This window comes from Schistocerca piceifrons, chromosome 2 (genome assembly GCF_021461385.2).
Source record: "Schistocerca piceifrons isolate TAMUIC-IGC-003096 chromosome 2, iqSchPice1.1, whole genome shotgun sequence".
Classification (NCBI taxonomy): Eukaryota; Metazoa; Arthropoda; class Insecta; order Orthoptera; family Acrididae; genus Schistocerca; species Schistocerca piceifrons.
In genome coordinates, this window is record NC_060139.1 from 440,000,861 (window position 1) to 440,577,576 (window position 576,716).

At 40.3% G+C, this 576,716-nt stretch overlaps 4 protein-coding genes and 1 long non-coding RNA gene across 7 annotated transcripts; 3 read left to right on the forward strand and 2 right to left on the reverse strand.

Annotated features, from left to right (window-relative positions):
• Positions 1-21,479: 21,479 nt before the first annotated feature.
• Positions 21,480-21,899, forward strand: LOC124775453 (ankyrin repeat domain-containing protein 39-like). The gene has a single exon (XM_047250285.1). The coding sequence runs from the start codon at positions 21,480-21,482 to the stop codon at positions 21,897-21,899; it is 420 nt and encodes a 139-aa protein (XP_047106241.1).
• An 11,800-nt stretch (positions 21,900-33,699) lies between these two features.
• LOC124777704 lies at positions 33,700-78,959 on the reverse strand. The gene is made up of 4 exons (XR_007015771.1): positions 78,425-78,959; positions 40,490-40,652; positions 40,025-40,377; positions 33,700-33,756 (listed from the first exon to the last, which is right to left on the reverse strand). It is a non-coding gene; the product is annotated as an uncharacterized LOC124777704 (long non-coding RNA).
• Positions 78,960-79,646: 687 nt separating this feature from the next.
• On the forward strand, positions 79,647-101,291 carry LOC124776254 (translationally-controlled tumor protein homolog). Its single transcript, XM_047251127.1, has 6 exons — positions 79,647-79,805; positions 79,993-80,063; positions 80,436-80,623; positions 83,304-83,419; positions 90,382-90,511; positions 101,048-101,291. Exons 1-5 carry the CDS (start codon positions 79,778-79,780, stop codon positions 90,495-90,497), a joined length of 519 nt encoding a protein of 172 aa, XP_047107083.1. The 5' UTR covers positions 79,647-79,777; the 3' UTR covers positions 90,498-90,511; positions 101,048-101,291.
• Positions 101,292-152,534: 51,243 nt separating this feature from the next.
• On the forward strand, positions 152,535-155,134 carry LOC124775454. The gene is made up of 3 exons (XM_047250287.1): positions 152,535-152,981; positions 153,078-153,395; positions 153,513-155,134. The coding sequence occupies exons 1-3, from the start codon at positions 152,621-152,623 to the stop codon at positions 155,132-155,134; spliced, it is 2,301 nt and encodes a 766-aa protein (XP_047106243.1). The 5' UTR covers positions 152,535-152,620.
• Positions 155,135-208,981: 53,847 nt separating this feature from the next.
• Positions 208,982-459,418, reverse strand: LOC124777010 (ribonuclease P protein subunit p40-like). 3 transcript variants are annotated; one of them, XM_047252259.1, is made up of 7 exons: positions 459,214-459,418; positions 436,264-436,408; positions 404,964-405,125; positions 287,283-287,408; positions 262,943-263,141; positions 225,477-225,614; positions 208,985-209,459 (listed from the first exon to the last, which is right to left on the reverse strand). In XM_047252259.1, the coding sequence occupies exons 1-7, from the start codon at positions 459,337-459,339 to the stop codon at positions 209,261-209,263; spliced, it is 1,095 nt and encodes a 364-aa protein (XP_047108215.1). In that variant the 5' UTR covers positions 459,340-459,418; the 3' UTR covers positions 208,985-209,260. The 3 variants fall into 3 exon arrangements, with proteins under 3 accessions (XP_047108216.1, XP_047108215.1, XP_047108214.1); XM_047252260.1 differs by lacking the exon at positions 287,283-287,408 and having other exon boundaries at positions 208,982-209,459; XM_047252258.1 differs by lacking the exons at positions 208,985-209,459; positions 225,477-225,614; positions 262,943-263,141; ... (1 more) ...; positions 436,264-436,408; positions 459,214-459,418 and adding an exon at positions 376,922-378,935 and having other exon boundaries at positions 404,964-405,080.
• Between the last annotated feature and the right edge of the window lie 117,298 nt (positions 459,419-576,716).

The following is a 576,716-nucleotide window of genomic DNA, read 5'->3' on the forward strand; positions in this document are numbered from 1 at the left end:
ATCTTCAATAGTAAGATCACAACTTCAACGCATCATGTAATTTTAGATGAATCTTGTGTTTCCATGTGTTGGTCATTGGCAAAACATTTTTCTTTTTCACAATATCAATATAAGAAGCTGATGCTACTGTTTCTGCTGGTGATGACAATGGTCCCACACATGGAATTATGCTGTTCATTTTCTCTCTACTTGCAATGATTTTATTTGCCATTTTACATACAAAGTTCTTTCCTTCTTCATTGAAATGCATTCTGTATCTGTTATGCCGCATCTATCCAGTTCAGCTGTATGAATGGCCCTGCATTTTCTGAGAAAAGAAAACATCTGGTTTATTTTAATGTTAGTTTTTCATATTTCTTTGTTCACACACGAGTAGTACATTAAGTCATATTGGTGTGGTAATGTTACAACAATTGTATTATGTTGTTTATTATGTTCTAAGAACTTCTCTGGTATTGCTAGATAGTTATTTGCATTGTTTTTTGCAGTAATACCAGTGCTAGCATGTTTTTGTCTTGAAGTCCGGTCAAATGATAGTGCCACATGTGCAGCTGCAATGGCATCATGCGCAGCACTCTTAATGATTGTGATGTCCAGGACAGCAGAGTGGCCATGCTTGGGATAGTGTGTGGGGTTGAAAAGCCCCAGCACCATGGTGTCATGCTGTTGATCCACGTGCAGTAGCCTCCTCCCGCTCCTTGTTGTCACCTGGGAGTTCCACTCTGTGTGCTTGGCTTTAAATTTGCCGCCGATGAATAAGTTGCCTCGCATCAACATCAACATGTGGAAGTTGCGCAGTTGCAGCAGCCTGGTTGTCGATAGGCAGCCACAGACTTCACCTGGCCCGCTGAGGTAACACCAGTAGCCCCTACTGTGTTCAACTCTGGCAGCTGGAAGTGATGTTGGCATAGTGATACATTCACATACACCACTGTTACACCACTTGCCATCTCTCGGTAGCTGTGGTAGCACCAGAAGTTTGGTGCTCACTCATGTTCTCCCAGTTTCAGTCAAGTTTTGCTGATTAGGGGGATGTCTATGTCCTCATCATACAGAAACTGCTCAAACTCGCCAGCTTGATCCCTAATACTGTTCGCATTCCATAAGCAAACAGTTAGCCCCAGTATAGGGGTGTTAGCCGTGATGAACGGCTGGGGATGCTCCTGTGTTGGTGGCCTGATTGGCTGCAATCAGTGCAGATACAATCATCTGTGGAAACTACAGGACAAGCTGCTTAAACTCTTGCAGCATCTCGTGGAGCTCTGCAGCTTCGCTAGGCACACTTGTCATGTTGGTCATCTGCATCGGTGGAGGCAGGGCTTGCTCGGCGTGTTTCAAAGCACTGGTGTCGCTGGTACGGGCCCTCTCTGCCTTCTGTGCCAATTTCCTGCCCTTGCTAGCGTGGGCTCTCCTGCTGGTACTGTGCCGACATCATGTGAGGCTGCTCTGTCTGCCATCCATGCCGCTGGATGTCCAGAGGGAGGGGGCCTGGAGGAGCAGATCACCCTCTGGCTGCTGCTCTTTTAAAGGCCTTGTAGCCTCTGTAGATGGCTACATGCATCTCTCTGCACTTGTAGCGGGTTATGGGGTCCATTTTGCCATTTTGGGGAACAGACACTCCCTGGTGAGGTGGTCGCCTGTGCATTTGATGCAGTGTGGAGTCATCTAGCAGTATTTTGCAATGAGGTCAATTCCATGACATTTGAAGCACTGTGGAGGTCCTCTTCTGCACCGTAGTAGTTTCTGCATAGTGACTTTTGCACTGACCACCCTCTTCTCCTGGAATATTTTCCTGTGCACAGGATTGTCATGCAGGACAACCAGGAAGAGAGGCATGTCATTGTCTTTGAGCAATTTCGTCCACGATGTGGTGTGGATGACGTAGCACCCCCTGGAGGTAGGCAGGATCCATGCTGCAGGGCAGTTTTAAACCACCTTCAGCGTCTTCACTGACTGGGACGAATATGTGGAGAAGTGGAGTCCTTCATGCTTTTTCAGGTCCATCACATATCTGTAATCATCCGCAGTGTGAGTAATTATATGGTACAGGTTTTGGCCTACCATCCGCTTCATGAAGATGCACTTCATCGCCTGCTTGATGTTTGTCTCCAACTCCATGAAGGTGTCTCCTCACTGGATGACAACCGGTCGGGGGAGGGGGCACCCTCTTCTGCTATTGTGCATTGGATGCCTCCCCTGTTGTGTCAGGAAGGCTGTGGAAGCAGTTGGCAGTGTTTACCCCACCTGCTGCTAGTACAACTGCACTGGCAGTGTGCCTTATAAACCCATCAGGCAGAGTCATGGCTCACCTCTGTGATGTCTTCTTCTGTGTGTGCACAGTTGGCAAGCTGTTAGAGGTGCTGGTGGCGGGGTGCTTTCTGGTCGCATCCAGGATAGCATTGGCAGGACGCTTCTGGCAGGTGCACTCTGAAGGCGCATTTTCAGCCTGTTTCTTCGAGTTTTGGGCTCCACAGATGAACCCCATCACGAATTTTTGGGATCGGTCGGCGCGCTGTTGTTGCTTTCGGCCACAGGTCGTCCGTCAGCGGCTTCCCTGGTCTTGGTGGAAGTGGGCGAGGGGTCTGTGGCCCTCCTACGTCCAAAGTCCCCGCGACAGTCATCGACGGGAGGCCGTTGTTCGTCGTCAAAACGCGCTATCGGGTCGTTGTAGTTGGGGGGCCGGATGGGGCCGCAAACAGAGCGAGCTCTGCCGGACAGCGATCCGCCACTCCCTTCGCTTCGTCGCTACGGTAGCACGCCCTTGCATCTCGGCTCAGAATACAATGTCGATGTGTGCTAGCATCGGAAGTTAACCTACTTTTGTTGCGTTCACTAATTTTATAGTAGTGGTTTTTGTGCTTTTTCTGTCTTCTTGAGTTTTATTTTAGTGTTATGTTTTGTTTTTCTGGCAAATTACAATTGTTCCATGACGATTTGGATATTTTTCCCATCGCGTGTTCTTAAATATGTGAGGTTAAATATTCGAAAGCGAAAAATTAATTACGTTTTATATCAGAGCAGGACTGACGCCCACACTGGATATAAATAAGAAATAAGTTGATGAAACTGTTTTCATTAAACAACACTTTAGTGCAAAAGTAACTCTAATGATGGAGAAAAATACAGTTTTCTATGTAAGGGAAAAAAAACATAATGGACAAGGGAAATAGGTTCTGTTTGTTCCTTTATAAATATTGTATGATGTGTTTGTATATATTTTCGCAATTAATGTAGATATTTTGAAATGCTGTTTCATTTCTCAGCACTTTACCACCAGAATTTACGTTATGAAGTTTGCGTTGGACAGTAATAAACTTTATCGTTGTTACTTCCCAAATTCGGATGTTATACTCAGATTTTTCGTATTGCAAATGGTGATTCATAACTTTATTTTCTGCGTTCGGTACTGGCTAAGCGAATTTACGTGACGTGACATGACAGCAGTGGATTGGCCTTTTTTAATTTGTGGGTAGATTCCCATTACAATCGATTCGCGGTATCGTTTGTTATGAATGTAGTGTAACATCTTTGCTTGAAGTGCTGAAAGGCTGTCAGAGAGTGGATAGAGTTGTTTTTGTTAAGTTGTAATCAAAATTGGTATTTGGTGGAACAGAGGTATGTATTCACTTCTAAGTATTGATTGACGTAACTGGTAATGAATGGATTGTAATAACTTACAATTGTAATTTTAATATGTTTTCGGAACATTCAGTGCTTACTGGTATAAGATCAGGCAGTGTCATAATAAGACTAGATAATTCTGGAATACAACTCAACAGTTTGCTTTCATGAAATGGAAACTGCTTTATCACGGTGAGCGTTTTGCATCACATTCAAATGAAAATCTTATATTATCTGAAGAGGAGTACTCGTAAATTTTTATTAGCGTTTTGTTATAATGACGAGGATCAGCATTAATTTGCTTACAGTGTTCTGTTCTGTAGAGGAGTGCGACTAGGATGCACTTTACGTAACATTATTGTGTGATAATATTGCGTAGTATGAATGTAGCAGACATCAGTTTTAGATTTACGTTGATAGCCTTGATGTAGTGTGAATGTGAAAATTACAAACTTACATTACTTACTTTAAAATATTACCTTTATTTCATAGGTCCACCTATTCACGTAATAAATTCGTTGAGCGAATTGGGCTACCGTGTTGTATGCAGTACTGGAGAAGCAGAGATTGTGTGGACATTGCAGCGTGAAGTGTAAAATATGCCGCATGTTGTTGTGAAGGGTAACGCAGATGGCTCAGAAACGAAAGTTTTTGGTCTAACACAAAAGGAGCTAGCCAAAGCACAAGTTAAACTCCATATATACGGTGGACGTGTGGGTCAAGATGGTCATACTTTTACTCACACACCAATCGAAGTGCTGAATGTTCTTGAAAGAAACTTTGGTTACAGAATTGTCAGTTCTTGTGGGCAAGGTGCTCAAAGCAACCCAATTTGGACATTGCATCGACCATTCTTCTAACATTAGACCATTTTTTTTTTTTACTTTATGGTGAGTATGTAAAATTTCGCATGCTTAAAATTTTTATCGATTTGTGTGATTCTGTTGTTCAGTATACATATTGTCAGCTTACTAATACGAACGTTACGTGTGTCAACAATTGTTAACTCTTCCTTGTTGTATAACACTCTGTTCCAGATTTTGGCTAGTGTTCTCTCCTCCCTCAGCTTTGTTATGACATTGTAAGGGAGAGGTGGAACTGTACTATGTGACTATAAACACTACCATCTGTGTTGACTCATGTTCTTAATTCTTGAATATAAATGTCTTATTGAACATGTGCTAGAACCATCTCTCTCTCTCTCTCTCTCTCTCTCTCTCTCTCTCTCTCTCTCTCTCTCTCTCTCTCTCTAAGGCTATTTTAATAGTTAAATTACTAGATGCTTACTGGAGTTTTTCATTCTTAATATACAACAAAATATTATGACGTAAACCAAGTAGCATACAGACATTATCAAGTCAGAGATTTGGTTATAGTATTATAGTGGACCCTTCCTGGAAGCTTGAATGTGTGATATACTGAGCTGTACCAGTCAGTCAGTTGGAGAACATTTTTCAACACAAGCTTCCCTAAGCCCCTTTTTCTCTCATTTTCTGTTACCTGTGCCAGTTGTGATGGCATTGTATACAACCATGTTCTTGGTTGTCTCAATCTGGTGCCCCAAGTGGCTGCCACTAATTGTGATACAGCCTGTACAGAAATCTTACAGTTGTGGTGGTTTGTGTTGCCAGGTCTTTAATTGGTCCCTGTAGTGTAACGCAAGGTGTAGGCTAGGTTGAAAATTGATAATCTGTTTGAGAGCTGACTTCGGCAATTTTGTTTTGCTGAGAATCACAAATTTCTCTTTTTGTTAAACCAAAAGTGATACAGTACCAAAGATGATAAAGAAAACCAAAGATATATTTTTAGAATGTCACAGAATATGGCCATGCACAGAGTGTATGTACATAAGGCCTCTCTGGCTTGGCCACGTAAGAATATTGAAAACGAGGCCATCAACAGTAATGATTATAAGCAGTTCATTTTTGTCAGTACTTTCACTCTTGTTTCATTGAGTTTGTTTTTGAGGTTAGAGAGAGAGAGAGAGAGAGAGATATTCTATTTGGTATGAATTTGTTTCTAATTAAGGGTTTTGCAAACGAATCTGGCAACATTTAGTGAGAAGTCATTAATAATATGAAACATTGCTGTGATGTAACGATAGTGTGTGATAAAAAATAAGGAGGTTCTTCACAGAATTGGCAAGGAGAGAGACGTATGGAAAACGTAGATAAGATGAAGGGGCAAGATGATGGGCCTGAGTTAAAGCCATAGAGGTTAAATACTGTAGGGGAGGGAATAGATTGGAATATACCCAGCAAATAATTTGAGGATATAGGGGTCAAGAGGTGCTCTGAAAGGAAGAGTTTGGCACAAGACAAAATCTGTGATGGGTTGCGTCATTCCAGTCAGAAGACTTGTGTCTGGAAAAAAAGTTATATTGTCCATTATAAATTGCCACAAGATGCGCTGAAAAGAAGTACAACAGTTCAGAAAAAGGAAACTCTTTGACTCATATAATGAATAAACTGATGTAAATTAGAAAGGTCGCAAATCATAGACACTGTTCACAGCTAAAAAGATATAATGCATTGGATCTGTCAGTTAATTAGAATTTCTTTTCTTCTTGTTCTTCCTTTTTTCTGTGCACAGGTTCACTCTTGGTATCTGAAAAGATGTCGCAGTCTCACTGTCATTCTCACAACATTGTGACGCCCTCAGTGTATCAGACGCTGGATGAACTGGATTTTGAAAGAGGACTATGGTCTCCAGGTTTGGAAATAACATTTTGTTGTCTGCCTTTGTTCTTTGAATGTCATGTTTACTAAATGTTCCTATTTTATTTTATGCTGTTGACTTTGTTGCATGTTATGTATGGGAGATACAACAAAAGAGATAATTAAACTGTGAGACATCCAGGATAGACTCACATTAATATGAACTAGGATAGCTTGGTACTTAACATTATAGAGCTGGTGTTGGGTGGCCGACTTGCAATTTTAAAGGTGGATTAAGCTGCTGGGCACAGTCCTCCTTCAGATTTAGAAAAATCCATACACACAACTGAAACACACGACCAATGTTATCTTTGGCACTGAGGCACGACTCGGTTCTTACAGGAAAGGGCTCATACTACTTTGGGACTGGAGCGTTTGGAGGCCAGGTCTATGACCGTGTTGTGGGTCTATAGAGGCTCTGGATTTGGTAGGGTGGCAGGAGGGAGTTTCTGGGACTAAGGTGGATGTAGTATGTGTACAAGACATTGTTTGAGAACAGTAACAAAGGGAATGAACTAGAAGTGGTTAGCAGCTAGTCTCTAGAACTTGACTTGCTGAAATGTTAATTCCAAATTTATTTTAATTGGATATAATCAAAGGTGGGAGTATGAGGGGAATAGAGTGGACAGTTTTATTCTCCATAGGACCAAAGGTGGCAAGAGTAAAATACAGGGATTGAATGGCTATTTACAATTTGTACAGAAACCAGATGGCAGTTATAAAGGTTGAGGGGCATGAAAGGGAAGCAGTGGTTGGGAAGGGAGTGAGACAGGGTTGTAGCCTCTCCCCGATGTTATTCAATCTGTATATTGAGCAAGCAGTAAAGGAAACAATAGAAAATTTTGGGGTAGGTATTAAAATACCTGATGACATTGTAATTCTGTCAGAGACAGCAAAGGACTTGGAAGAGCAGTTGAACGGAATGGACAGTGTCTTGAAAGGAGGATATAAGATGTACATCAACAAAAGTAAAACGAGGATAATGGAATGTAGTAGAGTTAACTTGGGTGATGCTGAGGGAATTAGATTAGGAAATGAGACACTTAAAGTAGTAAAGGAGTTTTGCTATTTGGGGAGCAAAATAACTGATGATGGTCCAAGTAGAGAGGATATAAAATGTAGGCTGCCAATGGCAATGAAAGCGTTTCTGAAGAATAGAAATTTGTTAACATCGAGTATAGATTTAAGTGTCAGGAAGTCATTTCTGAAAGTATTTGTATGGAGTGTAGCCATGTGTGGAAGTGAAACATGGACAATAAATAGTTTGGACAAGAAGAGAATAGAAGCTTTCGAAATGTGGTGCTACAGAAAAATGTTGAAGATTAGGTGGGCAGATCACGTAAATAATGAGGAGGTATTGAATAGGGTTGGGGAGAAGAGGAGTTTGTGGCACAACTTGACTAGAAGAAGGGATCGGTTGGTAGGACATGTCCTGAGGCATCAAGGGATCACAAATTTAGCATTGGAGGGCAGCGTGGAGGGTAAAAATCGTAGAGGGAGACGAAGAGATGAATACACTAAACAGATTCAGAAAAATGTAGGTTGCAGTAGGTACTGGGAGATGAAGGAGCTTGCACAGGGTAGATTAGCATGGAGAGCTGCATCAAACCAGTCTCAGGCATGAAGACGACAACAACAACAACAACAACAACAGGACCAAATTGAGGAGCAAATCTCCAAGGTCATGGAACATGTCAGCACATAATTACAACATAAAAGTAATAGATAAAAATGAATGCTCATGAACCCACAAAAAGCCAGTCCATAAGTTTAAGTAAATGCAATCAACAATACAACAAGAATCAGCTTAATTTTTCAAGGAACTCCTCGACAGAATAGGAGGAGTGGCCCCACAAGGAAACTTTTCAGTTTCACCTTGAAAGCGCATGGATCACTGCTAAGATTCTTGAATTCGAGTCGTAGCTTATTGAAAATGGATGCAGCGGTATACTGCACACCTTTCTGCACAAGACTTAAGGAAGACAGATCCAAATGCAGGTTTGATTTCTGCCGAGTATTAACTGAGTGAAAGCTGCTTATTCTAGGGAATAAGCTAATATTGTTAACAAGAAATGATAGTGAGGAATATACAGGGTGGTCCATTGATCTTGACTGGGCCAAATGTCTCATGAAATAAGCTTCAAACGAAAAAAACTACAAAGAATGAAACTTGTCTAGCTTGAAGGGGGAAACCAGATGGCGCTGTGGTTGGCCCACTAAATGGTGCTGCTATAGGTCAAACAGATATCAACTGCATTTTTTAAAGTAGGAATCCCCATTTTTTATTACATATTCGTGGAGTACGTAAAGAAATATGAATGTTTTAGTTGGACCATTTTTTTTCGCTTTGTGATAGATGGTGCTGTATTAATCACAAACATATGGCTCACAATTTTAGACGAACTGTTGGTAACATGTAGGGTTTTTAAATTAAAATACAGAACCTAGGTACGTTTGAACATTTTATTTCGGTTGTTCCAGTGTGATACATGTACCTTTGTGAATTTATTGTTTCTGAGAACGCATGCTGTTACAGCGTGATTACCTGTAAATACCACATTAATGCAATAAATGCTCAAACTGATGTCCGTCAATCTCAATGCAGTTGGCAATACGTGTAATAACATTCCTCTCAACAGCGAGTAGCTTGCCTTCCGTAATGTTCGCACATGCATTGACAATACGCTGACGCATGTTGTCAGCCATTGTCGGTGGATCACGATAGCAAATATCCTTCAGCTTTCCCCACAGAAAGAAATCCAGGTACGTCAGATCTGTTAAACGTGCTTCGACGACCAATCCACCTGTCATGAAATATGCTATTCAATACTGCTTCAACCACATGCAAGCTATGTGCCGGACTTCATGTTGGAAGTACATCGCCATTCTGTCATGCAGTGAAACATCTTGTAGTAACATCGGTAGAACATTATGTAGGAAATCAGCATACATTGCACCATTTAGATTGCCATTGATAAAATGGGAGCCAATTATCCTTTCTCCCATAATGCCGCACCATACATTAACCTGCCAAGGTCGCCGATGTTCCCCTTGTTGCAGTCATCGTGGATTTTCCGTTGCGCAGTAGTGCATATTATGCCTGTTTATGTTACCGCTTTTGGTGAATAACGCTTCGTCACTAAATAGAATGCGTGCCAAAAATCTGTCATCATCCCGTAATTTTTCTTGTGTCCAGTGGCAGAACAGTACACGACGTTCAGTCATCGCCATGCAATTCCTGGTGCATAGAAATATGTACGTGTGCAATCGACGTTGATGTAGCATTCTGAACACCGACATTTTTAGATTCACGATTCTCTTGCAATTTGTCTGCTACTGATGGGTGGATCAGCCGCGACAGCAGCTAAAACACCTACTTGGGCATCATCATTTGTTGCAGGTCGTAGTTGATGTTTCACATGTGGCTGAACACTACCTGTTTCCTTAAATAACGTAACTATTCGGCGATCGGTCCGGACGCTTGGATGATGTCATCCAGGATACTGAGCAGCATACATAGCACACACCCATTGGGCATTTTCATCACAATAGCCATACATCAACACGATATCGACCTTTTCTGCAATTGCTAAATGGTCCATTTTAACACAGGTAATGTATTACGTGATACTACGTACTTATACATTTGTGACTATCACAAAGCGAAAAAAAGTGTTCCAACTAAAACCTTCATATTTCCTTACGTACTACATGAATATGTAATAAAAAATGGGGCTTCCTATTTAAAAAAACGCAGTTGATATCGATTTGACCTATGGCAGCGCCATCTAGTGGGCCAACCATAGCGCCATCTGGTTTCCCCCTTCAAGCTAGATGAGTTTCGTTCTTTGTAAGTTTTTTCGTTTGTTGCTTATTTTGTGAGATATTTGGCCAGGTCACTATCAATGGACCACCCTGTATATATTGAGTGGCCAATGTCAAAATACCCAGACTTGTGAACTGAGGTCGACAAAAGGTTTGTGAACTTATACCACTTATTGCCTGAACTGCCCATTTCTGAGCCAAAAATATCCTTTTAGAATGGGAAGAGTTACACCAAAATATAACACCATATGACATAAGTGAATGAAAATAACCGAAGTAGACTAATTTTCACGTTGAACGATCACTCACTTCAGATACTGTTTGAATAGTAAAAGTAGCAGCATTAAGTCTTTGAACACGATCCTGAATGTTGACTTTCCACAACAGTTTACTATCTGAAGACCTAGAAATTTGAACTGTTCAGTTTCACTAATCATATGCCCATTCTGTGAAATTAAAAGTCAGGTTTTGTTGAATTGTGTGTTAGAAACTGTAAAAACTGATTCTTACTGTGATTAGCGTTAATTTATTTTCTACAAGCCATGAACTTATATCATGGGCTGCACTATTTGAAACGTAGCCAATGTTGCACACAACATCCTTTACTACCAAGGTAGTGTCATCAGCAAACAGAAATATTTTAGAGTTACCTGTAATACTAGAGGGCATATCATTTAGATAAATAAGAAACAGGAGTGGCCCCAACACTGACCCTTGGGGCACCATTCACTTGACTGTACCTCACTCAGACCCCACATCACAGCCATTCTCAACACTGTGAACAATGACTGTTTGCTGTCTGTTGCTAAAGTAAGAGGTGAAACAAATGAGAGTTACTCCCTGTGTCCTGTAATGGTCCAACTTCTGGAGCAATATTTTGTGATCAGTACAATCAAACGCCTTACTTAAATCAAAAAATATGCGTAGCATTCAAAACCTTTTGCTTAACCCATCCAGTACCTCACAGAAAAAAGATAATATTGCTTTTTCAGTTGTTAAACGACTTCTGAAGCCAAACTGTACATTTGATGGCAAATTGTGTGATATAAAATGATCAATTATCCTTACATGCACAGCCTTTTGAAAAACTTTAGCAAATACTGATGGCATAGAAATGGGTCTAAAATTATCTGCATTATCCCTTTCTCCATTTTTATAAATCGGCTTTACTACTGAGTACTTTAATCGTTCTGCAAACTGACCATTCCTGAAGAAAAATTAGAAATATGGCTAAATACAGGGCTAACATGTGCAGCACAGTACTTTAATATTCTGCTAGACATTCCATCATAACCATGAGAGTCCTCAGTCTTCAGTGATTTGTTTACTGACTCAATCTCCCTCTTGTCTGTATCGCTGAGGAGTATTTCAGACATCAATCTCGTAAAGGCATTTGCCAAGAAAGTTATATGATTCTTTGTAGAAAGTAAATTTTTATTTAATTCACCAGCAATGCTCAGAAAATGATTGTTCAATGCTGTACATATATCTGATTTATCAGTAACAGAAATATATTTACTGCGAATTGACTTTATATCATCAACCTTGAGCTGCTGACCAGACACGTCCTTCACAACTGGCCATATGGTTTTCATTTTATCCTGTGAATTAGCCTATTCTATTTGCATACCACATAAACTTAGCCTTCCTAATAACAATTTTAAGTACCTTACAATACTGTTTGTAATGGGCTACTGTAGCTTGATTGTGACTACGTCTAACATTTTGATATAATTCCTACTTAATTTTACATCATATCCTTATCCCACTAGTCAGCCACCCAGACTGCCTATTACTGCTATTACCCTGCTTAGAATGTTGTAATGGAAAGCACTATAAACATCCTGCCCTCCTGCCACTCTTGTTCCTTGACAAGGTTTAAAAAACTCTCTATTGCTGTTGGATTAACTTTCCTACATAGTTTGAAATTAAATGTGGCATTTGTTAGGGCACTAAAGCCTTTTAGTGTTAAGATTTGTGCATCATGGTCTGAAAGGCCAGTCACCCTTTTACTTACAGAATGCCCATCTAGTAATGAAGAATGAAAAAATATTGTCTATGTCTGTGCTACTGTTCCCCTGCACCCTAGCTGGAAAACACACAATCTGCATCAGATCATATGAATTTGAGTTCTACCAACAACCTTTTTCTTGAACCATCATATACAAGATTTATATTGAAATCGCCACATATAACTAATTTCTGGTACTTCGTACAAAGTGAATCAAGAATCCTCTCTAGGTTGAGCATAAATGCTCTGAAATCAGAGTTAGGGGACCTATAAACAACAACAACAATTAGAAGTTTAGTTTCACTAAATTCAACTGCCCCCGCACAACATTCAAATATTTGTTCAGTGCAGTGTCATGATACATTTATGGACTCAAATGGTATTCTGTTTTTTACGTACATAGCCACTCCTCCACCCTGCAAGGAACCCCTTGAAAAACAGCCAGCTAATATGTATCCTGGTAAAGGAAGCCTCTGAATTGTCAAATTATTTAAGTGGTGCTCCGATATACCAGTAATTTCAGAGTCAACATCTATAAGCATTTAACTAACTTCATCTCTAATACATCTTATATTTTGATGAAATATGCTAATTCCTTCTCTACTTGGAAACATGACATCCTCTGAAGATGAGCCCTTAGTTAGTGGGACTTCTTTAACCCTCCCGTTACCAACCTTTTTCACACCTCTATTTTACCAAGTGGGGTATTTGGACTACCCCAAAAGAGTTTTGTGTTTTATTGTAATATTTGTTCTCAGATTTCGTTATTTCCATTGAATGGGTTTATTTAGTATTGAAAAACACCTTTTCAGGTTATTACAAGTATTTAATCAGATCACAGATACAAAGTACAAAAAAAATTTATTATCTTCCACTAAATTCAGTACTCAACAAACAGAAAATTAATAATCAATGTATCTCAACAGTCACTGCAGTAAAATAACACAAGACTTTTTTCAACTTTTCAGTCAAGTACATTTTTGCACTGCATGCACTTCACATTAACAGTTTCTTCTCTGTGTATATTGCAAACAGGTTTCTTGCACGTTACACAACAGAATCTTGTTTTCTGATCTTCGTTTCTCTTGCAATCTTTACATCGTTGTGGTGTTGGTAGCTTGGAACACTGGGTCTGGATCACTGCTGTAGGAATTGCAATACCACAAGCTTTCAGTGCATCTTGTACATCTTTATGAAGACCGTTGATATTTTTGGCTCTTTCTTCCATGTTGCCTTTGCTGAGTCCAAATGCAAGTTCAGTCGTGAAGAGTTTACGTCAGCTTCAGTTATTCTTCTGCCATTCAGGAATTCTTTGAGTGTACAGAATATATGCATTCAGTGTTGCAATATCTATCATTTCCATGAAGATTCTTCGTGTCCATCACCTTGTTCCTCTAACACAACTGTATTCTCTTGTCATTTTGTCCCCATTATCTACAGCACCTTTGGTTTTGTTGTAGTACAGTATGATTTTGAGTTTTTTGTTCACGTTCTTCACCACTCACTTGTCTCTCATTATGCTGAGTAGAGAGTAGTATTACTGCTTTCCCTTCTTTGGAACATAGGAAACTAGGGTCAAGTCATTTGTGAAACCAAACATTGAAGAGTGAACTTCTCTCTTTCTGTTTTGCAAGAATTCCTTCAGAATCTCTTTCTTATTGGAACACAAGGTACCGACCAATGTCATGTTTCGTTTTAGTAGTTCAGCAGCCAGTGGAAAACTGGTGAAAAAATTATCAGTTGTTACACCATGACCGTTATTCAGAAATGGTTCCATCAGATCCAAAACAACACTCTGCCCTTGATTCACTTCCTGAATATTGTCCACCATTCCTGTGTAAGTTTGGATTCATAATAAGTAAGATGTCTTCACATTAGCACAAGCCCAAATTTTAATGCCATACTTGCCAGGCTTGCTCTTCATATAAACCCTAAAAGGGCAGTTTCCTCGGTACATTGCTAATCGTTCATAAGTAGTCACATATTCATAAGGATAGAAGTTCTTGCACAAGTTAGATTGAAATTTGTCGAACACTACCCTGATGACTTGTAGCTTGTCCTTGGGTTCTTCAGTTCTCTGTGCTCTTGTGTCTCTGTTGTCAAATCGCAAGAATTTCAGTATAGACAAAAATCAGTTTCTTGATATGGCAGCAGAAAAGAATGGTTGCCAAAAGGCAACATTACCTCCCCACAGATCTGAAGCATTTGTGTGATTGTACACTTCAGTTGCATTTGTATCTCTCCATGTCGTTTTGTTTGAAGAATGAGCTGCGTTCCACAAAGAAATTACTCGTTTGGCTTCCCTGTTCGTTCCTTCTACAATGCTGCTCATGATTTCCGGTGAGATAAATAATAAAAATGACTCTGTTATTGTTTTGATTGTTTTTCTATGATTCACTGGGCCAGGTGTTACGTTCAAAATCTTGCGACGTCAATGCCACCCATCTTTTGGTGGTTCACTAGAAAATTGTAGTCCACTTATAGAAACAAACAAATCTCCAGTGTCTTCTTCTTCTTCTTCTTCTACTTGTTCACGTGAATGTGTAGTGTCTTCTGATATTTCATCATCAGCTTTATCTGAAGCTATGATATGGTCTTTGTCAAGAGGTTCCATATATTCATTCAGTTCATTATCAGTGTCCCTTTCATTTTCATCACTGACATCAGAATTGTATAGAATTTCCATGATCTCTTTACTAGAAAGTCCTTTGGACATCCTTACTTGCAGATGAAATACTGACTCGTGTAATGGCAGCTCAACAGTGAATGTCAAATTCAACTCAACAGTAGTAACCAGCAACAATAACAAACATTGAATCTATGGAAAAAACTCAACAAAGAAGATGAATGTCAGATATATTTTCCAAAATCTTCTTTTTCTACAAATAAGAAAATAAGACATTTCATACCAAGTGGGGTAGTCTCACAATCCCACCAATAAACGACTTGAATAACAATGATAAAGCCAAATAAATTACACAGTCGTGAATGAATTCAACGTCAATCATTTTAGTACAAAGTCATGAAACCACAGGCATGTGGCCCTTCAGATAACATTACTATAGGGAAAAAATCAACCTGGGGTAGTCATAACACCCCGCTTGGTAATGTGAGGATGCGAGGGTTAAGCAGGTGTACCTATCAGCCGTCTTCAATCCAAAAAAATGTGCAGCTCTAACACCAACTACTACAGGAATTTTTCCATGAGTGATACTGTCAACCCCCCTCCCCGTGCGGGTCCAGGGGTTAGAATAGGCCCGAGGTATTCCTGCCTGTCGTAAGAGGTGACTAAAATGAGTCTCATATGTTTTGGCCTTTATGTGATGGTCTCCTGTAGGGTTTGACCTCCATTCTTCAGAATTTTCCCGAAGAGCGAGCCAACTGGGGAAGGGCGCCTTATATGGTGGATCGTGTCCATTGTGCATAGAGATCTTTATCCCACTCTCTCATTGTTGCATTTCAATCTTGCCCATACTCCATCTCTTGGGTGAGGACACCTTCCTGGGTGTGTTTCTCATCATGCACTATGCAATGTCGCTTTCTGCGTTGATGATGACCATGGGCTTCTTTGCACCTGATATCGAGCTCGGTAGCCAGTCCATTGTGGTGGGGCCGCCACGTACCTGTTGGTTGTAGCCTCCTGACCACACAGGGATCGCTCTGCAGATGCCTGCGTTGTTAACTCCCCACATATGCCAAGGAGTAGATGCCCGTCACCCTGGGGCATCGGGACTCCCGGCAATGGCCATCCTGCTAGGTGGCCTTTGCTGTGGCTAGGTGGCACCCATGGGGAAGGACCCTGGTCGGAGTGGGTGGCATCAGGTCGGATGACATGCGATGAAGCATAGTCCATCTCTTGCTGGTGTTGAAACACCAGCAGTCTCTGAGCGTTCATGAGCTCAATTCAATGCACAGAAGTACGACCCCAAATCGTTCCCCTCCCTGGCCACACCATGGGAATAACGTCAGGCTAAGGATGGCAGCAGATTTTATTTGCCCAGTTACTTTGTATGTTGAGAGCTGATGGATAATCTTTCATGACGATGAAGCCTCAGTTTTTTGTTGAGCATTTCGAATACAACTTTGGGGAGGTGGAGGGCTTGTCCAAAATGAGAGCTGAGTCAGTCTTGATCAAAACAGCATCCTCTGCTCAGTTGCGGATGTTACTCGCTTGTGACAAGCTGGTGGATGTTTCTGTAACCATCATGCCCCATAAGAGCTTAAATATGGTCCAGGGCATCATACTTCACAGGGACCTTCTTTTGCAGTCTGACGATGAGCTGCGTGCCAATTTAGTGCGGCGAGGTGTAAGTTTCATCTGGCGTGTCCACCGGGGTTCGAGGAATAATCAGGTTGCCGCCGGTTCCTTCATCTTGGCCTTCGAGGGTGATACATTGCCCGAGAAGGGCAAGGTGGTGGTCTACCGCTGTGATGTAAAACCCTATATCCCTCCCCCAATGTGGTGCTGGAAGCTGGGCCATATGTCTTCGCACTGTACTTCCAGCGTCAGATGTCGAGGTTGCGGATGCCCATTACATCCCAATACTCCATGTGCCCTGCCTCCCATCTGTGTCAACTGCAGAGAGTACCATTCGCCTTGAATGCCAGACTGCAGGATTCTCCAGAAAGAAAGGAAAGTCATGGAGTACAAGACTCTGGACCGACTGACCTACACTGAGGCTAAGAGAAAATTTGAATGCCTACATCCTGTACATATGACATTGTCTTACACCGCCACTACAACAGTTCTGGCACCATCAGCTCTGCCAATCCTAGTCACCTCTCAAAGCTAGAAGACTACACCTGCCCCCTTTATGGTGGAGGAAATTCCCTCCCTGTTGCTCCTGCACCGCATACTTTGGGAGCAACATTCCCCACCCCACCCCAACACTCGATTTTAGTCTCTACGGTTTCTGTAATATCCCTTATAGCTGCGGAGGGCAGGGGTCTGCATTGCCTGGAACCAGGTTTGCTGGAGGACAATGCAGATAGTAGGTGTAAAGCTTAACAGTTGCCATAGCACAGCCAGACAGTGGAAAAAACTGCCGCAATTCCACTGGAGGATGACGTCATTGTGAGACTAGGAAGGCATGGAACATTCAGTGAGGCAGTTTATGCCTCAGACTCACCTGCTGCCACCGCCTTATTGCCTGAGCAGTCTACATCCATTGTGTCTGAGGGTCTGGCGAGACGTGGTCCTCAGAGGATGCCAGAATCTCCACCCCATCGTCAGTACCCCTGCACTGATTAATGAACTCCCTAAACCTTTCCTACTTTAGGGAGATTGTAATGCCCATAACCCCCATGTGGGTTGGCCCCTTGTTTACTGGCCAAGACAGACATGAGCCACACATTTCAGTGTGGTTCATGGTAGTTAATCGGCCATTGATTTATCAATTTGCAGCCCAGGATGTCTCCCATCTATCCGCTGGAGATTACATGACGACCTGTGTGGTAGCGACGACCATTTCCCCATCTTCCTATCAGTGCCCCGGCATCAGGCACATGGAGGCCTGCCCAGATGGGCTTTAAACAAGGCGGACTGGGGAACTTTCACCTCTGCTGTCATTGTTGAATCTCCCGCACATGGTAACATCGATGTGATGGTTGAGCAGGTGACTACAACAATTGTTTCTGCAGCAGAAAACGTGATTCCTTGCTGTTTAGGGTGCCCCCAGCGTAAGGCAATCCCTTGGTGGTTGCCGGAAGTCGCTGAAGCAATTTGGGAGCATCGGCGAGGTCTACAGTGGTATAAATGGCATCCTTCAATGGAGCACCTCATAGCCTTTAAACGGTTCTGTGCCCACGTTCGCCACCTTCCAAACGACGGAAGCAGGAGTGTTGGGAGAGATACGTCTTGACCATTGGGTGCCATATGTCACCTTCCCAAGTCTGGGCGAAGATCAAACGTATTTTCGGATGTCGGACCCCAACAGGTGTTCCCAGTGTTACCATAAACGGTGTGTTATCTACTGATGCATACACAATTGCCGAGCACTTTGCTCAAGCTTCTGCGAGGGGGCAGCCTTTCGCACTCTCATACGGCATGCGGAAGGGAAAGTCCTCTCATTCACTACACATCACAGTGAATCCTATAATGCCCCATTTACAGAGTGGGAACTGCTCATTGCCCTTGCATATTGCCTCAACTAAGCTCCTGGATCGGATCGGATCCACAGCCAGATGATTAAACATCTCTCATCTGACTACAAGCAACAAATCCTCATCATCTTCAACCAAATCTGGTGCGATGATGTCTTTCCATCGCAATGGCGGGAGAGCACCATCATTCTGATGTTCAAACCCGGTAAAAAGCTGCTTGATGTGGATAGCTATCGGCCCATCAACCTCACCAACGTTCTTTGTAAGCTGCTGGAATGTATGGTGTGTCGGCGGTCGGGTTGGGTCCTGGAGTCACGTGGCCTACTGGCTCCATGTCAGAGCGGCTTCCACCAGGGTCACTCTACCACTGATAAATTTGTGTCCCTCAAGTCTGCCATCCGAACAGCTTTTTCCAGGTGCCAGCACCTGCTTGCCGTCTTTTTTGAGTTACGTAAAGCATATGACATGGCCCGGCGACATCATATCCTTGTCACATTGTATGAGTGGGGTCTCCAGGGCCTGCTCCCGATTTTTACCCAAAACTTCCTGTCGCACTGTACTGTCCGTGTCCAAGTTTGGTGCCTCTCATAGTTCCATCCATATCCAGGAGAATGGAGTCCCCGTGGGGCTCTGTATTGAGTGTCTCTCTGGTTTTAGTGGTCATTAACAGTCTAGCAGCAGCTGTTGGGCCCTCTGTCTCATCTTCTCTTGATGCAGACAACTTCTGCATTTCTTATTGCTGCTCCAGTACTGGTGTTGCTGAGCGTCGCCTACAGGGAGCGATCCACAATGCGCAGTCATGGGCTATAGCCCATGGCTTCCAATTTTCTGCCATGAAGACATCAGTCATGCATTTCTGCCGGCGCGTCATACCATGCATCCGGAACCAGTACTTTACCTTAATGACAATAGTGGAGACATCGATTCTTAGGTTTGATTTTCGAAGCTTGTTTGACTTGGATTCCTCATCTTCGTCAGCTTAAACGGAAATGCTGGCAGCATCTCAATGCCCTTCACTGCCTGAGCAACAACTGGACTGCAGATTGCTCTACACTGCTGCAGCTCTACAGAACCCTCGTTCAGTCCTGCCTTGACTATGGGAGTGTGATTTATGGTTCGGCGGCACCCTCAGCATTGCGTTTGCTCAACCTATTGCACCATTGTGGAGTTCGACTAGGGACAGGAGCTTTTAGGATGAGTCCAGTGAAAAGTGTACTAGTGGAGGCTGGAGTCCCTCCAGTGAAGATCAGACTTGCACAACTGCTCGCCAGTTATATTGCACACATTCGTAGCTTTCCTGAACATCTTAATTACCACCTTCTTTTCCCAACCATGATGGTTCACCACCCGCATATGCGGCCCAGGTCAGGGCTAACGATTGCAGTTGATGTGCAATTGCTTCTATCTGAACTGGAGTCCATCCCATCACCACCTCTCCTCGAGGTCCATTCACATACACCTCCAAGAGGTTTTGGGCCCGATTTATATTGTTCTACAGGACTGGGTTGGTGAGGGCCGTAGACTGAAAGAACTTGATTAGATAGAGATCATTCTGGAAGAGTGGGTCGCCACCAGAGATGAGTACTTTTATGGTGTGGCCATTTGGAGGGATTCCTTGAGCTGGGCAACAATGTAGGAGATGTATATGAGGCTAGTTTCAGTCTAACGATAGGAAAATTTTTCTGTATTGGCATTGATAGAAGCAGCAAGAATCCATATTGGAAGGTAAAAACACACACAAATACGTAGAATGTCTAGGAAGACGAAACCAGATGAAGTATAGTAATAAGTGGCTAAAACAACATGAAGTAAAATAAACTGAAATGAAAACAAAATAGACATGAAAGTGGGACACATTCAGAGTCAGAATATAAATGAAAATAAGATAATGGTAATTGTGCGAGGTGTAGGTCTCTGGCTGGATATGGGTGGAGAGAGTGGGGCATAATGTGTGAATGGATTGGGTCAGGTCAGTCTTGTGTGTGCATGAATATAGGGGAAGTATGTTAGGTATGTGGTGCAGGCAGGACCAGGAATACCTGTGAAAATACACATTGGTGAAGGAAGGTCGTTGGATCGGTGTGGAGGTCCAGGAATAATTATATTGATGGGGAGAATGACTTGGACAGGACCTCACACCTGTGGTCCGTGCAGTGTGAGCCTGTTGCTGTGTGTTGTGCACTGGCAAGACCTTTGCTATAGGACAGATCTGGTGCATCACAGGTTGCTTGGTATGCCAGTGAAAACTCTGTGTGGTTCATGAGGTGACAGGGAAAGAAGGAAAGAAAGAGGATGGGCACTAAGTGGTGTGATAGGTAATGGTAACAAAGGGAAACAGCACCGGGTTGTGGTATGAAAGAGAAGTTGCTAGGAAAAATCAAGCAGTGGAAAATCCGAGTTGGCATAATAACGGTATGAATAATGATAGTGTATCACCACATAGAATGAGCATTAATTAGATTTAAAAACACACAAACATACACAAATGGCATATATGGCCACTGTCATCTTGGGGCACTGAGGCCTACTGTGTGATATTTATTTCAGTCCAAATGTTTGTGTATGCCTCTTTTTTAATTGTATGGTAAAGAGTATTTTCTTTTGGAAATGTGATATTAAGAAATGTTTGTCTATCTGGGTTTTCGGTTTGTGCTTCTGTAAGTGAATATGAGAACATCTCAGCTCATGAGGAGTCACATTGCCATTGTTCAGTCATCTATATATAAACTGATAATTGTAATGTACCAGAATGTAGCATTGTGTGCAATTGGTACTCATTAAAGCAATTTCAATTTTAATGATATAGAACATTTTAATCTTCATTACTTCTGGGTATTGTTCCTCCTTTTAGTAATGTTGCACGAAGGAATCCAAACTTGCTGCTTTCATATTGCCACCCTAGGCACCTCACTTCTATCCCTATCCCACCCCTTTTCAGAGTTGAAAAAGAAAAGTGCATAAAATACTTTTCATATTATTAATCATTTGCATAGTTAAAAAAATCATATCAGTTTGTGGGTTGTTGGGGGTGGGGCTGGAAAGTACCAGTCTGGTCAGTGCTAATTAATGCATTGAGTGAAATGAGATACTAACAAATGTGTTGACTTTATGCAAGTTATTGAGTTATTTTGTAGTACAGAATGATACTTACTTGTTGGCAGTAAGATTGTGTATTTCCCTTTCTGACAGCCCAGAATGGTGATATGTCTCGTGTAAAGAACCTCTTAGAGCGCGGTGTCCCTGTTGATAGCAGAGACTCTGCTGGCTACACTGCACTACATTATGCTGCACGGGCTGGACACGCTGCCATATGCCAACAACTTATTGCAGCTGGAGCGTTGTTGGACACAAAGACACGTGCTGGAGGAGCTACACCTCTACACAGAGCAGCAGCATCTGGTAAACTACATATTGTCCAACTGTTATTGGAAGCTGGGGCAAATAGTGCAGTTACTGATGCAGATGGGAGAACAGCTTTACACCGTGCTGCAGAGGAAGGACATTCTGATGTTGCAGAATTGCTGTTAAAGAATAATATACAGTTAAACAACACGAAAGATATTAAAGGGCGCCTAGCAGTTGAATGTGTTAAGGATCAGACCATGCTTTCTGTTTTTTTATAAAAGAAACAATAAAAAGAGAAGCAATATTCTCTTTATCAGAATACATTAAAACACTATTTACTGTGTGTCTTTTCAAGCACTGAAATGAAATAATTTGTGGCTTGTGACAACTCCTGGAAAATTGAACTGTTGAAAGAACTGATCGTAATTTGAAATTTCAAGTTAGTACCTTTACAACACTTCCTCGCTAATCAATTAATAGAAGCAGTTGCAGCTAGAGATGCAAAGTATGGATTCGTGATAGAAAAGCCTCATTTTCGTATTGTATCACCATTGTTTTATATATCCAGCTTCACTGTCTCGTTTGTTCCTCTTTTCAGCCTTGATATGAATGTTAGTTTTGTAGCTTTGTTTGCCACTATTTCTCTAGTTTGGTTATCTTCCTCCGCCATGTAAGTTTTAACATTTTTGATAGTCTTAATCATACTTTTCTCACATATTTACATGTAATATTCAGTGGTTAAATAGCTGCTTTGACACTGTTTTAATTTTCATAGTATAAAAAATGTGTAAAGTGAAAGTTTTTGGATGAAACTATTACAATTACGTTGACAGAAATTACGAATCTTCAGTAAGTGTCATATAAACTGATATCTTTAAAGCAACTTCATTTCTTTGCCAGCTTTTGCTTTAATTATGTGCTAATTCTGGTCTGCCTTTTTGCTTACTATTTTGATTACATTAAAAACTGAGTTGGTTTGTGGGGCTTGGAAAATGAACCCCGATTCCATCTGGATTACCATCTGTTTATTGTTTCCACAATAAAAATTGCTCCATCCTAGTCTCATAACACTAGTGCACTTCTAACATAAAAATCCACCACATCCTTTAATTTTTTTTTTTTTTTTTTTTTTTTTTTTTTTTTTTTTTTTTTTAATGTTTGAGCATAATGGTTGACTTTCTGTTTTGAACTATTTATGGTAACAAGATATTACGCAGTGATTACATATGTAGGCACTTTCTATTCCTGACGATCACATTTACCAAAGAGATTTGTGCAAAAGTAACTGAATCTTGGCTATACAAGTAGTTAAACAAATGTAAGCCATAAATTGAAATTGAAAATTATTCTGTTCAGTTCTAGGGCACTGGCACAGATTTAAGCCATACACTGAAATTAAAAGTAATTCTGTTCAGCTATAGGGCACTGGCAAATTCACATACAGTATTACAAATTAATAATGTTGAAGGCTGAATAGCACAGCGACATTACTTTTAGAAGTGGACAGTGCCAAAACGAGTGCTTGATGTTAAAACCAGAGAATTTAGTGTTCACTTTATTAAATGCTAAAATGTTACCAGATCAAAATTTGGTTGTTGTTCAGTACATTGGGCATTTGGTCAGTTTTGTTGTATGTGGCTTAATAGCAGAGAACACAGCTGTTAAGGAGCTCTGCTGAGTAGTTTTTAGTGGTAATTGCCAGTGTTATTCCTTGTAGAAAAATCAGTTTCCTGTCTTCTCCTTGTTCTTGCAAGATGATATAGCTTTAGCATCAGTTCCACAAAGGCTGTGTACATTGGAAGGATTCAGTTAACACGCCAGAATGATTTTTTTCCTGACAGGTGTTCACAGCTTTTTTGTGTTGGTAAAATGATTTGTGAAATGAGTTCATAGTGCAACTTGCTGAGTGTTGTGTTGCATTTATCACTCCTACTAACAGTCCCATTGCATATATTATTATTATTATTATTATTATTATTATTATTTCCTATTTGAAAAATGTGCATACCATTTAAGCCATTTAATTGCTAAAGGAAAATCAGATCTTGAAATAATAAAGTACCATCTATGCAAATGCAATTAAATAGTATGAGGGTTTTGCTTGTGGACCAAAATGCAATGCTGTGACTATTCTTAGATGTTTTTTTTTATTTAAGTTGATACTATATTAGCATTGCTAAAATTAATTTCATTAGTAATAAATTTAGTATATTAGCGTCAGTTAGCTTCAGTGGATTGTGATTTTTTTGTTCCTAATCACACATTATTTCCCAAGTTAAAAATTATAAATTATTATTTGTTAGTTGTATATGGTAGAGTTTCTTGTGGTACTACTGAAGCACATTGTAAATCACAAACAGAGCTGTTCAGTTTTCAACAGGTTGACAATACTTAACTGTGCTGATGAGTTATTAACACTGATTATTTATGTTTAAAAGTATAATGCACCGTAATGTCGTTACTGAAATAAATATTTCTTTTGTTTCATGTGTTAATATGTTGGAAGATCTGGGTAGAAACATTAATAAAGTAAATGAATAGCTAATGTCTCTGCTTGTTGCAAAAAATTAAATGTGCTGTTTTTACTACAGATACCTTACTTTCCTGTGGAGAAACTTTTAATCTGCGAGGTTTTTGTTCTTGTGACTTGTTATCCCCTATCATATGCTTATGAGAAGAGCTCTGAGTAGTAGTAGTAGTAGTAGTAGTAGTAGTAAATAGCATTAAGCAAGAATCTTAATTTATTTGTCACAATGACCACAAATAAGATTATTTTTAAAGCTAAACTAAATATTAGAAGGCAGACTTCTGATGTGGTAATTTGTGTACATTTGTCCTACTCTGAGAGAAATTAAGAGTTTGAAGACCTAGTTAATCTTTCTTCTGTTATTGTTAATATTCCATTCTAATTCAAATGATGATGTAAGTTACAGTACAGGAATTCTCCAAAAGCAATACAATTACTTTTCTGCACTATTCCTATTGATAATTTTACAGTGTGTCAACATATGTGCTGTTTATCATTTTCATTAGTATTTATTTGTGAAATAAAATATCTGAGGCTCTAAATTTTGTGGTTTTATTTGTTTATAATGTTAACTTAAGGTGTAGGTAGTCTTTCTTACAATTCTGTCTGAACTTGCAAATCAACATTATTTATAAGAAAGTGCTGAAAAGTAATGCCTCCATATTTTTCATTTGCAAACAACTCTTAAAGCTTTTTAAATAAAACACATGTTATTAACATTTTACATCTTTATTCTTCTTGTCTACATATTTGCAGCCCTCTGCCGCTAGAGGGCTCCGAATTGTTGCATGTAATGTGATGGTGTGCAATATAACCATGTACGTCAGTGTGTGAGAAACAGTGTGCTGTAATAGAGTTTTGAAGAGTTCATCCACACATGGTGCTCTCTCCCCTTCAGCATTGGCACACAAGAGTGCTGCAGGATCTGCAACAATCCGACCCCTTGGGCTAACTGTCATTGATCATTCTCCATACAGTTCTGATTTTGCTTGGTTTCTGGCTTAAAGAACACTTTTGTGGACTTCACGTTGATAGTGAGGAAGTAGTGCAAGCAAAAGTGAGGTTATATGGCTCTGTCAATGGAGTCAAGCATTCTATAGTGATGGTGTCAACAGACTGGTCTCTTGTTGGGAGAAATGTTAGTTGCCAGGGTGACTTTGTTGAGAAATAAATATGTAGGCATGAAAAATAAAGATTTAGTGTGTTAGTAACCTACGTTGCATTAAAAAAGCATTGAGTTTTCACATAAATTCGGAGGCCTTACTTTACAGCACTCTCTCAAAATTAGCTGCCACTTATGGAAAGGGAATTTTTTTGAGGTGGTGGGGCATGTTCAGGGAGTGCTGCTTTTTGTTAATCAAAGAAACGTAATGGTACCAGACAACACTTTTTGAAAATTCTAATTATATTGGTGTAGTTGGGATATTGAAGTACTTTGAGATAAGTGTCCTCAGTTGGTACTTAACTCCAGTCATATTTTTAATACACATTATCTGGAAGTGTATCAGGTTTTATGTATGTATATTGCTCCCATTGCCTTGCTTATTGGACCACATGAGTCATTTCATATTCAATTTTTCTTTGAAGGTTGTATTCTTCAATTTTTGCTCTCCACTCAATACTGTGTTATTCTTTTTGTTCTTAATTTTCTCTGTTTGTCTTAAGTATCTATAGGCTTTCTTTGCATCATTCTTGCTGAAAATTTTTGGTTCTTGACTCTCTCTCTCTCTCTCTCTCTCTCTCTCTCTCTCTCTCTCTCTCTCTCTCTCTCTACAGTTTCATTTGTTTGGATTCTTAAAGAGTCCATCCATTTTGTATTTATACAAGTTCTCGTGTCTTTTGAGGAGCTGATCAATTCTTTTTTTATTTTTAATTAAATCAGGTTTTTGCAAGCATAGGTAGCTTCTGGGAGAGTTAAGATTTTATAGTGTTGGATCTTAGTGCCCATTGACAAGCATTTCATATTTATACATTGACTATGCTAGAACATGAGCTTTTTCATTTCATTGGCTCTGTTTTACCGTGTTTCTTTCTCACTTAAGTTATGCTTAATGATTTCGTCAGTATATTTAAACTGTAGAACTGTGGTGATTTTTTGACAGCTTACGAGGGCTTCACTTATATACAGGGGTTTCATGGACATGATTTCAGTTTTCTAAAAAGACATTTGTGATCATATTTTTAAGACAATTTCATGGAGACTGGTGATCTGGACACAAACTTCTTCCACGTCAAGAGTTAAACCCCAGGTAGTTTATTCTGAGGGCTTTGCTCCAATTTTGGTTTTAGGTGGGGTTTCCATTTTGCCAAATCTTTGACATAAACGAGAGCTACATCAAAAAGCAGTGCCAATAACCCGTCACCTTATCTAAGACCAGCTGTTATCGTCAAAGCTTTTGAAATTTATCTCCTGTATTTATCCTTGGAAAAATGATTACTTGAAACCACATCAACATCCTTCCAGTGATTTGTGAGATTATCCTTTGCATACAAAAATTTGGTGGGGGACTTGTAGTAATGTGTGTAAATTATTAAGAGTAAAGGATGGCAAAGAGTGAAAGTGGGAGATAGCAAATTATAAGGGGCAGTCAAATGAACAGAGACAGATGGAAAACATGTAAGTAAACAGATTAATATTCCAAAAGTAATCAGCCGAACAGTTAATAGATTTATCCCATTCTTAGCCAAGATGGTCAATACCTTCATGGAAAAATATTTGCAGTTGCCTATGTGACAATGATTGTACCCATGCATGCACCTCTTCACCAGAAGCAAAACAACAACTGCAAACAATGTCTTTCCTTGTTTGTTGTTGTTGTTGTTGTTGTTGTTGTTGTTGTGGTCTTCAATCCTGAGACTGGTTTGATGCAGCTCTCCATGCTAATCTATCCTGTGCAAGCTCCTTCATCTCCCAGTACCTGCTGCAACCTATATCCTTCTGAATCTGCGTAGTGTATTCATCTCTTGGTCTCCCTCTACGATTTTTACCCTCCACGCTGCCCTCCAGTTCTAAATTTGTGATCCCTTGATGCCTCAGGACATGTCCTACCAACCGATCCCTTCTTCTAGTCAAGTTGTGCCACAAACTCCTCTTCTCCCCAATCCTATTCAATACCTCCTTATTAGTTACGTGATCTACCCACCTAATCTTCAACATTTTTCTGTAGCACCACATTTCGAAAGCTTCTATTCTCTTCTTGTCCAAACTATTTATTGTCCATGTTTCACTTCCATACATGGCTACACTCCATACAAATACTTTCAGAAACGACTTCCTGACACTTAAATTTATACTCGATGTTAACAAATTTCTCTTCTTCAGAAACGCTTTCCTTGCCATTAGCAGTCTACATTTTATATCCTCTCTAGTTCGACCATCAGTTATTTTGCTCCCCAAATAGGAAAACTCCTTTACTACTTTAAATGTCTCATTTCCTAATGTAATTCCCTCACCATCACCCGATTTAATTCAACTACATTCCATTATCCTTGTTTTACTTTTGTTGATGTTCATCTTATATCCTCCTTTCAAGACACTGTCTATTCCGTTCAACTGCTCTTCCAAGTCCTTTGTTGTCTCTGACAGAATTACAATGTCATCGGCGAACCTCAAAGTTTTCATTTCTTCTCCCTGGATTTTAATACCTACTCCAAATTTTTGTTTTGTTTCCTTTCCTGCTTGCTCAATATACAGATTGAATAACATCGGGGAGAGGCTACAACCCTGGCTCATTCCCTTCCCAACCACTGATTCCCTTTCATGCCCCTCGACTCTAATAACTGCCATCTGGTTTCTGTACAAATTGTAAATAGCCTTTTGCTCCCTGTATTTTACGCCGGCCACCTTTAGAATTTGAAAGAGAGTATTCCAATCAACATTGTCAAAAGCTTTATCTAAGTCTACAAATGTTAGAAACGTAGGTTTGCCTTTCCTTTATCTTTCTTCTAAGATAAGTCGTAAGGTCAGTATTGCCTCACGTGTTCCAACATTTCTACGGAATCCAAACTGATCTTCCCCAAGGTCGGCTTCTACCAGTTTTTCCATTCGTCTGTAAATAATTCGCGTTAGTATTTTGCAGCTGTGACTTATTAAACTGGTAGTTCGGTAATTTTCACATCTGTCAACACCTACTTTCTTTGGGATTGGAATTATTATATTCTTCTTGAAGTCTGAGGGTATTTCGCCTGTCTCGTACATCTTGCTCACCAGATGGTAGAGTTTTGTCAGGACTGGCTCTCCCAAGGCCATCAGTAGTTCCAATGGAATGTTGTCTACTCCCGGGGCCTTGTTTTGACTTAGGTCTTTCAGTGCTCTGTCAAACTCTTCACGCAGTATCGTATCTCCCTTTTCATCTTCATCTACATCCTCTTCCATTTCCATAATATTGTCCTCAACTACATCGCCCTTGTATAGACCCTCTATATACTCCTTCCATTTTTCTGCTTTCCCGTCTTTGCTTAGAACTGGGTTTCCATCTGAGTTCTTGATATTCATACAAGTGGCTCTTTTTTCTCCAAAGGTCTCTTTAATTTTCCTGTAGGCTGTATCTATCTTACCCCTAGTGATATATGCCTCTACAGCCTTACATTTGTCCTCTAGCCATCCATTCTTAGTCATTTTGCACTTCCTGTCGATCTCATTTTTGAGATGTTTGTATTCCTTTTTGCCTGCTTCATTTACTGCATTTTTATATTTTCTCCTTTCATCAATTAAATTCAATATTTCTTCTGTTACCCAAGGATTTCTACTAGCCCTTGTCTTTTTACCTACTTGATCCTCTGCTGCCTTCACTACTTCATCCCTCAAAGCTACCCATTCTTCTTCTACTGTATTTCTTTCCCCCTTCCCTGTCAATTGTTCCCTTATGCTGTCCCTGAAACTCTGTACAACCTCTGGTTCTTTCAGTTTATCTTGGTCCCATCTCCTTAAATTTCCACCTTTTTGCAATTTCTTCAGTTGTAATCTACAGTTCATAACCAATAGATTGTGGTCAGAGTCGACATCTGCCCCTGGAAATGTCTTACAATTTAAAACCTGGTTTCTAAATCTGTCTTACCATTATATAATCTATCTGATACCTTTTAGTATCTTTCCTAAGGGCTCCATAAATATCAAAATCGCATGGGGAGAGATCAGGACTGCGTGGAGGATTTGTAAGGGCTTCCCAGCGAAACATGGGTGGCCAAGGTTGTTTCAAGTACACTTCGGAAATTTCATTGGGAACCCATGACACATCCTCCATATAGTCCTGATTGCTCCCTTTGCAGTTTCTATGTTTTCGGAGCCTTGAAGAAAGACATTCATGGACATCAATTCGGACGAAGAGATGCAGCCTGGACACATTTGTGGTTCCATAGGCGACCACAAACATTATTCCATGAAAGCACTGACTGTCTTGTCTCACAGTTGGACAAATGTATTAACAGTGATGACAATTACTTTTGAAATAATAAACAGTTTACCTTTTTTGCATCTGTGTCATTTTCATTGGATTGCCCCATATATTTTTACACTCACATTGGAAGTAGTGCAGACACAAAATTATTTCAAAGGTGGGACATACCTTGCCATCCTCAGTAACTGGCTGTTCCTGATTCTAATTGCTGAGAAGTACAGAAGATGGTAAGAGTGCACAAGAAATTGCTTTTCCTAGTGCATGACTTGCAATTTGGCACTAAGTGTGGACCACAGATATGTTAGTTCTGTAGACGACTGCCAAAAAATGAGGATAAGTGTTTGACAGCCGACCATTTTTCATAAATTATGATGAAACGTCTAAGTTGTGTTATTTTATCACGAAAATAAGTTACTGCAATCACACTACAGAAAAAAGCGATAATGAAGTCACATTTCAAGTGTGTACTTTGTTTTACAAGTCAAGGAAAGTGGTGGACTGAGTGGGTACTACATGCTGTTGTAAAATGTTTGATGCTATAGGTAGAATTTTGTTTGATCCGTAAAACTGTTCATCTTTATTCATGCGTAAATGTCAATCTGACACAAAAAAATGAGGTTTTGAGCAAGTTACCACAGACATCTTAGCCCAAAACTTAATACAACAAAGATGTAACAATTTCAATACTGTCAGAAGCTGCTTGTGCCATAAGGTGCAAATACAAGCTGCAGCACTGCACAAAAAAAAGCAGAGAGCCAAATGAGCTCTCAAGAGATACTTGCACTTGTGTGTGTGTGTGTGTGTGTGTGTGTGTGTTTAGACATTGTGGTGAAACCACGAAGAGTGGTGTTATTTGTCATAAATGTGGAAGAAAGTTTCACTCTAGAGTATTGGTGGATTCACCATTGGAAAGGGATGAAAAATCTGTTGGAACTGGAAATGTGATCGTGTAGAAATGTATCAAGTGGTAAGTCTAATATTCTTATAACAAACCTGTATGAAGTGCTCAGCAATTCGTAACGGAATTGTGCTGTGAAATCCCCAAGTTTTTTCGAGCCTGGGGCTTCTCAGAAGTAAGCAAGAATGTTTACTCTGAAGCTATTCATCTTCAAACAGTTTCATAGCTGTGTTGCTTGACTCTTAACAGTATATGTAAAAAGATATGTTAATTGTGTGCCAGGAATAAAAGAAGTGCCTGGGCACTGGGCACAGAGTTCAGATTTCACACTGCACACGGACTCCATTTGAACAGTCTTGGTTCACAATGTGTAATACTAAAATTTCTCAAGTATTCAGGAGGTACCAACAAACATCTGCACTATTGTCACTACCAATGTTGTGTATATCACCATCAATAACAGTACCCCACCACCAACAACAACAGTAGCAAAATTCATATAAATAGCAGCAACAGAACCAACACCAACATGATCAACAGTACCAGGAAAAGTGTGAAGGCGACTACAATAAAAAAAAAAAAGTTAGTGTTCAGTATTGTAAGCTGATAGAAAACAGAGCCTCTCTCACATCTGAATGGTTTTTTTTTTTTTTTTTTTTTTTTTTTTTTTTTTTTTTTTTTGTCAAAAGCAGGATGAAGAGGAAGCTCGGAAGATAAACAGAAATACAGAACCTTATCTAAGGTAAGGTGATTTTGAGAAATGACTAAAAATATGGCAGTATTTAGCAAAACAAAACCAGTGTTCTTACCTTTAAGCTAGTGTTTGGTCATGTTCTGTGTCCAACCACTAAATTAGGAGAATTAGAAGTAATACTGGTTTTGACCTAAATGTCGTTGTTACCTGCATAATGTAGGACTAGCTAGGAAAACAACAAATATCCGTGGAGAGGCAACTATCTTTGGAAATAAAAAGCACAATCTAAATTCATCTTGATTTGATAAGATTGAATGGCTCATATTGAACTTATGAATATGTGTTCTTAGTTTTTTGACTTTGTACAGGTAAACTGAGGGACACTTCAGACCTCCTATTTAAACTTCAGAGATTGTGAAGTACCCTCAAACCAACACGAAAAGAAAATAGTATGTGGGGGACTTTAACATAATTCCTGACACTCGTAAATCATGGAGATGACCTACTTTTATATGATAAATCTTTTGTTACAGTCAATGTCTAGGAAATCTAAGAATAGATTTTTGTTTGAAAGACGTACTCTCCATAAAATACTAAGGTACTAAAAATGGTTTATACACCTGGATAGCCACACACATTAGCGCACACCTTCCAGGATTCAAGATGATGCCCAGGCCCCGGATCAAGTCTGCTCAGTGCATTAATGTCAAGTGCTGGATGTGGTTTTTAGGTGGTTTCCCATATCCTACTAGATGAATGCCACGCTGGTACCAATGTCCTGTCTCAGTTACATGTTCACTTGATGCAGATAGAAGGGGTACATAAATTCCATCCCGGGGTGTAGAGTGTGTGACAGCAGGAAGGGCATCCAGAGAAACATGTCAAGCCCCTGAATATATGGCATAAAGAAAAGAAAAAGAAGGCTACATATGTCTTGATCATTAAGATGAAGATGATCAGAAAAAGGTCCCCATCAAAATGCAATATAAACAGCTGCTAACTGAGCCGAGAGATGTAAATAGTACATTCTGTAATTTTTACGAAACATTAAAGTTTCCATCCCAATTAAGCAACAACTGGAAAGAAAAGTTGAATTACAACTGGTGTAATATCTCCAGTGCAGAGAAAAGATTTATGCCTTTATATAGAAAAAACTAAATCCTTAATCATTAGAAATGCAAAACGATGGGAAATGGTGAAATGTAACATATACAACAAAGTTATCAAAGGTGTAAAGAGGGATGATTATGAATACATACTCAAATAAAAAAAAATTACACAAGCCACATGGAACATAATCAGGTCTGATTTACACAAAAGCAATAGCAAAAGTATTAGTTTGGACCTAGAAAACTGGCAAGTATCTGATCCGCAGTAGCTAATATTTTTAATGAAAATTTAAGCAACATTGCAAATCATTTTACCCTCTGTACACACACCACTCTGAAAATATCTCCGCCCCAAGGATCAGTGTTTCGCACATAAGATGGTCTCGTAATCTTGGTGAAATTACCAAAAAAATGTCCCAGATTGTATTATTAAATGAATAGGAAATTTTATTGTAGAACCCCTGAAGTATGTTATTAACTGCTCCTCTCCTACGGTTACATTTCTGAATCTTGTAAGGACTGCTAATATCACCACTTGCACCAGACTGAAGCCATGGACACTGTTAACAGCTACAGGTCTGTATCACAGCTTAGTGGTTTCTCAAAAATCTTTGAAAAGCTGTTTTGTAATAGTCTAAAAGAGTTTTTAACCAAAACCCATTGTTTTCAAATCATCTGCAAGGTTTCAGGCAGTCTATATCTACAATCACTGCTGCCTACAAGTATCTTGTTCTTAAACAAGTCACAAACACAGGAAATTGTAAGAACAGCATAGTCATAAAAATTTAATCAAATATGTCTATTATGTTTTTTGTTATAGACACTGTTTTTGTAATTCTTGAGACACCACCTTGTTGTGGTTAATAAAAAAGAGAAGAAAAATAAGAGAGAAGAAAAGAGGTTGAAAATGTGGAAGAAATCTTGAATAAAAAAAGGGATTTTAAAATTGTAAATGACCGGGAAAAAACAAAGGAAAGAATGAAAAGCAAATCGGACTTCGTATTACAGAAAAGCTATTGTTGGGGTGGTCCTTGTGGCGTTTTTGAGCAAAAGTTAAACCAATTTCCACTACAAAAAGTATTGAAAAAGAACAGAGAATAACAAAATGTAACTGACAGGGGGAAATGACATAGATAAGAGTTCATCCTTTACCAGGTAAACTTGTCTTCTTTCATGCGGCGTCCAGGTCTTCAAAAATCTCCTACTTCATTTATGCGCAAAAAGTCTGCTCCAAAATCTTGCAATAAGTTTCATTGTCCAGGAATTTCTAATGTATACAAAACCGTCTTGATCTTAAATACAATTTATTTTAGTTGCTTCTCTCCATCCTCCGAATTTCATAACAACTTCCACAATGTCTACACATTATTAAGAAACGAATAGAAAACAATAAAAGAGTTACAATTTTAGTAGTTTCTCTGCCGTCGAGCGCTCATACCGCTGCGACGGGATATTTTTTATCTGAGGGAACGAGTGTAGCGCGGCGAAATTCAAAGTCTCGCTACAACCTGCTGTAATAGAATTACACAAATTAACTCAGAAAACAAAGCAGTGAATAAGCATAATGTTATTGTATCATAAATAGACATGGAAATGTACACAAAACTGACATAAAACATTTCTTAGCAGGAATTTTAATAAAATGCAGAAATGTTTATTTAGCTTTTCAGATACATTTCTGCCCCAGTTAATGTTAGGATGAAATTTTTGATGAAACCCAGTTGATCTTGTAAGTTTGGTAAGTATCTTTTCAATATGTATATTTTCAGATTCAACCCCTGAAGTATTATCCTGGAGTCCTGAATTACGTGCCATTCATCTTCAGTTCTGTGTTGTTCACTATTGATGTCTTTTGATAATTCCATAAAGCAGTTTCACGATGGTCAGCATATTTCCCATCTTTTTGTGTACACTTCCAATGATCCATAGTGATATCTTGAAAAAATTCTTTAAAGAGATTTTTGTTGTACACTTGATCACCAATTTGGAACTTTGAACTCTTAATTGGCTTATCCGCCTGTTTTTGGTTGAAGGATCAGTGACAGCGTGAGTCTTAGCTGACGTACCTGAAGTAGTTCAGAACAGTTATTGGATTTGGAGTTGTGCAGTAAGTTACCAGCATTTTCTGCAGAACAACTTGGATGTTCTCTCCTCATCAGTTAGCTTTAATCATGACTTTTTTTGAAAGTTCTGACGAATCTTTTTGCTTCACCATTTGCAACAGGGCAAACTGTAGTTGGTGTCCTACGCTGTTACTGCCACACAAATCTGCAAAATACTTGGAGACAAATTGTGTCTCAATGTCAGAAGCTATGGTCTTTGGGAGTCATAAGCCGGCTGTTTTTCAAAGAGTTCCTTGCTTTACTATTTGAACGGTATCTGGAGCGAGTGATCATTTGACACAAAATTTAGTTTACTTTGCTTATTTTCATTTGCTTATGTCATATGGTATTATATTTTGGTGTAAGTCTTTCCATTCAGAAAGGATATTCTTGTCTCAGAAATGGGTGGTTCGGACCATAAGTGGTGTACATTGACGAACCTCTTGTTGACCCCAGTTCACAAGTCTGGGTATTTCGACATTGGCCCCTCTATATATATATTCCTTACAGGCATTTCTTGTTAACAGTATTAGCTTGTTCCCAAGAATAAGGAGCTTTCACACAGTTAATACTCGGCAGAAATCAAACCTGCATTTGGATCGGACTTCCCTTAACTCTTGTGCAGAAAGGTGTGCAGTATACTGCTGCATCCATTTTCAATAAGCTACCACTAGAATTCCAAAATCTTAGCAGTAATCCATGCACTTTCAAATCAAAACAGAAGAGTTTCCTCATGGGTCACTACTCCTATTCTGTCGAGGAGTTCCTTGAAAAAGTTAAGCTGATTCTTGTTGTGCTGTTGATGTATTTACTTAAACTTATGGCTTGACTTATTTTGTGTTCATAAACATTTCATTTTTATCTGTTATTACTTTTATGTTGTAATTTCAGGTACTGACACATTCCATGACCTTGGAGATTCACTCTTGAATTTGATCCTACAGAACTTGACACATAAATAAATAATTTTTTTTAACTGCTTGTATTGTGACTTTAGTAGTTATCATTGGGAAATGTGAGTATGCATCTACCACATGAACCAGAATGCTGTCCAAATGAAACAGCATGATCAATGTCAATACTGTCCCATACTTCTGTTGATTGGGACCTGTTTTGGAAATCCTTTTAGAGATTTAGTTTTACTATTTGGCAAGGTTCACATTATGAAACCATCTATTTGCCATTTTTTGTCACCAGTAATATTTTCTTGCCAATTTTTTCACTTTTGATGGTGCCCTAGAGTCCATTATGAAGTGTTTTCAGAATTTTCTTTTTGCTCATTTTGTGTGCAGTTACCCTTGTGAAATCTCTCTTGAGAATTTGACTAATGCTGGTTTTGTTAAACTGTAGCTGCAAGGTTTTTTTTATCCTTTATCGAATAGATTGGCTACCCATTTTTCACATAATGCAGAATCACTCTTAGTGCTGAATAAAATGTTCTCAGGCTTCAAGCTGCATCAAGTAGTTGAAACACCACAAGCTTCCAACCAAACACTCCTTGGCCAGTCAAATGGAATGACTGCTGGATGGCTGCTGGTTATGACATCACTGGTGCTCACAGCATTCTCATATGTGGGCATACATTGATTTGTTCGATGCACCTGAATGAACCATCGTGACCACTCGATCCCACACTGTACTGACCTGCATACTGCCATTTCTAGTAATGATGTTGTGAGTGATTTTTATTTTGATGGCTTCTTTAATTCTGCAGTCCCAGAAGTCATTAATGGGGCCACTGCAGATGCTTCATCAAATTTTATCTGTGGACCTTTTTCAAGCTGACCTCGAGAGGATAGGTGATAAAACCTCTGCTGCTCCTTCTTGAATTGATTTTATAGTGCGCACAGTTTGTATGATGGGAGGCCACACTCGCAAGGTATCTTGTGTTTTTAACTTTGAGTCCAACTTTTACATATATTGCAACTCCTCATTTTTCCTAGTTCACTCTGGACGAAAATGATGCTAGGACATTGTGTTCAGAGAGGCACAGAACATCTGTCACCTCAGGATTTTCCATATTTACTAGATATAAAGGAAGCTCTTATAATTACATTTTCCCTGGGACATTTAAGTCTCATCTACAATAAGGATGAGACTTGTGGATATATGAAGCTCATCTACTGCTTTTTCAACCCTCTAATGTTCTCAGGAACCAAGTTAATTTCCTTTTTCTGGAAATTTTTACGTATTTTAAGTCCCATTCTTCCCTAATTTCTTTCAGTACTGCCTGTGTGTAATCTGACATTAACATATATATGCGCACCTCTGACTTGAGCAATTACAAATATTTTGTCTTTTGTGCCTATGGCTCGCAAGCTGCTCAGCTAATCTGCCCTTTCCCCTCCTATTCAGATGCAGGTACGCAGGTCATGATTTGTGTATTCCCATCTCCTTTTATGTAAATGATGTAGCTAATGGGATAGTCTGTAACTTCAGCTCACGGCTTTCAGCACTAAAACAAAATGCATTCAATTTCTGACAAATTTTGGAAAAGTGAAATTTAATCATCCAAAAGTGATCAGTGAAGTCGATGTGATTTGATATATTTATTCATCCATCCAGGGATCATCTAAGAACCTTCAACTAGGGGGACTGCTTGAAGGAGATAGCCGGAGTGATTCTAATCAGCTCAATACCCAAGCTGAGACACTGCTGGAGATTATGATAATGAAGAATGTATCTCTGCTTACCCCCCAGCATTGTCATCAGTTTTGGCATGGAGGCTCCTCGTGGTACTCTGGACATAGCTTGTCTCAGTTTGTCTTAAGTATCTATAGGCTTTCTTTGTATCATTCTTGCTGAAAATTGTTGGTTCTTGACTCTCTCTCTCTCTCTCTCTCTCCCTCCAGTTTCATTTGTTTGGATTCTTAAAGAGTCCATCCATTTTGTATTTATACAAGTTCTCGTGTCTTTTTTTTTTGAGGAGATGATCAATTCTTCTTTGATTTTTAATTAAATCAGGTTTTTGCAAGCATAGGTAGCTTCTGGGAGAGTTAAGATTTTATAGTGTTGGATCTTAGTGCGTATTGACAAGCATTTCATATTTATACATTGACTATGCTAAATAATAGAGTATATGAGTTGTGCCTCCACCACATACCCTACATCAGGATCAGCTGCCATACCCCCCCCCCCCCCCCAATTTCTCCACCTAATCCCTTGTATTTGTCTTCGGACACCCATTGAAACTCACCAATCGGCAGTGATTGCTGTATGGCGTGTGCATATAAGTTGTTTATGTCCATGTATATTATGTAACTCGAATCAAGTGATGCACTGAAGCTGTCACCCATCCACGGGTTATTTGCCTTCATATGCCTGTGGACACATTGGTAAAGTCTTCCCCCGATCCCTCGCTCAAAGAAAAGAAGCATGTCAGCATCAGTCAATAATTCAATGCTGCACTTCATTTTCTTGAGCATTACGTCCCAAGACAACCCAGGTACCGTGTAATAAACGGTGGGATCTAGAGAACATGTGGCCATGCATAGACTCCAGAATTTCTCGAAAACATCCGCAAGCAAGTGCGCATCTGTGTTCATGTAAAGCCATGTGTACTCTACTAAAGTGGTGATGTTGAATTCCCGCCAGACATTCCCGGCATGCTCATACTCGGCATCCATAATGGCATCGCCTATGAGGTTGCTGGAGAATGCAGTTATGCCGGGTAACCTGGTTTTGTTGAATTTCGCCATACTATCCACATACTCATATGGGAAATCTCTTTCCTATTCAAAAGTTGAAAATTTTCCTCGTCAGGAAATGCAGCTCAAGTAATATGCATATCCTCCCGAGGTAGAGTATCAACGAGTTTCTGGAGCGGTACCTGCATAAAACGTAGTGTATCAAGGAAGCAGAGTGTAATTCTTGGCATCATTCATTTGGAGAAAGAAATGTATTTCTCGATGCTCTCAGGTAGGACACTAATCTGATCTTTCTCCAAACCGAAATCACCCAAGTGCACAACTAGAAAGTGAGCGTTATAACCACTTAAATTGTGGAAGAAAACAGGTATGTGTCTTGGTAGCTGGTACTTCAAATTGCACATGTTGTGAGCTGCACCATGGAACTTCCCCATAAGACGACAGTGGTCCTTACGAGGAGTTTCCGCTTCTCTGTCTAATGACGGTCTATAAATATGACAATCAACCACGTTATTATGGAAATCTTCATTCTCCTTCAATTTGGTGATTGGTACGTTATCACTGTAAAGCTTAACAACCTCCCATGAAAGGTTTTCGAGCTGAGTGAGCAGCCAAACCGCAGGATTATTCCCAACATAAGATTTGTAGTGGTTAAGACTGGAGCCGTATGACGATAAAATTTGGTATGCTGCCACATATGGTACATGTTTTTCTGTAACGGTGGTATGTGAGGCCGTTGGGTCACCTTCACAGTGGGTCACAGGAGCGAGGAGGCATTCGAAGTTGGGGTACACTACCAACAGGCATCGCTCCAGGTGGTGAGCATTCTTGAACTTTATGAATTTGTTTTCCTTGGTAGGCATAATGACATGTACCGGATCCTTGCAAGCACAGCCTATTAGATGTGCCACTGATAAGTTGTCTGAGGAGAAATAATTGAGGCACCTTAAGCAAATAGGCTTTTTACACTTATAGTTATTCAATTGAGAGAATAGGAGTTGGGAAATGTCTTTGATCCAAACATAGTGATTATTATCCCCATCAGAGAAGAGCAACCAGTTTACATGCAACTCACGCACACCAGAGAATTTTGAGAAATGGAGGGGGCCAATAACAGTATGCTTTTCTTGCTCATCTGACTTACTTTTCTTCTCCAGACTATAAACATGAACCAATATAATGGTATTCTGCGTCTCAAATTTAGGTATGTTCTGGATCTTGATGGGGAAATTGATACCACCAAAGTTGTAACACCCAAAAATATTATCACCTACATGGTACATACTGGGACGCTCAGGATGATCTCTGTAATTGTAATTTCTTTTGCAAGCCAGGATTGACCATGCAAAACAAGCCTGATATTTTCTATTTTCGACATTAATGCATGCCCTCTAATTAGCTATATCTTTAGGGAACTTGATATAGCTTGACCCTGCATTTACCAGTTAGTAGACATGCGTATGGATGTCCAGGTGTAGTATTTGGCTGAGTGCTTTAGCTGACCCTCTGACCTCCATCTTGGAAAACCGAGCCAGTATAGCACTCAAGGTGGATTAACGAAACCACTCAGCGATTGACGTGCTATGCGTTATCACGATATTTTACCCCCAAAGATAATGAACAGTTGTCTCTTCAACACCAGAATCAACTTGGGGGGGTTGGGGTTGCGATAATTCGATGCAGAGCACTGCACTGCATTTAATGGTGGGATACCGCAGATCATTGACTACCTTGAGGAGCTCCGTTTCCACGACAGGAAGGCACGCCCTTAGAAAACCAACAGGATCGCAGTACCATCCTGCTGGGTTCTCGATCCTGGTGAACGGCACTTGCTCCTCAAAAGCGTCTGCAATCACCGAGTATTCTAACTGCGGTATGGTATCACTGACCTGTCCATCACTAAAATGATGGGAGAGAGAACTGCCACTAGCAACAGGATCTTCTATATTACTATTAATACTATTCTGAGTCCATCCCATTGAAGATGGTGTTGGGAAAGGGCAAGTCGATATGCACCAAGTCACACATACCTTGTGTTAACACCGATTCTGACGAGGCTGATACGATGATGATGATGGAGGAGGATGTTGCGGTGCTACCAGGTCTGAACGGTGGGAACGGCCAGACTGCGGTGATGGTACCTGATGCTGTTGTAGACCCGACCTGGTAACTTGAGGGGTGGTGGTTCGTTGCTCGGCCCACAGAAGCCAGAGCGGCGGTGCCGGGGTGGCGGCAGTGGCGGCAATGTCGGTTTCCGCTGCAGCAAGTAGCAGCGCCTTTATAGGTCATGCGTGTCTTACCAGGCGCCGTTTTGGTGAGGAAGAAGCTTTAGCCACCACCGGTATTCACGCCACACTGTGCTGATGCTGTGGAGACGCGACCGCTGTAGAAGAAGAGATAAAATAAATAGTAGTTAAGTACATTGCTTCCGCTGCTGGTGCAGTGAAAGAAAGAATTAAGACGATCAAAAGGTTATAATCAGAGTGAGTAATTACCTTTTTTGCTCTGACTCCAAGGCATTAACACTTCATCGGGCGACTCCACCACACCCTCAAAAAAGTCCATCATCATCATCTAATAGGGCCAGATCAGAGCTCCTTTGTCTGACCCATTCAGGCATATCATAATCATCAGACTCTGGCAATAGTTCTGCCTCACCTACAACAACAACAAACCAGATATATAAGTCGATTTGTTAGAGAAAGTCCGCCCCCAGTAGCTGAGTGGTCAGCGCGACGACTGTCCATCCTAAGGGCCCGGGTTCGATTCCCGGCTGGGTCGGAGATTTTCTCCGCTCAGGGACTGGGTGTTGTGTCGTCCTAATCATCATCATCTCATCCCCATCAACGCGCAAGTCACTGAAGTGGGGTCAAATTGAAAGACTTGCATCAGGTGAGCGGTCTACCCGACGGGAGGCCCTCATCACATGCTACAGACACACACACAGTTACAGAAAAAACTTCCTATACTACTACTGCTACTACTAACACTACTACTAAAGTGCGCGTCATTTATGTTGGCGGCCGAGTTTAGGTTCGTTCTGCGCATCTGACGTCAAAAAATACAGTCAGCCAATGAACAAAGAACGACGTTGCCAGATCTCGACTGCAGAGCAGAGCACGGACGAGTGTCTTCAGTTTTAGAAACGTTCAGTCATAAATAAAGTAGTAGAACAAAAGCAATGTCTTGATAACAGACTTCGTTTTATAGAACGTTTGGAAAAACCATTCTTTATACCAATTGCTTCATTTTCTATTAATTAATTCAACCAAACAAGCAATAAGACTCCTAATTCAGGCGATAGCAAGGAAAGGTGTTTGTATCAATTTCACGAACCGCTTTATCGCAATAACGAACAGCGGTAATTGTTTATTTCCTATTGTACTTCGACGAAGTGCGAGTAATTCATAGGCATACCAACAGTGTTTGTCAGAATTTTGCGTGACCTGTTAGAGTCCTTATGCAGGTACGTTGTAGGACGAACTGCGCTAGCGTAACGGTTAAGGCGTTGGGTTAGTAAGCGAAGGGTAAAGAGTTCAAACCTTGTGCGATGATAAATATTTTCTTTATTTAAAAACAATATCGAAGTGTCTTACTTCACCAGTTTTATTCGTTTGAATGCAATTTTTTGAAATTTCTAGTGCTTTGTCTCTTCATTAACCCTTTCGCTGCTGCAGTCACGTGCTCCCCGCATTCCGCGATGTGCGCGATTTTGTCATCACTGCACTGCTCGCCTGTGCACACATGGTGTTCCCACTGCTTTGACACACTTATCATTCAATTTCACAAAAACTATTTGGCCCAAAAATTAGATTTTTACACATCTTCTTGACTGATACCTTCCCCCCATAAATGACTTAATTTTGTTTCGATGTTCAACCCAGTTATTGTGCAGCATTAAATGTAGAAAACCATTGCACGAAATTTTGAAGAGTTTGCAGAGGTAAAAGTCCATAGCGTATACTTTCCATGTGGTCGATTTTAGTTGCCACAATGTTGAGAATGAAATGTGGACAAGGTACCTAAATTTCATATAAAATTTGCTGCATAACAATATCTCATTTAATTTAAGTACCACATAGATGTCGTATGTAATATTGAGAAATATTCCGTCTTTCGTGGCTGTAGTAAAAGTTTTATTTACACCGGGCGCATTTGGCTTCATTTTAAAGCACTTCAATCAGTCAAAGGAAGTGGGGGAAGGTATCAGTCAAGAAGATGTGTAAAAATCTAATTTTTGGGCCAAATAGGTTTTGAGGAATTGAATCATAAGTGTGTCAAAACAGTCGGAAACACCATGTGTCAGCACAGGCGAGCAGTGCAGTGATAAAATCGTGCACAGCGCGGAATGCGGGGAGCACATCTCTGTAGCAGCGAAAGGGTTAATGCGGCTGTGGTGGCTTTACTTCATAAACTGCGCGCTCCCCCCTAAACGTAAGCTTGCGAACTATACTATACTATAGCGCTGCTTCTCTTGGTGCGTACAACTGACAACGCAGCAATCTCCCGCATCTGGGCGGGCATGCGCGAGCCGCCAAGATAAAAGAATTCAGCTATAGAGGGCTGAGTTGGCATCCCTTCGCTCCCTGCTTCAGGCAGTGTTGACTTCGGTCACACAGCTTGAGGCTGTTGCCAATGGGTATCACTGTGGGGGTCTGGACGGGGATTTGTTGGGGACGGCCAGCTTGTCCCACGCATCCCCTGATCGGACTATGGCTGTGGCTGCCCGCGATACTGCCCACATTGAGGCTGACCCCTCACCTGTGGTAGAGTGGGAGGTCGTCTCGAGGTGTGGCAGGGGGCGAAAGACATTCCAGAGGGCTGAACGGAAGGCCTCTCCAGTTTGTCTGACGAACCGGTTTCAGTCTCTGTCTCCGGCTGATACTGTTCTTCGGCCGGACATGGCTGCTTGTCCTTTTTCTGAGGTTGCCCCTCAGTCTGCAAGATCCTGGCAGTCGCAGAGGGTGGGCTTACTGGTAGTTGGGAGCTCCAACGTCAGGCATGTAATGGAGGCACTTAGGGATATGGCTGCAATTGAGGGGAAGAAAACCAATGTGCACTCTGTGTGCATACCGGGGGGAGTCATTCCAGATGTGGAAAGTGTCCTTCCAGATGCCATAAAGTGTACAGGGTGCACCCATCTTCATGAGATCGCTCATGTCAGCACCAATGATGTGTGTCGCTATGGATCGGAGGAAATCCTCTCTGGCTTCCAGCAGCTATCTGATTCGGTGAAGACTGCCAGTCTCACTAGTGGGATGAAAGCAGAGCTCATCATCTGCAGCATCGTCAACAGGGCTGACTGCAGACCTTTGGTACATAGCCGAGTGGAGGGTCTGAATCAGAGGCTGAGACGGTTCTGTGATTGTGTGGGCTGCAGATTCCTTGACTTGCGCCATAGGGTGATTACCTCGAGCAATTAAACAGAGAACTGACTCGTGGAGATGACATCTTGGACCTACTGATAACAAACAGACCCGAACTTTTCGACTCTAAGCGCAGAACACATAATCAGTGATCATAAGGCTGTTGCAGCATCCCTGAATATAGAAGTAAATAGGAACATAAAAAAGGGAGGAAGGTTTATATGTTTAGCAAGAGTAACAGGAGGCAGATTTCAGACTACCTAACACATCAAAACGAAAATTTCTGTTCAGACACTGACAATGATGAGTGTTACGGAAAAAGTTCAAGGCAATCGCAAAATGCGTTTTAGACAGGTACGTGCCAAGTAAAACTGTGAGGGACGGGAAAAACCCACCGTGAATCAACAACAAAGTTAGGAAGCTACTGCGAAAGCAAAGAGAGCTTCACTGCAAATTTAAACGCAGCCAAAACCTCTCAGACAAACAGAAGCTAAATGATGTCAAAGTTAGTGTAAGGAGGGCTATGTGTGAAGCATTCAGTGAATTCGAAAGTAAAATTCTATGTACCGACTTTACAGAAAATCCTAGGAAGTTCTGGTCTTACGTTAAATCTGTACGTGAATCGAAACAACATATCCAGACACCCTGGGATGATAATGGCATTGAAACATAGGACGACACATGTAAAGCTAAAATACTAAACACCTTTTTCCAAAGCTGTTTCATAGAGGAAGACTGCACTGCAGTTCCTTCTCTAAATCCTCGCACAAACGAAAAAAATGGCTGACATCGGGATAAGTGTCCAAGTTATAGAAAAGCAACTGAAATCACTCAACAGAGGAAAGTCCACTGGACCTGACGGGGTACCAATTCGATTCTACACAGAGTAAGCGAAAGAACTTGCCCCCCCCCCTCTTCTAACAGTCGTGTACCGCAAGTCTCTAGATTTATGGAAGGTTCCAAATGATAGGAAAAGAGCACAGGTAGTTCCAGTTTGCAAGAAGGGTCATCAAGCAGATGCGCAAAACTATAGGCCTATATCTCTGACATAGATCTGTTGTAGAATTTTAGAACATGTTTTTTGCTCGTGTATCATGTCATTTCTGGAAACCCAGAATCTACTCTGTAGGAATGAACATGGATTCCGGAAGCAGCGATCGTGTGAGACCCAACTCACTTTATTTGTTCATGAGACCCAGAAAATATTACGTACAGGCTCCCAGGTAGATGCCATTTTCCTTGACTTATCGGAAGGCGTTCGATACAGTTCCACACTGTCGCCTGATAAACAAAGTAAGAGCGTACGGAATCTCAGACCAGCTGTGTGGCTGGATTGAAGAGTTTTTAGCAAACAGAACACAGCATGTTGTTCTCAATGGAGAGACGTCTTCAGACGTTAAAGTAACCTCTTGTGTGCCGCAGGGGAGTGTTATGGGACCATTGCTTTTCACAATATATATAAATGACTTAGTAGATAGCGTCGGAAGTTCCATTCGGCCTTTCGCGGATGATACTGTAGTATACAGAGAAGTTGCAGCATTAGAAAATTGCAGCGAAATGCAAGATGATCTGCAGCGGATAGGCACTTGGTGCAGGGAGTGGCAACTGACCCTTAACATAGACAAATGTAATGTACTGCGAATACGTAGAAAGAAGGATCCTTTATTGTATGATTATATGATGGCAGATCAAACACTGGTAGCAGTTCCTTCTGTAAAATATCTGGGAGTATGGTACAGAACGATTTGAAGTGGAATGATCATATAAAATTAATTGTTGGTTAGGTGGGTGCTAGATTGAGATTCATTATGAGAGTCCTTAGAAAATGTAGTCCATCTAAAAAAGGAGGTGGCTTACAAAACACTCGTTTGACCTATACTTGAGTATTGCTCATCAGTGTGGAATCCATACCAGGTCGTGTTGACAGAGGAGATCCAAAGAAGAGTGGCACGTTTCGTCACAGTGTTATTTGGTAAGCGTGATAGTGTTACAGAGACGTTTAGCAAACTCAAGTGGCAGACTCTGCAAGAGAGGTGCTCTCCATCGTGGTGTAACTTGCTGTCCAGGTTTCGAGAGGGTGCGTTTCTGGATGAGGTATCGAATATATTGCTTCCATACCACCCAAGGAGATCACGAATGTAAAATTAGAGAGATTCGAGCACGCACAGAGGCTTTCCGGCAGTCGTTCTTCCCGTGAACCATACGTGACTGGAAGAGGAAAGGGAGGTAATGACAGTGGCACGTAAAGTGTGCTCCGCCACACACAGTTGGGTGGCTTGCGGAGTATAAATGTAGTTGTAGATGTAGATGAACTGCTCCCAGGCACCTGGACCAAGTAGGTCAAATTTGACACACAAACTCCTTGCCTTGAGAGGACCACCATCAGGGGTTTTATAACACTCTAAATCTAATATTTATGGAAATACAAATATGGGTGTAAAGTCCCTGCATGTAGGAGGCCCAACATGATAGGTGGGTGTGGAAATAGTAGCGACCTACCTTAACAACCTGCTTTACATGGCAACCTAAAAGTCAGGGGCAAGAAATGGTTTTGTAGCCCTTGATGTACAGGCTGGCTAGTACAGCAAGCTCGTTGTATTGGAGTAGTACCATTTTGCTTTGCATGGCAGCCTACATGTCACGGAAATAAGAGAGATTCCAAGCCCTTGGCATACAGGCTGTCCTGCATGAGGGAATGACGGAGAAGGAGTTTGACAGACAGAGGGGGGATAGGAGGTGATGCACAGACAGAAGATGGTGGAAGAAATTTCCAGAGAGAGGAGTGAGGAGGGTATAGACAGAATGAAGAGAGGGTTAGATGTACTGAAAGAGGGGGAGGTGTTAATGATGATGAGAGAGGAAAAGGAAGAGATAGGCAGAGATTGTGAAAGAGGGGCAGATGCAGCAAGTAGGTGGAAGGTGTAAAGGAGTAGTGGACAAATGGGAAAAGAAGAGGAATACAAGATAGACAGAGAAAGGAGGAGAGGAATATGAAGAGAGGAAGGGAAGATGAAGGTATGGTCAGAGAGAGGGAGAGGTACAGTTGGACAGAGGAAGGGGGAAGTGGATAGAGACAGAAGGAAGGTGAGTAGGACATGTTTGAAGAGAGAGGGTGAAGGAGATGGACAAAGAAATGGAGGAGGGGGAGGGGGAGAGACAGAGAGAGTGGGTTGACGAGATGGACAGATAGAGGTGGGAGCATGAGGTGAACAGAGAGACAGAATGAGGAAGTGGTGCACACACACACACAGAGAAGGTAGAGGAAATGAGAACAATGTATGTTTTGAAAGCATATGCAAGTGAAGCCACGGGGAAAAGGCTAGTCTGTATATATATGGTGACCAGAAACCGTATGAAAGGCTTGTAAAGGTGTTGCAGTGTAGACTGTGGGGAGAAATAATTGTTAAGAAAAAATTCAATACGTTGCACCACTTACAAGTTAATAAGCATTGAAGTTAGCCAATCAGACTGTTGCACAAGGAGATTCAGACACCCAGACAGATACAATTAGTTTGAGTTGTCCTCATAGTGTAGATGACTGGCATTGCCTTGGATTCGACCCTTGCTATTGTTCCATGTTCAATGTTTGTACGGCAGTCTTGTTCTGCTTTAGGAACCCAAACAAAGAACACATTTGGGAGTCACCATCTCTGAAGGGCCACTTGAATTTGCACACACAGTAGCCTGATTGATTAACTTCAGTGTTAATTAACTCAAAAACAGTGCAATGTAACCAATTTTTTTCTTAACAATTATTTTTCAGCACAACCTGCCCTGCAACACCATTACACGTTCTTCAAATTCACACACACACAGATACATATGTACATCTATATATTTGACTGGATATATCTATTTAAGACTGGCATCTCCTCCTAAATTCCTGGATCAGTTTCAAATAAATTAAGCAAATGTCATGAGTATCAACACAGTGGGATTTATAAACTGCTAGCTCCAGTAGGAGTGGAAATTGTACAAAAATGTATTTCTGCAGCCTCCACTGTACGACTGGCGTGTTTTGGGGGAGTCATATCGACCTGCCTCATTGATATGATTTGCAGGGCAGCCTAAAAGTCAGTAGCAAGAAACAGTTTTAAAGTCTCCCTCCCCCCCTCCCCCATGATAGGCATATTCTGTTGGAATAATATGGGCCTGCCTTATCTACCTGCTTTGCAGCGCAGCCTACACAACAGGGCCAAAAAACGGTTTTGAAGCCTCTGAGTGGAGGGTGCCCTGCATGACAGGCATTTTGTGTTGCTTTATCAACTGATTTCCAGGCTCAACACATGTGGATGATAAAGCTGGTGAAAGATTGAAAGGAACAGAGGAGGGGATGGATAGAAAGTGGGTGCAGGGGGCGATGGAAAGGGACAGAGGGACATAGGATGGGATGGACAAAGAGAGGAGGGAAGGAGGGGATGGACAGAGAGAGGTGGACAGCAAGATGGACAGCAAGAGGCAAATCAGGTGAGGTATTGGAAGAAGATGTAAGGGGCAGGTGGTAGGATGAAGTGGACTGGGAGAGAAGAGAGAGGAGATAAAGAGAGGAGGGAAGGACGGGATGGACAAAGAGAGGTGGACAACAAGAGGCAAATCAGTTGAGGGATGTAAGAAGATGTAAGGGGCAGGTGGTGGGATGAGGTGGACTGGGAGAGAAGGCAGGAGGAGGTGCAAAAGGGAGATGGGGACAGGAAAAGATGGAAAGGTAGTTGGAGCAGGAGGACATGGACAGAGAAAGAAGAGGCAGGAGGAGGTGAACAAAGTGTTGAGGGGGGCAGAAGATGGACATGGTGAGAGGGGAAGGTAGGAGATATGCAGAGAGAGAGGAAGAGGAGATGGGCAGAGAGAAAGGGGGCAGAAATAGAAAGAGAGAGGGGGGAAGTTGACATACAGAGAGAGTGGGAGGAAGTGGTGTCACAGAGGGGAGATGGGGAGAGTGTTCATTGCATGTATTGAAGAAATACACAAGCCACAAGGAAAATGCTAGTCTGTTATATATGTCTGGGATCTCCTCCCAAACCCCTGGATCGATTGGCACAGAAACAGCAGGCCTCACAACTATCAGCACTGTAGCACTGTGGGATTTATAACCTCCTAGCTCCCTAGCTCCAATAGCCCCCCATGAACCATGGACCTTGCCGTTGGTGGGGAGGCTTGCGTGCCTCAGCAATACAGATGGCCATAATATGTGAGGGGTATCTGTTGAGAGCCCAGACAAACGTGTGGATCCTGAAGAGGGGCAGCAGCCTTTTCAGTAGTTGCAGGGGCAACAGTCTGGATGATTGACTGATTTGGCCTTGTAACACTAACCAAAACGGTCTTGCTGTGCTGGTACTGCGAACAGCTGAAAGCAAGGGGAAACTACAGCCGTAATTTTTCCCAAGGGTATGCAGCTTTACTGTATGGTTAAATGATGATGGCGTCCTCTTGGGTAAAATATTCCGGAGGTAAAATAGTCCCCCATTCGGATCTCCGGGCGGGGACTACTCAGGAGGACGTCGTTATCAGGAGAAAGAAAACAGGCATTCCACGGATCGGAGCGTGGAATGTCAGATCCCTTAATCGGGCAGGTAGGTTAGAAAATTTAAAAAGGGAAATGGATAGGTTAAAGTTAGATATAGTGGGAATTAGTGAAGTTTGGTGGCAGGAGGAACAAGACTTTTGGTCAGGTGAATACAGGGTTATAAATACAAAATCAAATAGGAGTAATGCAGGAGTAGGTTTAATAATGAATAAAAAAATAGGAGTGCAGGTAAGCTACTACAAACAGCATACTGAACGCATTATTGTGGACAAGATAGACATGAAGCCCACACCTACTACAGTAGTACAAGTTTATATGCCAACTAGCTCTGCAGATGATGAAGAAATTGATGAAATGTATGATGAGATAAAAGAAATTATTCAGGTAGTGAAGGGAGACTAAAATTTAATAGTCATGGGTGACTGAAATTCGAGAGTAGGAAAAGGGAGAGAAGGAAACATAGTAGGTGAATATGGATTGGGGGTAAGAAATGAAAGAGGAAGCCGTCTGGTAAAATTTTGCACAGATCGTAAATTATTCATAGCTAACACTTGGTTCAAGAATCATGAAAGAAGGTTGTATACATGGAATAACCCTGGAGATACTAAAAGGTATCAGATAGATTATATAATGGTAAGACAGAGATTTAGGAACCAGGTTTGAAATTGTAAGACATTTCCAGGGGCAGATGTAGACTCTGACCACAATCTATTGGTTATGAACTGTAGATTAAAAGTGAAGAAACTGCAAAAAGGTGGGAATTTAAGGAGATGGGACCTTGATAAACTGACTAAACCAGAGGTTGTAGAGAGTTTCAGGGAGAGAATAAGGGAGCAATTGACAGGAATGGGGGAAAGAAATACAGTAGAAGAAGAATGGGTAGCTTTGAGGGATGAAGAAGTGAAGGCAGCAGAGGATCAAGTAGGTAAAAACACGAGGGCTAGTAGAAATCCTTGGGTGACAGAAGAAATATTGAATTTGATTGATGAAAGTAGAAAATATAAAAATGCAATAAATGAAGCAGGCAAAAAGGAATACAAACGTCTCAAAAATGAGATCGACAGGAAGTGCAAAACTGCTAAAGAGAACCACTTGTATGAAAATCAAGAGCTCAGATGGAAACCCAGTTCTAAGCAAAGAAGGGAAAGCAGAAAGGTGGAAGGAGTATATAGAGGGTCTATACAAGGGCGATGTACTTGAGGGCAATATTATGGAAGTGGAAGAGGATGTAGATGAAGATGAAATGGGAGCTACAATACTGCGTGAAGAGTTTGACAGACCACTGAAAGACCTAAGTCGAAACAAGGCCCCGGGAGTAGACAACAGTCCATTAGAACTACTGACTGCCTTGGGAGAGCCTGTCACGACAAAACTCTACCATCTGGTGAGCAAGATGTATGAGATAATGTATGAGAAATACTCTCAGACTTCAAGAAGAATATAATAATTCTAATCCCAAAGAAAGCAGGTGTTGACAGATGTGAAAATTACCGAACTATCAGTTTAATAAGTCACAGCTTCAAAATATTAACGCGAATTCTTTAAAGACGAATGGAAAAACTGGTATAAGCTGACCTCGGGTAAGATCAGTTTGGATGCCGTAGAAATGTTGGAACACATGAGGCAGTACTAACCTTATGCCTTATCTTAGAAGAAAGATTAAGGAAAGGCAAACCTACATTTCTAGCATTTGTAGACTTAGAGAAAGCTTTTGACAATGTTGACTGGAATACTCTCTTTCAAATTCTAAAGGTGGCAGGGGTAAAATACAGGGAGCGAAAGGCTATTTACAATTTGTACAGAAACCAGATGGCAGTTATAAGAGTCGAGGGGCATGAAAGGGAATCAGTGGTTGGGAAGGGAGTGAGCCAGGGTTGTAGCCTCTCCCCGATGTTACTCAATCTGTATATTGTGCAAGCAGTAAAGGAAACAAAATAAAAATTCGGAGTAGGTATTAAAATCCATGGAGAAGAAATAAAAACTTTGAGGTTTGCCGATGACATTGCAATTGTGTCAGAGACAGCAAAGGACTTGGAAGAGCAGTTGAATGGAATGGACAGTGACTTGAAAGGAGGATATAAGATGAACATGAACAAAAGCAAAAAGCAACAAAAGCAAAACGAGTATGTCGTTTGGTGCAAGTTTCAGTTTCTTCAGCTTCTCAATGAAATGTCCAAACGACATCCTGGTCAGCTTTGAAGTTGTTTCGTTATTTTCGAAAGTGCCACTCAGTGATGCTCTGGAGCACATCGGTTCCATTTTCCTGCAAGACATCAAGAAGCTCTTCCATGCATGTCTCACCACGAGCTATTTCACGTGGAATGGCGATTTCTACGAACAGTTGGAAGGCGTCGCCATGGGTAGTCCTCTCAGTCCAGTGGTGGCCAACTTCTTCATGGAACACTTCGAAGCACAGGCACTGGACTCAGCGACTTGCAAACCTAAGGTGTGGTACAGGTACGTCGATGATACTTTCGTGGTGTGGAGCCATGGTGAAGGACAGCTCGATGACTTTCTAAGACACTTGAACAGCCTTCATGCCAACATAACATTTACCATGGAAGTAGAAAAGGACAAGAAACTGCCATTTCTAGATGTGCTGGTCACAAGGGACGGCGAAAACCTGGGACACAGCGTGTATCAAAAACCGACACACACGGACTGATACCTGCACAAACTGTCAAACCACCACCCGAGCCAGAAAAGAGGCATGATTAGTACGCTCGTAACGAGAGCAGGACGAATATGTGAGTTGCAACACCTCAGACGAGAAATGCAACACCTGGAAACTGTTCTGAAGAGCAATGGGTACTCCACAAATTATATTAGAAGTGTAACAGAGCCAAACACTCGGCGAAGTAAGGAACCAGAAAAGGAAATGTCGAGTACGGCCTTTCTGCCATACATTCCCAGAGTGACGCACAGAATCGGCTGTATATTGCGCAAACGTGGCGTAAAGACGATTTTCAAACCGACAGGGAAGATCAAAGAGTGTCTTAGATCGGCGAAGGAGAAAAGAGACCCACTTTCAATGTCAGGAATATACAGTATACCATTCACATGCAGAAAAGTTTATGTCGGAATGACTGGACGATCAATTAACACCAGGATCAAAGAGCATAAGCGACATTGCAGGTTGGGGCAGGTGGAGAAATCGGCCGTGGCAGAGCACGCACTGAATGAGACCAACCACGTAATAAAATTCGCCGACACGGAAGTTCTGGCTGTAGAGAAACACTATCACACGCGCTTGTTCAGAGAAGCTGTAGAAATACAAAAACACGCGAACAGTTTCAACAAGAAAGAGGAAAGCCTTAAGGTAAACAGATCCTTGCTTCCCGTACTGCAGCGAACGACTGTCGCAGGTAGCAAGAGGAGAACCGCTCCGGAAATGACCGCGGAGAAGCCCTCGGATGTTGGCGCACCAGGTACATATAGTCTGCGGCCGCGAGCTCGGCTCCAGTTCACCACCGGCAATGGAGGGTGAAGCTTTGACAATGCCAGCCACTCGTGCTGGCGAAACGTCAAAAAAATCATTAGATGAAGAACCCGAGACAGAAGCCAATAGGCAGTTTGTCAACAAGTGGCCACGAAAGCCTTAACAATTTTTCATTAAGCAAGTGTCCAATATTAACAATCAGCTAATAAGGAAATATTCTTTAACCAGTGGTGAACTAACCAGTAATGAATGAATTAGATTAAATATTCGACAGCAAATAGCACATAACCAAAAGCATTTATTTCCAGCTGTCTGATAGCTAATTCCAAAGAACAGTGCAATTAGAGCTCTGGTATTAGGAGAAACATTTTTAGTTACATGGCTTGTGTTAAGTTTCTTGACTTCAATAAGTTCTAGACAATTAGTCATATTCAATAAATACTTGAATTCTTTGAATAAGAGTTATTGTCTGGAACTTATTCTAATTTCAAAGAGCCACCTCAGTTCTAATTCCACATAACTCAATAAATTATTTTGTTAGAATTATTTATCCCAAATAGTTGTGACTGATCAGTGAAATAGTTCATTAAACACTGATAGGTAAGGTCATAGCATTAAGCAGACGTGACTGATCAATTAAGCAATCAGATTTAACAGCATTAAGCAAGAGGTGTTTATTAACTATCAGCTAAAAAGCAAATATTCTTTAACTAATGGCCGTCATAACTGACCAGTGAAAGAAACAATCAGATTAAATATTTAAAAGCAATATAACACAGCACTAAACAAGTGATTACCGCAGCTCAACAGCTAACTTACTTATGGGTACAAAGCGTGATTTACTGAGAGCCAATTGGCAGTATTAGTATATGAATGAGCCAGGATACGAATAACTGACCATAAAAAAACAATTACATTGAATACTTAAACTTAAATAACATAGCATTAAATAAGTAACCTTTACTTTCCAGTGCCAGCTTACTAACAATACCAGGCACAACGTTACTGAAAAAACGCCCAAGAACAGTTGTCGATATGAGTCTATGAATAAACAAATATTTCTTAAAAATATTTCTTAACTGACAAGTACAAGAAACAGTTAAATCCAATCTTTACAAGGAAAAGAACATAGTATTAACCAAGCAGTACTCATTCACGGCACGCCAAACTTTCAGTCAGTTAACACACAGTGAAAGGATCCGTTATACGCCCCCTTTTCCAATTGCCATTGCCTCCCCACAATGTACTAGGTAATTTCGGGAGCTGGACGGATACAGATGGCACAGACAGAAAAATGCAGTTAGATTCAACGTAATTTATGTCGCCCATCTGCCACAAGGTCACCTTAATGAAATACACTCTATACGCAATTGCATTTAACATAGAAACCATGAGTCACATTACTGTCTTTCAAAATTTCAATACTAATTTAAGCATTGGAAAACAGAGCACACACTGGGCTTCCCAATTCCCTTTTCTACATAGCCCAAAGCAGACTTATGTCTTAAACACAGAACAGTGTTATACAAGCAGGAGAAAGTCAAAGAACTCCTTTATAAGGTTCTGGAATTCTCATTATAGTTCCACAGACAAGGCATAGTCTAAGCCAGATCCCAGCCTCTATCACAACTCAGCAGTGAACCCGGTACCAAAACCATGATTCCTGTGCCAATAGACTTCCTTGGTCTGCTGTACACACATCCATGGACAGTGGCCACCCTCCTCTCACTGTCCTCCACTACCGGCATGTACACGACACTGATTCCCAAAGCTGGCTATTCACAGTTTGCACTTGGTTCACTACAGCCACCTCTCTCCATCCATCAGATTCTCGCTTCAGACTTTATAATCAATGCCATGGCTTGTGACTTCTGACCTGCAGCCAGACATCAATATCTTTGCCTGTCTCAATATACACCGGGCAAAAACCGAAGGGCACAGGGATGGAAAGAGTGAGGGGGAACAGGAAAGTGGGAGGACAATATGGTCAGAGTGAGTGGGGGAGGAAGATATGGTCAGAGAGAAGGTGTAGAGGGAATGGATAAAAGGATTGTGAGGAGGAGGTGAAGAGATGGAGGGAGTGGAGTAGAAGATGAATAATAAGAGGTAGGAGGATGAGGTGGACAGAAAGAGGGAGGAACAGATGGACATAGAGTGGAGAGGAGGAGGTGTGCTCAACAAATGTGTCAAACACTATCACGGGCAAAGCCACAAGTAAAAGGCTAGTGTGTGTGTGTGGGGGGGGGGGGCTGTATACAGGGTGCATCAAAAAATGTATACACATTTTGAACAGTTTATTTCCCGTTATACAAGGTTAAATGTCTGTGAGAAAGTAATGTTATGTTTCTTCAACAGGTGGCAGCAGTGGTAAGGAAGTAACTGCAACATGGCGGACGTGCGTTTGAGCTTTGAAGTGTGGAAGCAGATAATTAAGTGGTACTGGAAGTTTGAGAATGTAGCTGCGGTTTGAAGACAGTGGAGAAGTGAGTATGGTACAGAACCACCATCATGGTTAACAATTATATGTCTATGAGACAAATTCGTAATGCATGAATCAGGGCGACCTCGTACAGCTACAAGTGATGATTCCACAACTGCTGTCTTGGAACTGTTTCATAGGTCGCCTCAAAAATCTTCAAGGCAAGCGGCACGTGAGAGTAATGTAAGTGCTAGTAGTGTGCTACGCATTCTGAAGAAACGCAAGTTTCGTGTGTACATTCCAAGGCTGGTGCAACAGCTAAGTGACGATGATCCAGATCGGAGGTTAGAATTTTGTGAATGAGTTCAGGAGATGGTGAGACGTGAACTGGGATTCATGGATAACATAATTTGGTCGGATGAAGCCCAATTCAAACTCAATGAAACTGTCAATTGGCACAATTGTGTGTACTGGGCTGAAGATAATCCTCACATTACAGTTGAAAAGGCTGTGAATGTGCCTGGTGTAAATGTGTGGTGTGGTTTGTCTGCAAGGGGACTCATTGGGCCTTTCCGCTTTGAAGGTACTGTTACTGGAGAAATGTACCTAACAATGCTTGCTGACTCAAAATTCCCTGCCATTCGTGCATTATAAAGTAATGATGATGAGTTCTATTTCCAACAACATGGCGCCCCACCGCACTATCAAAGGGATGTACGAGCATACCTGGATCACAATGTGCCAGTCCAGTGGATAGTACGCAGGGGACCAATCGAGTTTCCTGCACGCTCTCCAGACTGCATGACACTGGATTTCTTCTTATGGGGCACAGTAAAAGATGAGGTGTACAAACGTAAACCACATAACCTGGACACACTTTGGAATGAGATTCAGGCGGTGTGCGTAGAAATCTCATTGGACACTTTGGTATGATGTACGGAATCAGTGGTGACTCGTACTCAGAAATGTATTGATGCTGAAGGCCACCAGTTTGAACATTAATCACATTTACAAAGTACATTTATTTTTCCAATTGGACTTTAAGTTTTCCATTTCCAGAAATTTAACATTGCAGAACGGGAAATAAATTTTCTATGACGCTTCAAAGTGTATATACATTTTTTGATGCACCCTGTATATATACAAAACACTACCTATAATTTTACAGAGATACAGACTTCTGGTTTTAAGCCCCTATTGTACAGGCTGCTCTGGACAACAGGTGGATTGTGAGGGAAGAGTACCGACTTACCTTATCGACCTGCTTTGCATGGCAGCCTATACATCATGAGTAAGAAATGGTTTTCCAAGACCCGAAATGTAATCTGTCCAGCACAACAGGCATTGTCCAGCAATGTTAATCATTATCACAAGTAAAAATAACGGTGCAATGCGGCGAAATCGTAGTGAATGCTGTGGGAAATTGGGCCCTATACTCGCTGGAGAATAGAATGATAAACAATTTGATTGTAAGACTGAATTTTATTTCATGACACACTAATTCATGAGACTTAAACAACATTACACGAGAACAAGATTGAGACAATTAACGTCAGGCTACAGCTGCAGAGACTGTTGGTGATGTAACCACCGATAGTCGCCACAGTACTATTAAGTCAGTCACCAACAAGTGCACTACATCTTGAGAATTAGATCGGTAGTACTCCAATGTGTGCCTTGTAATTTTATAGAACAAATTTTTAAGTATTTCGATAAAGAATACCTAAAACCATAATGGGATATGTATGTTATGAAATGAAAGGTCTATGAGTTAGATATTCTTTAACTGTTGTTTGCAGTTTCTTCCAACAAATGATCGTTACTGGGTATCTTCCTACCACAATGCTGCAGTAGTAGGAAGAGTCTGTGAAACGATCGCCTGTCAAAACGGCAGATTTCCGACGAGGCAGCGAAAAGACCTCTGAAGTCCTAAGAAAAATAAGTATATGCTATAGGGGAAGTATTGTAATAAACAACATGTGGAAGAAGCTATTAAATGTAAGTTTAAAAGCGGAATGTTTGGTTTGACAGCGGGTAAGATAAAGTTACAATTCTTCTAGTCTACATGTGATCATGTACATCGAAGAAGAACCGAGAGCTACGGTGTTATTCCAGACAGCTGTTCCATTAGAACGTCAATTTTAACATCAGCCAACTCCAATTCATACGGTTTGACTGCATGTCTTTTAGATGCTTTCTGATTTTACGCAGTATCCGTCCTACTACCACATTGTAATCCTCATGTAGGAGAATTGGTTTGCAGCCTTACCATTGTCGCTCACAGAGATGAATTTGACATTTCAGAAGCGCTCGTCAGTTGACTCGTCATCCTACCAAGAATTTGAAGCCTGTTAGACACTATAGAGCAGAACAAGCACACATGACGAATCACAGTCATGCATAACTTGAATTACATGTATTGAACAGATTGGAATTAAAGTATGTACAGATGAACCACACATGGTGTGTGTGGCAAGGAGGGAGACTAAGATGAACACGAAATATCTACATATAGGCAGGAAGATGTAGAAGGACGATGGCTAAAGTGTAAGTGAATAGTTGTCAATGCAAAGTGTGTGTGGAATGCAGTTGCTCAAAAAATTAAAGTATTCACAGGTGAAGCATGCAAGATGCCTGTGAGAGGGAGGCCATCAAGTAACTATACTTTAACTAAGACAAAACGTCTGTATGCATGTATGAGTCATTATTACTCCTGTCTTAGAGATTCTTATGTGAGATGTTATTCGTTCTGATGTCTGTCTAAAGTTTGCGACCATAGTGTGTGGAACTTAACTGCTGCAAGAATGTCAGGCGTTGGAAATTGATTTCCTAGATTGGAATGTTAATGATGCTGCATTCCAGACTACTAGTGTAGGACGTCTACGCGTCTTAGAGGGCGCCTAGGGAAGAAGCAGGTTTTGGAATAAGAGCGTCGTAGGGAATAGTAAGAGACAGAGAAAAATTTTACAACTGACTGACTAGGGAACAAACACTGAGACATACCGATTCATAGAGTGGTACTTCCTAGCAAAGTTGTACGATGCAGCTGTCTGCTGTACTGGGCCGGGGTGGTGGCTATTAATAGTCCAACATCTGTGCGGCAGACGTATTAGCGCCGTAGGCCTATTGTGATGAGACTATGCTCTGCTTGCAAGGAGTGCCCTGCTGTGGAGAGCTGTATCAGACTCCTATATAGGGGGGATGATTAGAGTTCTGTGTGCCTTAAGGCCAGTGCAGCTAACGATTGTTGATGGCGTTCCATCATTATCAGCAGCACGCTCGCACCCAGAAAACTGTTCCATAAGAAATCTGCAGCAGATGTTGGTTGTCCTAGGTACATTGCGAAACACTTATAGTTTTGTTGAGGTTCTGCTAGCTCTATGTACACGTTTCTCTAGCCATTTGCTTGACAGTTATTGCGTGTAGGAGAGAGACATTGTGGTAACTTAGTATTCTGTTCTATGAGTGTTCTCAACGTTACTGCAACAGACTGTAAGTTCAGAAGCGAAACTCTGCAGTCCTGTACGTGTGTATTTCTGTCAAGGAGTTCGCCTACAACTTTTGCAGAATGATAGTCATGGCACTGGAATGTGTTTACAGTGCTCATTTTGTTCGTTTTATGTTACAGAAATATCTGACGTTTGAAGTTTTAGTGTCATGTAGAAGAAGGGAACAGTCCACCATCAGGAGGATGAACGTGTATCTCTAGATTTTCTCGACTTGCTCGTTGCGAGAGAGAAAAGGGAGAGTAGAGTGGTTTGTCAAGTAGGTGTTGGAATATGAAGTTTGCATGCCTGACTTCTGGCAGGTGTTGAATATATGGTGTGCTGTGGCGTGGCAACTGTTTTTCGTGCTGAAATGAACTGTGGTCTAGCCGGCTAGAGTGGCCTTGCAGTTCTAGGCGCTACAGTCTGGAGCCGAGCGACCACTACGGTCGCAGGATCGAAACCTGCCTTGGACATGGATGTGTGTGATGTCCTTAGGTTAGTTAGGTTTAATTAGTTCTAAGTTCTAGGCGACTGATGACCTCAGAAATTAAGTCTCATAGTGCTCACAGCCATTTGAACTGTGGTCTGTTGCCTGGCATTGGTGAATTTTTCTGTGTTGAAATGTAATCTATAAGAATGGAACAGACTATTACTACCGTAAGAAGTCGCTGTATAGCCACATATGTTTACTATCACTGACGATCATTTCATAGGGGGTGATGCGAACATTCTATAACTTCCGAATTGTAATCGGACATGAATTTCGTAAACAGTTGCTGTTATACAGCTTAAGGAACCTAATAATGGTCTGTGTCAGACAGTAAGTTGTGTTAGTGCCCAATGTAGTAATTTCACCCTCTTAAAATTTCTGCTCCAGTGTCAGTGTATCATAGAGATTGTCTTGAACCGGTTTTGCGTCCTGCTCCAATATATCTGACGCTGCACCTAGTGCATTGATTTAAGATTTGCAGTTATTCTTCCTATGTTACGAGCTTCAGAACTATGTATGGTGCCATAACACTAGATGTTATGTAGTTTTTTGACGTTTGGCTTCTATTTTTCACTCGTTTAATTTGACGAGAAAATTCAGTGACTCTCTGTATGCATGTAACCTTCCACCATTTAGAAATACTAACGAGACGTCTGATGTTAAGCATTTGATGCTAAAATTCTCTAATCTATGGGGGAAATTGATCATTTTTGTAGTACATATTAGCTTATATCGATACAAGGTTTAGTGTTGTCGGTACAATATTCGTTTCAAAAGTACTTGGAGAGGGAGGTTTACACAAATTTTGTTGCTGTCTTATATAATTTGCTGGGTGTGTAATTACATTTGATTCTTTGATGTGTATGTCCAACTATATTGGGATGGGGGACAGGTTTGTCGTGGAAAATTTATTATTTTGTCGTATAAAAGCTGTTAAATATAGTTTCGAGACGTTACAGTATAAGCAAAATATGGGATGTTTACACAGAAATTGTGATTGAATTGATGAGTTCCTAGCAATGCATACTCCCTATTTCCAAATCAAAATTCAGCCTTCATACTGTATGATGGCGTATTTGTTGCTTATGTTGAACAATGTGGCGTCATGTGAAGCAAGGTCCAAACAAGAAGTCTGTAGGACCCTGTAGGGGAGAGATCCTATCTGTATGATGTAGCGCCTGGTGCTCTATATTTGGAGTTGAAAGCCAGTGAGACTGTAGCGTTAGGTGGTACACCATGTGACATGTCATTCCAGGGTTTGTCAACAGTTTGAAGACAGCCTTGAGTGTTACACAGTGCTGTGCGGTCTCTTATGGTGTTGGTAGCAGTAGTCCAGTGCTGCCTGGCACGTCAGCCAACTGATGGCAGTACAGCAATGCTAAATTTCACGATGTGTACAGAAGAAACCCTCATTCACGTGGTGTTTGTTTTAATAAAGACGCATTTGACTACTTCTACTGTTCCTAGTAAACATGATAGTGACAACCATACAGTCTGCATCAGTGGGGTAGTCAGTTTTAAAGGTAGGATTAGTGCTCTATGGTTTAACACTCGGCTGACTTCCCATCATTTTAAGCTTAAGCCAGGAGTAAGTGGTCTTTCTCAATATTTTGAGGTTATGGGAGCTACTGTAAAGGGGTGGATTGTTTAAACTGTAATGTCAGATGGGGCAGATCAGCACAAATATCTTTTGTCTCTGACAGCATAGTGCCAGTATTTTTGAACCTGAATTCTGACAAAGACGCAACTAGAGAACTCCAAACTTAGAGTTCAAACAAGATGTGACTTGGAGAAGTATGTCAAGTAGGTCAACAAGATAGTCTGTGCTGTATGACATTCAAAACGTAAACTTAAGGTTACAATCACTTATGTTATAGTAGGACTGAGACAGTACCCCAAGTCTGAGCTAGTATGTTGGAATTATGCACTGTTTGATATAGCCTGACAGAACTTAAGGTTACAATCACTTATGTTATAGTAGGACTGAGACAGTACCCCAAGTCTGAGCTAGTATGTTGGAATTATGCACTGTTTGATATAGCCTGACAGAACTAGCTGTACTGTGACATCACAGAGCCGGTGGCAGTATGCCCCTGTCGCCATCTAGTATTCCAGGTCATCCATCTTGGATTTCACGTCACAGAGCCCAACCCAGTATTCCAAGTCAGCCAGCATGACAATGCACTATTTTGAACTTAGTGCCAATTTATACTTAGGACAATAACCATCACTCCACAGGAAACACACTAGCACAATTTGGTTATTTTCTCTTTTTTTAATTCCCCACCAAAACTTCGAATTTCCGCCAAAATATGAGTTTGAACCATTTTATAATAGAGCAATTGGCCTTTGTCAGACAGGAGTGGGGATGGGGAAAACCCATGACTTATTGATGATGTCTTAGGGGAGACAGCATCCTTTGTTGTGCTTCAATGCCGCTTACATACCTACTAACAAGTGCACTGCACTTGGATGGAGGTCATATGCAAACTAATTTAGGACACTGACTACCTCCTATTCAGATTCACATAGACCCTTTCTGAATGATAACCAACAAGTAGCATACAACGAGATAATGGGCTGCACACCGCCAAACATGGTGACCTATTTTTTCTAGACATAACCGATGACACAGGAGAAACCTTTTTAGTAAGTCTACTACTGGCCGTAGTATGACCGCAAGGACATATTGCACTTGCTCTTACCAGTTGTGGTATTGTCACTACCCTGCTGAATGCATGAGCAACAGCACATTCTGCACTATGCATACCATTAGATATATCACACCTTGATACCCCACTGTGCAAAATAAGCAAGTACAGCAGCAAAATAAGCAAGTACAGCAGCTGAGCTCTTGTGCTACATGTGTATTCATCTGGGTTGAGTGCACCTTGGCGCATAAAGATACACTCAAGGCACTCAATACAATAATGCAAGACATCCATAGTAACAATACTATTGTGGCTAGTGTAGTGGTACTAACGTGTGGACACCTTCACCAGACATTGACAGTGACGACAGGGTGTCAAATGTAGATGTGATCACCGCCTGCTTAAAATGTTTCCCATTGTGGACACATGTGCACACACTGTCATTACAGATAAACACGATAGCAGGCCAATGAGACAATTCTGCTCACACCTTCGCACATCTGTTAGCATTGGGGATGATGTTTATCCTGTGGTTCTGAGGGAAGGGTGGCACTATCATCCCAAATATGTAATGCTGTACCAACAGTTATGGAGCCATATCATGCATGTATCCCGACATATTGGCCAAACCCCAATCTCGATTGATTGTATGCAAGAGCCATTATTTCCCCCAGAAACGAAATGATATCCATGACAGATAGAGAAATCGTGGACATGGTACCTGATGATATAACTAACCCCTATTACACGTCTGTTGGCATGATGCTCGATGGCAACAATACGGTTCAATTTCCAGTGGGGCCAGTTGTACATGGATACAGCAGAGTGAGCTAACCAAGGAATTTATTCCACATGGCACCTTGAAACAGTATGCCTAATACTGTATATTAGAGTGAACTAACACAAAATAACTGTATCCTTACACACCACCTGTTGTGTCTGCATTTCTGCTGGCTGGTGGTGTTTGTTACATGAGGGTGGTTGGGGTGGAGTACCATCACACAAGGCTCAAGGTCAGATAAAAGCGGTATGGACAGAGACAGGGAGCAGGTGGGATAGCTAGAGAGAGAGGACAAGAGGGATGGAGAGAGTGAGAGGCTGCGATGAACAGAAAGATGGAGGTCAAGGAGATGGGAGGGAGCAGTTGGACAGAGAGAGGATACATGTTGTGCAGGAATCGTATTGGTATGCCTTATCATCCTGCTTTGTGGGGCAGCCCAAATACCAGGGGCAACAAATGATTTTTCAGTTCCCAATATGTGGGCTGCCCTGAACAACAGCCATGTTGAATCAGAATAGTATTGGCCAGCTTTAGCAACATGCTTTGGCATGGCATCCTATATATCACATGCAAAAACCGGTTTTCCAGCAGCTCCAACATGTAGGCTGCCCTCCACGACAGACTAGCTGTGTGGGAGCTGTATCATAATGCTTTATCAACCTCTTTTGCAGGAGCTACATGTGCAAAACGGCATGGCTGAGCAGAGAGGTGTTGGAAGGTTATGGATAGTGAGAGAGGGTGGAGCATTAGGTGGACAGAGGAAAGGGGGAGGAGATGGTCAGAGGTGTTAAGAGGAGGTGATGGACATTGATAGGGGGTGGATGGCATAGACAGAGAGAGAGGGGGGGGGGAGAGGGAGGGAGGATGAGATAGACAGAAAGTGTGGGGAGCGAGAGGAGGGAGAAGGCACATTCTGCAGATAATATCAGCATATCTTGCATCTTGCAGGGGCTACACCTGTGGATTTGCAAGGGTGAGCAGAGACGGAGGGGGGGCGGGGGGGGGGGGGAGGAAGGGATGAGATGGATATTGAATAAGGGAGTAGGATGAGCTGGACAGAGAACTGGGAGAGGAGGAGTTGAACAAACAGAGAGGGGGAGGAGATGGCGCTCAGAGATAGTGGAGGAGGAGATCTACTGTGATAGAATGGAGGAAGAGAAGGGTTGAAAGAGGGGGAAGAGGAGACAGACAGAGAAAGATGTAGGAGAGGGAATTGTAGGAGGCTGATGGAAGTTGTAGATTGGTAGTGGGGAGATGGAAAAGGTAGAGGGGGAGGAGGGATGAACAGACATAGGGGGAGGTGGATATGGAGTGCACCATATGTGTTGAAAGCATATGGGATTGAAGGATCAAATATATATAGGGTGGTCCATATAAAATTTTGGATGAGATTATCTCTAAAACTATACATCAGGTAAAAATAGAGAGTAAGACAAGTTCGTAAGCTCAAAGGGGGACATACTACACATGACTTCCAGCCCCTGTCCCCTTGGGTCGGACGGGGGGCAACTTTTAAATCTTAAATGGAAACCCCCCATATTTATTGCAGATTAGGATTCTCCATAAAAAAATAATCAAGTTTTGCCTGAAACATTTTTTTAACCATTTGCAAATGGCGCTGAAATAGAGAGAAAAGTAAAATTGGGGAAGAACTCTGACTTAGTTAGAATTATCCGAGAAAGACGCATCAAATCGATAACAAATGTTCACCAATTCTTTCGTTACGCCAAATTAAGCTATTTTTGTACAAAATCTACTGTATCCTACTTTTAGCGTTACCCAGGAACAACGACATGGACGTAGTAGAATGATGTTCCCATGGGGTGCTTCATTAATGTGAGTCCCCTTGCCTCTCACATGTTGGGGTGCTTCATTACTGTAAGTCCCCTTGCCTCTCACAATTTGGGGTGCTTAATTAATGAAATTAGCCACGAATAAATTGTTCAAAATTATCCCCATTTGCTTCAATGCATAAAGTCAATCGTCTGCGAAAGTTGTCCACAGTATTGAGCAGCACATCTCGTGCTATGGCTGCACACACTCTTTCAATGCATTGCTCTGTACCGTTTCTGGTTACAGGCTGTCTTTCATAAACAATATTTTTTAAATAACTCCGCAAGAAAAAATCAGATTTTAGGTCTGGTGAACGTGGAGGCCACTGAATTGGTCCACCGCGTCCTACACACCGACCAGCGCTCCGTACATTTTTAGCATAATGGGGAGCTGGTCCGTCCTGTTGGAACCACATTCGTTGCTTGGTTTCTAAATCAACACATTCCATTAGCTCCAACAAATCATCATGGAGAAATTGTAAATAAGATTCCCCAGTAACATTTCGGTTAAAAAAAAAAAAAATCATATCAAGTAACCATTTAAAATTCCACACCAGACCATTAACGACCATTTGTGTTGATTTTCAATGGGTCTGTGGCAGTGTGGATTGACAGTGGACCAATAATGACAATCACAACGATTTAATTTGCCATTGTTTTTGAATGTGGCTTCATCAGTGAACATAAAATATCTAAAAAAATCATTGTCACCTCTTATCATTTCCAAGGCCCATTGGCAGGGATGCACCCATATTTGCATATCTTTCAGCGTTAATGCCCAAGTGATATGATACGCATAATATTTATGTGCCTTCAAAATTCTCAAAACAGTTGATTTTGGTATTCCAGTTTGTCTCTAAATCGCACAACTACTAATTTCGGGATCCAGTTGAACACAGGCGAGAACGGTAAGGATACGATCGTCATTTTCATTGAATTTGCGATGATGAGGTGGACGGGGCATGTCTCCATTTCGAGCTTGCTGAGTGCAATTTCGAATAATATTTTCGCTTGGATGTCATCTGTTTGGGAAACGATCCACATACAGTTGCGCAGCTGCAGCTGTTATGGCATTCACCTAAAATTAACATCATATTAACAGTCTCTGTAGGAGGATAGTGAGCCATGTTTCGCTAAAGAATAATTTACTTTCGTCAGTTTATGTTTACGATTCACAATCTGAAAGTGAAATGACGTCTGATGGCATTGCAACGACATTTATACTGAGCCATAGTTTGCAGTTTGGCCACGGTAGCACCACAGTCGGGTGAGTAATGCAATTGTGAAGAGTTCAATAAAGAGATTTTAATACCATTCCGCCTCCCTCCATCAAAAACTGTGGCAGGTAGGATACATTTTGTAAAAAAAAAAAAAAAAAAAAAAGAAGCTTAATTTGGCGTAGTGAAAGAATTGGTGCACATTTTGTATAGATTTGTTGCGTCCTTCTCGGATCATTCTAAACAAATCGGAGCTCTTCCCCAATTTTAATTTTTCTCGATTTCAGCACCATCTGTCAATGGTTTAAAAAAATGTTTCAGACAAAACTTGATTAGTTTTTTATGGAGAATCCGAAACTGCAATAAAAAATGGGGGTTTACATTTAAGACTTAAAAGTTGCCCCCGCTCCACCCAATGGGGCGGGGGCAGGGAGTCCTGTGTGGCATGACGCTCGATGGTGACAATACAGTACAATTTCCAATGGGGCCAGCTGTATATAGCATATAGCAGAGTGAGCACACCCAAGAATTTATGCCACATGGCACAGAGAAACAGTATGCCTGATATTGTATATTAGAGTGAACTGTCACAAGAATAGTATGCTTACACACCACATGTGTCTGTATTTCATACCTATATCGATTTCTGACATTGCTGGTGGCTGGTGGTGTATGTTACACAAGGGTTACTGGGGTGGAGTACCATCACACAAGGCTCATGGTCAGACAAAGGGGTATGGACAGAGAGAGGGAGCAGGTGGGATAGCATCTCCTCCCCCTTTCCTCTGTCCACCTAATGTTCCACCTTCTCTCACTATCCCTAACATTCCACCACCTCTCTGCTCAGCCATGCCGTTTTGCACATGTAGCCCCTGCAAAAGGGGTTCATAAAGCATTCTGATACTACTCCCACACATTAAGCCTGTCATGGAGGGCAGCCTACATGTTGGATCTGCTGGAAAACCGGTTTTTGCACGTGATATATAGGATACCATGCCAAAGCATGTCGCTAAAGCTGGCCGATACTATTCCGATTCAACATGGCTGTTGTTCAGGGCAGCCTACATGTTGGAAACTGAAAAATCATAATTTTGCACACGAACTCTATACTTCTTGAGTCAGTAACATGTTAGTCAGTTTATAGCCTTCTAGAGTCAATCAGAGAGGAGATATGGCAAAAACGTGTATTTTTTCAGCCCCTGCCAGATAGACTGCCCTTCATGACAGATGTGTTATGTGGGAATTGTATTCGTCTGCCTCATTGATCTACTATGTAGGGCAGCCTGAATGTCAGGCACAACAAAAAGATTTTCAGCCTACATCATGTAAACTGTCCTGCATGGCAGGTGTGTTGTGTTGGAGCAGTATCAACCTGCTTCATCGACATACTCTGCATGGCAGCCTACATGTCATGGGTGAAAAGAGTTTACAAACCCTTGACATATAGACTGTCCTATCTGAGAGGCATGTTGTGGAAGTAGTACAGCCTGCTTTATTGGGCACTTTTGCAGGAGCTACACATTTGAATGAGTATACCTGGAGGAAGGCTGAGATGGATAGGAGAGAAGATAGAGTAGAGAGCGAGGGGGGAGAGCAGGAGGGTTCGGGTACTTAGAGAGGGGGCAGGAGGGGATATACGGAGAGTGAGTGGAGGAGAATGTGAGCAGAAACAGGGGTGTTGAGGAGATTTGTCGAAAGAGGGGAGGGAAGAGGAAATGGGTTGAGTGGTAGGAGGAGCAGATGGATAGATAGCGTGGTGAGGAGAGGGAGGACGTGGAGATGTACATATTGGATGTGACATACATCTACACAAGTGAAACTGTTGGGTAAAGGCTGGTCTACACCATATACACTCTGTGAAAAAAGACAGTGACAAGCCACAAAGGAATTATCTGAATGGAATGGAATTTGTTGTGTGACATACATGTACAAACAAGCAAAAGATTACAATTTCAGAAAAATAGAAATATTTATTCAAGAGAAAGAGCTTCACAAACTGAGCAAGTCAATAACATGTTGGTCCACCTTTAGCCCTTATACAAGCAGTTATTCGGCTTGGCATTGATTGACAGAGTTGTTGGATCTCCTTCTGAGGGATATCGTGCAAATTCTGTCCAACTGTCGCATTAGATCATCAAAATCCCGAGTTGGTTGACGGCCCCTCTCCATAATACTCCAAATGCTCTCAATTTGGGAGAGATGTGGCGACCTTACTGGCCAAGGTAGGGTTTTGCAACCACAAAGGCAAACAGAAGAAACTCCTGCCGTGTGCAGGAAGGCATTATCTTGCCGAAACGTAAGCCCAGGATGACTTGCCATGAAGGACAACTAAATGGGGCATAGAATATCATCGACGTACAGCTGTGGTGTAGGGGTGCTACAGATGACAAAGGGGTTCTGCTGTGAAATGAAATGGCATCCCAGAATATTACACTTGATTGTCAGGCCGTATGACTGGTGACAGTCAAGTTGATATCTCACCGACGTCTGTGGCGTCTCCTGACACGTCTTCGCTGGCCAGCAGGGCCCAGTTCGAAGAGGGACTCATCACTGAAGACAATTCCACTCCTTTCGGTGAGATTCCAGTCTTTGATGACCAGCAAAGACATGTCTGGAACCGTGTGTTTTGTTGCCCTTCTTGGCAAGACATCGTGGGTTTACATTTCAGCAAGATAACGCCAGCCTGCACACAGCGAGAGTTTCTACTGCATGTCTTTGAGCTTTACAAATCCTACCTTTGATAACAAGGTCGCCAAACGTCTCCCAAGTTGAGAACTTTTGGAGTACTTTGGGCAAGGGCTTCCAACCAGCTTGGGATTTTGATGATCTAATGCACCAGTTGGACAGAATCTGGATCGATATCTTTCAGCAGGACATCTAACAACTGTGCCAATCAATGTCAGCCTGAGTAACTGCTTGCATAGGGGCCAGAGGTGCGTCAGTGTGTTACTAACTTGCTCAGTTTGTGAAACTCTTTCCCTTGAATAAATCATCTGAGTTTTCTGAATTTGTAAGCATTTGTTTTCCTGTTCATGTGCATCATATCTACCGATTTCCGTCGCATTCAGACGGTTCCAAAGAGAGAGAGAGAGCCAAATCTCACACACAAACTTCTTGCATTGAGAGGAGCAGCATAGGGGGATTTATAACACTCTAGCTCTAATATATATAGAGATACAGACTTTCATGCTTTCAAATTCCCTGGTGTATACTCTTCCCTGTGTAATGGTGACCTGCTTTATTGATCTGCTTTACATGACAGCTTACAAATTAGGGGTAAGAAAAGATTACCTGCCTCCAACATTTAGCCCCCAACAGGCCTGTTGTGTTGGAGTAGAATTGGCCAGTTCATTGTCCTGCTGGGTATGGCAGCCTATGTGTCATGAGAAAAAGAGTTTTGAAACCCTTAACATATAAGCTTTGCTGCATGAGAGATGTCTTTAGGCAGTAGTGCCAGCCTGCTTTATCAACCTCTTCTGCAGAGACTACACATACAGATGGGTTTGTCTGCAGGGAAGGTTGAGATGGATAGAGGAGATAGAGGGAGAAATGTGGCAAGAGGGTGGGGAAGAGGGGGCAAGAGGATTAGATTAGTACTGGTTCCATAGATCATGAATACGACACTTCGTAATGATGTGGAACGTGTCAGGTTAATAAAAAGTGTCTATATAAGTTATTATATTACACAAAATATTACATTACACTCAATATCTTTAATTTTTTTGTGGCGGTTGGGAAATTACCCACTTACTATATCCAAAAATTCATCTAATGAGTAGAAAGAGTTGCCATTAAGAAATGCTTTTAATTTCCTTTTAAATGCTATATGGCTATCTGTCAGACTTTTGACACTATTAGGCAAGTGACCAAAGACTTTTGTGGCAGCATAAGTTATCCCCTTCTGAGCTTAAGTTAGATTTAACCTTGAGTAGTGAAGATCATCCTTTCTCCTAATATTGTAGCCATGTACACTGCTATTACTTTTGAATTCGTTTGGATTATTAACAACAAATTTCATGAGTGAATATATATATTGTGAGGCTACAGTGAAGCTTTCTAGCTCTTTAAATAAGTGTCTGCAGGATGATCTTGGATGAGCTCCATCAGTTATTCTGATTACACACTTTTGTGCAATGAACACTCTTTTACTGAATGATGAGTTACCCCAGAATATGTTGCCACACGAAAGCAGAGGATGAAAGTAGGTGTGGTAAGCTAGTTTACTCAGATGTATATCGCCAAAATTTGCAATTACCCTAATAGCATAAGTAGCTGAACTCAAACGTTTCAGCAGATCCTCAGTGTGTTTTTTCCAGTTCAACCCCTCATCAATGCATACACCTAGAAATTTTGAATATGCTACCTTAGCTACCGATTTCTGATCGACATCTATATTTATTAATGAGGTCATTCCATTTACTGTGTGGAACTGTATATACTGTGTTTTGTCAAAGTTTAATGAGAGCCCATTTGCAGAGAACCACTTAATGATTTTCTGAAAAAAATAATTTACAATTTCACCAGTTAATTCTTGTCTGTTGGGTGTGATAGCTATACTTGTATCATCGGCAAAAAGTACCAGCTTTGCATCTTCGTGAATATAGAATGGCAAGTCATTAATATATATTAAGAACAGCAGAGGACCCAAGACCGAACCTTGCGGCATCCCATTCTTGATTATTCCCCAGTTTGAGAAATCACCAGTTTTTTGCATATTATGTGAACTGTTTATTTCAACTTTCTGCACTCTTCCAGTTAGGTATGATTTAAATGTACAGTGAGATGTACAGTGAGGTGGGAGGAGGAGATGGATAGAGAGAGAGGTGTGGGGGAGATGGGCAGAAAGGGGGAGATGGAGGTGGCTCGAGAGATATGTGTATTGTATGTGCACACAGATGAAGCTGTACGGAAAAGGGTAGAGAGAGAGAGAGACAGAGGGGCCAGGATGGGCTGTACAGAGAAGGAAGGCAAAGAGGAGATTGATAGAGAAAAAGGTTGAAGAGGAGATGGACAGAAAGAGATGAGAAAGGAGGAAATGGGTTGAGAGGTGGGAGGAGGAGATGGACAGATAGGCTGGTAAGGAGGTGATGGGCAGAGAGAGGGAGAGAAGATTTACCAAGAGATAAGCACATTATATGTGACATACATGTACACAGGAGAAGCTGTTGGGACGAGTTCTTACGCAGTGTGGGGGCAAGAACCACATATCTATCAAATGGATGGGGATGAATAAGTAGTGCAGCCCATGTCTTGCGAATGTCCAGACTTTATTCATCCATTGTTGAAGAATCACAGCACATAGTGACTTGCAACAAACTTCACACATAATTTCAAACCTTTACCAAACATTTTCTACATGCCAACTCCCCCACAAAATGGTATTAGGAAAAAAGTTTATCGCTTACTACGTTTTCGCTGTTCATGCAGAAAACTGCCACACCAGTCAGAATGTTTTAAATTTACTACAAGTTTCCTACTAGCTCAATTCGCAATACATTTTGCAGACAGTACCCACATATGTCAAAGAATGTACATACACACATATGTGACACATAGTTTAGGAGATATGACGTCATAAACATTGAGCTACGTGAAAACGAGTCTGTAGGGCGATATTCACAAGTCATAAGGTGAAATATTTGTACAAATATGAGTGAAGTATGTTAAATACAGGGTGTTTCAAAAAGAATATAAGTATTTCGAATGCATATATTTATTAAACTTTAAGACATACGAATATGAAACTTTACCCACATATTTACAAACCTCTCAAATGCTAAGTCACCAGCTCCTTGACGACCAATCCAATGGTTTGGTAGAGTTTCATTTAGATTCATTCACATACACCAGTGAGGGGGTGCCCCATCTTGTTGAGAAATGAAGTTGTCTTCGTGCAGCCTCGGTAACAACCAGTTTTCTAATACAGCACTATGAGTTTATTTTGAAGGACTACATTGGAAAGCCGTTTGATTTCGTGCAACATTTACTTCAGGAACACGAGGGCGGCCAGGACTCTTTCCTTTACATACAATTCTTGTATCTAGAAACTGTCGATACCATCTTCGAATGTTCCACCCATTCAAAGGATCAATTTGGTACCTTAACCTGGAACGTCTTTGCACCCTAATCACGGAACTGCACTTCACAAACTCGAGAAAACAAAATGACTTCTGCTGCGGAGTAGCCATTTTGAACATATGACAGTTACCAAGCAAAACAGAAGACAACTGACATGTAGCTATTAACATAAACTAGACTATGTATTCGTTTCTCCAATAGCCGAGCCGAGGCGCAGCGGTCGATAGTTTGGACAAAATAATACTTTGTAGTACTATATTCCTTTTGAAACACCCTGTTTCTGCAAACTGTGCGTTGCTAGTCTGTACATGAACAAAGCTGTGGGTAAACAGATCGTCCTAAACACCTAAATCGGTTTCAACCAAGTTTTGTACACATGTTATTTACTATATGGAAAGAAATAGTGTGGGGCTGAGTGTTTGTCCTATATCTGCTCCTACTGGAGCTAGGAGGTTATAAACACCACAGTGCTGATGCTCGATGCTCATGAATTTTTATATATATATATATATATATGGAAGGAAACATTCCACGTGGGAAAAATGTCTGCTTGTGTCTGTATGTGTGGATGGATATGTGCGTGTGTGCGAGTGTATACCTGTCCTTTTTTCCCCCTAAGGTAAGTCTTTCCGCTCCCGGGATTGGAATGACTCCTTACCCTCTCCCTTAAAACCCACTTCCTTTCGTCTTCCTCTCTCCTTCCCTCTTTCCTGATGAGGCAACAGTTTGTTGCGAAAGCTTGAATTTTGTGTGTATGTTTGTGTTTGTTTGTGTGTCTATCGACCTGCCAGCGCTTTTGTTCGATACACACACACACACACACACACACACACACACACACACACACACACACACACACATACAGGGTGAGTCACATAACGTTACCGCTGGATATATTTCGTAAACCACATCAAATATTGACGAACATACAAAAATGCATGGAAGTATGTTTTTTAACACAAACCTACGTTTTTTTAAAAGGAACCACGTTAGTTTTGTTAGCACATCTGAACATATAAACAAATACGTAACCAGTGCCGTTTGTTGCATTGTAAAATGTTAATTACATCCGGAGATATTGTAACCTAAAGTTGACGCTTGAAACCTCCGGCATCCAGTTGCGTTTTATAACAAACACGGGCCACGGTCGGCGAGCAGCATCTGCAGGGACATGTTTACGATGACAACCGTGTTTACGAGCGTGGCTGTAGTGCACTATCGTGGTTTGTCTAGCTGTCGCAGTGTCCACATGTAGCGCTTGCTGCTATTGTTATTCTGCATTCGTCTCCGCACGCAGACCAACTGTAGTACACCGTGTTACCAGACGTCTGTTATAGTGTAGTGTTGTAGGAACTGTGACCATGGTGTATTCGAACTCTGAAAAGGCGGAGATGATACTCATCTATGGCGAGTGTCGACGAAATGCAGCTCAAGCCTGCAGGGTGTATGCAGAACGGTACCAGGACAGAGAGCATCCGACGTGCCGCACATTGCAAAACATCTACCGCCAACTCTATGCAACAGGTATGGTCGTAGCATGCAAACGGGTCCGTAACAGGACCGTCACAGGAGAAGCGGGTGCAGTTGGTGTGTTAGCTGCTGTTGCCATGAACCCACACATGAGTACACGGGACATTGCGAGAGCCGGTGGACTGAGTCCAAGTAGTGTCATGCGCATACTGCATCATCACTGCTTTCACCCGTTTCATGTGTCGCTACATCACCAATTACATGGTGATGACTTTAATCATCGAGTGCAATTCTGTCAATGGGCATTAACAGAGAATGCGTTGCAGTTCTACCTGTTTACCGATGAAGTGGGTTTCACAAACCACGGGGCAGTGAATCTACGGAACATGCATTACTGGTCTGTGGACAATCCTCGCTGGCTCAGACAGGTAGAGCGACAGCGACCGTGGACTGTAAATGTATGGTGGGGAATCATTGGCGACCACCTCATTGGTCCTCACTTCATTGCAGGGGCCCAAACAGCTGCAACATACATCGCGTTTCTACAGAATGATCTGCCAACGTTGCTCGAAAATGTCCCACTGGAAACATGTCGACGTATGTGGTATCAGCATGATGGTGCACCTTCACATTCCGCAATTAACACTAGGCTGACCCTTGACAGGATGTTCGACGGGCGTTTCATAGGACGTGGAGGACGCATAAATTGGCCAGCCCGTTCTCCTGATCTTACACCTCTGGACTTCCTTCTGTGGGGTACGTTAAAGGAGAATGTGTACCGTGATGTGCCTACAACCCCAGAGGATATGAAACAATGTATTGTGGCAGCCTGCGGCGATATTACACCAGATGTACTGCGGCGTGTACAACATTCATTACGTCAGAGATTGCAGTTGTGTGCAGCAAATGATGGCCACTACATTGAACATCTATTGGCCTGACATGTCGGGATACACTCTATTCCACTCCGTAATTGAAAACGGAAACTACGTGTGTACGTGTACCTCACCCCTCATGGTAATGTACATGTTCGTCAGTGAAAAAGACCAATGAAAAGGTGTTAGCATGTGGACGTAATGTGCTGTTCCAGTCCCTTCTGTACCTAAGGTCCATCACCGTTCCCTTTGGATCCAAACGTAATTCGGTGCTCTCCGATACACATGATCGAACAGCGGAGGAGTGGTACTCAAGCGTCAACTTTAGGTTACAATATCTCCGGATGTAATTAACATTTTACAATGCAACAAACGGCACTGATTACGTATTTGGTTATATGTTCAGATGTGCTAACAAAACTAACGGGGTTCCATTTAAAAAAACGTAGGTTTGTGTAAAAAACATACTTCCGTGCCTTTTTTTATGGTTTGTATTAACCAATTACACTAGCTCCTCTCCTCACGTTCGGTCTGTGGAATCGATTCGTCAGTATTTGATGTGATTTACGAAATATATCCAGCGGTAACGTTAGGTGACTCACCCTGTATATATATAACTTACCAAACGAAAGTGTTGGTACGTTGATAGAGACAATAACAAACACAAACACACACACACACACACACACACACACACACACACACACACACACACACACACACACACACACATCTCATGTTTCGCAACCCACAGTTGCTTCATGAGGAAAGAGTGAAAGAGAGGGAAAGTCGAAAGGATGTGAGTTTTAAGGGAGATGGTAAGGAGTCATTCCAATCCCAGGAGCGGAATGACTTACCTTGGGGGGAAAAAGGGACAGGTATACACACACACACACACACACATATCCATCCGCACATATACAGACACAAGCAGACCTCCATCTGACAGTTTTTTCCCGCCCTTCCATCTGTAGTTTTTCTCCTTCCCCTCTCTCTGTCCATATCCTCCTTCCCCTTCTCTCTGCACAACTATTCCTCACCCTCTCTATGTCTATCTCCACCTTTCTTCCGTCCCTGTTCAGCTCTTCCTCCCTTTCACAATTTGTTGATCCTCACCTTCACATCTCCCTGACCATTGCCTGCTCCCCACTCTCCCTCTGTCCCATCTCCTCTGCTTGTGACTGTATATGTGTGGATGGATATGTGTGTGTGTGTGCGCGAGGGTATACCTGTCCCTTTTTCCCCCCAAGGTAAATCTTTCCGCTTCCGGGATTGGAATGACTCCTTACCCTCTCCCTTAAAACCCACATCCTTCCGTCTTCCCCTCTCCTTCCCTCTTTCCTGATGAAGCAACCATGGGTTATGAAAGCTTGATATTTGTGTGTGTGTTTGTTATTGTCTCTATCAATGTACCAACGCTTTTGTTTGGCATGTTACAGAATCTTTGTTTTTAGATATATTTTTCCCGTGGCGAATGTTTCCCTCTATTATATATATACTATCCTCTTACTGCGGCTTCACTCACATACATGTTTGATACACACACTACACACATCTCTTACTGCCCTCTCTAAGTCTCCGTTTCTCCTACCCACTGTCTCTGTCTCTTAAGCTCCTCCTCTCTTAGTCTCTTCACTTCCTCCTCTCTCCTTTCTTGGTCACCTCCTTCTGGCAGTTTCTTCCTGCCCCTCCATCTGTAGTTTTTCTCCTTCCCCTCTCTCTGTCCATATCCTCCTACCCCTTCTCTCTGCACAACTATTCTTCACCCTCTCTATGTCTATCTCCACCTTCCTTCCCTCCCTGTTCAGCTCTTCCTCCTTTTCACAATTTGTTGATCCTCACCTTCACATCTCTCTGACCATTGCCTGCTCCCCACTTTCCCTCTGTCCATCTCCTCTTGCACCCATCTCTCTCTCCATCTCATCCTGTCTCCTCCCTCTCAGTAAATCTCCTCCTGCCCCCTCTCACTGTCCATCTCCTTCTCCCCTTCTCTGTATCCCTTTTCTCCTTATCCTCTCTTTCTGTCCATCCCCTCATGTCCCTGTCTATGTCCATTCCCTCCTACAATGCTCCTTTCTTATCCATCCTCTTACATACACATACATATGCACAGTCTGCTTTTTTAATATATATATACACACACACTCGAGACTTTTAGCTGCAGCCTTACTTGCATACATATTTTACATATATAGCACACGTCTCCTCCTCTCCCCTCTCTGTAGCCATCTCTACCTTCCCCAGTCTCTCAGTCCACCTAAAGTTTCTAATTTTATCTTCTGTCTCCTCCTCCCTACACTCTTCATCTCCTCCTCCCCCCTCTCTTTGTCCATCACCTCTTCCCCTTTTCTCTGACCTTATCTCCCTCCCCATCCCTCTTTCCAAATTCTCCTCCTCCCCCCTCTCTTTGTCCATCACCTCTTCCCCTTTTCTCTGACCTTATCTCCCTCCCCATCCCTCTTTCCAAATTCTCCTCCATCTCCTCCTCCCCCCTCTCTTTGTCCATCACCTCTTCCCCTTTTCTCTGACCTTATCTCCCTCCCCATCCCTCTTTCCAAATTCTCCTTCATCTCTCTAAGAACATCTCCTCCTCCTCCCTCTTTCTTTTTTGCATGCCCATTACCCCTGTAAAAATGCTACCTGCTTCTTGCATCTCCCCCTCATCCTCCCCCTCTCTGTCCATCTCCTTCTCCCTTTCTCTCTATCTCCTCTGCTCTCTCTATGTGCACCTCCTCCTCTTCTCTTTCTCTGTCCATCTCCTCCCCCCCCCACCCCCTATGTACAACTCTCATTGTCCCTGTCTCTGTCCATCTCCTCCACCCCTCTCTTTATATCCAACTCCTTCTTCTTCAGACTCCCATTGTCCAACACTTCCTGCCCACTTCCTAACCATCTTCTCTGTCCCTCCCCCCCCCCCCCCCCCAACTCACTGTTCTTCTTCTCATCCACTTCTTCCTTTTTCACCTGCCCACTCCCCCTTGATGCCATCCACCTGTCTCCTGTATCACCCTGACTTCCTCCATTGTGTTTATGCCCTCCTCCCCCTCGCTCTGATCATCTCCTCTTCCCTTCTCTATAAACATATTCTCCTCTCCTTTCCTCCTGCTTTCTTTGCCCACTACATTCTTCCCCCTCTCTCACTATCTATGTTCTCCCCACTCTTTTTACTCAAATGCGCTGGCATATAGAAAAAATCGCCCTCCCCACCATACTCCTTGGATAACTTTGTGTGGCCACCTATGTTGACACCTGTTGGTTTCTACCAATGTTTATATTAATAATTTTTTACATGTGTTTATTTTTGTTTGGTGATGATTTCAACAGGTAATCGTTTTGCAATTGAATATGTTCTTGAATTTTTTTAAATTAGTGAAGTATATGTTAATGTCTTTGTTGCAGTATTGCCAAATTTAATTTTGGTGAGCGAGAAAGTACCTGCACTGTACCTTTAAAGACTGAGTTTGAGCCACTGATCAATATGCTTTTTTCTTCTGCTGGTATTATAGTTTTCTGAAAAGCTTTTCTTTAAAATTATTGGAAAGTCACCTGTTTAGGTCCACAAGGGGTAGTGATGTTTCATGGCTATAAGTGACAAGAGGAGTGGACGCAATGGACCTAGTGAACTGTATGGTACAGCAGATGTTCTTTCATTCTGAAAGCAGTATTATCCTTGTCATGCAGGCTGTCAGAAGGCTATTACCCTATATTTTCTGTTGAGCAGGAGCTACGCCATTAAGTTACAACGTTTTAGTCTGATGCATTGATGTTGGCAAATGAACTGGCCCAGCAGTCTAGACAGTTGATTCGTTTTTATTCTGGACGGGAGATGATTATATTTTCTTTCAATGATCGTTATTAAAGTTTTCCTAAGTTACTGTGTGTGATAACAACAGCGACGTTTTCTTAAAATATAATCTTCGTGATTTTGTTGTATTGTTCTGCATATCTGGTGTAAATCTTCTGAATTATGCAGTGCATGTGTGACTGGTTTCTAAGTAGAAAAATAACTTAACTTTTTGAATGTAAAGGTACCATAAAGCTATGCAAAAGGAATGGGCATTGTTGATTTGATATCTGAATACTGTAGACCTACTCCAATTATATAACAACCATGAAATTCAGTTACATGTTTTATTGCTAATTGTTCAGGTGACTGGATAGGGCTGCCATAATATCTGTCAGACAAACCGGGCATTTCTCTTAAATGGACTAAAAATGGGCTTCATTTGGGAAACAGAAATCGGGACAGTTTAGGACATTTGTCTTAAGCTTAAAGAAATGACTTAATTAATGAAAATATTTTCTCAGCCTTGTGATTACTGACTTTCTGCTGCTTCATAATCATTACAAAATCTGGAGCTTAGATTTCAAAGATATAATGGAGTTTAACAGTATAATAGCACATTGCTAAGTTCGCAGCTGTTACTAATTACTTTGGCCTGTTTAAGTAAATTTGAAACAAAATAATCATCCATTTTTACATGCTTGTAGAGTATTCTTTTGATTTATGCTTTACACTATCTAAGTGATCCTTAATATCTGCTCTTTCTCCACGCATTATGGCAACATAATACAAGTTATACACTCTACTCCATAGTCATTTCTCCCTCGTTTTCTGAAAAACTATTTTGATTATTTTTCTTGATACAAACACTTTCCCTTTAACATTTCAATTGAAACAATCAAAGGCTTTAATAACAAATTAACCGCGATACCACTCAGGCAGAGGAACAGAGAACCGTGTTGGTGCAAAGTTTAAACTGAACTAAGATAAGCGACAATAATGGTACGGTAACTCACCAGCGTTGCCACGTAATAATACTTCTTAAGAAATTCAGTCAGCTGCGATAATAATAACTTGCATAATTAGCTTAACAGCTGGAGTTGAAATATAGATTCACAGAAGAATTAGGAGAAAAAGTAGAAAGTGTGACAATATTTCTCTGAAATCCGGGGCAAACTGCCCTCCCGAAAGTATCTTTTGGGACACCAATTTATTTGATCTGAACCCGGGACTGTCCTTGGAAACTTGCACATCTGGCAACTCTTTATATGGAATCCTTATCAGTTTGTCGCAGAACACATAACACGATTTGCTGCTCGTTCAGACATGTCTTGCAAAGTTCTAAATGCGTTTATGTACAACTATGGAGCCATTAAAAAAAAAACTTATAGGTCACACTCTGTTTTGGGAAGTGGGGTCCGGATATTTATGCACGTAAGCACCGCATATCCCGTAATTCCTTTCATCTTTTGGCTTGTAAATTATTGCACAACAAGAAAACTGATCGTTTTGGTGGACACTATTGAGAAAATTTAGAGACCCGGCATTTGAAGCTGATTGTCGAATGATTCTACTGCCGCCAATATACATTGCGCGTAAGTACCACGAAGATAAGATACGAGAAATTAGGCTTATACGGGGGCATTCAGAAGGATGTAGGTTGAAGTAGGTACTTGGAGATGAATAAGCTTGCACAGGGCCGAGTAGCATGGAGAGCTGCATCGAACCAGTCTCTGGACTGACGACCACAACAACAATAACGGAGGCATATAGATAGTAGTTTTTTCCTACAGTATTTGCTAGTGGAACAGGAAAGGAAATGACAAGTAGTGGTACAGGGTACATTCCGCCACGCATCGTGCCGTGGCTTGCCGTGTATCTACGTAGATGTAAATATGTCAGCATAGAAGAAACTTTTATTTGCATTCTAACCATGAATGAAATTCAAAGTTAACGAAATCTATATGGTACCAGTCACGCGTCAGTTTTCGTGTTACACTGGGGGAAAAAAAATAATAATCTTCTCCTATAGGTGGTAAGGTTTCAGTTGGCCCAACCAGAGGGTGAAGAAAGAACACACACGTTATTTTCTTCATAAACTAAAGAACAAGAGGATTTGTATTTTGCTTTATGTCTTTAAAACAATCGCTCAGATGTTTTATCCTTCAATTGGGAGGAATATGGTACGATATCTATTTAAATAACCGAAATATGTAATCTATGGGTTTTCTAGTTCTTGTGTTGGCAACGATATACGGATGTGATGTAGTAATAAACGCAGACCGCTAGTGTTCTTTCCGGTGGTGGTGGTGAGTGTGAGTGGTGTAGTGCCCAGTGGTCTTACAGAAAGTCTTCTCTCATCTTTCAAAATGAGGATTTACAAGGATATTTTCACAGGTGCATTATTTTATTATATTTTTCGTACGGCGTAGTTTGGTCTCGCTTTGTTGTTTCTATGCTTTTGTAGTCATTATTAAATGACAGTATGTGTGTCGTCTTACTTCAATCACATGTGCTTGTGGCAGGCAGTTTGTTTGGTCTTGGAATGTTTGTGAGTAACTACATGTACTGTTTTTTTTTTTAGGTGATGAAATGTTTTCGGACACCTACAAAGTAAAACTCGTGGACGAGGTGCTGTACGAAGTGTATGGGAAGGTAAAGTTGTATTAGTATCTGTAATAAGTTGCATACTCTAATAGCCAGCATTTCGATGTGAAGTTCTGGTAGCAATGTATGCAATAAAAATAGCCAATCTTGTAGGCAGTTAGGTTAATACTTTTTATCGAATGATATAACCTAGCCACCTATACTAGGGCTTACATCTGTTTATCAGTGCATGATTAAATTAATTATTAGGTTTCAATTGTACTTCGTTGACTCAGACTAAAAGGTATCTTGAATGTGGAGAGTCAGTGTATTGATACATTCCACCCATTGTACTTATATTCAAAAATGGTCGGTTCCTTGAAGTTTTAGCTATCATTTTCTGTGATTACTTCAAGTGACATTTCCTTTAAAATTTTTTAGCACGTTACAAGGAAACAGGGGGATGTCCAGATTGAAGGCTTCAACCCATCTGCTGAAGAAGCTGGAGAGGGAACAGACGAAGCTGTTGAGTCTGGTGTAGACATAGTGCTCAACCATAGGCTGGCAGAAACATATGCATTTTCTGATAAGAAGAGTTACACATCCTATTTGAAGGACTACATGAAAAAGTAAGTTATAAGAACCTGTATATTGTAAAACAGTTGTATCCCAGTTATTGCTATGTCTGAAGTACTTAACTGTTTAATGGCTCAGTGAAGATGTTTAACTTGGTCATGAAATACAAGTAAAAGGATAATTAGTGAATCCAGTGTATTGCTCTGTCATAACAGAGGGTCATAGTTAGTGGAAAAGTCCATATTTAGTTATGTAGAGATTTAAATGGTTCATCTGTTTGAAAAAGGGGACACCAGGTGTTAAGTATGTTTACTTTATCAATAGGAAGTTAAGGCACATTTACTAAAGCTGTGTTTCAGTGACAATAGTAAAATGACTTTGGGTTACTGTGTAGTTTAGTCACAAGTGATCAACAATTATAGCTGCACTCATTAAAATTGCAGGAATAATTTTAATATATAAGGCTAGTAGGTTTGTAAGAATTTTCTATCTTCTATAGAAATAACTATCGGGATCCCAATAGTCATATAGGCCTTGTTTGTAGGAGCAGTCTGAATATATTGTAAATACTTTTTTTTAGAGTGTTGCTGGGATGATTCATAACCTTGGTTTCGCATGAATTTACATAATCATGCTGATGATATCCTTGGCAGACTGAGCAACACTAGATGTCTTCAGATAAATTTTTTGATTAAGATGTTGTAATGCAGAAAGGTTTGTAATCTTTGAATTATTGTAGGTGCAACTTTGGAGTAAACATGGTGCAGGGCAAGAAGTGAGGGCAAAGAAAATCACATTGGTAGTCAAATGACACTAGAGTTCATTTCTGCAGAGATGAACAGTGATCAGTGACATGAGGTTTTAAAGTAGTGATATAATGTATATTAAGTGGGTATTGTTGGCCATTGCTTATCTCTTGCAGTTCTAGTAATTAGTACTGTTAGTAGAGACATGCCCAAAACACAGAACTATCCTATGCTCCCTGAACATTTTAATTCCTTTATCAGAATGTAAGATAGCTTGGCTTATACTTGGTCTTGTTTCAGGTGATGTCCCTATCTTCTTGGGTCTTGACAAACTGCCCTACTTTTATCAGCATTACTACATATTGTACCTTCTGAACATACTGATTAGCAGTTATGTTTTGTCATATGAAGTTGTCAGCCCCTGATCTTATGTCATAAGATTACCTAAAAATGAAATGTTGGGCCCTTTTTTAGTGGTTGGTTCCTGCAGCCCCCTCAAGCAGTTTGAGACTTTTGTGTAGTCATTTGGCTCTTCAAATTTAATGCTGTTGCACACATGCCTATGAACTACTTAAACTGCACCTATGGTGTGTAAAGATTGGTTCCATAACATAGCAGAGATGGAAAGAGAATGTTAGATATGTGCAGATCAGTGGCTGGTAGTCACCTAATCTGGCTGCCTCGTTGGTAGTTATCTAGTTGCTGAGTCTATATGTTGAGAAGTCTTCAGATACTGGTAGCACACAATTATCTACAAAAATACCAGTTTAAGTGTAAATGCCAAAAACTAAGGGTCTAGTGTAGCAGGGGATACAACCCGTCGGCTTTGGACAATGTCACAAGTCGCCAGAAAGCAGTTTACCATTTTCGCTTTTGCTGTTATGTTTGTTTCGTTTTTCTACTGATTGCTTAATAAAGTGGATCTGTTTATTCTATCTCGTGAGATTTTTAAAAAAGCCAAAAACGCTTATCAGCTACTGAAGGGAGCTACAACACTAAGAAGAATCGCTTCTCGATTGGCGACTTGTGACGTCAATGTCCAAAGGCGATGGGTTGTATCCCCCGCTACACTAGTCCCAAACTAAAGCATGTTCAAATATTTTTTGCTGTCATTGATCTATTGAATATCTCCATTGTCTGGAATAACTGATTAACTTGTTTTGATTGTCATGCTATGAGAAATATTATCAATGATGTTGATGACAGTGTTGCAATGCCAGGCAAATTATTTGATATACAAGACTTGCTGCAGCAGCAACAGTTCTGATGGGTGCATGTAATGAAGGCAATTATATTTTCCTAAAGCTAGTTTTTAATCTACATCTGATGTGGGAAGAGACAGAATTTTATGTAAATATACCATCACAAGAAACTTCGTAAATACCTTGAAGCATACATCTAGTGTAGTGGGTTATTTGGAGAACTAAAAGTGGTATAGCAGCAGCTTATTTTGAGAGAGCAGTGAAGTGCTTAGAATTTTCTTTGGATTGCAAGAAAAGTAAATGTCTCGGGATGTTGCTGTCTCAAATTATAAATGTAATCAGATAACATTGTTTGTGGAGACAGATGAGGTGCACCACCTAATGCATGCACACATGCATCAAATGTAGGGCTGTTACCAACATGTTGGTATCTTCTTGATGCTGACCAACTTGATAAAACATTTTGAGAGCATCGGACATACACAGGGGCAGAAGTGTAATGCATTGTAGTCTTTAGCTGTGACTTAAAAATTCTTCTTGTTTGTGATTGTACCTGTAAATTTGACCACTTTTGATTGCACTTTCTTTTCTGTAAGCCCAAGAAAAACTGTATAGATATGAAAAGCCTTTCTCATTTTGATATAACTGCAATAGTAACTAATTCAGGTTGTGTTATAATAGTAACAACATAATATTGAGAAACAGAATTTCCTTTTGTTATGCTGAAATAGGTGCAAATTTTGTTGCTTATGAGGTACAGTAATATACTCGTGAATCTGTTTCAGGTTAGTGCAAAAACTTGAAGAAAAAGACCCAGAACAAGTTAATGTGTTCAAGAATAACACAAACAAAGTAATGAAAGATATCCTTGGAAGGTTCAAAGACCTGCAGTTTTTCACAGGTAAAGTTACACTACATTCCAAGTTCACTATAATCTTTTAAAGAAATTGAAGAAATTGATGGAGAAAGTGTGATCTAAGAGATTAGTATTTTTGAATTGCTGCATGCTCTGCTGGCTATATTAAGGCAAGAACAGAACCAAAAATATACTAGACACTTTCTTCTAATGATAAAAATGGAACTAGTTATCAGTGTGGTGTATTTGAAAGTATAGCAAAAATCTTGATTGACAAATCCTTGCTAAATTGTAGGTTACTTTTGTATTGAACCCGTAATTGTTAGTGGGCATATTTCTTAAGCTATTTCATAATTGCAAGAGGGAATGCTACTGGTGTGAGCATAACACTTTTTACTGCTTTTAATGATAATTATTGTATATTATGGGTTGTTGTAGTAAGCCTTGTGCTAGAGCACAAAAAATGAAGAGTTATAGGCACATCGAGCTGCACTTAAGAGTTACTTGGATCCCGTGTGAGGTCCCATGTAATTAATTTTAACTGGACGAAAGTATAAAGTTTTGCAGTTTAATGAAGTTGTTTACCACAGAACAGACCTGACTTATTATGTAAAAGATTCTAATCCTTACAGTGCCTAGAATAATGAGTTAGTAGAATGGCTTGAGCCCTAAATTGAATAAAATAGTAGGAAGTGATAACACACTCTATTGTTATTTGTTGCTGTGTCAACGTGTTAACAAAGATTGTTGTATATGAACCTAAATAATGATGCTGTAAAGTCACCGAACACTTAATGTGTGTAGCATATTTCAACACTTCTCACTGGGATGTGTGTGAACCCTATTTGAGCAAAAAAAAAGGAAAAAAGTGTCTCGGCTTAACCTCGCAGCAAAATTCTGCTGCCAGTGTAGTTTTGTTGAAACCTCCCTGACATTAACCCTATTGCTGCTACAGACGTTTTTTTCCTCCTACTTTTTGCCAAATGCTTATGTGGTGAACAGTGGGGTCCCATCTGCTATGAAATAATTATGTTATACCACAGTTACTGTGCTAAATCAAATTAAGTAAAATATTGCCTGAAATTTTATTCTGCAGAGATAGTAATGTGGATGGCAGACCTTGCTTTGCCAAAGGAGACAGGAAATAGGCCATTTGCACAAAAATTCTAAATTGTCATTGTGAGGTAATTGGCTAAGTTAATGCTTTAGAACCAAAAATATATTGTAATCTGGAACACACTACTTTATCAACCAGACCAGTTTGTATTCAAAATAATTAGATCATGAACATCGCTTGTATTTAGGCAAGACAAATAGTCCATTCATTGAAACATTGTGCAGCAGAATGGGGCCAACAATGTGGCTTAACACCTTGCAGTATCAGTTCCATCCGGTGGTGGTGATCTACTGCATATTGACATTCTTGAGATGCTAAGTGGGTTATATTAACTCTTCACTTGGGTACTATTAGTGGTGTGACTTGAACTTCTCACAGGCATATGGATTAAGTGCATGAAAATTTTCCTTTATTCTGTGGGGACACTGCCTTGTGTTAGGAACATCATACTTAAAACTGGCAGATGCCTTCCATAACAAAACTGAACATGAAAGAGAACTACAAAAAATCAAATTATGAATCAACACAAAAGACTGCAGCCAGAATCTGGAGGCAGTCAGATGATGATCACACCTACAGGGATTCAGATTCAGTAAACACTGTTAGTGTATCCACATGGTGGAATCCTGCTCAGTTGCAGATGCATGGGAACAAGTGTGGGCAAATCAGTAGAAAGTGCTATGCTCGTCCACAGGTGCCTCATTGTTAAAGCATTTCATGCATACACTTCTTTGCTCAAGAGTTTGTTGCTTTTATTGAGATGAGACAGCAGAAAATGAAAACCCGATGGAAACTGTAACACGGTATCTATATAATGTGTATCTATGTATGTGGGGAATATAAAGTGACAGCTTTCTTGCAAATTGTAGAATGCTGCAGTGATATTGCTTTTTTGCTTGGGAAACTGAGTCTGGAGTATTGGGTGTAATTGAATTTCTGCAGTGGTGAGGTTAGCAAAACCATTTTATCTGGGATCTGGTGACACATATTAGTTCAGGTTATTTCAAAACAAATCAGTGGTTCTTGAAATTGCAAAATATTTAAGAAGTTTGTAGTTATGCAGAGATTAGTTTCATTACATGTCTGTTTTTGTAAAAAGTTTATGCAACTTCAAAATTATTATAGATTAACATTCTCATACTACAAATTTTGAGTATCTTAGCCTCAGGCCCCACAACAGAGGTCATGTTTTCTAAAGTTGTTTTTTCCATTTTCAGTGTCCCTAATTTCAGTTTCTAGCAGCTTGCTGAGGTGCTCCACGTGCAAAATTTTGCAGTTTTGGTTTCAGGCTCCTCAATTGTCATGCTTAAGTCACCAGAGTGAATATTTGTCCAGTTCACATGTACACTCTTCTGCTCTTTACCCACTTCTCTTTGCAGTAATGTGCTGGAGACTATTTTTTACTTTTAACAAAGTAAGCCCATACTTTTTGCTCAGGGCATCACATCAGATCTAAAATTTTTGTTCAAATAATCGTTAGAAGTGGAGTTTTGTATTACTTTGTGATCATTTATGAATTTAAGATAGTTGTTTGTCAGAGATTGCACATAAATTGCCATATACATAATACAGGACTTAACACCTGAGGATATTTGCTGCCTGTCTAATACACAGTGCAAAAAATTCCCACTAAATGTAGGAAGCAATACTAAGAAGTGCGGTCTCCATTTTAAACAGGTTACCTATGTGCAAATTTGCTTGCATAGTTAAAAATATAGAGGAAAAGTGAAAAATTGAACAAGAAAAGCATTGATGGACATTTATAGTAAAAATATACTTTTTAAAGCATTATGGTTGTAGAATAAGTGCAGTTGATTTGAGCAATATATTAAATTGTCTTGTCATTACAGGATATTGATACCTCTGATCAGTGTACTGTTAATACTATGTGCATACAGAGACCAAAAATATGTTCATTTGTACCAGTGATAGACCTTTGCTCATAACTATCTTGTAATTAGTTACTGCTTTTGTTCTTGGTTATTCAGTGCAGTGAGCAGCGATTATATCATTTAGTGATGATTTAGTCTGCTCAGTTTTTTTTTTTTAGAAATAAAATGAGCATGTGTAATGGTTGAGTAAAGCTTCATTCAAATTTATTTCTTGCCTAATATAAATCTTATTTTTTATGTTTCTGGTATTAATTTCTTTACCGTCTCAGGCCTTTTTCTCCTAGTTTCTGAGAAACCATTAATAAAAAAATGTTATGAACTGATTACATTTTCAGTTGTATGGAAGGAATCTCATTTTCACATTTTGCTTTATAATGTGGACATCGGTACCTTAAATTTTCTTATCCTTAAGGGCAGATTGTACTGTCTGGGATAAATCCAGGGGTAGCTAACAGAGGAATAGACTAAACACAACTAGGAGTGTGCATTGTATGCTGCCATTTTATTCCATGGTTAGCTATTCCTGGAATAGTGCTTTCATCTGGTTACATTGGCAACAAACTAAGAGCTTACTGGGAAGTTACACTTTGGTAATTTCATGCTTATTCAGTCGCTTGCAGAAATAACATGTCAGACATGAGTGATAAATGTTCAGTCGCAAAACTATTCACTTGAGGCTGGTCTGTGCTGTAAGTGTTGGAGCCTAGAAGACAATGTGGAAACTGATGCTGTCTCGTGCAGTGAAGAGAGCACAAAACATTTAACTAAACTTCAAAGTTACTTGTGTGCACAGCATAATGTTCTGTCTTGAAATTAAAGGGGCAAGTATTTGTTGTTTGACCAGTAAGAGAGGTTTCTAAATTTCTGGCTAGTGTGGGGAAAATAGTGCACAACTTCATAGGTTAACAGAGTAGCTACAACAAATGTAAGATTTAAAGAAATGTAAATAAAATGCCCACAAAAGGTAAGAGGCTCCACATTGATGATTGAGAGGCATGAAATATTAGTTATTTACAAAAATATACGTTATTTCATAGAGTTGTCAACAAGATTACATAAATCAGTTAAATTCAGATGTAACATTTCTAGACTAGATGACAGTCCAAAGATAGCCGAATGGTAGATGAATTGTAAGTAGGCTACTTCATATAGTAGCAAATGTGAAATGCTGTCTGCTTTATGAAATAGTTGGTCTTTCCAGAATTTCCAACAAACTGACACACATGGAGATCTGATGGACACTTCTGGAAAGTGTTATCTACAAGGGTAATCACAAAAGTGAGGTCTCATATTTTTTATAAGTACTTAGACCTGTTTATTTCTACAACAGTTTAAATCAGTTTACAACTTGAACATTTAGCTATTTTTTGGCATAATTACCATTTCTGTCGATGAATTTTTGTAGACACTGTGGCAGTTTTTGTATGCCCATGTCATACAAGCTTGCCGCTATGCTGTTCGGAAAGTTATGAACCTCTTCTTGTAGCTTGTCATTGGAGCTGACTTGCTGGGACCACAATTAATGCTGACAGGTACTGTGACACTCTGAAAAAACTGAAAGCGGGTAATTTAGAACTGGGGAAGAGGAATGTGGAGCAAGGGCATACACATTCTCCACAGCAATGATCGCCCGCACATCGCTCGGCAAACCGTTGCTCTCCTGCAACAGTTTTAGTGGAACATAATCACCCACCCACCCTATAGTCCTGACTTGGCTTCCAGTGACTATCACCTGTTCCCTAGGTTAAAATAACATTTAGCCAGAAAGCGATTCAGCTCAGACGACGAGGTGAAAGAAGAGGTTCATAACTTTCTGAACAGCATGTTGGCAAGCTACCTTACGTTTGGGATTACCCTTGTAGCTTGTGGTTATATTTACAACTTAAAATGATTAATTCTTTACAATGGCAATGGATGTTCTACAGAAAATGCCATTGCTGAATTATGGAACATTATTTGTGCATAAACTTCTCAGTTTTTGGTGTATATACAGTAAATCCTGTTTCTATGCTGTGATTGTTATTCATATTGGGGCACATATGAAGAATAAGATGCCAACAATTACAATGAACAAGCATAATCTTTTTTATATTGCTTGGGTAGAAATGTTCTTATGGCATATATTCAAATTAAAGGTTATTGCAACTAATCCTGAATATTTGAGGAACATTAACTATTTAATACATAATTTTTGCTTGTGCAATCATCTGGAATAACTACATGTAATCTAGGAGGGAGGGGGAAGTAACTAGAGATTTATTAACACCTTTACTGTATTCCTTCTTTCCTAATGATCTCAGCTTAACAATTTTGTTTCTGGAATAAAAATGCCTTTTCTCAAATGCAAAAGAATTAGCAGAGTTGCTAATGTTGCTGCTTCAAAAGTAGCATGACAAGAACCAGAGAAGGTGAAAGAACTGTATCAGTTAAAAAAGGAGCATAAAACTCAAAATTTGGATAGAAATAAAAATTAAAACAAATGGTTTGATAATAAAAATGTTAACATTTTCATTTAATCACATCAGAGAACTGAAATAATTAACAACTGTGTGTGTGTGTGTGTGTGTGTGTGTGTGTGTGTGTGTGTGTGTGTGTGTGTCGCTTTTAGTAAGGCAATGGTTGTCCCCTTGTCAATACCAGTGATGTCTCCAATGGAAAGAATGAATTCACCAGAGGGAAAGTATCTTGAGTGTCAATAGTAGCTGGTTCATTGGTGGAACAGCCATTTCTTAAAGAAGGAAAAGAATGACAAGAGGCAATTTTGACAGAGAAATTTAGACATAGCTTGCCACCCACTTCTTCCACTAATTAGATTTCAATAACAAGTCTTGTTAGCTGAATGATGAGTAACTGTGCCTTTATTATACAAATATCTATCATGATAAATTTTGATTTGCTTGTGTGGGTAATACTGAGAGATAAAGAAGCTATATTGTGCAGCTTTTTTTTTTTTAAAAAAAAAAGCAAAAAGTGCCTGCTGACTTTGCTGTTAATGTTACTGTGTTAAAGTTGGTTTGAGTAAACAGAATTTACATGTTAATGGGAATAATGCTAGATGTGAGACAAATTTGTTGCTCAGTAGTATTAAGACTTGTGGTACCAATATTTCCACTAAAAGGTGGAAAGTAGTTGTCCCAAAAGGAGGAAAGTTAAAAATACTTTGTGCCCTAGATGTGGCTCGGGGAACTCTGGACGTTATTGTACCATCAAACTTTTCATTACATTAGAAATCACAATGTTGTCCAATACAAAAAGGGTGTTAATGTAATTACTGCCAAAGATTTTTATGCATTTTGATTTTATTAGTTCTAATATTGCAGCAGTTGTAACACGCATCAAATAAATGAGACTATTTTGGCAAGAATTATCATTGTTTTGCACCTAGTTTATATAAATAACGTAATATATCATTCATGAGGTACAGATATCAAATATTATTACAGATAAAAAATATATGCTTGTGAACGGTATATGCCGTCAGTCATTTGCTACAGTTTCTCACATAAGAGATCGAAAAGACGAATTCAGTTTTCGTTCAACAAACAAAATAAAGATGCAAATTTGGAATTGTCATTTTCTTCGAAGTAGTTGGAGTGATCTCACTTCCTTTTTGTTCCTCATTCTAACCAATAATTCTGCCCAAGTATTGTCTCTGGCTGATTCTATCACTATTCCTGCCATTGTCAAAACTTTCTCCAGTTAAACACACTAACCTGGTTCTTAATTGCTAGTTAATTATCTTGCAGTTTTAGTCAGTTTAGTTGGTATTGTGGGTTGGTAAACAGCATTTCCTGTGCTATTCCAAGAACAGAGCTTAACTGGCTGCTGATGAGTTTGTACAATTGGCAGTCACTGAACTAAGGATTGTGTATGTGACAGGGTGTTGAGTGTATGTTAAAATTTCACTTCCCCTTAATTTTACAATAACAGTTAATATATATATTTTGCTGCAAGTCTGTGTCTCTTAGAGTTTTTAAGCTGATGTTTTTCTGTTAAAGGTGAATCAATGGATATTGATGGTATGGTAGCATTATTGGAATACAGGGATATAGATGGAGAAAGTGTCCCAGTTATGATGTTTTTTAAACACGGTTTGGATGAAGAAAAGTTTTAAATATTATCAAAAAGGTAAGTTTCTTGTAGATACTCTCATTAAGCTTTTATATATGTTAAGTATGAAAATGTGGCAATACCTTCCAGGTGCTTTGTGGGGATTTTAGCAAATGTGGAAACAGTTTTTTGAGTCATTCTCATTGGTAGCAGCATTGAAATTAAGTGCTTCCACCATTTACACATACATTTCATATAGTATACCTTGACCAATGCAGAACATTCCTGCAACTATGAAATACTGAAGAGGACTGATCACACAAAACATAAATGACTTCACTATCTTCACAATTTGTGACAAGTTCATTATAAGAGGATGGTTTCTCTCTTTAACAGGAAAATTTGCTGTAGAATATAGAGAACTGGATAAGCTGGTGTACTGTTGATCTGGGAGAAAGATTACTAGTGGCTTAACTCCCCACATAATAGTTATTTATTCACTACAGACAATATGTGCTACATATTTTCCTCTGTATGTTTACCGTATTTACTAGAATCTAAGCCACACTTTTTTCCGGTTTTTGTAGTCCAAAAAACTGCCTGCGGCTTAGAATCTAGTGCAAAATAAGCGGAAATTCTGAAAAATGTTGGTAGGTGTCGCCACAACTAACTTCTGCTGTCATATATACGTTGAGCTACACAGGTATGCTTAGCAGGCACAAAGATAAGTACTGGCGCCAAAATCTCTGTGTCAGTAAATAAATTTAAAGGTAGAGAATGAAGAAGAATGTAAACATTATGCCATGCATTATTTCGTGTTTGCTGCTATTTCATTTAAATCCTGTCTGCCTAATAAACTACGAAACTAGAACAGCAAACGCGGAAAAATACATATAATATCATGTTTATATTAGTGATAGTGATAGTCAGAAACTAAGCACGGCAACTGACTAGATTTTTAAATCTAAGATGACCCTAATTTCTGTGCAGAATGTAATGTACTAAAGTCGTCTGCAAAGATTTTCAAACGGAGAAAGTTTCGCTAAACCCTCGTTCAGAAAATCTTCTATCATTTGGTTCTTGTTAATCATTATCAAAGAAAGCAGCAGTTTAAGTAAGAACAAATAGCAGACTCTCGCCACTGTTTCGCTTATGTGACAATTCCTCTTTTTTTTTTTTTAATTGTAAGCCGCGGTAGCGCGCACAAAAGCAAGCCATGCCGCGAGCAGCGACAGGTCGTAAACACGCATTATCAGAATGTGACAAACAATGCATGACACAGTACAATAATGCATTTTCAGCTTAGTCACATAAACACACATAACAAAGAGAACGGCAATTACCAGATCAAAGCAAAATAAGCAATCGATTCAAACCAGACGAAGCACACGAAAAAGGAAGGGTACCCGTATAAATACGGACGGAGAGCCTGACACATAGCAATGGCTACCTGGTAACTGTTAAGCTTAAGATTCGAACCAAACTACTGTAGCTGTATTTTCATCCATTCGACCTCAATTGTTTCATGTTACAATGGACCAACTGTTTTTTGATTTGGAGGGGCGGTCTAAAACTTTTTTCTCACCTTGAATTTCGAGTCTCAAATTTCAGGAGCGGCTTAGATTCGGGAAATTTTTCTTCCTTGATTTAGTCTCATTTTTCGGGCGCATATAAAAAAGATTATTCTTTCCGTGCTTTGAAGTGACAGTCTCATTTGGCATCACCTGTGTAGAGATCTGCACAGTTGTATCCACAGTACTACAATCCATGAGACAAATGATGGATATTGACAGTTAAAATGGCCATGTGGCAATGTTAGATGGGGCTTACAGCACCTCATAACCAGTTGCTACTACTAGAATTCTGTAGTGTCGAAAACAAAACGCTTGGCAACATGTAGGTTCCATTTGCATGCATGAATTTATTTACTTTTAGTAGTTTATATATAAACTCAAAAGCCGAACAGCCTTGTTACTTCATTTTGGTTTTCTTCATGGCCAGTGTTCTTACACCTGATACTAGTTTTTTCACCGAAACATCGGAAACTTGGGTTGGAATATCAAGTTTTAGGGAAAGTATAGATTTGTACTCGTGGAAAATGACATGTTGAGTTGCAGACAGGAACAATGAAAAAACTGTTACACATCATAGCTTTCAGCCAAAGCCTTCTTCAGCAAGGAAAACATTTGCCCAAGCAACCACACCTCATGCACAGATGACTACCACCACTGTCAGCTCTAACTGGAAATGTATGGTCAGAGCTGCTAGTGGCAGTAGTAAACTGTGCATGAGGTGTGCTTGCTGCTTATTTGTGTGAATGTTTTCTTTGCTGAAAGTTTTGGCTGAAAGCTGTAATGTGAAAGTCTTTTTGGTGTGCCTGTTCCTAACTCAATGTCATCTTTATGATGATTAGCAGTCTGTCCTTTTCCTAAGATTATTTTTCATCTAAGTCATTCCTGGCAAATGGGTGACCGTAGGTGAGTGATGTGAGGGCAACAGCCTTTATCTTTTAGGAGTTGTCTTCAGAATGTTGTTCCTCTTGATGACTTAACAAATGATACAGTTCTTAGTTTGAAATCAGGGTACTGCAGGACAGTCTTCCTTGGAGTGTTGTTATTAATTCAATCTTGTACTGAATACAGATATTTGCAGTTCGTAAATCTGTGAAGTACAAGAATAGTTTTTACAGTTAACCTTCTAGTTCTCTTGCAGATCCTGTAAACTCATCCTGTCACATCTATGCCACCTGTATTGGTTTGTGGTAATTGATGGAAAGTCATCAAATAAAACAGAAGTGACTTCTGGTGTTCCTTAGGTATGTAAGTGATTTGGGAGACAATCTGGGCAGCTGTCTTCAGTTGTTTGCAGATGATGCTGTCGTTTATCGACTAAGTCATCAGAAGATCAAAACTAATTGCGAAAGATTTAGAAATGATATCTGAATGGTGTGAAAATTGGCAGTTGACCCTGAATAACGAAAAGCGTGAGATCATCCACATGAGTACTAAAAGGAGTGTGTGTCCACGAGTGCTAAAAGGTATTCATTAAACTTTGGTTACACAATAAATCATTCAAATCTAAAGGCCATAAATTCGACTAAATATCTAGGAATTACAATTATGAACAACTTCAATTGGAAGGAACACACAAATGTTGTGGGGCAGGCTAACCAAAGACTTTTATTGGAAGGACACTTACAAAATTTAACAGATCTACTAAGGAGACTGCCTACACTACACTTGTCCATCCTCTTTTAGAATACTACTGCACAGTGTGGGATCCCCATCAGATAGGACTGACGGTACATCGAAAAAGTTCAAAGAAGGGCAAGATGTTTCGTATTATTGTGAAATATGGGAGTGTCACTGAAATGATACAGGAATTGGGCTGGACATCATTAAAAGAAAGGCATTTTTCATTTCGACGGAATGTTCTCACGAAATTCCAGATCACTAACTTTCTCCTCCGAATGCGAAAATATTTTGTTGTTACCGACCTACTTGGGGAAAAGGTCACCACAATAAAATAAGGGACATTGGAGCTTGTACGGAACGATAAAAGTGTTAGTTTTTTTCAGTGTGCAATATGAGATTGGAATAACAGAGAATTCTGAAGGTGGTTCAATGAATCCCCTGTCAGGCCATTAAATTTAATTTGCGGAGTATTGATGTAGATTTAGATTTTTGTTGTAGCAACCAGTTACAGCTGGACAAGGAACCTAACTGTATCCGGATCTTTCCTTCCATCTTTCACATTGATCCATAGGCTGCTACCCAGGCTTGGTCGATGCAGTTATGGCTGGCTTTTGGTCATAACATTTTTGCTGTAGAAATGAGTCTTCTTACTCTCTGCTCAAGATAAATTTCCTTGATTTTCTAGAATCTTCAGAGATGAACTTCTCTGGGTATTCACAATTTCACCATTGTTCCAGAAAATGATTGAGATTACAAATAAGAATGATGCCGAGATTACAAATAAGAATGATGCCGTTTAGTAAGTTACAAATTTATTAAAAATTAGCAAAGATAATTACCACAGGCATCTAGGAACCAATGCTCGAAATTGTGGCACTAAGTCGCAGTGTCCATTACAGTGGACATTTTTATTTTGTAACCATAATCAAAGAAACTTGCAGTACTGCCGCATCTTAAGACACAGCAAAGCCTTTAACCCGACCTGGTGCAGATCCCAGACGCACTCGAACAGTACCCAAGCATAGGCTGCACTAGTGTCCTGTATGCTGTCTCCTTTACCTATGAACCACACTTCCCCAAAACACTCTGCACGAAGTTTTGAAAAATACGCAGTGGTGTACTCACCTGCCATGGTAATAAGTATTAAACAAAGCTGTCAAATGATTGTTGAAATTTTCATGTACGCAAAGGTAAATCACCAAATCTGGTGACAAATATTGAAAATTGCATTGTTTGAGCTCAGGTAGCTGTATCTACCTCTTTAAGTTATATAGAGAGAGAGCCACTATGACGATTGGTCAATGGCATGGTACCATGCTAAATTCATGACTATTTTGCAGTTACACTAATCGAAAAATACCACTTGCATAAACTGATTTCTTATATTTTTGTCTATGCTGCTCTCTCCCAAGTGTGTAATTATTTTTTCTGTGCAGCCTTCACTTCCATTTAGGCTGCTTCTATTGAGTCAGTGTTCATGACAATTTTTGAGCCGGTTTAACTACTTGACAGATTCTACAAGGACATTCTCATCTTCAAAGATCGTGAATATTGTGGTTGCAGCAATGTAATATGCACCCAATCCATATCGAAATTACACTAGTATGGAAGGAACCAAATGAGTTCATGCCTATTCTTGAGCAGTCTTGTAGATTGTTTGCTGGAAATTGTGGTTTTTTTTCCCCAGTCTCAAGTGATTCAGCTTGCTTCAAATCTTGTTTTCTCAACAACTGAATGTTTTTCTTGTTGCCAAAGTTTGTCATGAACTGACTGATACAGGGCATAATCAATAACAATCATTGAGGGTCTTGTCAGATTTGTCACTAGTGATGTCTCCAACCACTTCTGAAAAACTACACTACTTATCTTTTTGTGATATTCATATGTCTTCTTCTGACTGAAACATAACAGGCACTTTAGCATAAAACTACCTGATGTGCATATGTGTAAAATAATACACCATCCTTTTCCAACAGGCACTGACATTGTCGCATAGAGCCTTTCATCACTCCAGCCTCTGTGTAATGAAGGGCTGGTATTAACACAGGTTTCATCTAGCCACATTGTACTTAACAGCACCTGTGATCCTGTGCAGAATTCTGCACTGCCATGCAACAGCTGTCTTGTTACATTTTAAATGCTAAATGGAGTTGCTGAAGCCTGTCTTTGAGTACTGTAAGCAATAAAAATTTGCTGCTAACTGACACAAGCAATTTAGTGTGGGATGTTACCTTCTGTTATAAGACAACTGGCTTTTTGAAAATTGTCCAAATTTGTCACTTTGTTCTTTCTCAGCCACTTTTTTCATGGTTCCTGCAGCCTTGTGCCACTCATGTTTTATAGTTCTTTCTCTATTGTTACAATAATGTTATGTTTACTTTCAAAACTGTTGCCAGTCCTCTTAAAAATGTAACTAGCAGGAACTGGCTCATCTTTTTAGTTTTTTCTTAAAGTTGTCCCTCACTGAACATATGAATTTGCTGGTGTTGCTGTGTAGCATGCTATTCTTCCACTGTTTAACTTCACAATAAGTTTTTACCATTCTTCCCACTGGATATGGTTTTAAATAAGATGCAAATAATCATAAACTTCTTGTTACACAAAAGATGAAACAACAGTACCAGTTACATGACACACTGGTACGTTTCAGACAGGTGCGCATTGATTCTGCAGTGCAGCAGTGTTCCGTGCTAACTCCTCAAGCAGTCTCATTGGCTAGCTTCCTTAGGCAGCTTAACAGAAAGATGATGCTACTGAGCTGTCACTGTCACACACTCATTTTGGACTAGTCATGTTGTGGTTAAAAGTCTGAGCTGATGCAATATGCACAGCTTACTATACATTAAAAGAACAGTGTCAAAATTAAGGTTGCCATTGATTTGCATTATATGCTTACACAAATGTGATATAAAATTGGCGAATCAGTCCTCTCAAATGTTTAGTATTATATATTGCTACCTAAGAGCAGGACATTAATTACCTGTGATACAGTGGGTGATTTTCAGATTTTTCCATGAATATTCACAGAACATTTTTGTTGATTAGAACAGTTGTTGTTGTTGTTGTTGTTGTTGTTGTTGTTTTCAGTCCTGAGACTGGTTTGATGCAGCTCTCCATGCTACTCTATCCTGTGCAAGCTTTTTCATCTCCCAGTACCTACTGCAACCTACATCCTTCTGAATCTGCTTAGTGTATTCATCTCTTGGTCTCCCTCTACGATTTTTACCTTCCACGCTGCCCTTGAATGCAAAATTGGTGATCCCTTGATGCCTCAGAATGTGTCCTACCAACCGATCCCTTCTTCTAGTCAGTGCCACAAACTCCTCTTCTCCCCAGTTCTATTCAATACCTCCTCATTAGTTATGTGACCTACCCATCTAATCTTCAGCATTCTTCTGTAGCACCACATTTCGAAAGCTTCTATTCTCTTCTTGTCCAAACTATTTATCGTCCATGTTTCACTTCCATACATGGCTACACTCCATACGAATACTTTCAGAAATGACTTCCTGACACCTAAATCAATACTGGATGTTAACAAATTTCTCTTCCTCAGAAACGCTTTCCTTGCCATTGCCAGCCTACATTTTATATCCTCTCTACTTCGACCATCATCAGTTATTTTGCTCCCCAAATAGCAAAACTCCTTTATTACTTTAAGTGCCTCATTTCCTAATCTAATTCCCTCAGCATCACCCGATTTAATTTGACTACATTTCATTATCCTTGTTTTGCTTTTGTTGATGTTCATCTTATATCCTCCTTTCAAGACACTGTCCATTCCATTCAACTGCTCTTCCAAGTCCTTTGCAGTCTCTTACAGAATTACAATGTCATCAGCGAACCTCAAAGTTTTTATTTCTTCTCCATGAATTTTAATACCTACTCCAAATTTTTCTTTTGTTTCCTTTACTGCTTGCTCAATATACAGATTGAACAACATCGGGGAGAGGCTACAATCCTGTCTTACTCCCTTCCCAACCACTGCTTCCCTTTCATGTCCCTCGACTCTTATAACTGCCATCTGGTTTCTGTACAAATTGTAAATAGCCTTTCGCTCCCTGTATTTTACCCCTGCCACCATCAGAATTTGAAAGAGAGTATTCCAGTTAACATTGTCAAAAGCTTTCTCTAAGTCTACAAATGCTAGAAATGTAGGTTTGCCTTTCCTTAATCTTTCTTCTAACATAAGTCGTAAGGTCAGTATTGCCTCAAGTGTTCCAGTGTTTCTACGGAATCCAAACTGATCTTCCCCAAGGTCCGCTTCTACTAGTTTTTCCATTTGTCTGTAAAGAATTTGTGTTAGTATTTTGCAGCTGTGACTTATTAAGCTAATAGTTCGGTAATTTTCACATCTGTCAACACCTGCTTTCTTTGGGATTGGAATTATTATATTCTTCTTGAAGTCTGAGGGTATTTCGCCTGTTTCATACATCTTGCTCACCAGATGGTAGTTTTGTCAGGACTGGCTCTCCCACGGCCGTCAGTAGTTCCACTGGAATATTGTCTACTCCGGGGGCCTTGTTTCGACTCAGGTCTTTCAGTGCTCTGTCAAACTCTTCACGCAGTATCATATCTCCCATTTTATCTTCATCTACATCCTCTTCCATTTCCATAATATTGTCCTCGAGTACATCGCCCTTGTATAGACCCTCTATATACTCCTTCCACCTTTCTGCTTTCCCTTCTTTCCTTAGAACTGGGTTTCCATCTGAGCTCTTGATATTCATACAAGTCGTTCTCTTATCTCCAAAGGTCTCTTTAATTTTCCTGTTGGCGGTATCTATCTTACCTCTAGTGAGATAGGCCTCTACATCCTTACATTTGTCCTCTAGCCGTCCCTGCTTAGCCATTTTGCACTTCCTGTCGATCTCATTTTTGAGACGTTTGTATTCTTTTTTGCCTGTTTCACTTACTGCATTTCTATATTTTCTCCTTTCATCAATTAAATTCAATATTTCTTCTGTTACCCAAGGATTTCTACTAGCCCTCATCTTTTTACCTACTTGATCCTCTGCTGCCTTCACTACTTCATCCCTCAAAGCTACCCATTCTTCTTCTACTGTATTTATTTCCCCCATTCCTGTCAATTGCTCCCTTATGCTCTCCCTGAATCTCTGTACAACCTCTGGTTCTTTTAGTTTATCCAGGTCCCATCTCCTTAAATTCCCACCTTTTTGCAGTTTCTTCAGTTTCAATCTGCAGTTGACAACCAATAGATTGTGGTCAGAATCCACATCTGCCCCTGGAAATGTCTTACAATTTAAAACCTGGTTCCTAAATCTCTGTCTTACCATTATATAATCTATCTGATACCTTCTAGTATCTCCAGGATTCTTCAGTGTATACAACCTTCTTTCATGATTCTTAAACCAAGTGTTAGCTACGATTATGTTGTGCTCTGTGCAAAATTCTACCAGGCGGCTTCCTCTTTCATTTCTGTCCCCCAGTCCATATTCACCTACTATGTTTCCTTCTCTCCCTTTTCCTACACTCGAATTCCAGTCACCCATGACTATTAAATTTTCGTCTCCCTTCACTATCTGAATAATTTCTTTTATCTCATCATACATTTCTTCAATTTCTTCATCTGCAGAGCTAGTTGGCATATAAACTTGTACTACTGTAGTAGGTGTGGGCTTCGTATCTATCTTGGCCACAATAATGCGTTCACTATGCTGTTTGTAGTAGCTTACCCGCATTCCTATTTTCCTATTCATTGTTAATCCTACTCCTGCATTACCCCTATTTGATTTTGTGTTTATAACCCTGTAGTCACCTGACCAGAAGTCTTGTTCCTCCTGCCACCGAACTTCACTAATTCCCACTAAATCTAACTTCAACCTATCCATTTCCCTTTTTAAATTTTCTAACCTACCTGCCCGATTAAGGGATCTGACATTCCACGCTCCGATCCGTAGAACGCCAGTTTTCTTTCTCCTGATAACGACGTCCTCTTGAGTAGTCCCCGCCCGGAGATCCGAATGGGGGACTATTTTACCTCCGGAATATTTTACCCAAGAGGACGCCATCATCATGTAATCATACAGTAAAGCTGCATGCCCTCGGGAAAAATTACGGCTGTAGTTTCCCCTTGCTTCCAGCCATTCGCAGTACCAGCACAGCAAGGCCGTTTTGGTTATTGTTACAAGGCCAGATCAGTCAATCATCCAGACTGTTGCCCTTGCAACTACTGAAAAGGCTGCTGCCCCTCTTCAGGAACCACACGTTTGTCTGGCCTCTCAACAGATACCCCTCCGTTGTGGTTGCACCTACGGTACGGCTATCTGTATCGCTGAGGCACGCAAGCCTCCCCACCAACGGCAAGGTCCATGGTTCATGGGGGGGGGGGGGGGGGTTATAAGGCTGCAATTATAGGAATATAACAAGAGAGCCAAAATCTTAACTTCAGATTTGATTTTTAGTTGGCATAAAATTTAAATGACGTAGTAAATGTGGAAAATCAAAATGTTATAAAAGTAGAATAAACTTGTCAATAAATTTTCCGAGTGTTGTATATCTTAAAGCAAAATCCCATACACAAGCCTGGGAGTATGGTTACAAAATTGCTGCCATGAAAATGTATGTACGAGTGGGATAGAAGGTGTAAAAGAACAGAGCAGAAATTGCCCTATATCATGGTGGGCCCCACAAAATTAACTTAAGAGCTGAATGCATACATCTGTGTCACCTGTGGCTGGAAGGTTAATTTATGATGAATTAACACATTTATAAAGTATATAGTAAACAGAGTGTATGACACTAGAAACATACTCTTATGACTTTGTAATATGAAGGAAATGTTCAGAGAAATTTATTGCTTACAGAATGTCACTGTAACAAGCTAATTTGTATAGACATGATTCTTTAGTTTATGGAATGTAAATTACATGAACCAGAAGAAAATTTAGACTAATTGCAAACCTATTTGCCAGAGCTCAAGTGACTTATGGGTTAACATGTGAACTGTGCTGCTAGGGAAGGAAAATGTTAAAATGTAAGATTTTTAGGAAGTTGTCAGAATCCTAACTGCTTTGTGCTGCAGAATTAAAAAATGAATAACTCTGTTCAACTAATGCAAATTAGTCCACAGTAACAATTTGTGTCACATAATCTGCCTTTTTGTGCTTTAAACTATGTGTATATTAAAGATTTGCTGTGAGATTTAAAAATTGGCTAAACATGTTTATTAGACCACTTTACTGCCATCTTAAGTTTAGATTTTGTTGACTAGTATCTGTTAACTGATATTCAGGGACCTTCAGCAACGACACTTCAGTTATGGGCAGATTGGCTGTTCTAATGTTGTGTGGATTTGTCAGCTAATTGGAGAATATAGCTATATTTTATTATGCTGGTAAAACTTGTTTGATCAATAAATGTTTAAATTTAAAAGTGCAGTTTGTGATTTCTGTTTCAGGTGAAGACTGGTGAATGTGATCTTCATACATTATGGATCCTGATATTCAGATTTGTTAAAACCCTAATTTTTTAAAAATGTGATGTTCCCTTCATTTGTGTTCCAAAACTTACTGTACATACTCAAGGGCCTACCCTGTGCTTTTTGTATTTAATGTATGTTGGAAGATGAGAGAAGTATTTCCATGTTATTTGTAATATTGTTTTGAAACAGTGCTTAATACACAGCTGCATTTCAGAGAAAAGTTGTCAGTATAAAATTTAAAAATCTTATTACATGAAAAATAATTTTCGTCATGTGTGTTAGTTCAGTGAAATAAAAGAACCTTGTGTGTGTGTGTGTGTGTGTGTGTGTGTGTGTGTGTGTGTGTGTGTGTGTGTTACAGAATACACTAGCTTCGTCTGTTATTGGGAAGATGAAATTATTAAAAAGTAGATATTTGCCAAACTTTAAAGTAAGATTTAACTCTTTCGGTCAAGTGAAGTATACAATTTCATATTGGAACAGAATGTACCATTTTGCTGGAGAACTGGAATTTATTCCAGCTGCCAAGGTAATTTTCTATTAGCACTTTGAGAAAGTTTTTAATTTAGCATTTTGTGTATCATGTTGCCATCACTTTATAAGTGATTTAAATAAATAGAAGTACATACAGAGTACACAATAACATGATCAAAGATGTAAAATACGATTTCTAGAAAGACCTGTGATAGAGATAGTGTGTACTGGAATAAGTTGGAAAAGGTTTGTCTGGCATAATCTCAACAAGACAGTGATTTTATTGATATACTAGAGTGCATTTCCTTGTATGATCTGAAGTTGTCTAGTAATGTTAGAGATTGGTAATTCTTGATGGCGAGAAAGAAACCATTTTAAAAAAGTTTTATAGATTACCTCGTTTAATCAAAGTAAAACTGCACACTGGTTTCAGAGTGACACTGTCAGATCTTCTGATCAGATGATTTCCATAAGGAAATGAAATTTAACACTTCACGTGGAAGTAGGGGAAGGAATGTTTCTTACTCAAGTACTTAAAAAGCAATTCTTCTTGGAAAACTATGGAGAAGTGTTAAACTTATTAACATATGTGATATGCAACATACTGCTCGTGTAACTCCTTAGGACTGACTAGTAAATTTCCTAGGTGCCCAATATATGCAGGTGGCACACAAGTCTGGTCCATTCAATATGTGGCTTCAATTAATCACATTCTGTGTTGATTACTGGAATATTTACCTAAATGTGTATTTAAAGCAGTTTTGGCTGATAAGGCAAGTGACATCCTAGAGAAACTGAATACAACATTGTAATAGTTGTATATTTATGGAAAAACTTCCAGTATGGGGGAAGGTAAGAGCGATTGTTCTTTTTTGTTTGATTAGTTTGTAGCTGTGAGAGCAGTGAATTTGTGAAAGCTAGAACAGTTTTCCTTCCAAAATTACGGGGGCTCAGTTGGGATGGATAAACTTAAATTTTGCTGTCTTCAAGATACAGAATCTTGTAGCACAATTTTGCTTGTGGTGACTTGTGCAATTTGGATCTGGTGAGCATTTACTAGTGTAAGGTCTACCTACACATTCATTTTAAGGTTTGTTTGGGTGCTTTTGGAATATCTGCAGCAAAGCAAATTGATAAAATAGAGGGACTCTGCGTCAAGTCAGGGTAGCTGTTGGGAACCTGTGAAGCATAAAGGATGCCATTAAAATGTTTTTCATTTATTCTCATTGGTTTTAAGCCTTCACCCTTCAGCACCAGCTTCGGCCATTGCTATTCAACTGTTGGAGGTGACATCTACCGTCAGGTCCATGGTTGTGTGCCCAGGTGAGGTTTAGCGATTCCGATCCCAGTGCTGGTTCGGTTGCAGTGCTTGCCCAGCCTGAAGTGTGGTCTCAGGCTGGCTGCTGTAGTGTACTTGGTCCCACTCAGAATTGTATGATGACACATCAACAATATACGTGGTGTGTCTAATCGTGTTACCAGTTAATCTCCTTCCTACCACTGGTAATTTTCAGCACCCAGAGACATGAGGGTGTTACAAAGGAATGTGGACCTCAAATAGGCCCTGTTGCTGGCTTCTGTATTGCAATACATGCTGTTGGCACCCTGCGATGTTTTAAGGACAGTCAGTTTCTCCATCAGTAGGCCACATCTTGAGCATGTCTTTGGCTAGTTTGTAGACTGTGATAGAGCATCTAGGACATAGATTCACTACAGTATCGTAATCAGTGATTTGATTGCTATTACTGTGCATGCCATCAAGCCTGGTAATAAGCTCGTGACAAGAGCTGGGGTGTTTTAACACTAGGACCAGCATTAGCAAACTACCTAGAAGGACTGGTACTGGTCATTTTGACAAATGAAGTTTCTCTTGTTTGTTTTCTGTTTAACTTAATTCCATACGGTGTCTTTATGGGTTTTGAGTTAGTAGTGAATTATGCTTGTCATACGAATGCATTATGCGTAAAAATTTCTACAGAAAGTATATTTAGCTAAATAAAGATAAGACTACTTTATAAATACAAAATCAATTGAAACTATTTAAACTTAAAAATGCAAATAAACACATAATTTTGCAATAAAATTTTATCTGTATGTGTATTCAAAGCCCCAAACAAATCAGACATATATTTAGTATGAAAAATAAAGATAAATGGACACAAATTGCTGTAACAATAAGAAAATATTTTTTCTGGCCTTTTCAAAGCCCCCGTAGTTGTCAAAAACACTTTGCACACATGTACGGAACACTTCAGTACGTGGAACAGATAAGATATTTTTGCACTATGTCAGGACTTGTGTACTGGTACCTTACTTATTTCTGTGGTCGTTTATATGAACAAGTTCATTCCTTGCTCATAGAGCCACAGAAGGGTTCTGCTAATTTAAAAGGAAACATTTGCCAGCTAACTTTTCGTCAGAACTTCTGCTGAAGCTGGGTGTATACACAGAGAAGGAAAAAAAAAAGTTCCCAGGTGAAAGTATGCTTTTCCATGTTAAGTGAAAGTATACTTTCCCCTCGGGATCATAAACTTACCAGTGCTTTGAATGGTTAAAGTTTTATACACCGGCATAGAACCTTCCCCCCCCCCCCCCCCCCCTTTAGGAAATGAACTGCAGAAAAAATGGGTTTTGCAAAGATCTTTGATTTGCAGCAATGTGTACGCTGCATATTTTCGTATTACGGAAATATGTAGTCGAATTCCAACAAACACAGAACTTAAGTTTCCAAAGCATTGAAATCGGGATAGCAATGCGCTCTTGTAAGCCAATAATAGTTCGTCATGTGATCTTGCCAGTAGATATTAATCGCATTTACATGAGGCTCCCAAAACAGGATTTCGTAAACTGATTTCCCAATTCCACAATCTATTTTCGCTCCCATGTGAACGCAGCTGGTATTCAAACATGCCTGGACTGTCTGCTTTCGTCTTGTTTTTAAAAGCTTTGGCTAATATTGGAGTGGCTTTTAATACAGTGAAGAATAAATAGAAATATTAGACTGAAGCTGTTTACACCTCGTCTAATTGAAGAGCAATAGTGATTGTGCCGTCTAACTCACACTGTATCTGTTGTTTTAACTGGGATAGCAAATTGCTTCAGACATTAACATGTGAACATGACAGTGAAAAACGGTTCTCAAAATTTGGTTGTCATCTTTCGGAAGATGTCGCATGTGAACGTAGTAATTCAGAGCATAGGACACATGACGTAGTCAGCCTATGGCAACATCACTGTTAAGTAATGCAAAAACACAAAATTGAGGAGAGAATTTTTGATTGGAGTAAGAATTGGACCCAGGTGATGTAAAATTTTCCATAATAAGCTGTTTCGTTTGATGCAGCAAGGGTAGGATGGCTATGCAACTTGCTTGGATGGTTATGCTTGGTAGCGCCTCTCTTGTTGTAGATAGAAACCTTCTCATGAATCCCTTCCTTGAATTTTATTCGTGAGAAATTTACAGGAATTTTTTCATTGTGATACATATTGTCAGAAAATCATAAAGAATTGCAGTACAATAGTTTGCACATCCTAATAGATGTAAAACAGGGTTTGACATTACATAAATTACATTTATCAAGTATAATAATTAGCGTATGAAATTTTAACATTTTTGTGAAAATTTTCTCTTGCATATTCATATAATATGGCCAAAATATATATATTTCCATTGTTGAGTCAGCCAGGATGGTGTAGAATTGCGTGATTGATTGAGCAACTGAAGCTAAGGCCTACTGCAGAAAGTTTAAGTAGATCAGAAATGAGTGTCGCAGGTGTGACAAATGGTAGTGATGCTCCACAGCAGAATAACCTTGACGACAATGTTTACAACTGACAAGACAATATCATGCATCTCTGAGCGACATACCACGCATGAATGAAACATTGGAGAGTGATTCGAGTATGAATTTTGACAACACGTTACAAACACTTGTTCACAACACAAAGATTGACTTAGAAAATACAGCTGACGGAAATCATAGTAGTACAACTGAAGCACTACTATGGCAGTTATTATCCAACATAAATGTGAAATTTGATAATATAAACATGAAATTTGATGATATGAAACTCAATATGAACACAAATTTAAGTGATATGAAATGAGATATGAATGCCAAATTGATAATTTGACACAGAATCTGAACACCATCACACAAGATATGAACATAAGTTACCAAAGATCTAAATACAATGAAGCAAGGGAAAAAGCAAGTATTTAAAAGGTTCTTCAAGACAGTCTCTCAAAAATTCAATGACTTAACCAAAAAATTTTGCACTGAAATTGATGGAAAAATTGGATGATATGAAAAAACAGGTAAAGCATGAAGTACTTTCTGAAGTTAACAGTAACATTAGAGTTAAAACAGAAGGTAGATTCTTTTAACAACCATCATCTAGCAAAGCAAGAGTTAAATCACAGATGCAAACACAAACATTTAAGTCACGCAAAACCAGTTTTTAACAAAGTAAATAGACTACGAAGGTGTACCTCTAACTGTAGAAGAGCTTACTTTAAGGGTGGCAACATTAGAAGTTGACTCAGCATGTGCTAAGGAGAGTGATATTATTAATCAAGCTGAAGCAAGCAAGTTAGTTATCTAAGGGTAATACCATTGCAAAGAAGTTAGCTACTGATTGCAAGTTATACACAGATGTAGTAGAAAAGGCTATACAGAAAAAGAAAACGAAATAGTGAGCAAGGTAAACATTGATCTACAATTTTTTAGAAATTATTACCGGATCTCAAAATATGCATATAAATAGTACACAGGTGACAGTGAACAAACCACAGCCTGTTGGCATTTATCCACAAATTTTCGAGAGTTCCACAGCAGGTACCAGTAATAGTTGGAGTGCTAAATGTAAACATACCCACGACTTCATTACCTGAACAATTGCCAACCGGAATTACGGGTAACTTCAATAACATAAATACAAGTGAAAATGCCATGTCTCAACTATTTTTGCAGAAAAGGTTTGCTGAGACATTGACAGTTTCCTACATTCACTACCAAAGGTAAAAGAATGAATCCTGTAGTATTTCAGTGCTCTTTGTCATGTATCTCCACGCAACTGGATGGAAGCACAGAAAATAAGATTTGTTGTGGGATATACGCAAGGTGACCTTTTATGGGCAAATGAAGTCGCCAAATGTTGCAGAACTTATATCCAATTTGAACGAGCTTTCCTCGACAAATACTGGTCTGAGGCGGTGCAGAAAATACTCGTACAAAAGGTTTTCAACCATACTCCTTTCAATGTCAAATGCGGTAGCCTCTGTGTATACTTTGAAAAATACCTGAACAAGACATGCTACCGGATGAACCCAATAGCACAGGTAGATGTGTTAAAAATTTTGAAAAGCCATGTACCGTCGCACATTACAGTAAAATTAGTCATAATGCCAGAGCATGACACTGAATATTTTCTATCTGTGCTTGATTCTGTCAGCTTAATGTATGAGGAAAGACCTGTACCCAATAGAGCAACAGAAAATCAGGCACAATGACAACATAGTTATGCAAATCAGTCAGTAAAACATGATCTAAAAACACAGCAAAGTTACATACCCAGAGGTAATGAGTATGGTAACAGGAATGGAAAAAACGAATGATTTACAAGAAATTTTCAAAACAGGGTTCAATGCACAAGCAAATTACAGTTCACCATCACAAGGCTCTATGCCGAACATGAATAGAAACAGTCAGCTGCAGCAGTGACCGACGCACGGCAACAATGCCATGCTTTAAGCTGTACTGCGGCCGACCTTTCGACAGAAAAATAACTGCACAGCAGCTAACGATACAAATTGGCGAAGTGTACACACAGTGAGTGTACACACACACAGTGCAACTAACTGAAATTACTCATAAAGTATTGAATTAAGTCACACTACGTCAATGAAAACCATCAACTGGTCATAGTTAAGCCCCCAGGCTATTGACCTCTCAGGGAGTGGGGGCAAAGCAAAACTACAAGCATGTTTGATAAGGTTTGACAAACAAGGTGACATGAAGGATGAATTTGTAACAGCCAGTTTTAAAAAAGGTCTAGTTTTGGAAAGGAGCAAGTCAAATTTTCAGGACATGTTGTCAGAATAAAGTGTATTACCTGATCTGAAAAAACTTGGTGCCATACTCAAGTTGTTCAGCAGCAAGGAATAAAAAATGACTAAAAGCTTTTTTTAGGACTAGCATCCTTTTTTCGTAAATTAGTGCCACAGCAACTGATGGACAGTGATGCATTGCTGAACTTGTTATGAAAAAGTAGGCTTTGGTTATGGGAGGATAAGTGTCGAGGAATTTAATAACGTGAAGCAGGCATTAGTCGATGCAAGCATTCTTAGCCACCCTGACATGTCCAAGGATTATTGTCTATGCACAGATGCCTCATCTCAAGTGCTGGGGGCATGCTTGTTCCAGATGTGACAGGGAGAAGGTAAGGAAGTATCCAAGGTCATCAGTTTTGCTAGTCACATGTTATCTGAAGCAGAAAGATCTTACTCTGCATCAGAATTGGAAAGTTTAGCCGTAATATGGCATTTACAAAGTTTGAATATTTTTTGTGGGGCAAGAATACCAAAGTTTACTGTGACCATCAGTCACTGTCATTTCTTTTAACATGTAAACCACAGATTAGCTAGGAGGTGCCTATATTTACAAGAATTCAGTTTCAAAGTCATTTATATTAAAGGAAGTCAAAATGTTATTGCAGATGCCTGCTCTAGGTTACCACAAGGTTTAGAGGAATTTGGTGGAGTAACGGAGCAAGATGCAGTAAAGCAAGGTACAACACAACAGTCTAATCACCATAAGTTTTGTAAGCAAATGAAAATTATTCAACAGCAAGATCACAGATTGAGGAAAGTCATGCAAAATCTTAAGCAGGATGAAGGTGGAAAGGTAAGTAAATGGCATCAGGAGTACAAGGGCATTTTGTTTCATAGGAAACATGAAAAATCTGATCAATGATTAGTGTGTATTCCTAAAGATTATATTGATGAATTTGTAAGACACACACATGAAGTACGGGGACATTATGGAGTAGGCAAATGTACTGAAAAAAATTGCAACATTTTCTTATTTTCCAAATTTTGGGAAGATGAGTCCTACAGGTAGTAAGGAAGTGTGCAATATGTCCACTGTGTCAAAATATACTGAGTTACACCCAATACTCAATAAAATCCTTCTAGATATAGTATCTCTGGACATAGCTGGTCCATATCCAAGAAGTAAAGGAGGAGTAAGATACGTAGTAGCACTATACAACACTTTCTCAAAACATATCAAAATGTATGCCATTAAAAATGCAACACCCATAAATAAATATCAGAAAAAGAATTGAGGGGGACTATTTGAGAAGAGTATGTAAACCACAGGGAGTTCTAACTGATAATGCTTCATATTTCGTTGGGCAAAAGTGGAAACAACTTATGATCTCACAGGGCATAAAGCATATATTAGTAAGCCTTTTTCACTCAGAAGCAAGCCCGGTAGAATGAGTCTTTAAAGAATTTAACCAGTTTATTGAGACATACAACCCCTCACAAACACACCCGATGGGTAGAGTACGTAACTCCCTTCATGTAAGTTGTCGAAAACCTTCCACATTCTTCAAAAGGTTTCATACCTAATGAATTGTTCCTGACAAAACAAATGAATGAGTTGGAGTCACCCATACCAAAGGTACCGACTATAGAAATGACACTACAAGACAAAACCAAACAAGCCATGGTTACATGAAGGGCAATGAGTCCACTCATGGATGCATCCTAAATTGGCAAACTGAATAAGAATTGGCAATTACTCTATTCAGGACTGTATGTAATTTCCAAAATACCATTCCCTGGTGTGTACAGGTTAGTTTATGAGAAAACAGGAAGCGACAAGGGTCTTCACCCCCACAAAGACATAAAAGCTTTTATAGAATGGGGAAGCTAGGTAGCATTTTTTCTTTCTATCACAAGATAATTGTACATAGTGTACATAACTCTAAGTCTAATTTTTCTTCTGGAGAGTATTTTAAGATAAGTAATGTGTATAGGTACAAGTAATTCTTCTGATTTGTACACATAAGCATAAAATTAACAGCAATGAGAAGTGACACACCACTTCATGCAAAGCGAAAGTATAAACGAAATTAGCTTATGGCTCAGCTGTCCGTGCTCAACAATACACACTGACAGCAGTAGGAGAGAATGCATTGACCTGTGCGCATGCGCGACAGGCTGACAGAAGGCTCAACCAAATAGGAATGCGTTATATGCAAGTACTTAACTTAAATTTAAAGTAAACGGAAATATTATGCAAATACATTTACTGTCTAAGAACTAAGGAATCTGTTGATATGTTTACACAGAGATTTAACTAAATACTAAGCTATATACAACGTATTCACAGGCAAAAAGAAGTATTATGAAAAACTAAGTGAGACTTGTAAGCTAAGGACTAATGACAAAATACTGTGAGAAATGTCAAATAATTTTCTTTGCAGGGTAAATGATCATAATGGGTAACAGAATAAACGAATGTCTATGAATTTAAACAAAGTATGGAAATATCTGCGGACATATGCAATGACTAAATGTATCAGTGGCCACCGAACTACGAAATGCAATTAGTTTTAAGTTTTTTCTTTCACCAGGCAGTGCTTCGTCCTGGTGCAGAAGAAGAGAATTATGTCAAGTAGCAGGTACCAAATGAAGAAACGGGCCGCACTTCGAGTAAACAATTTAGATTTGATGATAATTATGCAAAAGTCATAAGGCACATGAAAAATGAAATATGCATCATTGCAGTGTATCTCCATGACAATTATCAGTATCAATTCCCTGCAGAGTACACACAAACATTTAAGCATGTGATTTTATAAAAACCAATTAATTTTATTGTGTCACATGAAAGCTTGAATAATATTTCCAGGTATTCGAGAAAAATAAGTCTACAACTGTAAAAACAACATATTTCACATTAAGCTGCACATGAACTGAAGTAAACAGCACTAACACATGAAGAAACAACATGATACTACAGAATCATTACACATTATTTCAATGAAACAAAAGTTCCTTGGCAACTAGTCCATCATTGTATGAGTAACATTTCCTCACAAATCCTTGAACCAGTAGATGAGTATTTCCTTTCTTCCCTCCCAAACAAGGAGGCGGCGCCTAGTGTAGTTAGGCCAGCAATGCACAATCTTTTAGTCCTATTTTCGGTGTTTTTCTCCCTCCTCTACATAAGTAAGAAATGAGCTTCCATAAATGATAAAAGCCTATCTATTAAATGAAGCATAAATGTATCATATGCTTGTATTGTGTCATAATAATGTGATATGTAATTAATTTGTACATGTGATGTGAAGGAAGAGAAGTTGAAACTAACAAACAAACTGTAGTAACAGAACCCAGTTAATGAAAATTTATCGACGTTTTTTAAAACTTATGAAATCTATGTTCATACTATAAGCGATGGATGGAATGTCAGCCATAGGTATAAGCTATTATTATGTTATGTATATTGTTGTAACTCAATACTTGTATGAATTTTCATTGGAAACCAAACTCCATATGAAGAAATGAACTTTAAGGACAAGCAATTTATACTATGTTGGGATGGCTATATGTATCTTTCAAGAAGTGGTTGGTCAAGTGTGGTGACATGAACATGCGTGTGCAATGAAATAATTTCTGAGTATCGTGGCACACAACGCTTGAGACTTTAACAAGTGAACTATGGTTTTCGGAGCTGGTACTTATCTCATCAACGGATGCTGTTGGTCGGAGTTCTCTCCACTGAAAATGGGAGTACAATGGGTAATAATGACACCCAGGCCGTAAAAATGGAGATCATCTGCCACAGCGTCGGATTTTGAACAATAAACACGTACTCACTGCACGCAGAATGAAGACAAATGCCATGGCAATTCTTTGATATGTGACACTCAATGTGAAATGAACACTAAGAAAGTGAGTGCATGCATGTGTGATGATAGCATCTAGCATGTCGACTGTTAGCGTCTAGCTCTTAGCCACAAAATCAGCCAGAGCATCAGCATGAAACCCAGCAGTGAGAATGAAGCAAACTCAACATTATTGTTAGCACACTAAATTCAAATATGGAATGGACTATCATATTATGTATATAATCTTTTAATTTCTTGTAGGTGCAGTGTGGGGGCAGAATGTCCGACACGTGTACAGAAAACCGACACATACCGATTTATATCTAAACACGCGTAGTTTTCACCACCCAGAGCTATGCGGAATACCTTGGTACACAGAGCAAGGACTATTTCGGACAAGGATCATCTCGACTCCGAGATTAACCATCTGACTATGGTATACAGAAAAAATTGATATTCTGATTGTGGTATCAGATCTACTCTGGCAAAAAAACCTAGGAAGGACGTTGTTCGAACAGATCGAGAGGACCAACACACCGCGCAGCTACCATTCTGTGGTGCAACAACCAGCAAGATTGGCAGGGTCCTGAGCCGGCAGGGAATCAGACCAGTCTTCCGGCCACCGAGGAAGATTAAGGAAATGCTGTGACCCATGAAAGATAATCTCAGCCTGAGAGTACCAGGAATTTACAGCATTCCTTGTGAGTGTGGCAAAAATTATGTGGGTCGGTCTATAAGAACTGTTGCTGATTGCTGTGTGGAACATCACCGTCACCTGAAATACAGGTACCTAGAAAAATCAGCAATGGTTGAGCACAGTTTGTTAAATAAACATAAGATTTTATTCGATGAAACAAGACTACTTGCTCACACTTCAAACTATTGGGACTCTGTAGTCAGGGGAGCAGTTGAAATTTGACTCTGTGAAAATAATTTCAACAGAGACTCCGGTTATGCACTCAGCAATGCATGGAAGCGCAGAGGGAGACTTCTTACATTCCTCGCAGTTCTCCGTCTGTTGCGATGGACGGTGCTGTAAGCAACGCTGGATAAAGCGCGCAAACAAAATCTATGGACATAGAGGCCGCCTCCTCCGTACACGCCATTTTCACCATGACGTCATCCAGCCAATGAGAAGCTGTCCACTGCTCATGAAAGCAGAAGCCTCACTGGTCCATGATAATCAGTTTTACCCCTGACGAAGATGACAGAGGTAGTCATCAAAAGCTTGGGATTTTATCCAAATTTTCGCGGCAAGTAAAATGGGAACTTTTTATGCAAGGAGTCCGTCATGAAAGACTTTGTAGCCAGTTGTGGGTTTTGTTTAGAAAACTGGCGGATGCCAGGTTGAGATTCTTTGGGAGAGTCCTTAGAAAATGTAGTCCATTAACAAAGGAGGTGGCTTACAAAACACTCGTTTGACCTATACTTGAGTATTGCTCATCAGTGTGGGATCTGTACCAGGTCGGGTTGACAGAGGAGATAGAGAAGATTCAAAGAAGAGCGGCGCGTTTCGTCACAGGGTTATTTGGTAAGCGTGGTAGCATTACGGAGATGTTTAGCAAACTCAAGTGGCAGACTCTGCAAGAGAGGCGCTCTGCATCATGGTGTAGCTTGCTGTCCAGGTTTCAAGAGGGTGTGTTTCTGGATGAGGTATCGAATATATTGCTTCCACCTACTTATACCTCCCGAGGACATCACGAATGTAAAATTAGAGAGAATCGAGCGTGCACGGAGGCTTTCCGGCAGTAATTCTTTCCGCGAACCATACGCAACTGGAACAGGAAAGGGAGGTAATGACAGTGGTAAGTAAAGTGTCCTCCGCCACACACCATTGGGTGGCTTGTGGAGTATAAATGTAGATGTAGATGTAGAAATTGTGTCATAGATATAGAGACCAGGAACAGTCATAAGGTCAAGGGCCTTGAACAGAGGTCTGCACGATTGTTTTTTTTCTGCACCTGCCACGGCTCTAATGATTTTTTTCTGTAGCCTAAAGACTCTCTGTAAGTTTTGTTTTCTCTGATCCCCCAAAAAATTATATCATATCCAATCAGAGATACAAAATATGCATGATATACAACTTTTTTGACTGCAAATATTAGACTATTTAGATGGTGACACATGGCATCTACATGGTTTGTCCATGATAAATTCTTGTTCAGTATTACACCTAGAAATTTGATACAGTTTGTGGTGGCAAGGTGATTGTACTCATATGGTATTTCTAGTATATTCTGTGCAACTTGTTTTGTGAAAGTGAATGATTTGTGTCTTTGTTAGATTTAATTTCAGACCATTATTTCTCACCCAAGCCTCAATTTCAGCTAGAGACTGCTGAAGATGACTGATTAAATTTTCACTTTTCTTACAACAGACTATTGCTGTAGAGTCATCTGCATAAAGAACAGTGTCTGAATTTATGTTAGTCGGCAGGTCATTTATATAATACAAGAACAATATTGGCCCAAGAATAGATCCTTGTGGCACACCTTATTCTGCATTTTTCCAACTTGAGAAGAATCTCTTACCATTTTCTTCAATTACTATTCTTTGTTTCCTCTTTAATAGGTAAGATGACATGCATCTCAGCGGATTTTCACTAAAACCATGTGCTTGTTGCTTGCGAAGTTGCAATTTGTGATTTACTGTGTCAAAGGCTTTACTTAAGTCACAAAAGATGCCTGATACATTCATATTTTTATCTAGACTACTACTAATTTTTGTAATAAGCCCATTAAAGACTTGCACAGTGCAGTGTCCTCTTTGGAAACCATGCCGATTGTTCTGGATAATATTATGCAGATTATTATAGTTAACTATCTGGTTATGTGCAGTTCTTTCAAGTATTTTGGAAAATATTGATAACAATGAGATTGGTCGATAATTACTCACTTCATTGTGCGTACCTTTTTTGCAAAAGGGTCGTATATCAGCATACTTCGGTCTATTGGAAAACATCCTTCCTCAAAAGATTGATTCATTATAATGGACAGAGGATGTGCAATACTATGGATGACCACCTTTATTATTTTTGTAGGAATTTCATCCCAGCCTACAGAATTTAGATTCTTCAGGGACTTTATGATATTAGCTACTTCAGAATAGGATATATGGGTGAATTTAAATGTAGTGGGGTTAGATAAACTGGAAATAGGGTACATGTTTGGTGGTAAAAATTCATCAGTTTTACATGGATGTACGAAGTGGCTGATAAACACTTCACAGATTTGTGTAGGATCCCAAACAGTCTCACCTTCAACCACCAGTTCAAGTTTCTGTTGTCTGCCTTTTTTGATACCTATTTCATTCTTTGCAATGGTCCATATTGCTTTAGGCTTATTTTTAGCATTTGAAATGTAGTTATTATTTGCTATTTTCTTGGCTTATCTGACAACTTTATCAAAGTTTTTCTTATATTGCCTTACATAATTTGAGAATTCTGGGTCTTGATTGACTTTTGTCTCCATATGAAGTCCTCTTTTCCTCATGCTTGAAATCTGAATACCCCTTGTTATCCATGAACACTTCTTAGGTGTGTCAGTTTTTATAGTTCTAAAAGGAAAGAATTCATTGAACACCATCAAGAATTTTCATTTACTGAGGACTTTGCAGTAAATGACCATGAGATGAGGCTGATTTTATTGATGAACATTTCTATACTTTCTTGTTTAAAATTTCTGATTTTCTTATTTGTGTGCTTTGGGCTAACACAGGGTAATGGCACTAATAGAGCACTTTGGTCTGAGATCCCTAAGTATACATTTTTCTGTTACTCTGTAGTTTAAGCTGCTAGCAATGTTATCTATGCAGGATGCCAACAAAGCAGTTCTCCTTGTCATTTCCACAAAATTTAGAATAAAACCATATGTGGACATCAGCTCCTTCATCTTAAAGGCAAATTTGTCATTTTTCTGACATCTATATTAAAATCAGCACAAGCAAAATTTGAGTTGGTGGTGTAAATTTTCAAGTTTGACCAGAAAACTTCAGGAAATTGAGTAACCAGTGGTATGATATATGCTGAATATCAGCATGTTATAGTCCTTAAGCTCTATGCAGCAACTCTCAAATGTGCATTCTTCATTTAAATTATTGCTATTTTGCTTAATTTGGTATTTTACTGATGAATGAACCAGAATACGTGAACCACCATACCCATTGTCTCTACAGAAGCTAGTTGCTACTTCATAATCTCCAAGTTTGTTCAATAAATTTATATTTTCATATCTAAGCCAATGTTCACCTAAGCAAATAACCATTAAAGACCATTTTGTTCTCTCTAGAATATTTCTAAGTCATGAAGCTTACTGACCAGTTTACTTTATAAACCTCCAATATTCAAATGTATAATAAGATTATTATTTGCTATTCTAGATGTGATGTCATCAAAATTATCTACTCTAAACTGGCCAGTTACAACTTTTTGTAGATTACTTATCTTAATGCTTTTTTCCTCCCATCCTTAAGATGGTGTGGTGATGAAGTTTTCCTCTTGTTGTGAGTGGCTCCTATTGATTCTTCTACTGTTAATTCTTCAGTTGATGTTGTTGGTTCCTCTGTTGTTGCTTCTTCCCTTGTTGCTTGTTCATGCGATGATGATAGTCCTGATTATGGCAATGCTGATGCTGCCACCCCTTGTGATAATGGCTCTGTTGTTGTCTCTGGTGATGGTGGTGAATACACTTGTAAATCTGGTAGGGAAATTTACAATTGGGAGCAGGTTGTATGTTGCACAAATAGCCATAAGATCATCTCTACCTTCTGAAACTTTGTTAAGGTCAATGTTAAAGTCTCCACATATCATAACTGTTTTGTTTAGGTCTCTGATACTGTCAAGACTACCTTCAAGTTGGTTAAAGGATATTTTTATGTTTGAGTTTGGACTTCTGTACGAGCAAATGATGATTGTTTTTATTGAGGTTAGTTCTACGGCAGAAATTTCAAAATCACCTCATTTTCCTAACTTTTTGAGAGATTTTAGGCAGCAATAACTGATACTGTCTTACAAATATACATGTTCCTCCATATGTAGATATTTTTCTACAGAAATGAGATGTCATAACATAATCCTGTATACTTGTGATTGCTAACATTTTATCAGTTAGCCAATAGTCACTAAAACACATTACAGATACTTCTTTTAATTGATCCAACACTAAAACTTATAGCTCGTTAATTTTGTTTTGCAATGACTGCACATTTTTATGGACAATTATAAACTTAGGGCTTCTGCTTGGCATATCTGATTCATCACTTTCATCTGTGGCCAGTAGAAATCCTCACTTCTTGATGATGGTTGTCTTACTCTGGCAGGTTGTGTCCTTGTGGGTATTTTTACTGTTGTATCTGATGATGTAGTTGTTTCTGTAGCTGAACATGTTGTCACTGTTGCTGTTTCATTGTTCTCTGGTCCTGACTCCATTGTTTTACCTGCTACCACTGTTCTTGTAACTTCTTTCTCAACACTTCGCACCATAATCGATTCCTTTTGTTCTAGTACTGCTGTAGCAGGATTTCAATTCAATTCAATTCAATTTTTATTATCACATAACATGTCCTTATACAACCAAAGATTGTGACATAGGTGACATGTCAGTTTTACACTATATATAATAGTACTAAAAATAGACAATAAACTAATAATATATATGGTGTAACATCTTCAAAGAGGTATGTTAATTACAATTATAATGCATTGTTGCCATTCATGAATTCTTCTACACTATAATAACATTTATCTTTCAGATATTTTTCCAGGTCTCTTTTGGTATTATTTGTAGGGAAGATATTTTGCACATCTCCCTTATGGTTGGCAGTGCATTTTTGTCACATTTCTGACTGTCATAAAAAACGCTTTTCACTCAGACTTTGATTTTCTGGCTGAATTGTGATTTGCCCCATTTATTTAGATGCATTCCATGTGTTGTGAAATGCTTTCTTTCTAAATCATCAACAGGGGGGAAAAAAAGCATTTGAAGTGATCTTTCTGTAAGTTCTGTTTGCTTTCTGAATCTCTTTATTTACACAAGAAGATTCTATAAGGTCATGCCTGTGAGGTATACCAATCACAATAAATTTTTGAATGCCCCTCTTAAGATTCTGCATAGTGCATCTCTTAAGATTCTGTTTGCTATTTTTAGTTCATTTTTATACACGTCATTTGAGCCACCTAAAATTACAATGCACTGATTCTGTGACATACAACTATTGATTTTATAGTCTTTTAGAACTTCTTGCAAACCTGCTCCAGGTTTCACTACGCACTTAACATTTAAATCTTGCTGATAAAATGCTGAGCATTCTGGTATGTAAGGATTAAATTGCTATGTTTTACTCTAAAAAGCATCCCATCACTTTTGTGATTGATAATTTTGCTTAAGTCATCTTTCTCTGTGATAATTTTCCTTATTTTCTCACATAAAAGTTTCTTCCATTCGAAATTTAGATGCAGGCATTTGTCCATTTTACCTATATCCCTATTCTGCATTTTCCAAATGAAGCACACATCTGTTTGATTTTATAATAAAGAGATAACCAAAAGATTTGAAGATGGAGAACTGAACAATGAAAAGAGACTTAAGTTTTTTGCAGGCATTGTAAAAGGAGGAATCTATTTCTGAGTGCTGTGCCATTTGCAAATGTACAACTGAACATTGACAGCTAGGTTATGGCAGACACTGTAAGGGGCATTAAGATGTAGTACTTATTTAATAACTTTTAAGTTTGGAAGTGATAGGGTTTTTAGGCTTTGCTTGTTTATTTTAGTGATATTTTATATATGATCTTCTGTACATTATTCAATTTACTTAAGTAATTAAATAATCAATTAATCTACTATTAACAAGATTGCTTAATGTAAAACAGTATGCCTCATAAGTGGCAACTACATTTTTATCGTGAGAGGTTTTACAGACTATCTATCACATGATACAGTAAAAGGCACATGTGACAATAACATATACTAATATTTATTAGAATATATACATCACATCTCATGTACCCTTGTGCCTGTTAGACTGAATGGATTTTAGTTTTGCATATTGCGGTATTTACCATTTTTTTCCCCTAAATCATATGTGTACGTCTAAATTGAAAACATTAACAAGATTTAATTGTGATGATGTTTTGCAAGAGTGAGAGCTTAAAAGTGTGTAGATAACTAGCAGGTTAATGAGATGACAAGAGGAGGTTAGCAGTTATAGGTTGGTTGTTTGCTGGTGACCAGATATGGATGCTGAATTTGTAACTGCTGGCATATGGACTATTTTTTGGTGTATAGTGGAATGTGGAAATAAAGATCAAAGTTTCTTTAAATGTGCATCTCCTGGATTAATTATCGATACAATATTATAAATGTGCAATACTGGACTACGGCATAGACAAGTCTATTAAAGGGAGTGTTTTCAAGGCACAGCACTGGCTTTCAGGTTAGAATTCCGATGTGCACTTATTGTGAACCAATTTAGTATGGAACTGTATGAAAGTGGTGACAGTAGAAAGATGGGATTACCAAGTGAACTAACCAGGACCATTTATCCTTACTCAATGAACTCTCTGGTTTCCTGCTAAAAGGAAAAAAAAATCTTCTAATTTATAATGCTAATAGACTGCATTCACACTAGTCCTGCTGTTGAGAGCACCTTCATTCTCGACTCTACTTTTCCTTAAACTGGGCAGCTTTGATGAATACTAGGACAGTCATTCTCTTTGTGAACCAACAACAATACACATTTCCTTTTCTCTCCCAGTCAGCTGCTGACCTGTGTGGAAACGCCAGATGTTGCCAACCAGCACGGTAAGCCTTTTTGCCTACAATGCTAGACAAAGTGTGGCATGTAGGCCAAAATGGACAGGTAGCCCATGGTGACAGCCCTCAATGCTTGCGACTGGTATTGGGTTTGGAATTTCCATGCTAATCCATGGGCTGCACATGTTCAAGTAAAGGGGCCTAATGTTTTCAGTATCTTGGTTCAACAAATTAGTCAGGTGTGAAATGTGAACACAATCAGTGTGTCTATGTCTGTTTCTTTTAAAACCTGTTATTTGTTTTATGCAAGAGTATTGGATGGATTGTAAGTACTTGTTGGTTGTCAAAAAAGAAAATGTAGGTTTGACATCATTCATTAAATAAATTTTTAAATTGAACTTAACTGAATGTGAAAGAATGTCTGCTTGTGTCTGTGTATGTGCGGATGGATATGTGTGTGTGTGCGAGTGTATACCTGTCCTTTTTTCCCCATAAGGTAAGTCTTTCCGCTCCCCGGATTGGAATGACTCCTTACCCTCTCCCTTAAAACCCACATCCTTTCGTCTTTCCCTCTCCTTCCCTCTTTCCTGATGAAGCAACTGTTGGTTGCGAAAGCTTGAATTTTGTGTGTATGTTTGTGTTTGTTTGCGTGTCTATCGACCTGCCAGCACTTTCGTTTGGTAAGTCACATCATCTCTGTTTTTAGATATATTTTTCCCACGTGGAATGTTTCCCTCTATTATATTCATATCATAAATTTGTAAATATATAGATATAATGTATATAGTAGCATAACTTCAGTAAATATCTCATAGTTTAGGATCCCTTTCTGTGTATATAATCTCTTAGCTTATCTTTCTGTCTATGTATTATGTAGATAGTAGTAATTGTAGTATAGACTCTCCCTTAACTTTCTATGTCCCTTTTTATGCAAAAGGCTTTACTAATGCTAGTACAGGCTGTAGCTCATAGTTCCCCCCCCCCCCCCCCCTCCCCCGCAATGCCCATATGCTGCGTCGCTCTGATACCACTTACATCACGGCGAGTTGTGTATTGCATTGCATGCTACATTGTGTTTCACAAGTTTGGTTATTCGTTTACAACTGGGCTACATGCAACTATCGTCATCTCCAGACACATAAAAATAAAATTATTCCTTGTTACATCCACTCACCTTATCATTTACACATTTGACATATAAGAAAAAACACAAAAAAAAATTTTCCTTATCATCTAACAACATAAATTCTGGAATGTGATCATCCAGCATCCTAAATCTAATATTATTATAAATGTATACAACTTAGAGGGTATACAGCCCATCTTCAATATATAAACATTTTCAAGTCTTTGTGTGGGTAAAGGCCTTTGTTTTTACCTTTTTTCATGTGTACCAATCTATATACTCCTGGGCAGGGTCCGTTGTATAGTAGTTGCCACTTATGATTCAGTTTTCCAATTTTTGTGTATTTGGGATGTGTTCTAAGTAACACCTTTTGTCCTATATAAAATTGTGTTACATGTTTCAGCTTTCTGTCATAAATTTCTCTCCTATATTTAGCCCAGGTTTCAAGGTTGATTGCTGCTTGTCATATTTTATCATCCGGTAATAATTCCAGTATTGGTATCTTGGACAAAGGTTTTTCCCATTCGTCTACCTGTTTGCAATTGAGCATCAGCTCATTTGGTGTAAATCCAGTTGATGTATGGGGAAGATTGTTAACAACTTGTATGAAGGGAGTGACATATCCAATCCACTTGATACGTTTATGAGGTATATAGGTCCTCACAAACATGTTGAATTCCTTAAACACTCTTTCTATGGGGGATGCTTCGGGATGAAATTTTGATACTAAAATGAGATTGATTTGGTTGCAATCTACAAACTCTTTCCATTTACATCCAACAAAATGTGAGACATTATCTGTTAACATGGCTTCTGGTTTCCCTACTCTTGCAAAATAATCCTCTTTGATTCGTCTTATAACTGAACTGGCTGTAACTTTCTGTACAGCATACAGTTTTACGTAGTTTGTGAAAATACCAAACAGGCCTACTGTATATTTTACTCCCCCCTTTCCTCTGGGATAGGGTCCAGCCAGACCTAACGATACCATTTCTAGAGGTTTCTTAGCTGTGATGGGATGTAGTTCTATCTGTTTCTAGATGTTAGAATACTTTGCTTCCTGGCAAACATCACACTTTCTTACCACCTGTGGTACTCTTTGTCTAAGGTTGGGGAAATATCAATATTTACCTATTTTGTCAGTGTATTTTGCAGTGCCATAATGGCCCCAAGTATTGTGTGTGTACAAGATAAAATCATCCACTTATTTCTCTGGCAAACACACATGCCATTGTTCTTGTTTGGGATGATTCCTATTGAACAGAGCACCTTTGTGAATAGTGAAAAGCCTTTTTAACTTTTCATCACCATTTTACATAAGTTTCACTCTTACCTTATTCCAGTGGGTCTCTTCCTGCTGTAATTGCTCCATTTGTTTACACATGTGGACATAGTATGGTCGGAGTGTTTTGTCTTCCATCAACATAGCTCTTATTTCACCTTCCTTCTCTAAAAGATTGTTGGATTCCTCTAAGCCTTGTGGTAGTCATGAAAGAGCATCAGCTATTATATTTTGATTTCCTTTTATGTATACTACTTCAAAATTGAATTCTTGAACATACATACACCACTGACTATCCGTCGGTGCAGCAATTTACAAGTTAACAAAAATGATAGGGACTGATGGCCACAGTATACTGTTGTGTGTTTACCACAAAGGAAATATTCAAACACTTTAAAGGATCAAATTACAGCCAAACCCTCCAACTCTGTGACAGAATATGAATGTTCAGCTATGGATAAGGTGTGGCCAGTGAAGCTAATTACCTTAGGGATGAGATTTCCCTCTTCTTCTACCATATGAAAAAGGCATTCAACCAAACAGTGAGAAGACGTGTCGGTGCATAAACAAAAATCTTTCTTCATGTCTGGTTGAGATAAAATATTTGCATTTAATAAGGCTTGCTTGATGTTCTTGAAATTGGTTTGACATTGCTTGTTCCACAACTGAGGTCAGTTTTCTAGAGAAAATTGAGTAAAGCATCACTGTTCGTAAGTTGGTTAGTGATGAATTTCCTGAAAAATGAAACTAGGCCTAAGTATGCCTTTAACTGTCTCTTGTTTTGAGGAACAGGGCAGTTCCTAATGGCATCAAGTTTTTTTAGGATCTGGCAGTGTGCCTTCCAAAGACATTATGTGCCCTAAAACTTTTACCTTTTCTTGTCCAAAATTAGATTTCTTAAGATTTGCTGTTACTCCATATTCAGAAAAACAGTTAAATACTTGTTCAATTAATCTTAAATGTTCTATCCAAGTGGGTGTAGCAATTAAAAGGTCATCCACCTATATTGTTACCTTACTCAAAAGTTTGAGCACTAGCACTCTGTCAAGTGCAGAGATAAATACACCTGCACTTAAATTCAATCCAAATGGTAATACTTGATATTCGAAGCTCCTGCCCCCACATATGAAGGCGGTATATTTCTGACTTTGTTCATGTAGTTTTATTTGTCAGTATGAAGACTGGAGGTTGATTATAGTAAGAAATTTAGCATTATGGAATTTCATAAGCTGTTCCTCTAAATTGTCTGGATGTGTTCGGACTGGTACAATAATCTTATTAATGTTAGGTGCATCAAGGACCTAGCACACCTTGCCATCTGGCTTACTCACAGCCAAAATAGGACAACAATAAGTGGAAACTGATGGTTGTATTGTGCCCCATTCAAGCATCCTGTTAATCTCTTTTCTTACTGCTTTCCTCTTGTCCATGGTATAGGGTATGAGGTAGAACAAAAAGCTTCGTGAAGATACACTTCCATTTTGTACACGAAATCCTTTATAATTTCTGGTCTTGTTTCAAATGCATGTATGTAAGCCAGTATCAGTTCCCAAAGTTCTGCTTGCTGTTCTTGAGCCAAATACTTTGATTCACTTACCTTTGTGCTTATTGTGTTGCCATTTACTTATTCTGCTGCCGACTGTTTGTTATTGTAGGTGTTGTCAAACATAACTACGAGCTTTACCAACTAAACTTTAAAGTCATGAGTAACTTCAGTTTTACATCTATTAGTACTTCCCCTGATTTATTTTATTTTATTTATTTATTTAGCATCCGTGTCATCGTACAAATGATATTAAACTTGTCATACATAGAAATTAACAATATAGAATATACAAAATGAAATTGTCTACAATTGTATTTGTCATACACAGAAATTAAAATATAGAATGTACAAAATGAAATTGTCTATAATAAATGACAGCAAACTTACAGTTTCTTTTCACATAAATGGTTTATAGTAATTTGTTTCTCAGTAACAATATATAACTAGTACTATAGATGATAAAGTATAATAAAATCTGAAACAAACAAAGATAGAAAATTCTGGAGGTTAGTTAGTAAAGTCATTGTAAAGTCATTTTCTTGGTCTTCAAGATATTCATTTATTGAATAGCAACATTTATCAATTAAAAATTTTCTAAGTTCCAATTTAAAAGTTGCATTGTCCTTTAAATCTTTAATGTACTGAGGCAGTGCATTATAGAGCTTAATGTCCATGTGGCTTACATGCTTCTGAGTTCATGTTCTTCTTACTTGTTCTATGTGGAGATCATTCTTGTTCCTTGTGTTATAGTTGTGACAGTCTGCATTTGTGTGGAGATTGCTTAGATTAGCTTTGGTTAGGAGTACACATTTAAGTATATAGACAGATGGCAGAGTAAGTATTCCTAACTTTTTTAAAAGAGGTCTGCAGTGTCTTGTGTTGGATTGTGGGTAATTATTCGAACAGCCCATTTTTGTAAAATAAAAATGTCTTTCAAATTAGATTTTGAGTATCCAAAGTATGCCATTCTGATGCCTTCTAGAGTGCAAATATTTGCAATAACTCCCAGTGCAAAGCAGGCTGAGTTCAGTCTGTGTGTAAGAAATTTTACATGGTGTTTCCAATTCATAGCGTCATCTATATGCATTCGTAACACTTTTGCAAAGTGCACTCTCTTTATTAGTCTGTCATCCAGTTCTAGATTAATGTCTTTGAGGTGGATGCTCGGGTGAGATACACCAAACAACACCTTATAATCAGGAGTTCATTTGTTCACATATTCACACAAGAAAGGATTACACAGAACTGGATGGTGGATGGTGGAACTACACAAAGATAATGTTTTGCTTAGTCCAAAGATGATACTAAGATCGATACTGGTGTCGATTTCATCAGCGCTACATAGTTCCCCCCCCCCCCCTGCAGTGCGGAGTACTTCTGAGAGGCTGGGTGTGGGGGGGGGGGGGGCTTGACTAAGGCATCGGTGGTCAGCTCGACAGCGTCGTCGGTGAGCTGTATGGGTAGATGTCATGAAGGATGAAGGGAAGTCTGGCCACCGAACCTGAAAGTCATTGAAGCACACCGGGTGTCATACTGGGCATGCTGGTCGAGCGGCAACTGATAGGCCGGCGGTATGTGGGACGAACGGAGTGATGATGATGATGTCTCCGGTGGACATGGCAAACACACGAAGCATGTCCAGGTTGACGTCGGGTGAGAGGGGAACGCATTTCACCAGGTGGCAGGGATTGGCAGAGGTTGTGTCATGAGCACTGGATGAAGGGAAACACACGATGAACAGTGTGTCATCACATAGTATTATAGAGATGTCGTGGATTGGGGACAGGCACAAACACCTCAAGCGGGGACACATTCAAGATGGGGGGGCGAGGCAGGCGACGGGGGAGAGGTCGAAGGGACTGGAGAGGGGACCGGCGGCGAGGGCGTGATCGTAGGGAAGCTCAACGTGGGGAGCATGTGATCACTCGATGGAGTGTGTGAGACTTGAGTAGAGGGCAAGATCGGAGAAGAGCTCGATGATTGGAGCTGGAAGCCACTCGACTGAGTGAGTAAGTCCAACGTGGAGGGAGTGGTCGGAGCGTTGTGAGCAACGACAGTGAGTGGTATGGTCGTGGCCTGAATGGGGGCAGAAGCGAGCTCAATATGAGCAGGCTTAAGTCTGTTGAAAGAGACTGTAACAGTTGCATCTTTTATCTGGATGTCATAGGTGTTGGCTGAGCACCAGAGAAATCGGTACGGGCCAGTATATGGGGGATGGAGGAGAGCACAGACAGTGTCATCTTGGAGCATGATGTACTCGCAATTGTTCAGAGATTTTGGGATGTGAACCTTAGGGTGGGAATGGCTGGCGGTTGGAGGGATGTGGAGGTTGATGAAGTGGCATCTGATGCAGACCACGAAGGAAGGTAAGTCAGACTGATGGAGAGAAGCGGAAGGGCTCACAAGTTCACCAGGGAGAACAATGTTCTGGCAATATACGAACTCAGCTATTGTGCTTTTTGAGGTCTTCCTTATATATCACATGAATGCTGAGTAGCACAAGGGAGAGGGCCTCCGTCCAAAGAGTCGTGGCATCGAAGAGCCGCCTTGAAAGTGTGGTGCCAGTGCTCAACTAGACCATTACTTTGCGGGTGATATGCTGTGGTATGGATGCGTTGGATGACGCAAATGTTACAAATCTCGTTGAACAGGACTGACTCAAATAATTTTCCCTGGTCAGTCATGATGATAGCTGGACATCTGAAACGTGATACCCATGACTCGATGAATGCTCGAGCAACAGTTTCTGCCGTGATATTGGGGAGGGGGACAGCCTCGACCCAGCGAGTTGTTCGGTCAATAGACGAGAGAACGTAACGAAAGACGTTAGAGGGGGAGAGAGGGCTGACAATGTCAATATGAATATGCTGGAAACGCCCAGGAGGGATTGAAAAGGCGCCGAGGGGGAGGTGGGGGGGTGAAGTGTGCTTGTGTACTTTGCAGCATTGGCACGCGGTGCAGGAGCGCGCCCATTGTTCACAGTCCCTGTTGACATTTCTCCACACAAAGCGCTTTGCTATGAGGTGGGCGGACACACGAACACCGGGGTGGGCTAAATTATGCAGGGCATTGAAGACAGCTTGACGGAGCATGGTTGGGATGAGGGGGCATAACGTGCCCATACTGTCGTCGCACCAGATCTCACCAGAAATGCCAGGGAAGGTGGTGCGGACGAAGTGTAGTGAAGAGGTAGAGTCTGAAATCAGGCTTTGTGTGTCCTCATCAGCTGGTTGGAGGCTAGGCAGTTCAGAGAGGTCTAACAGCGAATGAATGGCGTCGACTCCTGAAAGGAAATCAGCAACTATATTGTTGGCACCCTTTATGTCTTACATCGGTGGTGAACTGAGATGTGAAGTCCATGTATCTGAAACAGAGAGGAGGCAGGTCAGCTGGCGGGTTTGAAATGGCCGCAGCCAAGGGTTTGTGGTCTATTAAAACATAGAAAGGGCGTTCCTCAACGTCGGTCTTAAAATGCTTGATCGCTTCATAGACCACGAGCAACTCCCTGTTGAACGTGGAATATTTCCATTGTGTATTGGTGAGCTTGCACGAGAAGAACTGCAGAGGCAAAGTTTGGCTGTCAATTGTCTGGCTAAGGACAGCGCCGATGGCAGTATTGCTCACGTCTGTGGTGATGAAAAGCTGTGTATTGGGATGAGGATGTGCGATGGTGCAGGCCTCGGCAAGAAGATTTTTGAGGGCAGTGAAAGAGTCAGTCATAGCAGGGGTCCATGGAACGGGCCAAGATCCAGAAGCCTTGGTGCCTGCCAAGTCAGTGGAGCCTGAATCTCCACAGCCCGAGGTAGAAGATGGCGATAATTATTAACCGTCCCCAGAAAGTGCCAGAGTTCTTTGAATGACGAAGGTCTGGCTAGGTTTAGTATTGTTTGTACGTTGTCAGGGAGCGGTGAAATGCCTTAGGCAGAGACCCGAAAACCAAGAAAAGTGACAGCGGGTTGATGGAGCTGCAATTTGTCATGAATGGTCTCAATGCCTACTGCCACGAGAGTGTCCAAAACAGTTTGCACATGTTGAATGTTGTCCTCGACAGAGGAGCTGAACACAAGAATGTCATCAAGATATGCAAAGCAGAATTTTAGTTTGAATAGTACTTTGTTGATGAAGCATTGCCAGGTCTGGGTTGCGTTTTTCAGACCGAAGGGCATGAATCGAAATTGAAATAACCCAATTGGGGTGGTGGTTGCTGTCTTCTCTATGTCTTCAGGAGCCATGGGGATCTGGTGGTAGGCTCGTTTGCAATCAATGACAGAGAACGTGGTCGCACCTGTGAGGGAACTGGTAAAGTCGGCAATGTTGGGTATGGGGTAAGTGTCCATGATTGTTTGTGTGTGTAGTCGACTGTAGTCTCTGCACATGCGCCAGGACCCGTCTCTCTTGGGTGTCATATGAATGGACATAGACCAGCTGCTGGCAGAGGGTTTGATGACGCTGGAGCTTAGAAGTTCAGAAATCTGCTTTTTAAGGTCAGAGAGGTGCTCGGGATAATGTCAACGTGGTTTACTGGAGATCGGGTGCCTGGCATGAGGCGAAGCTTGTGAACCGTGCTGTTGGTGACGACAGAAATGTTGCTGGCGGCACGAGAGGCGGTTTGTTTACAATGTGCGGTGGGCAGAGCAGTCGAGGCGAGGTTGTGGTGTTTGGAGCCACTCGGCAGATCCGACGGGAGCCGAGGTTGTGAAGTATCCCAGGAGTCAACGTGACAAGACGGCCGCCGGCCCGAAGCAGTGGCACCGTGGTCGGGTGAGCTCGGTAGAGCTCATGAGGGGTTAGTGAGTCCATTGTCTGAGGGCGCGACCTGTGACAGCACGGTCTCGGGCGAAGCGCTAGGCGCGAGTGCACTGTTTGTGTTGTCAGTGGTGGTCACATGGCGGCGCACAGGAGCCGAAGTTGCATAGTTTGAGGTGCTGCACACGAGGGGAGGGGTAGAAGCTGTCAGTTTGGGAACACGTGACGTTTGTTGCGCATGCGCACTCATGTTCGGCCGAGTGGTCAAATGCTGCCGTGTTGGGGGGGGGGGGGTGGTCCAGTAGAACTGTCAGTACACTTTAAGGTAGACTTGATAGCACAGTTGCGAGGGGTACCAGGAGGCAAGCACACGGAGGCTCGATTGCTGGGACTACAAGCAGATTCGGCACACTTACTGACCTTGCTTTGTCCTTACTGCAGTGTCTGTAATTCCTTTGCTGCGTCGGATAGGTGGAGCCGAGTTTCATGGAGCCGGAGGGAGAGCCCGAAGTTTTCCTTGCATAGGCAAGCAACATTTACAAGCTCGACAAGACACTTATGCATTGTTTCTTGTAATGTCGTCAACAGAGCCGAGCATGTACGGATGATTAGATGAGCCTGGACTGACGTGTCACGGGAGAGGGTGGGCAGGGGGGTTTGCTCGATGGAGCACAGGGGAAGTGAGTTTTGGACGGGTGATGAAACACGTTGTTTCGCACTAGGTCCAGTGAAAGTTTGTGGTGTTGCAATAAGTCGATGCCTAGTATAGGTTCCTCAATATTTCACACTAAAAAAGTCAACTCGAGTTTGCAGTTTGTGGAGAGTGAGACCACGTGGGAAGTTGAACCCGAGCATTGTAGTTTAGTAGAATTCACACCTTGCAGTGACGTATGATGAGGGTGGATGTTCGACGACACTAAGGATGTAGGCAGCAGCGAAACATCGGCGCATGTGTCTATTAGGAAAAAGTGTCCCGACGAAATGTCTTTAATATAAAGTCATCTGTAATTATCTGATTGTTCCTGGACAGAATGGAGCAGTGGGAGGTGCCTGTCATGTTGTGCGCAGGAGGCAGCACCAGGACCTACCTGTGATTGGTGTTTGGGAAGCAGCAGGGTGGTCTGCAGTTCCGTGCTGCCTCATCAAACCGTGTGTGGAACTAACAGTATGGGTAGTGTGGTTGCATTTCCTGCGGAAAGTTCGTTGCCAGAGGCAGTGGTTGAGGTACGCTGGCCGCAGCTGGTTCGGTTGCAGGAGGGGGCGTGACTGAGGGCACAGCTGGTGACGTCCCAGTTGCTTGTTTACTGTGTCCCGGAGCGAGCGAAATGGTCGGTACAGTGCAGCCCGGGCCGCGTCCAGCCATGGGAGGAGGAGCCTGAACCTGAGACTTCCCAGGTAGGCAGTGGCTGGCGAAATAGAGCAGTGAAGCATCATGTAGTTTGTCAGCAATTGTCATTCGTTGCTCGACAGGTTCAGGAGACCTCTGAGCCAGAGCAAAGCGGATGTGAGGAGGTAGTTTATCTGACCAGATGGCAAGGAAACTGTGTCAGAGAGTAGATCATCACTGACCAGGGCCCGTAGCCACCTCCAGAGTTGTGAAGGTTTGTCATTGGCTAGTTGCTCGACGTGGAGCACTTGCCGTATTGCTGTCTCAGTTGAGCATGCAAGCCGACGTAGAATTGACTTTTTGGCTAGAGTGTACCAGTTAGCAGAGTCCGGGGCATTGACCAGGTCGGCAATCAAGTCCTCCTGGTCATGCAGGTGGGTGATAAGGCACAGAAATCTGGTTGATTCATCGAGTTTGAAATGGTTGAACACTTCGTCCGCAATTTTGAACCAGGTTGTTGCCCTGTTGGGATTGAATGGCGGCAGCGTCGGTAAGCATTGTAGAATGTTCATAAGAACAGGTTGAGTTTAATTCGTTGGGGCACTGCTTGAAACGAGCTGTTGTTTCTGTAGTATTCCAGGAGAGTGTGTCTCCAGGGTATGTGGCGACGACGACTGGTCGGGTGGCAGCGTGAAGATGAAACGTTGTGGTTGAGCATGATCCGTTGCAACGCGGAAGACCGACGCGGGTGAGACAGCATAATGTGTCAATTGCGGTTGCGTAAGTTGACTGGAGCCTGCGCAGGGGCGACAGGTGAGAAAAAGTTCAAAGTTTGAAAACGCGTGCCTGTCCATGGAAAACTCGATGTGCGATCAGCGTTGGAGCCACCTGTGTTGCAAAGAGGCTGCGGAGCTGTGGGCTGTCCAAGCACAGTGAGGGAAATGATGTCAAATGTCGGGTGGAATGTGTGAATGTTCACTGTTCATAGTCACTTCACTCAAAATGGTGTGCAGATAAGGTGAATATCGTGGCACAAAACACTGAGGTGTAGCAGTAGGATGGAGATGTAGGTCAGGCCGAAGTATTGAAGCAGGAAGGCATGTGCTGATGCTGAACTGAGGCAGGTGCGGGTGTGGTCGGATGCTGAGGAGGTGGGCCTGTGAACAAAGCAGTGCCGGCCACGTGGCAGGTATCCGCATGGTGCTGCACGGATTGCGGCGTGGCAAACTGTTGCCCTGGCAGTGGTAGGTTATCCAACGAAGCATTTGCAGAAATCGGCATTGATCCCGCACTGCATGGAGATCCATAAGAGGTAGCTGCACTGTCGATGAGGGAGGGCACATGTGGTGGGAACAAAGGCGTCCAATAGCCGGAGTCATGCACACTCCTAACCTCACTTATTGTTGCGTAATTGATGAGTGAGAGGCATCATGTTGCAGTCCTGGCAGCTGTACATCGCCCGTAACACGATGCATGTCGATCACAAAATCCGGCGTTAGGTGTTGGGCTGAAGCCATTGTTCGAATGTTTTGTTGATGTAATACATGTGAAAATAACTGACGCAGTGGCTGCGGACACAGTAAAACGGCGAAAATGGAAGATGTTGCAACTCGGGGTCACCAGTGAGGTGGATGCTCAGGTGAGATACACCAAACAACACCTTATAATCAGGAGTCATTTATTCACATCTTCACACAAGAAAGGATTACACAGAGCTGGATGGCGGACCTAAACAAAGATAATGTTTTGCTTAGTCCAAAGATGATACTAAGATCGATACTGGTGTCGATCTCATCGGCGCCACATCTTCATCCCGAATAATTTTACCAAACTGTATGTAATTTATTTTCTTTGCATTGAGTGTAAGTTTATTTGCACTGAACCAAGTCTCAATACTTTTTTAGGATTTTGTCAGTAGTTGACTGTAATGAGTTTTTAAAGTCACTCACTGTCAGACTTGTGTAATCTGCATATACTACAATTTTGGCTGTATCATATTGTAACTGTAAATCATTGACATATTTGAGAAAGAGTAGTGGCCCTAAGATGCTGCCCTGGGGTACTCCTAAAGGAACTTCTTTTGCTTCTGAAACTAACCTTATTTTTTGATTTGAATTTACAGTGGTGAGCTCTACAATCTGAGATCTGTTTTTGAGATATGACTCAAACCACATTTTAACTCTTCCTCTAATGCCTACTGCTTCCAGCTTATCAAGGAGGATTTCATGGCAGACCGTATCGAAAGCTTTCAATAGATCTAAACTGATTCCTACTACACTTTTGTATTTCTCCAAATTTTTAATTATTTCTTGGGTGTTGTCTATGACTGCAGTTTCTGTTCTTCGTTTTGCACGAAAACCATGTTGATTACTATTCCAAAGTTTATTATTGTATAGGTAACAAGTGACTCTCAATTTCATCAGTTACTCTAATATTTTGGAGGATGTAGGAAGAAGTGATATGGGACGGTAGTTTTCTATTTTATGTTTGTCTCCATTTTTAAATAGTTGCCCCACTTTTGAGATCTTCAGTCATTGAGGAAACACACCTTCACTAAAGGATAAATTTGCAATATGTGCTAAAGGTTTTGCAAGCTGCATTACAGTCCTTATTAAGACTGAAACTGGTACTTCATCAAAACCTGCTGCCATTTAAGGTTTTAAGCTTCTAATCACTCTACTTACTTCCTGTTCATTTGTTGAAGGAATATTCATGCTGCAGGCAACCCTTGATGCATGCATTATTTTTTGTTTTGTGAAGTTTAAGTTTAATGTATGTGGTACATTTAAAAAATAGTTATTAATATAGTTTGCCATTTCCTTCTTTTCTATATTGCAATTTTCGCCACTTTTGAGTACTATTTCTTCCTCTTCTCCCAAGGTAGTAGTTTCATTCCCTCAGTGTCCCATATAGTTTGTGGTTTGTTGTCTGAGTTACTGATTAAATTGTCATTATATAGCAACTTTGCCTTTCGGTATATTTTTCTGTATGTTTTTACATATTCTACAAACTGTAGATCTGGGCAAGTTTTATTTTCTTGGTTCAGTCTTTTCATGGTTGCACTGGAAGTCCTAATGCCTGTAGCTATCCGAGGTTTGTGTGCTTTTTGTTCTGAAGACTTGGATCTCACTAACTTCTTAGGGACACACATTTCACAATGTGACATGAATATAGAAGAAAAGGTATTATATGCATTATTTGCACTTGATTCTGATCTCACACCTGTACAGCTTTCATTGGTTAGACAGTTAACAAAATGTGTGCAGTTTTCTTTAGAAAAAATTGTTTTATAAATGTGGCAACCCCCCATGAACCATGGACCTTGCCTTTGGTGGGGAAGCTTGCATGCCTCAGCGATACAGATGGCCGTACCGTAGGTGCAACCACAACGGAGGGGTATCTGTTGAGAGGCCAGACAAACATGTAGTTCCTGAAGAGGGGCAGCAGCCTTTTCAGTAGTTGCAGGGGCAACAGTCTGGATGATTGACTGATCTGGCCTTGTAACATTAACTAAAACGGCCTTGCTGTGCTGGTACTGCGAACGGCTGAAAGCAAGGGGAAACTACAGCCGTAATTTTTCCCGAGGACATGCAGCTTTACTGTATGATTAAATGATGATGGCGTCCTCTTGGGTAAAATATTCCAGAGGTAAAATAGTCCCCCATTCGGATCTCCGGGCGGGGACTACTCAAGAGGACGTCGTTATCAGGAGAAAGAAAACTGGCATTCTACGGATCAGAGCGTGGAATGTCAGATCCCTTAATCGGGCAGGTAGGTTAGAAAATTTAATAAGGGAAATGGATAGGTTAAAGTTAGATATAGAAGGAATTAGTGAAGTTCGGTGGAAGGAGGAACAAGACTTTTCGTCAGGTGATTACAGGGTTATAAATACAAAATCAAATAGAGGTAATGCAGGAATAGGTTTAATAATGAATAAAAAAATAGGAGTGCGGGTAAGCTACTACAAACAGCATAGTGAACGCATTATTGTGGCCAAGATAGACACAAAGCCCATGCCTACTACAGTAGTACAAGTTTATATGCCAACTAGCTCTGCAGATGATGAAGAAATTGATGAAACGTATGACGAGATAAAAGAAATTATTCAGGTAGTGAAGGGAGACAAAAATTTAATAGTCATGGGTGACTGGAATTCGTCAGTAAGAAAAGGGAGAGAAGGAAACATAGTAGGTGAATATGGATTGGGGGGAAGAAATGAAAGAGGAAGCCGCCTGGTAGAATTTTGCACAGTGCATAACTTAATCATAGCTAACACTTGGTTCAAGAATCATAAAAGAAGGTTGTATACCTGGAAGAATCTTGGAGATACTAAAAGGTATCAGATAGATTATATAATGGTAAGACAGAGATTTAGGAACCAGGTTTTAAATTGTAAGACATTTCCAGGGGCAGATATGGATTCTGACCACAATCTCTTGGTTATGAACTGCAGATTGAAACTGAAGAAACTGCAAAAAGGTGGGAATTTAAGGAGATGGGACCTGGATAAACTGAAAGAACGAGTGGTTGTAGAGAGTTTCAGGGAGAGCATAAGGGAACAATTGACAGGAATGGGGGAAAGAAATACAGTAGAAGAAGAATGGGTAGCTCTGAGGGATGAAGAAGTGAAAGCAGCAGACGATCAAGTAGGTAAAAAGACGAGGGCTAGTAGAAATCCTTGGGTAACAGAAGAAATATTGAATTTAATTGATGAAAGGAGAAAATATAAAAATGCAGTAAATGAAGCAGGCAAAAAGGAATACAAACATCTCAAAAATGAGATCGACAGGAAGTGCAAAATGGCTAAGCAGGGATGGCTAGAGGACAAATGTAAGGATGTAGAGGCTTGTCTCACTAGGGGTAAGATAGATACTGCCTACAGGAAAATTAAAGAGACCTTTGGAGAGAAGAGAACCATTTGTATGAATATCAAGAGCTCAGGTGGCAACCCAGTTCTAAGCAAAGAAGGGAAGGCAGAAAGGTGGAAGGAGTATATAGAGGGTTTATACAAGGGTGATGTACTTGAGGACAATATTATGGAAATGGAAGAGGATGTAGATGAAGATGAAATGGGAGATACGATACTACGTGAAGAGTTTGACAGAGCGCTGAAAGACCTGAGTCGAAACAAGGCCCCGGGAGTAGACAACATTCCATTAGAACTACTGACGGCCTTGGGAGAGCCAGTCCTGACAAAACTCTACCATCTGGTGAGCAAGATGTATGAGACAGGCGAAATACCCTCAGACTTCAAGAAGAATATAATAATTCCAATCCCAAAGAAAGCAGGTGTTGACAGATGTGAAAATTACCGAACTATCAGTTTAATAAGTCACAGCTGCAAAATACTAATGCGAATTCTTTACAGACGAATGGAAAAACTGGTAGAAGCGGACCTTGGGGAAGATCAGTTTGGATTCCGTAGAAATGTTGGAACACGTGAGGCAATACTAACCTTACAACTTATCTTAGAAGAAAGATTAAGAAAAGGCAAACCTACGTTTCTAGAATTTGTAGACTTAGAGAAAGCTTTTGACAATGTTGACTGGAATACTCTCTTTCACATTCTAAAGGTGGCAGGGGTAAAATACAGGGAGCAAAAGGCTATTTACAATTTGTACAGAAACCAGATGGCAGTTATAAGAGTCGAGGGGCATGAAAGGGAAGCAGTGGTTGGGAAAGGAGTGAGACAGGGTTGTAGCCTCTCCCCGATGTTATTCAATCTGTATTTTGAGCAAGCAGTAAAGGAAACAAAAGAAAAATTCGGAGTAGGTATTAAAATTCATGGAGAAGAAGTAAAAACTTTGAGGTTCGCCGATGACATTGTAATTCTGTCAGAGACAGCAAAGGACTTGGAAGAGCAGTTGAACGGAATGGACAGTGTCTTGAAAGGAGGATATAAGATGAACATCAACAAAAGCAAAACGAGGATAATGGAATGTAGTCAAATTAAATCGGGTGATGCTGAGGGAATTAGATTAGGAAATGAGACACTTAAAGTAGTAAAGGAGTTTTGCTATTTAGGGAGTAAAATAACTGATGATGGTCGAAGTAGAGAGGATATAAAATGTAGACTGGCAATGGCAAGGAAATCGTTTCTGAAGAAGAGGAATTTGTTAACATCGAGTATAGATTTAAGTGTCAGGAAGTCGTTTCTGAAAGTATTTGTATGGAGTGTAGCCATGTATGGAAGTGAAACATGGACGATAACTAGTATGGACAAGAAGAGAATAGAAGCTTTCGAAATGTGGTGCTACAGAAGAATGCTGAAGATAAGGTGGGTAGGTCACATAACTAATGAGGAGGTATTGAATAGGATTGGGGAGAAGAGAAGTTTGTGGCACAACTTGACTAGAAGAAGGGATCGGTTGGTAGGACATGTTTTGTGGCATCAAGGGATTACAAATTTAGCATTGGAGGGCAGCGTGGAGGGTAAAAATCGTAGAGGGAGACCAAGAGATGAATACACTAAGCAGATTCAGAAGGATGTAGGTTGCAGTAGGTACTGGGAGATGAAGAAGCTTGCACAGGATAGAGTAGCATGGAGAGCTGCATCAAACCAGTCTCAGGACTGAAGACCACAACAACAACAACAACAAATGTGGCAAGATGTTTTATTCACAGGCATTGGGGGAACAGTAAGCACAAGAGCATTGTGATCAGATAAACCAAGGTCAGATCTCCACTTCATTGGAATCTATGTTTGAGAATATATTATCTATAAGGGTCTGTGATGTGTGTAAAATATTCAGAAATTTATCTTTAACCATATTATTGTACATAAGATTTATGTTAAAACCCCCACAAAGAAGCACTGTAACTTTGTCATTGTACCCAATGTTTAACATAATTTCTAGTTTTGAAAAAAATTTATCTATTTCTCCACATGGTGACCTGTACACAATCATTACTATCATTTTCCTTTGCTTACCATACAACTCAATAGCAGCTGCTTCAAAATGCTTTTCTACACTTAAATTTTCAATATCACATCTCGTTTGAATTTTGTCCTTGGTTTTGTATAAATACAGACACCACCACTTCTGGCATTTTCCATACAGTAAGAGCTAGCTAGTCTAAAAGGGTGTATAATGATGTTGTTTAATTCATATTCCCTACACCAATGCTCCGAAAGACACAAGCACTCAATGTTAAACTCATCTAAAGCAACTTCTAGTTCAAGGTATTTATTTCTTAGAGACTGAATATTTAGATTCATAACTTGAAAAGAATTTGATGGGAGTCTAGATTTAGTTACACTTACAGTTTGTTTTATCAAACTGGTTGTAGAGAAGTTGGTTGTCTGCACATTTGTTGAAAGTTCTATACTGCAACTTTTCCTGTTCTGGGTAGAAAAAATCCTGGTTCATTCTTGAAGATCTTTTTGGTCTTAAGCTCATTTTTCCATTCTTCAGTGTGTCGATTGTCACTATAGGCTGCACTGGTCAATTACAAATAATTGGTTATTTACAGTGAAAGGACATTGGCCTTTTCCTATATCAATTTGTACTTGGTATGTCCTAAATGTATCCATACCATTTAAACAATCAACTATTAAATTCTCTACTACCAAAAAATGGCATTGTACAGAAAGCTGTCCTAATTGTATGGGAATTAAGGCTTGTATCTTGACTGCTTTCGATTTCTGACCAATCACAGTTTGTACCTTGAAATTTTGCAGTGGTGGTGTGGGTATACACCAATGTTTCTTCAGTTCTTGAAAGAATCCCTGTGACATAAAATTAGTTGTAGCACCTGTGTCAAGCACAATGGGTACATCAAGGTCAAATATTTTTGCTTTAATACAGGGTGTACATAAAGTCTGGGAACACTTTCAATTACTTATTGCACAAGAATGAAACATTGTACAGATGTCATACATATGTCATTTTGAAGAGAAACCCTGAAAGTTTTTTTTGTGTATACTGCCACAGCATAGTTTGGTAATTTGCTGCTAGTCACCACTAGTCGCAAACATAGTGAGTTTAGGTGCGGAGTGAGCTGTGTGTTGGAGTTCAACAAAAACAAGTGTGCTAGAGCTACTCAATGGATCTTTAGAACCAAGTATGGTAAGAAGCCACCAACATAGAAGGCCATTTACCACTGGCACAACAAATTTATTATGATGGGATGCTTGTGCCCAGCAAAGAGAAGTGGATGTTCCAGTGTGAGTGAAGAGAATGTGGAGCACGTACGAGAGACATTCATAAGGAGTCCAAAGAAATTGGTGCGTTGTGCATCCTGTGAACTCGAAATGACTCCAATGACAGTGTGGAAAGTCCTGTGATAGAAGCTATCTATAAGACCATTCAAATTGGAGCTCAATGATGACTACAAAGACAAGCGTTTTGAGTTTTTGTTTGCAGTTGCAACAACTGAATGTGGATGGGGATTGCATTGTTGATCACTTAATTTTTACTGATGAAGCCACTTTTCACACAAATGAGAAAGTGAACAGGCATAATTGTCGAATCTGGAGTACAAAGCATCCACACAAATACATTGAATTTGAGCATGGTTCCCCAAAGGTAAATGTTTTTTGTGCCTTGTCACATCAAAACCTGTATGGGCCATTCTTTTTTGCCAAGAGCACTGTCACTGAATATTCCTACTTGGACATTGCAGCAGTGGTTGATGCCTCAAATGCAATCGGACTCTCTGTTCATCTTTCAGAAGAATGGAGCCCCACCCCATTTTCATCGTGAAGTTCCTGGGTACCTGAACACGGAGCTGCCACATTGATGGATCGGCCAAGCTACAGAAGGGGACAGCTGTTTCATGAAATGGCCTCCCCGATCACCAGATCTCACTCCATGTAACTTTTTTCTGTGGGGACACATTAAAGATCTGGTGTATGTACTGCCTCTTCCACGTGATGTAGCAGAGCTCCAGGAGAGAATCCGGTAAGTGACTGTCACAGTCGATGATGCCATGCTGGGTTGGGTATGGCAAGAATTCGATAACCGTATTGGCATCTGCTGGGTCACTCATGCTTCGCATATTGAATTTTTGTAAAAAAACTTTCAGAGTTTCTCTTCAAAATGCAATATCTATGCCAGCTGTACAATGTCTAGTTCTTGTGCAATAAATAATTGAAAGTGTTCCCAGACTTTTGTACACACTGTAGTAGCTTGTACCTTGCCCTCTGTCAAATTTTTCTGTGTACCCTTATTACCTCGATACAGGTCGTCTTTCATATCACTGGCATGATCATATTTGATAAAGCAAGTTTCGATCAAGACCATGTCCCTACTCCCCTCCAAGGTCACAGAATGGGGCCCTACCATGACAGGTTCAAGATTTCCGGTATCGCAGTGGTATTGGTCTCTGAGCTAAGTGTAACTTCCACTCTGTGGACTGTTGGTGTTTGATTATGCCAATTAGTGTCCTGAGAGGCTCTTGACTGAAAGTCTCTTTGCCTTTGCACGTTATTCGGCATATGTGCGTTACTTTGCTGGCCAATTCCACTGTCTGTGGGTTATTCGGTTGTCTGGTATTGTTTTGCGCTTGTCAAGCAATCAGCTGATTATTGCCAGTGGCTTGTGTCTGTAGATATAGTACAGGCTGGCTATACGCTGCTCACCCATTGTAGTTTTTTTTTTTTTTTTTTGCTAAATTTTTGCCCATTTCTTTTACATCCACCATTGAATGTATGGCTTTCTCCATTGCAGTTGTGAAAACTTTTATTCTCTAATATGGCCAGGAAGATGGCTCTTTAAAATTTTCAGCACGTCTACTTGAGGTACCAGGTTCATCCAATATCTGGTTTTATTAAAATATTTTTCAAAATAGCCCCTTAAGCTTCCATATTTTCTATTGAATGGAGCTGGGCTGAATACTTCATGTCTGAACCTCTCTTGTATGGCTTCAGATCAATATTTATCCAGAAAGGCTCTCTTAAATTGTTCATAGTAGTGGCAACATTGTGCCATATCTGTAGCCAATAATGGAATGTCACCCTGTGTGTATCCAACAACAAATCTAATTTTCTGGCCTTTGGTCCAGTTATGAGGTAACACATTTCAAAATGCTCTGACAAAGATCATAGGGTGTGTTCTTTTCCCTTCAGAGGTAAATATTGGAAATTATCGATGCCTAAGTAATCCCTCATCTTCAAGTAACGCTGATAAACATGCCACACTGTCAGTGAAAGTTGTGTTTGTGTTTGCTTGTGGCGTAGCGCATGGCAACTGCACTAGCTCGACGGTGAAACTCCTGGCAAGCGTTGTTGCAATCTGCAACCTTCACTATTTTTCTTTGATGGACTAGCCCCATATTGTGGGTAACTAGTGAAGGTATCTAACTTCTACAAATGCTTGGGTTTGTTTTCTGTCATATGTTGTTTTGGAATGTCAGTAGTTTTAGCAACACTGGATTGTAACCTTTCCTCTGATTCCTTTAAACCTGAGTCTACTTTAGCTAGGAGTTGACTTTCTTTCTCTTTTAGAGTTTCTTCTACATAAATTTTGCAATCAGACACTACCTTTTCAGCAAGGGTGCTGCCCTTATCCAGCATCCCAGCTTCAGCTTTCTCAGTTATTTCCTTTACATCTGCACATAACTTATCTCTCTCTCTCTCTCTCTTCTTCTTCTTCTTTTTTTTTGACAAATTCTGACTCCAAACTTAACTGGTCTGATCTTTGATTCAACGTTTGTATTTCTGTAGGTAGGTTTTTGCTTATGCCATGCAACTCACTGACACCTTTTTTACTGACGCATCCACTTGGGATTTTGTCTTCTGAGAATATCTTTCAGTAAGATTTTCTAACTCACCTGCAAGCTGTTTCTGTTTATAGTCTACAGATGTTACCTTTTGCGTTAATTTATTTATATTGCAGGATATGTTGGTAATTATTTCCTGTTTTAGTTGTTTACTGAGCTCTGCCAACTTCCCAGATAGTTTGTCAGGTAGTTAAATGCCTATAGTTTTGGTCACCTCACTGAAATGTTGACAAATACTATTCTTGAAACCATTAAATGCCTGATTTTGCTGTGTAAACTGTTGTCCTCTAATTTCCTGATGTTTTGTGAACTGCTGTGTAAAATGTTATCCTATATTTCTCACTTGTGTTTCATTTTGTTGTAACCCAAAGTGGTGAACACATAGTGATGTATAAACATTTTCTGTCATGATGTATTACTCACTTATGTTTTAGTTTATTGTGTGTTAGCACTCACTGTGAAGGAGAAAGCAACAATTGTGTTGTGTTAATGTTACTTAAGTAATCCATTAATTAATGTTTGAATAATTATAATGGTAGAAAAGAAGTGTTGAAAGTGTCTTGACAAATGAAATATAAAGTAATTGGGCATTGGTCAGACATTTCATTCTGTGCATATTGGGTAAATAATGTTAACTGTTGAAGAACAAAATTTCAGGAAATTTCTTGTATCATAAAGTGTAGTACTGTATTATAATCATGTATTTGATGAACAAAAACAAAAAAAATCTTGAAACAGTCTGTGTACCATGACTCAATCAATATTTGTACATGTAGTCCAAGTGGACTCTGTGGAGGATTGTCTTTTAGTCAGCCCCAGATGGCAATGTGTGGAAGTGTGTTTATTCAGTAATATATGTGAATATTAGTGCAAAGTACAGAGGCAAGTGCAACAGCACTTGAGAATTTTGTACTAGTTATATAATTTGAAATCCAAAGTTACAACAATTTTGCTTCATGTAGTTAATAAGAATATATTTTTAGTGAAATGTTATCAAAGAACAAGTTAAAATTGCAAAATAAGATTTAAGACAGGAAATGTTTAAATATGATCAGGTGGAATTTTGCTGAATTGAACAATTCAGTTCAAAACAATCAATTACACCAAATGTGATGGTCATAAAGAGTGGAATATGAACCTCATTCCAGGTTTTGCAACGAAGAACTTCCGACAAGCAGAGAACCACATTGAGCTTCAGTTCTGTGCTCCTCATTACACATGGAGGAGACTAAACATATTGGTATATTATGGTCTAATGCTGTGCATTACTAAGAAGAACTTTGTGCACCTGCCTACAGTAGGAGGTTGCCAAGTACAATCTAATATGGATTTTGAGTATTGTAGTATCCAATACTAACACTTGTTCCGCAATGCATCGACAGCATTGAGATAGAGTTATATACACCAGTGTCTCCATTGCACTCAGGAGAATCTAGGGGCTCTAATGACTGACATAATTATTCAGAAACAAAACCAATTCAGCTAACTTCCATTAGATAATTTTTCTGATTGAAATAGATTTACCTCATATTCATGCAGAAATACAAGCTACAGACAATCCTGCAAATTAATTTGTTCTTTCTTTGTGCTATTAATCAATATTTTGTCTGATCCAGTTGAAACTGATACAAAATAATTCATGATAATCTTACATATTTAACTGAAAACATAATTTAAAATTCATTGTGATGTATGTGCACACTTAATTTTGGAGATTAAGCAGAAATCTGATCTCATATCATATGTTAATTACTAATCCATCCAATTGATTGTAAAATGAGTACTGTTACATAGATGTGTCAGAAATGGTTTTGTTCAATTTTCAGTTGCATAAATCCTTTTGGCGGTTGTTGAGACATAACTGTCCATTTAAACCCACTTAAAACACACATTTTTCGATCCAATTTGAAATAAACAGGAATCTCTCACGTAAATGAAAGGTGGATCTGCGCTTGCAGAATTATTGCAATGAAACTGGTTACTAAATTACAATTGTATTGAAGTGTATAGGTCCTGTAATTGGTAGGAACATTTTATAAACCATGTATCTTTTGCATTTTATAAAAATAGTAAAAGTATTGTTAATATTTCATATTTTGAGTATTTGCACACCCCTAAAATGTTAAATGCTTGAAAAACCATAAATGTATTTGCTCTATAAGAGCCAGTGCAACTGTTGGAATATGTCATTAATTTTGAGGCAACAGATTTAATTGTAATTTTATTTTAAAAAAACCCTTTATAACAATACTGAGGATTGTTCAGAATTATATATAAAGGGGCAGCCATGTTAGCATTTTATGTCAGTGTCTTATGAGATTTTGTGCAAGAAGCATGTAATTGCTTAAGTAAGATGTATGTCAGTGTTGTAAGCATGTCATTATTTTTGGGTTTTGTCAATGTAACATAATAATTATGACATGATATAGAATAAAGGTTCTGAAACATAATGTTAGTATTTGTCATTCTTGGTGTAAAAACCAAGTTACAGTGGACATGAAGGAACACAGTGCTTGTGCCAGATAAAAAAGCAGTTGGATGAGTACATCCTACGAAATTATAAGAATTTTAATAAGAATTTCACACCATATATTCACACAGTGAAGCAGATTCGTACCTTTACCACTGAAATCAGCATTCTTGGCGTGTCTTGTTTGTAGGCAGAATTTAATTTTAATTTGCTCCTTCATATCTCTATTGGCCCCAATCTCATGGGCATGTAACAAATGCAACAAAAGTGTCATTAGTTTCTTGTAACAATAAAATGGATCATAAATCTTGAAGTTTTTTTATCTTAACAGTTGAAAGGTCTGTTCATACTCTAATTGGCGCCATAGTGGCAGAATAGGGGGACGGGCATAAAATATAATGGAAACTGATTAATAATAGCTGCTTGAATAATTTTAAAAAATTGTAAAAAATAATTGTAGGAAATTGGAAGGTACAAATATCATGAGTGAACTTTAACTGGCGCTAATATCAACTGACCTTCAACATTCAATACATTTAAAATTAACATTCTTCATTTAAATTTACGCACTTCTCATTATTGTCATTGTGCATAGAGCTGGTTATGTCAATGCTGTTACTGGATCGCCCCTCCTGTTCTCACGCAAATTCCTCTTCTCTGCTTCAATCCCCTCGATGCAGGATTCATGGCATGGGCAAAATGATAAGCAGATGTTGTTATTTATATAAATAGCCATATATAAACTGTGTCTCCATAATAACTTTTATAATGCTTCTTTAATGTATGGTTAGAATACACATTTTTGAACAATATTAAAATGGCAGAACTCATCATATGTCCTCCCACTACCACTTATAGAGACAAACAGGTGAAGATACTGAAATTAATCAATTCAAGAGCGTATCTCTACTTGTTTTGTTTGTATCCATATAAATATACATATAAAAAGAAAAGAACGAGACAAAATAATAATAATAATAATAATAATAATATCCATTACATGTACAATGATCTGAGATAGACACTAACAGAAGTTATCTATTAACTCAGTTGAATCTTCTTCCCATTTTTGGTTTTAAATTGAATATAGTTAAAAAAATAATGTCCAGAATCCATTTAAGGATGAATAACATCCATATTCTTGATGTTGCATTGCCTAGCAAATACATTGACTATTGCAGATAATACCTGTATTAAATTAATAAGAAAGGGAAAGAATCTTTTAGAAACCAAAAGGTGAAAAAAATTTGGACCAAGGTGGATGCAAACCTTTCTCTTTACAGCTAACTGCTACCCTTACAGCTGAAAATGCTATCAGCTACACTATGGCTTTGATGAGGATGCCAGAGCTCCGTATATGGCACATACTTCATAAAGGCATTAACTACAAATGTTGTTATTTGATATTTATCTATGATATTACCAAAATGAAGCACTGCTGATATGTCATCATTGTGCAGTAGTGCTGAAATGGTATACTTTCATAGCACACAAGTCATAAAAATAAAGGCATCAAATATGGGAAGCCTTTAACTACTGGTATGTAGTTTCCTGTGATTTTACTATTACAAATCTTACTAAAATGATGCGTTTTCAAGAGATTCTCAATTTGCTGAGGCTTCGGTACAGTTAATATTCATACCATATTCTCTACAAGAATAATAAAAAATAAAATAAAAAAAAACACATGCTAAATATCAAGTTTAACTCCATACAATATGGTAGCTCCCAAGTTCCGCTTGTAACAAACACATTGTTGTACCTCATTGACCACATTCCTCTCCATGAGGAAAAAGTCCGACACACCAGATTCTTCACTTCAGGCTCTGCAGTGTAGTAGAATTTTAAATTTTGTGCTGTGGTGTTGCCAGTCCCTTATACACGTACAGTTTAATGATCACATACATAAGGAAAACATTATTTAAGAAAGATCACATTACTGGAATGTGATTGTGGGCTCCCAGAAAGGGATAACAATTCACCATTCCTCAAATTTATGTTTGTTTCACCAAACATTATAAATTTTAGGGAGTTCTCCTCTCATGATTATCTCTTTTTTTTCATTTGGAACAAAGCAAAACCAACTATGTTCTGCTGATTTCAAATGCATAGTTCTTATTGTTTTTGTCCACTTCATGTAACTTTGTTACAAAATCATTTAAATATGAGGTATATTCAGAAAGTAGGGAACGTTTCCGTCTGACGCCGCTAGGCAAGCACCGGTCGCATGTATTTTGGTATGTGTGTGTTCGGCAGCTCAATTGGCATCCATCTGTGACAGCAGGAACATCTCTGCCCATCTGGTTTTTTTGATATTCAAATTTGAAATGTGCACTGCAATCGAAAATCTCGCCAGTTGTGAGGTGCAGTCTGTGATACAGTTTTTGTTGGCAAAAAACCTAAAACCCATATAAATTTATTGTGAACTGTGCATAGTGTACAGAAACAACGGAATGAGTAAATACTCTGTCTGGAAAACATGCATTCAGTTTAAAAATGGCTGAACCAATGTTCATGATGAAGAGAAGAGTGGACCCCTGAGCATTGTGACTGACGATCTTGTCGCCAAATTTGATGAAACGATTCGTGAAAACTGTTGCTTCACAATGACGAAGCTTTTGCTTTCTTTTCCACAAGTTGGACTTTGTTGTTTGAAATTGTCGCTGAAAAGCTAGGCTACCACAAATTTTGTGACCTCACACAGAAAACCGCATTAAAGAACTCCTTAATTCATTCAAATGGGAATTTTTCCCTCATCCGCCCTACAACCCCGATCTTGCACCAAGCGACTTCCGCTTGCTTACCAAGATGAAGAACTGGCTTCCAATGCAACACTTTGACGATGATGCGGAACTCCAGGTGGATGTTCTAATGTTTTTGACAGCTACTTAAAGTGAGAAGTAGACGCACAAACTTTCCACTTCTTTTATATGAGGTGACTTACTTGAGATTCACAGCTGATCTTCTTTGCTGGCTAGCTGACTGCTGGAAAACTCTCTTGACTTCTTCTCCATAGAATTATGCTAGGTACGGGAATATTTAAGCCTCTTTCTCTACTTGTGAAATAAGTAGGTACGCGAGCTTTACTTTTCATCAACCAATGGTATATTTGCACTCCATACAGAATAAAATTCTCACTTTCCACATACATATACGACTTCCCATAAGTCACTCACTCCATCCAACATCAGAAAAAAATTTAATTACATTTATAAAAGAGTTGGCTTAGTAACCATGACTCTACTTCACACGAACCATAAAAAAGGTCTTGCCTCTAACAAGGCTGGATTAAGAGGTCACAAGATTACTTTTTTAACTGTGCTTCTTACACATAACAATAATCAATGACACAATAGGCACAGAGCTGCATAAAAACTCCATAGTTCTTCCTCTAAAACATCTATGGATTGTTCGACAAGTATTTGTCGGTACCGTTCAACCACTGTGTCTACTTTCCTCTTGCGACTGACTTTAAACCTGCATGCACAAACATGTGACATGCAGTAGGTAGGATTTTACCATCCCACACTCGTATCTAGAATATTGTGTGTTCGAGACGGTAGAAGGCTGAGTGGTTCTAGAATTTACACAGAAATTCTCAAATCACTACAGCGTTACTCACTGGCTGAAGTCTCAGGCAGCAGAATTTTAAGATGAATGTCTTTCAAAGCTTGTCCACCGCTATGATAAGTGTAGGTGACTATGTGGAAAAGTAGTATATGAGTCACTCTTTCAGATGTATATAATAAAATGTATTTCTTGTACTTTTTTTTGTGATGCTTTCATGGTAAAATATTAATGCAAATAGTATCTGTCTCCACTAAATTCTTTTATGACTTGCATGCATTACATGTTCTTGACTTCCTGCAGTAACAAGAAATATACTTTTTTCTGTTTATTTTGCCTTATTATATATAAATTGATATTGGCTGCATTTGTGAGAGTTTCTCTTTTTTTTGTATACTTGCAGATATTTTGCAGTGGATTATACACTGAAGACCCAAAGAAACTAGTACACCTGCCTAAAATAGGATAGGGCCCCACGAGCATGCAGAAGTGCCGCAATACAACTCAGCATGGACTAGACTGATGTCTGAAGTAGTGCCAGATGGAACTGACAACATGATTCTTGCACGGCTCTCCATAAATCTGTAAGAGTAGGAGTGGGTGGAGATCTCTTCTGAAAAGCATGTTGCAAGGCATCCCAGATATGCTCAATAATGTTCATGTCTGGGGAGATAGGAGGCCAGCGGAAGTGTTTAAACTCAGAAGAGTGTTCCTGGAGCCACACTGTAGCAATTCTGAACATGTGGGGTGATGCATTGTCCTGTTGGAATTGCCCAGGTCCATCAGAATGCACAATAGACATGAATGGATGCAGATGATCAGCCAGGATGCTTACAAATGTGCCACCTGTCAGAGTCATATCTAGATTTATGAGGGGTCCCATATCACTCCAACTGCACATGCCCACACCATTACAGAGCCTCCAACATCTTGAACAGTCCCCTGCTGATATGCAGGGTACATAGATTCACGATGTTGGCTCCGTACCTATACACATCCACTTGCTCAATACAATTTGAAATGAGACTTGTCCAACCAGAAACATGTTTCCAGTCAGCAACAGTCCAGTGTCAGTGTTGATGGGCCCAGACGAGTCATAAAGCTCTGTGTTGTGCAGTCATCAAGGGTATGCAAGTGGGCCTTCAGCTGCAAAAGCCCATATCGACGATGTTTTGTAGAATGCCTCACATGCTCATACTTGTTGATGGCCCAGCATTGAAATCTCCAGCTATTTGTCAAAGGGTTGCATGTCCCTCACGTTTAATGATTCTCTTCAGTTGTTATTGGTCCTATTCTTGCACAATATTTTTCCAGTTACAACAATATCAGAGATTTGAGGTTTTACCGTTTTCATGATATTCATGGTACACTTGTGAAATGGTTGTATGGGAAAATCCCCACTTCATCGCTACCTCGGAGATGCTGCATTCCATCGCTCATGCGCTGACTATAACACTATGCTCAAACTCACTTAAATCTTGATAACCAGTCAATGCAGCAGCAGTAACTGATCTATAAACTGCACCAGACACTTGTTGTCTTATATAGGCATTGCTCACCACAGTGCCGTATTCTGCATGTTTACATATATCTGTATTTGAATACCATTTTCTCTGGCACTTCAGTGTGGAATATTTCATTTGAAATGCTAGTAAAATATGCACATTGTAAAGCGTTCACCATTAAGCTAGTTAACTTTGACCAATCACAAAAAAGTAGGTGGATTTTTATTGGCACAGGTTTTAGACAACATGAAAGCTGTAAATTGAACAGTTCTGTGCTGAATAAATTTATTTACTTCCAAAACTTATTATGTTGCAGTATTCCAGAGCCACTGTGGGAATTTGCCTGCTTTTGTTGGTGAGTGTTATCGATTACCCAGTACAAGTGAGAGTCTTATTTGCTTATGCTGTATCCAGCTGCTAGTGCATGAAGAGTGTGAGTGTGAGTGCACTGAGTGTGTCTAATGTGACACCCTCCTCTAATATTACCCTTTTTTTTATATAAAAATAACCTCATACCATTTATACTATCAATTCTTGTATAGGTGATCGTTTTCTCAGTTGTTTAACTAAAAGGATTTAATTTGATTTTGTATATGATGTATTATATTTCAGACTCAAATGTATAAAAAGAAATTAATTTGTTACACTCTGTGTGTATGGTTAAAATTACTCTTCTTTCAGAAATTTTTGAAATTATGAAATAGCTCACATATTTAAAATTCATTTTATTATCTGCACATTCTGACACAAAATATAAAATTTATTTCTGGACTCATTTACAAAATATTGATATATTTTAGTGAAGATTCTTCTTTTTGATGAAAAATATTATTTAAAGGCAAGAAAACATTTTATTAGCTTTGTAATTACACCCTGGATACGAAAAAAAACACATTTTACTGTAAGAAAATACACAGAAGTTACACATAAGCCAAGAATATAGATATTGACAGCAGAGTCATGGAGCAGCACATAAATATAGACGTCAAGGAATTTTTTCTTTTCTTTTAACACTTCCTCCAAAAGAAAAAATCATGAAATTATTGCTTTGTCTCTTGCATGCCAATTTCTAAACATAGAAAATTAAATCGAACTCGTTCAAGAGGTTTCGTCAAAATATCTGCCAACTGATTGTGTCCATCAATGTGTTCCAAGAAAATCTCACCGTTCAGATATCTTTCGCGAACATAGAAATGTCGGACCTCTATATCTTTAGAACGTCGATGATATTCTGGATTTTTTGCCAACTTCAATGCACTAGCATTGTCAATGTAAAGAACTGGAGGCTGCCCCGATATTACCACTAATTCTGATAGCAGACGACATAACCAAACTAACTCTTTTGCTCCTTCACTAGCTGCAATTATTTCCGCCTCGGTTGTGGATGTGGCCACTACTTCCTGCAACTGACTTGTCCATGACACTCCACCACCTGAGTACTTTGCAAGAATTTCAGTTGTTGAGCGCCTTGTCCGGTTATCACCTGCGAAATCTGCATCAGCGTAAATCTTTAACTCTTCTTTTTTATTATATACAATTCCAAAATTTAAGGTCCCTTTCAAATACCGGAAAATGTGCTTTACTCTATTCCAGTCATCAGTGGTTGGTTTCTCCATAGCTCGAGCAGCTTTATTGACTGCAAAAGTGATGTCTGGACGAGTTACTGTTGAAAGGTACATGAGACAACCAATTGCTTCACGGTAGGGTACAGATGACGAAACTTCTTCGTTTTGATTATTGTCCTCACGTCCAATAGGAATTGAGATTGTATTGCATTCTGCCATTCGAAATCTTTGCAGAATTTCTTCTGTGTATTTCTCTTGACTTATCATTATTGCTCCATCTTCATATTGCTTTATTTTTATGCCAAGAAAATTGTCAAGACTGCCAGTTGTTATTTCGAATTCATGTTGTAAAACATCCATAAAAACAGCAATTTCTTTCTTGTTACTGCTGACAATCAGGCCATCATCAACGTAGATTGCCACATAAAGGCTATTTCCATTTTGTCTACGATAAAATAGGCATGGGTCTGCATCACTGTTTGAAAAACCAGCTTTCTTCATGAACTCAACAAAACGTTTGTTCCAGCAACGTGGCGCTTGCTTCAACCCATAAAGACCTTTTTTTAAGAAACATACTCGGCCTGTACCATCTTCGAAACCTTCTGGTTGTTCCATATATACTTCATCTTCAAGTATTCCATTCAAAAAAGCTGTCTTTACATCGAATTGTTCTAGCAGCATTTTCTTTGAAGCATGTAACGGAACATATTAAAGGCTTTACTTTAATGAAGTATGTGATACCCTCCAAATTCAACCAGTTTAACGAGTATTTAAGATTATAGAAGAGTTATTGTGTATGTTAACAATGGTTGCACAACATGTCTCCATAAACAGTCAACCCATTAAATTATAGTGAATAACTGACCCACACAAAAGTTAATATCACTTGATCACTGATACAGCAAATGTCATCATGTAAAAACACTAAGTTTATCTTAAATAATTAATATGAAGTACGAAAAATAGTAGCCAACTTAGGTATTTTGGATCTCCTTAAATAAAAATCACCCAGTGAAACCTATTCGTTCACTAGGAGCGTTTTCACTCAGTATTCACGTAATCAATCCTATTTTAGACGAAAACCAATGTAATTCTTAATAATTCATGTTAATTACTTATTTATGCAAATTAGAGAAGTCTATTGACAAACTTCTAAAAAACGGCCTTTTTGTAACAAAGAATTATTCTGTCAAGTCTACAAATCTGTCTGTCATTTTAATATCATGTTAAATTATGTCACTCGATGCAAATTAATAACTTTTCTGCACAAATTATGATAACAGATGTACATGTGACTTGTAAACTATATCTCTTTTTAGTAGTTCTTTGACAATGTTATAAATACAAGCAGCAAGAATGGTCGGGAGGCAGTCGGAATGTCACTTTGGTAGAGTGTGTTTGTCAAAAGCACATAAAAAACACGAGACCTCATGTTTTTAACCCTAGACAACCAGATTTAGAGCCAGCATCAGCATCGAGACACAGCAGCGATCCAGCAAGCAGCAGCGATTACTACAACGCATTTTAATGGCGCCAACCAAACATCAAGCGCTAACAAGCTCCGTAAACGGGAGTGAAATAGTGCGATTACAGCAATTAGCCATATCAACGACTAGGCGACCATTACAAGCAGCTACAGCCAACAGAGTTCGTATGGTGTCATAACGTGCCACAGGGCTAAAGGCGTCGTCATAATCAATTCCTGCTTTCTGAATACAGCCTTTTGCAACCAATCTGGCTTTAAAGCGAGTACCTCCATTGACTGCGACCTTTTGCCGTAGAACCCAGCGGTTTTGCAATACTTTGGCATTCTTCGGACGGTCAACCAGCACCCAGGTATTGTTTTCCTTAAGTGATTGAAGTTTTACACTAATAGCTTGCATCCATTCTTCCTTTTCGTTTCACTGCAATATTTCTGAAAAACAGTTTGGATCTTTGTATCCAAGTGCATCAACTTTTGTTGCCATACAAAATTCACCACTTTCCATCCAGGTTGGTTTTCTTCATCGTCTTTTATTCTTCTGTTTCTCTTCATTAGAAGATTCAGCAGCTTCTGCTTTTAGAAATTCTGTTAATTCTTTATTTTCTTCAGATTCACTCGACTCTTGACTTTCTCTAGAATCGAGAGTGCCAATTTTTTCTTGAGTTTGGCTTCCTCCAGAAGTGTACAGCTTAGGAGATTTACATTGGTCATCTTTAGATGAATTCGGATCATTAAATTCTTCCCGAGGGACTTCAAATTCAACATGATCACTATGTAAATCACAAACAATTTCTGGCTTAAATTTTACACCGTGACTCAACACCACTTTTCTTTTAGATGGAATCCAAACTCTGAACCCATCTTTGTCATTAACATATCCAACAAGTCGTCCAAAAACTGCCTTATCATCAAACTTGGAACGGAATTGTTTGTTAATATGAACATAGCAGCCTGTACTAAAAATTCTGAGATGATCAAGTCGTCCTACTGTTCGATTAAACCATAGTTCATAAGGGGTATTATTTTCAACTGAAGATTTTCCAGTACGATTTATTAGGTAGACTGCTGTGTTACATGCCTCTGCCCACAACCCTTTAGGTAATTTACTCGGATTTAGCATTGACTGGGCAGCTTCAACAATGGTCCTATTTTCCCGTTCAGCCACACCATTTTGTTCAGGAGTGTAAGGAGGAGGAATCAGTAGCTCTATTCCCCTGTCTGCAAGCAGTTCACTGACATTCTTATTGTTAAATTCTTTGCCACCATCACATCTAAATTGTTTGACAACATGTCCATTAGTTCGTGCTTCATTTAAAAACTGCTTAAGCACAGTACACATTTCACTTTTGTGTCTTAAAAAGAAAATTCGACGAAATTTACTAAAATCGTCTTTGAAACATACATAATAATGCTTGCCTCCAAAAGATTTCGTGCTCATTGGTCCATTTACATTCACGTGGATTAATTCACCAGTACTGGTAGCGCGTATTATTCGTGTTTTGAATGGCAGCCTATGCATCTTTCCAACCGCACAGCCGTCACAAAATTCACTCCTGGCATCTTCCACATTAATGTTCATTCCTTTTAAAATATTCTTCACATGTTGTTTATTCTGATGACCAAACCTTTCATGGTACACTTGCAATGTTTCGGATGAAGTCATCAAGCTCATACGATTCATTTTTGCATTTCTAACAACACGCATGTTCAACACATAAAGTCCATTTTTCACATAACCTGTCATAACAATATTGCCACTGACTTGTTTTCGAACAGAGACATTGTTATAACTAAAATTAGTACTGTAGCCTCTGCAGGCAATGGCTCTCACAGAGAACAGATTAGCACTTGCATCAGGGGGAGTGTCTCCCGACAGTACGCACGTGGCTGTTTTGACGTTTACTGACCGGAAGTTGGTTTCACGTGACGAGGCATCCTGTTCGAAGACGCCATTCATGTTGATGTTTGCCTTGTGCTCCATTTAACTGCTTTCGTTGTTTGTTGCTGCTTCTTGTTATTTCGTTGCTGCTGTTCCGTTTTGTTATTGTTTCTTGTTATTGTTTAGTTTGTTTTAGCAAACATGAGTGATTCCCAAGAAACGCTCTATAAGTGTGAGGAATGCAGTTCAGAGTTTAAAATGCGAAAGAACCTCTACGCCCATATGAGGAAAGTTCATGAACTTGATATCCATGTGTCTAAAAAAGGAAAAGGCAGTGAATTGTGTCCCCAGTGCGGAATTGCATTTATGAGATGCAGTTCATTAAAACGTCATCAAATAACTGTGCATAGCATGAAGTCGGAGGAAAACAGTCGGAAATGCCACATTATTTGCCCACAGTGCTCTCTCACGTTTCTCACCTATGACACACTGAGAACACATATTCAAGAGAACCATGACGTTAGTTTTGAGTGCCAGGAGATAGAATTTGGTTGTCTTGCAGGTTTGTTTTTTATATTTATTGTGTTAGTCACGTTTTAGTAAATTTTGTTGATCCCAGGTACATGACTTAAAAATACTGCCTTAACATTTTTTTCAGACTTTGAAGAGTGGAAAATTTCTTACGAAAAAGTAAACCATGTTCGTTATGTAATGAATTGTTCGGAGCAGGAGCGACTAGAAAAACGTGTTCGATATTACCACTGCCATCGCTCTTTCAATTTCAATTCTAAAGGAACAGGTGCCAGGTGTGTCAAAAGTATGGGCACGAATAAAATAGGCATTACTTGTCCATCCAATATGCAAGTGACAATAACAGAGGACAAATGCTGCTTAAAATTTTTTCCAAAACATATGGGACACACCCAAGATGTTGGAAGAACATTTCTGCATGGGAACGAGAGGGCAGAGTTGGCAGGTAAAATGGATTATGTTACACTTATGTACATGAAACATGAAATTATCAAATTTATTTGTGTGATCAGAAGTAGGGTCTATCAATGTGCTTCTTTTATTTCCTTTTTTTTTTTTTCAGGACGGCTGTCACAGGGTGTTCCTGTTGGACGAGTTTTACAAGATGTCCGAATGGCACCAATCGCTGCAAGTGTGGAGAGAATCCATCTCCTTGAGAAAAAAGATTTGCATAATATAAAAAGGGATTTTGATATTGGTTATGCAACGAAGAAGCATGAAAATGATGCAGTGAGTGTGAAATTGTGGGTTGAAGAAATGAAGGGACAAAGTGACAACCCAGTACTGTATTTCAAGCAGCAAAAACAAGTGGATTCTAATTTTCAAGATGAAGACTTCATTCTTATTATAATGACAAACTTTCAGGCCGAACAACTTCTAAAGTATGGAGAAGATAAAATATGTGTGGATGGCACTCATGGCATGACTGCATACGATTTTCAACTTTTTACTATTGTCGTTGTTGATAGATATGGTGCTGCAATGCCAGTTGTATTTTGTTTTTCGAATAGGGGAGACATGTGCTTACTGTCTTTTTATTTCAAATGTGTGAGAGAAAGGGTGGGCACTGTAAAGACCAATGTGTTTATGTCTGACGATGCACCAGCATTTTATAATGCATGGTCAGCAGTAATGGGACCTGTGCCAAACCAGTTGCTGTGTTCTTGGCATATACAACGGAACTGGTCTCAGAATTTAAGGAGAATTTCTGGGGGTAGTGAGAAAAAATCAGCAGTGTTTAGTTCACTAAAGCGACTTCAGACTGAACTGGATATAGATGTTTTTAGTTGTAGTCTGGAGAAAGTGGTGGAAGACTTATTGAATGATCCGGATACTGCAGAATTTGGCAGGTACTTTCTTAAGATGTACTGCCAGCGAGTGGAAAAGTGGGCGTATTGTTTTAGGCACCGATTGGGCATTAATACAAACAATTACTTGGAGTCCCTACATAAAGTTATTAAATACAGTTATCTAGAAGGGAAAAAGTGCAGATGGCTGGATAAGTCATTAAATGCTTTGTTGTGTGTAGTGAGAGACAAAGTATATGAGGGCTTAGTGAAGCTCTCAAAACGTAAACAGTGCTCTAGGCCGTCAAGAGTGAAAGCAAGCCACAACGATAGCTCAGCTATAACAAATGGGATGATTTTATGCAGGGATGAAGGGTTGTGGGAAGTGCTTTCTTCCACTGGTTGTGAAGTGTATGTTGTTGTAAAAAATTCAGAACTGATATGCGAAAGAAAATGTTCACTTAAGTGTAACACCTGCAACATATGTGTACATTCGTATAAATGCAGCTGTTTAGACAACATTTTAAATTTTAACATATGTAAGCATATACACGCATGTGCCAAATCATTGTCTGATGCTGTCCAGGAGAGTGAACAGTGTTCCTTGCCCTCTAGTGCAGACAATGAATATGTGTCAGCATTGCTTTCTGGCAATTCAGAAAAATCTGCTGACACATTTGAACAGGATGTGATGTCTCACTGTGAAACTATTGTTGCACTCAGCAAAGGAACACAGTGTGGACAGGAGACTAAGGCCAAAGTATTGAAGGATCTGAAGAAGATCATTAGTAATCTTAATAAAGATTTTTCTTTCTCAGAAGAAAACACAGTAAATGTGAATGCCAAGGTTGAATCTCAGGCTAGATTTTTTTCCACAAAGCAGAGAAGGATTTTGTGAGGGGTGATTAAGCGTTAAAAAAAGTAAACTCCAAGTTGGAATATCAACAATATTAGGAAAAAAATAGTTTGCCACTCACTGTAAAGGTGACATGTTGAGTTGCGGACAGGCACAATGTAAAGAATGTTACACATTTAGTTTTTGGCCAAAGCCTTCTCCAGAAAACAAAACACAGATTAACACTAGCAAGTACACATGACCAATATCTCCCACTGCAGATAGTGGAGATGTGTGCAGGGAGTGTGCTTGCGTGTGTAAATCTTTTTGTGTTTTCTTTTCTGAAGAAGTCTTCGGCCAAAAGCTAAATGTGTAACAGTCTTTACATTGTGCCTATTTGCAACTCAACATGTCACCTTTACAGTGAATAGCAAACTATCCTTTTCCTAATATTGTTAATGCACATAAAGGTGGTCTTGTACATTATGTCAATTTTTGTGTGTGTGTGTGTGTGTGTGTGTGTGTGTGTGTGTGTGTGTGTGTGTGTGTGTGAGAGAGAGAGAGAGAGAGAGAGAGAGAGAGAGAGAGAGAGAGAGAGAGATTCCATGTAGTTGAAGGTGAATAAAAATTTAAATTTACTTGTGCATTTTTTGAGTTTTGTTAATCATGGTATACTAAAATAATGCTGTCCCACCATCTTGGCTCATTCAAACTGTATTCTATAATTCAGTGATATCTAATTGTGTAAATAAAACTGAATTGCACAATGAAACATTATAATTGGTCTGTATCAGTGTTTGGTAAAGGATTTGAGTTAACAAAAGACAACAAAGAAAGTAATGGAATTTGTCATGATTTTACTACTGTGTTTGAGCACAAAAATCAAGGATTTAGTGTCACGCTACAGCAAGTCTTAGTTTCTATGTAAAAGAAAACTGGCTGAAATTCTCAAAAGTGCTTAAATGTCATGTCTGTTATGACAAAATACTTTATCACACACAGAGTTTGCCTGTGTTGCGACATTTTTTGGTCTTCTGTGGATAGCTATAATCAAATTTAGTTTTGATGGTCTGAAATAACTCTTTAAATGCATTAATTACAGCCATTTCTTGTAATCCCACCCGTGAGTCTACTGCAGTTAGCGCCGTTTGAAAAGAGTTTAATGTTTCCTTGTTAATGATCCTTTTTGTGAATACATAATTAGAATGCTAGGAAACAGCTGGTTGATTATTAGTTCTCTTTGTATAAAGTCCCATGACTAGTGCTCTGTTGGCAGACGTCATTGGGTCAACTAAAGTCATCTCATAGTCCCATGTATTTAGATTTGGGATAACAGTGTCAAGGCAGGCATCACCTCTGGTTGGTAAATGACATGCTACAAATAGTCCATAAATTGTTAATAGATTCATAAATTTTCCTCCTTAGAACTCTCCTTGCAAAAGCGTACATTGAAATGAACACCCAGTGCAATTTCTGATTTCAAGTGCATAAAATAGCACAGCCAAGATTCTATTTAGATGAGAAAATTTTCAAAGTTGCCATCTGGAGAATGGTATACTAGACAGCAATTATTATAATAAGATTTAATAAGTCTGAAGCAGCCAACTCAAAATCTAGGTCCACACAGTAGCTTTTTAAATCAATTTCTTTAACACTAGATTTTCTGTTGGTATATTTAGATACATCACCGAAGGAAGCAGGTGTTCTGCACCATGCACTTATTGAATTTAGGCATTCAATTCAGTTATACTACCCTGCTTCTTGTGCTGATAACCAATGTTTACACACACAGTAAAATTGGCTTCACTTCTATAAAAAGTGATAACACATTAAGTTTAGTTCTAAGATACAGGCATTATGGGAGTAACTTTCTGAGCACTATGTGACCCATTTACACTTAATTCTTCTTTCTGTTTGTCACAGAAAAGATTACTTCACAGGAATATTGGCGACACTATGGAATAAAAAAACGATACATCACAATATTTTTGGGCCATGTAGCATTATCCATTACATTATATCTAAGCTCAGGGTAAACACTTTCAAGATTTTCAGCTCTTTTTTTTTTTCTTTCTGGAAGCTAAAGACGTTTTCTAGAGTTGTACAAATTATGACTCTGTTCAGGTCTAGCCATGATCTTTTTTCACCATACAGCATTCCTTATGCGGGTTTTCAACAGGGGTGGAACTATACTATGGCTACTTAAAAGCCGCTTTTCGTCGTCCAAAATATTAAAAATACTTCATATTCCCCGGATGGTCCCCCTACATGTGAATGCGAAATAAACCGAGGTAGCAGACTTATGAGCAGTATAGCCTTGTGTTAACCTTTTAACCACATTTATTTTCCATATTTTACGCACATTTCGTTATAACAACTAAGATCCACAGAAAAAAGGGAAAAAAACCTGACACTAATCGGCAGAATATTTCGGCGAATCTGTACGCACATATATCAATTACGTAAATTTCAGTATGGGCCTACTGCGGAAATTTTACACTATTCTGTTTATTGAACATGAAGGACTAAATCATAAGATGGAAATTAGTTCGTGCTTAACTAATTCCTTCAGTATTCACGTGTGCAACTCAGTGATCTCCATACTGATGCAACTGCACTGCATGAAAACCGTCCTCGCAGCAAAGTGTTTACTGAAGGGACAGTCACGTGACTTCCGGCAGCCAAACGTCAAAACAGCCAAGTGCGTACTGTCGGGAGACACTCCCTTGCATCAGGGACGTATAAAACATTGTCCATTCTAGCATTGTACCACACGGCGGACATGCCGCCGCCGTCACCCCCCATCCACCTTCTCCAGTTTGCCGATGACACCGCCTTCCTCGCCCTTGCCCCCACCCTGCGACGCTCCCAACACCTTCTCCAATCCCATCTTGACCGGTTCACCGCTTGGTGCAACCAGTGGTTGCTCAAGGTCAATCCTTCCAAAACCCAGGCGATCATTGTAGGCAAAACCACTCCCTCCTTCCGCCTCCTTGATTTCTATCTCACCGTTTATGGCCGTCCCATCGCTCTCACCCCCACCCTTAAGTACCTTGGCGTCACCCTCGACCGTCGCCTCTCCTGGACTCCCCATCTCCAGACAATCCAAGTCAAGGCACGTTCCCGACTCCGTCTCCTCAAGCTCCTTTCCGGCCGAACGTGGGGTCTGGACCCCTCCACCATCCTCCACACCTATAAGTCCCTCATCCGCCCTATCCTCTGTTACGCCCATCCCGCCTGGATCTCCGCCCCCCCTTCCTTTTATAAATCCCTCCAAATCCTTGAACGCCATGCTCTCCGCCTTGCCTATCGCATCCGTCTCCCTTCCCCCACGCGGATCCTGTATGACCTTATCCCCTTCCCCCACCTCCTCCTCTTCCTCGAAAGGATACGAATCCTATACACCTCCCGTAAACTCGATCCTCCTCACCCGCTCGTCTCCCCGATCCTCTCCCACCCCCGCCCGCTGCCGCGCCTGTACTCCCACGTCCCACCTGGTCTCCATCTCTCCACCCTCCTTACCCTCTCCCAAGGTGGTTTCCGCCAGCTCCCCCTCCCTGATGATGTCCTCCTCCCCTGCATCTACCCCTCCTATCAACTTTGATCCTCCCCCCCCTCCTGTGTCCTTTCCTTCAGGCACCCTCCCTCCCCCCCTTTTCCCTTCCCTTCTCTTTCCTTTCCCCCCTCCCTCCTACCCTCTCCTCCGGGCTTCACTCCCCCTACCTCCCTCCCCCTCTCTCCTTTGCCCATGGCATCTCTGCTCTCCCCTCTCCCATTTCCCCTTCCTCCTCCTCCACCTCCTCTCTTGGCAGGTCCCCGGACTCGTACACGCTGAGTGGACATTCGCGCGCCGGAGATCGTCGCCATCAGTGTCTCGTGAGTGCCGTCGTGTTTCGTGTTCAGTGTTCCCGTCATCCTCCATCGTTCACCTGTGCCATCGCCATCTTCAGTGTTAGTGCGTCGTGACAACAGTTTGTAGTGAATTTTCGTCAAGTGTGAACGGCTCCGTGTTTGTCTTTATGTGTCTACTGTTTTATTACCCACCGTTATGTCCCATTTGTGTATTCTTTCTGTTCTATCTTTATCTCCTCTACGGCTGAAGAGCGGCGTACCATGCTGCTGACAGCCTGCCTGTTTGTACGGGTTTGAAAATAACAATAAAGAAAAAAAAAAAAAAAAAAAAAGCATTGTACCATTTATTGTTTCGTCGGATTTGGATGTAAACTGTTCCTTGACCGTACGCACACATTTTCACATCTTGTTTTCCCAGTGAAATTACTTGAGGAACATCAAATTCACTATACGAAACAAAATACTGACTGTTGGGAGTGATATGATTTGTAGCGCCACTGTCGCAATACCATTTATTTGGGTCACTGTGATTACTGGTACACACACCCATAGCGTATGAAGTAAATGCAGCGTGTTCACTGTCGCTTCTTCTCTTTTCTTTTATTGCTGTCACGAGTGTTCTGTGGACACTCTGCTGCCCAGTGACCTAATTGTTTGCATTTATTAGACGGAAACTTCTGTTTTAATTGTGACTTCGTCATCTTTACTTGCTGATTACTTGTTTGCCGTTTTCTTGTTTTAGAAACGACAAAAGCTGCACTTCCATTAACGTCTTGTTCACGCAGTTCAATAGTACAGAGTTTTTCAATCAATAAATTCAAGCTTTACTTTTCTGTCGGTATCGTATCCCAGAGATCCTTAAAATTGTCGTAGTCTTTTCCCAGTGTAGACAAAATTCAACCATTTAAGATTCTTTCAGATAGCGTATTTTCTTCATGTTTTGATAGTTCATCGTTCAGGTCCACAAATAACTTTTGCTGTTTGGCCACATGTGCACTAATATCTTCCGATTCATCACGTTTAACACGGAAAAATGTTTCAATCAACATATTCAAACGCTGAGTACTGCTACGTTCAAATCGGGCGCGTAATTTGTCCCAGATTTCTTTGGCATTCTTGCACGTTAAGACGAGTTCTGCAACAGGTTTACTTAGTGCACTTGCTATAAGACTTGCTGCCTTTGCGTAGTCCTTGTGCCATTCCACATACGCTTCTTTTTGTGCAATTGTCGCATCTTGCGGCAACTCTACACGTTCACACGTACCGTTAATAATACCTTCTAGTCCATATGAACGTAGCACCATAGAAATATGCCATTTCCATTTGGCCCAGTCGTCAGGTCCTTCAAGCTTATCAATGCTGACCTTATAATCGCCGCTAGCTGTCATTTCAAATATTGTTTTAATTAAACTGTGTTGTTTGCCTTTACACGTGTACTGGGCCCATAACCTGATGAAAAATATTATTTAAAGGCAAGAAAACATTTTATTAGCTTTGTAATTACACCCTGGATACGAAAAAAAAAAAACACATTTTACTGTAAGAAAATACACAGAAGTTACACATAAGCCAAGAATATAGATATTGACAGCAGAGTCATGGAGCAGCACATAAATATAGACGTCAAGGAATTTTTTCTTTTCTTTTAACACTTTTGTCAAGAATGTTTGTAAACCCTTTTTCTTTGTAATCTCTTTGGAATATTGTGAGTACCGTAGAATACAGGCGTCTAAAGCTAGCGAAATGAGGGATGCTCAACTACCGGACCTACCGATAGATGGCTCTACCGGCTGATTACTGTCATCTGTATTGCCCGTCATATTCGAATTTGGCAAGAAGTTTCTCTCGGTCTGTACGGTGTATAAGGAATTACGGATTATCGAAATGGTGATTTCTTGTTCCGCTTTCAATTGTACGAAGCGATGGAGTAAGGAGAGTGGCTTACCATTTCACAGGTAATACGACTACCGATACAATACGATAAAAATACAGACTTAGTGCGTTTGCTAATTCGATGTTTTTGAACAGGTTTCCTCTAAAGCACCCAGAGCTACTAAAGACGTGGATTACTTCCGTGAAGCAGAAAGATTTTAATCCTACGTCTTGCAGTTTTCTTTGCGGAAACCGTTTCCGACAAGATGATTACGTAGTGAGCCCTGGAACGTGGAAGAAACGTTTCAAACCCGAAGCAGTGCCATCAGTTTCCGACACATTTGATGCACCAAATAAACAGCCACGACGACATGTTGTTCGGATTTTGAGTGACAACGATGATTCTACATTTGAGGTAGCTAATTACTTTCCTTGCTGTGTGTGCGCTTTTTACTTTTGTGAATTTATTTCGTACGCTACATAGGTCTAAGCAATGTTGTAATACAGGTCCATATTTTTGTTTTTTGCGTTCTGTCATGGAATCCGTGCTCGATTTGCCCATTGCAGAAGCTACTGATTGCGTGGAGAATGTTGTCAATGAGAATTCTTCCGTGGAAAGCATGTCCCACTTATCCAATGCAGAAGCTGCGAATTGTGTCGAAAACGTTAGTATAAGGATGTTTTCACACCCCCAACGTTTTCTTATAATATTTTTTCATCAAACCTTGAGTTATTTCAATCGTATATAACGAAATTATTTCCTTATTTAGAGTGCAGTTGGTTCTTCGGTAATTGATTGTGGTATACAGTCGAAAGTATAAATGGAAGACAAGGCGACCGAAACTTGCATTTTTTTTTCTCAGACATTGTGCACGAATTAAAACGTAAACTGAAGTGTGTCCGTGAAAAAATTCGAAGAAGAAAGTGGTTTCCGTGGATGACATCATAAGTTCATTGAAGGAGAAGGGGCATCTTCCTGAGAAGTTACATAACTTCCTCAATCATCAGAAAGGAACGCAAGTGGAATTAGTGTGCAATTTAGTGAACAACTCTCTCTCATCAAAGGGTAATAGATACACAACAAATGTGAAAATGTTTGCGATGACTGTGTACTTTTATTCACCAGCAGCATATGAATACCTGAAAAAATTAATGCCTCTGCCCCATTGATTTCAAAATGGGTGGCAAGTGTAGACTGTGAACCTCGCTTCTTAAAAGATGTTTTCAAGTACAATGTAAGGGACCATTTCAGCGATTCATGTCTAATTGTAGACAGTGTGGCAATTAGGAAGCAAGTAGTTTGGGACCAAGGAACTAAGCAGTACACAGGTTTTTTAGACTTTGGTGGGGAAGTGCCTCAGTAAAAGAAGTAATAGAGCCATCTGAGGCTCTGGTTTTCATGCTTGTCTCTATTAAAGGCAAATTTAAATGCCCGATTGCATATTTCTTTATCAACGGTGTACAGGCAAATAATCAGGCCATACTGATAAAATCTGCTTTAGAGAGGCTGCATAGTTCTGGCATTATGGTTTGGTGTGTTACATGTGATGGCTGTAAGGTAAATATAAGCACTTCACTTTCACTTGGCTGTACTTCAAATTTTTACAAGGGTGATTTTAAAAGCTACTTTCCTCATCCTGTGGAAAAATACAATGTTTAGTGTTTCTTGGACATGTGCCATATGATTAAGTTTGCCAGAAATGCTCTAGCAGAAGTATCTGCTATTGAGTCTCCAACTGGCATTATTAGATGGCATTTCATTGAGCAATTGAACAAGGTACAACAACAAGAAGAAGGTATGACATTTGCCAACAAACTATCAGGACAACATATAAGTAGTGTAAATAGAAAAATGAATGTTTCATTAGCTGCACAGACTTTGAGTTCAAGTGTGGCAGATAGTATAGAGTTTTTGAGGAGGGTTTGTGATCCAAATTTTAAAGGAAGTGAAGCAACAGTAGAATTTTTGTATTATATTGATAGGATTTTTGGTATACTGAACTCTAGAAATCCATTAGGTAAAGGGTATAAGAGCCCCCTGAGACTTGACAACAAATCTTATTGGCTTGGTATTTTCAGACACTGACAATTATATCAAAAGCTTAAAAATCATTGGTGTTCCATTGCTGCTCCATGCAAGAAATGTTAAATCTGCATTAGAATGTATTTATCTCTATGCTTTTCCCAATATGGCCAATAAAAATGCATTTGTAAATTTTGTTAACTGGGGAAAACTATTTAAAACAAGTGACTGCGTGTACTCTGTTGTAGAATACTCAGAAACTGTTTCAGATGTAGAATACTCAGAAACTGTTTCAGATGTTTGTGATTGCTGGGGATATGCGACAGAAATATATACAGGCCAAGATTTTGCATTGTGTTAAAATTAAATTCGTAGATTACCCATTTCCTGCTCCTGCTCTTGGTCATGATTACCATTATGAAATTGGGATTGAGGATTTACATCAGACTCAACTTGTTTGTAAGATTGCATCCCTGTACTCCTGCACATGCTTGTAAACATATGGAAAAAAAGCCCGCTGAGAAAATTTTAAACAACAAATTACGTATAAGGCAGAAGTTAAATAAACTCATATTGTTTAATCATGTATAGTGCTCAAATTGGAAAAGATTATGTATTGGGACATTTCATGCAGATGGGTGTGACATTTTGACAGATTTTTTAAAACTATTTTGTCCATAGATTTGTTGTTGTATAATGATGAACTTCAAACAATGAATCACATTGAAGTGAAATTAACTCTTTACATCCTGTATATATTGTAACAAAATTATAATTATTTATTATATAAGCTTATTTTAAGATGTTAGGTGTTACAAAATATGCACTTGCATTAAAAACAGGTGATTTGTGTGAAATTAATGAAAAAAAAGTTCTGAGACTTATTTGACAGATAGCTTTCAGTATCAGAAAATATTTCCCTCAATAACTATGTTAACTTGAATTTTTCACTTTAAGAAAGCAGTTTATCACAGAATGGGTGTGATCTAATGGAGTATGCAGTGGCCCTATGTTTCAAACAGTAATGTTTGTGGATACTCTGCAACATAAGAGCAATAAAGTTGTTACTCTCTTAATTCTTGTTTTAATACTTCTTAGAATGAACACAATGTTCCAATTGATCATAAGCATTCTTATTACTTTAGAACCATTCTAGAATAAGGGGGCCTGATTCAGGCAAAACCTAATTTTCTTAATTTTGTCTTTATTTTGCTAGGAGGTCTTTCTATTATATTTTCCTGTGTTGAGGGAGGGGGGAGGGGAAGAGAATGCAAATAATCATATAGAATTATCTTTCTAGCACTACAAAGTACTGAATACAGTGATTACAGCTACACTTGGAAATCTAGGAAATTTCAAAAAATGGTTCAAATGGCTCTGTGCACTATGGGACTTAACATCTATGGTCATTAGTCCCCTAGAACTTAGAACTAGTTAAACCTAACTAACCTAAGGACATCACACAACACCCAGTCAAGAGGCAGAGAAAATCCCTGACCCCACCGGGAACCGAACCTGGGCGCGGGAAGCGAGAACGCTACCACACGACCACAAGTTGCGGATTAGGAAATTTCAGTATTCATGTTACATGCCTAATTTTCATCAACATTTACCTTAATTATACAGTTACACTTTTTGCTGATTTGAACTGTGTACTACATGTTAAAAAGATTTTGTTTGGTCATAGTAATAAAAGCATTTCATTTTTTTTTAGGTCATATGTCCCATATGGAACTGAAATTATCAAGTTACAATGACAAAGGAAGGAATTAACATTAAGGAATCTTACTTCACAGAAATTATGTAACAATGGTTACACTTTTTGCAAGTTAACTTTAACATAAACCATTTAGTTTTCCATTAAGAGTGAAAGCAGTTGCACGAGTCACGTAAAGAACAAAGTTTCCCATAGGAAACTAAAGTATTTTACGTTTGACTTATTGCAGACCCAAAGTATTGTGATCTTCATATTTCTATTTAAAAAAGTTTGTAACTCAAATTCACAGACATTTTGGAATCTGTACATACATGTGTGTAACAAGGTACTTTTCATGTGTTATGTGGAACCTTTAATTTTCTGGTTTAAATATAATTTATTTCATGAATTACATTTAATACCGACAATGTCTGAATGCAATATTTACCATTTAGAAGAAGAAATATTAGTGTACAGAATAACAAACCTCATGAAAAATAAGAGAGATTGTAATGTACCGAACTTGGAATGGCTCTTTATCAATAGCAGGTAAAATAAAGGCTTCTATTAAATGTTCAACGAAACCAGTCAGTACTTCTTAATTCACCATAGAGGTGATACAGTAATAAAAGAATTTACTTTTTTCAGAATTTCTGCTAAGTATTAAAAGTGTGAAGACCTATTCAATAAGTATTTGCTTTACCAATAACCTGTAGTACAAGCACATGTATAAGCAGGTAATTAAGGGAGTCAAGACTTGTGTTAAAATTAAAGATACTGACTGGTATTACTTGCTCACAAAACATTGTAGTTGCTGTACAGTTTATGCTGTAAGTGGTGTACCCAATGTGATTCCTGGAGGACATAATATTCTGTTATCCTATGGGAATGCACTGCTATCACACCTGTTGAAAGTAAGTTTTGCTGTGGAATAGTTGTATCAGACGTCTGTATCAGAAAACAAATCTCCACTGTGACACCCTCATGTTCTTGGTATGCTATTAGCTATAATTACAGGAATACTCTTCACATGGAGGAGAGAGGGAGAAGGAGAGAGGGAGAGGGGGGGGGGGGGGGGGGGAGAGAGAGAGAGAGAGAGAGAGAGAGAGAGAGAGAGAGAGAGAGAGAGAGAGAGAGAGAAAATCATGTTCTTAGGAGGAGCAAGCTTTACAGCAGCATATGCTGTTAAAAGCATAGTGAGATTTTCTTTTTCATCATTTCCAACATTGTACACAACTTTCTTGCACTTTTATTTTATCACATTTTTCCCTTGAGAATGGAGAAGAGAGAGGAAGAAGAAAAAAAAGAAAAAGTAAGCGAGCTTTCATAAGAACTGAAAACTCTACTTGTGTCATTTGTTATTTTCAAAATGTTACTCTCTTTCCAAATGCTGTTCTATTTCTTCAAACCAATTCTGAATGTCTCAGGTTATTACATGTCATTTACTGTACATTGTCCAGCAATACTTCTGTTGTTACTGGATAGTTTGTAATTTGGCACTACCTTTGTACCACTGGTATTGTCTAGTGTACTTTTGCAGATAAGAAAATCGACTGGACTAGAATGTCCTGTCAGTATAGGACAAATTCAGACAATATGGAACTTTTTACACTAAATTTGCAATATAATGTCACCCTTGTCTAACACAGATTGTAGCAGCCATTGGGGTGCCTGTCTGGCCAGCTTCTACAGCTTTTGCTTTCAGGTTTGTTTTTTGCTTGGGCCATATCATGACAACCAGTCATTCCAGTGATTGACACCATGTCAAAGACTGGAACCAAGATTCACAGAAATAAAATTCCATGGTTGTAATTCATAGTCTAATTAATTTTGCTCACTGACATGTTTTGAATTCAATTTTAAAATAAAACCATGATACCAGCCATTATTTGGGTGTCAGACTGGAAAATTACAGTTTTAAGACACCACAACCTTAACCTTAAAATTAACAGCTGTGATTGATGTTATTTTCAACGAGTTCCTTCACTTCCTACATCATCATGGATCAGTCCAATATAATATTATTACTACACTTCACTTCGAAATGATACGAGTTATGCATTTAAGAGGAGCCTTAACGTTGGCCTTTGTGTTTGTCTCATTTAAATGTATTTCTTGTCTCGTATCGAAGACTGAAGCACTGTCAAAAACTGGTGCTTCTACCTTATCACTCAGTTAAAATACACTGTGTTATGTACAGGCGTTAATAAAATTATGGAATTTCAATTTCTGATCAAAGAGAGAGCCAAATTCGTAAGTGAATGTTGCAATTAGTGTGTCAGCATATATGCAGATCGGTAATGCATCACTTCAGATAAAGAAAAATAAGTTTTTCCGTTTATAACTAAGTAATACTTTAATAGTTCAGTTGTAATTTCTGTTGTCAGTAAAGATACCCCTAAGCAAACGATGTCAACTTTTTTTCAAGACACGTCTTCACTGTTTTCCACACTTGATTTTCCGAATTATACCTGTAGTTACAAGCTTTGGCAACCAAGGTAATTTGTTGAGCTCCATTGAATCTTAAATAGTATTTTAAAATGGGCAAATAAGTAAAGCACTCATAAAATTAATAGTAAACAATTTATAGGTCAGTTTGTCAAACTTCCAAAACACACTCGAATTTAGGAATTTCATAGCAGAACTGTCACTGTTTTTTCTCACTAGATTAGAAACACTTCATTATGTTGATGTGTAGACATCTAGAACATCCAATATAAAAGACTTATCAGGGCGCAGAACGAAAAACATTTTCATCAGTGTTTTGACAGTTCGTTTTTCGCCAAATTCAGATATGGCGGACACTCAATGATATGAACTTTGGCCAGCACGCGCTAGAGCCATCTATCGGTAGGTCCGGTAGTTGAGCATCCCTCATTTCGCTAGCTTTAGACGCCTGTCCGTAGAATGTAAGGAGTAGTGGGCATGCCTCTGATGGAATCAGACATGTTTTTGATTGTGTCACTAATAATGTAATTTGTGATGTGATAGAAGTGGAAATTGTAATGCTGGTGTGATACTGAAAAATGTGACAAAGAATAAAATTCAAGAATAATACGGGCAAATCTTCATCAGTTATTTAGTCATTAGCAACCCACAATGTTAAATCAAAATTTCAACCATACCTCGAGATGCAATAACTGGAGCCAACAACAAGAGAAAATGAAGATGAATATAAAGTTTTTCTTTTGTATATCTTACACCTCATATAGCTCTCATAACTTGTGCAGAGATAGAGAATTTTAATAGTGATGTGTGGGAGGGTAAGATTACAAGTGTTGGCATCAGCCGAGATCTGTTGATTGACAATGAAGTTTTGTCTGTTGCAGAAGAAGAAAGGACAATTATTTCTATATTTACAGTTTATATATAAATAAAATCACAATCACTCACTGAAAGAAGACCTGAGAGCTGCCCAACAAAGTCAAATCAACAGTGACAAGACAATATCAACAATGACGGACTAGATAAATTGAAAGAGGACTACGATGAAGGACATCAGAAAAGATAAGTACAAACCATTTGTGAAATTAATTTTTCTTAGTGGATTCGTGAGATTGCTAGGAAAATGAATAGAGTTGAGGGCAGTAGTGATGAAGTGAAAGCTGTTGCACTCAGTCAAGACATATTTGAACCTAGTGAAAGTGTAGTCAGAAAAGAAACAGTGAAAATTGATATTTTGTAGTTGGTTTTAGGAAAATTAGAGGAAATGAAGACAGATAGCAACAGAAAATTTAGTGAAGTCAATGATCCGTTATTGGAAATAGAAACTGAAAACAATAGCAAAATGGACAGGGTACGATACCAAATAGACCAACTTAGTAATCAGGTTTCGGAGCTAATTAAAAAGTGAGGATTAAAAAGTGTGAATGAAAATGTTGATGTCTTAGAAAGTAAATTTATTGTTTTGTAAAATGAGTTAGTTGCACTACTGGCACAACTAATGAAGAAAGTTGATGATGTCAGAGTTGAACAAATAGCCGTAGCAGAAAAAATGAAACGGAACTTTAGCAGTTTACATCAAAAAAATTTAAACGTTGAAAACAGTATGCAAACTATCGTAAGTGTTCTAGATCAGAAAATTTCAGTAGTTCAGCAAAACTGTATTCACAAAAATCTTTATTAAAACAATGGTACTGCATGGTCCAACATTCCAATAAAAAGTTTTCCCTCAGACAATTTACATCCAGCGGATTTTTTACACTGCTGTAGAAATAGTTTTGGGTCGGGTTTGGGTGTTATTGTTATGTTAAAAGATGTCTTGGATGTGAAGCTCTGTCTTGGGTAAATCTAAATTTAAGACAGTGGGAAACATACCAGAGTTTCGAAAAAAGGATTTTAAATAAATTTTGGTCAGAAGCTGAACAAGGTACTATTAAAAGTGAATATCTGAATGGTCGTAATTATAGGAATACGGATGATACCCTGAAAGAGTTCTATAAGAATCAACTAAAGAAATTAACAAACCTTGACAAACCATTTGATAGAATGACATTGACTGATGCACTAAAAAAGGAGATTACCAGAGGGATTGCAGTCGGATTTAGTACATGGATGTGACAATTGCCATGAACAATTTTCACGGTATGTTGACAGGTTGGATAGGGCAGTAGAAAGAAGTATGTACCATAATAATCAAAATGATAGAGATTACAATAGTAATAATTGCAGAAACAGAGATAATGGTAACTTCTATCAAGGTCAAAATGGTAACAGATACAGAAACTTTGAACATCAGCAGAATAGGAATAATGGGGATAATCAGGGGCAATTTAATGGAAGAAAAAATCATAGAGGTGGCCATTTGGGAAACAGCGCTCCATCTCAATGAAGATCCACAGTTCTGGGGTGAGGAAATACGACACGTGCAGGATCCACAGTTTACACTTGCATTTAGACAATGATAACAATATTAATAATGTGACACAAGTATCTGTTAGCAGAAGGAACATCAGATTTCTCACTTAAGTTTTGATCAAAAGTTTTGGAATACTGTGTTTAATAATAGTGATGTAGATATGAATCACAAACTAGAATGTGAGAGTAATGAGAATTTTGATGTAGTATATACTAATGATTTCTTTTCTTGGTCAGAAAACAGTGTTACTGATATTTGTAAAACAGGTGATAACTGTATTGGATCTGAATTGGGTGGTATTTTTGATGTAGATGTGAATGAGAGCTGTGAAATGACTAAGGTTGGTAAGACTGAGACTGGTAGCTTCTTGCAGATGAATGCAGGTGAAGTATATTTCTTTGATGGTAATGTGGACTTGTGTTATTAATGATGTTGCTGTTGAAGTAATTTTATAAGAATATGATGATGATGATGATGATGATGATGATGATGATGATGATGATGATGATGATGATGATGAGTATCAGGTATTCGTGGAGTTTAAGAATAATGAAGTTCCAGAGTTATTTGTGAATACAGGTGAGGTAAGTGATGTATGTGATGATGTAAGTGACAGTCTAGTAAAAACAGTTTCTCATTAATGTCATGCAGAGTAATGATCCAAACAGTAAAGATGAGTTATATGTAAGCCTAGGGAATAAAGATGAAACCTTTTTGAAATTTATTTGGGACCAAATTGATGATAACATAGATAAATGTGCATTCTGGAGCAAGTTAGCTGTGGTTAGTCAAAATTTGTATCCAAATTGGTGGAATGAAGTGAAAGAAGATCTAAGCAGGAAATGTAATTTTGACAATAATATATTTTGTGTTCCATCTGTAATAAGTGATGTTAGTTGTGCTATGGAATCCATTCAGTGTGTTCAATATTTATCTGACTACACGTGTAACTTAAGTGACGCTATGATACCAGTTAAGTTGGTAAAACCCTGCAAAAAGAGTGTAGATGTAGCATTTGATGAAATTGAAAGTGATCTCTTACATGAAGTGTCTAATAACAGAGATGATGACTCAGATTTTGGATGTCTTTACATTAAGATTAAGTTTGATCAGTGGGAAGGGAACTGTCTGATTGACACAGGCAGCCAAATTTGTGATGTATCTGAACAATTTATACATGAGATCCAGTATAGTAAGAATTTTGTGGAAATGCCCATAGCAGGTGTAAGGACAAGAGGAGCTACTGGTAAGCAAAGCAAGTATGTAAAACATCAAGTACTTTTAACATTTAGTACAGCGGACAAGACCTATGAACATGAATGTGTGTATTACATTATTAGTCCATTATTTTCATTGCATTTAGCTCTGTTTATTAATATTTCATATGTGAACACCTTTTAATCTCAACTGACATAAATTCCATATAACTGACTTTGAAAAGTTACTAAGGAGAACATATCTCATGTGATGTGAAGGAGGTATTGAATGGCATAGTTAGTACACAAAACAATATTTCAGGATTTGATGCAATTGCTAGACAGGAAGTTGGAGCGTGTGATGAGAAATCTAGGGAGGAAACTGAAAGATGTTGGCAGGTCCACTCCCCACACTACTGTATGTCAGTGCTGGACCAGTCAACTTGCAAGAGATCATGGATGCTGGGTAATGTACTCTAGTATCTGTCGACTGGATCTTTGTTGTGATTGATACCTGTGAATTGTTAGCCAAGACTGCTAAAGACAGTGTTATTGAGCACAAATGCATGTTTTTTCAAGTAGGTGAATTGATTTTCCAATCATTATGTAACTTTAGATCAGTATGTAATTTTTGGGTCTAGTGTAGCAGGGGATACAACCCGTCGGCTTTGGACAATGACGTCACAAGTCGCCAGAGAGCATTTTACCATTTTCGCTTTTGCTGTTATGTTTCAGTTTCGTTTTTTTACTGATTGCTTAATAAAGTGGATCTGTTTATTCTATCTCGTGAGATTTTTTTTTAAAAAGCCAAAAAACACTTATCAGCTACTGAAGGGAGCTACAACACTAACAAGGGAACCTCCCCATCGCACCCCCCTCAGATTTAGTTATAAGTTGGCACAGTGGATAGGCCTTGATAAACTGAACACAGATCAATTGAGAAAACAGGAAGAAGTTGTGTGGAACTGTGAAAAAATAAGCAAAATATACAAACTGAGTAGTCCATGGGCCACATAAGCAACATCATGGACGAAGTGTGCTTGGAAGCGCCGTGGTAGCGTGAGCAGCTGCTGAACGAAAGATCCTTGGTTCAAGTCTTCCCTCGACTGAAAATTTTACTTTCTTTATTTATGCATAGTTATTATCTGTCCGTTCGTTCATTGACACCTCTGTTCACTGTAATAAGTTTAGTGTCTGTGTTTTGCGACTGCACTGCAAAACCGTGCGATTAGTGGACGAAAGGACGTGCCTCTCCAATGGGAACAGAAAACATTTGATCGTAAGGTCATAGGTCAACCGATTCCTCCACAGGAAAACACATCTGATATATTCTATACGACACTGGTGACGGCATGTGCGTCACATGACAGGAATATGTTGTCGACCCACCTAACTTGTACACTTGGCGAATGGGTAAAAAGATTCTTCTACCTTGCCCGATTTAGATTTTCTTGTGGATGTGATAATCACTCCCAAAAAAGTGATGAAAACATAAGAGTTTGTCACATAAACTGAAAATAAAAAATTAAAATTTACACTTGATGGAAGATTTGAACCTAGGACCTTTTGTTCCGCAGCCGCTAACGTTACCACGAGACCACAGCGCTCCTGTATTCCTACTGTCCTTATTATTGCTTATCTTCCCTTGAACTACTCAGTCTGTATATTTTGCTTATTTTTTCACAGTTCTACACAACTTCTTCCTGTTTTCTCTATTGATCTGTGTTCAGTTTTTCAAGGCCTATCCACTGTGCCAACTTACAACTAAATCTGAGGGGGGTGCGATGGGGAGGTTCCCTTGTAAGAAGAATCGCTTCTTGATTGGCGACTTGTGACGTCATTGTCCAAAGCCGACGGGTTGTATCCCCTGCTGCACTAGTCCCTAATTTTTTTTATCAATTGTGAAGCAATCTTCTAGGTCTTTGAGTAGATAGGTTAGTTTGTATGAACTATTAGCAAATAGTGTGGAAGACATCTACTAGTATAAGCAATATAACAAGATGTATTTACATCTGCTTTCATATACTGATTTTGGTCCTCAAGTTACCGGATTGTGTCATCATTCAAAGCTATTTATGACTGTGTTTACCTGAATTTATCCTGAGTATTGCAATATTGTATATGAATGAAACTTGAGTTGTGGACAGATTCATGCTTATCCCTGTTTTGGGTACCCCTGGTCATCGTGACTGTGTGTATGTACTCAAGGAGAGCGTACAACCATTGATTGTGGCCGAATACTTCTCACAATCACTCTTTGCATATGATTAAATCTATTGATTTGAGTATGTATTTCATTCATTATGTTGCGTCAAAACATTTTTTGCTGGTTTGTACCCGGTGTGGTTTGGATTCATGGGTCAATCCCCACATTTTAAACTTAAGCCCTAATATTTTTCCATTATTTTGTTTTTTCATGAGTCAACATATCATTGAATACTCTGGTTTAAGTGGCTGATTGATTTTGCACTATATGCCTACTCATGGTGGAGTATATTCATCTAGTCTGTACCTGTTGTTGTGAGTTTTTGTCGGCTCACTCGTCATACACTATATTCTGAAACTTTTCTTTTCTCTTTTGAAGATTTTATTGTATGGATGTTAACTAACAATTTGTAATTCTAGTAATTTACATTGTCTCTATACTTATTTCTATAGTTTAGTGGTGTAATGTTGTAGTTTTGACCTTGTATTATTTGTCTTGTGACAGTATGTTCCACAGATTTGAAAAGCTGAATACCATATCCCGATATATGTATAGATTATGACTTGTATAGCAAGTATTTTTCTTAAGTTTTCTGTAATATGTTATGTATCAGATACTTTTATACGTCTATCTGCTATCCTGGGTGCCATTATGTACACCATTTGGCAAACCTTGTAGCTTGTAACAAAATACTGTAAACATTACCCTTATAAATTTTGTGAGGGGGATATTGTAATGGGGTGCCCACCTCTAACATTACCTTTCTTCTTCTTCCTTCTTTTTTTATATATAGAAATAAGCGATACCATTTATACTATCAATTCTTCTGCATGTTCTTCTGTATGTGAACATTATCTTGGTTGTTTATCTAAAAGAATTTCATTTGATTTTGTTTACAACGTATTATATTTCAGACTAAAATGTATAAAAAGAAATTAATTTGTTACCCTCTGTATGTACGAGCAGGGGGGGGGGGGGGCAAAAATAACTGGAATTTCTTTCTAGAAAGCATATACTTTATTGTTTTTAAAAACAACCTTAATCTCCTTCAAAGTACTCTTCATTAGCATTAATACACTTGTCCAAATGTTCATTCCAGTGTTTGAAACACCTTTTAAATTCGTCCTCTTTGATACCTGCTAGCACTTTCATGACTTTGCATTTTGTCTTCCACATCCGCAAAACACTTCCCTCTCACGTCTCGTTTCATCCTCGGGAATAGGAAGAAGTCCAAGGGTGCTGAATCCGGTGAATAGGGTGCATGGGTCAAGCTAGTCATCTTCGTTGAGGCCAAAAACAGGTGAACGCTGAGAGCCGTGTGCGTGGAAGCGTTGTCCAGATGCAGGAACCACATGCCAAAATCCCACAAAGCTGGATGTTTTCATAACAAACTTCTGTGAAGCCGTTTCATAACTTCCAAATAGAATTGTTGGTTTACTGTCTGGTTTTCAGGGACAATTTCAGAGTGTACAATCCCTTTGATGTCAAAAAAACAGATCATCGTTTTCACATTCGATTTCACTTGTCAAGCTTTTTTTGGTGAGCCAGGTGACTTCCATTGTGATGACTGTTGTTTACTTTCTGGATAGTACCCATAGCACGATGACTCATCACCTGTAATGATTTTGTTGAAAAAATGTGGATCGCGTCCTTCATTTCGAGACAGGCTTGAATGCGACGATCCCTTTGATCTCCGGTAAGAAGCTTCGACATGAATTTTGCTGCCACTCTTTGCATCTCCAAATCGATGGTCAAGATGGGCTGAATTGAGCTCCAGGACAACCCGGACAAGTTCTCAAGTTGGTCGATTGTCCTGCGTCGATCTTCACTGATGAGATAGTGGATTTAGTCGATGTTGTCTTCGCTTCGAGAGGTTGAAGGTCGACCGGAACGGGGCTGATCTTCAACCACCATTTCTCCCTTTTTAAACCGAGAAAACCATTTGTACACTTGCATTTTACTAAGAGCATGGTCTTTGTAGGCTGTCTGAATCATCACAACAGTTTCTGCTGCGTTCTTGCCGAGCAAGAAACAAAACTTCACTGCCGCATGTTGTTCGTAAGAACTAGCCATTTCCTCGTGTCACATCTGCACTGTACGCACACTCAAAGAACTGCCAAAGAAACCACACTTCTCACTGTTGGGTGATGCTGCATGGCAGAATGACTCAGCAGAACTCCTACTACAACCCTCTGGCGGCACAACCTGCTATTACAATTACACAATGTGCAGCATTAGGATTCTGGTTACTTTTGGGTCCCCCCTCGTATAGTTAAAATTACTCTTCTTTTAGAAATATTTGAAATTATGAAATATCTGGCATCCTTATAATTCATATTATTAACTGCACATTCTGACACAAATTATTAAATTTATTTCTGGGCTCATTTACAAAATAATGATGTATTTTAGTGAAGATTCTTCTTTTGTCAAGAATGTTTGTAAACGCTTTTGCTTTGTAAACTCTTTGGAATGTTATGAGTACCACAGAATGTAAGGAGTAGTGGGCATGCCTCTGATGGAAGCAGATGTGTTTTTGATTGTTTCACTCATATTGTAATTTTTGGAGTGATAGAAGTGGAAACTTAAAGGCCGTGTGATATTGAAAAATGTGACAAAGAACAAAATTCAAGAATAATACAGGCAAATCTTCATCAGTTATTTAGTCATCAGGAACCCACAATGTTGAATCAAAATTTCAGCCACAAGAAGGTACCCCTAGATGCAAAACATGGAGCTAAGAATAAGAAAAAACGAAGACAAGTAAAAAGTTTTTCTTTTGTATATCTTACACTTCACAAAGCTTTCAAAACTTGTGCAGTGACAGAGAATTTTAATAGTGATAAATTAACTGCCAACTGTATGAGCATGGGCTGGCCGCTAGAGGCCAACTGTAGGAAGCGTGCTCATGGCACTCTTTCTGCCACGCTATCTACTGGCAACTCATGCCTGCATGGAACAATGCTGGCTCACACTCACTATATTCTTTCAGTTTGTATTGCTCACATCAGTTTTGTGTATCACTTATGTGGCACCTTCTGCATGACACTTTTGTGAGTCACTAGAGGCTCATTTCCATTACTGCTCAGAGGTTTATGAATGAAGCCATGTTTGTGTTACTTGGATGGATTTTCTGTATTACTTGGTTACTACGTGATAGGCGATGAGTTTGTAATGGTTTCCACATGTCCACTCTTTAAGTGCAGTTTCATCTTTATGGATGCTATGCTACTGGCCCTGACTGAACAGCTTATTTCGGCAGTGACCACATTGTCAGCTTCCATTACCAGATATGGTACTGTTCCACCAGTCTGTCCACCCATTTGTTCTCCATATGATGATTCAGCAGAAGATTGGGGCGCTTACAAAAAAAGACTCAAAAAGCATTTTTTGGCTTTTGGTGTGACAGACTCAAATTCGTGCAAAGCTTTATTCCTCTTGTGGATTCCTTCTAAGGTGTATCAATTATTATGTCAGCTTGCCCTCTTACAAGAACCAGCAGCTCTTTCTTTTGATGATATGTGCAGTTATTGCCTAACTGCCATTGCAAATGAACACATCATAGCAACGCAAGTTTAAATCTACTGATTCTGCAAGAAACCAAACCATTCGTATAGGGCCTGGGCAACCAAACTTAGCGGCCTTAGCCAATGTTTCAGTTTGTTACTGATGTCCATAATGATTCTTATGCAGACTCTGTGGTGCATGATGCAATTATTTGTTTAGATAATTGCAAATAGCACAATCTTTTGAAGTTTCTGGGACAGCATGAGACAAAACTCAAGCATGGGCAATGTGGCAATGGAGGTTAGAGTCCTCCCTCGGGCATGGATGTGTGTGTTTGTCCTTAGGATAATTTAGGTTAAGTAGTGTGTAAGCTTAGGGACTGATGACTTTAGCAGTTAAGTCCCATAAGATTTCAAGAAAAAAAATGTGACAATGACATCACAAGATGTTCCCACTAGGATGACAAATAGCTTGCACAAGGAAGTGGCAGAGGTGGTGCTAAGCATCTGGGTCCAATGCCAAGCAGACCAAGCAGCCGCAACCACCATAGTGCCAGCATCAGCATTCTCTGTTTCCATCTTGTCCTTTCTGTTTTGTCCAGCATGAATGTGTGGCATGCCCTAAGTGCTAGGCTACTTGTAATGCTTGCCAGAAGAAAAGCCACATCGCCTCCATGTGTCATTCGCTGAAGTTTGCTCAGGATAGGAACATGGGCATAAACTGTGTGACTCCAATGCTTGTGACTTTTCCCAAGTTGTTTATTGAGTTAAGTGTTTTTCGCAAAGTGCTCTGACTACTGGTCAACACAGGTGTTGCAGTGTTGTTATTGAACCCTTGAACCTGTGTGAGTTTGGGCATGCCACCATTGACACAAGTCACATGGAAGCTGGCCAGTTAACAACAAACAGAATATTGCACTGTTTGGACAATTTACGGCATCTGCCTCTTACAAGTCAGTGGTTTGTTCCATTAAATGTTTGGTCATTGCTGATGCTGATGTTGAGAACTTGTTAGGGGGTGGACACTTTGCAGGCATTTGGATTTTCTATCACCAATGCAGTTCACCTTGTGTCCAATCAGGTATCATTTTCTCAATTGGAAACAATGTATAAGGAGTTTTTGGAAGGTATAAGGTGTGCTAAGAATTTTTCTGCTTATATTTCTTTGAAATCTCAGATTGGCCTTGTTTTTGTCATGCACATGCTGTTCCTGTCACCCTGAAAGATCAACTGAAAGCAGAATTGGACAGACTTCAATCAGTAAGGGTGGTGCAACTCATTATGGCTAGTAAATGGTCATCTCCATTTGTTGTAGAGTAAAAGTCATTGGGGTAGCTTTCCCTCTGTGGTGACTTCAGTACTACTGTCAACGCACCGTGGATTGTGGATACATATCCGCTCCCACACTAGGAGGAACTGTTGACAAATATATTGGGTGGGCAGTACTTTTCTAAAACTGATTTGTCTGAAACACATCTACAGGTTCCTGTGGATGAAGAGTCTTGGTGGGGTCTGGTTTTGAATACCCCTTTTTGTCTCTGTCAATATTTGTGCCTTCCTTTTGGTGTGGCTAGTGCCCCTGTTATTTTCCAACAATTTTTAGAGCAGTTGACTATACTTGTCACAGGTTGCATTATTTATATGGATGATACTTTTGTCACGGGCTCCTCCACGGCTGATCACTTGAAAAATTTGCACACTTTGTTTTCTGTCTTGCAGTCCACAGGCTCACAGTGTACCCTTATGAAATCTCAGGTTTTTTAACCTTCTAGTGCTTATTTGGGGTATGAGGTCTCGTGGGATGGTGTTCGCCCTCTGCCAGACCACATCTCCACTGTTATGTCTATGCTTCACCCTTCATCCAAGAAGGAGCTTCAGGCCTTTCTAGGGAAGATATCCTACCACCATAAATTCCTGCTGGGGACAGCCACATTGTTCCACATGTTGCCTGCCTTGTTATGCAAGAATGTCTCTTTTTTTTGAGCTTGAACTGTGAACGCACTTTTTAAATGTCGAAATCCAAACTACTCTCGGCCCCTTGTTTAGCTACGTTCTCTCCAGACCAGCACATAGTTTTGGCAACTGATGCATCACAGTACAGCCTCAGCAAAGTCCTAGTGCACTGATATGTTGACAGCTCTGAACAATGTGTTGCTTTCACATCTAAATCTCTCTGGAGCAGCAGTGTTACTCTCAGGTGGAAAAAGAGGCTCTTAACATAGTGTGTGCTCTCTAGAATTTTTTTTTTTTCTCCAAGATTCACCTTGTTACTGACCATAAACTCTTTGTGTCCTTGTTTAAACCTCATACTTTCTTGCCTGATGAGGCAGCACAATGCTGGGCACTGTTCTTGTCTTGCTACAATAATGAAATCCATTTCCAACTATTTCTAAGCAAGCCAATGCAGACACCTTGTCCTGCCTCCTTGTGGGTCCTGATCCTGATTGTGAAGAATTGCCTTGCCTCCATCTTGATACTGAAATGCAGTCTGTAGTTGACAGTTTCCCAATCACAAGCTCATGCATAGCAGTTGGTGTTGCTGATAATCTGGTTTTCTACCATGTGGTGTGGTGTATTCAACAGGCCGGTCAGATAAATGGCCGTGTTGGGCTTGGACCCCTGCACAACTATTTTTCCTTGGGGCCTCACCTCTCTGTTTGTGATGGTGTTTTGCTGTTGTCCATGGAAGACCACTCTCCTAGAATAGTCATTCCCACCACATTATGGCTCGAAGTTCTATACCTTCTCTTCCAGGACCATTAGGGAGTTTCATGCACTAAGCTGTTTGCCAGGTGACTTGTTTTTTGACTGAGATTGATGACGAAATTGTCCATTTTGTCTCAGCTTGTGAGCAGCGTGTCTGACAACAGGCTTCTCCCAGGGCATCTCTGTCCACCTGGCCCTCTCCATGCCAGCCATGGGAATGCATTCATGTAGACTTTGCAGATCTCTTCTTGAATTCCTATTGGTTCTTGATTGTAGATGCATTTTCCCAGTTTCCTTACATTCTACAATGTACATCGACGTCCATCAGGTCACAATTCATATGCTTTCGAGGATTTTTTTCTATTGATGTGTTGCCTTGTACCTTAGTTTCCAATAATGGGTCCCAGTTTCTTTCTCACACCTTTCAGTTGTTTCCCGTCAAGGCATTCATCATGCTATGTCTCCACCATTCCACCCTCATTCAAATGGTAAGGCAGAATGACTAGTATGTATGCCTGGGCATCCTCTTTGCATGAAGGAGAGGTGTGCTGTATCCTGCTATTGTACTGAATAATATTATTTTGCTTTCTTTTCTTTTCTTAGATATAAACTATATGTATATCAAATGAGTTATAAACCAAAGATGCCACTAAAAAGTAGATTAATGAGTTGTTTTGTGGCTAGGATAATGTTTTGATACATCATTAAATATCTGTATGAAACAAAGTAAGAAATACACTCTTCAGTTTATTAATTTATATGTCTTCACCCTTTTTTTGGGGGGGGGGGGGGAAGTGGTAGCATATGGACATATGCTTGGATCCATCGCACAAGTGTTGTTAAAAATGTGTATTTTAACTGTTCATTAAAAGTAGTATAAAAAGTTATGAGAAAAGGAAATTTATTCGCACAATTATATGTTCAAATCCTATCTGTTCATCATTTCACTCACTGCAGAGATCCTGCATCAAGAGAGTCAGTGCACACCAAAATAATTCATGCCATATCTGGAAGTGTGTTCCTGTATTGACATTGTCGCACTCAAGACTAAACAGAAAGGAATTAATGCGAAGATCAGTTTCAATGGTTGTGGTGATTATTTGGTACTGCACACTACTGGAACAGCAGTACATAATGCAGATTATGTTTATTAACCTTGAATGTAATGATATTAAAAGTCTGTCAATAGTGTTATCAGTTAAAGTTCACCCAAGATTGTGCACCGATTCATAAATTACCTTCAAAATTTTTTTCAACTATTCTTTCCAATCAATTTTTCCAATTAATCAGGCAATTATTAATCCATTTCCACATCCCTATTCAATGGCGACCATTTCAAGGACTGCCCAGAGTGAAATATGAACAGACCTTTCCAATTGCAGAGATAAAAGTTTTTGAGATAAATGATTCACATCACTGTTAGAAGGAACTAATGAAACTTTCATTGTATTTGTTACATGTCCATGAGATTGGGGATGATAAAATCATTGAAGGAGCACATTAAAATTAAATTTTGCCTACAAACAAGATGAGCCAGGAATTTTGATTTCAGCGGTAATGGTAGAAAGCTGCTATGCTGTATGCTTATATGGCCACACTTGGCGCAATCTCTCTGGCAGTAGATAATCTCTTTTCCTTCCAATTAATGTACTTTATGGAAAGTATATTTCTACCGAAAAGACAAAAATTTGTACAAAGTCATCACTGAAGTGCAAAATAAGTCATTCAGAGTCTACAAGAAGTGTCAGATAATAATCAGGTTCATTAGGGCATATGCAGGTAAACCAACTGTAATTGAAAAGTACTGATACAGACATGATTTCTGTTATAACCTTTAATCACCAATAATTGCGTGGATATTCAAACACACTTACTTAGAAACAATAGCTGGTTACATGATAACAACTCAGTATCTCTCATTCGACTGGCATGCTGTGACATGCGACTGGCGCCGTTGGTAGCTAAGTGGCGCTCCCACGCACAGCCGAGTTGCGGAGCGCCTCTATCGCCGTTTGCGCGTACTGTCGTGGTGGCACTGTTAAATGTCGTGGCACTGTCACAACACTTTTCCCCCCTTGAAAAAAAAAAACACTCACTGCCTTGGAGACATGAACAGTGCGGAGACATCCATGGCCTCTTGTAAGGCCCCGAGAAGATCCCGCGGAGAGACATGAGAGTACGGTCGAAAATGTCCAGGACGGAAGCTTGTGTGTGGAACGTGCCTCCTGGACGAGATGATGGGTGAAAACTCCGGAGCAGCATCCATAGGTGTCGTGGACCTGGGGGTGTGCTCCAGCGAGACGGGTCCTGGAGAAGGCGGCGGCGCGACTGGGGCCAGTTCCAGCATACTAGGAAGCGGTAGCGACGTCGGCTGCATCAACACGTACGGTAGATCAGCAGCAGCGACAGGACTGGCTTCTCGGGCTGGTGGAGGCGAAGGAAGGGGCGGTGGCACTGGCGTGGCCACCACTTGTGGGCACATCTGGTCGTAATGGCGAACAACCATGCCGTCGTCCGTACGTATTTCACAAAGCCGGTGGCCGCGAAGAGCCTTGACCACCCCTGGAATCCATTTAGGGCGAGATCCATACCCTCGTGCCCACATGTTGGCACACACCGAGTATTTTCCCGCACTAGGGGACACAGCACAATGCCTGACAGGGTGAAGCAGGTGCAGTAGAGTGCGCGGTTGGCGGCCATGCAAGATTTCAGCAGGGCTGCGATCACCCAGAGGCGTGAAGTGATAAGAACTCAGAAATGCAGCAGAGTGTCATCTGTGGAAAAATCACTAAGGAATTTTTTCATCTGGCTTTTGAAAGTGCGGACAAGGCGCTCAACCTCCCCATTCGATTGTGGATGGAAGGGCGGTGCTGTAACATGATGAATCCCTTGTCCAGTACAAAAATCACGGAAGGCCTGCGAAGAGAACTGAGGGCCATTGTCCGTGATGATCGTGGATGGAAGACCTTCTAGCGCAAAGATTTTGGACAAAGCCAGCGTCGTCGCCGCAGTGGTGGGCGACGGACATCGAACAACAAACGGAAACATCGAGAAGGCGTCAATCAACAGTAGCCAATAAGTACCGAGGAAGGGGCCGGCAAAGTCAGCGTGCACCCGTTCCCATGGCTGCGCCGGATCAGGCCATGGAGAGGGCATTGTACGATGTGGGCAATGTCCGAATCAATACCGGGCCAATAAACATGCCTGCAGGCCAGGGACTTAGTCCAGTCCGAGAAATCCCCCAATGGCCTTCATGCAACAGTTTGAGAACATCTTTGCGAAGAGAGGCTGGCACCACGACCCGTGAAGATGCGCCATCTGTGGCCAGAAGAACAACACCATCACGAACAGACAGATGAAGGCGCAAGGCATGGTAGTTGCAAAGGGGATCCAATGCCCGGCCCTTGGTCCTGTCCGGCCAACCCCGTTGAACAAAACCGATGACTGGACGCAGGACCGGGTCCCGCGCAGTAGCCGACGCGACCTGCAAACCTGTAAGTGGAAAACCCTCAACCGCACGACATTCTTCCTCATCAATGTGGAAACAGAGTAGTTCATCACGATCGAAAACAGGGTCGGGGCCCATCGGCAATCGCGACAATGCGTCAGCGTTGGCGTGCTGGGCCGTGGGGCGATAGTGAATCTCTTAGTGAAAATGAGACAAGTATAAGGCCCAACATTGCAGGTGGTGAGCTGCCTTATCCGGAAGCGATGCCGATGGGCTGAACAGAGAGACCAGCGGCTTGTGGTCGGTGATGAGGTGAAACTTAGAACCATACAAAAAAAACGCTGAACTTTTTTAGAGCATAAATGATAGCGAGTGCCTCCTTTTCAATTTGAGAGCAACGCCGCTGCGCATCGTTGAGGGTCTTGGAAGGATAGGCGATGGGTCGTTCTGACCCATCCTCATACCGATGGGTGAGAACAGCTCCTAGGCCATACTGTGACGCATCAGTCGCCAGAACCACGTGCTGACCCGGATGGAATGTGGCAAGACAAGGCACCGACTGCAAATGAGCCTTCAGGCAGACAAAAGCCTGCTCACACTCGTCGGACCAATAGAAAGGGACGTTTTTGCGTAACAGCTGATGCAGAGGATGAGCTACCGCCGCCGCGGATGGAATGAATTTGTGATAAGAAGCAATCTTGCCTAGAAACGCCTGAAGTTCTTTGACCATAGACGGCCGGGGTAGAGCGTTAATGGCCGCAACGTGCTGATGTAGAGGACGTATACCCTCACGGGACAAGTGGAAACCAAGATACACAATGGAGGGTTGGAAGAACTGTGACTTGTCCAGATTGCACTTCAACCCAGCCGAATGCAAAACCCGAAACAGTGAATGCAAATTGCGAAGGTGCTCCTCAGTGGAGGCCCCCGTGACAACAATGTCATCCAGATAGTTTATGCAGCCAGGAACGGAAGCCGTGAGCTGTTCCAAAAACTGCTGAAAAATGGCCGGCGCACTAGCAACACCAAATGGTAACCGCTGGTACTGATGCAACCCACAAGGGCTGTTGATGACGAGAAATTCCTTGGAAGAAGCATCCAACGGCAACTGATGGTACGCGTCCGATAAGTTAAGTTTGGAAAAGAACTGGCCCCCAGCAAGCTTGGTAAATAACTCCTCAGGACGGGGAAGAGGATAAGTGTCAATGAGGCTCTGAGCGTTGACGGTGGCTTTAAAATCACCACACAATCGCAGACTCCCATTTGGTTTAGAAACCACCATGACTGGCGATGCCCATTCGCTGGAGGTAACAGGAAGGAGAATCCCTGAAGCTGTTAACCTGTCTATCTCAGCCTTGACAGGTGCGCGCAATGCCACCAGAGTAGGGCGTGCCCGGAAAAACTTAGGGCGAGCTGTAGGTTTAAGAGTAATGTGGGCTTCAAAATCCTTGGCACAACCCAGACCAGCAGAGAACACGGACGAAAATTCAGAACACAATCCATCCAGCTGTTGATACGGAATATCCTCAGATATGAGGTGCACATCATCATCAATGGAGAACCCGAACAACTGGAAAGCACCATAACCGAACAGGTTTTCAGTGCCCACATGATCCACCACATAAAACGTGAGGGGCCTAACAACAGACTAGTAGGCAGTGGAAGTATCAAACTGGCCAATGATAGGAATTTTCTGTTTATTATAAGTTCTCAGATTTCACGTAACTGGAGACAAGGGAGGGGAGCCCAACTCCAAATACGTGCGAGAATTAATGAGAGTTACTGCAGAGCCAGTGTCCACTTGCATGCGAATGTCTTTATCCAGAACACGAACAGTAACAAACAACCTATTTGTTTGAGAAAGCACACAGTTAACATCCATGTCCGATGCCTCGTCCTCGTCGACAGGAACTTTAGGGGACTGACACACAGAAGCAATGTGGCCTTTTTTCTTACATGAATTACACGTGGCCCAATGTTTTGGACACACGGTCCTGTCATGCTGTACGAAACAACGTGGACAAGAAGGAAGTGGGAAACGAACCTGCTTCTGTGGTTGCTGTTTTTGCTGTGAGCGTTGCAGCCCAACACGACGTTGTTTACGCAAGTGAACCGCCGCCAGATCTTCGTTCTCCTGTGAAACAGGCAAAATGTCCGTGTCGAAAGTTGACCGTACAGCGCCTACATCACACCACGCCTCTATTTGTGCGCCAGCAGCGTGAGACACTTCAAAGGATTGAGCGATGCTTAGAACTTCCAACAACGACGGGTTTGGCAGCTGTAGGGCACGTTGCCGAACTTCTTTATCAGGAGCAAGCCGTAGAATAGCATCCCTAACCATTGAATCAGCATAAGACTCATGATGAGTGTCCGTGACAAACTGACATTTCCTACTCAGACCGTGTAGTTCCGCCGTCCAAGCCCAGTAAGATTGATGGGGCTGTTTACGACACCGGTAGAACGCCATGCGGGCGGCAACGACGTGGGTGTTTTGCGGTAATAGTTAGACAATAAGTCACACATTCCTTGGAAGGACAGGGAGGCAGGTTCCCGCAGAGGGGCTAACTGAGATAGCAGCTGATAGATCCGTGGGGAAATCCAAGACAGAAATAACGACTTACACATAGGAGCGTCGACAACACGAAAGCCAAGAAGTGTTGCCGCAAACGCTTCTCATAATCCTCCCAGTCTTCAGCGGCCTCGTCGTAAGGAGGGAATGGAGGCGGAGAAGAGGAAGACAGACGATGAGTAAGCGACATCGACAACGCCTGAATAGCAGCCGTCAGCTGTGTTTGTTGTTCAATGAGTGCTTGCATAAGCTGTTCCATGTCTGCCCCGTCACGAACACACAAATCCACAACGCAGTGAAAATATCCTATCCTCGTCGCCAAAAAGTGTTATAACCTTTAATCACCAATAATTGCGTGGATATTCAAACACACTCACTTAGAAACAATAGCTGGTTACATGACAACAACTCAGTATCTCTCATTCGACTGCAGTGCCGTGCGGTGACATGCGGCCAGCGCCGTTCGTAGATAGGTGGCGCTCCCGCGCTCAGCCGAGTTGCGGAGCGCCTCTATCGCCATTTGCGCGTACTGTCGTGGCGGCACTGTTAAATGTCATGGCACTGTCACAACAATTTCATATTTGAAAAAAATTTGTCCTTATTTCTGTTAAAAACTATTTACAATGGAGTCACAGGACATTTTTGAACATTCATTAAAAAATGCAGTATGCCAAGATGTTGGAAATCCGAGCTTGGAAACAGTTGAAGGTAATGCGCCAACTCGTGAACTGGCCAATGGCAACCTAAACAATGAGGTTAGTGTCTGACTATCAATTAATAATGACACTGGTAACACAACTAATCATGACGTCACTTTTTTGATGCTCAATGAGACAGTTTCTCAGTTCTCACTGGGAAAATTATTTTCAAATAATGAAACTGAAGGCCGCGACAGCAAATAACAGGAAAGAGTTCACAAAAACGACATAAATACTAGTGAGACACACAATTTGATGCAACTCGTGCAACAAATAATACAACAGTTTACAAAGCAGGGATTTCAGGAAAGCATAACCCAACAGTTTACAAAACAACAGAAATTTCAGGAAAGTGTAACACAAAAACTTAACGGTACGACATAGCAGTTCACAAAACATCAGGAAAATATAGGACAACATTTCACACAGAAAAATGAGGCAATTAACAATTTCAAGAATAGTATAAGTCAGCAGTTCAGTGGGGTCAGCAAAACTATATATGTTAGGCGGGTTATGGAGCCCCTCAGGAACATAGCGGCTAGGGCGGGGAAGAAGTCCAATGTTCACTTGGTGTGCTTGTCAGGGAGGCCTTGTCCAGGATGTGGAAGAGGCTCTTCCGGCAGCTATCGAGTGTGCGAGGTCCAGCCAGCTGCAGATTGTTGTGCATGTTGGTACCAACGATGCCTGTCGTCGGGGTTCTGAGGAAATCCTTGGGTCCTTTTGACTGCTGGTTAAATTGGTGAAGGCGGCCTCCATCTCTCAAGGAGTGGAAGCCAAGCTGATGATCTGCAGCATCATACCCAGGGTGGACCAGGGTCCTCTGGTTTGGAGTAGAGTGAAGAATCTAAAACAGGGGCTATGTTGACCCTGTGACGAAAATGGTTGTAGGATGTCCCTCGATAGATTAGGGGTGCACTACACACAGGAAACAGCTACATGGGTAGCACAGTACTTGTGGCGTGCACTTGGGGGTAGTTTAGATTAGCTTCCTCCCCATGGGCAACAAACCACTGGCCTGAAAAATTACCAGTTCATGACACTGATGTGGGTGTGCCAACTGTAAAAATTGTTAGTTCGCCTAAACAGGTCATTCCGCAGGATTTAAATATGCTTAATCTCATGTTAGTAAATTGTGGAAGTGTCGGTAGGAAGATCCCTGAGTTAATCTCCAAAATAAACAGTAGCAATGCCAATACTGTATTAGGTACCGAAAGCTAGTTCAAACCACACATAAAAAGCAGTGAAATTTTGATCTTGGATTGGACAATGTTTAGGAAGGATAAGACTGATGCTATTGGAGCTGGTGTGTTCATTGAAGTTAAATGCTGTTTAAACGCAGTTGAGATTGATACTGGGTCAGACTGTGAAATAGTCTGGATAAAGCTGTCAATCAGACAAGGACTGACCATTGTATTAGGATGTTTTTATAGACCACCAGCATCCGTGACAAACGTTGCAGAACATTTCAGGGAAAGTATTGAGTAATAGGAAGTAAATATCCAAATTATCCATTAGTTATAGGTGGAGACTTTAATCTACATATTAGGAAGTTGCTGAGAAAGCAGAGAATTTTGCACAGTCATTTTAAACGTAGTCACTGCCCCGCTGACAAACAGAAATTATGCAAAATGAAAGCAGCTGTCAGAAGGACAATGAGAGATTCTTTTAACGAATTTGAAAGCAATATTTTATCTGCAGGTTCTAAAAATAACCCCGAAAAATTTTGGTCATACATAAAATCTATGAATGCTACAAATAATTCAATACCTTCTCTTGCTGACAGCACGGGTAATGTAACTGATGATGAAAAACAGAAGGCCAAAATTCTAAACCTAGCTTTCAAAAACTCGTTTATGGTAGAGGACTGCAGCACCATTCCCCCTTTCAATTATCGAACAAACGAAAGGATGGCTGACATACTGTTTAGTGTATCCGGGATTGTAAAACAATTAAGATCCTTAGACCTCAGGAAGGCATCTGGCCCAGATGGTATCCCCGTAAGATTTTATGTTGACTATGCTACAAATATAACACCATTCTTATCCATCATCTATCAGAGATCATTGGAACAGCGGAAAGTTCCACGGGACAGGAAGAAGGCCCAGGTCATAGAAATCTATAAAAAGGGTAGAAAATCAGATGCACATAATTACTGGCCAATTTCACTGACATCGATTTGTTGTAGAATCGTGGAACATATTTTTTGTTCAGACATAATGACCTTTCTAGACTCTGAGAAGCTCATCTGCAGAAACCAGCATGGTTTTAGGAAACAGCGGTCATGCGAGACACAGCTGGCCCTCTTTGTGCATGATATACAACAGGCTCTAGATACCGGCTCCCAGGTTGATGCCGTATTTCTTGACTTTCGAAAGGCGTTTGACTCAGTTCTGCACTGTTGCTTGCTACAAAAAGTGTGCACTTATGGTCTATCTGATGACATATGCGGTTGGATAGAAAGTTTTCTAACAGACAGGAAGCAGTATGTCATCCTTAACTTCAACAGAAACAAGCGTAACTTCAGGTGTGCCCCAGAGCAGCATAATAGGTCCTCTGCTTTTTACGATTTACATAAAAGATCTGGTTGATGGTATTGACAGTGACCTTACACTGTTTGCCGATGATGCTGTAGTCTACGGGAAAGTAGTATCACATGAAAGTTGTGAACAATCAATGAGGATTTGCAGAAAATAAATGTGTGGTGTAATGACTGGCAGTTATCTCTCAAAATTAGTAAGTGTAACCTACTGCGTATAACAAGGCAAAACTCCCCATTAATGTATGAGTACAAAGTAAATGCTCAGTCTTTGGAAGCGGTAACATCCGTCAAGTATCTGGGTGTGACTATTCGAAATGATCTAAAATGGAATGATCAGATTACACAAGTAACGGGTAAGGCAAACTCTATATTGCGGTTTATTGGTAGAATCCTGAAGCGATGCAGTCCTCCAACAAAGGAAATAGCTTAGAACATGTTAGTTCGTCCAGTCTTGGAGTATTGTTCGTCTGTGTGGGACCCTTACCAGTTGGGTCTGATTCAAGAGATTGAGAAGATCCAAAGAAGAGCAACAAGATTCGTCACTGGTACATTTAGCCATCGTGAGAGCATTACAAAATCTCATAGAAAGTTTGAAGTGGGACACTCTTGCAGATAGACAGCGCGCTAAACAGAAGGGGCTGCTCACTAAATTTCGAAATCCGATTTTCACTGAGGATGTAGAGCATATATTATTACCACCAACTTTCAAATCGTGCAATGATCACCATTCAAAGGTAAGGGAAATAAGAGCTCGTACTGAGGCATTCAGACAGTCATTTTTCCCTCGCACGATCTGCGAGTGGAACAGGGGGCGGGGGGGGGGGGGGGGTGGAATATGACTTTGGCACGAATTGTGCCCTCCGCCACACACCGCTTGGTGGCTAGCGGAGTGTATATTTAGATGTAGATCTGACGAACTATCTGGGAAATTGACAGGGCTAGGTAAACAACTGAAACAAGAAATAATTACCAACATATCCCACAATATAAATAAGTAAGCGGAAAGCGTATCATCTGTAGACTATAAACAGGAACAACTTGCAGGTGAGTTACAAAATCTTAGTGAAGCATATTCCTTAAATCAGGAGATGCAATCCCAAGTGGGACGCGTTGGTAAAAAATATGATGAACACAGTCAGTGAGCTGCAAGACATGTTTAAAAACTGATCTACAGAAGTACAAAAGTTAAGTCTAAGAGTGGACCAGTTAAGTTTAGAGTCAAAATTTGCTAAAAAAACAGAGAAATAAGATACATGCAGATGTAAAGGAAATAACTGAAAAAGCTGAAGCTGGGATGCTGGATAAGGGCAGTACTTTTGCTGAAAACGTAGTGTCAGATTGCAAAATTTATGTAGATACTGTAGAAGAAGCTCTAAAAGAGAAAGAAAGTCAACTTGTAGCTAAAATAGATTCGAGTTTAAAGGAAGCAGAGGAAAGGTTATGAGGCAGTATTGATAAAACTACTGATATTCCAAAACAACATTTCACAGAAAACAAACCCATGCTTTTAGATACGTTAGATACTTTCACTGGTTACCCACAATACGGGGCTAGTCTGTTGAAGGAAAATAGCAAAGGTCACAGAATGCAACACTTGCCAGCAGCTGTAACTGTTGAGCAAGTGCAGTTTCCATGTGCTATGCCACAAGTGAACACAAACACACCTGTCACTGACAGTGCGGTGTGTTTGTCAACATTACTTGCAGATGAAGGATTACTTAGGCAGCAACAATTACTGCTATTTACCTCTGAAGGCAAATGAACAAGCACTGGTTCCACCATTTCAGCCACAAAGAAAGTCTGTGGTTGTATAGCCAGAGCGTTGCAGAGGTTGTCCCCATTACTGGTAATATTGAATCATTTGCTGCTCGAAGTTGTATGGTTGAGGGCTTGTAATCTCTGTGGTGAGATGTGGGGCTAGTGTGCTGATGTCTGTTCCTGCATCAACCAGCAGGTATTGGTGTAGCTGGTGGTCATAAACAAACAGCCACACGCTGTCTGCCCATGTGTGTGGCACGTTATGTACTTTGGTATCTCCAGTAGAAAGGGGACTTGTTGTAGGGAGGCAGGCTGTGCACCTAAGCCAGTCCACTGGTGTAGTATGGGTAGCCACACGGCTGTCAGCAGCGGCATGCATCAGCGCCGAATTGCGCATGAAACCAAAAGTAGCTGATTGTCATTTTGTTTTGGCTGGGCTGTGTTGTGGCAGGAGCTGGGTCTGTGCACCATGATTGTTGCGGTGCTGCAGAGGTCATGGCCTGCAAGGTGGCTGGGTTCCAGTTGCAGGGGGTGGAGGAAGTTGTCCAGGGTCTGCACGCAGTGTTTTACACTGTGTCTGCTGCTGCTGCCATCCTTGTCTGTTGTGCACCATATCCTTCACTGGCATGGTGATATTAGATATATGTCCTGGCACTGATCAGTGTCTGGTGGCATGTGAGCATCAGCATTCTATTGGCCAGTTGTAGGCACATTTTCAATGGTGTGTCCGAATGTGCTGCCTGTATTTGCTCTGGGAGCTTGAGTAACCATAATGACCACAGGGCCTGGTCTGGTAGTACGTTGTTATCAATTTTCAGGCACAGTTTGTGCCACAATGCTGATTGTGTGTTGTCGCCCAGCATCTTCCCATTTATGGCAATGTACAGGTGTTGCTCCAGCATGCACAATAATTGTTGCAATATTAGTGACTTTACTGCAGTTGGAGTATTTAAAAGTAAATCGCTGATGAGTTCCGCTTGTTCACCGAGATGGTTGAGAAGTATTAACAGCTTGCTCTGGTCATTCTCAATCCCTGCTGTCCTCATCATACATTCGCATAAACCACACTGCTGGTGAGTCTGTGTGAATGGGCGGCAGGTGGAGTTTGATAGATGGTGTGTGGTTCCTGTAGTTGTCGTTTTGTGTTGGTCCCAGTTGGTTATCGCTGTGCAGTAGTTGCCTGGCGTTGCTCGTACTGACTGTGGTGGACTGATGAGGTATGGCCACTGTTAGTTGTACCTGTCGGCATGGTGTGGTGTGGTGTGATATTCTGGTTGGAGCTGTGGCCCAGAGTGCAGTGCAGCCGGCCGGGTGGTGACGTAACACCCGTGGAGTGGTGAGTGTCGCGGCACGACTGACATCTCTGTGCTGTCACCCGTGTGACATATAGAGGCATCGGCAGACTGGGGAGAAATATAGTTCTGTTGGAAATCACTGTTTTGTGCTGATGATTGTCCATGTGTCCCCCGTGCACACTGTTCCATTAGTTGCGTCGCGGCATCCATGGTTGCTGTTGTGTCGTTGGTGTAACGGAAACACGTGGCATGGGTGGTGTAGCATGTAAGTCCATGATAACAGTGTCATGAAGTGGGGTAGGTGGGGTGAAGTCATGGTTGGTCGGAGACCATTGCGGCGTTGGAGGTCCTTGCAGTGTGCTCATAGGCTCAGCGGTGTGTCATTTAATCCTTGTCGGCTGGATAAATTCTTGGTAGATTGTCAGCCCACATGGTGCAGGGTTGACTGTAGGCATGTCAGTGATGTCTAGCTCAAAATTGACGCCCTTCATTGTCAGTGTGGGTTGCGTAGCAGACAGATTGTAATTCTGATATCCATCTTGCGGTCGTGCTGCTGTTGATGCGTGTGTTGTGGCAGCCTGGTAGCTGTTGATGTGTGGTCATGGTAAAATGGTCGTGTTGTGCAGTGGGCAACAGCAAATCCCAGTGCAAGCTGTGGTGTGGTGTGTAGTGTGGCCAGCGGGGCCATGACATCACATCCAAGGTGTACTGTGGTACGTGGCGCGACTATTGTGATGTCACCTGCATGAGGTGTGAGAGCAAAAGCGGTTTGCGGAAATATGCCATTCTGTTCAAAATCACTGTTAACTGGCATTATATATCCCTGAGATCACCAAATACACTGACCTGCATGTTTGTTTGTTGTCACTGATTGTTCGGCGTTTGTTACATCACTGTGGTTGGTATCCATAATTAGCCTGTCAGTGCCTGACATCTCAAGAATGGTAGAGTTACTCGGTTGATACGGATACTTGTGAGTAGCATTATTACTAGCTGAATGTATATCACTCGAGAATGGTGGGGGTGGCAGGGTAGTGCCATTGTTAGTTACCGCCAATCGTCGTCGACTTGTCGTTAGTCTGATGAGGTTAGTGTCCACATAAGCACTCATAGCACTGTTTTCAGTCTTCGTTAAAGGCACTGTGGTTGATGGAAGTTCAATATTGTAGTCCTTATGTGTGTGCTGATGTGATAATGGTTGCATTGTTGTGTGGGTATTAAAAACAGAAGTATTGCAATTTCCGTCTTTTAGTATGAAAAGCCATTACATAAACACTATCAACACTTACTATCATTGACTGTAGCTGGTTGACCGTGGGTGTGTGTGTGTGTGTGTGTGTGTGTGTGTGTGTGTGTGTGTGTGTGTAGGCAAGGTGCTGGATTCTCATGCCAGGTGGAGGTGGAGCATCGTGTCACACAAAAATGTGCAGCAAAAAGCTCGGTGTCACCAATGTAGGTTTTGGGTAACGAACATGGTGTTCATGTGTAATGACTGTCAAAGTTACTGATTCACATACACAATATTTACTTATATACATTATAAGGATGGATACAACTTAAAACTTGGCATCTCAGAACACACTGCACAAGGTCCAGAGATACTGTTCTTGCAGTGATATTCTTGGGGTCAGAAATACTCAGAGCTTGTGCCCCACAAGCTCAAGCAGTATTGAGGCCTGGCCCCCTTTTTTTCAATAATTCTTGCCAAACCGACTGTTAAATAGTGACGCACTGTTGAACTTACTATGGGAAAACAATAGTCTGTTATGGACAAGTGAATGCTAAAATGATTTTGAAAACATAAAGGATGCACTTGCCAATGCTGATATTTTAAACCATCCTGACATGAGTCAGGAATTTTGTCTACGTACAGATGAATCATCACAAGGCTGGGGGGTGTATCTTTTCCAGATTAGAGAGCTAAATGGTAAACAAATACCAAGCATTATTAGTTTCGTGAGAACTCCTACAGAGTGCAAGAGGGCGTAATCTGTAACCAAACTCTAAAACACTCTGTTGTGCGGACATTTCGGAAATTTGAATATTATTTATGGGGCATGCAGATGAAGCTTTGCTTTGACCATCTGGCCCTCTCATTTCTCCTAACCTGCAAACTACTACACAGAAGGAAGGCTCTGTGGCGCCTATATTTCCAAGAATTTAATTTTTAAATAGTGTAGGGTGAAGAAAACATAATAGCCAATGTGCTATTGAGACTACCACATGGTCTGAATGATTTTTTGGAATTTACTGAACAGACCTCATACATTAAAGTCTTAATCATGCATGATGGAACCTATCGATCGTACTATGCAAAAATGGACAGCTGCAAGAAGAGGATCAGGACTTGCAGAAGGTAAGACAAGCTCTAGTAACCTTACAGGAAAAGGAAAAAGGTAGAAACCAATCATATGATAAGAAGTCAGGATGTATAACTAACAGGAGATGTTGCTGCTCTCCCATCCAAAACCAACAAAATACAAGAAACTCAATCACAAGTGGCAACTATTATATGATGGAGCATTCACAGTACTCAATGTTCCACATCCAGGATGTTACTGACTAGCTTATCCAAATAGTGGGAAGGAAAAGATATTGTACCCACATAAAGACCTGAAGGAGTTTGTTCATTAGCAGAAAACTAATATAATCAGTACACACAAATTAAGTAGATGGAGGAGACAGAAAAACATATATCAGTTGAACAGCAGACGAATCGTACACCATATATATGAGGAGACACTGTAAATAAATTTTATGGATATCATGTATTAAACACTTTATCAGGACAATAAGATCAGTGTGGTAAGACTTAGGTAAGTGCCAGCTAATATGAAGTAAGGTTATTTTTAAAGGATGTTTAACAACATAATGAATAAGTGGTCATTAAATAAACAGCAACTATCAAGCTATTTGAAGTTGAGTAGTATGGAACAACAACAGAGTTGACAAGCGACAGACACATTCTGGTCTACAGCATGTGACTGCCATGGTGGGGAGAAGTTCTGACATATAGAAATAGTAGTAAGAGACCCGCGGGCACTGCAAAAACTATGACGCATGTTGTAAAACTTAATGCTTGCACAAAACAATATGGTTTAATTAACAAACCACATTGGTGATTTAATATCGTGTGCATACCAAAATGCTATAAAATAAGCAATTTTACTGACATCAGCACAGAAATGAAATTAATAAAATAACATGTAAATATTTATATAATAGGATTAAGATAATTTAGAAGGAGTATTGACAAGAAATATGGAACTGACAAAAGTATAAAGCTAAAGTAAAATAAACACTACTACACGAAAGAATAAATGAACGAAAGAACATCTGCAGGAGAATGAAAAGGAACTACATTCAACAAATACTAAACCTAACTATGAATTACACTAGTATTTACAATATGTTTGTGAGTTAAAGTTGGAGTTCTTTATCATATAAGCTAACTACAGTATTTTACCAAAACTATAAACTATATGGAAAATAACTGAAAATCGGATATATGACAAGAATAACTACTAGCTTATTTATGCTACACATTAGATGACAAAATGTTGCACACAAAGTCATTTACATAATCAGCAGGCATAAATAGAACAAGTGGCAGGTAAGTCGAGGAGAACTAGAATAACAATATTTGTGCTCATATTAGAAACAAAACGTGTGCTCTCTAACAAAAGGTGTAGAAGGTACGAATATCTTAAAAATTTAACTCTGCAGGTGTGAAAGTACATAAAAAGGAGAATACTCCCATGTACTGAGCCAGTATGAATAAGTGATTAAAGGATGAACATGATGTGAGCTAACCCATCGGCGGTTATGTACTTCGTAGTTTAATTAGTGATAAGAATATTTTCTACAGAATGATGCAAAGCCATGACCTGACTAAATAGAGGAATATTAGGGTGGTAGGTACCTTTGAAGATAAGTCCCACAATATTGCAAATGTGTGTATGAATGTATAGGCACTGACATGTATGTGGAATGGGTGAGTTTTTTGGAAATTAAAGTATCTAAATGAATTTATCAGGTAAAGAAAAGATCTAACACCATAATGAATGAGTTAAAAGCTAATTTACTATGAGGCACACATGACACATGGTGTGAGTATCAAATAGCATTTTAAATGGCTAGTTGTACAAGTGAAAATGCCTACTCCTGGAATATGGATCTCTGGGTACCTACAATGGTTACTCAAAGCGATATTAATAATTGTAAATAACAGAATCAGAACTTCACGTCAGTATGATACCTGAAAATAATTACTGAAGTATGCGGTAAGTACAAGAATTAAGAAACTAACTCCAGCAAATACAATAACATGAGGAACACAAGGTGCAAATGGAGATGGAGCAGCCTCCTGTACAAAGGTACGAGTAAAAACATACACAACAGAACGTTTAAGCTGAGAGACTATGTACATTTAAAGAATAATTGTCTAATAGTTAACACAAATACATGTGGATAGCACGACAAGCCTACATGAATACATCGGATAAAACGAAATGTTTGCTTGATTATGAAAAGATGAATTTCAGATCAAGTTTGGGCATAAATCCCACATCTTTCCTTCATTCAAATGCCACAGTTCACTGTAGATAGTAGATTTCTTTCCTGTAGAGTTGTTAGAGATGTTGCTAAGTGGAGATGTGTTCTATCTATTTTGGAAGATGCAAAGATGGTAGAATATTTCAATTTCCTTTTTCTCACCCCCGTAATTAAGGGAGGATGTGTAAATGAATGAAAATAAGGCTAATTTTTCTCTATTTCAGAATTGGAAAAAAGCTTTCATGTGTCAGCTCAAGAATATTGGAAAAATAAAGTTAACTTCTAATATAAAAACAAAACCTATGATTCTTGTATATAATCCTGTAATTCTATGTAATATTTTATGTATATTATGTAAAGATAATTAGACAATAGTGATGCAAGACATACCTGAACCGTCTTAAGTGCAAAAAGCGATAAGGGCGGTTCTCTACGAGGGGCATTTGAAAAGTCCATGCAAAGTCCGAGAGATGGCACCACTTGCATGTATTGAGGTCATGTTTAGTTAGTAGCATCTTTGGAAAGAACACACACTAAGTTTCACCCATATTGGTCTATTTCTTTGTGTTTGGCATTCAAGTGAATCAAGGAAGTTCAGTGATTGTCAAAAAGTGGGTGAAAAATAATTTCATGTGGTAATTAAACATTACTTTATGAAAGGCAAATTGCCTCAGGAGACTAAAGAGAAGCTTGATAAACATTATGGTGACTCTGCACCTTCAATTAGAACAGTTTATAAGTGGTTTCAAAATTTTCGGAGTGGCCATACGGGCACAAGTGATGCCGAACATTCTGGACGCCCTGTGGAGGTTACAACTCCAAAAATCATTGATAAAATCCATGATATGGTGATGGATGACAGAAGAGTTAAGGTGTGTGGGATTGCTAGTGCTGTGGGCATCTCGAATGAAAGGGTACATAATATTTTCCATAAACATTTGGGCATGAGAAAGCTATCCGCATGATGGGTTCCACGATTGCTCACGCTTTACCAAAAATGGAATCATGTGGAGTGTTGCAAGGATGGTTTGCAGCTGTTCAGGAAGAATCTACAAGACTTTAAGCATCGTTTCATTACTGTGGATGAAACATGGATACATTACTATACTCCTGAGACCAAACAACAGTCTAAACAATGATTGAATCTGCACCAAAAAAGGCGAAGACCATTCCTTCGGCTGGAAAGGTTATGGCGACTGTCTTTTGGGATTCGCAAGGGATGATCCTCATCGACTATCTGGAAAAGGGTAAAACTATTACAGGTGCATATTATTCATCATTATTGGACCGTTTGAAAACCGAGTTGCAAGAAAAACGCCGGCGATTGGACCGCAAAAAAGTCCTTTTTCTATCACGACAATGCACCAGCACATACCTCAGCAGTTGTGGTCGCAAAATTAATGGAAATAGGATTCCAACTAGTTTCACATCCACCCTATTCTCCAGGCTTGGCTCCCTTGGACTACTATTTGATCCTCAATTTGAAGAAATGGCTGGCAGGACAAAGATTTTATTCAAACGAGGAGGTGATTGCAGCAACTAATAGCTATTTTGCAGACTTTGACAATTCCTATTATTCGGAAGGGATCAACAAATGAGAACAGTGCTGGATGAAGTGTATACATCTAAAAGGAGACTATGTTGAAAAATAAGAAAGGTTTACCTCAAACACGTAAGTAGTTTTTATTTTTGCATGGACTTTTCAAACGCCCCTCGTACCATGAGTACAGCATGTGCCTGCAGCAAGGATAAATCTTTTATAGTGGTGCAGCAGCACAGTACATGGCTACAGGAGGGAAGTGATGAAAAAATGAAGGTAACAAAATTACCTGGTCCTTGACAGACACTCGTTGTGGTGTCGATTGTACAAAGTGGCTGCTTCGGACTCTGCAGTGATGTAGGATTCGTCATAGTCTATGAACAAGTATATGGGAACTTGTAGGGCTCCTACATTGTAGCTCCAGCAGAAATCAGAGGCACATGAGGTCACAATGCTACACGGACAGACTGACTGGCTCAAATACTGTGCGATGTGTTATCTCATGCTAACAATGTCGAGTGGAGACAGAACTTAAATAATCAATATACCCACTTTAGGGACAATATGTAAGAAAATATAGACTGAAGTAAGGAGGGCATAGAGAAGGGGAAAATGTAAATAATATTATTGTATAAAATAATTTTGTGAAATGAATATTACATAAGGAGAAAAAAGAAAAAAAGAGAAAGAAAGAAAGAAAGACTGAGAGGGAGAAAAAGCTGACGTGTAGGAGTACAACAAAAACATAAATAAATAAAAATAAATTGTAATGTAATGTCTGCTCTGAATAAAGAAACCCTAAACATCCCAAAAGGTGCACCACTGTTGTATACTGCCATCCAGTAAAGTCTGGACAATGCCAGTATATGGTAGGGGACAGTCGTAGTGTACCTGAACTGGGGTACCCAAAAGACTGTGTGTGTGTGCGTTTTTTTTTTTTTTTTTTTAATTGTCTATCACTTTCTCATGATTTATACGAAAATAAACCTAACAAGATTACATAACATGTGGCATAAAATCAATGTTATCTCAGTAATTTCAATTTTTTTCACCTTTATTTATTAACAGTTTTCTTTTATTATCACTTCTCTTATTTCAGATGCCTCCATGGTAGGATGTTTTATGGAGATGCTTCATCTTTTGTGCAAAGAAAATAGTGTGAACTTGTATCAAAAAGTAATCAACACAGTGTTTATTACGTGTCTAGAGTGGGGTTTTATTTAGTACGAGGTGAAACGTCCATTATGATTCCTACTACAATGATTTTATGTCACAAAGACAATGCCTTATTGATGTGACACGGTCAGAAAAAATTTATTTATGTAGTAAGAGGTAGGCTGCAGAAGATTCTGGAGCTGCTGCTATTAATACGAAATGAGGTAAAACGATAACTTCCGTGGACATTTATAAGACATGAATGAGAATTGGTAGTGTTATAGGTGAACGTTACAATAGCAGCTGTTCAGTCTGCTGCCCTCCCCACATATCTTCAAAGCTTACCATTATTTATACAAATTGTAAGAAAAAAAATAACTATACCATGTCACTCCCACTTCACCATCTGTACCACTTCTGCAACCTGCCACTCCATGACCGGGACACCAATGTGGCCCCACTCACCCTGTGTCATTGTAGAGTGGTGTCAGAAATACTCGTGGGCCTCATCTGGCAACTGGTGCCAGCAGTTGATCTCCATGCAACACAGCTTCACAATCACTCAACACAGAGGGGTGAGTGAGCAGACTATTGGTTGTTTTTTACCAGTTTTATGTGCAGAAATCATGAAGTTTAGGCAAGTTGTGTATAGGGATTTGAGGGTACATTTGAACAGCCAGGGGAACTGGCTGATCTTTCATGTTTCTCTGTTAATGTGGAGGAGCATTATGTATGACCTGCGAGATTTAATTTGTGAGAGCATTCTGCATCTTATACGGGGTCAGTACTAGTAACTGTATTAACTGCAGTTGCTTTGAGCATGTGGTTAATATTGCACAGAGGCAAGATCAGTGATGATTTAGCTGAGAATCCTAATCCGTTAGTAGATCCCCACAGCCAGTTTCATTACACCCTTCTCCTGCAGTTAGAAGCTAATACTGGGGGTGGTCACAGGATCAGTTAATACAGGTGAGAACATTCTGGTTAGTAGGGAAGCAAAGATGTATGTCAGATGTACACAGGGACTAAGAGGTGCACAAACATATGATGAACTGAACAGAGGTCTGCTACAAAGGTACAAGAAGCAAAATAGTGCATGGATTTTTTTTTTTCTACGAGCAGTTGGATAGAATGTCAAAGAAGCAAGGTGAGTCGACAGAGAATTTTGTGGACAGAATACAGAACGTGAATGTGCAGACATATGAATTAGGGGAAAGTGATGCAAATAGAGTCATACACCTTGGAGTGGAACAGAAAGCACTGGACACATTTTTGAGGAGCTTGCCACCTGATATGTCTATAACGATGAGAACAGATACCATGAAGGATTAGTCCCATGGTGTTTGAAGGAACTGATCCAATAACAGGAATACGGCATAAGAGAGGCATATTTTCCACTTATGTGAGGTGTTATAGATGCGACAGGATAGGACATGTGCAGAGGCAATATCCCCAACCTTGGTATAGTAGATTTTGTGCAGTTGGACATCACCAATGTGATTGTAGGAATGGTAAGGGAAAACAGAACTCTTAGAAGCAGGCATTAAATGCAAAAGGGAACCCCAAGGCTGCCACACAGAGTTACCAATAAATTTTGATGCAACGAAAATGGATGCAGACTTGGATTATAGTGTAGAGGGAAAGTGAAGGGTGGAAAGCACAAGTTCTTATTGGACACAGGTGCACAGGTGTCAGTATAGTCTGTCGGCAAACTGAAGAGCGAGCGAGCGAGTCCCCACTCTGCCAACCCAGCTACGTCACAAGGCGCTTCTACAGGCTGTTTCACAACGTAGTACCGGCCCTGCCGCGGCGCGCGATTTAAATCTGTGGTGACGTCGTACACAGATACGTCTCGGCTGCGTTCTTTTAGACAAATGCATTAAGACCATAAGGAATACAAAAGACGATAGCGTCTTTCGAAATACAACAATAGAGCAAATAATATTAACATAAGAACGGAAGTCAGGATTCTACCACAAACATAGAACCGAATGCCTGTTCATGTGAATATGGTATATGTTCCTCTACTGCTATTCGTGAAACGAACCGCACATAATTCAATCAATCTGTAGAATTTAAGGCTTGTTCTTACTTTGTGTTTCTACTGAAAAGTAGAAGTTTTCTTTGAGGGACTGTATTGAAATTTAACAATTCTTGCAACATGAAGTGTGTTTAAAAAGTAAGCAGAAATTTATAATTTTGTGTGTTAGTCCGATTTGCACTACTTTTTTGTCACTGTCTTCGTGAACATGTCTCTAAAGTATGTGTACAATGTTATGCATATTGGCTATTTACTCTGTTGTCAGTTGTCAAAAAGATTACATGTGTTTTGGTAGCATCAACGATTATTTGTTTTGTATAAAAATAGAATAGAGAATCTGTATCAAATTTTGTTGTAAGAATGGAATAAAATGTATGAAATTTTTGGAAATGTTGAATATTGCTTTTGGTGAACTTGTTATGAGTAAGCCAAGGGCATACAAGTGGTATAAACATTTTAAAGTGGGTCTTAAAGGGCAGCAGTTTTACAAGTATGGATGAGATTAAAAGTGTGCAGTTAGAAGACCTATAAACTATCCCGAAGAAGCAGTTCCTAAAGTGTTTCGGGAATTGGAAAAAGAACTGGCATAAGTGTGTAGTATGTAATGGGGAATATTTTGAAGAGTATAACATTGCTGTAGACTAACAAATAAAGTTCTTACCAAAAAATAAAAGTTAATATGTAAGCGCACCTCGTATGTCAAGCTGTCTGCTTGGAAGTCCAGAATCGGGGTATGTGTTTTGAAGGAAATTTCAGCAGTGTTTACAATAGCTATTGCGCACATGTTTTAAGCAATATGTCATAGAATCGGATGAATAGTGACCGAGACAGAGATTTGGTGTTCCATCAGCATCAAAGGTTTTACGTGATTTTGAAACTGTCTATAACGATGGGTTTCCTCACGAAATTATTAATTTCCTTCGTGGCGACTCCAGTAAACCATGCGGCTTATTTCCGCGTTTCTTCTTTATGCTTCCTATTGGGCGAGGCTGACGTTTGCCTAAATTGCAGCCATTTGGTTGGGAGTAGTAATATCAGCCAACAGTTCTTTTTGTGTCGCCTCTTTAACATACGCTGTACTAACATTAGAGACGATCGAACGCTCGTTACTCCGCAAATACCTCCTTTTCTTCATATTTTGCACATTTTCTTACAATACTGGACGATTATCCATCACTTCTGGATATCGAAGTATATCAGTAAGTATACAAAGTTAACTCACACTGGCAACTAAAATCCCACGAACAGAAACGACGTATATCACTGCACGCCGATCTACACCGCTACAAAGGTAACGGGCAACAGATTTTGGGTGCCCCTGTAGTCCGGTGGCAGCGTTCTTCCGGGAAAGGCCACTTCCCCCACCAAAAGCGCTGCTCGCTCTTCAGTTTACAGACAGACTATAGCAAGTATAGAATTCTTGGTTCAGAAGTGATTAATCCCTCGGCAGTACATAATTTATGTGGAGATTGGAGATAGTGATGTGGAGTCTTTGGGTACAGCAATGACAGATTTTCTGGTGGGAATGCAGCATTTTAGATAGTGTGCAGAAATAATGCATCAAGTAAGTGATGGTTACTGCATGATCTTAGGATTGGGCTTTCTGCCAAAATTGACTTTAAGTGACAAATAGTTTAACTAAGGGGAACAACATTCCAGCTATGGGGGATGGTCATCAGTGAAGTATGAAAGCTAGGTGCACCAATAGTAAGGGGTGAACCAGTTAAACTGCAGTCAACAGCACTAAGGATTAATTCATATGTGATTGTGCCACAAAGTATTGGGAAGTTGGTCTGGGTGAATGTGGGAACACAATGGCCTGTTAATCCATTGTGCTTGGTAGAACAATCAGCAGAAAATGATGTATTAGACTCATCGTGATGCTTTGTAAGGAGAAGCTTAGTATGCATACAGGAGGAACTGGACAGGGAGATAGTGCCTGTGAATTTAGATAATTTTGGCATCGATGTAATACAGCTCAGCACAGGAATGTTGGTAGCTTATTCGGAAGTGGATACAGACTCAGTCAGAGTAACTGAGTCACTGGTGTATCATAGATTTCACTAAAGCCGACACTGTATGCAACCAGTATTAGAGGGATTCATTGAGCAATGGCTAGGATGGGGTAATAAGAGGAAAGCAGACATCACAGTTGTACTGAAAAAGTCACCATGGGACCAAAATATATAGATTCTGCTGTGACTATAGACGTCTTAACAGTAAGACCATAGTGAAAGCACATCTGATGCGAAACATTACTGAAACTATTGACAGTTTGGGGCAGTGCAAGTAATTCTGTATCTTAGACCTGAGGAGTAGGTACCATTATAAGATAAAGATACACTTTGAGGATCATACAAAAACTGTGTTCTTGGCCCCTGGGGCCATTTTCAGTATCACGGAATGCTATTTGGGTTGAAAAATACTCCAGCAATGTTTTAGCATTTGTTTTATGGACTGCTGAGGGAGTTGTAAACTCGCCAGTGCATGGTGTACCAAGATGATGTAATCATTTTTGTGAAGGATATGGCAGAGTATACACAACTTTTGTGAAAGGTTTTTAGAAGATTGCAAGTAGTTAATTGAACATTAAACATACAAAAATGTCATTAGAAGCAGTTATATATTATATTTAGAACAGTCAAGAGGTTAAGATGGATCTCAGGCTGACATACACAGTACAGGAATTTCCAGTTACTAGTAATACCAAGGAGTTACAATCTTTCTTGGGTTTAGTGAGTTATTAATTATTACAGAAAAATTTGTAGAAGGGTTTGCACATATAGCAAGACCACTTATGTGAGTGTTAAAGAAAGGGCTAAAGTTTGAATGGACAAAGGAATGCCAACACGCATTTGAAGAGTTAAAGAGAGTGTTGACATCAAGTCCAGCAATAATTTTTCTGGACTAAGGGAAAGAGAGTATCTTGTCAACTGATGCTTCCAATCAGGCAGTAGGGTGTGTTCTCAGTCAAGTGATAGATGGGGAGGAGCAAACAGTGACATATGTCTCAAGGCAGTTGAACGAACCAGAGAAAATTACTCCATGACATGCTTAATGCGATATATGGAACCATGTATTTCAGGTGTTATTTATATGGGAAGACATTTAAAGTAGTCAGGGACCGTGCAGCCCTTAAAGAGTCTTTGGAGCTTAAGGACCCTTCCAGTAGGCTGGCTAGGTGGGCACTGATGTTAAATGAATTTGAGTATGAAGTTTTACACAAGCCTGGTAAGAGACACACAGACACAGATAGTTAAAGCTGGAAAGTAGCTGTGATACAGACACTGGGTCACCACCTTGTGCAATGGCAAGCAGCACAATAGGCAGATTTGGAATGTAATCAGTACAAGTTGCATCCACCTTTTGCATTATAGAATGGGTTATTGTGTAAGACAGTGAGTTTGGGACCACGGGTAGTGCATAGTAGTGCCAAAAGAAGTGCATGACCATGTGTTGTGGGGACGTGGCAGTTGTAGAGCAACGAATAGGCCTGTAGTAAAGTGCTACTAGTGAATCGGTATGTAAGGGGTTGTTTGCAATGTGTGCAGTGGGCAGGTACAAGCCCTAAGCTAAAACCTTTGCAGAGGTACCAGAACCAACAGAGACTTTTACGATGACTGGGTTGGACATCCATGGGCCATTCAACAAGACTACAGCTGGAAATCAGTTTGTGTCAACCATGATTCATCATTTTTATAGGTATGTGTAAATGACTGCAATCCCTAACCAGCAGGCAGCAACGGTAGCACTCGCATTGGCCAACAGCTAGGTACTCAAATTTGGAGTGCCAGAAACTATGATCACTGATCAAGGAACAAACAAGTTCGGAGCGAGTACAATAAATCACATCAATTACATGAGCAACTGCAAGGACAAAAATGCACCAGACAGTGAAATTAGTTCCATGCACAGTACGGTGGTGTAAGCAGGGTTGGTTGGATGCAGGGGGGTAGGTTATTAAAAACAATTTTCAGGACTGAGTATGTCAGGGACATCCTGGAACTAAATGACATGATAGGCAGAGTGAGAGATGTAGCAGGGAGGAATAATGCCATCAAAAAATGGCACACTACACAGTTAACCAGTTTGTAGCAAGAGGTACTGAACAATACGTTGATACTGTGAAGGCAATGGACATAATGCACCTGGAAAAGACAAATAGTCTGAATCAGGACCTGGAAGTTATACAGGCTTGGGTGGATACCTTGAACTGGAGAGTGACAGTAGCGTGACTGTTGCAGTCCTTAGCTGATAGCTTGCGGGATGCTTGGACAGTAGTAATGGATTTGCAGGAACCAGTCTTAAATGCAGCACATGGGCTGTGGAGCCCAGGTCTGGTAATGCCAGATTAGCTCTTGGTAGGCCTACAGAAAGTGTATAAAGAATTGCAGATGTAATTAGAATTTGTACTTGAACCAGGTAAGTCAAATTTAGCACTGCATCAGATCAGAAACGATTTAGCAAGAACCTGTATACTGGTACGGTTTCTGATTAGCTATGGGCAAGCCAGATTCAAATATGACACCATGCAGGCTTAATCACTAAGTGGGGAACTTCAAGGAAATTTATCCAAGTAAAAATGCTGGAGATACTACTGATTGCAGAAGATGGTGGTGGTCACATTGTGATGTCATTAACCAAATTTTAACATTGTCAGAAGGAGAGGGGTCCTACCTGTCCGACCCAGGTGGTACATGTAGGTACTGGCCAATGCGAAATACAGTTGTACTTAGGTAAAGCAGGGGATTAGGACTTCCCATGTGAATAATGGAGCCACGACCCTATTTTCAGCGAGTGCATTTGCAATGGATGTTTTCTGTAAACAACATTGAAGTTGCAGGAGAAAACTGCTATGAGCGAGGTAAGCTTTGTAAGCTTGTGAGAGCTGAACATTTGGATTTGCTCGACAGTGGAATAATTATTAATGTAATGGACTGTGATGTAACATGGCAGACTCTTCATCTGGCAGCTTCTGTTACAGGGGAAACAAAATTGAATATTATGCAGCCATAATTGTACTGGCCAGAGAAGCCACTAGTGATCCTTCAAGTGAAAAATCTGACCTACCTGAATAAAATGCTGGGTCCTACATGAATCATGTCCTTGAACCACCTAATGCACACACTAGTGGAGCATACTTTAGTAGAGCAAATGCTTTCACATGTTCAGCAAGATCAGGAGGAGCAACACATGATCAAGGCCTTGGCATCACAAGCAGCATGTTAGTGTTGATTCTGCTTTGCACAGCCTTCATCAACCTTAGACAGAGTGTCACTGGCCAATGCAATCCTCCAGTACATCAGATACTAATGGACTGGTTAACTGTTCATATATGAGAAGGTACAACAAATGCAAAAGCTAGATGCAGTAATATGTGAATTATATTGTAGGATGTAATGAGTTGTGATTTGAAGAACAAGAAATTTAGAGTAGTGTTGAAATGAGCACTGTGGTTGCCTTATGAGATGCCATGATGGTGTAACAAGGATGTATTCATGTAAATAGTTATTTACTGTTTTGGTGACATTGATGGTTAAGAGATAGTGCAAGTGAGAGTGGAGGTTTTAGGTAGTATCAGAAGTACCAATGAGCCAGCAGGCTAGGATTTGCAGGGAGAATGTGCCTTACTTTTGGAGTTTTGTTGCTTGATGTAAGAGGAAAAACTGTAAAATAATCTATGTCATAACGTTTTGGTGCAGTCTTCTGTTACAGCCTGGTCACGAGTTTAGACATATGGTCCATGTCTTCCCAAAGAGGGGAGGTATGTAATGCCATCGCTAAATTTTGGGCATTACTGAATTAAAGCAGCTCAATTGTAGCCCCTTGTGAGGCAAATGGCCAAGCACAAAGATGCTAACATGTAATTCCACAAGTGAGCCTGTTTTTACACTCCATGGCAGCCAGGTTAACCGGTGCAATTGTGGTGACATCACAGAAAGGCCATGCAACAAAGGGCTGGCCTGCAGTATATTTCCACACCATAGGGTCAAAGAGGTGTTGATCTGTACATGCCTGGTAGCAGTGTAATGACACAGCAAGAGAGCTACCTGTCACTATAAAAACTTCTGTTACTAGCACAGTTTGTGCAGTCTGGCAGAACCCTCCACAACATAGGGTGCAAATTAGTCTGCAACAAGCTATGGGCCACCCAGCAACCGATGCTGGTCTGGGCAGCCTGCTCCACCAGACCAGTTCACAATTCTAAGCCCATCCAGTGGACTTAGGTGACACAAAGGGGAGCCATCCCCCAGGATCCACAGCAACACCAAACTTCTGCCACAGAGGGCAGCAGTTCGCAGCCAGGGTGGGTACTTCCACCATCCCTCTGCACCAGGGTGAGCTTCTAACCCAGCAGCCGTGACCACCTAAGGAAATTCCGCGAATGTACATGTTGCTGGCACTGCTTACTCAGCGTTACATTGTGCTAGCTCAGACACATGCTGCTCAGGAAGGTAAACAATGTTAGCAAAGCAGAATGCAGACTTCAAATGGCCATCCCATTGCCACAGCCTTCCGATGTCATTGGTATCACTGGTGGGTCACACACCTGCAGAGGGTGAAGCCAGGGGTGCTGCAGCAGTCCAGCACTGTAATCCAAGATAAATAAAAGTTGTTTGTCTTGTGGCGAAGTTTTCTAGTCACCCCTGGTTGGCACCATTGCTTCCACAACTTGCTACTCCACTATCTCTACACCATAGTGGCCCCACTCATCCCACATCAGAATAGGATGTTAAATTATTTAAGTACTGCATTCCATACAGTCTCCTGTTTTCTTCATTCATAAACTGATTTGGCTTGAAGGGTACTGCACACAACCACAAATTATTCTGTAGATATTATCCTCCACTATTTACTCATCAATTCTTATTCCTAAAACTAAATTTTAATATTTGCTACATGTGTTTGTGTTACAGGAAAATCATAACTAAACATATGAATAATGTGATGTTACACATCTTTCACGGTCTTTAGACACTATAAAGAATGACAAATGTGATGTTTTCTTTTTGTTATTGCCCCAATTTATTGCTCTACATGTACCAAGCTATGCAGTTTTTCAGTATTGACAAAGGCAATATCCTTAAAGTTAGAATTCTTCCAGGATTCTTTGAAATAGCTTAATATGGTAAGAACTTCAAACAGAGTGATACAAATCAAGCACGGTCCAGATCTGTTTGTCACATTAATGAGTAACAGTAACCTTGAATTCAGTATTTAAATAGTACCATGGGCAGATTATAGGGAGAGAAGGGAGGGGAGGGGTTGATTGCCTCCATCCACCCCTCCTACCCCCAAGAGTTGAAACTAAATTAAAATCAAACAGTAATTTTTGTAAGCTGAACCAAAGTTAAGCACACAAATTTAGAGTCTGGGTCAGTGGATTCAGTCATTTAATTCAGTATTCCCCAAGCCACCTTACTTTGTGCGTCCAAGAGAATGTGCTACCTGTACCAGTGGCTTGTGCTCCCCCTCTTGTTTGAATTGTGGGTGCCAAATATTAGCAAGGTTTCCCAATCTATCACACCAGTGCGTGCTTTGTGTTTTCCTTAAGGCACTATCTGCTTTGTCCCCATTGTTGTCATTGCTACTATTGTTAGACAGCTGGCCTACAATTCAGGAGCATATCCAAAGAGTTTGGGCACCTTCATGTGACGCCACTGAGAAGTGTTTCTCTGCAGTGCCCAAGCCTTCACACAGTGTGGCTCGGTACACTGCCGTTGAGAACAGTTGCCGCTGTTGCTGTGATCAGCTTTTGATGCTACTGTGAATAGCTTTGTTGGTACCATTACTACTATTGCTCTGCCGACATCATGTGCTGACCTTTCATAGGTGGCAATCCGAGGCTTGGCCAGTCAAATGCACCACCGAGTGACGTCATGTGAAGGCCACTACTGGAAAGATTGTTCTGCCAGCAGTAGCTCAGTGTGAAGGGGATGTTCATCTTGACAGTGTGGAGTTTTTCAGTTTTGTGTGTCATTAAGTGAGTTTTGAAAATGACATCTTTCTTCTATTCAAAACAGAGGACAACATGTATGTGACTCTTTGCACATTACGATGACAAGTACTCTTTGTTCCTATATTACTTAATTTTGGAATGAGATTTTTTCTGTGTGTTAACAATAATATTAAAGAAGTTACTCACAAATTGTTCCTATATTACTTAATTTTGGAATGAGCCTTTTTCTGTGTGTTAACAATAATATTAAAGAAGTTACTCACAAAAAGGGTTGCAAATGCTACACATTTCAAGAAATTTAAAAACTTTTTTGTCTAAAATAAAACACATTTTTGCAATTGTTTTATATTTTTGTGTGCATGTTATCACTGAATGGACACAAATAAGAAATAAAAGCAGTAAATTACTTGAATTAATGTTTTAAATTCCTTGTCAAAATCTTACAAAAACTGTATAAGAAACTTTGATTGTTGTACTGTGTGATTCACAATAGCAAGCAGATTAAAAACATCTTCATTACACATCACAAGTTAATAGAACTTGAGGAGAAAGGAGCAATAACAATATAAATTTGATGGCACAATGAGGTAATATTTGAAAAGAGATAGAATATCTGTGCAATGCAGTTTGTCTCTGGAACAGATAAAAATTAAAACCTAGTTGTACACATTGTGTAAATAAAAGATATTGTTTATGAACTATTTTTAAGTATAAATTTTATTTCCTGTATTTCTTTTGTGCACCATTTACTTGACATGCAAGAAATGCTGCACCATCTTTCAGGAACAAGGTGTAATGATTGTCTCCACTTGTGAAAAATCCTTGTTCTTTGAGGCCCCATGTAACAGGACTGTCAAGGAAGCCTTGAACATTCATACTTGTCCAACAGAGATTTCTTCTTTCTTCTGTATACTTCCTGTTACAACAATAAAAAATTATGATATTGGTGATGCTGACAACAGCAAAACAATTACAAAAATAGTGCATTACAAAGATATGAAATAAAGATAGACGTAACATACAGGAAAATAAAAGGGACATTTTGTGAAGTAAGAAGCAACTGTATAAATATTAGGAGTTCAGATGGTAGACTAGTATTAGGCAAAGAAGGGAAGACTGAAAGGAGTAAAGACTGCATAGAGGATTTATAGAATGGAAAAAGACTTGAAGGCAGTATTACAGAAAGAGAAGAGGAAGTACATGAAATGAGATGGGAGGTATGATACTTCAAAAAGAACTTGACAGAGCTCTAAAAGGTTTAGTCAAAGCAAATCCCCTGGAGTAGACAAAATTCTGTATGAGTTACTGAGAACCTTGGGGGCTCCAATCATGATGAAAACTATTCCACCTTGTATGCAAGATATATGAAGTAGACTTCATGATGAATGTAATAATTCCCACTCCAAAGCAAGCAGATGCTGACATTTGTGAATGTAATCTAACCATCAGTGTAATAAGTCATGCTTTGCATATTACTGATATGCATTATTTACAGAAGAAGGGAAAAACTAGTCGATGATGACCCTGGAGAAGATCAGTTTGGGTTCCAGAAACATCTAGGAACTCCAAGGCCATACTGATCCTACAACTTATCTTAGAAGGTAGACTGAAGAAAGGCAAACCTACATTTACAGCATTTATAGATTTAGAGAAAGCTTTTGACAAAGCTGACTTTGACATTCTGAAGATAACAGGGACATACAGAGATTGAAAAGTTATCTTTTACAGATGTCAGATTGCAGTTATAGGAGTCAAGGGGCACAAAATGGAAGAAGTAGATGAGAAAGGAGTTATACAGCCTGTCCACTGAGCAAAATGTAGGGAAAAACTGAAGAAACATTGGAAAGGGAATTAAACTTCATGGCGATGAAACATAAACACTGTTCGCCAATGACATAATTCTCTCAGAGATGACAACTGACTTGCAAGAGATGAAATGAATAGTGTCATGAAAAGATGTTATAAGATGAATATCAACAAAATTATAACAAGGGTGATGGGATATAAACAATTTAAAGCAGGCAATGTTGAGGGAATTAGAATATGAAATGAGGCACTAAAAGTTTTGCTATTTGAGCAGAAAAATAACTAATGATGGCTGGAATAGAGAGGACATAAAATGCAGACTGCCAATAGCAAGAAAAACAATACTGAAAAAGAGATAACTGTTAAACCAACTATAAATCTGAGTGTTGGAAATCTTTCTTGAAGGTATTCATGTGATGGTGTAACCCTGTACAGAACTAAAATGTGGACGATAAACAGTTTAGACAGAAAGGGAATACAAGCTTTTGAAAGGTGGTGCTACTAAAGAATATTGAATAACTAATGACGAGGTACTGAACTGAACTGGGGAAAAAGGAGTACTGGACCAAAAATGGTTCAAATGGCTCTGAGTACTATGGGACTTAACATCTGAGGAGGTCATCAGTTCCCTAGAACTTAGAACTACTTAAACCTAACTAACCTAAGGACATCACACACATCCATGCTCAAGGCAGGATTTGAAACTGTGACCATAACAGTCGCGCGGTTCCAGAATGAAGCACCTGGAACCGCTCGCCCACCACGGCCGGGCTGTACTGGACCACAACCTGACTAAAAGAAGTGATTACTTGATAACACACATCCTGAGAACTCAAGGAAGCATTAATTTGGTAATGGAAGAAAGCATAAGGGGTAAAATCTGTGGAGGGAGACCACAACTTGAATACAGTAAACAGGCTGCAGTCATTATGCAGAGATGAAGAGTATTCTTCAGAATAAACTAGTGTGGAGAATTACATGAAACCAGTCTGCGGACTGAAGACCACAACAACAACAACAACAACAACTAAGTGTGTAGATACATTGTTGTTAGAGGGCCCGCAGAACCGACATGCAAGATGGGTTGCTAACCCCCCTTTCGGAAGCGTGGAGAGAAACATCACCAGCGGACAGAAACAGTAACAGACTTCCAAATAAACACGGAACTACTTCGCCAGACAACATGTGACAGTGTTCCACCAATCAGAACTCATATGACCACTGTAGCACTCTGCCGACCTGGCTTTATAAGCACGCCTAGTCCGTCAGACTGGCAGTGTTTACCAACTGCTAGGAACAGCTACCGTCAGTACTTATGCCGGCCCTAGCCTTGTACTCACTTGCCTTAGTCTTGTAGTAGCACATTGTATTTTGTAGAGTAGTTTTGGTCAGTATTTTCTTCCACTGTCTTGTTTCCTTACCTCTTTTGCTGGCACAGATTTTTTTTTTTTTAACTTAATTTATGCCAAGAACATGGTTTTTTTTTCCTCTTTAATTGTAATAAAGTGAGTTTAAATTGAATGTTTGTTCTTTTCTGCCGACTGCAGCATACTACAGTTACTGGTGACGAGGATGGGATTTTCATTTTCCAGTGGAATGGCCTCCTCTGAGGAGCTTCTTCAGTCCTAGGTGGAAACTTTACAACAGATTCAGGCAACAGTCACACGTTCAGAAATTCACTCTCACTCGCCAGCGTTGCAAGCACCAGCCCATAGGGTTGATTCCATTGCAGGTATTGAACATGTTGCACATGGCTCCAACGATGTTTCTTGGCATGTGGGATCCATGATGAAACTTGAAGTCAGGCTTTTTTTTTTTTTTTCTTCAAGCAGCAGTCGGTCCACAGGTATATCGTTTAATTCAACAATTGAACCCTGAGCAGCCCCTCGAGATCTCTCATTTATTCACATTAAGGGCTGTCTTTTTGAGTGCTTTGACGCACAAATACATGTCACCCCCACCTGTCAGACTTTCTTTTCTTGTCGAAAGTCTTCAGGCCAGACTTATCGGGAATGGATTACAACGCTCCAGAGCCAATCCCGCGATTGTAAATTCCGGTGTACCAACATCACCTGCAGCCTTATGCCTCTTCGTTGATTCGTGATATGGTGATGTTTCACACACCAGACGAGGGTCTTCAGTCTGATATTTTGAAGTTACAGGACCCATGTCCCTCGACACCTGTCTGCCGATCATTCATGCGTTTGAACAGTCTCACTGGCTACAACCACCGCATCTTGATCAAGCTGTTTTCGCAGCTTGCCAGTTGTCTAGCACCGAGTCTGAGCCTCATCTATCCATTGGCCCACTCCATGACAGGAAGTCTTTCACTCGGCTTCCATCCTGTCTGGACTGTTTCCGCACTCAGTAATGGTCGGAGTGCCCCCACCAGCGAGCAAGATGTATGGCTCGCAGTCGAGTGGGCCACATCGCCGTGGTGTGTCAGGCTTCACAAAAACATCACGTTGATGCCATGCTTCCTGGGGATGCACAGGCTCGTCACAAATCACCACCTCAGGACCTGGAAGCCTCGCACTCTATTGACGGCCAAGTATTCTCAATCATTCCCCAATCAGGTGCCCATTTTCTCATTACCTTGGAGGTTGCGCATTTCCAGTGGTCTTCCAAATTGACACTGCATCATCTGTCTCTATTGTGGATGGTGCCATATACCCACGTTTGGGCTTGCCAGCTTTATCCCCATACACTCGCTTCTTGCAAAGTTTCAGTAATACTCTACATCCATCCACACAAATCTCTTACAATGGTCATTCCTTCACCGCTCAGTTTTTGGTGGCCAGATACTCTGGAGCTACTAACCTTCTGGGTGTGGAAATTTTTGGTCGTCTGGATTTACCATTGCAGTACACATTACAAGCGGTGTCAATTCCCTCATCAGATACCCACATCACCCCGTTGCTCAGAAAATATGACACATTGTTCCCATCCTCCACACCAGGGGTGAAGGGTTTCATCGTGCATGTTCAGCTTCTTCCCTCTGCTGTTCCTCGTTTTTTTAAGGCCAACCTGGTCCCCTTTGCTCTCCAAGACAGGCTCCAGGTGGAACCTTGCCACTTACAGGATGAAGGCATCCTTTTCCCCATTGAGCAGTCACTGGGTGATGCCTATTGTGATAGTCAAAAAGCCGAATGGTGCTTTATGCATCTGTGGCAATTTTAAGGTCACGGTCCCATCGGTGGATGACATACTCACACGTCTCACGAGCTCGACTGTTTTTGCCAAAATTGATTTGCGCAATGCTTATTTGCAGCTGCCTTTGGACGAGGAATTGCAGCAGATCCCAGTCATCAGTACCCCGTGTGGCCTTTTTCGGTAGAACTGCCTCCTGTTTGGCACTGGCAGCACCCTGTAATTTTCCAATGTTATTTGGAACAGCTCACAAGCCAGGTGCCTGGGGTGGCCAATTATCTGGATGATGTCATCGTCGGTGGCTCATCAGCGGTGGACCTTACGGACAAGCTGGACCAGCTGTTTCTGTTTTTTTCCAAGGCTAATCTGCATTGCCAGAAAGAAATGTGTGACTTTTTGGAGCAAGAGGTCAGCTATCTCGAGTTAACGATTGATGCCTGCGGCCTACATGCCTCTTACGAGTATGTCGAAGTGATTCAAAACCTGCTTCCTCCCACCAACATGAAGCAACTGCAGTCTGTCCTCAGTCAAATCAACTATTATTGGCATTTTATACCCCATGCTGCTGAGATTCTAGTGCCCCTGACTGGGTTATTGTGCAAGAGTGTGTGTCGGGTTTGGGACATGGCATGTGAGCTGGTTTTCACATGTCTCAAGTCAGCTCTCTCCTGCCCTCCTTGTCTGGCTACTTACGATCCTTCCCTGCCCCTCATCATTGTTGCCGATGCCTTGGACTATGGCCTGGGTGTGGCCCTCTCACAAGTGGTTGACGGTGTTGAGAGGGTAGTGGTTTTTGCATCCAAAAAATTGACCGACGCTCAAAGTAAATATAGTCAAATTGAAAAGGAAGCTTTGGTGGTGGTTTTTTGTCTTGATGAAGTTCTATGATTTTGTGTATGGTCATTTCACGCTGCCAATCACAAATCTTTGCTTTTTTTGTTTCACCCAGGTGCTGCAGTGCTCACCCTGATGGTGTGTTGCCTCCAGCATTGGGCGCTCTTCCTGGTGATGTTCGACTTGGATATTGTCTACCGAACTTCTGAACAGCATGCAAATGCCGATTTTCTGTCCTGGCTGCCTGCCGGGGTGGACTGTGAGTTTGACGCTTCCCCCTTGGTGTGTTTCCACGTGAACCTGGACATGGATACAGCTCTGGACGCCCTTCTGTTGGATGTCAACGCAGTCCGGCAGGCCACTGCTCAGTATCAGACACTGCAAACTCTCACACTGCAAATTCTCCACCACCAAATCACAGCGGGTTGGCTGACCAGCCATCACAGCATCTGCAATGCAGAGGTCCAGCACTTTTGGGATCATTGGCACAGTCTCTTTTTCTGCAGCGGAGTTATACCGTTTTGCACAGTGATTCTGACATTCCCCGGGTGGTCATATCACATGTGTTGTGCCGTCACGTTCTCAGTACTGGTCATTCGGCGTTGTTCTCACCAAACAGCTGGCCTACCGACACCTTTATTGGTGTGGTATGGATAAAGACATAGCATCCCTCATGTCAGCCTACAGCACGTGCCAAACGTATCAGGCAGCACCCTCGCGCCAGTGTTTTTCATGGCCAGATGTTACTGCTCCATGGGAACATCTCCATTTGGATTTCGCAGGGCTGTTTCATGGTTCCCAGTAGCTCATACTGTTCAACTCCGGGTCGGGATACCCTTATGTCTCCCGCATGATGCACACCACTTCTGCTGATACTATCAAAATTCTCTGGCGCCTCTTTGCTGTCAAGGGACTCCCCAAAACAACTGTTATGGATAATGGTCCACAGTTTACTTCAACCGAGTTTAAGCAATTCTGTACTGCCAATGGAATTTCCCTTGTCCATACCATCCGATTTCAACCTGCATCAAACAGCCGGGAGGAATGTTTTGCGGGGACATTCAGGACCCAGCTTGATAAGCTGCTGAGCCATCACCCGCTGGAGGAGGCTGTGTTTTTTTTCTTGGCTACATGCTGCGCCGCCCCCATGCCAGTAAAACTTCAGTGGAGATACTTCACTGTCGACCATTCCACTCCCCCTTATCTTTCTTAGTTCCAGAGGCTTCTCACCCTCCTGCCCACATGCTGACACATTCCTTTCACACCGAGCAGGAGGTCTTGGCGTGGACCGTCTCTCATCCATGGGCATGCTGGGTGCCTGGCGTCATCACCAGGCTCTGCAGCTGGGCGATGGCGTCTCTCCGGTGGGCCGACATGTCTGCAGCCCGCTGGCACCTCAACCAGATCTACCCCTGTTTGGTGGACCACGATGCCCTGGGGGAGCTGCTGACCACCCTGTGGCAGAACCTTTGCTTTCGCCTCTGCCTCAGCTGCATTCTCCGCTGCCAGCTGCCCCTGCTGCGTCACCACCTCCCACTCCCTTGGACATTGACCAAGATGCCCTTACTCCTATGGACATTTGTGGTGCTGTGTATTCCTCCCCCCCACTCCCCCCACCCTCCCCCCCCCCCCACTCCACCCCCTCCCCACCCCCCAGGTGGAGAAATGTCGTAGTGGCCCCTTATTGTTAGAGAGTCTGCAGAACCAACAAGCAAGATGGGTTGCTAACCCCCTTTTAGCAGAGTGGAGAGATACATCGCCAGCAGACAGAAAGAGTAACAGTCTTTTCAAATAAACACAGAACTATTTAGCCAGACAACAAGTGACAGTGTTCCACCAAACAGAACTCATATGACTGCTGTAGCACTCCATCGACCTGGCTTTTTAAGTAAGCCTAGACCGTCAGACTGGCAGTGTTTACCAACCGCTAGGAACAGCTCTGGCCAGTACTTACACTGGCCCTAGCTTTTTATTCACTTGCCTTAGTCTTGCAGTAGCATGTTGTATTTTGTAGAGTAGTTTTGGTCAGTAGTTTCTTCCATTGTCTTGTTTCCTTATCTGTATTGCTACCACAGAGTTGTGGTTTTTCTTGTTTGTTCTGCATTTAAAACTTAGTGTATGCCAAGAAGGTGTTTTTTTCTTTAATTGTAATAAAGTGTGTTCAAATTGACTGTAAGTTCTTTCCTGCCAACTGCAGGACACTACACACATGATGAAAGACCCCCCCCCCCCTCCCCCAAGGATATAGTAAAGTTAAAATTTATTAATAACAAAAAATGAAACGCCGATCAACCATAAGCATTGGTAAAGACATCAATTATGAATGCGTGGTAAGGCACATACAAATGAGAAAACCATCATTCATTTTTTTGTACATGATTTTGTTATTCAAACTCTCTTGTACGTAGAAGCTCTGATAGGAAGTGCCGTTTTGGAGGATGACAGGCTACAAGTGTTTTGTATCAAACACATTTCAAAATAAGGAAAAAATTGATACCAGTATTAAGTATTTTTTATTCCAGCAAAGTGAAACCAAGTGAGGAGGATTTTCTTAATGATGACATGCACTGGTGTACTTGGAGTCCGCTGTCTCCATCTGCAATTGAAATGTAAGAGAAGAAGTCTGATAGCCTAAAAATTGCCTTTTAAAATGTTTCTCATACATACATGTATATTATATTTTATTTACAACACAACTGTCGACCTGTGTGCCTGGACTTCAGGGCACCAGTTGTGAGTAGGGTTTGTTACCTACTGTTATAATAAGAAATTTCTATTGCCTTGTTGTTGTTGTTGTCTTCAGTCCTGAGACTGGTTTGATGCAGCTCTCCATGCTACTCTATCCTGTGCAAGCTTCTTCATCTCCCAGTACGTACTGCAGCCTACATCCTTCTGAATCTGCTTAGTGTATTCATCTCTTGGTCTCCGTCTGCGATTTTTACCCTCCATGCTGCCCTCCAATGCTAAATTTGTGATCCCTTAATGCCTCAGAACATGTCCTACCAACCGGTCCCTTCTTCTTGTCAAGTTGTGCCACAAACTCCTCTTCTCCCCAGTTCTATTCAATACCTTCTCATTAGTTATGTGATCTACCCATCTAATTTTCAGCATTCTTCTGTAGCACCACATTTCGAAAGCTTCTATTCTCTTCTTGTCCATACTATTTATCGCCCATGTTTCACTTCCATACATGGCTACACTCCATACGAATACTTCCAGAAACGACTTCCTCACACTTAAATCTATACCCGATTTAACAAATTTCTCTTCTTCAGAAATGCTTTCCTTACCATTGCCAGTCTACATTTTATATCCTCTCTACTTTAACCATCATCAGTTATTTTGCTCCCCAAATAGCAAAACTCCTTTACTACTTTAAGTGTCTCATTTCCTAATCTAATTCCCTCAGCATCACCCGATTTAATTTGACTACATTCCATTATACTCGTTTTGCTTTTGTTGATGTTCATCTTATATCCTTCTTTCAAGACACTATCCATTCCGTTCAACAGCTCTTCCGAGTCCTTTGCTGTCTCTGACAGAATTACAATGTCATCGGCGAACCTCAACGTTTTTATTTCTTCTCCATGGACTTTAATGCCTACTCCAAATTTTTCTTTTGTTTCCTTTACTGCTTGCTCAATATACAGATTGAATAATATTGGGGAGAGGCTACAACCCTGTCTCACTCCCTTCCCAACCGCTGCTTCCCTTTCATGCCCCTCGACTCTTATAACTGCCATCTGGTTTCTGTACAAATTGTAAATAGCTTTTCGCTCCCTGTATTTGACCCCTGCCACCTTCAGAATTTGAAAGAGAGTATTCCAGTCAACATTGTCAAAAGCTTTCTCTAAGTTTCTAAGATAAGTCGTAGGGTCAGTATTGCCTCACGTGTTCCAACATTTCTGCGGAATCCAAAATGATCTTTGCCGAGGTCGGCTTCTACCAGTTTTTCCATTCGTCTGTAAAGAATTCATGTTAGTATTTTGAAGCTGTGACTTATGAAACTGATAGTTTAGTAATTTTCACATCTGTCAACACCTGCTTTCTTTGGGATTGGAATTATTATATTGTTCTTTAAGTCTGAGGGTAGCTCGCCTGTCTCATACATCTTGCTCACCAGATGGTAGAGTTTTGTCAGGACTGGCTCTCCCAAGGCCGTCAGTAGTTCTAATGGAATGTTGTCTACTGCCAGGGCCTTGTTTCGACTCAGGTCTCTCAGTGCTCTGTCAAACTCTTCACGCAGTATCGTATCTCTCATTTCATCTTCATCTACATCCTATTCCACTTCCATAATATTTTCCTCAAGTACATCACCCTTTTATAGACCCTCTATATACTCCTTCCATCTTTCTGCTTTCCCTTCTTTGCTTAGAACTGGGTTTCCATCTGAGCTCTTGATATTCATACAAGTGGTTCTCTTCTCTCCAAAGGTCTCTTTAATTTTCCTGTAGGCAGTATCTATCTTACCCCTAGTGAGACAAGCCTCTACATCCTTACATTTGTCCTCTAGCCATCCCTGCTTAGCCATTTTGCACTTCCTGTCGATCTCATTTTTGAAACGTTTGTATTCCTTTTTGCCTGCTTCATTTACTGCATTTTTATATTTTCTCCTTTCATCAATTAAATCCAATATTTCTTCTGTTACCCAAGGATTTCTAGTAGCCCTCGTCTTTTTACCTACTTGATCCTCTGCTGCCTTCACTACTTCATCCCTCAGAGCAACCCATTCTTCTTCTACAGTATTTCTTTCCCCCATTTCTGTCAATTGTTCCCTTATGCTCTTCCTGAAACTCTGTACAACCTCTGGTTTAGTCAGTTTATCCAGGTCCCATCTCCTTAAATTCCCACCTTTTTGCAGTTCTTCAGTTTTAATCTGCAGTTCATAACCAATAGATTGTGGTCAGAGTCCACATCTGGCCCTGGAAATGTCCTACAATTTAAAACCTGGTTCCTAAATCTGTCTTACCATTATATAATCTATCTGATACCTTGTAGTATCTCCAGGATTCTTCCGTGTGTACAACCTTCTTTTATGATTCTTGAACCAAGTGTTAGCTATGATTAAGTTATGCTCTGTGCAAAATTCTACCAGACGGCTTCCTCTTTCATTTCTTCCCCCAATCCATATTCACCCACTACATTTCCTTCTCTCCCTTTTCCTACTCTCGAATTCCAGTCACCCATGACTATTAAATTTTCGTCTCCCTTCACTACCTGAATAATTTCTTTTATCTCATCATATATTTCATCAATTTCTTCATCATCTGCAGAGCTAGTTGGCATATAAACTTGTACTACTGTAGTAGGCATGGGCTTCGTGTCTATCTTGGCCACAATAATACATTCACTATGCTGTTGGTAGTAGCTTACCCGCACTCCTATTTTTTATTCATTATTAAACCTACTCCTGCATTACCCCTACTTGATTTTGTATTTATAACCCAGTATTCACCTGACCAAAAGTCTTGTTCCTCCTACCACCGATCTTCACTAATTCCCACTATATCTAACTTCAGCCTATCCATTTCCCTTTTTAAATTTTCTAACCTACCTGCCCGATTAAGGGATCTGACAGTCCACACTCCAATCCGTAGAACACCAGTTTTCTTTCTCCTGATAACGACGTCCTATTGAGTAGTCCCCGTCCGGAGATCCGAATAGGGGACTATTTTACCTCCGGAATACTTTACCCAAGAGGACGCCATCATCATTTAACCATACAGTAGAGCTGCATGCCCTCGAGAAAAATTACGGCTGTAGTTTCCCCTTGATTTCAGCCGTTCGCAGTACCAGCACAGCAAGGCCGTTTTGGTTAGTGTTGCAAGGCCAGATCAGTCAATTACCCAGACTGTTGCGCCTGCAACTACTGAAAAGGCTGCTGCCCCTCTTCAGGAACCATACGTTTGTCTGGCCTCTCAACAGATATCCTCCGTTGTTGTTGCACCTACGGTACGGCCATCTGTATCGCTGAGGCACTCAAGCCTCCCCACCAACGGCAAGGTCCATGGTTCATGGGGGTAGGATGGTCTTGTTACGAATTATAAAAGGTAATTGTCTGTATTTTCTGTTTGCATGAATCATGACGGGGAGTGAGTAAAGCAAAAAGGTAAAAATTAAGGAAAATTTTTGGAAAGTAATAAGAATTGGATGCAGGGTACGTAAAATTTTCCACAATAAGTTGTTTTGTTCGGTGCAGCAAAGCTAGGATGGCTACAGAAGTTGCTTGAATGGTTGCACTTGGTAGCGCCTCTTTTGATGTAGGTAGAAATCTTCTGCTCATTATTCCCTTCCTCGAATTTTATTGTGAAAAATTTACAGGCAATTTGCAATGTGATACATATTGTCATTAAAACTTAAAGAATTGCAATACAATAGTTTCCACATCGTAATAGATGTAAAACAGGCTTTGACATCACGTAAATTACAATTATCAACTGTAATAATTAGCATATGAAATTTTAACATTTTTGTGAAATTTTTATTTTTTTCATATTCATACAACATGGCCGAAAAATAGATGCCCATTGTTGATAGAGACTGTGAAAACGCCATCAGCTAGGATAGCATAGAATTGCGTGATCGAACATTTGAAGTTCAGGCACCACGTATGCCTACTGCAGAAGGTTGAAGTAGATCAGAGATGAGTGTCACAGGTGTGACAAATGATAGTGTTGCACCACAGCAGAATAACCTTAATGACACAATATTTACAACTGATGAGACAATGTCACACATCTCCCAGAGCGACATACCACTCATGAATGAAACATTGGAGAGAGATTCCAATATGAAATTTGACAACACGTTATGAACATACTTGGTCACAACACAAAAATTAACTTCAGAAGTACAGCTGACGGCAACCACCGTAGTACAACTAATGCACTGCTATGGCCGTTATTATCTAACATAAACACAAAATTAGATAGTATCAATACAAATTTCAGTGATACGAAACAAGATATGAACATGGTAAAACAGCAACAAAACACTGTTACACAAGATCTAAATACAAAGAAACAAGAACAAAAACAAGTATTTGAAGATTTGTAAGACACGGTCTCACAGGAGTTCGATGACTTAGAGAAAAATTTTCACACTGAAATTGACAAAAAATTGAATGATATGAAAAAACAAGTAAAGCATGAAGTACTTTCTGAATTTAAAGGTAATATTACAGAGTTAAGACAGAAGGTAGAATCTTTTAATGGCCCTCATTATCTAGTAGAGCAACAGATAAAGAAAATCACAAACATTGAAGCCTCACAAAGCCAGTTGTGTTTGACAGTAAAAAAGGTAACCACTGTTCTTAACAAACTAAAGACTCTGAAGGAGTACCTCTAGCTGGAGAAGAACTTACTTTAAGAGTAGATACATTAGAAGTTGACTCTCAGCATGTACTAAGAAGGAGAGAGAGAGGATCAATGAAACTCTGAGTGATATAATTAGTCAAACTGAAGCAAGTACATTAGATAAGGGTAATACCATTGCAGATTACGGAGTAACAGAAAAAAAACACCTAGTTTTGGTAGGGAGCATGTCATTTTTTACAACATATTGTGTCAGAACATCGTATATTACTTGATCTGAAAAAACGTGATGCCTTACACAATTGTCCAGCTCCAAGGAATAAAGAACGGCTTTTTTAGCAGTAACATCCTTCATTCATAAATTTGTACCACAGCAACTGATGAACAGTGATACATTGCTCAACTTTTTTGAAAAATAGGTTTTGGTTGTGGGATTATAAGTGTCAAGAGGACTTTAATAACATTAAGCATGTATTAGTCAATGCAAACATTCTTAGCCACCCTGATAAGTCTGAGGATTTTTGTTTATGCTCAGATGCCTCACCTGAGGGGCTGGGGGCATGCTTGTTCCAGACATGAGAAGAAGAAGAAGAAGAAGAAGAAGAAGAAGAAGGTAAAGAAGTACCCAAGGTCATCAGTTCTGCTAGTCACACATTATCAGAAGCAGAAAGATCTTACTCTGTGTCAGAAGTGGAAGTTTAGCTGTAACATGGCCATTTAAAAAGTTTGAATATTTTTTGTGGAGCATGAACACTAAAGTTTAGTGTGACCATCAGTCACTGTCATTACTTTTAATATGTAACCTATTGCACCGTAGATAAGCTAGGTGGTGTCTATATTTACAAGAATTCAATTTCAAGATCATTTATATTAAAGGAAGTCAGAATGTTATTGCAGATGCCTTGTCCAGGTTACCATAAGGTTTAGAGGAATTTGGTGAATTAACAGAGCAAGATATAGAACTCAGAACATTATTAATGCAAGGTACAACACAACAGTCTGATTACCATAAGTTTTGTAAGCAAATGAAAGATATACAACAGCAAGATTGCAGATGGAGGAAAGTCATGCAAAACCTTAAGCAGGATGAAGGTGGAAATGTAAGTAAATGGTATCAGGAGTACAAGGACATTTTGTTTCATAGGAAACATGAAAAATCTCATCAATGGTGTGTGTGTGTGTGTGTGTGTGTGTGTGTGTGTGTGTGTGTGTGTGTATTCCTGAAGATTATGTCGATGAATTTAAAAGACACAAACATGAAGTATGGAGATATTATGGAGTAGGCAAATGTACTGAAAAAATTGCAACACTTTGTTATTTTCCAAATTTGAGAAGGTGAGTCCTACAGGTATTAAGAAAATGTGCAATATGTCAAAAATCAAAACAGTCCATTGTGTCAAAATATACTGAGCTACACCCAATACTCACCAAAAACCCTCTAGATATAGTATCCCTCAACATAGCTGGTCCATATCTGTGAAGTAAAGGAGGAGTAAGATATGTAGTAGCACTATATGATATTTTTTCTAAACATATCAAAATGTATGCCTTTGAAAATGCAACAGCCACAGTGTGGTTTCAGTTGCCTAAGACTGCAGTCGTGTGTGTGAGTTGCGTTTGTGTGTGTGTGTGTGTGTGTGTGTGTGTGTGTGTGTGTGTGCGCGCGCGCATGTGCACGCCTGTGCATCTATTGTTAACAAAGGCCATTGGCCAAAACCTTTACGTGTGAAAATCTTTTTATTGTGCCTATCTGCTACTCACAAGGGAACCTCCCCATCGCACCCCTCTCAGATTTAGTTATAAGTTGGCACAGTGGATAAGCCTTGAAAAACTGAACACAGATCAATCTAGAAAACAGGAAGAAGTTGTGTGGAACTATGAAAAAAAAAGCAACATATACAAACTGAGTATTCCATGTGTAGCATAAGGAGGATAACCTCAGCTCAGGAGCGCCGTGGTCCTGTGGTTAGTGTGAGCACCTGTGAAACAAGAGGTCCTTGGTTCAAGTCTTCCCTCACGTGAAAATTTTGATTTCTTTATTTTCGCAAAGTTATGCTCTGTCCGTTCGTTCATTGACGTCTCTGTTCACTGTAATAAGTTTAGTGTCTGTGTTTTGCGACCGCACCACAAAACCGTGCGATTAGTAGACGAAAGGACATGCCTCTCCAATGGGAACCGAAAACATTTGATCGCAAGGTCATAGCCAACCGATTCCTCCACAGGAAAACATGTCTGATATATTCTATACGACACTGGTGACGGAATGTGCTTCACATGACAGGAATATGTTGTCGACCCACCTAACTTGTACACTTGGCGAATGGGTAAAAAGATTCTTCTACCTTGCCCGATTTAGGTTTTCTTGTCGATGTGATAATCACCCCCCAAAAAGTGATGAAAACATAAGAGTTTGTCACATAAACTGCAACAAATGAATGCAACAGTTTCACAGTCGCACAGTTTTCCCTGTGCTCTGTCAAAACATATGTTTTTAACGTTTTCAAGTTTTTTCGTGTGTAGACCGTCAAATCTTGCATATCTCCATGCAAATGTGAACATGTCCTGGAATTTTGGAGAGCGAAGATAATTATGTGCGAGTGCCTGAACTTTGATAATTGTCTGAAAACAAAAAATTAAACATTTCACTCGAGGTTAGAATTGAACCAGGGACCTCTTGTTCCGCAGGTGCTCACGCTAGCCACGGGACCACGGCGCTCCTGAGCTCACGTTATCCTTGATGTTGTATATCCTTCGCATGGGATACTCAGATAGTATATTTTGCTTATTTTTTTCATAGTTCCACACAACTTCTTCCTGTTTTCTCGATTGATCCGTGTTTAGTTTTTCAAGGCCTATCCACTGTGCCAACTTATAACTAAATCTGAGGGGGGTGCGATGGGGAGGTTCCCTTGTCAGCAACTCTGCTATATGGTGAGTAGCAACTTTCCTTCTCATAACATTGTTACATTCCATCCTGGATTTTTCATTGTTTGATTGTCTTATGTATGTCCATACTCAAATTGGTCTTATACATATCTGCCATATGAAGAGTCAGGGTCATGTTTTCAGAAAACCAAGCAGAATGGCCATCTTAAGTGGTGGGTGAATGATCAAGTTCACAATATTTTCTCACAATGGAGACTATTATTGAAGACTCGTAATGTATGCTAGGAAGGCCACAAAATGAAATCTTTCCTTGTCAGCATCTTGAACTGCGATGACTGGCTTCAGTTTGTATTGCAAAGCATTATGACTTTTATGAGGTCAGTAGCCTTTATCTTCAGACACTCTCTACAAATGTGTGAGTTCCTCAAACATTTGGGACTCATTACACCATCCACCTGTGAAAGATGATGACTTGCACTAAACAGCACATCCACAAAGCCACCAGTTTTGCTGTGAGCCAACACATCCAAAAAAGTGAGGCATCTGTCCTTTCTTATCTTCATGTTAAATTGAATGGTCTCATGTATGGAACTAAGATGATCAAAAAATTGATATAGTTGGTCTCTGCCTTGAGGTCATACTACAAAAGTATCATCCATATACCTAAAGAAAATATTAGATTTAAAACAGCAGAGTCAAGCACCTTCTCCTCAAGTCTTTGTAGAATCTCTGTTATGAAACCTGATAATGGATGACTGCCATCAAAAACTAATCATCAACAAATTTTATGTGCAAATGAGACTGCATACTGTGTACTACTTCTCTTCAAAATCTTCCATAAGCAAGTTGATCAGCATGGGTGACAAGGGGCTACCCATGATGATGTCATCAATCTGTTCATAACATTAAAACATTAAACTAAAGACAATAAGCTAACAACATACCGTAAAATTCGTAGAAGCTTTAGAATGGGCTTTTTAGTGAAGAATCCTTGCCAGCTCACATAAGCAACTTGGCCAATTAGTTTACAGCCATCGGGAACACTGTAGGTTGACAAAAAATCCTCTCTTGGCTCCAAATTCCTATTTATAAGGAAACAATAGTTAAATACATATATCTGGTTTCTTGTTTAAACATACATAGTAAAACAAGAGTTAAATATTAAAGTGTAATAAATTTATTCAAATGGAAGAAATTTTGTCAAAGCAATAATTAGAACAGAGTCCCTCTAAAAGAAAACCAGGGTGGTATTTGGTAAAAGAGGGCCTTCTCCCTTTATTTGTCTATTATCAGGTCAGAACAAATACAGTACTTAACAAGTATTCTCACAATGATAAAAGTTAGCCAATGAGACAATGGAATTCAGATGATAAAAAATTTAATTTTGAGAGATTTTGTACACAATTTTACCAAATAAGAATTTATTATAGTATTTAAAAATGTTTGTGAAAAAATTCTATTACAGATGCCCCACAATTACTTACAAACCTCATACCCGTAACTGTTACAGTGATAACAGAAATTACATCATGCCAAGAAATAAACAATGCTTATGAATCACTAGAATTTATTCACATTAAAAATTTATTTGCTTTTTACATACAAAAGTAAAAAGGAGAGAGAAAAAATATGGAATGTGTGGAATGGTCTCATAGTTCATCAGTGTGGTAAGTCCTAGTATGTTATACAATGACATGTTCCATGATTAATGTGTATCAGACACAGACATTTAATAGAATAAAAATAAAAGCAAAACAAATAAAGATTACTGAGAACATCTGATGTAGTAGGCACGAAGGTGAGAAACATTGGCATGAGATAGCAAGTGACGAAGGATAGTAAGCTGCTGGGCCAGAAGAGATTACTTTCATGCCAGCAAGCTGTCACATCTGCTGTAACAGTAGTTTGCTTCGCCAGGTACTGCTCTGCAGCTAATCACCGTTCTGAGTGTCTAAGGACCAAACACCCTCTGTCTCTTGCCAAACATCACTACAGTCTAAATTATTGCTGCTGTTTACAAATCCGTAGTTCTTGTATTTCAATTTTAGTGCTTTTGCACTTTGGATAATTAAAAAATATATTTGTCAAAAGTGAGAAATACATACACAAAAACAGTAAAAATCTAGAAGGCTCTATTGGGTGAAGTACATAGTGGAATATATCTCCATTTACTAATTCTGTGTCACTTTAAATAATCTATCTGATTTATCTAAATAATTTATCTGATGAGTATATATTTTGAGCTGATGTAGTTGTTCTAAAGTAAATTCCATTTCTGCAAAGGAAACATTATCACTTGTAAAATATCCTCAAAACCAAATTGTTTAATTGAAACAATTCTGCCTTATGTATTATTTCAACATTATTTTTTTAAATAAATTAATTTCATTACTTGAAAGATCCAAGGATGCAACCATTATTTAAAAATACTATTATCAATGAATAATTCCTATTTGTAAACTAATTTACAAAACTTATGTTTGGAAATCCTATCACTATTAATTTCACCGAACAACTTTATTTAACCAAATACTTAATGAAATTTTAATGTCAGAAAGGTCAAATGTTCGAATTGTCATAGATTTGTTAAGAATGTGTATCAGCCTTACGCACAATGCAGTACTGTCTTCATGTAAGACTGCAACTCACGTCAAGAGTGATGATGGTAGTTTTTATTGATGCAGTGATTCCCACTGTCACTACATAATACTGGAAAACTTGAAACTTTCAAGCTCCTTTGCCACTTGCATACAACGAGTTAGCACAATTATTGACTCCAATTTGCAGCAGTAATGTTATGGCTGCATAATACATTGGTTTGCAGTTAAGCCTGCCAAATCTATGAAAGACTGAAGTGAAATTGAAAATTATGAGCATCCAATGCTTTCTTTCAATCTATAACATATTAGTCAGTTTATTTCATCATAAGACTGCACTAGCTTACTGTTTACGGTATTGAACTTATAACATAGCTGCAAAATCACACACTCAGTTCTTTTGCACACAGCTCTCCTTCAGCAATTCGTGATGAACTAATTCCACTTTCATGGAAAAATGCAGATATTTTCAATAACGAATAACAAAAATTTTAGTAGGAGTTAATGTATGGAAGTATTTAATGAAAAACATCAGTTCAACAAATATCCATAAAAAGTGACAGGGAGCAATTTTTACACTATACTTTTTCATCAAATTCAGAAAAAATTACAGTCATTTCCATGAAACATCAGTAGGATAGTGCACACTTTGCTATAATATTGCTTGGAAAGGATCACATTATGGGGTGTACATAAAGAGCTCCACTATTTGAATTTGTCATGGTCATGAGTCAAAAAAGGAAAATTTTACGGCAGAAGGCTAAAACTTCCTACAGCATAAACCTTGATTATATTTATTGTTACTGTAATGTAAATAGTTATTGAGTCTTGAGTATTGAGTCTTCAAGGACTGCAAAGCACAGTGTATTTTTGTTTTGTAATTTACAGTTTAGCAAAAAGGTAAATTTAAAAATTGCTAACTGATGATCTTTTTGTGATGAACAACTGTTCATTACAATAAATGAAAGCTACACTTGGAAAAACAGGTGGATTTGAATTACAGAATCAGTGCATATGCTGTACTGAAAGCTCAAATGAGGGTGCTAGTATTTTTGTCACATTCTGAGCTGTAGCTGTACTTCTTGTAACAATGGTGAATAAAAACATATTAAAACAATATTCTTGATCATAATAATCATCATCATTATTGTTTGTTCCCCTGCTATTGACCATTCTTCCAATTGGTCAAAAGATTTCATATACTCAGGTGGAATATCTCTCTTCACTTTCACTATATCCATTATTCAGTATACCCTAACTCACTAAGAAGTACGGGGTCCTTAGCGAAACAGTAAAGGAGTTGAAATATCTCTCTGACAGCACCATCAACGAACTGCTCTACTTTTACTTACCCAGGAAAATGTATATCATACTCAAAACTCATTAATGTAGATGAGGAAAAAGAAATCTTATGTTCCTAAGGAAATTTTTCCATGCCCGATTCAGAAAGGCAAGACTTTTTAAAATAGACAGGCTACCAGTTTTTAAATACTAATATAACAACATTGTCAACATTTTCCCTTGAGAATCTACTTGAAGCCTTTTTTTTATCATTATGGCATATTCTTCAAGTATATAATAGGTCCCGGCATGATGGCTCACCTGCTTTTTTGTATCCTATCTCTACCATTTGGGAGAAAACTACATCTGTGTATAGGGAAGTACTGTTTCACCTTCTCAAATCTCCCAGTTGATACAAGTGTTAAACAAAAGTGAATCATTGTGTTATTCTTATTCTAAACAGCACACCTGTTGGAGAACAGGTTAGTTCATTCACATTTTTTGGGATATGTTTCTGGATATATTGATATAGAAATGTGCAAATTTCATTTCCACTTTCCTGGCTTTGTCCTCATGGTACTCAAAATAGTGTGAGTGCTTTTCAAATTTTGTGTATTAAAAACATTGTCCCGTAGCTTTTCCACATAAAGGCCACCACAAACAGAAACACTTGATAACTGCAAATTTTGTATGTACGGTAGTCCAATTTCAGTCCACAATCGTTATTTTTCTTTTCAAAGTGTTCAGAAACTTTAATAACTTTATTGCAAAATTTTTTAGACCTTCTAGACCAACTAGAGTGTTACAGGTTGTCAAACGTAACAAGAACATTTACACGTGAAAGCAACAACAGGCCACCAATGTCTTCTGCGCTCAATTAAATGCCCTTCCATATAGTCACTGCAAAAAGGGCATGAGTCAATGACTCATGACCTTTCTACATGGTGTGACGATTTCAAAGTCTGATACTGATGCCATTTGATATTTGGCTACAGACCTCCTTGTATGTACTAATCTTGCTACCCTTCATCACCCAGTTCCAATATTTAGCTAAGTTTTGTAAAAAAGGTTGATTCATGACCTTTCCTCAACGACTGATTCATTTGTGGATTAAATTACATCCGCGATAGAAATCATGACACACTGGTATCTCTGGCCATTTGTTTCTATGAATACTACCTTGCAGTGGCAGCTGAGTACTTGCCAAATGTTGATGCATTTATTACAGCAGATGCTGTTTAGTTCCCAAATAGAAATTAGTTTCAAAAATACATCTCCTAAGAAGCTTAAAGATATCAGTATGTACTTAATAAATCATAATTCTTCCAACTATGATAGTGTTACTAATAAAAAGGTAAAGTAATGACTATGATGCAAGCCCATGACCTTCCTACTGGCCTAACTGCAGGTAAAATGCAGCGTTTCTTTTGTCATGACACTAGATGGGTAGTGTGATGGGGCCCATCACAGCGGCCACCATTTTCACTGGGAAGGATCCCCAGTACATATTTAATACCGGCCTTAGTGGACCTGGGACCATCCTGGAGTCATTGGAATGAGGAAAATTTCTTGCTCCATTCTGCGACTGAACCAGGGACTTCCAGTGCCGGAGTCTAATGCTTTACCCACTAGACCGCCATGGCCACAATGTTACTGATAGAGTATTAAAATCTTATATTGATCAATATTTTCTATTATTATTGTTTTACTATTATTTTGTTTTTCCTAGTAGGGCCTGCAGCATGAACTAAGTGAAAATATAAAATTTTATAAGAAGTGAATTCCAGCAGCTGCAACATAATTTTTATTTTCTTATATTTAGGGATTACTGCACAACAGGCTTGGCTTTTTTGCCTTACAATTCCATTTTCAAGTGCACCTGTGAGTGCTGTGAACAATGAGTATTATTTATGTCTTACTGATGATCGATAACATTTTTACTTATGTACAAGTGGAGTTCACAATCTAATGGCATCCAAGGGCCAATTGTGAGCTGTCTGTTATGAAATGATACCCATGTAGATTTTTAATACAACATGTTTTGTGTCAGCTGTTGGTCAACTGTTGGTATCTTTAGAGGTTTTATGTTTATTGATTTTTCTTCTTTGGGAATCAGGGGTGCTGTGTCTGTTGCATAGATGTTATTTGGGTAAATTTTTTTGTATATATGTTACCTGTGATTTCATATGTTCATCCTTTGTAATGGTCAAAAATTTGAATGAAAGTTTCTAAGTAAGGCTTTTGTTTCAGGCCAGTTTGCTCATTGAGTAAGTTGTTAGAGAGATTTTTCATATCTGTGTATATCTGTAATTCTTACAAAATATAGTACATCCCTTAGGTGTTCTGTGTAAAAACTGTACAGTGTTTTCAGTGTGGTCTGCTTTGTTGTTTTCATTTTCATTTTCAGTGAAATGGGAAGAAACATCAACATTAGATTCAAAGAACATATGATAGCACATGAAAGCAATCAATCAATCAGCTTTCTACATACATCTTAAAAATGAAAGCCACAAAACAGAAAACATATTTTAAATGAAATATCTAAACAACATACTACAAATATTTTGGAAGAATTAGAAATATACACCTATGCAATAAATTTCCCAGACAACTTAATCAATGAACAAACTGAAATGAAACACAAGCCCTACTTAGAAAATTTTATTGAAATTTTTGATAACAAGAAAGGATGAGCATATGAAATAGCAGATAACACATGTACAAAAAATTTTAACCAGATAATATCTATGCAACAAACACACCATCCCTGAGTCCCAAAGAAGAAAAAATCTGTAAATGTACAGCTTCTAAGGGTCCCAGCTGTCACATAGCCATCAAACAGTTACAACAAAAAATGTCACACTGAAAAACGAGTAAAATAACATTATTTCATACCACACACTGCACAGCTGACCCCTGGATGCCATTTGATCATGAACTCCACCTATAAGTAGGTAAAAATGTCATTCACAAAAATGACGTTATTGATCATAAGTAAGATGATAACAAGATTCACTATTCACAACACCCAAAGGTGCACTTGAAAATGACACTGTAAGCCAAAACAGGCAAGTCTGGTGTGCAGAAAACATAAATACAAGCAAATAAAGATTAGTTTCAGGTACTGGAATTGACTTCTTATATTATGTTGATTTGACAACAACACCCTTAAACTATCTGTTTAATCAACCAAAGAGTCAAGGGATATTTGCTGGAAGTATTTAATATATTATAATAGCACCCATGTATAAAAATGCAGTTAAGAAAGTCATCTCTAGTTACAGACACATTTCATTCCATCCAGCTCTGTCAACAACAACACAAAAAAGACTAACTGCCACTTAGTTTAGTTTTTATAAAGGATTCTTTGTAGAGACTCATCATCAGCCATTTGTCACATACTGTTGAATAAAGGCCACCTCCTGCCTTCTCTACCCATTTGGGTCTTCTGCTCTGTACACCATATTGGTCCTGCATATTTTGTAATGTCTACACATCTTTCATTAGCTTGTATTCTTGGTGTTTTTTTATCTCTTGGTGTAATCCAAGTATTCCCTTTATCCATTGAGCATCCATTTGTCTGGCCCCATGTCTTACCCAAATTCACATTATTGTCATAATTTTGTCTTATAATTTAATTTGATTTCTTGTCTCCCTAGTAAGTCCCAACACGCATCTCTCCATAGTTCAAATAACTTATAAGAATGAAGCTGAGTGATGTCCTAGACAATTGCTAGTATACCCCGTAATTTTCAGGGTATAAATGCACCAATCTTCCTCGTAATTCCCAACATGCACCTCTTTATGGTTCAAATAACTTATAAGAGTACAGCTGCCTACTATTATAGAGTATTCCAACAGGTGAACAGCCTGTAGAGAGAGAGAGAGAGAGAGAGAGAGAGAGAGAGAGAGAGAGAGAGAGAGAGAAATATGCCCTTGTCTCTATTTATGAGGTCACTAACTAGTTTAATATCAATAGCTTATTTAACAAAGCTACCCAGTAACTGGAAGTGTATGCTTGAATCTCTGGCTTCTTATATGCCATAGTATGACCACCACCAAGGCAATGCTCTGGAATCAAGATTGATCCCTCTGTTAAAAGTGTGTCATGTTTGTTCTCTATATCTTAATGGTCTGAAATGTGTGACATGCCAAAACTCCAAGACACCCATCACAAATGCTTTTACAGACTCTGTAAGGCCATAATCTTAGAGAGATATTACAAAACACACTTCATATCATTTTTCTTCAGAATACAACCCATCCTACTGGAAATAATGTCTGTGAAAGGATAGAAAAGCTGAGACTTAGACACTGCCTCAGTATTACCAGTCACCTGTTTCACAGTTGGTCAACAACACAATGTGTCATGTCTGTCTCTCACTGTACATACTATTGTGAGGTCGTTTTTTTCCAAAATGGGTACATGAGACACAGATCAGACATGATTATCTTTTAGCATGAATAGTACAATGAGAGCCAGATCAGACATGCACTGTGCTATTGACCAACTGAGAATCAGGTACTGATGAGGACCATGACATAGTACTTAAGTAGAGTCAATTGAACCTACTGATACCAAACATCTGTTTCGCCCCACCATGATAACAATTATGTTTATAATGTCATACATGTGCAAACAGAAAGAAAACAGAACACTGAAAATATTTATTTTGCATATGTATTAGTTTTTGGAATGCAGGAATGATCTGTAGTATAGCCCAATCTCTAGATTAGGTCAGAAGATGACAGTCTGGTTATGAGATGGCACAGACGATGAATGTGAACATGAAGTCTTAGATGTGGTGACATACTGAACTGTAGTGTAGTCTGAGGTCTAGGTTAGGTATAAATGTGACAGTTTGTTGTGAGCTGGCAAAGCAGTTCAAATATTTTAGTTAACCTCTTAAGTCCACAGTTTTTTCCCCTATGAAGGCAGTCTTTCCAACAGGATTGGTCATTTTCTAAGGAAACCCTGTATGAAGTGTGTTTTTCAACCACCTTTCAAGATTAGTGCACTTGTATTGTCTGTGAAAGAAGGTCATGGATAATGTAAGGGAGCTGTCAATCACAGCCCCTTTATGTATGAATATACATAAATCAGACCATAGCACCATGGAGAATCATTGTATAGAGCATTGTTGGTTGTGTGCGGTGTAAGCTGTTTACTGTGTATGTTGTCTTTCCAAATACAGTGCAGTTTGGTTTAAGCACCAATGCAGCCCTGCCCACTGAGGGCTTAAATTGCCATGCTCAGCGATCTCTCATTGCATTTGTGCCCTTGAAAATAACACAATGTTACTCAGCTATATTCTCATAAGCTAACTGAACATTCAATAAGCCAAGAGGAGCTCAGGTCTCACAACTCTCCTTTTTCAGATAAGGCTTAAACTTTTGAATGTGTGTCAAGTTATAATTTCATATATCACTGCCATAACTCAAAACTGGTAAGACCCCATGACTGTAAACCTACAATTTAGGCATACTGGAAATGCAGCTTGAAAACTTTGCAAAAGCTGACTCTGCTAAGAACTGATGAGAATAGTCCTTATTACAGCATATTGATGATGAAGAGAACCAAACCAGATATTCAAACTGTGCAGCTGTTAGTACCCATACAGTAAGAATCTTGATGTATTATCTTATGGGGAAAAATATAAATGGGCTTCTCGCCAACCCATACTGCAGAATGAGTGGTGACTAAAAGTCTGCTACTCTCCTGATTAAATTTACTATGGGTCACACGAAGACTCACCGCCCACTAAATGACAAACTGACATGAGATCCTTGCTTTCATATGACCAGTAAACAAACTAGTTATCTTGATCTGAGGCTTGGATACTGAGAACCACTCAGGCCTGGACTAAAACTGCTGTGAGCATAGTTCTGCCAATGTTCAGAACTATTTCAGACTATGGATGGATATGGATATGGCCAAATATTCTTTTGTCTGAATCTCACTGCATAAAGTATGGCTAAACAGAAAATAACATAGACTTTAGAAACCCAACTGCTTCTGCTACATTTTTATTTAGGAAGACTAAATTGGCAAACTCTAGGATCTATACATAAGTTAGTTGTGTTACAATCAACTCAAGTATTTTACTCCAGAGTAACAGAAGAGAAGGCAAATTCAGGTGTAAGCTTTATTGCAAACAAGAAATGTTACAGATACTGAAGTAATCTTAGACAGAATAGCAAGACTTGTTTTTGAAATTAACAAAAGGTAATACATGAAAATCATTCAAATTTATGTACAAAAATTCTATGGTGCTGATGAAATAGTAGATAAGTTCTATGGTGACTTACATAAACTGATAAGTGACAGCAAATTCCACTGCAAAATGATAACTGGCAATTTTCAATATTAGTTCCATCCTTCCCCCTTCCCCTTCAAAGCAGCAGCTTTCCAGTTAATTTGTATACGTAAAATTTAGTTTGACTAAACATAAATACTTTATAGTAGCTTAACAGAAGTTAATTATTAATGTACTTTCTAACAAATGATTTACTTTGTTCGCAGGTATCTTGACTTGTTGCAAATCCCTAAGGACACTGCTTCCTGAGGGGGATCTGCCGAATGTGATGTAGGAGAAGAAGTGAGGGAGACAGTAAGTTCCTCTGTGGCAGAATATAGGATTGGGGCAGGTGGTGATACAACAAGAACCAGTTGTATTAATGAAATGAAAATGACAGTATCCTGGTCCACTCACGACAGAAAATAATCTGGTTTACAGCATTGGCTGTAAATGGAATTTAATGAAGGTCAAAGTCTACTTAACAATCTCACAACTACAGGAAGGAGAGTTAGTTGTGAAACTCTGAAAGAGAGAAAACAATTTTCATGTAATGAAACCCTTAAGAGTGGATCATGTAACCTGTCTTATAATCTTAATTCTCTCTTTTTGCCTACAGGTATTTGGCTACGGTAGACTGTGGTGATAGGAAATAATCATTGTAGTACTCATTATAATGGTAGTATACTTGTCATGATACCAGAATGTACGAAAAATCTGTAGAACTGAAAAGCTGATATCTCTAAAAACACTATGTGAGTTTACTCGCTGCCACATTACACACTACAATTCAGTGTCCTATAGCAGTAGGGAGCTGCAAATATGTAAATACAATTTGTTTTATTTAATTCAGAGGCATTACTTTTCAGCACATCTTCATTACATTTAAAGGTCAAACAGAAGTGAGAGGTGGAGAAGTCAAACAAAAGAGGTGAGTGAGCTGGAGAAAAGAAAAATAAAGAGGGTGAGAAAATGGGAAACTGCAACCAACTGAACTTCTGCAGCAAATCAAGATACTGTACGTGGATGCAAGATAGAGAAATAATAAATTCCACTGTAATTAACTTCACATCAGAGGATAAACTAGACTACACTTCGAAGGCCATCTACTACACTACTCTAAATTTGAAGACAAATTCAAAGAGCAGTTAAGTCACCACATAAATAATAACTCTGCAGGTAAAGTATACAAATGTGTGAAAGTGACTGCTCCCAACTGGTTTATCATCTAGTTAGTAGAAAGAATCCCCTCTATGAATCAACCACGGGAGGGAAAAGGTCTGGTTTGAAATACTGTGGACAAGTTACCAATCAAGACCCAGGAATTGGCACTGATAGTTCAAGTCGGCTCAGTGGAAGAAAGTTTGTTTTTACTTGAAAATAAAGACACTTTGTAGGAGTTGTCAGTGAAAAAAACGTTGCAATGCTTCCCACATATGCTCAATAATATTCATGTCTGGGGAGTTTGGCGGCCAGTGGAAGTGTTTAAACTCAGAAGAGTGCACCTGGAGCCACTCTGTAGCAATTCTGGATATGTGGGTTGTCGCATTGTCCTGCTGGAATTGCCATAGTCCGTTGGAATGCACAATGGACATGAATGAATGTAGGTGATCACACAGGATGTTTACGTACATATCGCTTGTCAGACTCGTATCTAGACATATTAGGGACCCACATCATTCCAACTGCAAATGCCCTACACCATTACAAAGCCTCCACCAACTTGAACAGTCCCATGCTGACATGCAGAGTCCATGGATTCATGAGGTTGTTTGTCTCCATACCTGTACACGTCCACCCGCTCGATGCAATTTGAAATGAGACTCGTCTGACTAAGCAACATGTTTCCAGTCATCAACAGTCCAATGTCAGTGTTGAAGGGCCCAGGCGAGGCGTAAAGCTTTGTGTCATGCAGCCATGAAGGGTACACTAGTAGGCCTTTGACTCCGAAAGCCAATATTGATAATGTTTCATTGACTGGTTCACATGCTGACACTTGTTGATGGCCCAGCATTGAAATCATCAACTGTTTGCAGAAGGGTTGAACACCTGTCATGTTGAACGATTCTCTTCAGTTGTCATTGGTTCCGTTCTTGCAACATCTTTTTCTGACTGCAGCAGTGTTGGAGATTTGATGTTTTACTGCATTCCTGATATTCACAGTACACTCATGCAATGGCCATCCAGGAAAATCCCCACTTCATTGATGCCCCAGAGATGCTGTGTCCCATCACTCATGCACTGACTATACAACCACTTTCAGTCTCACTTAAATATCGATAACCTGCCATTGTGGTAGCAATAAACAATCTAACAACTGCACCAGACACTTCTTGACTTATATAGGCGTTGCCGATCACAGTGCCGAATTCTGCCTGTTTACATATCTCTGTATTTGAATACGCATGCCTGTACCAGTTTCTTTGGCGCTTCAGTGTAGAATAGGAAAGTTGCCATCAAGGCAGAATAGGAAAGTTGCCACCTAAAATGGGCACTAACTGAGGGGGTCTCTGGAGGCAGTGTGAAATCCATGGAAAGAAGGAGAAGGGTTAAGAAATGGGAACACAGAGAAAATGAACAAGTTTCTACATGTGGGCCTGAAATACCAGAGCAAAAGAGTTACCACCCAAAAGTTCAGATTAAAGTAGGCAGAGAAGAAACCAAAGTCCTCTGAGATAGTGGTAGCAAAGCATCAGTGATCAGAGTGAAATTTTAAAATAAAGGTGTGGAAAAGAAAGGTTACAAACTTTCCATGTTGGAAGACTGCAAATCATTAATGCTTAATAAAGAATTTCTTTTAGTAGAACGTACCTGGCAAACAAATGCTGGGAGAGGGTATTCAAATTTAGAGCATGGCATTTCCATTGGTTTCTGATCAGTGAGTGGAGCACTAATCCCAATTTCTCTTACAGAAGATTTAAGTGAGTATTGTATAATGTTCTGCATTATATTTTTCACACATGGCCCAAACAGATCTTTCCCAGTCAATGCTGCTGTTTCTCCAGCAACTCTCAAATATGTAAGAGTTACTTTTGGTGTGGCCATCCCAATTAGCTGACAGGTGAAATGGCCGAGAACCCCTTACGATAAGGCTACCATCATTTCCAGTGTTCAACTGAAATCTTGTAGTTTGGCCAAATTATATCTCCAGAGTGAACAAAATTTTACCACATATCATGTATCAGCTGACACTGAGCACAAATCTTTCCTTACTGCTAATGCTGTTGCTGACATCTTTCAGTTGGTGAAAAAAGTATGTCAGAAATTAATCCACTGACTCTGGCCAATAGAGAAATTTAATGTAAATTAAAGTCACATTATGAGGCTTAAGTAACATGTTTCAGCTGCCAGGCATAATTTTTTAAGATGTGAAACAAATACTAACAAAGAGATAGAGGGGCTGGCCAGTACTTACCTCAGCTCAGTACAGCCGATAGATACACAAAAAACAGAACCGAAAATTTAAAATTGAAAATTTAATTTTTTTGTGTATCTATCAGCTGTACTGAGCTGAGGTAAGTACTGGCCAGCCCCTCTATCTCTTTGTTAGTATTTGTTTCACATCTTTATATGAGATTTTCCATTAATAATTTAGGCATAATTTTTTTTATGTTTTAAGAAGCTGAATCAAAGTTATAAAAAGTGGGTACCACAGTTACAGAGCTTAACTAGAGAGTGAAAATTTCAGTGCACAAATGGCGACTGTAAAAAGTCATATGCATATTCTCTCATACAAGACATGTTGATCATGCAGTCAGCAGACAGTAAATTTCTTTGCAAGGCTGTCTGCCATTAGTTTGGGCACATGAGCAGATGTGACTATCAGCTGAAACACTCCAGTTCATAGGCAGATTCCTGTTTACACTGCAGAGGCAGCTGGTGTGGCCACATGATCAGTGCAGTCACACCACAACCTTACAGAGCATGCAAAGACCATGATGGAATCTACATCCCATAAACAGTTCTCTAATACTAAATTAAAATCTTGTGCATGGTGTGGTATCAAAACATGCATTGCAATTGTTGTCACAGGTGAGGACATAGAATAGAGCTGTGTAACACTTAGCAAAACAGGAAACAAAATAAGTCATTTAGGCATTTCAAAAGTGATTCAGAATAAAAATTCAAGTGATGTTCAAAATGAACATGAACAAATCAATAAACTTTTACAATCAAAACATAAAGTGAATGTGATCTTTTCTGTGAATAATGAGGCTTTATCTATCACTCTCAGAGTGAACAAATTGCCATTAAAATTTCAAACTGACACAGGGTCATCAATTGATGTAATTAGTCTTCAGGCATACAAGAAATTATGATTGTAGAAATTAAATGAATTTCAAAGTAAGTTATTTAGCTATACCAACCAACAGATACCAGTCAAAGCCCACATTTTTAAGGGTGTTGCATACAAGCAATTCACAAAATATGCCAGATTCATAGTTGTTGATTCTCAGAAGGCAACAAATTTGCTGGGATTTAATCTCTTCAATATCCCTAGCTTCACCATTCATGAACGAGTGAATCAGATTCATACTGACATCCTGACGAACTGTTGCAAAACCCATTGCAAAAAATGGTTCAAAACCCATTGCAAAAGTACGATAATATATACATATTTTTCCAAAGCAACAAGTAGCATTAATGATTAGAAGGCACACACCGCAATGAAGACAACGGCTGTGTGAAAATTTATTGAAGCAGTTTGTATTAAAGGATAAAGTTAAGCAGGACCTTGACTCCCTTGAGCAGTATGGTATTATTGAGTATATGACCAGTAGTCAGTGAACAACATCAGTAGTGTTGTACAGAAATCAAATGGCACATTACGGATCTGTGGTAACTTCAAAGCAAAATGTGCAACATATCACTGATTCTTACCCAAATGCAAAACCAGATCAACTGATGTCTGCCTTAGCAAGCGGTGTATACTCTACAAAACTTAATTTCAAGGAGGTCTATTTTACAAATATCTTTTGATGACAACATACAAAGATTCATGGTTACATATACTCTGTTCAGTCTCTATGGAATACAGAAATGGTGCCATTTTGCACATCAGCAATATGTTCTGCACAGTCAATAGCATTCATGTCAGAGACACTGATAGTTGCCCAGAGGGACTACAGTCAGACTGAGTAAGAAGCACTTGTGACTACTTTCACTGTTAAAAATTTCATGACTATATCTATGGCTGTAAGTTCATTTCCATCACAGTCCACAAGAATTCAGCAGCTCTCTTTGGACCAAATAATACTGTTCCTTCAAAAACAGCTCAATGATTGCAGCATTGCACACTACTTTTGTCCAATTATGAATATAAAATCATTTTAAGGTCCACAGCACAAAATGTGAATGCAGATTTACTTTCACGACTGCCAATATAGTAGGATAAAAATTTTAACAATATTAGGAAAAGGATCATATAGAGGAGATGTTGAGTTGCAAATAGGCACAATGAAAAGACTGCTATACATTTAAGCTTTTGGTCAAATGGCCTTCTTTTGACATACAAAACACATGACATATTAACACACACACACATCTCTGACCACTGATGCCAGACTGTGTCATAACTGTGCCTGATGGGAGCAGCAGTCCAGTAGAGATGAGGAGGAGACATGGAGTGCAGAGATTGGTGGATAGCAGGTTGGGGTGGCAGGAAGGTGTTACACTGCTTGTGAGAGGATGCAGGGACATGGTGGGAATAGGGTAAGGCTGATAAGTGCAGCTGGAAGGTTGGAGGACTTGGGGAAGGGAAGGGGGAGAAGGGAGTAGAAAGGCAGAAAAGTTCAAAGGGGAAAAGGACTAGTGGGTGAATTGGTAGAGTAGAAGGCTATGTAGTGCTGGAGTGGGAGCTGGGAAGCGGATTGGTAAGTGGAGGACAGGGACTAATGAAAGTTGGGGCCAGGGGTTTTTTGGAAACATAGGATGTATTGCAGGAAAAGTTCCCAGCTGCACAATTCAGAAAAAGGTTAGTAGGAACTAGATGGCGCAGGCTGTGAAGCACCCATTGAAGTGAAGTGCATTATGCTAGGCAGCTTGTTCAGCAACTGCATGGTCCAGCCATGTCTTGGCCACAGTTTGTTGGTGGCCAATCATGTAGACAGGCAGCTTGTTAGTTGTCATTCCACATAGAAAGTAGAGCACATTGTTTCAAGATTAGCTTGTACATCACATGATTGGTTTCACAAGTAGCCCTATATTTGATGGATACGAGATGCCTCTGACTGGTCTGGGGTAGGTAGTGATGAGAGGATGTTTGGGACTGGTCTTACATCTAGGTGTTCAAAAGTGACCAGGGCATGGCTATTAGGCATAGGGTAGAGGGAGTTGGCGTTAAGTGATGAGTAGGGTGCCGTGTGGTGAAGGAACAGGAACTGTGGGGAGTCAGTGGAAGAAATGGTTGTTGTGTTTTATGTAGGGAGGTAGGTAGTGAACAACAGGGTGAAAATGTTAGTCCATGAGAGCAGAAATTTCTCAGTGGAGGCACAGTAACTGACCAAAATGTGGCATCCTGGGCGGTTGGCCTTTTGGGCTGCAGGAAGCACACGAAAGGCAGGAGTGCGGGGAGTGGCAGGTGTCAGGAGAGAATGACACTTGAGGGGCAGGTTCTTGGTTGAGTCTAAGGATTTGAAGACGGACTGGAGATCCTGTTGATTTCTGCAATGCGGTCACCAATGCAGGGTTTGCATCAAATCATGATCCACTTGCACTGTCCCCTAATCACCTGTTGCTAAAATTCCAGAATTTCTTAACCTCAGACCTTGCCTCACCATCATTCCCCAAATCCCTCACCAAGCACACCAACCTTACATTGACAGGAAGAACCATAATCCACCCCCTAAAAACTAATACTGATCTTATAATCCTACCTCTCGACATAGGGTCCACAACTGAAGATTTGAACCACAGTGATTACCTGATGGATGGATTCTGCCAGCTGTCAGTTTCATCCACCTGAAAACTCAGCCACAGTGACCCTATTCCAGAAATCGAACAGGATCTTCAATCCCTCCTCAACCTGTTCCCTGAATCTATCTCCTCTCCTTACTTCAACACTAGTCTCACTGCACTCCTACCTCCTACATGCTTTCTGAAGTCCAAAAATCCAACCATCCAGGATGCCCCATCAAGGCTGATTACTGTACCACCACTGAAAGAATCTCTGCTCCTGTGGATCAACACCTTCAGTTTACTTATCGCACCCTACTCTCCTATATAAGACACCAACCATTTCATCGATTGACTCTCCATAGTATCTGTTCCTTTACCACATGGCGGCCTGCTCAAATTACTTCTCCTTTGAGGGCATCTCATACAAATAAACCCATGGTACGGCAATGGGCACACACACAGTACCATCTTATGCCAGCCTATTCTAGGGTCACCTATAGGTATCCTTCCTAACCACCCAGTCCCCCAAATGTCTCACATGGTTCAGGTTAATTGATGTGTTCCTCCAGTATCTCAACACTTTCTTTCCCTTTCACTTCACTTGATCCTCCTCAACTCAAAAAGTCACCTTCATTTTTACTGAACGCCACTTCAAGTATGGCTACATCAGTATCTCCATCCATATCTAACCTACCAACCAGCAACAATACCTCCACTTTGACAGCTGGCAACCATTTCATACCAAGATGTCCCTTTCCATACAGCCAAGGCACCTGTGGTTTTCACATCCGCAGTGACAAGCAGTCCCTCTCCAAATATACCAAGTGTCTCACAGAGGCCTTCACAGACTGAAATTACTCTCCCAAACTTATCCAGAAACAGATCTCCCATGCGTTGTCTCACCAGTCACCTACCACCTCCCACATATCCACCAACAAGCCAAAGTACTGCCCCCCCTTGTGACTCAGTACCACCCAGGAATGAAGCAACTGATCACATTTTTCACCAGGGTTTTTATTACCTCTCATTGTGCCCTGAAATCAGAAAGATCGTACCTACTATCCTTCCTGCTCCTCCCACAGTGATCTTCCATCAACCACCAAACCTATGCAATATCCTTGTTCATCCCTACTCTACCACTGCCCCAAATCTCTTGCTTCTTGGCTCACAGATGCAAGACCTGTCCCAAATATCCTTCTACCGCCACCTACCGGAGCCCAGTCACAACCTTCTCCTATCCCATCACAGGCAGGGCTACCTGTGAAAGTAGCCATGTGATCTACAAACTAACCTACAATCGCTGTGCTGCTTTCTATATGGGCATGTCAACCAACAAGCTGTCTGTCTGCACAAATGACCACCAACAGACTGTGGCCAACAGACAGCTGGACCACCCAGTTGATGAGCATTCTGCCCAACATAACACATTTAACTCCAGTGGGTGCTTCACAGCCTGCACCATTTGGATACCATCAACCAACACCAGAGTTTCTGACTTGTGCAGGATGGGAAATCATCCTACGTTCCCATAACCCACCTGCCCCCCCCCCCCCCCCCTCCCCCCACCAAAGCCTCCCAACAGCACCTAGGCGCTCTGTATTGTCCCCACCATGTCCCGGCACACTCCTACAACAAGCATTACACCATCCCCTGACCTGTCCTGCTATCACCCTCTCCCTGCCCCATGTCTCCTCATTACCCCTACCACCAGCTGCTGCTACCACCAGGCACAGTTATGACTGACAAGGTGACAAGGGAATGATCCAATCTGACATGTTGAAACCTACCCTGAAATTTTTCAAACACACACACACACACACACACACACACACACACACACACACACACACACAAAATTGCAGAGTTAAAATTTTAGCTGTTAAGGTGCACTGCAAGTATTCTTTTAAATGTTTGCTGCATGAAGAGACATTCCTAACAGTGGTTTGTACAGTCCTTCCTGCCTAGAGTGCAACATTGGCAAATAAGCAGATGCAGCTGCGACAGGAGAATATAGCCCACATAGTGCGAAGTCTACTGTGTATGCATGCAAATTTTAAGTATTTACCACGCCAAAAATACCTAAAATCATTAACGTTTTGAACAACTTGCAGTTCACATTGACAGCTAAGCTGTTGCAGATGTAATAGTTACATGAGTGACTAGTAGAGAAGAGAAAATCAAGGAAGTGCATGACATTACATTAGAGATGTCTTCCACCAATCGGTACTCTAATTTGTTGACATGAAATATTTTATAACAATACCTGTAATGCATATTATAAAAAGCTTTTTTAAAATATATATTGTAATAATAATGAAACAGACCCTTGTTTATTCCCTTTAGTCATCACAAAAATATGAAGTGTCTATTTGATGCCAAAAACAACCATTTCCTTTATATCAGGCAAATGTGGTAAAAGAAAAATTATTGGATTCAGGCACTTCACATTAATCACTAGTTTTATTTAGAAAATAATGGTATGGAGGAAGAAATGGTCATGGCCATTTTTCCTCAATTGTGCTATGTACCAGACACAATGGATCAAATTCATAAAAATGTAGTGATGCAAACTGACAATGGACAAATGTCTGAAGATTAACAATACCATTCCATTGATAAACCTGAAATGGCAAAGAAGTATCAGGCATTATACTATCTGAGAATTTTATGAAAAATGTTTTACACTATTCTTTAGCGAGAGGCTGAATCGCACTATTAGTTTTGGGTGGAATCCGAGTTACACTAAGTCTTTTCATCATCCTCATAAAGAAAGAGGTGTTACGTCCAGGCCAAGAGACCAACAAATGCACTGAATTATTTTTTGAAACTGTTAAGACGACATTTCTGATGTAATAACGAAACTTACTCCCTCCCATTTTTCCAGATTTTGCTACATTGATAAGAAGATTTTTTCAACTAAACAGTTGCTTTTTATATTTTTGGTCTAATTTGCCTTGAGGTTCCTGAAGATACATCAAAGAGCCAAAGAAACTTGTACCCATGCCTAATATCGTGTGGGCCTCCACGAGTATGCAGAAGGGCCGCAACATGATGTGGCTTGGATTCGACTAATGTCTGAAGTAGTGCTGGAGGGAATTGACACCATGAATCCTGCAGGGCTGTCCATAAATCCATAAGAGTATGAGGGGGTGGAGATCTCTTCTGAACAGCACGTTGCAAGGCATCCCACATACGTTCAATAATGTTCATGTCTGGGGAGTTTGGTAGCAAGCGGAATTATTTTAACTCAGAAGAGTGCTCCTGGAGCCACTCTGTAGCAATTCTGGATATGTGGGGTGTCGCACTGTCCTGCTGGAATTACCTAAGTCTGTCAGAATGCACAATGGAGATGAATGGATGCAGGTGATCAGGCAGGATGCTTATATACGTGTCACCTGTCAGAGTCATATCTAGATGTATCTGGTGTCCCATATCACTCCAAATGCACACAACCCACAACATTACAGAGCCTCCACCTGCTTGAACAGTCCCCTGTCGACATGCAGGGTCCAGGGATTCATGATGTTGTCTCATACCCGTACACGTTCATCTGCTCGATATAATTTGAAATGAGACTTGTCTAACCAGGCAATATGTTTCCATTCATCAACAGTCCAATGTTGGTGTTGACGGACCCAGGTCATCAAGGGTACACGAGTGGGCCTTTAGCACCAAAAGCCCATATCAACGATGTTCTGTTGAATGGTTCCCATGCTGACACTTATTGATGGTCCAGCATTACAATCTGTAGCAACTTGTGGAAAGGCTGAACTTCTGTCACATTGAATGATTCTCTTCAGTCATCATTGGACATATTCTTGCACAATCTTTTTCTGGCCGCAGCGATGTTGGAGATTTGATGTTTTTACTGGATTCCTGATATTCACAGTACACTCGTGCAATGGTCATAAAGGAAAATCCCCACTTCATCGCTGCCTTGGAGATGCTGAGTCCCATCGCTCATGTGCTGACTATAATACCATATTCAAATTCACTTAAATCTTGATAACCTGCCATTGTAGCAGCAGTAACCGCTCTAACAACTGTGCCACACACTTGTTGTTGTATATAGATGTTGCCAAACACAGCACTGCTGTTTTTTGCCTGCTTACATATCTCTGTATCTGAATATGCATGCCCATGCCAGTTTCCTTGGTGCTTTAGTGTAGATCTAAAGATGTGGACACAGTAATCCACTGATACTTATCAATGGTATTATTGTATACAAATGTCTAACAGCATTCATTGACTGCGAAGCAAATCAGTCTCTTTTTGCTTGAAATGGTAAAGTGTGGTTTACACCCATTTCTTGCACGAAACCTGACCAACTGGCTCTTTACACAGGATTTTAGGGTACAAAAAAAGCTTCATCTTATGTGAGCTGCAAATTTCTATGGAGTTTTCCTGAATCTGTTTAACCAGGTCAAGGAAGCATGGAAGTCCTTAATGTTCATCTCACTTGCAATCCAGTCTCGTAGATCTCTACCCCCCCCCCCCCCCCCTGCCCTTCCCCCCAGTCCATGAACCATGGACCGTACTGTTGGTGAGGAGGCTTGCCTGTTTCAGTGATAAAGATAGCCATACCATAGTTGCAACCACAAGAGAGGGGTTCTGGTGAGAGGCTAGACAAATGTGTGGTTCCTGAAGAGGGGCAGCAGCCTTTCCAGTAGTTGCAGGGGAAACAGTCTGGATGATTGACTGGGTAACATCAGCCAAAATGGCCTTGCTGTCCTGGTACTGTAAATAACTGAAAGCATGGGGAAACTACACCAATAATTTTTCCCAAGGGCATGCATGTCTACTGTGTGGTAAAATGACAAATCCTCTTGGGTAAAATATTCTGGAGGCAAAACAGTCCCCAATTCGGATATCTGGGTGGGGCTACTCAGGAGGAATTCATCATCAGGAGAAACAAAACTAGCATTCTACAGGTTGGAGCATGGAATGCTAGAACTCTTAATTGGGCAGGTAGGATAGAAAATTTAAAAAGGCAAACGGATAGTTTTAAGTTAGGGTATAGTGGGAATTTCTGAAGTTTGGTGGCAGGAGGAAGAGGACTCCTGATCTGGTGAATACAGCATTATAAATACAAAATCACATGGGGGTATTGCAGGAATAGGCTTAATAATATGTAAGGAAATAGAAATCTGAGTAAGCTACTATGAACAGCATAGTGAGTGCATTATTGTAGCCAAGATATACATGAAGAGACAGAGAGAGAGAGAGAGAGAGAGAGAGAGAGAGAGAGAGAGAGAGAGAGTGAGTGTGTGTGTGTGTGCGCGCACGCACATGTGCAAGTACAGTGGTGTCCAAACTTAAAGCAACAAATGGAAATTTTGCAAAGTTGTGCTTATTTTCCCTCGAAACAGTATAAAGAGATGACAGCAAAGTAGAAACAATGTACATAATACAGAATGTAAACAACTGGAACATGCATAAAGCTAGACAAAAATGCTCTTTATTTTTTCCAAATTAATAGATTTGCACACACTTTCTGACAACTGGTTAATGTGCTCAGTATGGGGTGTGTCCACCTTTGGCAGCAATATAGGCCTGACAACAATAGGACATGCTGTGAATCTCTTGTTGAGGCAATAACACCAAGTGTTGGGGAGTATTTGATGAATGCTGACATGATACGACCCACCTTCCTAGGGCATCCCAGATGTGCTTTATGGAATTCAAATTGGGAGAGTGAGTAGGCCACGTCATGTGTGCAATATTTTCCACTTTTAAGAAAACATCAACCACCCATGCCCTATGAATTCGACCATTATCGCCCATCGGTACAAAGCCTGGGCCCACACTACCTCACAACAACTGCACATGATTTCCCAAGATCTCGTCATGACACCTGACAACAATTAAACCTAGTTGATCCACCTGTACAATTTTATGAAGAGGTGTTTGAGTGGTCAACATAATCCTTACTCACACTGTTAAGAATCCTCATCAATATCGGCCTTTTTTCACAATGTTTGGGTCCCAAAATCATGTTCTACATTCCCTCCAGATGCGAATATGCCGAGAATCGCTTTCCAGACCAAACTGGGACTCGCCTGTGAGAAGAACATTGGGCCACTGTTCAAACATCCAGGTGGCATGGTGATGACTGCACTCTAGATGTTTCCTTCTGTGAAGAAGCTTCAGAGCTACACATAACAGCAGATTTCTGACAATAAATGCCACTCTGCCAAAGCCTTCTGTATGCTGTTTGCCTTTAAACAACACACCCAGTGGTGGCTGTGAGGCCAGATGCCAGTTGCCATGCAGTGTTAAGGCAGTACCATTGTGCATTTACAGCCAAATAATGGTTTTCTGTTTCTGATGTCACACATGGTCGGCCCTGACCTCATCTTCAGCATACAGTTTCAGTCTCTACAAACTTCCACCACATTTGAGAAACAACAGAATTATTCTGAAAACCTGTCTTTGCCACTCATTCGCCTAACCTCTGCAATATAAGTTGTAGCTGATGACTCACTGCTGCAACACTGGAGGAGAAACAGAAACCAGCAAAATTGTCCACAAATAAGGAGCTTTATATGGGAATCCTTACAGCAGACGTGCTACTGTCTATGGCTCTGGTAAAGTGGGAAAACTTTTAAAACGCTTCCCTGAGGGACACCCAAATTTATTTTACAGCGTGTCACAAACTCTGGACCTAACAAACTGCTTACACAGGAGAGAGTATATAAAGATGAGGAGGTGGCAACGAAAGTCCCATTGATGCAACTGCATGAAAATAAAGTGCCTCCAAGTAGTATCGTATGTTTTACTGATATCAAAGAATATGCCAGTACAGTGATGTTTACATAGGAGAAAATGGTTCGAACGGCTCTAAGCACTATGGGACTTAACATCTGAGGTCATCAGTCCCATAGACTTAGAACGACTTAAACCTAACTAACCTAAGGACATCACACACATCCATATCCGACGCAGGACTCGAACCTGCGACCATAAAAGCAGTGCGGTTCCGGACTGAAGAGCCTAGAACCGCTCGGCCACAACGGCCGGCTTTACATAGGAGAGCCTGCTTAATAGCCGCCTCTGGCATGGTCATGTTGTCAACAGTGGATCGAAATCTCCCGAATCCACACTGAGAGTGGCTAAGAAGTTGCCTGGTCTCTAACAACCAGACCAGACGATGGTTAACCATTCGTTCCAGGGTCTTTCCAACATAACTTGTTACAATACTACTCCGGTAACTACAGGGACATGTGCGGTCCTTTCCTAGTTTGAGGAAAGGTATCAAAACTGCCTATCTCCATGAGTTGGGGAATTGACCTGTCTGCCATTCCCTTTGACACTGCCATTCCCTTTGACACTGCTGGCAAATGTCGAAGCATGCAGTATTGGGTTTGGTCATGACCAGATGCAGTATCATGATCTTCAGACAGCGCCAATTTCAGCTCCCACTTGAAAAAAGGGCAGTTGTAAGGCTCAGAATTGTTGGGTCTGAGGGCCATTGTGCCCCTCCCTACAGTCACACGGTAGTGGCAAAACATCAGATCCTTGCTGGCAATGGCAGTAGTTTTTGCAAAATTATATGCCAGCATCTGAGCAGTATCTCCAGGAGTTGTCTTGGGACACTCGTTTTGCACTGCTGCTATTGGTGAATGACTGTGTTTACCAGAAATCCTCCTGATGGTTTCCCAAACTTTTGTAAATCAAGGGGAACAGTTGATGGAGTCCAGGAATGCTTGTCATGACATTTTCTTGCTCTCTTTGATTACATGCTGAGCCTTGGTTCTTGTGACCTGAAATGCTGATAGGTGGCACTTAAACTGTTGAAGAGCCGCACATCTGACCCAGATTGCTGAATGGCAATCACCAGTCCACCAAGGTACAGGTTGCCTCCTAAGATAACGTGAGGATGGATAAGTCAGTGGCATGTAATATGGTCCACCCATTTCTGGACACGTTTGCAATGTTCAAACACAACCAGATGGCTGAACAACGTCCAGTTAGTCCTGTCGACCATCTATTTTGGTGACCTCTCTTCAGGTAATGCTCCAACTAGTAGGTGAATGCAGCATAGGAAGTGATTACTGGAGTTAAGATTGTCAATGACTACCCACCAAATGAGAATCAATGAGGGCTGGAGAGCACAAAGAGAGGTTGGTGCCTGAGAATGACCTAGTAGCAGCACAGAAATGGGTGGGGATACATGTGCTAAGGATGCACATTTCATGAAATGTCACGAGGTGCTCCAAAACCCAACCCTGAGGCCAAGTAGAGGTTGAGCCTCACAAGACATCTTGCAGTAGACTGCTTCTTGCAATAGACTCTCCTCCAACACACATGAATTTCAAAGGTCAGTAGACAGGGAGAAAGCAGAGGAATGGTGAACGTTATTGACAAGCAGAGTGGCCTCTCCCTTGGCTCTTTCCACAGTCAGGTCATTCTTGCGATAGAGAATATAGCCCCACAGTACAGGAGTATCAGATACTTTACAAGGTGTATCCTGCAAAAACAAGCACAGGAAGCATCCCTGTGCAAGGAGTTTCACTTCCTCCATATGTGTCATGAACCCATTAATGTTCCACTATAGGATGGGAGCTATCTGTCACAGGAGTGGCACTTTCAACCTGACTTTCTGCCAGCGAGTGGGACCTCAATGGTTGAAGCTCAGTCTTGGGGCAAGATGACTGTCACAGTCTGACACCAAGGTCTATTGCCTCTGAAGAAGATTTCAAGAGAGACGTGAGAGAGGATGATGTCGTCATCATCTGACTGTGTACTTTCCACCTCTGTCAGTGCACTCTTCTTCACCTTCAACTTTGATTTCAATTTTTTTGTCTAAGGTGGTTTCAGAGCCACAACTGTGGAAGTGGTAGTGGCATCACTGGACAATGGACAAGACTTGCTCTTTGGAGGGGCAGGGAGTTCAACAATGTCAACAACCACAATGGTAGATGTGGACCCTAATCACAATTTATTGGTTATGAACTGTAGATTAAAACTGAAGAAACTGCTAAAAGATAGGAAGTTAAGGAAATGGCATATGGATAAGTTGAAAGAAAGAGAGGTTGTTGAGAGTTTTAGAGGGAGCATTAGGCAATGATTGACAATAACAGGGAAAACAAATGCAATAGAAGACAAATGGATAGTTTGAAGAGCTGAAATAGTGAAGGCAGTTGAGGATCAGACGGGTAAGAGGACAAGGCCTAGTAGAAATTCTTGGATAATACAGGAGATTTAAATTTAATTGATGAAAGAAGAAAACAAAAAATGCAGTAAATGAAGCAGGTAAAAGGGAATACAAATGTCTAAAAAATGGGCTGACAGAAAGTGAAAAATGGCTAAGAAGGGTGGCTGTAGCACAAATGTAAGGATTTAGAAGCACTTATACTCGGGGAGAGATAGATTATACTTACAGGAAAATTAAAGAGGCCTTTGGAGAGAAAAGAGAAGCAGCTGTACAAATATCAGGAGCTCAGATGGAAAACCAGTCCTAAACAAATAAGAGAAAGCTGAAAGGAGGAAGGGGTGGACAGAGCGTCTATACAAGGGAGACGTACTTGATGGCCATATTATAGAAATGGAAGAGGACGTAGATGATGATGAGAGGTAAGATACAATACTGTGAAAAGAAAGTTTGATGAAGTTCTGAAAGATCTAAGTTGAAACAAGGCCCCAGGGATAGATGATATACCATCAGAACTATTGATAGCCTTGGGAGAGCCAGTCATGACGAAACTCTTCCATCTGGTGTGTAAGATGTATGAGACAGATGAAATACCCTCAGATTTCAAGAAGCATATAATAATTCCAGTTCCAAAGAAAGCAGGTGCTGACAGGAGTGAGTATTACCAAGCTATCAGTTTAACAAGTCATGGCTGCAAAGTAGTAACACGAATTCTTTACAGAAGATGAAGCTGAACTTGGGGCAGGTCAATTTGGATTCTGGGGAAATGTAGGAAACAAGTGAGGCAATACTGACCCTACAATTTATCCTAGACAATAGGTTAAGAAAAGGCAAACCTAAATTTGTAGCATTTGTGGGCTTACAGAAAGCTTTTGAGAATAGTGACAAGAATACTCTCTTTGAAATTCTGAAGGGAGCAGAAGTAAAACACAGGTAGCAAAAGGCTATTTACAACTTGTACAGAAACCAGTTGGTAATTATAAGAGTCTAGGAGCATGAAAGGAAAGTAGTGGTTGAGAAGGGAGTGATATAGAGTTGCAGCATAATCCTGATGTTATTCAATTTGTACATTGAGCAAGAACTAAAGGAACCCAAAAAAAAATTTTGGAGTTGGAATTAAAGTCCAAGGAGAAGAAATAAAAACTCTGAGAATTGCCAAAGACAATGTAATTCTGTGAGAGACAGCAAAGTACTTGGGAGAGCAGCTGAACAGAATGGACAGTGTCTTGAAGAGAGGATATAAGATTAACATCAACAAAAGTAAAACACAGATAGTGGAATGTAGTCACATTAAATCAGGTGGAGGGAATTGGATTAGGAAATGAGACAAAGCATTACATGAGTTTTGCTATTTGGGCAGCAAAATAACAGATGATGGCCAAGGTATAGAGGATATAAAATGTATACTTGTATGACAAGAAAAGCATTTCTGAAGAGAAATTTGTTAACATAGAATATAGATTTAAGCCTGAGGAAGTCTTTTCTGAAAGTATTTGATGGAGTGTAACCATGTATGGAAGTGAGACATGGAAAACAAACAGTTAAGACAAGAAGAGAATACACGATTTGAAATGTGGCGCTACAGAAAAATGCTGAAGATTAGATGGGTAGATCATGAATAGAATTGGGAAGAAATCTGTGGCACAGCCAGACTAGAAGAAGGAATCAGTTGATACGATACATTCTGAGACATCAAGGGATCAACAATTTAGTGCCTGTGGAGAGTGGGGGGTGGGGATGGTTTAAATCGTAGAGGGAGACCAATGGATGAGCATAGAAAGCACATTCAGGAGGGAGTAAGTTGCATTATTCATTTGGAGAGGATAATGTTTGCAAAAGATAGAGTAGCATGGAGAGCTGCATCAAACCAGTCTTTGGACTGAAGCCCATAATATCAACAACAATGAAGCATTGACTCTCACAAACAGTTCTAAAGCTTTCCAAAAGTTCTTCTTTCACATTTTTATGAGTTTCATTTTGGTGCATATTTCATACCTTATGTGAATCATTCTTCAATTTATACAATTCATGTTTAGATTTTATGAAACAAAACCAGTTTTGCACACTGCTCACGTTTAAGCATTTTCTCCCTCCTTCATTTCACCAAAAAATTTACAGCCTCTTCTTTGTCACTGAAAGATAGAACTGCACATGTTTGACTTGAGCTAGGAAGGTGCTCTGTTTTTGTTCTGGACATAGCACAACATTCATTGTTCAAACCACAATTCACGGAATCATCAGAGTTATTTCCTGTTTCTTCTGATGTTTCCACAATTTCTGACGAAACCACAACATCATCTGAATGAATGTGCAATAAATTAACTAATAAATATCACATATGTACATTATCAGGAGAAGTAGGTTAGTTCAACTGTATACCAGGTTCTTCATAGTTCATCTTTGCAAGATTGAAAACATTAGTTGGATTTCACATTACTGAGAAACTCTGGGACATACATAAAGACAGCACTATTGGCAAGTACATACAAAGGAAACATGAAGAACATTTATTCAGTTCTATCTCCATCATTAACACTTAGTGATATTGCAACAGCAACTGCTAATTATTATGGATGTTAAAGGAACGGAAAATTTGAGCAAACAGTAACTGCAAACAACTGTGTCAGAAAAACTATCAACGGAAATTGAAATTCATTTTACAAATTATGATCACAACATGCTGTGTTATCTGTTTATTGAAGTCCATTGACCAAGGCTCTGCAACTGCTGCATTGTGTGTGTGCTGTCTGCAAAGGCTATAGTAGGGATGCACATTTCTCCAGTCACCCAGAGAGCTTAGAATTTGGCAATTTCTAACTTCTTTTAAAAAACACTTGCTGTGTCTTAGCAGCCAAAATTTTGACACAGTGTTTATTTCTGTGCATTTATCCTGTATTAAAAAAAAAATTACATAGGGCAGGTTTCCACTTGTCAGTCTGGTGACACAGACACATTGGTGATGTGTGGGAATTGTGTTTGTGTGAACATGTGTGGGCTTCCTATGACAAAAGAAGGACTTTTGGCTGAAAACTTATATGATAGTCTTTTTATTCTGCCTGTCTGCACCATGGTGTCTCCTCCCTATGGTGAGTAACAGTCTAGTCTTTTCATAATATTGTTATTATTCCATCTTTAACTTTCCACTGTAGGATAAAAATTTTGATTTTTCAGCAGACGAACATTTCTCATTAGATATACCCAGTCAAGATATTGTGGAAAATTATGCTTTGAATTCAAATTTAATTGCCACAGTTGTACCAAATGATTAAGTTTTATCTAAGGTTGAACAGTACATTCAGAGTAGCCTTTAAACAAAAAGCTGATTACTCATCCTGAAATTAAATCATTCTAGGATATGTGACATGCTCTTACAATTTATAAAGACATCATTCTGCTACATTCCAAATCAGGAAAGATACAAGTGGTTATGTTGGAAGTGCTTAAATCCAAAGTACAGCAACTGATACATCAAAGGCACTGAGGTATAGTATTTACCAAATGCACTGCCAGAGATGAGTGCTACAGGAAAAATACAGATAAAGACATTGAAGTGATGCTAGTTAAATACCACTTATGTCAAAATTACCAGACAGCTTCTTCTCAACAGTAATTTCCATGGCCACAGACATCAGAAGCCTCATCACATTTACTTGCCGACTTTGCTGGACCATTTGTATGATGCTACTGGCTCATCATTATTAATGCATTTTCAAAATTTCCTTCTGTGATTCGAATGTCATCAATCATATCTATAAAAACAATTAAGCCTTTGTCAAGGATCTTCTGCACTGAAGGACTGGTGAAAGCTATCATTGTCAACAACAACATTCAATTTTTCTTCTGAAGAGTTCAAATTTTTGTTAAAGAAATGATATTTCACACTTTAAAACTGCACCATTTCATCCAGAAGCCAATGGACTTGCAGAAAGATTTGTGCAGATGCTCAAGTCACATATAACAAAGCCCACTCAGCAGTACATATGGACAATGCTTTATTATATTTCTTTCTCAGTAGAGAGCCACTCCATAAGATGCAAAATATCCAGCTGAAAGACTACATGTGAGACTGCATTGTACTTTAATATCAATTTTACAGTGTTTTGTGCATGTTTAGACCCAGTCTCAGCAAAAGTCGAGTAAAAACTTTAAAAAAAATGAAAGATCTGGTATGCACATAAATCTGAACATGAACTGTGGGTACCAGGCAAAATTAGACAGCAGCTCAGCTGTGTCATGTATAAAATAGAAACTTCTCATAGTGTCACAATATGCCATAGCAATTGGATGCAGCTGCAATGCATTGATGCACACCTATGCAGAACTCCTAGGCTGTTCTGTTTTTCAGATTCAGGAAATGTTAATGCAGCGGGTCCTACTGGTGCAGCCTGCAACCACCCTCAACCTCATCTCTAGCAATGGGAACCAGCTGCAGTCGACCAGTGATGACCAGATGGATTGTTATGTCACACCTCACCCCACAGATGAACCAATCGACATGGACTGGTCAACCCTCGAATGACCGCCCCCACATGGTGATTCTGTACATGGTTTTCCATGGTGCCACGAGTGAATGCCAGGGGCAGTAACGAGTGTACTGCCCACGACATAATCACACATAGGGAAGCACGGAAATAAAGAAGCTAATGAAGCCAACTTCATCAGTCCCTATGCCTCCCAAGGGAGGGGTGCTGTATCTCTGCCAGATGCAGTACACAGAGTTATCTTCAGAGGGCACCTCACATGAGGCAGTAACAGCGTGGCACCTCAAATATCAGCAACTATTTTGTGCTTCTGAACACGCTATTCAAATAGGCCATTCATGTGACAATAGTAACATCTGCCACCAATGAAAGTGCAGAAACCTGGAACTACTTAATGCATCCATGAAATAGATCACAGAATGACATTCACACACTGAGTGCATAATTATGTAACCGCAAGGTGACACTTGGCCAGTTATTACTCAGTAATTGCCCAGTTCCTGCAGTTTTGGTTGGTTGGTTTAAAAGATGAGGGGAGGGACCAAACTGCTAGGTCATCGGTCCTCGATCTGATTTAAATAATTCCGCAAGGGTGGGAGTAAAATAATCGGGACATACAAAACACAGCTGGAAGAAAGGAGAAAACCACAAGAACGACGGATTGACAGCAAACACTAAAATGGAGGACAAGAAAACCACAGAGAAACAAGAAACATGTAAAAGAGATCAAAAGAAGAGAGCAGATTACCATGGCTGGCTAACCATGAGAATCAAAAGGAGAAGCTAGCCACTCTGTAACACATAAAAACCTACACCCTAAAAGCACTACAGTGGAGGACACAGAGGCTCAAAGGACTTGCACTAAAACTTAGATCAAATGATAAAACCCACCCTCACGAATAAAGTGTAAAATTAAAAGCTGCTGTTGAGGCATTGCCGCCCAATACTGAAGGTAGGGTGCTGCAAAAGTTAAAAGTTTGCCACAGAGTGGCTAAAAGTGGGCAGTCCAGCAAGACATGGACGACTGTCATTTGTGAGCCACAGCAACACTGAGGTAGGTCCTCGCGATGGAGGAGGTAGCCATGCATTAGCCAAGTACGGCCAATGTGGAGCCTGTAGAGGACAACTGATTCCCTGCGAGAGGACCACAAAGAAGGCTTCCACATATTCATAGTTTCCTTAATGACACACAGTTTGTTGTGCATACTGTTATGCCATTCTGTCTCCCAAAGCCAAAAAATCCTGCAGCATAACACAGAACACAGGTCAGTTTCGGCGATGCCCATCTCCAGATGTGGTTTCCGCATAGCCTGTTTGGCCAGCCTGTTGGCAAGTTCGTTGCCTGGGATTCTGACGTGTCCCGGGCTCCACACAAACACCACTGAACAGCAGGATCATTCCAGAGCACAGATGGACTTCCGAATGGCTGCAACCAAAGTTAGGTGAGGGTAGCACTGGTCAACAGCTTGTAGGCTGCTCAAGGAGCCGTACACAAAAGAAATGACTCACCAGAGCATGAGCGGATGTGCTCAAGAGCATGAGATATGGCTGCAAGGTCTGCAGTGAAAATACTGCAGCCATATGGCAAGGAGTGCTGTTCAATATGTCCTCCATGAACATATGCAAAGCCTACATGACCATCAGCCACTGTCCTCTAAATTCTCCACAAAAAAACTGAGGTTTCATTGACAAGAAAGACTCCCCATCAACTCTCATACATACGAGGTACTGGGGTGAATAAGCTTAGCCTGGTGCTCCTCCAGTGGTGTGGCCAGGGGGGAATGATTTAGGGATCGAATATCTTAGCATTGAAGTTAGACCTTGACCTCTAAGAGACTGCTAATGTTTGACCACCAGCAAGAGGTGACATACTACGCTTCATGGCATTTCATCAGCCCTGATGCCACCCATTCTGAACAGGGGCCCTCCCCATGGGAGCCACCCAGCTGCAGAAAAGGTCATCTGGCAGGATGGCCATTGCCAGGAGTCCTGATGCCCCAGGGTGATGGGGATCTACTTCTTGGCATATGTGGGGAGTTAATGGAGAAGGCATCAGCAGAGCAATCCCTGTGTGGTCAGGGGGCTACAACCAACATGATATATGGCGGCCCCACTACAACGGACTGGCTACCGTGCTGGATATCAGGTGCAAATGAGCTAAGAAGTCCATTATCGTTGACAGTGCAAAAAGCAATGCTGCACAGAGGATGGAGGAAAACACTCCCAGGAGGGTGACTTCGACCAACAGATGGAGAATGAGCGGAAGTGCAGATCCACATTGACAAAGGGTCTCAGTGCATGATGGACACTATGCACCATGAAAGACGCCCTTCTCCAGCTGGCTCGCTCTTCACGACAATTTTGAAAAATTGAGGACAAAACCTACAGGGGACCATCAAATAAAGGCCGAAACATGCGAGACTCCATTTAGTCACCTCTTACAGCAGGCAGGAGTAACTCGGGCCTATTATAAGCCCTGGACACACAGGGGGGCCTGCAGTTTTCACCCAGATTCAACAGTTCTTTAGTTCTACAGTTGCCTAAAAGTAACACACAGTACAAACCAGTTCTAGTCACTAAACATTCTATGCTGAGTGTCAAACATTATTCAAAGTGATTGTCAAAGTGTTTACTTATTGAGAGACTGGACTTAAACTCTTTCCATAATGAACTTCAGTTAGATTAGTTAGTAATTATCTACTGCATTACATTAGCTTAGGCACAGAAGTTTATATCTGTGCCATGCCTTCAATAGAAGCCAAACAGAGTATATTTTGATGTACATTATTTTAGCAAATTATTGTTATTGTTTCCCATGTGACCTAGTGATTCTACTTTACAGATATTGCTTTGTGAAGAATAAGTAGCTAGCAAGCAAGCAGGCCACTTCCACTTAGGCATGGATATCAGTAACAGGAGGATCACTTCCTGCAACCTTTATGATGTGCACCTACTTTTGGTGAACACAACACAAAATAACTGTAATATGAAGCAACATACATAAATAAAAAGATTTAATATAATTACACTGCATGATTAACTGTCACTCACTGGAATCAGTGACAACTGGCAAGTTTATAGGAGAGTTTGTCTGGAGCAATCTAAGGAGTTAAAACATAAACCTAGCTGTGGGTAGGGAGATAACAGACCAAATTTATCACAGGAATCCTTAGGATGTCTAATTCATCCATGAAGGATATTAATTGGAAAACCCCATTTGATTAGTCATTGAGTAATGTTCCCAATCCTCAAGCACGTTACCAGATAGGATGGAGATAGAGGAGATTCAAGGAGCAGTCTGCTTTGTCATAGGTTTCGTCAGTCGGCATGAGAATGTCACAGAAATTTTCGCCAACTTTCTATAGGATATGCCACAAGAAAGTTGTTATTAATCACATAAAACTTCACTCTCAAATTTGTGAGAGTTCTTGTACCACTGTTGGACCAGAAACATTTTGCTCCTTCCAAAGCATTTTTTGTGTAATGACCAAGGCACAGAACTAGAGAAATTCTGGCATTAACAGAGCAGGAATAGCAGGAGGGTACACCATATACCCCCTCCCCCTACCATTCCCTGTTCAATGACTTGCAAAAAACAGATGTAAAAATAATTATGAAGAAAGTAAGTCACAAAATATATTGTGTGTTAAATCTTTAAACAATATGTCTCCTTCCTTTTCTTTTTAATGTTTATCTTTTCAACTTTGATTTTGTTAACTAGTTGTCATTATTCTTGAATTTTCAAATATTTTGCATTTCTATACAGTACTTGCATCCCTCCAGTTTCATACATTCTTCAGGGCATTTCTGAAACAATAACAACATTTTATCCTCTCCTTCACATTTATTCTTGTGCTGCCTTTTTGTCTCCTTCAGTCACATATTTCATCTTTTTCTGTATCCATTCCACTTCCTTTCCTAATTCTCACTCTCATTATGCTCTGTTCAGTTGTTGTACTCCTATATATGTCATTTCTTTTCCACCATTTTGGCTAATGCTCCTAGTGTACACACTCTCACAATATAGCACTTAAACTGCATTTGTCATCACAAAGTTATCAAAATAATGTTTTCCAATGTACTAATGAAAACTTTTAAGTATTTCCAATTACTCTGGCTAAGACACGTAAATACTGTATGCAACTGATTACTGTTATTTTACAGATTATCATAATTGCTCATGGTATCCAATTATGAAAACAGTCTAGACTCCAAACAATTGGCCTATAGGAAACCTAAAACCTGGATTCAGATGTTGTAGAGAAATGATGCGACATGGTTCTTGTGACAGGAACCTCGATGTTAGTGTTGTGAAACTCAGTTTATGGATCAGCTGTGACTATTTACATATTATTTTTTGACAATGATCGAGTGGATACTTAGAATGCTCTAGCCACATGATACACTGCTTGCAGGTAATGAATAATCTAGAGTAACAGTTTAATTTGTTCATCTGTTGTTTATGTGTATAGCTGAAATATCTCTGGAATGACTAAACAAATAAATAAGTGAATAAATAAATAAAATGTTGTATCACAGTGATCATGAACAAAATGAATGTGTTACATTTACTATTTGTTGCATCTCTGTGAGCTATTTTAGAAAATACATCCATGTGTACGTAACTAATTCATTTTCTAAATAAAGTTACGTTACAGCAGTTTATTAACTGAAGTCCCATTCATACTGGTAACATATAACTAATAATGTAAAGTTATGAACTGTAGCAACTATGTATTAAAACTTTTGAAGGCGCAATGTACTGCAGGGCTGAGAAGTGAATGGAGAATAAAAAAAATATGTAAAATGCCCTCCCCATGGGAGCCACCCAGCTGCAGAAAAGGTCATCTGGCAGGATGGCCATTGCCAGGAGTCCTGATGCCCCAGGGTGATGGGGATCTACTTCTTGGCATATGTGGGGAGTTAATGGAGAAGGCATCAGCAGAGCAATCCCTGTGTGGTCAGGGGGCTACAACCAACATGATATATGGCGGCCCCACTACAACGGACTGGCTACCGTGCTGGATATCAGGTGCAAATGAGCTAAGAAGTCCATTATCGTTGACAGTGCAAAAAGCAATGCTGCACAGAGGATGGAGGAAAACACTCCCAGGAGGGTGACTTCGACCAACAGATGGAGAATGAGCGGAAGTGCAGATCCACATTGACAAAGGGTCTCAGTGCATGATGGACACTATGCACCATGAAAGACGCCCTTCTCCAGCTGGCTCGCTCTTCACGACAATTTTGAAAAATTGAGGACAAAACCTACAGGGGACCATCAAATAAAGGCCGAAACATGCGAGACTCCATTTAGTCACCTCTTACAGCAGGCAGGAGTAACTCGGGCCTATTATAAGCCCTGGACACACAGGGGGGCCTGCAGTTTTCACCCAGATTCAACAGTTCTTTAGTTCTACAGTTGCCTAAAAGTAACACACAGTACAAACCAGTTCTAGTCACTAAACATTCTATGCTGAGTGTCAAACATTATTCAAAGTGATTGTCAAAGTGTTTACTTATTGAGAGACTGGACTTAAACTCTTTCCATAATGAACTTCAGTTAGATTAGTTAGTAATTATCTACTGCATTACATTAGCTTAGGCACAGAAGTTTATATCTGTGCCATGCCTTCAATAGAAGCCAAACAGAGTATATTTTGATGTACATTATTTTAGCAAATTATTGTTATTGTTTCCCATGTGACCTAGTGATTCTACTTTACAGATATTGCTTTGTGAAGAATAAGTAGCTAGCAAGCAAGCAGGCCACTTCCACTTAGGCATGGATATCAGTAACAGGAGGATCACTTCCTGCAACCTTTATGATGTGCACCTACTTTTGGTGAACACAACACAAAATAACTGTAATATGAAGCAACATACATAAATAAAAAGATTTAATATAATTACACTGCATGATTAACTATCACTCACTGGAATCAGTGACAACTGGCAAGTTTATAGGAGAGTTTGTCTGGAGCAATCTAAGGAGTTAAAACATAAACCTAGCTGTGGGTAGGGAGATAACAGACCAAATTTATCACAGGAATCCTTAGGATGTCTAATTCATCCATGAAGGATATTAATTGGAAAACCCCATTTGATTAGTCATTGAGTAATGTTCCCAATCCTCAAGCACGTTACCAGATAGGATGGAGATAGAGGAGATTCAAGGAGCAGTCTGCTTTGTCATAGGTTTCGTCAGTCGGCATGAGAATGTCACAGAAATTTTCGCCAACTTTCTATAGGATATGCCACAAGAAAGTTGTTATTAATCACATAAAACTTCACTCTCAAATTTGTGAGAGTTCTTGTACCACTGTTGGACCAGAAACATTTTGCTCCTTCCAAAGCATTTTTTGTGTAATGACCAAGGCACAGAACTAGAGAAATTCTGGCATTAACAGAGCAGGAATAGCAGGAGGGTACACCATATACCCCCTCCCCCTACCATTCCCTGTTCAATGACTTGCAAAAAACAGATGTAAAAATAATTATGAAGAAAGTAAGTCACAAAATATATTGTGTGTTAAATCTTTAAACAATATGTCTCCTTCCTTTTCTTTTTAATGTTTATCTTTTCAACTTTGATTTTGTTAACTAGTTGTCATTATTCTTGAATTTTCAAATATTTTGCATTTCTATACAGTACTTGCATCCCTCCAGTTTCATACATTCTTCAGGGCATTTCTGAAACAATAACAACATTTTATCCTCTCCTTCACATTTATTCTTGTGCTGCCTTTTTGTCTCCTTCAGTCACATATTTCATCTTTTTCTGTATCCATTCCACTTCCTTTCCTAATTCTCACTCTCATTATGCTCTGTTCAGTTGTTGTACTCCTATATATGTCATTTCTTTTCCACCATTTTGGCTAATGCTCCTAGTGTACACACTCTCACAATATAGCACTTAAACTGCATTTGTCATCACAAAGTTATCAAAATAATGTTTTCCAATGTACTAATGAAAACTTTTAAGTATTTCCAATTACTCTGGCTAAGACACGTAAATACTGTATGCAACTGATTACTGTTATTTTACAGATTATCATAATTGCTCATGGTATCCAATTATGAAAACAGTCTAGACTCCAAACAATTGGCCTATAGGAAACCTAAAACCTGGATTCAGATGTTGTAGAGAAATGATGCGACATGGTTCTTGTGACAGGAACCTCGATGTTAGTGTTGTGAAACTCAGTTTATGGATCAGCTGTGACTATTTACATATTATTTTTTGACAATGATCGAGTGGATACTTAGAATGCTCTAGCCACATGATACACTGCTTGCAGGTAATGAATAATCTAGAGTAACAGTTTAATTTGTTCATCTGTTGTTTATGTGTATAGCTGAAATATCTCTGGAATGACTAAACAAATAAATAAGTGAATAAATAAATAAAATGTTGTATCACAGTGATCATGAACAAAATGAATGTGTTACATTTACTATTTGTTGCATCTCTGTGAGCTATTTTAGAAAATACATCCATGTGTACGTAACTAATTCATTTTCTAAATAAAGTTACGTTACAGCAGTTTATTAACTGAAGTCCCATTCATACTGGTAACATATAACTAATAATGTAAAGTTATGAACTGTAGCAACTATGTATTAAAACTTTTGAAGGCGCAATGTACTGCAGGGCTGAGAAGTGAATGGAGAATAAAAAAAATATGTAAAATGAAATCTTACAGATCTACTCCAACTGAAAAGGCTCCAAGCCATTCAAGTACATCACAATACTCTGACGATTCTTCTTCTTTTCTTGCTGTCACAGGAGGTACAGGAACATTGTAGCTAATTCGTTTTGAAAAATGTGGATGACACTGGTGTACATTATATCCCTTGTCATCAAAGTAGGCAGCCACTGAAGATGGACAGATATTTTCCACTGAAAAGAACATATAGATGACAGATGAATTTGTATAATTTTAAGTAATAGTGCTTTTTATTTCCAAAAATACTACAACAGTGATGAAGCATTAAGAAATACACTGCCAAAAGATGTCAGCATTGTGATGGGTTGAAACTAACTATTGTAGATTACCAATGTGATGATGTCACTGCAGATGAGAACTACTGCACTTAGAGCTACTGATGCTCGACTTTTGTTTGTTCCCAACAGTAACATTTCTAATAAGAGTAAAAGGATATTGTGATTGATAACTTATTTCTAAATCTGTTTTCTATGGAACAGATGTGAGCCTCATTACAGTTTAGTATTATGCCAAATAATACTACCCCACAGAGAAATGGCAGCAAAACAAGTAACATCTCATACACTCAGCATACATTCCTGGGAGCCTCATTCAGTGTGTTGAGGAAGCTATTCTGCTTGCCACTGAGGAAACATGGTGCAGCCAGCTACATTTTGCGGTGCACACTGAAACAACACGATACCATTCAACTGGTCTTTGAGGTATCCTTGGATCATTCCAGCAACGGCAGAAAGGTTTGAGAAGATGAGTTTTCACGATAGAATATCAACAAACCTCACAATCTGCAGAATTTTCCCCAGAACATATCACATCAACAGGTTCTGAGTACAGAAGAATATTAGCCCATCCAGTTAGCCATGCGATCTAACACACTGCTTTCTGGGTGGGAAGGTGCCAGTCCCCGGTACAAATCTGTCTGGCGGATTAGTGCCGAGGTCCGGTGTGCTGGCCAGTCTGTGGATGGTTTTTAATGTGATTTTCAATCTGCCTCGGTGAATGCGGGCTGGTTCCTCTTATTCCGCCTCAGTTGCACTACATTGGCAATTGCTGTGCAAACACTTTCTCCATGTACACATACACCATCATTACTCTACCATGCAAACATTGGGGTTACACTCGTCTGGTGTGAGACATTCCCGGGGGTCCATTGGCGGACGAACCACAAAATAGCCCTGAGTTCGATGTGAGCAATGGTGGAGTCAGTGGAATGCTGCAGCATGTTGTGTACCACTGCGGGCTACGGCGGGGACAGAGCCTCTCCATCTTTTCTAGGTCCCCAGTTACATACAATACAGTACAATACAAATACAGAAGAATATTTGAACAAGGAGCTTCTGAGGTTCTCAGACATGCTAGGCTGCAACTTCCTAAATTTCCTCTGTACTGTTGGGAATTATAGGGGCCACCTAAATAGCTCAGGGGTACACAACACATCAAAGGTGACTGACTGTGTTTTGAGCATACACAAAGCTATTTTAAACCAGGTGATTCTTTATCCATTTCAAATAATGAAGGTTGTAGAAGAAATCTCAAAGTATTAGCATAAAAGAAAAGAAATGACCTCCATAAAACTAGCATGAGACTGTTACAATTCTTGTGATCAACTGTGAATGCATTCACAACAAAGTCGCAAAGTTTGCAGCAACCCTTAACAGCAGTGGAGCTCACATAACACTAGCTACATAAAGCTGGGTTAAACCCAGAATTGATAGCAGTGAGATTTTTGGGATAAAACTAAATCCATATCGAAAGGATAAGATTTGAGAAACTGAGGTGGCACATTTGACATAGTAGAAAAGAATTCAAATTCTCTAAGATACAAATTGAAACTGCATGCTATATTGTTTGGACAAGACACAGTCTAAAGCATGGGCATAAACTTATAATCGGATCCTTCAATCAGTCCCCAGAACCACACCTAGTTGTAACCAATAACAATAGAAAAAACCTTATCTGACTAAAACATATGTTCCTCAATTATATGATCATCACTGGAAGAGACCTTAATCCTCAACCAATTGATTGGGATGATTACAATTTTGTAAATGGAGGACATGACAAGACATTCGAAAAAGTAATTCTAAATACCTTCTCTGAAAACTACTTGGAGCAGACTGTTGTAAGGTCCATTTATGATGGTAATACACAGGTGTGCAAAACTTCTCAAGGACAAAAGCAACCTTCACATGTTGTGTCACTGTCAAGTAGCTTGATGAGATTTGGACTGAACAGAAAGTGCTGCTACAGAATGTAGAGAAGGTAACTGAAAGAAACACAATGAGATAAACAGAAATGACACTTTTATTCAAAGGAAACAATTACACTGAAATCGTCATGAGTTATGATAGGCCTCTGGACATAACAAAAAGGTGGACACTGTTCTTAATAGGGTGTATGATCATGAAGGACAGCAAAGTATGCTCTGCAATGTGCTCCCATGATAGCCACAAGGTTGGTAAGAAGTTCTTGTGCTAGGGGGTTCCATTCTTCCATCAGGGCTGTTGACAGCTGCTGGATAATATTGGGGGCATGTGGACATGCTACAATATGACTCCCCAACACCAACACGCATCCCACACGTGCTCAATGGGATTTAAGTCAGGAGAATGGACAGGCCAGTCCATTAGCCAAATATCCTCTCATTCCAAGACAGCCTCTTCCTGCACTGTACAATGTGGTCATGCATTGTCATCCATAAAAATAAAACCAGGACCAAATGCAACAGTGGAAAGATGCACATGGGGAACAAGTACAGTGACACAATAATGTTGACTGGTGAGGGTACTGTGTTCAAAGATTTGGAAGTCAGTATGCCAATGCAACAAAATGCTCTCCACATCATAACTCCTGGACCAACAAAACCATCATTTTCAACGATGTTTCTGAGTGTATTATGTGTTCCCACCTCTCACCATATGAGGTCATGTCCAGAATCAAGACTCAGACTGAATCTGCTCTTATAAGAGAAGATTGCACAATCCGAAACCACATTGGTTCTATGTTCTTGACACCATTGCAAAATTTTTAGTCGATATCTGGGTGTCAATGGAACACAACATACTGATCAATGGGCAAACAGACAACCTCCATGCAGTTGACGTGCCACTGTGGAGTGAGAGACTGTGTCTGTTGCAGTTCTGTTAAAAGTGGTTGCAACTGCATTTGCTATTTGACATGGGTCCCTTCTTGTCAGTTGTACAGTACAGTGGTCATCTGCTGCTGTAGCTGACTACAGTCGACCACCTGCTCTCATTCAAGCAGCATGGCCTGTGGTTTGGAATGCTCCCCATGCATGTGAAACAGAGCAAAGAGCAATACCAAATTCCTAAGCTACAGTCATCATACTTCATCCTCCTTCCAGTTTCCAAATGATTATTATCCATGTGAAGTCATTCAAATGCTGTCTCTGGGCCACGTTATAATGCAGAACACCAGCACACTCCACCATAGCTGCTCGCTGATTGACAGATGCTATCTATTTCATTTCTTTCAACTGTCTTGTTTTGTGGTGCCAGTCCCATTTGGCACTACAGTCATGCTGACCTCACACCATGTGACATCCAGCTACATGTGCGTGACTGGGGGAGACCTCTGGTAACATGCTCCCACACTTTCATCCATCTCCACTGAGTTGTTAATATGTCATGTTACATTACCTATCTTGTACTTTAGTTTTGCAGAGAAATGTAGATCAGATCCAATAGCAACAAATAGATCTGACCTCCTTAATAAATAATATCAACGTGTATAAGGTAGTTGTAGCAACAATGGTTAATAAAGTATATAGGGCAACTAAAACATGCAGAAAGATATATGTGTTCAGTAAATAGTACTGTGCTCAGTAAACTAGATAATGAAGCAGTAGTGACATAGCCCCCCCAGGAGGCACTTGGAAAATTTACTGTGGTTCAAGTTTTGAAAATTACTTGACAAAACAATACACACACATGCACATAGTTGAACAGTTTGTGATGAAAGGGAACCTCCATGGTATACAGGATCAGTAAAAGAACTTAGAGAAATGGTGTCTACTGCATAAAATGTGTAAAACAAATGAGAAGGATGCTGAATGAAACGCGCTGGGCTCTCAAATGTGTGAAGCATTCCCTTATTACCATACTGGAGAGTTTGTTCAAGCAGCAAATCCTTGGTAGTTCTGGCAGTTTACAAATTGATTTCTCTATGCACGTGTGTTACAAAGTATAGAATTTTAGCACTGCTTGAACACTGTGTTTTTGTGACATTTGAGATGTACTGTGAATTGTCTAAGTTCTTCATTTGTTCTCCATACACAAGGGGTGGCAATCACTAATGGGTGGAAACATGTAGCAAATCTCACTTCTGTACACATAAGTCAGTGTTTCAAAAAGGTTTTGTTTTTCATTACGACTGACTAGGAAAGAGTGACAAAAAGATCCAACTCATTACATCTTTAATTAGAAACTGGAAAAAAAAAAAAAAAAAAAAAAAAAAAAAAAAAAAAAAAAAAAAAAAAAGATTTGATGCCTGCAACCAGAAACAAACAATTTTAGTGATACTGTATGAAGCAATCTGACATTTTCTCAGATCTTCAGATGGTGTTGGTTGTATTTGATATACAGCATCCTCATTTCTGCTATACTTTATTTGAACAAGTTATCTTTTACATTAAACAATGGAAAATCTGGTCTGAATGTAATAATATTATGCAAAAAGGTTAGTTGCTACTCAACATACAGCAGAGATGCTGAATTGCAGATAAGCACAACAAACAGACTATGAGAAAGTGAGCTTTTGGTCAACAAGGCTTTCATTGGAAAAACACACACACACACACACACACACACACACATTACCACAGTGTCTGGCTGCTGAGACTGTCAGGAGCAGCACCTGATCAGAAATGCAATTGGATGGTGGAGGTAAAGAGGAGGCTGGGGCACGGAGAGGGAGGAATAGCAGGGTAGGAGTGGGGTACAGTAAAGTGCCACTTGTGGGTGTGTACAGGGATGAGAAGGAGAGAGAGTAGGGCAGCTATGTGCAGTCGGGAGGCTACATGGAGGGGGGGGGGGGAGGGAGAGGTAGTGGTAAAGGAGAGAGTAAGTACATCCCAACTGCACCTGGCTGTACTACCCTCTCCACCTCAGCCCTGTATGTCCCCACAAACGGCACTTTACTGTCCACCACCCCTACCCTACTATCCCCCCCCCCCCCCCTCCTCACCCTAGCCTTCTCCTTACCGCCACCACCCGGTTGCCTTGCCTCTCCCATCATGTGTTGCTATCATAGTTGGGCCTCAACAGCCAGAGACCAGAAACTGGTCACGCATGGGTGAGTTGCATGCATATGTGTGTGTGTGTGTGTGTGTGTGTGTGTGCGTGTGTGTGTGTGCGTGTGTATGTGTGTGTGTGTGTGTGTGTGCGTGCGTGTGTGTGTGTTTTGTTTATTTCCGACATAGGCCTTGTTGGCCGAAAGTTCACTTTCTGACAGTCTTTCTGTTGTGTCTATCTGTGACTCAGCATCTCGACTATAAGCTGAGTAGCAACTATCCTTTTCAAAATATTGTTATCTCTCATTAATATGACAGCATATTCCATATTCAGGTATTGTTGTCTTGAAACTTTCACAAATATTAACTCCGGAATGTAGTTGCAAAGTGAGGGTATAATCCACACTGCTTTTCAAAATATAATCACATGTGAAGCACAGAGTTTACAAACAATATGAAAATCTGTTACAATAATTTCTATTATTATTTCTATTTTTCTCAGACCTTAGGTCTGGTTAAAAATGGAAAGTGACGCGGACCTTCATCAAGCGTGACTTCCTTTTAACTGTACGGTATATGTTACACTGTATTTAGGAACTTTCGGGTAATTGAACATGTATCAATAATTACAGATTTCTGTAGTTGCATATATAAGTTTGGATGTAGCTGTATTGCATTGATGTACTGGTGGATATTGTGTGGTATGACTCCTGTAGTTGATAGTATAATTGGTATAATGTCAACTTTATCCTGATGCCACATGTCCTTGACTTCCTCAGCCAGTTGGATGTATTTTTCAATTTTTTCTCCTGTTTTCTTTTGTATATTTGTTGTATTGGGTATGGATATATCAATTAGTTGTGTTAATTTCTTCTTTTTATTGGTGAGTATGATGTCAGGTTTGTTATGTGGTGTTGTTTTATCTGTTATAATGGTTCTGTTCCAGTATAATTTGTATTCATTGTTCTCCAGTACATTTTGTGGTGCATACTTGTATGTGGGAACATGTTGTTTTATAAGTTTATGTTGTAAGGCAAGCTGTTGATGTATTATTTTTGCTACATTGTCAAGTCTTCTGGGGTATTCTGTATTTGCTAGTAACGTACATCTGCTTGTGATGTGCTCTACTGTTTCTATTTGTTTTTTGCAAAGTCTGCATTCATCTGTTGTGGTATTGGGATCTTTAATAATATGCTTGCTGTAATTTCTGGTGTTTATTGTTTGATCCTGTATTGCAATCATGAATCCTTCCATCTCACTGTATATATTGCCTTTTCTTAGCTATGTGTTGGTTGCGTCTTGATCGATGTGTGGCTGTGTTAGATGATACGGGTGCTTGCCATGTAGTGTTTTCTTTTTCCAATTTACTTTCTTCATATCTGTTGGTGTTATGTGAACTAAAGGGTTGTAGAACTGGTTATGAAATCGCAATGGTGTAGCCGATGTATTTATATGAGTGATTGCTTTGTGTATTTTGCTAGTTTCTGCTGGTTCTGGAAATAATTTTCTTAAATTGTCTACCTGTCCATAATGTAGGTTTTTTATGTCGATAAATCCCCTTCATCCTTCCTTTCTGGTTAATGTGAATCTTTCAGTTGCTGAATGTATGTGATGTATTCTATATTTGTGGCATTGTGATCGTGTAAGTGTATTGAGTACTTCTAGGTCTGTGTTACTCCACTTCACTACTCCAAATGAGTAGGTCAATATTGGTATAGCATAAGTATTTATAGCTTTTGTCTTCTTTCTTGCTGTCAATTCTGTTTTCAGTATGTTTGTTAGTCTTTGTCTATATTTTTCTTTTAGTTCTTCTTTAATATTTGTATTATCTATTCCTATTTTTTGTCTGTATCCTAGATATTTATAGGCATCTGTTTTTTCCATCGCTTCTATGCAGTCGTTGTGGTTATCCAATATGTAATCTTCCTGTTTAGTGTGTTTTCCCTTGACTATGCTATTTTTCTTACATTTGTCCGTTCCAAAAGCCATATTTATATCATTGCTGAATACTTCTGTTATCTTTAGTAATTGGTTGAGTTGTTGATTTGCTGCTGCCCGTAGTTTTAGATCATCCATGTATAGCAAATGTGTGATTTTTTGTGGGTATGTTCCAGTAATATTGTATCCATAATTTGTATTATTTAGCATGTTGGATAGTGGGTTCAGAGCAAGGCAGAACCAGAAAGGACTTAATGAGTCTCTTTGGTATATTCCACGCTTAATCTGTATTGGCTGTGATGTGATACACTCCTGGAAATGGAAAAAAGAACACATTGACACCGGTGTGTCAGACCCACCATACTTGCTCCGGACACTGCGAGAGGGCTGTACAAGCAATGATCACACGCACGGCACAGCGGACACACCAGGAACCGCGGTGTTGGCCGTCGAATGGCGCTAGTTGCGCAGCATTTGTGCACCGCCGCCGTCAGTGTCAGCCAGTTTGCCGTGGCATACGGAGCTCCATCGCAGTCTTTAACACTGGTAGCATGCCGCGACAGCGTGGACGTGAACCGTATGTGCAGTTGACGGACTCTGAGCGAGGGCGTATAGTGGGCATGCGGGAGGCCGGGTGGACGTACCGCCGAATTGCTCAACACGTGGGGCGTGAGGTCTCCACAGTACATCGATGTTGTCGCCAGTGGTCGGCGGAAGGTGCACGTGCCCGTCGACCTGGGACCGGACCGCAGCGACGCACGGATGCACGCCAAGACCGTAGGATCCTACGCAGTGCCGTAGGGGACCGCACCGCCACTTCCCAGCAAATTAGGGACACTGTTGCTCCTGGGGTATCGGCGAGGACCATTCGCAACCGTCTCCATGAAGCTGGGCTACGGTCCCGCACACCGTTAGGCCGTCTTCCGCTCACGCCCCAACATCGTGCAGCCCGCCTCCAGTGGTGTCGCGACAGGCGTGAATGGAGGGACGAATGGAGACGTGTCGTCTTCAGCGATGAGAGTCGCTTCTGCCTTGGTGCCAATGATGGTCGTATGCGTGTTTGGCGCCGTGCAGGTGAGCGCCACAATCAGGACTGCATACGACCGAGGCACACAGGGCCAACACCCGGCATCATGGTGTGGGGAGCGATCTCCTACACTGGCCGTACACCACTGGTGATCGTCGAGGGGACACTGAATAGTGCACGGTACATCCAAACCGTCATCGAACCCATCGTTCTACCATTCCTAGACCGGCAAGGGAACTTGCTGTTCCAACAGGACAATGCACGTCCGCATGTATCCCGTGCCACACAACGTGCTCTAGAAGGTGTAAGTCAACTACCCTGGCCAGCAAGATCTCCGGATCTGTCCCCCATTGAGCATGTTTGGGACTGGATGAAGCGTCGTCTCACGCGGTCTACACGTCCAGCACGAACGCTGGTCCAACTGAGGCGCCAGGTGGAAATGGCATGGCAAGCCGTTCCACAGGACTACATCCAGCATCTCTACGATCGTCTCCATGGGAGAATAGCAGCCTGCATTGCTGCGAAAGGTGGATATACACTGTACTAGTGCCGACATTGTGCATGCTCTGTTGCCTGTGCCTATATGCCTGTGGTTCTGTCAGTGTGATCATGTGATGTATCTGACCCCAGGAATGTGTCAATAAAGTTTCCCCTTCCTGGGACAATGAATTCACGGTGTTCTTATTTCAATTTCCAGGAGTGTATTATTTGAATTTGTTTGGATATTAAGTGTGGTTTTCCAATTTTTCATTACTATGTTTAGGAACTGTATCAATTTAGGATCTACTTTGTATATTTCCAATATTTGTAGTAACCATGAGTGGGGTACACTATCAAAAGCTTTTTGGTAATCAATGTATGCGTGGTGTAGCGACCTTTGTTTAGTTTTAGCTTGATATGTCACCTCTGCATCTATTATCAGTTGCTCTTTACATCCTTGTGCTCCTTTGCAACAGCCTTTTTGTTCTTCATTTATAATTTTGTTCTGTGTTGTATGTGTCATTAATTTCTGTGTAATGACTGAAGTTAATATTTTGTATATTGTTGGTAGGCATGTTATGGGGCGATATTTAGCTGGGTTTGCTGTGTCTGCTTGATCTTTAGGTTTCAGATAAGTTATTCCATGTGTAAGTGTATCAGGGAATGTGTATGGGTCTGCAATGTAACTGTTAAATAATGTAGTTAGATGTGAATGTGTTTAGCCAGAAATTTGCTATTTTATCTTTTCCAGGGGCTTTCCAGTTGTGAGTAGAATTAATTGCTTGGGTGACTTCATGTTGCAAAATTATCACTTCAGGCATTTGTGGTATCACCCTGTACGTATCTGTTTCTGCTTGTATCCACCGTGCTTGCATGTTATGTTGTATCGGGTTTGACCATATGTTGCTCCAGAAGTGTTCCATGTCTGTTATGTTTGGTGGATTGTCTATTTTAATGTGTGTGTTATCTATTGTCTGGTAAAATTTCTTTTGGTTTGTGTTGAATGTTTGGTTTTGTTTCCTTCTATTTTCACTTTTTTTGTATCTTCTAAGTCGTTTGACCAATGCTTGTAATTTCTGCTTCTTTTCGTCTAATTGATCTATCGCTTCTTGCTGAGAGATTTTACCTAACCTTTTTTGTTTTTTTTTCTGACACTTCATTTCTTATAAATTGTGTTAGCTGTCCGATGTCTTTTCTCAGTCTTTCTATTCTGATCTGTAGCCTGTGTTGCCATGCTGGTTTTGTGGGTTTCTTCTGTGTGTTGGTTGGTTCTGATCTCTGCCTAGTGTGTATATTTAGTGTAGTGAGTGCTCCTATATAAACCAGTAGTTGTAACTCTTCCATAGTTGTGTTTTCATTTATTTTGTTGTGTATGATTGTGTTGATAGTTTTTATTGTTGTTTCGACTTGTGGGTTATTTGGCGGTCTATGCAAGAATGGTCTAATGTTTGTATTTGTGTCTTTGTATTCTATATATGTCAGCTGAAATGTTTCTTCTATATCTAACATGTGTGTCACTTCATGTTCTATTTCTGCTTGTTCTGGTGGCTGTCTTAAGATTTCGTTTTCCTCTGACTGTTTAATTGATGCGTGTTGTTCTTTGTTTGTTTGCCCTGGGATCTTTGGGTCCATTACTGTATTTTCTTCTTCTTCTGATTGCACATTATTTTGTTCCAGTATTTGTTGTACTTGTTGTTTGATGTTTTCTAATTCTGACTGGGGTATCCTGTTATTTTTGATTATTACACGGATCTGATCAGCTAGTCGTTGTTCTGTTAAAAATTTTAATTCTGGGTATCTGGTAATAAATGTTGTGTATACTTGTGATCTGTATCCAGTTGTGTTGGTTCCTAGGTTTGTTGCTTGGTAATAACAGAACATGGGGTGTCGATTAACTTCATCTGACCATCTCATCCTCTGTCTTTGTTTTCCTTCTGGGGTGGTTGCAGGAAGCATATCCTGCAAAACACCTCTATTTGGATTTAAATAATTTTCCAGTTGGCTAGCAGTGTCGTTACCATTGTGGGCGGGCATAGGGTTCAAGCATCGTCCCCGACCATGACGGCGCTTGTCCGAGGCTTCTTTAGTTCTGTCCTGAACCAACTAATCACACTAAAAGGGGGGGGTTAGCCCTATTAGTGGTTTGTTCTTTTCGTCGCCTTTTATGACTGGCAGAACATACCGGAGGCCTATTCTTTATTATTATTATTATTATTATTATTATTATTATTAGTGTAAAACTGACAAAGAGTGTGATTGATCTAAATTGATGTCGCACATTTCACGGAGTTTTATTTCAGCCAAAGCAGCTTGGTCACCACCCAAGATTATCTTCTAGAGAAATATTAACAATCTTCCATTTGTCATGACTATTTAGTGTTTGGTTAACAGCAGTATTATTTATCTTTTGCAAATTAGTCCAGAAACTTATTAAATATTTGAATAAGAACAAATGAATGAAGAAAGGACATTCATAAGAAAATATTTGTTGATGATAAAATTTTGGTATTTTCATTCATTATTAGTATTACTTTGTAGACATTACCTACTCACTGTTTACACACACATCTGTTTTAATATTGGGGCTGATTTTAATAGGTACCTGCATACAACGTTCGGTTTGAACCAAACTAAAAGAAATTTTAATTTGTTAGGCAGGTAGGTTAGAAAATTTAAAAAGGGAAATGGATAGGTTAAAGTTAGGTATAGTGGGAATTAGTGAATTTCGGTGGCAGGAGGAACAAGACTTTTGGTCAGGCAAATACAGGGTTATAAATACAAAATCAAATAGGGGTAATGCAGGAGTAGGTTTAATAATGAATAAAAAAATAGGAGTGCGGATAAACTACTGCATACAGCATAGTGAACGCCTTATTGTGGCCAAGATAGACACAAAGCCCATGTCTACTACAGTAGTACAAGTTTATATGCCAACTAGCTCTGCAGATGATGAAGAAATTGAAGAAATGTATGATGAAATAAAAGAAATTATTCAGGTAGTGAAGGGAGACAAAAATTTAATAGTCATGGGTGACTGGGATTCGGTAGTAGGAAAAGGGAGAGAAGGAAACATAGTAGGTGAATATGGATTGGGGCTAAGAAATGAAAGAGGAAGACGCCTGTTAGAATTTTGCACAGAACACAACTTAATCATAGCTAACACTTGGTTCAAGAATCATAAAAGAAGGTTGTATACATGGAAGAAGCCTGGGGATACTGACAGGTTTCTGATAGATTATATAATGGTGAGACAGAGATTTAGGAACCAGGTTTTAAATTGTAAGACATTTCCAGGGGCAGATGTGGACTCTGACCACAATCTATTGGTTATGAACTGTAGATTAAAACTGAAGAAACTCCAAAAAGGTTGGAATTTAAGGAAATGGGACCTGGATAAACAGACAAAACCAGAGGTTGTACAGAGTTTCAGGGAGAGCATAAGGGAACAATTGACAGGAATGGGGGAAAGAAATACAGTAGAAGGAGAATGGGCAGCTTCGAGAGATGAAGTAGTGAAGGCAGCAGAGGATCAAGTAGGTAAAAAGACGAGGGCTAGTAGAAATCCTTGTGTAACAGAAGAAATATTGAATTTAATTGATGAAAGGAGAAAATATAAAAACGCAGTAAATGAAGCAGGCAAAAAGGAATACAAACGTCTCAAAAATTAGATTGACAGGAAGTGTAAAATGGCTATGCAGGGATGGCTAGAGGACAAATGTAAGGGTGTAGAGGGTTATCTCACTAGGGTTAAGATAGATACTTCCTACAGGAAAATTAAAGAGACCTTTGGAGAAAAGAAACCCACTTCTATGAATATCAAGAGCTCAGATGGAAACCCAGTTCTAAGCAAAGAAGGGAAAGCAGAAAGGTGGAAGGAGTATATAGAGGGTCTATACAAGGGTGATGTACTTGAGGACAATATTATGGAAATGGAAGAGGATTTAGATGAAGATGAAATGGGAGATACGATACTGCGTGAAGAGTTTGATAGAGCACTGAAAGACCTGAGTCGAAACAAGGCCACGGGAGTCGACAACATTCTATCAGAACTCCTGACGGCCTTGGGAGAGCCAGTCCTGACAAAACTCTACCATCTGGTGAGCAAGATGTATGAGTCAGGCTAAATACCCTCAGACTTCAAGAAGAATATAATAATTCCAATCCCAAAGAAAGCAGGTGTTGACAGGTGTGAAAATTAACGAACAATCAGTTTAATAAGTCACGGATGCAAAATACTAATGCGAATTCTTTACAGACGAATGGAAAAACTGGTAGAAGCCAACCTCGGCGAAGATCAGTTTGGATTTCGTAGAAATATTGGAACACGTGAGGCAATACTGACCCTACGACTTATCTCCTGTAAAGTTTGGAAGGTAGGAGACGAAATACTGGCAGAAGTAAAGCTGTGAGTACCAGGCGTGAGTCATGCTTCAGTAGCTCAGATGGTAAAGCACTTGCCCGCGAAAGGCAAAGGTCCCGAGCTCGAGTCTCGGTCGGGCACACAGTTTTAATCTGCCAGGAAGTTTCATAATCAGGAGGTATTGAATAGGATTGGGGAGAAGGGAAGTTTGTGGCACAACTTGACTAGAAGAAGGGATCGGTTGGTAGGACATGTTCTGAGGCGTCAAGGGATCACCAATTTGGTATTGGAGGGCAGCATAGAAGGTAAAAATTGTAGAGGGAGACCAAGAGATGAATACACTAAAAAGATACAGAAGGATGTAGGTTGCAGTAGGTACTGGGAGATGAAGAAGCTTGCACAGGATAGAGTAGCATGGAGAGCTGCATCAAACCAGTCTCAGGACTGAAGACCACAACAACAACAACAGCACGAAGTAAAGAGACTATTTTCACAGAACTGTACGTGCATTACATTAACCCTTCTGCACAGGGCACTTCATTACAGAGAACTGCTTAATATAAGATGTCTCACTCTGTGACAACAGTGATTGAAGTCATGGAAAATAGATAAGTAATGATGCCAGGATACAATGACTATGACATTAGAAATAAAAAGTGGAATAAACTGACTAGAAGGAACAATATCATAGAACTTCTAGATATTTACCAAATAAAAATGTGGATTTCTGCAGCTTATCACTTATAGGTAGCAAAATTATCTAATACTGACCACCAGTGCACTATATTGTTGATAAGTATAAGTTTCACAGGGGCAGAGGATTATCAGTTTAAAAGTATGTAAGTTATTAAATCTTTTAATAATAATTTACTCATTGTAATGGAAGTAGTTTCTACCATCAAGTTGTTTTTTTTTTTTTTCCTCACTTGAATACCAGATCTGAAGATAAATTTAAAATATCGGAATTACTTAAGTTGAAGAACACTCTTCTAGGACAGACTAAGTGACTCACTGTAGATACGTGTAAAGCACAAGATAAAATAGCAGCTTCATGCAAACTGTAAGTTTGGAGCAGCTTGAGAAAAATCTTCAGACATGTTCCATGTTGATCAGTTCAACTGCTGATTGAATAGCATCCTGCTGGTCAGTAACCGTTGGAAATATTCAGCAGCATTGCCTGAATGCCATTTTGACAATGCACATGACTGTTTCGGATTGCTGCTCAAAAAGACTCAGAATCTTACTGAAAGATCTCTCAAAAAATCCAAAGATATTAAGGTCATATATTTAGGCTCATTCATTGTGGCTTGAAAGTTGGCATACAGACATTCATGGATGCCACATGAACTGATATCAAGGATGGCAGAGTAAAAGCAGGAACAAATTAAACAACAAGTGTATTATCACCAGTCACTGTTTATCTATATTCACAACACATTTGAAATGTTTAAATCTCCATCATTAAATGGATTTATACAGTCTAAGAAGAAGAAGAAGAAGAAGAAGAAGAATGCTTCATGGTGGATTTATGTGAATGGGACAGAAAGGACTAGATGTGATGTTCATGTCCAGACAAACAACTGATTACAACTTCAGAAAATTTGGATGATTTATTCAAGAGAAATAGCTTCACAAATTGAAGAATTCAATAATGCAATGATCCACCTCCAACCCATATGCGAGCAGTTATTCGGCTTGGCATTGATTGATACAGTTTTTGGAGTGTCCTCCTAAGTGATATTGCACCAAAACCTATCCAACTGGCATGGCACATTAGACCATCAAAATTGTGAGCTGCTTGGAGGGTCCTATCCATAATGGTCCTAATGTTCTCGATGTCTTACTGGTCAAGGTAGGGTTTGGCAAGCACAAAGACAAGGGGGTAGAAACTCTCGCACTTGAAAACCAAAGGGGTCCTACTAGGTAAAGAAATGGCACACCAGACAATCACTCCTGGTTGTCAAGCCTTATGGAGGACAACAGTCAGATTGGTATCCCAATACTGTCCGCGATGTCTCCAGACATGTCTTTGGGCTGGAATCTCACTGAATGGAGTAACATTGTGTCCTGCTTCGAACTGAGCCCCAATAACTGGGAAATATGAGTCTGGAGAGACCACAGAGAGCGGTGTGATACCAACCTGACAGTCGCCCACAATATGGCCCGACAACCAGGAATGACGGTTTGGGTGCCATTTCTTTTCATAGACTGCAGAACACCTTTGGTAGTCAGCCGTGGCAGCCTTACACTACAGCATTGCATTGACAATACTCTATGCCCCATTTCGTTGCCTTTCATGATAAGTCATCTAGGGCTCACATTTCAGTAAGGTAACACCTGCCTGCATATGGTGAGAGTTTCTACCTCTTGTCTTTGTGCTTGCCAAACCTTACCTTGGCCAGCAAGATTGCTGGATCTTTCCCCAATGGAGAATGTTTGGAGCATCATGGCCAGGGCCCTCAAACCAGTTCAGGGAGTTGATGATTTAAGGCACAAATTGGGCAGAATTTGACATGATATCTCTCAGGAGGGCATCCAACAACTCTCTCAATCAATGTCAAGCTGAATAACTGTTTGCGTAAGGGTCCAGGGTGGGCACCACATTATTGACTTTTTCAATTTATGGTACTTTTTCTCTTGAATATATCATCCAATTGCTCTGAAATAGTAATCTTTTGTTTGTTTGTACATGTGCACCAGATCTACTGATTCCCCCTTTCTTTTTGTTTTTTTGTTGGTTTTAGGGCCCAAAACTGCTATGGTCATTAGCACCCAGTTTGTTGCTTAGGGAAAGGTTAAAAAACTGGAAATCAGCAGAAATGGGAGCGAAACTCAAAAAGTGGGGAAAATAAAAAGCAGAAGGAAAGCTTAGAAAACCACAACAGAAGGGGGGGGGGGTTGTTTTCCCCAAAAAGAGCTTCAAATGACCAACGTCATCTCGCTGACACTAATAAACTCGAGGACGCGATCGGCTGAGCACGTGTCATCTGCTAAGATTGAAGATATATCAGGTGACAGCTGTAGACGGGCGTGTAGCAGAGTAAAATAGGGGCACTCAAGTTAAAGGTGTCTCACCGTCCACAGCTGAGAGCAGTGGGGACAAAGCAGGGGAGGATCGCCACTTAAAAGATGTCGATGACAGTGCCCTATCTGGAGTCTAGTTAAAATTACCTCCTGTCAACGACGAGTTCAGGAGGAAGAGGTCCAAGCACAGGGAAGAGCTTTCATGTTGCAATTTATTATTGGGAAGTGTAGACCAATGTGCGTGCCATAAAAGAGCAACATGATGACATAAAACACGCTGTAGATCAGCAAAGGGAACCATGAGAACAGCAGGCTGAAGTAGAGAGACTGCAGTCTTGGCCACTATATCAGCCACCTCGTTTCCACAGATACCAATGTGTCCTGGGATCCAGAAGAATGCCGCAGAGATGCTCCCCAAGTGGAGCAAGTGCAGGCAGTCCTGAATCCGGTGTACCAGAGGGTGGACAGGGTAAAGAGATTGGAGACTGAGGAGAGACCTGAGCGAATCTGAGCATATAATATACTGTATCCACTGATGGTGACGGATGTATTTGACAGCTTCACAGTAAAAACCAAACACTGGTCAGGAAGCCAAAATCGATTAGGGGTGTCGCGAACAATATAGGCACTCCCAAAACCAAATGATACTTTTGAGCCATCAGTGTAAATAAATGTGGCATCCTTCATTTGTGCTCATAGAGCAACAAATGCCTGATGATAAACGAGAGAAGGGGTACCATCCTTGGGAAGCTGACCAAGGTCATGGAGTAGGCAGGTCTGGGGGCAGAGCCAAGGCAGTGCTGTACCCCAAATTGTCAAGAAAGTTTTAGGAAAGTGGAAAGAAAGAGAACGTAGCAGTTGATGGAAGCGGACTCCCAGTGGTAGAAGAGATGAAGGGCGGCCTGCATACCCTAAATCCAAGACAGATGGCTAGCATAACGACTCAGAAGGACAGCTCACCAATTGGACAGCAGAGGTTCAGCAGTCTCAGCATAAAGGCTTTCCACAGAGGTGGTGTAAAAAGCTCCAGATGCTAAATGCAATCCATGGTGGTGGACAGAGTCGACATGCCGAAGAATAGACAGCCAAGCAGAGGAGTAAACTATGCTTCCATAGTCCAATTTTGAGTGCACTAAGGTGTGATAAGAGGTGGAGAAGGACCACTCTGTCTGCTCCCCAGGAGGTACCATTCAGAACACGGAGGGTGTTGACAGATTTGCAAACAGTGAGCCGAGAGACAGGAAACGTGGGAGGACCAGCACTGTTTTCTGTCAAACATAAGACCCAAGAATTTAGCGATGTCTGTGAATGGAAAGTTGACAGGGCCTAGATGTAGGGAAGGTGGAAGAAACTCCATACGACGCCAAAAACTGACACAAACGGTTTTACTGGGAGAAAAGTGGAAGCTGGTTTCGATGCTCCAAGAGGGGAGATGATCAAGACATCCTTGAAGATGTCGTTCTAGAAGGCTGGTCCATTGAGATCTGCAGTAGATCACAAAACCATCCACAGAGAGGGAGCTCAAGACATCGGGAAGGAGACAATCCATAATTGGATTTATGGTGATGGCAAACAGTACAACACTTAGCACGGAGCCCTGGGGTACCCCGTTTTCCTGGAAGAAAGTACAGGAGAGAGTAGTGTTCACCTGCACACTAGATGTGCACTCTGCCATAAATTTGTGAATAAAAAGGGGCAGCCGACCTCAAAAGCCCCAAGAGGACAGTGTGCGGAGGATGCCTGTTCTCCAACAGGTATCGTATGCTCTCTCCAGATCAAAAAATATTGCCACCACTTGGCATTTCCTGAGAAAATTGTTCATGATATAAAAGTAGAGAGGAACAAGATGGTCAGCTGCAGAACGATGCTTTCGGAAACTGCATTGGGCAGGTGTTAAAAGGCTTCAGGACTCCAGCACTCCAGCCACCAGTCGAAACGGCAATTCACCATACGCTCCAAAACCTTACATACACTACTCGTGAGAGAAATGGGGCGATAGCCAGAGGGGAGATGTTTGTCCTTTCCAGGTTTCGGAACAGAAACGATGATAGCTTCCCGCTGTCTTCTGGGAAAAGTACTGTCGGTCCAAATTCAATTATAAAGGCGAAGGAGGTAATGCAGACTATGATATGATAAATGCAGCAACATTTGGATGTGGATACCATCCGGTCCTGGGGCAGAAGAGCAAGAAAAAGAGATGTGTGTCGGAGTTCCTGCATGGAGAAAACAGTATTATAGCTTTCGCTATTTTGAGAGGAGAAAGCAAGAGGTTGCACTTCCACTGCACATTTATTCAGGAGAAAGTCTGGCGGGTAATTTGAAGAGCTTGAAATCTCAGCAAAGTGTTGACCCAATGAGTTAGAAACTGCGACGGGGTCCACTAAGGTATCATGCGCGGCAGTGAGCCCAGAATCTGGGAGAAACTAGACATGCCAGATAACCGTCGGCTTTGACTCCAAACTTCTGAGGAGGGAGTGAAGGTGTTGTTAGAGCTAGTAAAGAAGTCCCAGCTTGCCTTCTTGCTATCGTGGATGACACGACAGCATCACGCATGTAACTGCTTATAGCGGATACAGTTGGCCAAAGTAGGATGATGGCAGAAAACGCGAAGAGCACGTTGCTGCTCAGGTATTGCGTCACGGCACGCTTTGTTCCACCAAGGAACCGCAGGGCGCCGGGGCAAATCGGAGGTGCGAGGTATTGAATGTTCTGTGGCTGTAAGAATAACTTCTGTAACATGAGTGACCTGATCGTTGACGCTAGGAAAGTGACTGCCATCAAATATCCAATCGGCTTGGGCAAACTTCCAGAGTATTGGGTGTGTAGATGGCAGTTGTGGCTGCAATCAAAGGACACATGGAAAATGGTCACTCGAGTGTGTATCAGCAAGAGCAAACCATTCAAATCACTGAGCTAGCTGAACAGTACCAACCGAAAGGTCCAAATGAGAGAAATTCGTTGTGGAGGCAGACAAAAATGTAGGTTCCCCAGTCTTGTGGCAAACAAGATCCACTTGGTGGAAGACATCAATCAATAGGGAGCCTCATGGACAAGGATGCGGAGATCCCCAAAGCCGGTGGGGGGTGGGAGCTGACCAAGGAGATGAAGGAGATCAGCTCTTGCCATCGGTGTGGACGATGGAATGTATACAGTACAAAGAGGGAAGGTGTATCCAGAAAGGGAAAGACGGGCAGCAACAGCTTGGAAGGAACTGTTTAAGGGGATTGGGTAATGATGGACAGTATCATGGAGAAGAATCGTTAAGTCCCCCATGTGCTGGAGTGCCATCAACAGAGGGGAGATCAAACCAGACTGACTGAAAATGAGGGAAAACAAAGCGATTGTGGGGATGCAGCTTTGTTTCCTGAAGACAAGTAGGATTGTAAGAGGACCGACAATTCATCCCGATTGGCTCTAATGCCACAGATATTCCAATGGATAATTGACATAGGGTGGACAGGAAAGGGAAGAATCTTACCACGGTTGCTCTCAACTCAACGACTGCTGAGAGCCGGTGGCCGACAGCATGGAACGGCATTCAGCCAAAGGCAGAAGATCCTGATCCACAGGTTGTTTGGGAGCAGCTCCTACCACCAGCGATCGGCCGGTTGATTAGCCGCCAGCAGTATACCTCGGTGACATGGATGGCGGCCGAGGGTGGTTACCGCCAGATGGCAATGTAGATGAGACACGCCATGGCGGAGAAGGAGAGGAACTTGGTTTCTTATGAGCCTTCTTGGAAACAGGACGATGAGATGAGGGAGGAATCGATGGTTGTGAAGTCAGGGTACATAAAAAATCTTCACGAGTAGGCTCTTTTTTGGAAGTCCTCGTGTCTGATTTTGGGGCTCGTGATTTAGCAGAAGCCAATGAAGGGTGAGCCATAGAGTGAGCAGGTGATAGTGGGCAGGTTGAAGGGTGATCTTTGTGCTGGCCGATCTGACGACAGTGGCACTAAAGGTGAGATCACAAGTCTGCGTTGCTACCTCCTTAGTAGGCCGAGGAGATGCAAGGACAGTGCTATATTTACCTGCTGGAGGCACAGTGGGCTTTCAATTGGCAAATAACTTATGAGCAGCAAATGTACACACCTTTTCCTTCACTCTGATTTCCTGAATAAGACGTTCATCTTTGAAAATAGGGCAATCTCTAGAGGAAGCAGCGTGGTCACCCATACAGTTGATGCAATGAGGGTATGGAGGTGGACAAGCACCCTCATGGGCAACCTTGCCACACGTAACAAATTTGGCCGGACTGGAACACGACTGGCTAGTATGATTAAACTGCTGACACCAATAGCAACGTGTAGGGTTGGGGATGTAAGGGCGAACTGAAATTATCTCATAGGCTGCTTTAATGTTCGATGGAAGCTGAAATCTGTCAAATGTCAAGAAGATAGTACAGGTTGGAACCAAGTCCTTGTATACCCTTGTCATGACTCTATGTACAGCCATTACGCCATGGTCAGACAGGTAGTTTTGAATTTCCTAGTTGGACAATCCGTCGAGTGAGTGTGTATAAACCACCCCGCATGATGAATTCAAAGTGCAGTGCGCGTCCACCTGGACAGGTAAGGTGTGTAGCAGCGAAGTTCCGCAGCAATTTTTGTGCCTGGAGGGCACTGACTGTTTCTAATGACAAGGTGACATTTCGTAATTGGGAACAAGACTTCACAGGTTCTGCAATTGTATTGACACCTTTCTGAATAATGAAAGGGTTGACTGTGGAGAAGTCTTGACCTTCGTCCGACCGAGACACAACAAGGAACTTTGGCACTGATGGAAGAATTGTCCATGGCTGAGACTCATTTAACTTTTGCTTGTGAGCAGAAATGGTAGATGTAGAGGAAACCATTGCGGAAGTATCCCCCCATGATTACCGGCTTCTCCGATGGCGCAGTCCTTCCTTGTGGGGGGCCCTGTCTGAGGGCACTCCCACCTTAGGTGATTGTTCACACCTCAGGTCACACCTCCTGAGAAATGGACAGAGGGACCAATCGGCACGTTTGGAAGGTACCAGCTCGGGTAATCACCCCTCCCTGGGCCTGGCCATTACCAGGGGGTACGTACGTGTCCTACCTGTCTATCCAGGGTGGGGAATTACGCGTTACCCCGTCACCGGCTATGTGTGGGAATGCGTGGGTCGGCCTCCAGACACGCACAGGGAGGAAAGAAAGAGAAAGAGAGGAACAAAGAAAAGGAAAGAAGAGAGGTCTCAAACACCGCAGTGGAGAAGAGGGTAAAGAGAAGAGGCAAGGAAAAGAGAAGGACAAAGGGAGGACAGAGACTTTCCAGCATAGAAAGCAAAGAAGAGAGACTGTCTTACAGTTACAAGTGTCCGTCTCCAGACATAGGCATGAAACATACTCCCATAGGGGGAGAAGGGGAAGGGAAGGGGCAGAGCTGAGGGGGGCAGAGGGGGGGGGGGAGGGGAGGGGATGTGGAAGGATGTGGAAAAGGAAGGTATGCAGCCCAGAAAGGAAAGAGACCCGCACTAGTTTGGGGTCCCGTGCTCGCCACGCACATATCCACAAAAGAGTTGTGGACCCCCTGGGGGCTACTGATTCCTGTCCCATTTGGATAATTCCTTCATGGTGTGTTGTTGTTGGATTCTTTCCCCCTCTCAGAGTGTATTATGACAGAGAAAGGACATCTGTAACACACTGTGCGTGTAAATAACCAGTGACTGGTGACAGTAAACTTGTCTCATTTGATATTAATAATAGTCACAGTAAAGCCTAAACTAAATTGTTCAAATTTAAAAACAGAAATCTTAAGGTCCATTTTAAAATTTCCCTTTACAAAGGAAGTTCCACAACAACTGCTCCAAATTAATTCTTTCACCACTGCAAAGACATGTAATATAGGTATTAGTGTCAGTGATGATGAGAAATAGCTGAGTTAGCACATATTTGGTCACAATATACTGTAGCTGATAGCATTTTGTGTAAAGTTGCATAAATGCTTAGTTTAACATATCAGGAATCTCAAGTGGAGGAACCATCACTGTTTTCAAAGTGCTGCTTTTCTGCTTATATATATTAATAAAAGAATAAAGATGTAATTCCCATGAGAAATAATTAACACAGAACAAAATTCCTGACTGAACAATATTTATCTCTGGCCACATAGTTAGAAAAATCATGGCTTATTTATGCTTCCTAGAAGCTGTATTTTTGTGGACACTGTCACATTCAACATTTTATTCTACAGCTACAAAGAATTTGTCTCATAATTTTTATACATACACCAATATTGCATTTGCGTGTGTGTGTGTGTGTGTGTGTGTGTGTGTGTGTGTGTGTGTGTGTCTGTCGTCTATTGTTGACAAAGGCCTTAATGGCCGAAAGCTTTAATTGTGAGAATCTTTCTGTCATGCCTATCTGTGACTCAGCATCTCCTCTATATGGTGAGTAGCAACTTTCCTTTTCAAATATTGTTACACTCCATCTTGGATTTTACATTGTTTAATTTTTATACATATGTTTACAATATTTGTATGACATGTATCTGAGGCTGCACTGGGAACTTAGTTCAACATTCATCAAAATTAGCACAGGGAGGTGTCTGAAAGCACATATATGATAATTAACAATTTAGATTTAATTTTTGGTTATTTTAATGATGAATGTGGAATAATGCTAAATAAACAAAAATGTGAAATTAGTAGAAGACCTAGATTCACTGCGTACAATGGATTTCACACTAGTCAATTTAGGTTGCATCCATTATATATATTTTATGGGCTGCAATAGCATTTGGTACTTTACTAACAGTTTTTGGAAGGCTACATGATTTTTGGAATCATAATTAGATACCGGTTACAACATTCATCTAGCCATGCTCACATACTCATGTTATATTCTGAGGCAACATCTAATGAAATATGAAAGTTCTATAATTGCTATTTTTAACATCCCTGTATGGATATCATCTTTCAAATTACCAATATTATGGACATCATTCTGGTAGACTTTATGGTTTAAGGATCTATACTGAAATTACAGACTAGGCATACTGCCTCACTCATACCAATTTCTTTACTTCTTTACTGAAATGTTTCAATGATACCAGCTACATTCAATAACAACATTACTTGTGAATAAACACTTTATAATTAAACACCATCACAATAAAATATCGTGTACATTCTGATTTCATAAACTGAGTTAGTGCAAGGTATTATCAGTCAAATGTATATCAGATTATCTATGCAGAAGATGCTCAGATTCCCAGAAAATTGGTAGAATTTGCTTAACTGCCCTATGCACTCCTGCCTTTCTGAGTTCACCTCATAACCACATTGCAACTTAGAGCGTAATCAAGTATGAGCACCACAAGTGAACAGAAAATACTATAACAACATTAGGGACACAACATCTTTTCTGGACATCAGTCTGTACTGAAACAAATAATTTCAGTCAGTAGTCTTCTTGAACCTCCCCTGCTGTGATGTACTTCCCCATAGGAGCAGCATAAAAATGCAACAAACTAAGCCAAGCATTACTGCTTGTAGGTAATGTCTGCAACATTTGCTGGTTTGATCATGTCAGTGCCTCATACATTCAATAATGCTGGATGGACAGAACAAGGATCATGACAACAACAACGTTGTGTCTTATTTACCAGTTCTGTCGCCAAAATCTCCTCAATAATGAATGCTGTAGCTCAAATATTTATTACAATGCCTTCCATAAAGGATCTAAACTATTTGGTACACTGACACCACCTAAGATTGCCCAAATAGAAATAGTGTAAAACTTAAGGACAATATAGTGAAACAGCAAAAAAAAAAAAAAAAAAAAAAAAAAAAATTAATTTGAATCTTTGAAGTTATGCTGGACAAAAAAATTAGATAAAGATTAAGAGATTAAGATGGATTTGAACGAAATGCATATTCAAGATATGCAGTCATCAGTCCTTCTAATAAAAGCAATGGGAATAGTTTGTTCCAAGGCATTTGACGGAATGTTTTACATGAAATAAAACTGGATACTAATGCAGACGTCTACATGTTACAATATTGAAAACATCTATAAGTAAACTGAACAACAAGTTTCAAATTCATTATGACAGACAATAACTAAATTAAATTTGTATAGAATATTCATATGTGACATGTATACTATTACAAACATAAAATATAAATCATTTCCTAAAAATGTTCTGCACAATTTTTCGTGAAACTAAAGTACACATTTTAATTAATTTATGAATCAAAACTCAATGAAATATTACCTGGAGCGTCCCATGCTAAGAGAATATCAAACTTCACATTGAAACAGTTCTTTAAACACCAAAAAACTCGCTCATAATTTTTATTTCCAGGCCCAAAATTACTTGCTTTGATGTCCAAGTTGATGACTAGAAAAGAAAGACAGACGCACTCAGAAATTACTTTCCTTAGAGTAGTAAACATTGAGCAGTGCTGGAGAAGAATTTTATCTCTACATGATTCATTAATCTTCCTAGTTTTTTGGTGTAATTTATAAAATCAATTTGAAGTGAACTTTCTTGGTACAAACTGTATTGCCAACTGCATCCTTAAGGTAATTTTTCTGGTTTTGCAAGCAATGTTCTAACAACTGAGCCAGTCATATATTTTCAGTGTCTACCGCCAAATTATGAAACCTGAGTTTTATTACTGTTATTGTTACTATTATTATTATTCTTTCTCTTCTCAGACGTTATGTCTGGTCGAAAATGGAAAGTGACGCGGACCTTCATCAAGCGTGACTTCCTTTTAACTGTACGGTATATGTCATATTGCATTTAGGAGTTTTTGGGTAACTGACCATGTATCAATAATTACGGATTTCTGTAGTTGTATATGTAAGTTTGGATGTAGCTGTATTGCATTGATGTACTGGTGGATATTGTGTGGTATGACTCCTGTAGTTGATAGTATAATTGGTATAATGTCAACTTTATCCTGATGCCACATGTCCTTGACTTCCTCAGCCAGTTGGATGTATTTTTCAATTTTTTCTCCTGTTTTCTTTTGTATATTTGTTGTATTGGGTATGGATATATCAATTAGTTGTGTTAATTTCTTCTTTTTATTGGTGAGTATGATATCAGGTTTGTTATGTGGTGTTGTTTTATCTGTTATAATGGTTCTGTTCCAGTATAATTTGTATTCATCGTTCTCCAGTACATTTTGTGGTGCACACTTGTATGTGGGAACATGTTGTTTTATAAGTTTATGTTGTAAGGCAAGCTGTTGATGTATTATTTTTGGTACATTGTCATGTCTTCTGGGGTATTCTGTATTTGCTAGTATTGTACATCCACATGTGATGTGATCTACTGTTTCTATTTGTTGTTTGCAAAGTCTGCATTTATCTGTTGTGGTATTGGGATCTTTAATAATATGCTTGCTGTAATATCTGGTGTTTATTGTTTGATCCTATATTGCAATCATGAATCCTTCCGTCTCACTGTATATATTGCCTTTTCTTAGCTATGTGTTGGATGCGTCTTGATCGACGTGTGGCTGTGTTAGATGATACAGGTACTTGCCATGTAGTGTTTTCTTTTTCCAATTTACTTTCTTCGTATCTGTTGATGTTATGTGATCTAAAGGGTTGTAGAAAAGTTATGAAATTGCAGTGGTGTAGCCGATGTATTTATATGAGTGATTGCTTTGTGTATTTTGCTAGTTTCTGCTCGGTCTATAAAGAATTTTCTTAAATTGTCTACCTGTCCATAATGTAGGTTTTTTTTATGTCGATAAATCCCCTTCGTCCTTCCTTTCTGCTTAATGTGAATCTTTCAGTTGCTGAATGTATGTGATGTATTCTATATTTGTGGCATTGTGATCGTGTAAGTGTACTGAGTGCTTCTAGGTCTGTGTTGCTCCATTTCACTACTCCAAATGAGTAGGTCAATATTGGTATAGCATAAGTATTTATAGCTTTTGTCTTGTTTTTTGCTGTCAAGTCTGTTTTCAGTACTTTTGTTAGTCTTTGTCTATATTTTTCTTTCAGTTCTTCTTTAATATTTGTATTATCTATTCCTATTTTTTGTCTGTATCCTAGATATTTATAGGCATCTGTTTTTTTCATCACTTCTATGCAGTCGCTGTGGTTATCCAATATGTAATCTTCTTGTTTAGTGTGTTTTCCCTTGACTATGCTATTTTTCTTACATTTGTCTGTTGCAAAAGCCATATTTATATCATCGCTGAATACTTCTGTTATCTTTAGTAATTGGTTGAGTTGTTGATTTGTTGTTGCCAGTAGTTTTAGATCATCCATGTATAGCAAATGTGTGATTTTGTGTGGGTATGTTCCAGTAATATTGTATCCATAATTTGTATTATTTAGCATGTTGGATAGTGGGTTCAGAGCAAGGCAGAACCAGAAAGGACTTAATGAGTCTCCTTGGTATATTCCACACTTAATCTGTATTGGCTGTGATGTGATATTATTTGAATTTGTTTGGATATTAAGTGTGGTTTTCCAATTTTTCATTACTATGTTTAGGAACTGTATCAATTTAGGATCTACTTTGTATATTTCCAATATTTGTAGTAACCATGAGTGGGGTACACTATCAAAAGCTTTTTGGTAATCAATGTATGCGTGGTGTAGCGACCTTTGTTTAGTTTTAGCTTGATATGTCACCTCTGCATCTATTATCAGTTGCTCTTTACATCCTTGTGCTCCTTTGCAACAGCCATTTTGTTCTTCATTTATAATTTTGTTCTGTGTTGTATATGCCATTAATTTCTGTGTAATGACTGAAGTTAATATTTTGTACATTGTTGGTAGGCATGTTATGGGGCAATATTTAGCTGGGTTTGCAGTGTCTGCTTGATCTTTAGGTTTCAGATAAGTTATTCCATGTGTAAGTGTGTCAGGGAATGTGTGTGGGTCTGCAATGTAACTGTTAAATAATGTAGTTAGATGTGAATGTGTTGAGGTGAACTTCTTTAGCCAGAAATTTGCTATTTTATCTTTTCCAGGGGCTTTCTAATTGTGAGTAGAATTAATTGCTTGGGTGACTTCATGTTGCAAAATTATCACTTCAGGCATTTGTGGTATCATCTTGTATGTGTCTGTTTCTGCTTGTATCCACCATGCATGCCTGTTATGTTGTACCGGGTTTGACCATATGTTGCTCCAGAAGTGTTCCATGTCTGTTATGTTTGGTGGATTGTCTATTTTAATGTGTGTGTTATCTATTGTCTGGTAAAATTACTTTTGGTTTGTGTTGAATGTTTGGTTTTGTTTCCTTCTATTTTCACTTTTTTTTTTGTATCTTCTAAGTCGTTTGGCCAATGCTTGTAATTTCTGCTTCTTTTCGTCTAATTGCTCTATCGCTTCTTGTTGTGAGATTTTACCTAACCTTTTTCGTTTTTTTTCTGACATTTCATTTCTTATAAATTGTGTTAGCTGTCTGATGTCTTTTTTCAGTTTTTCTATTCTGATCTGTAGCCTGTGTTGCCATGCTGGTTTTGTGGGTTTCTTCTGTGTGTTGGTTGGTTCTGATCTCTGCCTAGTGTGTATATTTAGTGTAGTGAGTGCTCCTATATAAACCAGTAGTTGTAACTCTTCCATAGTTGTGTTTTCATTTATTTTGTTGTGTATGATTGTGTTGATAGTTTTTATTGTTGTTTCGACTTGTGGGTTATTTGGCGGTCTATGCAAGAATGGTCTAATGTCTGTATTTGTGTCTTTGTATTCTATATATGTCAGCTGAAATGTTTCTTCTAGATCTAACATGTGTGTCACTTCATGTCCTATTTGTGCTTGTTCTGGTGGCTGTCTTAAGATTTCGTTCTCCTCTGATTGTTTAATTGATGCGTGTTGTTCTTTGTTTGTTTGCTCTGGGATGTTTGAGTGCATTACTGTATTTTCTTGTTCTTCTGATGCACATTATTTTGTTCCAGTATTTGTTGTACTTGTTGTTTGATGTTTTCTAATTCTGACTGGGGTATCCTGTTATTTTTGATTATTACATGGATCTGATCAGCTAGTCATTGTTCTGTTAAAAATTTTAATTCTGGGTATCTGGTAATAAATGTTGTGTATACTTGTGATCTGTATCCAGTTGTGTTGGTTCCTAGGTTTGTTGCTTGGTAATAACAGAACATGAGGTATCGATTAACTTCATCTGACCATCTCATCCTCTGTCTTTGTTTTCCTTCTAGGGTGGTTGCAGGAAGCATATCCTGCAAAACACCTCTATTTGGATTTAAATCATTTTCCAGTTGGCTAGCAGTGCCGTTACCATTGTGGGCGGGCATAGGGTTCAAGCGTCGTCCCCGACCATGACGGCACTTGTCCGAGGCTTCTTTAGTTCTGTCCTGAACCAACTAACCACACTAAAAGGGAGGTTAGCCCTATTAGTGGTTTGTTTTTTTTGTCGCCTTTTACGTCTGGCAGAACATACCGGAGGCCTTATTATTGTTATTAGGCTTATTAGTATTATGAAGAAATTATGTTATTCTACTGTTTAATAACTGACAGAGATTGCCCACAAAACAACTGTGCAACCCATCCTGGAACATTGCTAAGTGTGCGAGACCTATGCCAAATAGGACTAACAGGGGATGTTAATGTACACAAAGAAAAGCAGCAGGAATGGTTACAGATTTGTTTGACCAACAGGAGAATGTAACAGAAATCCTGAAAAAACAGTCACACACACACTTGAAAATAAACATCAACTACCATACAAAACTTGCTTACAGAGTTTCAAGATCCAGTATTAAATGAGAAGTCTAAGAATGTACTACAATCTCAAATACCACAAAGGTGGGCTTCGAGAAGTTGCAGCACAATCAAGGGTATTTAAGTAGCATTCTTCCTGTGCTCCATATGTGAATGGAATGGGAAGAAACCCTAAAATGTGGTACAATGGGAAATATCCTTTGCCATGGACTCTGCAGTTCTTTTTTAGAGTATACTGCAACTGATTTTTAAAAATTAGAACTCAAGTGTGCCCATACAATAGTGAGTAGTGGGAGAGCGAGAGTGGGGGGGGGGGGGATATGGCAAGTAGCCACTGAAAGTTGTGTGTGGATACTAAGTTTTAAATAATTTTCTTGAAAGAAAAACACTTGACTAAGCTACATTTTTCCCTTTACCTGAGAGCTAGGCGGGTGGGACATAGCACCTTGGTATGGATGCCCTTGGTAGTACCTTTAGCTTTGCAGTTATACTAACAGTCTATCACAGAGTTAATCTGAATCATAAGCATTTACATTACTGTTACCACAAAAGAAAATTCAGAAGATATTGCATATGTGAAGTCACAACAGGTGTTGAAGATCTTCATGTCACATTAATATCACTATTGATGTAACAATATAAGGAAAGATAGACTGCTACTAATGTAAAGATGACACTTGAAGTTGCAGCCAGGCATAACTAAAAGATACTTACACATGCTCTCTGCCACAGCCTTTCCCAGAAAATGAAAACACACACACACATCATTCATTCACACACAAAAGCACACCTCTTCTACATACGACTACCATCTACGGCAGCTCAAACTATATGCACCTCTCACACTGAATGGAAGCAACAATCAGGAGGGGGTAGGGAAGTGCAAGGGACTGTAATGTACGGGTGGGAGGAGGAAAGAGTGCTGTCTGGCAGAGCATGCAGGGAAAAGACTGACACAGTCACTGCATTGGGAGGGGCAGGGAGGTGGGGAGGGGGACAGGGAGTGAAAAAGAAGAGGAGCAAGGAAGGGGTAAGGTGGGCAGGTGCAATGGCAGAGGGTGGGAAATGAAAATGGGGAGGAGGTGATACAACCGAGGGGATGAAGACTATTGGATGGAGGCTGTGTCGACAGTATGTCACCACAGGTTTAGGATGGGATAATTCTGGGAGTGGAGGATGTGAGAATGTGTTGTGAGGACAACTCCCATCTGTGCAGTTTAGAAAAGCTGGTGGTGAAGGGGAGGATCCAGATGCCTCAGGTAGTGAAGCAGCCATTGAAATCAAGAATGTTGTGTTCAGCTCATATTGTGCCACGGGGTGGTCTCCTTGGCTCTTGGCCACAGTTTGGTGGTGGCTATTCATCCTGCTGCACTGCTTGGCTGGTAGTCATACCAATATAAAGAGCTGTGTAATGATTACAACCAAGCTCCTATATGACATGGTTGCTTTCACAACGGCCTGACTTCTGGTGGAGTAGGATAAGCCTGTGACAGGACTGGAATAGGAAGTGCTGGGTGGGTGGACTGGGAAGATCTCGCACCTTGATCTTCCACAGGGATATGATCCTTGCGGCGAGGGGTAGGATTGGGAGTGACATAGGGATGGACTAGGATGTTGTGGCCATTGGATGGGCAAAGGAACACCACTTTAGGAGGGGTCGGAAGGATCTTGGGTAGGATGTCCCTCATTTCAGAGCTTGATGATGACTAATCAAAATGCTCCAGTCCATTGTGGTGTTGGGTGACGAATGGGACACTCTTTTGTGGCTGGCTCTGGGGGGTGGTGGGAGGATTGGGTGTTTGAATGGGAATGGCAGGGAGGTCTTTGTGCAGGTTTGGTCTGGGTGATAGTGTCAGTCTGTGAAGGCCTTTATGAGAGCAATTTTTTTTGTGAGGAAGAGATGACAGCTGTTGAAATAGAAGTGCTGTTAGTGGTTGGTGGGTTTAATGTGGACTGAGGTATGGATGGAGCCATCAGAGAAGAGGTGGTCAACGTCCAGGAAGATGGCATGTTGGGTTGGGGAGGACATGGTGAAGTGGATGGGAAAGAAGTTGCTGAGGCCGTGAAGGAACAAAGATAGGGTTTCTTGGCTCCAAGTCCATATCATGAAGATATTATCAAAGAACCTCAACCACTCTAGGGGTTTGGCATTTTGGGAGGCTAGGAAACTCTCCTCTACAGGCCCATAAACAGGGTGGCATAGGAGGGTGCCATGCAGGTGCTCTGGATGCGCTGTGGATTTGTTTGTATACCTATTATAAAAATAGTAGTGAGTTAGGATAAAATCAGTAAGGTGTATGAGGAATGAGGTAGTGGGTATTGAGGACATTGAGAAAGGTAATGTTCAATAAGGGTAAGATCATAAGCATGAAGGATGTTGGTGTAGAGGGAGGTGGCATCAACAGTGACCCGTAAGGATCCAGGAGGTAAAGATGTGGGGCTGGTGGAGTCGGTGAAGGTAGTGGTTGGTATCTTTGACATGGGAGGCTAGATTAGGTTCAAATGATTGGAGGTGTTGGTCAATGATGGCCAAATTCTTTCAGTGGAGATTCAATAACCAGCCACAACGGTACGTCCATGATTGTTGGTTTTGTGGATTTTGGGGGACATGTAGAAGGTAGATATGTGGTGTGCATAAGGGTGAAAAAAGAAATAGATTCAGGGGAGATGTTTTGGGAATGGCCTTGGGCTTCTGGGAAGGGATCACTCTGGAGGAATCAGATAATTGGCAAAGGCCTTCTGCCAGGTAGTCAATGCGATTCATAACAATAGTGGTAGAACCTTTGTCCGTAGGTAGGATGATTAGGTCATGATTTGTTTTGAGGATGTGTGCACTTTCCGTTCTTCTGCTGGAAGGTTGTTGTTCTGAAGAAGGGATCTGAGGAAGAATGTTGACACTAAATTGGAAGTAAGGAATTCCTGGAAGGTGATCAGTGGGTGGTTAAGTGGGAGGGTTGGGGGATCATGGTTGGATGGTTGTATGAACTGGGAAAGGTAGGATTCAGAGTTGGGATTAGAATGGCTTTGATTGGAGGGATTGGTGGCAAAGTGCTTCCATTGCAGGCATTGGATGAAGGAGAGTAGGTCTTTGAGAAGTTCAGCAAGTTAATTTAATATTGAGTGTAGGGCTATAGGGGAGGCCTGTGGACAGGACTGAAACTTATGTGGAGCTGAGGGTTTTGGTGGAAATATTAACAACAATTAACAGGCTTTCACAAACAGGGCACTATCCCCCAGACCAAGTCCGCAAACAGATCTCCCATCGCACTGCCAATCCTCCCACCACCCTGAAGAACCAGCCACAAAGGAGTGTCCCCTTCATCACCCAATACCAAGCCAACTGGAACAACTACACTATAAATCCTTCAGCAGGGATTTGTTCACTTACTATCAAGTCCTGATATGAGGACATCCTACCCAAGATCCTTCCCACCCCTGCTTCAGTGGTGTTCTGTTGCCCAACTAACCTCCACCACATCCTAGTCCATTTCTATTTCAACTCTCAATCTCAATCCCAATCCCAATCCCTTACCACAAGAATCATATCTCTGCTGAAGACCCAAGTGCAAGACCTCCCCAATCCATCCACCCAGCACTTCCTATTCTAGTCCTATCAAAGGGTTATCCTACCTCATCAGAAGCCAGAACACCTGTGATAGTACCCATTTCATATACCAAATTCGCTGCAATCACTGCACAGCTTTTTATGTCTTTATATTCATATGACTACCAAACAGTTGTCCAGCAGGGTGAACAACAACTGCCAAACTGTAGCCAAGAGCCAAGTAAACCACCATGTGGCTGAGCATTACATACTTGATTTCAATGGCAGCTTCACTACCCGAGGCATCTGGACTCTCCCCTCCACCACCAGCTTTTATGAACTTCACAGATGGAAGTTTTCTTACAACACATTCTCCATTCCTGAAATTATCCTGGCCTCAACCTAAAGCAACATTCTGTCCCCATACACTCCACCCAACACTTTCCACCCACTCTGTTTTATCATCTCCCTCCTATTCTTGTCTCCCACCCTATTTATGTGCTGCTTGCTGCTAACGTACACACCCATCTTTTCCCTTCTCCACCCCTCTTCTTTTTGTCACCTCCTCCCCTCTACCCATCCCCTCACTGCCCCCCACAAACCTCCCTGCCTTCAGTCTCCCAACACTGTGCTTGTTGGCAGTCTAGACCCCGCATACTCTGCCAGACAGTGCTCTTCGCTCTTCCCATCCATACACTGCTATCCATTCCCCTTCCCCGCTCCCTCCAGATTGCTGCTTCCGTTCTATGTGACAGCTGCATTCCCCTCTGAGCTGCTGGAGATGGCAGTCCATGTGTACAAGGACGTCATTATCAGGAGAAAGAAAACTAGCACTCTACAGATCAGAACATGGAATGTAAGGTCCCTTAATCAAGTAGGTAGATTAGAAACTTAAAAAGGGAAATGGATAGGTTAAAGTTAGATATAGTGAGAATTAGTGAAGTTCAATGCAGGAGGAACAAGCCTTCTGGTCAGGTGAATACAGGATTATACATACAAAATCAGATAGGGGTAATGCAGGAGAAGGTCTAGTAATGAACAAATGAATAGCAACACGGATTAGCTACTATGAACAGCATAGTGAATGCATTATTGCAGCCAAGACAGACACAAAGCCCACACCTACACAATGGTACAAGTTTATATACCAACTAGCTCCACGGATGATGAAGAGATTGAAGAAATTTATGATGCCATGAAAGAAATTATTCAGATAGTTAAGGGAGATGAACATTTAATAGTCATGGGGAACTGGAATTTGACAGTATGAGAAAGAAGTGAAGGAAAAGTAGTAGATGAATATGGAACCAGGTTTTAAATTGTAAGACATTTCCAGGGGCAGATGTGGACTCTGACCACAATCTATTGGTTATGAACTGTAGATTAAAACCGAAGAAACTACAAAAAGGTGGGAATTTAAGGAGATGGGACCTGGATAAACTGAAAGAACCGGAGATTTTAGAGTGTTTCAGAGCGAGCATTGGGGAACAGTTGACAAGAACAGGAGAAAGAAGCACAATACAAGAAGAATGGGTAACTCTGAGAAATGAAATAGTGAAGGCAGCAGAGAATCAAGTATGTAAAAAGATGAGGGCTAGCAGAAATCCTTTGGTATAAGAAGATATATTGAATTTAATTGATGAAAGGAGAAAAAATAAAAATGGAGTAAATAAAGCAGGAAAAAAGGAATACAAACATCCCAAAAATGAGATCGACAGGAAGTGTAAAACGGTTAAGCAGGAATAGCTAGAGGACAAATGTAAGGATGTAGAGGCATATATCACTCAGGGTAAGATAGATACTGCCGACAGCAAAATTAAAGAGACCTTTGGAGAAAAGAGAACCACTTGTATGAATATCACAAGAGCTCAGATGGAACCCAGTTCTAAGCAAAGAAGGGAAAGCAGAAAGGTGGAAGGAGTATATAGAGGGTCTGTACAAGAGCTATGTGCTCAAGGACAATATTATAAAAATGGAAGAGGACGTACATGAAGATGAAATGGGAGATATGATGCTGCATGAAGTATTTGGCAGAGCACCAAAAGACCTAAGTTGAAACAAGGCCCCGGGAGTAGACAATATTCCATTAGAACTACTGATAGCCTTGGGAGAGCCAGCCCTGGCAAAACTCTGCCATCTGGTGAGCAAGATGTATGAGACAGGCAAAATACCCTCAGACTTCAAGAAGAACATAATAATTCCAATCCCAAAGAAAGCAGGAGTTGAAGATGTGAAAATTACCGAACTATCAGTTTAATAAGTCATGGCTACAAAATAATACTGCGAATTCTTTGCAGACGAATGGAAAAAACTGGTACAAGCCGACCTTGGGGAACATCAGTTTGGATTCCGTAGAAATATTGGAACACGTGAGGCAATACTGACCCTACGACTTATCTTAGAAGATAGATTAAGGAATGGCAAACCTATGTTTCTAGCATTTGTTGACTTAGAGAAAGCTTTTGACAATGTTGACTGGAATACTCTTTCAAATTCTGAAGGTGGCAGGGGTAAAATACAGGGAGCGAAAGGCTATTTACAATTTTTACAGAAACCAGATGGTGGTTATAAGAGACGAGGGGCATGAAAGGGAAGCAATAGTTGGGAAGGGAGTGAGACTGGGTTGTAGCCTATCCCCGATGTTATTCAATCTGTATATTGAGCAAGCAGTAAAGGAAACAAAAGAAAAATTCGGAGTAGGAATTAAAATCCATGGAGAAGAAATAAAAACTTCGAGGTTCACCGATGACATTGTAATTATTTCACAGACAGCAAAGGACTTGGAAGAGCAGTTGAACAGAATGGACAGTGTCTTGAAAGGAGGATATAAGATGAACATCAACAAAAGCAAAACTAGGATATTGGAATGTAGTCGAATTAAGTTGAGTGATGCTGAGGGAATTAGAATAGGAAATGAGACACTTAAAGTAGTGAAGGACTTTTGCTATTTGGGGAGCAAAATAACTGATGATGGTCGAAGTAGAAAGGATATAAAATGTAGACTGGCAATGGCAAGGAAAGGGTTTCTGAAGAAGAGAAATTTGTTAACATCGAGTATTGATTTAAGTGTCAGGAAGTTGTTTCTGAAAGTATTTGTACGGAGAGTAGCCACGTATGGAAGTGAAATGTGGATGATAAATAGTTTGGACAAAAAGAGAATAGAAGCTTTCGAAATGTGGTGCTACAGAAGAATGCTGAAGATTAGATGGGTAGATCACATAACTAATGAGGAGGTATTGAATAGAATTAGGGAGAAGAGAAATTTGTGGCACAACTTGACTAGAAGAAGGAATCGGTTGGTAGGACATGTTCTGAGGCATCAAGGGATCACCAATTTAGTATCGGAGGGCAGCGCGGAGGGTAAAAATCGTAGAGGGAGACCAAGAGATGAATACGCTAAGCAGATTCAGAAGGATGTAGGCTGCAATAGGTACTGGAAGATGAAGAAGCTTGCACAGGATAGAGTAGCATGGAGAGCTGTATCAAACCAGTCTCTGGACTGAAGACCACAACAACAACATATACATAAACTCTTGTATTTGATTATATATTATGGTGTAAGCGATTTTCTTCAAATATAACTTGTTTTGTGGCCTTACAGTCACTTGCTGCAATCACATTTCCTATGAGTGGATTCACTCTGCACAATTCATGTACTACCTAGATCTCACTCAACAGGTTAGAGGGAATTCTCCTATTCTCCTCTGCGTTTTCTGGAATATTCTTTAAATTAATGTTCTTCTATAATTTCATGTAGGAAAACTTTTGAATCTTAATTGGCATTAATGGAAACAAATCCACATTTTGTCTGGTATAGTAGGTTAGATTTTGTGTTATCAACTTGGATTTTGCTTTTTTGCTTTTTCGCAGTGTGTTTTACACACAGAATAACTTTTACATTGTACAGTTCACCATACTTCTGAATGGGAAGTTACACTATGATTAGAGTAATTAACAATTATAGGATATATGTATACATGAGTAAATCAATGATGATTTGTGCTGATACAAATTTAAAATAAATTGAGGAAGGAGTTGGAATAAAGTGATGTGTAGTGGAGTATGGTAAAACATAGCACTTTATACTGATATACAGTTTACTACATTTGATAAACTCACAGAGGTGAGAGACACAGTAGGGATTATTCTGAGAAGCAATTAATTTAGTTTATTGATGTACATTCACGTTTATTTGAGGACACTGATATAGCTGTGATCATTCTGACCATTAAATTAGGAAGATGATACATGTCTTTTATCTATCTGAAATTTTGACTTCAAAATCAGTTTGATACAGCATCTATCTAATGTCTGGCATTCCGACTGAGGCACGTCCTTGTCATGATTATATTCCTTTCACTTTAGCCTGAGATTTAGAAGAGCTTTGCCTCTCTGCAATAGCCAAACCTCTTCAGGGGTATTGTAGTATCACAACCCATTAGGATCCTATATCCTTTTACCAATCTCATTCGTAATCTCTTGAAGAGGGCACATGTGTAATATCAGTATGTTGCTTTGATTTGGTCTTTTCTGGCTATCTGTATTCAAATGCACTGAAGATTGTCTGTTGCAGCAAACTAATAATTTGCATGAATTTAAGCTAAACATTGTTTACATTGGACCTCAGCAATATGCTGAATGAAGGAAATATGTTGGGTTAAAAGCTGATGTACCATCACAATTTGTACATTATACAAATTTCAAGCACATGGTAGTACTAAAATTGCTATTGTAATTATGCAGCAATTAACAATTAAAGTTCCAATACTTATAGTCATCGAAAGACAGCTATTTTTATGTTTTCAAACTAAAAAACAAATTGTATACATAGTAGAAATAGGACATGATAATTTTTCAGTCAGAGTTAAGCATACTAATGTTTTGTTTGGTGTTAGTTAACGAAATTGTAATTGCGGTTATATAGAAATGTAAAGTTTTACTTGTACAATATTTAGTTAATTGAATCTCAGCCTTTCATTAAATAAAACTAATCCCTCTGTTCACCTGAAAATAATAAGGTGATTATCCTTTACATAAGTAAAATAATATATACAAACTAACAAAATATATTGTTGTAATGATAAAACATGTAATTTATGGTCTTAATAGAAACATATTATTTCCTGTATTTGTATGAAATGGATCACTTTTATTTCATGTAAATTTCTGTGTAATGTGGGAAACTGTATGTAAAAGTTTTATTTGTTAAAACTAAAAATTTAATATATAACAATGTCAGTAACTATCTATATAAAAACAAAGATGAGGTGACTTACCGAACGAAGGCGCTGGCAGGTCGATAGACACACAAACAAACACAAACATACACACAAAATTCAAGCTTTCGCAACAAACTGTTGCCTCATCAGGAAAGAGGGAAGGAGAGGGAAAGACGAAAGGAAGTGGGTTTTAAGGGAGAGGGTAAGGAGTCATTCCAATCCCGGGAGCGGAAAGACTTACCTTAGGGGGAAAAAAGGACAGGTATACACTCGCACACACACACATAGCCATCCACACATACAGACACAAGCAGACATATTTAAAGACCATATAAATAGAGGCAATTTGTAAGCCACCATATCTCAGTTGGAGTTCAGTTTGACATCAGTCATGAGACAGTGTTATGTCAATTTTACATGTAGTTCACCGCCGAATATCTAGCGTGCAAAATAAAACTCATTGTGAACACGATTTCCTGGAGCTTGCACAATTCCTGAGTGGGGATGCAGTAACATCAAGATGAATGGCAGCATTAAGAATCAGCACCTTGAATTTCACAAGATATATAATATTTATTTGGTGGAGGATATCTGTAGTATGACATGGTATATTGTCTTCTTGTGTTAAGTAGTGATACACATCCCTAACTTCACATCACAAATTCATTTTCTGTCACATTATATTACAAATAGAATCAAACAAATGACGACACAATAGGGGGAAATTTGTGTTCTTGCTGTTGTTTGTGAGGTAACGGGTGAGTTGTGGCACCATGAAAAATTCTAAGTTCAGAGTTGGCGTGGCCACACAGGCAACTCGGCAAGCTGGGGCTTGTCAGCAACTGCGTGGTGCTGAACATTAACCAGAGCAAGAGGGGTAGCCCCAGCGTGTGCTCCAGGCTGACCGCGTGGCTGGGAATTCCATTTGACGCTGTGTCGAAGACTGCGCTTTGTTTCGATGAAGGAGATTTGTATGCTGGGACTGCCAAAGATGGCGGACTTTGTGAAACCGTAATCGCAGACATATCACAGTTCATGTGGAAATTAATAATAGCCAGAGGAATCATGATACCTAAAAAAGAAACATGTACATTATCACTATAATTTCTAAGACTTTCCCAGCAATTTGCTGTCATCTCGTAGAATCGGGTGTACTACCGGTGGTCTGCATCTTTCCAACATGATATTTTTGAGATCGTAACTCTGTGTCTTCATCAGGTGTTCCCTGAGACTGGTTGACGAGTTGACCTTGTCCCATATTTATGCCTGGGCGGTGCGTGGCACTCCCTATGCCATCCACACCCACTGCGCCCAATTCTGACGGTGGTATCAGTCTCTAGGCACTCGATCTTCAGTCTACGCCCATTGCAGCTCTCTTCTGAGGTAGTGGACATCCCAAGGTGTCCTGTATTGGGTCCATGCCTGATAAGCGTGATCCGAGCACTATCATGGCTCTGTTGAAGTTCCTTATGTTGTCCGCGACCGCGGTGAGTTTCTATGAGCAGAATGAAGGAGTGGCCACGGGTAGCCCCTTATCTCCAGTAGTGGCTAATCTATTTATGGAGAAATTCGAAGATGAGGCACTTACAACTGCTGCCTACCAGTTGACGTGTTTCTTCAGATACATTGATGACACGTTCGTCATCTGGCCATATGGCAAGAAAAGACTCGATGAGTTCCTGGACCATCTGAAACTAGAGAGTGATGGTCAGCTCCCATTCCTCGATGTCCTGGTAAAGGGGAAGGCAGACAGCACCTTAGGCCACAGTGTGTACAGGAAACCAACACACACTGACTTATATCTACAGGCTGACAGCTGCCATCACCCAGCACAGAAGCATGGAGTGCTGAGAACACACGTACACTGAGCCAAAACACTCTCTTGACCCAGACAGTCTGACATTGGAATTAGAACATCTACAAAGTGTATTCACAGACAACGGATACTCCACCAGGGACATCCGCAAAGCACTCTATCCCACCAGATTACCTGAACGACAGGAGAGGAGCAGGAAGAAGAGACCAGGAAAGTAGCCTTTCTACCATATGCTGCATCTATATCTGCCAAGATCAGCAGAATCTTGAAGAAACACAATATCAAGAGTGTGTTCTGCCACCTAACGAGATAAAGATGCTCCTTGCAACTGTCAAGGATGATTTGGGGTTATGGAAACCTGGTGTCTACCATATACCGTGTGAATGTGGGATGTCTTACATTGGTCAAACTACCAGAACAGTTGAAATAAGATGTAAAGAAAACCAGAGAAATACCAGGCTATGATAGGTAACTAAATCTGCAATAGCAGAACATTGCCTGGACCTTGAGCACACCACAGATTATGACAAAACCAGGATCCTGCCTCAGACTGCCCGATTCTGGACTAGTGTCATTAATGAATTGATTGAAATCAAGATGGTGGAGAACTTGATCAACCAGGAAGCAGGATATCAGCTTACTACTGTGTGGAATCCTGCTTTGGATCTACTACAGAAACAACGGAAGAAAGTTCCCTCCTCCAGAAATGAATTACAGACGCCCAAGGACATAAGTAACGCAACACAACGCATACGCGATACCAGGTGGCAGCAAACTCCTTGGAGGATGACCATTGTAATATGCAGCTCCAACAGCAGCCGGATGCTGCAGGAAGTGCAACTCACAGGCGCACACCGAGCTCAGAAGGCCAGGAGAATGGCTCGGTCACGAGAGAAACTTGCCGCGGAATACCTTGGGATGTCCGCTACCTCAGAAGAGAGCCACAATGGGCACGGACCAAAGATGGAGTGCCTAGAGATTGATGCCACCACCAGAAATGGCCACAGCAGGCGCAGACAGCATAGGGAGTGCCATACATTATCATTACTTGCATGACGATTCTGATGGTGTAATCAGATTTTCAATATCTTTATTAGTTTAAAGTTTAGTATCTGACTGTAAATTATACAAGAAACACCCAGCAACAAATTTACAAAATCTAAATGGTTTATCTGATTTTGTCGGTTGACATGTCCTTCGAAAGCTATTAGTGTAAACCTAAATTGGTATGAATTACAGGCATGTAACTTGAATAGTACATGAATTATTGGAGGTCAAAGTGGCTGATTACTATTGATCACGTCAGGCCGTAAGTACTCCACAGGTACACAAAAAAACAGTAGCAGAATGCTAATAAATATATTTATTTGTCTATGTCTTTTTTTATATCCAATATCTACTATTCATGAAGAAATTGGTCAAATATTTACTGTCTCTTAGAAAGCACAGAGTCATTAGGCTACTGGCCTACTTTTGTTTCTATTCCTTTGATATATGTTTAATTGATTTGTTTATGTATTTAATAATGTGTGTTAGAGTGTGTTTATGCTCCAGCTGTAGGAATATTTATTTAATTTCAGGTTATTTAAATGTCAATCCAGTATTTCGTGTGTGTTTCAATATGTTTGTGAGTGTGCGTTGGCTTGAAGACATGGCGGGAGCACTCTAGCCAATCACAGCGCTTGTTACTACAGTAGACGACTACTAAGTCAATGGAGAGACTGGATGAAAGTGGGGGGAGGAGCATCAGGTCGCACAGGGCAAGGGAGTGCTGGACGGGGGCCATGACGGACGGTCACAGGAAATATTTGGAGAACGCTGAGCAGTTTGCACCTGGTCACGGGAGATAGAAATATTTTGTAGTGCCTACTTGTGCACTTGTGAGATTTCCATGATTTCTGGAGTGAAGATGTAGTACGCATTTAGAGGCAAATATCTCGTGAGCTATGTTGTTGCTCATAACTAATTATGTGAAGTAGGAACCTATTGTTTCCCTGTTATTCAACTTATATTCTATTTAATTGCTGGACCATCGACACCAATAAGTGTTTTACAGTAATAAATGGCATTCTGAAAGGTACTTCTGTTAATTCATCATTTAGAGTCATTAAAATATTACCTGCAGATTTTATTTAATTCCAATCTTTCATTTATAAATTTCTATGTTACATACAAAATTCATAATTGTTGGGTGATAGGAACCTTCGACCATTCGATTCATGTGTATATTCATAATGTATTCTGTAGATTCAGCAGTATTGTAATGCAGCAACTATATATCGCAGCACCTAGACAACGAAACCAACCAAAACTTTTAATATTTCAACTCAGAGTCTGAGGGTACATAGTTGAGGGCATCATTAATGTTTTTGAAAGCCCACATGTTGCTGTTGATCCACACATTAGCTCCCGTTTCATTGCATGAGGAAGTGGCATGAGTCAGACAAGTGGCCTATGCATTTTCCATTGACGTAGGTTCCATTCCTATCACATCTCTCTCCATCAAGAGCTGCATGGAAATGACTATGAGATTTTCATTAACTTCTGTACATGAGCATTAAGACAGGATACTCCAGGTGTATAATGTATCTTGTTTAGTGATGAAGTCACATTTACCAATCATGTCCAGCTAAACTGCCGAAACAGGCACTATTGGTCTGTTGACAAGCCCCATTGGCTTCAGCAGGTGGAAGGTCAGTGTCCATGGAGGGTAAATGTGTGGTGTGGGATAGTGAGCCATCAGCTCATAGGCCTTTTTTTCAAGGGAGGAACACTGAATATGCTCAAGTATTGCAGTCTCCTCTTCCATGGATGCTAGAAGACATTTCTCTCTGCAGACGATGAGGAACTACAAACATGATGGCTGTCCAGTCCGTAGTGCACAACGTACTACAACACGTCTTCATTAATTGATTCCAAATCGCTAGATTGGATGCACGGAGCCTGTACCTTAGCTGGCCTATTCCATGTGTGTGTGTGTATGTGTGTGTGTGTGTGTGTGTGAGAGAGAGAGAGAGAGAGAGAGAGAGAGAGAGAGAGGGCGCTTGTACACCAAATTGTATATCTGGTCTCAATGCCATTTTTCCACACACAAGTGTGAGCACCACTGAACATCTTGAAGGAACAATACTCTGATGTCATACTAGATCATAGTATTTTACTATCAAACCAATACATGACATTAAGTGACATGATGCACTGAGGAACCATCACATTGACCACTTGATATACACCCATTTCATTAATCCTGTCCAGGAATAAGTTGTGAGACAATGTTGCCCAGCACCACCAGCACATGTTTACAGGTGCAAACATTCTTCTTGATGTAGAGCAGTATACTGAAAGAAGGCCTTGGCATGTGGTTCTTCTTGTGGTGATTCAGTCACTGTGATACAACGTGAAAGCACAAAGTTATGTACGGAGTAATTTATAATGTAGTTTTAAAATATTGTAATTCATGCTGCAGACTTTCCTGCTTGGAAATAATGTGGTCTCTATGTTTGAGTTGTAACGTAAAATAATATTTTGTTAGCAACTGCCATGGCACACTCTTAGCCTCTTCGAGAAATGGTAGACATTCACATGTAAATAGAGATAGAAACTCTTGTTTTAAGTTAAATGAGGTACAGTGAACAAAAAACAGCCACTAGGATTGTTTACGCAGAAACAAGAATATATGAAGGAGCTGCTCTGCCCATGAGCACAGGTGGTGAACTGAAGTTGACACTGGGTGTGGTGGACGTGTTATTCCATGCAGCTGCTGGTGGGATGTAGTATGGTGGACCACCACAGAATAACCAAAGAGCCTGCTATAGCAATGAACGATGTGTAACGGGTATCCGGGAAGCGAGGACGATTTCAATTTTGTGCTGTTTTGTCATATGACAGATGGCAGCCATGTTTTTTCATGTTTGTTATGTGTGATTCTTGCCACTAGCAGCCTGATGGTTTCTGTATGGTGAGCATTGTTGTTTGATGTCTATTTTCATCATGGAGTAGATGAAAACCAAGCAACGTACCCAAGTGATAAAAAGTTATTACAAAAACAGTGAAAGTGCCCTGCCAACCGCTTGTGAACACTCGGACATAACGCTGCTCCATGTGAATCATCAGTCAGGAAGTTGATATGAAAGTTTGAGACCACAGGTTCTGTTCCAAACATTAAGAAAACAAGATGACAGTCTTCAGTTTGAAAACAAGAAAACATTGCTGTCATGCGTGACAATGTGATCATAAGCCCCAGAAAATCAGTTTGCTGACGGGCTCAACAACTGAGTTTATCACTAAGTTCACTGCATGAAACCCTTTCAAAAGATCTGAAAATGCACACATACAAAATTCAACTTACACAAGAGTTGAAGCCTGCAGAACATGGAAAGAGGCAGTGATGTCCTCAATCGGTCTTGGCTCGACAAGAGGAGCATGAAAACTTCACAAAAAGAATGATTTTTTCACACGAAGCTCAGTGGGTACGTCAATAAGCAGAACTGCAGAATTTGGGGTAACCAAAATCCACGAGTGACTGTGGAAGATGTGATGTATCTGCAACACATGACTATGTGAGATGGGTTATGGGCAAGAGAAGTGATCAGCCCATACTTTTTTGAAAATAATGAGGGAGCTGCCATTATTGTGAATGATGACCATTACCAAGACATACTTTCCGATTGGAATTTCCCTATTACTGATGAAAATGATGATTTTGGTTTCAACAAGGTGGTGTGAGATGTCTCATAGCTCATGAAATGATTGCTCTCCTTAATGAAAAGTTTCCTCAAAAAATTATCTCTGCGTGGCAACAACGAGTGGCCTGCCAGATCAAGTGATCCTATGCCTTGTGACTTTTTTGTAGGGATTTGTGAACTCAAAAGTGTACATGAACAAACCTCAAACAATACATCAATAAAAGGATGAAACTGAAAGGGTTATTAATGGCATCCCACCTGATTTTTGTGAAAGCATCAGTGAGAACTTCAGTGAAAGCATTGCTCATTGCCACATGGTCTTGGGTGGTCATATGGAGGATATAATTTTTCATACATTAATGGGAGAAGTTACTTAATGTGTTTGTAAAAAATAATTACATTTTCAATACATTTTTTATGTTCTATATCACTTTAATATTCATATCCACTTCCTGGAAACTCTCTGAAATGTAATGTAATTGACTTACTCCACTGTATACGGACCAGAGAGGAACACCAGTCTGGTGCTCATTGTAAAATACATTGTAATAATGGTTAATCTGACAGCATATGGTTGAAATGATGGAACTCTGATAATGAACGCTTTACATTATTTGAGGAGAGAAATAAGGTCTTTTTCCAGTTAATTCACAAAATCTACAAGGAAGAAGATCCGAGGGCAGTGAAGAAAATTATTAGCTGGCACTGAACAGCAGGACCAGCTCTACAAGACTACTTTTATAGGTGACCATAGTATCCAAAAGATATTAGCAACCAAATTAACTCCAAAAAGAAATCATGTGCTATTCCAGAAGGATGTATGTAACTGGTAGTTTTGACGTCTCCCTGTGAGCACTAGGTGCACAATATAGATTCCTGATTACGCTGTACTTTTGCACAAGGAGGCGACAACTGGACCCCCATAAATAAAGATTGGTGTGTGTGTGTGTGTGTGTGTGTGTGTGTGTGTGTGTGTGTGTGTGTGTGTGTGTGTGTGTGTGCAGACACTATTCCTCATGCCGTGACCTTCCTACCATATTCCAGCACTACACTGAGAAGCATCAGCTACATTTTAGAGAAGAATAATATTTAGCTTGTCTTCCGCACCCCCTTCCCACTAAAATATGAGTGCCCTCTAACAGTCAAAAATGAGCTCGAACACTACTTGTACGACTGTGGTGAGAAATAACATGTGCAGACAATAAGAAAGTGCAAGGGAAACTGGATAAGTAGATGCACTATACCAGGCTGCTCCGTCCAAACCGGCCCTTGCTTAACATGTACTCCTACATAAAGAAGCTATGCACTAGGATTATATAATGGGTGATTAAAATGTTTCTGTTCACAGGCCATACAGTCCAGATTCAGTATGCCAATCAGGCGAAATCACTGTGAGCACTGAGGCAACCATGCCCTTGATGCACCAGATTGAAGATACCCATTTGTAAAACACCATGTCTCCTGAATGAAGAAATCCATAAATGCCTCTTGCACATTCTTACCTGACAGGAACTGTAGATCCTCCAAGGCCATTTTTAAAGGAGCAAAGACGTGATAATCACTTGGGGAGAGATTAGGACTATAGTGTGGGTGGTCGAGTATCTCCCACTTGAGTAGGTGTAACTTCTGCATAATGACATTTGCGATAGGGCGACTTGCATTATCATAAAGTAGTGACATCCCTTGTTGCAGTTGGTTTTATCACACATGCTGCCCCAAATACATTCTTCATTCTCTAGTGGATGTCCACCAGTGTTTGTTCTTCTGCAACCAAGTAAAGAATAACAGCACTTTGGTCCTGTTTGGACGCATTTGGTAATAACGTCACCAAGGTTCATGTTTCCACATTTACAGCACACACGTTCGAAAGATACGAATGCCACGCTAGTCCCTTGCATACATGTCGGTTCTTATACACCCACATTTGAATCATGCTATGTTGCATATATGTTGCAACAACACCCTCAAATAGAAACTTGTACCTGTGATTTCCCCTATTTGGGCAGCCTTTTCAAAGGCGTATCTGCCTCCTACAAAGTTCCATGGAATGGAACAACAGGTACAACATCGGAAGAATATGTGACCCTGAATTGAAATTATTACGTACTTCACATCAATGGTATTTCTACAATCACAAGCGTAGATAAGGAGGAGCATCTGCAGACATATGATGGAGAAGGTCTGCAGACATATGAGGGAGGAGGGGACAACTATTGCCTCACAACACAGTCCAGGAGAAGAAGTAATGGGATGAGTATATATGGAGGAGAGAATGCAAGTGCATGTCAGTACATCAGACCTCTGACAATTGCATTTCAGTTTGAAGTCAAAATATTGTGATTCCTGTAGGGACCCCAAAATGTAATCTGGACACCATGGGGAAAAACATCTCTGGATAATTGTTGAAAGAAATAAGACACAATCCACTATTTTGAGTAAAGTTTTGTTTTTTAATTTAAACTACAGTTTATGCAGTTCAATCTAACCTCACCATGGTCCCCTCAAGCTGGTTATTAACATACTGCTCCTACACCACTCTGCCACTGAAAAGTTTTATGCCCACAAATTAGATGCAACCAAGTCTCTCCATATACCTGTAATACATCAGCTGCCACTACAAGAAATAATACCTGTTACTTCATATTCTCCCCACACAATTGGATCATAAGACCTCCAAAAGCTCAGTGGCCATAGGATTCCCACACTCTCTCTCAGTGGAAACACATGCTTTACTCTTTCCAACCTCAGCTCAGAAAAAACATCTAGAACATTGTTAAACATTTCTTCCATTAAGTCAATCAGTGCTGTAGGCAAGGCTGGCTTGACTTTTGCTTCATCATCATGCCCCCTGGTTTTGCCCTCTTTCTCTAACTGCACAGCTCTGGGAGGTGCCACATCCTCGCAGGACCTCTTCTACTATCAATAACCATTTAAGTGTGAAGAGTTCACTTTCTGTCATGGAAAACTACTGAGAAACTGGTAAAATTCCAACAAGAGCACTCTTTGATCATTTGGAACATACATGTAAACAATGTACTGTGATATGAGGTTTTATTTTATGGTAACATAAGCATGGCAGAACAAACCTTTAAATACTAGAAGAGAGCTGTAAGAATTATAAAAGGGGTTGGTCAAAACATGTAGGGAAGTTTTTAAAGAACTTAAAATCTTGACTTTTTTGGTCATTTCCATCTTCAAATGCATATTCTTCCTCGAGATTCATGATGCCTCATGAGTATTAAGCAGTAAATTTCTAAGTATGAAACACGAAACAAACATAATTTTTATATGGAAGTGCACACAAAAGCCCTATATTCAAAAGGTGCTCTATATGAACACAAATTTTTATTCAACGTTTTGGCCTCAAATAATCTAGAAACTTTCAGAACTATGCAGATTTAAAAAAAAAAGTCACCTCCAAAACAGGCTGACAGAAAACAGTTTTTCTGTCATTAAATTCAACATAATCCACAAAAATCTCTATCCATTTCTGAGTGACATGAAAACTGGTGGTGTCAGTGATAGTGGAGTGTTACTAATGACAGCGACATATAATTATACAGGGTGATTCAAAAAGAATACCACAACTTTAGGAATTTAAAACTCTGCAACGACAAAAGGCAGAGCTAAGCACTATCTGTCGGCGAATTAAGGGAGCTATAAAGTTTCATTTAGTTGTACATTTGTTCGCCACTTCAGCCAATAAAGTTTTTGGTCCCTTTTTCTTCGAAGGTGCTACTGTAACTGGACTTCAGTATCTGGAGATGTTAGAGAACTGGCTGTTCCCTCAGCTCGAACAAGAAGCACAACAATTCATATTTCAGCAGGATGGAGCGCCACCACATTGGCACTTATCTGTCCGTAACTACCTGAACGTCAACTACCCGAGGCGACGGATCGGCCGCCAGGCAGCCCGTGACAGAGCACTTCATTACTGGCCTCCAAGAAGCCCTGATCTTACCCCTGGGATTTTTTCTTATGGGGGTATGTTAAGGATATGGTGTTTCGGCCACCTCTCCCAGCCACCATTGATGATTTGAAACGAGAAATAACAGCAGCTATCCAAACTGTTACGCCTGATATGCTACAGAGAGTGTGGAACGAGTTGGAGTATCGGGTTGATATTGCTCGTGTGTCTGGAGGGGGCCATATTGAACATCTCTGAACTTGTTTTTGAGTGAAAAAAAACCTTTTTAAATACTCTTTGTAATGATGTATAACATTTTTAAAGTTGTGGTATTCTTTTTGAATCACCCTGTATTATGAACGGTCTATGTATATTCGGTGTATCAGAGATGTACATATAATTCACTTGCTTAGTCTATACGAGAGCATTCCATAAAGTTCTCTGCCTGATAGTGGAAACAACAATTTATGCTTTCAAAGAAGTTTTATTTTTCAACATAATCTCCTCTAATAGTAATAAATTTCATCAACCAGTGTTTAAGTGCCATTACCCCTCTGTGTAGAATTCTTCTAGATGTACTGTAAGGTACCCATCAACAGCCACAATGGTTTCGTCATTCGACAAAAAGCACTGATCGACAAGGAATTTCTTCAGTTTTGAGAACAGATGGAAGTCTGAGGAAGCTAGGCCTGGGGAATGGAATGAATGTTCCAGCACTCCTTTGTAGAAATCCCTCAAGTTCCCCAGTACCAAGACAGTTTTGTAAGCAGATGCATTGCCCTGTTGAAAGATTTTTAGTTATTTATTTATTTTTCTGTTTTAAGCCGAGTCTGTTTTTACAAATGCTTGCATCCGGTTTCATTAGAAGTTAAGAGCAGTATTCTCCAGTTATGGCTTATCTTTTTCAAGACAGTCAGTCAACAAAATTTCTTGCACATCCCAAAACACCGACGCCATGATCTTTCCCACCATCCTTGCCTTCCCATCATCCTTGCCTTCCCACCATCCTTGCCTTCTTTGGAGTTGGAAAACTGTCTTCTACCCACTGCACAGACTGCTGATTGGATTCAGTCCTGTTGTGGGGAATCCCTGCTTCATCCACTATCATGCATCAATGCAAAAAGTCCCTTCTGTTTTTGTTAAAATGCACCAAGCATTTTTCTGAAAGTGTTGCGCAAAAGCATTTGTGATCCACAGTGAGCACACGTGGCATACAGATTTCACGAAGCTTGCTCATGTTGAATTCCTGGTGAAAGATGTAACCAACACATTACTTTGATACATCTAGAGCATTAGCAATCTGATGCAACTTTATACGCCAGTCTTTCAAACTAGTATCATGCACTTTGTCAATAATTTCCTGTGTGCTTGCACTTTTTAGATGTCCTTCAGGTGCATAATATTGGCTGCTTTCATGGTCACATTTAAACTTGGCTGGTGCATAATATTGGCTGCTTTCATGGTCACATTTAAACTTGGCTGCCCATTTCTTCATGGTGAAAACTGAAGGTGAAGGGCCTCCATACACATTTACAAGTTACAAATGAATTTTGGTTGGTGTTAAACCTAGTTTAACAAAGAATTTAATCACTGTATGATACTTTTCCATTTTTAACATCATGTGCACCACAACTGTCTATAGTCAACAGCTACCCGGAATGACTGCAGTTTTACATGGCGTCTACTAACACATGTACTGAAGTAAAAAATCACATGAGTAGTGCTGCAATCTCTAGGTGAGGCTGAGAACTTTTAAGACAGGCCTCGTAGGTCTGTTGTTCGACATGTGTGTGATAGTGTCAATTTGGGTGTGGTGTAGTATAAGGCATGTTTCTAAAGTAAGTACTGCTTTGAAATTCAACCACTGCACCTCCATGGTTGGCATCTGGCACATGAGCATTATGTACCACTGTTGACAAGCCATAGATAACATTACAGAGTGATTCAGTGAGTTTACATTTGTTTGTGAGTGATTGAAGAGCTTCCTCTGATTGAGAAGCTGAGAATGTTGAAATGAGTCTGTGATTAATTTTCTTAGCGATAAAGGTGTGAAAGTGGTTGAAATTCATTGCTAAATCAATGAACCATGCAGAGGAAACATTATAAGCAATTACAGAATACAGAAATGTGTGACAAATTTCAAAGACGGCTGAACAAGTGTGCATGATGAGGAACAAAAAGGGTGACCTTCAATCACTACTGATGATTAGGTGCAGGAAGTTGACAAAAAAGTGACGGAGAACACATGCTTCATAATTTCAGTGTTATATGGTGAGGAGGAGGAGGAGGAGGATATTGGTGTTTAACGTCCCGTCAACAACGAGGTCATTAGAGACGGAGCACAAGCTCGGATTAGGGAAGGATGGGAAAGGAAGTCGGCCATGCCCTTTCAAAGGAACCATCCCGGCATTTGCCTGGAGTGATCTAGGGAAATCACGGAAAACCTAAATGAGGATGGCTGGACGCGGGATTGAACCGTCGTCCTCCCGAATGCGAGTCCAGTGTGCTAACCGCTGCGCCACCTCACTCAGTGTTATATGGTGAGTTTATTTAACTGTCAAGAGGTGTGCTTTATGCAACTGTTACAGAATATTTAAATTATCAAAAGTTATGCTCATCCTGAGTACCGAAAATGCTAACTGAGATGCACAAAAGCAAACATTTAGCCAATTCCTTCCCAGAACAGTACAGTGAGGAAGGCGATGAGTTTTTATGCCAAACTGTGACAGGCAATGAAACAATGGGTGACTTAAGTTACACCTGAATCAAAGCAGGAATCCTTTAAATGGCAGCAATCAACATCACCCAAGAAAGTGAGGTTCAAGGAAACAATTTTAACCTGGGAAATCATGTGTACTGTGTTTTGGGACAGGAAAGAAGTGCTACTTCTGGATTTTTTGCCTTATGGTGACACCATAAAATTAACAACTTACTGTGAGTCCTTAAAAAAAACTGAGCTGTGCAATCCAAAACAAAAGGAATGGCACGCTGAATAAGAGGATTATTTTGCTTCATGACAATGTCGGTCCACATGTGGTCCATCAAACTCAAGAGCTGACTGGATAATTTGACTAGGAACAACATGATTACCCTCTGCACAGCCCCAATCTAGTGTCAGTAACAACCATGTGTTCCTGCATTTGAAGCAGCACCTGGATGGTCAGTACCATGATGACTATGAAGGTATCAAAACAACAATGTCACAGCGGTTATCTAATCAGGTGGCAGATTCCTATGAGGATGTTGCAATGGTTGTCTAATGAAGTGGCAGATTCCTATGAGGATAGTATTTGAAAGCTGGTTGTATGCTATGATAAGTGCCTTAATACCAGTGGGGATTATTAAAGTAAAGGCTTTCATGTAAAAATTAAATTGCTACAAAAAGTCTACCTATTTTATTTTTATTTCAAAATGGTACTTACTTAAAAAAATGTTTTTTTATTTGATCAGTGTCATTCATATATATGTTCATATTCAGCATTTTATGTCTGTAAATATTACTGATTCTCAGTGTATATGTTAATGTATCATACTAACACTTCAATATTGAACCATTTCTTTATTACTAATCATCTTGATGCACAATATCAAGGGTATTACTCCACAGACAGTACTTCATATTATGTAACTTTACATTTATATGTTTGTGTTTACTCCTTTCACAGTTATTATTCTTTGTCTAAGACTATTTACCCCCACCCCCAAAATGAACAATGGACCTTGCCGTTGGTGGGGAGGCTTGCATGCCTCAGTGATACAGATAGCCGTACCATAGGTGCAACCACAACGGATCTGTTGAGAGGCCAGACAAACATGTGGTTCCTGAAGAGGGGCAGCAGCCTTTTCAGTTGTTGCAGGGGCAACAGTCTGGATGATTGACAGATCTGGCCTTGTAACACTAACCAAAACGACCTTGCTTTGCTGGTACTGGGAACGGCTGAAAGCAAGGGGAAACTACAGCGATAATTTTTCCCGAGGGCATGCAGCTTTCCTGTATGGTTAAATGATGATGGCGTCCTCTTGGGTAAAATATTCCAGAGGTAAAATAGTCCCCCATTTGGATCTCCAGGTGGGGACTACTCAAGAGGACGTCGTTATCAGGAGAAAGAAAACTGGCATTCTACGGATCGGAGCATAGAATGTCAGATCTCTTAATCGGGCAGGTAGGTCAGAAAGTTTAAAAAGGGAAATGGACAGGTTAAAGTTACATATAGTGGGAATTAGTGAAATTCGGTGGCAGGAGGAACAAGACTTTTGGTCAGGTGAATACAGGGTTATAAATACAAAATCAAATAGGGGTAATGCAGCAGTAGGTTTAATAATGAATAAAAAAAATTGGAGTGTGGGTAAGCTACTACAAACAGCATAGTGAACCCATTATTGTGGCCAAGACAGACACGAAGCCCATGCCTACTACAGTAGTACAAGTTTATACGCCAACTAGCTCGGCAGATGATGAAGAAATTGATAAAATGTATGATGAGATAAAAGAAAATATTCAGATTGTGAAGGCAGACGAAAATTTAATAGTCATGGGTGACTATAATTCGATAGTAGGAAAAGGGAGAGAAGGAAACGTAGTAGGTGAATATGGATTGGAGGGAAGAAATGAAAGAGGAAGCCATCCGGTAGAATTTTGCACAGAGTATAACTTAATCATAGATAACACTTGGTTCAAGAATCATGAAAGAAGGTTGTATACATGGAAGAACCCTGAAGATACTAAAAGGTATCACATAGATTATATAATGGTAAAACAGAGATTTAGGAGCCAGGTTTTAAATTGTAAGACATTTACAGGGGCTGATGCGGACTCTGACCACAATCTAATGGTTATGAACTGTAGATTAAAACTGAAGAAACTGTAAAAAGGTGGGAATTTAAGGAGATGGGTCCTGGATAAACTGACTAAACCAGAGGTTGTACAGAGTTTCAGGGAGAGCATAAGGGAACAATTGAGAATAATGGGGGAACGAAATACATTAGAAGAAGAATGGGTAGCTCTGAGGGATGAAGTAGTGAAGGCAGCAGAGGATCAAGTAGGTAAAAAGACGAGGGCTAGTAGAAATCCTTGTGTAACAGAAGAAATATTGAATTTAACTGATGAAAGGAGAAAATATAAAAATGCAGTAAATGAAGCAGAAAAAAGGAATACAAACGTCTCAAAAATGAGATTGACAGGAAGTGTAAAATGGCTATGCAGGGATGGCTAGAGGACAAATGTAAGGATGTAGAGGCTTATCTCACTAGGGTTAAGATAGATACTGCCTACAGGAAAATAAAAGAGACCTTTGGAGAAAAGAAACCCACTTCTATGAATATCAAGAGCTCAGATGGAAACCCAGTTCTAAGCAAAGAAGTGAAAGCAGAAAGGTGGAAGGAGTATATAGAGGGTCTATACAAGGGTGATGTACTTGAGGACAATATTATGGAAATGGAAGAGGATTTAGATGAAGATGAAATGGGAGATACGACACTGCGTGAAGAGTTTGACAGAGCACTGAAAGACCTGAGTCGAAACAAGGCCACGGGAGTCGACAAAATTCTATCAGAACTCCTGACAGCCTTGGGAGAGCCAGTCCTGACAAACCTCTACCATCTGGTGAGCAAGATGTATGAGTCAGGCGAAATACCCTCAGACTTGAAGAAGAATATAATAATTCCAAATCCAAAGAAAGCAGGTGTTGACAAATGGGAAAATTACCGAACTATCAGATTAATAAGTCACGGCTGCAAAATACTATTGTGAATTTTTTACAAATGAATGGAGAAACTGGTAGAAGCCGACCTTGGGGAACATCAGTTTGGATTCCGTAGAAATATCAGAACATGTGAGGCAATACTGACCCTATGATTTATCTTAGAAGATAGATTAAGGAAAGGCAAACCTACATTTCTAGCATTTGTACATTTAGAGAAAGCTTTTGACAATGTTGGCTGGAATACTCTTTTTCAAATTCTGCAGGTTGCAGGGGTAAAATACAGGGAGCGAAAGGCTATTTACAATTTGTACAGATACCAGATGGTGGTTATAAGAGTCGAGGGGCATGAAAGGAAAGCAATAGCTGGGAAGGGAGTGAGACTGGGTTGTAGCCTCTCCCCGATGTTATTCAATCTGTATATTGAGCAAGCAGTAAAGGAAACAAAAGAAAAATTCGGAGTAGGAATTAAAATCCATGGAGAAGAAATAAAAACTTCGTGGTTCGCCGATGACATTGTAATTATTTCACAGACAGCAAAGGACTTGGAAGAGCAGTTGAACAGAATGGACAGTGTCTTGAAAGGAGGATATAAGATGAACATCAACAAAAGCAAAACTAGGATATTGGAATGTAGTCGAATTAAGTCGGATGATGCTGAGGGAATTAGAATAGGAAATGAGACACTTAAAGTAGTAAAGGACTTTTGCTATTTGGGGAGCAAAACAACTGATGATGGTCGAAGTAGAAAGGATATAAAATGTAGACTGGCAATGGTAAGGAAAGCGTTTCTGAAGAAGAGAAATTTGTTAACATTGAGTATAGATTTTAGTGTCAGGGAGTCATTTCTGAAAGCATTTGTATGGAGTGTAACCATGTATGGAAGTGAAACATGGATGATAAATAGTTTGGACAAAAAGAGAATAGAAGCTTTCGAAATGTGGTGCTACAGAAGAATGCTGAAGATTAGATGGGTAGATCGCATAACTAATGAGGAGGTATTGAATAGAATTGGGGAGAAGAGGAGTTTGTGGCACAACTTGACTAGAAGTAGGGATCGGTTCGTAGGACATGTTCTGAGACATCAAGGGATCACCAATTTAGTATTGGAGGGCAGCGTGGAGGGTAAAAATCGTAGAGGGAGACCAAGAAATGAATACAGTAAGCAGGTTCAGAAGGATGTGGGTTGCAGTAGGTACTGGGAGATGAAGAAGCTTGCACAGGATAGAGTAGCATGGAGAGCTGCATCAAACCAGTCTCAGAATTGAAGACAACAACAACAAGACTATTTAGAGTATTCATATGTTCTGTAAATAACAAGTCAGTTATGATATCATTTGCAAAATTATGATAATTTGAAATTCTATGTAGACATTTTACCATTTTGTTAAAACAATAATTTCCAATCCACAAAGATGATGGTTCACTTGCATAATACTGTTCTGCAATACTAACAAATAGAAACTTCTACAAAAGTCAACATAATGTTGTGACCAATTATCAAGATTGTAAATATTTGAGTAGATAATTATCTTTAACATGGATCATAAATAACTAGATGTACCAAATAATGTGGCTCTGAGCACTATGGGACTTAACTTCTGAGGTCATCAGTCCCCTAGGACTTAGAACTACTTAAACCTAACTAACCTAAGAAGATCACACACATCCATGCCCGAGGCAGGATTCGAACCTGCAACCGTAGCGGTCACGCGGTTCCAGACTGTAGCGCTTAGAACCGCTCGGCCACACCGGCCGGCACCAAATAATGTGGCTATAACATAGAAGTCTCTGTAAATGGCAGTAATTAAAACAATTAAACACCTTAAGGCCTGTGTCCACTAGCAAGTGACTTTCACATGTAATTTTTGCAAGCACTTGCTAAGATGTTTACATTAGAAGAAAAAGTTGTGCATGTTTACTTCTGCAAGTCACTTTGGTTAGATAATTTTGGGAACTTGTAGCAAGCACTCACAGAATTGTTTCCACTAGTCATGTTGTGAGAGCAGCAATTGGAATTTAACAGTGCCATGCTTAAAAACCTGAGTGCCACCACTGCTGTTGTATCATTATTACGGAAGAAAGAAATGTTTGGGTGAAGAAATGGATGCAGAGGTGTAGATATTTAATTTATCAAGAAAGACTATTGAATGAACTAAAATCAGAGGGCTTTGCTCAGTCTCTGAGAATTTCAAATGCAAGTTTCGAAAATATCTTGTCTAAAATCTCTGCCTATTGCACAATAACATATTCAAAACTAGGATACAAAAATATTGAAGCTGAATCACAAAAGATCACCTTCTAATTACCCTTCAGTTTTTCCAAAAAGTATTTATTACTTTTGTTACAAATGTAATGCACTCAGAAACTGGATACAGAAATGCTACAAGTTTGTACCACCAAGAGATTGCTTTTTAATTACTCTTCAATATTTCCTAACAGTATTTATTACAAACATAATGCATTTATGTTGATGCTAAGATTAAAACGAAAAAGTCAGCTAAGATTTAAAGACGTCTCCACTGCCATTCTACATCCCCTCGTGATGAAACAAAGTGTTTAGTACAATCATTTCACACTTGTTTGGCTGACAGTGGACAATTATCAATGTTTATGGGTTCCAATGGCACATTATTTAAGTTAATCTGTTTTTGAGCCATTCGTCTTTTTGACACATTTTCATACCAGTACCGAACACACAAAACTTCTGCAAGTTTGAGAAAAACTTCAAGTAACTGGAGAGTTCAGCAATAATTTGTAGCAAGATTCAAGAACCATTTCCACGAACTTGCATAAGCTAATTCTGAAGTTTGATGAAACCTGCAGAAGTCAACTTGCTGGGTGTCTTTCCATGCCTAATAACTTGCAGAGGTAGCTTCTGTGAGTAACTTGTGGAAGTTTACTTGCTAATGGACACACACCTTTTTAACCAGTTTATGTATTTGTACAGTAATTAAGAAAGATATTTATTTTACAAAATTTTGCATAGAAAATCTTTCAAATTGACAAAATTGCTACCTGGAAACATAGTTATACTTATTCTTGACTTTGATAGCACATCTGAAATTATCGGTATGCGTGTGACAGCATGCACTACCTAATATGTTTCAAAATGGTGTACATAAAAAAGGGTTTTTCAGGGGCTGATACCTCAGGTTCTATTGGTAATTGTAAGGTGCAGTCAATGGTTTTGGGTAGCCCTTGGGTTACGGGCCATTTGTACACCCAACAGAAGGATCTGTGCTGCAGTACAGGGTGAAAAACTTGAATATTACAAACTTGCTCCTCCATAGGCAAATGGAACAAATAAGCTGGTCCTTTTTTAATTTGATGTGGGTCAACAGTGGGATTCAAGGGGCTTATGGAACCCACCATTAGTTCATGAGCGGTTCTTTAGAACCCCCTCCAAAAAAGGTTCTTTTTACCATGTCCTCACACCAAAACAGATCTGCAAATACCAACATTACTGTGCAAAGCAAATGATTGAAATTTTTATGATATATTCTTAAGATCCCAATCTCAAGCAACCTTGAAAGTTTCCTCGATATACAGGGTGTACATAAAGTCTGGGAACACTTTCAATTATTTATTGCACAAGAACTAAATGTTGTATAGATGTCATACATATTGCATTTTGAAGAGAAAAGTTTTTTTATAAACATTCAATATGGGAACCATGAGTGATCCAACAAAGGTTAATACGGTGATCGAATTCTTGCCATATCCATGCCAGCATGGCATCATCGACTGTGGCACTCGCTTCCTGTATTCTCTCCCAGGGCTCTGCTACATCACGTGGTAGATGCAGCACATATACCAGATCTTTAATGTGTCCCCACACAAAAAAGTCACATGGAGTGAAATCTGGTGATCGGGGAGGCTATTTCATGAAACAGCTGTCCCCTCCTGTAGCACAGTCGATCCATTGATTCGGCAGCTCTGTGTTCAGGTATCCACTAACTTCACGATGAAAATAGAGTGGAGCCCCATCCTGCTGAAAGATCAACAACGAGTCTGATTGCAATTGAGGCATCAGCCATTGCTGCAAAACTTCCAAGTAGGAATATCCAGTGACAGTTCTCTTGGCGAAGAAGAATGGCCCGTACAATTTTTGATGTGACAAGGCACAAAAACATTTACTTTTGGGGAATCACGCTCAAATTCAATACATTCATGTGGATGCTTTGTATCCCAGATTTGAAAATTATGCCTATTCACTTTTCCATTAGCGTGAAAAGTGGCTTCGTTGCTAAAAATTAAGCAATCAACAGTGCCATCCCATCCTCATTCAATTGTTACAACTGCAAACAAAACTCAAAACGCTTATCTTTGTCATCATCATTGAGTTTCTGCAATAGCTCCAATTTGAATGGTTTCATAGACAGCTTCTGTCGCAGGACTTTCCACACTGTCACTGGAGCCATTTCGAGTTCATGGGATGCACAACACACCAATTTCTTGGACTCCTTGTGAATGTCTCTCGTACGCACTTCACTTTCACTTTACTCACACTGGGAGGTCCACTTCTCTTTGCCGAGTACAAGCAACCTGTCATAATGAATTTGTTGTGCCAGTGGTAAATGGCATTCTATGTTGGTGGCTTCTTACCACACACTTGGTTCTAAACATTGGTTGAACAGCTGCAGCACACTTGTTTTTGTTGACCTCCAACACACAGAATGCTCACTCCGCACCTGAACTCACCATGTTTGTGAGTAGCACTGATTATTGGTAAATTGCCAGACTACACTGTGGCGGTATACGAGGTGTGGCTAGAAAAAAACCGGACTAGTACCGGTGAAAAAATAAAACGAATGCAATAAGGCTGAAAGTCGCGTGGCCTGTCACATGACTCTCGCTCCGCCTACTGCTCGAGTTTCATCTGCCTCCTGCACTCAGTCTGCCCGTGGCGTCTGTTTTAAGTAGTTGACGTATTGTCTGTGCGTCGGAAAATGTTGAGTGTACAGAAAGAACAGCGTGTTAACATCAAATTTTGTTTCAAACTAGGAAAATCTGCAAGTGAAACGTTTGTAATGTTACAACAAGTGTACGGCGATGATTGTTTATCGCCAACACAAGTGTTTGAGTGGTTTAAACGACTTAAAGATGGCCACGAAGACACCAGTGATGACACTCGCACTGGCAGACCATTGTCAGCAAAAACTGATGCAAACATTGAAAAAATCGGTAAACTTGTTCCTTGTCAACTCCTGTTAACTCAGATACTGCTCTGATTGTTAAACGGCGATCTTGTCGAACAAGTAAACTTGTTCCTTGTCAACTCCTGTTAACTCAGATACTGCTCTGATTGTTAAACGGCGATCTTGTCGAACAAGTTTACCGATTTTTTCAATGTTTGCATCAGTTTTTGCTGACAATGGTCTGCCAGTGCGAGTGTCATCACTGGTGTCTTCGCGGCCATCTTTAAATCGTTTAAACCACTCAAACACTTGTGTTGGCGATAAACAATCATAGCCGTACACTTTTTGTAACATTACAAACGTTTCACTTGCAGATTTTCCTAGTTTGAAACAAAATTTGATGTTAACACGCTGTTCTTTCTGTACACTCAACATTTTCCGACGCACAGACAAAACGTCAACTACTTAAAACAGACGCCACGGGCAGACTGAGTGCAGGAGGCAGATGAAACTCGAGCAGTAGGCGGAGCGAGAGTCACGTGACAGGCCACGCGACTTTCAGCCTTATTGCATTCGTTTTATTGTTTCACCAGTACTAGTCCGGTTTTTTTCTAGCCACACCTCGTATATATAAACAAAGATGATGTGACTTACCAAACGAAAGCGCTGGCAGGTTGCTCCCAGGGTTGGAATGACTCCTTACCCTCTCCCTTAAAACCCACATCCTTTCGTCTTTCCCTCTCCTTCCCTCTTTCCTGATGAAGCAATCGTTGGTTGCGAAAGCTTGAATTTTGTGTGTATGTTTGTGTGTCTATCAAATGGCATATGTATGATATCTGTACAATGTTTGGTTCTTGTGCAATAAATAATTGAAAATGTTCCCGGACTTTATGCACACCCAGTATTTATCCGTTTCCAAGATACAGCAGTTCAGTGATACCCTACTTCTACATGTAACACATGGACATAAAACCCAGTGTGAGGTGAAAATGTAATTTACAAAGTGATGCAGAAATGGAGAAATATGCTGCAAAGTATGTTCATTATCATCAGAAGAGTTCTGGAAATCTCATACTGTAGTATTGAAGCAAAATTTTTATGCACCTAAAATCTGATCTGACTGATCTGAGGAGTAAAATTAGTTTTCGTTACTTCAATTTCACATACACTCCTGGAAATTGAAATAAGAACACCGTGAATTCATTGTCCCAGGAAGGGGAAACTTTATTGACACATTCCTGGGGTCAGATACATCACATGATCACACTGACAGAACCACAGGCACATAGACACAGGCAACAGAGCATGCACAATGTCGGCACTAGTACAGTGTATATCCATCTTTCGCAACAATGCAGGCTGCTATTCTCCCATGGAGACGATCGTAGAGATGCTGGATGTAGTCCTGTGGAACGGCTTGCCATGCCATTTCCACCTGGCGCCTCAGTTGGACCAGCGTTCGTGCTGGACGTGCAGACCGCGTGAGACGACGCTTCATCCAGTCCCAAACATGCTCAATGGGGGACAGATCCGGAGATCTTGCTGGCCAGGGTAGTTGACTTACACCTTCTAGAGCACGTTGGGTGGCACGGGATACATGCGGACGTGCATTGTCCTGTTGGAACAGCAAGTTCCCTTGCCGGTCTAGGAATGGTAGAACGATGGGTTCGATGTCAGTTTGGATGTACCGTGCACTATTCAGTGTCCCCTCGACGATCACCAGTGGTGTACGGCCAGTGTAGGAGATCGCTCCCCACACCATGATGCCGGGTGTTGGCCCTGTGTGCCTCGGTCGTATGCAGTCCTGATTGTGGCGCTCACCTTCACGGCGCCAAACACGCATACGACCATCATTGGCGCCAAGGCAGAAGCGACTCTCATCGCTGAAGACGACACATCTCCATTCGTCCCTCCATTCACGCCTGTCGCGACACCACTGGAGGCGGGCTGCACGATGTTGGGGCGTGAGCGGAAGACGGCCTAACGGTGTGCGGGACCGTAGCCCAGCTTCATGGAGACGGTTGCGAATGGTCCTCGCCGATACCCCAGGAGCAACAGTGTCCCTAATTTGCTGGGAAGTGGCGGTGCGGTCCCCTACGGCACTGCGTAGGATCCTACGGTCTTGGGGTGCATCCGTGCGTCGCTGCGGTCCGGTCCCAGGTCGACGGGCACGTGCACCTTCCGCCGACCACTGGCGACAACATCGATGTACTGTGGAGACCTCACGCCCCACGTGTTGAGCAATTCGGCGGTACGTCCACCCGGCCTCCCGCATGCCCACTATACGCCCTCGCTCAAAGTTCGTCAACTGCACATACGGTTCACGTCCACGCTGTCGCGGCATGCTACCAGTGTTAAAGACTGCGATGGAGCTCCGTATGCCACGGCAAACTGGCTGACACTGACGGCGGCGGTGCACAAATGCTGCGCAGCTACCGCCATTCGACGGCCAACACCGCGGTTCCTGGTGTGTCCGCTGTGCCGTGCGTGTGATCATTGCTTGTACAGCCCTCTCGCAGTGTCCGGAGCAAGTATGGTGGGTCTGACACACCGGTGTCAATGTGTTCTTTTTTCCATTTCCAGGAGTGTAAGTAAATTATAAAAAATTTTCTGACCTATAAAGTTCATTTCATGTGAGTGACATGTCCTGTTGTGGCCGGCGAAAGAAGGGAACCAGTGGAAAAATATGCCTACTGAAGCCAGTGGTGGATACATACGGGAGGATGGGAGGCATGCACCCCCCCCCCCCCCCCCCCCCGCCCCTTGCAGGGCTGCTCACATTACCAACCACGTGCCCCCACCAGTCAGTCCACATCGTTTGTCAGTCGACTTGATAGAACTGAGTTATCGAGTAGCTGTACTTTCCTAAGTAGCATGCACGTTCGTGTCATCGTATTTTGTACGCTTCTGTCTGGCACATAGATAGCTAACACATACCTATGAGAAAAGTCATGGCCCTTCTAGTGATCTTGATACGTGATTCTGTCTGGCATTTGTTTGAGAAAAGTTGTAAATATTCTACGGTTTTCTTGTACAGAGAAACTTTGATACTTAGCATTATAAATACGGACTATTCACCGAATAGGAAGCTAGTTTACATTCAGAAGAAGAAATATTAAGACTGAAGAAAGAATAAGTAAAAAGTCCTAGTTGTTGCAAATGCAAGTGTGAAGATTAGTCAAGAGTGAGTGTGATCAGTTGATTGAAAAGAATTAATAATAGTAATTCATAGAAATTTCTCCGTAAAAATATTGTTATCAGTCTCGTAACAATATTTTTACTAATAACATAACAATAGTTTCCCATATCTAACTTGTAATACGAGTTAGGTATGGCAAATTATTGATGCATATATCTCTGGTAATAGTGACTTTCGAGAATATTGCTAAAAACACATTGTTACTATATAGGCCCTCTATTGAATGCACTAGAAAGGAACAGAATCGATAATAAAAGTTCCACACACATAAATTGCTGGATGACGACATCATTGGAGATACACCCTTATATTATATGTTGTAAGGTACATATCGCCCCCATCAACCATGGACCTTGCCGTTGGTGGGGAGGCTTGCGTGCCTCAGCGATACAGATGGCCGTACCGTAGGTGCAACCACAACGGAGGGGTATCTGTTGAGAGGCCAGACAAACATGTGGTTCCTGAAGAGGGGCAGCAGCCTTTTCAGTAGTTGCAGGGGCAACAGCCTGGATGATTGACTGATCTGGCCTTGTAACATGAACCAAAACGGCCTTGCTGTGCTGGTACTGCGAACGGCTGAAAGCAAGGGGAAACTACAGCCGTAATTTTTCCCGAGGACATGCAGCTTTACTGTATGATTAAATGATGATAGCGACCTCTTGGGTAAAATATTTCGGAGGTAATATAGTCCCCCATTCGGATCTCCGGGTGGGGACTACTCAAGAGGACGTCGTTATCAGGAGAAAGAAAACTGGCATTCTACGGATCGGAGCATAGAATGTCAGATCTCTTAATCGGGCAGGTAGGTCAGAAAGTTTAAAAAGGGAAATGGACAGGTTAAAGTTACATATAGTGGGAATTAGTGAAATTCGGTGGCAGGAGGAACAAGACTTTTGGTCAGGTGAATACGGGGTTATAAATACAAAATCAAATAGGGGTAATGCAGCAGTAGGTTTAATAATGAATAAAAAAAATTGGAGTGTGGGTAAGCTACTACAAACAGCATAGTGAACCCATTATTGTGGCCAAGACAGACACGAAGCCCATGCCTACTACAGTAGTACAAGTTTATATGCCAACTAGCTCGGCAGATGATGAATAAATTGATAAAATGTATGATGAGATAAAAGAAAATATTCAGATTGTGAAGGGAGACGAAAATTTAATAGTCATGGGTGACTATAATTCGATACTAGGAAAAGGGAGAGAAGGAAACGTAGTAGGTGAATATGGATTGGAGGGAAGAAATGAAAGAGGAAGCCATCCGGTAGAATTTTGCACAGAGCATAACTTAATCATAGATAACACTTGGTTCAAGAATCATGAAAGAAGGTTGTATACATGGAAGAACCCTGAAGATACTAAAAGGTATCACATAGATTATATAATGGTAAAACAGAGATTTAGGAGCCAGGTTTTAAATTGTAAGACATTTACAGGGGCTGATGCGGACTCTGACCACAATCTAATGGTTATGAACTGTAGATTAAAACTGAAGAAACTGTAAAAAGGTGGGAATTTAAGGAGATGGGACCTGGATAAACTGACTAAACCAGAGGTTGAACAGAGTTTCAGGGAGAGCATAAGGGAACAATTGAGAATAATGGGGGAACGAAATACATTAGAAGAAGAATGGGTAGCTCTGAGGGATGAAGTAGTGAAGGCAGCAGAGGATCAAGTAGGTAAAAAGACGAGGGCTAGTAGAAATCCTTGTGTAACAGAAGAAATATTGAATTTAACTGATGAAAGGAGAAAATATAAAAATGTGACAGTTACAAAGACACATAGAGATAATAACAATGAGTTGGGCTGAATGAGTTAGTGAGAATGGGCAACCGAGAGAGGATTAGTATAAACAAATTGCTGCGATTGACTAGTGGATGGAAATGAATAACAGTTAGGGTATGTTGTAGGAGGAAGAGATGAGTTGCATGTTAAAAAGAGTGTGAATGTGTTCACATGTCAAATTTTTGGGAAGATTTATACAGGTGCTGAGAAGATAGAATGAAATAGCTGGTACCCCACTTGTCAGTCAGAGTCTGAAGGACAGAACAAATAAGATTTATGGAACTTGGCACTTTACAGGGAAACACGCAAGATAGGTACAAGTTGTGCATAGCACTGAACACATTGACTGGACAACATTAATACAGGTTACAGGATAGGCCAAACACTCATTTGCAATCGTTTAAATAATACTGTTTCTTTGATTGCTCACCAGAGTGCACCAGTGGGCTGAACCACTTGGCCTCTATAAGTGGGCCAGTGAACTGTATGAAGGCATAATCTGTGAAATCATGCACGTCATGAGTGAAAATACATCAGTTTGTTGATGAAAAGCTATGAAGTTACAATAAATCACTGATGTTGAGAAAAGTGGAAAACAACTCCAGGTTATTCACTGTATACTTTCTGCAGTAAATGAATACACTGTTTTAAACTGATTATCAATAATGTACATCATCAACTGAGCAAGGCAAGTATAAATTTTGGAACAAAATGTTTCCTGCTCTAAAAAAATTCCCGCCTAATTACCCACACACAATCAGCTTCAATGTTGAATATAATTTAAAAATATAAAATCTAAATTATGTATGGTAGGTGGTATTGACAAGTACATGTGAGGCAAGAGTACAAGCTTTTAGGTCCCTAAAGCAGAAATTCACCATTCTCTCACCAGAAAGCACATATATCATCATTTCCTCACTTCTATTCTGGAACCTTGGTTCCATCAGGTGCTTACAGTTTGAGAAAATGGAGTAAGTCACTTTTGTACATTTTCAATATAAAATTTGTATAGTTTTGACTGAGTGTTAGGTGAGCCTATTCCATTTAAAAATTATATAAACTTGGCAGCGGAACTGGTAGCTATAAGCTTTCAAAATCCACCTTGATCCCCATGACTTTAGTCATGTGTGTTATCTGTAGATTTCCAAGAAATAAAATTGTGGAATGAGGTAAAAGTACACAGGTCTAATAGGGAAGAAATTAGCAGTGAGTATTGCTACCCCATCAAGTAACTATCTGTGGACTTTTATCCCACTGTGTAGCCTCTTCCAGGTAATTCAGGCATTTTTTGTTAGTAGTCATTTATCTTAGATGCCTCAGTAGTCACATTAAAGAACTAAAATGAATTTTTGTTTTCTGTAATTTTGCTTTCATTGGGTAGCAGTTTTTTCAAACATAGCTACCTCTCAACCACACTTTGAATTTAACCATGTCTTCCATAGCAGCATTTTTCCCCAGAAACTGACTGAGAACACCAACTCAACAGCCATTAACAGAGCTGCTCTATTATCAAGCCTTTGTCCTAACTGAAAATGGGAGCTCAATATGGTAAGCATCCAAAGCTATCAGGTTTCCTGAGGCTGCCTTAAGACAATGTCTTAAAACTGGCAAAGGTATTGATTCACAAAAACTTCTTCATTGGAGGAAGAACAAGCTGTAGTGCAACACTGCACTTCCCTCAATGATGATGATGATGATGATGATGATGATAATAATTATTATTATTATTTTGCATTACTCTCAGATCATTATAACATTTACTAATTCAATGGAGAAAAAAAAATCAATCATAGGTGCCCAGCTGAAAGAAGACTTGCTGGTAGAGACTTCACTTGTGATTTTATGAAAAGAAATAAAGTGTCACTCAGAACAGCCTTGAAAACCAGCATGCGTAATGGGATTTAGTGAGATACAACTAAACAAATATTTTGACAACCCGGAGACAGTCTTCAAGAAATATGATTTTCCTCCGGGTTGCATTTATACTGTGGACGAGGTGGGCCTTCGACCTGTTCTTAATATGCTTCCTAAACATGTAGCTCCAACAGGGAAGAGAGAAGTGGGGAAACCTGTGGCTGCAGAACAGAGGCGGTCACCGTTGTCTATTCCATGAATGTCTTGAAACACCCTGTTCACCCTTGCCACAGAAGTGACTTCATTCATTACTCATAAATGGAGGTGTAATGGGATGGGATGTGGCTATGTGACCATAACACCACTTCTTACATAGCTTGATCATTTCAGAAAGTTTACAAGTCCTGCAGACAAAAAATCAGTTTTATTAATCTTAGATAACAGAATCCTCCACAAAAGCCTGGAGGCTAGTTTGTTTGCTAAAGATAGTCACATGCACAGTTTGCCACCCCACAGTAGCCATAAGAGACAGCCACTCCACTGCAACTTTTTCAGGCCTTTTAAGGCATTTGATGAGACGGCAGTAGATTTGTGGAATGTGTCTCATCCCAGGCAGGTCTTCAGCTTGTATAATGTAGCCAAACTTGTGATAGTGACACTCAAAAAGGCAGCTACTATTGCAAATGGTGTCAAAGGGTTCAGGGTTGTGAGACTGTTTCCTCTTAATCAGAACAAATTTTCAGATGCTGATTTTGTGCCATCAGAAGTGACAAATCAATCTCTGTGGAGCTTGACAACTGAGGTTTCATAGTCATTGGTAGAAATGAAGACACTGAACCAACAAGGAATGAAGAAGTCACTGTAGAAAACAGTGAGCATGATGGCAGGAGTCGTGCAAAGTAAGAGCGACAGGTTATTGCTTCTGAACCAGGACTTTAGAATGTTTCTCTCATTGTGAGTGAGTCACCTTTCTTCTTCTTTAAACATGGAATATTTTAATTGCTGTGCTAGCTCCTCCCCCAGCACATCCACCCTTTCTGGTAATCCTACATCTGTTGCACTCTTGCTACCATCAGAGGAAATAATTCAGCTTTCTTAAGTTCAAATAAAATGGAAATATAGGAAGGGGTATTCATCAGCATGATTAATTTCGACCTCTCTTAAGGCAGCCCAGGAGGTGGAATCTGCTGCAAATGAGACGTTAGACAAGGAGAAGAAACAGAAAGCCCTTGTTAGATGTAGTAAAAAGAATCTCAAACTTTCTACTGTTACAAAAGTCCATAGGAACAAACTATTTTGTCTTATGCAGTGGAATCTGAGACAAAGATGTGTCTGCATAACAGTAGCTCAGACCTGGACATGAATTTTTCAGCGAACAATGCTGATGTCGAAGATAGTTCTGTTATAAGTAAAAGAGAACTCATAGCTGCAAAGGTCCTCGAAAAAACTAGGCATGATTTCACCTTTACCTATATAATGTGGTTCATTCTTTAAATCATGGTTATGACTGAGTTTTTTTTACAAGCATCTCCCGGAAACATCAAAGTTTTAAGAAACAAACAAGGAGAGTTATGTCAAAAACAAGGACATTCATAAGAAACTGGCAAAACTAATTTATAAATGCTCAGGAAGGTCTGCTAATGCTATTAGCTTTTCGGATAAGCTGTCCAGATTACCAATTTGCTAGAAGTAGTGTTAAAATAAGACTGAATATGAAACCTCTATTTTATTTAATTGTGTTTCTTAATTTCAAAATGGCTCTTTTCTCTTCTTTTCCATTGTTCCATTAAGGCTTTTTCTATTTTGTTCCACTGTCTTTATTAGTCAAGTCAATATCCAAAAGTAATCCTTACTTGTCAACTAGCTCTAGTTTGTAAGACTTTAATAGATAAAAGGCTATTGCTAATTATTATTATATTGAAATGAATTAAAAAAAAAATAAAGTTCCTGGTTTGCTTTTCCATGTATTTTTGTAATCATTTTGATTTCCTTCAATTATGGGTAAAAGCATGTACTGTGTACTCTTACCCTAGGCGCACATGCTCTTACCTCACAACGTGTAGTGATTCGAGAATTTCTGTGTAAATTCTAGAACCACTCAGCCTTCTACTGTCTCGAACACACGATATTCTGGATATGAGTGTTGGATGGTAAAATCCTACCTACTGCGCTTCACATGTTTGTGTGTGCAGGTTTAAAATCAGTTGCGGGAAGAAAGTAGACGCGGCGGTCGGACAGCACCGACAAGTACCTGTCGGGCAATCAATAGATGTTTTAGTGAGTGTTTAAGTGTTTAAGGAAGAACCATGGAGTTTATATGCAGCTCTGTGCTTATTGTGTCATTGACTATTGTTATTAAAACAAGAACATTTGAAAAAGTACTCTTGTAGACTTTTGACGCGGCTCTGTTAGAGGCAAGACTCATTTTTATGATTCATGTCAAGAAAGGTCATGGTATCCAAGCCAACTTTCTTTTAACTGTAGCTCTATTTGTTTCTAACATCCAACTGTATGAGAGACTTGCAGGTAGTTACATATTCACGTGGAAAGCGAAATTTTTGTGTATGGAGGTCAAATACATCATTAGTTGATGAAAAGTAAAGTTTGTACTTATTCCATAAGTAGAAAGAGTCTAAAATACCTAGTCTTATTCAATGGAGAAGAGGTCAAGAGGGTTTCCAGCAGCTGGCTATTCAGTAAAGAAGAGTGGCTGCAAATTCCAAGTAAGCCATCTCATAAAGAAGTAGAAGGTAGTTTGAGAGAATAAGCCGATATAACCCAGATCCACACTCACACCTTAAGTCGTCAGAACATTAGACATGGGGTAAGAGTTTGAAAAATTATTTTTTAGGAAAACTTTTGTTACTCCTTTAATAATAATTGGAGACAATGAAACTTTTATGCGATCTTACTAAGTGTCAAACTGGTTGTTGCACATTTAATTTATATAAACCTGCTGCAAGTCTTTTTGGATGTTAAATAAATAGAAAGTTTGGGAAAAACCAAACTTATCAACTAAGTACTGCAGACAAAAGGAGCATTCCAACTAGATTTACTCCAGCCACCTTTTCTGAAACTTTAGCCCATGCCCTTGGTCATATCAAACATGAAAATTCGATCCAAACTGTGGGTGTCATTAATTTCATCATTTACCATCTGTTTATTGCCATATATCAGAATAGCTTGACCAAAACTTCTTATATGTAAATGATGGTACTGATATTAGCTTCAACAAATTTAGTTATAGTGGTGATTTTACAATGGTTATGTGAGATCAAAATTTTGTGAAAGAGCAACACTGTAACTAATCAGGAAACTGTCAGGGTCACATCCAAAATGAAATTACAAAAAGACTTTGTAGAAGGGAAGAAGACTGACTAGTGTGGTGAATACTCATAACAGGGCACTTTTAGCACTGGACAGCGAGGAAGAACAATACTGTCATTTTGAAATAACAAGAAGTGGATTTATATTGCTGTGAGTTATCTCCACCACGGTTCAGCACTAATCACATGTCTTAGAAATCTCTTGAGGTATGCCTTGTTAGTGAATATGGATAGTAATAGCAATGGTCATGACATATTTTTGTGCAGCAGTATTCTCAAGATGAACATCTTGATGAAAAATTACAGAAAACACTTAAACAAGACTGAACTTCAATATACAATGCTTTACTTGAAAAAAAGAGTAAAGGTGAAGTAGAAAAATGATTCTCAGATATGACATTTTGGATTTGTTACCAGAAACAGTTGTGGAATTTTCTGAGAAGAAAAGAATGTGTACGCTAAATATAAACTCATTTATCAACACAGATACATTTATCCCATGATGGGTATTCTGGTAAGCAAAAATTCTATAATCTTAAGGTCAGGCAAATATCTTGCTTACTCAGCAGTGTGTCTCCCTCAGAACTAACATTATGCTGAGGGCAGTGACACCACTATAAAAGCTTTCCACATACACACTTTATACAAAACCTGTTTCTGTTGCAACTATCCAGCATGCATTTTAAAGAAAACTTAACATAATTTCACAAGATAATTTGATGGTGCTCTAGAAAATTTTTAATGCAATGAGTGTTTGTTTAAAGGAAAACTCCAGAATAACCAAGTTTCTACCAAAGACGCAGAGAGATTTTGAGAAGCATGTTTACAGAGCCCACCGACAGCCACATTTAAATATAGTTTATGAAATCAGAGAGATGGAGATTTTTCATTATTTGTTTGTATGGGAAAGTATGGCAATCTCATGACTAACTTATGTGGGAATGAGTTATAGATCCATGGAGCTTGATGCTAATTCTCTGAAGAGTTGCTTGTTCACTATATGGTATGTTTATTCTTGTCAAGTTGTATTACTACTGATTTGCTAGTAAAAGTGACTGTCATTATTTGAGAGCATTAATTTTGCCTTCATAATTGGTGACCCCGAAATAAAAGTAGTTTCACACTGGACAAGCAGTTTTCACTTTTTGCATAAGACAATGTTTTCATGGAAGACACACACAAACTGTTGCATGCCATCAGCAGCAAGATCCAACATCCACAGCAAGAGATTGTGATTTTGGAACTTTCCTCATCTTCATAGCAATCAATGAGTGGAGTGCCACAGGTAAATCCAACTGTGGACCAAGTTGGGTAGTCCCACTACACTGATATGTGAGGTGAGACCAGATATAACAAAGCTACTGGTTCCGCAACTGCACAACAAACTAAAGACTTTCTGGCCGCCAGCTCATGCAATTCTTCCACGCTGCAATTACAGTTCTGTGCTTCAAAATTTACATCTGCACAATATGAAATATCATTTGCAATTCTAGAGAAAGTTTTTGCAGGTCAACAGATTGTGGAAGACCACAAGCAGCTTACACTGGCAATCAACAACCTAGACCAGAGGGATGGGTTCTTTGGGGAAGGAGACCAGACAGCGAGGTCATTGGTCTCATCGGATTAGGGAAGGACGGGGAAGGAAGTCAGCTGTGCACTTTCAAAGGAACCATCCCGGCATTTTCCTGGAGCGATTTAGGGAAATCACGGAAAACCTAAATCAGGATGGCCGGACGCGGGATTGAACCGTTGTCCTCCCGAATGTGAGTCCAGAAAGCGATCACCTATGTTTTGGACATTATTTTGAACCCACCTCATCAGCAAGCCTACCTTTCTCTCAAAATGGCTTTAGTTGCCTGTTACACTAAATTACCTGATCAAAAGCTTAAACAAGTGCAGCATCACAAAAAATGTGATAACAAAATCCTATCAGAATTTGGAGACATTTATGTATTATGGTCAACACTAGTGTGGTTCCTGGTGAATTATCATTACATGTTTGCCAACAACTGCACCTCAGCTGCACTTAGTTTTTATAGTGCACAAAGAACATTCTTTACAAAAATTACTTCAGGTTATCGATAGGATGCACACAATGCTAGATTTGACTGCTGTGGTGCCATAATGTCAGCTACTAGCAATGTTACAGCCAAATACAACTGCTGAACTCACCTGAAGAGATGATGCCTCACTGCACCCCACTTTGTACTGTCACTTTCTGACCATAGCTGAAGAGTCCAAAGTCTACATGCCATGGCTGAGATAATAGCCAAGCAGTTTCAGACATTACTGTTACAGACTGGCCAAAATAAGAGGTTGTTTTCACAATATTTTTATATTTGTCAGTGTCAAGATTGCAGGCAAGCTAAGCTAGCTCTACCAACACCTACTGGTACCACAGATGTTCCAGGACACGAGCTGAAAAGTGCACAATACTGCATGGCTACCCAACAAGCAAGGACTATCTTTATTATGTGCAACAGAGTGCAATACCTGCAAACAGTGCCAACAACAAAAGACGAGGTCTAACAACTGATCATAGATAGCAGCAAATTCACTATCTACAGAAGTTCAGCACCTGCTCAAACAACTCAATCACAGCTAACTGTAGTGTGCAATACAGCATCACAGCAGTCACATATTCCTGATAAAATTCCTGGTTTGGTTTTTTTTTTAAATAGACACTGGTTCAGAGGTCAGCATACTACTTGCCTCATGTGCAACCGATGTAATCCTCGATGAGCCTTTACGTTTAAATGGCTATAAACAGCTATATTATCCTCACTAATGGCCACAAAAATCTGATGATTGATGCAGGGTTTTCTGACCACTTCAACTGTGGTTGCAGACACTGATCCAGCAAACTTCTTTCATGTTTTACACTTACAGTGGACTTGATGAACACACGTTGAATAAACAGGACTGATGGTTACAAAGTTATTTCATTTATGAAGCTTTGCATATTTGCATATTTGGATGATATCCTGGAACTCTCTTCCAACACTCACTCACAGGACAGACATGATCATTAAGTACGACAGACTATATGGTTCTGGAATTGTGTTAAGCAAAGACAAATATGTCACTGCCAAAAGTGAAGAAAACTTCCTCAGCCATAGGGTCTTGGCAACAGTATCTACCTGTTAGTGGAGAAGTTATCCATTTTAGGTGACCTGCCGAACCAAATGATTACCAACCATTAAGACTTTTCTGTGCATGGTGAATTTTTATTGCTGTCACTTTCCGGTGACTGCTTCTATTCAATCACCTCAAACAAACACACTTTCTGGTCACAGCACCAAGGGCTACTCAGCGCTCAGATGGACTCTGGAAATGGACACCCCTTTCTGTGATCTGCAGGTGAGCCTTGCCGAGGCAGTGCTGCTCACCCACCCCGTACTATCTATGCCACTGTTTATTGCTGAGGACACCAGCCAAAGAGCAATGGGTGCCCCTCTGCACAAGGAAATCAGCAATAACTGACAATTGTTAAGATTTTTTCTTTTTCTTAAAAAAAAAAATAATTTCAAAAATGGAGCACTTACAATAGAGAGCTGTTGGCCACATGTTAGAGTGTGAGGCATGCTCACCCTCAAATCGAACTCTGGCCAGTGACAATCAATACAGTCCACAAACCAATCATGTCAGCTTTTCAAAATATCAGTGTTAGGTGTTCCCCTCAACAATTCTGGCACATCGAATATGTTGGTCAATTTACCTTGGGAACAGGGCGTATTATAATATGCAAAAACACAGCCCCCTACTACTTTTCTGGCATTTGCAGTTTGGTTAACATGTTGAACTACAACAATCTTACAAAGGCCCAAGTGACAGATAAACAATCGAAAATTTTGCTAAATGATCATTCCATGGGACTTAGGTTGAAGCAAACCAAGGTGGCAGGTAGCAATTCCAAAATGTAGTGCGACGAAAGTCACAGCCTTACATTTCACCACATTTTCACCAAGTGGCTTTCGACAGTGTCCACAATCTAGTACATACAGGGGCAAATGCCACAACTAAATTATCAATCAACAGTTTTTGATGGCTGCCAATAGCAAAAGATGCTTCAATATGGGCTCAAAGGTACCTTCAAAGCCAATGCTGCAAAGTGGGTCACCATCTTCCTGCAGATAATGGACACTTCCCTGTGTCTCCAGCAACATTTGGTAATGTACACATTGACCTCACTGGGCATCTGATGCCTTCAGGAGGTTACAAGCAACTGTTTGTGGCAGTTGGCAGATGCACAAGGTGGGCAAAAGCTATGCAAATCATGGATACACATGCCAAGATGATTGCAAAAATGTTCATTACAAACTGTTTAGCATGCTTCAGCTATCCACTACATATTACAACACACTAGTGCTGGTAATTTAGGTCCAAACTGTTCAAAAAATTGGTTAAATTGTGCAGCTCCAAGTTCCACCACACAAGTTATCATCCATTCACAACAGAATGGCTGAAAGGTAGCATAGAATTTTTAAGGTCACCCTTGTGTGGCAAAGAGATGTTGACAGATGCACTTCCTCTGGTCCTTTTAGGACTACACTGACATATACATTCTGCAAGTCACTGTACAATGTAGGGCGGAACATACCCTGTACCAAAACTCATCATTTCCTTTTCTGTTCCACTTACAAATCTAGTGAGGGAAAAACGACTATCTGTACGCCTCCATATGAGCCCTAATTTCCCTAATCTTATCTTCATAGCCCATATGTGAAATGTACATCGGCAACAGTAGAATCACTCTACTGTCAGCCAAATGCCTGTTATTTAAATTTTGTCAGTTGTGCTCCTCAAAAAGAACATCACCTTACCTCCACCAATTCCCAAAGCGTCTCTGTAATACTTTGAATTGTCTTCCCTGAATCTGTATGTGGTGTGGATCCCAAACATTTGAACAGTCTCAACAGTGGATCACACTAGTGTCCTATATATGGTCTCCTTTACAGATGAGCCATACTTTCCTAAAATTCTCCCAATAAACTGAAGTCAACTATTTGCCTTCCCTAATACAAGCCTTACCTGCTCGTTCCATTTCATATCATTCTGCAGTGTTACAACCATATAATTAAATGATGTTACCATGATGAGCAGCACGCTATTAATACTGTATTAAAAGATTAGGGGTTTGTTTTCCCCACTTGTCTGCATTAACTTACATTTTCCTACATTTAGAGGTAGCTGCCATTCAGTACACCAACTGTCCAAGTCATTTTGCATCCTCCTACAGTAAACTGCTGCTTACCTTGTCTGCCAGATCGTTTATGTATATAGAAAATAACAGTGGTCTTATTACACTTCCATGGAGCACATCTGATGATACTTTTGTCTCTGACGAACACTCGTCATCAAGGACAAGATACTGGGTTCTACATCTACATCTACATTGATACTCCGCAAGCCACCCAACGGTGTGTGGCGGAGGGCACTTTACGTGCCACTGTCATTACCTCCCTTTCCTGTTCCAGTCGCGTATGGTTCGCGGGAAGAACGACTGTCTGAAAGCCTCCATGCGCGCTCTAATCTCTCTAATTTTACATTCGTGATCTCCTCGGGAAGTATAAGTAGGGGGAAGCAATATATTCGATACCTCATCCAGAAACGCACCCTCTCGAAACCTGGCGAGCAAGCTACACCGCGATGCAGAGCGCCTCTCTTGCAGAGTCTGCCACTTGAGTTTATTAAACATCTCCGTAACGCTATCACGGTTACCAAATAACCCAGTGACGAAACGCGCCGCTCTTCTTTGGATCTTCTCTATCTCCTCCGTCAACCCATCCTGGTACGGATCCCACACTGATGAGCAATACTCAAGTATAGGTCGAACGAGTGTTTTGTAAGCCACCTCCTTTGTTGATGGACTACATTTTCTAAGCACTCTCCCAATGAATCTCAACCTGGTACCCGCCTTACCAACAATTAGTTTTATATGATCATTCCACTTCAAATCGTTCCGTACGCATACTCCCAGATATTTTACAGAAGTAACTGCTACCAGTGTTTGTTCCGCTATCATATAATCACACAATAAAGGATCCTTCTTTCTATGTATTCGCAATACATTACATTTGTCTATGTTAAGGGTCAGTTGCCACTCCCTGCACCAAGTGCCTATCCGCTGCAGATCTTCCTGTATTTCGCTACAATTTTCTAATGCAGCAACTTCTCTGTATACTACAGCATCATCCGCGAAAAGCCGCATGGAACTTCCGACACTATCTACTAAGTCATTTATATATATTGTGAAAAGCAATGGTCCCATAACACTCCCCTGTGGCACGCCAGAGGTTACTTTAACGTCTGTAGATGTCTCTCCATTGATAACAACATGCTGTGTTCTGTTTGCTAAAAACTCTTCAATCCAGCCACACAGCTGGTCTGATATTCCGTAGGCTCTTACTTTGTTTATCAGGCAACAGTGCGGAACTGTATCGAACGCCTTCCGGAAGTCAAGAAAAATAGCATCTACCTGGGAGCCTGTATCTAATATTTTCTGGGTCTCATGAACAAATAAGGCGAGTTGGGTCTCACACGATCGCTGTTTCCGGAATCCATGTTGATTCCTACATAGTAGATTCTGGGTTTCCAGAAATGACATGATACGCGAGCAAAAAACATGTTCTAAAATTCTACAAGAGATCGACGTGAGAGATATAGGTCTATAGTTTTGCGCATCTGCTCGACGACCCTTCTTGAAGACTGGGACTATCTGTGCTCTTTTCCAATCATTTGGAACCCTCCGTTCCTCTAGAGACTTGCGGTACACGGCTGTTAGAAGGGGGGCAAGTTCTTTCGCGTACTCTGTGTAGAATCGAATTGGTATCCCGTCAGGTCCAGTGGACTTTCCTCTATTGAGTGATTCCAGTTGCTTTTCTATTCCTTGGACACTTATTTCGATGTCTGTTACTTATGAAGTCTTACAGCCACTCACATACCCGGGAACCTATTCTGTATGCTTTTACCTTCATCAATATTTGTAAGCGTGGCACCTTGTCAAACGCTTTACAGAAATCTAGTACATAATCCAACTGTTGCCCTTCATACATGGTTCACAGCATCTCATGTGAGGAAAGGGCAAGCTGAGTTTCACATGAGTGATGCTTTCTGAAACTGCGCTTTTCCCTCTCAAGAAAATTTATTATTTTAGAACTGAGAATATGTTCAACAATTCTGTAGAAAGCCGATGTTAATGAGATTGGTATTTAATTTTGTGGGTCCATTCTTTTACCCTTCTTATATGTAGGTGTCACCTGCACATTTTCCAGTTGCTGGGACATTGTGCTGGGCGAAAGGTTTGCGATAAATGCAAGCTAAGTAACGGATCTATGGTGTAGAGTACTGTTTGAAAAACCAAACTGGGATTCCATCAGGACCTAATGACTTATTTGCTTTCAACTCTTTCAGCTGTGTCTCTACATCAGCGATGCTTATTACTATGCCCCCCATAAGGGGGGTCTGCGCAATGGTCAAATGACGAGTATGCTTGTATGATGCTCCTGCATGGATGATTTTTTAAATACGACATTTAAAACTTTTGCTTTACTTTTGCTATCTTCCACTGCCACACCAGACTGTATAGAAGCCTTAGACTCAATAAGCAATTCTACATGGGACCAAAATAATGTCTGGTTCTCAGCAAGATCTATTGCAAAGGTAAGATGGTTGTAGTAGTCGTAAGCTTCGCGCATCGATCTTTTCACAGACACACAAATTTCTATTAACTTTTGTCTGTCATCATTTGGGCATTCTCTGAACCAAGAGTGCAACAGCCTTTGCTTCCTCAGAATTTGTTCAATTTTGTTGTTAAACCGTGGTGGGTCTTTTCTACCCGTAATCCACTTATTCAGCACATACTACTCAGGAGCGTGATTTACAATATGTTTAAAGTTTGACTTATAAATCCAGCATTGATGCATTTGTGGTTCAAATGGTTTATGGGGAAATATTGATGATTCCAGCAGACTACATCACATCTGCACCACTGCCATATCAGGTGGAACTACTACTCTTCATACAGCAGATTCTGGAGATGCTGCAATATCCAACAGTTACCTGCTTCGTGTCATGTCAATCACTTAACTTTTTACACAAGGCATTGGCGGACTGCCCCCATGTCATGCTACACAGCAATGTAGATTGAGCCCCTCTGCAGCTCCAATAAACTGGACCTTACCAAATGTTGCAACATGGGAGCCGTCTGTTAGAATTTTGCACAATAGCAGATGCAGCAAGGTTTTATTGAGGAAATGAAACCAGTGTCAGTCATACCTCAATGCCTTTGGACAAAATGTCGACAACCATGATTATGTAATAGCTCAGGTGGAAGGTTGGCCTGACAAGGAGTTATTGAGTGTTGTGAAATTGGGAGTAACAGAGAAAGTTACAACTTACATGGGGTGTACAGAAGTTCTTAAGGGAGCCACAACATTTGAAGAATTTAAAGAAGGGTTAATTCAGAGACATATGAAATGAAATAGGGCCAGACACTATAGGGAGCAATTAGAGGTAGTAACCACAAGAAATATGGAAACTGTGGAACAATTCATAAATAGGATAAGGAAAATTAATGGATGTACCTATGAATTAATACAGGATGCTGCAGTCAAAGAAATTCTTTTGCAAGGAGCTGAGCAGGGGGCGACTGACACTTTTTTAAGAGATTTGCATGCAGAAATGTTAAGATGACTCTGATGGATTTGCGAACAGCAGTGTGGTTAGCTCCAGAATGTGAGAAGATTGATCTGTTGACTGGAATTCAGGGTAAATGCACACTGTTTGCGGCTAATATAAAATTTTTCACTTGTGGACGAATGGGCTTGTAAGTAGACATTGTTGCTAGCCTCAGGGCGATGTCAGGAAGTAATAGTTTTGGAAGTAGACGACCAGGGAGGGACAGGGTGTTAAATGCCAACTAGAACCCCAGGTCCACCTTTAGTAATTCTTCCCAGTAAGACTGGATGCTATGAAATCATATGCAGAAGTGGATAGCGAAATAAGAGGAATAGTAAGGAAGAAGAGTTGCAGGATATTACTAGACACAAGGGCACATATGTCCGTTGCCAGTGGTGATCTGGTGAAACATAAACAATGGGACCCACCACATACAGATTGTGTGGAGTGGATGATAAAAACGTCACACCATTAGGAAAGGTGGACATAGGCTTTTTGCCTGGATACAATTCTGTTTAAATAATGTGTAGAGATTGTGTCACATGCGAATGAGGGCTACAACATGATTCTGGGATTATATTTCTTATATCAACATTGTGCCTCCTTCAGTAACATACGGTGGAACTTGACGGAAAAATGTTTCAGCTAGGTGAAGCCATTGCCAGTGTATCAATGTCGCAAGGGAAGTCTGTCACAAAAAACAAACCGATTAAACCGTGAATGATCACTTTAAGACTCGATTCACACAACTGTATACCTAGAGGGACTGGGAAATCACTCTGGGTCAGTACTGAACCTAGCCTGTCAGTAGGAATTTTGTGTGGAACCATTAGAAGAGAATGTAGTATTAGATCAGATGGGTTGCTTAGGAAAGGAGGTACTGTACACGTACAAGAAATAAAAAAATGAAAAAATAAGATAATTTTAGCACAGAGAACATAAGCTTAACATAGGGGCTGTTAATTGCCAATAAGGATATCCTGGAGGCACAAAAAAGGGACACGAGGGGCGTCAGCCACGGACAAACGCTGGGTACCACTGGAACTGCATTATGAGGAAAAGTGAAACACCTAGAGAGAAGCAGTAGGGAACAGATGGAAAAATTACTTTTGGAATTTAAGGATTTATTTTTTTCCAAAAGGCCATTACCAGCTACACATATTACACTCAACCGATAAAGAAACTGACATAGACACACATACTCAAATACAGAGATATGTACATATGTATATACAGAATACAGCACTGTGGTCAACAATGCCTATATAAGACAACAAGTGTTTGGCACAGTTGTTAGGTCAGTTACTGCTGCTACAATGACAGGTTATCAAGATTTAAGTGAGTTTGAACACAGTGTTTTAGTTGGCACCAAAGCTATGGGACACAGCATCTCCGAGGTAGCAATGAAGTGGGGATTTCCCCGTATGACCATGTACCGGTAAAATATCAAATCTCCAACATCGCTGCAGGCTGAAAAAGATCCTGCAAGAACAGCACCAATGACGACTGAAGAGAATCGTTCAACATGACAGAAGTGGAACACTTCCACAAATGTCTGCAGATTTCAATACTGGGTGACCAACAAGTGTCAGTGGGCAAACCATTCAATGAAACATCATAGATATGGGCTTTTGGAGCCAAGGGCCCACTTTTGTACCCTTGATGACCGCACTACACAAAAGTTTACACCTCGCCTGGGTCTGTCAACACCGACATTGGACTGTTGATGACTGGAAACTTGTTGTCTGGTAGGCTGAGTCTCATTTCAAATTGTATAGAACGGATGGACGTGTACAGATATGGAGACAACCTCATGAATCATGGACCCTGCATGTCAGGAGGGGACTGTTCAAGATGGCGGAGGCTCTGTAATGGTGTGAGTCATATGCAGTTGGGGTTATACAGGACTTCTGATACATCTAGATACGAATCTGACAGGTAACACGTACATAAGCATGCTGTCTGATCAGCTGCATCCATTCACGTCCATTGTGCATTCCGACCGACTTTGGCAATCCCTGCGCAACAATGCAACACCCCAAATGTCCAGAATTACTACACTGTGGCTCCAGAAACACTCTTCTGAGTTTAAAAACTTCAGCTGGCCACCGAACTCCCCAGACACGAACATTATTGAGCATATCTGGGATGGCTTGCAACATGCTGTTCAGAAGAGATCTCCATCGTACTCATGGATTTATGGACAGCCCTGCAGGATTCATGGTGTCAATTCGTTTCAACACTGCTTCAGTCATTAGTCAAGGACATGCCACGTCATGTTGCAGCACTTCTGCGTGCTCGAGGGGGCACTACAAGACATTAGGCAAGTGTACCAGTTTCTTTGGTTCTTCAGTGTACATAGTGCTACATTCCAACAGGAAATGAATCACCAGCCTACTGTAAACCATACAGAATACCTAGGTACCTGCATCCAATTTTGGAGGCATTTATCGATCAACAGCTGAAAGATGGAATAATTGAAGAAAGTAATAGTGCATGGGGAATAATGGGGAGGGGGGGGGGGGGGGATTGTTGTGAAGAAATAAATCGACAGATGGAACACGAAAATATAGGTTTTGTTGTGACTACAGACATCTAAATTGCGGAAACCATAATGGATGTCTACTCTTTGCCAAACATCACAAAAACCTTGGATCATTTAGGGAAATGCAAATATTGTTCAACAACGTATTTTAAGAATGGTTGTCACCAGATAGTGGTTGCACCACAAGACCAACAATGTTTTCGGCATCCTGGGGACACTACCAATTAAGAAGAATGCCATTAAGATTAAAAATGGACCTGCAACTTTTCACGGATTGTTAGGTAGAGTGCCAGAGGTTTAAAACCATTGCAATGCTTAGGTATCTCAATGGCATAATCGTCTATGGGAGTGATACGAAACAGCATATGGAGTGATTAAGGGAAGTATTCCTAAGGCTAAAAGCAGTAAAATTAACACTGAGTACAGAAAAAAGTGACGGAAGAGGTGGCATACCTTGGTCACATCATAAGTAAAGATGACGTTAAGACAGATCCAAGATTAGTCAGAGCTGTAAGTGAATTTCCTGCACCAGAATCTATAAAAGAGTTGCAATTATTCTTAGGAGTTGCAAACTATTACAGCCAGTTAAAAGGGGTACTAAATTTGTGTGGTCAGAGGTGTGCCAGCATGCTTTTAAGGAGATAAAAAAAAACTTTAACGTTGAGCCTGATATTAGTATTTCCAGATTTTAATAGAGAATTTGTTTTATCATGTGATGCATCAAACCACACACTTGGCTGTGTGTTGAAACAAGAGGTCAAAGGCATAAAGTGTCCAGTAGCTTATGCATCAAGACAAATAAATTCTGCAGAAGGAAATTATTCCACAATGGAGATAGCGATTTTCAGACTTAATTACAAAATCGCGTATTTCAAATGTTATCTTAACATTAAAAAGTTTACAGTAATAAAATATCATGTGGTGTTAAATCAGTTGTTGGGGTAAAGGGAACCTTCTAGAAGACTGATGTGATGGGTAGTAAGACTAAGTGAATTTGATTTTGAAGTCACATGTAAACCTGGGAAGAAGCACAAAAATTCAGATGGTTTAAATAGAAAAGAAGTGGTGTTATATATTGTGAGTAATTAGCATAAGGAAGGCAAACTGTACAGAGAGCAGATGACAAATGAAAGCAATATTTTAAGCAGTCGCACTTTTGTATGTGGGGTGGGTTGCAATGCACAGAAACCAAGTTGTGACTGTGGGTAGTGGTACCAGTGAAGTTAAGGAACAGTGTGTTACAAGAAGCTCATGATCACATATTAGCAGATCATGAAGGTTGCAGATCTACCAACAGAAGAGTAGCAGAAAGGTATTGATGGAAGAATAGGCAGACAGATGTAAACCTGTATGTGTAGAATTGCCTACAGTGCACACAGAGAGTGGGTTTGTGTCAAACAAGAGTTCCATTGCAACATTAGCACCATTCAAACTTCTGAGGATTGATGTTTTAGGTCCATTCAATAAAACACCTGTAGGGAATAAATACATACTCAGAACCATAGATCATTTTTCAAGATACATAGAAATGGTTGTTATGCCATACCAGCAAACAGTAACAGTAGTGCTAGCACTTGTGAATAATTGGATATTGAAGTTTGGAGTGCCTAAAACAGTAATAACAGACCAGGGAATGAGGCTTCATGTCAGGTCTATTCAAGGTACTTTGTAAGTTATTGAATGTGAAGAAGTTAAGAATCAGTTCTCTCCATTCACAAGCCAGTGGAAGAACTGAAAGATTGCAAAGAATAATCGGGAAGATGTTTGGGTTCTATGTTGACTCACATTACGCCACTGTACCAATACCTGTGGTGTATTTAGCACTGGGTGCACATATATTTCAATCTATCATACAGATCTTTCATTTAAGGCATCTCCCAACAGGAAATTAAAGTCAGGTGAAATGGTGTGATATATGAGAGAGCTATTTTCCATTTTATATGTGAAGTATATGTGCTAAGCATTCCTCAAAGACACGACTTGATGGTCGAGTCCTGCGTAAATAAAGAAATTACCAGAACAAATAGGATATTTAGGAAGATATGTAGCAGCTTCCCAAATGTGACTTTCATAAATGCAACAAGCTCACAAAGAGAGCATTTCACACGGCATGGTTTACACAGAAACAACCGCGGAAAAACTATTCTGTGCAAAGAAATTTTGGAAAAATTTGAAAAACTACAAGGGCAGACACACATAGCCATAATACTACCAATGAAGGAAGAGGCAGGAAAGTCTCCACTGTGCCATATAAAAGAAAACGAAACAACCTCATCACCAACAGAAGCAGACCCACAAACCTCACCATGCCCGATAGAGGAAAAAGAAGCAACACCAGCAACAGAAGAGGACCCACTACCCCCACCCCCAAAAGAGGAACAGATAACGCAAACAACAGGAAAAAAAGTAAGGTCATCACAGACCCAACAGATAAGATATGGGAGGGGAGAAAGAAAAAAGAAACCTATCAGGGATCAGGACTTCCTATATAATGAAGCCGGAAACTGGCCAACCTAGAAGAGGCTGTCATCGAAGGAAACTCAGGATTTTCACTGGCCCAAGACCAGCAATGCCACAACATAGCAGACAATCTGAGAAGCACACCAATACTAGAGTGTCATAACCAGATGTACCCGGAGACGACAAAACCAGGAGAAAACGAAGGGAGAAAAAACATGAAGATAATGTTATGGAATGAAGAAGGATTGAAAAACGCAGCATGCATAGCTCCAACAGACTTTCTCGAAGGTTATGACATAGCAATATTCACAGAAACTTTTCTCACAGATCATTGGCAACACTCCGAAATTCTATAGCATAAATATGCTGGCAAAGCAAGGAGAAAGGGGGCGACCCCAACGGGATTATAACAGTCCTACTGAAACCGTGGATAACACCAATTATAGCGACAACAGAACTAAATCACTCCATTCTAATAGAAGTAAAACACATCACAATATTAGCAACCTACTTCCAGTCAAGCAAATCGGCCATAGACATAATCGATGAACTGGGCCAACAAATAAGACGGAGCAAGAAAGACATCCCTTTACTTATCGCAGGGGATTTAAACTGTCGGTTGGATGTACAGAATCACAAAACAAAATTAGTAATCGAATCACTGCAAGAAGAAGGCCTCATCCTGCTAAACGACACAAACGTCCCTACGTACTTCTGCCATAATGGCAAAAGTGCTATTGATATCGCCCTCATAAGAGGAAACATAAAAGGGGACATAAGCCCACTTTGGAATGCAAACCACACGCCTATAAGAAAACACATCCCGATGAACATAGCCATACAAAGTGATTGGAAGGCAAGAGAGAACCAAGAGAAGAGACTGCGCTCAAGGAGACTGGATCCAAGGAAAGTGGAAGAATACCACGACCAGATAGAACAAATTGAGTCCTTAATCGACAACTCAAAAGTAGAGGAGGCAGTGCTTGAACTGGAGAAACTCTTAAAACAAGCAACTACCCCCAGGAAAGTGAGAAGAGCTAAACCATGGTTCGATCAAGAGTGTTATCAGCAAAGAAAAGAAGTACTCCAAGCTTTACACCGACTAAAAACGGACACAGATAATCACTCACTACTACAAACATATGCTGAGAAAAGAAGATCCTACAAAACACTAACAAGGGAGAAGAGAATGGCACACAGGGAAGAAGAGGGAAGAAGACTAGCTGAAGAAGCCAGGAGAGACCCATTCATTGCAATCCACCCCTGAAAGCAGGCACAGTCACACTATATAAGCATGGAAGAATGGACGAGACATTTCAAAGACATTCTCAACAAAGATGGTAGAGAAGGAGCACAGGTAGCAAGTCAAGAGCTCACACCGCAAGAGATGTCAGCCTGGTCCCCACTCACTCCAAATGAGGTCCGAAACATTGTTGAATCAACAAAAAGGAAGAAAGCAGCGGGACCGGACATGCTTTACAACGAATACCTTAAAGACACAGCCCATCTGCTAGCACCAACCTGGACAAAACTTTATAACAAATGCATTGAAACAGCAAAAATCCCAGGCCAGTGGAGAAAATCAATAGTAAGGGTAATGTACAAAGGGAAGGACGACCCAAAGGACACAAACAAATACAGAGGAATAGCCTTGGAAAACAACCCTTTTAAGGTATTCACAAAACTAATCACAGGAAGAATAAGACACACTTTGGAAGACCACCTCCCAGAACCTCAATTCGGGTTCAGGGAAAAAAGATCCACTATCACAGCAGTGGAGCTGCTTTCAAAAAACATTTGGGAAACCATCGATAAGAAGCAAAAATATTATGCTGTATTCATAGACTTCACAAGGGCTTCGACCTCCTCGATCGATCATTACTAAACAGGATTATAAACTCCATAAATGAATGGAATGAGATAAGGATCTCGGACAACCTTGACCTGTCTGAAACAATAAGGCAAACAAACGGAGTACTCCAAGGAGACCCACTAAGCCCGCTCCTGTTCATTCTGGCAGCAAAGGACATTATGGAAATCGCTCATGACGAATAAAAGGAAAGCAAATATCTATCACAAAAGATTACAAATATCTAGGGATAACACTCCAGCCGTCCGCAAAGTGCTTCACTAAACACACAACAGAGAAAGCGACACAGGCCATCAGAGCGATAAACGAAATAAGTTCCATCAGAACACTAAATCTAGACACAGCTATGGCACTCTTCAAATCAAAAATAATACTGATACTGGCTTATGGGATAGAAACATTGGAAAGAGTAAAAGCAACCTATATCAAAAGAGCATTAGGGGTAGCAAAAACCACAAGATCAAGATTAGTCTACCTTCTCGCCCGAGAATCTTTCCTCATCGAGGATCTAAGGACAAGGTTCTTACTTCCCAACACATCAGCATTGGAGAACCTACTAAGATCACTACTCAAGAAAAGAGAGGAAGTACCAACGGAATTCTATGGATCCGGGGCCATGATCGACCGCACTTGGCCAGCAGCAAATTTTGAGATGAGACATGTACCTACAAGGCTCGCAGTACACAGATTCCACCATGAAATTTGTGCAAATACAACATACCATGAACCGTCAAACCTTTGCAAGGGTACACTATGTGGACAGTCTTGTGAGAGATACCATATAGAAATGTGCAACAAGAGGACAAGATCAATTAGAGACTATGCAATAAATGGTTCAAATGATAATCTGTTGCAATACCTGCACTGAATGTAATCTACTAAGAATTATGCAGACACTCCATAAATCCTTGTAATTCACTCTCAAATGATTGCAATCTAATGTATAACTATAATGGCTATTTTGCTGCAATAAATCGTTTATATTTTCCGTTTTCCTAATTATTCTATAAAATACATTGAAGACTCAAGTTCAAACAGTCTCACTACAGTCCTGAGGCAGTAGAAATTGAAAGCCTTTGTACAAAAAGCATATTTGCCCCCGCAAACACTCACTGACCTTTGAGATCATACAATACTGTAGCAAAGTAGCAGCAAGAATTCCATTCTTGAACAGACACAAACTGTTTAGCTGGCAGCTGTGTATACCAAATGCACCGTTGCTACATATACCATGTTATCAACAGACGTCTGTTCGGTATTAGTAATTTCTTTTGCTACTTACATGAACTGACACTACGAAAACAACACTGTGACAACAGCAGGTATTTACAGTAGTGTGCTGGCAGAAAGAATTCTTCCCTTAAACAGCAGATAGGAACATAAGAATTAGGGAGCACTCATGTACCTATCCAATTAAATTCTTAAATTGTCTCTCTGGTTGTTACTTTAGGTATGTTTTGCACCCTGCATTCTGTGCCTGCGCCCTTGGGGGACATCTCACCATCCCCTCAGTAGAGTACTGATCTCAATAAACTACAACCCTGCCACTGTAAATTCCATTACTTGCTGCCAGATGTTTCTCCTTACACACAATCTTCTCACACACAAATAACATTCAAATACAATTCCTGAATCAGAAACTCACTGTGTAATTTTTTTTAATGTACAAAGCATAAACAGAATTACTACTACTTCATGCAGTTGCACCAAAATCCTAACCATTTTTATCTAAAGGCATGTGGTAAACCTTGTGCCAATTTGATACTTGTTGCATGCTCTCTTCATGGTGTTACAATTTTAATGGCCAGAAGTGTACACTGTGGCAACAAAAGTCATGGGATACCTCCTAATACGGTGTTGAACATCCTTTTGCCCAGCATAGTGCAGCAACTCAATGTAGCATGGACTCAACAAGTTGCTGGAAGTCCCCCAGCAGAATGCTGACTCTGTAGCTGACCATAATTGCAGAAGTGTTGCCAATGCAGGATTTTGTGTACAAACTGACCTCCTGATTATGTCCCATAAATGTTCAATGGGATTTATGTCAGGCTGCTCTTTACTTCCTGATTTGTATTTTGATATAACGAACAACAAAGTAACACTAGGAAAGAGTTATTGAAAAAGGCGTTTTAAGCAATATTAGTACACATTTTATAGTGATTTTCACATTACTGTGTAAAGGTAATGGTCACCCAACAAAAAGTCTTAAAATTTTGGAGATTGCAATAACTGCAATAAACTTAATAGTGGTGTGTAATGAATCATGTCAGACCTTCAGGCGAAGTTTTACAATGATCTAATAACATGTCTCAGTGTAAAAATAAATTAAACTGGATGATTTATATCCATATTAATTTTTCTCCTTAAAGTGTGTGAACCTATTTACTGATTCCTTGACTGTGATACTTGAAATCAGTTTTAGTCAAACAGCACATCATCCCTCTGGTCAAACCTAGAGCTTACATTAAATACACCAGCAGTTTATAAATTCTTCCAATTCTCATTTGCAGTCTACATCCAATGATATATCTCAGTAATCATTTGACTGCTTCTGATGCCTCAATTTACACCAATCTGTCCTTCCCTCAGTGCTGTAGACATGTTAACTTGCACTACCTGCTCAGCCTAAGGCCTGCGGAGGCATATGGACGCAGTGTCCCTCGGGTGCTGGTTCATGTGGACACATCAAACACACATATTTGTATTTCTGTCCTGTTCTCTCAGTAGCTTATTGAGGTTTGGGTTGTTTGGTTAGAGCATTTGTGACCATTTGTTGTTCGGGAGTCTCCTGTTGATGTTTTCAACTTCTCTTTATGTTTATGGGTCAATGAATGTTGTTGAACATTCTTTAGAATCTGAAAGAGACAGCTGAACTCCAGAGAAAGAAGTACACTTTGGAGTCTTGTTTGGTGGATAAGAAAGTTATTTTGTCTAATCATGCATGGAATTAACAATTCGATTTTAGTGTTCAACAGTCAATTACGAAATTGTCTTTCATGATAACACAGTACCTGATTAAATCTGAAACCAATTTATTTTATGCATACATTAAGATGTACAAGAATTTGTAAAATTTTCAGCAGTTAAAGAAGAAATATTTTAGATTTGACAAACTTCATTGCTTCATTCCCATTTGGTCTTTCACGGTTTGCATGAAATGTTAGCAGTATTTGGCCAGTATTTTGAAGACTCTAATTTCAAGCAAAATTATGCTCCAATAGTGTTTTGTGTTTCACCTCAGTGTTAACTCTGCCAGTACCTAATGAGAAAGTTCATGTAAAATTAAGAATGTTGTCAAAAGCCATCAGATAGTGAATTTAATCTGCATCAAAAATTTTCACTGATGAAAGTTTATTGTTGTTAAAGGGCAATTATTCCTTAAACAATGTATTTCATTCAACCAAAGTAGTTTTTAAGTCGGCCAAAGGTATTCAAGTCCAAATGTGTTACTCTGGCATTACTACCATGAAACAGGCATCACCTGTTGTATTACTTTTAGACACGGGTTTAACATATCAAAAGTGCAGTAGAAACTGAACCAAGGCCAGTCCTCTTTTTATAAACTGATAAAATGCTCAGTAATCAAGCAATATGACACAGAACTCCTCCCCAAGATACATTGAGTTGTCAAAGGCACCTTCTGTGATGGGCGGGGAGGCTTGTATGCTCCAAGGAAGCTAGAGCCTATACTGGCAGTAGCGTAGCTACTGGCAGGGTCATCCGAGCCAGATATGCCCAGTGGAGAAGCTAGGTGAAGTGCATCTCACACCATAGGATTCAGGGTGGTGCTATAGACTAGTTTGTAAACCACCTCTGAGGGCTAAGCCTGAAATGAAAGCCCGATACTCCAGGCTCGATGTCTAGTGCAAACTCGATACCACATCCCCGTAATAAGCCTATAATTGTGGATAATTTAATAGGAAATGCTGGATTGTGCAGATGAAGACGAATATGCACATATTGGTGACTAAATTTGGTACATGGAATGTGCGTATGTTATGAAAGTATTACCAATGAGATGCTGAGGTATGGAATGAGACTTGTTGCAGTCCAGGAAATTAGTTGGAAGGGAAGTGGTAAGATACATAAGCAGAAGTTTTCCCTTAATATTCAGTAAAAGATGAAAGACTAGGAGAGCATGGAGTTGGGTTTATAGTCTACAAAGACATGTGCAGATCTGTTACTGCTTTCACTCCACATAATGACAGAATATATATGCTGTGTATTAAAGGGAAATTTCACAAGGTGATCTTTGTGGTTGTATATGCACCAATGGAAGAATCAGATAAAGATGTGGTAGACAGTTTTTATGATCAGCTGGAGGAGGTTTGTGTTAAAATACCTAAATACAACTCCCAAATAGTCCTTGGTGACTATAATCCTAAAACGGGCAAGGAGGAGCCTTTCATAAGTGTGTTTGGTAAGGAATGTCTACACAAGGAAACTAGTAATTACATTATGAGGGTTGGCTACTTCACTGCTGTAAACAAATTAAAGGCAATAAGTACCTGTATCTCGAAGAAAAATATCTACAAAGAGACCTGGAAAATACAAAGAACAAATGAAGGAGACCAAAAAGACTACTTATTGGATCAAAGAGATGGGCATCTGATATGGAAAATGTGCACACTTTCCAAGGAGCTAATTCAGACTGATCAGTACACAGTAGGAGTCAAAATTAGGCAGAAACTTGCTGTTACTGCCAAAGAAAATAAAACCAGAATAAACAAATGGAATACAGTACAACTTGAAACATAAGTCTACTGTTCAAGAGCACAAGGACTGACTGAGACAGAGTTACAAACAGATGGCAGAGGCTACACAAACAAAGAATGGAACTCTACTAAAAATGAAATTTTGACAACAGCACATGAAATACTTGGGAAACCAAAAAGAATTAGAAATGATGAGTGCAGACAGGCACAGGAACAGAAAAAGGAAGTAAGACTGAAATGTGTTCAACAAAATATAAGATCAAATCAGGCGTTATATAGGGTGGTCAGAAACAGTATGAAAAGTTTATAAAGGTGTTGCAGGGTAGGTTGTACTGAGAAATAACAATTAAGAAAAAAATTCAATATGCTACACCATTTCTGACTTAATTAGCATTGAAGTTAGCCTATCAGGTCACTGCGTGCACAAGCCCAAGCAGCCTGCCACTGGCAGTGTTGCTAAATGTGTTCACGATTTGGTTTACTCAAACTGAACACATTTAGCTTTTACTCACCCAACTTAAATTTATCATTTCCAAAAAGGGCACATTTTAACTTGTAATGAGCATTTATACATGTGGTAACTTGCAGACCCATAGGTATCTGTGCATCACCGCATTTTAAAGCACGCAAATGAATGTGCAATGGTCTGATTGGAAAACATCAATGCCAATTACATCAAAAATGGCCCACATATAGAATTTCTTAACAATTATTTCTCAGCACAACCTATCCAGCAACACCCTTACAAGCTTTTCAGACTGTTTCTGACCACTCTGTATAATGACAAAAGAATAGAAGTAGCAGCAGAATGTAGGAGGGAAAAAAGTGAACCCATAAAAAGATAGAAGAACTGGCAGAGCACTATCAAAGGAATGAAAGCAGAAAATTTTAGAAGGAAATTAAAGAAGAATACAGACCGAGAATAGCAGCATGTAAAGACAAAACATCAAATTTGTTGATAGATAAACAAATGTCCTGGAAATATGGGGAGAGCTCCTCAAGCAAATTTTGAAAGGCAATCCTACAAGGAGTGAGGAGCTACTGCATTATATTGTAGATCCAGATCTCACATTGGAGGAGAAATGGAAGGTAATGCACTGTCTAAAAAAATTACAAAGCTCCAGAACTGTTGCAAAATTGGGGATTTAGTCTCAATACGTGAAACCACAAACTTACTGAGTTGATATGGAATCATGAAAAAATCCAGGAAGAGTGGACTTGTTGAATTATCAAGGAATTAATGTTACTGAATTAACCTATAAAATTCTCACTAGTATTACCTTCAATAAGCTTGCACCATATGCAGAAGAGATCCCTAGAGAATATCAATGCGGATTTCAGTTTAACAGGCCAACAACGGATTAGATATCTGTGCTGAGGGAAATATGTGAAAAGGCATATTAGTATTATATTGAGCTTCATATCCTCCATGTAGACTCTGAGCAGGTCTTTAGTCTTGACAGGACAGAAATGCTAAATCATTTGTTACTGTTTGACATATCATGTAAGTAGTTTTACCCACTCACGCAACATTAGTTGGTTTCAAGCCTTTAGTGTGAGTGGATGCAGAATTACATAATTGGTTTAGCATTATTAAAGGAGCCAGACAAGAGCACACCCTCTCTACAATGCTTTTCAATCTGACTCTTGAGGCAGTCATTCAGAAGCTTCAAATGCCTAGTTACATAGACACAAAGTCAACTCAGATGTATGCATATGCTGATGATGTAGCAATTATTAGTAGAAGAGTTTCAACAGAAAGAATAATATGCGAGCTGAAAGAAGGCACATGACCTAGAGGCCTTTCTACCAATGAAATAAAGACTAAATACATGAATCTCACTAGGAAGTAAAATAATAACTTTGACAAACTCTCAGCAGTAGGCTTTAATTTTGAACATGTGATTATATTGTTAACAGGACAAATTATAGTCAATTGAAGTAAAACTGTGCATTCTAAGTGTTAATATATGCTTCCACGTGTTTATGAAATCACTGGCCTCCTGGGTATTAAATAGACAGCTAAAAATGCCAATATATGTGATGAAGATCAGGCCAGTTATAAACTAGAGATGTGAAACAGGGACATTAACAAGTATTGATAAGCAGCACCTCAGGATATTTGAAAGTGGGTTCTGCATAATATCTATGGGACAGTTCAGAATAAAATGATTTCAGGAGATCTGAAACACGGAGTTGGATTGCCTCATACAAGGAGCTGACATTACAAGATTAATAAAAAGTAGTATAGTGCAGCTTGGGCTTATCCTTAAGATGGATATTGGAAGGAGACTAAAAAGATTTTTGAATGGAAACCAATTGGAATAAAACAGAGATGAAGGCAATGAAAGCAGTGCATGGTGCATTAGACCTCCCCGACATGCTGCTGAGCTCCATCAGCGTGTGAGACTGTGATATTGAATAATGTTCATTCTCCTATTCTGCAGCTACTTTTTTTTAATATTCTTTTTTTTTTTTTTTAATACATCATTCTCTTCCCTGGGTGGTAACCAAGCAAAACATGTCCAGAATTAAGAAAGGCTGACAGCTGATATGAATCCTTTACTTTTTCTTGAGGCACTTTACAAACTTAATAGTATGGAAAAACTCCACGAAATGTTTGGTAATGTGTAGTCTGCAGTTTGATCAAAACAATACAGATGTCAAGAAACAGATACAAATGCAAAATATATAAACTATCATTATCTTTTGTACCTATTTCATGACTTATCACATACACAAAAATTAAAAATGAACATCAACTGCACAGGAAAAAAAGACATGAATGTTATTTCCATAACTACACTTCTAACTTCACCAATGTTAATTTAAGCAGGGTGGGAGGCAAGAAGAAAACAGGCAGAATGTTTTAGGTGCTCCAAGGCAGTGGACCCCTTGCTGTTCATGTTGTGTATGACTGATATGAAGGCAATACTAAAAGTACAAAGTACCTTCAGACTTTTGGCAAATGAAGCCGTTGTCTATAATGAAGCACTGTCAAAAAAGCTTCACAAATATTAAACGAAAATAATCAATTTTTGACAACACAATGTAATTCAATAGACAAAAAAAATCTACTCACCAGGAGAACACACACATATTTAAAAAAAAAATAATGCTTTACTTATGAAAGCTTTTGCCGGGAGAAGGGATAGAGTTTGGAAAAGTCACCTAGAACACCAGGCCAGGGGAGACTTACCAAACCAATGAGAAGGAAAGACTGAATGTTGGGGACTGCACCAGATGAGACTTGAAAACCTGAGAGCTTAAAGGTGGAAGACAGGGTAATGTGCAAGACAGAAATTATTGCTAAAACATCATGCATGAGTTGATAAGAGTGAACAGCTGAATGCATTGTATGTAATAGAGGTGTGTGTGGGGAGGGGGGGGGGGCAGGGGGGAGGGGGCCACAGTGAAGAACACACTGGTCAGAAAATGAAAGACGCAGAGAGCTAAAATGGAGTAAAGAAAGGAGTAGTTACTGTGAAGAAATGCAGAGATTAAAGAAATTAACGCAAATGAGGGCCAGGTGGGTGTCGAGAACAAGGACATGTTCTAACTCTAGCTCCCACCTGCAGAATTCTGGATAACTGGTGTCTGTGGGAATACCCAGACAGCTCGTGTGTGAAACGGGTACCACGGTCATCACTGTCATGTTGTAGAATGTGCTCTGCAACAGGATATTGTGTATTGCCAGTATACACCCTTTGTCTATGACCATTCACATCCTAACTGATAGCTTGGTGGTGATCATGCTGATGTAAAAGGCTGAATAGTGTTTACTTAACAGATGGGATATGACTTGTCACTTCACAGGTGGCTCTCCCTTTGATAGTATATGTTTTGCCAGTTACAAGGTTGGTGTAGGTGGTGGTAAGAGGGTGCACACGGCAAGTCTTGCAGTCGGAACGGTCACAGTGGTAGGAGCCATAGGGTAGCGAGATGGCAGCAGGATCATGGGGTTGTCAAGGATGTTGCGGAGATGGGGAGGGCGACGAAAAGCTATTCTGCGTGTAGTGGGCAAAATCTCACACTGAATGAACCTCATTTCAGGGCATGACTTTAGGAAGTCAACACATTGTTGAAGTAGCTGATGAATAAATTCAAGACCAGAATAATACTGAGTGAGACGTGGTGTACTCCGAAGTTGTTTTTTAGTGGGACCAGCAATACCAGGATTTGGTGTGATGGCCTGGGAAATCTGCTTTTGAAGTAGACTGGTGGGGAAATCATGTCCAGTATAAGCTAAGCTGAGAATAGCGGTGTACTGCTGTAAAGAGTCTGCATCAAAACAAATATGTTTGCCACAAATGCCAAGGCTGTATGGGAGGGAAAATTTGACTGGAAAGGACGGACAACTGTTACAATGTAAGTATGGTACAGTTGTTTCTTAGTAGGTTTAGTGTGGACAGGCATGTGTAACTGGCCTTTGGTGAGGACAAGATCAACATCAAGGAAAGTTGTATAGATTCAGAATAGGACCATGTCAAATTTAATTAGGCATATATATTTAGAGATTTCAGCAATTTTAACAGATCAGCCTCACCATAAGTCCATATGGTAAAGGTGTCACCAAGGCCTATGGGTCCCAGGAACTCTGCCCAAGTGACCCATGAAAAGATTGGCATAGGAAGCAACCATCCTGCTTCCCATGGCCATACCCTGCTCTGTTGGAATGTATGCCACTCAAAGGTGAAGCAGTTTCCAGAATGAGATTTTCACTCTGCAGCGGGGTGTGCACTGATATGAAACTTCCTGGCAGATTAAAACTGTGTGCCCGACTGAGACTCGAACTTGGGACCTTTGCCTTTCACGGGCAAGTGCTCTACCATCTGAGCTACCGAAGCACGACTCACGCCCGGTACTCACAGCTTTACTTCTGCCAGTATCTCGTCTCCTACCGTCCAAACTTTACAGAAGCTCTCCTGCGAACCTTGCAGAACTAGCACTCCTGAAAGAAATGATACAGCAGAGACATGGCTTAGCCACAGCCTGGGGGATGTTTCCAGAATGAAGCAGTTGTCAGCAAGTATAAAGTTCATGAAGGTGAGCAGGAAGGATGTCATAGGTTTCGAATCCTGTGGGTGCTGACTGAGGAAATGTTTAGAAGCACACAGACCATGTATTGGGGGATGTTGGTATACAGGGAGGTGGCATCAATCGTGACACGCAAACTGTGTGGCAGGAGTGGGACAGGCGCAGACTTCAGACGATCTAAGAAATGGCCGGTGTCTAATGTAGGAGGGAACTCTTTGTATTATCGGTTGAAGATGTTGATCAACTAAGGCAGAAATACATTCGGTGATGCTTTGAAGCCAGTAACTGTAGGATGGCCAGGATGATTGGGTTTGTGGATCTTAGGAAGAAGGTAAAAGGTGAGGGTGTTTGGTTTGGGTGGGTAGTTATTCCAGACATAGTTTTCATTCTGGCTTTCCTTTTTCCTTCAAATATGCAACAAATGGCAGGTCTTAATTCGAAAAACTGTTCCTGCCATGCCATTTGACTTGACCAATGTACTCCGTAGTAATATATTAAGTCTCCATACTCTTCAATCATTCCATCAATAACTGTTCCAACAGATGGTGTAATAATGAATGCAACTTCAGAAAATTTACTATTCATATGTCTAATTTCAGCATGTGCTACCTGATGTACAAAACAACGATCCCATACAAATCATCTGTTGACCATTATGACTTTTGCTCTTTCTCATCATCTAAATCTTTAATCTCTTTCTGTATGGTGTTGTAAAGCTATTCCACAGCAAATTTGCGTATCTGTTGATAATGTGACTGCATAGTAGATATTAAGAATTCCCATCCCTCTCTTCCATGATATCCATTAAATTTTAAAGACTTGTAACAACAGATCACTAGACTTTTTGTGCAAACAGCGACTGGGCCTGTAAAATTCCTTTCTACCACGAACAAAGAGCGAAGGATAAAAAGTGCTGGCACTCCGTTTCCACATGGCTAAAGGAGGTTGTGCTGAGTGTCAACTGCTGTACCATTAGAAAAAGCGTCATACTGCACGATTAAATAAAAAGTAGCACTGTACCAATCGGTTCTAGGAAGAACTCAGCAAAGCCAAGATGCACTGAGTATTCAAGAATAGACTGAGCCTTGGACTGCACACATGCAACACATTGTGCACACATGCAGTTTTGCATGCAGTGGCTGACCCCGATTTACATCAACGATATAGTAATTGTATCTAAAACATGGGTTGACCACCTTCAAACTTCAGAACATTTTTTTTACTGGATTAAGTTCACAGGGCACCAGGATTAAACAATTAAAGTCACAGTTTGGTAGGAAAGATGTGAAGTTTTTAGGAAATATTGAAAATGTCACAGGAATTAGCTCAGATCGACAGTCTAGATGATGTTAGACTGGATCCTGAACTGTCAAGTCAACTAAAATCATACGTAGGAATGGTATGAAACAATGTAATGATGTGTGTGTGAGTTCCATTTTTGTGAGTGTGTGCATTTGTGTATGTAGTCTACTTTTGACAAAGGCCTTGTTGGCTGAAAACAAACTTTCTGACAGTCTTTTTTGTTGTGCCTTTCTGTGACTCAGCATCTCCGCTACATGGTGAGCAGCAACTATCCTTTCATTATACTATTACAACCCATCCTGGATTTTCCTACAAGTGGTGTGGTTTTACAGAACATTTCTGCCAGATTTAGTATTAAATGCACTAAACATAATGAAACTGTCACAACAAAACACTCCATGGAGCTGGACTACACACAGTAAACAAGAATTCAATAACCTAACGAAGTTTAGCACATGCTCCATTACTGGAGAATGGAGTCATTTAAATGGAATAGATTATTATGAATCAAGTTGCTCTTTAACATAACTCAGCGTAATGGTGGAAATTAGTTTTGAAAATCATACCAACAATTAGCTGACTCTCACACAGACAAATTATGCATTGTCAACAGGTAATGAACTATTCTCATGCTGACAGATGGATTTAATGCTTGCTCTTTTACAGCTACTCTGGTAGCTGTGTTCAAAGTGGTTGTATTCCACTAATGCAGCTGAGTGAGACCCAACAACTGCTGTATAAAGAATATTGTATTGCATTACTAATGCCTAAATTAAAGTAGTAGTACACATGATATGTATATATTTTTAACACTAAAGTAAAGTTCTTTTTGAACAGATTCCTGTTATACCAGAAATATTCATGTGTGCTATTCTGGAGTGGAAATCTGAGTTGTTTCCAATCATGTGTTTAAGACCTTTATTGCGGTTTATGGATTGACAGTATGTGAAATTTTCAAGGTGTGTTCAAGAAGTAAGGTGACTATGTTTTTATGAAAAAATATTTATTTATTTATCAATATTCATGTTGTCCCCTTCAAAGTAATCTCCCTCGGATACAATACACTTGTGCCAACGCTTTTTCCAATCCTTGAAGCACTTCTAATAAGCACATTTTGGTACAGCCTCCAGAGATGCGGTTTTTATTTCCTCAATCGGTGAAAACCTTTGTCCTTTCATACGACTTTTCAGTTCTGAAAACAGGAAAAAGTCACAGGGGGCCAAATCCAGCAAATACAGTGGCTGAGGCATGACTGTCATGTTGTTTTTGGCCAAAAGATCTCTCACAAGCAATGATGAATGGTCAGGTGCATTGTCGTGATGCAAAAGTCATGAATCGTTTTTCCACAATTTCGGATGTTTTTCGCGTATTGCTTCTCCCAAAAGGCGCATAACATCAATATAATACTCATTATTGACTGTAAAACCTTGAGGCAAAAATTCATGATGCACTACACCACAGTAATTAACAAGAACAGTGAGCAAAACTCCGACTTTTGATCGAACTTGGTGTGCTTTTTTCGGTCTTGACTCTCTGGGATGCTTCCATTGGGAAGATTGAGCTTAGGTTTCGACTTCATAACCATAAACCCATGTTTCGTCACCAGTTATGACCCTTCTGAGCAAATCCTGCTCGTTACTGATGTCATTCAAGAACTCCTGAGCAATGCTGATGGGACAGTTCTTCTGATCAAAACTGAGAAGTTTGGGGAAGTGGCGAGGTAGTCCTGTCGCTCTTTCTTTTTGTTACCTGCTAGCTTTCAGTTACTCTCCATGTTTCCTTCTAATTATGTTTAGAAGGCTATGGACTAAAATATTTCAATCATTTTTCCTCTGAACTTCAACACTGACCTGGTATTTTCACTTTTTTTTGAAAGCTTCCATCCTTTTATTTAGTACAAATCTTGCCTGGCTTCTTCTTAGATTTCAACTGAAAACTGTAGTCCATCAAATCATCTAGATTGTCACATTGCACCTTATGGTTCAATCAAGTAAGATTCCTGGTTATTGCAAGTATTATTATACTCCATGAAGCACGATATTTTGATTTCTCTATATTATTATTAGGTGAGATCCCTGGCTATTGCAAGTATTATTATACTTCATGAAGCACAATATTTTGATTTCTCTATATTATTATTATTATTTCTTTCCTTTCTCAGATGTTATATCTGGTTAAAAATGGAATGTGACGTGGACCTTGATCAAGTGTGACTTCCTTTTAACTGTATGGTATATGTTACAATGCATTTAGGAACTTTCGGGTAATTGAACATGTATCAATAATTACAGATTTCTGTAGTTGTATATATACATTTGGATGTAGCTGTATTGCGTTGATGTACTGGTGGATATTGTGTGGTATGAATCCTGTAGTTGATAGTATAATTGGTATAATGTAAACTTTATCCTGATGCCACATGTCCTTGACTTCCTCAGCCAGTTGGATGTATTTTTCAATTTTTTCTCCTGTTATCTTCTGTATATTTGTTGTATTGGGTATGGATATTTCGATTAGTTGTGTTAATTTCTTCTTTTTATTGGTGAGTATGATGTCAGGTTTGTTATGTGGTGTTGTTTTATCTGTTACAATGGTTCTGTTCCAGTAAAATTTGTATTCATCATCCTCCAGTACATTCTGTGGTGCATACTTGTATGTGGGAACATGTTGTTATATTAGTTTATGTTGTATGGGAAGTAGTTGATGTATTATTTTTGTTACATTGTCATGTCTTCTGGTGTATTCTGTATTTGCTAGTAACGTACATCTGCTTGTGATGTGATCTACTGTTTCTATTTGTTTTTTGCAAAGTCTGCATTCATCTGTTGTGGTATTGGGATCTTTAATAATATGCTTGCTGTAATATCTGGTGTTTATTGTTTGATCCTGTATTGCAATCATGAATCCTTCCATCTCACTGTATATATTGCCTTTTCTTAGCTATGTGTTGGTTGCGTCTTGATCGATGTGTGGCTGTGTTAGATGATACGGGTGCTTGCCATGTAGTGTTTTCTTTTTCCAATTTACTTTCTTCATATCTGTTGGTGTTATGTGAACTAAAGGGTTGTAGAACTGGTTATGAAATCGCAATGGTGTAGCCGATGTATTTATATGAGTGATTGCTTTGTGTATTTTGCTAGTTTCTGCTGGTTCTGGAAATAATTTTCTTAAATTGTCTACCTGTCCATAATGTAGGTTTTTTATGTCGATAAATCCCCTTCATCCTTCCTTTCTGGTTAATGTGAATCTTTCAGTTGCTGAATGTATGTGATGTATTCTATATTTGTGGCATTGTGATCGTGTAAGTGTATTGAGTACTTCTAGGTCTGTGTTACTCCACTTCACTACTCCAAATGAGTAGGTCAATATTGGTATAGCATAAGTATTTATAGCTTTTGTCTTCTTTCTTGCTGTCAATTCTGTTTTCAGTATGTTTGTTAGTCTTTGTCTATATTTTTCTTTTAGTTCTTCTTTAATATTTGTATTATCTATTCCTATTTTTTGTCTGTATCCTAGATATTTATAGGCATCTGTTTTTTCCATCGCTTCTATGCAGTCGTTGTGGTTATCCAATATGTAATCTTCCTGTTTAGTGTGTTTTCCCTTGACTATGCTATTTTTCTTACATTTGTCCGTTCCAAAAGCCATATTTATATCATTGCCGAAAACTTCTATTATCGTTAGTAATTGGTTGAGTTGTTGATTTGTGGCTGCCAGTAGTTTTAGATCATCCATGTATAGCAAATGTGTAATTTTGTGTTGGTATGTTCCAGTAATATTATATCCATAATTTGTATTATTTAGCATGTTGGATAGTGGGTTCAGAGCAAGGCAGAACCAGAAAGGACTTAATGAGTCTCTTTGGTATATTCCACGCTTAATCTGTATTGGCTGTGATGTGATATTATTTGAATTTGTTTGGATATTAAGTGTGGTTTTCCAATTTTTCATTACTATGTTTAGGAACTGTATCAATTTAGGATCTACTTTGTATATTTCCAATATTTGTAGTAACCATGAGTGGGGTACACTATCAAAAGCTTTTTGGTAATCAATGTATGCGTGGTGTAGCGACCTTTGTTTAGTTTTAGCTTGATATGTCAGCTCTGCATCTATTATCAGTTGCTCTTTACATCCTCGTGCTCCTTTGCAACAGCCTTTTTGTTCTTCATTTATAATTTTGTTTTGTGTTGTATGTGTCATTAATTTCTGTGTAATGACTGAAGTTAATATTTTGTATATTGTCGGTAGGCATGTTATGGGGCGATATTTAGCTGGGTTTGCTGTGTCTGCTTGATCTTTAGGTTTCAGATAAGTTATTCCATGTGTAAGTGTATCAGGGAATGTGTATGGGTCTGCAATGTAACTGTTAAATAATGTAGTTAGATGTGAATGTGTTTAGCCAGAAATTTGCTATTTTATCTTTTCCAGGGGCTTTCCAGTTGTGAGTAGAATTAATTGCTTGGGTGACTTCATGTTGCAAAATTATCACTTCAGGCATTTGTGGTATCATCTTGTACGTATCTGTTTCTGCTTGTATCCACCGTGCATGCCTGTTATGTTGTACCGGGTTTGACCATATGTTGCTCCAGAAGTGTTGCCATGCTGGTTTTGTGGGTTTCTTCTCTGTGTTGGTTGGTTCTGATCTCTGCCTAGTGTGTATATTTAGTGTAGTGAGTGCTCCTATATAAACCAGTAGTTGTAACTCTTCCATAGTTGTGTTTTCATTTATTTTGTTGTGTATGATTGTGTTGATAGTTTTTATTGTTGTTTCGACTTGTGGGTTATTTGGCGGTCTATGCAAGAATGGTCTAATGTCTGTATTTGTGTCTTTGTATTCTATATATGTCAGCTGAAATTTTTCTTCTATATCTAACATGTGTGTCACTTCGTGTTCTATTTGTGCTTGTTCTGGTGGCTGTCTTAAGATTTCGTTTTCCTCTGACTGTTTAATTGATGCGTGTTGTTCTTTGTTTGTTTGCTCTGGGATGTTTGAGTCCATTACTGTATTGTCTTTTTCTTCTTCTTCTCCTGACTGCACATTATTTTGTTCCAGTATTTGTTGTACTTGTTGTTCGATGTTTTCTAATTCTGACTGGGGCTGTGTTGTTGTTGTTGTTGTGGTCTTCAGTCCTGAGACTGGTTTGATGCAGCTCTCCATGCTACTCTATCCTGTGCAAGCTTTTTCATCTCCCAGTACCTACTGCAACCTACATCCTTCTGAATCTGCTTAGTGTATTCATCTCTTGGTCTCCCTCTATGATTTTTACCCTCTACGCTGCCCTCCAATACTAAATTGGTGATCCCTTGATGCCTCAGAACATGTCCTACCAACCGATCCCTTCTTCTGGTCAAGTTGTGCCACTAACTTCTCTTCTCCCCAATCCTATTCAATACTTCCTCATTAGTTATGTGATCTACCCATCTAATCTTCAGCATTCTTCTGTAGCACCACATTTCAAAAGCTTCTATTCTCTTCTTGTCCAAACTATTTATCATCCATGTTTCACTTCCATACATGGCTACACTCCATACAAATACTTTCAGAAATGACTTCCTGACACTTAAATCTATACTCGATGTTAACAAATTTCTCTTCTTCAGAAACGCTTTCCTTGCCATTGCCAGTCTACATTTTATATCCTCTCTACTTCGACCATCATCAGTTATTTCGCTCCCCAAATAGCAAAACTCCTTTACTACTTTAAGTGTCTCATTTCCTAATCTAATTCCCTCAGCATCACCCGACTTAATTCGACTACATTCCATTATCCTCGTTTTGCTTTTGTTGATGTTCATCTTATATCCTCCTTTCAAGACACTGTCCATTCCATTCAACTGCTCTTCCAAGTCCTCTGCTGTCTCTGACAGAATTACAATGTCATCGGCGAACCTCAAAGTTTTTATTTCTTCTCCATGGATTTTAATACCTACTCCGAATTTTTCTTTTGTTTCCTTTACTGCTTGCTCAATGTACAGAATGAATAACATCGGGGAGAGGCTACAACCCTGTCTTACTCCCTTCCCAACCACTGCTTCCCTTTCATGTCCCTCGACTCTTATAACTGCCATCTGGTTTTTGTACAAATTGTAAATAGCCTTTCGCTCCCTGTATTTTACCCCTGCCACCTTTAGAACTGACTGGGGTATCCTGTTATTTTTTATTATTACACGGATCTGATCAGCTAGTCGTTGTTCTGTTAAAAATTTTAATTCTGGGTATCTGGTAATAAATGTTGTGTATACTTGTGATCTGTATCCAGTTGTGTTGGTTCCTATGTTTGTTGCTTGGTAATAACAGAACATGAGGTGTCGATTAACTTCATCTGACCATCTCATCCTCTGTCTCTGTTTTCCTTCTAGGGTGGTTGCAGGAAGCATATCCTGCAAAACACATCTATTTGGATTTGAATCATTTTCCAGTTGGCTAGCAGTGTCGTTACCATTGTGGGCGGGCATATGGTTCAAGCGTCGTCCCCGACCATGACGGTGCTTGTCCGAGGCTTTTTTAGTTCTGTCCTGAACCAACTAATCACACTAAAAGGGGGGTTAGCCCTATCAGTGGTTTGTTCTTTTCGTCGCCTTTTACAACTGGCAGAACATACCGGAGGGTATTCTTTTCCCGGGCCTCCACGGGAATTATTATTATTATTATTATTATTATTATTATTATTATTATTATTATTTCCTTTATCGTAATTTGATATATTCACCTTTGAAAGCTGTAAATGCTGATACACCCTGAGAACAAAACTAAACATCAATCATGCAGATATTATTCTTTGTGCGAAAAGCAGAAGTATCAGTGTCAATTACTTGATTATTTCTTTGAGAGCTGAACGTTTTAAAAAGGGCCATCCAGTAATTCAAAAAAATTAAATAAATAAAAAAGACAACCAGTGCCCCCCTGTACTTGCTAAATATGCATACACTATGTGATAAAAAGTATCCACACACCCCCAAAACCATGTTTTCCATATTAGGTGCATTGTGTTGCCACCTACTACCAGGTACTCCATATCAGCAACCTTAGTAGTCATTAGACATCATGAGAGAGCAGAATGGTGTGCTCTGCAGAACTCACAGACTTCGAGCGTGGTCAGGTGATTGGATGTCACTTGTGTCATACTTCTGTAGGCGAGATTTCCACACTTCTAACATCCCTGGGTCCACTGTTTCTGTTGTGATAGTGAAGTGGAAACGTGAAGGGACACATACAGCACAAAAGCGTACAGCTTGACTTCGTCTGTTGACTGACAGAGACCACCAACAGTTGAAGAGGGTCGTAATGTGTAATAGGCAGACATCTATCCAGACCATCACACAGGAATTCCAAACTGCATAAGGATCCACCGCAAGTACTATGACAGTTAGGTAGGAGGTGAGAAAACTTTGATTTCATGGTCAAGTGGCTGCTCATAAGCCACACATCACACCAGTAAGTGCCAAACAATGCCTTTCTTGGTGTAAGGAGCATAAACATTGGACGACTGAACAGTGGATAAATGTTGTGAGTAGTGACAAAACACGGTACACAGGGTGGCGTTGCAATGGCAGGGTGTTGGTATGATGAATGCCCAGTGAACGTCAACAGCCAGCATGTGTAGTGCCAACAGTAAAATCCGGAGGTGGTGGTGTTATGGTGTGGTTGTGTTTTTCATGGAGGGAGCTTGCATCCCTTGTCGTTTTGCATGGCACTATCACAACACAGGCCTACAATGATTTTTAAGTACCTTCTTGCTTCCCACTGTTGAAGGGCAATTTGGGCATGGCAATTGCATCTTTCAACACAATCAAGCACTCGTTCATAAAGCATTGCCTGTGGCGGAGTGGTTACATGACAATAACATCCCTGTAGTGGACTGGCCTGCACGGAGTCCTGACCTGAATCCTACAGAACACCTTTGGGATGTTTTGGAACGCTGACTTCAGTACAGCACTCTGTAAAGAATGGATTGCCATTCCCCAAGAAGCCTGCGAGAGTGGAAGCTGTCATGAAGGCTAAGGGTGGGCCAACACCATATTGAATTCCAGCATTAGCGATCGAGGGCGCCACGAACTTTTAAGTCATTTTCAGCCAGATGTCCAGGTACATTTGAACACACAGTGTATTATTATAGGCATATATAGGGATACAACACAGATTATGCTTCATCTGAGTTGCATAAAGTCAATTCTGATAAAATGTCAGCTGATAATAAATCAATAACAAATTTAGAAGTTGTATTATAGCACCTGGAATGGTTTAAAGTCTGAGAAGTTAAACCAAGCATTCTTTTGTTGGCAGAATGAAATTTTCCCTCTGCAGTGGAGTGCACACTGATATGAAACTTCCTGGCAGATTAAAACTGTGTGCCAGATCAAAAATCAAACATGGGACCTTTGCCCTTCATGATCAAGTGCTCTAGCAACTGAGCTACCCAAGCATGACTCACAACATATTGTATCAGCTTTACTTCCACTAGTACCTCATCTTGTGCCTTCCAAACTTCAAAGAAGTTCTTCTGTGAAACTTGCAGGACTAGCACTCTTGTAAACAAGGATATTTTGGAGACATGGCTTAGTCACAGTCTGTGGGATGTTTCCAGAATGTAATTTTCACTTTGCTTGGGTAGCTTTGTCAGCAGTGCACCTGCTCATGTAAGACAAAAGTTTCGAGTTTGAGTCTTCGTCCAAGACACAGTTTTAATCTGACACCAAGGTTCATTTTCTTGTTGCTATGAAACAGCACTAGCAGTTAACAGTTGCAAAACAGTCTCTACACAAGCAATGTTACTTGACCTGTAGAAACAAAATATTCATGGTATTACTGCTATAGTCAAGCCTTTTGCTAAAAAGTGTTTGCAAAGCGGCAGCTTCAGTGGAGCAAAGAACAAAACTAGGACTACCAATCAATGTAAACTTTTAAAGTGTGGGCTGTAATTATTGTACGACAGTGAAACTTGGTAGATATTCTAATGTGTTAATGCAGAACCAATTTACACTGGAACCAATTAGTTCCAATTCTGGCCACTAGGTGGCCTGTCACTGTGAATGCACATATAGAAATGTTTCCACATGTAATGGGTTAGGAATGGGACGTGGGCAGAAAAGATAACAAACAAGTGGGAAATGCATGATGGGGATTTTATTTTTAACCACTGCTTACATGATCTGTTTGATATGAGCACCACGGACATTGATGAGATGCTCTACAATGCCAGATTTGCAGCTGATGGTCAAAATTGGAACTAATTTTTTTTCAGCGTAAATTGCTTCTGCATTAACACATTGAAATATCTACGAAGTTTCACTGACATATGATAATTACAGCTCTCACTTTAATTATAACTGCCTGGTACTTTCACTCTGTGTTCCCTACGTGTTTATGCATGGAGAACACTAGAAGCAGCATGAAATCAAGATAGTGTGTTATTGAAACTATGAAACACATTTGACGAAAGGTATGGATGGCCGTAACAAGGTTTTTAGTATACTCTATGAATGCAATGATATCAAGAAAGGATCTTGGGTGACTATGTTCAATGTAAACATAATTCTCAACAGAAAATTGTATTTTTAATCTTGATAATGCTACTGGAAATGAAATAAAAGATCTACCACAGTCTCAAGCCACTGAGGTCTGCAATGGAACAGTAATTAAGGGCCTGTTCTCCCCTCCTGTGTCTTTCAAAGAATTTCAATTGTTTCTTGAAGTAGAATAGTGTAAAAACTCATTAATCACCAATTTGGATTTGTATACATCGATCCATTATGATTTAGGCTGTCTGAAATACTGAACAGTAGTCCTAATTATGTGGATCCCATATTATTGAGTCTAGCTTCCCTATTTCTTACCAAGATGAGGCAGCAGCACATACATGTGTTAAAAAATCTAGAATGTCTAACTATTTCAGATTCAGCCCCTCAACCTGTTCATTCATTGTGTAATACGGCCTTAATTCATTCTATTAACTTATCATTCTCTTACAGGAATACAACAGGTAACAGTAAAAAGTAAATAGTATTCATACAATATTAAAAGAAACATGTATATATAACCTCGAAATCTATGTAGTGCCATGAGGAATGGGTCATCCTGAAAAGTTAAAGCTTCTTCCCTTGAAATGCGTTCTGTTCCCTCCCTACATACAGCAACAGGTGACGATACAAGTGTTTGTCAATTACAGCATTGTTATAAGAGCACGGAAAATTGACTTCGTCTATTTGTACTTTGCATTTATGACAATCTAAATTATTCTGCAATTCTTGCAGTCCGCTTTTGTGGTATTTTCACTTGACTTCTTTTGTATTCTCTGCCTCAATGTTTAGAGAGAGAGAATGTGTAAATGTTCATACATAAATGCTAATATTGCATACAGAATTTCAGTAAATGAAGTTCTGATGACAATGTGGCACGAGATTTTATCTCAATTGCTTTTATGTAAAGTCTCAAAGACTTTCCATAGTGCTTTTATCCCATATTTTCTGATTTTAGTAATAACAAGCTAGTTCACAATGATGCAGATAATTGCATGGTTTTCTTTAACTTGGGATGGTTCTGTCTTCAAGTATTAATATCTGAAATAATGAAATAAATGTTGAGTACTGACTAACTCACAGCCATTAACAAAACCACCACATACTATATCAACATTTATTCCAAACAGGCTTATTATCACTGACATCAGTTTTTAATATTCCAAGAATTAAAAGACCAAGAACAGCTGCCTAAGCACTGAAATTTAGTTCACACTGAAATTTAGTTCACACAAATCATACCCACATAAATGAAATAATGTATTTAACATAACATAACTGTAGATTACAGACAAGTCAATTATAGTAAACATACATATATTTGTATATTTTTGCACTACTCAATTTGAAAGATATTTATACACTTTGACATATCACAGTATCAGCCTCATTTCTTAATAGAATAAAAATTTTCAAAAGGACAAGCCTTTATACAAAATCATAATGGATAGTGAAGCAAACATAGACAGTTACTCCGTGTCTCTGTGTGTGTCAGAGACGGGCAGGGGGGGGGGGGGGGGGGGAGGAGGGATTGGAGTGAATCGTAGCTAGTGCATTAGGAGAATGAAATAGTGGCAGTGGTGGTGTGTAAAGAAAAGAGAATTAATTTCAATAAAATGTACAAGTAAAACTATTTCAATATTTAATAATCAAGTTGTTGAAACTAACTGTATACAATACTTTATTCAGAAACCTATATAAGCACAAAGTTCTATAGCAAGTAACAAAGCAGTAAACTTAACAAATTTACTTCTATAAAAAAAAACTTGCCACTCATTTTTGCCATTGCCTTTAATTTGCTGTAACTTCTTGTGGAAGTATACACATATTAGCTGAAATATTGTTTTGCAGCAATATTATTCCAGCTTTTCTGCGTGTCATACTGGGTACGACAGATCCAAATAGGATATATACACTTTTATAACCAGATTTTTCTCTCTCTCTCACTCACTTTCATGTTCAGTGATTCAACATCACTATTTTCATACATTTAACACAACTCCAGTTGTGTCAAAAGTTTAGTAGCAAATATTACCACTGCCCTCTATAAGAAGCTATTTTCATTTAATACAATAAATACTTTTAATTACACTCCAGAACTCTAAATGAAGTTTATCTTGGACATTTGGTATTGACAATATTCTTGTTATAATTACATATTAATCACTACATGGAATTTCAGAAACTTTTACATCAAGTTCTTTTCCTTCTTGCCAGTGTTCAGTGTAGTTATTCTTCACCTATGTCAGGTGTTATATTCATGGATATTTGGAGGACTTACAATAAAACTGTTCTCTCTCACTTTAATCAATTGCCTCAGTCAATGTTATTTGTAAACTAGCTACACAGTATAACAATGATTAGCACCAATAACAGTAGTTAAACTGATTTGTACAGCATTACATAATATGTGTAAAGCATAGGTAAATAGGAGGAGGATTTGTTCCACGAAATTTCATGGTGAACTGCTGGATGTTGTTAACTTCCAGCTATGATAAACACACACAGTGCCAAAATATTGTGGCAGAAATTATTATCTTCTGGCAGTTTGCCTGAAGTTTTAGGAACCACTATATATGCCAGGAAAGTTTTAAATGTCATGGAACAGTATGTTATGAGACACGAGAGGATGAGATACACTAGAAAGTCACACATTAAAACCCAAAACAATAAAGGTATATAAACCAGATCACACACATCATGCATATTTTATCTTGGCACATGAATTTCCTAGTTTAGAATTGGTAGAAATCTCAGGACTTCAAACCAATAGTGTCCGTGTCCATCCACTGCCAACTTTGGTGATCAAACAATATAATGTGTGGTAGTACTGTAGTCCCTGTCAAATGCCATGTTTTATTCCCTTCTACTATGTGTGCTGAATGTGTGATAAGCAGTTTCTGCTCTATTGTGGGTAGTATCTATAACTCCTCATCACTGTCCAGAGAGAGTAGATATTTACTACAGAGTACTAGTATGATGCTTAGCCTGTTTGCTTCATCGATATCATTTCTTTCACAGTGGTATGCTCCACTGACATCGTTCCTTTTGCAGTAGCAATCTACTTACAGGAAGAGCCTTGTCACCTAGGTTCCTCAAACATCCCTCTAAAATCAATCAAGTTAAAGTGTGTGCATATTAATGAATCTTCAACATAGCAGTAGTCTTGGTTGTGAATACTTAAACTTTCAACTTCTACACTGAATGAAGCAATCCCAGTGATGACAAATAATAAAATAGAGGTACCACTAGAAGAAACAAATCAGTGCAGGGATAATCACCAGGCCACTGTCAGAAAAGTGTAATATTTAAACAATAATTCATGTTTACTATTTCAATAATAATACTGATTGCATGCCATTAAATGACAGCTCCTTGTTACTCACTCAGAAATAATATTTGCAGAATGTAAAAATGTTATGCATTTATAGGTGAAAAGTAAATTCAGATTTTTTTTAGCATAGCGAAGAAAGATTAATGTTAGCTGTACCTCTCCCTTGTGGCCATACAGACTCAAGTGTCCCTGTGTGACAGATCCAATGAGTATTTCATTTCATTTCCTTTGTCAGCACAAAGTGAAGTATTTGCACCAAGTGTAGGCTACAATTGTTTGATAAACAGAGTAATTAGGACTATGGAAATCAACTCTTACTAAAATACATAGTATTTGGTAGCTGAAATAACAAACAAAACAGCTTGAAACATTAAGCTGAAATTGCTAAAGGTCCTGTACAACAGCAGAGAGAGCTAACAATCAGATCAAGAATCTGGTTGAAATGATCTGCACTGAACCACACAACATGACAATAGTTTATTTATCCATGTCAGATGAAGATGATCAATAAAAAAAGGACAGCTGCCATTACAGTTGCATTTGTTATATTACTGTATGATGGGAAGTAGCTTCCACTGCACTTTTTTTAATAGGTATTGCTAGAGGTGACGTGGTCTGAGGCCGACACTGAAAGATACTAGAATCATTGAGTAGAACTATATGGAAACATTGAAGTGTCTCAAAGTCTCTCAAGAAAATAGTGGGAAGATATCAAGTCTATTTTATGGAATCAATTTTGTGAATTTTTAGATAAAGAAAAAACTAGTCCAAGGCAATACCTGGAGAGGAAGGGAGAGAGGGGTGGGGGAGGGGATGGGCAGGTAAGAGGAGGAGGGGATGGGCAAAGTGGGAAAGAGCAGATAGACAAGTACGAGGAGGAGGCGATGGACAAAGTGGAGGAGGGAGGGATGGACAGGCAGGGGGAGGAGGGGGTGGACAGAGAGATGGGATGGAGAGCATGAGGGAAGGAGGGAATGGTGAGGGGAAGAGGGCAGAAGGGAGGGAAGGGGAGGAGGGGGAGGAGGAGGAGGAGGAGGAGGGGGAGATGAACAGAGAGAGGGAGAGGGGGACTGGAAGGAGGAGGAGATTAACAGAGACAGGGAAATGATGGGATCGACATAGACAGTAGATGGGGGGGGGGGGGAGAGAGAGAGAGAGAGAGAGAGAGAGAGAGAGAGAGAGAGAGAGAGAGAGAGAGAGAGAGAGAGGAGGGGACGGGGAGAGCCAGTAGATGGACAGAGAGATGGGAAGGAGCAGAGAGGGGGAGTATGAGACACATGCAGGAGGCAGGTGGAGAGAGGTAGTGCGCAGCTGGAGAAGAAAGAGGGAGAGGAAAATATGGACAGAGATATGATGAGGAGGATATGGACAGTGAGATGGGGGAGAAGGTTACGCATAGAGAAAAGGGAGAGGAGGACATGTGAGCAATACACAAGTAAGTGTCAAGTGCACACATGGGCAAAGTTGCGTATAAAAGGCTACTTAAAGAACAATAAAAATTAAAATTTTAATAAACTTTTTTGGAACAGTGTTCAAAAAATTTTTAAATTTGTTTTCTTTTTAAAATTCAGTCTCGATTGCTCTACATATGCTACAAGAACATAGGTGACCAGTTTCAGTCATATCACATGACCATCATCAGACCTGTAATTTAATTTAGAAAGTAATAGAAACCTTACTAGATTAATAATAAAATATGACAAAATGCTTATAAGGATAAAATACAGTAAGACTTGTTACACCCATGGCATCCTTCGAAGATGGTAGGTGGAGCACTCTTCTCAGCTGCTGTGATGTCAACTCGTGCCAGCAAGTGATGGGCATATGCTTAAATACAAAGATGCTCTGCCTACCTCTTCTCCCTCTACCGCACGTCAACCAATCTGTGTAGAATGGGTTCACATAATCGTCTAAACATAAAAAAACAAAGTACAATAATAACAAAAAAATAGTTATGTATAAAATTTCTCTTTAAAATCATGGAACTACTTAAATATTGTAAATAATGTCAATTAAAAGCTTTAAAATAACTGTACAGACGATGTATACTCAGTGTGCCCTCTATGGGCTGAGATGGCACTACCACAATGGTTTCAAAGTCAATGTAGTGAATATGTTTTTGATTGTCATGTTCAACTGTAAATTGTAGTTTTGGATGTATAGAGTTCAATTTTGTAGTAAAACTATCGATTTCATCTTTTGGACCAGTTTTATGACATTTTAAAAAGTGTATGTAATATGATAGCACTCTGCAGCTGATCATTCCACTATTACATACATCACCAGTGGCAAATAAAGTTAATATAAGACAGACAGACTGACTCTATCATAGGTGTATACTTGCAGTCGAGTCACAACTCTCATAACGATATGATGCCGCATTGCCAAAGACCTTCACAACATCACTGACTTTGAAACCATTGTGATAGTGCCATCTTAGCCCATAGAGGGCACACTGAGTATACATCATCTGTACAGTTATTTTAAAGCTTTTAATTAATATTTTATACAATATTTAAGTAGTTCCATGGTTGTAAAGAGATATTTTATACATAACTATTTTTATGTTATTATTGTACTTTGTTTTTTTTTTATGTTTTGACGATTATGTGAACCTGTTTTACACCAATTGGTTGATGTGAGGTGGAGGGAGAAGAGGTAGGTGGAGCATCTTCGTATTTAAGCATATGCCTGTCACTTGCTGGCACCAGTTAACATCACAGCAGCTGAGAAGAGTGCTTCGCCTACCATCTTTGGTGGATGCCATGGGTATAACAAGTCTTATTGTATTTTATCCTTATAAGCATTTTGTCATATTTTATTGTTAATCTAGTAAGGTTTCTATTACTTTCTAAATTAAATTACAGGTCTGATGATGGTCATGTGATATGACCGAAACTGGTCACCTATGTTATTGCAGCATATGTGGTGCGATCAAGACTGAATTTTAAAACGAAAATTTTTTAAAAATTAAAATGTATACTGAGAGCAGTACTGTGCAGTTTTAACTAGCTGAAGAGAAATTAGTGGGAGCTAAATTTATATTTCATAAATTCTGGAGTACCTGCAACCAGAATATAGCTGTAGCAGTAATGCAACCACAAACAAAAAATGTTGGACACTAGTGTAACACAGAAACAATCAAGATTCTGCACACCCATTTTTGCTTACTGAATATTCTTAATTTAATGGCTGACAGTGAAATGAAGTTGACAGTCCAAAATATGACCCCTGCTACAAGACTGTATAGTGATTTATTTTTTCTTCATCTAGAGTACTTTGCACTATAGAGCATAACAGAAAAATAATTCCAAAGCAAAAGGAACTAATAATTTTTTTATATTATTCCACCAAACAAACATTATAAAATTGAGGTGAATGTAATGTTCTTGCCATTAAATCACACCAAGCCTAACCACATAAGACTAAAATGACATACAGTGGGAACCATAACTGTCAGCTCCCCCTTTTTACTATGGTAAAGAGAAAGGGGAGGGGGGAGAAAGAGGGGGGGGGGGGGGGAGAAAGAGAAAGAAAGAAAGAAAGAAAGAGAGAGAGAGAGAGAGACAGAGAGAGAGAATCTCAGAATCTACATACTGTATGAGTGGGTAGGAGAGAAGGGACTGTGATAGGAAAGGAAGGGGGCAAGATCATTTTGCAAATGAAACTGCTTGAAAAGAACACTAAGTCAAAACCACTTCACACATAACTGAAAAATGTCTATCTTATTTGTTGGGAATGAAAATGGCTACTTTGTGACAGTGACACATACAGGAACAAAATATCCATTTAAATCATACAAATCAATGTAAAGAAGTAGTACCTAAATGAAACCAGAAATAATCATGAGTACAAGAGAAGTGAGCTCATGTTCATACTTTAAGTCTTTGAAAGGGTTTATTCGGTATCCTTTAAGCCTTTTGATCCTCATCTTGATTCTACTTATATCATTCCCTATGAGTCCAACATCAATCTGAATGTTAACCCTTTCAAGACAGCTTCAAAAAGTCAAAATAAAATTTACATTGGGTTGGCACTTAAAAGGCATTTTTCAAAATTTTTGGTAATATTTCTTGGGTTCCAGTACTTTTTAACAGTTAATAAACCTCATTTTGTCAACTGTGATCTCTTATGTGGGTGCAGTAAAACCAATACATCCACTGTTTATCCAAGGCTTCTAATTTGGTATGTAGGTTTTCAACTCCTGTGTCATAATTTATAGTTTTCCCCAATAAACTATCACTTCTTGCACAGCTATTGCAGCATTAAGATACACAGTTAATTTTGACATTTGCCAATTGTAAAATAAATCCATTTATGTTTGTTTGACAGTAAATGTAGACTGTGAAAAATAGTTGCTAATACATGTATAAGGCTATCTTCTAAGTGCTAGATTGTAAAACAAATGGTTTTTTAATATATTTACCTGCTTGTTTTTGTAATGTGTGCTGATGTGGCATTGACTATAAACAAAATAAACATAATTATAGCTAATGGACTTTTCCAGCAGTGATGATGAACCCATCAGTTAGATTCACAAGATTGAATTTTTTAACAAATGAAAGACAACACAGCACTACATAAGAAATTATAGCCAACTAGTGAGATGGCTGTGTGTATATAACTGATACTGTAAATCTCTTTTGAGATTGCTTAAATAATGTTAACTGCCTGAACAGCAGTAAATAATCAATGGAAAATTTCAACTAAACAATTGACATGAGAGAGAGAGAAAGCTGCCTATAAAGCAACTAAAAGAAGCCAACAGCAAAATTACGTTTGTGTGATATGTCAAATTTGAATAAACAATACTGTTGTCAATATACACAACACCCATTCCTCCTTGGAAATAACATCTCAAAAATATAAAACATAGCTACAAAATTACAATGATCACATTTGTTTTACAAAACCAATGAATTTCCTTCCTTCTTTATATGATTTTGTTTTTTGTTATTATTATTAATACAGTAGTAGTTGTTGTTGCACCTACCGCTGCAGAACTGCAGTAATATTTAATTCTACAATTCTCACTAGATCTAGCATTGTAACCTGATACCTACAAATGCTCAAAAAGGAACTCTGGAGACAGAAACACAGTCCTCACAAACTACTGGAAAAGGCATTATCAGATTGAACAAATGTACGGAACATAATGATCAGTAACATGGGAGAACACAAAACAAAAAGTATTGCAAACCAACAACAAGGACAACAGAGAGAGAGAGAGAGAGAGAGAGAGAGAGAGAGAGAGAGAGAGAGAGAGAGAGAGAGAGAGAGAGAGAGCGGGAGGAGGAGGGGGGGCAGGGAGAGGGGAAGGGGGGAGGGGGAGGGGTCTTCAGAAACTATATCAATATTACAGTCTGTCTGTCACTAACAACACAAACAAGAAAAGCACCACACCATAAAATTGTATGAAAATGTATAGATCGGAAATGAAAAAGCAGCCATGTCACAAAAGCATGCACAAAGTTACTTTCTGCAATAAACCATCAAGAAATACCATGTTAGGGATATTAACAGTTATAAGTAACTTTCAAAATATTTGTTTCCTTAACAACAACTATGATTAACCCATCAATATTGTTCAACTATCCATGTAATTAATTCTGCTGAGTCCACAGCACCTTGCAACATTTTTTTTTCTGTGTTACATTATTACAGTCTTCTGACGTAGCAAGTACCACTAAATACATCAAATATGTACAATGCAATACTCAAACTTTCTTAATAGCCTCATGAAAGACTTATAAAAATAAGCATTTCTTACAACACTGCCACAAAATATATTCACACATTTACCAACATCTGCTGGTTTTTTTGTACCTCAGGTACCATTGCTATCACAAACATTATTACAATTTGATGCCAACATCACAGAGTAATGCAGCAGCAAATAATTACATTCGATCTGCGTTGCTTCACTTCTAACAACACAATGTTATACACAATTAGGAATCGACCACAATGCACTAGTATGACAGAGTTGGTCTCACATCCAAATCAGTGTTACTATTTTTCAGGTGTTCCCGAAATTGCTGAAGCTCAGCTGGAGAGATTCCTTGCCAACTTTCTAGTTCAGACAAAACCCTGAGATTATCACAGTGGTTCATTAACAAATTTACAGTATGCATACTCAAATTATCACTATACAAAATTTTTAATTCTTCAAGTTTTTGCATTGGGTTGACTGACAGAACTTTAGCCATTGTGTCATCACCAATACCAGTAGAGGAACCTAACTGTATATACTTAATGTTGAAGCAACTAGATAATAAAAATTCAAGATGTACAAGTGCACAGTCTACAACACACATTATGTATTCCAAATACTGGAAAGGTTTAACTGAAAGTGTCTTCATTGATACAGATGTATGCTCTAGAAAATCACAGTTATAAAAAACTAATTTTTTTAAGTTTGGGCAAAACTGGCTAATGTATATAAGTGCATTTAGATCGATTTCTTCCACATGTTCAAGGTGCAACCATGTCAGATTTTGTCCTTTGACTTCCAACAAAAGCTTGACATGGTCAGTATAAAAATCACAAGACATAAGTTTCAGTTCTCTTAAATCATTTAGAGCTGCAAGTACTGTAAGGTCACTAATTCTTTCATCATGGTAAATGGAAACATGTCTGACACAAGGACACATCTCTATAAGTAAATTTAAATGATAGGTTGTCACATCTCGGCTCTGGAAAATATGTAATCCCAGTGGATGAGAATATGTGCCGGAAAACCGTAAATGTTCAAGAATGGTGCCAAATTCATCACAGCGCCCAAGATCTCTTAAGTTTTTTAAACCCACTAACAATTCAGCATAGCCTTCAATAGATACAGAAGTTCGATATAACAGTAACTGCCTCAAATCCTGGCAATTCAATAAAGATGGTATACTGCGATCAGTTACAGAGCGTGAAGAAGTAACATCTAAGATTCGTAACCTACTACAGTTGTTTGCTACAATTGATATAATATGATCAGTACAGTCAAAACAAAGACAAAGCGATACTAAATTTTTCATTGCTGTGATGCCCTGTATAACTGTCTTTTCAAAGTCAGAAGTTTTCCAGCCACCAGAACCAGATCCAAGATTCAAAGTTTCAAGGCCAGTCATCTTCTCTAATGTTTGATACAAAACATGTCTCATAATTTTTGGCCACACTGAGATATTCATTTCACGTAGATGATAGTTGACTGCAACTTCTGTTAACTTAACAACTATATTCATTTTATTGAGAAAGAGCCACATAGGTTGATCCTGGCTATAAGAATCTTTTGTTTCTTTTATTAATTCACTCACTGATGTTAAAATATGAGTAGCCATTTTATCAAACAGAGATCTAGGAACACTTGAGTATAATAGTTCATTCAGCCATTGGAAGGTGTTCTGCAAATACTCAGGACGTTGAGTTGGCATTTCATGTGAAATAGGTGATTCTGGAGATATCATGATGCGGCCTATGTGTGCCACAAACTGACCAACAGCTGCAAGACTCAATCTTTCTAAAGATAAGGGTTGTTTTTTCTTAGGCATTGTTACTAACAGAATGCACTTGTCAAGCACAGAACTGCAAAGAAAATAATTATATTTAGAATTTTAAACAAAGTCTATAAATTAGTGCATCATAATATTTTTCATAAAAGAGTACAATTATTTAAAACATAAACAAAAAATCCTATTCAGGAAGCTTATTAAATACATTACCTTATCAGCACTGCTTTAAGTTGATGCAGCAATGCTATTTAAAGTTATAAACAAATTTAATATTTGTGGCAGGAATATTAACTGGTTCAAAACTTACAAACACGTATATACAGCCTCAGGTTCTAATTTCAAAGTTCAAAGAAAGCAATTAACTGGTTCACATATGCGGATCAGAACATAATGTCATGATCTAATAGACTGCTTTGTTTAAATACAATTTATGACAAGTGGTTTAACTGGTCTCACTGATGTTTGAAGCAGCAATGGAATAAATCTTGGATAAATTTTTTGCTGCTACATCACTTGAGAAGAAAAAATGGGTTGACAGATGCTGAAGACACAGCTAACAAGGAGTGACTGAATAAATGGGAAATTGAAATTAAAAGTGTGTGTTACAGGATGGTGTGAGGGTGAGCGCATAAGAAGAGGGTGAGTGAATGAGACATGAAGGGGACAAAAAATTGAAAATGAGGGATTCAAATGCACATTTGACTGACACAGGACCAAATGTAAAACAAGTAGCAGACCAGTCTTATTGCATAATGCCACAATATTAGCACACATTCTTTCCTCAGACAATGGACCATTACGTAATTGCTAGAGTCTTTATACATCTCATGTTTCATCACCAATTGTCGGTCTTTTTAACATGTGCAGCTGTTCAGATGATAGTGCACATTTAACACCTACTTTGTGGTGGCTTGTAGACATCATTACTGTACAAGCAACTGTAGGTACCAAAAAAGCTGTTCCACCTGTAAAGATCATCTAACAAGATGATATTTTGCTGAAACTTATCCCGCCAGATTGGAACTACCAACACCACCATTTGTTCTACCAATAACAACTGAAATATCCGACAAATGCGAACACATGTGCTCTCTCTCTCTCTCTCTCTCTCTCTCTAGCAAGAATTAACTTGATCACGTGACTAGGTACACCATGTTCCAGTTCAAAGTAGTGCATGTTGTTTGCCTTACAGTGGAAACATGAAAAATTATCATGGCATATCCTTTTGCAGGCAGCCACAGTGACTTGCTGCTGACAAAAATGTATTGGTGACGATAAGAAGAAAGCAGTGACAGCACACACAGAAATGTTAATGCTGGGTAATTATGGTAGGAGGGGCACCATGAGGAGATGAGTGGAATTCTTGTATTCACCACAAAGAAAAACAGCAAAGTTCAGACAATAATTATGCCACTGATAATATGGATAAATGTGTTATTAGGAAGCAACTTCTGTGATATTACAAACAATAAAAGGAAATACCAACTTTGTGAAAACCCCATGGCTTATGTCGCAAGGAAATGGACGTCAAAACTTGCAAACAAACTCTGACAAGGTGGGGGCACAGCATCAGTGATGGGCATCAGAGAATGGATTGAATGCCAATGTGGTTTAAGTTCATAGCTATTTCAACCTGAATCCGTTCAACTCAGTGGGTCTTCATTAAGGCTATACCATCCCCAGAAAAGAGACAAATTGCGTTTACTTACCAGCCATTAAAATGGCCTAAGTTTTTAAGACAGTACTACCTCACAATGTGAAGGTGACAGGCTACTGTGCTGATGGGCACTAGTTGTTTCATGCCCCACTAGCAGATAATGAGTTGGATGTAGATGAACTGGCAAGAGAATCATAGTGGAATAGTGCACAACACTGCCACAGAGGACATGTGCTAAGTGTTGCAAGGCAGACCGTCCAATCCAGGCGTTTACCTGTCAGCGGCAATAGGCCTGTCTGGGCAGTTCTTATGTGAACATCATCTGCTTTTGCCTCACACTGTACTCTGTTTTTGCTGTGCTCAGTTACTCACTCACAATGGCCATGTTGTGTTTGCTCTAGGCTCATCTCCACGCAGCATTCAGACACCCTCCTGCTCCGCAGATTCACCCTCTGCTCAAATTATTCTTGGAACCGAGAGCTCTATGAAACCCGAAATAGAAAGTGAAAAGAATAGCAAGTCATAGAACATATATCGGAATGACGCAATAGACATCATAGGATGTGGAGCATTCACCGGCATCGAGAAAAATATTGTGCTATCGAGGTCAGAACCAAGTCTGATTGTGAAGTTACCTTGATGCAATTAGCAACATCAAGTTAATTACTGGATGTCATTACCAGCCACCCAAGTCCATTGTAACAGTTGTAGAATCATTCAACGGAAGTCTATGTTCAGTAGCATGGAAATACCTGATCATGCAATATTAGTCAGAGATGACTTTAATCTGCCGAGTATAGACTGGGACACTGTGGATTGATTGCATGTGGTATGGACAGTCTTCTGAAGTACTTTTGAACACATTTTGCTAAAGTTTCCTTGAACAACTACTTAGACAACCCACACACACTGAAATATTTTAGACCTAGTAGCTACAAACAGGCCTGACCTTATCAATAGTGTCAGTGTATAGACAGGGAATAGTGAACAAGACATCGTTATAGTGACAATGGTTACTCAAGTTAACACAACAATCAAAAAGACTGCAGCAGTATTTCTGCTAAAACAAGCTGATACGCAGTTTTTGGCATCCCATTTAGACAACGAATGGACATCACTGAGTTCCAACATGACGGATATAGAGGAATTATGAACAAGGTTGAAACTGATTGTAAATCACGCTCTGGAGACTTATGTGTAATAAGGGATAAGAACCTCTGTGGTTTAATAACAAAATTCAGAAAATGCTGAGGATTCAGATTGTTGCACTTTTGATTCAAAAAAGAATGTCCAAATGTTGACATGCAAAATTTAGCAGAAATTCGTGCATCAGTAAGAAGATCAATACACAAGGCTCACAACAACTTCCACTGTCATACCTTTGTGAAAGTTCTTGCCAAGAACTCAAGCAATTTCAGTGAATACATAAAATCACAAAGTGGGTCAAAGGTTTCTATCCCATCATTCATCAGCCAGCCTGAGTTGGCAATCTATCACACCAAAAGGAAAACTAAAGTTTGAAATTCACACTTAGGAAAACATTCATGCAGGATGGTGATACAAATATACCGCATTTGACTGTCGCACAGACTCCCACATGGAGGCCATAGAAACAGGCATCCCTGCTGTCGAGAAGCAATTGAAAGAGTTGAAAACAAATAAGTTGCAAGGTCCGGGTGGAATCCCTATTTGGTTTTACAGAGAGTCTGTCCCTTACTTAGCCTGCATTTATCACAAATCTCTCACCATGTGCAAAGCTCCAAACAACTGGAATAAAAATGCATGGTACTCCTTATGTAAGGAACATAACAGAGCACTCCCACATAATTACATGCCATTATCCTTAACATTGGTCTGCTGCAGAATTCTCAAAAATATTCTGAGTTTGAATGTAATAAATTTCCTTGAGACAGAAAAGCTTCTGTCCACGAATCAGCACAGACTTATAAAGCGTCACTCATGGAAACTCAGACTGCCCTTCTCTCATATGATACCCTGAGAACCATGGATGAAGGGCAACAGGTAGATTCCATGTTTTGGAATTCTGGAAAATGTGTGACACGGGGCCCCGCTGCAGACTGTTACCAAAGATACGAGCATATGGAATAGGTCCTCATAAATGTGAGTGGCTCAAAGACTTCTTACGTAATAGAAACCAGTACATTGCCCTCGATACTGAGCGTCCATCAGAAACAAAGGTACCGTTAGGAGTGCCCCAGAGAAGTGTTGTAGGACCACTCTTCTTCTCTATATACATAAATGATATGATGGACAGGGTGAGCAACAGTTTAGGGCTGTTTGCTGATGGTGCTGTGATGTACAGGACGGTGTCATCGTTGAGTGACTGTAGGAGGATGCAGGATGACGTAGACAAACTTTCTAGTAGGTGTTATGAACGGCAGCTTGTTCTAAATGTAGTTAATGGGAATGAGTAGGAAAAACAATCATGTGATGTTTGAATACAGTATTACCGTAGTTTGAATACAATATTACCGTATTAGTAATGTACTGCATGACACAGCCACATCAATCAATATCTAGGTGTAATCTTGCAAAGTGGTATGGAATGGAATGAGCACATAGGTAGTAGTAGGGAAGACAAGTAGGTAGTAGTAGGGAAGACAAGTGGTTGCCTCATTTCATTGGGAGAATTTTAGAAAATACTAGCTCATGTGTAAAGGATATGGCATAAGGAACACTAGTCCAACCCATTCTTGAGTATTCTTCGAATGTTTGAGACCCCCACCAGGTTGGATTAAAGGAAACCATTGATGTGATTCACAGGCGTGCTGCTAGATTTGTTATAGTTGGTTCGATCAGCAGGCAAGTATTATGGAGATACTTCATGAACTCAAATGGGAATAGCTGGAGAATGGGACTGAATGCAGAATGATTCTACTGTCAGTAATGTACATTTCACATAAGGATCACAAACATAAGAAAAATTAGGCCTTGCGTGGAGGCTTATATACAGTTTTTCTCTTGATCTATTTGTGGGTGGAACTGGAAAGGAAATGACTAGCAGTGATACATAGTGCCCTCTGCTATGCACCATATGGCGGCCTGTGGAGTATGTACACTGATCAGCCACAACATTATGAACACCAATCTATTTTCATATAAACCCGTCCAGGTGACAGCATCATCATCTGGTGAGCAATGACTGCTAGTCAAACATATTGCACCGTGCATGTATCAGTGAGTGTGCTGTCTGTGGCTAGAATGGGGAAGGTGTGCAATCTATCTGCATATAACAGGTTCAGATGTGATGGCCCAGAGGCTCGGAACAAGGGTTTCGCAAATGGTATGACTTGTCAAGTGTTCAATGAGTGTTGTAGTGAGTGTTTTCAACACATAGCGAAACCAAGATGAAACCACGTCCAGACGTTGCAGGGTTTGGCGGCCATACCTCATTACAGATGTCAGACGTTTTAGGCTGTGCAGACTGGTAAATCAGGACAGATGGCAAACTGTGGTGGAACTAACATAAGACTTTAATGCTGGGCATATTACAAGTGTGTCTTAACACACAGTACGCCGAACATTCCTAACAATGGACCTTTGCAGCCAACAACCCATGCATGCGCCAATGTTAACACCACAACATAGACAACTATGACTGAAATGGACATATGACCATCATCACTGGACCTTGGTGCAGAGAGAGAGCACATTGCTTGGTGTGATTATTCCTGAGACCTCCTTCATCACGCTGATGGAAGGGCACAAATGCATCATCTTCCAGGGAACAGGGCACCTATACTGTGGAACAGAGACAAGCTAGCAGCAGCTCCATCGGGCTCTGGGGAACATTCACTTGGGCATCCATGGGTCTGATGGAGCTTGTGCAAGGCACCATGATGGCCAATGAGTATTGTACACTGGTTGCAGAACATGTACTCCCCTTCATGACAATCATTTTTCCCACTCTTTCAAAAAGATAAAGCATCATGTCACAAGAACAGGAGTGTGAAGGAGTGGTTCAAGGAACACAGTGGTGAGTTCCAATTGATGTGCTGACCCCCCCCCCCCCCCCCCTCCGCCCCAGCTTCCCAGATCTGAACCCAATAAAACACATCTGGGATGCGATTGAAAATCACGTCAGAGCTCATCGTCCTCACCCACCTCCCTCTCCAGAATGTAAGGGAATTGGGTGACATTGTGCGTAGGGGGGAGAGAGAGGGGGGCGGGGGTGCGTACCCATGTGCCAACTCCCCCCCAGCAATGTACCAAGGCCTTATTGCTTCCACACCATGACACTTTGCCACTGTTTTTACCTACATAAGGTGGGCATACCAGCTATTAGGTAGATGGTCATAATGTTCTGGTTGATCAGTGTATGTAGATGCTCTGCTTCTTCTTCCTGGGTTCAGCTCCCCAAGCTTTTAGGTGGGCAACCATCAGAAAGTATAGTATCATTCTGTGCCGTCAGTGACGGTACCGTGTCGTTGACATGCCTGTGCATATACTACAGTCGTGACATAGCACTTTCTTACACTTTTAACACTTTTCTTTTCCAGTGTGAGATTGTAGCCACCATGGACACAGCATGTTTGCAACGCTGGTGTAAGTAGCTGCTCCTCCAGGAGCAGCAATAAAAACTGCAGTATGAGTAGAGATTGAACAGAATGTGGAACTGATCTATATGCAGGCTGCCCTGCTGGCAAGCCAGGCACCTGCTGAGAAGCCTCCTCCTTCACTGCCCTTGACACCATTTGCCAATTTTGATCAGTCTATAGAAATTGGGAGCATTACCTAAGGTTGTTCTTGCTGCACTGACAGCTAAACTATATCGTCAATCCATCTCCTAGGGCTGCCTTGTTAATGCCCAGCAGTTTGAGACTGTACACAATCAAGCAAAACTCGAAGCCCTCTATCAAACCTGAGGAACTTAACTTTGAGGATATATGTCAGTTGCTCATGCAGTACTTTGATCATCAAACCCATGAGGTGGCAGCACAGTTACAGTTTAACCATGGTGGCAGTACAGTTATCATTTAACTAGCACCACAAGTGTCCCAGAGTTACAAATAGCATGGATAACTGATCTGCAGGGATCTCATACAACTATAAGTTCGAGTATTCCCAATGTCCCAGCTCATACTTGGACTTGCTAATTAGGGATGTGATTGCCCTGACCTAATAATCCAAATTAGAACACTGGCACTATTTGACCCATCTTTAGGCTAAATCACCAAGGTTGTGGAATCACATGAACACATACAGTAGTGGCAAAGGACACTCTGTCTAACAACTGGCAACTGGCAAAGTAAGATGTGCATGACAAACACCCTCAGTGCCCTATGGGGTGAGGCAGGCGGCCCTGCCTTCTGCTGAGCCACCATATGTTGATGCCATTGATGATTTGAGCGCAGTGACATCATGGTGCTGCCTTTTTTGGCCCACAATGGTATAGACAGGTTTGAGACAAGTCACACAGGGTGTATATGCGGACAAGGAAAAAACAAATTCTGGATTTTTCCACAGATTTCGTGGTTAAAATACACTTTCTCCCAGACCAAAACACACTTTTCCCATGTTAAATGACAGGATACTTTCCCTTGGATCTGAAAAACTTATCAATCATTTGAAGGGTTAACGTTTCATGCACTGGCTTGAAATTCCCAGTACATTACTAAACCACCACGAGCGGTGGGGGGGGGGGGGGGGGGGTTATATGCAGCCACAAGGTCGCTGCATATTTTCATATTACAAAAGTATAAATTCAGATTCCACCAAACTCGGCAAGTTAGTTTCCGAAGCATTGAAATCGAGTTTGCAATGCGCTTTTGTAAGTCAATCATAACCCATGCCACGTGATCTCGCCAGCCATTGAAAGCAGGTATTCAGAGCATAGAACACGTGATGTAGTCAGTCAACAGCAACAGCACTGTTAAATAGCGCGAACACATGAGTAGGGAAAGTTAATGGTTTAAATTAATATACAATTGTGGCTGCAAGGGAAGCTATGCTTTCACATATAATACTGGTCTTGAAGATCAATTAACCATCAGAAAAGCTAAGGATTCATGTATAAATTGGTCTTATTTTTTAACGAGTGTTATAATGCAAGAGCATCAGAATTTCGTAAACCATTCTAAAATACCCAATTCCGTTTAAAGTGTACATTTGTACGTCCAGATTCACAATGAAGAAGGCCCCAACCTGAAATTAAGCTTTTCAGTAAGGTTTTCGGGATGTAAATTTTCTTGGATTATCATTACTGCATTATCTCGAGTTTGGTTCTTTATTATCGTGGTGTCGAATGAAATAAAGACTTGTACCTGGCTGCCGAACTTCTCCGAATAGGGGTCTCCCGGCCAACGATGCCATACGCTCATTTCATTTTATCGATAGTGCCATACGTGCCAGAAGATAAAAAAGTGCACTTGAAATCCAGCAAACAGTTGAAACTAGCCAATAGTATGGAATGAAACACTTCGTTTCAAATAAATTGACTGCCTCAGTGGAAAAGATTAATAACAACCAAATTTCTTTAGCAACCCAACAAATATAACTTCACCGTTCTGCAAGGTGATTAATGCTTGACTGTTAAAAACCTTGAATTAAAATAAAACTAAAAACCTGAAACGAATAACGTATTTTAGCCTTGCATAATTATGTGATCTATTTTATCTATGAATCTGCAAAATCTATGAATTGATGGCTCCCAGCCACAGAAATCCGTTTTGTTTTCATTTGACACGAGATCTGTAAAGGAAGAGGAAACAACAAAATAACTAAATGTGTCCCAAAAAAAATTTCTGTGTAGCATCTGGCTGCTTGCTACAGCCACACTTCCAAGTAGCCAGAAGCAGGAGAACGTACTGTTCTACACAACTGGCATATTCTCTAACGAAGCTAACATAAACAACTGTGAAGTCACGCTCATTACAAGCAGTTTGCTGTTATGAAGTATTGCATAGTCTTTCGTCTTAATGCCTTTAACATGTTTTGTTGTTGGCACATGTTTGCGTGTGCAGTTTGTTTTGTTGTAAATGGTGCATTTCCTTTGCAACTTCGGTTTTATTTAATTTTTTTCTCCCGTTTATGTTTTATTGCTGCAATAAAATTCTGCAGTAGTGAGGTAGAGTAATATTCTTTGTTAGACTATCAGTTATTAGCAATCAAAATTACAAAAATTTCATGGAAAACTAATACTCTGAAAAACTCCCGGAGTTCTAAAAGATTCCCATGTTTTTCCTGGTTTTCCCTTGGATGAAAAAATTCCCCGGTTTCTCCTGGATTGTCCAGTTGTACTGTGGCATATACACCCTGTCACAGCATAGTAATCCCTGTTCACAGCATTTTTTGGGTTCTCAGCATCACTCTCCCACTGTACTTGATTTTCCTCAATGGGAAAGTCAGCAGACATGCCCAAACTGTCAGTTGGTGCACATTCAATGGAACTGCCCACACGTAGATGCCATGTGTGGGGTATGTCATAATGTTGGCCATTTGACAATGGTTTGTGACAGTGAGCCTCGGGATGGTCATCGGAGGCCTCAGTGTTTTCCTTTGAATCGGAGGCTGTTTCTGATGCCCCACAAGCAGCACATCAGTGTATTCTGCTTACATTGGAAGTGGATGGGTGGCCAATTGACTTCGAGGTAGACAAAAGAACGATGGACAATCTAATTAACTTAGATATGTACAGTCTCTTAGGCTGCCCTGTGACACAATGGCCACTACATCATTGTGTCTCATAGTAAACAAGCACATCCCTTTGAGGGGGCAATTCTCAACCTATTATCAGCATTTGGAATGGCAAGTTACATTGTTAGTGGTTAATTCACCAGTAGCACAAAGTATTTTTGGGTTAGACGCCATTTCTGTTTTTAGTTTCTAGACTGTTGACAACGTACAGTCAATGTCTCAACAGTTCCCTTGTAACACTTGGACTCTCTTTTCTATGGCTATACAATCATCTGTTTGAGAATACCCTGGGTCAAGTCAAAAATTCTGAAGCACACATCTCTCAAATTGTATGCAATACTTAAATTTTCTGGCCCTACCCCATTCCCTTCATCATGCATGACTAGGTCAGGGTCAAGTTGCAGCATTGGTAGGCCATCGGCATAGTTTCTCCTACTTCACGAAGCCAATGGGCCACCCCTCTGGCAGTGACTCAGAAGTCAGATATTGTCGTGTGCCTCTGCAGTGATGTTAAAAAGACTGTCCTCAGGGAACGTGTCATGGACTCGTATGCAATTTTCCCACCAGTGGAATTGTTGGCGGAACTGTCATGGGGCCAGTATTTTTCATGCATCAACTTGCATGACATTGTTTAATGGGTACAGTTCAGTGGAATTTTCACATGGGCACCAGCTATGGTGTCTTTTGGATTTGCTGCACCCTGAGTCGTATGCCCCAGACCATCAAAGCCCACTGCAATTTTCTTGCTGGCCTGTCATTTGGGGCCAGTCTTTGATCGGCACTGGGTGTCATGATAGGTTGCACAGGTCAGCATTTGCTGGTAGTGGATGTCTATCAGGAGCAGAAATGCAATCAGTTGCGTCCGCGACCTATTGGACCCTCACTGCTGCTGTCCATGAGCATGCCAGGTAATGGGTTCAGTCATGGCATTCTTCTGATGCAAGATTCCCTGTTGCCGCAGTGCGCTCATTCACTGCCATCCCCACTATGATATCTACAAACCTACTTTGACTGCAAAACTGGATGTGGACAGGGATACCTCCCATGACTCCCATGGAATTTGATCTGCTGCCTTCCTTCCCCCACTCACCAGTGGATGAGGCCTCACCCATGGCAATTCATGTAGACCAACTGTTACCCCAGCCTGCTCTACAGTGGAGCCAGTGTGTCAGCATTGTTCCCTACAATGGTCGCTCTGCTGCCAGAAAATCTCACACACACTCCTGTTTCACGCTGGAGGTCATGGCACAGACCTGGCCATTTTTTGGCTCTATGTGGCCTTTTCAGTATGGGATTGTAGTATCCAGGACAGCAGATAATGCAAATGAACAAATCTGGGTATTGCAGTGGACTTGTGCAGAACCTGCCACAGATGGAGTCTGCAAGGGATTGCATGGGCAGAGCCACTGACCCAGTTGCTGGTGACAATATACATGGCCCAGCAGTTCTTACACATACATCAGCTATCCTGCCTCATGCTGTGCTCTCTTTTCCACATACACAGTTACTCAGTCACTCATGCTGGTCACATTGTGTTTGCTCTGTACTCATCTACCTGGTGTTTGGATACACTGCCCCAGTACATCGACTCTAATGTTGAGTTCCATTCTCTCTTCCTAGGTTCAGCTCTCTTTGCTTGTAATCGAGGCTCTATCAGCTAGTACAGTGTGGTCAGGAACAGTCTGAAAAGCTTGTAAGAGTGTTACAGTGTAGGTTGTACTGAGAAAAAGTTGTTCAGAAAAAAAAATGTGTATGTTGCGCCACTTCCAAGTTAATTAACATTGAACTTAACCAAACAGTCTCCTGCACATGCAAATCCAAGAGCAGGCCAAAGACGGAGTTGCCAAACATAATCTTTGTTTGGTTTTCTAAAAGCGAACAAGAGGGCGATACAAAAATTGGTTGTGGGATGGTAGTAAGGATCAAACCCAAGCCAGAGGCTGAACAGTCCCTGCACCATTAGGACAACCGACACTAACTGTATCTGGCAGACTGCTTGAATTTTCATGAGCAACGCCCTCAATGACTGACCTCAATACTAAGTAACTTGGAAATGGTGCAAAAAATCATTTTTTTTCTTACCAGTTATTTCTCAGGATGATGTACTCTGAGACACCCTTACAAGCCTTTCAGATTCTGTCTGACCACCCTGTACAGTAATATTCTGTGCTGATAGTGGTGGTACCACAGCATTACCACGCCTGTGCAGATACAAAAGGTTGGATACCAATCATTAGCGAATTTTGTTATTCTTGCTTTATTTTCACTTTCGATAGTGGCCTTCCTTACAATTGTTACACAACAGATGACTAAGAGGGAAAATACAACAGATTCCATATTAAATATGAAGTAAGAGCACACAAATTTATTTATTACATTATGATTTGTAATTTCTAGAGTTACATTCATGATAGACACAATGGAAATACAAACTGTTCTTCCACAATGAATATTGTATGAAGATCGTCTTGCCATACTGGCATTTAAATCCTATATATTTAAGGGGCAGCTCGTATCAACAACATTCTGTAATATTACTTTTACAGGTATTGACTTTGAAGCCATAAATTAGTCTCTAATCTAAATTCAGCAGTATCCTCCCTTCTTTTGTGTTGTATACAACAACACACTTCAATAATGACAAAAATGAAATTGTCATATGACCTGTACCGAACTTAAGACCCCCAACTGTGCCAGTTCAATGCCATTCACACTAGGTTATCCAACCATTACAAAAAATCAGCACAATTTTAATAGATGGTAAAGTTATTCATCTCTACCACTTTTCTATGGTGCTACCTCGTGTTCATATGCCCACCAGGATGAAAGGCTTTGGTGTGAGGTACTTTGCACCTTAAACTAATTCACCATTGTGTCTGTTCTCCAATTCGCATCGTACATTCTCCACTTGTGATAAAAACAGTTCCATCTATAAAATTTATTGTTTAAATGTCTCAGAGCTAACGACTTCTTAGGTACAAACAAGAAGTTTTAAAAACGCAATGAAATGTCAGTTCATAGACATTATGTTGTGAATAAATGCTGGCAAAGTGATATCACTCTAGGAGTGCGAATTTATCTTTCACTTAATGTTATGCAGGGAACTGGCATGCATAACTGTGGCCTGTGCCAGTGCTTCACTTGATAAGAATACTGAACTGTACGCTATTACAACCTCCCCTCCCTATTTCTAAAGTATAAACATGACGGTGCTAACACCATATGTTGCGTAATACATGGAAGATGGTTTCAAATGCTGTCATCCATTTCACCTACATATAATGTTCTGTATTCATTTTCTCATGAATATATTTTTTGAATATTCTATACATGTGGAACAACTGTTCTCCTACTTCCACCTACTTTCAATTGTTTGTACAAGTTTGCGAAATTTCTACCCATCACCACAAAGAACGTAGTACTGTATATGTGTGGCCTGACAGTGTTTCTCATAGATAATTGCTAGTGTAATCTTTTTCCTTTAATTATCCTGTGTTCTGTGACTGCCTATTGATTTGAGTCTTGTCATCAGTGTTCATATTATCTGTGTTTGTGATGGCTCATGCTGCATTATTCACGCAGTTGCATTGCCACATTATCTTCTGTTCCCCCTTGTTTTGCTCTCTTTATCATTATCCAGTCTCTCTACTATAATATCCTGGGGCACCAAATTCATCTTCTTGAATAAAAAAACCTTGTTTCACAAAGTGTTTAGCATTCAGCGCATGTTCGTCTATCGATTGATCATATTATTTTGAAATGTATTCCTGTTGTTTTTTGAAAATTTTTGAACACATGCTATGTTGATATCTGAATGAATCATTAATTAATTTTTGAATGCTTGTGCATAATGTACATGACGTCTCTGCCAGGGTAGTCCCTGTTGCATCTAGAAATAAAAACCTTTCCCACAGACAAAATGGGATGTGGCTATACAATCTGAGCCAAATAAACCTGAACGTGTGAATGCCAATCACTGTTTATTTATGTGCTCAACTGGGTGTGCGAACGATAAGCATTGTTATAATTATTAGCAAAATCCATGGATTCTGACAGCCAGAGTAGAAATAAATGACTAACACAAATAACGGGTAAGAAAGATTATCTTCTCAGAGTAAGAAAATGAAATTTTGACAGAAAACTTTTGCCAGATCACTACACTACTAAGGGTCAATTGTACAGTGCCCGGTTAGCAGTCGCTAACTTCTATTCTCAGAATAGCATGGAAAACACATCGCACAAATATGTAACAATGCCTAACCGGAGAATAAATGCAGGCTAATTGAACCGGTGATTCTGGCAGGGTTAGTGAAGTTAACCGGAGAGTAAGTTGTGATTATGGTAGAAATAGATACAGAATTAGTGATAAGAAGATCAATTGTTAGAATGAGGAAGGAGAAGAAACAGGGACATCACAAATTATATGGAAGAATATGATGATTTCAAATTTAAATAAAAATTTTGTACTACTGCATTTTGATCACATGCTTCAGAAACTGGAGTGTATCACTGAAATGTGAACTACTACCTACCATAAAACTTTCTGCTTGTAGTAGGCCTAATAGGCATTTGATATCGGTACTTTATGAATTATATTTTGTCATGTTATTTACATAAATGAGGTAGATAAAAATGACCATTTGTGAAGAAGCAGTCTCGCTTATTTGGCGTGTGTTACAATTGCTGCATATTTGAAACACCTATTTCATTTTATCTAGCAGACAGTGACAAAATAGACATAATCAAAAGGAGAAACCACACTACTCTTGGGTACTATCCGTATTAACAGCTTTTTCAGTATTAAACAATGACATTTTGATTTTTCAAGTAGCAACACATCTGACAAACAATGATGCAAGGTAATAGATTCTTTTGCAGAAAGCGAAGCACACTTTGTAAAGCTGAAGCAAGTTTAGAGGAAAAAAATGCTGGGATCTAACGATTGACAAAATGTTTACTGTCTTGCTTGTCTCTAGTCTTTACTGCTTTTATGTTTCTTATATTTAATGTTATGTTACAATACAGAGAAAGTTATTAGTTAATACACAATAAAGAGCGCAAATTTTCTGAAGAGTTCTTATTCTCCTGTTCTCCTGGTCACAACTAATCCCTGGCAGTATTAATTGTGAGTTTTTTAAGTGGGTGGAGGGGAGGGGGGGGGGGGGGGGGACAGGATGTCAAACTGGACAACTGAGGTAGGAGAGCACCACACGACATTTTAATTTCCACTACCCTGAATAAAGACTTGATGGCATCCATTACATAATAAATGCATTTGCATTCCACACAGCAAAATACAGTGACATGCCATAGAGGAATGCTGTGTTAAGAGGCATGGCACTGCACTTTGGCATACTGAAGACCAAATAACATGTTTTATATTTCCTCAAACATAAACGTTTTATATATCAAGCTCTTCAGAAAGAGCTGCACTACAAAATGAACATATTTTTGAAAAAATCGATTTTTTTTTTAATTTTCAACATCCTATCTCACAGGCTCAAGGAGGAGGGGTCCCCCCTATGAAGTTTTTGCCCTGGTTTGGAACTATCATAGATCCAGGGCTGAGAACTGACGCTTCAGGAGGAACATCTTGAGGTGTGAAGTAGAGTCCCCGTATTCTACACAGAACACACACGTAATATTACATTTCATTTAGTTTGCTGACACTTGAAAACTATTCCATGTACAAAGATGCAGCTAGCCTCAGTGGTTCTGGAAGTGCTGCACTATGTTTTCAGTTTAGTTTTATTAATAGTAATGAATCTTTAAAATGATAATTATAAATTTCACAAAAATGCATTTCCAGCCAATGTTACAGGATGTTTTACATGTGAGAAACCTCTGTGTTATTTAATTTAGGTGATCATGTGCAAATGAACTCTTAACAATACAACAAATTTTCATTTCCTCAAAATTTAAACTCTGTCAGAGATCTCTAATGAGACTTACTTTAAGTTACATTTGACACATGATGTTGCATGCATCTCAATAGTTGCCCGTTTGGTTTTACCGAGAAAAACAGAGGGCTAGGTTTATAATTAGCCTGTTATTACATTTTCTGATCAAGCTTTCTACTTATTTGCAACATAACAAAAAATGTGCCTCTTAATTGAGGTCAGGATGCTTATCTTATTAGCTGGAAAGAAAGGAGGAGGAGGAGGAGATTAGTGTTTAATGTCCTGTCGACAACCAGGTCATTAGAGACAGAGCACAAGCTCGGATTAGGAAAGTGTAGGGAAGGAAATTGGTCGTGCCCTTTCAAAGGAATTATCCTGGCATTTGCCTGAAGCGATTTAGGGAAATCGCGGAAAACCTAAGTCAGGATGGGAGGAGGTGAGTTTGAACTGTTGTCCTCCCAAATGCAAGTCCAGTGTGCTAACCATTGCATCACCTCGCCCGGTGGAAAGAAAGAAAAATAGTAATAACAAAAAACATTACACTCAGAATTCCAATAATTATAATGCAGCAAGAGGGATTTCTTTTGTGAGATTGACAAGGGAATGATTCAATCTGACGTGTCAAGACATATCCTGAAATTTTTCATACACGAAGAAGACTCTGAAAGAAATGCAATGTCAAAATTTTAGCTGCTAAGCCAAATTGCAAATGCTTCTTTTTTTAAAATTAACATTACTCATTTTTGTTGCACAAGGAGCTACTTATAACAGCAATTTGTGCAATCCTTCCTGCCTAGTGTGCGAGTTGGTGAACTAGCAAATGCAGCTATGACAGAAGAACGTAGCACAAAGTCCAACGTGCACACCTATGGATATTAGGCACTTATGCCATGTCAAAAATGTGTCAAATATTAATTTGTTGAATAACTTGCAGTTCAAGTCAACAGCAGTTCATACCAACAGCAGTTCATACCAACAGCTAAACTGTTGCTGATGTAATTGTTAAACAAATGACTAGCACAGGAAAGTAAATCAAGGCAGTACATGATGTTACACTGCAGATGACTTCCATCAGGGTTACAGGGTTGATAGAAGAGATAGAGAAGATCCAACGTAGAGCAGCGCTTTTCGTTACAGGATCATTTAGTAATCGCGAAAGCGTTATGGAGATGATGGATAAACTGCAGTGGAAGAGTCTGCAGGAGAGACGCTCAGTAGCTCGATATAGGCTTTTGTTAAAGTTTCGAGAACGTACCTTCACCGAAGAGTCAAGCAGTATATTGCTCCCTCCTACGTATATCTCGCAAAGAGACCATGAGGATAAAATCAGAGAGATTAGAGCCAACACAGAAGCATACCGACAATCCTTCTTTCCACGAACAATACAAGACTGGAATAGAAGGGAGAATCGATAGAGGTACTCAAGGTACCCTCCGCCACACACCGACAGGTAGCTTGCGGAGTATGGATGTAGATGTAGATGTAGATCAGTCGGGACTTCAATTTGTTGACATGAGTTATTTTATAGCAATTCAGGTAGTACAAATCTTATGATAACTTTTGAATGATATATATTTTACTAACAAAGGAACACTTCCTTGTTTATTCCCTGTAACCGTCACAAAAATGAAAAGTGTCTCATTGGATGATGAAAAAATCATTTTCCTTGCAGCAGACACATTTAATAAAAGAAAATCAATGCATTCGGGGACTTCAAAGTAATTGCTAGTTTTATTTAGATAGAATGCTGCACACAAGGCATGCCTGATCAAATTTATAAAATGTGGTGATGCAAACTGACAATGCACAAACGAATGAAGTTTAACGATACTACTCTGCTGATAAATGTGAAATGACAAAGAGGCATTGGGAAATAACATTGTCTGTCAATTTTCTGAAAAATGCTGTACACTGCCACAAAAATTCCTTTATCGAGAGGGTGAATCATACCTCTAGTTCCAGGTTGAGTCCGAATTATATTAAGTCTTCTCATCATCCCCATAATGACAGAAGTGTTACATCCAGGTCAACAGACCAACAAATTTAATGAATTATTTTCTGCAACAGGTAAGAAGATGTTTCTGAAACAATAACAAAACTACTTCTCTCCCATTTTTCCAGCCTTTGCCACACCGATTACAAGATTTTTGCAACCAAACAGTTGTTTGCAAATTTTTGGAACTAATTTGCTTTGAGGTTCCTGAAGAAAGATATAAAGCTACAGAAACACTAATCCATTGATACTTATCACTGGCTCTTTTATATATGAATGTATAATAGCATTGATCACCTGCAAAGTGACTGTCTTTTTTTTTGCTCAATAAGGTGAAGTGTGGTTTCCACATATTTCTTGGATGAAACCTGACCGACTGACTGACTGACTTGACTTTATACACAGGATTTTGGCGATAACAAGAAGCTTCATCTGCACATCAGCTACAAATTTCTCTGTAGTATTACCTATTAAAGACATCTCTTCTATATGTTTACTGGAAATGAACTTTGTAATTTTGTGACTTCCTTTTCCATATAATTTTTGAACTTGTTTAACCTGGTAAAAAAAGAATGGAAATCATTAATGTTCATCTCACCCACAGTTCAGAGGACCCAGTCTCAAAGCTGTCACTCAGTTATGGTGCACTGACTCGTGCAGTTGCAGGTCTTTCCGTCAGATTTTCCTTCAGACTTTTGCCGGTTTAATTTTGATGCATATTTTGCACTTCGAGTAAACCTTTCTTCCACTGATACAATGCACATTTAGATTTTATGAAATGAGACCAGCTTTCCACACTGGTAAACTTTAAGCATTTTCTCCCTTCTTCATATAACCAAACAATTTAAAGCCTTTTGTTTGTCACTGAAAGCTATTACTGTACTTGTTTTCCTTGGGATAGGACAGTATAATATTTTTGTTACGGATTTTAATGAGCATAACAATTATCATTCGAACCACAATTCACAGAATCGACAATTTCCTGTTTCTCTAATATTCCCACAATTTCTAATGAAATGTCAACATCATTCCAATAAATAAAACATATGTAGGTCTTCAAAAGAAGTAAGTGATTTCAACTGCATATCACATTCTTCATATTTCATCTTTGCAAGCTTGAAAACATTAACTGGATTCCACATTACTGGACCCTGGAACCTGCACAAAGACAGATGCTATTAGCAAGCATGCATATACATATAAAAAAATTAGTTTTATCTCCATTGTTAATACCTGACGGTACCCGAATGGCAACTGTTAACTATTATGGATATTAAATGAGTTGCAAATTCGAGTGAATAGCAATTGAACAACTGTGTCTGAGAAACTATCAATGTAAACAGAAATTCAATTTACAAATTACAATTGTTTTGTGCTGTGTTATCTTGCTAGTGCTTTATATCTATTCACCGTCAACCAAGGCTATGCACCAGCTGTGTTGCACATGCACTGCCAGCTACAGCTACGGTAGAGGTGTAAAGATCATTTCCTTGAAAGACTGAGATAAGCTTCGTGGCAGCCTAGTGACTGCATGTCCATATGTTTTTGCCAGATTGCCTATTTCTTATATGCGGAACCATGGTTTATTCACAGATATTAGTCCCACATGTTCCACCTTTTTAAATGTATCACTTACTTCAATGCTCCGGCACATCTCTTTTTGCTTTGCTAAGGTGGATGTCTAGTCAACAAAAAGAGAACAGTTAGGAGCATTATAAAGGACAACTGCTGACAGTGTAGTCATGTAATGCCCAAACTGACTCTCTTAACTGATCTCATGTGGAAATCCTCTGCCCAAGAGACCGACAGTGAACATTTCCACTGAAAAACATTTGGCAAACTTACTTCTGACACTGCTCAGTACCAGAGAAAACAGAACAATTGTAATAAGACACAAAATATTAGCCTCGTAACTTTAAGAAATGAAAACAAAATGTCAGCAACAATGAACAATCTCAAAAGACAGCATGCCTCCTGAAGGTGCAGCACAGTGCCAACAGCAAGTGTTGTAGTGGTCGGAGTGGCTCCTTTGGCCACACATGTTGTGGGGTTGGCTAAATTCATGCCACACCTTCCTCACCACCTTCACACAACCATTACTTCCCTTGTAGCTGTCAATCCTAAAGTAATTTTGAACAGAATATGCATGCCCCCAGCCAGCTACTGTCCAGTTTCTGTGATTGTCTCATTGAAGTTGAGCAGCTTTATATGGCACTTTGAGTACTGGCTTTTCGTGAGGTACCCGATTCCAAATTCCATAGCATGCTGTTGCTTTTGCAATATTAGGTCAGAAACTGATTCTGATGGACGTGCATTCACTGACAGCACCAATACCTGCTAGGTCAGAAACTGACTGCCACTGGTAAGCCATGGCACACAGCTCCAATTCCTGTAGGTTAGGATCATTTTACAACAATTGTTCTTATGCAGAGTTACATGGCTGCAAGTGGCACTCCATTCCTTCTACACTTATTCGACAATCCGTTTTGATACATCAACAAAATTTATCGGACAACTTCCTTCATTGTGTTGTCACGGGTACATCCAAACGTGATGGCTCCTTTCTGCCATTCTGTCATGTCTCCACATCAGCCCATCTACTGGACTAATTACAACCAACTGACACATAAACAGCACTTGACTGTCATGAATTACATCAGTGGCAGGTGGTCATATGTCCATCTGGTACCAGTCCTATAACATCTACAGTCGTCCTGAATCAATAAGTGCACTCGTTTGAGGGGGGTGACTAGTATTTTGAATAGACAATATGTTTGCCAATATATGTGACATTGAGGAGCCTATAATAACTGCATCTTATTCTTTCTCAAACTAGGAGTAATTTTAGTACATAATAACTTTAAAATGATTTGTTTTTCAGTACACACTTTTTTGGGAAACTGTGGGTTCTCTTCTATTAGTTTTATTGGTTCTTTGGATAGCATTAACATGTACATACATCCTTGTACAACAGAACAAATACGCAAGCCAATCTACATCAAGCCAATAGCTTACAGATATAATTCTTGGTGGCACTAAAAGAATCTTGTTTTTTTGATCTTATGTAATGTGGAAGCACTATCAATTCTGATGCCTACTGTGAGACATTAAAAAACTGAGATTAATCATTCAAAACCATCAATGCAGTGTGTTAACTAGTGGTGATGTGTTTATTGCATGACATTGCTTGGCCACCCAACTATCTAGCATGCAAAAGAATTGTGTCAGTTCAAATGTCACTTTTACCAACATACACAACGCATCACACACTTGGTACAAAGTTATTTCCACCTATTCCTACAAATGAAAAAGTGGCTTGGCCTGCAAAGCTTTGACTATGACAGAACATAAAGGTGCTGTCATGGCCGACTGTAAGTTAAAGTTGCAGAATTTGATGCAGAGCTACTTTGTTAATTTTCTAAGACAAATGAGAAATGCTCAAATCTGAGTGGTGATTCTGTAAAGAAGTAATACAAAGATATAGTTTGAAGATCTTTCTAATAAATTTATTTGAACTATTCCAGTACTTTATTTATAGCCCTGCGAAGGTTACTTTCCAAGCAGTCCCCACGTTTTGGTAAGATACTGAAAGAGAATGCAGTAGGGTTCTATAAGGGTACCAAGACAGAAAAAAATTGAAATAAAAGATGCTGTAAAGATGGAAATGGCACCACTGATAACAAAACATTCAAATACAGAAATAGCATACTTTACGTACGGATGATGCAGGTAATAACAGCCTGCTGTTGATCTACAATGACTGCAAACCACAGGAAGAAAACCTGTGTTGTGTACTTCAAGTAGTTTATTGCACAGTTACATATAATATAGGGATATGAGAGGTTGGAAAGAAGAGAGCTATGAGTTAAACAAAGGAAAGTACAGGTTGGAATATCAACAGATTTGGAAATATGAGATGTGATGGGCTCAGTGCTTTAAGAATCTCTTGATACACAGCAGACTGTAAAATACATAGTGCATGGTTCAGGAATATGGATAGGATGCTTTTGAGTTTTAGAGAAGTCTGTTTAAGATGGGTATTAAATGTGCTTTTGTTAGAAGGTGTTATTTGAATGATGATGTACGAAAGCTTGCTGCTTTCAGGAATATTTTCTTTTTGTTATAGAATATTTTGATGCGTTATTGCCAACAAGCACTGCAACATCACCTACTTTATTCAAATTTAATTAAGAAAATTTCCTTCATATTGAACTTCTTCATAAATTGGTAATAATTTCATCTTATCTAGCATTTGACACTTTTATTGTTGAAGTTGAGTTTACAAAACGGGTCATCCATTTTTGAGCAGAGGTCGCTGCAGTTGGTAACTGGTTGATTTTTCTTCCTTCTTTGTGTGTGTGTAAGGGAGGTGGGCGGGGGGGGAGGGGGGGGGGGGTTGGTTGGTAGCAGGGGTGAGGGGGGTTGAGGCATAATAGGACATCCCAATCACTAAGTTGCTACATATAATATGTACAATTGATATCCTACTTAGATGAGGTTTTTACAAGGCAATGTAACTTTCATCCCAATGCATTAAATTTCTATCTTTGATACACAAATTAAATGGAAGTCTTTATTAGTATGGGTATCTCAATTTATATGGCCTCTAGAAAAATATGATGTTCTTCCCATTCTAGTATTTATTTATGAAATGTTTAGTAAGAGAGTCAGCTGAGTGTCACGGAGGATAAATTATGTACAAATTTCAAATAAATTAATACAAAATAATCACAATAAGGCCTAATATTTCAGCTAACACACGTTAAAAAGTATAAACTGTTTTTAATATTTAGATTAACATGTGTAAACCATGATCGCTTGTATTGAAGTCAGTCAGGTCTGTATCTCTATCTTTGATAAAGTAAGACTTAAAACAAATTTTGGTAAGCTCATGTAAAGTTCCGTAAGGTAGCAGTGGCTAGTTTATTTGAAATAAGCTATCAACAAAAATGCTCTGTACTGTACTCAGGTAGCACAGCTGCATCAAATTAACACCACAAACATCAAAAACTTTATTGGTATGTGGTGGAATCACATTATAAGTATTACTCCTCAGAGAAAAGTGTGGTTCTGCCATCTACAAACAGAATTATATGTCATCAAGAGATATAACAAGTCTCCCAGCAGAACATTGTACGAGAAACTAATTATTTACTTGCAGATTTGTAGTCTTTCTGATCACATTATAAATCTGAGAGTTTTGCTAGATGTTTCCCACACATGTGGACAGACCCTAGCAACCATTTCATCCCACCATTACAAAGAAAGAGTAAGGAATTATTCAACTGATATAAAATTCAGTTACTGATATAGACAGAAGGGTACATTACAAATCCAATGACTGCAATCACTAGCCAGTTACAGGCATATAAAATGATTTGGAAAACTTAATACCAGTAAGCAAATTTCCCTAATAAAATCAATTTTTCTCTAGAGTCTGAACCAACTGGTATGTTGCTGGGGTATAGGACTAACAGATGATAAGGTCAGAATATATCTGAGACCCACCAAGCATATTACTAGAAAGGTCTCAAGATAGCATATAGCATGGACAGATGGGGAAAAAGAAAAGAGCCGTTTGATCCAAACTTGCTTCAAAGCAATGTTGGTTCAGGGGAAGACCACCTTGCCTCACTGTGCTTAAGTGGTATCAGTTCGGAATAGCCAATCTAAATCAGTGCAGCTGATCCTGTCAGGTTGTCTACACATACTATTTTTACTAATGGAGGCACACCACCTACATAATAAAACTAACCATGACATGCTCTCCAGCACTCTTATGCATTCTCTCATCTCATCTATTTGGTTTTTTTATTGTTCATGAAGATTGGCATGAAAGTCTGCCACCTACTCAACTAACAACATGTTCTGATCTCCATCACCATATCAGATGTGTACAGAGTACAAAAGTATCCGGTCATGTCACAAGAGGATACACACAGCTATCACAATTGTCAAAATTAGATGTGTATGCAGCCTACTCTGCAAGCTGAATGTACTGCACATGCCAAGACTACTTCAGTAAGAGTGCTGCACATAACACCCTATGCAATGGAATCTCATTTACTCTCATTCTCAACCAATGTCTCCCCTTATTCTTGTGAGGCAGCCTAAAACAGATTAGAAATACGCCAATCCACAATGCCAGATTTTTTGTAGTAACTGCCTATCCTCCACAGAATTATGAATTTATAAGCCACAAAAAATAATAAAAAAGAGTTCTGATTGGTAAAAAGTGTGGGGAAACTACTCAAAGAAAGGGGGGAGACAGACTGACCATGAGAGTGAATGAGATTTGGATGCAAAGGACAGCATATGCAGAAACTCATATCACACTTGCAACATTGTGGTGTAGGCAATTGGTCCACAAAACGGCCTCTCCGTGAGTATTTTTGGCAATCACAGCTGCCTTGTACATCCACTTGCAAAGCAACCAGATTTCTACTCTGATTAACTGTCAATGCCATCTAGGGACTTTTCTAATAATATGATATGTGGGTATCAAAACCATTCTTATCTTACTATATAATGATCCTATATTTCAGTAATAATTTAGTTGTTCCTGATTCCCCAAAAAAGTTTTATTTTATAAGGGAAATTTGCATATTAAGTTTTCCAACTCATTTAATGTGCACGCAATCAACCACTGGATTTGTAATTTCCCTTTCTGTCTAGATGTGTGGGTAGACTGTACTTCAATTTACTATATAAATTCAGTAAAAGCTGGATGAAATGGTTATTAGGGCATCTAGCGAAATTCTCAGGCTTATAACACGATAAATTAAAATTATAATTTATTGAACATGGGAAGAAATAACATGATTAGTCTCATTTCAAACATAAATGAAAAGCTAATGAGACCATGAAATCCATCAGTGTCTCACACCCATCATTAAAAGTGTTTCTGATTTAATCAAAAAAGTTTCATCTGACATTAAATATAAGAAGTCAGTTATGTGAAACTGATATAGTTTTAAATAATTACTATTAAAAACAGTCTTGATCACAATTTATTTTATAAGGTGACCGGTTTCGACCACTGCTGTGGTCATCTTCAGACCTACAAGATGTATACAAAGCATTAATTAGAGGGCTACATGCATTAATGAAAATACATAGAGTTATACGGCTATAAAACGTTGAATTACCATTGAGTGGAAACCCCTTTCTGTTGGAGAATCACAACTGGAGAAACCAGTGCACGTCTTACTTTATATAATGGAGGCTCCACCCACTTCTGACTGCATGATGTCATTATTAACCAATGAGTTATAAGTCGAATTACAATTTAAAATTTCTTAGTTAAAAGAACATTGTCAAGAATTAGAAATAAATATACATTAAACTTTGCTTATTTAACAGCTATTGTCAATTAAAAAGCGTTAAAAATATTTAAAAATGTAGGAAAATGAACTTCAGTTTGGCAGTACATGGGTTGCCCTCTCGTGGCCTGTCAGTGAACCATTTGAAACCACTGGTTGCTATGGTGAAGTTAGACGCCGTTACAAAGATGAAGGAGCAAGCTTTTTCCACTGAAGTGGTCGAAACCGGTCACCTTATAAAATAAATTGTGATCAAGACTGTTTTTAATAGTAATTATTTACAATTTTATTGATCACTGCTGTTCCCAAAATGCATTCAAAAGTAATGATATAGTTTTGTCACAAAAGTTTTTGATAACTAAGTTTTCTTAAATCCTTCAATTGCAAGCCAGTTCTTAAGGAGTAAGTACAGGTGATAATATAACTGAGATTAGAAATATATGGTGAACTGAAGTTCTGCACTGGATTTTTTTTTAGTTTTCTCGATTCAGCAAACAGCATATGTGAACCCATAATAATCACGGGAGGGGGGGGGGGGGGGGGGGGGGAAATCCTGATTCCAGCATTCCAATTGTTCTGCACAATGCATTGTAATTCTGGAAGAGTTTCACAAAATCACATCTCTTTAAGCTCAGAATACAGCTCACTTCATTTTTCCCTTTGCGATACATCTCCTTGAGTTGTTTTTAAATCTTTAGTGAACTGTAAATTGTAAATATATGAAATGTCCACACTCAAGAAAGTCACACAAATTACATGTTTCTGTCACTAATGACAAATCACAATTCAAATAATCATCTTCTACTTACTTCAGTGACTAAAAATATGTACAGGCACAGTGACAATCTCTGTCCTGTGCAATCCTTTGTCAGCATTTTGTTAACAATTATGCAACCTATTTACACAAACCTACCTTATTTGTCATAAGTCTACATTATGTTTCCCTATAAACTTTTGCAATGTAACAGAAATCTCTCCACTCAAAATGAGTGCGTCTGTGAAATACATCAATCATTCATAGCTCCTCACTCATTGTGTGCATTTGAAATTCACAAAATCTAAACACTGATCTGCATTTACCACTGGCAGATATTTATTTTTGTACACATTAAAATAAGTAGGAGACTGAAGATAACCTGAAAATATACTGGCCTACACATCAGTTGAAGCCTTTTATCGTGTGAGAATTAATCAGAGTTGGTAGTCACTTTTTAAATCAAATAATTCTTCCTTCTGAAAGGCATATGATATTTTCTCTATATTTAAGTATTTATTACAATTAATTGAATCAAAAGTTAGATTTAGGAAATGGTCAGGGGTTGTATTCGGTCTATGATTGCAAGCAAAATATTAAAATATTAATCTTTTTGTTTTGTATGATAAATTTATAGGCTGTGACACATGTAGATGAAACAAATGCTACAGCAGAATTGTAGATCATTGTCAAAGACAAATGTGTAATGTAGAGTAATGATGATATTGTGCCTGAAGAATTATTATGCATATTGATTTCAAATAGAGGTTCTTGAATGAAATGATAAGAATGTATAAAAAAAATATTAATACAACTTACTGTATCTATCAGAGTCTCTCTGAAAGAAAGATCGTCTTCCTTCAAGTCCAAGTTGTTGATATGTCCCTTTGTTCAGAGAAAGAATCAACAAGCCATTTGGGGTGACAGCAATAGAATCATCCACATCAATTCGGGTATTGTCACTCAATAAAGTCAGTTCACCTGCAATAATGATGTTATCAGTCTCACACTGCAAATGTAGAATTACTAATCTACTATTACAGCCTAACTATGTATTCTGCACAACCAATATTTATATTTGTCCAACTACTGCACTAGTCAATGAGAAACAAAACTATTGTGATTAACTTACAACATCTGTATCAAAGGAAATTCAGTTGAGAAAACTAGTAAATTATGAGAAAGCAATGAAGGGAACGACAGATTGCTACTTACCATACAGAAAACATGTAAAGCTGCAGACTGACACAATTAAGACACTTACACAAAGCTTTCGCCCAAGGCCTACGCTCAGGAAAAGAGAAAAGCACACCATCCATACACACAAGCAAGCACACCTTATGCGCACATGACTGCCAACTCCAGCAGCTCAGGCTCCTCAGAGTGACAGGGTCACTAACGCTGTCAAAGGCCGGAACATATGAAGACTGTCTTTCAGCTGACTTCCTCTGATGGAAGACATACTTCAATGTACGTTGAGTTACACAACTGTCATGATTCAGGATTATTGTAAAATGGATCTGTTGTTTGTTTGACCAGAGTTCCTCAAATATAGAAGAATCAATTAAGAAAGAATTAACTGAGTATTTCAATGCTGCTGAGTAGTGAATTTTCTTTCAGCATCACCCTGCAGGAAGTAGGCCAATATACATGACCGTTGACAGAATAGTTGAACCATGCAAACTTTTAGAACGGTGACCGTAATTATCTGCAAGAATTAGCGCAGAGTCAATGTGGATCTTACGCGCGTGCATGCCCACACATCCACGCACGCGCGCTCGGCTGTTGTTATTGTATGTGTGATGCTTATGCCCAATACACCAGTCCTCCATACTCCTGATGGTCCGACCAATGTATGAAATACAGTAGACATTGCTGGTATACTCATTGTTATGTACTTCGACACTAAATGCCAAATGGCTACTTTATATTTGCTGCCAAAATGTTACTTGCATTGTAACAAGCTGAACAGTTTTCAACCTTTCGAAAAATGGAATGAAAATTTGTATTAAAGTTAGTTTTAATTGTGGGTCAAAGTGCAGCACTGCACTGGAAATAATACAAGTTGTTTTGGCAAATCATCTATAAACACAATAAGTATACACAAAGGGTAAAAAGTTTCCAAGAGGGGTGTACAAATGTTGACAATGACATAAAACAAGCTGTTCTTCTTTGAACTTTTTTGTTGTCTTACATCAATCTTGTCTGTTACAACTCACACAGAATATGGTGAGTGATGTACAATGACCAGTTTTCATCCAAGGTGCTGGGCGAGTTCATTCATTTGTTCGCAAGGGGACAGTGATAAGTGTTTTTCCAGCTTTCGGCCAGTCAGCGATGACAGAATTGAGGCATGCACCCTGCAATCTTTCTCAAACGATTTTACAGAAACAATTCAGTAAAAAAGTAAAATAAAATAAAATTTAAAAAATCATTTTCACTTTACTTATAGCTTTATATGTTAGGTTCATGATGAGGTGACCATCACTTCGTTAATGGTCACAGTTATTCTGATATCTATGTGAAAGTAAGACAATGTGCGAAATTTGGAAAAGTGTATAATGAAAAATAGAGGTCACTATGATTTTGCATTTGGTGCATATTACATAATATGTTGTTGTATATGAAACTTAGCTAAAATATTGAATTTTTTTTTAGACTTGGGTACAGGTATCTATCTGTCACCAATCTTGAGAAAACTGATCTGATGTAGCACACTCACTTGCAAAGACACAATGAAATATCCACAACATTCCTCATATTTCATAAACAGTTTCAGATGTCAAAATGAGATTTTGGCAAATATTAGCACACAAGGAGGAGAGTATTTTACCATATTGTTATTACGTAAAACTTCATTATCTATTGTGTTATTCCAAAAACTACAGACTTTTTCGGTGAAAGAATGTAATTTTTAAGGGCTATTGATAGCTGGTGAAACAAAAAATGCTATGGGTTTTGGTACAATATACGTGAAGACATTACATGCTTTTTTTTGTAACAAGGATGTGCTTTTTCAAAAGCTACTCACTTTATTTTTCCTCAGTTCCTCACTTAATAAACTTAATCAACCACTGTTTCAGAATTCTCTTGTAACTGTGTCTGCACAACATGTTAGTGTGGTGAGACAAGTGTTAACTATGCTGTGTTTTGGCAAAAGAAGCAAATTTTGACATGACAACCAGAGAAATGTGCAGGTTTTACTCAAAATTCACCACTCATGATGTTTCTCTGAAAATGACCAATGGTTAACAAGACAGGCGAAAATAAATTTCGGCAGAATTCTTTTTAGATACTAATGAAAGCAGAGGTGACAGTAGATCTTCCTGAATGGTCATCATGTAAGTGTGGGCATGGAGGGGACACTTCCCCAGCCGACTACGCATCTAGCAGCCATGGCATTTTGCATGCACTATAAGGACCCCATATCGCACAGCAATACACTAGCAAAGGACAGACAAGCTGTGGTGAAACACATTGTTCACCCAGAAAAACATGTTCCACCTCTTCCTCACAATCAGAGGAAAGATGTTCTTGTAAAACACTGTTTAAGTAGGTGGTATGTAGATAACTTTAGACTGTGCATGTGCTGGTTTAATGGACATAAAGAGTCTGAGCGAGACATGTAAGCATAGAACATACATCTGCTGTGAAGGTGTCGCTTACACTTTGATGTCACAGCTAGGTGGTGTTTTAGAAGGCAGAGAACAAGACGTACTGTCAACAATGACAACGCCCAGAAAAATAGTTGAAAGAATTTAAGGAAATGTCATTCTATTGTGTTCTATTCAAAGAGGCAGTTTGGAGATGATGACCTGGTGTACTGCCTACTATGAGACCTGTCCACTCTATGTTTTAACTGTTATATCAGAGCAACAAAGTATAGAAGACTTACTGAAAGATGTTTATGTCATTTAGTAGCTCAAACACTTTGAAACTCTCTTCCATCCCTCAATCCTCTGCAGACAGAGAAGCAGCTGCACGGCAAGAGTTGGTGGCACTGCATATCAGGGCCACTGCATCAAGAAAATTCAACAAAGGCGACCATATAAGAAGACAATTATGGTAAAAAGTATCCAGGATAGCATCAGAGTGAGAGATCATTTTGAAGGCAACACATCTCCTCGCCTTAGCCCAGCTGTAGAACAGTGAAGTTAACATTCCATTTTGGCACCCTAAGTGAGGATGGGGATAAGGGGAAGAAGAGAAGAGTGTTTTATCAAAAATAGGAGACATTTTGGAAAGTGACGGAAGAAAATATGACACTGCCTAGAGCAACTGAGGTAAACAGTGAGGGCTACACAGGTGAGCACACTCTTTAGTGCTGCCCAAAGTAATTAAAAGAAGAAATAATTTCCACTTGGTGCAAACCAAAAAAAATATTGATTGCTGCACAAAACTGAATATAAGGAAATAATTGACCATAACAAGTAGGCGAAAAGTAAGACATAGTTGGGTGCTTGACTGAAAACTTCTGGGACATGAGTCAAGGAGCAGTACGTCAATGATATGGAAGAATTCCAAGTGCTGATTTCAAGGCTATGAGTGGAGCAGTGATCTCCAGGAGCGTCTCTACACTGACCAATGCAATGGCAGTGCTGCATCACTTCTCAGTGCACCGACCAGTCAGTTGGCTGCATGATAATTGCAAAGTAGCTCATCATGATGTCACTTTACCCACAAACAACACATCAGCTGAGCAATGCATCTAGCTGTGTGCCTGATTAGGTGAGCTGTAATCAGCCACAATCTAAAATTTTGTTTTCTAGTGATCTGTTTCTGAAGTGGCGTAAGTATATGTATTACTGATTCTTTGTTTTGATATTAAAACACAAGCACAGGTTCCCATGGTCTTGTGAGAACATATTGTGTTGTTATTGCATAGCCACCATAGCATAGCAGTCTGTCAGAAGCACTAAAGAAATTGGACAAACTGTCAAAAGTGTTAAAGCCATTAAACAAGAGTTGTCCGTTAGTATGGAAGCCAATAAAGAAGTGTTGTCAACTAGTATTACAAATTTAAAAACAAAAGGGAAGGAGTTAGTTACAAAAGTAGATCCTTCAATTTCAAATAGGTGCTACCTTAGTAAAATTACCTAAGGAGTTACAGCCTGAAATAGAAAAACAATGTGATTTTGTCAGGTAGGAAGTTGTAGAACAGTTTAAAGAGGTATAGAGCAAAATGAAACACATATAGAAACTACCAACTAGGGAGTTCAAAAACACGAAAAGTCAAATCTCACACACACAAAATCAAGCACATGTGTTAGAATATAATAGAGAAGTGGTCGAAGTAACCAGTGATACAAATGCTTCAACTAGTTTGAACGAGCACCTACAGACACTAGTTGAATCACAAGTACAAAAGAATGTTGATTCTGCTAGCACTATCACCAATTCTTTGGGTGATACTGTAAAATACCAGAAATAATTTCTACAGTTCAAACTAAATGGTTATCTTACACCCAGTGGTATTTCTGAAGCAATTTAACAAAGTGTTATCCAAAGGTTGCGCAGATATCTTGAAAATTAATTTTGTTGTTAAACATTTACAACAGGAAGCAGTAAATTGGAGATCTAAATGCAGAAATAATTTTAAGATATTATTAAGTCAATTTCAAGTAGCACTGAAGAGAGAATTTATTTGTCCTAGTGAGTATTCTTCAGTATACAATAACTGTAGGACTGTTTAAGAAAATTGCATAAATAATAATGAATATTCGGAGGAGGAATTACGTGTTTCTTGCTGTTTGTGTCAGGGAAGTTTGATGATTAGTGCAGATGCTAAGATGTGTATTGCTTATAAGCATTAATCTAATAAGTATATGGACATTAAGGAATATTTGAATAGAGTATTAAGCTATGAATGTGCTTTGCATAATATGTATGTCAATTATCAGTTGAAGGATAAAAGTTTATTATAGTTGAATTCTTTTATCTTGGCGGCTCACGCATGCCCACCCAGATGCGGGAGATTGCTGCGTTGCCAGTTGCACATGACGCACGCGCCAAGAGAAGCAGTGCCATAGTATAGCATATAGTTTGCAAGCTTACTTTCAGGGGGGAGCGCACAGTTCATGAAGTAAAGCCACCATGGCCGCATTAACCCTTTCGCTACTACAGAGACGTGCTCCCCGTATTCCGCGCTGTGTGCGATTTTGCCACTGCACTGCTTGCCTGTGCTGACACATGGTGTTCCGACTGCTTTGACACACTTATCATTCGATTCCACAAAAACTATTTGGCCCAAAAATTAGATTTTTACACATCTTCTTGACTGATACCTTCCCCTCATAAATGACTTAATTTTGTTTCGATGTTCAACGCAGTTATTATGCAGCATTAAATGTAGTAAACCATTGCACGAAATTTTGAAGAGTTTGCAGAGGTACAAGTCCACAGAGTATACTTTCCGTATGGTCGATTTTAGTTGCCACAATGTTGAGAATGAAATGTGGAAAAGATACCTAAATTTCGTACAAAATTTAGTGTATAACAATATCTCATTTATTTTAAGTACCACATAGGTGTCGTATATAATATTGAGAAATATTCTGTCTTTCGCAACTGTAACAAAAGTTTTATTTACACCGGGCACGTTTGGCTTTATTTTAAAGCACTTCAATCAATCAAAAGGAAGTAGACGAAATACATTAAACAAAATTGTGGACTTACAAAAACATTAGGACTTGAATATACCGTCTATCAATGAAGTGCTCTGAGCTATGCCAAATGTAATTTTTGTGTGTCACACACAAACAGCATTTATTTGCTAAAACACTGATCAGCTGACACAAACGTTGAATATTGTGTTACCGCAGCACAAAACTATGAAGGTGACTTGGCAATGGAGGAGACAAAATACTGTCCACTGAAGATGCTTCAAAAGAGAGAAACGCGTCTGGTCTAAATAAGTCGCTTATTACAGTTGCAGAAGAGGAATATATTTCAATACCATTGGTAAAACTGCGACTGTGGAACAAAAACAAGAAAGAGTACATGAGTACCATTGTGCATGTGCCATACCTCTCATTGATTGAATTGCTTTAAAATAAAGCCAAACGCGCCCGGTGTAAATAAAACTTTTATTACAGTCGCGAAAGACGGAATATTTCTCAATATTACATACGACACCTATGTGGTGCTTAAATTAAATGAGATATTGTTATACAGTAAATTTTATATGAAATTTAAGTACCTTGTCCACATTTCATTCTCAACATTGTGGCAACTAAAATCGACCATAAGGAAACTATACGCTATGGACTTTTACCTCTGCAAACTCCTCAAAATTTCGTGCAATGGTTTACTACATTTAATGCTGCACAATAACTGGGTTGAACATCGAAACAAAATTAAGTCATTTATGGGGGGAAGGTATCAGTCAAGAAGACGTGTAAAAATCTAATTTTTGGGCCAAATAGTTTTTGTGAAATCGAGTGATAAGTGTGGCAAAGCAGTGGAAACACCATGTGTCTGCACAGCCGAGCAGTGCAGTGATGAAAAAATCGCGCACAGCGCGGAATGCGGGGAGCACGTGACTGCACCAGCGAAAGGGTTAATGAAGAGACAAAGCACTAGAAATTTCAAAAAATTGCATTCAAACGAATAAAATTCGTGAAGTAAGACACTTTGATATTGTTTTTAAATAAAGAAAATATTTATCATCACACAAGGTTTGAACTCTTTACCCTTCGCTTACTGACCCAACGCCTTAACCGTTACGCTAGCGCAGTTCGTCCTACAACGTACCTGCATAAGGACTCTAACAGGTCACGCAAAATTCTGACAAACACTGTTGGTATGCCTATGAATTACTCGCACTTCGTCGAAGTACAATAGGAAATAAACAATTAACGCTGTTTTTTATTGCGAAAAAGCGGTTCGTGAAATTGATACAAACACCTTTCCTTGCCATCGCCTGAATTAGGAGTCTTATTGCTTGTTTGGTTTAATTAATTAATAGAATATGAAGCAATTGGTATAAAGAATGGTTTTTCCAAACTTTCTATAAAACAAAGTCTGCTATCAAGACATTGCTTTTGTTCTATTACTTTATTTATGACTGAACGTTTCTAAAACTGAAGACACTCGTCCGTGCTCTGCTCTGCAGTCGAGATCTGGCAACGTCGTTCTCTGTTCATTGGCTGACTGTGTTTTGTGACGTCAGATGCGCAGAACGAACCTAAACTCGGCCGCCAACATAAATGACGCGCACTTTAGTAGCGATCCATGTGCCAGTTCAGGCATCCTACATTTAGAGACTTAAAGGATTATTCTCCCAACCTGGGAGGAGGTGGTAGTAATTAATCTAGGGACATCACTGATCATTAGGGATGTGATGTCTCTTACATGGCTTGGTACAAAATGGTACAAACTTTATTTATTTGCTACATGTTTGCAATTATATTTAATTATGTTTATTACCTCAGTGATTAGTTTTTATACTTGTCTGAGTGATTGTTAGTCATGCTATCAAAGTGTTTTCCTAACTACTTAAAGTATAATAGATTTACTTGGGCAATGACTGATTCTTTGAATTTTCATTTCTTTACATGCTGACTTGCCACAAATATGAGATACGAAGTCATGGAAAGTAGCATAGAGTGAAACATCAGCATGCAATTCTTTATCATATATAAAGACTTAAAATGCTCCTATCTCAACAAATTTGAGAATCTTGTGCTGTTATAGATGACAATTTCAAAATAGTAAAAAACAATCACCCTTGAGTAAAAGCAATGAGATAATGATCAAGCCTGGTAAAACAGGACCATTGTCTCGTCGGTATTCTTGATGTACAAAAGAGGGTAATGGTTAAGCAGGTATTCACAAGCACTTTAAACAAATAATCTAAAGAAAGAAATGAATATATTTAAAAGAACGATACCTTCTTCTCAAGTAAGTTGCATTAGGTAATAATACCTATCTAATACAAAACTGCCTAATATGATGTTTAATACTGTTAAAACTAAAATAATCAAAAATTGATATAAATGGGACAAGAGACATGATCACAATTTTATTTTATTGTGTGAATGGAAGGGGATCTCAGTCTCAAGATACCTTAACTTTGATAATAACAACAATTTAACAAAAAGTTAAAGGTCATAAAAGATTGCAATTAGTTAAGAAATCTCTTTCACAAGACATCTTTCATCTTACTGCAAGAATCTTTGGTAAAACAAGTTGTTAATCCAGAGGAACCTGTTCCACCACTTCCTCACAATCAGATGAAAGATGTTCTCATGATTAGTATGTACAGAACTTTCTATTGTGTGTGCATTGGTTCGAGGGATGTAAAGAGTCGGACTGAGATGCACGAACACAGAATGTCACCAAGGCACAACGCTGATTAAGCATCTCCACCTGCTGTGAAAGGGACACTTATGCTTTGGTGTTGCAACTTTGCAGTGTTTTGGAAGGCAGAGAACAAGAGTGCTGCCAAAAATGACAGCACCTGGAAAAACAGATGAAAAAAAGCTTAAGGAAAATGTCATTCTATTCTGTTCTAAAGGCCTGTTCGGAGACAATGTTCTGATGTACTGACTAGTAAGAGATCTGTTCACCCTATGTTGTTGCTGTTATATCAGAGCAATAAAGAACAGAAGAGTTACTGAAAGACATTTACATCATTTAGTAGCTCAAATACTTCAATGCTCTCTTTCAGGCCTCAATCATCTGCATACAGAGAAGAACTCACATGGCAAGAGTTGATGGCACTGCATAGCAAATCCACTGCATCAAAACAATTCAAGAACAGTGACCTTATAAAAAGATAATTAAGGTAAAGAGTGTCCAGGATAGCATCAGGGTGTCATTGCTTTGAAGGTAACATGTCTCCTGGACTTAGTCCAGCCACAGAACAGCAAAGTTACATTCCAAAGCGCAGCACAAGCAGTCTCTTAAGCAGACATGTTGCACCTTCTAAATGTTCTGCCAATAAAATTGCAGTTTCTGGTTTCCCTTCCCCACAACATTTTTAGTGTGATTGTTCCAATTTAAGTTGTTCGTAATTGTAATTCATAGGTACTTAGTTGAATGGTTAGCCTTTAAATTTGTGTAATTTAACATGTAACTGAACTTTAAGGAATTTCTTTCAGTATTCATGTGGATGAACTCTTTTTTTTTCATTATTTAGCATGAATTGCTACTTCTAGCACCATAAATGTATATTACCTATACCATTTTGTAACTAGTTTTGAGCTTCTGATGGCTTTAGTAGAAAGATGACATCATCTGCAAACAATCTACATTGGCTCCTCGGATTGTCTCCTAATCCATTTATACAGATTAGAAGCACCAGATGGCCTATTAACACTTTCTTGGAAAATGTCAGATATCACTTCCATTTTACCTGATGACTTTTGCTATAAACTTTGACCTTTATGATAACAAATCATGAATCCAGTCACACAACTGAGACGATACTCCAAAGGTACACAATGTAATAGGACCTGCTTCTGAGAAATTGTTTCAAAAGCCTTTTAGAAATCTAGAAATATGGAATCAATTTGAAATACCTTGTCAATAGCATTCATTATTCCATGAGAATAAAGGGTTAGTTGTGTTTCACAAGAACAATATTTTCTGAACTCGTGCTGACTATGTATCAATAGATTGCTTTCCTGAAGACAACTCATAATGTTTGAACACAGTTTATGTTGCACAATCCTGCTGCAAATTGACATCAGTGATATGGGGCTGTAATTCATTGGATTCCTCCTACATCCTTTCTTGAGCATCACTGTGATCTGTGCAAGTTTTCAGTTTATAGATTCATATCTTCCACCTCTAATATTTTTGATGACTAAGAGTGTGTGAAGAGTATGCACAAACTTCCCGCTTCTCTTGTACGAGTCGACTTACTTGCTGTATACAGCCCATCTTCTTCTCTGGATAGCCGGCTACCGGAATCTCTATAAACTTTTTCTCTGAAGAATGACGCTAGGTACAGGAACCTCCTACCACTTGCGAAATAATTCGGTACTTGAAGAAAACTTTTCAATAACTTTTGGTATATTTGAGCTTCATAAGAACAAAATTCGCGCTTTGCATATAAACATTTAACTTCTCGTAAGTAACTCTTATCGTCTCACATTAGAAACAGATTTAAATCCATTTAGAAAAGAGTTGGCTACAAACATATAAAATATGTCTGGCCTCCAGCAAGCCCAAGATAAAGAGTTTTTCACAATTCAGAATCTCAATTGTTCTTTTGTCACTAACAATAGTCACAGTTAAAAAAAAAAAACAGCACAGAATAACACAGAAGTTCCTTGGTGCTGCCATGTGCTTTCATTACGACTTCCATGGACTGACCGACAAGTACTTGTCAGTGCCGTTCGACCGCCGTGTCTACTGTCTTCACACGACAAACTTCAAACCTGCACACACAGACAGGTGACATGCAGTAGATAGGGTTCCCTTCTCTCACTCACATCAAAAATATTGTTTATTCGAGACAGTGTAAGGCCAAGTGGTTCTAGAATTTACGCCAAAATTCTCGAAGCACTACACACTGCGGGAGCAGTCATATATGACTTACGTAAGGAACTACTGTATCAGCATATCCACATCTAACTGGTATTCAATCTGGAGTGGAGGATTTGCTCTTATTAAGTGATTTGAGCTGCTTTGCTGTGCTGAAGATATGTATTTCTAAGTTACTCATGTTGGCAGCAGTTCTTGATTTTGAATTCTAGAGTATTTACTTCATTCTCATTGGTGAACGAACTCTGGAAAACCTCTGCTTTAGTGGCACCATCATTGGTAATATTACCACTGCTATTGTTTAGAGAAGGTATTGATTGTGTCTTGCCACTGGTGTACTTCACATATGACCAGAATCTCTCTGGGTTTTCTGCCAGATTTCAAGACAGTGATCCGTTGTGGAAACCATTAAATGCATTTCGCATTAAGTTTGCACTAAATTTCGAGGTTCCGTAAAACTTCGCCGATCTTGAGCAATTTTCATTCTTTTAAATTGGGCATGCTTTTTTTTCTTAGCTTCTGCAACAGTGGTCTGACCTGCTTTACTGTACTATGGATGGTCAGTTCTGTCTCTTATTAACTTACTTGGCATAAACCTTTCCTTTGCTGTCAATATTGTTTCTTTGCATTTATGTCACATCTGGACTATGCTTACATAGTTTGGAAGAAATGCTGGCTGGCCCTTAGGAAGCCCTCAAGCAAATTTTTACGTGATTTTTTAAAATAGATATATGTTGTGTTTATTTTTGGTTGCTTTGGATGTCATGGTGTCCAGTCTCAGTACAATGACCTTGTAGTCAATAATCGCTATACCCATCATCATAATGTTCCCTACTTGCTCGGGATTATTTGTTGCTAAGAGATAAGAGTATATTTTTGCAACCATTTACAATTTAAGTGGGCTCCTAAACTATTGTTCAAAATAATTTTCAGAGGAAGCATTTAATTAGATTGCGGATGATGGCTTATGCCTACCACCAACTTTAAACATTTACCTTCGGCAACATATCAAGGATAGATTGGAGTCACAACCAAACATAATTTTACGAGTGGGGTACCTATGCGAAACGAAGCTCAACTCTTCTTTGAACTGTATCATCCAAGTCACGGGAGGGGGGAGGGGGGGCGGTAAAAGAAACTGATTATTAATTTATTCCACTTGTCAAGTACAACCTCTGCCCATTCTAGCTCACAGGAACCATCTACTTCATTTCTGCTACAGTATTGGCTTTCAGTTAGAACCTGGCACTTTGATTCTTTTCCAACAGAGCTGTGACAGTTTACTACTATAATACCTATGGCTCCTAGGTTAACCCCTAACCTGTGTCTGACCTGCATCCTTTGACACTGAAACCCTTTTTGTTCTTTTCTGAGGCCCTCTAACTTATGAAACCACCACGTCCACTCCACATTACCACTGCTACCCATGTAGCCACCTTCTGTATGTAGTGTACCCCTGACATATTAGGCAGGACCCAATACCTCACTCCCTGTGGCTCAAGTCAAGGCTACATGGTTGTGGAAACATCTAAGCCTCTGGATTCAGACCCTCCCCTCAGTTCTGCACCAAAGCCTTGCAGTCAGCCCTGTTGGTTGGATGGTTTAAAAGAGGAGGAGGGCCCAAACTGCTAGGTCATCAATCCCTTGTTCCAATTAATATAATTCCACAAGGGTGGGAGTAAAGTAATCGAGACATACAAAACACAGGTGGAAGAAAGATAGAAGGGCAAAAACACTTAAAAAGAGAGAGAGAGAGAGAGAGAGAGAGAGAGAGAGAGAGAGAGAGATGCAAGAAACATGTAGAAGAGATCAAAACAAGAGAGCAGATTACCATGGCTGGCTGACCATGAGAATAAAAAGGAGAAGCTAGCTACTCTGCAACACATTAAAACCTCCACCCTGAAAGCACTAGGCTGGAGGTCACAGAGGGACAAAGGATATGCGCTAAAACTTAGATCAAATGATACAACCTATCCTCACGAATAAAACATAAAGCCAAAGAGGTGTTGTCAGATGAAATTAGTAGCAACGAGTCCGGTAACCCAAGATTTCATTGCAGGGCAGTCAAAGTGGGGCAGTGCACCAGAATAAGGGCCACTATCAACCGGGCGCCACACCGACACTGAGGCGAGTCTTCATGACACAGGAGGTAGCCACGGGTCGCCCAAGCTTAGCCAATGCAGAGCCAGCAGAGAACCACAGAGTCCCTGCGAGAGGCCCGCATGGAGAACTTCCACATGTTTGTAGTCTCCTTAATGACACACAGTTTGTTGTGCGTACTGTTATGCCATTCCATCTCCAAAAGCCAGAAAACCCTGCAGCGTACGACAGAACGCAAGTCAGTTTCAGAGACACCCATCTCCAGAAGCGGCTTCTGTGTAGCCTGTTTGCCAGCCTGTTGGCAAGTTCATTGCCTGGGATTCCGACGTGTCCTGGGGTCCATACAAACACCACTGAATGATGGAACCATTCCAGAGCACAGATGGACTCCTGAATGGACGCTAACAAAGAATGGTCAATAGTTTATATGCTGCTCACGGAGTCAGTACACAGGAGAAATTACTCACCAGGGCATAAGCGCATGTGCTAAAGAGCATGGGATATGGCTGCCAGCTCTGCAGTGAAACCACTGCAACGATCGGCAAGGAGCGTCAGCCAATATGTCCTCCACGAACATATGCAAAGCCTACGCGACCATCAGCCACTGAGCAGTCACTGTAAAGCATTTCATGGCCCTGGTACATGTCGAGAATCGAGAGGAAGTGATAGCGGAGAGCCAAAGGGTTAACGGGAGTCTTTAGGGCCATGTGAAAAGTCCAGAAGAAACTGCAGCCTAGGTGTACACCAAGGAGGTGTACATGAATGGACCTCCAGGAGAGGTGGTAGCAAGAAGGACTCCAGTTCAGACAGAAGGGACTGGACGCAAACCGCAATTGTAAGCCCTGACCTGGGCCGCCAATACGGGAGATGAACTGCTGTGGTTGGGATAAGGAGACAGTAATTTGAATACGCAGGAAAACTATGAATATGTTCAATGTAACTGGCCAGCAGTTGTGCACACCTAACCTACAATGGAGGGACTCCAGCCTCCACCAGGACGCTAGTCACCTGACTTGTCCTAAAAGCTCCTGTCGCTAGTCGAATGCCACAACAGTGCACTGGGTCGAGTAAACGCAACACTGAGGGTGCCGCCGAACCGCAAACCAGACTCCCATAGTCAAGGCGGGACTGAACAAGGGCTCTGTAGAGCTGCAGCAGCGTAGAGCGATCTGCACCCCAGATGGTGTTGCTCAGGCAGTGGAGGGCATTGAGGTACTGACAGCACTTCCGCTTAAGCTGATGAAGGTGAGATACCCAAGTCAATCGGGCATTGAAAACCAGTCCTAAGAACCGATATGTCTCCACTACAGTGGTTCTGGATGAATGGTGTGACGCCGACAGAATTGCATGCTGAAAACTGCAAGCCGTGGGCTAGAGCCCATGACTGTACCTTGTGAATGGCTCCCTGTAGATGCCGCTCCACAACACCAGTCCTGGAGCAGCAGTACGAAATGCAGAAGTCATCTGCGTACAGACAAGGTGAGACTGAAAGCCCAACAGCTGCTGCTAGACCATTAATAACCACTAAAAATAGAGAGACACTCAATACAGAGCCCTGTGGAATGCCATTTTCCTGAATACGAAAGGGACCATGGGAGGCACCGACTTGGACACACAAAGTATGGAGCGATAGGAAATTCTGGATAAAAATTGGGAGTTGGATGCTTTTTGTAAATCAAAAAAGACAGCAACAAGGTGTTGGCATCTGGAAAAGACTGTTCAGATGGCAGACTCGAGGGACACAAGATTATCAGTGGTAGAGTGCCCCTGGTGGAAGCTGCCCTGACATGGAGCCAGTAAGCCACTTGAGTCCAGGACCCAGACCCAAGCCCTGACACACCATACCTTCCAGCAACTTACAAACAACGTTGGTAAGGCCGATGGGCCGATAGCTATCCCCATCAAGTGGTTTTTGACAGTGTTTGAGCACCGGAATGATGGTGCTCTCCCACCACTGCGATGGAAAGACGCCATTGCACCAGAACCAGTTGAGGATGACGAGAAGATGACACTTTTAGTCATATGAGAGATGTTTAAGCATCTGACTGTGGATCTGATCTGGCCCAGGAACAGTGTCTGGGCAATGTGCAAGGGCACTGAGGAGCTCCCATTCTGTAAATGGGGGGTTATAGGGTTCCCTGTGGTGTGTAGTGAACGAGAGGACTTTCCCTTCCATCTGCCGTCTGAGAATGCAAAAGGCTGGTGCATAATTATCCGATGCAGAGGTTCGAGCATAGTGCTCAGCAAAGTGCTCGGCACTCATGTTTGTGTCGGTAGATAATAAGCCATTCATGTTAATGCCAGGGATACCTGTTGGGGTCTGGTATACCCAAAAACATGTCTGATCTTTATCCAGACTTTGGAAGGTGACGTATAGCACCCACGCTCTTTAATTGCCTCAGCGACTTCCAGCGACCACCAAGGTACCGACTTTTGCGGGGGCACCCCAAAGAACGATGGACTGAATTTTCCACCACAGAAATGATCATTATAGTTACCTGCTCAACCACAACATCGATGGCACCATGTGGGGGAGATTCAACGAAGACAGCAGAGGTGAAGGCTTCCCAGTCTGCCTTGGTGAAAGCCCATCTGGGTAGGCGTCTGTGAGCATGATGCCAGGGGAGTGACAGAGAGATGATGAATTGGTCACTACCACACAGGTCGCCATGTGCTCTCCAAAGGATAGATGGGAGAAGTCCTGGGCTGCAAAGCGATAAATCAATGGCTGAGTAACTACCATGAGCCACACTGAAATTTGTGGCGGCCCCAGTATTTAAGAGGCAGAGGTCGAACTGAGGCAGTAAAGTTTCGACATCTCTGTCTCGGCCAGTAAGCACAGTGCCACCGTACAGGGGGGTTACTCCCAAAAGTAGGAAAAGTCTAGGGAGTTGAGCAATAAGTGCAGCCAATACATTCAGGGGTACTGCACCATATACAATGCAGACTGTTATTTCCTGTGTCATCCATATCCTAGCAGCCACAGCTTCAAAAGAGGTTTCAAGGGGCACAGGCATACCGAGTTCAGGACATAGACACAAACTCCACCTGAAACTCTATTATACTAGCCACAGCTCTTGTAATATCCCCTGTAGCCACAAAGGGCAGGAGTCCGCATTGCCGGGAACCAGGTACAGCTTAACATTGCCATAGCTCAGCCAGGTAGTGGAAAAAATCACCACAATTCCACTGGAGGACAATCTGATCGTGAGGCTGGGAAGGCATGGAACATTCAATGAGGCCCTTTACACCTCAGGGTCACCTGCCACCACTGACTTATTTCCTCAGCAGTTTGTAGCCACTGTGTCTGGCGAAATCTGGATTCTCAGTGGACGCCAGAATCTACACCCCATCCTCAGATGCAGAGCTTGTAGGTAGCAGTGGTGTGGGTCCCACTGCAATTCCATTTGTTTTGGGGTCTTCTTTTTGGGTTTCTCTCGCTGCTCCTTGGGTTTCTCTGGCTGAGAGGGCTTCACTGATACAGTCTCAGGGACTGAAGATGATCATGAAGCCCTACAACCAACTGCTTCTGAGCACTTCAGCCACTGGCAGGTGTCATTTTTCTCACTAGCAGAAACCTGGGAAGAGTGTGACCCAAGGGACCCCTTCCTAGCAAGAGGAGCCGAAGAAGACTTACACTTCTCCAGCGCAGAAGTGGGGACTGATATCCCCGATGGCTGGGGGGGGGGGGGGGGGGGGCAGTGCCCCCGGGGTAGGTGGTGCGGGAGCAACAGGGAGGGAAGTGCCCCCCACCATCAAGGGGGTGGATGTAGTCTTCTGGCTCTGAGAGCAGACTGGAATTCGTGGAACTGATGGGGCTACAATTGTTCTCGTAGCGGTGGCGTAAGTGGAAGTCATAGCCACATGATGGAGGTGCTTAAATTTCCCCGTAGCCTCAGTGTAAGTCAGTCGGTCCAGGGTCTCATATTCCATGATTTTCCTTTCTTGCTGTAAAATCTTGCAGTCTGGTGAGCAAGGGGAATGATGCTCTCTACCTTTGACACAGATTGGAGGCGAGGCACATGGAGTGCTGGGATGCAAAGGATGTCCACAATCTTGACATGTGACATTGTAAGTACAGCGGGATGACATATGGCCAAACTTCCAGCACTTAAAGAACCGCATCAAGAGAGGGATATATGGCTTGACATCACAGCGGTAGACCATCACCTTGACCTTCTCGGGCAATGCGTCACCCTCAAAGGCCAATATGAAGGCACCGGTGGCAACTTGATTGTCTCTCAGACCCCTACAGACGTGGCAGACAAAATTAACACCTCGGCATTCTAAGTTGGCATGCAGCTCGTCGTCAGACTGCAAAAGAAGGTCCCCATGGAATGTAATACCCTGGACCATATTTAAGCTCTTATGAAGCGGGGTGAATATGCTTCGCTGCCATCCTTAGCCTGCCATTCCTCTCATGGTGTGGCCAGGGGGAGGGGGGGGGGGGGGGGGGGGGCAGGATAATGATTTGGGGTCATATTGTTTAGCACTGAGGTTACACCTTGACCATTTAGAGACAGCTGGTGTTTCACCATTAGCAAGAGATGATGTCATCTGCCCTGATGCCACCCACTCCGACCAGGGGCCCTCCCCATGGGTGCCACCTGGCTGCAGCAAAGGCCACCTGGCAGGATGGCCATTGCTGGGAGTCCCGAAGCCCCGGGGTGACTGGCATCTACTCCTTGGCATATGTAGGGAGTTAACAGCACAGGCATCAACAGAGCGATCCCTGTGTGGTCAGGGAGCTACAGCCAACAGGGTACATAGTGGCTCCACCACAATGGACTAGCTGGATATCAGGTGCAACCAAGCAAACAGGTCCATTATCATCATCAGCGCAGAAAACGCACCCAGGAGGGTGACCTCGCCCAACAGCTGAAGAATGAGCAGAAGTGCAGATCCACGTCGATGAAGGATGTGAGAGGTCTCAGCGCATGATGGACATGATGCACCATGTAAGGCACCCTTTGCCAATTGGCTCGCTCTTCGGGAAACTTTGGAAAAATGGAGGTCAAACCCAACGGAGGACCATCACATAAAGGCCAAAACAAGTGAGACTCCTTTTAGTCACCTCTTATGACAGCCAGGAATACCTCAGCCCTATTCTAACCCTTGAACCCGCAGGGGGAGTCCTGTTTGACTGGCAGTCTTTATCAATTCAGATAGCCCCACAAAACAGAGAGCATCGTTTCTGATACAAAGCAGCCATGGGGAGCATCATACAATCACAACTGATGATTCCTTTCAACCCCCCCCCCCCCCAACCACCACACACACAGGGAAGTCTTTCACTGCCTGCTACACCTTGAAATGTAGAAATAGGCACATGGGATGAGGCATTAAATGCATCATCATAGAACCTGAAGACATAAGCACCTGACCCAATGAGCAATGCACATGCTAAGCTGACACCCAACAGCACAATTTACGAAGAGCATCGTTTCTGATACAAAGCAGCATACATCATTAGTGATTCCTTTCAACCCCCTCCCCTCCCCCCACACACACACACACACACACACACACACACACACACACACACACACACACACAGGGAAGTCTTTCACTGCCTGCTACACCTCGAAATGTAGAAATAGGCATATGGGATGAGGCACTAAATGCATCATCATAGAACCTGAAGACATAAGCACCTGACCCAATGAGCAATGCACATGCTAAGCTGACACCCAACAGCACAATTTACTAGGTCCAGAAACTAACTGGGTAATGACAATGCTGATCGAAGCACAAACATGCACTAGTGAACGCCAGAGCACATATGTCAAATTTTCAGGACAGCAAATCATAGTACAAGTAGAATGTGACTCAGCAACAACTTGGTTCTTTCGAAGAGGTACTGCAGGTTAGTGTTGTGTAACATATCACTTTAGTAAACTGATGTCTTGCACACTGTAGTACTGACAAATGATGACTGGCATCAGAAAAATATGTTTTAGTTAGGATAGTGAGTTTAAATTTGCATTCTGTTTGGAAGACTCATTAGGTCTATGCATGTATTCTGATGATACTTGATGCAGCAGCATTTCTTTAAGGTGGGACAACAATAGCTGCATTATAATGCTTCATACCAGCTTCTTTGGACGGTTTATTCTATGCAGTCTCGTCCCGGCATGGAGATGTGCCACATGCCATAGGGCAAAAAGTACCATGACAATGGCTCTGTGTCATGAGAACAATAGAATATGTTCAACTGTCATTATGATTCTAGAGATCTGTCATTCATGTCCTGTCATATGGAGTACATATATCAGCACGAATTATTATAAAATGTTTCTGACTATGAACAAAAGTCAATATACAAGGGTTTCTGGAGATATAGTTTGGATCATTCAGTAGGGGTCTAGAACTGAGTAAATATTTCAGCCAGCAGCACAGAAGATGCAGAGGTACTAAATCCATAATGATGAAGAAACTCATAGAGTTATTGATCATTTAAGTAAAAGATAGAAGATCAGAATAAATAAGCTGTGGTGATCATAACATTTTATCATAGCACATACACTATGTGACCAAAAGTATCTGGACACCAGGCTGAAAATGAGTTACAAGTTTGTGGTGCCCTCCATCACTAATGCTGGAATTCAATATGGTGTTGGCCCACCCTTAGCCTTGATGGTGGCTTCCACTCTCACAGGCATACATTTAATCAGGTGCTGGAAGGTTTCTGGGAGAATGGCAGCCCATTCTTCACAGAGTGCAGCACTGAGGGGAGGTATCAATGTCGGTCGGTGAGGCCTGGCACGAAGTTGGCGTTCCAAAACATCCCAAAAGTGTTCTATAGGATTCAGATCAGGACTCTGTGCAGGCCAGTCCATTACAGGGATGTTATTTTCATGTAACTACTCTGCCACAGGCCGTGCATTATGAACAGGTGCTCGATCGAGTTGAAGGATGCAATCGCCATCCTGAATTGCTCTTTAGCAGTGGGAAGCAAGAAGGTGCTTAAAACATCAATTTAGGCCTGTACTGTAATAGTTCCATGCAAAACAACATGGGGTGCATGAAAAACACGACCACACCATAATGCCACCACCTCCGAATTTTACTGTTGGCACTACACACGCTGGCAGATGACGTTCACTGGGCATTTGCCACACCCACACCCTGCCATCGGACTTCCACATTGTGTCCTGTGATTCATCACTCCAGACAACATTTTTTCACTAATCAGTCATCCAATGTTTATGCTCTTTACACCAAGTGAGACAGTTTGGCATTTACTGGCATGATGTGTGGCTTATGAGCAGCCGCTTAACCATGATATCCAAGTTTTTTCACCTCCTGCCTGCCTGCCTGTCATAGTACTCGCAAAGGATTCCGATGCAGTTTGGACTTCCTGTGCGATGGTCTGGATAGATGTATGTCTATTACACATTACAGCCCTCTTCAACCGTCAGTGGTCTATCAGTCAACAGACGAGGTTGGTTTGTATGCTTTTGTGCTGTACACATTCCTTCACATTTTCACTTCACTGTCACATCGGAAACAGTGGACCTAGGGATTTTTAGGAGTGTGGAAATCTGGCGTACAGACATACTACACAAGTGACATGCAATCACCTGACCATGTTCGAAGTCTGTGAGTTCTGTAGAGGGCCCCATTCTGCTCTCTCACAATGTCTAATGACTAATGAGGTCACTGATATGGAGTACCTGGCAGCACAATGCACCTAATAGGAAAAACGTACGTTTTAGGGGGTGTCCAGATACTTTTGATCACATAGTGTGCACAGTTCAAACAAAAGATCAGATCATTCTGGCAACCGACAGTTCTGAGCAACCGACATTCTGGCACTCCAAGTGAAAGGAGCCAGAAAATTTCTGAGCTGGAAAAGCGAAGGAATTGATAAGAGTAGAATCAAGCAAACACAAATTAAGAAGGAGTAACAGTTCTGAAGAAAAATTTCGGTGAAATATATTGCTGTTGTCCTTACCAATGGTATCAACTTGCAAGTCAACACCAGCACTGTACTGAAAAGGCATTAAGAATAACTGTGTAGACAATGAGCCATCATTAAATCCATTGACTACAATTATGTTGAAGAAGATTTTAATACGTCTACAAGTTGGAAGATAGTCAACTGCAACTTGTAAGGGTACTATGATCCTTTCAGCAGGCTACAAAGACACCCCAGCAGCTGATGGTGATCATGTCTGCAGCTTATCTACCTGCAGCAATGACAGCTTAGTAGTGTAGTTCACCCATCACATCTTTACAGCTTCCTGTCAGCATCATGACAACAGAATCCATGCAAGCATTGTTTTGTGAGTTGTTTTTAATCCAAACTGATTTTTGCTGATGCGGTGGTGGTGGTGTCTATATTAGGACATAATTTAGGGTGGTTTTGAAATTCGAAAGTTTGTTACTTGTTCAATGAAAACGTCGAAGTATTATTTTATTCATGGCAGTAATTTTTCACAATATTTCAGTCACCAGTTGCAAATAAATTTTTATTACGTTTTACCAGTTTTGATAAATTAATTTGTCATCTTCAGAAGCTTGGTACTGGTTTAGCAGGTGCCAATATCTTCTCCATAAAAGTATAATGCCATAATATGTCCAGAAATGTACATATTGTATGTGATTATTTTAAGCACTAATTGAAAATTTACAGTAACTGAATCACATCTATGTATCTATTGTGCTAGATACTTGTGTTAGTTGTAAGTCTATTATTAATGCAATTGAATACCTGTACTAACGAAAAGTACTGAGCAATGGATAAAGAGTTATTTAAAACCCTTATGGAACAATTTAATGCCCAGTTTGTTGCAAATAATACAGATTTAAAAACTAAACTAAATGCAATTATTGAAGGTCAAGGCATTAATTTTGAAAAGTCTTTGGTGGACACACAAGAAAAGAAAAATGCTGAATTAAATAGTACGACATAAAGTACATATTCCACGTTAAAAATACAGGGCGTCTCAAAATCTACAGTTGGCTTGCACAATGTATCCAAGTCAACTGTCACAATGGCAGCAATGATTAGGTTCTTTAAATCATTGATGTGGCTGATAAAATATCAGAAACAGAAGCTATTATAGTAACAATATCAAGGGAGTTACATTTTGGCATAACTGTGCGATCCGATTTTGTAGTGAATCCACTAATCACAACCTTTAAAGTCCGCCCCTGGTAGCTGAATGGTCAGCGCTATAGAATGTCAATCCTAAGGGCCTGGGTTCGATTCCTGGCTGGGTCGAAGTCCACTCAGGGACTGGGTGTTGTGTTGTCCTAATCATCATCATTTCATCCCCATTGACACGCAAGTCGCCGAAGTGGCATCAAATCGAAAGACTTACACCTGGCAAACGGTCTACCCAACGGGAGGCCCTAGTCACACGACATTTACATTTTACAGACTTTAAATATTGAAAGAAAATGAACATTAGACATGAGTGCCAGTCAACATATTCCAATGCTAGATAAACATTTACATGAGACTGGCCTCCGTGTTGCGCTTACTCAACTTTAGATGAAGATATTAGCAATTTATGTGAATTTCAACAAGGTGCTAAATATTAACACGCCTCCATCGACAGAGGTTTTCATTATTCAAAATATAAGGGAAAAATTATCTGCATTTGATTAATGATTCCAATTAAACTGGTAGCACACTTATTTGACAGGTTTTAGCCAACAATTTTGCAATAATGTGCCTATAATCATTTGGTGTTAATTTGTATGAATGTACAGTACAGTATTTTCATAAGATTAAACCCTCATTACTTAGAGTATCAATAAGTAAAGTGATTACTTACAGAAAGTATAGATTGAGTTATTGCTGTAAATTTTAATTTGCAATTTGTCTTCTGTCCATTAGTGACTTCAGATATTTTCGGAAAATGAAAAAGATACAAAAGGACAGGTAGGCAGATGGTAGATAGTCTCATACATACATTAAGCAAACAGAGGTATAAGGGTTGTCGAGAGAGATTTGCAATATCTTTCGTGATGCCACAGGCACGCAGGAATGAAAATTAGGAGTCTTTTACGTGAGGAGAAGCCGTGTACTTATCCGACTACACAGGGTAACTAATATTTCAATTTCTGTATGAGAAGAATTTGGAAATTTGTGGTAAGGTCTTATGCGACCAAACTGCTGAGGTCAGCAGTCCCTAAGCCTGCACACTACTTAATTTAACTTAAACTAACTTACGCTACACACACCCGTGCCCGAGGGAGGACTCGAACCTCTGACGGAAATCTGTATAAGAGTTTCTTATTCTCCAACTAACCTGTTTTCTATGAATTACAGCTCCTTCGATTATTTTCTTATACATTTATTTATTTATTTATTTTAAATCATATGTAGTTATTTTACCTGAATTTAACTGATGCAAATTCCTATCTACAATTATGCTAAGTTACCAAAACACGAGAAAGGTCATATTAGTAACTAAAATAATAAAATGCAAGACAATAACGTGGTAAAAATACTGCCATTAATGTCTCTCTCATTCTCTTGCAGGCACTTCCTGAAAACAATATATACAAATATGTTCTTATAGGCAGCAATTACTTATAGCGGTTCACGATATACCTCGCACCTTCATGTTTGTGCCGTATCTATTCTGAGTAACAAAATTTGTGTCAACATTAAATAATTTAACAAAAATCAGTTATTTTGTTTGGAGAACCATCTTAATGAGTGCTGATCATTACCAGTGATATGTTGAATGGGGGAAGAAATGAAGATGTACCCATATACAGTACATATAGCAATTGACGTGCTTACTTTCAGCCCAGATCCTGATCAAGTCTAAGTAAGGACATTCAGAACCAAAAGCAGCATAGTACATTGGCAATAAATATAGGTGGCTATTTGGGGTAATGTACAGAGGAGTACGCTTATGACCCAATTGCTGAGGAAGCTTAGTAACCATGTACAGATTCTAAACAAAATCACAGACACCAGAATACACATAGGGGTCAGGTGGACACGGATTGTGAGCTGTGATGTCACCATGAACCCTCTCGCCTTGCTGCACTGCATTGAAGTTTATAGGCATACACCACACACATTCAATTCAATTCATACACAGGTGTCACTGTAATCAAGACTTTCCATGTTTTAGTGTAATATTATTGTTATTATTATTAAGCTCTATATTAGTAGGTTTTCTTTCTTTTTTCCTTTTTTAACAAATGTGTTGGTCAGTTTCTTCTTGTCATTCTTTTTTCTCTCTTCCTGGTCAAAATATAAATCACTGGATACTTCAATTTCATCAAAGCTACGAGCTATGTTTCATTCAAATTTTGTTAATAATGTTTAATTTTCGAAACACTACAGCTTAAATCAATAAAATTTGGTGGACTGCTACACGGCCAGAGTCTTCTTTTTATAGTATCTTCACTAGGAAGAGGGTGTTTCAATACATTCCTAATAAAAGGTAGTGCTTTATAAGGTACACAATGTAAAGTTGGAGCCTTTGCAATACCTTCAGATGACCACTTAGTACACTGTCGTTTCATAAGTACTTGTTGTCAACAGTCAAAAAAATAGCCCTGAATCACTTTTCGAACCTGTTTTAATTTCAGCAACCCAGCACTACAACGTGGGAGACGCTCCTCTGCCTAAGGTATTTTATTTCTATTCTATTCTATGTGGCTTCAGCTGCCAGAGACTACAGTCGTGTGTGTGTGTGTGTGTGTGTGTGTGTGTGTGTGTGTGTGTGTTTGACAAAGGTCTTGTTGGCCGAAAGCTTATTTGTGACAGTCTTTTTGCTGTGCTTATCTACGATTCAGCATCTCCATTACATAGTGAGTCGCAACTTTCCTTTTCGTAATATTGTTATTTCCATTTCCATAATTTCTAATTGTTGGTGTATGCATGCATTGTTGCACTGACAGTAGTGCTTGTTTTCACAGTTAAAGTTTTGTCTAGCAGTTATTTCTTCATTAACTAGTAATATATTTACCTGTAAAGTATCTTCTATTTCTTTACAGCAGCTTTGTTTTCGTGCCCGAATATGTTTGTCTTTATTAAGCTCATTACTATGCCCTAAATCGGCACCAGAGGATGTTAGATTTAGAGTGGAACAGCATCAGTCTTCAACTTGCATTTCAAAGGAATATTTGTCAGTTCACTTTTCAAATTCCATTTATAATCCAAATCAGCGAAATGTATTGATCAGACACAAATATTTTCAACTGAAAACTAATCTGCACATTTACAAGCATTTATCTTTTTTCGTTTCATCTCATTGTTTTTAGGAAATATATGAAACTTAATTCCTAACTTACTAACTTGTGTGTAGTAAAACAGGCACTCAAGCAGAAAACCATTATTTGTTGCATGAAAGCTTACTCTGAAAGATCCCTCAACACAATGATAGTTACGGCGTAACTCTACTCAATCGCCATTCAGTAAAAAATTCACACTGCCGTAAACAACCTTGTTTGCACTTGTAAACATGATTACAACATAATATGTTATGGCAATCGTGGGCTACTGGGCTCTGGTTGGGTTCACTCTGATGTCAGCACTGGTAGCTTGCTATTGTGCATATCATCAGTGATCACTACCATGTATTCCACTGCCTGTGAATAAAATAGCAGTAAATTACCTTAAGATATACGAGGAAAGAGGAAAGTAGAGTGGCAGATAACGATTAAGCAGGATACTATACCCTTATATATAAACTGCGTAATGAATTTGGTACCAGGTAGGTGGACTGAAGGATAAAGAATGACACTATTACTGTGTAGATTGATGGCTGTTTAGGGAGTATTCTTCTGTGGATGGTTGTGTATGAGCCTATAGGATTAGGATACCACTGATTTTGAGGCTTACATGTACTTGACAGTTCCTATAGGATCAGAATACTACTGATTTTGAGTCTTACTACAAGGCTGCAAAGTATGTGAACCTACTCTAGTTCTGGGGTCAATTGTGTACACAAATTTAATAAAATGAATGCTAAGGAACAAGTTTCTGAGGTTTGTGTACTGCTCATAAAGTACTTAACAAAAAATAAAGAATTGTAGTATGAAAGGTAATGAAAACTGCTAGCTGTTCTGAGTAAGTGATTCCTCTAGTCTGATGACAGTACCACAAAGAATAAAAAAAAATACTACAATATTATGAAAATGATAGACTACTACTTACCATATACCAGTTATTTTGAGTTGCAGATGGGTACAACAAAATGTCCACTATCACATAAGCTTTCAGCCAGAACATGTTACAAAGCATGGAACTAGAATTCAGTGTACAATACAGTTCTTTCTATAAAGCAAGAATATCTAAAATAAGCTTTCTTATCAACCTAACTGTGGATAATGCTCTACCTTTAGTTAAAGAGAGTGTTAATAGTTCTACAACAGCAGTGCATTCATCAGGTTCTCGTTCATAGGGTAGCTTATCCAGAGTTACTGAAATAAGTTAAGAATTTGATTTGATCAAATTGTGATAGTATGAAGCAGAGATAAATCAAGATATCAGACATGAGAAATACCTCAATGAGAAGCAAAACTGTATGGGTTAGGTTGGTCTGCAGGCCAAAGTGCACATGAGAGACTGAAGAAACAAGTTGTCACACCCCAGGATCACTTTCTGTCACTGATGGAGGTGGATCATCATCAACAAGTATAGATTCTGAGTCTGATGGCATGGAAGGATCTGGTGCCTCTGGGATCAACAGGGAAGACCTCTGCGGTCTTCTTTTCCTCCCTAACTACTTTACAGAGTTGGGTTTCTTGAAAGTGCTTACTTGCTGTGAGGGCTAGGAACGGAAGAGGAGTGGGCAGTTCTGGGACCCACAGTCCACAAGTTCTTCAGCCACTGGCAGGTGTCACGTCATAAGCCTGTAAATTGCCAGGAAGAAGGTTATTTCCAGAGGATGCGGCCTGTATGGCTAGATGCAGGGATAGGTAATTGAAGACAGTGCTGCACGAACCACAAGAAGGTATGATGTATCTCCCCCAAACGCTAATATATTTGCTTGACTTACAGAAGTCAATTTTGGGTGAAAGGAGGTAGTAGTACTTGCACTGCTAATGACATGGCCATAGTAGTGGCAAAATGCAGTATAACTGGGATGGGAAGGATGTGATCATACTTTTTCCGCACTTCAAAATACAAGAGGTGATTGGAGACTTTAAGTTTCTTAATTAAGGGATCATTCATTGAAAATTGAGGGGAGAAGTCACAGCTGCACTTGACACAGAATAGTGATTCCTCACATGGTAAATTTTCATGAAGCAGCTGACTAGTTACCACAAATTCAGTTTTTTGTACAAAGGGATGGCATACACCAAAATCATTGATATGTAAAGCATAGAATCAGATGTAGGAAATACGGCTTTATATCACAATGGTAACAAAGGTTTTAACTTTCTCAGGAAACAAAACACATTGAAAAGTGAGAATGAATGCTCTGGCATAAACCTCATTTGGCAGGACACTGTATATGATGCATGGAAGGAAAACACTCACTTGTCCGAGTTTTCACGTAAATACTTTCCTGTCCGCAATATTATGTCCCTGTGAAAAATTAAACCCCGTACCATGTTCAGGCTCTCATGGCGTGTTAACAAGACAGGTGTGTCATCAAATTCTTGCAAAAAAATAATGCTTGGGACTGGGTAGGATTCATTGTTTTGCTTAAGGCATAACCACTTCATAGTTCACTGAGGGAAGAGATTTCTCCAAGTACTAAGTAATAGCTTCAGAAAGTATGTCATACATGGCGTCCCATGCTAATTCCATTACACAACAGTGTTGCACTGTCAGAAGAAAGTTCATTCAAAATCCATTTTTCCATTGGTGTTGTGAGTAGTTAGCAGTTCACTCCACTGCCAATTACAAAGGATTCAGCAGCAATACAGTTGGAGGTATTGGAACTGCAAGAGGTCCACATACTAGTTCAGCTATTGAATTTTAGAAATGCAGGAGAAAAATACCTCCAACCAAAGATTGTGCCAAGAGACTTACATTTTTGGGATCTCTTGTACGTGAATCACTGTACTCTGCACTTAAATCACTAAATCTATATATCACTTAAACTAACAGATGAACATTTAATTGAACTTACATGAACTGCACTCACCAGATATCAGCAAGAACTGAAACAGCTTACAGCAAAAATGAACACTTGCAAAAGGACATTACAGTGGCTTCTTATTTCTTGTTATGTAATGAAATGTTTAGTGATGTTAGTTTTAAAATAAATGTTTCTTTGCTAATGACATAAAAATGTTACTTCAGTGATGATAATGTTAGTCTCTAAACAGTGTGGTTCTCTTCAAATAAATTTCATAAATTTACAGCTTTCAAAGGTAAAGTTAGTGACCAGTCTGCTATGTAAATGACCAGGTGTACAACAGTAATTGTAACCCCACCATCTTTGCAAGTGATGCATTTGCCATTGCCTGTAATGTATGCCCAGAAAAAAACTGCACAAATATCCAGTCCGATCTGGATAAGGCTTTGAAGTGTTTTAAAGATTCACAACTTGTGTTAACGGTACAGAAATGGAAAACTGTGCACTTCACAAAACACAGAATAGTAGTATCGTATAATTGCAATATCAGTCACAGTTGGCATCAGCCAACTCTCACAAATGCATGAGAGTAGGAATTTGTATGGATATGAAATGGAATGCTCACATAGACTCAATCTTAAGTAAAGCAGGTAGCATACTTTGATTCATTGGCAGGAGACTGAGAAAATGCAGGAATGTCTACTTAAAATGTTTCAAGGATCAGTATTAAATGAAGAATCTAGGACTACACTATAGCCTTCTGAAAACTGTAAAGCTTGCGATGGGTGACAAAAACTTGTTAAAGAAAATATATTATACTGACATTTGTTTGTACAGTAGCTGAGGTAAAAATGTTTGCAGGCATGCTCTGTTGTCTGCTGGACATACACTGAAAGCATTACCCGTAAATATTTTCTTAATGTGCGGCTCCAAATTCTGAATTGAAAATAGTTCAGATATTTAAACCACTACCGTTTCTCTCTCACCATTGTCAACGTTAGTAATCAAACAACACTGTTTACAGTACCAAAATTAGTTTCATTAATAATTGATACTGACTTGTGCTGTCAATTTTTTTGTTTAGAAACATTGTGCTGAAGCAGTCACCAGTTCATCGCAAGTGCTAAAAACTGCCAATTTCAGTTCTGATTATGTGTAACGTGTGAGTACTTGCTTCCTCTGTGCACCAGTACTACTTGCATACCTGTTTGGATCTGATGATGGCAGTAGCCCAAAACATGACACTTATGTAATGAGTAAAAATACACTGTACAATCTAAACAGTACTATTTCAAAATAGTCCATAACTATGGCACATTCATTAAAGGATTTTATTTAACAGAATACTTCACTATTCAAGTGAGGCAGAAGGCTGCTTCTCCACCCACCCCCCTTCCCCCAACCCACCTACTAGCATTTAAGAAAAAGGTTTAGAGGCACTAGCTATCATACTTACGCATCAAATGAGCATGAGGTGATAATTAGTAAAATCACACACAATGCCCGCTCAATTTAACTAGTTTTTAGGAGATCTTGTTTCCTGTAATACTACTGTGTTGTATTGCACTGCAGTGCATTGTATTGTATTTGTCTACAAAACAGCTTATGCATAAGACAATGGGCAAATCAGCTAATTTGCATACAAGTGAAAAGATGCCTAATGTATGTTTGCAACATCCAAAAGCAAAATTTAGACACTGTATTTGTTAACTGGTTAGTTGTACTTGCCTGATGAAAATATTTGTTAATGGTGTAAACTAATAGCATAGGGAAAGTATTTATGTGTTGTTCTTTGCATCCAAACAACAACAACAACAACAATAATAATATACTTAAAGACTACCTTATCAAAAGTAAACATGTTGAAAATCATGGCTGCAGTACAGTCATAAGGTTTAAATGCAACTTGTGGCTGGTTGTTGTTTAAGTTATAAACATTATAGTAGTCTTTAGGATTTCTGTACTGCAGTAGCATGAAAGGAAGAAATGAAATTGATAATGACATTTTTGTAGGTATCTAAGCTAAATGGCTCTGAAGACAAGCAATTGCTCAGAAATAAATTCTTGCAGTGTCTAAACTATAGCTCAAATAGCAGAGTCAGATGTTTAGTTCAGCATTTTAGAAGGAAGTAACATTGTATGTTCACAGTATGTACTGACGTTCATTATTCAACACCCAAGAGTTACTGAATAGGGTGTGTGTACGGCACATGGAAGGTAAAGACTGCACCAACTGTGACATGCTAAAGCAGTCAGAGTAGCAAAGCATCCTCAAAACTGCTCATTTTGGGAATTTACTCAGGTCATACACAAGAAGTTTTCATCGGCCGAACTCAATGGTAAACAGGTTTGTAAATAACAACCTGATTAATAGCAATATGTTGTCTTTACATCGAGTCATTTACATTTACTTTTCAAAATTACACACATTTTCATCAAAATAGTCTTTAAACATTTAAAAATATATCACAAAGCTACTAAATAAAATAAAGGAAGCACATAAATTACAGATGTTGTGGATAAGCAGGTTAAAGTCATAGTTACGCAACACTGTAAGTCATACTAGTACATACACAGAGTGAATCAGCACTTCGACAAACTTTTGAAGGTTGTACAGAATTATTTTCCAAGCATTTTGAGACAAGGGACTCATGGTCTCCAGCGTCTCTTTACACAGCAATTTCATTTTATCTGATCTCTTACTCCTTGTACCAATATTGCATTCAAAATATCTGCAAAACAGTGTCAATGTCAATGGTATACACAGTGTGCGTTGTTTTGAAACAAACTTGTTCCATTCACTTGTGGCCAGCAGTGTCAGTTGCACATTAACAGCAATACACAGGTTCACAGATGAAGAATTGCCCAATATGCATCTTGTCTATGGGTTCACTGAATTTTGCAACAGAAAAGCAGCCCAACAACCCTATGCTCAGCTGTCCCTACAGCAACAGCAACCAATTCATAGTAGTTTTGCATCTCTACATAGGTGCCCAAAAATTACAGGGTTCTTTGGCATTACTATGTTTTGGTGAATGCTCATCACTGTTGTGAAAGTATTTTCACAGAAACAAAGATAATTCCAGTAACAAAGTTGAACAGATTCAGGCAGGTAATGAAAATGTGTGCCCTTGGTAAGTCATGAGCAAGACACTGCTCCACATCATTGCTCCCAAGTTGGGTAAGAATAGTCTGAGAAACACTCTGCTCACTTGAGGATGCTTGTGTGGCACTCTAGTCACTTGATCTTAACATTAATGAGTACATTCAGAATGCCACTGGTCAAATATGAACATGCCTTAGACCCAGCACTGACCAATCTCTGAGAGTTGTGGTCAGTAGTTGAGTGGTCACCGATCAAGACGGCTCAACAAGCTTTTCAGAGGGTTGTAGAGTCCATGTCACGACACTTCACTACAGCCATCAGTGCCAATACCATGCATAAGAATATTCTAAGATAAAGAATTAATTAGGTATGTAAAATTATTCACATAATAAGGGTTGAAAAATACCTCTTCTTACAAAAGCATCCAGAAAGTTTCTGTTGATAAGCTCCACTGCAGGTACAGCAAAAATTCTGTAGTAAGCACAGTCTTCCAACAGTGCATCTACAATTGAACTTGGAACTGATAAAGTATCTGGTATGACAACAGATATCTGAAAAATTAAAATAAACAAAATGGACTATTTGTACAAGCTGGATTTTTTCACAGCAGCAATTAAAATAAGATTCAATATATATGAGTGTCACTGCAAAAGATTTAAGAGTTACTAATTTTCTTCTGAGAAATCTCAGCTTTACATCTTTTGGAAGACATTTCTATTATGTTTTATTACCACAATATATTACCAACACACTTACTAAACGGCTGGACAGACATACCCACAGTAACCCATCAAACAAATACTTAAAAAATAGATGATAAGGTTTGTCCATTTATAACACTTGACACAACAACCTGTTATAAAGGTATACTAATACAAGAGTGTCACTACCAAGTCAGCACAAAATATTAGTATTTTCAGTCCGATATAATCACAGCCAGAAGAGTTACTGCAACTTTCTAAAAGATTGTTTGGCAAAATTGATGTCTGGTTATGAGGTACGCAGTGCAGGTCTCAGTAAATCTAATGGATTTGCCTTTGACGGTAATCCCCCAACCCTTCCAGGTATTGCTGGCAAAAATTAATTGAATTTACTAGCAAATGACAAGAATTCCATTATCCTTTGTCTCCCAGCCATTGTGCTCGCAAATTTAAACAACATTTAAGATTATTCATTTCATGCCTAATGATTCTCTAAATTATCCTTGCCTTGCCTTCAATGTTTTGTATCTTTTCTCACAGTACATTGTTTTTGCCTTTATGATGACGTGGTGAAGAATTTTGCAACATTCCTTATACATAATTAAGTAATGATTGGAGATATTCACCTGGTCTAAATAAATTTGGTTGGGGGTTAAGGGCTAAACAACAAAATTAGCACCCTTGGTCCATGGGTAGTTCATCATGAGTTAGTGACATCCGTCAGAAACATGTTCTGATGATGAAAGTACACAGGAGGAGTTAATTCAAAGCATTGACGGTAGCACTGATGTCTGGTGTCAGAGCTGAGAAATGATCTGTGTGTGGAGAAATACATAGGTTAGGCCAGTACACAGGTCAGAGCAGACATGAGGTCCCCACGACTTATCCATGACATGAGAAACAACACCTGTATCCGACCCACACCAAGCTGGTTGAGGATGAAGAATTCCTTCTAGTCCGGAGATACAGAACAAGCGAGAAGGAGAAATGTAATGTACATCAGCTGGACCACTATGATTTATTACAAACACAATTATAAAAACAACATCAGAGAAATAGGTAAGGGAGCAGAGGGGGTGGGGGAGGGGGCAGAGTCCCTGGGGCTCTGCATATGACAGCAGCAGCCTCACCCATAGCCGCCCCACTCCTGATCCATTATAGTCAAGCCATTAAAGAGCAACCACTATTCAGTAGTGTGCTACCCCTAAAATGAAAAATAGGGTTCAGCAGAAAAAGGCAAATTGCATCTAAAAGCAGTTAAAACAACACCACCCACCTTGGCCCCACAGGTAGTGTAATAGGATGAACTGCACAGTGCCTGGAGTCAGGGATGAAGCACAAGAAATAAGCATCGACCACCACTGGTCATCGCCCAGCCCGCTCACACCCCTCAAGCAGCAGCAGCAAAATGCTTCCATAACATTATTCTGTGTGTCAGTGCCCCAGTGCCAGCCTTCAGAAAGCTACTTATGTCTGATGACACCCAGTTTGGTCACTGCCTCTGTACCAGACCATTTCCACGTGACACCCAAGAGTGGACACTTACGTAATGTCAGCCAGTAGCAGCGACATTTACATCCCTCCCGGACTAACTGTTGTCATCAGCCAGCTGGGCAACATAGCTGTGCCCAGTCTGCATCAGCTGCAGCCTTTGAGTCTTCACCGTAATGATGTTGCCACCACCACTGCCATCCCCAAGTGTGAACCAGGGACCACAGCCTGACTGCCCGACCTCTGGAAGCCAACAGTGCTGCCATCTCAACAAACTGCTCGCCAATGTACTTGCTGCTGTCCCATGACCAGGGCTTGAACAGATCACCTACCAGCAATCTGCCAGCTACCCACAGCTGCTCTTCAGCCTTTGGTTCAGAGTTGGGCTCATCACCGTCGTCGACTGCCTCACACTGCAAAGAGCCAACTGTGATGCATTGGTTGCCACCACCAATTCGCCTTCCAGCATGCTGGCTACGCCAGCTCAACACCACCTTCTCGGCAGCGTGTGTACTTCACATGCTGTGTCTACAAAGCCCACTGCTACAAGTTCGAATATTATGAGTCGATGCTAAACAGCACCAGATGACTGGGTATACCTGAATGACTGCCAAAGCTGACTGAATTAATAAGTACTTGTTTTACATTTCTCTCTTATTTCTCTGAAGCTACTTGTTATCTGCTACATTCTGAAGTAAAAAGTGGGATAGTCTGGAGAGGAAGAAGGTATGCTTCATTCTGATAATAGAAGTCTGCAAATGGTGACTCAACTATGCCAGCAACATATGTAAGTAGCAGCTCAGGCTTCAAATTTTACTAGAGGGAGCCTTATATTCTGGTATCTTTATATCCTTGTATCTCTATTTTCCACTATGTCCATTTCTGACTCAGTCGTGTTTAGTAATGGTTGACAGCCAAGCCTTTAACACTTGTGACATGTACTCGATGTTATTTACCAGGGCACACAGTCCTGTGCAAAAAGTTTCACAAGGTAATTTGTTGGGTTTGCCATGAAAAAAGAAGTATTACACAAGGCAAGGCCAGGAGTACACATGGCTTAGATGTGGGAAACTGAGTTGTGAATGTGGTTTGATTACCAGATAGAAGGTAGATAATAAGATAGATGTAATCAGTGGTAGCTCAGCATGGTCCGAGTGTTACAATGGGATCGAATTGTTCAGATTTCCCATCTTTACGCTGTGCAACACTGACCCAAAGTAACAATATGATGTGAGATGATTGTTAAACATGATGACAATATCAAAACTACTCCAACTCAGCCAGGATACACTGCACATAATAGGAGTAAATCTGACAGCAATGTCTGTAGAAATTAGTTGTTATGGGAGAACATGTAAGGTATTAGAGAATATATAATGAAGTTTTTCAAAGGTGTATTATGGGCATGGGAGGGTAGTTAAAATGCGACTATGACCCAGGAAGTAAGTCTGTGGCATCTGACAGATTGGTGAAGTGGGGCCACTGGACTACTACTATTCTCTCAGAATGCGAGAGAGCTGTCAGTTCGGATGTTGAGCTTCGTTATGAAGTATCATGAGGAATTTGATGATGAAGTATTATGGGTGTTTACTGATGTACTGTGAGAATGAAAGGTGCAATAGTTGTGTTCAGGGTTCTTCCTGATCGATACAACTGAGAATGCAACAATAATGCTGCCACTGACTTCCTTCCTTTCGCAGACAGTTTTCTTTATTTGTCACATCATACTACAAGGTAAGGTCGGTATTACACTATCAAATTTCTTTGTCCAAGTTGATATGTCAAATATTTTTGTCAAAGAATTTTGATGGTGTAATAGGGCACTTTGTCAAATCTTGTCTGTCATGAAATAAATTTGATCAAAACTAGGGCTTCACTGCAGATTTGATCATAAAAGTCACTTGTCTTCTGTTCACTGCAATGTGACATGTTACCACATGGAGTGCTAGCATCGCTGCAGCATTCTGTCATCTGTAGTGTGTTTATAAACATGGCCGGTAAATACAATTGGTGTGTACCGACAACTACAAAATTAAGAGAGATGTATGAAGCTGATGAGGCGTTTTACAATGTGAGGCACTCTGAATACAAAAACACATTAAGGAGATTGGAGACATAACCTAACCCCACTCTCTCCCATAGCAAGGAATCTTGGTGCTACAGTGAGTCTGTTTTCTGCAGATATAGCAGTTCTTAAGTGAGTATTGTGCTTTGTGATATGAGGATTCACTTCATTGAGCAAATACTGAAATTTATGCTCATCCATTCTTAATGAATTTACGTACGACTTGACGTCCTCCACTACAAGCTCACACAACAAGTTTTGTTGAATGCTTTTACGTCTCACCGTAAAACCCACGGCTTCACCCAGGTACGTTTCCTTTGTTTCCCCCGCTTCTCTTCCACATGTGCACACATTGCAATTGTGGTACATGCAACTGCTGTGGTTAATAACAAGTTGTTGTTGTCAGCCATCTTGGAGTTTGACGAAAAATATGATGACAGTGTAATATCCCATTTTAGCACCACATCAAAGATTTTTGCCAAATAAATTTGACAAATATTTCATCATATCTTTGATCAAATCTTTGGCAAAGAAATTTGATAGTGTAATACCAGCCTAACATGATAGTATGCATATAAGGTAGTGAAAAGAGAAGTGTACAAGGCACAGAGTGCCTGATAGTACTTTTTTGTGCCAGAGAGGATGTAATACTGTCTGTGTAAATGCAATATGTGACTTAATGTTATATGTGAGAATTTTATTCAATTTATTATAGGTATATGGTGTATATAATATGAGAATGTGGAAGATACGTATTTCAAGATGCAAATTGTAAGTGGGTTAAAATGCCTTCCTTGTCCCAACCCTTCCCCATGATATGAAATGGTGCAGCTGCTAACAGGACTAAATGAGTTGAAGTGAAAATAGTGCAAATAAGAACATAGAGACTTGGTGGTTGTGTAAATAGTATCACTTGAGTGAAGAATGGGACAGCAAGTGTAAAAAAAATTGTAAACAAACCAGTGCTTCTGTTACAGACAGTTTTCCACGGAAATTTGCAGACCAGATTTTTCTTGGAAGGAGGAACTGTAATGGAATGAACTGCACAACTGCTTGGAGCCAAGGCCATAGCACCAGGAAACAGGTACAGATCACCCCCCAAGTCATTGTACTGCCTGCTAAGCATCCCTCAGCAGGAGGAAGATGCTTCGTGACACTGTTCTGTGTGTCTCTGAGGAGGTTAAGCAGAGATCCCAGAAGAGGGCTGCGAGGTGCATTCCAACTGGTAACCCCACCAAAGGACAGGTGTCAGGGGGTCAATGTCACTTGTGCATAAAAAAAAATATGTGCTAAGTTTGATGACAAAGAAATTGCTGGATGGTGACTAATTAAATGAGCAACAGTTGAAGCTGCCAGCACTGAAGAGGGAAGAGTCCTGCTTCAGCATGGAGACTCGCTACAGGATTAGTCCAGAAGGCACCAGCAGCCCATCTGACCTGGGTCTGGCCATTTCAAAGCTGAAGGTACCACTGACCCATAAACCTGGCAAATGTAGTTTAGTCAAGATGAGACCAGAGACTGGTAAATACACAGAAGGGTAATGCGAATCACACACCAAGAGGTGTGGACAATTAAGCATAGTGTGTTAAGCTTTTGCATTCAGCTAGTCTTTAGTTGATGAATATGGGGCAGCCTAGTCAAGTGCTGGGTATCTATGTAGAGTTCTGGATCAGACCAGTTTGTGGTAAGACAACAGAAATGCATGACCTGCATTTTTGCAGGAGATAAGTGGAAACCACGGCAAAGGGTCCAATCAGAGGCCCTGCAAATGGTGCCTTGGAACTGGCTATGGAGTAGGAGCTGTAGCAAATACAAAATAACCAACAATTAGAGTGGAAGTGACCAGTGGCCCAGCAGAGGTCACTAGCCCACTGATTGCAATGGGGAAGACTGACACTCAGCACAGTGTTTGCTGTTCTCTTGGACCTGCCGAGAGCTGAGTGAAGTGCCAACTCAAACCCAGAACAACCAGCGGGGTAAAAACTGATAATTACAAATCAGTAGCTAGCCTTGAACGTCCCACTGATGGAGGTTAAATAAAATGTCATGGCGCATAGGAAAATCATGAACCTTATGTAGACTGCGATGAAGAGTAGGCATTTAGAAAAAGAATGGTCTCCCATTTCCAACCTAACCAGATAGGCAGTTGGATAGTCACTGATAGAGGGACGAAAGGCCCTGAGATTCAAGAACACAGCTTAATCAGTGGGCAACCATGCTTTCAAGCAGATTGCAGAGCACATTGGTAGCTCTCAACAGACGTCGGGTTTTTTTCCTGCCTTAAGGTTTGGGGCAATGATAATATCTTGCTACTGAAAAGGGAAAACATTTTCAAGCCAGAAATCACTGAAAACTCTCAGTAGATGGCTTTCAAGTAACATTCAGATGTTAGATCACCTGACAATGCAGTCAACCAAGGCCTGGGGCCATACTGCAAGACGAGTCAAGAGCCTACATCAGTTCCCAGTCAGTCAAAGGTTCATGATATGTGTCACCTGTTGGTGGGGATGACTTCAACTTATCATTTCTGGGTTAGAAAGGTAGCAGGGTAAGAAGGGGTCATCAATTCTATTGTAAAGTGGGTCACAAGGTGTTCAGTAAGAACCGACACATCAGTATAATAACCACCCTAAAGGACGAAGACCTGGAAAAGGTGTTAATCTTTCGCCGCCCAGAAGGCTACAGAGTATGCACCATACCTGGGGGGGAAGAGGCACACATTTCCAAGGAAGAGACATAGTGTTCCTAGAATTCCTTCCTTCTGAGCTTAATTTGCGATCCCTAGTGTGACATTGCTTAAAAGTGAGCATGCCAGCCTGTGAATGATGCTGCTTGAGACATTGCAGGGCCCCACACCACTCCTAAATAGCTCTTGTAATGTCTTTGGTCCATTGCAGGAGAGACTGGCCTTGGAGTGTGCCAGTAGAAAGAGGAATATCAGTTCCAGAGGTGCAAGGATTGCATCAGAGATGTCACCCACAACCTTGTCAATGCAATTAACAGAGAGGAGACAGAAGTGACAGCAGAGCCACTTTTCTCTTCAAAGGGTCCATCATGGTAATTGGCCCATCTCACACTGACAAAGAAGTGACAGTATCACTGGTAAATGGTCGATGTTGCAAAGGTCATTCTGGAGCAACCAAAGTAGTGAAGCCATGAGAGATTGGGGGAAAGAGATTGTAAGGTCGATAGATGAAAAGGTGCCACAAAGGACACTGAAATGGGTAGGAGTACCATTACTGAGGAGGCACGGATCAAACAAAAGCTGATCAATCAGATGGCCTCTCCCAGACGGAAGTGATACTTCTCCTCAAGTAGGAGAAAGGGCAGGGGCATTTTGGATTAAGGTGGTCATCTCAAGGGAAGTAAGTGCCCTGCCACAAAGTACATAAATGTTACAAACAGTGATCACTGGGGTAGTTTGCACTCACACTGCTATTACTTCCAATGTGTTACGGAGGAGAATACACTCGTTGATGGCATCTGTGCGAACCAATAAACAGGCTAGTTTAGCTGCCCTCCCGGCACCAGTACAATTCTGACAGAATGCACAGTAACCACAAGGCATTAGGGAATGGTCATCAGTCAAATAAGTTTCTTGTGGGGTGATGCAGACTGTAGAATAAAAGGAAATTAACTGTTGCAGTTCTGCCCAGTGACAGTGGTATCCATTACAATTCCATTGGATCATCAAATTGAGGGTGTTCTGGTTAGGTGTCAAGAGGCTAAAAGGCAGGATAATATCATTGAATATTTGCTCATAATCCAATGGTGTCAAGAGGCTAAAAGGCGGGATAATATCATTGAATATTTGCTCATAATCCAATGGTTGGTTGGTGTGTGTGTGTGTGTGTGTGTGTGTGTGTGTGTGTGTGTGTGTGTGTGTGTGTGTGTGGAGGATGGGGGGAGGGGGGTGGGGGTGCTTGATGCCTCTGGGGTCACCACAGTAGCCTTCTTCCAATTCTTATACTTTTCTTCCCCAACATTATTTGCAACATTTGGTGGCCGCGATTCTTGTGAGAGGCTTGTCCACTGTAGGCATGGACACAGATCAGTAGGCAGCTCTAAGACCCACAGGTCATGGTTATTTTAGCTGGTGGCGAGTGTCGGGCCTCTGATATGTGGATTTCCAGGAACAGGGGTCCTGAGAGGGAGCTCTGTCATGGATATATGCTACAGGAGGAAGCTTCTCTGGCTGGGTGTGGGAAATGGTTCCCAAAGATGGTGTCACTGGAACCATGAGAGTAGAGGGTGGTAGTGTATCTGGTTTGCAAAAATTGAGGTGGGCAGGTGGGGCAAATGACATCAGTAACTTTAGCATAATTGGTCATCATATCAACAGGATGCAGGTGTTCATACTTTTTCTTGCCTTGGTATATGACAGGCGGTCAAGTGATACATAGTCCTATATTTTCTTGTCTTTTCAAATATTGGGCAAACAGTTGAACATGAAGAACTGTGTTCAGTACAACTGCCACACAAAAGCAGTTCTTCACAAGGATGACCTTCATGGGGTAATCATCCACAGTTTCTGCATTTTGAGTTTGCCGTACGGCAGGATGACATGACCAAAGTGTAAACATCTGAAACACGTAATGGTGGCAGGACATAAGTTCTCAGTGCACACTTGTACATTGTAATTAACTTTTTCTTGGATGGCATTTCCTGCAAATGCTGAAATGGAAGCACCCCCTGTTTGGTTATCCTTGGGACCTTTTGTACACATTGGACAAAATGCCTGGTTAAAATATTGGACATCACAGGGAGTGGTCAGACAGTATTGTTCCACAGGTTCATACAAGTAATCTCTTACTGGAAATATTTAGATGTAGACCAAGTTGTTTGTGATGTGAATGCATGACAGGTGACATCAATCTACTGCTACATCTACATTCATATCTTACAAAGAATAGTGATGTGCATGAAACACAGTATTTAGCATTGCACCCCATGTCAGGGTTTCTTCCCATTCCAATCATACATGGAGCATGAGAAGAATGCACTGTAATTAATCCAATCTTGTCTTTGCTGTCCCTGCAGGATTGACACATAAGGGGCTGAAGTATATTTCTTCACCTAACACTAGCTCATGAAACCTTGTATGTAAGCACTCAAAGGATAACTTCCACCAATCTTCAAGAGTCTGGCAATTCAGATTTTTCAGCATTTATGTGACACTCTTACATAAGAGAAACAAACTTGTAACAATTTGTGGTATCATTCCTTGAATAAAATCAATATGCCCATTAGTTCTATCTGGTATGGGTCCCACAAACTGGAGTAATGTTATTCTATCACTTTTCGGGTGTGCATCTAGGACATTGTTATTTCTTCTTCTGATGCTTTGTCTGATAATCATACAGCCATCTTCAAGGTGAGTCTGTGATAGAAATAAAATCACTTGATACAATACTGTGGAGTAAATGTGTATATGTCATAAATAAAGACTGTCAGCAACAAGAGTATGTCACAGATAAAACCTTACGCATCTCAGAATAAAATATACAAAGAGCTGAGTCAGCGAATGCACAGAGCTTATGAATTCCATGGTTAATTATTAAAATATTTCGTATGTGTTGAAACACTAGGCAGCAAAGATTCTAACTGTAAGTCCTCTGAGAGTGTAGATGTGAATGAGCACTTTCCATAATTTGTTGAGCTGTAAAAACTCAGCCTGGTTGTGCAGGCTGTCTGCTAACTGCATTTCCACAGCTGACTTGACCAATGAATGCCAGTAGGATGAGGCTTAACTTTCTCTTAATCCACTGAATGGCCAATGGAAAAACAGTGTTCAGCCACTGCAGATTTGTTAGGCTGTAGCAGGTGGGTGTGTCACTGGTGTCCAATGTGCCATTCTTGTAGAGTGTGTACCGTTTGTCCTATGTAGCTTTTACCACACTGGCAATGAATTTCATAAATACCCGTGTTTAAAAGCAGATCAATCTAGAAGAGTTGCCGCCTTCACCAGTGGGCAGAAGATCACATCCATTTTATGCTTTTTCATTTTTCTGACAATTTTAAAGAAACATCTTCCACACCCAACATAAATGTCATAGACTATACATCAATTTCTTCTTGCTCTTCCTTTGGTCAGTCTAGTGTTTCTGCTTGCATGGTTCTCTTAATTTGATGATCCAACAGAATGTACTACTTCATCCTGTAGGCTATCAGCTTAACTCTTCATAGTCTCCAGGTATTAAAGTATGCTCACGGTTTGTGAAGGATGGTGGCAATTCAATCATTGTGGTCAGGGCTACTGTACATGCAATGCATTAGAAATCCATCCTCCTCATGTTGAGCTAAAGACATCCAAAATTGATACACAGCCATCCATTTCCCATTCCATGGTATCTCTGACATTTCGATGACTGGAGTAAAGATGCTCAAGAAATTCCATCAATTTATCCTCGCCATGGTGACAAGCTACAAATATGTCAGTGAGACATCTCCAGAACATTATCTGTTTTAAAAAGCAGAGTTGAACACCTTTTTTAAAAAAAAATCTTTCATGAGTAAATTAAATACCACGAGTCTGAGATGGCTACCCATGGCAATACCATTGATCTGTTCAAAATATCAGTTACCAAAACAAGGTAAGTGGAGGTTAGTGCATGATACTTAAATAATGCAGTTATGTCTTCCTCAAGCTTGCAGCTAATCAAGGACAGAATTAGCAATAGGTAGGGTTCAGTAAATAAGAAGACGATGTCAAAACTAACCAGTAAATCAGAGTTGTTTCATAATAACCCATAAAAGGTCCCAATAATGATATTTAGTCAATCACTAAGCAGTGGCATGTAAGTTACTCACTGTTGGTTTAGTATCTGTTCTAAGGATAGTTTATGACTTCCATTTTGTTCTAAACCCCTTTTTTGTTTCTGTATAACTTTGTGGACCTTGGGAAGACCATATAATCAGGGAGGCACAGAGCTGCATCCCTTCAGACTGTTGGTGACCTCCTTGGGTAGACAGCTCTAGTCCAGAAGTGAAGTAGTTTTCATTTGAGCATGTGACATGGGGTCCTTGGCAACTTTATATTGTGTGCTCAAATAAGTTGTATGTCTTCTCTATGTAGATGTCTCTTGGTAGCAAAAAAGGTGAATTACCTTCATCTGCAGGAAGAACCAATGTTTGGAATCATTATAAAGATTACAAAAGGAAGCTATCACAGATGAGGCTGTGTTACCATTTTGCTGACAGGATCTTGCTAGTGCCTGCCATGCTTTACACCTTATTTTTTTCATCAGTGTCGCCACAAAGTTTTTTGGAGGCTTTTTCAATTCCTCCAATAAAACACGTTAATGATAAGGGCTTCAGTGTAGGAGAAAAATTCAAGGACTTTCCTAAAACAATCATTTTCATGTTTCTTAAGATCCCTATTTGTTAAATTAAGAACAGAAAATTTAAAACACATTTCTTGCTGTGGCAGATTAGCCAGGTGGTTAAACTTTGCAACTTGCACTGTGTTGCAGCTTTGATGGATCCAGTCTGATTTTACCAAAATTATACCTTCAGCACACTCCCAGGAATCAGAAGCGAGACCAGCTGTTACATAGGCATGTACATGACACAGTTCTTCTGAGATCAAATCCAAGCTTTGACATAAGATCAGATGCAAAAGTGTTTTGTAGGCAGTCTCCTTCACTGACTGCATTTTCCCAGTACCTTGCCAATGAACTGAAGTCTGCCAGCTGCTGATTGTGAGCCTATGTGATCATTTCATTTCATATCCATTAAAATTGTTACAGTCACATATCTGTGAGTTAAATGATTCTGCTGTGACTCATTGTTATTACTGCTACACAGGTTATGGAAATGGAAGAGGATGTAGATGAAGATGAAATGGGAGATATGATACTGCGTGAAGAGTTTGACAGTGCACTGAAAGACCTGAGTCGAAACAAGGCCCCCGGAGTAGACAACATTCCATTGGAACTACTGACGGCCTTGGGAGAGCCAGTCCTGACAAAACTCTACCATCTGGTGAGCAAGATGTATGAGGCAGGCGAAATACCCTCAGACTTCAAGAAGAATATAATAATTCCAATCACAAAGAAAGCAGGTGTTGACAGATGTGAAAATTACCAAACTATTAGCTTAATAAGTCACAGCTGCAAAATACTAACACGAATTCTTTACAGACGAATGGAAAAACTAGTAGAAGCCAACCTCGGGGAAGATCAGTTTGGATTCCGTAGAAACACTGGAACACGTGAGGCAATACTGACCTTACGACTTATCTTAGAAGAAAGATTAAGGAAAGGCAAACCTAAATTTCTAGCATTTGTAGACTTAGAGAAAGCTTTTGACAATGTTGACTGGAATACTCTCTTTCAAATTCTAAAGGTGGCAGGGGAAAAATACAGGGAGTGAAAGGCTATTTACAATTTGTACAGAAACCAGATGGCAGTTATAAGAGTCGAGGGACATGAAAGGGAAGCAGTGGTTGGGAAGGGAGTAAGACAGGGTTGTAGCCTCTCCCCGGTGTTGTTCAATCTGTATATTGAGCAAGCAGTAAAGGAAACAAAAGAAAAATTCGGAGTAGGTATTAAAATTCATGGAGAAGAAATAAAAACTTTGAGGTTCGCCGATGACATTGTAATTCTGTCAGAGACAGCAAAGGACTTGGAAGTGCAGTTGAATGAAATGGACAGTGTCTTGAAAGGAGGATATAAGATGAACATCAACAAAAGCAAAACAAGGATAATGGAATGTAGTCAAATTAAATCGGGTGATGCTGAGGGAATTAGATTAGGAAATGAGACACTTAAAGTAGTAAAGGAGTTTTGCTATTTGGGGAGCAAAATAACTGATGATGGTCGAAGTAGAGAGGATATAAAATGTAGACTGGCAAAAGCAAGGAAAGCGTTTCTGAAGAAGAGAAATTTGTTAACATCGAGCATAGATTTAAGTGTCAGGAAGTCATTTCTGAAAGTATTTGTATGGAGTGTAGCCATGTATGGAAGTGAAACATGGACGATAAATAGTTTGGACAAGAAGAGAATAGAAGCTTTCGAAATGTGGTGCTACAGAAGAATGCTGAAGATTAGATGGGTAGATCACATAACTAATGAGGAAGTATTGAACAGGATTGGGGAGAAGAGAAGTTTGTGGCACAACTTGACCAGAAGACGGGATCAGTTGGTAGGACATGTTCTGAGGCATCAAGGGATCACCAATTTAGTATTGGAGGGCAGCGTGGAGGGTAAAAATCGTAGAGGGAGACCAAGAGATGAATACACTAAGCAGATTCAGAAGGATGTAGGTTGCAGTAGGTACTGGGAGATGAAAAAGCTTGCACAGGATAGAGTAGCATGGAGAGCTGCATCAAACCAGTCTCAGGACTGAAGACCACAACAACAACAACAGGTTACTATTCTGTATTCTGAGCAGTTGCACAATTTTACTTTTCTGTATATTTAAAGCAAATTCTAAATCTTTGCAAAACTTCAAAATCTTATCACTATCTGTCTTGACAATTGGGCAGCTATTTTCAGGCAGTATTTCATTATGGACAACTGTATCCCCTGCAAAAATCTGAGGTGGTTGTTAATGTTGTCTACATCATCAATACACAACATGTACAGTATGGGTCCCAATACACTTCCTTTGGACACATCTAAAATTACTTCTACTTCTATTCCTAGTTACAATTATTTATCCTAGACAACACAGAAGGTCCACCATACAAAGAAATCCTCAACCCAGTCACAAATTTCACTTGATTTCCACATGTTATTTTTATTAATAAATCATGATGTGGCATAGTGTCTAAGGCCTTTCAGTAATCAAGAAATACAGCATTCACCTGATTTCCTCAATCCATAGCTTTCAGAATCTGATGTGAAAAGCAAAAATCGTAAGTTGGATTACATATCACCCACATTTTTTGAACACACGCTGGTTGGCATCTTTTGATAAGATTATGCTATGACAGCCATTACAGGCTTCAGATGCTACCCATTTGACAGCCAAACGCATTTCATTCAGAATCTCCCATCTACAGTTCTACACTTTATTTCACACCTATTAAGTAGCAGCTCTGTTTCTTTTCAGTGACTATTGAGCACAAGATCCCACCCACAATGGACTGTTGTTCTAAGTAAAATCAGACAATGGAAACTCCAGGTTGGAATACCAACAACAAAGAAGGACATAGATTGTTAATCACAGTAAAGATGACACGTTTAGTTGCAGACATGCACAGGCTGCCAATGGCAGCAGTTTTGTGTCTGTGAGGTGTGCTTGCTTGTGTGATTGTGGACGTGTATTTTGCTGAAAAAGGCTATGGCAAAAGGCTATAATGTGCAACAGTCTTTCCATTGTGCTTGTCTGCAACTCAATGAGTCATCTTTACAATGAGTAGCCATCTATTCTTCTCCTAATATTGTTCTAGGTACATACCTGCCCAGTGCTTGGTTGCCATTCTTTTAAAGTTGAGCAACAATTTCCCTACATGCACCTGCCGTGAAGCCAATGGTCTGAGTTATCTTTGTCATATGATATGGCTTTCACTTTATCCAATTTACAGAGCCACAACTCTTTCTATTTGTTTTACTGGCCCTTTGTACTTTGGTAATGAGTTTTCATTCTACCTCATGGTTACTGATAACATTTCCATACCGACATCCTCAAATAGGTCTGGTCTGTTTGTTGCCAGCAGACCCAATAAAATCCCATCATGAGCAGGTTTATGCACTATCTGTACCAGGTAGTTTTCAGAGAATGCATTCAGAGCTGTTTCACAGCATGTCTTGCCACATGCACCATGAACAAGACTGTAATTATTTCAAATGATTGTTGGATGATTAAAGTCTCTTTTCAGTAATGGCAATGTGAATGAGAACATATTTATGGGGAGAGTCAAGGATTCTATACAGTTTTTGCTTACATCTGTGAGTGAGCCTGACTCTCAATAGAAGGATCCAATTAAGTTTATGCCATGCCGCTTCAATTTCTGTCTCACTGGATCTGAGACCTTGTCTACTGTAACAAATATGCCACCTCCATTTCCCATTAGTCTATCTTTTCAATACACACATTTAACCAAAAAATCTTGCTGCTGTCAATTTCGGGTTCTAAACAGTTCTCAGTACCGTGTATTAAACGAGTTTAACTGCATAGCTTCAAACTCTGAGACTTGATAATGCTTTGCCAAGTGAGCATAGTGATTTCAATTGTTTAAGGGGATGGGGTGGGGGGAGAGGCTGGGGTATTTCTTTGTTGCACCAGCACTCATGAGTTAGGGTCCACTACAGCTATGATTCTCTATTCTCTGGACTGAATGGAGAGTTGCCTAAACCAAAAACTCATTTGCATACACTCCCTATACAGACAGCCACCTGTGTACCAGCCTCTGATGTGTGGTGCAACCCTGAGCTATTCCGGAGGGCACCGTTCTCAACAATGTAGTGCATGTGTAGTAAGTTGTATATCTCAGAACCTCTGAAACTCCTTATTCAAACCTTCCACTTGATTCAGAACCAGATGGTCATAATCAGTGCCAGACACAATTCTGCAGATTATGAACTTTGCTGAAATGCTATGACCAACACTCATGTTCTCCGTCTTTTTTGTCAGTTGCTGCAATGATCCAAGCATAATACAACTCCAAATGACAGGCTTTATTCATTCCAATGTGTGCCTTAAAAAGGAAATGGTTGCACCCTGTTCCTCCATTGGCTGCTAGAATGGCCTCTTCAACATTTTGAATGAGATGTCCAGGGATACACAAAGCTTGTACTGGCATGACCTTTCCCACCCCTTGCTGTATTTCCATCAGGGGCACCACTTTCCATCATACATTTGAACCACCAACAATTAACAGACTTCTACCCTCGTGCTTCCCTTTGACAAGCGACACAACAGGCTTCGCAAAATGTGAAGTGTACCTCATTGGTACAGTTTCAGTGGAAGAACAGGACACCTCAAATATGATGGTTATGGGGATGTGTGTAATACCCTGATTTCTCCATGGTCCTTGCTTCCTTACGGAGCCTTTAGAGATGCCATCTGAGAGGAGTCTGAGGCTAGGGTACCGTCCCTCAGTCTTCACTAGTATATGCCTATAATGCAAGGGGCTGTGGTCCATGAGTAGTTGTATGTCTGCCAGTTCAAGTAGTAATTTGTCCCACCACATTCAGTTAAGTGCCAAGTTAATCTGGACATATAATATTGTTATCAAGTTCAATGGTGGCCTTTAGATGATCTTTGAGGGGGTCGCAATTTGGTTTACTACACTCCTTGCCCCACATATCTTTGGTGTCTCTGGTACATTACTCTCAGTAGTTCACCCAATCACATCCATGTGTGATTAACCCACTCAAGTGACTCCTGAAGCCCTGCATTTACACATTCACCAGAAAACTTCAGCCAGATTGTCATATCACTCAAAGAGTGATAAAATCTTTACTACACAAATTACATCTTTCCATCGTACCCACTACATATCTGCATGTACTTGTAGAGTGTGAATACACGATAGGAAAGAGGTTGAATACTTTGTTAGGCCTAATGAGATTTGAAGCATAATTAAGGAGTGTACACAGGTGCAAGACATGCAGCTCATGAGATGATGTAAATGGAAGAAAAAATTTCACTGTAAACTTGAATAAACATTACATCAATTCACTCCTCTACTCACAAACTGTTAAGTGTAGAAGAAAGTGTGCAATGTTCACTGTTTATTAATTTATAATCTCTGTAGATAAAAGTTACAAGTTTTAGCCACACAGCAAAGTACTTGCCCTTTTGCAGTGAAATTGCGAAGTGTAATACTTGTACTTTATAGTACCATACATACTACTCTTGACAAAACAGTGACACCATGCATAAAATCACATAAAAAACAAATGACTATAAATGTCTGTGTAAGGAAGAAATTTGACTTAACCTCTCTTGTGCTGAAATCTGAGATTAAAAATAGCTTTCCATCTATGCTCAAACAGCTCATGAGCTGCTGAGTTTGCAAGTGTGTTTGCTCTTTTACAGAATATCTTACAGCTACAATTATTAATTTTTCTGAACCCTTACCAGATTTTCCCCATCTGACATCTATAGTAGAGGTAAGGCAACATGAACGACAACCCACTGAAACCCTTAAAACACTGAGTTGCATGGTAAGTTGCAGGAAAGCCACCACCAGAGACCTGAATTACGGTGGAAAGCTGGTAAGATCTGTATGCCACAGGCAGCACACCACATGGTAACAACTTTTTGAGACAATTATATGAAATTACCTGGACTAAGTATTCAGTACTACTTCACCAACTAACAACCAAATCGTAACCTTTCAATCTAACATAGGACTTGGGCTATGCTAAAGGGCAGTATTCCACCACAACTAAGATTTCATTCTTATATTCATTGGCTTCACTCAGATATGAATTGTCACCTCTCGACTTACCTTATAAGCACACTTTACAGTTCAGCCTGTTAACACAACCTACATTCCGAAAAATGTCACAAGCCACATAATTACTAATGGGCTGAAGCCGACATCTGGTTTTGATAAATTTAGTGGATCCAACTATCCCACACAAAGTTATAGCCAGAACACCAACTTTCAGTTAGATTAAGCCATCTGTGGACTTTCATGCAGGAAAAACCTGAGGCCATAATAAACAATTAAATGCTGACAAAGAAACTATTAAATATGACTCTAAATGTCACTGTATTACCTCACCCTCCATTTAGTACAAGAAGTTTCAAATTTATGTCTTTATCCAATGGGGTGGTTTTCATTATTTACACAGACAATGAGGACGGTGTGTCATGAGTCTGGTAAAATTTGAATCTTATTACAAAATAATAATTTAAAAGTGTTTGTATTTGCATTACTGTTCTCCAATATAATCTATCAAGACACTGAAAAAGAGAGAGAGCTGTGGCTCAAGCATAGCACACTACCAATGCCAGCAGTGCTTCTGGAATATGTGGGTTGGTATCAAGTCACTTTTGTGGAATCACTTGGAGGATAACTTCTGGTAACCAACAAAAGGCGATAAGAGAGATCACATATCTGAGTGCTGAAATTGAAACTATTCAATATTCTATAGACTGATCTAAATCACAACAATGAGCTATCCTGAACATTCGACTTCTTACAGGTCCATCACCATAATTGGTTCTGAAAAGGTTGGACCTACTCAAAACACAATGAGACAATCTACACAGCTCGTAAGTCTCTACAACTGCTTGGTAAAAAAAAAAAAAAAATCCTATTTATATATGTTGATTGCCAGATCATATTAAATTTATATCTTCTATTAGAAATGAAAAGACCTCTGCAGATTTTCATTACATTTCACCAGCTTGTCTTTTTGATTAGTACAATGCTTAATTACTTCCTTCCCTTACTAAATTCTCTATTACTTCCAATGTGCACAGGACATATCCAACAATCTGCGTTCTCTTTCTGTTGCAGTTTTTGTGCATCTGAAGATGAGAAAAGTTTTAAGATGGAGAACGATTTATGCATATCACAATAAAATGAAGTACTCCACTAGGTTAAAATAAGTTAAACTATCAAAGAAAACAAACCTTTTCAAATATCATGCATCAAATAGCAAAGACGTTGACATACCTGAAATACATGGATACAGATCTGAACCTCAAAGAAGAAGAATGAAAAAAGTCAGAGATCACCATGAAATGGCACCCTGGTTATCACAGGTAGAAACCTGATCCGTTTCTATCTGGCCTCAAAAGCAGAACTAAGTGTTATTAATAATGAAATTCGCTACTGAGTGGAGGAATGGAAGGAACAGAACAGGGGTAGATGAGCAATCCTCAGACACATGGGAAGACAAGGTGAAAAAAAGAAAGAAAAAATTGTTAGCTTTGGCCTTTAATGCCATCAACAATGCAACTATTCATACCACTACACAATCAATATGGTAATTATGACATCATACATTCAGACATATTTTAATTATTAAGGATTGGGATTCTTGCATGAAAAACGAGGTTTCGGAAGGAAATTTCTTGTTATGAATGGCATCAAACACACAAAAAGCTTAAAAAAGTAAGACTGCACTGGGTAAATAGGAATTTTCTGTGGGAACATAAATACGTCTAGAATTTTTAATGGACAAATAAATAAATAAAAAAGAGTGAGAACAAGAAACAAGTCAGGCTATCGTGACACATCTATTGGCTTCATGAACTCACAACTTAAGCTAAACATTAAACTACACTACAGATCAAGCTACCATCACAAACATCATTAAAAAGAAAATAGTGCTGATGGAGACGTAAGTGTTCATCACAGAATGACGTAACACTGCAAATTTCACTATAAATGGCAAAGCCATGACACACACACAGGAAGAGAGAGAATCAGTAGGGGAAAAATGCAGAGAGGAATATGATATAAAATTGCCTAAGGAAGGTACAAACAGCATGAGTAGTACAATAAAAATACGAAAAACCTGGATATAAATAGGAAGAATTTTATGGAGGAGGCGAAGAGGAAGTAAATACAGAGAGATTTGTAACTGCAAGGGGGGTGGGGTGGGGTAGGATTACAGTGTGAGCAGAATGACAGTTTCCACTTGTCAGGTGGCAGAGATTAGAAAATGCTTGTAGTATAAAAATGGTAGGAAGATCTACATCACACAAGCCATGAAGCAAATATGAACATGCAATGACCACTAACCGAACCTCTAATTAGTCTCTGTCCTCCTGTCTCCCTCATCATACCACTGCTCCTCCACATACCTCTTGTTTTACAACCTTATACTTTCCAGTCCTCCTCTACTGTACTTTGAAGTGAGCAAACAAATCACTCACAGTATGTTTGTTAATATTAAGTGCTGTGAACCACAGACATAAGAACAATATTGAAAATGGGATTAAATGGGTTTTTGCAAACATCTCCTCAGATGAATTTTACTCTCAATAGATGTGAAAAATTAAGGTAACAAACAGTTACAAAACTAAAAGAGTGGAACATGAGAAATAAACAGAACGAGAGACCTTCAAGGGAAATGGGAATGCAGTGTCAAGACAGAGGACAGGATTCAAAAATGAGAAAAGAAGAAAGGCTGGGTTAGTTAAGCAGGAGAGAGTCCAGTGGGCGTCTTTCAGAAAAGTTAGTACTTGGGGTGGGGGGAGGTGGAGAGAACCACATGTCACAGGTACTGAAGCAGCTGTTGAAACCATTGGTACTGAGATGATTGCTGCCTGCCACATGAAGCACTTACTATTTCAACCTGATAAAGATAGCTGCAGAGAGGTATTATCAATTCAGTTCAAGATTTTAATATTATGGCAGGTAGAAGAAACTATCGCTCAATAGCGGCAATGATTGGTTTAATCTTGCTTCTTAGCAGCTGCAATGTTTGCTGCCACTTTGAGTTAATAATGACTATCAAAGGACTGGGATCCATGAAAAGTTGTAAATGATGATTTTGTGAAAGTTACTGCCTGGTTCTGCACAGGCGAGCTAGCTTTAAACTTTGAAGGGAAAAAAACTAGTTTTGTACTGTTGATAATATCCCACCTCCTGTTCAACTAGTATACCAACTATAAATAATGAAGAAAGTAGAAAATAGTAAATTCTTTAGTGTGCATATTGATGAAGACAAACTAGACAAATCATATATTGCAGACTTGCAAAAATATTTTAAGTTCAGATAATTTTGCCATAAAAATAACAACATATTTTCACTCGGTGATGTGTTGTGAGATAATATTCTGTGGTAACTCCTCACTTAGGCAAAGTATTCATTACATAAAATAAGAGAATTAGAATCATGTGTGGAGTTCATACCCATACATCCTGCAGGTGTCTGTTTATGCAGCTGGGAATATTAATCACAGCCTCACAGTACAACTATTCACTTATGAAATCTGTTTCAAAAATCCCTCTTTAAGTATGATGCCAACAGATATTCTCCTAGCACAATGGTAGAAGGAAAAATGATCTGCATTATCCTTTAATGGATCTAACTGTGACAAGCAAGCGGCAAATTGCACAGCTATAAAACTCTTCAACAACCTATCCATGGAAATAAAATGTCTGCTAGTTATAAATCCTCCTATACAACAGAGGAATTGTTGAGTAGAGATCATTACTAGTAGCCCTAGCCATAAAATAAAACCTGTAAATGTAGTTAATTTTTCTTTTTTATATTTGTGTTGTTCTGTTCCGTTGACACGTCCCACATCATAAAGTTTAACATGAATCCTCATCTATGAAACAAGAATGTAACTGTGTACCCAAAAATTACAATGATGAAATCATATTTGGTTTCCATCTGGGAGGCTGATATCATCATCATCATCAGCAGCAGCAGCAGCAGCAGCAGCAGCAGCACCAGCACCTGACAGAGTCTTTGCCATAAGGATGATGCAAGTGACATAGTGACACTCATCGAAACATAGCAGGATTTCAATACAGCAATCCAGATGGCTTCGCATGAGGATGATGACACATACAGCAAAATTGTGGAAATTCAACACAGCCACCCAGATGGAAGCCCAAGAATATTTCATCAGCATTATATGCTGGCAAAGAACACACTTACAATCATTTCAACATTTTATGATTTCTGCCACAGCTCATAATTGGGAATTCACCATTTTTATTAATTTCATGGGTATTAAAGTTACACACAGTTTTTGATTCATCCTTCAATTTAATTTTTGTGTGTGGTAAGTGTTTATTTCACATCTAATGACAAACTGTGTGAACTTATAGTAATTTTACTAATGTAATTTTAACTTTTGGTTACAGCTTTTCCTCTGAATTGTGTACAGGTTTCCTTTCTTACTATGTGTTAAACTTTCCCAAATATCAGATGCTGCTTAATTTCACCTCTGTTTGCTTTTCACGAAAATATGACTTCAGTGTTTTTCTCCGCATAGTGTGAATGAATTATGGAGTATGTTTCTGTTCTACACATTTTTATCTTTACAACTGAATGTACCTGCTTCGTACATTTTATCATAACCTTTTGACCATCACGGTCAGATTAACCATTTTCTAACACTCTTAATTACATCTAAAAAAAACTAAAGGGACAGAGATCTAAACAGAAGTTTTCAATGGCTGTCACACTGTTCAACCTGTACTGGAATTTTAACTGTGAAGGGGGAGGGGAGGTAACTTTATAAATGTTCAGCATGTAGCCATATTTAGAAATTAATTTGCGATTTGAATGTAAAATGACTCGTTTCAAATCATTACAATTTATCACGCAAATGACCCCTGGAACATTAAATTAACGAAGTAAAAAACTTGAAAAATACAGTATGAAAGATAAATGTATGTACAATGAATCCCTGATTTAAGCCTAATACTATTCACATTTTAGCTGTTTGGAAAGACTTAAAGCAATCCTTTTTGAGGCTATCGACGTACAGTATTTACTAGTTTGTGTAATAAAATCAGCTCCAGTGTTTTATCACTATTTTCGAAGAACTGAATGACACAATCTTCATTAGTCTACACCTCCCCTTTCCATTTACTAACTCTAGAATAGCATGAAAATGGCTTATAGCCATCTAGATGTATCTGATGGACTTAAGTTGTTATCAAGTCATGCTCTGCTAATTATAACATCTCCTGATATTTGACTTTCCGTCCCTCTCCCACATCCATATAGTTATGTTCGACGTTCCAGCTTGTGTGTATATAACTCTCGTCCATTGCTTCGCTCAAACCGAATATTTTTTTCCTTAGTTATTAGCATTTGTTTCAACAGATTATACGTTTACTCTATAATCTGCTATTCAGGCGGGCTTTCAACAAAATCAAAATATGATCACAGCTTTTTGGTGGTTGCATGCGTGTGGAAATTACATAACATTTTTATCAGATTCATTCACATGCAGTGTGAAGCAACAAAATAAGTGACGATGCGTAGAGAATAATGAAGATTAGAACTTCAGTACCTAATTAAGAATATAGAAACTTCTGGGTGAATTAACATTTTGGTGATCATACAACGCTGACTTCAAAATTTCACTCCGAACTGCATCCGCGGATGTAAGCAACTTTAACACGGACAAATCAATCTGTAAGTTGTAATTCAATTCAGATGTGTGGCTGAACACCTCCAGACGGAACAACAAAAACAACATTGTTCCATACCATATGATTAAAATGGTGAGATGAAACAATAGCGTGGGATTTTTCCGCATCGTCTTCTTCCTTCAGTACCTTACTTGAAAGTTTACTACAAGGAGAAGAGAAAGACCAAATTTCTGGAGATAACATTCTCACTGTCTCCCATGCTTCAGTGCACACAACAACAAACCTGAAACGACGAAGTCGCCAATGATATTATCACATTTGTTTTGATGTGAAATTTCAAAGCAGTTACTGCGCGCAAAAACTCAAGACCTTTGTCCAAGGATGTTGAATAGATCACCAACAGATATCTCTCTGGCAGCCTGGAAAACACTACAATTTGTCTGCGCACGTGTAATCTGTGCTCACAAATCGTTGCGTGAGGTCAGAAAATTTGCGCAAAAATGGAACATACAACTTTCAGTAAATTTATTCAAGTCTCTGAGCGAAAAACATATCTGGTCAGAAAAGTTGCAAGTTAAGTACACAAACTACGATTTGCAGGATAGCAAAGCAAAAGAGGACACAATTAAGTGCGTTTTCATATGTTCCTTACATACCACTCTAGAAAGTACACTAAAAGTAATGTCATAAACTACACAGATTTTACCTGTGCAGACAAATCGTAGCGTATTGTCTAGGCTACTAGAGAGAGAGAGAGAGAGAGAGAGAGAGAGAGAGAGAGCTATTCGTGATAACCTGAATCTCCTTCGACATAATTCTTCGCTTAATCGCCTTTTTAACTATCTTTAAAAATTTCTTGAGAAACTCACTTGTAGAATGACTATCAGTCATCTCGCCTTCCACAATATCCTCAGTATAAGTCAGTTTAGATTTCGTGCTTGCCTTTCTACTGAACAAGCAATCAAGTTTTCGAATCCATTGACAAAACTCCAGTAGACATCTTTTCTGATCTCTCTAAAGCCTTCTATTGTATAAACCATCAAATTCTTTTGAGATACCCAGATTATTATGGCTTAGGTTCCATAGTGACGTGTTTTGATAGGAGAATACGAGGATTATTTCAGATGGTGTTATATAATAGAATATGTACAGTGATACTTAGAAAGAGTGAAAACTAGTATAGATGGTGACTTCCAGGAACAACTAAAGATCTCTGCTGTATTTATCGACCTGTCTGCCGTTTACGATGTCATGTGGAGACAGGGTGGAGTCTACCAATTGCTCTTTGTAATAACAGGTAGAAGAATAACATAACTTCTTAACAATATGTTGACTGAAGAACATATCAGGTAATTATAGGCAATGGCACTAGTGCCCAAAAAACCCTTAACAAAGACCCACATCAAGGCTCATTTCTATCACTACTACTATTTAATCTGTATACTGCAGATTGCAAGCCACTCAGTCTAGGAAGTGTCGTTATGCTGATGATTGAATGATAGTGGAGGAAGAAAGAGATTAGCTTTTAATGTCTCATTGTGAGCAAGGTAATTAGAGAAGGTGTACAAGCCCGGATTAGGGAAGGATGGAAAAGGAAAGCAGCTGTGCCTTTTCGAACGAATCACTCATCATGGCATTTTCCCTAAGCTATCTAGGGAATCGGGATGGCCAGACACAGTGTTGAACCATCGTCCTTCTGAACAGGTGATAGCAAGAACACAAAAAATCCCTTTGATTTCTTCAACACTATTGCAGACGTGATCACTTATATAAATTATAAACATAAACACTGCTTGTATGTAAATTTGTAAATTATGTACACATTTTATTTGTATTTCTAATGTGATGTGTAATTGCCATACAACCAATTAATATCGTTAGGCTGCACTGTTAGTTCATCACTTCATTTATTTCTAAGGGAATAAAGCAGACCGCGATGCTTAATGGCTCATCTGGAGAACCTGCCTCATGTATGTGGGGCACCTGTTGTTGCACTGTGTCACAAGGCTCTGTTTTAGGTCTACTACTATTTCTTGTTTTCATTAATGGTCTCACTCTTTATTCTGATACAAAGCGTAAATTTACCGCTTTCGAAGACGATACAACAACTCTCACTGAGAAATTGTCAAATAACGGTTTTGAACACAATGTGGAGAAAGTTTTCACCTAAACGTCAAATTGGTTTTCTTTAAACACTCTCTAGCTCAACGCAGATAAAACCCATTACATGAAATCCCATGCTCTACAAAGAACCCTTCAAGAAAGTAACATACAATAAAGAGATCAACCAATATAGAAATCTGAGGGTACAAATGTCCTGGTTGCTTCTGTAGACAGCAAATGTAATTGAGGATGTTAAATTAAACACCTTTCAGCCGTCAATTTTCTACCTTATTTTATTACACAACCAGTTTCAGCGTTTTTTTACGCCATCTTCAGGCCCCTGACTGATGTGTAGGACTAAACCACCTCGCTTGTGATCGAAGCTGGGGCGAGAAATATTGGTATTAGTAGAATCTACTTGCTACAGTGACTGCTTCAAACAACTGTTACATCTAACAGTTGACAGGTGATGTTTGAAGTAGCAATTAGATATCTACTAATACCAGTATTGCTGGCCCCTGCGTCACTCACAAGAGACGTAGATTAGTCCTACACGTCGGTCAGGGGCCTGAAGACGGCGTAATAAAGTGCTGAAACTGGATGCCTAATGAAATAAGGTTGAAAATTGACAACTGAAAGGTGTTTAATTTGACATCCTCAATCGAACAGCTGAGTCCCGCGACCATCGCTAAAAAGATGGACATATAGAGGCAAATGCAATTAGTCAACCAACATTCTCCACCATTTTATAAGATTTGCTCAGTAATGAATTATCCCCCAGCAACTGATGCAGATACTGTTAACGCTTCCTACTGAGGCAGCTTTCTATCATTAATGTCGAATGCTGATATATTGTGGGGGAACTAACCTCTCACAAAACAAAAATTTCACTACCCAAAAAACTCTTCAGAATAAAGAGTGATGTCCATCACAAGAACACTTGAAGATGCCTGTTTCAAAAGATAGGGATCCTAACCACCATTTGTCTCTTTACAAAGATAGGAGCCACTGTGATGAATCCAAAATAAGAACAAAAAAGTCTGCAAATTGAATTACAAATCTTAATCTGGTTGAAGAAAAGTATTTATTACTCCATAATTAAAGTTATTTATGCACTCTCAACACATATTAAATGTCATCATAAACAATTGCCCAAATTTAAACCAATTCTCAAACAAATTCTAATACAGAAATTTTTTGTATGTTTGATGAATTTCCGAGACAAAGGGATTATTACTGCTTAAGTTAGAATTGTCTTAGAATTACTTTTAATTAATGTTACTTGAGGAAATCTAATTGAAACATGATTACGATTCACAACTTGAGAACAGTATAAATTATAAAGTCTGTAGCACGTTTTTCATCTTTTTGACTTCTTTAGTATTTGTTAACTTCTAATTTATACCACTGTTCTACTGATTTGGTCACTATCATAAATATGTGGAAATTCGGTTTTTGTATTCATGTATTTATTGTAATATTTAACAAAGTATTGCTTTCTGTATATGTTACTCATCATTCCACAGTGAAACACAATTTTCTTTAGTTGAGGTCTTATTTACAATGTATCTTTTATTGTCGTGTAAGCTATACACTGGCAAGACTCATGGCATACCTGCCAATATGGTGCGGACCTCCTTTCACCCTGAATAGTGCTGCAGCTTGACATGACAGACTCAACAAATCGTTGAAAGACCCCTGCAGAACAACTGAGCCATGCTGCCCCTATAGATAAAGATGCTGCCACAGCTAATGCAAAATACTATGGAAGTGGGTCAGACCAGAACTGACCAGCCACATCTACTCTGGGGGCTACCTGCTGTTGTGGCAAGTACTGTCTCCAAGTTGTCGATATGATTACTACATGCAGCAACTGAGTGGAGGCACCTGATGCATAATAGTAATGACCCAAAATGCTCATTGAAAACTAAGTTGTATTCATCTATTATTCTAATTTAGCATATAATTATTTTAATTTAGCATTAGTTGTTATGCACATGGTTTCATGTTATATGTAATAATATTTTATTTATGGACATCTAATTGTAAATCTTTTTATGTCCTATTTTCTATGTAAGTCAATGTATGACAAATCCTATATCATTTTTATTATGATGAGATACAAGGATGCAACTCATTGAAGGGAGAGCTGCTGTGGCATGAGAGATTTGGTTGTTTCACATCCAAGCCATGGTTTTGTTGTGGCTTATGTGACAGAAACTGATGCTGTAGCAAAATATATAAATACTTGTCTCAGTCTCTCAATGTGCTCTGTTATTTGCACTCAGATCTCCTTTAGCCTCCATTGTGAACTGCCACCCACTGCTACAGCCAGCACCTTTACAGAGTCACTGCCATCATCACTTCATCATTTGTGCAACACTGCATACTGCCAATCTGACTGCTAATGGACACTCCTCTTTGCATGCTGGTCAAAATTTAAGTCCAGGGAATGTTGGATCCTCAGAGTATTGTCACAAGTGCTGGAGTGTGTTGAACAATAAAAGACTAATGCTTTCATGTTGATACCTTGGATCACTACAATGTTTCCACTCAATGCTTTACTGCTATCCCGCCCATGGTGGAGAATTACTGGCTTCCTAACATTATAAACTCAGTTGCACCGCCACCCATAGTGGCCATCCACTCCTGGTCATTACAAGTGGTCTCAGACTTGCGGCTAACATCTGCAGCAGGAGCCAGGACACTGTCACCAGGCACAACGTGCAACATCAAAATGTAGTGGGTAAGTGCACTCATTTTATTTTACTTTTTTTTACTTACAGGTATCATATTGAGTCAATACATCTTCTATCATGTTTTTAACCCTTTCAGATCTGAATATTTTCCTGCAGGAAAGAAGGTTTTTATTTATGTGGTAATGCTCTTAGGAATTTTTTTAATGATTTTAGGTGCAAGATTTATCCAAAAATATGTACCCATTTTCAAAACATACTTTGTCCACTTGGCTTCATTTTATGGACTAAAATAAGTAATTACGAAATATTCTCCATTGTAATAAAGAGTAAAATGATCATTCAGTAATTACCAAGTAAAACAACAATAACAATATTCAGTTACAGAGTGCAATATAGCAAACCAGCCACATCTGTGTGTTCTGCTGGCCATGAGCTACCGTGTGAAACACAACAGTTGGCAGCACTTGCTCATGATGCAAACTTTGAGCTTTCACAAATGTGTACCTCAGACTTCCATTGTGGAAAAATATTTCCCTTGCAGGTAAGACACAGTAAAAGTTAATACACACAATTGTAGCCAGATGGTCTGAAAGCATTATTATGCTTTCATATGTGAAGTATGCCAAGTTAACTCAGTATCCTAAGGATGTGTAAATATACGAGGCGTGTTTTTTAAGTAAGTACCATTGTGAAATTAAAAAAAAAAGATATCTCAATAATTTTATTTTTATATGAAAGCCTGTACCTTAATCTACTTTTCTACATGATTTCCGTCAATATTGAGGCACTTGTCATAACATTGTACTAGTATTTGAATACCTTCCTCATAGAAGTCTGCCGCCTGATTTGTTAACCACTGCATCACCACTGTTTTGACTTCGTCATCGTCTTGAAGATGCTGACCGCCCAGGTGTTTCTTCTAATGCAGGAACAGATGGTAAGTCACTGGGCGCAAGATCTATGCTGTACGGAGGATGATCTAGAGTTTCCCATCGAAAAGAAGTGATGAGATCTTTGGTCTGATTCGCCGCATGCAGACGGCCATTGTCTTGCAGCAAAACGATGCCCTTGCTCAACTTCCATGGACTGTTGCTTTTGTTCTGGTGTGACACGGCCACAAATGTTTCATCGCCCATAACAATTTGGCTTAAGAAATCATCACCGTCATTGTGGTACCACTCAAGGAAAGTCAATGCACTGTCTAAACGTTTGGTTTTGCGCACATCCATCAACATTTTCGGTACCCAATGTGCGCAGAAATCGTAAAGCGTCTGTTTTCTCTCACATTATTGTCCACTTTCTGCGCCAAACTTTCATTAACGACCGAAGGACGCCCACTCCGTTGATCATCATGCACGTTTGTGCGGTCATCTTTAAATGCTCTCACCCACTTACCTACCATTCCATCACTCATAATGTTTTCTCCGTAAATTTCACAGATCTCACGATGAATATCGATCGCTTTTAGGCCTTTAGCACTAAGAAATCGTATACAGCCTGTATTTCACAATCGAGGGGACTCACGACTATCGGAGGTATCTTAAACACTCAGTACTCAACGAAAACAAGTAAGAATCAGACTGTAATGGCGTCAGTGCGTAGATTAAGGTACAGGCTTTCATGTAAAAATAAAATTATTGAGAAATCTTAGCACTTTTTTTTTATTTCAAAACGGCACTTACTTAAAAAACACGCCTCGTAATTGTTAGTTTTCGCCTAGTTCTTCTGGACAACATACCTTTGGCATAAGCAATGGATGTGGCTCAATATCCAGAAGTATGTAAACTGTTAACTTCAGGAGGTCACCCTGAGTTTTGTGATGAAGTATTACATTAGTTTTTTAAAGGATTTCATCTTGATTTAAGCTGCTAGTATATTATTTTGCGACTACAATTCTGACATTAAGCCTTTGCCAAACATTACAAAGGTAATCGTAAAATAAAATTCTAGCATCTGGAAGCAAAATGAAATCCTTTAAAAAAATTACTGAAGCTGTGGACCCATAATACCATTAAATATTATGGTAATGTCACATTTATTCTCCATTCTCGTCATTTAATGCTGTTTTTCCTATTGTAGCTGTTTTCTTGTATTTATTGAATAGAGTCTCCACAACGTCAGAGTATGAGACACAGGATGTTTCCAAGTGAGAGGCGATTAGAGCCATGTGAGACTGCACCATTCAAAATGGGCAGTGTAACTGCCTGCAAGCAAGGGGAATGGCTCATTGTTTCCAGTGTGTAGAGTGCGGTAGTAATTATGAACAGCCACTCAAGTGGAGTAGCTAAGTTACAGTAAGAAATGCTAGAATAGTATTACGTTTAAGAGTCCCTGTCGTTTGTATTTTGCGCGACTGACCGAGGGTTAATCATGTCGCTGTCGATACCACAGGAGGCTTCCTGGAGAATGTCGTAAATATTAGTAGTCCAGCTAGCTGAGTTGCAAGCAGACAATGTAAACAGATCTAAGGAAATAGGGACTATGTGAGCAGACCAAGAAAATACAGCAGAGAAACTAAATTTTAGGGAGAAGAACAATGCTCTGCACTGTAGAGTTACTCCAGAGTACGCAGACAAGAGGCAAAAATATTCTAACCAGTGGTTGCCTAAAAGCGAGCACTAATGTGTTCCTCCAGCAGAAAGAAATATGAGGATTTTAGAGAGGCTTGAAAGATGGAGAAAGGGTATCACTTGCATGGAAGCAGAAAATAAGGAGAAATCATTTAATACTGTAAGTTTAATTGACATGCGGAGTACTAAAGTTCCAGAAGATAAGAAGAGTAACGTAAAATTATCAGATCCGAGAGAAAAAGGATAAAAGCTAATGGGATAACCTTGGAAGTGCTATTTACATTAAGTATGCAGCGAATGAACCTGGTGGTTTAAGATAAAAAAAAGCTGAAACTGACATATGACTGGGAGAGTGGTGTGCTGACCACATGCCTCACCATACCTGCATCCAATGATGCCTTTGGGCTGATGATGACACGGCGGCCGGTCGGTACTGCTGGGCCTTCCAAGGCCTTTTCGGATGTAGAGGAGAGAGAGAAACCTCCATGAAGCTGTAAAGTCAGTGGAGGACCTGGTAAAGCAAAAGAAGGCAGGAAAGAAGAAACAGAAGAGAAACCTTGAAGGGAGAGAGGACCCCTAATACAAATATGGGGCCTTTTGAAGAGGTGACATAAGAAAAAAGGTAGATTGACATCCAAATTGCATTTCCTGAAAATTATGTTTTTTAAAGTTTTTGTGCCTTCTTCTCAGAATCTATGAAGGCTATAATTATGAACGTTTCTGAACATATTTCTGTAAACCAAGTAAATGTTCTCTCTAGGGTAGCTTATGAAATCCTGAGTGTAAGCTGAGAAGTGGGGCAAAGTGATTGGAATTTTGCACGAATTTTATATTGTTGTTGTTGTTGTGGTCTTCAGTCCTGAGACTGGTTTGATGCAGCTCTCCATGCTACTCTATCCTGTGCAAGCTTTTTCATCTCCCAGTACCTACTGCAACCTACATCCTTCTGAATCTGCTTAGTGTATTCATCTCTTGGTCTCCCTCTACGATTTTTACCCTCCACGCTGCCCTCCAATACTAAATTGGTGATCCCTTGATGCCTCAGAACATGTCCTACCAACCGATCCCGTCTTCTGGTCAAGTTGTGCCACAAACTTCTCTTCTCCCCAATCCTATTCAATACTTCCTCATTAGTTATGTGATCTACCCATCTAATCTTCAGCATTCTTCTGTAGCACCACATTTCGAAAGCTTCTATTCTCTTCTAGTCCAAACTATTTATCGTCCATGTTTCACTTCCATACATGGCTACACTCCATACAAATACTTTCAGAAACGACTTCCTGACACTTAAATCAATACTGGATGTTAACAAATTTCTCTTCTTCAGAAACGCTTTCCTTGCCATTGCCAGCCTACATTTTATATCCTCTCTACTTCGACCATCATCAGTTATTTTGTTCCCCAAATAGCAAAACTCCTTTACTACTTTAAGTGCCTCATTTCCTAATCTAATTCCCTCAGCATCACCCGACTTAATTAGACTGCATTCCATTATCCTTGTTTTGCTTTTGTTGATGTTCATCTTATTTCCTCCTTTCAAGACACTGTCCATTCCATTCAACTGCTCTTCCAAGTCCTTTGCTGTCTCTGACAGAATTACAATGTCATCGGCGAACCTCAAAGTTTTTATTTCTTCTCCATGAATTTTAATACCTACTCCGAATTTTTCTTTTGTTTCCTTTACTGCTTGCTCAATATACAGATTGAACAACATCGGGGAGAGGCTACAACCCTGTCTTACTCCCTTCCCAACCACTGCTTCCCTTTCATGTCCCTCGACTCTTATAACTGCCATCTGGTTTCTGTACAAATTGTAAATAGCCTTTCGCTCCCTGTATTTTTCCCCTGCCACCTTTAGAATTTGAAAGAGAGTATTCCAGTCAACATTGTCAAAAGCTTTCTCTAAGTCTACAAATGCTAGAAATTTAGATTTGCCTTTCCTTAATCTTTCTTCTAAGATAAGTCGTAAGGTCAGTATTGCCTCACGTGTTCCAGTGTTTCTACGGAATCCAAACTGATCTTCCCCGAGGGTGGCTTCTACTAGTTTTTCCATTCGTCTGTAAAGAATTCGTGTTAGTATTTTATATTATACATAAAAAATTATAGTTAAAAATTATTAAAAATTTTCTATTTGATATATCCAAAAAACCTCAAGTGAGAAGCTTATTATATGTAAAGAGATTAAAAGAGAAAATTTTGTAGAAATCTCTTGAATAGTTTTCGAGAGAAAGGTACTATATTATTTTTGAAAATAAAGTTTTGAAATTCCATAAAAACGTTAATTGTATATATGACCCCAGTAACTTAACAGTAAATATGTCAGTTTCGTGTACAGCATGGTACAAAATTTCATTGCCATATCTTCAAAATTGTAGATTTAGCGCACTTTCAAATTCTCTGTGCTGTTCGTGAATGTTCCCCCTTAAGGAACAGCAGTTTTGCCATTAATTACTTCGTGGGTCTTCCTCTGAACCCAAGGACTGTTTATTCGAGGATGGAGATGGAAACATCGAACCATTTGTTGAATATCATAGCTAATCATGTAATACGACAGAATGCCTGCACGAAGAAAGCAATTTCCTAACAACAGGAAGTTACAAATATTTGGGATTTTCGAGTGTACTGTCCATGGAAGCACTGCGGAAAATTACAGTGAACACCTGCTAAGCTACGCAAAGTTTACGGAGGGTTTCTTGAAGGCAAGTAAAGTATATCAAGTCGAACAGGTTCCATTACTTTGCTTAATGTTTTGTGGTAAATAATTTAGCTTTTAATATTCCTACCGTTTACCATTTTCCAGAGAGTAACTTCACCCTTCTGCTCTAATAAACAGGTGTTTTCTTATCCCAGTACCTGATTTTCCTTGCTCACAGCTTTGAAAAACATATGTGACTCCTATATATTTCAATCATTGCAATGATGAATCCTCAAAAGTACTGGCATGTATCAGCCATTCCACATTTACATCCAACTGCACAACTTAATAGAGTTTCTTCCCAATGTATTCGTCTATGGAGCGCTGGAAGAATTATTGTTTAAATTCTCTCTTTTTACTGGATTTAGTGTAAAGGCATGCAACATGTACTGTTTGGTGTATGCAGCAAAGCGACGTAAATCTCGTGTGTTGACTTGATGCAGATTCAGTCGACTGTTGGTCCACTATCTGTCGACCTAGGAAAGAAAATTCAAAAGTGAGCGGCTACTCTCTCATAAAAAGTTTTCAGTTCAGGAAATTAACTCGTAATATAGGATATACGTCAGTAACCTGTTTTCGCACTTTGTCACACAAAATAGGGTATAAACAGCAAACAAAGTGTCAGAGGCAGAAAGCCCGATCTAAATCGTCACAAAGTGGTTTCTTAAATGGCGGCAATTTGCACATTTTAATATGCTTCGTGAATCACCGGATGAACTCGACGACAGCTGAAATTATTTGCGAATTGGTATGCAGGAGTACAAATATGTACGGACATTCGTACCTCCTCACATAATATAACAAAATACTGTACTTTTATGAGGAAAGCAATTCTACATGAGTGGTTAATAGCAACATTTACGATTCTGGCAAAGAAAGAAACAGTAAAGGTTTCTTATTTTCGACTAAAATGACTAAGCAGGCACAGGGAAAAAGAATACCCATCATAAGAGAAGGTCCACACATTGTTCCAAAAAAAAGATTTCATGAAGGCTGTGTATAAGGCCTATGTCAATTGAGGACCATTTTCACAAAACTTGTAGGAAGAGAGGTACTAGTTGTGCATATAGAGAATAATGTGCACTGGTACTGAGTAGGCAGTTCTGTAGTTTATTAGTAGAATTGGCAATATACTGTGAAACTCAAGTCCGATGTACAGAGAGAACTGAAATCAGAGTCAAAGACGTTCCTGTTGCCTGCTACCCAGGGCAGCGATATCGGTATTTACAGTGAGAGACGATAAATAGTTGCTATGTCACCACAGAGATTCTCTCCTCCCCCCCCCCCCCCCTTACCACACCCGTGATGCGGAACATGCATGCCGCAGTGATCCCAGAGAACTCGTAGTCTTGTAGGTGGGCAGGGGGCCAGAGAGCACAATTGTAGTGTGAAGTAATTGGAGCTGGTGCGATGGCGTCACCCAAAGTGGAGTGTTGGGTGATGTGGTGCTGTTGTCTGCTGTTGTTGGAACACCCACATTGTAGGCCAGGGTGATGATGATGAAGAAGCCCTCAGTAGTTAGATGGGACATCAGCTCCACTGTGTCCATGTCGGATGGTATAGGAGAGGTGTGGAAGTAGCGATGTGAAATCGTGCTGGCTCTAGATTTCCTGTCCCCATAATGCGCGAATGACGAGATTATCGTTAGCGAGCGTCACTGATACGTCCTCAGGGAGGAAGTCTGAAAAGTTTACCTGCCAAAATGTGAAGGAGATAGAAGAGGGCAAACTAAATGTAGAGCCAGAGGGTGGCTGATGAGATGTGTCTTCAATGGTCCAAGCAGGCTCCAGTCTATTGACAGGTACTGTCGATCTTTTGCCCCTGTTCATAATATCAAATGTGTTTGTGCCACGTTCTATCACTTCATGAGGACCAGTATATGGCGGATATAGTGTGAATTTCACTGCACTGATGCCTAGTATTACATGTGAGTAGGTGGAAAGGTCTTTGTGTATTAAGACCTATGATTTTGAATTGTGAAAGGGGAGGAGTACATCAAGTTTTGTACAAGTCATCTAATGCAAGCAATTAGACCTGGTTCAAAAAAAATAAATGGTTCAAATGGCTCTGAGCACTATGGGACTTAACTTCTGAGGTCACCAGTCCCCTAGAACTTAGAACTACTTAAACCTAACTAACCTAAGGACATCACACACATCCATGCCCGAGGCAGGATTCGAACATGCGACCGTATGGTCACCCGGTTCCAGACTGTAGCGCCTAGAACCGCTCGGCCACCCCGGCCGGCAATTAGACCTGGCAGGTCGCGATCGGCAGGAGACATGGCCTGCACAAAGAAATCGGCGGGAAGTGACAATGTCTCACCATCGAGGACTTCTGCTAAGGACACATCGAGATCCTCATGGGTGGTACCTATGCCAAGTATGACCCAGGGAAGGACCTCTCTCCATGATTCCGAATGGCACATTAGCAATGCTTTTAAGTCCGGTGCCATCTTTCCAGTAGTCCATTTGACAGCTGATAAGTGGTTGTATGGAAGTGGTGGCAGCCACAGAGACAGCACAGCTCGTTTAATAATGAGGATTCAAACAATCTGCCCTGGTCGGAAGTGAGCGATGCAGGGCAGTTGCAACGTACAGGTATTGACAGAGACTCCGGTGATGGTCTCAGCGGAGACGTCTGCAGTAGGTGTTGCCTCAACGCACCACATGACACTGCCTGGGGACAGAGTCCATGGACAGAATGTGTATTATATCGGCGAAACAGTGGTAGTATGTGTAAATTGTAAGAGGTCTGCACTCTACATTTTCTTGGAAGTAATGCACAGATTTGTAGACAGCAAGGAATTCTTGATTTAAGGTTGACCATTTACATGTTTGAAAGTTTAGTAAAGAAAAATCACAGAGGCTGAAGTATGCTGGCTCTCTCTTCCTGTAATACAGCGCTGATAGCCTGGCAGTTAGCGTCAGATGTTATGGTGAGGTGTGCATTGGGAGACGGATGAGCCAGAATAGTTGTATTCAGTAAATTGTCCTTGATCTTTTCAAAGGCGGTTTGCATAGATTGTGTCTGCTCTAGGTCACATTTACCCAATGCATTCTTCCTGCACAGAACTTGTGTCAAGGGAAGGAGAGTCTCAGCTGCATACGGGATGTGTCTTCTGTAGAATCTAACGACACCTAAAAATATGTGTAATTCTTGATAATTAGTGGATAGTGGCAAGAATCATATCTGATCGGTCTTTTCAAGTGTTTGGTAGATGCGTGAAGAATCTTCGTGGTGGTCGATGAACGTCACACGAGTTTGTCGTAATTGACATCTGTCCTCATTAATGACAAACCTGTGGGCTGGTAGTCTATCGAGAACTTCTTGAAGATGTGTATCATGCTCTTCCACCGAAGGCAAGAATATAATGACATCGTCTAAATAGGCATAACGAAAGGGTAAACTGAACAAAGCACTGAATATAAAACGTTGCTACGTTTGCACGGAATTGTTTAATCTGTAAGGCATGTACACGAACTCCAAAAGGTGTAATGATCACTATCTTTGGCAGATCCTCTTCTTCCATGGGAATCCATCGGTCTTTTTCAAAAATTAGATTTATGGGTGATGCCCAAACACTGTCCTATGGGCGAACGATCCCCTCTTTTACGTATTAGTTCATCCATGGTGGGCTTAGTCACTCTCAGTTTGTGCTGCTGGGAAACATCAAGGTGTATGTCAGATGGATGAGCCTGGTATAGTAGTGATGTGATAGACAGTACAATTGCGAATGGCGCAAAGGCTGTGTGGCCAATCAGTGGGGAGCACATCAGGGTTGAGAGCACAACGCACTTTAGAGAGGGATCAGTTGGTGAGGCAATTGGTACATTGTCAAAATTGTGCACTACAGTCAGACTCAACACTACACTAACCCTTTCAGAGTCCTTGTGGACAGGATGTAGTACTGTGTTGGCATCCTCTGAGGCCGTGGACTATTGTAGCTGTTGTAGAACAGCAAGATGTTGTTTGGCTGTGTGTAGTGTAGCGGCAGTGTCTGCAATGTGTTGCCAGAAGTCTTATGTGTCGTGCCTCATGGTCCAACATCAAAGAGGGAAGTTGTTGAAGAGTGTAGAACACTTAAGGAAAAGGTCTAGTGGTGTATCTCCCAGTGATGATGGGTTGGATGGCGTTGGAGCTAGCTATGGCAGAGCATCACCGATAACTCATAACTCCACCAACGGACTGCTGACCATTGTGGAATAATAATAAGCCACGGATGAGATTCGGAAGCAGCTGATAATGATGCAGAAAGTCTGCTTCCATGACCAGCTAGACAGTTTCGACGACAAAGAATGTTCAAGGCTTGTGTTTTTCTGCCTCAGATCTAAGATAATGGAAATGGTGCTGCCAACAGCTATGACAGCGTCATGAGCAGCACGTAATCGAGAGGATGATGCGAGGAGAGTAGGCGGCACTTGAAGTGGTGGGAGAGTGCTGACGTCAGCTCCCATGTCAATGAGGAAGTAAGTTCGTGTGAGACAGTCATAAGCAAATATGCAAATATGCAGGAGCCCCCAAAGGACTGATGTGAGATGGCAGATATCTGCAGGTGTGGTTAGTTTGGCGTCTTGTGGTTGTAGAGCGACCTAGTACGCCTACGGTAGGTCGCTGTAAACATTTGAGTAAAGGGGTCCTGCAGTTGTGAGTCACATGTCCAAATCTACTGTGGAACCAACAGTATTGCTTGGCTGCTGAACGAATGGATGTGGGAACACTGTATTCTGTTGTGGCGTTTGTTTGCAAACAATGCTGGAGGGGTGGCAGGCTGGAGGGCAAGCGAATTTGTTGTAGCATTCAGTATTTTTTGCCTGTTTGCACTGTGAAGGTTGCACAGGGTGTGGTGGTTAGGATCTTGCACCAGTTTGGAGGGATGTAGCTGTCCTCGATCATTTTGCAGCTGCAAGGAGCCAAGGCAGTGATGACATCTGGTCTCGTGGGTGGGAGCTCGGGCCAGTTCAGCAGGATTCTGCTATCTCGGTCGCACTGTTGCTGAGTGAGACGACTGCCTTCTTGACGTCAGACTGGCTGTTAATGAGACGATGGTGATGCACCAGGGTGTGGGTTCGGGCCACGAGGTGGAGTCTGGCGTTGAGGGGGCCTCTCTCATCAGACAGCATTGCAGTCTGTTCATGTGTAGGAAGTTTAAGAAGCCATAGTGTTTAGAACGTGCAGCCAAGCATCAGTGTGAGAGTTTCTTTATGCTTAGCCAGGTACAGCTGCTGCTCCAGGGAGCAACAGGGCTTTGGCCATCTCATACTTACTGTGAGCAGATGCTGCCAGGAAGAGGTCACTGATTATGTCCACATCAGCACTTAGATAGCTAAGTAAAGTTACAAATCTTATGTCATCATCGACATGCCTTGGGTGAACATCAGACACTCACATAAAGTGAATCATACTGCCAGGGAATCAGTACAGAATGACGATAGTTTAAAACGAGGCTGGGTGGTGTTATGAGTGTTTGTGGGCTGTGCATATGGCACTGGCCATAAATCTCCATTCCATTATAACTGTAAGTAAATAAGCATTACATTTTTCAACAAGTTGTCACACACAGCTTTTCTCCTATTTAAATAAATATGAGAAAGCATCAGAAAGTTGGCTCAAGTGTAAGTTATTCATCTGAATAAATCTTAGAAATTAAAAATTTTTGGTGTGCTTTACATAGGTAATAAAATAATCGTTATTAATTGCTGTTTATTTACATTTCTTTCAATGATCATATCTGTAATTGTTGTATAAACATATACAGTTATTGTCCAAAACTTTACAATGGTGTCTCCTTAGCTGGGCCAATTGTATGAAAAATACTACAAGTTTGACAAATGTTCTATTAAAATTGAAGGTAAATCATTTTAAATATACCAGATGATCAAAAAGTCAGTATAAATTTGAAAACTGAATAAATCACGAAATAATGTGGATAGAGAGGTACAAGTTGACACACATGCTTGAAATGACATGGGGTTTTATTAGAACCAAAAAATACAAAAGTTCAAAAAATGTCCGACAGATGGCGCTGCATCTGATCAGAATAGCAATAATTAGCATCACAAAGTAAGACAAAGCAAAGATGATGTTCGTTACAGGAAATGCTCAATATGTCCACCATCATTTCTCAACAATAGCTGCAGTCGAGGAATAATGTTGTGAACAGCACTGTAAAGCCAGTCCGGAGTTATGGTGAGGCATTGGCGTCGGGTGTTGTCTTTCAGCATCCCTAGAGATGTCAGTCGATCACAATACACTTGCGACTTCAGGTAACACGGAAGCCAATAATCGCACAGACTGAGGTCTGGGGACCTGGGAGGCCAAGCATGACGAAAGTGGTGGCTGAGCACATGGTCATCACCAAACGACGTGCGCAAGAGATCTTTCACACGTCTAGCAATATGGGGTGGACCACCATCCTGAATAAACATCATACGTTCCAGCAGGTGTTTATCAGCCAGGCTGGGGATGATGTGATTCTGTAACATATCGGCGTATCTCTCACCCATCATGGTAGCAGTCACTGACATTTTGCTGTCCAGCGCCATCTGTCGCACATTTTGTGAACTTTGTTTTTTTTTGTTCTAATGAAACCCCATGTCATTCCAAGCATGTGTGTCAATTTTTACCTCTTTATCTACATTATTCTGTGGTTTATTAAGTTTTCAAATTTATACTGACTTTTTGATCACCCAGTACATTTGATATTTGTATTATCCAGCTATCAATTTCAGAATATTATAACTGTGAGATCTTATGGACAAAATGCATAGAAAAAAATAAAAATGTAACTTGCTTTCCAGTTATTGTTCTGAGGCTAGTTAGAAAAAGTAAAGAAGATTGTTGGATATTTCGTCAAATGAATTTTTAAATGTATGATAGTAACACTTTTCCATGAAAAATATGATAAATACTAGCTTAGGAAGGATGAAATGTTTTGCAAATTTATCTGTGATGACCTAGCATTAAATATATATCGATATACTTCCAGTTTGATAAGTCCTTCATATATAGTTTGCTTTTCAAAGTTCTATTAAATGTAAAGTTCAAATTGCCATTCTTCTTCCATTCATTTATTTAAAAATGCTTATTAGAAATTTAAATGTAAAGTTTCCTCAAGCTATATGTTCAAATATATAATAATTCTAAATTTGATTGGTGAGTTCAAACAATCAAAAATGGGAAAAGTTACTGTCAGATACACAAATTGTATTTTATACAATGAAAAATAGAGAAACTTTTGAATCTCTTATTTGCAATGAGGAAGCATTTCACTTAGCTTTTCTATACCTATAGCCCTATGTTTTGTTCCATATCTATTGCACATTAATTGCTGTTTCTTTAGAAGTTTGTTTACAGAGGCTGTCTACCATGAACAGCTCCTCTCAACACGAATTGTTGTACTAGATACATAAGTATCTATAAATTGGAAAAACTATTCTTCTAAACTTCAGCCATAGATATTCTATATCTGCCCAGAGCAAAGGATTTCAGTTTCGGATTTGACACTTGTCTCCTTATCTAGTTCACTGAATATAGCAATGATACAAGACAAAAATTCAATATACATGTTCAAAATGGCAACACAAAGTTATTTCAAAACAGTCATATCCATCCTACTATCAAACCATACAATGCATTACCAGACTACCAAACACATACAGAATGTTGGTCACTTCAAATCTAAATTGAAATTGTACTTGGTTGATCACTGCTTTTATATAGTAAATGAATATCTACAAAAATAATTTTCTCTGTATTAACCCAGTGTAGTCTCATACAGAAGAACACATGTTTATTATCTTCCTAAATATAGCCTATCAATTCACCATTAATTGATATATTAATGCATGTCATTTTATGTACAAAGGTATAATTATTTATAAAATTTTTAATGTTAACATACAAATCCAAATATGTCTTGCACATTGTTCAGCTGTAGTAGATGAAATGGATCAATAAATCAATCAACTTCTTACTTTAGTAATCTTCATTGTTACAAATCCGTAGTTGTCTTAGATACTAGTTTCAATCTGGACTTCCTTACAGAGGCCAGGTCTCCTTTGTGTCATTAGATTTAATACACTTGTATCATGAGTGAACTTCCAGAATATCCATTCTAGACAGTTTTTAGCAATGGCATTTATCATTGTTTTTCAAGATGTTTTGCCACTTTAAGTATCCAGCCAATTGCCAGATAATTCATATTTCCCCAGTTATGACCCTTTGGGGAATGTACCCATTATTGGCCAAACATTTTCCTTAAAATTTCAGTTAAATTGGGAGGTGAGTGTGATAGCTAATAGAAATTATCCAGTTATATATTTATAACAACTCTTGATACAGAGTTGTGCTGAAACAATCTCACCATGTAACTTGAGTTTCCTAATTGGTGGATTTGAGTTTCTTGGTGCATCTGCCACATGTTTATTACCTCTGTTTCTCACTAACGTAACTTTTAAATACAAAATTAGATTTAATTCAAAAATTTCACAGCTATCAATTTCAGGTTTCAGCTAGCTTCCTGTATCTGCTATTATGTGAGCGTCTCTGCTTTTTAGAACTTCTTCTAAAACTGGCTCATCTCTAATGACCTCTTTGTTGACAGAGTGTTAATCACTAACCTTCCTTTCTTACTTCTAAATCTGCAACACAGGATTGCTTTGGAAGTTGATCACTAGGATTAAGCAGTCTTGTATGGGGGAGATGAATTTCTTTGGATTCTACACTACTTTGGTGTTTCCTACAGTTAATATCATCTGAACTGGATGCAGAGATGCCTTGTGTAAAAGAAAATCGTGTGCATCCTAGACAGCAGCACCTCATGTGTAGTGCATCCTATTACAGGGCTCCTCAGTTCTCAGTCCTATGGTACAGTTTTGTTAACAATCAAATTGCATGTCGATGGAATATCATCTTAGTTGTGTGACTGGATTCGTGATTTTGTGTTTGAAACATAACAATTCGTAGTAAATGACAGAAATCGTCTAGTGAAACTGAAGTGGTATCATAATGTTATGTGTGCCTCACTGTTTTTTTTCTTTAACTAATTTGTACCTGATTTTATTCTGAGAAGCTCAGTAATGTATGTAAATACCGTAAATGTAAATGTGATTCAAAATGTACTTGAAGTGAGTGAAGTGCAGCTGGACAGCAAGAAACTCTTTGGCACACAATCCCCACGATAGTATTAGAGAATCTTTGAGTATGGACTCTAAAAAAATACAATTGATTTTATTTAAAAAGGACTATTAATCTGTATCTTGTGGAAAGAGGATGTGTTGCTTGGCCGTCGCTCAGAACATATTGTTACATTTAAGGAAAATTGATATTTTAGTGATAAAACCGAGTGAAGTATGTGTAAGAGTTGCCAAACATTTATGTATACAAATTTTCTGGAAGTGATGAATGGAAATATCTTGTTTTTGGAAAAGGAGGTGAACTTCATTGTTGTCACCGTCTATCAATCGACAGAATTGTAAGTTTACAAAGTTCACTAAAATACTGGAAAAGAAACCCAGTCTCTATAATTTTCATTCAATAAGTAACAACCTCTCATAATTTCTTAATTACAGTAATTGGATTATGTTCTTGTACAATAGTATGGTGCTGAACTCCACTGACCAATTTTGATGTAGCAGGACATGTAGTTTGAAGGAAGTTTGTGTATCAATAAATCTCCTTTTCTCACAAAAAGCAGATTGCTGTTTGATCTTACTTACAACAGTGGTCCCTTAGGTATGAAAAGCTACGAAAACTTGGGCTCAAAGCTATCCGCAATACGGCCAAGTAACTAAGAGTCGTATTTTAAACCTTAAAGAACAATAACTTCCTCCAAATTGCAATACGTCTACAACTGGTGCAGAAGCTCATCATTCAAGGAGGCAGCAACCAAAATTCAGGTACCAGTTACGACTTAAAGTAAAAATCTCAATCAAAAATCAATCTCTCTCTCTCCAAACACATATATAAATATTGATAGTATATTTAAAAATAAAGTCATTTTACATTGGCGCCCGAACAGGAACGTGAAACGAAATTAAAAATATTTCACGCTGTTGTTCGAAACGCCTTTGTAATTATCTTGTATTTGTTAGACTTGAAATATTTAAGAAGTTGAAAAAAAATTTTCCTCGTTGCTAATCAATGTCACTTATTTTCATGTACCACGACAAAATTATGCCGGAAACAACACTGATTTGCTGAGCTGCTAAATAAAAAGCGTATCGGATGATGAATTTTGCCATGGAAAGAACATTTGGACTTTGAAAAATTCTTCAGCAGTTGCAGACACGCAAGAGTGAGTACCTTTTTATTTCCGTTGAGAAGCTTCATTAATGCCCTCTCATGTAGCAAGCTTCTGTGCTTTTTTCCGTCAACCTATCCAAATTCAGTAGAAAGTGCAAGGAGGTATTTGGTAGGAAGACATTTAGTAGCATTGTATCATTTCAGGTATTGTTATAATCAGTATTAGCTTAAAAAAAATTCATTTGTCTGCATCTCCATATTGCATAAACGGCGTTGGCATTCAGATGTCTCTGATCAGTAGCGTCCATCGTGTCATTTTGTGTGAGCGTAGGCAATTGTTAGATATACATCATCATTACGTCAGTGCATCCCAGAAGGCTTAGCAAGCTATTGCGTAACTTTCTCGCACAGGAATTTCATACAACCCTGTTCGCGAACCCAACAAACAATGGCAGAGGGCAGACCAAATTCCGTTGTAGATGACAGTGAAGAAATAGTTGACACCCAATACCAACTTAGATCTCGAATCGTGCCGACCAGGAATGAACTACCACCTGATAGGCCAGATGAAATAAACACCACACACAGTACTGTAGTAAACGCATCGCCCAGCAGCGTACAGGAACTAAAAACCACTCAGATAATACAGACTTCAACATACAATGATGTTTCAAATGTAATCGAAGTCTTGTTTGCGCGCCTGTTGACACAAAGGGAAGAAGAGAAACAGCAGGAACGAACACAAAGGGAACAGGAAAGACAAGAATTTATCCATAGTTTAGATGATAAGGTCGAAGCGCAAACCAAAAGTTTTGACGAAAGGCTTGATTCAAAATTAGATTCTATTTTAGAAGCGCTAACGTAAAGCCTCGATGAAAAGTTAGCAAATCTAGTAACCAAGACTGAACTTGACAGCATTGTAACAGCTATGAAAGGTGACTTTGAGATTAAAGTAGTTACTACCGTTCAAGGTGCAAAACAAGAAGTAACCACTGAAGTTCATCAGATGTTAAGAGTTATGGAGTAACAAGAAACAGCAAGAAATTGATGATAGGATTCAGAAGAGGTATGACGAATTTGCAAAGCAGACGGAGGATAACCTAAATCATTATCAGAAGGACGTATAAGAAGTAAAATTAGAACTCGAGCTAGTTAACAAACAAGTTGTTACCTGTAAAGACACTTTACATACAATGACAAAGTAAAACAGTTGACTGACAAATTCTCTCAGTTGGTTGTGTGGATGAAGAGTATCCTGAAATTGTGTAGAAGACAAAAAAAAGTATTATTTTAAAACTTTAATGTAAAAAAACAAGCATTTAATATTCAGGTGTTGTTGATCTAGTTTGAGTATAAAGCGAGTTTTGAAAATGAAAACTGTTTTTCTACTCCCAGCAGTTGATAAATTATCAAAAATTTTATGTATATGCAAAGACTATCTTAAATCATCGTCAGAACTGTACGAAATTTGCTAATTGTAAAGAAAAATTTCCGTCTTAACTTGCTTGTTAATTAAATAAATATGTCTCTACAGTGGCAATGACGACACAAAAGTGGTGACGAGGATAATTCAGCGCAGACTGAAGTCAATCAACTTGGCCAAAGATTTTGCTTGCTTCTCTTGTGTTTTAGCTTGCAGGGGTGATCATTTTGCTAATTTGCTGTTGTTTGTTCTTGCATGTATTCCATGAGGGAAGCCACAGAACTAATCAAATTTCTCTTTTCAGAGACTTTGCTTGTTTTGTTGCTATAACATATTTGTGTAAACCATGGCTGCAACGCCCCCTCCACTCCCTGCCCCGCTCCTCAGCCACAGACGGTCAATGTGCTGGATCTAACATAAGTTTTTCAGTTTCGGAACCAAGAGATCACTGCCCTTAACAACTGTACAACAACGACTGGCTGAAAAAGCTGCGTCGGCAAGTTAAAGACACAGAAGAGGAATGGCTCGAATACCAGACACTGTTCCAAGCACATTGTGAAGTTCATTGAGTTCAAGGTATTGTAAAGCTACAATACTGTCGACTGCAGGGTCCCCAGTGTTCAGGTTAATACAAAAACTATTCCCAACTGCGTCTCCTGTCGAACTCAGTTACGACGAAGTAATCGCTGCATTAATCATGTACTATGACCAGATGTCCAAGTAGCTGCAGCAAGATATCAGTTCTTTCGCTTGCAGTAAAACAGGAACAGACGTACCGTTAGTGGTACACATAGATTGTACAGGCATGACTAGGAAGCGTAAATTTAAGTGTAGTTTTGGCAATTTTAACAGTGACTTAATGATAAGGGATTCAATAACATGCAATGCCCCAGATAGTAGAATACGAGAACAGATCCTTAAGTACTCTGATCCATCACTTCCTCATATATTGCAAATCTTAGAGCAATATTATTAGGGCGTCATAGCGGCCGATAAGGTTGACCAGGCCCGCATTTGTCGGGTCGAGTAGCCCCTTGCTCACGACCGTCCTAAGCAGCCACAACAACGAGCGCGTACACAGCCACGCGGATAGCCACGTAGACAGGTGAACCGGCCTGTGAATTTAGTGAATTGTTGCCCTAGATGTTGAGCTCGCCATAAAAGACAGGTTTGCCCATCACGAACGCATGTAGAAAAAAAAGGCCATATCCAAGCAGTTTGTATGCAACGGCACAGAAACGCCAATTTTCCCTCTCCAAGAGAAAACAGGCTCATGCACATGCAGTGAACACTGTGTTTTCTAAACCTACAATAGGTTCTGAGAAAAGTAATATTAAGGTTGTGGTTCATTCTCACCTTAGTACTGTGTAATGACGTTCTAACAAACTATTCGTCTCATTACGAATTGCTGGCTGTCGTGTGAACTTTCGGCTAGACACAGGTGTCAGTAACTTTTCTTAATCGTGCCGCATACGAACAGTTAGGCACGCCTTCCTAAATGTAGCAAGCACCTCACTGCTTACAAGAGGCAGGAAATTCCGGATTTTCCACCTCAAATCTCGTCTCGGAAAGTGTGACATTTTTCAAACTCACCTACAGTACTTAGATTATGTGATAAAAATTCAGGGTGTGCACTCTCTCCAATCTCATTTGCTTGCAATCCGTGACCTGTCTGTTCCTCGCAATGTGTCTGGCAAGAGGACGTAACACAATCGGTTGATACCGTATGCCGCTCAGATCGGGCACAATTGCATCTCTAGCGTCGGGAAAATGTGCCGTTTGTGCGGACTAGATACCGTCAAATGCATTTCAGAAATTCAAAAATTCTTTGCTTAGTGACAGATGTTTAGCACATTTTGACCCGGTCAAGCCAGTAGTTTTGCAAGTCGACACTTCTTCCTACTGAATCGGAGCTGTGCTTTCGCACAGAATTGGTGTCCAAGACAGACCTATCGCTTTTGCCTTAAAGTTGTTAACTTAAACTCGGTGCAATTATTCACAAATTGAAAAAGAAGCTCTCGCTATTGTGCATGGTGTGACAAAATTCCATCATTACTTGTCTAGTCGCAAGATCTATTTAGTGACAGATCGGAAGCCTTTGCAGTCCCTGTTTCATCCGTCAAAGCCGGTTCCTACATGCATTGCTCAAAAATTGCAACGCTAGACTTTGTTGCTATCGCAGTGTCAGTATGAAATTGTGCACATACCTACGGCAAAGTATGGCAATGCAGACGCCCTATCTCGCCTTCCGATTGGCCCGGACTCTGATTTTGATGCATCTGCCGCATCTTGTTGCCAAATCGATGGGCAGGACTCTGAACTGCTGGAATCTTTCCCCTTGTACTACAGAAAAATTGCACAGGCCACGGAAGCAGACCCAGATCTCGAGATTTAGTTGCATTGCATTCGCACATCTTGGCCTCGTTTGCTGGCCTGTGTGGCCGAGCGGTTCTAGGCGCTACAATCTGGAACTGCGCGACCGCTACGGTCGCAGGTTCGAATCCTGCCTCGGGCATGGATGTGTGTGATGTCCTTATGTTAGTTAGGTTTAATTAGTTCTAAGTTCTAGGCGACTGATGACCTCAGAAGTTAAGTCGCATAGTGCTCAGAGCCATTTGAACCATTCTGGCCTCGTTTATTGAACAGTATCCACCATTCAGTTGTGCGGCGATACATCGCTCGTCGGCCTAGCTTTTCAGTTCAACAGGGTGTGATTCTACTCTTAGTTCTAAATGATAGTGGACAAACGCGTGTGCTTATTCTCAAAGTGTTGCAAAAGGATGTGTTGCGGTTGCTCCACCAAGAACATTGAGAATTGTTCGCACTAAACAGTTAGCGCGACGGCACTGTACTTGGTAGGGTACGGACGCCCACATTGAACACATGACATTACAGCGTCGCGCATGCGCGGAAAACCATTTCGCTCCGCCACAGACATTCTCAGCTTGGCCTAAGATTCAATCGCCATAGCAACGAGTACACATAGACTTTTCAGGACCATTTTGGAACACTTGTTGGCTCATAGTGGTAGACTCTTTTAGCGAATTTCCATTTGCGGTGCCTATGAACTACCACATCACGTAAAGCCATTCAAGTGGAGTCCTCCACATTTTGGAAGGTTTGCCAGAAGTACTTGTGTCGGACAACGGACCACAGTTCACTTCATGTGACTTTGAACAGTTATGTGAATGCAACGGCATTTGTCATCTAACAATTGCTCCATTTCACCCACAGTCCAACGGAGAAGCAGAACGTTTCATACGCACTTCTAAGCAACAGATGGTCAAGCTTCACACCACCCACACACGGGAACAGGCACTGCAACTCTTTCTCGCCCACTGTCGCTCCCACCCACCAGATGGACCACCACCGGCGTAACTTCTGCATGGCCGCCGCCATCGGACGTTGCTACACTTGAACTGCAGCATCTGGCGCCGCCAATGGTCGGCAAGTATCGCTTCACGCCGCGCAATCTTGTTCTCTTCAGGACTTATGGCAAATGTAGCCGCTGGGAAAGAGGAGTGATCCAAGAATGCATTGGCTCTTTTATGTATTTGATTGTAGGTCCAGATGGTTTGCAGCGCCGCCACCAGAACCAAATTTGTGCTTGTCATTTGTCCTGTGATTAAGCTACTTTTCTTCCCCCAGGGTCTCACAGGATCTTGCGGGCTGTGCAACCGCCCGCTGATGGCACCAGGGCACCCCTGGAGGAGTGGCTGGACGATGCGCCCTCGCCCCCACTGTCCCCACTCGCCAACCACATGGACCCTACATGTTTGTCGCCGTCATCGCCCCAGGAGACGCACTCAGGCCTGACGTGTACCCTGGCAGCAGTTTTCCGGTGGATGTTCTTGTTGCCTCGCAAGCCAGATGGTGGGGTACGGTTGGGAGTACTCCATCCTCCACAACTACGGCTACCAGCTCATCTCTACAACCAGCATCCTGTCTCCATCCCAGTTGTTCACAGCCTCCCTACACGACAGCGTTTCAGAGGGGAGGAATGTGCTGGTGTAAGCTATCTCTAGCAAACTGGTGGCAAAGAAGTTTCGAAGACCGATAGTAGGCGCTGGAGCAGGCGCGCCTATCAGGAGAGAGGCCACAGACAGGTTTGCAAGCAATGTGCCACCAACACCCTCTTGACTGCTAGTACTGAGATCGCCGCCGTGGACTGGAGGACCCAGTCATTTAGTCAGCTGAATCAATTGCAGTCGCAGTCAGTTCAGTTATTGTTCTCATTGGCATCTGTCAGTTCATGTCGACGTCTATGAGAGCGTAGTGTTTATAGCGGGACTTGTACTTCACCAGTAGTGAGGCTAATGTGGACTATTACGGAAGAGTTTGTACCACAACATCTTGCTTAAACATAAGTATCTTCTTATTCTTGTGAATAAGGAACCCTGTTAATACATGTGAGCAGTTGTGTTGGAAACAGAGGATACCAGCCACCAAAAAACATCCTATCCGTGCTTCCCATGGTACAAGAGTCTACAGTTGCAATGACGACTCAAAAGATATATTGTAAGAAACTTTAAAACAGATACACACAGCTGTCTGACACATACACAACACGTACAGCCAGAATCACAGACAGGAAGAGGGAGATAGTTGAAAAAATTGATATTGGGCTAAGGAAACTGTTGTGGGTTGGCAAGAGAGCCAACCCGTTTTTGAGAGGAAGCCGAAAGGCACGCGTTTTAGCTCACGCAGGCTGGCGTGAGGTCTGGAACAGGTCAAGGAAATTAGACCAGCAAAAAAGGACGTAGATGTGGAATACTTAACTTTAATCCATAAATGGTGAACATCGCTCTTGACGGTACATGTTTTACAGCATCAATAGTAACTGGTAATGGCGCCTTGCTAGGTCGTAGCAAATGACGTAGCTGAAGGCTATGCTATCGTCTCGGCAAATGAGAGCACATTTTGTCAGTGAACCATCGCTAGCAAAGTCGGCTGTACAACTGGGGCGAGTGCTAGGAAGTCTCTCTAGACCTGCCGTGTGGCGGCGCTCGGTCTGCAATCACTGATAGTGGCGACACGCGGGTCCGACGTATAATAACGGACAGCGGCCGATTTAAAGATTACCACCTAGCAAGTGTGGTGTCTGGCGGTGACACCACATTCCTTCCCCGCAAATCGGCGTACGGTTGTGTTATAAGGCTTCCGCCCGCCGTGGGGAGGACCCCATGTTGACGTATGCGACGAGGTGGGGAGCCTAACAACAGGCGAGGCTGTGCCACCGGCACCCTACCATTCGGTCCGAGGGGAGCTAGGAAACGCCTGAAAACCTGCTCCAGGGTGCACGCCAACCTGCGGTGTATGCGCCCGCAGAGAGACAGGAGGGGCCGAAGGGTCGACCTCCATCGGGCCGGGGCACCCGACGGGCGAAGACGACATATGATGCGGAGCAGGCAAGAGTTCCATGTCGGAGGACAACTGGTCACGGGAAGTGATCGGCGGCGCGTGACCCAGGGAGGCGCCCGGCGGCTGCAGCGAAGCGTCCACTGCGGGCGTCGCCGGCGGGAGAACAGGCGGCGGCGGCGGCGGCGGCGGCGCGTCGCCATGCGGCAAAATGGAAGGCAGCGTCGGTAACACCTGGGGCTGAGGCGAGCCAGTAGATGGGTCCTCAGGGCGCTGATCGGACGGCACCGTCGCTGAAAGCAGACGGCGAGCGGCGGATCCCATGCGACGACAGAGGCGCAGCTGGTTGAGATGGCGGCGCACCTCACCAGAGGCCCCCAAAACCAGATACATAGCGCGGCCGAGGCAGCGAAGAATGCGCCCTTCGAGCCAACGCCGTGAACCTCGATAGTGGCGATAGTAGACAACGTCGCCTGGAGCAAAAGCAGGTGTCTGCCGCTGCACAGGAACCTGATGCGGCGGATGTAGCAAAGACATCAAGGCTCAATGAGGACGACCGTGGAGCAACTCAGCCGGCGAGCGACCATCACGGAGCTGAGAGAGATACGAGGACAAAAAGAGCAACAACGCGTCCTCCCGAGAATGCGACTCTTTCAACTTCAACATCTGTGACTTGAAAGCCCTGACCAATCGTTCAGCAGCACCGTTTGACTGTGGCGAAAACTGTGCGGACGTCAGATGTTGAATACCATTGGCCTTGCGGAATGACTGAAATTCTGCGGACATGAATTGTGGGCCATTGTCGGAAACAATAGTCTGTGGAAGACCTTCAATGCAAAAGATAGCGGATAACGCTTGGATGGTGGCAGATGACGTCGTGGAAGACATCCAGACAACAAAAGGAAAATTACTGAATGAATCCACCACAACCAACCATCAAGCATTCCAGAATGGACCAGCAAAATCGATGTGTAAGCGTTGCCAAGGGGAAGTGGCTTTTGGCCATGCAAAAAATTTCCGTGGCGGTGCTGATTGTTGTTCGGCACACACCATGCAAGAAGAGCACATATTCGTAATCGCGGCATCGATTCCGAACCAGGTACAGTGCTGACGAGCAAGTTGTTTCGTTCTCACTATACCCCAAAGTCCTTGGTGGAGAAGCCGTAAGACAGAGGACTGCAACGAACGTGGGACCACGACCCTGGACTGATCATTATCAGAACGCAACAGCAAAACACCACGTCGTACAAAAAGTCTCTCCTTGTGAGCAAAAAATCGGTGAACCAACGGATCCCCGATTCGTGACTTTGACAAGGTCCATTGAGTAGCAACGAAACGCAGAACGGTAGCAAAACAGGGTTGGCAGCTGTGGCTGTAGCTACACGACGAAAATCAATCGGAAACGATTCGACCACGTCATCGGTTTCCGAATCAATGAACATGCAAGCAAGTTCATAGGAATCGAATGCTCTATCCTCAGCAACAGGCAAACGGGACAACGCATCGGCGTTTCCGTGCTTAGCATAGGACCGATACAAGATATCGTAGCGGTACTGCGAGAGGAAAATAGACCAGCGGATGAATTTCTGCGCTGTACGTGGAGGTACAGGCTTGGTCGGATGAAAAAACGATGTCAAAGGTTTGTGGTCTGTGATGATGGTAAAGTGACGACCATACAAGAAATCATGAGACTTTGTAACAGCAAATACGAGAGCCAATGCTTCTTTCTCGATCTGTGAATAATTTCTTTGCGCAGACGAGAGCAATTTGGACGCAAAGGCAATAGGGCGATCGTGCGATCCATCTTTGTGCGCAAGCACAGCACCGATCCCGAAATCCGATGCATCCACCATCAACAAAAGGGGATTCCGGGGATCGAATGGCGTATTGGAAAGCAACGCCGATTTCAACTGGCGAAAGGCGCGTTCGCATTCCGTCGTCCAGACGAACGGAACACCTTTACGGCGTAAGCGATGAAGCGGAGCTGAAATGGAAGAGGCGTGTGGGACATATTTGTTATAGTAATTTATTTTTCCCAGCACACTCTGTAGCTGCTTCAAATTCTGCGGCGAAGGCAAGTCTTGTATAGCACGGAGGTGCTCTGGACTAGGATGTATGCCTTGGGCATTGAGTACATGTCCCAGATAGGGTAAGTCACGAGCAAAAAACGCACATTTGTCCTTCCGCAAGCGAAGACCATTTTGTCGCAAGACCTGAAATAATGTTCAGAGATTGGCTAAATGTTCTTCTTCCGTCTTTCCGGAGATCACAATATCGTCCAGATAGTTTGCTGCAGTAGGGACCGACGCACAAACAATTTGTAGATATTGCTGAAACAATGCAGGGGCGGATGCACACCTGAATGGCAGTCGTTTGAATCGATACAAACCAAGATGCGTGTTAACCACCAAAACGCGCTGGGATTCTTCGTCCACCGGTATTTGCAAGTACGCATCTGCTAGGTCCAACTTCGAAAAATATTTACCCGGGCACAGGTTGTCAAAAAGATCTTCCGGGCGGCGTAAAGGAAAAGTTGCAGTCACTAGTTGTGGATTCACTGTTGCCTTGAAGTCCACGCAAAGTCTCAATTTTCCGGAAGGTTTTTGCAAAATTACTAAGGGTGATGCCCAGAGAGAAGCCTGCACACGTTCAATTACACCTCGTGATTCCAAATCGTGTAATGTTTTTGCGACCTCATCACGCAATGCGTGGGGAACATCGCGCGCTCTGACAAATTTCGGTTGCGCGTTTACTTTCAGTTCCAAATGTGCTTTATAGTTCTTAGCGCAACCGAGGCCCGGTGAAAAAACGTCTGCAAATTCTTCACAGACACGAGAAACACTGTCTGAAGGCACAGTCTGGTTCACTGAGAGGACCTGATTTACTATAGACAAGTTAAACAACTGAAATAAATCGAAACCAATCAAGTTCACTGCAGCAGAAGAACGAAGGACGTAAAATGACACAAGATTCGTTTGTCCCTTGTATGTTGCAAGAAGGCTGCACTGTCCTAACACAGGGATCGCTTGTCCTGAATAATTACTTAACATTTGCGGCACGCAACGGAGGTGTGCCCAGCTGTTTGTACGTGTTGTGATTGATCAGTGAAACTGCAGCTCCGGTATCGAGCTGGAATGGTATCACTTTGCGATTAATGTCCAAATCCACAAAAAGTTTATTGTCCTGCTGACGACAAGAGCGACTGTCTCGTGCAACGTGAACTGACACTGGTACAAAATCACTTGCAACTTGACGAGAGTTCCTGCGATGTCGACGCACACTATTTGTGGGACAAACACAGTCACTGTTAGAGAGAGTGGCACTGGGCGGAGTGGCATGAACTATATGAATTTCCATGGGCAAAGTGTCGCGAGCCTGAGTATCCTTGGTTCGATTCCGATTCCGGCACGAAGCAAAGGGCCTGGAATGGTTTTGAGCTTCCGATCGGAGCTTTTTCTGACAAACACTTTGAACATGTCCTTTTTTATTACAGTAAAAGCAAATAGCTTGGCGTGACGGGCAATTCTCACGCGAATGTCTAGTAGCACACCGCGGGCATGATTTTAGCACTGCACTTGCTTGTCGACGCGGTACACGTGGCTGAGAGTTTGGCGGCAGTTGCGCGTCTGGGCGCGAGGACTGTTTACGGTTCCGTGCAGCTCGCCCAGCGGGCTGGGTAACCTGACACACGGGTGGCGAAGTTTCAAAGGATTCCTGAGCAAAGTCAAGTGTGTCCTGCCGATCTGTTCCCTTATACGAACATCAGAAACGTTCTGTGCAATTGCATCACGCACCATAGTATCTGAATAAGGGAGTCCACATTGACACTCAAAAGTACAATCCCTATTAAGGCCTTGCAAGGTTGCAACCCACTCCCTATTAGTCTTACCTGCCGTACGTTTCGTACGAAAGAAGGTATACCTTTTCGCAACTACATTGACTGATTCCTTGAAATATGCATCTAATGCAGACAAAATTTCGTCGTAGGACAGATTTGCTACGTCGCGTTGGGGAAATAATTTGACTATCACATGGTACGTGGTCACCCCTATGGAAGAACGGAGAAAAGGCTGCCGCTCATTACCCTGAATTTTGTAGGCAGAGAGATGGAATCCAAATTGGCGTGACCACTCCGTCCAGCTTTCCAGTGCAGCGTCAAAAGGACGAAAAGTCGGTGCAACTGCGTGTTGTGGCTGCGGTCGCGGTGGAGCGGTGGACGCCGCATCGTTTTGCTTTGCACATTGACCCTGGACGAGCTGTCCAAGGGCATCCAGTAAGGCCAGCGTCTGCTGATTCTGTAAGCGATAAAATTCGGACAGTACATCTGGAGATGGTGGCGAAGCCATTACACAAGTAAATCAGGGCAGTATAGTTACGAACGCGGTGTGGCCTCGTCGCCAAATGTTGTGGGTTGGCAAGAGAGCCAACCCGTTTTTGAGAGGAAGCCGAAAGGCACGCGTTTTAGCTCACGCAGGCTGGCGTGAGGTCTGGAACAGGTCAAGGAAATTAGACTAGCAAAAAAGGACGTAGCTGTGGAATACTTAACTTTAATCCATAAATGGTGAACATCGCTCTTGACGGTACATGTTTTACAGCATCAATAGTAACTGGTAATGGCGCCTTGCTAGGTCGTAGCAAATGACGTAGCTGAAGGCTATGCTGACTATTGTCTCGGCAAATGAGAGCGTATTTTGTCAGTGAACCATCGCTAGCAAAGTCGGCTGTACAACTGGGGCGAGTGCTAGGAAGTCTCTCTAGACCTGCCGTGTGGCGGCGCTCGGTCTGCAATCACTGATAGTGGCGACACGCGGGTCCGACGTATACTAACGGACCGCGGCCGATTTAAAGGCTACCACCTAGCAAGTGTGGTGTCTGGCAGTGACACCACAGAAACATTGGAATATAGATAAATGTTCATTTTTCCTTTTATACATATCCCTTTTTGGAGTGGGCATGTTTATGATAAAATATTAATATCATTACACTACACTGTGTTTCGATACTTATTAAATGACACAAACTTTATGGCCGAACCAAAGTATGATCCTTCATAACTGCACCCTACTGTATACTAGCGTTTTCCACGATTTCTGGACCACAGTATACAGTAGTTGTGCATTTTATAAATGTACATAACATAAATAATCAAATTTCATATGGAGGTACCACTTAAATTATTTTTTGGCCTTACTAGGGATCAAATACCTCTATTTGTGGCCAAGTTTATATCTTATTTATCCCCTGCACATGTCAGATTTATTTACATTACAATTAATTTACATGAAATTTACAAAACTTCAATAGTTCAGTTTACGAGAGATCATCACTTGACAGAGGGTATGTTTAAATAAGATACTTCTAATCCATGACCAACGTGTCGTGGCCACCCATATTTTGTGTTGTCATATCTCCACATGTTAAGCCGTGTCCATTGTGTGCGTGCCTTGCAGTACCATCAGCTCAACTACAGAAAACAGTTCAGCTAGTTCAACCTCGGCTGCACAGCTTTGTAAATGATGATGAACTGCTCGTCATTAGCATGCAGTCGGTAGCTCCATAGGATATGTGCACATTGATCTGTGTTTGGTTAAAAAGTGATGGAAAGCCTTACAAGTTCCGACCATGGTTATGTAAACCACATCATCCATCACATATTTCAGTGTCCAAAAGGTCGTCTCATGTCATGGGCATCACGTCGAATGCTTACCATATTCCAGGTAAGTCCATAAATTACTTGCTTTAATTTCTCCTTTGTAGTCAAGTTCTGTGTCCAACGCCAAGGCCGGCCGAAGTGGCCGTGCGGTTCTAGGCGCTGCAGTCTGGAACCGAGCGACCGCTACGGTCGCAGGTTCGAATCCTGCCTGAGGCATGGATGTGTGTGATGTCCTTAGGTTAGTTAGGTTTAAGTAGTTCTAAGTTCTAGGCGACTGATGACCTCAGAAGTCGCATAGTGCTCAGAGCCATTTGAACCATTTTTTTCCAACGTCAAACAAAGGGCATCTAGAAAGTTTTCGTCATTGAAGGCATGTGCAAGTTTGATCACAGTCTCACACGAATGTGTATTCCTCATTTAACATACGCTAAATATGTGATATATGGATAGTTTTTCTTGAAGTTTCTTTTCATTTCACATATGTTAAACACCCTTTTCATATAGGTTTCCTTACATGTCTTTCTACATGTGTATAAAATTATGCATGACCTGCATAAAGAAATTAAAACATGACATAACATTGCTCCTTCTAACTACACATAAATGTAATTTTAATATCAACTGACAAGCAAGGTCCAATACATTTCACTCATATACAAGTTTATACATGAATTTGTTACATCTTTTCGATGTTTGCATAACAATATTTAAACACAAGCAAATAACATTTAAGAAGTCATTCTCATCTTAAAAATTCGTAAGGCAAAATATCAGTGATAAGTTATTTCATATTAACTCCCATAATTAATAAATCGCCGGGTGTTTACAACTTGTATGATGAGGTAATACCCCTTCAACTTTTAAATTCATGATATAATCTTTTTTTTACAGAAACAGACGAAGACGAAGTAAATATTTCAGAATTCGACTCAAGAACAGCTGTCAGCATGAGTAACTTAGATATCCTCAGAGTAGTGAAGCAACGTAAATCATTTAATAAAATCAAGGCCAGACTGTATACAAATTAGATTACTTTCAGAGTATGCTGATACTATAGATCCATAATTAACAATCGTATGCAACCATGCACTTGATGAAAGATCAGTACCCAAAGACTGTAAAGTTGCACAGGTCACACCAATATTCAAGTAAGATAGTAGGAGTAATCCATTAAATTACAGGCCCTTATCATTAACATCGATGTGCAGCAGGATTCTGGAACATATATTGTGTTCGAAATATGAATTACCTCGAAGATAATGGTCTATTGACACACAGTCAACACAGATTTAGAAAACGACTAGCTCTTTACACACGCAAAGTGTTGAGTGCTATTGACAAGGGATTTCAACTTGATTCTATATTTGTAGATTTCCAGAAGGCTTTGACACTACCCACACAAGTAGCTTCTAGTGAAATTACGTGCTTATGGAATATCGTCTCATTTATGTGATTGGATTCATGATTTCATGACTGATAGAAAGTCATCGCGTAAAACAGAAGTGATTTCTGGCGTTCCCCAAGGTAGTGTTATAGGCCCTCTGCTGTTCCTTATCTATACCAACGATTTAGGGGACAATCTGAGCTGCCATCTTGAGTCGTTTGCAGATGATGCAGTCATTTATTGTCAAGTAAAGTCATCAGAAGTTCGAAACAAATTGCAAAAAGATTTAGAAAAGATATCTGTATGGAGAAAAAATTGGCAACTGACCATAAAACCTAAAAGTCTGAGGTCATCCGCATGAGTACTGAAAGGAATCCGTTAAAATTCGGTTACACAATAAATACGTCAAATTTAAAGGCCGTAAATTCTACTACATACATAAGAATTACAATTATAAACAAATTGGAAAGAACACATAGAAAATGTGGTGGGGAAGGCAAACCAAAATCTGCGTGTTATTAGCAGGACACTTAGAAAGCATAAAAGATCTACTAAAGAGACTGTCACGCTATGCTTGTCCATCTTCTTTTGGAGTACTGCTGCTGCTAGGTGTGGCATCCTTACCAGATAGGATTAACGGAGTACATCGAGAAAGTTTAAAGAAGGGCAGCACGTTTTATACTATTGCGAAATAGGGGAGACAGTGTCACTGAAATGATACAGGATTTGAGGTGCACATAATTACAACAAAGACGGTTTTTTGTTGTGCGGGCTCTTTTTACGAAATTTCTACCACAAAATTTCCCCTCTGAGTGCTAAAATATTTTGTTGACGCCGACTTACATAAGGAGAAATGATAATCATAATAAAATAACGGAAATCAGAACTTGTACAGAAAGATATAGGTGTTCGTTTTTTCTGCGCACAGTTCGAGATTGGAATAACAGAGAATTATTGTGAATCTGGTTCGATGACCTTCTGTCAGGCTCTTAAGTGTGATTTGCAGAGTTTGCATGTAGACATGTAGACGTCGAATTTGCAAAACATGTTACATATCAAGACTGTAAAAATCAATATACATATGTGAAATCTGATGATATGCATGAACTTCTACTATCATCTCATTTAACTCTAGTGTTTGTAATTCTAGATTGCTAACGAAGGAAATAGAGAACTTCACCCTCCAATTTCCAACACAAGCACGCATAATTATGCTTAGCCACGCCTCTCTCATATCTACCAGAAGGTGGGCTACGAATCTACAGGGAATTATGATAAGGAATGGGAATAAGCATTTATGGTCACCTGCTGAAATCCATCATTTACGAATCACACAATAATTGAGCAAATTCTCTGTGAATGCTTCTTGTATTTTGTGACAAACTATTTACTCAGTGTCTGGAGCACTATAGATAAAATTCTAACATCATTGTGTCATAACAGTTTATTAACAGCATTTGTTTAAAAGTACCTGTAATGATTATACTGCAGTGTACTTAATTCATATTTTTCACTGTTGGACACAGCTCCTATGTACTGTAATATGCATATGTGTAAATACTTTGTTATAAAGGTTGTGTCAAAAGAAATGTTGGTTTAAAGACAAACAGATAAACTGTGATCATGTATAATTGTGTCTTCAACACTTGCATTTGGCCTTTGTATCGATTACTTGCATTCAACAATGTACAGTCCGACACCTTATTTATATCCTTGGATAGTACAGGACCTCAACTTCATTTCATAACATTTTATTTACTATAACTTCTTTATATTCACACATAACGCTTACACTACCACATTCATACACATATTCCTATACAAATAATTACAGATATTGCAGTGTCGTCCAGTTCTTTTGGTACCGCCTACCTAAATTCTCTTTCTTGTCATTACTCAGAGGTGCCCTTTTGTCGAACCCATGTAAAAAAAGCTCTAGGTCAAACAATATATCATGCACACTTGAAATGTGTATATTTTCATTCAGTATGAAAATTTTTTTAGTTCATTATTTTCTGAATGATTCTCAGAATTCGCCCCTTTTTTGAGAGCACATATATTAACAGACTGTCTGTCACTTGGACTTACCTCTTCTATCTCTTCCAAATTCATACAATGAGTGCACATGTAACTAATAGGTCATTTCCTAGATGTGCCACACTGTCATTACCCCCTCTCTTTTATTATTCAGAGCATGAATATACCTCTAGAATCATTCATTCTTTCATGGTACATACAGATTTTCTATACTGTAGTGCTTAGTTTATTTTGTATCTATCCATAATGTACATTTTTGTGTATATATTGTAAATAATAACCTAGTGTGTAGACATCTTCCTGTAGTTGTTCAATTTCTTTCCTTCCATGTAACAACTTCCTTATTTTAGTTCACTTTTCTTATATGAATTTTATTCTTCTAGTGTAGACCTCAGTATTTATTTTAGTAATCAATTTAGATTCATAATCTTTTGGGTATATTCTACTTTGTTTACACTAATGTTAGCTGAGCATCTGGCATGTTAAGCAGCATGTTCGGCTTGTTTGTCTTTGTGAATGGGCTGTGGTCACTGACCTGTGATGCAAATTTGCTACTGAGCTAGCATGTTGCCTCTCATCATAATGCAATAACATTTATTTCTCCCCGCAACATTTATCAGTTTGCAGTTTGAAAGTGTATGTATTTTAGTAGTGAATTCACATCATGGCAATTAAATTCAGCTTATTATTTATTTCCCAACATCCTTTTGTCAGCAAACAAAATCTTAAATAACTACTGACCAACCCTATTTCTATTTAAACACATATAAATAACAAGAGAGAAACTTTTCCTAAAATTAAGCGAATGTCTTTCATAATTTATAGAGAAATATTTACACTACACTTAAGCAAAATAACTTGATGAGTTGGTTTAACCTATTTTCAAACCCATTCAATGTACAAATTTCATTAGATCCTTGTGTGGATAAGGGTCCTCATCCTTTCCACTTATAGGGTAAGCTAGTCATACAGAGTTTTTTGAGGGACTTGCGTGATTACAATTGGACCGTGTATAAGAGTTTCCATTTGACGTTAAGAGTTTTCCATGCTTGCTAGACTTTGGGTATATTTGCAACAATACTTCTTATCCTGTACGGAATTGTACAGTGTGCCCAAATCTTTTGGTGTAAGACGTTCTTCTCTGCTCGACCTTTTCTCCTGTATTAATCAAACCTTGGCGTCTTTTTCTTCAAATGACATATCTCCCTTGGATACTTACAGCAGTGGTTTTTCCACTCGTCCATTTCTCGTTTCTTTAATATTAATTCAATGGTTGTAAAACCTGTCGAAGTATGTGGCAAGTTGTTAATGATTTGCTTAAATGGCAAAACGAACTCGATCCATTTTGTATGTTTCTGTGGTTTATAGTAGCATATAAATCTATTAAATTCCTTAAACACTCTTACTATGGGGCTTGCTTCGGGGTGGAATTGTGATGCCAGTATGTGTTTTATTTAATTTGCGGTCGTGAATTCCTTCCATCTGTTAACTGTGAAGTACAATGCATTATCAATTAACAGTATCTGCAACTTCTCTACTCTCGGGAGATAGTCGTCTGTAATTCTTCTAATAACAGAAGTGGCAGTCATTGACCTCATTGCAACAACTTAACATGCCTGGAAAAAAACACCATATAAGGCAAATTACATACTTAACATAAACTTTTCCTTTTGTATAGAGGCTGGCAGCATAATTATAAAGCTTTTGTGGGGACTATAGGACAGAGATCAATTACTTTTGATTTATTTGAGTGTTTGATTTTCTGACAAGCAACGCATGTTCGAATTATTTAGAGGATTCGGCGCCACATGTTGGGGAAGTAGCAGAATGTGTTTGTCTTATCAATGCATTTACGAACACCATAATGACCCCATACATCATGCGTTTCAGGTAACATATGCACCACCGTTCTTGTTTAGGTATATGTCTGTGAAAGAGTGCTCCTTTATAAACAGTGTAAAATTTTTTAAAGCTATTATTATATCTCCTTTACATACTTTGAGTCTTACCTTTTTCCAGCATGGATTTTTTCCTGCAATTTCTCCAGGCTATTTCACATTTTTACATAATGTGGTTGGTGCGTTTTGTCTTGCATAAGTAGGATACAGACTTAAAAATTCTATTCGGCGAATTCTAAAAATTCATTTAACCCTTTGGGTAGCTTCGACAAGGTGTCAGCATTTATGTTTTTTGTTTACCTTAGATGTACACTGCCTCAAAACTGAATTCCTGCCAGTAAAGACTACATCTAGCTATTCTTCTGTGCAGCAATTTGCACATCAAGAGAAAAGAAAGTGCTTCGTGGTCACAGTATAATTATCTTGGGTGCTTGTTGTCGATCTGTCTCGGTGATTTGTAATAGGTATGCCTCTTAGATTATAGTGGTGTATTTCACTTTATGTAACTTTAGTAACTGTTCTCATAAGTTGTCGGGATGTGTCTTATCAAGAATAATGATCCTCTTTATATTCCATGCGTCGAGTACAAACCTGACGCTAATGTCGGGTTTGGCGATAGCTAAAGCAGGATCACAATTCGGCGAATATGAGCATTGTATGACCGCCCAATCTATCATCCTCTGTGCCTCCTTCTTGGACCAGCGTATGGAGTATGATAAAAATCAGAACGTTTCATGTGGGTAAACATCCATTTTATATGTGTAACCCTTTATTACTTCTGGGCACTTTCCAAACACCACACATGCCATTACCAAAGTATTAACTGCTGTAGCTCCTCTTTCTCGTCTTCTGACAAACAAACTTCTTCACTTACCTTCGCTTGTACTAGTGCTAGATCGATACTTCTTTCATGTTGCTGTCTTTTTGTGCATCACAGAACAATACATCTGAATAAGACAATTGTACTCTAATGTCTATATTTGGCAGAGGTTTGTTTTCAATTGTACTGGTTCTGATTAACTCTGCTGATAACTTTTGTTCATTAATTATAAAGAAACACTTTGCCTGTCCCATGTCAATATGTACCTTGTACGGTCAGAAGGTATCCATACCAGTAAGACAATTAACTACAAGTTTTTCTATTACTAGAAAAATGTATTTTAAAGAAAATTTTTCAACAGTAATGCGTATTAATGCTTGAAGCTTCGCCTCCCTTAGATTTGTTACCTACTGCAGTCAAGATCGGACAGTTCTGCAAAGGGAAGGTTGGTATGTGTGTCCGCTTTTGTAACTTGTTAAATAAACCTTGTGAGATTGTATTTGTTGACGCATCTGTATTCAGTACAACGTGCATATTTAAGTCAGCTGTCCTGACATTTATTAAGGCCTGAACAGACACTCTTTTGTTCTCTTCCAAACTGCCCACATTTCTCAGATACAAGTCCCCCTTGATATCTGCTTCTTTGTCATATCTCAGAAAATAATTAGGAATTAGTTGTATGACCCCATGCACATCCTCAATCTGTGAATGGGCTCCTTTCATGACCTGTTTTGGTTTTCTTGATTAGTTGGGGTGTGATCTCTTCATTATTGTTAATCTCAGCTGTATGCACAGTGTGGTCTTGACTTTGCTAATTTGTGTCTTGCGATGCTCATGAATTAAATTCTCTCTGACCTTCAGCTCCGTCTGGTACATAATTGTTGTTCCAGTGGTTGTAGCTACCAGGAGGATGGCTGTCTACCACCGGTTGGCCCTTGCCAATTATTATATTTGTTATTACTCCCACCAGGGTTACATTTTGAATCTGTTGTCTGAAATCCCTCTGCTTGATATACGCTGGTCCATTGTTATTAGGCTTCCTTTAAAACCCTGTTTGTGTGAATGGTTTCCCAGTTACCATAGTTACCTCTTGTGTAATTATTATTAAGCAGGTTGTATGGGTGCCAACCATGTTGATGGCTTCCGCATTTACTTCTTACCAGATCACTATTTTCCAGATGTTCACTTCACACATTATTGGTCTGGGGTTGCGGCCACCCCTCTTCATAATCAGGTCAATCCAGCACATCTAAGAACTACATCATTCTCGGACGCTGTGATTAATTTTTCCTTGACATGTGGTGGTTAGTGACTTCTGAGTATTTTTAGTATATTTGTGAGAGAGATTAAATTTGTCCAATACCTTGTTTAGTTTAAGAGTTCTTCAAAATACTTCCTTAGTCCCTGATGTTTACTACTGAAGGGTACTGGGTCCTCTCTTGAACTGCTATGGATCAGAATTCGTTCAAGAAAGCAGACCCAAACTGTTCATAAGTATGGCACTGCTGGCCATACTGTTTACCCATAATAAAGCATCACATTGTGTCTGATATAGAAAAGGTAAATATCAGTGGTTATAAACTAGCTGCACATATGAGTAGAGAGAATAAGGTGAGAGGAGAAGTGTCAAAAGTTATCACTGTGTAGAAAGCTTAGATACAAAAAAGTTTTGTCTAGAGCAACATATAGAAGCATGTGCCTGTCAACTTAAACTGAAGGATGGCTCTTTTATAATTGTAACAGTATATAGGTCCCATTCAGGAAACTTCCACTTATTCCTGGAAAACTTGGATGCCTTGTTGTGCTATCTGTCAGATAGGGGAAAGCAAATTATTATTTGTGGGGACTTCAATGTTGATTCACTGAAAGAGTGTAATAGAAAGAATAACCTGGAAGTCTTGCTCGGTTCTTTCAATTTGACATCTTTCACTAATTTTCCTACTCGGGTAGTAAAGGACACCAGCACATTGATAGATAACACTTTTATAGACCAAGATAGGTTTAAAAACATAAATTCTTGTACTGTTGAGAATGGCCTTTCTGATCATGAAGCTCAGCTAGTTACAGTATATGATGTAGCTCCATTCAGTAATTCAAAACTACCCTCTAAAGTTGTTGCATACAATTAATGACTCAACAATTAGAAATTTCAGAGAAAATCTTCATCAGTTAGAGTGGGATGAGGTGTACAAGGAACCCAATGCTAATTTAAAATTTAACTTATTTCATGATACACTTGTAAGAGAATTTGAAAACTGTAGTAAGAAAGTAGTTAAATCTAATTGTAAGAAACCATGCAAAAAACCTTGGTTTACTAAAGGAATAAAAATCTCTTGTAACCACAAAAGGGAACTGTATCTAACAACAAGAAAGAGTAATGACCCAGAAACAGCCAAATATTATAAAAACTACTGTGCTACATTAAGAAAGGTTATTAAAAAGTCCAGAAGCATGTGTATCATATCTGAGATTAACACCTCTGATAACAAAATCAAAACAATTTGGAATATTATTACAAGGGATACAGTGCAACCAAGAGTACAGGGTGATGGCATCACCATCAAGGTGAATGGAAACATGATAAACAACAAGCCGGAAGTCGAAAACATTTTGAATAATATTTTTTAAATGTTGTACAGCAAATAGGATCTAAATGTTCATTAGAAGAAGCACGGCAGTTAATGGAAGAGGCGTTACCCATACCATTTGATACAATTCAAATTCCACCCACCTTTCCTTCTGAAATTAGGAAGATAATAAACTCTCTCAAGAATAAAAGCTCACGTGGAATTGATGGCATTTCCAGCTGGATAATAAAAGCTTGTTCCCAAGAAATAAGTGGGATTCTTAGTCACATATATAATAGCTCTCTGAAGCAGGGTATTTTCCTAGATAGACTTGTGTATGCCATTGTTAAACCACTGCATAAAAAAGGGGATATGTCTGATGTCAAGAACTACCACCCAATCTCTCTTCTGACTGCCTTATCCAAAATTCTTGAAAAAGTAATGTATTGTAGAGTAGCTTCACACCTTTGTAAAAATAAAGTTTTAACAAAATGTCTGTTTGGTTTCCAGAAGGGTTTTCAACAGAAAATGCTATATATATTTTCACTAATGAAATATTAAATGCTCTGTGTAACCGGAAGTCGTCCGTTGGGATTTTTGTGATCTATCAAAGGCTTTTGACTGTGTAAATCATGGACTACTTCTAGATAAGGTCAAGTACTGTGGTATGAAAGGGACAGGGTTCAAACGGATTAAATCATACCTAACTGGAAGAGTGCAGAAAGTTGAAATAGGCAGTTCACATAATATGCAAAAAACTGGTGATTTTACAAACTGGGGAACAATCAAGAATGGGGTGACACAAGGTTCGGTCTTGGGTCCCCTGCTGTTCTTAATGTATATTAATGACTTGCCATTCTATATTCACGAAGATGCAAAGCTGGTACTTTTTGCTGATGATACAAGTATAGCTATCACACCCAATAGACAAGAATTAACTGGTGAAATTGTAAACGATGTTTTTCAGAAAATCATTAAGTGGTTCTCTGCAGATTGGCTATCATTAAACTTTGACAAAACACAGTATATACAGTTCCACACAGTAAATGGAATGACACCATTAATAAATATAGACTTCGATCAGAAATCGGTAGCTAAGGTAGAATATTCAAAATTTCTAGTTGTATGCATTGATGAGGAGTTGAACTGGAAAAAACACACTTAGGATTTGCTGAAATGTATGAGTTCAGCTACATATGCTATTAGGGTCATTGCAAATTTTGGTGATATACATCTGAGTAAATTAGCTTACCATGCCTATTTTCATTCTCTGCTTTCATATGGCATCATATTCTGGGGTAACTCATCATTGAGTAAAAGAATGTTCATTGCACACAAGCGTGTAATCAGAATAATTGCTGGAGTCATCCAAGATCATCCTGAAGACACTTATTTAAAGAGCTAGAGATCTTCATAATATACACTCCTGGAAATGGAAAAAAGAACACATTGACACCGGTGTGTCAGACCCACCATACTTGCTCCGGACACTGCGAGAGGGCTGTACAAGCAATGATCACACGCACGGCACAGCGGACACACCAGGAACCGCCGTGTTGGCCGTCGAATGGCGCTAGCTGCGCAGCATTTGTGCACCGCCGCCGTCAGTGTCAGCCAGTTTGCCGTGGCATACGGAGCTCCATCGCAGTCTTTAACACTGGTAGCATGCCGCGACAGCGTGGACGTGAACCATATGTGCAGTTGACGGACTTTGAGCGAGGGCGTATAGTGGGCATGCGGGAGGCCGGGTGGACGTACCACCGAATTGCTCAACACGTGGGGCGTGAGGTCTCCACAGTGCATTGATGTTGTCGCCAGTGGTCGGCGGAAGGTGCACGTGCCCGTCGACCTGGGACCGGACCACAGCGACGCATGGATGCACGCCAAGACCGTAGGATCCTACGCAGTGCCGTAGGGGACCGCACCGCCACTTCCCAGCAAATTAGGGACACTGTTACTCCTGGGGTATCGGCGAGGACCATTCGCAACCGTCTCCATGAAGCTGGGCTACGGTCCCGCACACCGTTAGGCCGTCTTCCGCTCACGCCCCAACATCGTGCAGCCCGCCTCCAGTGGTGTCGCGACAGGCGTGAATGGAGGGACGAATGGAGACGTGTCGTCTTCAGCGATGAGAGTCGCTTCTGCCTTGGTGCCAATGATGGTCGTATGCGTGTTTGGCGCCGTGCAGGTGAGCGCCACAATCAGGACTGCATACGACCGAGGCACACAGGGCCAACACCCGGCATCATGGTGTGTGGAGCGTTCTCCTACACTGGCCGTACACCACTGGTGATCGTCGAGGGGACACTGAATAGTGCACGGTACATCCAAACCGTCATCGAACCCATCGTTCTACCATTCCTAGACCGGCAAGGGAACTTGCTGTTCCAACAGTACAATGCACGTCCGCATGTATCCCGTGCCACCCAACGTGCTCTAGAAGGTGTAAGTCAACTACCCTGGCCAGCAAGATCTCCGGATCTGTCCCCCATTGAGCATGTTTGGGACTGGATGAAGCGTCGTCTCACGCGGTCTGCACGTCCAGCACGAACGCTGGTCCAACTGAGGCGGCAGGTGGAAATGGCATGGCAAGCCGTTCCACAGGACTACATCCAGCATCTCTACGATCGTCTCCATGGGAGAATAGCAGCCTGCATTGCTGCGAAAGGTGGATATACACTGTACTAGTGCCGACATTGTGCATGCTCTGTTGCCTGTGTCTATGTGCCTGTGGTTCTGTCAGTGTGATCATGTGATGTATCTGACCCCAGGAATGTGTCAATAAAGTTTCCCTTTCCTGGGACAATGAATTCACGGTGTTCTTATTTCAATTTCCAGGAGTGTATATATTCACTTATGAAATTTGTTATTAGCAATCCGAACGAATTCAAAAGTAATAGCAGTGTACATGGCTACTACACTAGGAGAAAGGATGATCTTTACTACTCAAGGTTAAATCTAACTTTGGCTCAGAAGGGGGTAAATTATGCTGCCACTAAAGTCTTTGGTCATTTACCAAATAGTATCAAAAGTCTGACAGATAGCCATATAGCATTTAAAAGAAAATTAAAAGAATTTCTTAGTGGCAACTCCTTCTACTCATTAGATGAATTTTTGGATATAGTAAATGGGTAATTTTCCCAACGCCCACAAAAAAATTAAAAATTTAAGTGTCATGTAATATTTTTTGTAATGCAATATCTTGTATAGACACCTTTTATTAACCTGACACGTTCCACATCATTGCGAAGTGTCGTATTCATGATCTATGGAACAAGCACTAACCTAATCTAATCTAATCTAACGCTTGGGAGTACCCCACAGTGGATCTGATATTCTGTGCCTCGGTCCATTTGAATGGTAACACATTACAGAAGCTCTGATGAATACCACGGGGCGCGTTCTTTTACACTCTGTAATAAAAATCGGAAACTGCCCATGCCATATCAATCTTTCATCACCTAGAAGATTCGACAGGCAGGAGGTACCATCCGCTACTGCCATTGCATTGTCTGCCTGCATATGGTTATACATCGTGTATGCTGGTGCAACTGGTACCGACATTGGCTGTGCCTGTTGTATTTTATACTCCCCTTCCTCTCCGCCTGAAGGTCTAGTGGCAAATGGTGGATAGGTATTGCAGCTCTCTATTCTGCCTGACTGCACCTGACTTCTAGCAACTATTGGGTTCTTTGTGATATCAGTACCTCTATTTAAACTGTTCGGAAACTTTTCTTCGGCTCCCTTTAAAAGTGATTCAGTCCTGGCTACTGGCTCATATTCTTTCTCGTTGACTACATCTTCGACCCCTTCTACGAGTACATAGGTCTTATGCTCTTGCACTATCTTCTGTACCCTTATCTAGCAATCCCGCTTTTGGCTCTCTCCATAAAGTTCTTTACATCCCCTGCATTTTAAGCTTTGTGTCGCTCACGTTTTTCAGCCTACATGCCATTCTTCCTGTGTCTTGTCAACATCCAATACCTTTTTACCTAGCTTATCCATTTCCTGAGACAGATATCTGAATAACTCCGTCTTTAATTCTTTTCCCTTTTCAGACAACCTACATGATAATTATTTGACAGGTCAGTGTTCACATTTTTACTTAAGTCATCAAATTTTTGCGGTTATTCATTTGAAAGTTTCTCAGATTTTTGTGTCACATGATTCCTAAAATTATTAAACGTTTGTGCGTGTTGTTTTGAAGGATCTTTGACTTTTTGTGCTACATTATTAAATTTTGGTGTTATATCATTAAAGTTTTGTGTTTTTTCATTCAATTTTTGTGTTTGTTCATTTCTAAATCATAAAAAGTTTCATCATCTGTTGCAGAAGTTGTATCAGTGCTGGGGTATCTTTTTGAATACCAACTGAGTCGTATCTGGTCCGTTTCGCCCGATGCGGAAATTTTAGTTTTGCTAGAATCTGCGCTACCGCGTGTTTCACTAGCTCCATGTGAAAAAATGTTTCTCGGTGATATTCGTGAATTTATTTAGTTTACCATAAGTAAAGTCATTTTGTTAATCACAGCGTTAGTATCCTCAGTCATAGCTGAGCTTAAATAATACGTGTAGTTGTCTGACTCATCAATACTTTCACACAGACTATCATATGTCGTTGTGCTAGTTGTTGCGACATTTTGTGCCGAATTCTCAACAATGGCTTTATCTGCTGTATCCATATATGTCCTTGTGATTTACTAATTGCAAAATTTTGAAATGAAATTTCTATTCTTAATTACTCTGAGAAAATTTTCTAAATTATCCTGTGACGTGTTGCGAACATATAGTGCAACTCACTGTTGTTGCATTTACACTCACTCAGAATTCTCAACCGAAAAGTGATTTTTAATAAATACATTATTTTACTACAGTTTAAAATGCTCCAGCTCTTGTGTTGGGATAGGAGAGGTACTACTATCACTACTATTAGATATGAGTGAGGAGTTACCATGTGCAGCCATGCAAGCTGCAAGTTAGAATTTTCCTACCTCAGTGATGGTTTTCGCACCATCTTTTTGTGGTAGTTTCCATACGACACTAATAATTTAAATTCGTGTGTAAAACTATTTGTAAAAGGATTTGAGTTATGTGCAAACATTAACAGCTTAAAGCAGCAATAAAGACAACAGAAAAGACAGTGCACATTAGCCATGAAGGTTTAACGGGATCGCTACTAGGTTTCTAAGGGGGCGGGGGAGGGAGGGGAGGAAGTATTGGAGCATAATACTGATAAAATTTAAAAGGCCAGTCAGGAAGTGGATATACTGCCAGTCAATACGAATCATGTTGAGTGTACTATCGTGAAGAACTCATACCTTAACGACAGATTAATCCACACTACAGTGACGGGAAAGGAAATCGCAACGGGAAGGTGTTGTTGACATAACGAATGATGGTAGGCGTGTTTCTACATCTGAAAGATAATGCCTATTAAAATGTTGCGCAAGTCGCATAAGAGTGGCGCTAGTGGAGTAGCAATGAGGATGCAAATCAGGTTTGCTTTAAATACACACTGTAACGGTAGTGAGCTTTAGTTACCTTTGAGACTGAACATGGTGAGATGATGTTAGTCAAGAATGCCTTTAAGCTGACTAAGACGCCATTACCAACACCCACTGAGGTTGAGAAAGGTCGCGTAATAGGACTGGGAGAAGCTGGGATACTGCGGAAAGACGTGGCGGGAATGAACCACTGTACTTGATTACTGGCAACGGTAATCACGAGAATGTATGGTCGTAAGGAGACCGTCCTCCGGACGGTCATGTGGCACCACCCAGAGGAAAGACCATGTGTTCGGCGTATGGCTCTGGCGCAACAGCTATTTGGGCAACGGTTGGCATCACTGTGACACAACGAATAGTTAAAAATCGGTTACTGCAAGAACAGCTCCGTTAGAAGGAGGCTAGTTGAGGGCCTACAGGAACCTGTTTCTGTGCTAATCACATTAGACCTACTGTACCTACCACTGGAGTTATGATCTGGGCTGCGATTACATATGACAACAGGAGCACTCTCGTGGTTTTCCCAAAAACCCTATCTACAACATTGTACGTCAATCTTCACTCGATCTGTCGTGCTGCCATTCATGAACAGCATTTGAAGAGATGTTTTCTCACAGGTTAACGCTCTCCCAAACACCGCTGTTATAATCCAACATGCTCTACAGAGTGTCAACATGTTGCCTTGGCCAGTTCGATCATCAGATCTGTATCCAATCGAGCGCATGTGGGACATCATTGGACAACACCTTTAGCATCATTCAGGAACAGTGTTAACAGTCCATGTATTGACCGAGCATATGTAACAAGCATGGAACTACGTCCCATAAACTGACGTCTGGCACTTGTAAAACTCAATGCATGCACTTACTCTTGCTTGGATTCAACACTCTGGGAGTTACACTGGATATTAATGCATCAGCATTTCACATTTACAATGGCTATCTCACATTTACATTAACCTGTGATCTTGCGATGTTAATCACTTAAAGAAGTTACCTAGACAAATGACTTCTCGAAATTTAATTACTTAATTTCGTTTTCTTTCTTTCTTTTGCGCTGTATTTTTTCTGTCTTGTGTATATACGGATTTTTTCCGACAGTGGATCCAGATTATAAAGTATCGGAGGTTCCCAGCAACCCAGTAACCTCCCTGTGACTATCCAGACAATAGGCCATCTCAAACTGAATATCAGTCAGAACGTGAGTCTCATAAATTTTCGCGGTGAGTATATTTCGTTCGTCTTCATGTGAAGCAGCATAGTGGATATAAAGTATAAATACAGTGAACACAACTATCAGAAGACCACTTTGCAGCAGAGACAGAACTTGACAACACCCGAGAACTACGAGTTTCTTAAATCCATAGCACTGAAACGTCGCAATGACTATACTCGATACAGCAACTTCTGTTCAATATGATGAACCTATGATTAGTTAGGAATATTTTCCCACAATCCTTTTGCTGCAGTAGTGTTTAATAATAATGACGAGACAAAAATTCTTATTCAACGCCCAGATGGTTTAACAATTTTAAGCGGGAGCTTTCTATGTTTGGAAAGTGTATTTATACCTAAGAATGCTCCAGCAGCAATGGTAACACCGCACTTTACATTTATAGCATTTGCCTTTCAGTTTCAAGAAATGAGATACAAACTTAATGCGGTTTAAATTGAGTGCACCAGAAACATTGGAATTACATTGATTCTCAAAAAATATGTCTCCGCGCCGACATCAGATTTGAATGCCTTAAAAAACATTATATGGTTCATAGGCTGGGGCGCCTGCAGGGGGGGGGGGGGGGCAGTGGGGGCAGTTGCCTCTAGTGAGAATTCATTCAGTTTAAGAATATAAAAAATACCTGTAACTCTAGGGCTCAGTTATGTATGATTTAAAATACCTGTAAAATTATCACTAAAATAACCGGAAAATATCTATAAAATGACGTAAAAATGATATAAAACATATGTAAACAGAATTACAGGATGAACTAGAGCAATGAAAAACTTTAAAGGAGAATCGAACTAAAATTAAAAAAGATGATAAATTTAAAAATTGTATGTTTTTCTTTAAGAATTCTCGTTCATTGAGGATGTGCAAAATTGTTATATATCCGTCTTACAGCTATTGCCTACGAAGAATCTTTATTTTTATTTCTACACCAACACGTGGCAGAAATTAACAACAGCAAGTGAGGCAACAATGAGATTAATCAGATGCACCAGCAGTTTATTGTTAACTTTTACAAATGCATTCTTGAGCAACATTTAAGCGTTTTTCCTGAAGGCACGCCTATTGTTCGTTCTTTACATATTAAAAGAATCAGTTGTGTCATAAAGGGACGTTAAACACAAACGTAAAAAAATGATAACTTCCTTGAAAAATAATCCACGATACAGTATCGGTATGACGAAAAATACAAAATTAAAGATAGATATCTATAGCCGGAATATTCGAGATTTTAGTAACTGATAAGGAAAGACCGTTTACATGTTAACAAACTCTGGGCATTACTAATAAGCTATAATAAAATAAAGCGAATCTGCCGATCTACAAACTACTACATGTGTACGTGGTCCCATTAAGAACGGTACCCATGGTGAGAGTTCCATCTCAAAAATGTTGACTTATAGGGTACTAAAATGTCACCCTCCCTGTTCCCACCTCACTAGGTACAAACCTCTTCATAAACCTCAACTGGCAACACAATACAGTTGCACAACAAAACACACTCGGCAAAATTTTATTCTTTCAAATTTCAAATAATGGTTAACAATTGTCAGACGCTAATATAAATTAGCGTACTGTATTATGTTCCTTTTCGTTTGCTGAAGAAGTGTTCGAGGGTACTGTGTGGCCACTAATATCGCTACTTGTCCGTAGAAGTAGGCAATATTCGTCATTGGAACTACTGTCAACGAACGTGATCTAGCAGGCTGTGGCGTGAGCTACCTTCATTTCCGGAAAGTTCTAGATGAGGCTTGCCATGTTCTAATAGGAACATATCGCATAAATATTTCCACATCCATTGCAAGAAACCGCTCCAAACGATCGCGCGAAACTCAAAAGTCGCTGGCTTGTGGTCTAATGGACACCACCCTGTTTCATTGTTGAACCAAAACCCCTCCCTCCCTCCGCCACTGTGATACGATTTCAGCTTCTGTTCTTTAGTCATCGCTCAGCTCGGTTCGGCATCGCATCGCGTTAAAGGTTGTGTAAATTCATTGTGGGTTGTAAGTGGACAGTGGTGCATGATTGTGGTTTGCATAGACGTTTGTGCGTTGTGAATGTAAAAGTGCAGTGTATACAGTGGCAAAATGACTGTTTTTTGTACCTCATAAGCGAATGAAAACTACAAATGAAAGTGGACTTGTCGAAGAAGATACTGTCTATGATGAGGTATCACAGGAAAAGGGTGAGTCAAACACAACCATCACTATTAAAAATTCCAGTAGTTGTGCTGATGGAGAAAAGAAAGACGAAGCCAGTACCTCTGCTGGCTTCAAGTGCGTTGATGAAAAGGGTAGTAGTATCCTGGTCAGTATTCCCGATGTCGGAAATTACATCGAAAAAAAAGGATATTGACAATTGCCTAAAGTATAAGATTTTTTTGAACCCATGGCAACCTGAAAAAAGTTATAATTTTAAGAATGACATAGACAGCACAAAAGGAACATTTCGACCAGACTGGCTGTCATTATATCCGTGGCTGGTCTATTCTAAAGCAGTTAAAAGTGCCCTCTACAAGTTTTGTGTGCTTTTCCGCCCACGCATAACGCATGGTAGTCATCATGGCGTGTTCATAAGCCGCCCATTCACAAATTTCAAAAAGTTCCATGAGTGTGCAAAAATGCATTTGAATTCCGAATGGCATAAAGACGCGATAGAAAAGCCAAATAATTTCATCAGTGTTGTGACAAACAAAACTAAAAGTGTGGAAGAAGTCGCCAGTGAGAATCTTGCGAAATTAGTACAAACTAATCGTGCAAAGTTAAGATCAATCGTTTCTTGTGTATTGATTTGTGCATTACATGACTTACCTTTAAGAGGAAAAACAAATTCAAATGTTGTATTTGATGATTTGTTACAATTTACAGTAGTCAGGTGACGAAACATTGCGGAAACATTTTGAGAGTGCGCCTAAAAATGCTACCTATGTTTTTCATAGAACCCAAAATGATTTAATTGATGTATGCGCCGAAGTACTAAGAAATGATTTTATTAATACCATCAATAACAGCGAATCACTTTCAGTTTTGGCAGACGAAACAATGGATATTGCAGGCACAGAACAACTTTCTCTTTCTGCACGTTATTTTGACCTAGCAACTAATCTTGTCAGCGAAGACTACCTTGAATTTACACCATTAGCAAGGTTAGATGCAAAATATATCTCCAACACAATAATATCTACTTTATCTACTTGGGGTTTAAATCTAGATAAAATGATAGAACAAGGCTATGACGGGTGCAGTATGATGGCCGGTAAAATTTTGCGAAGTACAGAAGATAATTGCTGAGAAATATCCCAAGGGTCACTTCTATCATTGTGCTAGTCATAGACTTAATTTAGTTGTGAATGATTTGAACACCTTACCAGAGGTTAGAAATTCCATTGGTACTATCAAAGAAGGAATTTCTTTTTTCTGGGGGAGCAAGCAAAGGAAAGTCCTAGTTGGGAACCTTCAAAAACTGTGTGAGACACGCTGGTCTGAGAAGCATAAGTCTATAAGGAAATTTAATGATAAATTTTAGAAATTGTTGAAGTATTAGCAATTTTACATAAAGAAGGAAATCGTGAAACTAGGCAGAAAGCCTGGCAACTTTACTGCACACTTACGTCTCCAACATTTATTGTTACATTAAAAGTCATAGCAAAATATTCAGCCAAACTAGAACCTGTCACCAATATCCTACAATCAGTAAACATTAACTTGTCAGAAGTTTCAGAACACATTCAAGGAACTGTAAAAATGTTATTGGATGACAGAGAAAATGCGGAAGCCGAATTTGAAATGATAAGGAAAAGTGCTGAAAGCAACTATAGTGCACTTGGAATAGATGTCACTGGCATTCGACAACCGCGAGTTGTTGCACGACAAATGCATCGTTCAAATCATCCATCAGTTTCTGTCACTGAGTATTACAGAAAATCTCTCTTTATTCCATATTTGGATTCCCTAGTCCAGTCTTTGCAAGAACGGTTTTCAGAAGAAAACAAGACATCTTTTGAGATTTTCTGCTTGCTCCCAAAGGTAATGAAATCCCAAAGCGACCTAGATATGAAAAGGATAATTGAAAATATCAAAAGATTTTATGGTGATCTTTTAGATAACTTCACTGAAGAAGCATGGACATGGATCAGTATGTGGAAACACGATAAAGTAGCCGAAGGAGATATTGCTGAATTAAGCCATACTGATCTACTGGACAAAGCCAAATTTTTGATCGTCATAGCTTCAGCCTTGAAGATAGCCTTTAGCTTACCGGCAACCACCTGCTCTGCGGAAAGATCGTTCAGGTACTTAATTACCACAGTAACATTTTTCTGATTGTAATTACTTAATTAGAAAGACTTTGAAACAATTTCTTAAGTCAGATGAAACATTTCTTCTAATTATTTTTAAATCTTGTTTGAAATATTATCACAATAGAGTAATTTAAGAAGGTTACACTGTATGAATTAGTATAGGCCTACGTCATGTTTGTTTGCACCACTCTCACGCACGTGAAAACGTGGCTAAGAACTACAATGGCAGATAATCGACTCAGTTGTTTGTGTATGGTGTCAGTTCATCATGATGAGATAAAATCAGAGGAGGAGTCCTTTATCGAAAAAGTGGTAGATAGGTATGGGATGGACCCGAGATGAATTCAATTTCTGCTTAAGTAATGCAGGTATGTGAGTAGTCAAGTTTTGCACATTATTAGTAACAGAACCGATTTCCACAATCGTATGCCTTCTTTTGTTCTTAATATTAAATTTACAACAGTATTTCAAACTACATTAATATGTTTGTAACAATAAAACAGTCACATCATCCTTACAACCAACGTTCACAAAATTTGTTAGGACATGAATCTGTTATGGGTTGTGGAAATTATTGTGTACATTTAGTTTTTACTTTACAAAATAGAAAGTACAGTCCTGTTTTTTTTCACTTTTCAGGGGACTAACAGAGAAAAGTGTAAATAGAAAGAAAATGTATTAAGGCAGGCGAAAATGAACGATTTATTCTTACTTAAAAAGAGAAAATACTTTATTTTTACCTATTTAACAATCTGAAATTGTTATTATTTATTTTAAGCACCTATTAACATCTCTCAGCAGTGGTGCACTTACTGACATGGCGTTGTGCCTCAAAATTTGCATTTACGAGAGCAATTCAGAATATTCCCACAACATTAACTCTTAAAATGAGAGACCTTAACAGCAAATGTGTGAGAAACAGCAAATTCATCTAAAACCGATGTGGCTGACACTAGGGCGTCTGCCTGTAAGAATACAGCATAGCACACGAATCTGAACTTTGCAGAGCTGCCAAATTTTACTCGGAAATGCGTTTCCAGTTTTGTCTCCTCTCTATGACCATGTGGAGTCGCCACTCTGGGACCAAGTTTGAAACATTTGCCAGTTGCCATTTGCTTCAGTGTTGCAAGCGAGGGTACGCCATTAACTATCCAGGCATTTGATCGATATGGCATATTGTAGAGAGATGGTAACTAATAAGTGACTGATGATTAATGAGACAATGATGGCTTGTTTGTGATAGTTTGATAATGACTTAGAAATGAGTGGTCTCAATCCCATAGGAATCACAAGGGCCACTTGTGTTTCTAGGCTTCGTTCCTATAATATATCCCGGATGTGCCAGTTTCCAAACATACAGGAAAGATAAAAACTGATTTTCAGCGTCTTGGAGGCCTGGTCAGACACAACGCCGCAGTCTGCCTGTGCGGGTCAGGCACGGCGGATGACAGGGGCAAGGAACGCCGCAAATTAAAAAGCGGTTGCTGCTGCGTCAGCGTCACACAGTGGAAACGGACGGAACTTCATTACATAGCAGCCTGTACGTGTAGCGTGGTATCAAAGATCTGCCTCGCGCCGTTGCTGTCAAATGCGCCAGCAAATGCAAACAGCCGCTACGGGCTGCTGCGAATCTGTCTGTGTTGAAACTCGACGTCAGCCGATGCGATGAGCCGGCCAGAGTCGCGCCCTGTGTGACTGACACCTATATACAACAACGATGCAGCCTGGCCGTTGCCATTGTTGTTCGAGGCCACAGGTCGGACCGCCAGGCCGCGCTCTTTCTGACCAGGTCTTTAAGGCCGGTTGCACTCACAGAGGATATTTTCCGCCAGGTCAATTGACCGTCGCCATTGTCAGAAGTCCAGTGTTTACACACACGGCGGTAAAATCACCGTCGCCACCGCACGAGTCAGCAGATTAAAGGCAATGTACTTTCATCAGCAAACCCATTCATTTAATTTTAATGTGTTACGTAAATTATTCATTGTTTTTAAATGTACAGTTTTGTTTGAGATGAACAGACAGTAAAATCTAAGTATTGTTATTGTGTCGACTAATGAAAAGGAGAAGGAAAAACCGAATAATTTGGGATCATCATCCAATTAATTTAAGAAGAGGGGAGGATGGAGCTTTCTAAACGTTGTTTGAAGGGAAGGATGACAAGATATCCTTCAGTTACTTCCGATTGAATAGCAGGAAAACAAGTAGTTCAGAGAGAAAAAGCTTAGGACAGGACCAAACGAAAATGGCGGCAAAATGTACAGTCTGCTAATGTAAAAACAGGTTTTACTATAGTTATAATGTTAGTTTTTTATGTTCATAACTCTGGCATGGTACTAAAAGTGCATCAGTATTTCTAAATTGCATATAAGGGGAAAACATCTGGCTTACCATGAAACGACAAATGCTCTTCAGAGAACAATAGTAATTCAGTAAGCATATTAGAATGCATAGGCCTATTCCAAAATAGAGCTGTATCACATGAAAGAATCGTTCTTATTTAGTACACTAAGCAGCTGCAGAACACTATTGTTAAGGGCATAAAAGAAGCTTTCACAGTAATGTAAGAGAATTTGGCCAGGTTTACACAGTTGAGTGTAGTGATCCGTTTTTTTCCGGACTGTTAATTTAAATCCAAATGTGTTCACTGCATGAGCAGTGTTTTTAAGCGCTTAAACAATTGTTAGTGGCAAGAAAACAATTTATTAGCAGAATACGGTTCAGAAAAATAAAATCTGGGAATTTATACATATATATATGTGGTGAACATTTTTTGCCCCTACTGAGACAAAAACATGCGGGCGCCCCTGTTCATAGGTGGGTTGATAGATAGCTCCTTTAGTGTGTCTCACTCAAAATGTTAATGGGCTTCTTTGACGATAATAACTGTGTTATTATGAACGCTAAACGGGAGCAGATTCTAGTTTGAGGTACCAATAGTAACAATGACAACCGAAGAAAACTTCGCAAGCGAAGAGCGGTAAAAAAAGCATTTTATTGGATGGTCGGTTTCCATAGAGCTTCACTGTCATCATCAGGTCTTATGCTTTAATTTCTTTTAAGATCTGGCTATCCATTAAAAGACTTTTTTGCGATCTTGGCTTCTGAAGTTTTTCTTCAGTTGCCATACATTGCTAATCACTCTCAGACTGACAATGTCAAGAATACATACTGACAACAACTTGTACATTCCAGGAAACAGTGAAGACAAGCATAAAATTCTACTGGATAAATTGGTTTGGAAATTACCACATATATCACTATTAGAGAAAGAAAATCTTAAACTTTTGCTTGTGCTGAATTCTGGAGTTCAGCTGCCATTAACTTTGTGTTCCTGGGAGCAATTGGAAGATCCAGTCTTCCCACAGTTACGAGGGCAATCCACAAAGTACATAACGTTTTGGAATTAAAAATAAATAAAGTATTGGAAATTTTTTTATTATATACAGATGAAAGCCACACTTCAATACTACTTTTCTACATAGTTGCCATTTAAATTAAGGAACTTATCGTAACGATGGACGAGCTTGGAAATTCCTTCGTCGTAAAATTCGGCTGCCTGCGCCTTCAACCACGTGGTTACCTCTTCTTGAAGCTGTGCGTCGTCATCAAAGCGCTGCATAGCCAACCACTTCTTCATTGCCGGGAATAAGTGGAAGTCGCTCGGTGCCAGGTCGGGACTGTACGGCGGATGAGGAAACAACTCCCACTTAAAGGATTCGAGAACTTCACGAGTGGCATTTGCCGTGTGGGCCCGGGCGTTGTCGTGAATCAGCAAGATCTTTGAGCCCAACTTTCCCCTGCGCTTGTTTTGTTCGCTCTTATGAGGTTGTGCAGAGTTTGGCAATACCTTTGAGAGTTTATTGTAGTGCCTCTTTCCAGGAAATCCACAAAAATCGTATTTCTACCGGGTTACTGATTAACCACGTGGCTGAAGGCGCAGACGGCCGAATTTTACGACGAAGAAATTTCCAAGCTCGTCCATCATTATGATAAGTGCCTTAATTTAAATGGCAACTATGTAGAAAAGTAGTATTTAAGTGTGGCTTTCATCTGTATATAATAAAAAATTACAATACTTTATTTATTTTTAATTCCAAAACGTAATGTACTTTGTGGATAGCCCTCGTATTTCGACAAACGTGGATTATTAAGAGATCTGTTAAGCTAGAAGTGCCACCCTTTGTTATCCTACCATTGCAAACAGGCAGGAAGGAGAATCTGCAAAAAGATTCGAGCGTATTTGCTAGCCATAAACTAACCAATACTAGAGTTTATCTAAACTTCCAGTGTTCTCCATGCGATAACTTACAGTGTGACTGGCATTATATATGGACTACCATATGACATGTACACAAGGTTTTACCCATCTTGATATGAGATTCATAACGGTTTTAGATGCACGCTCATCCCACAGAAACTTATGACTTCATCACCTGTAGTGGTCATAGATTGTTCAAATCTAGACGAGACAGTGAAGACTGGGGCTGTGGATGTATGTAATGAATTCAAATCAGCACAAAAACTTTCCTGCTGTCACTGCAGCATTTACATAATTGCTACATGACCATTTCATAAACTACTAGCCACTACCAGGAACTGTATAATGTGTAGTATAAATATAGATTTACTACACAATATGTGGAATATTTTTTATCATGATGCGTCAAAGTTTGAAGATCATTGCAGACACACATCGGCTTTACCATGAGTTCGGCCAGTTTACGTTTAAGGACGATGTGTTCATCCCATTCTCTGACGATGGAAAAGTATTAACGAGGTATTCTACAATCGTCGCCTCACCCAAACAGTGTAGCTATGTGTGATGCGCAAAATTCGAGAAACAGCTGTGTAATTTGACCATGCAAAAATCTGGAATGATGATGGAGTGCAATATGAAGATATGGAGTCATCACGTTGAACTTATGATCATAGAGACAGCGTAGTTTAAGTCAAAGATAGTAAAAAGACGTTCCCGTTTTAAGAAATTTATAAAAGAGTGTCCGTTCAGCATCTCTAAACACAGGGATGTGTTGCCCTCAGCCAGCTGAAGAAGAACATAAATGTAGACAACATAAGTTCATGAACGCTTTAGAAAATGTACAACTGCTGTTGAATTGGTTTACCAATAAAAAATATTTAAAAAAAGCTTTTATTTATTCACTTCATATTTTCTAGCAACTCACTTACAGGCTTCAGGTAAATACTTAACATATGTTGTCAGCACTGCTCATGAAGAAACGGGGAAATAATTCTGTGCATTTTGCCTATATGACAATGGAAGTGAGAGTAGTTGACTGTTACTTGCATTCAGGGACCACTGCAAGCCTTTATGTACGGTATACAGTAAAATGCAAATGGTCAAATATGTGACTGATGTACACACTGTGTCTGGATAGTGTACATTTATCAATCCATGTCTCTTGCGTGAGCAGGCATGGTGCAGCTGTGTCTGGAGCAGCCCTAGACGAGAGCTGGATGAGACTTGTCGACTCAGGTTGTGCTGCAGGCTATACTCATGTTCCACTACAGATGGCTCTGCACTGATGTTCCACTGCGTCAGTGTAGTTTGTGATTTCAGTCCATGTATATGGCGACATTTGTGCAAATGTATGATACAGTTGTTGTTTTTACCAGAGGCACTTTGCACAGGGTCATGGGAATGAGTGACAGCTCCCAGTCCTACAGAATCAATGGCAATTGTGCGTACTACACACGCAGTCACAAAAAAAATGTGTGGCGTCATCGCTTTTACCAGTGTCACTTTCCACACGATCGCGGGATTGAATTACAGCTCCCAATTACAGCAGAACATGTGACATTTGTGTAGAAAGAAGCACCGCTCAGCAGTTTCCACAGAAATAGATTGCTGGAAGTGGCCGCTTGCCCGATGATGAAATCATTTCTCTAGGTACACGTGCACCCACGCCAGATTCACGCACAGCCTATATATCGCCAACGCTGAACAGCTCCTACTCGTTTCAGTTTGATGAGCACCAGACATGAAACGATCCGTAGGCACTGAGGGTGACAGAGATAGTAAGCACTCCTGCTTCGAGGATGATGGGAACTTGATTATGAAGATCGACGCAAGGTGAGGAAATTGCATGAAGTAGCAATTATTTTAGGTACGTATCTAATTTTTTCGGTACATATTGACCGGCCTATTGGTTTTAGGTCTCATTGATAACTTCCCCATGAGTTCCACAGGTATGAGTCAGGTGTCGGTTGGTCACAGTCAGTGTGCTCCCTGCCGCCGCTGGATAAGCAGCTGCCAGCAGCAAGTCGTATACTCTTAGCTCACTTATTTGTTACATAGTTTAATTCTTAATTTCTTTGCGTGCTTTTGGGTACTCGCATTGTTTAATTCACAAATTTCGGGCATATTATAGTATTTGAGAGTTGTAGCATCGCGTTTTAGTACCTGAATAGTGTAAAATTACGTAGTCTCCTTCTGCCGCCGAGCAGTGCGTCAGCAGTGCGCAAGTACCAGCATTACTGCAGTTACTAGGTAGTCTTGTATTTTAATAGCCATTTAAATTCTGTGTCCAGTTGTTTGTGCTCTCTGTAGATTAGTGCAGACGTTCTTTGCACAACAATATTTAGCATGGATAGGGACTGCGACTGCTGTGTTCAGATGCGGGCTGAGTTGGCATCCCTTCGCTCCCAGCTTCAGGCAGTGTTGGTTTCGGTCATACAGCTTGAAGCTGTTGCCAATGGGCATCACTGTGGGGGTCCGGACAGGGGTTTATTGGGGATGGCCAGCTCGTCCCATGCATCCCCCGATCGGACTACAGCCGTAACTGCCCGGGATACTGCTCACATTGAGGCTGACTCCTCACCTGTGGTAGAGTGGGAGGTCGTCTCGAGGTGTGGCAGGGGGCGAAAGACATTCTGGAGGGCTGAACGGAAGGCCTCTCCAGTTTGTCTGACGAACCGGTTTCAGGCTCTGTCTCCGGCTGATACTGATCTTCGGCCGGACATAGCTGCTTGTCCTCTTCCAGAGGTTGCCCCCTCAGTCCGCAAGATCAGGGCGGTCACAGATGGTGGGTTTACTGGTAGTTGGGAGCTCCAACGTCAGGCGCGTAATCGGGTCCCTTAGGGATATGGCTGCAAGGGAGGGGAAGAAAACCAATGTGCACGCTGTGTGCATACTGGAGGGAGTCATTCCAGATGTGGAAAGGGTCCTTCTGGATGCCGTGAAGGGTACAGGGTGCACCCATCTGCAGGTGGTCTCTCATGTCGGCACCAATGATGTGTGTCGCTATGGATCAGAGGAAATTCTCTCTGGCTTCCGGTGGCTATCTGATTTGGTGAAGACTGCCAGTCTCGCTTGCGGGATAAAAGCAGAGCTCACCATCTGCAGCATCGTCGACAGGATTGACTGCGGACCTTTAGTACAGAGCCGAGTGGAGGGTCTGAATCAGAGGCTGAGACCGTTCTGCGACCGTGTCGGCTGCAGATTCCTCGACTTGCGCTATAGGGTGGTGGGGTTTCGGGTTCCACTGGATAGGTCAGGAGTCCACTACACACAGCAGGCAGACACACGGGTAGCAGGGGTTGGGTGGCGTGGACTGGGCGGTTTTTTAGGTTAGATGGCCTCGGGCAAGTACAGAAAGGGCAACAGTCTCAAAGGGTGCGGGCCAAAGTCAGGACATGCGGGGACCAAGCAGCAATCGGTATTGTAAATGTAAACTGTAGAAGCTGCGTTGGTAAAGTACCGGAACTTCAAGCGCTGATAGAAAGCACCGAAGCTGAAATCGTTATAGGTACAGAAAGCTGGATGAAGCCAGAGATAAATTCTGCCGAAATTTTTACAAAGGCACAGACGGTGTTTAGAAAGGATAGATTGCATGCAACCGGTGGTGGCGTGTTTGTCGCTGTTAGTAGTAGTTTATCCTGTAGTGAAATAGAAGTGGATAGTTCTTGTGAATTATTATGGGTGGAGGTTATACTCAACATCCGAGCTAGGTTAATAACTGGCTCATTTTACCGACCTCCCGACTCAGCAGCATTAGTGGCAGAACAACTGAGAGAAAATCTGGAATACATTTCACATAAAAATCCTCAGCATGTTATAGTCTTAGGTGGAGATTTCAATTTACCAGATATAGACTGGGACACTCAGATGTTTAGGATGGATGGTAGGGACAGAGCATCGAGTGACATTATACTGAGTGCACTATCCGAAAATTACCTCGAGCAATTAAACAGAGAACCGACTCTTGGAGATAACATCTTGGACCTACTGATAACAAACAGACCCGAACTTTTCGACTCTGTAAGCGCAGAACAGGGAATCAGTGATCATAAGGCCATTGCAGCATCCCTGAATATGGACGTAAATAGGAACATAAAAAAGGGAGGGAGGTTTATCTGTTTAGCAAGAGTAATAGGAGGCAGATTTCAGACTACATAACAGATCAAAACGAAAATTTCTGTTCCGACACTTACAATGTTGAGTGTTTATGGAAAAAGTTCAAGGCAATCGTAAAATTTTAGATAGGTACATGCCGAGAAAAACTGTGAGGGACGGGAAAAACCCACCGTGGTTCGACAACAAAATTAGGAAACTACTGCGAAAGCAAAGAGAGCTTCACTGCAAGTTTAAACGCAGCCAAAATCTCTCAGACAAACAGAAGCTAAACGATGTCAAAGTTAGCGTAAAGAGGGCTATGCGTGAAGCGTTCAGTGAATTCGAAAGTAAAATTCTATGTACCGACTTGATAGAAAATACTAGGAAGGTCTGGTCTTACGTTAAAACAGTAAGTGGATTGAAAAAGCTTATCCAGACACTCTGGGATGATAATGGAATTGAAACAGAGGATGACACACGTAAAGCTGAAATACTAAACAACTTTTTCCAAAGCTGTTTCACAGAGGAAGACCGCACTGCAGTTTCTTCTCTAAATCCTCGCACGAACGAAAAAATGGCTGACATCGGAATAAGTGTCCAAGGAATAGAAAAGCAACTGAAATCACTCAACAGAGGAAAGTCCACTGGACCTGACGGGATACCAATTCGATTCTACACAGAGTACGCGAAAGAACTTGCCCCCCTTCTAACAGCCTTGTACCGCAAGTTTCTAGAGGAACAGAAGGTTCCAAATGATTGGAAAAGAGCACAGGTAGTTTCAGTTTTCAAGAAGGGTCATCAAGCAGATGCGTAAAACTATAGGCCTGTATCTTTGACATCGATCTGTTGTAGAATTTTAGAACATGTTTCTTGCTCGCTTATCATGTCATTTCTGGAAACCCAGAATCTACTCTGTAGGAATCAACATAGATTCCGGAAACAGCGATCGGGTGGGACCCAACTCGCTTTATTTGTTCATGAGACCCAGAAAATATTAGATACAGGCTCCCAGGTAGATGCCATTTTCCTTGACTTCCAGAAGGCGTTCGATACAGTTCCGCACTGTTGCCTGATAAGCAAAGTAAGAGCCTACTGAACATCAGACCAGCTGTGTGGCTGGATTGAAGAGTTTTTAGCAAACAGAACACAGAATGTTGTTCTCAATGGAGAGACGTCTACAGACGTTAAAGTAACCTCTGGCGTGCCACAGGGGAGTGTTATGGGACCATTGCTTTTCACAATATATATAAATGACCTAGTAGATACTGTCAGAAGTTCCATGCGGCTTTTCGCAGATGATGCTGTAGTATACAGAGAGGTTGCAGCATTAGGAAATTGCAGCGAAATGCAGGAAGATCTGCAGCGGATAGGCACTTGGTGCAGGGAGTGGCAACTGACCCTTAACATAGACAAATGTAATGTATTGCGAATGCATAGAAAGAAGGATCCTTTATTGTATGATTATATGATAGCGAAACAAACACCGGTAGCAGTTACTTCTGTAAAATATCTGGGAGTATGCGTACGGAACGATTTGAAGTGGAATGAACATATAAAATTAATTGTTGGTAAGGCGGGTACCAGGTTGAGATTCATTGGGAGAGTCCTTAGAAAATGTAGTCCATCAACAAAGGAGGTGGCTTACAAAACACTCGTTCGACCTATACTTGAGTATTGCTCATCAGTGTGGGATCCGTACCAGGTCGGGTTGACAGAGGAGATAGAAAAGATCCAAAGAAGAGCGGCGCGTTTCGTCGCAGGGTTATTTGGTAAGCGTGATAGCGTTACGGAGATGTTTAGCAAACTCAAGTGGCAGACTGCAAGAAAGGCGCTCTGCATCGCGATGTAGCTTGCTGTCCAGTTTTCGAGAGGGTGCGTTTCTGGATGAGGTATCGAATATGTTGCTTCCCCTACTTATACCTCCCGAGAAGATCACGAATGTAAAATTAGAGAGATTAGAGCGTGCACGGAGGCTTTCCGGCAGTCGTTCTTCCCGCGAACCATACGCGACTGGAACTGGAAAGGTAGGTAATGACAGTGGCACATAAAGTGCCCTCCGCCACACACCGTTGGGTGGCTTGCAGAGCATAAATGTAGATGTAGAATTGATAATGGTATGTAACACATCTGTAGACGTGTGTGTGTGTGTGTGTGTGTGTGTGTAGAATAGCTGAGAAACCTGACGTTACCAAGGTATTTATTTGTAGTTTGTCAACACCCATACCATGTAGCATCTGGCCTTGTGCTTAATCTCCTGGACTGTATGTCATACAATGATATAATGTTGTAGGTACATGTACCGGCATGTATGGATACTGCCTGCAAAATGTGTTGCGAATGGAGTTAGTAGCAACAAAGCAATAAAACTTGGATATTAATAACTCATTAAGCTGTATTTAGTCCTTCATTATTGGATCACTACTGGTATCATGGCACTAAAATCCACATCTTCAGGTGAACATCTGTGTAACAATAAATCCAGAAGGAATAACAACCCTGAGATACACACTGGTATGGTACATTATTAAGATTTTAAATTTTTTTAAATATTAAAAACTTTTAGCTTAGAATATCAAAATGTTAGTACTCACATGACTAAAACATTAGAGCAGAAAAGCCTTGACCCAACATTAGATGTCTGTTAGAACGAAACACCACTAAAATGCGGTATGACATAGAATAAAACAGCCAGATTCCAATATAGTGGATGAGTCCAAAACAAATCGTACCATAGAGATTCATTGCTAAAGAGAAAATAAATGAAAACTATTAAGACCTAATTTTGGGCCAGAAATGAAAAACCAAGAAGTAGTTGCCACAAAATGGACGGATGTTCCACCTGGACAAAATTGTCAAGTAAATAGCTATTGGGGGAAAAGCAGAACGTAGAAACCGCACTTACTGCTTCTCCTATCTATACGGAATCGCGACCAGGGGACATGCTCTGTCATATCTTCTGGTAAACCTTCCGGGATGTAAGGTCGTGGTCCATGAAACTCTTCAGCTCGTAACGTTTCGTCCAGAGCTGCGCTGGACATCTTCAGAGGGGTGTTTCTCCTCCGGTGAGTCTTGCCGACTGACGGGTCGGACGTCTGAGAGCGACTTATATATCGTAGAAAGTGGGTGTGGCCAGAGTTACACGTGAGATGCAGAGATAATCTTTGTCAGAGATAAAACTTAACTATCGATCGTAATCTCGTCACGGATAAAACTGTCTAGCAATTCTGTAGTGCTACTGTCCAAATATCACTAAGTTTCATGGTCTCTTCTTTCCGATTAAAATTATCCCTATGTTTATATATTTCAATTGCTTCTCTACAAAGCCGTGGCTAAAAGTTCGACGTCGTAGATAAAATTTCTGTTTCGGAAAACTTCACTTGATGATTTCCTGACTGAAAAGCGTGTTCTGCTACAGCCGATTTATCTGTTTTCCCTAATCGGCCTAGACTTCTGTGTTCTTTTAACCGTGTATTTACGCTTCTTTTCGTTGTTCCTATACAAACTTTACCACATGTACGTGGAATTTTATATATGCCACTGGCTGATAGAGGAGCGCGTTTATCTTTTACAGACCGGAGAACATGACAAATTTTCTTTGTTGGTCTAAAAACAAGTCTAATATCATGTTCACTTAAAATCTTTCCAATCTGATCTGTTACTTTCTTTATAAAAGGGAGAGAGACTGTATTCTTCCATCGTTTTTTGGGCTTGTCTTTAGGCTTTTTGTTGTTTGGGTGCAGAATTCTGCTTACTTCTTTCTTTGAGTAGCCATTTTTCTCAAAAGCGTGCTTCAGATGTTTTAATTCGGCGTCTAGATACTCCGGCATGCAAATCCGTCTGACTCTGGCAACGAGACTTTTAATCACACCTCTCTTTTGTTGTGGATGGTGGTTAGAGTTTTTATGTAAGTATCTGCCTGTGTGCGTTATTTTTCTAATTTTTCTATTTTTTTCAACAAAAACGGGTGACCGTCCAGTCTGTCGAGTGCTGTTGGCAAGTGTGGTGCACTCAGCCCTCGTGAGGCAAACTGAGGAGCTATTTAATTGAGAAGTAGCCACTCTGGTCCCACAAACGACATACAGCTGGGACAGCACTGTGCTGACCACATGTCCCCTCCATATACGCATCCAGTGATGTCTGTGGGCTGAGGATGACATGGCGGCCTGTTGGTACTGTTGGCCCTTCATGGCCTGTTCAGGCAGAGTTTGGTTTAGATAATGGATCACAATGGCACCATTTGTTTAGGACCGATCCACTATATTGGAATCTGGCTATTTTATTCTATGACATACTGCATTTTAGCTGTGTTCATTCTGATGGACAACAAATGTTGCATAAAAGTTTTTATGCTCTAATGTTTTACTCATGTGAGTACTAACATTCTGATATTGTCATGTAAAAGTTTTTAATATTTAAAAAATATTTAAAATCTTAATAATTTACCATACCAGTGTATATCTCAGGGTTGTCACTACTTCTGGGTTTTTTGTTATACAGATGTACACCTGAAGATGTGGATTTCAGTGCCAAGAAACTGGTAGTGATCCAATAATAAAGGACAAAATATAGCTAAAGCGGTTATTAATGCCCAAGAAGACTATTCATAGCTGTGGTTGCCCTACTTACAAGGTTGTCTGACGAAGTAATAAAGTTAAGTTTCATGCATGATCTGATAATTTTCATGCATCTCACTGTTTATGACATCATATCTCCTGAAATATGTGTCACACAATGAAATAATTTTGCACTTACATTTAGTGGTATATGTACATTCTGACTGTAAAACGTATCACGAGTACCGTTAGTGGTAAATTATAATGTTGTGCCTCATGTAATTTTACTGCAGGAAGTAGTAAGCATAATTTTGTAGGTTTGTCAATGAAAGAAAATTTCAAAAGGTTTGAATTATGTGTAAGATTTATTGCAAGTCACTAAGTGACCTCATTCTCAAATATTAGATGAATGAATTCTGGGAATTGATACATCACGAACTACACATTTGTGTCACCTCAATTCTCTCCCTTTTGATAAGTAGCTTGTTTTTACTCCCACAGCGATTGCACCTGACAGTAAGATATATTTGTGTGTGTGTGTGTGTGTGTGTGTGTGTGTGTGTGTGTGTGTGTGTGTCTGTGTGTGTGTGTGTGTGTGTGTGGAAACTCCACATCATCATCAACAGTATAGCATCCGAACACAGGTCTGCAAGTAACTCTGAAACAACACAACACAACACACTATAAGTATCAAATGAAATTATACACATGCACCAAGTGTATATGGACAGACACTTTCTAAAAAACTGTACCTTGGACAGCTGCACACATCTTCCCACCATCACATCTGAGAGCCTCATTGGGATATATATATATATATATATATATATATATATATATATATATATATATATATATATATTTATATATATTATATGACCGATTGTGCCTGTCGCGCAGGGCCTGGCTCTACCTAGTCAAGTGTCCAACGTAGTTCCCACTACTGCCACAGTTACAACTTCGCCTTGTTTATGATTTGCGACCCATGCAAACTCCTGTACTCCACCACCCTCCGAGCATCCCATTTGTTGTTGCTTTGGAGTGCAGTATATATATATATACAAGGTGTCCCAGCTATCTTGTCCACTCAAAATATCTCTGGAAGAATAACAGCTTTTGGAAAACGACTTTCACCGGTATCAATGAAGGGCTGGGGCCCATGAATGTACATATTTGGAAACATTATAAAACGAAAGCAAATGTGTTTTTTAACACAAACTTATATTTTTTTAAATGGACCTCCTATATTTTTTCTTCAGCAATCCATAGCATGACAAAGCACATACACAATGGCGTTGATTGAATCGCAATATTCCCATTACATCCCGAGATATTGAGACGCGAAGTTGACGCTTGAAACACCCGACATGCACTGCTAGCGCACGTCCTGAGGCTCAAGCGTGAACCCCATGCTTCCCGTAATCGCGATGTGATTGACATGTGTAATCACACCTCCATACTTAGCACGAGGTCCGAAACGAATAATACGGTCTGCTGCCATCAACTCTCCATAAGCACATAATGGTTTCCCTCTTGCACGTTTTACGTATCTACGTACACAATATGAACCAGTACCGATCGGTGTACACCCGTCAGGTTGTCTTATTTACCCTGCACACCCAAAATAAGGTTTATCTAATGCGTTATATGACCGATTGTGCCTGTCGCGCAGGGCCTGGCTCTACCTAGTCAAGTGTCCAACGTAGTTCCCACTACTGCCACAGTTACAACTTCGCCTTGTTTATGATTTGCGACCCATGCAAACTCCTGTACTCCACCACCCTCCGAGCATCCCATTTGTTGTTGCTTTGGCGTGCAGTACACCGCTTGCCAGTGTAGTTGTGCATCATAGTAATCTAGTGACGGCACGGAGGTAGTAGACATTGTGAATAAACGTTGTGTTGTGGAACTTATACTGTACAATATAATGTACACACATGAAGATATGGTAGAAATGCTGCTGATCTATGGAGAATGTACGTTGACGGGAAATACGTTATGAGATTGCTTGTTTGTTGATAGTACTGTTAGCGAACATTATGATTATTAAGTTAATATGTCTGTTTTCTACCCTACTCTACATACCTGTACTGTACCCTGTTGTAGGTGGACGAAATGCTGTTCAGGAGGAGGAGGATATTAGTGTTTAACGCCCCGTCGACAACGAGGTCATTAGAGACGGAGCGCAAGCTCGGGTGAGTGAAGGATGGGGAAGGAAATCGGCCGTGCCCTTTCAAAGGAACCATCCCGGCATTTGCCTGAAGCGATTTAGGGAAATCACGGAAAACCTAAATCAGGATGGCCGGAGACGGGATTGAACCGTCGTCCTCCCGAATGCGAGTCCAGTGTGCTAACCACTGCGCCACCTCGCTCGGTGCTGTTCAGGCAGAACGACTGTACAGAAGACGATTCCCTGACAAGCCATTGCCCTCGCGCCGGATGTTTGGTCGTCTCACATCTCGTCTACGTGAAACAGGAAGCTTAAATCCAAGACCTCGACATCGTCCTAGAACACGCACAGATGAACGTGCTTAAGTTGCTGTGCTCGCTACCATAGCTGTGAATCCTCAAATCAGCACACGTCAAATTGAACGTGAAGTTGGTGTGTCGAAATCAAGTGCACAGCGTATTCTTAAACGTCATAAATTTCATCCTTACCATGTTCATTTACACCATGATCTTCATGGAAATGACTTCCGCAATAGGGTAACATTTTGTCGGTGGCTCAGCAAACACTTCTGACTAATACAAATTTTTTTGCAGATGTTCTCTTTACCGACGAGGCATCATTCTCCTCAAAGGAATTGTCAATATGAGGAATATGCATTATTGGTTGGCAGACAATCCAAAATGGCTCCGTCAGATAGAGCATCAACGTCCGTGGAAAGTTAATGTTTAGTGTGGGATTATTGGAGATACCATTATCGGACTTTTCTTTATAAATGGCATCCAAAATGGCAGACAATACTCCAGATTTATACGACACAATCTTCCTGTTCTCTTGGACACCGTACCTCTGAACCGGAGAATGGTCATGTGGTATTAGCATGACGGATGCCCTGCACATAACGCCTTACGAGCACGACGACTTCTAAACCGTAAGTTCCCTGGTAGGTGGATTGGATGAGTGGCCCAGTTAGGTGGCCTGCCCGATCTCCAGACCTTACACCACTGGATTATTTTCTTTGGGGAGCAGTGAAGGATGCTGTTTACCAACATGAACCAACAACACCAGACGACCTGAAGCAACGCATTATTGATGCTTGTACAGCCATCAAAGAGGAAACAGTAGCACGAAGTAGGGCATCCTTCATCCGCAGAGTGACCCTATGTAGGCAAGCCAATGGGCATCACTTTGAGCATGAGATGTGAACGCTATGTTTAGTATGTAGTGCTCACAGTGGAAGTTTCTACAAAGGGCCATTTTACCCAGTGATGTTAAGAAACATTTGTTTGCAACAATTTGTCATTTAACGCATTAGATAAACATAACATTGATAATTATGTGATAATAAAATTAATTGGTTAAACATGTTTACATTCATCTTCTATGTCCTACCTGAACTTCCTAAATCAAAACATTTTTACCTAAACAACGGTAAAACTTTTAGTCCAATTGCTCGTTTCACTAAAACCATCAACATGAATTTTACTATTACGAGTGAATGATTAACTGTCACTTGCGTTAGATCTAGAGTAAAGTAAAGTTTTAACATTGAACGGCATTACCTTTTTAGTAACGGATTAACGATAAGCGAAGTTAACTTTGTGACTAACGTTGCGGTACACAGATATGTTACAGATCCGCATCACCCCCAGCCATGGGATAAATACTTGCTGGAATGTACGACGTTAATGCAGGATGGCAGCAGACCGTATTATTCGTTTCGGACCTCTTGATAAGTTTGGAAGTGTGATTACGCATGTCAATCACATCGCGATAACGGGCAGCATGGGGTTCACGCCTGAGCCTCAGGACGTGCGCTAGCAGCTCATGTCGGGTGTTTCAACCGTCAACTTCGCGTCTTAATATCTCGGGATGTAATGGGAATATAGCGATGCAATCAACGCCATTGTGTATGTGCTTTGTCATGCTATTGATTGCTGAAGAAAAAGTATAGGAGGTCCACTTAAAAAAAACGTAAGTTTGTGTTAAAAAACACATATGCTTTCGTTTTAGAATGTTTCCAAATATGTACATTCATGGGCCCCAGCCCTACATTGATACCGGTGAAAGTCGTTGGGTGGACAAGATAGCTGGGACACCCTATATATATATATATATATATATATATATATATATATATATATATATATATATATATATGTGTGTGTGTGTGTGTGTGTGTGTGTGTGTGTGTGTGTGTGTGTGGCGACCAACACTGAACACTTAAAAATCGATTGTAACCAGAAATAATGCGGTGTGCTTCATGATGATCTTTCAATCAGTTTGGTTACAGCTGCCATGGGATGTGTTACTCCGATTATTGTATGGTGCTAACGTTGATGAAATGCTTTCTCTGTGCATTCAGTTGTATGTTGGCGATCTCCTCTCTCTGTCTGTTCGTTGTCAAACTAGGAGTCTCCACATTGGTGACCCATGATGTCTTTTGTTCGACTGTGTTTTCATGTGATGCATTTACTTCTTCATGCACAAGCCTGCATAACAGACTAGCATCAATTTTGTGACTTGGTCTCTGCTGCTAGTGCACAAACAGTGTTTTTAGATAGTTACACTCCTATTGTTCAGCCTATGCAATTTCCATACTGGTGTGTGCCTACCAACCCACATCTGACTGCAAATGTTAACCTCTCCAAGTTGCACCTTCCTTGACGAGAACTGCATACAGGACAACGAGTGAACTTTCACAACATGCCACAATAAACCGACTTCATTCCATACCAAAATCGAACAAGACATATCTTCGCCTTCCCCAGTGTTGTGCACCAGCTGTAAGTACATAATGTGGACTTTCTCCCCTCTTCCACTACACAAAGACATGTAATTCTGTGCAGTCCTCATACCGACAGCACTACGGTTCACCTATTCGTGACCGTGGTCCCAGCATCTGCGTCAGTCGTCTGCTCATTCGTAAAAACCGCGATATGTGACTTGTGTAGACAATGTATCTATACCCCTCCAGCCAGACCACGGGCCATGGAATATTTCCTGTATCCACGTCGCCACCACTGTCACCATATGGTCTCATAACTCTTCCTGCAAGGCCACAACAGATGCTTGCAGACGATTTCCTAAGCTACATCCTCACAGAAAGCAAACCTCAAAACGTGGTTTGGTTAGGTGAATAACCTGTTGGACATTCATGGAATTCTGACTGACAATGCATGCTTCATATACTTGGTTAGCCACTTACATGATGAGACAGACCTCATTAGTGACCTGCTGCTGTGCCTACCTTCATTGCATTAACATGCAACAACTTTGTCCCTCAGTATCGAGTGCCTATTGCGCACTTCTTCCAAAGCGATTCACCGCATTATATACGACATACAGCTGCAGGATGAACTCCATCTCAACTGCAGCATCGTCTCCGCACCTAAGTCAAGCCTGTAGAGCTACCTGACGTCGCGCCATGCACCCTTTGGCTGGTTAAATTACTGTCCGCTCACCAGCTAAATATCCTGTTTCACAAGTCTGCTGTTTCAGAAGAGAAACTCTGTCTCGCTGACCAGGTCTAGAGTATTTTTCGACATCGCCAAGTCCTTTGTTCCGGCAGCTCTCAAACTGATTCAACGGTTAGCAACACTGTTCCTGCTCCAGTCGAGGTACTTCCTCGCCTGACAAGTAGAGGTCGCAAGTGCAGCATGCGCTTCCAGTGGCTAACTCCCATGCCACTCGATAGCCAACCTCCGGCACTACCTACGCCACCACCCTACTGCACACTCTTCTCCCATGGCTGAGCAGGAAGGTAGTGCACCCAGCACCTCAGGTAACACACAGCAGATGCCGCATCCCCCGTACCTATTATGTTGTTACCATGTGACTTTCGGTGACTCCACATGGTATCCAAATTTCGCCTGCGAGTCTAAGTACCACGACCTGCAACGATACTGCAGTCACCCAACGTGCTGGCTCATCCTGCAGGCAGGCTCTCATGTGTTCGATCCCAACAGCATACTCAATTTTCTCATCGAAACCGAGGCTGACGCCAGTTTCATCCCACCGTCATATGCTCCTTCTTGCCTCCTTCCTGAATCACTGTTTCCTAGTGCAACCAAAAACTCTGATATATTTGTCCATGGCTCGGCTGCTCTTCATCTCTAGCTCGGCTGCATTGCTTCACCATGCATCACGCTCCCGCATTCTAGGTACTTTTGCCCCCAATCCCATCCTTCTACTCCACTCAGTGTGATGTGCTCAGCCATGCCACCTCCGAGTGCTCGCATCTGACAATGGTTCTCGTCAATTCACTGGCTCAGCTTATGATTCTACTATGAGATTTTGCTGCCCTCTGCTCTGACACAACAACCTGCATTAGCCAAGCGCCGGAGCATCAGCCAAACTGACGTGTGCTCTGTACACAGTTTCTGGCCTAACCACACCACAGCCACACGTCTCTGATGCTTCTCCTACTCCTAACCCACCTCCGCCATCGCTGCAAAATTCGCAGTTCAATGACATTTAATGTAACAGCGTTTCACGTGTCCCACCTCTTTTGTCCAGTGTTGTTAAGTGTGTGCCCTTCTCCGTTATAGACGCTATTATGTATGGCACCTGCCATAAGCTAGTTACTACTGAGGGCCCCCACTGTCTGGTATAAGGCTTCCTGCCTCAACGCCACCAAATTACTATCCAGGACCTCTTAGAGTCTGAAGTTGTGCGCCATTAAGACAGTACTTAATCGTCCCTTAAATTCCTTGCACCTAAAAAAGACAGTTCTTGCTCTTTGTGCAGGAACTACTGCAAACTGAACACTCAGACAATCCTTGACAATTATTCTATACCGCACATCCAGGATTTTTTGTAACAAATTTTCAGCGTTGTTGACTGTCGAAAGGATTATAACCAAATTTTCAAGCATAGTAATTATATACCTAAACAGCAATTACCACAGTTTTCAGCTTATTTGACTTCTGCTACATATCATGTAGTCTCAAAAAGCTGTGCAGATGTTGCCACGTTTTATTGACTCCGTTTTGTTGCTGCTTCTCCTAGCTATGCTTACCTTGAGGATATTCTCATCTACTTCCTATTGCTGAAGAGCACGAGCTCCACTTACATCACATTCTCAAAGCACTCGCCAACATCGGCGTCAGGATAAACAATGATAAATCTCAGTTACGTGTGAACAGTGTCATGTTCCTGTGCCACACCATCTCCGCCGACGGTATTCGCCCTATCCGTCTGCGTCACTCTTATCCACAATTTGTCATAACTTGAAATGTTTCGCGATAATTGTCGCTTTCTTGGAATGGTTATATTTTTCCGGAGCCATATTCCTCACGCTGCATCCATACAGCATGCATACAGACGCCTTGGCAGGCAATAACATTTCTGGTAACCACAAAGTATTATGGTTTGACGGTTTGCAACGTGCTTTTGAAACGCTTAAAATAGCACTTGGCAACGCTGACATGCTAAGTCAAATGCACGCATTTACAACGTGAGTGAATCGTTGATCGCCGTTCCCAACAACAGCATGTGTATGAGTCGATGCAGCCCCTTCATTTCTTTGCCACCTAACTGTAGAGGACGAGAGGTTATTTCTAGGAAACATGGAGCAAAATTGTGATTTAGTCTGTTTCAGTGCGCAATGCACCAGCCTCGTGGCAGATAGTGGACGAAGGCTGGCCGGCGCATTACGCAGTTGACACAGTTTTGCAACGAGCGTCGGTGTGTGTGTACATGCGTGGCAGCCATCAACAGCCAGAACGCAGCATTAGCAGAATTACGCTGGCGCGGGCCGCGTGTGGCGCAGTTGCGTTAGCCAATACATCAAGAAAATTCTAATAAACACGGCGCTGCGTAACCGGCGGATTCAGCAGCGGTCTGCACTATTTAAGGGCATCAGAGGTGGGCGTCGGCATTGGTTCGACCGATTGGGCGTTTGGTCGCTGTCACGTAGCCGTCATCAGTGACGCTGTCCCCGAGGACCGGCCGGCGGAGGGCGTTGTCCGCTGCTGCACCGCCGACTCCTGGTGTCGCCACGATTCGCAGCGTCTGCAGGAGGCGAGGTAGGTCAGGCCTCGTGCTGCTAACCTCCTACTGCCTGTGCAGCCACTGACCGAGACGGCGTCGCGTTCCACCAGGCTGCGCGCATCAGCACGTCTACGCCATGACATGAGCGGTGGGGCTGAGCTACCGGAAAATGTATTGGAAGAACCAACAATAAAGAGGAAGATTACTAAAAACAGCCACCTTCTTCTAGCCTGCCACACCCTACAACCCCGACCACGGCACTCGCTCTGGTCATTCTGTTAGAAGTGGTGTCAGTCGGACAACCTGCACATCACACACTCCTGTTACAATTGGTGACAGTAGTGGACTTCTCCCTGGATTTGGAGGAAATTGTGGCTGGTAATCGACAAGGATATGTGGTACCTGAGAAGGGCAACAATGGGTCAGCAACTCCTGCAACATGACAAGTAAGTGCCAATTTTTCGTTTGGTGGTTTGTCTGAACCTGTAGCACAGTCCGTCTTCCCTTCCTGTTCTTCTTTCTGGGTTTACTGTAGTCTTGATTCGATAGCTCATAGTGATGGAACAGTCTGTGTCAGCCGAAGTGACTATTCAGCAGCTACTTGAGCGAGTGTCAGAATTAGAGATAGAGCTTGCTCAGTCTAAAGAAGCGAGCAAGGAACGGTTTCTTGTTAATGCAGTAATTCTTGACACCAACGCTGCGTCTTTGGTCACCCCTTTCTCGGGGAAAGCTGGGGAGGATGTTATGATTTTTTTTTTTTTTTTTTTTTTTTTTTTTGAGAACCTTAGCACGGCCGCTAAATTGGGAAATTGGGGTGCAGAAACACTTTTGCATGTGGCTAAGTTGAAAGTAACTGGGGATGGCAGAGCGTACGTTACATACAATGAAAAATTAAGGGATGCTCGAACATTTGAAGTATTCAAAAAAGGGTTGCTGGAAAGGTATCGGAGGAAAAATACGTCTAGATATTATAGGGAACAATTGAATAGAATGTATCAAAGGAATGGGGAATCAATAGAAGCTTTTGTAGATCGAATTAAAAAAATTAATGTTAATACCTATGAGCTAACGGATTCCGATAGGGTTAATGAAGTCATTCTGCAGGAAGCTGAGCAGAGGGCGCTAGACGCATTTTTGTGGGGAATACAACCCGAAACCTCCCGCAAGATTAGGATGGAATGCCCTAAGACACTCAGTAACAAAGACGCAGGACAGGAAAGCAGTATTTAATGCAGAAATAAAATGTTTCAGATGTGGTCCGATGGGACACATTAGACGCGATTGCAAGGAAGTGCAGTGCAGGAAATGCAGATGTTGGGGTCATTGGGAGCGTAATTGCAATGGGTCCTGGCAGAAACATGATAGGAAACCAGGTGGGCCTCACCCCCCTCAGTTAAATGGGGCAGGGGGTGGTGTGTCCACTGTGCAACACCCCTGGTAAGGATTAATGCTAGTGCAGAATCAGTGGCAGACATTTTTCTGACCAGCTTGGTGAGGGGCAGACTGTGCAAATTTTTATTGGATACCAGGTCTCAGGTATCCGTGGCGAGTAGAAATGTACTCAGCAAAGTAGAATTAAAACCACCACGCTGGGCGTTTAGTGGCGTGGGCGGGGGCAGGTGAAGTCACTCGGATCAGCAGTGTTAAACTTCCGAGTGGAAATGAGGAACTTCCAGGTGAAGGTAGAAGTTCTTCCAGTTGTTGGCAGCAGCTATGATGTCATACTCGGATTGGATTTCAAAGTTGCGCATCATGCAAAAGTTAACCTGGGACGGCGTACAGTAGAACTGGACAGAATACAATTTCACCTAGGTCCTGAGGCCGAAAAACCATTACTGTCGCAAGGAACCGCCCAGACATCGGGTTGGCCACCTAAACTGCGTACTAGGTCCCTTAGGGCTAACTCATGGGATACTATTCCGAAGGGTACAGGGAAAATAATCGTTGTGTGTCGTTGAACCGTTGTCTGAGAATGGGCCGCTGGATAAAATGAAGTGTTTTACGTGCTGTAGCGTGTCCTACATGCGGGAGATAGGAGGAAAAAAGGTTGTGACTGTCAGTATTGATAATTTTGACCTTGAAGTGGTGCAGTTAGCAAAGGGTACTGTAATAGCGAATCTGGAGATATTAGAGGAAGATGAACTGGATAAGTATTTCGCAGCAGGTTACACAATGCCAGGAGAGTCTGTCAGCTGGTCTGCACTGAGGGGTAAAGTAGCACATTTAGAAGAGCAAGACAGAGAAGTCATGGAGAACCTTTTGACGGAATATAAAGAGTTATTTAATTCTCATGGTCCACTGCCCGCCACACCATTAGTTCAGCATTACATCCCCACTGGGAATGAAGCACCGGTGTATAAACGTCCATATCGTGCTCCAAAAAGTTTACAGCATGTAATGGAAGAATTTATTAATCAACAGCTTAGGGATGGGATAATAGAAACCAGTAGTAGTCCCTGGTCCGCTCCTGACGTAATAGTGGGTAAAAAAATTCACCTGATGGGGGCAAGGCATATCGTTTTTGTTGTGATTATCGTTTCCTGGATCAAAAAACTGTATCGGATGCATACCCAATGCCTAATATCACTCAAACTCTGGATAATTTGCGTCAGTGTCAGTACTTCACGACCTTGGATCTTCCAAGCGGGTACCACCAGTTGGAGGTCGCCCCAGAAGACCGATCGAAGACAGCTTTTTCAACACCTACAGGTCATTTTCAGTATCAGCAAATGCCTTTCGAACTCAAAAATGCTCCGGCAACCTTCCAAGAGTTACTAGATAGTGTGTTATGAGGACTGAAACGTAATCAGTGTATGATATATTTGGACGACATAATTGTTTTCTCAAAGGACGTGCAAGAACATATGCGCCGTTTGCGCGAAGTTTTCGATCGTCTGAAAGCAATGCGGTTAACTCTTCTTATGGGAAAATATCATTTTTCGTTGCAAGAAGTCCGTTAATTAGGTCATATTATAGGACAGGAGGGTGTCTGCATGGATCCAAAACTTGTAGAGGCGGTAATGAATTTTCCGACACCCACAAAAGTAAAAGAACTGTAGTCTTATTTAGGTATCGCCAATTTTTACAGGAGGTATATTCCAAAATTTGCGGAAATTGCAAGGCCCCTCACGCAATTGTTGAAGAAGGGAGCAAAATTTCACTGGTCAGCAGAATGCAAAGAGGCTTTTCAAAAGTTAAAAAATTTGTTAACATCTAGTCCAGTTTTGTAAACAGTTTATATTATCTTGTGACTCTAGCAATTTTGCTTTGGGTATTGTATTATCTCAGGAAATAGATGGGCAGTAACACCCGATAGTATATGCTTCCAGACAGCTAAACAATGCCGGAAAAAATTACTCAACAACTGAGAAGGAGCTATTGGCATTAATTTTCGGAATAACCTATTTCAGGTGTTATTTGTATGGACGACGTTTCAGGGTGATTACTGACCATGCAGCACTTAAGTGGTTGTTAGGGCTTAAAGACCCAACAAGTAGATTAACTAAGTGGGCTTTGCGTCTTAGTGAGTATGATTTTGAGGTGATTCATCGACTGGGTAAATCGCACGGAAACACGGATGGTCTGAGTCATAAAGTATGTGCCATGGAATGCACAGGAATAAATGAGAATGGATGGGAGGAGGCACAAACTGCCGACACAGATTGTCAACGATTTACCTCGCAGTGACAGTTCGTCCTGGAAGACGGGATAAGTACTGCAAAACTAGGAACAGTCCATGCATAGTTGTACCAGAAAAATTGCGAAGCAAAATTTTAAGGCAAGCACATGATTCAATGTTTTCTGGTCATTCTGGTCGAAGATCGATGGAAAGGAGGGTAGCACAGAGTTATTGGTGGTCAACACGTAGGCAAGATGTCGGTCAGTATGTAAAGAATTGCATTCCGTGTGCGCAACGGGCGGAATTGAGTCATCAGAATATTGTGTTGCAATGACTACCAGAAGTGGATAGACATTTTCAATTACTTGGCTTAGACATCTTGGGACCGTTTGTGCAAACACCAGCGGGTAATCGCTATGTACAATAATTGATCATTTTTCGCACTATGTGTCTATGACAGCTATTCCGGACCAGCGAGCCGAAACAGTGGCTCACACCAAGGTACATCAATGGATATTGAAATTCGGATCACCTGAAACTATTACTACAGATCAAGCGACAAACTTTATGTCCAATTTGATGAAACAGTTATGCAAGTTGTTGCATGTAAAGAAATTGAGAACTAGTGTGTTACTCCCGCATGCTAATGGTCAGACCAAGAGAGTTCATCGTACAATAGCTAAGATGTTAAGTTATTACGTAAATTCACAACACAACAATTGGGGTACCCTATTGGCGTTCGTAACCACGGCGTATAACTCAAAAGTGCATGAAAGTACAGGATTGTCTCCGTATGAAGTACTGTTCGGTCGGAAGATGCCATCTCCGTTTGAATTGCTCAAGACCCCACCAGGAACCGATATTTCGGCTGTTAATGATTTATCCGCAAAGTTGAAAACAATCTGGTGGCAGGTGAAAAAAATGAACACTAAAGCATTAGAAAGACAGGACAAGGTTCACAATAGAAAGGCGGCTTTACCAAAATATGTAGGACAATGGGTGATGGTGACTAATCCGTATGTGCCAAAAGGCAAAACGAAAAAAATTGTATCCTGTTATCAAGGTGAATTTAAAATTACAGCTTCCAACTCACTCTACTATTGGGAATTAGGCCTTTCAATGGGAATTTTGAGGAACTTCCTTCATTGTCTGCAGTAAATTCTAGTGGAGAGAAAGATGAATCTAAGAAAAAGAATAAGAAAAGGGTAGATAAACAAGAGAATTAACTGTGGAAGCGATCAGACATTCTACTATGCTCTTATGCCACACGTAAAAAGGAAGAGCTAATGTGAGTTGTTTTTCTTTTGTTTCTCAGAAGGTGTGATATTCTGGTAAGACCAGCAGTTCCAGCGTCATGGGATGCTCTGAAGAGGGAAGAGGGAAAGTGTACACTATCACTCAGCATAGTTATTCTGTTTTGCTGTTGCAACTTAGCTGAAGCCTTGAAGGTACATCCTATATCAAGTGGTGTTTTGTTCTCATGGCAAGTGGACATAATTATGTCTGGACATCAATGGACCTTAAGGGTGGACTGTAATATTTGGGCGGTTGAAGACGAAATCTGCAATTGAGAGGATAGGTTTAATGAATTTCATTCCAAGGTTTAATGACACACAGGTGGAATATCAGCTACTACGATCAGCTTTTGCACGCTTACAAGCTCAGTTGCGGCAAACCGCAAGGTTAACCCCGCTCATCCATAGAAAAAGAGGATGGTTAGAAGCAGGTGGTAGTATCCTAAAAACTGTTTTTGGGACTGCTGACGCGGAAGATATTAAAAGTATTAATGAAACACTACGGCAGGTACATAATAATGTGAATAGCAACCAGGGAATGCCAGATCTTCACACAACCCAATTAGAGAGTTTGGAGAAAGATATAGTTAATAATACGAGCCAATTGCGAGCTTTGGCCGCGACCTTGATGTCCCACATTAAGGCCACAGCCAACACAACCAATCACAACTTGGGTATAATCAAGTACCGGTTGGATAATATCGATTCACAGCTGATAATCGCTAAGCTGCTGCGTTTTCTTGCTGATAGTATTACTGAAGCACGCATAGAAGCCACAGAACTACAGGAGGCTTTGGGCACTGTTACCTTCGGAATAACTTCGGGAAGGATTACGGAAAGTTCAGTCAGAATTGCCCGCATCCCTGGAGTTACTGACGACATTAACAGACGAACACTTATCCCTGTACTACAAAATGGCCACTGTTACCAGTACGCGGACGGGTACACTGCTGAGAATTCATATCATAATACCATTAACATGTAAGGATTGTACATTTGAATGCATATGTATCCAGTGAAGTGGGAAGTTTTGCAGAAATTCGTACAATTAACCGTACGGGAAATATTGTTAGTGACGCATAACAGACAAGCTCATGTGTTCCTCACTGCACAAGACTTACTGTGTTGTCGAACAGGTCCAGTTACCATCTGCCCCGTGAAATTGTTACACACTGTTCCCAAATCTGAACAAGTCGCGGAGTTCCCTAAGGAAATTATAGCAGGCACGGTGCATTTCTTTCAGCAAGTGGGTCCACATTGGGTATTTTAAGTAATGGAAAACACAGTCGTTACTTGCATTTGTCACGAGCAGGGTAAGCAAGGGAGTACGCAAAGAATAGAACTGCAGGGTCAGGGACTGTTAATTAACGGCTCACAGTGTGATATTTCAGGGCCAACTTTCCTTTTACCAGCTGTGATTACTGCAGCTACAATCATGAACATAACACACACATTGATCTATGTACCCAACCAACCAGTGCAATTCGTCACAAAAGAAAATCTCACTCTTTTGAATAGCATATTAGACCCGACTTTGCTCGCCTCTTTGGACCAGATGCTAGCATCTCAGAATGGACGTATAACTATGAAACATCTTTTTAAATGAGTGCATGAGTACTGTAATGAGCATAAGTAACGCTTACTACTTATTGGATCATCAACCACAGCCACCTGTACTTTTATCTTTGTCATAGGATTAGTATACTATCGGCTCAAGAGGAAGGTAGCCCAAATCCTGCCCCCTGCAACTTTTAACCTAAGGGTCCAGACAAAACTACTGAACAGTTGTGAGGCAATGCAGCAGCACACTGAGTAATGTTTATGAACAGAACTTAGACTGAGGATAGAAGTAAATGAACACAGTGTTAGTAGTGAATCAATCGCATTTTGTGGTGATTGTGAAGTGAACTGTAGTTGTTTTGACTTTTTGGTTGAATTCGGGGACGAATTCTTTTGTATGAGGGAGGAATTGTGGAGGGCAAGGGGCTATTTTTAGGAAATATGGTGCGAAATTGTGATTTAGTGTGTTTCAGTGCGCCAGCCTCATGGCAGATGGTGGACGAAGGTTGGCCGGCGCGTTACGCAGGTGACACAGTTTCGCAACGAGCGTCGGTATGTGTGTATGTGTGCGGCAGCCAACAACAGCCAGAACGCAGCATTAGCAGAATTACGCAGGCGCGGGCCGCGTGTGGCGCAGTTGCGTTAGCCAACTCATCGAGAACATTCTAATAAACACATCGCCGCGTAACCGGCGGATTCAGCAGCGGTCCTCACTATTTAAGGGCATCAGAGGATGGCGTCGGCATTGGTTCGACCGATTGGGCGTTCGGTCACTGTTACGTCGTCGTCATCAGTGACGCTGTCCCCAAGGACCGGCCGGCAGAGGGCGTTGTCCGCTGCTGCACCGCCGACTCCTGGCGTCGTCACGAGCCGCAGCGTCTGCAGGAGGCGAGCTAGGCTGGGCCTCGTGATGCTAACCTCCTACCGCCTGTGCAGCCGCTGACCGAGAGAAGCGTCTCGCGGGCCCCGAGGAATCATGACGTCACATCATGACATGACGTCGTCTCTCACGCTAGCCAATATCGCTGGTAGTTTTCGAAACGCGGATATTCTTTGAACATGACATGCTAATGCCTTGTGGGTGTATAATGGCGGGTTTTGTGATTTGTGTGCGTTAAAGCTTTTCAATCACGGAAAAAAATTGACAATACTTGCTGCAAAAGCAGATGCTTGCAGAGGAGAAAGGATAGTTTATATTCCAGATAATGGATGGTAAGTAACTTCCGTTAGTAAACTTATAATGCTCAAGAAAAGTAAAGTGTATGGTAAATGTACAGAAATTTCATTATTTGTGCCTATAGTATTCTGATGCATTATGTTACCCAGTAAAGTTTCTTTCAATGCATCTACGTGGATTATTTGTGGTAACGGCGTATTCTCATAACAAATGGCTTCGGTATTTAAGTTGCAATCATCGTAACTTTTTCGTGATCTCTAACGTCAGTAACCTGCACATTTGAAAACTTTTGAATGTTCAAAATTACATCGTTCATCATAGTCAGTATTTTTTACAGTAAAATAGGTATGAATTGCAGTGACTGAATCCAGATTTGTGAGTGATGTAATCTGTTTTTGTAATGGATGTTTCAGTTTCTGAAGTGAAAATCCAAAGAAGAGAAGACAGCGAGAAGTACTTTTTTGTCTGTTTCATGGTTTATAGGCCTACGGGGGAAACTCGCCATGTAAAAAAAAAAAACGAGTAACGCATCAAGCTTGGTACCTCTATGGTGATGTGGAAATCCGAGCGTTGTTAATAAAGAAATTAATTCAGTGTGTGTGTGTGTTTCTTTTGATTCCTTTACCATGTTGCTTATAGTAGACCAAATTTAATTAAAATACCCAAGTGATAATTTCAACATAAATTGGACTAAGGACATAGCTGTTTCTAATGGCTTTGCTTCTTCTCAGAGGCAAAGTATGAACATTTACCTTCCTCAGGCATGTGTGTTCACTAGTCATTTATGGCAAAAGAAATCACTGACTGAAAGCATAATTTGCTTGGTAGACATAATTGGAAATGACCTTTTTAGTTATAATTTTACATTTTTGGATTACAGTACTCCCAGAGAGATTAACTTATGCATTTCTTGACCTTGACATGATTAGTAATGGATGTTTCACCACCAGGTCAGGCATAAAGCATTAAGTGCCCTGCTCTGCTGTGAGCAGCATGGTAGTCAATGTGTTAAGCAGGCATTTAGGAACTTTGAGTGTGAAGTATATGAATCTGTACAGTCGTGGCTAAAAAGAACAGCTAGAATGCTAATTACTGTTTCAGGAATTATCCTTTACACAGTTAAATATGTATCTAAAAATGAATTCATGAATAACTTTGTAGTCATTTAATCGTTTGGTTTTGTAAGACATTTAAATAAAAATACTGCAGACCCAAAAATAGTCTGGAAATGGCAAGGAATATCAAATATAAGTAAATATTTTTCCTCAGTAAGATTAAAGTGTAAAATTGCTGATACCTGGTTGTTACCATATGACTGCTGGCTCCAGCAGAGCAGTCTGCTGCGACCACCAGCACCTTCTTGCCAGCCAATGGGTTAATACACAAAATAGGGCAGTGCAAGACTTGGTCTGTGATTCTCATTGGTTGAAGCAACTAAAATCAAATTTCTGAGGTGTGCTGGAACTGTGTTATTGGTATATTCCCCAGCATGATTTAAAATTTTTGCATTGAAATGGCACTGACAGTGCGTAATACATTTTGCAAATGAGAATAGATACTAAAAAATTTATGTGGGAATATATTTCAAGAAACCCTTTCATACTGAACCTGACAATTATATTGACACACAAGTAAACCCACCTGAATGGCACACTGGGTTACACAAGCATTAGGTGTAGGTGTAGAATAGGTAATTTACACGGAAAACTTTTCATACAAATTTTATTGTAAAGCACACTAAATTTAAGGGAAAGGTGCAATGTTTAGATGAGATAAACTTGGACACACAAGAACTGGTTTTGCTCAGATATATGGAAAATTAACTGTAGTATTATATGACATACAACACATCTGAGGTGCAAATTTGTGGAGAGGAGAGATTGCATTGAACCTGTTGTGTATGGTGCACATTTTGTTGCAGTGCTGGGATGATGTCATCCAGATTTCAAAATTAGTGGTCTAGTAATGAAACTCTCATCAGTTTTAATATTTAAAAATAAACATGCCTGAAAAAGGAAGCTGAATTAGGACTTTCAATTAAATTGCAAAAATGTTCTTGTTTTGCACATTCATTGCGGATGACACTTAAAAGCACGGTGTTAGTAGCTCTTATTGACCTTTGTGTCAGCCACAGTGAATATGTTGAAGGTTTTAAAGTAACAAAGTAGTTGTTGACATTCAGGTATTAATGGATGACAGCAGCAAACAGCAATGAAATAATGTGAATTACTTAAACCAGGAATTAAACAAGTCTACATAGCTTTGAACACAGTCAAAAAATGGTTGGTTCAAATGGCTCTGAGCACTATGGGATTTAACTTCTGAGGTCATCAGTCCCCTAGAACTTAGAACTACATAAACCTAACTAACCTAAGGACATCACACACATCCATGCCCAAGGCGGGATTCGAACCTGCGACCGTAGTGGTCGCATGGTTCCAGACTGTAGCGCCTAGAACCGCTCGGCCACCCCAGCCGGCGAACAGTCATTTCAAACTTGTTATTCACTGCATATTTGTATGCTATAACTAATACAGCAACCTTTTATTTTCTCATCTTTGATCTGGGACACGTGTCACATCTTACTTGTTTTCCTAGAGCAACTCTAGGTTTACAAGATCCACATTTCAGAATTCTGGTAATTGCTAGTCCTACCTCATGCTGAAAGTGTGGGTTGATAGCTGTCTCTTCAGATATGATCTCATCAACTGCCATTTCAGAAACTTGAAGCAAAAATGTGATTATTCAATTTTCTGTCAGTGATGAATATATCACTAATGATAGGTATATTCATGCTGGTAGACGTTGTTATCGTCGTCGCCGACGATTGCTTGTCTACAAAACACTTGTAAATGTGGACGGTACTCTTGGTGCTTCCGCATCTTCCTCGAAGGGAAAAAAGAACGAAGTACGGGGAGTAGGTAAAACTGCTCAATTTGTTCTTTTAAACGGACCTACATTGTTTTGTGGGGCGAGGTTTAATTTTTCTCTAATGAAAACTTCATCTTCTTCTAGTTTGGGTAATGGATGGATAACTGTTGCTTTCGTTGCCTGTAACAGTGCAGGGAGAGCTGGTTTGGAATCCTTTGAAACCCGTGAAATTTTGGCCTACCGTACTATACCTATATCAGAGATTGATCTGGGACACGTGTCACATCTTACTTGTTTTCCTAGAGCAACTCTAGGTTTACAAGATCCACATTTCAGAATTCTGGTAATTGCTAGTCCTACCTCATGCTGAAAGTGTGGGTTGATAGCTGTCTCTTCAGATATGATCTCATCAACTGCCATTTCAGAAACTTGAAGCAAAAATGTGATTATTCAATTTTCTGTCAGTGATGAATATATCACTAATGATAGGTATATTCATGCTGGTATAGAACAGTGCAGGGACATCTTCTGGAACACCTGCTGGGTAGACTAAACTGTGCACTTCACATCCAGTGCATCAATTTCTTCATAGGTAGTATCATAGTACACTACTATCTCAGACTTGATTGTTGCGATGCTCAGCAGCATTATGCCTTGAAGACACTAAACTAACAGCCTTCTTAAGTTTTTTGAATGAAGGATATAAGTAAGTAACATACCCAAAAACAATGAAGTTTTACATTTTGCTGTCAGGAACTCTTTTGGAATCTTTCCTTTTATTATTATTTTGTACATGTGTGGCCTTTTTGTTTCCTCTTCCAAGCTTGACAAGCACATCTGATTTGCGTAATGGGGATATTTATGGTAACAAAAAAATACAATAAAATAAAAATAAATATGTGGATACAATGCAACCTGCAAACCAAGATCATCCTCCAAAACTTTACGAGCCTAGGAAATAAGCACAATGATTTGGACATAATAGCATGTTTTAATAAACCAGATGTTTCAGTTATTACTGAGCACTGGTATACCAAAAAAAAATCTTATTATGCACCCATTAACAAAGAATTGCTGCTCATCTTTCAGTAGGGATATCAAACCTTATGGTGATGTTGCAAAAAGTGGCAATAATTGGTGCTCAAAGATGTAATTCCTTACGTGTTGAAGGTGTTTCTGAACTTTCTGCGATAAGCTATAGATGGGAAAGGAAACATAATTTCAGATATGGAAAGACCCCATCTGAAAGTACAGATATTTTTTTAGCTAATCTCTGTCAGTTGCTTGTAGAGAGAGATAGTAAACACTCTGGGAAAACAGCTGGGTAATTATGCTGATAATTGTTCACAGTTTAATAAAACGTTATCTAACACAAATCAGTTTTCACTCTTAAGGATGGTGAGTGACACACACAGATCTAACATTGCTGATATGTAATACAGGGTACCCAGGACTTTGTACTGGGATACTTTTGTTGATTTATGTAAATGACAAAATACTGCTCCCCAAATCCAAGGATAGTTCTGTATGCCGATGCTACATCCATTGCACGCAAGTGTAAAGATCATGAGCAACTACAAAAACTATGAAACTGTATTACAAATGAAGTAATTCGGTATTTCTATGAAAATCATCTCATTGTCAGCACAAGATTGCAGCAGTAATGGATTTTCACCCCACAAGACAGATTTTGAAATTCAGTTGTGCACTGGAACTGATATTGTCATCAAAGAAAACTACTGCTTGGTTACAGTTAAACTTTCTATATTTAACATATTATAATGTGGAAACTAATTACCGTACTGGGTCATTCCATGTCAAGTCACCCAGGCCTTGACACCAACCATGTCAGATTTTGATGAAACTTGATACAATTACTTCTTTTATCATCCTGAAAGCACTTGTAAAATTTTTTTGCTCTATCTCTTATAGTTTTTTTTATAAATTTTTAAAGTTTTTAGATTTGGCTTTGTTTCAACAGTCGGAAATTGTAACTTAAACGTGTCCTCACAACTAAAAAAATTTGTATATTAAAGAATACTCAAGATATCAGTATGAAATTTTGGAATAAGTTTGTGTATTATATCTAAATGTTAAAAAAATTACCATAAAGATATATTAAATTCTTCCAAATGAAAAAAAATTTATAAGTTTTTTATTTTTTTTAAGCTAACGGATGTTTAGTTTTACAAAAACTGCAATATCTAGAGTCTCAGACCTGATAGAAAGCTCAAATTTGTTTTAAAATACTCTTAATTGTATAGGCTATTAGATAAAAGAAAAATTACGTTGGCTTTTTAACCTGTTTAACAGTTATCTAATTTTTAAAATAATATTAACTATATTTTAAAAATAAAAAATGCCAAGTGACTTAGACACCGAAAATAAGTTTTTGTCTTCTTGGAGTAACAATGTACACTTGGATTTTGTATTGTTACTCCTGTGTTTTGAAGTAAAAAATTATTACAGTGTTAAATAGTGAGTGGATAGTATTTTATTAAGTTTATTCGAACTCTCAGTAAGTACTGTTGCTTAGTTTACAGAGATTCTTTTCCAATATCCTATAAAAGTAACCAGAACAGTAATCAGACCAAAAGTGAAATCAGTATGTCAGATATTCAAACCTGTAGTGTAGGGTTATTTAAAAAATCTGACTGTTTCCAAACAACCTACACACCTTCAAAAAAGTTACAACCGGTATCAGAATTGAGTGAGGAAGAAAAAGATTTGATCCACTTACGATCTGTAATTAATCTGTGTGAATTTAAGAATATATGTTCACACCACAGCTACTACTTTTTAAATGTTTTTGAAAAGTATCAAACAACATGTGTAGACCCACTTAAAAAACACAAAAAGCCCATCAAAAAATCGTTGAGAAGTGTAGGCTTGGATCTTTCTAAACAATTACTGACAAAAAATATTAGCATAAAACCTGGACAAAAGCTTTGCTCAACATGCCGTAACTTTTGTGAGGAAAAATAAAGAGTTGAAGTCAATGAAAGTGAAACAGATGATGAAGTCATGGTTGAATTAGAATCATTGGAATCCAGAAATGAATCCCTCGTACAAACAAACATTGCTCTTGATTATTTAGGTTTAACACCAATAAAGCTTCATGGCTTGTCAGAACAAAGTAAAGGGTCTTATTTTAAAAGGAAGGTTAGCAGTATTGAAAAGACTGCAAAAAAGGCGGTTTCAAAAGCATTAAAATATGATGCACCAAGTTCTGATGATGACGAAGAAGATAAAAGTGTGGTTGAGAAAGCAAAGGATTTTGATGTAATGATTTCTCTTATGAAAGAGAAGATTTCATCTGTTGGGAGGTGTAGAAAAGTCCAGATTCTGACCTTGGCTCCAGATTTTTGGACTCGAAATAAAGTGATGAAAGAATTTAATGTAAGTGAGTACATGGTGCGACAAGCTAGAAAGCTAAAATCTGAAAAGGGTATTTTGGAAACTCCTGGTCCAAAAAAGGTAAAACTCTTTCTGGAAATACAGTAAGACTTGTAACAGATTTTTATGAAAAGGATGAAAGTTCCAGAGTGCTACCTGGAACAAAAGACAAAGAAAGTGTTCAAAAAAATGTGTACATGCAAAAAAGACTCATTTTGTATAACTTGAGAGAACTCTATTACCCTTTCAAATGGGAGAATCCCAAGGTAGAAGTAGGATTTTCAAAATTTTGTTTCTTGAGACCTAAATGGTGTATCCTTGCTGGTGCTGCAGGCACACACACTGTATGTGTATGCAGTATCCACCAGAATGTTAAACTATTACTGGATGCTGTGAAAATTGAAGAATCTTATAAAGACCTAATTAAGATGCTTGTGTGCAACACAGAAAACCAAAACTGCATGCTACATCATTGCAACAGCTGTCCTGCAAATACTGCACTAACAGAGTGCTTAACTGAAAAACTAAGTGAAGATTATGATTTAGAAGAAGAAATTGTAATCAGTCAGTGGGTTAACACAGACAGGGCAGAAATGATCAAACAGTGTATCAGTGTTGAAGACTACATTTCTTTATCGGTTAGATCATTGGAAAAGCTCACCCCACACTCGTTTATAGCAAAATCCCAATCAGCAGCCTTTAAAAAATTGATAGAAGACCCACCACCCAAAACAGCAATTATTGTGATGGATTTCAGTGAAAATTATTCCTTTGTTATACAAAATGAGATCCAAAGTTACCACTGGAATAGAGGTGGTTGTACTCTACACCCAGTTGGAGTTTTTCTAAGAAATGAGGAAAACAATGTTTTTGTTTCCAACCACTGTTTTATTAGTGATGACCAAGAACATGACACTGGTTTTGTTAACTTTGTACAAAAAGAAATTACAAAGTGGCTGTCATTACATCATACTGACATTGACTCAGTTCACTACTTTACAGATGGTTGTGCTGCGCAGTACAAAAATAGAAACAGTTTTAAAAATTTGACTGAACACTTGAGAGACTTTAATTTGAAGGCCCAACACTCTTTTTTTGCAAAAAGTCATGGGAAGTCAATTTGTGATGGCCTGGGAGGAACTATTAAAAGGATTTTAAGGAAAGCTAGTCTACAGCTTTCAGACAAAGAACAAATAATGACAGTAATCGATGTGTGTTCATTTTCACTTTATTGACAAAAAAGAAGCTGATTTGCTACGGTTAAAACTAGAAAAACGTTTTTCAGCAACCCGAACCATTCCTGGAACTAGAAGTTTTCATAACTTCAAACCACTTCCAACAAACAACCTTGAAATTAGAAGGACTACATATAGTGTAAAACCCTCCTTAGTCTTTTCTTTCCATTCTTCTTCTGATTTGGTTCGTGTTGAACCATCCATAAATTGCTATGTGGCTGCAAATTATGATGGTAACTGGTACTTTGGACTGGTAAAAACAATATTCAATGATGAAGAAGATGCAGAAATTCTATTTCTACATCCTTCAGGACCCGCTGCATCATTTTATTGGTCTGAAAGAGAAGATTCCTGCATAGTGCCTTTGGAGCACATAGTCTGTGTAGAAGACGCACCTCAATCAAGCGGCACTGGGAGAATGTATTACTTCAAAAAAGACTGTATCAAAAGAACTGAAAGCTCTTGGATGAAGTGGAAAAACAGTTTGAATCAGCATTAATGTTTATTAAAAAGACAAAATTACTCAAAAAATTCAATGTTTCAAGCAATCAGTTGGGTTATACATAAGTGTCGTAAGTAAACTATCTTTGTACATAATTCTAATGTAATCTACTATAATTAATAAACATGTTAAAAAGCCATCATTATTTTTGTTTTATCAAGTAGCCTATATGTTTAAGAGTAAATTAAAACAAATTTGAGCATTCTATCAGGTCTGAGACTCGAGATATTGCAATTCTTATAAAACAAAACATCTGTTAAAAAAAAAGAAAAAAATACATATATATATTTTTTTCATAGAAAATATTAATATATTTTAATAGCATCATTTTTATCTTCAAATATGTATAATAAATAAACTTGCTGCAAAAATTCATGATGTTATCTAAAAGAGTTTTTAAGATAAGCAAATTTAAAGTTTTGAATACAACTTAAACTGACCATTTCCGAAGGTTCAGAAAACGCAAAACATAAAAACTTTAAAAATTTATAAAAAAAAACAAACTGTAAGAGATACAACAACAAAAAAATTGCAGGTGTTGTCAGGATGATATTAGAACCATTTGAGCCAAATTTCATGAAAATCTAAGGAGGTGGGTGAAAAATTTATTTTTTATTGGGTGATTTGATATGGAATGACCCTACAAGAACATAACTTGGTAGCATTAATGTCAAGGACATGGGGAAGAGAAATAATGCAGAATCAATTCAATTGAAACACTTCATGTGCTGCTACAGTACACCATACCATTACATACCAGTACCATTACTGATGATGGTGATGGAGGCTGTTATGAAAAGCTTGCAGTTTTATTCAAATCTGATGTGGCAAGTCAATAGAACTTTTTATCCATGTGAGTAAAAGTATTGTGTAAAATCGATAGAAGTCTCTTCAGGGCCCTTCGGAGTCTTTCACTTACATGTCAACATATTTACTCCCTAATAGTATTTGTTGTCCATAATAGGGGTAATTTTACTCCGTTCAGTTAAATGAACTTGCAAAATACTGGAAGTAAAAACAATGTCCATGTAGACTATACATCCATGCCTACGATTCAGAATGGAATTTCACATTTGGATCGAAAGTCTTCAGTAGGTTGCTGCTAATCATCAGGCAGAAAACTGAATATCCTAAGATATTAAAAAAAATACAAAATAAAAAATTATTTTATTAGTCTCTCCTTCTATAATTATAATTAAACGTAATGTTTCGACTCAAGGATGCATATGCTAGTTAACACTATGGTTCAAATTAACAGGATTTTAATTTTAACATTTTATGCAGGGCTGACAGTACTCATTGCTTTGTACGAAGTATGAGAGAAAAACAGAACTTGAATAAAAAAAAAATATTTCTAGCTGTCACGGTCATTACTTCCTTCCTCTGTGAAGATGAATATTTTTTGTGACTGAAAATGAGGGGAAGATCACTTACACCATCCGTATAGAACACTTATGTGACACATTCATGAGTATTGCTCGAATGTTTGAGATCCAGGTCAGATTTAAGCAACACACTGAAGCAACTCTGAGGTTGGACGCTAGATAGGTTACCAGTAGTTTCAAACTATGTGCGAGTATTATGAAGATGCTTGGCAAACTCATGTGAGGATCGCTGGAGGGGAAACAATGTTCTTTTTTTATAACACTATTAAGAAAATTTAGAGGGCACGAGAAAACAGGGCTCGGATAGTAGATAGCCTTTCTTCCCTCTCTCTATTTGCAAGTGGATCAGGAAAGAGTATGATTTGTAGTGGTACAAGGTACCCTCCATCAGGTACCATTTGGTTGCTTGTGTAGTATGTATATACATCAAAATACGGAAGTTAATTGTGACTGCTTACTACATTAAGAAGTAATAGTTGAACTAACCTAAAGCTTCGTGATTTACTTCAAATGTTTTCTCCCACTGATACACTCTGACAGTCAGTGACTTGCATCTATAGCAGTCTTACAATTTGGAGATGTCAGTATTGCTTAAATCTATTAATATTCCCTCAGTGAGCTCTTTTTATCTTAAGATCACATAAACTGGATTTTTGAGAAACTACACACAGGAAGATGGCATATAGCTGTTTACAGAAAAACAACGATAAAAATTTAAGCATATCGGTAACAGACACTGGGCAAGAGCACATATCTGGGCTGGAGCACTATACTGGATTTCGCCCCCTTCCCCCCCCCCCCCCCATTTTCCCTAGAAACCTTGGCTATTTCGCCCCCTCCCCCCCCTTTTCCCTAGAAACCTTGGCTGGAGTTATAAATTTATTTGTAGCATAGTCTAAGGTATAGATTAGGGTGAAAAGAGATAATTTCGTTGACAGTTGTGGAGCACAGCGAATGAGAAATAAAGGTTGTGGTAACAGACAGACGTGTGGCTTTGCCTAATATTTGTTTGCGGCATATTTAAATGTATTTTCCCACATTTAACGCATTTCTCATAATTAAAAAAATAATAAAACTTCTAGGTCATCCACAAAAACATATTTTAGAAAATGAACAAGCATCCGACGTGTTTTGATGCATATTACGTACAGATATCGTACACAAACTGGAAAAATGCAATGGGCGTTCCACTACGTATCCTTTACCATATTTGATTCGTTTTTCCGCATTTGCTACTGCTGGTATGGGTTCAAAGACAAATTCGTGCTGCAAACGTCTCAGTGGTAGTTAGTCTACATTAGTAAGCTGCAGTTAATGTGTTAAAAACATTTAGACACATTGTCCTCAATGCGTAATATGTGTTATGCTATAAATCACTCTGCCTTTCGACCAATAATTTGTAATCAGTTGGCTTCAATCAATCACGTAAGACTCTAATATGTAACTTTGACTACGCTGCGGATTATTATGTCACTATAATCGAGATTATTCGCATTCAAATCTTCTTTCTACATTTAATTCTGTTAACGGAAGATTCATTCAAACAATCCGGATTGATTTGACGTTCCAAAACAACAGCTGAAGGCAGGTCTGTATAAACGCTGTTTTGATGTCACTTACGTCAACAGAGTTGTTAACAGGTCTAGTCACCAGGCAGCGCTGTCACGCTTGCAGCCTTTCTGATGACGTCATGAAGCGATTCCTCGGGGCCCGCGAGACGCACGTCTGACCGAGCACGGCGTCACGTTCCCCAGGCTGCGCGCATCAGCATGTCTCCACAATGACATGAGCGGTGGGGCTGAGCTACCGGAAAATGTATTGGAAGGACCAACAATAAAGAGGAAGGTTGCTAAAAACAGCCACCTTCTTCTACCCTGCCACACCCTACAACCCCGACCACGTCACCCGCTTCGGTCATTCTATTACAAAACTCTCCACCTCTCCATGTAAGTGATCTGACTTCAGTAGGGAAGTGTTTGCGATATAGAAGGTGGTACACCACTTTCGTGAGGATTAGCAGGCTGGTCTGTAACTATCTACACAGATCACGAACCACTTATGGTTGCCACCCATAATCCTGCAACGGTTTCACATGGACATCATTTCCAGTGCACTTCTGATGTCTGCTATATCAAAGGAGCTGACAACATCGTCGCCGACTACATGTCCCACGTCCACACCATCTCTTCACTTTTGGATTTGGACAAACTGACATGCCTGCAACAGGTGGTCTGATCATTTGCCATTTATGACAATACTACCACACTGACTATCTAGTCACGCTGCTTACATGGTTCTTCGCGCTTGGTGCTATGTGACAGCTCTACAGGTAACCTCTGGCCGCTCATTCCTGTCTCTCTGCAACACAAAGTCTTCGCAGTGATTCACAACCCCACTCATTTCAGCATTAAGGTCACTACTCGCCTTGTCACTGAAAGCTCCGTTTCGATGGGTGTTAAATCGGTCTGTCATACCTGGACACACGTTTGCCTTCCATGTCAATGCAATAAAGTTGGACGAAATTCCCATCCTCCACTGAGTCAATTCGGCATCACCAAAGGATGGTTTCACAGGTTTATTTTAATCTCGTTAGTCCTCTTCCCCCCCCTCAAATGGTTGCAAGTACATACTATTTACTATCGACAGCATCAGCAGGTGGGTTGGGGCTGTGCCCCTCCCAGGCATTATTACAGGTACTGTCGCTCGTGCATTTGTCACCCCTTGGATTGCTTGCTTCAGTTGTCCCTCTTCTATTACCATCAATCAGGGCCGACATTTCAAGTCCGCCCTTTTTAGAAAGCTGTGCGACTTGTGCAGTGACAATACATTTCGAAAACTGCTTACAATTCCCAAAGTGAGGGACTAGTTGAATGCTGGCACCATATACTTAAAGCAGCACTAATGTGTTAATCCACTTCCTGGTCCAAGGCCCTCTCCTGTGTTCTGCTCAAGATTTGTACAGCATTCAAGGTGGACTTTCAGGCTTCACTGGTCAACACACACTGAAGAGCCAAAGAAACTGGCACACCTGCCTAATATCGTGTAGGGCCCCCATGAGCACGCAGAAGTGCCGCAACACGATGTGGCATGGACTCGACTAATGTCTGAAGTAGTGCTGGAGAGAACTGACACCATGAATATTGCAGGGCTGTCCATAAATCCGTAAGAGTACGGGGGGATGGAGATCTATGCCAAACAGCACTTTGCAAGGCATCCAAGATATGCTCAATAATTTTCATGCCTGAGGAGTTTGGTGGTCAGAGGAAGTGTTTGAGCTCAGAAGAGTGTTTCTAGAGCCACTCTGTAGCAATTGTGGGCATGTGGGGTGTTGCATTGTCCTGCTGGAGTTGCCCAAGTCCGTCGGAATGTACAATGGACATGAATGGATGCAGGTGAGCAGACAGGATGCTTATGTACGTGTCACCTGTGTCACCTGTCAGTGTCGCATCTAGATGTATCAGGGGTCCCATATCACTCCAACTGCATGCACCCCATACCATTACAGAACCTGCACCAGCTTCAACAGTCCTGTGCTGACATGCGGGGTCCATGGATTCATGAGGTTGTCTCCGTATCTGTACACGTCAATCTGCTCTATACAATTTGAAACGAGACTCGGCCGTCCAGGCAACGCGTTGCAGTCATCAACAGTTCAATGTCGGTGTTGATGGCTCCAGGCGAGGTGTAAAGCTTTGTGTCGTGCGGTCACCAAAGGGTATATGGGTGGGCCTTCAGCTCCGAAAGCCCGTATCGATGATGTTTTGTTGAATGGTTTGCATGCTGACACTTGTTGATTGCCCAGCATTGAAAGCTGTAACAATTTGCGGAAGGGTTGCACTTTTGTCACGTCAAACGATTCTCTTCAGTTGTCATTGGTACCGTTCTTGCAAGATCTTTTTCCAGCCGCAGCGATATTGGAGATTTGATGTTTTACTGGATTCTTGATATTCACGGTACACTCGTGAAATGGTCGTACGGGAAAATCCCCACTTCATCGCTAACTCGGAAATGCTATGTCCCATAGTTCGTGCACCAACCATAACACCACGTTCAAATTTTGATAACCTACCCTTGTAGCAGCAGTAACCGATCTAACAAATGCACCAGACACTTGTTGTCTTATATAGGCGTGGCCGACCGCAGCGCCGCATTCTGCCTGTTTACATATCTCTGTATTGGAATATGCATGCCTATACCACTTTCTTTGGCGCTTCAGCGTATTTTACAGCGAACTGTGGTCTTGCCTGCTGAATTCGTTGAAAGATTTGAGCCTCCCTCCCTTCCAAACTCTGAACTTTGATCGAGCTTGTCTGTGCTCACACTGCTCTTATCTGTAGGTCACCTCTGCATGCCCACACTGCTCAAAGTGTCTTTATTCATAAGAAATTACAGCACTTTAACTATGTAATTCTCAATAACGACACCATGCAGTCCACTCTCCAACAGACTTATTCTGGTCCCCAGAAAGTCCCCAGAAAGTTCATGTGAACAAAATGGCTTTTTAATACACTTAGATCAATTTCATTTCCGTTTTATAGGGGTAAAAAATGAGCGACCAGGCAAAGAATATTATGCGACTTGCTCTTCAAGGGCTAGCTGAGGAAAAGAAAGGGACAAGGGAAATAAACTGTTCCATGATAAGTGAACTGCAAGTACAGGTGAGCAGTATAGAGCAACAAATATCAAGCCCACACTGTGAAATAACAGACAAGCAAGTGAGCAAAGTGGAGCCACAGGCATCATCTTCAAAACATAAATCGAATGTAACACAATTGCATGGTGCTTCAAATGTGTATGTGGTTTAAAGGGCAAGTGCGACAGAATTAGTTGTGAAAAGGTTGCCAGTAACATCCCCTATGCTGAGCAGCACTTTCAATAGCAGTTCAGATTTTTCCTCTGGACCAAGTGACAATTATCATTCATCAAGCAACCATGAATCGTCTAATTCAAGTGAAAAATCAGTCGTCCATCAGGAAAAATCTCCCAATAAAAGCCAAAAAAAAAGAAATTTTAGTAACTGGAACAGAGTAAAAGCCAAAACGTTGAGAAACAGTGGGAAAAGTTATACATTACGTACAGGTAAAATTGTCAAGGCTCGAGAAATGGGAGCTCCGTGTACTGATAAATGTATCCTCTCTTGCACAAAGAAAGTAACAGAAGACTATAGATGTAAGCTGTTCACGAATTACTGGGCACTGGGACCGTTACAAAGACAACAGGCTTTTCTAAATATATGCATTGAAACGCGCTTTCTCCAATATCGTCGCATTACTGCCCAAGAACCTAGAAAGCCAAACTGCGTTCTCTACTTGGTGAAAGATGAGTAGAAGATTCGTGTGTGCAAAACATTTCTGATAAACACTTTGGGAATAACCGAAAGGCAAATCCGTACTGTTATCGAAGCGTAAAGGACTGGGACTGGAATGGCACCTTTGGACAAAAGGGGACTATATGGAAAACACCGTAAGACTGATCCAGAAATCTTGGAATCAGTTAGGAATCACATAAACTCAATTCCCCATATTGAGAGTCACTTTGTAAGAAGCTCAAAATAAGAAGATACAACCTGTTTACGATTTACAAGCAGTCTTACCGGTCCCAACGGGACAAATATCTTCCTTTTTCTACAAGTCGAGGCTCAACTGTTACAATTTCACAGTACATGTCCATACATACCTTATTTCCACTATCTATTATTACTCTTGAAGTCTGTTCTACTTATTTTTGTTGTCTGTTGCAGGGCACTGAGTTTGGAAACGACAAAACTACCTTTCTTTTTCACAAGGGCATTGGAAACATATGCATGGTAGAAATAGCAACTTGTGTCTTACAACATCTTGAAGAGTTATCCAAGAACCTTCCTGGGATGGATGTCGTATTTTACTCCGACAATTGTGAAGGGCAACAGAAGAACAAGTAAGTAGCGTAAACTCAGACCGTGATTCACAGAAATCATGTATCAAAATGTTTCTATTGTAAAAATCACATTGATTAAAATGTTCAATCTCTTCTATTTCAGATAAATGATTGCAACGTATTTGTATGCAGTACAAAGGCTGGATATTCAGTCCACTACGTACAATTATTTGATTCGTGGTCACACCCAGAACGAGGGAGACGCAGTTCACAGCATCATTGAGAGAGCACTTAAGAGTGCTCAGAAGTCAGGGCCAATTTATGTACCCGATCAGTACATATCAGTCATCCGAAATGCAAAAAAGAGGGGAAATCCGCTACACCTTAGAGAAATGGGTTTTTCAGATTTCAGTGACATTAAAGCTTTGCATGATGAGACGGCTCTTTACATGGCCAAGGACGTTGACGGGAGTATTTTCAAAGTGTCCGAAATTAAATTATTTCGATGTGAAAAGTGTTTCAGTGTAAGAACAGCTACAAATAGTCCGAGTGGGGACAAGTTCAGTTCAAAGCGAGAAAGAGGCGTTTAACAGGGAATGCAGATGGGAGTAATTTGGATCTGAAACCTGCTTATACTACAAAAATGACCCTCTCAGGAAACAAAATTCAAGATTTGAACAATTCGGTTAACAGCAACATCATTCCTAAATATTACAAGGCCTTCTATGACTCTCTCTCTACATAAATCTAATTTGTTGCTTTTATGCCATTTGGACGTTCTTTATTTCACTTAGTATATTATTTTATGTCAGTTATAAGATGCAAATAATAAAAATGATAATATAACAAACTGTAAGAGTGAACAAAAAATTATGGTTTAGAGATATATTTCTTTTTCCCCCACACATCTTCTTTAGTCGTATTTGTTAAATTTCGATAACAATATCGGAAGAACAATGACACATTTACTTAAAGGGTTGCAAGGGGGTGAATGGGATCCTGTTTGAAGGAAATAATTTTTGTATTTTGTAGAGACTACTTAGTGTCACAGTTAGGCCAACTCTCAATTTCATAGATAATTTTATTGTTGGTTTATGAAGTTTTTTAAAAATGTCGTTTGGTTCTCTGCCTCTCCTGTAAACTATTCATTTTGACAGTTATGTCATTGTTCTTCTGGAGCGGCGATATGTTATCCAAGCGTTCTGAGTGCTTTGAGTACTGTGTGTGAAATTTCCCTCTGACACTCCCACCATTAGCGCTCGTCTCGAGCTTTACATTTCAATCTCTTCCCCCTGAATTACGCTCTTTAAAGACAACGTCTCTACTTTCTCCGTCTAGGATCTCTCCTTACAGCTATGCGACAGCACCCTCTTCAAGATCCATGCACCACCCCGTCTCCACCACATGTTCGCCGACTTTACACATCACATCACACTCCTGCGTGCCTTCAACCTTCCTCACTACACAGGGGAAGGCAGCATCACTGGCTCGATCGACGACCACAACCACCTTTCCATTCAAGTGGCCTTTGTCATGTGCAATGGCGTCATGATGTGGGACCAATCTGTCCCCAGCTCTTGTACCAGCCGCCGACTCCATCTTCCAGCATAGATTCAAGACTACCACATTTAGGATGTACACAGCTCCATGCCTTTCCTCTGTGCGAGAAAGCGTCCAGCCATGCCACCATTCTGGCCCGGCCATGATGCAGCCAGTCAGGCAACCTTGCCACACAAGTCGCCCGATGCTGACCAACCGCCATGTCGCCTCATTAGTCTTCAAGCTGCTCCTTCATTTCTTCCCACACACTCCTCACTGGTGGTGTAAAGATCGATTGTAACAAGGATTACTGTTGTGTATTTCATGATTATATTTGACTCAGTTCGGTTACAGCTGTCAGGACATGTGTTGCTACAATTATTGCAGTTATTGTATTGTGCTAACTTTAATAAAGTGCTTTCTCCATCTGTTAGTTGTACGTTGGTGATCTGCTCTCTCCATAACTTCGTCATGGGACTTGGACTCTCCACATACAAAACACACTCTCTCTCTCTCTCTCTCTCACACACACACACACACACACCCTTATACATATACAGGGTGTTACAAAAAGGTACGGCCAAACTGTCAGGAAACATTCCTCACACACAGAAAGAAAATATGTTATGTGGACATGTGTCTAGAAACGCTTACTTTCCATGTTAGAGCTCATTTTATTACTTCTCTTCAAATCACATTAATCATGGAATGGAAACACACAGCAACAGAACGTACCAGCGTGACTTCAAACACTTTGTTACAGGAAAAGTTCAAAATGTCCTCCATTAGCGAGGATACATGCATCCACCCTCTGTCGCATGGAATTGCTGATGCGCTGATGCAGCCCTGGAGAATGGCGTATTGTATCACAGCCGTCCACAATACGAGCACGAAGAGTCTACATTTGGTACCGGGGTTGCGTAGACAAGTGCTTTCAAATGCCCACATAAATGAAAGTCAAGAGGGTTGAGGTCAGGAGAGCGTGGAGGCCATGGAATTGGTCCGCCTCTACCAATCCATCGGTCATCAAATCTGTTGTTGAGAAGCGTACGAATACTTCGACTGAAATGTGCAGGAGCTCCATCGTGCAAGAACCACATGTTGTGTCGTACTTGTAAAGGCACATGTTCTAGCAGCACAGGTAGAGTATCCTATATGAAATCATGACAACGTGCTCCATTGGGCGTAGGTGGAAGAACATGGGGCCCAATCAAGACATCACCAACAATGTCTGCCCAAACGTTCACAGAAAATCTGTATTGATGACGTGATTGCACAATTGCGTGCGGATTCTCAATTGGGCCAACTGGCGGTGAATCGAGGAAGTACAGTACATACTGACGAAACTAAAATGAGCTCTAACATGGAAATTAAGCGTTTCCGGACACATGTCCACATAACATCTTTATTTGTGTGTGAGAAATGTTTCCTGAAAGTTTGGTCGTACCTTTTTGTAACACCCTATATATATATACAAGGTGACAATTATTGAACTGTATGAAATAAAATCGTCATAAATTCTGTATGGTTTGCGTTAGAAGGTTCAAACTGTGTGGTTGACCACGGGGAATGGCGATATGAGTATGCGCTTGTATGGTTTGGTTTAGCAACGAAGCTCACTTCATTTGCATGGATGAATCAATAAGTAATATTGGCGCATTTGGGGGATTGAGAATCCGCATTTCGCGATAGAGAAGTCTCTTCCTCCTCAACGACTGACTGTGTGATGTGCAATGTCCAGTCACGGAATAATCAGTGTGATATTCCTTATCGGCAAAGCGACTACCGAACGTTACATGAAGGTTTTGCAGGATGATTTCATCCCTATTATTCAAAATGACCCTGATTTCGACAAGATTTGGTTCAAGCAAGACGGAGCTCGACCCCATCAAAGCAGGAGAGTGTTTGATGTCCTCGAGGAGCACTTTGGGGATGGCATTCTGGCTCTGGAGACATACAGACCAATGGCATGGGCCTCTATTGGCCGCCATATTCTCCGAATCTGAAAACATGCGACTCCTTTTTGTGGCGCTATATTAAAGACAAGATGTACAGAAATAACCCCAGAAGCATTACTGAGCTGAAAACAGCTATTCAGGAGATCAACGACAACAGCAATGTTCTGACACTTTAGTGGGTCATGCAGAATTACGCTATTCATCGGTGCCACATCATCGCCAATGGTGGCAGGCATATCAAACATAACATAACCTAAATCCAAATATATTTTACATGTTCCATAAAGTGTGTGCACGATTTAATTTGTAACTAATTTACGTTTTTTTCATATGGATCAATAATTGTCACCATGTACGTCTCAAAGCATCCTTGTTTCTTTGTTTTGACGAGACAAATGTGCAATGCTAGTGATGGTGATGCAAGTTTACTATGTCTGCTTAATAAATATGAAGTACCATCCCAATGTAACACTTCCAATGAGGCTCTCAGATGTGAAGAATGGAGGGGGATGTGTGCATGTGCATGTGTGTGTGTGTGTGTGTGTGTGTGTGTGTGTGTGTGTGTGTTTGTAATTTCACGAAGTATTTGAATACTGTTGTAATGTGGGTGTTTCAGACTTATTTGACAGCCTGGAACTGTTGTCTCTGCAAGATATGTCCAGAGCTGGATTTGAGACACTTCAACTTCTGCAGGCCAGGCCATTGTGAGCAACAACACCACCACCAGTCCTGTCATTGAAGTGGCAATGTCTACATCTACATCATCTTGTCTGGCCTTACCTGGCTATCATCTCCAGCCCAGCAGTTGTAGGGCAGACCTGTCATTGATGTGGTCATCAATGTGTGTTTCCTTGTGCAAGCTGAGCAGTGTTGGAAATAAGAGTTCCCTGAAATCATCAGCAGCCAGTGGTATCCCTCTATCAGGTGCAAAGCAGTTCTGCACTGCGAGCTGATGCACCCCGTAAAGAAGGTAATAATGCTGCTGCATCGTTAAAATTTGGTGGAAGGATAGCACTATATCACAGGCCACAACTTTTTCTGATAGCATCATGCTGAACTATTTTTCTGATACAGAGGAAAAAGTGTTTTGTAATGTGCTCAGTCATGTACTCCATCTTGATTTGCACTCACAAATCACTGATTTGTACTCATATAACCATATCTGGTTACTGGGGGAAGGGGTTCATCCCTCTTCTGAAAGATATAGCCACTGAACAGGCAAGTAACAGTATCCAGAATCTAGATGAAAGGATTAAATACTACTTTACTTGGTTACTTCTGGCTTGCCATAGAAATTGCCTGAAAAGTGGTCATCTTTTGGAAACATACAAGACAGTTAATATCTATAGACATTATAACTTTGAAGGCATCTCATTTTCCATTACAGTCCCAGACCTTCCAAAATTCTAGATGCAGAGCTCAAATTATCCATTTCATGTTTATGGTCTGGATGCAGATGAGGAAAAAAAACAAGCCAGGAGATGTGAAGTACAAGGTAGTTGAATACTTCTACTTTTTCAAAGTAGCCAGTCAGTGCTCTAAATACATGGATCTATTGATATTCCCAAAGGCAGGAAGCGTTACTACGTCTGCATTGAGAACATGTCCTGCCTACTTTCCACCCAACTGAGTAAAAATAAGCATAAATGGCATTTTTGCCATAGATGATTCAGTCGTTTTCTAAACGTGAGAATTTAGAAATATATCTAACTGACTGCTTTAGCGTGGAACCAGTACGTATGTAAATGCCCACTTAGAATAAAAAGTTCTTAAAGTTTAAGAACACCCACCAGCAGGAATGCTATTACTTTATTGTATACTCTGACTCTGAGTGCATCCTAGTTTTTGTGGTGCATTGTGAAGCTGATTGCACAGCCTCTCAGACCACCTTCATAGAACAACACACACCGTACATGGCAGCATACGAAGTTGTGTGTTCATATGATTCCAGCTGCAACGAATTTGAATCACACATAAGGGTCATCGTGCATGTAGGTTGCTCCCTGAGCTCAAAAACACGCATTGAGTGTTGATGTTTTTATAGCAACAACATTCCAATGACCATCTGGAAGGAGAATGATGTGTTACATAATCAGGAAGCTGCATATCATGTTTATCAGCTGCCATTTGACAGTAGAAAAATGGAAACTCCACGTAGATATCACTGTCATCTAATGGGGAAGTTCTGCCGTGTAGCTCACAATGCATGCAACTTGACACACTAATTGCCATGAGATATACCCGTCTTCTTTTATAATTTGAGTGGGTACTATGCTCACTTTCTTGTTGAGCCCATGGCTGATTTTACTTCAGAGAAAGATAATGTCAGTATCATACCTGACAATGTAGAAAAATACATTTAATTTTCCAAACGAATTATGTCTAGAATAGCAATTTACTCCCTGGATTACAGTCCATGTTCACACCACTTCAGAAACTTGCTTAAACAATGCTTCTCAAGGATATGCATATCACCATAGCCACAAATTCCAAGGCTGCAAAGTTTCAGCTTTTAAAGGAAAAGTGGAGTCTTCCTATATGAATACGTGGATTCAATGGAGAAACACCGTGAAATGATATTGTCCAATGCAACCATATTCACTAACAAACTCAATGGCACTGCCACAATAGATGTGGAGTATAGACATGTGATGAATGGTTGGCAGGAGCTCAACATCTCTAATTTAGAGACTGTACATGGAGACAGATGTAAGCATGCTCGCAGATGTGTTTGAGAAATTCCAGATTGTATGTCTGGGTACATACCCTCTGGATCCTGCCTCCTGCTACACTGCACTAGGTCTTTCGTGGGACGCAATGTTAAAAGTGACATGTATCACCTTCAAACCATTGTGTGATGTTGGTACGTTGCTTTTCTCGAATGCAGATTTCGTGAAGCTCTTTGCCAGTACATCCACAGTTATGCCAAGTCGAATAACCTGGTATTGAATGAGGAGGAATATAGACCTTCTGACTATTTAAATTATATCCTTTACTTGCATGTAAACAAACTCTATGGGCATTCCATGCAAGAAACATAACATTAAAAGGGTTCTGAAGGTTGTTGTTGTTGTGGTCTTCAGTCCTGAGACTGGTTTGATGCAGCTCTCCATGCTACTCTATCCTGTGCAAGCTTCTTCATCTCCCAGTACCTACTGCAACATACATCGTTCTGAATCTACTTAGCGTGTTCATCTCTTGGTCTTCCTCTACGATTTTTACCCTCCAATACAAAATTGGTGATCCCTTGATGCCTCAGAACACGTCCTACTAACCGGTCCCTTCTTTTTGCCAAGTTGTGCCACGTACTCCTCCCCAATTCTATTCAATACTTCATCATTAGTTATGTGATCTACCCATCTAATTTTCAGCATTCTTCTGTAGCACCACATTTTGAAAGCTTCTATTCTCTTCTTGTCCAAACTATTTATCGTCCATGTTTCACTTCCATACATTGCTACACTCCATACAAATACTTTCAGAAATGACTTCCTGACACTTAAATCAATACTCAATGTTAACAAATTTCTCTTCAGAAACTCTTTCCTTACCATTGCCAGTCTACATTTTATATCCTCTCTACTTCGACCATCGTCAGTTATTTTGCTCCCCAAATAGGAAAATTCCTTTACTACTTTAAGTGTCTCATTTCCTAATCTAATTCCCTCAGCAACACCCGACTTAATTCGACTACATTCCATTATCCTCGTTTTGCTTTTGTTGATGTTCATCTTATACCCTCCTTTCAAGACACTATCCATTCCAGTCAACTGCTCTTCCAAGTCCTTTGCTGTCTCTGACAGAATTACAATGTCATCGGCGAACCTCAAAGTTTTTATTTCTTCTCCATGGATTTTAATACCTACTCCGAAATTTACTTTTGTTTCCTTCACTGCTTGCTCAATATACAGATTGAATAACATCAGAGAGAGACTACAACACTGTCTCACTCCCTTCCCAACCACTGCTTCCCTTAAATGCCCCTCCACTCTTATAACTGCCATCTTGTTTCTGTACAGATTGTAAATAGCCTTTCGCTCCTTGTATTTTACCCCTGCCACCTTCAGAATTTGAAAGAGAGTATTCCAGTCAACATTGTCAAAAGCTTTCTCTAAGTCTACAAATGCTAGAAACGTAGGTTTGCCTTTCCTTAATCTAGCTTCTAAGCTAAGTCGTAGGGTCAGTATTGCCTCACGTGTTCCAACATTTCTACGGAATCCAAACTGATCTTCCTCGAGGTCGGCTTCTACAAGTTTTTCCATTCGTCTGCAAAGAATCCGCGTTAGTATTTTGCAGCCGTGACTTATTAAACTGATAGTTCGGTAATTTTCACATTTGTCAGCACCTGCTTTCTTTGGGATTGGAATTATTATATTCTTATGAAGTCTGACGGTATTTCGCCTGTCTCATATATCTTGTTCACCAGATGGTAGAGTTTCGTCAGGACCGGCTCTCCCAAGGCTGGCAGTAGTTCTAATGGAATGTTGTCTACTCCCGGGGCCTTGTTTCAACTCAGGTCTTTCAGTGCTCTCTCGAACTCTTCACGTAGTATTATATCTCCCATTTCATCTTCATCTACATCCTCTTCCATTTCCATAATATTGTCCTCAAGTACATCGCCCTTGTATAAACCCTCTATATACTCCTTCCACCTTTCTGCTTTACCTTCTTTGCTTAGAACTGGGTTTCCATCTTAGCTTTTGATATTCATGCAAGTGGTTCTCTTTTCTCTGAAGGTCTCTCTAATTTTCCTGTAGGCAGTATCTATCTTACCCCTAGTGAGATAAGCCTCTACATCCTTACATTTGTCCTCTAGCCATGCCTGCTTAGCCATTTTGCACCTCCTGTCGATCTCATTTTTGAGACGTTAGTATTCCTTTTTGCCTGCTTCATTTACTGCATTTTTATATTTTCTCCTTTCATCAATTAAATTCAGTATTTCTTCTGTCACCCAAGTATTTCTACTAGCCCTCGTCTTTTTACCTACTTGATCCTCTGCTGCCTTCACTACTTCATCCCTCAAAGCTACCCATTCTTCTTCTACTGTATTTCTTTCCCCCATTCCTGTCAATTGTTCCCTTATGCTCTCCCTGAAACTCTGTACAACCTCTGGTTTAGTCAGTTTATCCAGGTCCCATCTCCTTCCAGTATCTCCAGGATTCTTCCATGTATACAACCTTCTTTCATGAATCTTGAACCAAGTGTTAGCTATGATTAAGTTATGCTCTGTGCAAAACTCTACCAGGCGGCTTCCTCTTTTATTTCTTAGCCCCAATCCATATTCACCTACTATGTTTCCTTCTCTCCCTTTTCCTACTCTCAGATTCCAGTCACACATGACTATTAAATTTTCGTCTTCCTTCACTATCTGAATAATTTCTTTTATTTCATCATACATTTCTTCAATTTCTTCGTCATCTACAGGGCTAGTTGGCATATAAACTTGTACTACTGTAGTAGGCATGGGCTTTGTATCTACCTTGGCCACAAGAATGCGTTCACTATGCTGTTTGTAGTAGCTTACCCGCATTCCTATTTTCCTATTCATTATTAAACCTACTCCTGCATTACCCCTATTTGATTTTGTGTTTATAACCCTGTAGTCACCAGACCAGAAGTCTTGTTCCTCCTTCCACCGAACTTCACTAATTCGCACTATATCTAACTTTAACCTATCCATTTCCCTTTTTAAATTTTCTAACCTACTTGCCCGATTAAGGGATCTGACATTCCCCGCTCCGATCCGTAGAACGCCAGTTTTCTTTCTCCTGATAACGACATCCTCCTGAGTAGTCCTCGCCCGGAGATCCAAATGGGGGACTATTTTACCTCCGGAATATTTTACCCAATTGGATGCCATCATCATTTAACCATACAGTAAAGCTGCATGCCCTCGGGAAAAATTACGGCCGTAGTTTCCCCTTGCTTTCAGTCATTCGCAGTACCAGCACAGCAAGGCCATTTTGGTTAGTGTTACAAGGCCGGATCAGTCAATCATCCAGGCTGTTGCCCTTGCAACTACTGAAAAGGCTGCTGCCCCTCTTGAGGAACCACACGTTTGTCTGGCCTCTCAACAGATACCCCTCCATTGTGGTTGCACCTATGGTACAGCTATCTGTATTGCTGAGGCACGCAAGCCTCCCCACCAACGCAAGGTCCATGGTTCATGGGGGAGTCTGATGGTTATCCAAAGATAAGATCATCAGACTGAAGGATGAGATCCCAGGTGTGGCTGCTGATGCTGGTAGAGGATATGTTCTGGAGCTAGACCTGGAATATATAACCAACTTATATGATGAGCACAGCGACCTGCTGCGATGCCTGGAGCACCTAGTTCCTCAAAATGATTCTGTCCTTAAGCAGATGACAACACTGAGGAATAAGCAGAGATGCATTCTACACTATAGAAACCTCCAGCAGTGTCTCAGGTTATGGATACGGCTTCTTAGAATCACCTGTGGCACATCCCTGATTCGAGGAGTACATTGATATTAATACTGAAAAGAGGGCTCTCGCAACATGTGATTTTGAAAAAGATTTTTATAAATTAATTAATTCAGTTTTCGGCAGTGCCATGGAGCATGCTAGAAACTGCCACAAAGTTCATTTAGTTTACTTTTGGGATGGGCATTATGGCACAAGGATTTCCATGGTTAGGTCAAATTTTAAGCAGGCCACAATGTTCATTGAATGATTAATCACTGTGGGGATTGCTAAGCTTTCAGCGGATTCAAAAACCTGTCAATATTGGTATGTGTGCTCTGGACCTCTACAAACTCCATACGTACTAATTCCACTACAAGTATGGAAAACCCAACGTCTCTGTTGTCACATTACTTTATTTGGCTGTAGATAGTTTCATCCACTGGGTGAAAGACAGCGACCCACATGAAATAATTAGGTGCAGTCCTGAGAATTTGATACATCTGAATATGCTGCCAATAATCCTTATGGCACAACACATCAGAAAAAGAAGGTTATTGCTGTGATGAAAGACAAGGCAAATGGCTCACAGCTCGGGGAGTTTGCAGGGCTCAAATCAAACACGTATTTATGCTACATAGATGCAGGTGGCACCCAGAGACAGGTTAAGGTTGTGCATCTAGCGGCCTCACAAGCTCTTATAAGCGAAGACTATGAGTGGTTCCTTGGTGATGATACCTTTCCACACGTGGTGCACCAAGTGGCCCTTGGTTGCGAGGCCATGAGGCACATACTGCACTGCAACTGAAGGTAAGTCTCTGTACCATGACAACAATTGTTTCATGTGTGCAGATGGGATTGGGAACCTCCCATTCTCACACTAATCGCTTGAGTGATTGTGTGTGTGTGTGTGTGTGTGTGTGTGTGTGTGTGTGTGTGTGTGTACGTGTTTGTGTGTGTGTGTGAGGAATATGTATGAGTGTATGTATGTGCATGTAAATGATTGCATATTATGTGTGCTAGCAAATTGTATATTGTCACATATACTATGCACCCTTTTTTCACAATAGACATGCTTGTGTATATGTGTGGTTCTTTCTTCTTCTTCTTCCCTGCTGCTACTAGTCCCCTGCACTGTTAACCCTCTCACAAATACAGATTTTTTAGCAACTCAGCAAAGATTTTTTTTTTTTGCTAACAGTAGTGATCCCACGACACTAGAAACTAATTTTTGTAGGAGTTTTCATACACCTGGTGCAGTGTACTACCACAAGTTGTCAGAGGTGGTAAGACATAGTCCCAAAAGCTTTGGGATACCCCTAAGTTGTTGGTAAGTACGCTTCCCAAGGACCTCAAATGATAACTTAATTTTGTGGTAAGTATGCTTCCCAAGCCCCTTCCAGAAACTACTTTGGAGGTAACCATAGTTCCCAAGAGCCATTAAAACCATTGTTTGGTGGGACATATACTTACCACAGTCCTGAAGGCTATATTTCACAACAAACAGGAAATGAAGCTGTTGCAGTGGACTGCCACTAAGGCCAGAAATGTTTAAAAGTGGTAACTCATATTCCTGTAAATGCTGTAAAGAAATACATTTAGTGAGAATTATGTCCCCCACAGCCTGCAAAACGGTTAATGTTGTATGTAAAAAAATCCATTGTAGTTGATCAGTTGTTAATGTGTATATAAAGTCATTTGCTTCCTGTCTTAGCATGATGTATCCTGGCTAGTCATGTATAGTGTGATGTTTTACAGCTATCAGGCTTTTCCTCTCTTAATTGAGACATATCTCTGAGTATATGCAATTTCTTTCAAAGAAAAAATAAAATATGTTGTTACTGATAAAACATAGGTTTGAGGAATGTGTTCGGGTTGGTTGCACCAATAATTACACCCCTTTAGCAGTACTTCATTTATTAACCTTAACACATACAAAGATCACAAAGAACTGAACTCAACATGGCGGAACAGCCAAAGATAATGCTTAGAGTCCAAAGATGAATGCATATCGATGTTGGTGTCGATTTCATCGGCGCTACATAGCTCTCCCCCCCCCCCCCCACAGTACAGAGTACTCTTGAGTGGCCGGGGGGGGGGGGGTGACTATGGCGTCGGCAGGGGTCGTCCGTGGGAGCCTGACCATGGTCAGCTCGACAGCGTCGTCAGGAAGCTGTGTGGGCAGATGTCGTGAAGGAAGGTTTGGCCACCAAACCTGGAAGTCGTTGAAGCGAGCCGGGCGTTGTACTGGGCATGCTGGTCATTCGGCGACAGGTAGGCCAGCGGGTTGAGGGTGGAAAGGAGCGACGACGATGATGTCTCCGGAGGGCGTGGCGAACACACAAAGCATGTCCAGGTCGATGTCGGGTGGGAAGGGAACACATTTCACCAGGTGGCAGGGAATGGCGGAGTTTGTGTCATGAGCACTGAATGAAGAGAAACACACGATGAACAGTGTATAATCGTGAGGTATTATTGAGATGTCATGGATGATGTCCGGGGGGACAGACACAAACACCTCGAGCGAGGGCACGTTCAAGATGGGGGGGGGCGTGAGAAACCTCGACAGGGCGAGGTAGGTGACGGTGGAGAGGTCGAAGGAGCCAGCGGCGAGGGCGTGATCGTAGGTAAGCTTGATGTGGGGAGCATATGGTCACTCGATGGAGTGCGTGAGACCAGAGTAGAGGGCGAGGTCGGAGGAGAGCTCGACGATTGGAGCTGGAAGTCACTTGACGGAGTGTGTGAGACCGACGTAGAGGGGGAAATCGGAGGAGAGCTCGGCGATTGGAGTGTGTAAGTCCGACATGGTCATGGCCTGAAGGGGGGTAGAAGAAGGCTCGACATGAGAGGGCTTAAGTCTGTTCATAGAGACTGTAACAGCTGAATCCTTCATCTGGAAGTCATAGGTGTTGGCTGAGAGCCGGAGAACTCAGTACGGGCCGGTATATGGAGGTTGGAGGGGAGCAAGGACAGTGTCATCTCGGAGCATGAGGTACTCGCAATTGTCCAGAGATTCAAAATGGCTCTGAGCACTATGGGACTCAACTTCTGAGGGCATTAGTCCCCTAGAACATAGAACTAGTTAAACCTGATTAACCTAAGGATATCACACACATCCATGACCGAGGCAGGATTCGAACCTGCGACCGTAGCGGTCTCGCGGTTCCAGACTGCAGCGCCTAGAACCACATGGCCACTTCGGCCGGCTCCAGATATTTCGGAACGTGAATCTTAGGGCGGGAATGGCTGGCGGGCAGAGGGATATGGAGGTTGATGAAGTGGCGTCTGACGTGGTCCACGATGGAAGGTAAGTCAGACTGAGGGAAAGAAGCGTAAGGGCTCACAAATTCGGCAGGGAGAACAATGTTCTGGCCGTATACGAACTCGGCTGTTGTGCCTTTGAGGTCTTCCTTATAGATTGCACGAATGCCGAGTAGCACAAGGGGAAGGGCCTCTGTCCATAGAGAGTCGTGGCATCGAAGAGCCGCCTTGAAAGTGCGGTGCCAGCTGTTGACTAGCCCATTACTTTGCGGGTGATATGCTGTGGTATGGATGCCCTGGATGCCGTAAATGTTACAAATCCCGTTGACAGGGCTGACTCAAATTGTCTGCCCTGGTCAGTTATGATGATAGCTGGACATCCGAAACGCAATACCCATGACTCGATGAAAGCTCGAGCAACGGTTTCTGCTGTAATATTGGGGAGGGGGACAGCCTCGACACAGCGAGTTGTTCGGTCGATAGACGAGAGAACACAATGAAAGCCGTTCGAGGGGGAGAGAGGGCTGACAATGTCAATATGAATATGCTGGAAACGCCCAGGAGGGATCGAAAAGGCGCCGAGGGGGGCTAAAGTGTGCTTGTGTACTTCGCATTGTTGGCACGCGATGCAAGAGCCGGAGAGCGCACAAAGCACTCCGCTATGAGGCGGGCGGATGCACAAACATCGATGTGGGCTAAATCATGCAATGCGTTGAAGACAGCTCGACGGAGTGTGGTTGGGATGAGGGGGCGTAACGTGCCTGTACTGTCGTCGCACCAGATCTCACAAGAAATGCCAGGGAAGGTTTTGCGGACAGAGTGTAGTGAAGAAGTAGAGTCTGAAATCAGGTTTTGTGTTTCCTCGTCGGCGGGTTGGAGGTTAGGCAGTTCAGAGAGGTCTAACAGCGAATGGAAGGCGTCGACTCGTGAAAGGAAATCAACAGCTATATTGTCAGCACCCTTTATGTGTCTGACATTGGTGGTGAACTAAGATATGATGTCCATGTATCTGAAGCGGCGAGGAGGTGGATCAGCTGGCGGGTTTGTAATGGCCGCAGCCAGAGGTTTGTGGTCCATTAAAACATAGAAAGGGCGTCCCTCAACGTCAGTCTTAAAATGATTGTTCGCTTCGTAGACCGTGAGCAACTCCCTGTCAAACGTGGAATATTTCCATTGTGCATTGGCGAGCTTGCGCAAGGATAACTGCAGAGGCAAAGTTTGGCCGTCAATTGTCTGACTAAGGACAGCACTGATGGAAGTATCAGTCGCATCTGTGGTGATGAAAAGCTGCGCATTGGGATGAGGATGCGCGATGGTGCAGGCCTCGGCAAGAAGATTTTTGAGGGCAGTGAAAGAACCAGTCATAGCAGGGGTCCAATGGAACGGGCCGAGATCCAGTGTTGGTGCCTGCCAAGGCAGCTGTCAGTGGAGCCTGAATCTCCACAGCCCGAGGTAGATGTCGGCGATAATAATTAACTGTCCCCAGAAAGCGCCAGAGCTCTTTGAATGAGGAAGGTCTGGGTAGACCCGAAAACCAAGAAAATTGACAGTGGGTTGATGTAGCTGCAATTTGTCCTGGTTGGTCTCGATGCCTGCTGCCGCGAGAGTGTTCATAACAGTTTGCACATGTCGGATGTTGTCCTCAACGGAGGAGCTGAACACAAGAATGTCATCAAGATATGCAAAGCAGAATTTTAGGTCAAATAGCACTTCGTTGATGAAGCATTGCCGGGTCTGGTTTACGTTTTTCAGACCGAAGGGCATGAATCGAAACTGAAATAACCCAATCGGGGTGGTGATTGTTGTCTTCTCGATGTCTTCAGGTCTCATGAGGATCTGGTGGTAGGCCCGTTTGCAATCAATGAAAGAGAACGTGGTCGCACTTGCGAGGGAAGTGGTAATGTCGGCAATGTTGGGAAAGGGGTTGCTGTCCATAATTGTTCGTGCGTTTAGTCGACGGTAGTCTCCGCACATGCACCAGGACCCGTCTTTCTTGGGTGTCCCATGTATGGGCGTAGACCAGCTACTGGCAGAGTGTTCAATGACGCCGGAGCTTAGTTCAGAAATCAGATTTTTAAGTTCGGAGAGGCGCTCGGGACAAAGTCGACGTGGTTTACTGGAGATTGGGGGACCTGGCGTGAGGCAAAGCTTGTGAAACATGCCGTTGGTGACGACGGAAATGTTGCTTTCGGCACGGAGCGCGATTTGTTTACGATGTGTGGCGGATGGGGCAGGCGAGACGTGGTCGTGGTGTTCGGAGCCACTTGGTGGATCCGACGGGAGCCGAGGCGGCAAAGTGTCCCAGGAGTCAACGCGACAAGATGGCCGCCGGCCCGAAGCAATGGCACCGTGGTCGGGTGAGCTCGGTAGAGCTCGTGAGCCGTTAGTGAGTCCATTGTCCGAGGACACAGCCTGTGGCAGCACGGTCGCAGGGTGAAACTTTTTGCGCGAGTGCACTGTTTGTGTTGTCAGTGGCGGTCGCACGGCGGTGCACAGGAGCCGAAGTTGCATAGTTTGAGATGCTGTTTGTGAATGGCAGGGTAGGAGCCGTCAGTTCGGGAACATGTGACGCTCATCGCGCATGTGCACTTGTGTCCAGCCGAGTGTCAAACGCTGCCGTGTTAGGAGGGTGTGGCCCTGTGGAACTGTCAGTACACATTATGGCAGTCTTGATAGGGGTGGCAGGAGGTAAACACATGGAGGCTCGATTGCTGGGATTGCAAGCAGATTCGGCGCACTTACTGACCTTGCCTTGTCCTTGCTGTAGTGTCTGTAATTCCTTTGCTGAATTGGAGAGCTGGAGCTGTGTTTCGTGGAGCTGGAGGGAGAGCTCGAAGTTTTCCTTGCGTAGGCGAGCGACGTGTTCAAGTTCGACAAGGCACTTGTGCGTGGTTCCTTGTAACATTATCGACAGAGACGAGCATGTACGGATGAGATGATCCCGGACCGATGTGTCACGGGGGGTGGGGGGGGGGGTGGGGGTGGTTGCTCGACGGAACACAGGAGAAGTGAGTCTTGGATGGATGATGAACCACGGTGTTTCACAATAGGTCTGGTGAAAGTTTGTGGTGTCACGAGAAGTCAATGCCTAGTATAGGTTTATCAATTTCGCACACTAAAAAAGTCCACTCGAGTTTGCATTTTGCGGGGAGTGAGACGACTTGGGAAGTTGAACCCCAGCATTGTAGTTTAGTTGAATTCACGGCTGGCAGTGAAGTATGATCAGGGCGGATGTTCGACGTCGCTAAGGACATAGGTAGCAGCGAAACATTGGCGCCTGTGTCCACTAGGAAAAGTATCCCGACGAAATGTCTTTAATGTAATGTCGTCCGCAATTATCCGGTCGTTCCCAGACAGAGTGGAGCACTGGGAGATGCCTGTCATGTTGTGCGCAGGAGGCGACACGCAGACCTACCTGCGATTGGCGTTTGGGAAGTAGCAGGGTGGTCTGCAGTTCTGTGCCGCCTCACCAAACCGTGTGTGGAAGTAACAGTACTGGTAATGCGGTTGCATTTCCAGTGGAAAGTTCGTTGCCAGCGGCGGTGGCTGAGGTTCGGTGGTCGCAGCAGGTTCGGTTACAGGAGGGGGCGTGACTGTGGGCGGAGCCGGTGGCGTCCCAGTTGCTTGTTTACTGCTTCCCGGAGCGAGCGGAACGGTAGGCACAGTGCGGCCCTGGCCGCATCCGGCCGCAGGGCGATGAGCCTGAACCTGAGACTTGTCAGGTAGGCAGTGGCTGGCGAAATAGAGCTGTGAGCTCGTGTAGTTTGTCAGCAATTGTCATTCTTTGCTCGACAGGTTCAGGAGACTTTTGAGCCAGAGCAAAGCTGATGTGAGGAGATAGTTTATCTGACCAGATGACGAAGAGAGCTGTGTCAGAGAATAGATCGGCGCTGACCAGGGCATGTAGCCGTCTCCAGAGCTGGGAAGGTTTGTCGTTGCCTAGTTGCTCGACTTGAAGCACTTGCCATATTGCTGCCTCAGTTGAGTGTGCAAGCCGACGTAGAACTGTCTTTTTGGCTAGATTATCCCCGGTAGATGAGTCTGGGGCATCGACCAGGTCAGCAATCAAGTCCTCCTGGTCGCGCAGATGGGTGATGAGGCACAGAAAACTGGTTGACTCGTCGAGTTTGTAATGGTCGAACATTTCGTCCACAATTTTGAACCAGGTTGTTGCTCTGTCGGGATTAAATGGCGGCAGCGTCGGTAAGTGTTGTAGAATGTTCGGAAGAACAGGTTGAGTTGAGTTCGTCGTGGCACTGTCTGAATCGAGCTGTTGTTGCTGTAGTGTTCCAGGAGAGTGTGCTTCCACGGGATATAGCAATGACGACTGTTTGGGTGGTAGCGTGAAGGTGACGCGTTGTGGTTGAGCACGTCCATCGCGACGCGGAAGGCCGACGCGAGTGAGACACCGTAATGTGTCGATTTCGATTGCGGAAGCTCAACATGTTGTGGGTGTGTTCGGATTGACGTGTCGCGGAAGACCGACGCGGATGAGGCACCTAGATGTGCCGAGAACGGTAGCTCGACTGGAGCTGGTGCAGGGGCGACAGGTGAGAAAAAGTTCAAAGTTTGAGAACGTGTGTTAGTCCGCGGAAAGCTCAACGTATTATCAGAACTGGGGCACCTGTGTTGCAGGGAGGCTGCAGAGATGCGGGTTGTCCAGAAGCACAGTGTGGGAAATGATGTTAAACGTGGGACGGAATATGTGAATGTTCACTGTCCATAGTGACTCCACTCAAAACGGTGTGTGGATACGGTGAATGTCGTGGCACAAAACACTGAGGCGTAGCAGCGGGACGGAGGTGGAGATCAGGCACAGATAACAAGTTATTGTTCTTGTTGCAGGCTGAGGTATCGAAGTAGGAAGGCATATGCTAATGCTGAACCGAGGTAGGCGCAGGCGTGGTCGGATGCTGAGAAGGCAGACCTGTGAACAAAGCAGTTCCGGCCATGTGGCAGGTATTCGCATGGTACTGCACACATTGTGGCGTGGCAAATCGTCATCATGGCGGTAGTAGGTTGTCCGACGAAGCATTTGCAGAAATCGGCATCGGTCCCGCACTGCACAGAGATACGTAAGAGGTAACTGCACAATCCATGAGAGAGGGCACATGTGGCGGGAACAAAGGCGTTTGATAACCGGAGTCATGCACACTCCTAACCTCACTTATTGTTGCAGGCTCGAAACCGTCCGGCGAAATCGGCGGAATCATTGAGTGAGAGGCATCGTGTTGCAGTCCTGGCGAGTGTACGTCGCCCGCAACATGATGCATGTCTATCACGTTAGGCGCTGGGCCAAGGTCATTGTTCGAATGCTGTGTCGATGTAGTACATGCGAAAATAACCGAAAAGGAAGGTCGCGGACACAGTAAAACAGTTAAAACGGAAGACGTTACAACTCGGGGTCACCAGTGAGGAGTGTGTTTGGGTTGGTTGCACCAATAATTACACCCCTTTAGCAGTACTTCATTTATTAACCTTAACACACACAAGGATCACAAAGAACTGAACTCAACATGGCGGAACAGCCAAAGATAATGCTTAGAGTCCAAAGATGAATACATATCGATGTTGGTGTCGATTTCATCAGTGCCACATGTTAATTGTCTATATCAATGTTATTGTGGGGTGGAAATAAATATGAACATTTTTTGTAGAGAGTATATATATATATATATATATATATATATATATATATATACTCTCTACAAAAAATGTACGTATATATATATATATACACTCCTGGAAATTGAAATAAGAACACCGTGAATTCATTGTCCCAGGAAGGGGAAACTTTATTGACACATTCCTGGGGTCAGATACATCACATGATCACACTGACAGAACCACAGGCACATAGACACAGGCAACAGAGCATGCACAATGTCGGCACTAGTACAGTGTATATCCACCTTTCGCAGCAATGCAGGCTGCTATTCTCCCATGGAGACGATCGTAGAGATGCTGGATGTAGTCCTGTGGAACGGCTTGCCATGCCATTTCCACCTGGCGCCTCAGTTGGACCAGCGTTCGTGCTGGACGTGCAGACCGCGTGAGACGACGCTTCATCCAGTCCCAAACATGCTCAATGGGGGACAGATCCGCAGATCTTGCTGGCCAGGGTAGTTGACTTACACCTTCTAGAGCACGTTGGGTGGCACGAGATACATGCGGACGTGCATTGTCCTGTTGGAACAGCAAGTTCCCTTGCCGGTCTAGGAATGGTAGAACGATGGGTTCGATGACGGTTTGGATGTACCGTGCACTATTCAGTGTCCCCTCGACGATCACCAGTGGTGTACGGCCAGTGTAGGAGATCGCTCCCCACACCATGATGCCGGGTGTTGGCCTTGTGTGCCTCGGTCGTATGCAGCCCTGATTGTGGCGCTCACCTGCACGGCGCCAAACACGCATACGACCATCATTGGCACCAAGGCAGAAGCGACTCTCATCGCTGAAGACGACACGTCTCCATTCGTCCCTCCATTCACGCCTGTCGCGACACCACTGGAGGCGGGCTGCACGATGTTGGGGCGTGAGCGGAAGACGGCCTAACGGTGTGCGGGACCGTAGCCCAGCTTCATGGAGACGGTTGCTAATGGTCCTCGCCGATACCCCAGGAGCAACAGTGTCCCTAATTTGCTGGGAAGTGGCGGTGCGGTCCCCTACGGCACTGCGTAGGATCCTACGGTCTTGGCGTGCATCCGTGCGTCGCTGCGGTCCGGTCCCAGGTCGACGGGCACGTGCACCTTCCGCCGACCACTGGCGACAACATCGATGTACTGTGGAGACCTCACGCCCCACGTGTTGAGCAATTCGGCGGCACGTCCACCCGGCCTCCCGCATGCCCACTATACGCCCTCGCTCAAAGTCCGTCAACTGCACATACGGTTCACGTCCACGCTGTCGCGGCATGCTACTAGTGTTAAAGACTGCGATGGAGCTCCGTATGCCACGGAAAACTGGCTGACACTGACGGCGGCGGTGCACAAATGCTGCGCAGCTAGCGCCATTCGACGGCCAACACCGCGGTTCCTGGTGTGTCCGCTGTGCCGTGCGTGTGATCATTGCTTGTACAGCCCTCTCGCAGTGTCCGGAGCAAGTATGGTGGGTCTGACACACCGGTGTCAATGTGTTCTTTTTTCCATTTCCAGGAGTGTATATATATATATATATATATATATACTTATAAAGTGTATTTTATGTGCACACTTACACTATTTAAATCAAACAGTGCCATTTGACAGTAATACACTAAAAGAAAGGTAAATTAGAATGTCAGTGGTGTTTGTTGTAGGATTCTAGTGTGAGTCGTTTACGAGATATTGTATTTTGAAAAGTTCCCACACTACCACTTGGATAATACCTATGGTAGCACACACTAAAGAACAATAAAAATTGATACACATGTTATGTGGATTCTGACCAGTAACGAGCCAACTGGGCAACACAGCTTGTTTTCAAAATTACCACCAGTCTGGTATGGAATGACTGCTGCACAATTGCTATCATTTCAGCGGAGATGTCCAAGGAGACACTGATAGTACAAGCTAAACAACCCGCTGTTTTGAATCCCAAGTTGAAGGTGCTTGTTTAAACTCTACATAACATTTACTCTTTTTAATATGCTCTTAAGACCATCAAAGGTAAATTCCTTGTGCAAATAATATTACAGCATAGTAAATGTGTTGGTTACCTCTGACTTTAAGAGGCAAGCAGATTAAAGTGGGGATTAGTTGAGTGTTTCGAGATATGATACATTCACTTTTCTGGTTTATTATATGCAACATCCACTTAAGTTTACTGTAAGTAAGATCTGCATTCGTTAACAATTACAGAATAATGTTAAAATAGAGTATAACAGGCATAAAAATTTCATGTCAGCACAAGAGGAAATTGTTTGAGTGCTCAAAGTTATTACTAATGCCAATTTTATTAACTATTTTAAGAGCTTTAAAAGAAATCTGTCAGTTAAAAAGTGAAAAAAA

Bases quoted from the DNA above. Each gene is read 5' to 3' on its own strand.
- LOC124775454 (XM_047250287.1), top strand. From the start codon at position 152,621: ATGAGTGATTCCCAAGAAACGCTCTATAAGTGTGAGGAATGCAGTTCA. The intron at 152,982-153,077 runs GTTTGTTTTTTA...CATTTTTTTCAG, and splicing joins AGAATTTGGTTGTCTTGCAG to ACTTTGAAGAGTGGAAAATT. The intron at 153,396-153,512 runs GTAAAATGGATT...TTTTTTTTTCAG, and splicing joins CGAGAGGGCAGAGTTGGCAG to GACGGCTGTCACAGGGTGTT.
- LOC124777010 (XM_047252258.1), bottom strand. From the start codon at position 378,901: ATGCCTAAGAAAAAACAACCCTTATCTTTAGAAAGATTGAGTCTTGCA.
- LOC124776254 (XM_047251127.1), top strand. From the start codon at position 79,778: ATGAGGATTTACAAGGATATTTTCACAG. The intron at 79,806-79,992 runs GTGCATTATTTT...TTTTTTTTTTAG, and splicing joins TTACAAGGATATTTTCACAG to GTGATGAAATGTTTTCGGAC. The intron at 80,624-83,303 runs GTAAGTTATAAG...AATCTGTTTCAG, and splicing joins TTGAAGGACTACATGAAAAA to GTTAGTGCAAAAACTTGAAG.
- LOC124775453 (XM_047250285.1), top strand. From the start codon at position 21,480: ATGTCTCGTGTAAAGAACCTCTTAGAGCGCGGTGTCCCTGTTGATAGC.